General features: G+C 51.9%; 23 protein-coding genes, 4 long non-coding RNA genes, 1 other non-coding gene and 1 pseudogene across 272 annotated transcripts in view; 12 read left to right on the top strand and 17 right to left on the bottom strand.

Moving 5' to 3' along the window:
- The window catches only part of TBC1D13 (TBC1 domain family member 13), a 16,123-nt gene extending 5,376 nt beyond the window's left edge, over positions 1-10,747 (bottom strand). The window contains exons 1-9 of one of the 4 annotated variants that reach the window (XR_011533664.1): positions 10,562-10,718; positions 9,590-9,663; positions 7,981-8,021; positions 7,320-7,381; positions 7,073-7,172; positions 6,156-6,238; positions 4,193-4,352; positions 1,053-1,263; positions 320-483 (exon numbers count right to left, since the gene is read on the bottom strand). Coding sequence is in view for 3 of the 4 variants with exons in the window: in XM_008520021.2 (XP_008518243.1) it covers positions 320-483; positions 1,053-1,263; positions 4,193-4,352; positions 6,156-6,238; positions 7,073-7,172; positions 7,320-7,381; positions 7,981-8,021; positions 9,590-9,663; positions 10,562-10,584 (918 nt within the window). In the remaining variant the exon portion in view is untranslated. Of the gene's footprint in view, positions 1-319; positions 484-1,052; positions 1,264-4,192; positions 4,353-6,155; positions 6,239-7,072; positions 7,173-7,319; positions 7,382-7,980; positions 8,144-9,589; positions 9,664-10,561 lie in introns of all 4 variants that reach the window. The other 3 variants (XM_008520021.2, XM_070596834.1, XM_070596835.1) reach the window with 3 other exon arrangements.
- Positions 10,748-26,935: 16,188 nt separating this feature from the next.
- ZER1 (zyg-11 related cell cycle regulator) lies at positions 26,936-55,272 on the top strand. Of its 2 annotated transcripts, none has more exons than XM_070596815.1 (16): positions 26,936-27,556; positions 38,159-38,408; positions 39,730-39,880; positions 40,105-40,541; positions 40,841-41,017; positions 41,861-41,975; positions 42,142-42,288; positions 42,643-42,816; positions 46,073-46,288; positions 47,069-47,110; positions 47,286-47,405; positions 48,083-48,198; positions 48,538-48,726; positions 49,763-49,860; positions 51,720-51,822; positions 53,637-55,272. In XM_070596815.1, exons 2-16 carry the CDS (start codon positions 38,251-38,253, stop codon positions 53,692-53,694), a joined length of 2,301 nt encoding a protein of 766 aa, XP_070452916.1. In that variant the 5' UTR covers positions 26,936-27,556; positions 38,159-38,250; the 3' UTR covers positions 53,695-55,272. The 2 variants fall into 2 exon arrangements, with proteins under 2 accessions (XP_070452916.1, XP_070452917.1); XM_070596816.1 differs by having other exon boundaries at positions 26,942-27,556; positions 42,643-42,810.
- PKN3 (protein kinase N3) lies at positions 53,853-72,937 on the bottom strand. 4 transcript variants are annotated; one of them, XM_070596812.1, is made up of 22 exons: positions 72,755-72,911; positions 70,463-70,727; positions 70,130-70,275; positions 69,273-69,384; positions 69,073-69,200; positions 68,670-68,853; positions 67,106-67,252; positions 66,911-67,020; positions 66,658-66,801; positions 66,169-66,244; positions 65,915-66,083; positions 65,615-65,717; positions 65,443-65,510; positions 65,059-65,122; positions 64,817-64,908; positions 64,235-64,411; positions 63,458-63,520; positions 63,276-63,352; positions 62,700-62,842; positions 62,505-62,612; positions 62,255-62,335; positions 53,853-55,545 (listed from the first exon to the last, which is right to left on the bottom strand). In XM_070596812.1, the coding sequence occupies exons 1-22, from the start codon at positions 72,776-72,778 to the stop codon at positions 55,399-55,401; spliced, it is 2,628 nt and encodes an 875-aa protein (XP_070452913.1). In that variant the 5' UTR covers positions 72,779-72,911; the 3' UTR covers positions 53,853-55,398. The 4 variants fall into 4 exon arrangements, with proteins under 4 accessions (XP_070452913.1, XP_070452911.1, XP_070452914.1 ...); XM_070596810.1 differs by lacking the exon at positions 53,853-55,545 and adding an exon at positions 61,612-62,143 and having other exon boundaries at positions 72,755-72,937; XM_070596813.1 differs by lacking the exon at positions 53,853-55,545 and adding an exon at positions 61,612-62,143 and having other exon boundaries at positions 62,299-62,335.
- Positions 58,293-61,675, top strand: ZDHHC12 (zinc finger DHHC-type palmitoyltransferase 12). 6 transcript variants are annotated; one of them, XM_070596868.1, is made up of 6 exons: positions 58,447-58,582; positions 58,809-58,932; positions 60,042-60,070; positions 60,430-60,507; positions 60,696-60,862; positions 61,049-61,675. In XM_070596868.1, the coding sequence occupies exons 2-6, from the start codon at positions 58,809-58,811 to the stop codon at positions 61,374-61,376; spliced, it is 726 nt and encodes a 241-aa protein (XP_070452969.1). In that variant the 5' UTR covers positions 58,447-58,582; the 3' UTR covers positions 61,377-61,675. The 6 variants fall into 6 exon arrangements, with proteins under 6 accessions (XP_008518239.1, XP_070452971.1, XP_070452972.1 ...); XM_008520016.2 differs by having other exon boundaries at positions 59,934-60,070; XM_008520017.2 differs by lacking the exon at positions 58,809-58,932 and having other exon boundaries at positions 58,293-58,582; positions 59,934-60,070.
- Positions 72,938-78,252: 5,315 nt separating the features above from the next.
- Positions 78,253-84,353, bottom strand: SET (SET nuclear proto-oncogene). Its single transcript, XM_070596804.1, has 8 exons — positions 83,927-84,353; positions 82,327-82,384; positions 81,535-81,677; positions 81,076-81,179; positions 80,861-80,974; positions 79,979-80,149; positions 79,745-79,891; positions 78,253-79,141 (listed from the first exon to the last, which is right to left on the bottom strand). Exons 1-8 carry the CDS (start codon positions 83,997-83,999, stop codon positions 79,118-79,120), a joined length of 834 nt encoding a protein of 277 aa, XP_070452905.1. The 5' UTR covers positions 84,000-84,353; the 3' UTR covers positions 78,253-79,117.
- A 22,333-nt stretch (positions 84,354-106,686) lies between these two features.
- Positions 106,687-123,374, top strand: DYNC2I2 (dynein 2 intermediate chain 2). Of its 2 annotated transcripts, none has more exons than XM_008520007.2 (9): positions 106,687-106,900; positions 114,898-115,143; positions 119,785-119,894; positions 120,422-120,579; positions 121,119-121,228; positions 121,689-121,856; positions 122,099-122,331; positions 122,600-122,757; positions 123,012-123,374. In XM_008520007.2, exons 1-9 carry the CDS (start codon positions 106,715-106,717, stop codon positions 123,248-123,250), a joined length of 1,608 nt encoding a protein of 535 aa, XP_008518229.2. In that variant the 5' UTR covers positions 106,687-106,714; the 3' UTR covers positions 123,251-123,374. The 2 variants fall into 2 exon arrangements, with proteins under 2 accessions (XP_008518229.2, XP_070452904.1); XM_070596803.1 differs by having other exon boundaries at positions 106,693-106,900; positions 122,935-123,374.
- SPTAN1 (spectrin alpha, non-erythrocytic 1) lies at positions 123,371-188,170 on the bottom strand. Of its 43 annotated transcripts, XM_070596778.1 has the most exons (59): positions 188,017-188,124; positions 185,287-185,337; positions 176,680-176,919; positions 174,955-175,080; positions 170,978-171,118; positions 170,445-170,591; positions 169,004-169,137; positions 168,694-168,838; positions 168,461-168,615; positions 167,743-167,878; positions 166,391-166,492; positions 165,138-165,275; positions 164,481-164,591; positions 163,766-163,843; positions 163,471-163,626; positions 163,041-163,245; positions 162,319-162,500; positions 161,705-161,948; positions 161,390-161,512; positions 160,725-160,942; positions 159,609-159,701; positions 158,905-159,039; positions 157,647-157,795; positions 156,471-156,530; positions 154,871-155,069; positions 153,208-153,312; positions 152,745-152,768; positions 152,153-152,188; positions 150,186-150,233; positions 149,339-149,430; positions 148,876-149,020; positions 148,595-148,776; positions 145,971-146,070; positions 145,608-145,805; positions 145,364-145,510; positions 144,537-144,640; positions 144,268-144,430; positions 143,867-143,881; positions 141,523-141,654; positions 141,129-141,266; positions 139,811-139,915; positions 137,080-137,288; positions 135,831-135,951; positions 135,488-135,609; positions 134,769-134,901; positions 132,717-132,815; positions 131,175-131,334; positions 130,482-130,558; positions 129,639-129,848; positions 128,966-129,262; positions 128,410-128,522; positions 127,956-127,973; positions 126,789-126,851; positions 125,505-125,559; positions 124,852-125,048; positions 124,618-124,671; positions 124,385-124,531; positions 124,154-124,301; positions 123,371-123,848 (listed from the first exon to the last, which is right to left on the bottom strand). In XM_070596778.1, exons 2-59 carry the CDS (start codon positions 185,317-185,319, stop codon positions 123,723-123,725), a joined length of 7,533 nt encoding a protein of 2,510 aa, XP_070452879.1. In that variant the 5' UTR covers positions 185,320-185,337; positions 188,017-188,124; the 3' UTR covers positions 123,371-123,722. The 43 variants fall into 43 exon arrangements, with proteins under 43 accessions (XP_070452879.1, XP_070452863.1, XP_070452859.1 ...); XM_070596762.1 differs by lacking the exon at positions 126,789-126,851 and having other exon boundaries at positions 188,017-188,170; XM_070596758.1 differs by lacking the exon at positions 185,287-185,337 and having other exon boundaries at positions 188,017-188,151.
- LOC139079746 (uncharacterized) lies at positions 131,333-134,259 on the top strand. Its single transcript, XR_011533658.1, has 2 exons — positions 131,333-131,481; positions 132,029-134,259. It is a non-coding gene; the product is annotated as an uncharacterized lncRNA (long non-coding RNA).
- Positions 188,171-196,010: 7,840 nt separating the features above from the next.
- GLE1 (GLE1 RNA export mediator) lies at positions 196,011-220,331 on the bottom strand. Its single transcript, XM_008520005.2, has 16 exons — positions 220,004-220,331; positions 215,733-215,954; positions 212,297-212,407; positions 210,097-210,245; positions 209,771-209,831; positions 209,268-209,522; positions 207,337-207,568; positions 206,633-206,745; positions 206,403-206,472; positions 202,277-202,419; positions 201,981-202,171; positions 201,078-201,207; positions 200,080-200,184; positions 198,698-198,780; positions 197,956-198,019; positions 196,011-197,212 (listed from the first exon to the last, which is right to left on the bottom strand). Exons 1-16 carry the CDS (start codon positions 220,100-220,102, stop codon positions 197,144-197,146), a joined length of 2,097 nt encoding a protein of 698 aa, XP_008518227.1. The 5' UTR covers positions 220,103-220,331; the 3' UTR covers positions 196,011-197,143.
- A 1,576-nt stretch (positions 220,332-221,907) lies between these two features.
- On the bottom strand, positions 221,908-254,054 carry ODF2 (outer dense fiber of sperm tails 2). Of its 50 annotated transcripts, none has more exons than XM_008519989.2 (22): positions 252,983-253,166; positions 251,736-251,966; positions 250,277-250,367; positions 249,299-249,415; positions 248,899-249,024; positions 243,549-243,719; positions 242,454-242,614; positions 241,531-241,660; positions 240,827-240,958; positions 236,842-236,913; positions 235,375-235,446; positions 235,137-235,253; positions 234,253-234,438; positions 233,428-233,537; positions 231,657-231,792; positions 229,179-229,289; positions 228,917-229,021; positions 227,709-227,867; positions 226,303-226,403; positions 224,184-224,346; positions 223,616-223,741; positions 221,908-223,239 (listed from the first exon to the last, which is right to left on the bottom strand). In XM_008519989.2, exons 2-22 carry the CDS (start codon positions 251,765-251,767, stop codon positions 223,051-223,053), a joined length of 2,607 nt encoding a protein of 868 aa, XP_008518211.2. In that variant the 5' UTR covers positions 251,768-251,966; positions 252,983-253,166; the 3' UTR covers positions 221,908-223,050. The 50 variants fall into 50 exon arrangements, with proteins under 50 accessions (XP_008518211.2, XP_070452766.1, XP_070452772.1 ...); XM_070596665.1 differs by having other exon boundaries at positions 249,299-249,452; positions 252,983-253,132; XM_070596671.1 differs by having other exon boundaries at positions 243,570-243,719; positions 249,299-249,452; positions 252,983-253,122.
- Positions 254,055-254,232: 178 nt separating this feature from the next.
- CERCAM (cerebral endothelial cell adhesion molecule) lies at positions 254,233-282,070 on the bottom strand. 19 transcript variants are annotated; one of them, XM_070596733.1, is made up of 16 exons: positions 281,612-281,963; positions 279,670-280,684; positions 272,921-272,985; positions 272,595-272,688; positions 270,271-270,381; positions 269,983-270,100; positions 269,291-269,425; positions 268,951-269,155; positions 267,354-267,473; positions 266,965-267,041; positions 266,758-266,864; positions 265,812-265,944; positions 264,536-264,663; positions 264,153-264,356; positions 263,519-263,771; positions 262,719-263,232 (listed from the first exon to the last, which is right to left on the bottom strand). In XM_070596733.1, the coding sequence occupies exons 5-15, from the start codon at positions 270,342-270,344 to the stop codon at positions 263,519-263,521; spliced, it is 1,554 nt and encodes a 517-aa protein (XP_070452834.1). In that variant the 5' UTR covers positions 270,345-270,381; positions 272,595-272,688; positions 272,921-272,985; positions 279,670-280,684; positions 281,612-281,963; the 3' UTR covers positions 262,719-263,232. The 19 variants fall into 19 exon arrangements, 18 of the variants coding, with proteins under 18 accessions (XP_070452828.1, XP_070452831.1, XP_070452834.1 ...); XM_070596734.1 differs by having other exon boundaries at positions 279,670-279,774; XR_011533654.1 differs by lacking the exons at positions 262,719-263,232; positions 272,921-272,985; positions 279,670-280,684; positions 281,612-281,963 and adding exons at positions 254,233-254,283; positions 254,868-254,951; positions 277,293-277,852.
- LOC103550881 (peptidyl-prolyl cis-trans isomerase A pseudogene) lies at positions 260,266-260,729 on the bottom strand (annotated as a pseudogene).
- An 8,534-nt stretch (positions 282,071-290,604) lies between the features above and the next one.
- Positions 290,605-292,144, top strand: LOC139079744 (uncharacterized). Its single transcript, XR_011533657.1, has 2 exons — positions 290,605-290,965; positions 291,990-292,144. It is a non-coding gene; the product is annotated as an uncharacterized lncRNA (long non-coding RNA).
- A 1,264-nt stretch (positions 292,145-293,408) lies between these two features.
- On the bottom strand, positions 293,409-310,759 carry URM1 (ubiquitin related modifier 1). The gene is made up of 5 exons (XM_008519981.2): positions 310,651-310,759; positions 306,436-306,506; positions 296,672-296,753; positions 294,844-294,892; positions 293,409-294,484 (listed from the first exon to the last, which is right to left on the bottom strand). Exons 1-5 carry the CDS (start codon positions 310,683-310,685, stop codon positions 294,416-294,418), a joined length of 306 nt encoding a protein of 101 aa, XP_008518203.1. The 5' UTR covers positions 310,686-310,759; the 3' UTR covers positions 293,409-294,415.
- Positions 310,760-310,820: 61 nt separating this feature from the next.
- Positions 310,821-326,678, top strand: LOC139079743 (uncharacterized). 2 transcript variants are annotated; one of them, XR_011533656.1, is made up of 3 exons: positions 310,821-311,535; positions 315,876-316,908; positions 322,423-326,678. It is a non-coding gene; the product is annotated as an uncharacterized lncRNA (long non-coding RNA). The 2 variants fall into 2 exon arrangements; XR_011533655.1 differs by lacking the exon at positions 322,423-326,678 and having other exon boundaries at positions 315,876-319,291.
- On the bottom strand, positions 317,655-330,122 carry SLC27A4 (solute carrier family 27 member 4). Of its 3 annotated transcripts, none has more exons than XM_070596724.1 (13): positions 330,033-330,122; positions 328,267-328,433; positions 326,284-326,678; positions 324,834-324,992; positions 322,901-322,970; positions 322,702-322,793; positions 321,791-321,900; positions 321,309-321,518; positions 321,021-321,147; positions 320,209-320,346; positions 319,817-319,981; positions 319,570-319,722; positions 317,655-318,494 (listed from the first exon to the last, which is right to left on the bottom strand). In XM_070596724.1, the coding sequence occupies exons 2-13, from the start codon at positions 328,425-328,427 to the stop codon at positions 318,337-318,339; spliced, it is 1,938 nt and encodes a 645-aa protein (XP_070452825.1). In that variant the 5' UTR covers positions 328,428-328,433; positions 330,033-330,122; the 3' UTR covers positions 317,655-318,336. The 3 variants fall into 3 exon arrangements, with proteins under 3 accessions (XP_070452825.1, XP_008518197.1, XP_008518198.1); XM_008519975.2 differs by having other exon boundaries at positions 329,769-330,116; XM_008519976.2 differs by having other exon boundaries at positions 329,685-330,087.
- A 36-nt stretch (positions 330,123-330,158) lies between these two features.
- On the top strand, positions 330,159-367,706 carry TRUB2 (TruB pseudouridine synthase family member 2). Of its 11 annotated transcripts, none has more exons than XM_070596752.1 (9): positions 343,496-343,827; positions 344,210-344,341; positions 346,211-346,435; positions 347,552-347,613; positions 348,765-348,846; positions 350,454-350,526; positions 351,090-351,226; positions 364,066-364,141; positions 364,461-367,706. In XM_070596752.1, the coding sequence occupies exons 1-8, from the start codon at positions 343,719-343,721 to the stop codon at positions 364,107-364,109; spliced, it is 864 nt and encodes a 287-aa protein (XP_070452853.1). In that variant the 5' UTR covers positions 343,496-343,718; the 3' UTR covers positions 364,110-364,141; positions 364,461-367,706. The 11 variants fall into 11 exon arrangements, with proteins under 11 accessions (XP_070452855.1, XP_070452853.1, XP_070452854.1 ...); XM_070596753.1 differs by lacking the exon at positions 364,461-367,706 and adding an exon at positions 364,248-364,411; XM_070596751.1 differs by lacking the exon at positions 364,461-367,706 and adding an exon at positions 364,223-364,411.
- TRNAR-UCU (transfer RNA arginine (anticodon UCU)) lies at positions 330,406-330,496 on the top strand. Its single transcript is given in 2 exon segments — positions 330,406-330,442; positions 330,461-330,496. It is a non-coding gene; the product is annotated as a tRNA-Arg (tRNA).
- COQ4 (coenzyme Q4) lies at positions 335,145-343,308 on the bottom strand. The gene is given in 8 exon segments (XM_070596755.1): positions 335,145-335,257; positions 335,260-335,405; positions 335,922-336,015; positions 336,569-336,698; positions 341,168-341,270; positions 341,811-341,907; positions 342,967-343,098; positions 343,174-343,308. Coding segments are annotated over 8 exon segments (795 nt in total). The 5' UTR covers positions 343,244-343,308; the 3' UTR covers positions 335,145-335,234.
- A 2,626-nt stretch (positions 367,707-370,332) lies between the features above and the next one.
- Positions 370,333-375,760, bottom strand: SWI5 (SWI5 homologous recombination repair protein; the record flags this gene model as incomplete). The annotated part of the gene is made up of 5 exons (XM_008520049.1): positions 370,333-370,650; positions 372,451-372,545; positions 373,230-373,351; positions 375,160-375,208; positions 375,540-375,760. Coding segments are annotated over 5 exons (552 nt in total), but the record flags the coding sequence as incomplete, so codon positions are not given.
- Positions 375,761-375,898: 138 nt separating this feature from the next.
- GOLGA2 (golgin A2) lies at positions 375,899-393,744 on the top strand. 22 transcript variants are annotated; one of them, XM_070596632.1, is made up of 28 exons: positions 375,899-376,052; positions 377,558-377,674; positions 377,972-378,088; positions 379,082-379,162; positions 382,321-382,437; positions 382,720-382,763; positions 382,881-382,944; positions 383,376-383,435; positions 383,617-383,697; positions 384,492-384,530; positions 384,749-384,811; positions 384,899-384,992; positions 385,091-385,197; positions 386,226-386,284; positions 386,535-386,676; positions 388,022-388,111; positions 388,219-388,326; positions 388,525-388,612; positions 389,023-389,360; positions 389,662-389,775; positions 390,458-390,682; positions 390,763-390,838; positions 391,062-391,150; positions 391,393-391,608; positions 391,705-391,807; positions 391,904-392,010; positions 392,089-392,257; positions 392,338-393,744. In XM_070596632.1, the coding sequence occupies exons 1-28, from the start codon at positions 375,963-375,965 to the stop codon at positions 392,553-392,555; spliced, it is 3,216 nt and encodes a 1,071-aa protein (XP_070452733.1). In that variant the 5' UTR covers positions 375,899-375,962; the 3' UTR covers positions 392,556-393,744. The 22 variants fall into 22 exon arrangements, with proteins under 22 accessions (XP_070452733.1, XP_070452734.1, XP_070452737.1 ...); XM_070596633.1 differs by lacking the exon at positions 379,082-379,162; XM_070596636.1 differs by lacking the exon at positions 382,321-382,437.
- Positions 393,745-394,373: 629 nt separating this feature from the next.
- Positions 394,374-436,337, bottom strand: DNM1 (dynamin 1). Of its 36 annotated transcripts, none has more exons than XR_011533648.1 (23): positions 436,029-436,336; positions 423,072-423,145; positions 422,604-422,753; positions 422,029-422,232; positions 421,671-421,769; positions 421,415-421,575; positions 419,900-420,042; positions 419,631-419,766; positions 419,377-419,444; positions 418,113-418,251; positions 410,971-411,057; positions 408,574-408,644; positions 408,364-408,415; positions 408,147-408,158; positions 406,370-406,483; positions 402,425-402,534; positions 401,588-401,699; positions 401,130-401,141; positions 400,599-400,769; positions 399,315-399,530; positions 398,712-398,927; positions 396,566-396,606; positions 394,374-394,967 (listed from the first exon to the last, which is right to left on the bottom strand). XR_011533648.1 is itself a non-coding variant. In XM_070596713.1 (23 exons), the coding sequence occupies exons 1-22, from the start codon at positions 436,187-436,189 to the stop codon at positions 396,585-396,587; spliced, it is 2,556 nt and encodes an 851-aa protein (XP_070452814.1). In that variant the 5' UTR covers positions 436,190-436,336; the 3' UTR covers positions 394,374-394,967; positions 396,566-396,584. The 36 variants fall into 36 exon arrangements, 23 of the variants coding, with proteins under 23 accessions (XP_070452814.1, XP_070452810.1, XP_070452811.1 ...); XR_011533641.1 differs by having other exon boundaries at positions 394,374-395,645; positions 396,570-396,606; XR_011533643.1 differs by having other exon boundaries at positions 394,374-395,642; positions 396,570-396,606.
- Positions 436,338-442,101: 5,764 nt separating this feature from the next.
- On the bottom strand, positions 442,102-444,713 carry LOC139079739 (uncharacterized). The gene is made up of 3 exons (XR_011533634.1): positions 444,450-444,713; positions 443,982-444,172; positions 442,102-442,586 (listed from the first exon to the last, which is right to left on the bottom strand). It is a non-coding gene; the product is annotated as an uncharacterized lncRNA (long non-coding RNA).
- Positions 444,166-463,936, top strand: CIZ1 (CDKN1A interacting zinc finger protein 1). 26 transcript variants are annotated; one of them, XM_070596606.1, is made up of 18 exons: positions 444,166-444,560; positions 445,493-445,637; positions 445,880-445,995; positions 447,884-447,955; positions 449,746-449,975; positions 452,405-452,498; positions 452,682-452,790; positions 453,302-453,996; positions 454,254-454,375; positions 455,016-455,213; positions 455,925-456,049; positions 457,392-457,479; positions 457,973-458,086; positions 458,289-458,441; positions 459,358-459,427; positions 459,653-459,774; positions 460,050-460,205; positions 462,769-463,936. In XM_070596606.1, exons 1-18 carry the CDS (start codon positions 444,287-444,289, stop codon positions 462,880-462,882), a joined length of 2,997 nt encoding a protein of 998 aa, XP_070452707.1. In that variant the 5' UTR covers positions 444,166-444,286; the 3' UTR covers positions 462,883-463,936. The 26 variants fall into 26 exon arrangements, with proteins under 26 accessions (XP_070452707.1, XP_070452714.1, XP_070452710.1 ...); XM_070596613.1 differs by having other exon boundaries at positions 462,353-463,936; XM_070596609.1 differs by lacking the exon at positions 462,769-463,936 and adding an exon at positions 461,218-461,990.
- On the bottom strand, positions 461,364-464,958 carry BBLN (bublin coiled coil protein). Its single transcript, XM_070596631.1, has 2 exons — positions 464,670-464,958; positions 461,364-461,833 (listed from the first exon to the last, which is right to left on the bottom strand). Exons 1-2 carry the CDS (start codon positions 464,746-464,748, stop codon positions 461,661-461,663), a joined length of 252 nt encoding a protein of 83 aa, XP_070452732.1. The 5' UTR covers positions 464,749-464,958; the 3' UTR covers positions 461,364-461,660.
- A 4,056-nt stretch (positions 464,959-469,014) lies between these two features.
- On the bottom strand, positions 469,015-484,303 carry LCN2 (lipocalin 2). Of its 21 annotated transcripts, none has more exons than XM_070596559.1 (10): positions 483,995-484,235; positions 481,997-482,035; positions 481,364-481,443; positions 472,748-472,919; positions 472,041-472,177; positions 470,797-470,876; positions 470,474-470,593; positions 470,143-470,244; positions 469,326-469,355; positions 469,015-469,210 (listed from the first exon to the last, which is right to left on the bottom strand). In XM_070596559.1, exons 3-9 carry the CDS (start codon positions 481,375-481,377, stop codon positions 469,333-469,335), a joined length of 648 nt encoding a protein of 215 aa, XP_070452660.1. In that variant the 5' UTR covers positions 481,378-481,443; positions 481,997-482,035; positions 483,995-484,235; the 3' UTR covers positions 469,015-469,210; positions 469,326-469,332. The 21 variants fall into 21 exon arrangements, with proteins under 21 accessions (XP_070452660.1, XP_070452659.1, XP_070452656.1 ...); XM_070596558.1 differs by having other exon boundaries at positions 481,364-481,513; positions 483,999-484,181; XM_070596555.1 differs by having other exon boundaries at positions 472,748-472,922; positions 483,995-484,174.
- A 958-nt stretch (positions 484,304-485,261) lies between these two features.
- On the top strand, positions 485,262-490,457 carry PTGES2 (prostaglandin E synthase 2). Of its 2 annotated transcripts, XM_070596550.1 has the most exons (8): positions 485,309-485,559; positions 486,758-486,955; positions 487,315-487,403; positions 487,674-487,732; positions 488,100-488,249; positions 488,505-488,705; positions 489,055-489,172; positions 489,889-490,457. In XM_070596550.1, the coding sequence occupies exons 3-8, from the start codon at positions 487,326-487,328 to the stop codon at positions 490,009-490,011; spliced, it is 729 nt and encodes a 242-aa protein (XP_070452651.1). In that variant the 5' UTR covers positions 485,309-485,559; positions 486,758-486,955; positions 487,315-487,325; the 3' UTR covers positions 490,012-490,457. The 2 variants fall into 2 exon arrangements, with proteins under 2 accessions (XP_008518268.2, XP_070452651.1); XM_008520046.2 differs by lacking the exon at positions 487,315-487,403 and having other exon boundaries at positions 485,262-485,559.
- Positions 490,458-498,793: 8,336 nt separating this feature from the next.
- SLC25A25 (solute carrier family 25 member 25) lies at positions 498,794-532,023 on the bottom strand. 6 transcript variants are annotated; one of them, XM_070596359.1, is made up of 11 exons: positions 531,500-531,992; positions 506,604-506,730; positions 506,430-506,517; positions 505,705-505,740; positions 505,333-505,444; positions 503,845-504,003; positions 502,460-502,612; positions 502,033-502,140; positions 501,766-501,933; positions 501,026-501,176; positions 498,794-500,932 (listed from the first exon to the last, which is right to left on the bottom strand). In XM_070596359.1, exons 1-11 carry the CDS (start codon positions 531,752-531,754, stop codon positions 500,748-500,750), a joined length of 1,542 nt encoding a protein of 513 aa, XP_070452460.1. In that variant the 5' UTR covers positions 531,755-531,992; the 3' UTR covers positions 498,794-500,747. The 6 variants fall into 6 exon arrangements, with proteins under 6 accessions (XP_070452460.1, XP_008518187.1, XP_070452458.1 ...); XM_008519965.2 differs by lacking the exon at positions 531,500-531,992 and adding an exon at positions 515,105-517,467; XM_070596357.1 differs by lacking the exon at positions 531,500-531,992 and adding an exon at positions 509,289-509,559.
- Positions 532,024-532,078: 55 nt separating this feature from the next.
- Positions 532,079-551,803, top strand: NAIF1 (nuclear apoptosis inducing factor 1). 3 transcript variants are annotated; one of them, XR_011533572.1, is made up of 3 exons: positions 532,178-533,461; positions 535,186-535,981; positions 551,535-551,803. XR_011533572.1 is itself a non-coding variant. In XM_070596361.1 (2 exons), the coding sequence occupies exons 1-2, from the start codon at positions 532,951-532,953 to the stop codon at positions 535,656-535,658; spliced, it is 984 nt and encodes a 327-aa protein (XP_070452462.1). In that variant the 5' UTR covers positions 532,079-532,950; the 3' UTR covers positions 535,659-537,497. The 3 variants fall into 3 exon arrangements, 1 of the variants encoding a protein (XP_070452462.1); XR_011533571.1 differs by lacking the exon at positions 551,535-551,803 and adding an exon at positions 543,593-544,043 and having other exon boundaries at positions 532,711-533,461; XM_070596361.1 differs by lacking the exon at positions 551,535-551,803 and having other exon boundaries at positions 532,079-533,461; positions 535,186-537,497.
- The last annotated feature ends 2,447 nt before the right edge of the window (positions 551,804-554,250 follow it).

Raw genomic sequence — 554,250 nt, 5'->3', positions numbered from 1 at the left:
TATTTCTTTTCTCAGAGGACTACCAAGAGACTAAACTAATTCAGCATATGGTAAAGGCCATGCATTGTGCCCAGCACACAATGGGCACCATACAACCTCCCCTTCACTCCTGGCCTGCTAGGCTCCCACCATCTGCAGCCTCAGTCTCCCAGTCCCGTCTCAGCATGGAGGTCAGCGCTCCCTAGCAGTAGCAGCCACTTTCAATCACCAGACTCTAGCCAGACCTTGAGGGCCCTGGGCCTGAGATGCTCAGGAAGCCTGCTACCCTTTGCCCCTTTCCGTCTGTCTGTCCTGGCCCATGGGGTCCCAGGGTCCTCACCAGTTTCAGGTAGAGTTCCACATCCTTATCCTTCAAGGTGGAGTAGACCTTTTCCATCTTGTAGGTGATGCCACATTGTGAGTCATCCAGGCTCTTGATGAAGTTGTCCCGGATCTCAGCCATGAGGTTGGTAAAGCAGAAAAAGGTGTCTGCCTCAGCGTGCTCTGGGTGAGACGGGCAGGGTGAGGGAGCCGCAAGGGAAGTGGTGTTCTCCCGAGGCCCACCCCATCTCTCACCTATGCGACACCTCCTCCTCACCTCTAAGCCTCGCCAAGTCACCTCGCCCTCATGGACAGGCTCAGTCCCTCCTCTGTCCTTGACCACTCTCCATCCCTAGACTAAGGACATCACTTCTTTCTTCTCATATCTTCTGGCAACACCATACACTCGCTTAGCCAGCGATTACATGTACTTCTGATGACATATTTCAAATCATTATTCACTTAAACTCTTTCTATCATTCAGCTTCCGGTATATATATCTCATCTCCTCTACCAGAAATTCAGTTACAACTATCAAGAGATCAGTGAACTTCCAACATTCTAGAAAGTCCAAGTCAGAAAGGATCTCAGAGACAATGCAGGCCAACCCCATCATCTGACAGCGGGAAAATGGGGGGCCAGAGAAGGGAAGTGAGCTGCAGTCTGATGAAGCCCATTAGCCAGCTTTCCTTGGTCCATTTTTCTAGGGAGGCAGCAATGAGGGATGTGGGCAGCCAAGAGCCCTTTTATACCTTTCCACTCGCTGTTGGGGTCAGTGGCAAAGGTATAGTAGAGGGGCCCCACGATTTCATTCATGCCCTGCACGTAAGCAATGCCAGGGTTGAGCTTGGCGTAGATGAACAAGATCCGCTCCACCACCTCCCAGTGGGCCTCGCAGCCGTTGGGCAGCACCTCGTACTCATTGAGGGCCGAAGGCGTAGAGTTCTTGTGTGGGGAGCTCATCTGCGGGAGGAGGGGAGGAGCCCATTAAGAAGGTGGGTGGCATTACGGACAGTATGTTCTCACCAGAAATGTTTACCATTAAAGCTAAACTTCACTTCCAGCTTGTGGGAAACGCAGGGCAGAGAGGAACACGTCCAATGCCACCAGGAAGAAACAAGCAGACAAATCCAGAACGCAGGACACCCTAGCAGATAGCTGGACTAAAGTCTAATTTGTGGTGATAAAAGCCAGAAGTGTGCTTACCTCTGAGGTGAGGGGGAGTGAGTGGGAAGGGGCATGAAGAACGTTCTGGATGATGGAATGTTCCGTGTTTTGATCTGGTTGGCAGTTATACAGGTGTATACATGACAAAAAGTTCATCTAGTGGTATACCTAAGATTTGTGCATTTTACTACATCTAAGTTATACTTCAATTAAAAAATAACTTTAAATATGTCAAAAACAGAAAACTGGTCAAGACTCTTCAAAAAGTCAAATGTTGTGGGGGGTAGGGGAGAGTCGAAGCCTGCTCCGGATCAAAGGACTAAAGAAATGTAACATCCCGATGCAACGCATAAACCTCGACTGCGTCCTGGTTTGGAAGCAAAACAACAAAAATATTCTTGGCGCAACTGAGGACACCCGAGCAGGGACTGGACGTTAGGCGTTTCTATGGAGTTACTGTTAATCGTTAGAGATGTGACGGTGGTGAGGAGGAAGACTGTCCTTATTCTCAGGAGATGCCTGCTGAAGTACTTGGGGTTAAGGGTCAGGCCATCTGCAACTTACCCTCCACCTCTGTACAATATACACACAAATACAGCAAAAGGTTAACAATTGTTGAATTTAGGTGGAAAGTATACAGGTGTGCACTGTACTCTTCTTTCAAATTGTCTGAATCTTTCAAAATTTTCATAAGAAAAAGTTGGGAGATAAATAAAGAGATGATGATCCCAGCTAAAAACTCATGCAATAGAGCAGAGGTCCCCAACACCAGCTGCCCATCAGGACCCCTCGGGAGCTTTGTGAAGATTCAGGTGCCTGGGGTTACCTGTATGAGAGCTACAGGCAAAGCCCGGCAGGGACAGAGCGTGAAGCTGTCCTGGAAGCACAGGGCCCTGAAGACAGTAAACTCCTTTTCCCATTACATACACACATGTATGCATATACATACATGTACATGTGCACACATAGACACACACATCGTTAACATTTACCAAGAGCTTTCTAGGTACAAGACAATGCTCTACAAGTATTCCTTCATTTAATCCTCTGAACAACCTAGCTTATCCTCTCATCATTTTCAAGATGAAGAAACTTGAAACGTTAGGCTCAGAAATGTTAGGTCACTCGTCAAACGTCTTGAATTAAGCGGTGGCACTGAGATTTGAACACAGACTGGCTGACTCCAGAACCTGAGGTCCAGGCCTCAGAGAACGCCCAGTGCCTTCCAGCTTTCCAAGAATCTGCACAGCCATGACCTCATTCCATCCTCTTGGCAATTCAAAAGCCAGCAGGACAGAAATGATGTGCCCAGTTTCCAGAAGAGGAGACGGAGGTCCAGGAAGGTGGGCCTGCTTTTACTTGCCCAAACAGAAGGTCAGCTTTAACTCAAACTGCCCACTCACGAGTCCAGAGGTCTAGGGACGGAGTTTGTGATCAGCCTCTCTGCCACCAGAACCAGGCCTACATCTAAAATAGAGAAAAGCTCAGTTCTCAGATCCCCATTACTGTAGTGAAATGAATGACAGAAACCAGGTCCCCACCTCGCCCTGCAGCCAGAACCTCAGAAGCCAGCTAAGAGGGCTGCCCACACAGCAAGCCACTCAGTCACCCAGCCAAGCATTCTGTACCTCCCAGACACCCAACTCTGTCCTAGGCACATGGAAACCCGGACATTAGCTGTCATTGTCCTTGTTACCCCCGTAGCGGAGAATGGCTGCTCTCCTAGAGAGAGGGCCTTGATCAGTCATTACACCGAGGGAAAAGCTTCAGCAGGAGTATCTGTCTCTAACTGGTGAGAGGTTGGAGGACAGTGACAAGTTCTGAGGAACAAGTCAGAGTGCAGATACCAAAGCAGAAGGTCGAAGTTAAGGAATAAAATGTACTTGTTTGGCTCCAAGCGGCTTCTCAGAATTACAGGAATCTGCTGGAAGACTGGACTACAAGCACTCAGCAGGACGGGGCGCACAAATCCCATCAACTCTACTTCCTAAGCCTCAGGTCTATCCCCGCTCTGCCCCAGCCCCAGGCCCCACCTACCCGTGCCTGGACAATGGAGCCGCCTCCCAGGTGGCCTCTCCACTGCCATTCCTTCCCCCTCCAATCAAGTGTCCCCACAGGGCCCAGAGCAATCTTTTACAGAGTGAACCTGAATCACGTCCCGGCCCTGCTAGAACCTGCAAAGGCTCCCTAGGCCTCAGGATAAAGGCCCGGGCGTGCCCTCACCACCACCCAGACCTTCCCTCCTCCTCCCCTTCCTTCTGTCTCTGGCCATGCAGGACTCCTCTATTCCCTGAACACACCACACTTCTGCCTGAGGACTTCCACATATGCCTTCTTTCCCACCTGAAATGCTTTTCCTTCCGAGCTCTTCAAGTCTCAGCTTAAATGTCACTTTCTCGGGGAAGTCTTCCCTGATACCCAGACCAGGCTAGCTCCCCAGCCCCATCACTGCTCCCATCACTTTCTCATCACACATGTCATCACTCTCTCAAGAGACATTTCTACCAGAGGACTCAGAGCGCGCAGGGCCCTCCCCGTGGCACCCATTACACCCAGCCTTCGATACCTGACTTTCAGAAACAGCCCCAGAGGGGGACGTGGCAAAACCAAGGTTGCTCTGGGTAACTATCAGGGCAGACGGTCACGGGCCCAGTGGCCTGTGGCCGGCAGCCTAAGGGAAGTAGGAAGGAAAAGGCTATCACGGGGCCCCCAGGTTGCCTCTCACGTTTGTGACCCCACTCCGGTTCCGGGCCACTGTCTGGGATTTCAGCGTTGTCTGTTCCACCCGCTTACGAAGGGTCTCAAACTCATTCTGGGGGTCCAGGATGAGGAGGCAGGGATACTCGGTGGCCCTCTGAAAGAAGGATATGTCTGGGCACAACCTCCTGTCAAGAGGGAACAGGACAGAGGGGTGTTACTCAGGTGGAGGTTTGGGCATTCCATGAGCATCCTGCTGCCAGGTGTCCCAGCAGCCCAAAAAGCAATCTTCCTGTTGTTGGTTTTTTTTAATTAATGACATTTTATTTAAAAAAACAATATAGTTTCTAAAAAGCAATATAGTCATTGTATATGTATACATACCCATGTTCTTAAATGTATTTACAAATAGATAAACACATATACATTTACATGGTTTTTTTTTTTAGTGTCTTTATGGTCTCAGAATCTAACTCTTCTCTTAAACCACAAACGTCTTTCCATGTCAAAAATATCTAACATGTACAGGAGTGCTAACTGTAGTGTGGTTTGAAATGATAAGAGAGGTCTGGTTAAGTTACACATTATACAACAGAATACTACACAGCTGACACGGGAAGATGTCCAAGACGGAATGAGAGAAAAAAAGAAAGTTGGGAGACAGTCTCTAGAATGTGGGCAAGTTTTTAAAATATACGTGCTACAGTATATGCACATTTTTCAGATTTCTGATCCACAGCACACTGCAAACTTGCCCTCTATGAACACTGAACCACGTGCTACAAACACTGCCAGTGTAAGACAGAACCTGTTTCCTCAGGACCCGGTGAAGATGTGGTTCTTGACTTACACAGGGCCGTTACAACACCTCGTGGGTAGAGGCTGCCCCAGCACCAGCCTGAGAAGGAAGGAGGCGAGAGCCCCCTTCTGCATCCCTGCTGAGGTGCTTGGGGCTGGGTTTCCACCAGGGCCATCTGAAGCTGGGCCCAGGCAATGAGCAGAGGCAGAGGGGCAGCACCCAGGTGGTGAGGGGCTGGAAACACAGATAATGACTGGGTGGGTGGAACCGAAACCAGGCGGACGCACTCCAGAACCCACGCTCTAACCACAGGGCTCCACCGCAGACAAGGGCTTCCTATAGCTCCTCAGCCAGCCTTGCGGGAGACTGCCCGCTGCCAGACTCACCAAGACAACAGGATAGCACAGCCAGTGTCCCCACATTTCTCTAAAAGTGGAGAAGCAAGCACATGCACACCAGAGCTCACACTTTTTTAAAACACACATCTGATCCTGTCACTCCTGTGCTTAAAACTTTCACATGACTGCTCCCCGTCCTTGTGATCAAGTTCAAGGCCCGCCCTGCCCCCGCCCCAAGCGTGGCGTTAACCACACTGGCCATCACACCGCTCCTCAAACGTGGGCTCTCAGGCCTTCCCGGGCAGCTCCTCGCCCACCACAGCCTTTCCTCCCTCTTCCTGAGACTTCTCAGATGTCAGCTGAAACACTGCCTCCTCAGGCGAGGTTTGCCCAAACGCCTCGAAGCACCCTGAACTCTTCCTGCACAGCCTTTACCACAAACGTGAACTACACAGAACTATTTGCTTAACGTCGGACTTCCCATCTTCCCCCCTAGGTTCTTAGTTCCTTGAGGAGAGAGACCATGTCTGTTTATTCTGTGCTCAACTCTGAGCTTGGCCGTGAGCATGGCACATAGTAGAGCTGCAACATTTGTGGGAATGACCAGATGAATCCATAACGCCCGGGGCACAACAAACTAAGGCAAGGAGACAGGAGAGCCAGCCACTCGCTGCCCTCGCCAGCCCCACTCTCAGCTTGTCATCACTAGGACCTGGACCTAACACGGGGACAACCCACCCACAGTTCCTCAAACACCCTCCTATGGGCCTGGCGGGGAAAGGGAAAGGACAGAACTGGGAAACCCCCCCGGAAGTCCCATGGGCCAGCTCCCAGGCCCCAGGTGCCCCGCCTACCGGACATCCTTGTCAATCTGCAGCAGCACCTCGTTGTCCTTGAAGTACGTGTTCCACCGGCTGTCAGGGTTGGGGTTGAGTGGCTGTGGGAAGAAAAGAAGCTGCGCTGTCCTAGGCCCAGCTAGGGTCCCAGGGGCATGTACCAGCTGGAGGCCTGAGCAGCGGCCCCGCACCAACAATCCCCCCAGAGGCCCAGCTGTGGCTCAGACAGCCTGTGAGCAACTCGAGGAGCAACACAGGCCTCCCACAGCCTCCCAAATCACATTCCAACTCCACAGCCAGCAGGCGAGCCAGGCAGTTTGCTCTGAGTACACCCCTGCTTGGAGGGGACTGTCCTTTCCGTCCACTGCTGTAGCTGTAGGACGCTGCCTATAACAGGTGCTCACTAAACGCCTGTTGAATGAATAAATGAATGTTGCATCATTAGGTCTCTTCGAATCTAACTCATGAAGGCTCTGAGTCGCCAGTTCCAATCCTTGGAGGACCGGTCTGGGTCCAACCCACCTCCACTCCCTGCACCGTGAAGCCCCAGGGAGGAGCTCAGTATTTGAGGGCAGAATGAGGCTTCCTCCAGGCCACAGAAAGGCAGTTTATCCTCACTGCCACCTGCTCTTTCTTCAACTATAAGATCACAGAACCTTCCTTAAGGAACAGGGATGAAGAGGAAACGGGGACAGGGGAGCCGGCTCAGTGCTGCACACATAGCTATCACTTACATTCCCAACCGGGCCTGGGAGAAGCGGGTAGACAGGGCCTTCCGGGCCTGAGCAGCTGGATACAGAAAGGAGGGACTGGAAGGGTCAGAGGGGCCCAAGACCAGCTGCACTTGTTCTCTGGGGTGGGGGACGCTGCCTGCTACAAAGCTCGCACCTCTCCTCATTCTGTAGCCTCAGGCCCCGATGCCTACCCCTACTCACATGGTCCTCAAAGGTCACATCCTCCCTGGACGCACCCATGTTGGCCTTGGCAATGCCGGGCTGGATGATCATTTCCCTCAGGAACTGAGAATATAGCTCCCTGCCGGAGAAGAGAGAGCAATGATTCCCGAAGGCCTTGCCCAGGGAGCCCGGACACAGGAGCAGCAACAGGAAGCAGGGCAGGCTTAGCACCACCTGTCGTGCCTGACAAGAAGGCCCTCCCGTCATCCCCTCTCTTGGGTCTCACCTCTGCTTGGCCAGGATGGAGCTCCATGAGGCTCTCTCCAAGGGGAGGTAGTTCAAGAGAATCTGCACAGAGGGAGAGGAGCAAAGCTCTGGCGACTCCCCCAGCCCAACCCTGGACAGTAGGTGGAGCCTGCCAGGCCTCAAGGAAAACGTCTGATAAAACCCAGAGAAGACAAGATGGGCTGAAACCCAGGAATCCAGGCATGGGCTAGGGGCAGCCTCCCCTTTCCTCCCCATGCCTCCCCACTCCTTTATCCTAAACTGGCCCTTTCCAGTGCCTTTCCTCACACAGATTGTTCCAAAGGATAATACCACCTTGTACTCAAAGGGGCTGGAAACCAGAATACTGGGCTTCGCTCCCCACCTCAGCTAATAGCTCTGGGCAAAGCACAGCCTTCTTTTGTCCCAATAAGCATGACTTCCACTATACTGTCTGGACCAGGGAGCAGAGGGCTTCACTGGCATTACAAAGTGTTCCATCCCCAGGGGGATCCTGGACGGGACACGAAGAGAAACAGAAAACCCAGAACTTCCCATAAAAGCTTCCTCAGACAAGCAAGGAAAGGTGCAGAACAGGAAGAAGGGGCTGGGAGTGGGGGGCAGCCCATGCAGGAACCCAGGGACTCTGAGCAGAGCAGCAGCCCCACCCCAGGCACACCCACCTTCCAGCAGAGGCACCGCAGTCCGCCCTCACAGGGGATGCCTGTGAACACAGCAGGCAAAGGTCACGCCCCGGCCAGAGTCCCAGAATCCCCCAGCCCTCCACCTCAGAGACGGTTGGCAGGGAGTGGAGTGGGCAAGAAGTACTTCTTCAAGAATCATTTTCTGCCAGAAAGATTACTTGACTAAATGTTTAATCCTGTGTGTGCTTTCTCTTGATGACCCCTGCCCCCAGCCCAGAGCTCCCTCTGTCGGGAATGTTCTTTTGAGGATAACATCTTCTCATCCTTGATATTTCTTCCTCAGAGCAGCCTTTACCAGCCACTGTCTCTTCCCAATTGAAGTCAGGTCCCTCATTATAACCGATAATGGCTCCGTGACTTCTCCTTCATAGCATCCATCTAACTGAGATTGTAAAATATAATTTGCATATTTATTTAACATCTGTAACTTCTATGACCAGGGAAGCCCCAGAAAGACCCGAACCAAATTTGCCTTATATTCTCAGTACCTAGCACAGGGCATGGCACACAGGAGGTATTCCGTAAGTATTTGTGGACACAAATATAAATGAAGCCATGAATGCTAAGTGCTTCGTGCTTTATTGACACTATTTCACTTTATCCTCATTATAACCCTGGTAAGTAGGGAAGATTAGCATCATTGTCCTTATCTTACAGACAAAGAAACTCATCTGTAATGACAGAGCAATCAAGGATTCAAACACAGGTCTGTCTGACTTTAGAGCCCAAACTCTCAATCACTACTAGAGACTGCCTCCCCTGAGGCCTGGCTGACTCTCCAGCTCAGCACAGATCCCAGGACCCCTCAAGATGGTCAGGGCCTGAATATCACTCCTGAGCAGAAAGACAACCTTCTCCCGCACTATCGTCAGGAACCTCACTAAAGCAGCTGTTGCTACAGTACCCCCAGTACTCATGCCCCCACCTCAGAATCTGCATGGGGCTGAGGGGGGTACTCAAGAATTCCCAGCTGACAAAGTTACAAGGGCAGAGCAGTGACAAAAGCACCCTGGGGTATTTTTAAAGACAAGCAAAAATCTCTGTGCTGGAAGGTTAACAATGCCAGGGAGGGCAAAGTCAAAAGTGGCTAAGGTTCAGCTTCTTCAAATCAGTGTCTCAAGACTGGAATTTTACCATTAACCAAAGTTCACTGTCGCCTGAGTCAGCTCTGACCCCAAGCCAGGGAGAGAGCCAGGAACCACTTTGCAGCTAACCAAATTCTACAGCACAGGAAGCTTGCTGATGAACGAGGAAAGACCCGACCGAGGCTCTGGAGTCTGCTCCCGGCTCTCATCCTTCTGTCTTCAGTCCCCTCCACTCACTCTCAGGAAGCAAGAAGCCTCACTGATCCGCCACTAAGCACCCTGTCCACGGCCCACAGGCATGCTAACTGTGGCCGTCACTCCTCTGGAAACCCCCTCCAAGCTCAGTGCAGTCACTGCTTGTTCAGCTCGACAGAATCTGGAGAAGGATCCAAGAGGCAGGCTGGCCCCCAGAACTGACCAGGTGTGGCCTTGGGCACCTTGCCCTCCATCCTAGTCACAACGCTGCTCTAGAAAACCCCTGAAAATGGAGCGTTGCCTCTTACCACTGAAACTGAGATCCCGAAGCTTTTCCAAGGCAATCGTGGGCTCCTTCAGGACATCCTGGAAATCTGCAATCCTGGAAGCAGGGAGGCGGAGGCAAAGGGAGCACACTCAGTGGCCAGGCGGGAAGCCCAGGGCTCCCTCACACCACCAGTCCCCAATCTGTTTCCCCCTCCCCTTCAGGACATAAAGATGGCAAAGCTCAAGGTCCTGGCAAAGGCCGCTTTGGAGAACTCTAGATCACTTCTTCCTCTAAGCCCAGAAACACAGAGACAGCCTTGTCTAGGAACTCTCAACCCAGCACCAGGAAAGCAGAAACATTCTAGTATTTGGCCAGCGGGCATTTATCTGGTGATCCCTGCCGGCCAGGCCCAGCCCACAGCGCCACTATCTGACCTCGGCGAACCCTAGGAACCGGGAGTAATTTGATGCGCAGACAACGGATCTGAGTAATCGCAAGCAGCTCTCCAGGCTCGACAGTATTACCCTGAGACGACCTCCGGGCCCGCCCGCAGGCAAGGACAAAAGGTTTAAAAAAACAATCCTGGAGAAAAACTGAAGAGTGAGCAAAATTCAGCCCGTGCTGCAGGATTTGGCCTGGGGGAGGGGACAGACTGGAGAATCCAGGTTTTCTAGCCTTTCGAGTAATAAACGGGCACCGGGCCGGACGCGCGTGGAGAGCAGGGAACTGGGGCAGAGGATTAACGGAGAGCAGGACAGGGGTGGGGGGGGGACCCCAGGGAAGGGGGAAACCCGGGGTCCAGGGTGAGGGAGCGACGGAGAAGGGGTGACACCGAGAGGCAGGCGAGGCGCCTCGGCTGTGCCGCTCAGGCCCACAGCAAAGGGGCTGGAAAGCGGGTGCCCGAGACCCTCCGCCGGGGGCTCCGGGCCCGGCCGCACCCGCGCCCCCTCCGCAGGCACAAGGGGCGGCCTGGCCAGGAGCACCTTGGCCGGCTCGGGCCCCGGCCCCTTACCGGCTCTTGTGCAGACTCGACATGGTGTTGACTTCCGGATCCCCCCGCTACCTCGGCCGACGCGGCCGCCGCCGCCCCCTAGGGACGCGGGGCGCTGGGCAAAGGCGTCCGACCGGAAACGCAGCCGCTGGCGCGGGCGTTCCGGCTCGTTCCGCTCCGCTCGCTCGGCCCGGCCCCGCCCCGCTCACGTGCCGCCCGGTCCTCCCACTGCTGGGGCGGGGCGGGGCGGGGTACGAGGGCCCCAGGAGCACGCCCCGACCCCTGCCCAACTCGCATCCCCGCGGACTCTGCAGCCCAAGTTGAGGACGCGCAAGTGATGGTGCAACCTGTGTGCCCTAGGCTATTCTTTGCGCTGCCCTGGGCCTCCGTTTCTCTTTATGCAACATACCTATAAGTCACCCTGTCCTCGCCTTAAACCTGCTTCACCTGCAATAAACTATTGCGTCATTATTTTGGGAAGGTGGACCTTCCCTGCTGAACTATCCAGGCCTCCTGGGTGGCCTTTTCACTCATGAATCCTGCACGCCTATAGCAGGCACCGCACAAAGCAGATGGTTCGGTAACTATCGGATGGAGGAGCAGGACTGCAATTCAGCGTTTCCCTGATTTTCGAATTTCATGAACATGAAATTTACCATAACATCAGAACAATAGAAAAGGCAAGTCAAGATTTCAGGAGCTTTCCCAAGAAAACTTAGTTGGCAGCCTTACAATGATTTTTCTCTACACGTATGTGTGCCTACGTGCATAGTTGTCTTTATTTTTTAATTTTTTCTACAAATCGGTGAAAACTTTGTCACTGGACTGTGTAAACTTGAAACCTCCTCCAGCTCTCAGGTGCCTGTCCACCAGGACTTCACTGGCCAATGGGGCAGGCACACAAATACCTGCTCCTTTATTCACTCATCCCACAATTTCTGCTCCCACTGTGTGCCAGGTACTGTGCTAAATGTTGCTGCAGAATACAAAGATTAAGTTCCTTTGTACGAAATACAAGAAATGAATAAATGTTGACTTACTTGCACACCAGTAAAGAAATATTATTCCAGATAAAAAGTACCATTCAGCCCTTGAAACTGCTGGTTAAGAAGACAGGGAAGGGGCCAACCCAGTGGCACAGCGGTGAAGTGGGCATGTTCTGCTTTGGTGGCCCAGGGTTTGCCAGTTCCGATCCCGGGTGCGGACATGGCACTGCTTGGCAAGCCATGCTGGGGTAGGCGTCCCACATATAAAGTAGAGGAAGATGGGTACGGATGTGAGCTCAGGGCCAGTCTTCCTCAGCAAAAAGAGGAGGATTGACAGCTGATGTTAGCTCAGGGCTAATCTTCCTCAAAAAAAAAAAAAAAGCGAAAAACACACACACATGATAGAATAAGAAACATACAGTTGGCTATCATTTGGAAAAAAACAAAGTTCTATTCCTACCTTACATCTGACAGAAAAATAAATTCTAAATGAATTAAAGCTCTACAAGGGAAAATGGGATTAGAGGAAAAATATCTAGAAAAATGTTTATAATCTTGGAGAAGGAAGACACAAGGCCCAGAAGCCATTGTGAAAATTAATAAAGGAAACCTCAACTAACATTGGAGTTGGGAAAGCCTGTAGAGGGAGCTCGCATGCCCTACCACTCATCCTCAATTACCCCAAACAGGAAGAGACTTGCCTTGCATCTCTCACAGGAAGTGGGCTACTACTTTACTTCCCCAGCAGGAGAAAGAATTTCTTCTTGCCCAGCAACAAGCCCAGCCAGTAGAAAATGCCTCAGCTCAGCCAATAAGGAGCCATAAGGAGAGTAAGGAACTCTTACTCTCCTCCAATGAGCTTTCATTTAGAAGAGTCGCTCCCAACTATCCCTTTTTCTCTACAAAAGCAAGCTCCCCTCCTTTGTTCTCTGGACTTGCCAGTGGTTCCCTATAGTTCACATGTCCCGAGTTGCAATTCTTTTGCTATTCCTGAATAAACACATTTTGCTGGTAAACTAACAAGTTATTTTATTTTAAAGTTGACATTAAATGGTGTCAGAAAGTGGGATCCATGGAGGTGACCCCTTGAGAGACAATGACCCCTGAAATGGAGTGAGGTACCCACAGTGAGTCCCTTGTGCTCATTGCGTCTGTGAGTTGCTGCTTACTGTCAGTTTGGTAAGACGCCTCTCAGATTCTGAGCTCCACTGTCCTTGCATTTTGAGCTCTCCGACTTGACGTGGGATGGTGAAAGGCTTTGTCCTTTCTAGTTCAAGGCTTCCTCCTTGGTGAGTACTGGATTAGTTTCCTTTTGGAAGTGTGCTGAAACTTTGGTAAGGTTCCTTTTGGAATTGGGCTAGCTAGGAATTTTCTTTTTCCCTCGGGAAAATTTGAGAAATGGGATACCAGTCCTCTAAATGCTCAGTTCTCCTTCAGGGCCCCTGGCTGGTTTTCTGTTTGAAAACTATGGACCCTCCTCATGCACAGTTTTAATTAAACAGACCAATTTAATAAAAAATTACTTAAAACACCAATCTCCCCAAAGTTGCATTTCTCTGCACTAAATTAGAAAGCCACTGCTTTAAAATCAAACAGATTGAATGGGATGCCTATTTTAATTGGTACCTTGAGGCCTCCAAACGTATTTAGGACTCTAAAATTGCCTCTCAGCAAAAACCCATATCTAAATTAACTGAGACAACCAACTCAAGGCAAACAAAATGGCTTCTGAAGCCTGGCGTTTCCCTCCCTCTGGCTCCTTTATCTCAGGCTCCACCCCCGATACCATCTTACTCTGTTCCCTGGACTGAAGCTGAATTGCAAGCCGTACTTAAGGATTTTCCATAAGCAACTGAAGACCCCCATACATTTGCTGATGAATTTAATGTAATTATTCAGACCTACCAGCCAGGGTCTTCGGATTCATATCAACTAATCCACAGGCTTGTTGGTGAAGGTCTTGCCCAACATTGGACGAAACTGGCCCTACAGGAACATCCTGAAAGGGATTTCGAAAAATGAACCACTAACTTTTGGAAAGATGCTAGAACATTCACTGGAAATCTCCACTGAAAATCACAATAGCTTTGCCCAAGCCTTCAGGCTTGCATACAAAAGCCTGATGAGCCTGTTCATGGCTGTTATAATTGGCTGCAGATCACTTTTAAAGAAAATTCTGGCCTTCCCACGGATGTTAAATCCACTCGGGTAGCCTTTAATTCTGTTTGTTTTTTTGTTTATTTATTTTGAAGATTGGCCCTGAGCTAACATCTGTTACCAATCTTCCTCATTTTTTTTTTTCTCCTGAAAGCCCCCAGCGCATAGTTGTATATCCCAGTTGCAGGTTCTTCCAGCTCCTGCACGTGGGACGCCGCCCCCCAAGGCCCCACAAGCGGTACCAGGTCCGCGCCCAGGATCCAAACCGGCAAAAGCCTGGGCCACCAAAGCAGAGCGCGCGAACTTAAACACTCAGCCACGGGGCCAGCGCCTAATTCTGTTTATTGATGGGCTGAACCAGGAGCTTTCTCTTCTAGTAAGAAGGACCAGGATGGAATGGGAGACTCTCCACTCCAGATTTAGTCAATCTAGCAAATCAGCTCTCCCACACCCTAGATGATTCAACTAAAAGGAGGACCACAAAAACTCAATTTTCAACTTCAACAGATGGAGGCCCCTAGACAGAACCAGAAATATTCTGGTCTCTGCTATTATTGTAAAAAGCCAGGGCATCTGAAGAGAGACTGCGTTGAGCATAAGCTCTCTGAAGGTTCTCAACCCTCTAACCACCCTTTCCAGGGCCTTCCTAATCCCCAATGACAAGGCTCTGAGGAACCACAGGGGCGTTTCCCAACCTTTCCCCTTAATCCACTTGGGGAAACCACCCTCCAGGTTGGAAATGAGTCATTCCCTGTACTTACTGACACTGGAACAACGCTCTGCTGCTGAGCCCCACGGCCACTGCACGGCACCCGCTTCGGAGCACCGAAACAGTTCAGGTAGTGGGGGTCTCCAACGAACCTCAGCAGTCTCTGTCTCCAAACCCGTTCCCTTTTGTTTAGGCCTTTTGAGAGATATTCACCCTTTTCACCTTTGTTCCTCTGCTCCTGTTCATTTATTGGGCTGAGATTTCTTAAGAAAAATATCCTGCCATAATTTCTTTCTCCCAAAAGGGGAAATAATTCTAGAAATTGACAGCAGCATCCAAAATGGTCAACTAGGTGAATTAAGTGACCCTTCAGCATCTTTTATTTGCTCTGTCTCTGACGACATTAAAGGTAATTCCAAGGACACTAGTCATTTGTCCCTATTAGATCAGCCACCACCCTCTTTATGGGCAAAGTCTGCAACTGAGATTGGCAGAACCCACAGTGCGGCTCCTGGTCAGTTCCAAATAGATCCCTCAAAGCCTCCTCCCAGAATTAATCAATATCCTGTAAACAAAGAGGCCCTCCAGGGCATCAAGCCATAATAGAGAACCGGGCCTTACTGCTTCTTGTCCCCTGTACTCTTCCCTGTGATACTTCTATCTTACCCCTAAAAAACCCCCAATGGCTAAAGATGGAAGTTTGTCCAGGACCGCCGAGCAATAAATAACATCGTCATCCCTCGGCACCCATTTGGCACCCAGTTGTTCTAACCTGTGTATGCTGCTGGCCTCCATTCCAACTGAGGGAAAATTCTTTCCTGTATCTGATTATGCAGTGCATTCTTTAGTATTCCAGTTGATGAAGCTAGCCAACAGCTTTTTGCCTTCACTTGGGAAGGAAAAAAAATCACCTGGATAGTAATTCTCGGGGTTTTACTAAAGGTCCTTCTTATTTCTCAGAAATCCCCAATGCTGATCTGCACGGTCTAAAGTCTCCTCGAGACTCTGCTCTGTTGCAACACGTGGAGGACGTGCTTCTTTGCTCTCCCTCCCAGGCCTTCTCCCAGGAAGACAACATCTGCCTGCTAAAGCTTTTAGCCTTAAAAGGACACAAGGTCACTAAGGAAAAAGTGCAGTTTGTCCAAACCCAGCTTCAGTATTCAGAGCATCTGATAGGGAAATAAGGCCCACACCTAGATCCAGACAAGCCTGATAGTGTCCTGAGTTTCCTCGAACCCAAAACTGAACGTCAACTGGGAGGTTTTCTCCGGATAGTTGGCCGTTGTCAAAGCTGGATTCCGAGTTTCTCTCTGTTGGCCAAACCTCGGTATGTTTTACTAAAGAACAACCACCCTGACGCAATTTTATGGAAACAAAAAGACAGCACAGCCTTTAAGGACTTAAAGCAGAGCTTAATGAACCCCTCTGCCCTTGAGCGTCCCAATCAGCAGCTTCTCATTTTTCTTTTGTATCTGAAAAGGAAGGGAATGCCCTTGGGGTGCTCACCCAAAAATGCAGGGACGGGGCTGGCCCCATGGCCGAGTTGTTAAGTTTATGCACTCCGCTGCAGGCAGCCCAGTGTTTCATTGGTTCAAATCCTGGGCGCGGACATGGCACTGCTCATCAAACCACGCTGAGGCAGTGTCCCACATGCCACAACTAGAAGGACCCACAACGAAGAAGAATATACAACTATGTACCGGGGGGCTTTGGGGAGAAAAAGGAAAAAAAATTTTTAAATCTTTTAAAAAAAAAATGCAGGGACCACCATCAACTGGCAACTGGACTCTGTGGCACAAGGATACCCTCCTTGCCAAGAGCCATTCCTGCCACTGCCCTGTTGGCTAAAGCCACCAAGGAAATAGTTGTGGGATCCCCTTTCACCATCTTTTTACACCATACAGTGGAAACTCCCCTAAATTCTCACCACACTCAGCATTTTCCAGCCAGCTGTCTCACCTCTTACAAGATGCTCTTATGAACCGCACCTCATACAACTCTTTCTCGTGGCAATAACCTTAACTCTGCTACTCGTCTTCCCTCCATAACCGGCCAAGTCCCTCATGACTACTGAACACTGATGGGTCACCTCCTGACCGCCCATGAGATCTGCAGGAACCTCTTCAGTAACGCCAACCTCTCACGATTCACTGATTATTCTTATTGAAAAGGTAGCAATGGTAAATATGGTGCTGGATATGCACTATCAACTCCTTTTGATGTAATTGAAGAAGCGTCTTTGACTTGGCTGCTACGGTTCAACAAGCCAAATTACACCCACTCAGACAGGCTGCACACTAGCCCAGGGCAAAACTGCTGACATTTATGTGGATAGTAGATACGCTTTTGGAGCAGCTCAGGATTTTGGAAGGTTGTGGAAGCAACACAATTTCCTTACTTCTAGCAGAAATAAAACTGAAAATAGCCCTTATGTGCAAGAATTGTTGGATGCTCTACTTTTACCTGCTGCTTTAGCCATTATTAAGATCCCGGGACATTCTAAACCTGACTCTCTGGATGCTAAAGGAAATCACCTCGCTGACATTTCCGCAAGGAATGCTGCTCTTAAAGGACCAACAGCAGCCAAACCTCTGTCATGGTCCAGAGAGATATTTCCCCAAATGATAACTTAGAAAAACTGGCTAGAGAAGCTCAAGAATCGGCCTCAGAAAAGGGAAAAGAAGATTGAAAATTCAGTAATTGTTCATTTGACAAAAAGAGAAAGTTCCTGTTCGAGACAAATAAAAACCCAGTCCTACCAGAGACTCTGAAGTTCCCGTTGCCAACCACTGTACGTGCCTTGAATCATTGGTTCACTGATAAAATGGTAACATTTATGCACCAATACTGGTGGGGAATTTTTTGGTTTTTTTTGAGGAAGATTAGCCGTGAGCTAACATCTGCTGCCAATCCTCCTCTTTTTGCTGAGGAAGACTGGCCCTGAGCTCACATCCATGCCCATCTTCCTCTACTTTATATGTGGGATGCCTACCACAGCATGGTGTGCCAAGTGGTGCCATGTCCACACCTGGGAACTGAACCGGCGAACCCCGGGCTGCCGAAGCGAAACGTGCGAACTTAACTGCTGCACCACCGGGCCGGCCCCTGGTGGGGAAATATTAATAAGGCCATTAAAAGTGCCTATTTTGCTTGCCTTGCCTATCTAAAATACAATTCAGGAAACCCTGTCTGCACCACTCCTGGACACTTTAAATTGCCCAGTGGACCATTTGAGGTTTGGCAAATGGATTTCATACAGCTTCCCCCATCTCATGGATATAAATGGCTTGGTCATGGTCTGTATCTTCTCTCACTGGACTGACACTTGTAGCGTCCCCTTGTAGACAGGCCACTGCTGCTTCTGTGGCTAAAATTCTCTTAGACAAGATTATCCCTCCCTGGGGAGCCCCCTAGAACTTCGCAGAGGCTGGGGAACTCATGTCACTGGTGCAGTGCTTGGACAGGTCTGTGCAGTTTGGCTGGTTCAGCAGCACTTTCACTGTGCCGATCACCCCAGCCCTACACTACAGGCGTTATTAAGACCCACTGGCAAAGTTTGTGGAAACCTCCAGAAACCTTCCCAAAGGCACTGCCGCTTGTTCCAAATCTTAGGTCTACCCCCTTTGGGACTCATAAATTCTCACTTTTTGAGATAATTAGGGGACATCTCGTGCATTCGGCTCCTGCCACTGTTGATCCTTAGCTGATAAAGGGAGACATATTTCGACATTGTAAAGGCTTCATTGCTTCTGTTGAGAATACCACGCGTTAGCAGAGCAGTCTTTTCACAGCGGTCTCCCAGGGATGAAAACCCCAAACACCACGCTCTGGACCTGGAGATTTTGTCTGCTGGAAAAGATACCTCCAAAAGGACTCTCCAGCCTCACTAGAAGGGCCCCGTCGGGTACGGTTGACAAACCTCTGGGCCGCCAAACTCCAGGAAGTGGACTCTTGGATTCATGTGTCACACCTACACAAGGCACCTAACGCCGGCTGGACCTGCACACCATCCAGTGACCTGAAATGGAAGATTACCAGGAACTGAAGCAGATGACATCTGAAGCAGACAGCTTTCCCAAGGTGACCAGACCAGGCCTGTACACCCTTTTCTCACTGTTGATTCTTACTTTATTTTCTTCCTCTCTTTCTGGGAAGGACAATGACCTTATCCACATTTCCCAATCTATTGCAAAAGGGAAAACCTCTCCAGCTGTTGGATCTGTCATCAGAAGCCTTGATGTGTCCAAAACAGTAATGACCCCTTAGTTCACCCTATAAGTAATTTCACTGGAATTCCAAATGCCACTGCATATTTAAATTGTTCCAGGGGCCCATTTTATAAAGTTAGGGTACTAAGCCCACCTAACCTCATTCCTTACTTCAATCTACCCAACCCTGGGGAAACAAGATCTCTCAAATATCTATATAAGAAACTCTCTGGGACAGCAAGTGTAAATCGGGCCCTTTGTAAGCCTGCTGACATACCCGTATATTTAGGCAGCTTTTCGATATGTAATAATATAGTATCTGAGCCTTGGTTGAATGATGCTAATGCCTCTATATCAATGAACGGGTCCACAGATACTGTCACTTTTGCAGGAACCTTATGCACACCTCCCGGCCACATCTTTATATGTGGAGGTTTGGATAGTGGCCTTAATGCTTGGGCAACTCATTGCCTTGACAGCTGGAGGATAAAAGGACAGTGTGCCCTTGCTGTATTCACTGTTCTATTCTCCAGACCAAAACAGAAGCCTCCCATTGGTCCATCACATTAAGCCTCTATAAACACCTTAAACGAGAACTTCCAGGAAGTATATGTGATTCTGAGTTTGCCTCGGTAAACCATGGAGAGCTTTCTTTCCATGGATCGGAGTAAGTGCCAGTGAACAAATGATCAGAAATCTCTCCCTAACGTTAGGAGAATTGGCCAGTTCCTCAACCAAAGCAGTTTCAGCTCAAGAATGCTCGCCTGACTCATTGGCTAAAATATTTTTGGATAATCCTATAGCCCTAGGGTATCTATGTGCTGAGCAAGGAGGCGTCTGTGCAACAGCAAACACCTCCTGTTGCGCATAGATAAATGCCTCTGGGGAAGGAGAACCCAGTTATATAAAATTAGGGAACAAGCACACTGCCTACTACAAATTTCGCCTGACTGTCTGCGGCCTTTTGATCTGTTTAGCTGGTGGCCTTCAGGTCTGGGTTCCTGGTTTAGAACCATCATACAAACTGGGTTTGTTATGTTGTTTTTAATTCTGCTCTGTATACTAATTGTTAAGTTCTGTTCTTGTTGCTTGTTGAAACTTTGTAAAAATGACGTGCCTAATAAGGTGATGCTAGTATGCTAGTTCGGTGCTTTGAGAGGATTCCCAACGCTTATGACCTTGACAGAAAATAGACTTCAGTTAAGAAATGCCTGAGCGTTCTCCCTCCCACTCTTCCTTTTACTCGAATGTAACCTCAAGCGGTTTCCAGTCTATGCACTTTGCCTCCAATGTAGGATATCCAGGAAAGGTCCGTCCTGGCACCAATGGATAAAAGCTACTGAATTCGGAAAACCTGACTCTTTTTTTTTGTTTTTTTAAAGGGTAAATTTTACAGTATGTGGACAGCTCATTTTTATTTTACTTATTTATTTATTTTTTGGTAAAGAAGATTGTTGCTGAGCTAACATCTGTGCCCATCTTCCTCTATTTTATGTGGGACACCGTCACAGTGTGGTTTGATGAGCGGTGCTAGGTCTGTGCCCGGGATCCAAACCCATGAACCCTGGGTCTCCGAAGCACAGTGAGTGAACTCAACCGCCACACCACGGGGCCAGCCCCAGAAAACCTGACTCTTGATCAGTGATGCTTTCAGAGAAAGATCTTGATCAAAAGAGAAAAATATGAAAATTAATAAAGGAAACCTCAACTAAAATTAGAGTCAGGAAGGCCTGTAGAGGGAGCTCTCATGCCCTACCACTCATCCTCAATTACCCCAAAGGGATGCCTTACGTCTCTCACAGGAAACAGGCTACTACTTTACTACCCCAGCAGGGGGAAGGAAGAATTTCTTCTTGCCCAGCAACAAGCCCAGCCAACAGAAAACACCGCAGCTCAGCCAATGAGGAGCCATCACCACCCTGAACTCTTACTTTCCTCCATTGAACATTCATTTAGAACAGCCCCCCCCAACTCCCCGTTTTTCTGTGTAAAAGCACCTCCCTTCTTTTGTTCTCTGGACTTGCCTGTGGTCCGCCATACTTTGCATGTCCCAAATTCCAATTCCTTTGCTATTCCTTTTTTTTTTAATATTTTATTTTTCTCCCCAAAGCCCCCCGGTATATAGTTGTATATTCTTCATTGTGGGTCCTTCTAGTTGTGGCACGTGGGACGCTGCCTCAGCGTGGTTTGATGAGCAGTGCCATGTCCACGCCCAGGATTCGAACCAATGAAACACTGGGCTGCCTGCAGTGGTGTGCGCGAACTTAACCACTCGGCCACGGGGCCAGCCCCTCTTTTGCTATTCCTGAATAAGGCTTATTTTGCTGTAGCACAAGTGGCTATTTTATTTTAAAGTTGACACCATAAAAGATAACACATAGGGGCCGGCCCGGTAGCACAGTGGTTCAGTGCACACGTTCTGCTTTGGTGGCCCAGGGTTCACCAGTTCGGATCCCAGGTGTAGACATGGCACCGCTCATCAAGCCATGCTGTGGTAGGCATCTTACATATAAACTGGAGGAAGATGGGCATGGATGTTAACTCAGGGCCAGTCTTCCTCAGCAAAAAGAAGAGGATTGGCAGCAGATGTTAGCTCAGGGCTAATCTTCCTCAAAAAAAATAAATAAATTGGGGCTGGCTCCATGGACGAATGGTTAAATTTGCGCTCTCTGCTTTGGCAGCCCAGGGTTTTAGCCGTTCAAATCCTGGGTGCAGACATGGCACCGCTCATCAGGCCATGCTGAGGCAGCATCCACATGCCACAACTAGAAGGACCCACAACTAAAAATATTCAACTATGTACTGGGGGGGCTTTGGGGAACAAAAGGAAAAATAAAATCTTAAAATAAATAAATAAGTAAATAAAATCTAAAAAAAAATAATAATAAACTGCTAAGCCATTTTCCCAAATGGTTGTATCATTTTACACCTACACCAGAAGTAGATGAGAGTTCTTTTTTTTTTTTGAGGAAGATTAGCCCTGAGCTAACTGTTGCCAATCCTCCTCTTTTTGCTGAGGAAGACTGGCCCTGAGCTAACATCCATGCCCATCGTCCTCTACTTTATATGTGGGACGCCTGCCACAGCATGGCTTGCCAAGCAGTGCCACGTCTGCACCCGGGATCGCAACCAGTGAACCCCAGGCCACTGAAGCAGAACGTGCGAACTTAACCGCTGCGCCACTGGGCCAGCCCCTTGATGAGATTTCTTGATGTACCATATCTTCATCAACACTTAGTATGGTCAGTCTTTTTAATTTTAGATATTCTAGTAGGTGTGTAGTGGTATATTATTGTTGTTCTGACATGCATTTCCTTAAAGACTAATGGTGTTGAGCATCTTTTCATGTGTTTGCCATCTATATATCGTCTTTAGGGAAGTTATCTGTTCAAACCTATTTCCCCCTTTTTTTTTTTTTTTAGGAAGATTAGCCCTGAGCTAACATCTACTGTCAATCCTCCTCTTTTCGCTGAGGAAGACAGACCCCGAGCTAACATCCGTGCCCATCTTCCTCTACTTTATACGCGGGACGCCTACCTCAGCATGGTGTGCCAAGCGGTGCCATGTCTGCACCCGGGATCCGAACCGGTGAACCCCTGACCACCGAAGTGTAATATGTGAACTTAACTGCTGTGCCACCAGGCTGGCCCCTATTTCCCATTTTTTATTGAATTGTTTGTTTTCTTATTGAAATTGAGTTTTGAGAACTCTTTAGATTTTCTGGATACACGTCTTTTTTAAATTTGTCATTATGGTAAAATATACATAACATAAAATTTCCCATCTTAACCATTTTCAAGTGTACGGTTCACTAGTGTTAAGTATATTAATATTGTTGTGCACTGCATCTCCAGAACTCTTTTCATCTTGCCAAATTGAAACTCTATACTCATTAAATAACAATTCCCCATTCTTGATCCCCCAGCCCCTGGCAACCACCATTCTACTTTCTGTGTCTATGAATTTGACTAGTCTACGTACTTCATATAAGAGCAATCATACAGTATTTATCTTTTTGTGTGAGGAAGATTGGCCCTGAGCTAACATCAATTCCAATCTTCCTCTTTTTGTTTGAGGGAGATTGGCCCTGAGCTAACATCAATTCCAATCTTCCTCTTTTTGTCTGAGGAAGATTGGCCCTGAGCTAACATCTGTCCAGTCTTCCTCTATTTTGTATGTGGGATGCTGCCACAGCATGGCTTGATGAGCGGTGTGTAGGTCTGCACTGAGGATCAAACCTGCGAACCCCAGGCCACTGAAGCAGAGCACACGAACTTAACCACTACACCACCAGGCTGGCCCCAGTATTTATCTTTTTGTGACTGGCTTATTTCACTTAGTTGAATGTCCTCAAAGTTCATCCATGTTGTAGCATGAGTCAGAATTTCCTTCCTTTTAGGCCTGAATGATATTTCGCATTTTGTTTATCCATTCATGCATCAATGGACACTTGGGTTGCTTCCACTTTTTGGCTATTGTGAATAATGCTGCTATGAACGTGGGTGTGCAAACATCCCCTCAAGAGCCTTTTTTCAATGCTTTTGGGTAGATATCCAGAAGATGAATTGCTGGACCATATGGTCACTCTATTTTTAATTTTTTGAGGAAGTGCCACACTGTTTTCCACAGCACCTGTGCCTATTTACATTTTCACCAACAGTACGAGGGTTCCAATTTCTCCACATCCGCACCAACATATTATATTTTCTGTTTTTATGGTCATTAGCCATTCTAATGGGTATGAGGTGGTATAAGTCTTTTAAGATATATGATTTGCGGGTATTTCCTGCCAGTCTGTGGCTTGCCTTTATATTCTGTTAATAGCCTTTCTCAAAGAGCAGAAATTTTTAATTTTGATAAAGTCTGCAATTCCTTAGAGTCATATCTAAAAAACTTGCATAATCTGATGTCACAAAGATTTTCTCCTATGTGTGTGGTTTTTTTTTTTTAAATTGGCGCCTGAGCTAACATCTGTTGCCAATCTTCTTTTTTTTCCTTTCTCGTCAAAGCCGCCCAATACATAGTTGTATATTCTAGCTATGGTCCTTCTAGTTGTGGCATGTGGGACGCCGCCTCAGCATGGCCTGATGAGCGGTGCCAGATCTGCACCCAGGATCCGACCAGGCAAAACCCTGGGCTGCTGAAGCAGAGCGCGCAAACTTAACCACTCGGCCACGGGGCCAGCCCATACTACGTGTTTTATAAGTTTAGGTTCTATGTTTAGGTCTAAGATCCATTTTAAAAAGTTTACGATCCATTTTGAGTTAATTTTTGTCAATGATTAGTTTATTTCCACATGAGTATCCAATTGTCCCAGTACCATTTGTCGAAAAGATTATCCTTTCTCCAACTGACCTGCCTTTGCATCTTTGGCAAAAATCAATTACTAATCATATATGTGCGGGATCTATTTCTGGACCCTCTGTTGCATTTCACTGATCTCTTTGTCCATCTCTTTGGCCTCACAATACTATACTAGTAGCTCTATAATTGGTCTTCGTTTTCTACATGAGCTTTAGAATCAGCTTGTCGAATTCTAGAAAAAAAAGTTGCTGGGATTTGGTTGGGACCGCATTGAATCTGTAGATCAATTAGGGAATAATTGATATGTCAACATTATGGACTCATCTGATCCATGAACATACCTCTCCATTTATTTAGGCCTTTAATTCCTCTTAGCAATGTTTTGTAGTTTTCAACGTATAAGCCCTACACAGAATTGCTCAGATTTATCCCTAATTATCTCATTTTTTGATGCTACCATAAATAGTATTTTTTAAAACTTCAATTTCCAATTGTTTCCTACTGAAATACAGAAATAAAATTACTTTTATTTGCTCTTGTTTTTTCTGATAATAAGATTAATTTATAATAATAAATTATTATTTATTATTTTTATATTAGTTATTTTATTAATTATTTTATAGTGATAAAGTGAATTTATAATAAATTATTTATTTTAATTGCTCTTATTGATCTTGTATACTGAAATCTTGTGACACTCACTCATTCGAGAAGTTGTTTTGTAAATTCCACAGAATTTTCTGTCTAGACTATTGTATTAGTTTCCTAGGACTTCTGTAACAAATTACCACAAACTGTGTGCTAGTTTATTCTGTTACAAATTTAGTTTATGCTTTGAAGTATTTATTCTGTTAAAAATTCTGTTAAGAATTTTTGCATTTGTATTCACAAAGGATATTGGTCCATAGTTTTGTTTTTTGTGGGTTTTTTGCTTTTTGAGGATGATTGGCCCTGAGCTAACATCTGTGCCAATCTCCCTCTATTTTATGTGAGATGCCACCACAGCATGGCTTGACAAGCAGTGCTAGGTCCAGGCATGGGATTCAAACCTGTGAACCCCAGGCTGCCAAAGCAGAGTATTTAAACCCAACCACTATGCTGCCAGGCTGGCCCCTGGCCTGTAGTTTTACCTTCTTGTCACGTCTTTGTCTGCTTTTGGTATCAGAGTAATGATGGCCTCATAAAATGAGTTGGAAAGTCTTCATTCCTCTTCAATTTTAGGGAAGAATTGTGTTGAATTGGTATTATTTACTCCTTAAATGTTTGGTAGTGGGGCTGGCCCCATGGCCGGGTGGTTGGGTTCCTGCACTCTGCCTTGGTGGCCCAGGGTTTCACCGGTTCAGATACTGGGCACAGACCTAGAACTGTTCATCAAGCCATGCTGTGGCAGTGTCCCATGTGGCAGAGCTAGAGGGACCTGCAACTAGAATATACACCTATGTACTGGCGGACTCCGGGGAGAAGAAGAAAAAAAAAATGTTTGGTAGAATTCATGAGTGACTTTTTTTTGGTCAACCAAATTCCGCCAATAAGAAAACTGTGCAATTATTGGAGTACTATGTAACCATTCGAAAGAATTAAACAGAACTATACGATCTGACATAAAAGGTGATAAAAATATGTCACAGGACAATTTGTATAGTACCATCCTACTTACATTTTTAAATTCATCCTGCGTTATGAGTTTACATACACACATATGTTTAGAAATGCATTTTAAAACAGCTTTTTGGGATACAATTCACATACTATATATTTAAAGCATACATTTATTTATCTTTTTTTAAAATTTTTTTTAAAGATTGGCACCTGGGTTAATAACGATTGACAATCTTTTTTTTTTTCTGCTTTATCGCCCCAAACCCCCCCTGTACACAGTTGTATACCTTAGTTGCATGTCCTTCTAGTTGTGGGATGTGGGACGCCATCTCAACATGGCCTGACGAGCGGTGCCATGTCCGTGCCCAGGATCCAAACCCTGGGCCGCCACAGCGGAGCGCACAAACTTAACCACTCAGCCACGGAGCTGGCCCCTAAAGCATACATTTAAAGTGAAGAATTCAGTGGCTTTTAGAATACTGACAGAATTGTGCAAACACAGCTATCATCCATCAACCATCATCACCATCTAATTTTAGACCCTTTTCATCACCCCAACAAGAAACCCTGTGCCCACTGGCAGTCATTCCCATTTCCCTGCCCCTCAGCTCTAGGCAACGACTGATCCTATTTTTTATCTCTATAGATTTGCCTATTCTGGACATATGAATAGAACCATACAATGGATGGTCTTTTTTGACTGGTTTCTTTCATTTAGCATAATGTTTTCAAGGTCCATCCATGTTGTAGCATGTGTCAGTACTCCATTTCCTTTTATTGCCAAATAATATTCAATTGAATGAAACTACTGTTCCATATCATAACCATTGACCAGTTGGGGGACATATGAATTATTTCCACTTCTTGACTGTCATGAATAATGCTACGAATATTTTCTCTTGGGCATATACCTAGGAGTGGAATTGCTAGGTGTATAGTAACTGCATGTTTAACTCTTTGAGGAACTGCCAAACCGTTTTCCAAAGCAGCTGCATCATGTTTAAGCTCCACCAACCATGTAGGAGGGTTCCCATCCCTCCACATCCTCACCATTACTTGTTATTGTCTATCTCTTTGACCATATCCATCCTACGGATATGAAGTTGTATCTCATTGTGGTTCTGACTTGCACGTCCCTGATGACTAATAAGGTTGAGTATCTTTCCATGTACTCCTTGGCCATTTGTACATCTTCTTTGGAGAAAAGTCTAGTCAGCTCTTTCGCCTATTTTACATGGGGTTATTTGCCTTTTTATTATTTAGTTGTAAGTTCTTTATATATTCTGGATTACTAGTTCTTTGGGTCTTTGGTTTTTTGTTTTTCCATCCTGAGCTAACATCCGTGCCAATCTTCCTCTATTTTCTAGGATGTGGCCGTCAGCACAGCACGGTTTTGGCGACTGGACGAGGAGCTGAGGAACACGCAGGCGCCAAAGCTGACCCCCGTGTGACAGCCGAGCTGCCTGGTGGCCCATCCACGAGCTGGAGAAGCAGCAGCGCGATCACGGGGAAGCTCCTGACCGCGTTTGGACGCGTGGGCGTGAGCTACCTGCGGAGAACCCTGGGGGAGATGCTCCGGAGGGCGCGGGACGTGGGGCGGCGCTCAGAGACGTGGGTGCTGACGAGCGAAGGTGGAGTCAGCCCCGCCCTCAGCCGCTGCCTGGGCTCCGGCGACCCGCGGGCCAGCGCGGGAGCCCGCCCCGATGTCCCACGAGCCGGCCCCGCCGAGGCCAGGAAGAGCCCCTGAGAAGCGCGCTCAGGAGCGGGGGCCGGCCCACCCGGCTCGCTCCTCCACCCGCGGACTGGACCGCCGTCCCGGAGGGGAGCCGCCGCGGGGCCCCGGAACCTTCTGGCGCCGCCGCCCGCGTTCGCCGCGGGACCCGTCGGGGGAACCCGTTCGCTGTTGCTAAGAGGCGGCCCCGGAAGTGACGCGCCCGGGGTTTGTTGACAGCGGAGGCGGCGGCGGCTGCAGCCTCCGAGCCGTAGGAGCCGGATCGGGGGAGGGGCCGGGCCCCGGAGCCAGCACCCGGCGGCCCGCAGCCCTAAGGGCAAGGTAACGGCCACGGGGTTCCCCCGGCGCGACCCCCTCCCGCCCGGGGCTCCCGTCCCCGGGGTCCCAAGCTCCGCCCCGCCGACCCCGTCTCCCCAGACCCCGGCCCTGCCTGCTGAGATCCACTGCCTCCTCCGGCGCTCCGGCTCCGGGTTCTCCCGGGCCGCATCCTCCGCTCCTCCCCGCGGAGGAAGCATCCCGAGCGCTCCCGGGGCCAGGGCATGTGTCTGCGTCCTCCCCCTTCGCGTCCTGCCCCTGGCGCTTCAGCATCGCCGCTGCAACCGCTTGCACAGGTCCATCTCGGCCAATGGAGGGAGGGTTCCCTTCTCTACCCCTGCCTCCAGGTCTGGGAAACGTGCCTCTAAAACAGCTCCCAAAAAGAAAATGACGCCCTATCGGATGCCCCTACAAAATGGGGGATCCATGTAGGTCTGAAAGGGCCAGCCTCTGCCCCTCCTACCTGTTGGATGAGCTTAAGTTCCCCCAAAGCAGCGCTTAAAAGCTCGGGGACGGCTTGGGTTCTGGATCAGCTCCCAAAAGGGATGACAGGGTGCAGGCAATCCAACAGGGTGGGAAGGGCATGGTGTGTGTGGGGGGGGGGGGGGGGCGCGGGTTTGCAAACCAGAGGGCCAAGGGAGCCCGATAGGTGAGTTGAAAGTGAAACTGACTGTGCTGGCCACTGTAGCTCTGTGGGTGGAACTTGACTTGGCTGCTCTTTGGCCCAAGGAGTCCAGGATTTCCAGTCTTTGCCTGTGCCTGTCAGCGCGGTCGGTTTTTAAAGGGGAGAGTGGTGCCTGATGGCTCCATGGGAAAATCACCCCATATGAAACATCACACAGAAAGTTTCTCTTCGGGGTTCAGACTGGTTAGAATGAGCATTGAAGACAGCTTTGAAAAGGGTCACAGGAGTCTATGCTTAGAGCAGAAGGTGGTTCCCAGTGGTGAGGGGTCTTTCTGTTTCAGTTAATTCGTTCATACAGCAAATAATAAACATAAGTGCCATGGAGTAAAATAAAGCAAGAAGGGCTGTGGAAAGGGGCAGAGAGTGGGGTCGTCTTTCTATAGAGGGTGATCAGAGAAGATCTCTAAGAAGGTGATATCTGAGCAGAGACCTGAAGGGAGTGAGGGAGCAAACCACGCAGCTCTCTGCAGGCAGAGCATTCAACAGCAAGTGCAAAAGTCCTGAGGTAGTATGCCTGATGATTTTAAGAAACAGCAAGAGGACAATAGGGCTGGAGCAGAGTGAAGGAGGGGGAGAGTGATTGACAAGGAAGTCAGAGAAGAGTGAGGACCAGATAATGGTGGGGAGAATGTGAGGGGTTTTCGTGTGATGCAGGGTCACAGGGTGTCTAATAGGCCACCCTTTCAGAACTGTGCTAACTTGAAGTGTCTGGTGGTTAGAGAAAATCTAGATTTGTTTTAGATGACAAATGGCCATTGTGCTCTGGCCTGGCGTTGTAAGTACCCTTTCTCCATCTTTGTAATGACCATTGATGGAATAAATACAAAAAGGACGGCCAGAGAGCACTGTAGTTAAATCAGGTCCTGCTGCTGCTTCCTGGTGGTGAGAACTTGGGCAAGGGACCTCTTTCTACCCCAGTTTCCTCATCTGTAAAATGGGGTCTTGGGGCTAAATTCACTGAAGAACTTAGCACACTACTTGGCACGTGTTCAGTACTCAGTACCTAACAGTCGTGATGATGGAAACGACAATGCTGCTGGCGATGCCAATGATGATGAGGAACTGTTTGCATGTGTCTGCCTCAAAACCTTTCTTTTTAGCATCAGCTGGTGGTGTCACTAGCTCTGGTCGCCTCCCTGAGTGAGTAGAATTTTGGAGAACAGTGAGGGAGACAAAGTGGAAACTTCCTGACACCCCTCAGTGGGAACGGAGGTTGCATATCCTACAGGGAATATGGTAGCTTGGTCCTGGCTTTATGCATACCAGTGGGAAAGTGATAGGGGCTTTTCTTAAAGAGCCAAGCAAATTATCATTTTACCACATAAAATAAACAAAATGATGGTGTCGAAGTAAATATGACATGGAGACAGGTTGGGAAGAGCAGTAAACGTTGTCCCTGGACATGTGGTTGGGGTGCGTCTGGCTGATCTGCTGATGGAGATTGTTGATCCTAGAAGTGCCCGGGAGAGGCTGAGATTTTGCAGCCTGCCTTATAGGGAGCGGAACAATGGCTGATCTGCCTCCTCACCCCCCAAGCCTGGACTATGTCATCAGGCCTGGGTCGTACACTGAGCGGGGCAACTGGGCCAGAGGATTTGAAAATGAAGTCAGAGCACCTAGATGCTGAGAGCCAGCATGTTGTAGGAGGCTGTTGTGGATAGAACCTCGGACTAACCACTGGGGACCCGGGTTCAAGCCCCAGCTCAGCTGCTGGCTCACTGTGTGAACCTGGGCAAGTCCCGTCCCCTGTCTGGGCCTCAGTTTTCCAATCTGTACGCTAACTCTGAAGGCTATTGGGAGGATGACATGAGGCACAGGTTGTGAAGGACTTTAGTGCACCCTAAAGCTCTCTACAGAGGGAAGGACCAGTTCTTGTTGTCATTAGCGTAGACCTATTTTTGGAGAGAGGGTTTCAGTACCTCACTTGTTCTTGACTCCAGAAATGCAAGTTCAGAGACCCAGGTTGGGTCATCTATTTTGGGACCAACATCCTGTATCTGGTTCAAGCACTGAAGCTGATGTTCCAGCTTCAGAGATGAGCAGAAGTGTCTCTCCAAGCATTATCCTTAGGAAAACCCTCCCTAATTATTTGTTGCCACCTTCTTGTCATGATTTCATGGCATCTTCTCAGCGACCCTGTGAGGCAGGTGCTGTTCGCCAACATTGACAGGTAAGGACCCTGGTGAATATCGGGACTGGTAAATATTGCCTGGGGACCTCGTGGAGCTGAGGCTTCTTCACCTGCAACCAGCCAATCATGCACTCACTGTGTTGTGGAGACCACATGGATCACACAGGGGCCCTGCCTCAGCAGCCTTCTAGTCCTGTGGCCAAAAATGATATATGGCCATAGGATGGTTAACAGCGATACTCAGTCATCTGTTCTCAGTGCCCGAGGACACTCGGAGTTGTGAGGAGGCAGTGAAGGCCTGTGCCGCAGAAGGGAGAGCTGAGGCTTGCAGGAACAGCTCCTGCCCTTGGCCTAGAGATAAAGAGAGCCCAGTACTTCCTGAAGGACCTTGGACAAGTCATTGCTCATCTTTGAACCTAATTTCTTCATCTGGAAAACAAAATATTATGTCGCTCGTAGGTTATTTGTGGCTTCCATGAGAACATGTATGGAAAGTTCGAAACTCTGGGTCTTGAACTAGTGAGTACATCTCAGTGTGTACATATAGACCCATGTTTGGATACATAGTCCAGGCAAATTACTTCACCACTCAGAGCCTCAGCTGCCTCATCTGCAAGTGGTAGATTGTGATCACACCTTCCTCGTGTGGTTGTTGAGAGAATTAAATGAGTTAACGCATATCGAGTACCCAGCAGAGTTCTTAGAATATGGTGCTCAGAACGGATGAGATGGTTAAATTTGATTCCAACCTTAGAACCCAGGTAGCCCCAAGGCTCCTTTGCCTCCAGGTGGCACCAGTGAGCGGTGATGCATGGTCCTCCCTCATCCCGTTTCCACATCTTCCTAACGTCACCGGCCCTGCACGTTAGTCTCTGCGGGCTGAGACCCCCTGGGATGCCCTCTGAGCCTCACCTGCACCCCTGGCCCTGGGAGACCCCTGGCGCTTGCCCTGACTCCCCTCACAGCAGCCTCCCACCCCCAATATCTGTTCTGTGATCTGCTCCATCCTGGAAAGCTTCCAGCGTCTGTAAATAGGGCATTTGTTTGGGTTTTTTCCCCTAGGTCCTGGGTTAATATTTCGCAGGGTGGGCGCTGCTCCAAGGCTCAGAGCTTCTGGCTTCGCCAGCCTCTGTCGGCTGGATGTCAGGATGCTGGTGGGGTCCCATGCTCCCTCTGCTGGACCTCAGTTTCTTTTTCTCCTCCGTTGGATGGACAGAAGACCAAATGGTTTGGTGAGAATGATGGGTTTGGTTTAGATTGCGTCCCACTCTCATGGGTTGTGTGATTTCAGGCAAGCCTCGGTGTCTTCATCAGAAAACGGGGTAACAGTCTCTACCTCGGGGTGCTATAGAGAGGTGGCTCGGGCAAAAGCAAACCTTTATTCTGTGACGTGCCTGGCAAAGGCGGGGGCACCAAGGATCCAGGAGTGTGTGAGCAGAAAGGGCTCCTGTCCTCCTAGAGCTCATGGGCTGGGGGAGGTGTCGTCAGAGAAATCGTTGTACGATGACGAATTAGCTACAAGTCCAGGGAATGTCGTTGGTTAAATAAGGAGCTATGTGAAGCTCAGCGCCACGTCTGGAAGCAACTATCGTGGAGGCTGCGGTGGCTGCTATTGCTGCTGCGCTCTCTCCTCTCTCCTCGCTGCTCCCCCCCCCCCCCAGGATGTCATAAGCTCATAAGGGATCCAGTTTTAAAGAACCTGCAAAAGAAGAGGTGGAGAAAGATACAGGTTCTTCTTGGGGTGTGGTGCTCTGTCATCATCAGAGCTCCCCCTGTCCCAGTTGCCAGAATCCCAGATGGCCAGTGCCTGCCTGGAGAATGAGGGGCCCTGGGAGGTGGGAGTAGGTGGGTGGAGATGGCTGCCTCTGGCAGGTGCCAGGCCTGCAGCTGGGTGGGGCACAAGTGGCAAGGTGCTCCTGCCCCCAGGCCTGTCAGCCTCGCTGCCAAGATGAGGATAGCTCTCTCCTCCTCCAGCTCACCCCAGCCCCAGGCCGCAGGGGCGGCACTGCCAGTAGGCCATTAGCAGATGGTGCCGTCTGCCTGCTTTGTCTTTTGGGGGCTTTTGGTGACCTTGGTGGCTGACAAAGTGGTGTTTCTTCCACCTGGGGAGCAGGTTAGGGCAGAACGGCTACCTGGCTCAGACCCACAGAAGAGGCAAAGCTCCCAGGGGCTCTCTCTCATTCAGGGTGGTGAGGGTTCCTCTGCAGCCACTGGGTGCTGGCACTGCCCTGGGCACAGCGGGCAGGGAGGATACGAGAGCATGCCTTGCCTCCCGGGTTCCATGCATAGCACAGCCTGCGGGTCCCTCCCATCCCTTCCAAAGGCATATGTGGAAAGCCTACCATGTGTCAGGCCCACATGGCTGTTCAGCCCTTCCTTTGTTTAGCAAATGCTGGTGGAGTTGGGCCTGTGGTGCTGATGCCCCGTACCCTCTGTCCCTTCAGCATGTGTACATCTCTTCCTTCTTCCTGGAATGCCTTTCCCTTCTCTCCCCACCACCAGACTTAACTATGACTCATCTTTTGAGCCACAGCTGAAATGTCACTTCCACGGAAGCCTGCCCTACTCCCCAGTCCAGGGCAGGTCCCTGGCATAGGCACCCACAGCCCCAGGTACCTCCCTCCCCTTCAGAACACTGGTCCCAGTTATGTGGCGTGGGTTTGTGTGCTTCTTAAGAGGGGGTCTGTCTCCCTCTGGAGCTAGTATGCTCCATGAGAACAAAGACCTTGTCTGGTTTCATTCACCATTGGACCCACCGTGCTCAATAAGCAGTTACTGAGTGAATAAATAAACTGCCTGGGCCAAGCCCAGGGATGCAATGCCAGACAAGACAGCCCAGTTCCTGCCCTCATGGAGCTGGCCGCCTGGAAGGAAGCTGGATCATTAAACCAGCATCAGTACAAAGTGTTAGTTGTTATGGTAGGGCCTGTGGGGCACATAGCAGGAGCACCCTGGCAGGTTGGGAAGGCTTCCCAGAGGAAGTGATGTTGACACTAAGGCCTGAGCGTGCGTAGGCATCAGCTAAGTACAGAGGAGAGTTCAAAGGTAGTGTGGGCTGGAATGGTGCGGGCGTGCTTCCTGGGGGGGGGGGCATGAATGTGTTTTGAGGGTAGGAGCAGTATTTTGAGAAGAAAGTGGAATAATTAGTTAAATTTGGACAGTCTCAGTTGAAAGAAAATAGACTGAGCAAAGGTCTGCAGGTGACCTGTGCTTCTGGCCAATTGCCAGGACAACAAAGCAGCCCGGCCGGCTGGAGTAGGGGGTCAGTGGCCGCAAGCAGGCCCGAAAACTGCATGTAATTCTGGAGGCCTTGAGATCAGGCTCATCAACTTCAGTTTCCAGTGGAGCGTGTCTCCCTGCTGGCAGTGCTCCCTCTGGCTCCAGTTGCCCAGGAAGAGAGGCTGCTGGGCTCTTGAAGATCTGAAAGTGGTTTGAAGGCAGAGGAAGGCCATACCCGGGGCCCTGGCAGCCTGTTTATCATGCCTTCCCTCGAGGGTGTCACGTAGCCAGTGGGACAGCTGTCAGAATGGGCCTCACGGTGGGAGATCCTGCTCTGTTTGGGGACCAGGGCAGGTGAGGTAGGAGAAGGGGATGTTAGTGATGATGATGGAAATGATAGTGATGATGATGAGGAGGATAATGGCTGCTTTTTATTGAGCACTTACTATGTGCCAGGCACCATGCTAAGCCCTTTCTATGTCATTCCATGTTATCTTCACACAACACTGACTCTTTTATTTTTCTTTCTTTTTTTCTTTTTTTGAGGAAGATTAGCCCTGAGCTAACATCTGCCACCAATCCTCCTCTGTTTTTGCTGAGGAAGACTGGCCCTGAGCTAACATCCACGGCCATCTTCCTCCAGTTTATATGTGGGATGCCTGCCACAGCATGGCTTGATAAGCGGTGCTAGGTCCGCACCCGGGATCCGAACTGGCAAACCCTGGGCTGCTGAAGCAGAGTGTGTGCACTTAACTGCTGCGCCACCGGGCCGGCCCCAACACTGATTGTTTTAGAGAAGAAACTGAGGCACAGAGAGTGAAGACACTTGCCCAAGTTCACCTGCTCCTGGGCAGCAGGGCTGAGGCTTGAAGCTGGGTCGGCCTGACTGCAGAGCCCCTAGAGCACGGTCACTCGTAAGTGATGGTGCCAGAACTTAGAACTGGTGATTCCAGAGGGCACCGTGCTCTGTGGCCGCCCGCTGGATTTCCTGAGCAGCACGGAAGGCTCGGATATGGGTGTGGAGGCTCCAAGAAGCCAGGGCCAATGCTGGGCCCTAAACTCTTTCCAAACCCTCCAAGAGATGGTGTGATGGAGTCCAAGAGACCTGGTTCGAATCCCACTTTGGGCAGAGTGGTCTTTCTCTGAGCTTAAATTTCCTCATCTGTAAGATGGGATCATAACCCCCATTTTTTGTGAACTTGGTCGTGTCAGCCTGAGACTAAGCATCTTCCCGACATCTCATTTACTGCAGCAGCCCTGTAACAGAGGGATCATTATCCCCATTTTCCAGATGAGGAAACTGAGGTCCAGGGAGGTTAAGTACTTTATCAGTGAATTGTGGAACTGGGTTGAAACATAGATCTGTCTGACCACAGAGCCTGCACTTAAAACGACAGCAACAAAACTTTATTGAAGTGTAACATAAACAGGGAGAGGCCCCAAAGCCTGAGTGGGCAGTTTGATGAATTTCCACAGGTGGACACGCCTGTCCCGGCGCTCCCCGGGGCCCCTGCCACTTCCTCATCACTGCCTCCTGCGGAGCTAGTCACTGCCCTGCCTTCCAGCACCAGAGATTCATGTTGCCTGTTTGTCCCCCTCTCTGCTGTAGACTCGGTGGGAACATGGTTTGGGGTTAGTTCCTGACTGTCCTCAGTTGTACAAATGGTCGATAGTTTTCAATGTTGTTCACTCAATTTGAATGTGAAGTTTCAGTTGTCGTTCTCTGTTAGCCACACTTCCCACAGCTGCGGATGCTCCTCGCTTAACTGAACCCTGAAGCCCTCCTGACCCTGGGCCTCTGTGGGGTCCAGGCCATTTTCTTAACTTTTTGTTGAATTATAATGTACATTTTTAAAAATGCACACACGGTGATAAACAGCTCCCTGAATATTCACAAAGCGAACACACCTGTATGTCCAGCACTCAAATAAGGGCTAGAAGCTTCTCAGCAGCCCACCAAATGCCCAAAGTAACCACAGTGCTGACTTCTACCACCACAGGTTAGGTTTTCCTGTTTTTGTTTTTGTTTTGTTTTTAGGAAGATTAGCTCTGAGCTAACATCTGCCGCCAATCCTCCTCTTTTTGCTGAGGAAGACTGGCCCTGAGCTAACATCCATGCCCATCTTCCTCTACTTTATATGTGGCTGGCTTTATATGTGGGACGCCTACCACAGCATGGCGTACCAAGCAGTGCCATGTCCACACCCGGGATCCAAACCAGTGAACCCCAGACCGCAGAAGTGGAACGTGCGCACTTAACCACTGCGCCGGCCCCCTGGGTTTTCCTGTTTTTTAACTTAATGGGGTAAAACATAAATGGATTCTTACAGTGTATGAATATATACTCTTTTGTGTCTGCCTCCTTTCACTGATCATTGGGAGGATCATCCAAGCTGTTGTGTCAACGGCAGTTTGTGCGTTCTCGTTGCAGTGTAGTATTTCCTTGAGAAGAATACCGTAATTATTCGTTGTACCAGCAGTGCACGGTCAGGTTCTTTGCTGTTTCTGGGCTGTTGTGAATAGTGCTGCTCTGGCCATTCTGGTCTCTGTCTTTTGCTGAACATTTGCATGTGCACCTCTGTTGGGTGTATGCCTAGGAGTGGAATTGTCAATATTGAACTTGTGTGTGTTCACTTTTAGTAGATAGTGTCACACAATATTCCAATTACACTCTCAGTGCACGCCAGTTTACACTCCCACCAGCAGTGTAGGTGACACCCCGTTGTTCTGTATCTTCACTCTCGTAGGGGCTTGGGATTGCCTGTGGTGTTGTTTTCATTTGAGCCGCTCTCGTGGGTGGGAAATGGTATCTCACTGTGGTTCTGCTGATACTGATGAAGCTGAGCCTTTTCCCTAAGTTCATTGTCCCTTTCCCTATCCTTTATGAAATAAAGGTCAAGTCTTTTGCCCCTTTTTTTAAGTGGATGCTATGTCCTTTTCTAAAACACTGATTTGTAGAAGTTGTTTATATATTCTGAATACAAGTCCTTTGTTGGATATGTGATTGGAAATAACTTCTCCTAGTCTGTGGCTTGCCCTTTCTCTTTCCTGATGCTGTCTTTTGATGAAAAGAGTCTTAAATTTTGAGGCAGTCCAGTTTATCAATTTCTCTTTGTGGCCTGTATTCTTTTTATGACCTGTGGAAGGAATTGTTGCATACTCTAAAACCATGAAGGTGTTCTCCTATGACCTTATAGAAATCTTATTGTTTTACCTTTCACATATGGGTCAAAGGTCCATCTCAAATTACTTCTTGTGCATGTATGAACAGAAGTTTCTTCACCTGAGTGCAAATCAGTTTATCATTTTTTCCCTCATGAGTCCTTTTAGAAATTTTTACCTACCTCAAGATCATGAAGATAGTAGGAGACTTCACTTTTTTAATAACAGTTTTGTTGAGGTATAATTTCTGTACCATATAGTTCCCTATTTAAAGTAGATAATTCAATGGTTTTTAGTATATTCAGAGTTGTGCAACCATCGCCGCAGTCAGTTTTAGAACATTTTCATCACCCCCCAAAGAAACCCCATACCCGTTAGCAGCCACTCCCCGCTTCCCCTCAACCTCCCCGTCCTGGGAACCAGTCGTCTACTTCCGCCTCTGTGGGTTTGCCTGTTCTGGCGCGACATTTCATCCAAATGGAGTCATACAACATGTGGCCTTTCATGACTGGCTTCTTTCACTGACTGGAATGTTTTCAAGGTCTCGGGTTGGAGCATGGGTCAGTTCTTCATTCCTTTTATGGCTGAATAATATTCCACCGTATGGCTAGACCATTTTTGTTTATCTGTTCATCCGTTGGTGGACATTTGTGCTGTTTCCACTTTTTGGCTCTTATGAATAATACTGCTATGAACATTCATGTACAACTTTTTATGTGGACGCATATTTTCATTTCTCTTGGGAAGAGGCTTCATTCTTCATCCTATACAGTGAGATTCGGTGCTAACATGTCTATAACGCCCGGGCACATGCTAACTGTTCAAACAGTGACAGCTTTACACAGGTTAGGCTGCACAGCCAGGGACACCCCAGTGTAGCTGTTAATGAAAGCCCCTCTTATCCCCACCCCACCCAAGCACTGGGTCCCCAGCACACACGTCTGTCCCCAGACATTGTGAAGGCACAGAAATGCTTGGACAAGGCCCCCTGTTCTTTGTAGGTCAAAACTCGCACAGATGGTGGCACAGCAGAGAGGAGCAGGGAAAGAGTCAGGAGTCGTGGGCCCTGGCCCTGCTAAGCTGTTAATTAATTAATTAATTAATTATTTTTTTGGTGAGGAAGATTGGCCCTGAGCTAACATCTGTGCCAGTCTTCTTCCATTTTTTTTGTATGTGGGACACTGCCACAGCATGGCTTGATGAGCGGTGTGTAGGTCTGCACCCAGGATCCAGACCCACAAACCCTGGACTGCCGAAGTGGAGCACAAGAATTTAACCACTATGCCAAATCAGCTGCTGATTTGATTGTGATGTCCGGGGCCTCAGTTTCCCTACTCAGAGAGTGGACATAGGGCAGCTGGTGGGTCTGGCCCTTATGTGTGGCTCACTTGGCTTCTTTCCTGTTCCCCAGGTTGTGGCTCTGTCAATGATCCTGTGAGTATTGGAGAGTCACTGTGCCCCTGAGGGCCCCTATCCTGGCTTAAACCACCTGCCTGCGCCAGCATGGCGTCCGACACTCCTGAGTCCCTGATGGCCCTGTGCACTGACTTCTGCCTGCGCAACCTAGAAGGCACCTTGGGCTACCTGCTGGACAAGGAGACTCTGCGGCTACATCCAGACGTCTTCCTGCCCAGCGAGATCTGTGACCGGCTCGTCAATGAGTGAGCAGGCCCGGGGCTGGGGCAGGGGCACGAGTCTTAGCATGAGCATGTGTGGAGACATTGGGACCCTCGTGTGTGCACCACACGGGGGTGAGGCTGTGGCTATGGATATGTGAGGGGGTGTGCATGCATAGGTGTCCGTGGGTGGAGGAGAATACTGGTGTATCCATAACTGTAAAGGTGTACGTGTGCGTGTTGATCTGTGTGTGGAGGGGTCTGCCCATGAAGAATGAGTGTCTGTACACACTTGGGTTTCTGCAGCATAGAGTATGTTTGAGTGTGAAACTGCAGGTGTGCATCACACCTATGAGAAAGTCTAGAAACCTGCTCATAAGTGAAGGAGTTATGTGCTTTCCTGTGTGTGTGTGTGCGCATGCCTGTGCTTATGAACACAAGTCTGGATGTGATCATGGACACATTCAGGTTTACGCACCAGTGCCCAAATAATGGATCCATGACCAGCTCTCGAATCGAATCATTCAGAAAATCTTTATGTGGTTCCTCCAAGGGACTCTCCACTAATAGAGGCTCCTGGGAGGATGAGATGCAGTCACTGGCCACTGGGAGTTCAGTCTCGATGCGCAGAGGGAAATGGTTACATCAAGCAGTTGCATGTAAAAGTGGGAGCCTGTATGTGACCTGAGGACAGAGCGCAACCTGTAATAATGTTCTGAGCATCTAGTCTGTGTCAGGCACTAGGTTGGACACTTTGAAGACCAGAATTATGTCCATTTTACAGATGAAGAAACCGAGGTCCAGGAAAGTTTAGTTACTTATCTGAAGCTGCCCAGGTTGTGAACAGCCAAGCCAGGATTTAGATTCCAGAGTGTTTGACTCCAAGCCTTTGCCACCAGACCAGGATTCTTGCCTGACCTGGTGTCCCAGCAGGGTTTTACTAGTGCCTGCCCTGTACCCAGCCGGGAGCTCCAAACCCCGTGGCTTCCTCTTCCTGTTGGAAAGGGTTCTGGGAGGGGCTGATCCAGGAAGCAGAAGCTGGCTTTAAAGAAGAGGAGTGTAGGCGTGTATGTTTGTTAGAGAAGTGTCTACAGTTTTGGGGAGGAGAGCTTGGGAATTGCTGTTGATAAGAGGCCGCTACATCCCCGGGAGGCCTACCTTTGGACCCTGGTTCCGGGGCCACCTTTCATCTCACCTGTAGGGTGCTCGGATCCAACCAGGTACTGTTGGGAAGAGGAAGAAGAGACGGAGGCTGCTGCCTAGGTGATCAGAGAAGGCTTCAGGGAGGGCAAGGCTTGTGCTGGGCTTGAAGGGAGGACCAGGGTCCCTGTGCCCCTCCCCTGAGCCAGGCTTTCTTTCCTCCCAGGTATGTGGAGCTGGTCAACGCCGCCTGCAACTTTGAGCCACATGAGAGCTTCTTCAGCCTCTTCTCGGACCCCCGCAGCACCCGCCTCACCCGTATCCACCTCCGCGAGGACCTGGTGCAGGACCAGGACCTGGAAGCCATTCGCAAGCAGGTGAGCCCTGTGTCGCCAGGCACCAGGGATGGCCGTGGGGAGGCTGGCCTGAGACGGTCAAACAGTGAGTCCGGGGCAGGGCCGCTCACCTCTAGCACAAGCGTCCCCAGGCCCTTCCAGTGCCCCTCCGTTGTGCAAACCCCTCCCCAAGGCCACCTGTAGCCCAGGGCCGGCCTAGGGCAGGGAGTGGGCAGTGGTGCTGATGGAACTGTGCCTGCCCCCAGGACCTGGTGGAGCTGTACCTGACCAACTGCGAGAAGCTGTCCGCCAAGAGCCTGCAGACGCTGAGGAGCTTTAGCCACACCCTGGTGTCCCTGAGCCTCTTCGGCTGTGCAAACATTTTCTACGAGGAGGAGAACCCAGGGGGCTGTGAAGACGAGTGCCTCGTCAACCCCACCTGCCAGGTGCTGGTCAAGGACTTCACCTTCGAGGGCTTTAGCCGCCTCCGCTTCCTGAACTTGGGCCGCATGATCGATGGGGTCCCCGTGGAGTCCCTGCTGCGACCACTGAACTCGCTGGCCGCCTTGGACCTCTCAGGCATTCAGACAAGCGATGCGGCTTTCCTAACTCAGTGGAAGGACAGCCTGGTGTCCCTTGTGCTCTACAACATGGACCTGTCGGAAGACCACATCCGCGTCATCGTCCAGCTGCACAAGCTGCGGTGAGCTGCCGGCCTAGAGCTCACTGGGGCAGGGGGTGGGGAGGAGCGTGTTGTCACTCCCAGAAGGTTCGTGGGCCCCGGCCCGGCAGAAGGTGGGGATGGAAGTCTTATACCCACTGTTTCAGCTGGAAGAGGTCTGTTCAGGGCACTGGGGGCCTAGCAGGTTTTTCCCCGAATGCCATGGAGCAGTTGTGGCAGGGGTGGGCCTGCCCCTGCCATGGACTGAAGGAGCAGGAGTGTAAGGGGCAGCCCCACCCTGCGTCCAGCTCCTGACCTGTGCCTCCCACCCCGACCTCCAGACACCTAGACATCTCCCGAGACCGCCTCTCCAGCTACTACAAGTTCAAGCTGACTCGCAAGGTGCTGAGCCTCTTTGTGCAGAAGTTGGGGAACCTGATGTCCCTGGACATCTCTGGCCACATGATCCTGGAGAACTGCAGCATCTCCAAGATGGACGAGGAAGCAGGGCAGACCAGGTGGGGACCCACCCGCCACAGTTGCCCACGGGGTGTCATTCAACAAGCATTTACCAAGTGCCCCTCTGCCAAGTGCTGTGCTGGGTGCTGGAGATAAACAAACCAGGCCCTGCCCTCTCCAGTCCAATGAGCTGTTGGGAGCAGATGGGTTATTATTAGGGCTGTGGCAGGGGAAGCACCGTGCTCTGGGGTGCCCTGAGGATCAGGAAGGAGGCAGGAGCAGAAATGGCATTCCAGCTGTGCCAAAAGCTCATTCTGAGTTTGCAGAGGAAGGGTGTTCTAGCAGAGGGAACGGCATGTGCAAAGGCTGGAAGGTACAAGTGCGAGGAGTGACTGGGAAATTATGCCATTCAGACTGGCCAGAGACAGTATGGCAGTGATACGAGGAGGCTGGCAGTGTTCCCTCTCATTAGGTGTCACAGCAGATAGATTGTTCCTGGGCTAGTTGGTTGAGAGATCTGATTCAAACCAATGCAGCTGCAATGGGCCATGTGCCTTAACCCCAGCCATACTTAAGCGGGCTTTGGTTGATTGGCATGTCCCTTCACGATGGTTGGTGGAACCTAAACGCAATATATCCTCACTAGAATGACAGTATTTTCCAAAGACGGCTGCAGCAGCATCTCCCACTCCACGTGTTCTACAGTGTGACTTTGCCACCTTCCCATCCAGAGGTGGGGTCTATGTCTCCTACCCTTAAAGAGAAAAAATAAAGATGAGGCTGGAGGGCCTACAAGAGGGCCCCAAGTAAGCGCCTCGCCACCCCCAGGGAGAGGCCCTCCTTTGTGCTGACCCCAGGGCAGCCCCAGGCCCAGGCCGCTGACCCCAGCCCCTCCTCCCCAGCATCGAGCCTTCCAAGAGCAGCATCATGCCCTTCCGGGCCCTGAAGAGGCCCCTGCAGTTCCTGGGGCTCTTCGAGACCTCTCTGTGCCGTCTCACGCATATTCCGGCCTACAAGGTAAGAAGGGGGAGCGGAGGAGGGGTGAAACAGGGACCCCTGGGAGAGGCGATGGGGTGGACTGGGGGCCCCCAAGCATCTGCCCTGGGGTTCCGTCTGGAGCTGGCATCTGGGGATCCCAGCCCTTGGCCTCTTCCGGGTTGTTCTGAGCATGCTCCATCCCCAGGTGAGTGGTGACAAAAATGAGGAGCAGGTGCTGAACGCCATCGAGGCCTACACGGAGCACAGGCCTGAGATCACCTCACGAGCCATCAACCTGCTTTTTGACATCGCACGCATCGAGCGCTGCAACCAGCTCCTGCGGGCCCTGAAGGTCAGCCCAAACCCCAGGAGGGCCTCCGCCTCCTGTCCATCCCTGCCTGGAGGGTGCTGGACTTGGCTGAGCCGTGTCCCCAGAGCCCCTGTCCCTCCTCTACACCGCCTCCTCATCCCCAGGACACCAGCAGCCCTACCTCCCGAACCCCAACCCCACCAGTAGTGGCCTTGTTCCGGAACCATGGCCCTGCCCTAGTTTCTGCCCCCAGCCCCTTCCTGTGCCCTCAGAGAGCAGGCTCAGGGTAAGCCCTGCCCCAGAGGACCTGTCCAGGCACCCTCGCAGGCCCCTAGCCTGTCCCTGCATAACCTAACAGCACTCACCAACCCGGGCCCGTACCCTGTCTTCACGCAGCTGGTCATCACGGCCCTCAAGTGCCACAAGTATGACAAGAACATTCAAGTGACGGGCAGTGCTGCCCTCTTCTACCTGACCAATTCCGAGTACCGCTCAGAGCAGAGCGTCAAGCTGCGCCGGCAGGTCATCCAGGTGGTGCTGAATGGCATGGAATCCTACCAGGAGGTGACGGTGAGCCCCTACCCGCCAGGCCCTGCATGCTCTGGCCCAGCCACCCCTTTTCCTGCTCAGCCTGTGTCGCAGGTCCCTCAGGGGCTGGGCTTGCTGTTACTCTTCCTTGCCTGGCTCTGTTCTGCCCCCCTCCCAACCCCCCTTTCCCACGACATCACTCCCAGGCTCTGGGACACGTACTCAGGGCCTGTCACCCAGTGCCATCACCTGCTGCCGCCCTCCACCCCGGGCCCCTGTTCTGCTGCCTCTGGGCCTCTGCCCATGCTGACTCCTCAGCCCTTCCACCCAGGAACACTCTGCGGGGGGGTATTGTTTTCAAAAGCTGCTTCTATTATAAAAGTAATTAAGTCTTTTACTGTAGAACGGTTATAATTACAGATATAAAGGAAAAAAACACCCGTATTCCCACCACCCAGAGATAGCCACCATTAATATCGGATATCTGTTGTTCTGGATTTTAGTCTGTGTGTATTTACCTCATAAATGGGATCATTCTGTGCGTACTGTTTGTGTAACATGGATTTTTATGTCAATGTCTTGGGAATGTGAACATCTCCCATGGCAACAAAGATTTTTACAACAAAAATTTTTCTTTTGAGGAAGATTAGCCCTGAGCTAACTACTGCCAGTCCTCTTTTTGCTGAGGAAGCCTGGCCCTGAGCTAACATCCGTGCCCATCTTCCTCTACTTTATATGTGGGATGCCTACCACAGCATGGCGGCACCCGGGATCCGAACCGGCGAAGCCCGGGCTGCCGAGAAGCGGAACGTGCGCACTTAACCGCTGCGCCACCAGGCTGGCCCCTACAACGAAAATTTTTACATGTTTCTTTTCTGATTACAAAAGGTACCTGATGCTTAGAAAACAAATCAAGTAATACGAAAGTGTATTAACCGGAAAGTGAGAGTCATTCGCAGCCCCAGCTCTCCTCCCACAGAGAGCTGGTTTTAACAATTCCGTTTCACAATTGTAGGTGTCAGCGTCCTCACCCGGGGACAGGCCGCTCTCCTGCCGACTCGTTGCTGGAGCTCAGAGGCAGTGGCCGAGCCCCATCCCCACAGACTAGCAGGATGGAGCTCCCCCATGCGCAAGATGCAGTTACTGAATCAGCCCGCATGGTTGAACATTTAGTTGCTTTTTTATTTTTTGCTATTTCAGATGAAGCTTTGCTGACTAGACTTAATTGATAATCCTTATAATACATGTCTAAAAGTAGAATTGCTGGGGCAGTGGACATGTTTTTGGGTTTTTTTTTAAAGATTTTATTTTTCCTTTTTCTCCCCAAAGCCCCCCCGGTACATAGTTGTATCTTTCTAGTTGTGGGTCCTTCCAGCCGTGGCATACGGGATGCCGCCTCAGCATGGCCTGATGAGCAGTGTCACGTCCGTGCCCAGGATTCGAACCAGTGAAACCCTGGGCCGCAGCAGCGGAGCACGCAAACTTAACCACTCGGCCACAGGGCCGGCCCGGCATATGTATTTTTAAAGCACTTGGTGTGTATTCTCAAATTGTCCTCCAGAAAGGCTGTGGGGGGGATACAGCCTCTGCAGGCATGAGAAGGCCCACTTTCCCACCACCTCCTAACTCCAGATTTGAAAGCACTTGTTTTTTTCTACATCAAGATCGATTTTATAATCAGGTAAAAGAGGTGTCTTTATTTTTAATGGAAAAAATGCTAGTTGAAGACTCTAAAAAAATTAATAAACTCTATCAAAGAAATGAAAATTAAGATAACAAAGTATCACATTTCATCTCAAGAGATTGATGATACCCAGCACTGACAAAGGTCGGGGGAAGAGCACTCTTGCACACTTTCCACTGGTTTGGTATAAATTGTGCAACCTTTTTGGAGGGCAAATGGCAGAATCTGCCCAAAACTGTAAATGTGTTTATTTTTTGGCCTACGGGTTCTACACTTAGAAACATTCTCGGAGGAAAAAGATATACATACATCCACCCTTTCTGATTAAATAGAAATCAGAGGAAACCAAAATGTTTTAGCAACAGGGGCCTGGAAAAGTAACAGATGATCTCCCCACATGATGGACCATCATAGTAAATCTGTGCATCCTAACGTGGAAAGACGTCCACTGTGTGTTGATAAGTGAAGAGGTTTGGACCAATATGTATAATATCTTTTTTTGCCTCTCCTCTCCCCCTAATATATATTTGTATTTGCATGGTAGAAAAATCTAGAAAGATTTGCACCAAACTTTTAACAGTAATTACTTTGGGGAATAAAGTGGGCTACTTTAACTTTGTGCTCAGATAGTATCATTTGAACTTTTTACAGTGAGTATTGCTTTTATAATTCAAAATAAATTTTTTTCTCAAATTAAAAAATATACATATATTGGGGAGAGGGACAAAGAGTTAACCAAGGGTGCTATCCTCTAAATTACATAATTAATAAAGTATAAACTTCTGATATCTAATGAGAAAGGATGGAAGGAAATTAAATTACATGGAGAATGTGCTGAGAATACCATTTAAAAAAAAAAAAAAAGCCTGCAGACAATGCAAAGAGAAACTGAGAATGTGGAGCAACTGGGGCTGTCCTCCACTCCTGGTGGGCATGTAAACTGGCGCAGCCACTCTGGCCAGTAGTTTGGTGTCACCTGGTAAAGCTGGAGACATGCGCACCTCGTGACCCAGAAGCTCCACCCACCAGCTGTGTGCCCTAGAGACACCTGGGCGCACAGACAAGACTTTGTTTGAAGTAGCCAAACATTGAAATCCACCCAAACATTCACCAGCAGTGGGATGGATGAATAAATTGCAATACTATACTGCAAAGAAAAAATGAGTGCATTTCAGCTACTTAACAACATGGTTGATCTTGCAAACCTGTGTTTGAACAAAAAGAAGCAGGATGCCGGAGAATCTTCCGACTAGAAAAGCAGGGATGGTGGTTATCTCTAGTGGGCAGAGGGGCTTATGATTAGGAAGGGACATGTGGGGACTTCTGGGTGCTGGCAATATTCTATTTCTTGACCCAGGTGGTGATAAAATAGTTGTTGAAAAGGTTATTTGCTTTATAGTTACTTTTAAAACTATACATTTGTGTTTTATGCATTCTTCTGTATGAATATGATATTTCACATTTTTTTTAATGTTAAAAAAAAATGCCTTGTAGCCACCTTTTCCAGAAAGCCCTCCTGGACCACCACTGGACCTCACACCTCTAGAGAGCCCCTCGAGTCCAGCTCCCGAGTCTGACCCCGACTGTGTCCCTTTGTCTCCCGGCCTGGCCCAGGTCCAGCGGAACTGCTGCCTGACCCTCTGCAACTTCAGCATCCCTGAGGAGCTGGAATTCCAGTACCGCCGGGTCAACGAGCTCCTGCTCAGCATCCTCAACCCCACGCGGCAGGACGAGTCGATCCAGCGCATCGCTGTGCACCTGTGCAACGCCCTGGTCTGCCAGGTGGACAATGACCACAAGGAGGCCGTGGGCAAGATGGGCTTTGTGGTGGTACGTGTGGGCGGGCTGCCCTTCCCACCCTTCATCCTTTCCTCTGCCGTAGCCCCACTGCTGCATGAAGGATTTAGGCAAGATCAAGGGAAGCATCTCCTGACAGTGAATGTTGCTTCCGACCCCTGTGGATTTCCTCCACCTCGAACACTGTCGCCCTCTCCCAGCCCCTCCATTCGCCCATTAGGTCCCACTGTACAAGTCACTCCTGCCTCCTCAGGCCACATGCCCCTGTTAGGTCTTCCCGGCTGGGATTAAATAAGGGTCTGAGGACGATCTGTCTAACGTCGGCCTCCTGACCTTATGACAACCGACGGGGTTGTGAGCACCATAAGCAAAGACACCATGCTTGTTCCTTCCATCGTGACATCCCCAGTAATTCCTAGCTTAGGGCCTAGTGCAGAGTGAGGAGATAGATATCTGCCAAAGAAAGGAAGGAACGAATGAGGAAGGAACGAATGAGGAAGGAACAGCCAGTCTCCTTTCATTTTATCGCTGGGGAGCCCAAAGCCCACAGAATGGGAGGGCCATGTCTAAAACCACACAGGGAGTCAGGGTAGAGCCAGGCCCCGCACCCAGGCCTCCTCATGCCAAGTACCAGGTACCAAATCTGTGGGTTGCACTTCTTCACAGCCTCCCAAATAGATGGGCAGATTTGGTCTTGTCAGGCTGTGTGAACCACGAATAGAATTGCTGACTCTCCTCTCTCTATCTTGCTTCTTGGGGGACATGGTAGCTCTTGAGCCCTGGCACCCCACAAGTTCTCTTCTCTGCCCGCAGACCATGCTGAAGCTAATTCAGAAGAAGCTGCTGGACAAGATAGTAAGTCGAGTCTTCATGGAGACACTCTGCCCCTACCCCAGCCCGGGAGGGGACTGGCTTGCCCCTGGGGGATGTCCATATTTTGTCAGGGGCGCCCTCAGCACATGCCAGGAGCCCGCGGGGCCATCCGGGTGAGCCTATGCGGAGCCCTGAGCGCCCCCCCCCCACCCCCCAGTGTGACCAGGTGATGGAGTTCTCCTGGAGCGCCCTGTGGAACATCACGGACGAGACGCCCGACAACTGCGAGATGTTCCTCAACTTCAACGGCATGAAGCTTTTCCTGGACTGCCTGAAGGTAGCGCTCTGCGGCGGCCGCAGCCTTCTTGGCCGCCCACGGGCCTCTGTCTGGAGGCTCCCCACCTGGATCCGTCTCCCTGCGGTTCCCACAGAAGGGCAATGGGGGCCAACTCACGGGCCCGCCAGCCCAGGCTGTGCTGCCCTCAGAAGCTCCGGAGATCTTCCTGCATGCAGGCGGCCTGGCCGTGTCCTGTCTTAGAGCCCTCCCCCCAGGGAAAACCTGCCCCTCCTTCTCAGCAGTGATTGCTCAGCCTGCCCGCAGTCTGACTGGGGGCCGTCGGGACATGAGCTGGACAGGATTCTGACCAGCAGGATGGCCCGTTCATCCTAAATTCATCCTTTATTTTCTTGCTCTAGTTTCTAAGAGGATTCGCTTAAACTAGTATTTTGAGCTTTGGTAAATAGAACCATGTTTGTCCCATTCATAATTTTATAGGTCGGATCTCCACTCCACCTTTGATTTTGTGACAAGGAGCCCCACCATTTCAACTCCTTATAGTGTGTACCCAGCACTGTCTTCTAGTATGAGGTGTACTAGAAGGTGGGGGGCACCATAATGCACCCCCCCATCTAGTTGGAATGGCCAGACAGACGCTCATAAAGCTTCTAGGTTAACAATACCAGACACTAATCAAGTATGAATTGATGTGGCCCCAATGGCTTTCATTTTGCCAGGAATTCCCAGAGAAGCAGGAACTGCATCGGAATATGCTGGGACTCTTGGGCAACGTGGCAGAGGTGAAGGAGCTGCGGCCCCAGCTAATGACTTCCCAATTCATCAGTGTCTTTAGGTGGGTGCCTCTGTCCTTTCCCTTTTTGCTTTGGCTCCCAGGTTGCTCAGAGCTCTAGTCTGTGCTCAGTTGCAGCAACTGCTTTTAGCCTAGGTTTCCATTATAAATGTTGCCTTTTCTCTATAACATGGTTTCTTATTCTTTTAGTCCTCCATAAATAGCCCTCTGGTAGCTAGTATTTCTTGTCTTAAGCAATCTCAAATCTCTTTTAGAAGTGCTCTGGGTATGGACAATAAGTGATAAAGAAATCTGGCATCTGGTGTGTAAGTTGGCATCCAGCAGCTGGTATCTAAAGAGGGACGTGGGCAATAGGACTCCATTTTTCTCTCTTCTTGGCAGCAACCTGCTAGAGAGCAAGGCTGATGGGATTGAGGTTTCCTACAATGCCTGCGGCGTCCTCTCCCACATCATGTTTGATGGGCCGGAGGCCTGGGGCATCTGTGAACCCCAGCGGGAGGAGGTGGAGGAGCGCATGTGGGCAGCAATCCAGAGCTGGGACATCAACTCACGGAGGAATATCAATTACAGGTGCGGAGTCGGGAGGGTGGGGGTCACCCCGGCGGTGGGGTGAGCGCTGAGACAGGACGCTTATTCCCAGCAAGTCCGGTCAGAGCTTCCTGCCCTTCTTCTCATCCTCGGTTGGGTCTCGCTTATTGAGGAACTGTCCACATCCAGCACAGAGCAGAAGGCAACACCTCACCTCTACCGCTTGGTGCCTGTCGCCTGCACTTCACACCTGTGTGTACCCACAGCCTGCTGTTGACAAACATTTGAAACACATTTGTGGAAAAAAAGGAGAAAATATAGACACGCAATAGGAAACAAAACAGAAACTATTGGTCCCCTTGTTCCCTGAAAGAGAACTCTGGAACATTCTGGTGTCTCCCCTTCCGGCAGTTTTTCTATGCACAGATTTGATTACTTTCAGTCCAGTTGGCATCAAGTCTCACTGTCTTGTGACTGAATTTCCAGCCACGAGGTATGGGTCACCCTCATCTCTTTATGACTGGTTTGCTGTGTGTGCTGGTGGGTCATCTTGTCCTGATTGACAGTGAAGAAAATCCATATTGGGAGGAACGGCCTCAAGTTTGTGGCTTTGCCAACACTCCAGTTACTGTTGGTCCCGAGGAGAGATGAAGCGGACTCACTGGCCCAGGGGGTTCGCACGTCGATTTTTCGGGCCTTTGGACCATGACTCCAGATGCCTGTCGACGGCCGGCTGTTATGAGAAGTGTGGTCACACTTTCTTCTGCTTCCCAGGGTCCTTCTCCCTCCCACTCAGGCTGGGTCTCCCCTCCTCACTGAGGTCCCCAGTTGCTGCACCACCTAATCTGTGTCCCTCCGGCCTCCCTTATGTGTCCTTGCTCTTCACCTCTCTCCCAAGGGAGCCCCTCTGTGGAGCTGAAGCAGCTGAAGGGCCATGTGCCCCCGCATCCGTGTCCCTGCATCCTCCTGGTCTGCTCACGGTTTGCCATAGGCCTTCAGGGGAGAGAGACCTCCAACAAGAGAAGCTGCTCTCCCCGACCCCCAGCACCAGAAGTGACCTTGATTTCTCTTCCTACAGGTCATTTGAGCCAATTCTGCGCCTCCTTCCCCAGGGCATCTCTCCTGTCAGCCAGCACTGGGCCACCTGGGCCCTGTACAACCTTGTGTCTGTCTACCGTGAGTACCCACTTGCCCTTTCTTCGGACACAGGGACATTCACCCAGCTGAGTGCTTTCCCTCAGGGAGCTCACAGTCCAGGAGGGGAGCACTGAGAGAGCTGGGGTCTGCCTCAGAGCAGCGCCCTCCGCTTTCCAGCACTCGTGGGACACCCGGCGTGACGGCTGGCCGCTGCCTCACCCCCAGAAGCAGGGCTGGCCAGTGAGACGGCCCATCCAGGGTTCCAACTCAGCTTTCTTTGTGCTTCCTGCTTCCGTGCACGTGAACAGCCATAAACCTCCACGCCTTCTGCGCGATAGTGAGACCAACCCAAACAGAACCAGCCCCTGAGGAAACAGATGTCCGAGGGAGCAGGAGAGAGCCTTCAAATGGCTCTAACTTATTTCCTCAAAGAGAGCCCCCTCCCGTAGAAGAGCCTGAGCTGTCCCTGCCCGGTGGCTTTGGGGGAGAGGAGAAAGGGCGCAGCCCTGGGAGTCTCTGATGGCTGCCCAGGGTAGACCTCTCGTCTTCTCCCTCACTGCCTGTGAGACCTCATGCAGGCTCCTGAACCTCTCTGGGCCTCAGATGCCTCCCTGTAAAGTGGGGTAAGGATACCACTCACCTCATAAGATTGATGTGAAAAGAGAACCAGCCTAAGTGCCGAGCCCAGTACCCGGATTCTGCTCAGTGCTGGGACCTGGAGAGTGGAGGAGAGCGCAGGCTCCACAGGCAGACTGCCTGGTTTGAAACCTGGCTCCACCCTTGCTGTGTTACTTCGAGCAGGTTTCTCAGCCTCTCTGTGCCTCAATTTCCTCTTTTTTTTTTTTTTTTTTTTTTGAGGAAGATTAGCCCTGAGCTAACATCGTGCCCATCTTCCTCTACTTTATACATGGGACGCCTACCACAGCATGGCGTGCCAAGCCATGGCACATGTCCGCACCTGGGATCCAAACCGGTGAACCCCGGGCCACCGAGAAGCAGAATATGCGAACTTAACTGCTGCACCACTGGGCCAGCCCCTCAATTTCCTCGTCTTTAAAATAGGATAATAATAGCACTTACCTCATAGGATTACTGTGAAATAAGACATTTTACATATGCTTACAAGGGTGTTTGGCACGTGCCAACTGTTCAACAAGCATTAGCATTTTTTAGTACTACCTGAGGTTAGTCTTACTAAAAAGTAGCATCTTACCTCAAAGAGCCAGCATAGCCCAGAGGATGGAGCCCTGAGCTGGGACTCCCTCACAAGCCTCTGGGGTGGCTTTGGATGAATGACTTCATCTCGCTGAACCTCAGTTCTATCATCTGTAAAATGGAGATGATGAAATTCGCTCCTTCTCCACAGAGATGCTGGCAGTCTACTGAAATGCCTGGTTCTCCGTAGAGTGTGACGCCCTGGGTACCGAGCACCAGAAGGTTTTTTGTTGGCGTGAACCATGAAACCACCCAACAGGAAGGCATAGTGGCTCCAACCTGGCTGGTCACCAGAATCACCCAGTGGCATTTTGTTAAAAATACAAATAAATACGGGTTCTTGGATCTGTTGAATCAGAATGCCCAAGGGCAGGGCTTAGTAATCTGTATTTTGACAAAAACTTCTCAGAGAATAGAAGCCACTGGTTTGGGTGATAATTTCCATAGGGTGAGCTCTGGAAAAAAATGCGACTGCGTGTCAAAGGCGGGAAGAGCTTTTGCAAGGACTCCCCCCATGCTTCCCCCAGGGGCACTTGGGCCCTGGCTGCAGCAGTGCCTTCCCCCAGGCCTGTGTCTTCATCCTGCCCTCCAGGAGGGCAGTCCTGGCAGCAAGGGTGGGTTTCTGGGCCACAGGATGAGAGAGGACCCACCCTGATCACCTGCTGTCTGCCCCTACCCCACAGCGGACAAGTACTGCCCCCTACTAATCAAAGAAGGTGGGATGCCCCTTCTGAGGGACATGATCAAGATGGCGACTGCACGGCAGGAGACCAAGGAAATGGCCCGGTAAGAGAAGGGAAGTGGCTCTGCTTGGAGCCTTATCTAGTGGAGTGTGGGACACAGTGGGGGCCCTCTGTGGTTAGGAATGGCTGAAATTGGGAGTTGAGCGTGGAGGTGGACAGCATACTGATGTCCAGCTGGGGCTTCCCTGAGTGTCATTTCGGCCACAATGTGGCCACAAACTAGATGATCAAGCTCTGAACAGAGCATTATTGTCCTCATTTGTAAGCTTCGTTTCCTTTTATTCCCAAGAAATCCCATCCTCTCCTCACCGAGCATTAGCAAGTCAGGTCAGAATTTTTTATTGTTTTTGGCCAAAGATGTTCCAGATAAAGAGGACACGGTGTGGTAAGATACGTTCTGGAGACCAGGTGGGCAGAGTGTGAGTGAGGTCCTGAATGTGAGGGCCCCGGACACGGCAGGCCAGCAGGCCTATGCTGCTGTGTGGCTCTCAATACAGTGTCTGCAACACTGTCAGCTCTGCTCTCACACCCATCAGGGCAGGAGAGAGACCTCAGGGATGGTACCCGTCCCAGCACTAACGACCTTGCTTCTCCAGGACCCATTCTAGAAGGGTGCCTCATTAAGTTTACCCCAGTTCCTTACACGGTGTAAAATAAAGAGAATCACGGAGGAGGACTTGAAGCTTGGAGGCTCACAAGACAGTGGCTCACTGGGTGGGGGGCGTTGACGGGTTCTGCCATTATTTTCAGCCAAAGGCCCTGCTTAAACATTAATTGACAGATTTGTCTGAGTTTGAGAATGGTAAAATGAGTGGTTCTCAAACTTAATCTCCCTAAAGATCCACCGGGAAAGATTGCTAAAAAGGTACAGGCAGGTCCCAGCTTAGGTTTTCTTTTCCAGCGGGTGTGGGAGGTGGGCGTGGATATCTTCACTGTCAACAGGGATCCCAGGAGACTGGAGAAGCACAGGGTAAGCCCTTACCTCCCCAGTCCCTTTGAGCATCTCTGTAAGACCTGAGATGTGCATCCAAGCTGGCCGGCCTGTCTGACAGCAGGGTGGGAATGACACCGAGAGGATGCTTAGGAGAAGGCACAACTGTCCAGCTGTCCACAACTCCTGTCCGTTCCAGGTATCCCCTACTTTGTGAGAGGCACTGGGTACCTCTTTAGCACATGGAGGCTACAGTGAACACTTGCCCACCCACCCCCCACCCCCCGACCAACCCAGAGGCTTAGTGTTGAACCGGAAGGCCATCCAGGGGCCAGGGTGACAGCTGACAGCAGTGGGGCAGCAGTTCCCAAGGCCACCCCGGAGTGGGTGACAGATCGAGATCTGAGCATGAGGGGTGGTTCCCACACACTGTGCTGGGTCCTGGGCGCTGCGGGGCGGCAGGGGCCCTTGTGTGAGCACAACTGCCCCGCAGGATCCGATCTCAGGTGAATCTGACATGCAGCTGGTTTGGGGAACCCTAGTAGGCTCTGGGGAAGAAAAGGCCTGGGTGTGCAAGGGGAAAGCGAAGAAGGAGGAGTTGCTGAAGAAAGGACCAGAGGGTTTTGGAGGTCAGGCCTGAGCTGATTCAGGGGAGCGCCTAACCCCTGGAGCTGAGAGGTGGGGAAGGGGGCATGGGAGGAGGGAGGGGAGGATGGACGCTCAGTGCATTCGTGGCCACAGGGACCATTTCCTGGGTTCTCCACCTGTGCTTCCACTCTGCCAGCCGCTCTGCATACATGCTCTCTGTCAGCATAGCATCACGGTTCACGTTTGCTAACAAATCCAGCAGCCAGATCAGCCGGGAGGGGCCAGGCCCACCCCGACCCATGCCTGCCCTCCGGTCCTGTCTCTCCCGTTGTCTGCAGCAAGGTGATTGAGCACTGCAGTAACTTTAAAGAGGAGAACATGGACACGTCTAGATAGAGGCCTCCACCCCTGCGGCCACCCCTGCTCTGGACCCGAGGCCGGAGGAAGCGTTCTCAGCAGGCCAGCTGGCAGACCCCCACCGGGAGCCTCCCACTGGATGGAGGGGGACTTTTGCACAACCGACGCTTTTCCTTAACATTAGTGAGATATATATATTATATATATGTATATATTATTTTTTTTTGGTTAGGAAGTGTGAAGTTTTGTGTGTATGATTTCTGTACAAAAACAAAAGAAACACTCCCTGAGTCCTTGCAGCTTCCTTGGCCATTCTCGAGCCCAACGCAAAGCCGTCATTGCTGCCACACTCACTCCCACCCCGCCAGACTAAATGCCTCTACCGTTGTGAGCGTCCGGTCCCTTCCCAGTGATCTCAGACCCTCAGACTCTCTGTTAGGAGAGGCAGCAGGCTGTTAACAACCCTCTCTGGCTTCCTCACCCACTTGCCAAAGCCTGAGAACCCCATCTGGGTTCCCGAGTGCGGCTGATGGGGTTTGGGATGAAAACTACCCCCACTGGGTCTCCCAAATGCCTTGGTGCTCCCAGCTGTGGCCATCTGGGGCAAGGAAGTGAACCTTGCTGAGGCCCAGGTCCAGGCAGCCCCAGCCCCAGAGGAGCCTCCAGGAACAGGGCTCACAGTGGCCCTGCTGCTCTCTGGCCAGGCCTGCCTGAGCCCACGCTGCTATGGAGGCTGCCTCCTAGTCTCCCACCAGGTCCCAGGCTGGTGAAGCCTCCAGCCCAGGGCTGGTCAAGAACTCGGGCAGATTCCATTGCCCCTTCTGCCAAACATGTCAGAACTGGCCCCCAGCCCTGGAAGCCAGCACCTTCTGGAGCTGGGGGCTCGCTCCCTCCCTTCCCAGCCCCTTAGCAACCCGCAGCACCCAAGGTGCCCAGGCACCCCACCAGCAGAACTGAGCCTGCCTCATTTGCCCCTGCCTGCCCCGCTACCCAGAGGCCCCCACTCCAGCCTTTCCCAGCAGCAACAGGCAGATGCCTCCAGACCAGCACTTGGCACAACCTGCAGTGGCCCCACTTGGCCCTCCTGAGCCCCCCGCCCCACTCCCAGGCTTTATTTGGAAACCTCTGTGCTGTGTTCAGAGAAGTGTGAGCCGCAAATGTGTCTTGAAATATCTGTGGTCCTCTTGGTAATTCCGAATTGCTTCTCATGGAACAGGCGGTGGCGAGGAGGTCCCTCTGGAACAAGGGGCCTGGGGAGCAGAGCTGACTCTGCAGGCAGCCGCTGGGGATAGCTTTTCTTCCCTCCTCTTTCCCTGGGCCTGTTCTGGGTTCTCCTAGCATTTCTGCCTCCAGACAGAACAGACTGGATGAGCAGCCCGGGGAGAGACACCTGGCCTTTTTCTCTTGGAGTCTTTCCCTCCCGGCCCTGGGAAGGGGACAGCTGCCCTGTGTTCCCCCAGCTTGGCAGATGGGCCACATCTGCCCCCCTTCCACGCTCACGTGGCCTGAGCCAGACCCCGGGCAGAGCTCACGTCACATTGCTTTGTCACCTGGGGCCTGGGTAAATGTCTGTACTTGGAGATGTCACAGAAATACATTTTTGTGCAACGTGGAGAAGAGCAGAGTGTCTTTTTTGCAGGTGGAATGGGGTCAGGAGAGGGGTGCGGGCCGGCTCGGGCAGTGAGCCTTGAATGTGGGTATCTGTGGCAAGCAGGGTGCATTCAGTCGGTTTGTGTACCCAGCCTAGAGGGTCAGTTGACTGCAGCCTGGGGACAAGTGGCAGAGCGGGCTGGAGTACCTGTTTCCTCTGTGTTCTCTCCGCATCCCGGTGCCCAGACACTGAGGGTACCACTGGCAACAGACCAACGGCCCAGCCCAGGATGGCTCGATCTGATGGTAGAGACAAACGTGAAATATGAGATTAGGACCTGGGTGCAACAAGCAGGGAGAAGGGAGCAGAGAGAGGGTACCTCCTGAGGCCTGGTGGGAGGGGGTGGGGGGTTAGGGAAGACTGGAGTCGGCTCAGGGAGAGGGACGACCACGTGTGGAGGTGAGAGGCAGCGTGGTGTTCCAACATGGTCAGAGGCCTCTCACAAGAGGAGACGTGAGCTGAGTACAGAGAAAAGCCAAGCCTCCAGGCCTGGCCATGAGGGGCTCACGTGAAGAGCCTCCTAAACACAGGCCCCTGCTAGGGGAAGGCCTGGCTGCTCCCTGCACCAAGCACGCCGTGCAGCTGCAGCAGTGAAGCAACGAGGACACGAGCAGGAGGGGAGGGAGAAGTAGCTGGGATGGCGGCTCTGCCCAGGATGGTCCTGCGTGACACCTGCTGCCTGGTGTAACTATCAACAGCGCCCCCAGGGCCCCAAGGTACTACGGAGGCTGCCTCAGTGGGGAGGGCTATTGCCCAAAGAACAGTCTGGGTGCTGGGACCAGCTCAAGGGGCACCATGCCCACATGTGCGCCTGCCCAGAGACAACAGTCTCTCCTTGACCAAACTCTAGCTTGGCTCCTCTGAGCCTTCTTCTTGACTAGGCCTCAACCTTGACCTTCAAAAACCACTACAGGCTCTCAGCAAGTGATTTTATCCCCCTCCCTTCCCCCGCACTAGAGCGCTGAAACAAACTCCAACATAGTTTCTAAGGGCTCAAGGTCGAATCCCTAGGATGACGCCAGCCCCCCTTAAAGTGCCTGCCTGGGAAAACTCAAGGCTGCCAGAAGAATCGACTGTTTGTTTTAGCCACCACCTGAAGATAGGCCCCACAGCGTAAAAAAAGGGCTTACAGTTGTGAATCTGTCCCTTTGAAAATATATTTGTATTTTTTACAACTCAGGCGTGTTTTTCTCAAGGCCCTGAAAGCCATCTAAAGTGTAATTCTAAGGAAGGATCAGGCCCTGTCTCCCAGTCTCTGTGGGAGGATAGAAACCCGCTTCAATTATTGCCAGCCAGCAGACACAGCTGGCCTGGTCAGTATTTACACTGACCGCCCCTTTGCAATTTCTCACTTCCCTGAGTCTGTGCAAGCCCCCGGCGTCCTCTCTACTCCCTCACCCTCCCTTTAAGATGCCCAGCCACCTCTGTACAAATCGAAGTTGCATTCAGTTCACACTGGACCCCCCTTCCCTCCTGCAGTAATATATTGAGGATTAAAATCTGTCTTTACCACTTTAACTAGTGTCTAACTTATTTATCTTTGACACCAGCACAGTGACTGACTCATGGAAGCTTTAGGATTATTTATTAAGTGGATGAGGTGCTGGTGGACCCCCTCATCACACTAAGTCATGCACCCATTGCAGTAATCAAGACTGAGTTGTAAGTGACACTCAACTCAAACACCTACCCAGACTAGTCAAAGGTGGGAGGGAATTCATTGACTAATGCAACTGGGGAACCTAGAGTTAATATCAGCTCTAGGCATAGCTGGATCTAGGGGCCCAGACAGTGTGGTTAAGACTGTCTCTCACTCCCTTGTTCAATGCTGCTTGTCTCTATGTCTTTTTATAAATTGACCTCATTCTCTCCTGTCACAGTCTCTCTCCACATAGCATCAAGACAGCTGCTAGTTGCCCTTATATTCTATTCCTTATGCTTAAGATCCAAAAGAATGCCCCTTTCTCTCTCAGTGTCTATACAGTATTCCCATGGAATGATTCTGATTGGCCCTACCATGTCATGTACCCACCACGTAGGACCAATCACTGGGGACAATGAGATGGGGAACTATGTTTGGCCTTCCTGGGTCACATGCCCATATCCTCTCTCCTACCACCCTATGGACTGAGGGTCTCAGTTCCTCCAGAACCACATGGGATGGGGAAGAGTCAGTTCCCCCAACGGAAAAAGGGATGCTGAACTGACAAAAACGACAGATGTCAGAAGAGTATACTGCATTGCTGGGAGGGGGCCAACCTGATGGAGAAAGAAGGTGGATGTTGGGATCAGGGCTAAATGGGGAAGGCCCTGAGGGGACAGGTGAAGGAGTGTGAGCAGTGAATGATGGGGTTTCATTTTAGAATAGCCTGGAGGCTTGAGTTGGGCAAGTCAGTCTGGCAGGGTGTAGGTGTTGGCTTACAGCCGGGAGACAAGACAGTCCTGTGCTAGACACTGTATTGCCATTATTTAATCCTCCCAACCACCTTAGGAGGGGGGTACTATTACCGTCTCCTTTATATAGACAGAAGACAGAGCTCAGAGTGGTTCAGTAACTTGCCCAAGTTCACACAGGTAGGAAGGAACAGTGCTGCTGTTTCTGACTCTGACCCAAGTTGGGCCCTTCATAGAATCTGCACCACGGACCTCCACGTTGCTCTCGTCCCGTTTGCAACATGTGAAATGAATAACAAGGCGGTAAGGGTGTCACCACGGAGCAACCTTGGGCCAGTCCTGCCCCGCTCGAGGCCTCAGTTATCACATCTCTGAAAGGGGCAAACTCTACAACCTAGAGTAACAGACGCCTGGCTCTTTGAATGGCCCAGGGAACTGCACGCATGCGCGAGGCTGCGGGGTTGGGGCAGGGCTGGAAGCCCAGAGGGCGGGGTCGGGACTCGCGCCTGCTCCTCGGCTCTCGAAACTTACCTGGCTGGTAGGGGGTGGGATTGGGGGAGTTACCGGCTGCGCGCGCGCCGGCCCCGCCCTCGGCCTCTTCAGGCACCTGTTGGCTCGAGGGCCTACTCGGCCGCAGCTGCTACCCAATAGGCAGCCTCCCTGGCCCAAGATAGCCCCGCCCACTGCCCGGATCCGCCAATCCCCGGGTGGCCGCGGCCCCACTCCCTCGGAGCACCCGCCCCTCTGGGCGCTTCTTCCGGGTGGGGCCCCGGGCGGAGGCGATGGCGCCCTGGGCGCTCCTCAGCCCCGGGGTCCTGGTGCGGACCGGCCACACCGTGCTGACCTGGGGGATCACGCTGGTGCTCTTCCTGCACGATACCGGTGAGCCGGACCTCGCTCGACCCCGGACCCACCTGATCCCGCGTGGTTCCCCAGACCTTTGGATCTCACTGGGTCCCTTGCCAAAGCCCCAAAGATCCTAGGATTCACCCCATCTCCACCAGCTCCTGAACCGCCCGCCCGATCCATCATTCCAAGAGCCACCTGCTTTCCGCCTAATACCCAGTTGATCCCTAATTAATCCCAGCATCTTCCTGATCCCTGCCAGATGCCCTGTCCATCCCAGGACCCATCCGGTGCCCACCAGATCCGAGGACCAAGTCGAGCCCCATCTTCCCTGATCCTGGGACCCACTCGATCCTTCCCAGGAATTGACTCCCAACCTTCCCTCTGTAAGATTCTGAGAATCAACTAGACCAAGGACTCGCATCCCGCCCACCCCAGGGAACACTATCTGCCCAAGTCCAGGCTCCCCACCCTCAGGCAACAGAACACCCCATAGGAGCGCAGCCTGTGCCCCATGTCCCCATCCTTGCTTCTTGCCCTGGTAGGACCCATTCACCTCACCTACCCACCCCCACTTCCCTCCTTCCCATCTTTACCTGCCACAGACCACCTCCAGCACAAGCTCCCATGCACCGCCCACCCCCACCCGTCACTCTAGCCTCAGCCCCTCGACTGCGGGGCGTTCTCACTTTCCTCCCAAGACCTTCTCAAGTCCCCTTCGCCACCTTTGCCCTTTAGCCTAAAAACCTGCTCAGTCTCCCCATCAGAAAGGACCTCCAGTCCTTTCTCTGCTCCCTTTTACAATCAAGGGCCACCAGAGTTATCCACACTCTGCTGTCTGGCTGTCTCACACCCCTCACTCCTCAGCCCCCCACCCTCCCCAACTCTTCAATCACTTCCATGAGCTGAACCATTCCTGGCCTGGGCCCCCCTCATGTCACCCTGCAGCATCGGAGCCTGCTGGCCCCATCCTCCTCTGTGTCTGTCCCCTGGGCATCTCAGATTTGGCCAGTCTCTCCCCATCCAGCAGACAGAGGTGGGAACCCCTCCTCCCTCTCCCCTACATCCACTCAAGTCTGGCCCCTTCACTCCGTTACTCCAGCAACAGGAGGACTTTCAGAAACAGATCTCACCCTACAACCTTCCATGATTCCCTCTTGCCCTCCAGAGAGTGCAGATGAACTGGTTTTCTTTTTTTTTTTTTTGCTGTACCTAAACTTCTCACCCCTGTACCCTATGCAGTGGCCACACCAGACCACTCCTCGAACCTTATTTCCAGACCTTTACTCAGCCAGGGACACTCTCCCCACCTCCAGCTGCACCCCCACAAACACACCCTCCTATTCGGCCTGGCCCCAGCCTCACTCTCCTCCTCCGGCCTCTCCAGCACTGCGGCAGTGGGAAGAGCAGGGGGAGCTGCTCCTGCCCCTCATCTTCCTGCTCCTGGTGCTGGGCTCCCTGCTGCTCTACCTGGCTGTGTCACTCATGGACCCAGGCTACGTGAACGTCCAGCCCCAGCCCCAGGTAACCAGCGGGCCTCTTGGGGCCTAAACTCCTCTCACCAACAGGGGACCCAAGGCCCCAAAAATAGGCTCTGTGCAGAGAGCTTTCCTGGGGCATCTCAGTGAATTCTCTTGCCAGCCCTAGAACCTCATCCTACAGTGAGGAAATCTCCAAGGCCCAGAGAGGGGAAGCCACTGGCAAAGGTCACACAGCCTCGCTCAGTCCAGGGCACTCTGCCTGACCCCACCACCTCCGTTACGCATGGGATGGGCCCCAGAATGTGCACACGCAGAGCTAAGCTGACCCCCAAGGGAGACGTCCACCAATGCCATCTGCGTCCCAAGAGGATCCTATCTTATACCCTGTCCCCTCCTTTTCAGGAGGAGGCCAAGGAGGAGCAGACAGCCATGGTTCCTCAGACCATCCCCCTTCGGCGCTGCAGATACTGCCTGGTGCTGGTGGGTGATACAGGGACCTCTGTGGGAGGGGTCCACCCTGACCCCCTCCTGCCCCAGTGCCTTGGCCTCACCCCTCCTCTGGGAAAGCCTCCCAGATTCAGGCTCCGACCTCCCTCCCTCAGCCCTCCCCTCGTTGTTGGGCCCAGAGGGGAGCGGGTGCTGAGTCCAGATTCCCTCCGTGCCCACAGCAGCCCCTGCGGGCCCGGCACTGCCGGGAGTGTCGTCGCTGCGTGCGCCGCTATGACCACCACTGCCCCTGGATGGAGAACTGCGTGGGGGAGCGCAACCACCCGCTCTTCGTGGCCTACCTGGCACTGCAGCTGGTGGTGCTTCTGTGGGGCCTGTACCTGGCATGGTGGGTTCCAGCGCCACCCTGGGTGCCGGGGGAGGGCGGGCACCGTGCACCCACAGGGTGTGTACAGAGCCAGAACTCCCTTTTCAGGGGCTTTGGACCCTCTCCCAAACAGCTTGCTCACCGGGCTCCCTGGGGCACCCCTGCCCTCCCCCAGCTCTGGGTCTCCACCCCTATCCTGCCCTGCAGGTCTGGCCTCCGGTTCTTCCAGCCCTGGGGACTCTGGCTGCGGTCCAGCGGGCTCCTGTTTGCCACCTTCCTGCTGCTGTCCCTCTTCTCGTTGGTGGCCGGCCTGCTTCTGGCCTCGCACCTCTACCTGGTGGCCAGCAACACCACCACCTGGGAGTTCATCTCCTCTCACCGCATTGCCTACCTCCGTCAGCGCCCCGGGAACCCCTTCGACCGCGGCCTGATCCGCAACCTGGCCCACTTCTTCTGCGGATGGCCCTCAGGGTCCTGGGAGACCCTCTGGGCCGAGGAGGAGGAGGAGGAGGAGGGGAGCAGCCAAGCTGTTTAGGGTCACTGGAGGCGGGCTGCCATCTTGTGCCTGAAAACCTGAGGAGCCGCACCCAGCTGGGGTGGGCCCTCGGAGGGCCTGGGCTCCTCACTCCGCCCCGTCCTGCCAGGCCTCAGTGGGCAGTGCTGCCCTCCGAAGGGAGAAGGGGAGGAAGAGGACCTATGGGGGGCTCAGGCACAAAGGACCTGGGCCTCTGAGACCCCACCTCGCCTCCCAAGCCAGGCTGCCCCCAGTGCACAGTTTTATAAATTTAATATTCCATAAAGCAGGTCACGTATTAAAAACCAAACCAAACCGCTCCTCGCTGTGCTACCCTTTCTGGTCCAGGTCTCGCTAGGAAGCAGAAGAGAGGTGGACAGTGGGGGAGCGGGAACTCTGCCCAGCGGCTGAGCCAAGTTCACAGCAGCAGCCCCCTGGCTGCCACCTCAAGTCCCCAGGGCTCATAAATGCCAGGCAGGGCCCAGGCTTCCAAGGCAGGGTGCAGGCCGGTGGGCAGAGAGGTGGGCGAGCGGAGGCTGGGTCTGGGGGCAGCGGGCAGAGCGGCCAGGAGGCCCTCAGGGCTCCAGGAATCGCTCTGACACAAAGTCGAAGTCCCGGAAGGCGGCCTGTTGGCGGGCAGTGAGGGGGCTGCGGGGGTCCGGCGGGGTCAGGGCAGGCGGCAGGCCCGTGAACTCGCCCTCGAAGTAGCGCAGGTCTGTAGGGCCACAGAGGGTGGGCACGAGCGGGGGCCGGACGGCGCGGGCGAGCAGGGCCTGCCAGTCGGTGGTCTGGGGGCAAGGGGAGAGGGGCCTGAGACAACGGGATCAGCAGCCCCTGCGGTCACTCCACGCTCCCCACTGTGCCAGGCACCCGGGACCGCTGCAGCCCTGGCCACTCACCCTGAAGAAAGGCTGTGTCTTGATCTCCTCAGCATCCTGCTCACCCGCCCCCAGGCGCTTCTCCGGGCACTTCTGGAGGAGCTGGGCAAGAGGCCAGGGGTTTGCGGAGGGCTCTTGGTCCGAGGCATGGCCCGCCTCCCTGAGTATCCCAAGTGAGCTGGGCCATAGGGCCCCAAGGATGGGTGGTGACGGGTGGCCCATGAGCAGGGGCAGCTGTCCAGCCCAGCGCTGGACCCTGCAGTGAGTCTACCTTCTGAATGAGCTCGAGCCCTTGCACGGACAGGAAGCGGGGACATGGGGTGTCCGCGTTGACGATGCAGTCAAACACCTCCTCCTCAGTGTCCCCCGGGAACGGGCACTGTGGGGATGGGGGCTCAGCAGGGTGCATGGACAACCCCCACCCAATCCGACCTAGCAGCCCCAGCAGCCCCGGGCCAGCGCTCACCTCGCCCACCAGCATCTCGTAGAGCAGCACACCCAGCCCCCACCAGTCCACAGCCCGCGTGTAAGCCTCCTGGGTCAGCACCTCGGGGGCCAGGAACTCCGGGGTGCCGCAGAAGGTGCTTGTCCGGTCCCCAAAGCCGATCCCTGCAAACCAACATCCACACCGATGCTGGCTAGTGTGCCTCGTCCACCATAGCCTCTGTGGTTGTTAAATCAACAGCCAACCCTCCTGACCCCACATATTGAATCCTGTGCCAAGCCCTGCCCCATTCCTCAGAGATGGGAATGGTTCTCATGCCATCTGACTGATGAGGAAGCTGAGTCTCAGCCAAGCTCACATGCCAAGGTCACGGAGAAAGCAGAACCCAGTGCCCTCTCCCAGCTCCGAGCACAGGCTCTCCCTCTGCGTGAGGGCAAGAGCTTCTAGGGCTGGGAATAAGAAGTCACATAGCCAGCTGGTTCCTGGAATGAGGGCTGGGGCGAGATTTCCTAGGAGATGCCACTTGCCCACAGCCCTGCTGACCGGGGCTGGGTGAGCAAGGCTGGAGGACATGGCTCCTGCACGGTTGGCACCCACCTTCCTTACATAGCCCAAAGTCTGCGATCTTCAGGAAACCCTGGGCATCCAGCAGAAGATTATCCAACTTAAGGTCCCTGAGGGTGAGGGGGCAGGTCAAAGGGGCTGAGAAGGGCCAAGGCCCAGGAGCAGGGCAGCAGCTGCCTCCTTGCCCACTCCCCAGCATCTCAGGAACAAGTTACCTGTAAATGATCTTCTTCTCATGTAAGAACTGCAGCCCCAGGACCACACAGGCCAGGTAGAACCTAGACGGGGTGGTGTAGGGACGAGTTCAGACCCAGTACTGCAGGGGGGGCAAGGCAGGGAAGCACAATGGCCATGGCCTGGGGACCCCCAGATGTCCTGGCCAGAGTCAGATATGGGTGAGAGACGGTGGGGGTGAGACTTCTCCTGACAGCAGCCCCAAGCTTGTCCCAGGGTGGCTGCCCGCTAACGGCCTACCCTCCCTGGGCTCTTAGATTCTATGCCAGGGACGCTGCTGAGTGTTCTCAAGCCCATTCTCCCGGGCTCCTCCCAGCAGCCTGCAGGTGATAGTCATCACGCCTGTTTTTCAGATGAGGATCTGGGACTCCAGGTAAGTGATGCACCCGCGGTCACACAGCGAGTGGCAGAGCTGATATGCAAACCCAGCTCCAGAGGCTGCATTCTGGTGGGCAAGAAATAACTCCAGGCACCAGCAACTTCCTGTGCCCTGGTCCCTGTGCTCAGTTAATTATTAACCTTACGCTCTTCTATGCAACAAGCCCATGAAATAGTCATTAGCCCAGTTCACAACCACATAAGCCGAGGCCCAAGGTCATGAATGCTGTGAGTTGATAACCAGGATTTGAACCAAGGCCTCCCTGACTCAGTGCTCTTTTGCTGAGGGGCACCCTGGAGGAAGCAGGATGAAGGGGGCCGAGTACAGGGAATGAGGGAAGCCTTGCTGGGAGAGGCAGTCAGGAGGGACGGAAACCCACCGGGCCTGGGGCTCTGGAAAGACATCCTCGTGGATCTGCATCATGAGGTCACCACCGGGTGCAAACTCAGTCACGAAACAGGCGTGGCTGGAGGTCTGGAAGCAGGCAAGGAGGCAGAGCAGGAAGGGGTGGCCTGTGCAGCCCACAGCCTCCAGGATCCGCTTCTCGCAGTACAGGCTGCAGGGGGGGCCGTGGCGCTCAGAGGGAAGGCACACCTCCACTGGCTGTGTCGTGCAGCCAGCGCAGCAGCCCTGGCCCACTGGGTCCTCAGTCAAGGTGCCAGGCAGGTAGAGGGATGGAGTCTGTGTATCAGGGGCCCATGAGGGTCATTGAACCTGCAGGACCACCACTGCCACTGTCCCATCTTACAGAGGGGGGAACGGAGGTGCAGAGAGAAGAGGGGACCTGCCCCAGGGCACACGGTTAACAACTGCAGGTGCTAAAGAGAACCCAGGCCTGGCCGACCCCACAGGGTCACCTCTTCAAAGCCCCAAGAGCAGTCAGCTGCCTTCCGGTGCCCACAGTCCCGGCCAGCCATCCCGGGTACCTTCCAGGGTCAGTACCCCCGGCCTCACTACACACCTCTCTATCTCGTCCCGGCTCAGCACCTCCTGCTTCTTAAGTGCTTTGATGGCATAGTACTTCCCTGTCCCCTTGAACTGGACCAGGAGGACCTGGGGACCAGAGACAGCTTAGGCTCCAAGTGGCCAGTACAGGGGAGCCTTTACTTCCGCCACCCACTACCCCACGATCACAGCGACCTCCCAGCTAATGTGCTGGGGCCTGCCTGCCCCCCTCCACTGCGCCCCTCCTCAGCCCACTACCTTCCCAAAGTGTCCCCGGCCCAGCACAGCCAAGCAGCGGAAGTCCTGAAGCCGAGGGGGTTTCCTGCAAGAGAGAGGGCACAGAAAGCCCCCTGGGACAAGGCTGGGCCTCCACCAAGAGCCGCTCCAAACCCTCCGGGGTCCTAGGCTGTCCCCAGTTATGGGGCGGGAGGGAGAGGGGCTAGAGAGCCTGCTGGAGGCTCCCAGGACAGTAGTTTCCTGGAGTCTGGCATACAGCTGGAGCTCAATAATGTGGGTCCAGCGAGGAAGAAGCTGAGAGCGAACCAGCGAACGCCGAGGAGCCACGGGGTGATGTATGAACGGACACACAAACCCTCAAGTGGATGACCGTCCCAGACGTGAAGGTGAACCTGCCGGGGGTACCTGGTGGCTGAGGCTGCTGGAGGTGGCCCGAGTCGAGTCATGGGCTCCATGTGCGGGCGTTTGGTGCGCTGTGAGGACGGAGGGCTCAGGGCAGAGTGGGGCTTCCTCCCGGCTTCCCCTCCAACCCTGCCACCCCCACCCCGGCAGCCCCCAGGGCCACCAGCCCCCTCACCGGCGTCTCCTCGGGGGTTGGCTCCCAGGGCAGGTAGAGGCGCGGGGGCTTGGGTGGGGGCCTCATCTCTTCTCCCAAGGGGGTCTTCTTGGGCAGGAAGTTACTGTGGGGAGGAAGCAGACACATGGCCGAGCACAGACAGATGGAATAGCTGGGGGGGACAGACACACAGCCATGCTGAGAGATGACAGTCAGAGGTCAGAGGGGGGGCAACCGGGACAGAAAGACAGATGCCCCCTGCACCTGGAGAGAGGCGGACGCTGCAGAGAAGCAGGCAGGCTGGGGCAGGCGGCTCCTCACCTGGGTGAGGCAGGGTCAGCGGCCCCCCGGCGTGTGGCCGGGGTCTGGGGGCACACTTTGGGGGGGCTGATCGTGCTTGGGGAGCTGCAGGGGGGCAGCAGGCTCATGACCAAGCGCCCCCAGGCCGCCATGTTGAGGTTCATCTGGGAAGCCCTCAGGAAGTCCTGGCCTGGGAGCAAAAGGGGGGCTCAGTCCCGGGGTCTCCTGACGGGCCCTGCCCTGCACCCTACATGCACACCCTCTCCTCTCCACACCTCTGCGTTTAGAGAAAATGCGTTTCTGCCTCTGCAGCCGGGGCCTCTTCTCAATGACAGGGTCACAGAAGGTCACCTGCGGGGGCATGGGGCAGGGCAGAAGACCAGTCCCCTCCCACCCTATCTGCCACGGGCACCTCCTCACCCTCCAGGATCCCAGCCTAAGCCCCCAATATCAGTGGATGCAAGAGCCAGAAAGGCCCAGAGAGATGGATTCAACGTCCTCATCGGTACCACTGGGGAAACTGAGGCCCAGAGAAGAGAGGCACTTGTCTAGGGTCACACGTGAGGCAGGGCAGAATCAGGACAAGGACACAGGCCCCTAGACTCCTGTAAAGGACTGAGAATCCTTCGTTCCTGGAGACCTCCTCCATCAGGCCTCAATTTCCACCCCTGGGCGGGGGGAGCGGGTTGCACAGTCTTGAAAGCCCTTCAAGCTCTGATGGAGCCAGGGCCCTGTGAGGTCAGAGGGCAGGGGCCAGTGGGCACCTGGGCAAAGAGCAGTCCCTGTGGCACCAGGCTGAGGGAAAGCTGGTGACAGGCATTGTCCAGGAAGTCCTCCAGCCGCAGGAAGGCCACACCGCACAGCTGCCGCCAGTCCCGCCAGTGCACCCCGATCTCCAGCTCTCGGGCCTACATCAGAGAGGCAGGCTGAGGGTGGAACAGGGCACCAGCCCCTACCTGGCCGGCCTTCCACCCCACGGCCCAGGGTCGCCCGTGATCGCACAAGGGCCAGCCTCACCCGCTCCAGGGGGACAACAAAGGTCTGGTCCCAGGACTGCTTGGCCACTGGCCCCCAGCCTGTCTGGCCCACGACGCGATTGTCTACCTTCAGCACGGCCAGCACCTCGCCTGCAGGGCCAGAGCCAGAGTTCATGGCAGGCTGCAAGTGGCTGTCCTTGCTGCCTACCCCCAGCTCCCTGCGCCCCCTACTCACTGGCCAGCTCGCCTCCACCACGCTGCTGTTTGGCCCTGCCCCGAAGCCAGCCCTGGGAGGGGCTCCCGGCCAGCGCGGCCGCCGGGGAACGTCCAGGCACGGCTGACAGCAGCTGTTCACAGCCCAGGAGGCAGACCTGCAGTGTCCCTGTGGGGGAGCATGAGGAGGGACTTAGGTGCCATCCTCCCACTGCCGCCACCAACGGGCCTCTGGGACCCCAGAATGCTATCCTCTCCTCTGGAGGTAGCTAAAGCCAGACCTTGTCCACGTTAGGCCTTGGTAGCCACTGCCACCCTGCAGACAGACCAACCGGCCCACCCCTCCTGCAGACTCTCTTGTCAGGGGCAGCAGGGGGACACACAGGCAGAGGAGTGAGACTCAGACCTCAGCCAGGCTGCCAGGAGCCACAGTGCATGAGGACATGCTGTTCAGGGCTCAGGGCCGAGGCAGCCCATGGCTGGGACGAGCTTGGGCAGCAGGAAACCTGGCTGTCTGTCCTGTCTCCCCTCCTCCCTGGAGCTCAGTTTCCCCATCTATACAGTGGAAATGAGTGCCCACCTCCCACAATGGGTACAAAGTGTATTTTGGCAACCAAGTGGATTCATTTTCAAGGTCATTAGAGTTTTGTCCCTCAAAGGGTAGAGGAAGCAGTGGGACTCCAGCCCTAAGAGCACCACTTAGGGAGTCCAGGCCAGGGGGTTATAAACAAAGGCAGTGCCCAGAGTTGGAAGATTATCTTAGGAAGAACAGCTTGAGGAACTAGGGGGTTAGCCAGGAGACAGGATTGGGGTGGCCCCAAGTAGCTGAATTCTAGGCCTTTTAACAAGCCATTCTCGCCGCCTTCCCCAACTTGTCTACTTGGTCAACTCCCATAAGCCCTTCAAGGCCAAGCTCAGACACCACCTCCTCCAGGAAGCATTCCTTGATTCCCCAAGGCCAGGTGAGGGGGCCCATCCAGCCTGCATACTTCCCCTTCTCAGCTCTGCTCACAATGGAATGTGGCCTGTCTACCCCTGCACAGTCTCTGAGTGGGCAGGCGTTGGACTCTCTAATTGGCACGGCATCCCAGGAAGGAAGCTCAGGGCTTCCAAAGTCGACACTCTCAGATTATTTGTTGATTGCAATTCAGCTGCCACTACAAGGAGACAAATCCAGCTCGGGATAAGAAAGACCTTTCTAATGGTCCCAGCTGCCCAGGACAGGGTACCAAGGCCTCCAGGGCTGTGAGCTCCCTAACACTTGCCCTTTAAGCCTAATCATGGTCACTCATTTAGATAAGAGCATCATTGATTGAGTGCTGACTGTGGCGGCCCTGTGCTTGGCACTTCACATTCAGCAACTCACTGAATTTTCACAGCAACCCTATGACGGAGGTGCTGTTATCATCCCCATTTTATAGATGGGTAAACTGCGGTTCAGAGAGGAGATGTCAGGTGCCTAAGGTCACACAGCAAGAGGGTGGTGGGGCCAGGATTGGAACTCTTCTCCAAAGTTCTTCTGCTCTGTTTCGGGGTCCTCTCGGGAAGGGAAGGCGAGCTCTGTAGTGGGAAGGACTCCTGGCTACCTGTCATGGCAGTGGGCTTCACGAGTGCCCCTGAAGGCTGGGGGTTCCCAGACACGGCAGTCCGCAGCTCCCGGGCCACTCTAGCCCGCAGAGGGTGGGCAGGAGGCAGTCCCTCCAGCAGCTGCTCCAAAGCCAGGCGCAGGAGGTCCAGTTTCTGGGAGGACTCCTGGAGCTGGGCCTGAGCCTGCAGAGGGGATACAGGAAGGGGGTACTGGCCCAGAGGGGCTGGGGGCAGGGGCAGCACTCAGGCCACCTGGAGACACCCCTCCCATGAGGTCTAGACAGAATGTGCCTCCTCTTGGCCATCCCGCACGGCCAGGCCAGCCATACCTCCCGCCACTGCTGGTATGAGAACAAGCAGAGCCTGAAAGAGGAGCAGCAATGGGAGGGCCCGGGGTCTGACCTCAGCCAGTGCCTTGCGGTCCTGTGTTCGCCGGCTCCCCAGCAGCTTCACCACGTTCTTGGCACCCTCGGCCACAGCAGCCTCAATGTGTAATCGATGCCTCAACTCCTCTGCCAGCAGCTCAGGACCTGAGAGGAGGGGTCAGCCCTCAGCCCCATGCCCTGCTCTGCCCTGCCTATCCCCACTTCTCAAGGCCTCACCTGGTTCAGGGGACCCACTGGCCTCCAAGCTGCTGATCTTCATTCGCAGCAGGGCCACCTTCAGCTGGCTATCCCGCAGCATCTGCTGGGCAGCTGCCAGGAGCTTCCTCTCCTATGGGGTGAGGACACACGCCCCATCAGACAGAGCTAGCCCAGAGCCTCCCCTGTCAGACCAGGGCCTGGAGCCAAGCCTCCCTTGTCACACCAGGGTGGAAGCTCAGCCTCCTTTGTTAGACTCAGTCTGGGGCAGAGGCTCCCCCATCAGACCAGACATGGCATGAGGTCAAGCCTCCTCCATCATATCAGGGCCGAGCTCCCAAGATCATGCTGGGAGTTGGGACTGGGCCTGGGACTCCCCATTAGACCAGCGTTGTGCCCTCTCTGTTAGACTAGGAGTTTGAGCCACGCCTTCCCTGCCAAGCTGGGATTTGGGGCTCCCCCATCAGACGAAGGGTTAGGCTTGTGTCTCCCTTCTAGAGTCAGTGGCTGAGTTGCACATCCCCATCAGAACAGGGGCTGGAGGGGCTGGCCCCGTGGCCGAGTGGTTAAGTTCACGCGCTCTGCTGCAGGCGGCCCAGTGTTTCGTCGGTTCGAATCCTGGGCGCGGACATGGCACTGCTCAATAGACCACACTGAGGCAGCGTCCCACATGCCACAACTAGAAAGACCCACAACTAAGAATACACAACTGTGTACCGGGGGCCTTTTGGGACAAAAAGGAAAAAAAAATAAAATAAAATCTTTAAAAAATAAAAATAAAAACTTAAAAAAAAAAAAAAAAAGAACAGGGACTAGAGCAGCACCTCCCTGATCATCTGAGAGCCACATCTCTCCCCTTCAGACCCTGGGAGCCTTACCTTGGGGGTGCCATTGGCGTACGTGTGGGTCATGTTCTCGGCCCCCTGCTTTACCTTCAGCTCCACCTGCAGCTGCCTCTGGAGGGCCTCCAGGTGCCCAGCCCTTGGCTGCTCTGCTGGTGGCCGGGGTCCTGGGGCCACAGGTTCTGTGTGCACAGAGTATGGGGCACGTGTACCCCTCACCCAGAGTCAAGAGCCCCCTATGGCCTAGCTCTCTCCTCCTCTCCCCTCCTGGGCAGGGGCAACCTGCGAGGCTCTGAGAGTGGCCAAGGCCCAGGAGCTGGGTGGGCCTGGCCTCCTGCTCCAGGGTGGCTGCTCCGACCCCTCACTCACCAGCCGGGCTGGGCCCAGGGCTGAGCCCAGGGCTGGGCCCGGGGCCGGGCAGCAGGATGCGGGCATGCAGCTCCCGCAGCTCTCCATGCAGCTGCTCCAGGCGGCGGTTGGAGGACCGCAGCAGCTGCTGCACATGGCCCAGCTGCCGGCGGTCTGTGGCCACCCGCCGCAGGTTCTCCACACCCTCCTTGATTTTTAGCTCCTTCTGGATGGCCCGGCGAATCACCTCTTTCTCATCCTCAGGGGGCCGCTGGCCCGCCCCAGGCTGTGGAATGGCAGAGGAGTCAGTCGTCCCACTCGTCCCGCCACCACATTCCCCGCTCACCACAGGTAGAGGGGAGGGAGGCGTAGACCGCACCCAGGACTGACACAGGGGTTTGGGAAGCATCTCCGACCTCAGAGCTAGGACCCTAAGCCAGATGGAAAGCTCGAGGCTATTTACCCAGCCCTTGCTCCTGTCCTCTGCCATGAGAGAAAGGTCAGGGGAAAAATTGTTACATTTCTGCTGTGCACTGAGTGCCAGGTTCTGTTCTAAGAGCTTGCCATACGTTAACCTGTCAGTCCGCACAACCACCCCATGAGGTAGGTGCCAGTTTTATCCCCATGTTAGCAATAAGGAAGCTGAGACCCAAAGAGGTTAAGTAACTTGTCCAAGGTCACAACACAGAGAAGGTGACACCACCACCTCTTGGGCCCCAGCCCCTCCCCGCCAGCCATGCTTAATCAGACTGCTTTTAGGCTGGGATTCAGGCTAAGATTTGGGACCAGAAATGAAGCTGGGGATTCACCCAAGGTCACACACAGAGGGCAGCTGGAGGCCTGAATAGAGGCCAGGGTTGTCCCCCTGACGCCCCAGTGCCTCAGGTGGCAAAGCAGAGGCACACAGAGGGGCTCAGGAGGTCTCCGGGACCCACTCCCGGCTCCGCCCCTGGGAGGAAGTAGGCTTTTCACCGCTTCACCCCAGGTTGGAACAGAGGAGGAAAACCTCCTTCCCAGAGGCCGACATTTCAACCCACCAGTGCCAAAGCTGACCGCAGCCCAGGGCAGCCCATGATGCCCCCTCACAGGGACTCTGGCAGGGCCTCCCCCTTACCTCTCTGCAATCCATCTCCTGAGCCCGGTGGAAGGGGTGGCTACTCCTCAGGGACCCTCCATCCCCCCCTCCACTGGCCTGCTGGCCCGCCTGTCAGAGGGCAGGGGCAGGGGCGGGGCTCAGGAAATCCTTTGAGGGCCCTAGGCCAGAAGGCCAGAGCCAAAGGCCTGAGCAAACAAAGATCCCATGGAGCGGGGGGCCCGGCCACCGGGGTCCTGAGTCACCCAGCTGCCTGCTGGGCGGACGTTCACAGGAAATCGGAAAATGTGTACAAGCCACGGCTGGAACAGGCGTAGGGGCCTCCGGAGGAAGGGGGTGGGAGGGGGCCGACGCAGCCCTGAAGGCTGCCTAAGCCGTTGGGGTGGGGGCACTCGAGGAGCCTTGTGGAAGACACCGCACCCTTGAGCATAGCCCACAGTCCTGCCTGCCCTGGGTTGGAATGCTGCCATGTGCACACAGCCTCTCCCTTTCTGCTCTGCGGCTGGGACCCCATCTTGTACACAAATGCCCCCACCCCCGTTTGCTAGGGGCCAGAACTCCACCTCTCCCTCCCCAGTAACAGCCGAACACACAGCCTTGGCCCCTGCGCCCATGCGCACCTATCGCCAGCTCTGGCAGGAACCCCGCCCCTTCGCACGCGGGCTGGAACCCTGTGTACCCGAAGCTTCCCGCTGGGGCGCTGGGCTAGGCCCTTCCCCGTGGTGTGCACGCTCCCCGGTGCCCGGGTGCTGGGGAGAGGCTCCCCCCCAAGTGCGCGGAGACTGGCCCCTCCCGGGCCCCCTTCTGCCTGCGCACACACAGTCTTCTCCCCCAGGACGCTTCCCCATGTGCCCGCACGGTAGACTCCAACCTGGAAGAACCGATTTGGGGAAACTTTGGGGCCCACCCTGGTGGCCCTGACTGCAGATTCGGACGTGCTCATGACTGGCCTGACTGGAGGTTCTGAGTCACTTGGGGGTGATTTGGGGACGTCTCCGGGGAGTACGAACGACTTACCCCCAGGGCTCAGGTCTACCCTGCGAACGTGTAGGGGGGCAGGGGGCAGGGGCTGGGAGGGGTACGGGGAGGGGTTGGGGGTGCGGATGTAGAGTGCGGGGCTGGGGACGCGGCGGGAGCTCGGTGCGCCCCCGGCGGTGAATGAGGCATCCCCCACCCCCTCGGCCCGCGCCCAGAGCCCGGCCTCTCCGGGCGCCGTTCACCTGCCGCGGCGCCCCCTCCTCCATGGCGCCGCTCCGGCCGCTCGCCCCTCCTCTCCACCGCTCCGGTTCCGGAAGCCCCGGCCCCTCCGCCAGGACTTTCAAACTTGAAACTTCCCGGGAAGCGGCGCCGGAGCCGCGGGATCGGGCGCCCCCTCCCGAGGTCCGCTGGCCCTCCCGGGACCTGGGACCAGCGCCGCCTCTCGGCCGCGCTGCCTCGGCGCCCCGGACCCCACTCCTGACCCCGAGGCCCCAGCGCCTCCCCTGGACTCGACGTTCCGCGGGACTTGGGACCCAGTATCCCCTCTCTTGTGAGGCCGCAGTTCCCGCTCCACGCGACACTGACCCCCGCCGCGGGACAGGAGTGCAGGATGGGACATTTCTCGGGCGGGGGTTCCCTAGTTGTCCCAGCGCGCGCTCAGAGGAGCGGGCCCAGATGGGGACAGCGCCGCCTGCCGGCCGCGGGGCGCTGCCTGTGTGGCCGGTCCACTCCAGGCTGGGTCAGCCTCCTCTTCCTAGGAACCCCGCCACCACCTGGCTCTTGCTGCGAAGTCTTCGTTCGGAAAATCGTTGGTGTAAAATGGGCTGATCCCAAACCTGTCGCCCCCATGGAGTGGTCAGTCTTGTCTAGAACCACTATGAAAATATATGCGTCTGGGAAAAGTAAAACCGCACTCAAATTAAGCCAAATTGCAAATCACAGATGAATAAACCAAACGTCTCTCAGTCCCCCATCACTGTATCCTCTGGCGCTTTCCGATTCAGCCAGTTCCACCTTTGCCCTAAAGAGCCCTTTTAAACAGAAGGCGCATTTACACCTTGAGACAGCCACTATCTCGGAAAGTATCCAGCTGCACTAGGCCGCAGGCAACGGCTTGCCTGCGTAGGGAATCCGGGTTCTTTATGGCCTAGTCTAGGGCTGTTGAGCCACTTTCCGGCATCCTGTGCTCACCAGTACTTGGTGCCAAGGCTTCAAGGAAAGAGCTTGGCCTGAGAGGCCATAAGTGAGCAAGGGTCAAATAATTGAATGCGGTTTACTCGCTGACTTGGAAGAAGCGCCCTCCAGCGCTTTTACTGAAGGAAACCATGGCAGTTCCACTTTGCCCTGATCACCTCCCTCACAATGGACTGGAAAAACTGAAATTGGCAAGCCGTGGACAATCCTGGGTCCTGCAATGGGAAATCAACAAGTGGCATCAACAAATGCAAAGGCAACTTGGTTCACTGGGGGATGTGCCTACACTCACCATCAGAGGCTAGTGACACTTTTACACACATACATAGAGTTCTTGAGAGCTAGATGTTAACACACAGTAGGTTAGCCTGGCACATAGTAGGCTCTTTTAAACGGGGGTATTATCAAGCTGCCCTGAACTGAATGTTACTTAACCATAATCTAGAAGTAAAAAGACTGGGGCCAGCCCTGTGGTATAGTGGTTATGTTTGGGTGTTCTGCTTTGGCGGCCCAGGTTCGCAGGTCCGGATCCCAGGTGTGGACCTACCACTCATCAGCCATGCTGTAGCAGCGACCCACATACAAATATAGGAAGATTGGCATGGACGTTAGACAGATGTTAGCTCAGGGTGAATCTTCCTCAGTGGAAAAAAAAAAAAGTAAAAAGACTACCAGTTTCTGACTGCAGGTTATAGGTTTGAGAAAAAGCCATGACTCAAACTAGCAAAGCTCTACCTTTCAGGAAGGCGTCTATTTCCCATCTTGAGGATCATTTATCCTCTCCTACAGCCAGAATGCTGAGTTCTGTGGAAGAACTCAAAATGATTTTCCAAGTTTGCTGTGAAGTGTTTCAACTGTGTCACCTGCCGCAGAGGGAAAGACGCTGAGAAGCAGCAGAATCCATCCATCTTCCCTAAGGAAGCCCAGGCCGCGCAAACCTACACCCCAAGACCTGGGCTGACGGACGGTTCTGACCAGACAGCTGCATCTTGTATGTCTGATGGTGACGGTACTTCATGAAATTGCAATTCTTAGGAAAATGGTGGGCCACATTCAACACCCAGTGATCGTGAACAGTACAAACCAACTCCACAGCTAACTGGCTGTTGAAATTGCATGGACAGCAACCTGAAAGGAATCTAAGACTTCCTAGCAGGGTACCTAAGGAAACACTTTTCCCTGTCTATACCCTTTTTCTTCTTCTCAATATTGCAAACATCAATCCATCTAGATTTAGATTTGCCTCTGTCGGGAAATATTCAAGTACAGTGTCACCAACCAAGCACATAGCCACACACCCTCCACTTGAAAAGTCCTCTCTATGCTTGTTCTAATCACAAAACTGCAGTTCTTTCCCTCGGACTTGTTAAACAGTAAACTTGTAAGTCTTCATAAACACAGCTGCATATTCAGAAGGGAATGGTCACTGCCAGAGTGGGAGACAGACTTTTCAAAATGATAAGATGTTGTCCTCGGGGCTGGCCCCGTGGCCGAGTGGTTAAGTTTGCGCACTCTGCTTTGGCAGCCCAGGGTTTTGCCAGTTCTAATCCCAGGCGCGGACATGGCACCGCTCATCAAGCCATGCTGAGGCGGTGTGCCCCATGCCACAACTGGAAAGACTCACAACTTCGTACCAGGGGGCTTTGGGAGAAAAGGGAAAAATAAAATCTTAAAAAAAAAAGTCCTATTTTTTCTTTTCTTTGGTGAGAAAGATTGGCCCTGGGCAACATCTGCTGCCAACCTTATTTTTGCTTAAGGAAGATTGACATTAAGCTAACATCTACGCCCATCTTCCTCTATTTTGTATGTGGGAGGCCACCACAGCATGGCTTGATGAGTGGTATGTACATTCACGCCCAGGGTCCAAAACTTCGAACCCCTGGCTGCTAAAGCAGAGTGTGCAAAGTTAACCACTACACCACTGGGCCAGCCCCCAAGATATTGACTTTTTTTTTTTTAAGATTGGCACCTGAGCTAGTATCTGTTGCCAATCTTCTTTTTTTGTTTTTACTTTGTTTTTCTTCTTCTCCCCAAAGCCCCATCCCCCAATACATAGTTGTATTCTAGTTGTAGGTCCTTCTAGTTGTGCTATGTGGGACACTGCCTCAGCATGGCCTGAGGAGCAGTGCTGGGTCCACGCCTGGGGTCCAAACAGGTGAAACCCTGGGCTGCTGAAGCAGAGCACGAGAACTTAACCGATCAGCCACGGGGCCGACCCCTCCTCTTTGAACAATTGAAATGACTATTCATTCATCACCTAAAGAACTTGTCTCCATCTTCAGGAAATCCTGAAAGTCTTCACTTTTTGCAACCTAATTCCATTCTTGGCAATAACTAGAAAGAGTTCATAGCAAAATCTTAAAAAAAAAGCAGAAAAACTGTTTGTGGGACCAAATGAAACTATGAAACCAGCTGTATTATAAAGCAGTAATGATGAGGATTACCAAATTAACCCAGAAACAATTGTTTAGGAATCCTCTGAAGCCCAAGGCCCCCAAAATCCATCAAGAGTCAAAAATTCATACCTTTTAGCAGCCAAACAGCTGATACAAGTGAAGCAAGCCAGATGTAAAGCAAATGTCAGCCCAAGAACCCAGGAACTCTGTGGACCATTTCAACCTACATTTTACAGCAAGTTGGGTGAAATAGTTCCAGGCCTATCATGGAGGTCAGGGAATACCGTTAAGTCTTTTAGAAATCAGGACATCACTGGAGATAGAAGTAATTTCAAGTGCAGGGGTGGTCTAAAATACAATATCCCTTAAGGTCTTGGAATTAAATGTACAGAGAAAAGCCACTGTCCCGTGCCTCAATTCATGGAAGTTACTCCGCTCCCCTCAGAAGCTGAGGATGGCACAGCTTTGGAAGATGTCCTCTCTTCCTAGAGAAAGGACGCAAACAGCCATTATTGGCTGTTTTCTTTTTAAATGTCTTTGTACCAAAGGAGCTTTCAGCCATTCATCTGGCACTTTCCAATACACACTTGCCTAAGGGCCAGCCCAAGAACTCCTCTTGCAATTGGGCACAGAGCACAGCAGCTGCTCTGTAGCCATTCCCCCGTGCACTAAGGTCCTCACTTTGCTTTTTCACAGCCTGGCACTCCTTCACAAGACTCGCAGGCACAGGGGAATCTAAAGGGTAATCTCAATGGTTGGGAGGAAATTACCTTCAGGAGTTCCTATTTTTTGACCACATTCCCCAAAATGAAGGAATGTTATATGTGGTTAAACGTGACCTATAACTTAACAGCGCTAGGATCTCACCAGCACATAAAGTTTTGGTAAGCTGTAAGCGTGTGAAACAAAAAACATAGGCTTATTTAATATTAGTTCAACTGACTATTTTTCCCCCTAGCAAAAAGTCCTTTAAATGTTGAGACTTTAAAACTCCATCCCTTCAGGAATTTACTACATTTCAAGTAACACAGTAACTTGTCCCTGACTTTACACATACCTCTCCATGCAGACATTACCTATGCTATACTAAGTACTGCTGAACTATTTGAAGAGCAGTTTGCCCCCTCCCCAGTCACTATGAACACAAATAACAAGACCAGGAAAAAAAAGCTGGCTCACCACCTAAATCCAAAAGTAATAACATTTCTCTACAAAACAAGGAGAATGACCCCAGTCAAAAAAAATCTTTATGTTCCTTTATTGGAGCAAGATTCCTGACCAGTATACAGTGATGTATTTACTAAACAGAAACCTGTGCAGAAAGCACATACTATCCATCTAGACAGGTTTTCATTACACTTTCCCTATTGATGGAATAGTTCCATTTATAAAGTTTTATACATCAAAAAGCTTTGAATTTGACCAGGCTGTTCATTAATTCATCTCTGAAAAAGTGGCATTTAATTTTAGTTACTATATTTTACAGCATTAAAAAGCTTATGCATTAGGTAGCTTCTCAAAATGTTATTCTATGCACAGTGGCATTTAGCAGACAGAGCAGAGTCCACTGTCTCACCCAGATTCACACAGATGGGTCTCATTTGAGTTATATGCTAAATAGCTGGTACTTTGAGACAAAAGTACTCCTGACCTGAGTTTCTTACCACCAATATGGACTTCTTACTCTGAGAGCCTGTCTTCTTGGCCACACTTTATAGTGCCAATAAAGACATGCCAGCAATTGCCCCGTGTGTAACTTGGCATTAGAGCACCAGGTCTGTCTGATAGTGGTGGCAGGCACTATTATTGTATCCAGGTAAATAAACGCCCATTTTTTAAAATGCCAATTTGAGATACAAATCGAAGGTACAACATACTCAAAACTGACTTTTGAGCAATCTGATATCTCAAATGATGTGAAAATTTTCAGAAACTGATGACAAATTGTACCCATGATATTTCCCAGCTATGGAGACATTAACACATTGATTCAAATCCCTTTACTCAATCCACATAGCCCTGAGGTCATCCTGCAAAGTGCGTATCAAAAAATACGGAGTTAGGGTGACAAAGTTTGACAACATGTTATACAAGTCAAACTTGGGAAGTCCTATTAAGTTTATCTGTTCTGAGAGAAAAGCATCAAATCCTTTGTGTACACATTTAGTTTTATTGTAACAAAGCAACTTGTACACTTTTAACGTTTAAAACTGAGCATCATCTTTCCTTTCCAGTGAAACAAAAAGAAAATTTAAAAATAAACAGGAACAAAATTACAATAGAGAATGTCAATTCCAAATAAGATCCTACAGGTTCTGCTGATTCTCCCATTGAGTGGCAGGGCTCAAGTCATCATTAGGAGAGAATTTTATTTTAAAAGTGTCATCTTAAACTGCAAGGATGTCCGTTAAACATCACAATTAAACATGCCAAAGGAGAAGCCATGTTGTCAAAATGCCCACTTAACCCACCCAAACATCTCAAACCCACCCTTTGCTGACCTTCTATAACCCCATTTTTTTAAGTTTTTTTTTCTTTTTTTTAAACAAGAGAAAGTAGACAGATACATGTTGGTAAATGCTAACTGTCCATATTCACATAGAGACACAGTGTAATCTCTGAGCCCAATATACAGAGAAAGGAGGAAAAAAGCTAGAATTCTATGCACTACTACACAGGGGCCTAGCACCCTCCAGCTTCCAGCAGAGCTAAGGGAGCAGAAGGTTTTTCTTTTTTCCCACAGAGCACGGTGGTGTTGATTCCATAAAGTTTTTGTTGAGACAGGAAGGGATAAAAATGAATTTGGAACAGAAAGGGGTAGAGATTCTTTTCCCACTGTATTCTGCTCAAGGTATTTCCCCCCAAAATAAGTTGAGAACCATGGTATAAAGGAGAGAAAAGAGACCTCAAAAACAGGGCGACTGAGCACAAGAGGGGGGGAAAAAAAGACTTGCAACTTGCTCCCAGGGACTGGAGAAAATGAAAAAAGGAAGGGTGGAATCCATCAGTGTTCCATTAGTCATCTTCTCCTTCATCCTCCTGTAAAAGAAAAAGTGGGTAGTTCATCTTTGGGTTAACTGTAAAGTTATTCCCCAACATTCATACGGACTGTGACGGACTCCACAGAACACCACATGCTACGGGGGCATCTAATCTTAGGAATATGCCCATCTGCACTGAATCGCGACTGGAAAACTCAGTGATCTTGTTTCAGATAAATTAACTTTTCCACATTAACCCAATCACTGGACACCTTTCGGACCGAATAATCCAACCAAACACAAATCTATCCCGATCTGACTATAAAAACTTTACAGTTTGTCCAAAATACACAAATTCTTGTTATTTGGGAGACTTCTCGGAATCTGACCAGCTACACAGTCCACATCACTTTCATTGAGCACTGGCTAGGGAAGGGCAAGATCGAGGAGTCATAAAAGCCAACCACAAAAGCAGAACTGGTTAAATTGTTGATACAATGAATGTATCAATTTCCTTCAATATTGAACAACAGAAGAGCTTATCTTTTCTACAAATTCACACACAGTTACAGTTCCGTTAGACGATATATGTAAACCTCTAAAGTAACATGGTGAATCCTTTAAAGATTTTCTTTTTGGATTTAACCAAATTTTCTTTTACCTCTCCTTCCTCCCCCTCATCATCATCTTCATCTTCTTCACCTTCATCCTCATCCCCTTCTTCATCGATATCTTCTAATCCTTCTTCTTCCTCATCGTCGTCGTCATCTTCTTCTCCTTCCCCTTCCTCATCATCCATGTCAGGAACCTTAAAGAACCAAGAACTACCTTAAGAACTCATTTTCAAACAAACAAGACAAGTCCGCTCTTGAATAAAAGAACCTTCTCAACTCACCAAATAGTACTGTAATGGATTTGGCCAAATATCATCTTTGATAACCTCTCCTAACTCATCTGCACCTGCATCAGAATGGTCAGTAAACCAGGTAAAGAAGCTCTCTGGTTCCTCATGCTGTCTCTTCCTGCTGGCTTTATTCTGTGTTTGACTTGAACGTTTCGTCAAATCCTAAATGGATGGAAAAACTTATAAGCTCTTTACAACACCTAAATTCCCTATAATTCAAACAATAAGATTTTAACCCAAAAGCACAACAAAAAACAGACATCAGTATATTATCTACACTACCATTCTATGTAAAAGAAATTATAAAACGTACAGCAGGTAAAGAGAAAGAAGTCCTAGAGTTCTAGGTCTGCAAAGACTGTTGTCAAATTTGTATGGTAAGCTTTTCCCAAAAAGGTACCATCTAAACTTGGCTTTTTCATAAAATAGTTCCACTTTAACCACCATTATCACAACATAGTATGATCATCTAAAATATATGTACTGGGGCCAGTCTTGTGGCATAGCAGTTAACTTCGTGTGCTCTACTTCAGCAGCCCAGGGTTTGCCGATTCAGATCCCAGGCACGGACCTACACATCACTTATCAAGCCATGCTGTGGCACGCGTCCCACACATAAAATAGAGGAAGACAGGCACAGATGTTAGCTCAGGACTAATCTTCCTCAAATAAATTTTTTTTGAATGTAGTCCATTTCTTTAAAAACTTGCACTATAATTTATAGAGTTCCAAACTATTGTATTTGACTTTAACACACTGGAGTTTATCTTAAGGATTTGCATTTAACACATTACCAAAGCACCAGTATTGGTAAATGGTTCGACTAAACCAAAACATACAAAATGATATTTTTGTCAACAATTCCTCAAATACCTTTCCAGATTTCCATTTGATTTCAGTGGACTTTGAAGACGGATCACCACTCTCATTCAGATGAAATTCTTTGGAGAGAATTTTATTTTCGAAGTAAGGGTTTTCATCAAAATACTATAATAAATGATCAGAAGATTAGAAATCAATACAAACAGCTCCTCTAACCAAGCTCAAGTTAATTTCCACAGTGGTAAAGATGAATTACTGATACTTACAAAATCTATTCTGTAACCTGATTTAATATCTTCAAATTCTGTCACTTCAACTCTTGTCAAATAATGCAGTGCCTCTTCATCCTCCTCCCCAAGCAACGCAGACACTAAACCAGCAAATTACAGATCAAATATTAAAAACACAAGCATTAATGAGCAACTCAAGTGACAATCTTCCAAATTTTAGTGAGCATCTTTGGGTTCATGAATCTATAACTGAAAACCAAATGGCTCAGAGCGTCAGACCTGTCACCATCTTCTATTAAGTAATTAAACAGAATCCTCAGTTAGAATACAGTTTCTTCTAAATAAATAAATAAGCATTAATTACCAGCCTCCTGTCTCTGAGTGTTTCAATCTCTGCAAGTAACCAACTTGTTGGACCAAGTTCTCGACCAAGGTCCCTCCACTCTTAACAGGTGGACAGCTCATACCCTTTAATAATGCTCTGCCATAACATACCTTGTGGATGGTTGACAAATGTTGTTACCCAAAAATTTGGGATTTTGGCGATCAATTCCGACCTCTTCTGAAAAAATGGTTGGCGGAGTTTGTTATATTTCTGTTCTACTTTCAAAATCTCCTCACTGGCTTGTTCATTAAGTCTGAAACAAATGAAAAGACGTTGACAATGATGTATCGGACAAATACAAATTGCTGAGGCTACAGAATATTTACTCTTGTTAAGCTTTAAAACAGTGCAAAGTACCTATTTATAATAACCAAATGACCTAGATTTTTGTAGCTATAGACTCCAGTCAAAACTAAGATGACAATTTGATCTACTTTACCAATAAGCACTCAGTAAGTGACAGTTCTTAAAATGCCCAAACTGAGCATTTTGGTAACATTGTATATTTACTTCATTTACTCTCCATCACTAGAGTAACTTCACTTGTTTCAGTCAGCAGATGAAGTTAAAAACAAAAAAAAAAGCTGCTAATCAAATAAAGTTATACGGCAAATCAGAGGAACACTGATGCCATAATCCTAACTATCGTAAGTCCCCCACCACAATTCAGCCTTGGAAAGCAAAACCCAATCTTTACAAGGTCAATGTACCGTCATCCAAAACTTTTTGGTGACTACAAAATTCACAGAAAAATAACACTGAATCTTCATAACATTTACAATTAAGTCATAATCATCTCCACTTAGCCAGTGGACACAGACTCATCTGACCAGTTTCAATGACACGAGACCAGAAGATGCATCTCAGAAAACTTCTCCAAAGTAAATTAAGAAAACCATTACCTGTCTATTTCATTTTGTACTTCATCAATATGTTCAATTGCTTCCTGCTGTTCTTTTTCTGCAAGACAAAGGTGCATAAGACTCAACACTAATCAGAAGATAAACTTAACCGGGTTTTCTGATGTTAACACTGTCTGTGATGTGCGTTCTATCAATAAAGCTGTTAAAAAAAAAACTGCCTACTACACGGCATGCTCTCCACGTGTTCAAGCACGCAGTCGACAAATTATTTTTTAATTAACACTATTTACAAATCATGCTATGTCCCGAGCCACTCAAAATGTTTGACAGTAGCACTTTTTAAGAGTCCCATTACAAGAAAGAGACCGACTGTTAAAAGTTTCTACTATGAAAGATAGGGAATAAACCTTATCCAGACATTCCGAATGCTTACTACTTATCGCATTATATACCTGCAATAGAATAATACTAGCTGTTGACTAGAACACGGAAACTAACTCCCTCAGGGTAACAAAAACTAGACCACCACCTATCTCGATAGTAGCACCACTTTTTATACAAAGTTAAAATTCCTGTTGAGTACCGCTTACAATTAAGACATCAGATACGCCTACAAAGACAGGCAAGGCCCTGGGAACTACCCCGCCATCGTCAACACTCGATTCTACCCTCTTCGAACAGGAACCCCAGGATTCGCATCTGACCTTTCCCATCCCTCCAACCCCATTTCAGGCGGGCTGCCCTCACATGCGGCCCCACACGATCGCGGAGCAGAGGCAGCGTGAAGTCAGAAACTACGAGCCACAGAAAGGAGAGGAGGCAAAGGGGGTGTGCGACGGAAAGGTGCCCTTTTGTCCGGTAAAGACGGCCAAACCTACAAAGCTAAGTGGGCGTGAAGGGGCCCGATCGCGCGGTGCATTTCCGGTAACCATCCCGGGTTTCGCAGCCCCCCTGCCGGGAAAGCCTCTCCGGGGAAGGCCGGCAGGTTTTCCAGGAGCCATTGTCAAGCCCCCACGACACCCCGGCCGCCGCGCCAGGCTCCTGCGCGCGCTGCCGCGCCGGGGCGGCCGCCCCACGTGGGGAGCGCCCGGGGCCGGCCGGAGCATCCTCCCGGGCGGCCCGGGCCCCGCGCGCGGCCGGCCGCGTGCTTCCCCGCGCCCCTACCCCGCGCCGGCTCGAGGCCGACGGCCGCGCCGGGGCCGGCCTCCGGGTGGGGGCGCGGGGGCGCCGCCCGCGGCTCGGGCGCGAAGGGGGAGCCGCGCGGAGGCCCGGGCGCGGGGCCGCGTCCGGCCGCACCATGTGGCGGCGGCGGCGGCTGATGGGAGCGAGGCATCATGGCGGAGCACAATAAAGAGAGGCTTCTCGGGAGGGAGGGAGGGGGAGGAGAGCGAGGGAGGGGGGAGAGGAAGGGGGGGTCTCCTCCGCCCGCGCCGAGCAGGCCGCAGCGCCCCCGCCTCGCCGCGCCGTCCGCCGCCGCGGCGCCACCAGGCCCCGGCCCCGCGCGCACAAAAAAGGGCGCCGAGGCGCGCGCCGGCCCGGCCGCCCGGCGCCCCCCGCGCCCCGGGCCCGCGGCGGCCTGCGGGCCGGGCGGGCGGCGAAGATGGCGGCGCGGCCGGCCCCCGCCTCGCCCGCTCCTCACCTGAGGTCTCGTCGGCCCCGTCGTGGTTGGAGTTGAGCTCCTTTTTACTGACTTTGGCCGCCGGCGCCGACATGGTGCTGCTCCGCGTCGGGGGGGGAGCGGGGAGGGGGAGAGAAGGGAAGGCGAAGGGGGCGGGCAGCGGCTTCCCCTCACGCCACACGCGCGGCGCCCGCTCGGTCCGGCCGCCTCCTCCCGGCGCTCGCTCGCTCGTCGCTCGCCCTCCCCTGGCTCGCGCGCGCTGCCCTCGCGGCCTGGCGACGAGGGCGGGGCTGGGGCGGCGTGCCGGGCCCCGGCCCGGGCTCCTGCTTACGGAGGGGAGGCGGCGGCGGCGGCGGCGGCGGCTGGCTCCCTCACTCACGCTCCGCGCTCCAGCTCGCTGCTCGCTCTCCCCGAGCCGCCTCCTCCTCCACCTCCTCCTTTCGGCGAGGGGCGGGCGGCAGGGCGCAGGCGCGCCAGGCCCGCGCGCACGCCCCACCCCCGGCCGGAGAGGCTCGCGCCGCCTCGCCATTGGCCGGGGCGCCGGGCCGAGGGGGCGGAGCCGCGGCGCGGAGACACAGGGCCTGGCGAAGAGGCGGGAGGAAGGAACGCCGCGACGTACGGGCCGGCCCCCCGCGCCGCGCGCCCCTCCCCCGCTTTCCCCTTCTCCAGCCCGACCCGGGACATTTGCGCGCTACGGGCGCGCGGCGGCCCGAGGGGCGGGGCCTCGCCGGGCTGCGCGCAGGCCCCCAGCGGGCGCGTCACGTGGTGGCGGAGCGGCTTCCCTTCTCCGCGGGGTGGCACGGGGCGCCGGGCGAGGGGTGTTCGCAGCCCCTCCGAAGTGCAGGCCTTGTAGTAGCCTGGCTTCACGTCGGGGCCCAGAAACACGCCCACCCCGGGGTCTGCGCCCTGGGATGCTGCTGGCGCATCCCTCTTCGTGGGAGAAGGAAGGCGGCACCTCCATCCTATTTTCCGGAAAGGGAAGCTGCCCGTCCGACCCATTCCGGCTTGTTCGCAAAGCCCGAAGCTGTCTAGACCGCTCACGGGGCCTTTTCCTGCCTTTTAGTCCAAGCTCTGCCCAACAGGCTGTGTGCCCTTGAGCAAGTCACTTTCCTTCGCTGTACCTATTTCTGTTAAGAGATTATAAAATTTTAGAAAGGCTGACAGAGGCCGGCCCCGTGGCCGAGTGGTTAAGTTCACGCGCTCCGCTTTGCGGCCCAGGGTTTCGCTGGTTCGAATCCTGGCGGTGGACGTGCCACCGCTCATCAGGCCACGTTGAGGCGGCGTCCCACATGCCACGACTAGAAGAACCCACAACGAAAATATGCAACTATATACTGGGGGGGATTTGGGGAGAAAAAGCAAAAAAAAAAAAAAGACACAAAAGGCTGACAAATGGGACCGTTTTGGCAGTGGTGACATCTAAGCAGGGCCTCACTGAAGTGGAAGTCCTTTGAAGGCAGGACAGTGCCCCATTCATCAGCGGATCCATTTAGCCCAACTCAGTGCCTAGTACTTGCAAGAAAGTGTACCAAGTGCTAAGCACCAGTCCCAGCAATGTGCAGCATGCATCTCACAGAAGCTGCACAACTAGTGGGTGGGGTAGGCGGTGTTAAGTTCATTTCACCATGTCAGAGATGATGGGACCAGAAGGCCTGCTTTAGAGGCCAAGTCATGAATTACTGTGTAGGGCCAAGGCGCTTCAGTTTAAATAACACTTTCCAGGTGGTGCAAATGCACCACAGTCTACTTCCTCCTCCAGGGCCCCAACACACGGACCGCAAAAAGCCTGAAATCTCTCCTGGGAGTTTGTAACCAGAATTGGGGGTTAGATTATTAGCCTTCCAGCACTCACATTTTACTATTGGCTCGTAAAGCTCAAGTGGTGTCTTTAATGTTCAAGACAGTCCATGGTGAGTGATGGATAAATGTTAAATAATTGGCATCTAGGCAACAGGTACAGAAAACAAATGTCTTCTTGGGACTTTCCCCCAACTCCAGAAATTCATCTAATTCTTCCCCTCCAAACCTTATTCTCAACTGAGTCCAGCTCGATTTACACCTGTCCCAGTTAGATGGACTTTTTTTTTTTTGAGAAAAATTAGCCCTGAGCTAACATCTGCTGCCAATCCTCCTCTTTTTGCTGAGGAAGATTGGCCCTGAGCTAACATCCGTGCCCATCTTCCTCTACTTTATATGTGGGACGCCCACCACAGCATGGCTTGCCAAGCAGTGCCATGTTCATACCAGGGATCTGAACCGGTGAACCTGGGCCGCTGAAGCAGAATGTGCAAACTTAACCGCTGTGCCACCAGCCGGCCCTAGATGGAATCTTTAATGGAAGGATTGTTAATACCAGTGATAAGCTGGTAAATGTTTGACAACCAGCTCCCAAAAGAGAAAAACACACCAAAAACCCTGATTTGTAGCATTTGCTGATTTCAGTGGTATATAAATATGCTCACCATGGACAATTCCCTGCTACCACTGTGATGTTACTTAGAGTTGGAAAGAAATACCAGCTCTAGCACACTGCTGAAGCATGTACCATGGGCCACAGGCTATGACAAGTACATGCATTTTCTCATTTAATCTTCATGAAATACAAAGTAGGTATTAATATCCTCATTTCATAAACTCAACTGTTTTTTTGATGCAAGTAGCAGAACCAAGATTCTAAACCAGGCTAGTGGCTAACAAAGCTGCTGTCCTAGGAGTGTTTCCAGTTTTTACATGGCCCACAGTAAGAGGCACATTTGAAATTAGGACCCAGTATACACCTACACACAAAACAATGCTTACCCATACCAAGTGTGGTGTGACTCAATCTATTTTATTTTTTTTTTAAAGCAGGTTTCACTCCACTAAAATGATTTCATGACCCACAAATGGGATGAAACAGTCTGAAAAACACTGTACTGAGGGCTGCTTCTTTTATACGCAAAGCCTGCTCACAGGTTGGTACCAGGGACCCAGATCATCTCCTACGTGCCTAATCTGCCCGTGTTTCCAGTGGAGCTGCAGGGACTTCAGGGAGCCTTGTAATGCCTTCTGATTGGGCAGTGGGCTTCAAGGCTCCCTTCTCACCATCCCATCCTTTAGAATCATCTGCTCCTCTTCCTGACCTTTCCCATAGCACTTCTTAAGATGAATGCAAGAAGCACACACTAGGAAGTGGAAGAGAAAGAGAAAGCAAAAGGGCAGTTGTTTCAGTAAACAAGGGAGTGGCATGGACACACCAAGAGATAATTCACCCACTGTGAATTATCCACTGTGGTCTCTCCTCTCTTCGACATTAGGAGCTCTGCATTATCTCCTTGGCCTCTCACCTCACTCTCAGAATTCCTCTCTCCTCTTCTTCTTTCCCAGCTTCCTTTGACAGAGGACAACCCCACAGCTTAAAGACTGAACAGAGAGATGCTGGTGTCCCCTACACTGCAGCAGTGTCCCAAGGTGACCAGGAAATCTTAGCTGGGATGGCCTTCAATAGCCCCCCACCTCTCTGAGCCTCCTTTTTCTGATCCGTAAAATGGGCTTATCCACAGCATTGCTGCTGCTGTGAGGGTTGATGGATAGATAAGTGCTTAGCACAGCGCCTGGCCGATCAGTGCCCAGGGAGTGGCATGAGCTGTTATTTGGACTTTAATGAACTGCCTCAGAAGGACTGTGGCTGCACCTTCCAGTCCCTTCTGGTCCTGTTAATTCTCCCAGGAAGCTAACTGCAAGTCCACCAGGAGGACTCATCCAAATTTTGCCGCTCCCAAGTGGGAAGGAATTTGCTATCCATCTTAAGAGCACTAATTGTGGGGCCAGCCCGGTGGCACAGCAGTTATCTTCGCACGTTCTGCTCCTCAGCGGCCCAGGGTTTGCCGGTTCAGATCCCGGGTGCAGACATGGCACCGCTTGGCAAAAGCCATGCTGTGGTAGGCATTCCACATATAAAGTAGAGGAAGATGGGCCCGGATGTTAGCTTAGGGCCAGTCTTCCTCGGCAAAAAGAGGAGGATTGGCAGTAGTTAGCTCAGGGCTAATTTTCTTCAAAAAAACCCAAAAAGCACTAATTGTGAGCCAATCGCTGTCTTAAATGTTTCACTTCTATTTAACCCTCACAGCAAGCCTAAAAGATAGGTACTGTTGAGCCCATTTTACAGAATAGGAAAGAAGTACAGGTTATGTCACTTGCTCAACAGGTTATGTCACACAGCCAGACAGAGCCAGGTTTCAAACCCTGCTGTCCAGCTTTGCCACACTGGAGAGTCAGCTGGGCGGGAGGCCTTTGCTTCCCACTTGGAAGGGGCTGGACCAAGACCCGGTAAAATCAATCTTGCCGTGTCACTCAGCAGATGTACAGGAGCACTCATCCAGTGCTCCTTCCATAAGCATGACTGGACCTTAGCCAAGTCAGCAAATTAGGAAGATTCATGGGCTCCAAGCCCCTCCTCTCTGCACTGAGCCAGCCCGCTGTCACATTTTCCTAGGGCAATGATTTCCTGCCTTCCACCTATCCAAACCCAGCCCTGAGAAGGCCCCACCACATCCCCACTCTATTGGGGAAGCCTGACCACCAGCACAATGCACTTTGTGCCTGGCTCCAAACGCAGCCCTTCCTTCCAAGGTAAGGGTTAATGGGGGGAGGGGCAGACATGAAACCGACAATTAACCATGTGAGGGTGGGGCTGGGGTGACTGGGTGCTGGGATGGCAAAAGGGGGCTCCTAATGCCCAGCAGCTGTGGCTCAAAGGAGAATGCCTGCAAGAAGTGACTTTTCAGCAGATCTGGAAAACCAGGAGATGTGCACAGGTAGGAAGAGGGGAGTGATCCAGGCAGAGGGCAAGTGCGCATTCAGGCCCCCAGGTGAGAGAATAGAGCCCCCGGAGATGAAGTGAGGTTAAAGGTGCAGGAGGAACAGGAGACTGCAGAGGTCGGCAGGGGCCAGGTGAGGAGTGCCCCGGAAGTCTCTTAGTCTATACCTCGAGGGCAATGGGAAGGCCAGGAAGGGTTTGCAGCCAGGGAGTCACGTGATCGGCTTTGCTCAGGCTGGAGGGGAGGAGGTGGCAGTAATCTGGGCCAGAGTTGTGAGCAGGCGGCAGCAGCAGGAAACGGAGATGGATGGACACGAGAGGCAGTGAGGAGGTAGAAGCAGCAGGACTCCGGGATCTGACGGGACGTGGAGGGGTGAAGGGAAGGAAAGGGGTCGCGTGTGTCTCTCCAGCCTCAGCCTGGCTAGTGGTGCCACTTACGACAGGAAACCCAAGAGGAGTTTGGAGGCTGGCAGACAAGTTCGGTGTCGGCATTGGGTTGGGGACAAGGATGAGCTCCCATGTGCTCCAGGTCTCCCATTTTCACCCCTTCTGCTTCCTTCTTCTCATAAACTTAATCCACTCACCTCATGCTTAAAACCCTTCAGGGGAGTTTGGGATCACATCTCAAAAGGGACCGGGCAAAAAAAATCACTTACGAGTCGATCCTTGCAAATCCCTTAAGCCTCCACCAAAATGTCGTGTAGGGACATACCTCCTTGCGGCAAGTTCACAGAGGTCTTCGACGTCTCTTCTGGCCTGGGGGCGGGAGGCAGTCTCGGTTTCTTCGTTTGAGGCGGGAGCGAATTCTGGCGTTTGGGGGCCATGCTGTGAAGAAAATCCAAGAGTCAGACCCAAAGGAAGACGCCAGTGTCTGGAAGAAGCGGTGAGAACAGAGGCTGTCCCATGTGCCGGAGGTTTAAATCTGCTCTGGAGCCGCCCAGCAGGGAGGAGATATTTACATGACAGTGGGACACCCGCTCCATTTCCCCTCCCCCAGCCTCGGACCTTCCCACCCACCCTCCAGTCGAAATCAACTCCTTTTGGTTGTGCTCTGCATTTCTCTACAGGGGCATTCTTGCCATTCGGTGGGCGGGGGAGGTATTTCCTTGTGGGGAGCAGTTCCTGCTCTCCAGAACCCTCCTGGTCTTGACTTCAAACACTGGCAGCCCATCCCCCAGTCCTTTCCCAAATCCCCTAGGTAGGCAGTGCTGCCCCCACTGAAAACTTGTCCTCTTCTTTCTTTCCTTGGGCTTCCAGAAGACTTAAACATGCCCTTGCCTCACCTCAGCCTGGAATGTTCTTCAGTCCCTCCGCCCCCACCACCATGTCTAGCTAACTCCTGCCCAACCTCCAAGGGATAAATGAATGTTGAGATAAAGGATTCCCGATCAAGAATTACAAAGGAAGAGGGAAACGTAGGTACTGGAGAGGACTTGGAGTAGCCATTCATTCTTCACTCATTCCAGAAAAGGATAGAAGGGAAGGAGTTCCAAGAACCTGTAGAAGACATCTTGTCTGGGGGTCACAAACCCCAATGCCTTTTGGGGCGTGTCAAGTAATAACTATGAGTAAGGCAAGCAACTGGAATTCACAACGGCTAGTGGGAGGTAACTTGGTACAACAACTCAGGAAAACTGGGTGCCAGCTCTGCCGAAGCTGAATGTGTGCCAAATTACTGTTACCCAGCGACTCTACTCCCAGCTGTATCCTCAGCGGAAATGCGTACCCGTGTGCACCAGTGTGTGTGATAAATGTGTACACGAATGTTTATAGCAGCGAGATTCATAATAGCCAAACTCTGGAAACAATATAATGCTTATCAACAGTTGAAAGAATACATTATGAGATGTTGATACAAGGGGACATGATAAAACATTGAAAACGAATGAGCCACAGCTATATGCCATGGCGTGGATGCAGTCTGCAAACAATGCAGAGTGAAAGACAAGACAAAATAGGATAGGCTGCGGATTTCATTGGTATAAAGTACAAAAACAGGCAAATCTGATCTATGCCGTTAGAAGTGGTTCCTCTTGCCGTGGGGAGAGGCATCGTTGGAAGGGGGCATGTAGGAGCCTCTGGAGTCCTGATGATGGTCCGTTTCTGCTTCTGGGGCTTACTACACCATTGTGTTTGATTTGTGTTGCCAGATCTTTGATTTTTCTGAAGAGAAACCAGAGATACGCATTTTTATGTAAACTCTCTGGATTTTAAAAAGTTAGCAACAGGGGCCGGCCCCGTGGCCGAGTGCTTAAGTTTGCGCACTCCGCTTCGTTGGCCCAGGGTTTCACCAGTTCGGTTCCTGGGCACTCACTTGGCACCGCTCATCAAGCCATGCCGAGGCGGCATCCCACATGCCACAACTAGAAGGACCCACAACTAAAAATATACAGCTGTGTGCCAAGGGGCTTTGGGGAGAAAAAGGGAAAAAAATAAAATCTTTAAAAAGTTAGCAACTAATTGAACATTTTAAAACATGCTTTGTCAGCCAGGTAAAACATCTCGGCAGGCCACTTTCAGCCTATGGACCGGGAGTTTGCGGCTTCTCAGATAGGGAAATGATTTTCAATTTTTTTCCTGTTTTTTTCCCCCATTGATTACCCTCTTAACAAAATAAATCTTAGGCATAAGTCAATGATGTCAATACCGATGAAAAGCTGAGTTCTTGCTGGTGGAAGATGCCCCCCCCCCTCCCCGCCCCAGCTCCCTTCCATCCCTCCGTTCTTGGTCAGCTTCTGAGGAACCTTGAACTCCTTCTAAGACATTGTGAAAGCCCCAAGTGTCTTGGTTTTACAGAAGGGCAAGCTTGGACCTGAGAGAAGTGATTTTCCTAAGGTTGTGAGGAGAACTGCGTTGTAGCTGGAAGCAGGGTTCTGGCGTCACTTTATCACAGGGATGCACTTTCCTCCCAGCCCAAGTCTCAATGCTTATACCTGTGAAATGGCTGATAATACTACCTGCTTCTTTGTTTAGGATTTTCAGCTTGAGGACAAAGGGTCATCTTTTCTCTGGTTTTACTGCAGAAATTGTCCAAAAACAGTATGGGAAGCAAAAACGAAAACTCCCTTTTGATGAAACTGGAAGTCGGCTAAACCCCAAATCACAGAGTAGGTGGCTGGACAGACAAGGCAGTGGAGAAGGAACAGGATGTGTACAGGAAGAGAGGACAAACACCCTGGCTACAGATTTCTGGAAAGATCATCTCCGGATGCTGAGGGGCAAGCCCCAATCCCTTGCTTAGAGCAGACAGAACGGGGTGTACTGACAGGATGCTGCGCTGCGCTGGTTCCTAGAAACAAAGGAGAAGGGGCTTAATGAGAAGTAGCCCAGAGGAGCTTCGTAAGACAAATACAAATTAGAACTATCTTGAGATTCCTTTTTTTTTTCTTACCCAACCTGAGATCCAGAAGTTTAGAAACACCCTGCCTGCGAGGGGGTATAAGGCGAGGTACTCTCCTTCCTAGTGGCAGCTTAAATGGCTACAATCCCTTTGGAGGGCAATTTAGCTGTCAGAGTATCTATCAAAAGTGCAAAAGCACATACCCTTGACCCATAAATTCTCCTTCTAGGAATTTATCTTACAGATTCATTGCACAGCTGTGAGATGGCCCCCTGTAAGAGGCAATTCATTGCAACTTTGTAAAAGCAGAAGATTGGAAACAACCTAACTGCTTCTTTAGGCTTGTTCTCCAACCATCAAAGCAAATAGGGAACCAGAGCAATGGTGAAGTGAAATAAGCAAAGTCCTCAACCAAGTAGTTAGTATGTTACCATTTGTGTAAAAAGGGGGCTAGAAAACAAATACATGTTCACTTATTTGCCTGATACCTCTGCCGGAGCTCTTGAAGGCCTCCGGTGAAGATGACAACGTGGCCATTCCCAGAGAGGGCACTGGGTGGTGAGAAAGGAGAGGACAGAGATACAAGCGAGATGTTTCACTCTTAACCCTGTTGTACATTTTGAATTTTGAAACTTATGAATATACTACATTCAAAAACAACCATCACCACCAAAGGTGACCTGAGCTCCAGTACACAGAATCCCTTAGATCACCTAAGCAGAGCACCCACTTGGTACATGTCACCTTAAATCCAAACATGCAAGACCCCACCTTTCCTTTCCTCTCCAGCTTCCGAAATTTTAACTTCCTGGATTCCCAGAGGTGTTACCAGGCAACTATGCAACTCTGCTCTGTTCCAGAACGGGCTGCAAGCAAAATGGGGCAAGGCAAATTGCCTCCCTCCACCCCACCCAAAGGTTGACAGGTTCACGATGTTCCCTAACCCTGAGGCCAGGCTCCCTCTGGGAACCAGAAGTTTCCAAAACATCCAAAACACCGTATTGTTTAGTTATCTGTGTGCACAGCAGGGTAGCTATAAATAGCTACCATTTATTGAGCATTAGCTGTATGAAAGGCGTTCATTACACCTTATCTTTTCGATCCTTCCTATCAACCTTTCCAGGATAGTAGTATGTCCTTATTTTACAGATGGGAGAATCAAACCAAATGAAGAATCGACGTTCAAAGAGTCTTGCTCCAAAATCAAAGTGATAGAAGTAGAAGAGTGAGAATTTGAACCTGTGTCTTTCTGACTCCTCTGCACCACTTTTGGCCCTGATGTGATGCAAATGGGTGGCTACCCAGAGCCTGATTGTCAGGTGAGCCCAGAACACACCAAAGCTTGTCTCTGAGACAGGCAGAACCCCAAGAGACCATCTCTGGCCATCTCCTCGTGGATTTCCCTTCACACTTCTCAGCACAGAGGAGGCACTAGGATTAAGACAACCTTCTGTCTTTTTGTTTGTTTTTAGTTTTTCTGAGGAAGGTTCACCCTAAGCTAACATCCCTTGCCAATCTTCCTTCCTTTTTTTGCTTGAGGAAGATTGTTGCTGAGCTAACATCTGTACCAATCTTCCTCTACTTTGCATGTGGGATGCCTCCACAGCATGGCTGATGAGGGGAGTAGGTCCGCACCCGGGATCCAAAACTGTGAACCCCCAGCTGCTGAAGTGGAGTGTGCACAACTTCAACCACTCGGCCATGGGGCCGGCCCCAACCTTCTGTCTTAATTGAGTGCCAGAACCTGAAGGTCACTCGATTCCTCTTTCATTGTCCCCACCTGTGCGCTAGCTCCTTAGGACTCATTAAAAAGTTATAATAGCATTTTTATTAAAATTTAGAAAATTAAAATAAGGCAAAAAAAGAGATTATACACATATCCTACCATCAAGATATAGCAACTACTAATATAACCTACCTACATAATGTAACCTGTATGTCATATAACATGTATTTGTGTGCACTTAAAACATGGAGATTATAGTATAAAAATGGCGTTTAGTCTACTTTTTCCCATTAACGATTTTTTAAAACATCTTTTCATACTGTTTTATATTGGCCCGTGACAACATTTTTCATTGTTGCATTGTTTTCTGTTGGGTAAATGTGCTATAATTTATTTAACTAAACCTCAACAATGGAAATTTAAGGTGTTCCTACCATTTCATCATTATAAGCAATGTTGTGATGAATATCCTAGCAACTAACTGTGGCACACAGACATGACTATTTCCTAAGAATACATTCCTAGAACTAGAATTGTTGAGTGAGAAAGTAAGTAAAATCAAAAGGGTTTTTAATGTGTTGCTCAATTGTCCAGTTGCTTTCCTGTAGGGTTTGTGTATATTTCACAAAGCCTTGCCTCACTCTTTAAAGTTCCTATGTGTTAGGTGGAAAATTTTATCTCAGAGTTGGTATTACTAGTGAGACAGAACAATTTTTCATATGTTTCTTGACTGATGGGATTTCTTCTATTGTAAATTGCTCATTCATGTCAATTTGCCCAATTTCCTATTGGCATGTTTCTCTTTTCCTTGTTAATTTATAATTGTATCTTACATATTAAGCATGTAAGTTGCCTCTCTTATATATTGCAAAATATTTTTCCCTAGATTGTTATTTGCTTCTCATTATATTCTTAGTGATTTTGGGGGAAAGTCACTAAAGTATATTTTTATGTAATCAAGGCTCCTGATTTTTTTTAATTGAGGCAACATTGGTTTATAACATTATATAAATTTCAGGTATACGTCATTATATTTTGACTTCTGTGTGGCCTGCATCGTGCTCACCACCCAAAGTCTAGTTGCTATCTGTCACTATTCAAAGGATCCCCTTTACCCTTTCTGCTTTCCCTCCACCCCTTTCCCCCCGGTAACCACCAATCTATTCTCTGTATCTATGTCTCAGTCTTTTCTTTTTTGTTCAATGCTTTCTGCCATTGGTGATGCTTAGATAGAAATCCTCCATCCCAAGATGATGTAAATAATCACCTGTTTTTCATTCTTGTATTGTTATATCTTCCCTTTTTTTTGTTAATTTTTATTTATTTATTTGAGGAAGATTAGCCCTGAGCTAACATCTGCCGCCAATCCTCCTCTTTTTTTGCTGAGGAAAGCTAGCCCTGAGCTAATATCGGTGCCCATCTTCCTCTACTTTATATGCGGGATGCCTGCCACAGCATAGCTTGCCAAGTGGTGCCATGTCGGTTGGGATCTAAACTGGTGGACCCCGGGCCGCTGAAGTGGGACATATGTACTTAACCACTGCACCACCAGGCCAGCCCTGTTATATCTTCCTTTTTAACATTACAAGTTATGACCCATCTGAATTCATTCTGGAGTATGATATGAGGCAGGAATATAATTAGACCTTTTTCCAAATGATTGGTCAGTTGATCCAACATATTATTTTTTTATTCAATACATATTGATTAAGTCTTTTTGTGAGGAAGTTCCAGTTAAAAGGGATGGTGAATCTAAGGATAGATGGAACACGAGCCATCTCTCACTGAATAACTTTGAGATTCATCAGGTTTAACTTTACCCAGATAACTGTCTACATATCACATTTTTAAACAGAACTGGTGTGGCAATTCCTAACGTTGACAGACGTATTGGAATTGACTGGAAGAAAATCTGCTTATATAGAACCATATTCATTCATTTAATCAGTTAATATTTATTGAGTTTCTAAGACATGCTAGGCAGCAAGATTATGAGAAGTCTTTGAACAAAATACAGGTAATATGGTAAGGCCTTCCTAATGAGCCGGCATTTGGGCAGAGACCTCAAGGAAGTGAGGAGCAGGCATTGTGACTATCAGAGGAAGAACATTCTAGAAACAGAAATGAGAAGGGCTAAGCCCTAAGTCAGGAGTATTTTCCAGGAGAAGCAAGAAGGTCGGGTCATCAGAATGGGTTAAATGATGGGAGATGAACTCAGAGAATGTCAGGCTCCAGTCTTGTAGGACCTGTGGGCTATGATAGGGTCTAGATTTTTCTACACTGGGCATACAAAATTCAGCCAGCTGGTGATGTAGTGGTGAAGTTCACATGCTCTGCTTTGGCGGCCTGGGGTTCACGGGTTCAAATCCCGGGTGCACTACACACCACTCATCAAGCCATGCTGTGGCAGCATCCCACATACAAAATAGAGGGAGATTGGCACAGATGTTAGCTCAGGGCCAAACTTCCTCACCAAAAAAATCACACAAAACAAAACAAAAAAAATTCAAAGCTGATTAAGACATGCGTGTGTCTTGAATGAGATCATAGTTCAGATCAAAAACTAATAAATATGAATAAAACTCTATAGGCCTAGGGAAAATGCAACAAATAAATCTACTGGCAGAAATCAGAGAAGGTGAAGTTTAAGCTGGGTCTGTAAGAATAAATGATTGGTGTGGGATTTCTTTTAGGGGTAATGAAAATGTTCTGTAATTGATTATGACGGTGGTTGCACAATTCTGTGAATATACTAAAAATTATTGAATTGCACACTTTAAGTGGCTGAATTGCATAGTATATGAAGTATATCTCAATAAGGTTGTTAGAGTTAAAAAAGAAAAAGAAAAAGAACAAAGGGGGGCTGGCCCCATGACTGAGTGGGTAAGTTCACCCACTCTGCTTTAGCGGCCCAGGGTTTTGCCAGTTCGGATCCTGGGTGCAGACATGGCACCGGTCATCAAGCCATGCTGAGGTGGCATCCCACATGCCACAACTAGGAAGACCCACAGCTAAAAATACACAACTATGTACCAGGAGGCTTTGAGGAGAAAAAAAGAAAGATAAAAATCTTTAAAAAAAAAAAAAAAAGAATGAGTTGGAGTTCCAAGTAGAATGGATGTAGATTTTGTTTCTTTCTTTTGAGGAAGATTAGCCCTGACCTAACATCTGCCACCAATCCTCCTCTTTTTTGCTGAGGAAGACTGGCCCTGAGCTGATATCCATGCCCATCTTCCTCTATTTTATACATGGGACACCTGCCACAGCATGGTTTCCCATGCGGTGCATAAATCTGCACCTGGGATCCAAACCGGTGAACCCTGTGCCCCCAAAGTGGAATGTGTGAACTTAACCACTGCACCACCCAGCCAGCCCCTGGATGTCCGTTTTAGATAGAGGGGAGTTTTGTTTGAGGGGCGTATTTGCAAGGAACTTTCTCTTTAAATCATGAGAATTCCCTTGTTCTGAGACGTTGAAAATTGCAAGGAATTGACAGCTCAGCCTTTTGTGGGATGGATATATGTTGCCAGGTGCTGGGCTGGGCCTTCATGTTGCAAAAATGAAAATGATGTAACCCCATCCTTCAAATCTCATAGACCAGTGGAGTGCATGTGCTCACAGGGATATGGGTCCAATTCCAGTTATCAAACAATTGAAGTATTCCGTTCTACTCTGAAAGGTCACCTTTGATACGCATTAAAAAATATACTTATGCCTGTTTCTGGACTTGCTATTCAGTTGAATTGATATCTATGATTATTTCAGTCAACTCTGCATTCTTTATATTATTTTACTTGAACTATTTCTTCCTCTTTTTTAAAAAATTAAAAATTTTTTTTCCTTTTTCTCTTCAAATCTCCCCGGTACATAGTTGTGTATTTTTAGTTGTGGGTCCTTCTAGTTGTGGCATGTGGGATGCTGCCTCAGCATGGCTTGATGAGCAGTGCCATGTCTGTGCCCAGGATTCGAACCAGCGAAACCCTGGGCCGCCAAAGCGGAGCGTGTGAACTTGACCACTTGGCCATGGGGCCAGCCCCTTCCTCTTTTTTTTCTTAACAGCTTCATTTAGATATAACTTACATGCCATATATTTCACCCATTTTAAGTGTACAATTCAGTGATTGTTAGTACACTTACAAAGCTGTACAACCATCACCACAATCTGATTTTAGAACATTTTCATCCCATCCCTACTCCCGGCCCCAGGCAACCATGAATCTACTTTCTCTTTCCATGAATTTGCCCCTTCTGGACATTTCATATAAATGGAATCATACATGTCATTTTTTATGTCTGGCTTTACTTTATCTATTTCTTTTTCTTTTTCTTTTTGAGGAAGATTAGCCCTGAGCTGATATCTGCTGCCAATCTTCCTCTTTTTGCTGAGGAAGACTGGCCCTGAGCTCACATCCGTGCCCATCTTCCTCTACTTTATGTGTGGGACGCCTACCACAGCATGGCTTGCCAAGCAGTTCCATGTCCGCATCTGGGATCCGACTTGGCGAACCCCGAGCCACCGAAGTGGAATGTGCGCATTTAACTGCTGCACCACTGGGCCGGCCCCTACTTTATCTATTTCTTAATATGTGGTGGTGCCTGGCTTCCTTCAGTATTGTTCAATTTTTAGGAAATTGTGTTTCCTAAATGGGTTTCTTCTTCCAAATGAACTGGAACAAGTCATGTTCAACAACCCAATTTATAGACCATTATATAGATCAAAAGGCATCATTCCACCAGGTCCCAACTTAATAATTTATTTTGTCTCTGAATAAATCTTGACTACAAATATCAAATCCAGGGGCCGGCCCCATGGCCGAGTGGTTAAGTTTGCACTCCACTTCAGCGGCACAGGCTTTTGCCAGGTCAGATCCTGGGGGCAGACACGGCACCGCTCATCAGGCCACGCTGAGGCAGCATCCCACATGCCACAACTAGAAGGACCCACAACTGAAAATACGCAACTATGTACCGGGGGGCTTTGGGGAGAAAAAGGAAAAAAAAAATCTTAAAAAATAAAATCAAATCCAGGGGCCAGCCCGGTTGCACAGTGGTTAGGTTTGCAAATTCTGCTTCAGTGGCCCGGGGTTTGCCTGTTGGATCCCGGGTGCAGACCTACGCACTGCTTATCAAGCCATGCTGTGGCAGGCGTCCCACATCTAAAGTAGAGGAAGATGGGCACGGATGTTAGCTCAGGGCCAGTCTTCCTCAGCAAAAAGAGGAGGGCTGGCGGTGATGTTAGCTCAGGGCTAATCGTCCTCAAAAAAAAAAAAAAAAATCAAATTCATCTTCAAGGAACAGAGGATATTTTTCTTTTTAAGAGCTATCACACTACAAAGGTAGTTCCGGAAGTTGGTATCACACTGAGTTGTAGGCCCAGAATAAACACATTGTAACCTGACAAAGTAACTGATTGAAGGACACTCCATGTGTGAGTTCTAGTTTGCTTCCTAAAAACAAAACAAATGGATGTGCTCAGCTGGATGGCAAATCATCCTTCCTTTCGGAACCTCAGTTGCTCGTTTGTAATCTGTATAATGGGCACTGTAACAGCTAGGCCTTGGAATCATGAATGTCCACTCGCTTTACCTCCGCTCCATCTGTAGGGTCACACCAGCCCCCAAACAAAGAGCGTGTGCAGAACGGTCACCTTAATTATGGCTGCTGTTAATTAAGCTCTTTCAGGTGCCAGATGTGCTTATCTTCACCATGACCAGGTGTGGCAATTATTGTTACCCTCCCACTTTATGTGTATTCATTCCAGGTGGACACATGTTTATTCACGACCTACGGTGGGTGAGCACTGGCCTGGCAGGGGCAAACTTGAGGCCGAGGTGACAACAGTCTCAGCACATGGTGGAGTGGGAAGACACACGTGGCAAAGCAGGAAACAAACAGTGAAGGTGTAAGGCACGTCGAGAAGGGGCCAGGAAGGCAGCCCACAGGGCTTGCAATGGAGAATAACAAGGAAGGTCTCTTTCTATCAAGTCTTCAGGGAGGGTCAGTCTAAGAAGAAAATCTTTGATCTCAGACTTAAAAAAAAAAAAAAAATCAACGCCTCTCAGAGCTGGGAGACAAGTGGTCCAGGCAAAGGAAACTGAGGCACAGAGAGGGACAGGAAGGGCACAAGGTCACACAGCAACTTCCCAGAAGGGCCAGGATTTGAAACTCTAATGCCAGATGCCAAACTCCCCTCCGTGACATTCTCTCTCTTTTTTTTTTTTTTGCTGAGGATGATTAGTCCTGAGCTAACATCTGTGCCAGTCTTCCTCCACTTTATGTGTGGGACACTACCACAGCCTGGCTGACCAGTGGTGTAGGTCCGTGCTGGGGATCCGAACCCACAAACCTGGGCTGCTGAAGTGGAGCACTCTGAACCTAATCACTACATCACTGGCCTGGGCTCCATCCATGACATTCTCTTTTTTTTTAATTTTTATTTTTTTTTCCTTTTTCTCCCCCAAGCCCCCCAGTACATAGTTGTATATTTTTAGTTGTGGGTCCTTCTGGTTGTGGCATGTGGGACGCCAACTCAGCATGGCCTGATGAGCGGTGCCATGTACGCGCCCAGGATCCGAACCGGTGAAACCCTGGGCCGCCACAGTGGTGGGCGAACCCAACCACTCGGCAACGGGGCAAGCCCACATCCATGACATTCTTAACAACCAGTCATAATCTGGCCTGGGGGCTCACACTCAGCAGGTCCTAAGGAAAATCACCCTTGCTTGATCCTGGCTGGACGGATGGCTGCTCAAGGCTGGGGCTCAATGTACAGCCATGCTTGTGAGTGTGGGCAGAAGGATTCACCATCCCGGGCCCCAGCTGGGAAAGGGGGCAGAGGTTTTACCCCATCGTCCTTCCCCTTCCTACTCCCCTCTGACAAAGCTGTTTTAATGAATTTATGAAGGCTCCTTTGTCTTCGGTCTACCTTTGAGCTGGAGCCTTTCCGGGTGGGGGTGGGATGGGGCCTGGGCTGGGCGGGGCAGAGGGAAGGCTGAGGGTCAAGAGAGGGCGGGGCAGGCAGGAAATCTTGGGGCCTGGAGGGACTGAATTCACCTCTCAAATGTTACCTCCTCCAAGAGGCCTCCCTTGTCTTCCCTGGATAAAATAGTTGTTTCAGATGCACCCCTGTCTCTCTCTGTTCCCTTCCTCTGCTTTATTTTCCATCTGACTCATAGTAGTCATTCAATTAATATTTGTTGAATAAAACAGTTATTTGTGCTCTTCCATGGGAGAGGCATGGGGTTGGGCCTCTTATCACCACTTCCTTCCCACCACACTCTCCATCCCCCCAGTGAGCACCTTCCCACCCACCCTAATGACCCTATGCTTCCTCCAAGCCCTTTTCACCTTGTAATTACCTATATGTCCAGTGTCAATTCCAAGAGAGCAGGATGCTTGGTGGTGTCGCCTGCTCCAAGCACAGTGTCTGACACACAGGAGGTACAGGGTAATCATTTGCTGAGCAAGTGAGTGAATGAACGAATGACTGGGAAGGGGTCCCAGGGTTGGGCTAGGAAGCCCATCTATGTGATTCTGAGGCAGTGGCTGCTGCTCACAACTCCACGGGACTTTCCTCTTCCCAGCAGCTTTGACTTCACTGAGACCGCCTTTACTCTCCAAATAGTTCTGGAATTCCTCTTGAATAAGTGGGTCTTAAACTTCAGAGTATGAAAGAATGACCGGGGAGATCCCAGAGCCCACCTTAGAGGTAAGGACTTAGGGGGCTGAGCTGGGCTAAGGGAATCTAGTTGTTCACAATCCAGTCTCCTCCTGGCAGCCAGGCACCTTAAAGTACACATATCTATTGTCACTCCCTTGCTGGAAGACCACCGGTGGCTTCCTGGCGCCCCAGTGATGAAGTCCAAACTCCTTGTCCCTTTAGTACCTTCACGACCCCACCCCTGTCCACCTGCCACATCAGTACACCTTGGAGACTCCTTCGCCGGGCTCTTCCTTCTTCCTGGGAGACTCTCCCCTCCCACTCCCATTTTCCCCTTCAAGTTGTCCTCACCTGGCTGATGTACTATACCTCAGACTTCAGCCTGGAAGCCATGTCCTCCCAGAGGCCCTTCCTTCTCCCCAGCTGCACAAGGGCCCTCTGCTGGCCACACAGCCCTGGCCACCACCCAGAGCGTGCTCACAGGGTGTGTATTGTAACTGCCTCTCTTAGGCAGCTGTAAGCTTGTTGAGGGCAGAAACCATCTCAGACCCCAGAACCTAGCACCGTCCCTGGCACATAATTGGTGGCAACTTGGGGGAAGACAGCACTTTGGATGGCCAATCGTGTGTGTGTGTGTGTGTGGGGGGGTGTGTGTGCACGCATGCTTACACGTGTGTGCCGAGAACCTACCCCGTGCCTGGTGTTACTCAGGACTAATCTTTCCCATCTTTTAAGGCGAAGCTCCCTTCGTGTGGTCCCCCTGATGCCTACAGCTTGATGGTAATCACACCGTTCCTCATTAAGAAGTACCAAGTACTGATAACCTACTAGGCGCTGCTTTGTGTGCTTGCTCTCCAAGTGTTAATCCATTCAGTCCTAGTTCAACCCGGTGAGAGAGGCCCTGGTATCCCAATCTGACAAACAAGAAAACTGAGACACAGAATGATTTAAAGAAAGGAGCACGGGCTTTTCAATCAGGCAGTTCTGGGTTTTAATCCAGCATCCACCTCCCCAGCTATGCATGACGTTGGGCAAGTTGAAAAGGTCTCTGAGCCTTTGGTCTTTCCCACCTCTGTGAAACGTGGGTCATAATAATACCTGACCTAGCAGGACGTGAGAATTCATGCAAGGTGCTTAGCACATGGTGAGAACTCCATACACTCAGAGGTATATTTATAATATGTTAATGAGTTGTTTCATCCTTGGCACATGGTATAGACATCCAGAAATTGAGTTGTTTACTAAATACAAGTCACTAATCCAGCTAGGGGCTGGCCTGGTGGCGCGGCGGTTTAAGTTTGCACGTTCTGCTTCTTGGCGGCCCGGGGTTTGCCAGTTCGGATCCCGGGTGCAGACATGGCACCGCTTGGCAAGCCATGCTGTGGTAGGCGTTCCACATGTAAAGTAGAGGAAGATGGGCGTGGATGTTAGCTCAGGGCCAGTCTTCCTCAGCAAAAAGAGGAGGATTGTCAGCAGTTAGCTCAGGACTAATCTTCCTCCAAAAAAAAAAAAAAAAAAAAAGAAGTTACTGTTCCTAGAAGAACTGCCACCAGGGTTTAAGGATGGGGATGCTCTCTCTTTTCTTGGGGCGGGGGGGAATGCTCTCTTTTTTGACTGTTTGCAAGAGGCTCCTGGAATGCATTTGAACGTTCTCTGAACACTCGTTTATTAAACTTTCGTGCAGCACGAAGTCGAGGGAGAAAGGAGGAAGCTTCCTGGAAGTGGTCTGATAGGCAGGGTGAGGCCCAGTTGAGATTTAGGAGGGGCTCTGCCCTGCCCGTAAGGCTGGAAACTAGGCAGCAGTCCTTGTTACTTAAGTACAGTTTTGAGGAGTGCTCCAGAGGAAGAAACTCAGTCCCATGAGAGCCAATAACAGGGGCTTGGGATCTGTTCCCCTTAGTGAGTAAGGCTTCCAAGGAGGCCTGAAGGTTAGGAGACAAGGAGGAGCATCCCAGGGGAGGGAGGGTGCGTGGAGGCCAGAGGCCGGGTGGAAGAGTTTGGGTTGCTGTCAGGGTATCAGGGGAATGGGCGAGTGCCTGCTGCTTCAGGATGGGAGAATGAGACCTGGAGAGACACCACAGGGCCCCTTGCTGCCCCACTGTTCCTCCTCTCCCTCCTCTTTCTCCTCCAAGGAGCCCTGCTCTCTTTTTCAGTCTCCTTCTTTCTAGGATATGCGCCTGCTGAAGACTCTCCCCCTGGAAATGTTTCCCCAACTGTCCTGCCTGCCCAGGGTATTTCTCCAGCACAGCTAAGCATTCATCTCTTCATTCATTGACTCCTTTCTTTTCACAAATAAGCCACATAAAACTTGAATGCTACATGGGGCCGGCCAGTGGCACAGCAGTTAAGTGCACATGTTCCGCTTTGGCAGCCCAGGGTTGGCCTGTTCGGATCCTGGGTGCGAACATGGCACTGCTGGTCAAGCCATGCTGTGGCAGGCATCCCACGTATAGAGTAGAGGAAGATGGGCACAGATGTTAGCTCAGGGCCAGTCTTCCTCAGCAAAAAGAGGAGGATTGGCGGCAGATGTTAGCTCAGGGCTAATCTTCCTTGGGAAAAAAAAAAAAAAACCTTGAATGCTACAAAGAGAGAAAAATAAAACTTCAATTACCCAGAGGCAACTGCTATCAATATTTGGATCTATACTCCTAGGTTTTGTTAGAAATGCGTATTGTTATAAAAACAGGACACACTGTATGAAAATTGCATTTATGGGACTGGCCCCATGGCCGAGTGGTTAGGTTGGCGCACTCCACTGCAGGCGGCTCAGTGTTTCGTTGGTTCAAATCCTGGGTGTGGACATGGCACTGCTCATCAAACCACGCTGAGGTGGTGTCCCACATGCCACAACTAGAAGGACCCACAACGAAGAAATATACAACTATGTACTGGGGGGCTTTGGGGAGGAAAAGGGAAAAAAAATAAATAAAAAAAAAGAAAATTGCATGTAATAAAAACTTTAATATGCTGCAAACATTTTGCCACATTTAAACAGCTACATAACAGCACTGTTAATGGCCACCTGAGATTCTATACCATGTGTCAGAAATAGTCAACCAAAGGCCTACTGTCCATTCTTTCTCAAATATTTAGTGAACACCTGTTGTGTGCCACGACTTTGATTGAAATTGAGGCTGATGGCAGGACTTACTATCATAGTAATACGATTGTAAATGATGTACCACTCAGTATCCTTGGGGCTGAACGTCTGTGCGAATCTGTAATTATTGACTCAGAAAAAATTCTGAGGAACACATCTACATTAAAGAGGAGGCATACTTTAAGGTCAAATTACCCTCCCATTAGGTTTTACCAATTTACACTCAAACCCACTTCCTGTGGTTAGCCTCCTAATAAAGCCCATTACTTTCTCGACTTCCTCCTTTGGTTCTTAAACCTTCTGCAGGCTGGCTTTTGTCCCTAGTACTCCACTGAAATTATTCTCACTAAGGTCATCAGATATCATCCAGAATGCCAATTTCAGTGATTGCTCCGTTTTCTTATTTTTTTTAAATTTATTTTTATTTTTATTTTTTTTGAGGAAGATTGCCAGTCCTTCTCTTTTTGCTGAGGAAGCCTGACCCTGAGCTAACATCGTGCCCATCTTCCTCTACTTTGTATGTGGGACGCCTACCACAGCATGGTGTGCCAAGCAGTGCCATGTCTGCACCTGGGATCTGAACCGACGAATCCCGGGCCGCCGAGAAGCGGTACATGTGAACTTAACCGCTGTGCCACCGGGCCGGCCCCTGATCCGTTTTCTGGCCCTATCTTCATTGTCCTGTTTGGGGCATTTAATACCTTGGACCACCCTTCTCTTCCTGAAATATTCTCTTTTCTTGGTCAGGTAAAGCCAGTCTAGTCTTCCTAGCCTCATTTTACAGCCAGGAAAACGAGGTCCAGACAGGTACCAAGTCTATTAAAGAGGATGGCACACTGTTGAGGCTTCAGATCCAGGCATCCCTACTCCCACAACCTTGAGCTTCATTTTGAGTGTGAGTTTTGGAATCCTTGGTGATGTCTGCAGAATCTTCTAGTGTTTTGCTTTGTGTTTTTTTGCTGAGGAAGATTAGCCCTGAGCTAACATCTGTGCCAATGTTTTTGTACTTTTATATGTGGGTCGCTGCCACAGCGTGGCTGATAAGTGTAGGTCTGTGCCTGGGAACCGAAGCCACCAACCAGGGCAAACGGGAACACTCGGAACTTAACCACTGCGCCATGGGGCCTGCCCTTCTTGTAGTGTTAAGAGGGCCTCACATGGGAAATTTGGCTGGTTTTACTCTTTCTTGGAAGAAATTTCTATTGCATTTCTTTTTTTTCAGCATTGCTAATGTAATGGGTCCTCACGGCCTTGCCTGGAACAGGGTCCTAAGGAGGACTCAGTCGTGCGGTGGAGCCCCTAATTGGGTGGCTTTCCACCCCTGAGAGTTGGGGGATAGGAGGAAAGCGGCCCAGAAGACATTGCCGAGGATTCCTGCCATGAGACTCAGAACCGGGCTTTGGGGCCAAACAGCCGCCTGCCGGGTCTGGGACAAACGTGCTGAGGGCTTTGCTGGGTGACCTGGGACCATCAGCACCCTAGTGCGACATATAACAGTCGCTTCTGTATAGAGCTGTTTGGAGGACTTAATAAGATCAACATACGTAAAGCTCTGGGCTCCGCCTGACACACGGTAGACACTCAAGAACTGGTAGTTACTCGGTTCTTTAATTTCGATTTCAATTCGACCTCATTTGGGCCTTCCAACTATTCAACCATGCTCTGGATCCGCATATGGAGATTTTAGGTCACCATTCTATTGAGGCAGAACCCGAGGATCAGAGGGCGAGCGCTTGGCCTCGAGGTGGCCGCCAACCGGACCCGCGCGGCCCTCGGCCCTGCCAGGAGCACCAGGCTGCCCGGCCGGCTCGGCGCTCCCAGGCCCCACGACTCGCCCGGCCGCCGCTGCCGCAGCCTCGCGCACTAGCCTCTGCACCTGGCCGCTCAGCGCCATCTTTGATCCTGGCACGAGGCCTCACTTCCGTACTTCCCTCCCCCCGCAGGAACAGCCGCGCACGCCCCAGGCGTGGACTTTCTGGGGATGGGGTATCCCAAACCCGTCATGCCTTGTCGCACTGGCCGAAAAGAAGAGTTTCTCTCTTTTTCTCGGATCTTGAAGTCGGCTCTCTGACCAATTCAAAAATGGCGCCCATAGCCTCACCTCCCCAGCATGCTGAGGGAGGCGCAGGGGCAAAGGTCGCGTTGCAGTGCGCCAGCGCGGGGGGCGGGGCGCGGAGCCGTCCCCATGGCAACCCGCGTGCGGCCCTGGCGTCTCGGCCCGGCGGGAAGCGCGGGTGCTGAGAAGCTGGCGACAGGCGGGGCTGCGAGCGCAGAGGGCCCCGGGCGGCCGGGGCCGCTGCAGGACGAGACCCTGGGCGTGGCGTCCGTGCCGTCGCGGTGGAGGGACGCCCAGGGCTTCCGCGGGGAGACGGTGAGGGTGCGGGCCCGGCGCGGGCGCGGGCGCGGGCGGCGGCCCCGCGCGGCTGCCGGGCCAGGTGCCGCCGTCCCGCCGTTATATTTTTATATTTTAGTCCCCAGAAACCGACCCGTGGGGTATCTCGTCCCAGATTCCCCAGTCTTTGAACAGCAACAAAAGGGGTTTTTCTTTAAAACCTCTAAAGATCTCACGTCTTGAAGGATTTTCTGCAGTTTTGGGGCATTTTAAACTAACTTGCGTTTTAAAAATGACCAAACTGCATCTTAAGGTCGTGAAACGCCGGCTTTCGAGTAGTTTAATCAAAAGCACGCAGAACGAGGTTCTTGGGTCGGGGGGAGGCAGGGCTGGCGGGTGTCAGGTCTCCTGGGGGTCTGCGTGCAGACTCAGCGCCTGCTGTGCGCAGGGAGCTGCTGGCGCTGGGGATTCCTCGGGAACGAGCTTCCTCCTGGAGCTTCCGCGGGCCGGTGTTTGCAGGGACCGAAGGTGCACAACGGATGCAATAAGTAGGGTCTGTGGCGTGTTAGGAAGTGAATCGTGCCATGGACAAACGAAAACGCAGGGTGAGGGCTTAGAAGGACTAGGGTGGGGAGTAAGCGGGTGGGTTGCAGGGTGGGCTTCATTGAAAGGGTGACATTTGAGCAAACCCTTGGAGGAGTGGGAGAGTTAGCCAAGTGGATACTTGAGGCGGAACCGTCCAGGCAGAGCAAATGGCAAATGCAAAGGCCGTGGGGTTGAAGTAAATCGGGTGTGTTTGAGGAGGAAGGTGGGGCTGGAGAGGAATGAGGGAAGGGAGAGTGGTCCTTGGTGAGGTTGGAGAGGGTAAGCAGAGACAGGTCAAGTAGGGCCTGTTGTAAGGATATTGGTTTTTCCTCCGTGAAAATGAGGAGCATTGCAGGGGCGCCCCGCATTTCCCAGAAGAGAAAACTGAGGCTTAGCCTGCCACCTGCAGACCCCAGGTCGTCACCAACACCAGTGAGGTTTCCCTGAAGTCTCACCCTGGGGACAGTTTTCCTGCCTCGGTCAACTGTCTGCAGGTCTCAAGCCAGCATTTGCTCTGGCTTCACAGCACTTCCCACTAAATTGTGCTGCCCAGGAATGTTCTAGTTAAAAGCAGACAGTGGATATTTTAGTTATGTCTGTCCATCCTTAGCACAGGTTAATGTATAATTCACATTCACTGGCCTTTAGAAAAGTACTTGAAATAGCTCTTGCTGGCTGGAGATTCAGATTTTAGAAGACCAGGCTGGGAACCACTGATTCAATCGAACTCTCTTTCTGCCCCCAGAGAAGGAGATTGAAGCCTGTTGATTTTCTTGTAGCTAAGGTTTTAACCTGTCGGGTTCTGAGAACTGACTCTGATAGCCCAGGTGTGCACGCCTTCCTCTCTGAGGTTGGTTCATTTGCCTCAGCCTCTCCTGTCTTGCCACAGATTCTTTATTAAGTTGTAAGAATGTTGCAAGAGGCGGAAGAAAGTGGTAAGTTGCTTTTTCCAAGTTAACTTTCTTCTCTTTATAAAAGTTATCTGTGTCCAAAATTTAGAAAAAATCTGGATAAGCAAAAAGAGTGGAAACAAAAATCACCCCACAATCTCATTCCCCGGCCATTTGGTTTGTACCTGACCCATCGCTGCTTTGTCTGTTTTCCCCCACGTTTTTCTTTTTTACAAAAATGGAATCACACTGTACCTAACATTTTGTCGACCCATTTTTTTCGCTTAATACACTCTGAACATCTTTCTGTGTTTAAAAAATTTGTTTATAACTTCGTTTTATTTAACCAGTCCCTCTTTTTTTGGGAAGATTAGCCCTGAGCTAGCATCTGCCGCCAATCCTCCTCTTTTTGCTGAGGAAGACTGGCCCTAAGCTAACATCCATGCCCATCTTCCTCTACTGTATATGTGGGACGCCTACCACAGCATGGCGTGCCAAGTCGTGCCATGTCTGCACCTGGGATCCGAACCAGTGAACCCCAGGCCGCCGAAGCGGAATGTGCGCACTTGACTGCCGCGCCACTAGGCTGGCCCCTAACCAGTCCCTTTTGATGGGCTGTTAGGCTATTTCCCATTTTTCTCTTATCAATAAACGCTGTGAGTGTTTCAGCTAAATTTTTATACAGTTTCCTAATTTTTTGTAAGTTCCTTTGGAGACGGCGAACATTGGCCATGTTGCCGTGCAATACCGGAGTGTACTTGCATGTTCCAGTACTGGATTTGTTTTTGGTATTAGCGGTCTTTGCCTGACTTGACTTTTTTTGTCGTCTTCTGATCTGTTCAGAGGGACAGGGCCCTGGCCTTTGGTTTGAGTGCACAGACTCTTTTGGTGCTCGGCTTTGGGCCAGTTCCGTGGTCTCTTCTGCCAAGTGGGTCTTGTTAGAATACTTCCTGTGGGGTTAAATGAGATGCTGACGGGGCAGCAGGTTGAAAGCGCAGTGCCTTGGGGTGGAGGGGGTTCTGAGTCCAGCGGCCCGTCCAGCTCTGAGATAGGCGCCTCCTGAGCATGCTGACCCGGCTCGTCCACTGTCGCTCAACCTTGCCTGACCCTGGAATGCCTGGAGAGCCTTGAAAAAGACAGATGTCTGCGTCCCACCTCCAGCGATTCTGGCTAACTTGGGATGTGGCGTGACTGGGGAATCTGGTATTGTACAAGCTCCCAGGTCATTGCAACGCACAGCAAAACTTGAGAGCTGCTGGTTGATCCGTCCTCCTTTGTGGCGGTTGCCTTTCTGGAGCCCCTTCTGATCCCATCAGAACATCTGGTGTTTTTTCCCTTGTTTGTGGTAAGAGACGTGTGATATAAAAGTTACCACATTGAAGTGTACGATTCAGGGCTATCCACTCCATTCACAGTGTGCAGTCGTCACCACTGTCTAGTTCTAGAGCTTTCTCATCAGTGGCTGCATCTTGGGCGTTCAGGTCTGTCTCCTTTGGGCTGTGCGCTCCCAGAGGGCAGGGAGAGGGTCTCGTGTCCTTTTGCATCTCCCGAAGGCAAATGATTTTCTCACGTCCTGTGGTCCTCGGCAGGCTTGCTGCCTTCTCCCCTCCTGCCTGGAGTTAGGCTCTGCAGCCTCCCTGCCAGCCCGCCCTCACCTTGGCGGGCTCCACACTCATGGCACCCCATGCTGGAGGGCGTTTCCTTTTAACCTGGGGTCTAGCCTCCTACAGATTTTCAAGATTTAAATCCATGGTTCTCAGCCTTTTGGAGATTGCTGGACAGTTTTTTTTTTTAAAGATTTTATTTTTTTTCTCCCCAAAGCCCCCCGGTACATAGTTGTATATTCTTCGCTGTGGGTCCTTCTAGTTGTGGCATGTGGGATGCTGCCTCAGCGTGGTTTGATGAGCAGTGCCATGTCTGCGCCCAGAATTTGAACCAATGAAACACTGGGCCGCCTGCAGCGGAGCAGGAGAACTGAACCACTCGGCCACGGGGCCAGCCCCTGCCGGACAGTTTTGATACTAGATTTTTCCCCCAAGTACACCTGAAGGGATTAAAGGAGGCAGACAACCCAGAATGGCCTGCAGTGACTGCGACTTGAGGCCAGTGTGGCAGGACAGCATCTCCAGCTCTGGGAGGACGTGGTCATCGCCCTCTTCACGTGGCTGACTGGCAGCTCCAGGGCCTCCTTTGAGGGCTCTTTGCTGCCCTGATGGACTGAGAGGTGAGTTCAAGTCAGCAGAAGAGGGCCCCTGACGTCGGGTTGGGGCTCGCTTACTCCACACTCGCTTACTCCACACTCGGAGGTCTCGCCAGGCAGTTGTCCGTATTGCATCACAAAACCCGCTCAGCTCCACTTTATGCCCAGGATATTCCTGCTACACCTCCTGCTTCTGCTCATTAGCATCAGAATGTCCTTCAGCCCTGGATCAAATTTCGGGCCTACTCCGGAGGAGTTTGCAGTGTTCCAGAAAGAGCCCTGAGTTAGCCAGGAGTTGGCCCAGCTGCCATCTGGGTGTGTGCCGGACTCTGCTGGGGAAGGCGATGGGAGGGAGGGCTCTGGGGACCAGAGGAAAAGGGGAATTCTGGGAAGGGGTGCAGAGGTGGACCTGAGTGCAGGTTTGCTGAGGTTGCAGTGACAAGCTGCTCCAACGGGCCAGGCAGTGTCCCTTTGTGGGCTCTCCGTTGGCAGTATGCCTCAGCCTCTGCGGAGGAGCCCTGTCCTACCCCACCCCTTCCCAGGTGGCACCCGGCCTGGAGTGGAGGAAAGGGGCCGAGTGAGCACCACCTGCTCCGTGAGGGGAGCTGAGAGATGCTGGGCCCTGGAGGTGGCCAGAGGAAGCATACAAGTGAGGGGCAAGGCCGCATCTGGAGTCTGGGCCCCTCCCCGCCTGCAGCATCAGCGTCACCTGGGGGTTTGGTGGCTAAGCAAATTCTCAGGCCCCGCCCCGGACCTACGGGACTGAAACTCATTGTGGGGGGAGGGGGTGGGGAGGCAGCAGTTTGTCCTTAGCAGCCTCCAGGTGCTTCTGTTGAGAACGCTGGTCTGGAGTGGCCTCTGGGGTCCCTTTCTGCTCTGGAGTCTGGGGTGCCGGTTGACAGGTAGAGCGAGAAGCTGTGCACCAGCGTTTGCTGGCGGTGCTGCCACCCAGGGGGAAATGGGGCTTGGCCTTCAGCCGCACGTCATCCCGACTGTCACACATTCTCTGTATGGCGCCATGTGTCCTCATCCATAGGACGCGTCCCCCCACCTTAACAGATCTTAAGAAGAGGTGTCTCACGCCCGTACGTGTGCCCAGCATAGTTTCCCCTGAAGAGCCATTGCTAAATAATCTGTGTGTTTTACAATCGATGGTTAAGGCGCTCTAGAATGTATATTGTTAGTGAGAAAGTAACCGTATTCTGCTTACAACCCCTTACTGACACCCCGTGAGCGGGTGTCTCTGGCTGGATGGGTTCTGACCGACTGAATCGCACGTCAGCCCCCCTGACCGTGGCATCATTTCCCCTCTGAGGCTGAAGGCAGGGAAGAGCCCCCGTTCTCTCACAGGGCGCCCCTCCGGGCCACTCTTGCTTGCTGCCTGTGGGCAGGTGGCTGGACAAGAGACCCAACGGGGCTATTTCCTCTGTCATGACAAGTGTTCCTGGAATTGGTCCTGTAGGCCAGCCACCTTTTTTCAGGGGTGAGACATTGTACGGTGGTGGTCTAGGGGTCAGGGAGCCCTCCCAGAGCCCTCCTGGGTATTGGTTTAGGACTCTGATAGCATGCAATGGAAACCAGCCCAAATCAGCTCCTGTCACACACTTCTTTTCCTTTTTCCTTTGGTGAGGAAGATTGGCCCTGAGCTAATGTCTGTGCCAGCCTTCCTCTATTTTATGTGGTACACTGCCACAGCATGGCTTGATGAGTGGTGTGTAGGTCTGTGTCCAGGATCCAAACCACAAACCTCAGGCCACCAAAGTGGAGCACACAAACTTAATCACTACGCCACTGGGCTGGCCCCAGACACTTTTCCTCAAGATGCAGAGGAGTTTCCTGGCTCAGCATGGAGGTGCAGCTGGTCCTGAGGAAGGGGCAGGAACCAGAATCTAGACGGCTTTGGGGGCCCTCCCCCCTCTCCCAGCTCTGCTCTTGCCTCGCAGCCCCTGAGGCCTGTTTCTGCACGACTCCTGTCCCCACGGTGGCGCCGGCTGATTGTTGGCACCCAGGTTCCATGTTTCTGTTCCAGGCACGTGCCATTTATCTCGTTGAGTCTTCATCTCTGTTCTGAACTTCCCCGAGAACCTGGTTGGCCTGGCCAGGGTTAATGTCCCCTCTCGCTGGGTCCGTGGCTGCAGTCCTGGTGTTGGGGCCTAGTCTGTAGCGTGGGTAGGAGGTTTTCTAAGAAACGGCCTTGCGTGGTGGGCAGATTCTCTAGAAGGTGTCTCTTCACCGTTCTGGGCCTCAGTTTCCTTCATCAGCAAGACGCAGGAGTCCTGACATTCTGGGTGTCTGCGGGACCTCACGGGCAGGAGCGCTGGGTGCCACCCTGGGCTCCGCCCTGAGGCCCGCCGCCTCCCATGCTGCTGCAGGCCTGAGGCCCATGGTTTGGGAGTTGTCCTGCCTCCCCCGGCCCCTCCCAGCACGGGCTCAGTGGCCGGCCCAGGCTGCCGAGGCCCGGGAAACCAGGGCCCTGCCCACCCCCAGTCTCCTCTGACTTCTCGGGGGCTTGTGACGGGAGCCTCACCCCTGCTCTGGGCACACGCCACCTGGCATGGAAGTCGCCGCCCTAGGTGGGAGCCGAGGGCAAGCCCTCCCCTTCTGGGGGCATTGGGGCCTCAGCCCCAGACAGGTCAGGGTCAGGCAGATGCGTGTGTCTTGCACCGTGGGCGCCCGCTCAGGTGTCCCGGAGCCGGGAGGAGAGCAGCGGTTTCTTACCGGTTGACAGAAGAGTTGGTGCAGTGGCGTTGGTTTTGAGCTTTCTTCCCCACAGATTGTCCTTAGAGCTTCGGCGTGTCTCATTGGCCTGAATCAGGAATGTGGACAGACACACCCGGAGAGTGGGTGCTCCTGTCTCTGGACAGTGCTCGCGGCCGTGATTTTACGTCAGTTTCTGCATGGAGACGTTCATGTCATCTTCTCTTAGGAACATTGTTTTGAGTTCATCTGATGTGATTAGTGGCCAGGATTTTAGACTGTTTATGACTGAGAGACAATTCAGTGTCCCAGGTCAGACTGCCCGGGTTCAAGCTCCATTGCGATCACCTCTTTGCTGTGTGATCTTGGGTGAATTACTTAACTTTTCTGTGCCTCAGTACCAACATGAGTAATGCACAAATAGGATTTGCTTCATAGGGTGGTTGTGAGGATGAATAAGATACGGGTAAATCTTTAGGGACACTGCTTGAATTGGCACTTAATAGCCAACATTATTACCATCTTTGTGGCTTCCAGGAAGTTTGAGATTCACCCACAGTCTCTTGAAATTTTGTCTCCTCGTGTGCACTTTCCGATCCCCATGCCCATCCATTAATTCCTCAGTGTGCACATTCCCTCGCGTGTGAAGACAGATGAGACCGGGTTCTTGTGCGGGAGGAGCTTGCAGGTTGGTGGGAGGTGGCCGGGCACGGAGACAGCTAATGGAGTGGAAAGGGGAGGTGTGCACAGTGCTGAGGCCTCCAGGTTCCAACAAGTGCTGCCCTATGGGGCCGGCCCCCTTCCTGTGGGCTCGCCAGCACTGACCTGGTGGCTAGCCCCGACCCCCATGCCGGAGCAGGGAGCATGGGCTCTGGGCCTTGTCATGTGCGGGTGTCTGGCTAGTGGCCAGGGGAGAGGGCCTCTCGTAGACAATGGTCTCAGTGATACAGGCCTCAGTTGGCGAAGCTTGGTCGTGTCCATAAGAAAGGGAGGCTATGTCGACTTCCCTGGTCTGATGTCCGTCCCTGTGCCCAGCTGAACAGGGGACAAAGGACTGGGGACAGGGAAGGGTGGAGAGAAGGGGCAGATGGGGAGCAGCTGACCTTTTGCCGACTAGCTCTCGGACGCACATGCCTCCTTTGAGCCGGGTGCATGGAAGGTGCCCACCGCAGGGCTGCCTGGAACACGGCAGGTAGCGAGGAGTCCTGCTCCGGCGGCGTCTGAGGTTCTCTGTGTGCTGGTGGGGACGGCCACTGCTGGCTCTAAGATCGCAGGATTCTTGTTGCTGTCAGCATCTTCGAAAAGGCCACTCCTGCGTCCCCTCCAGATGATGTCACCCAAAGTCCTGGGTCAGGCTCTCGTTGGGTCTTGTTGGCCATCGCGTGGCTGCAGGAGAGGCTGAGTGCTCTGACTGGCCAGCTGGAGGTCGTGCGTCCATCTCTGTGGAGCAGGGGAGGGCTGAGGGTCAGCGCCACCAGACCACACAGATTGGGTTCTTCCTGAGAAAGGTGGGCCAGTCAGAGGAGGAGGGGACAGATTTGGGCAGGCGGAGTGAGCAGAGACACGGCAGCCAGCAGGTGAGCGCTGAGCAGAGGAGGGGAGCGCCCTGGGCAGGGGCACGGGAGGACAGCTGGCCGGTGACTGGTTTCCATCTCCTTCTCCAGAAGAGTTGCCAGACGGCCAGCGTTGCCACCGCCGATGCAGCCTCCCAGGCCCGGAAGCGCGCAGACGCCGAGGTGCAGACCGAGGCCCCTGGGCCCGGCGTGCTGCCTGCACCCCGGCACGACAGCGCCCGGCTGGCGGCCTTCCTCCGGAGAGTGGAGGCCACGGTGGTCCGCGAGCTGAACAGGAACTGGCGCAGCCACGCCTTCGACGGCTTCTCGGTGAACTGGACCGAGCCGCAGTGCACGGTAGGGAGTGGGCCGGGTGGGGGAGCCTCCCTCCTCCTGGGGCTCGGCTCAGCCTCCGCCCCGTCGGGAGGCCGTCTTTTGTGCCACGCAAACAATATTACCAACAATAGTAACAGCAGCCCCTGGGCTCTGACTTTTTGCCAGGTGTGGGGCTCAGTGTCACAGGACTGATGAGTTGTTGGGCAGTGTTGCCGCCCTTGGAGTAGGGGCAGGTGTTACCTCCATTTTACGCTGGGGAAGTGCAGGCCCAGAGCTGACGCAGCTGTTCCAGAGTCACACCGAGCCATCAGGCCACGGGCAGGGTGTGAACCTGCCAGTCTGACTCGGGATCTTATTCTCCCGACTGCTCGGCCGGGGCTCCCCAGGCATCACGCCTGCCGGCCTTCTCTGTGCCATCTCAGTCGGTCCTCAGGACAACTGTGAGGTAGTGCTGGTCTCATCTGCATTTCATAGATGAGGCCCAGAGAGGCTAAGTGACTTTTTCAAGGTCACGTCACAAAGCTGTAACTGGTGGAGCTGGAATTTGAGCCCTGGTCTGTGTGGTTTCACTGCCGAGCTCTCGTGACTTCAGCGTCTCCACGTTTTTCTGCTCTTGAGGGACAGCTCAGAGCTGTCACCCCGTAAACAGATGTCCAGCAGGACGCACATCTGAGGCTTCGAGATCAGAGGCCTCTGAGTGAACGAGGGGCTCTTGGCTTTTGCTTCTCGCTGGGCTTCCTCCTCCCAGCGTGCGGTGCCTGTGGACAGGCTGCTCCCTCAGCAGCGTGTTAACACTTTTTTAATACAATGTTTTCTTCCTTTAGAAACGGAGATGAGTAACTTTGTGTTCAGAGGTCCTAAGACTTCTCGGCCCCTTCCTCTCTTGCGCCTTCCTTCTGTCTGTTTCCACATGGACAGCAGCCCTCTTCCCCCGAAGCATTGGTGGATAGAGGAGAGTCGATTTATTGGAGAGAAGTCCTCAGAATCGCTCTGAAAACCGGTAGCCGAGGCCGCACCAAAGTGGAGTCCCTGTCTCCTTTTAAGCAGGGCGCGGGGAGACCCCAGTGAACGCAGATCTCAACGCCTTCTCTCCCTCCCACCCTCCTGGGCCTTGCTGATGCCCCATTTTACAGTTGCGGTCAGAGAGCTTGAGCTTTTGTTCTTTCTTCTTAGGGCTTGTCCACATTTCTGTGGCTTAATTTGGTCCATGTATGTAATGCTTTCCCCCCCTTAAGAAGTATCAATTCTTTCCTGATTACCAAAGCAATACGTGTCCATTAGAATAAATTCAGCCTTTATAGACATACAGGACCTGTCACGTGTGGCCCGTGAGAGGGGACGTTGGTCCGCAGGCCTTTGGAGTCGCCCCTGCGCTGACTGATGTGTAGCATTACTGTTGCTACAGTTGTCATTAAGAACATTTTAAACAAAAATGGAAAGCACGGGACGTTTTGTTTGTGACCCTTCTCGCTTGCCAGAGCTCCCGTGTCAGTCCGTATGGAGGTGCCCCTGTCTTTCCAGCAGCCGCCTCCTGTCCCACCGCGCGGACGCAGCGTCCTTTCTCCGAGTCCCCTGTCGGTGGACAGCCCAGGCGGCAATTTCGCTTCTAGAAATGTGTCCTCCAGAAGCATGTGACCAGGGGAGGGTGAGAACCACGGCCTGAGTGGCCACGTGCGCAGTCCCCGCTGGCCCCGAGTCTCTGAGCCGCTCGCGAGCGCCGGCCGGAGGAGGGCCTTCAGGTCTTCCCGTTCCACAACTGGCCCGCCGCAAGTCTCTCTCACTTTGTCTTCTTTTGCACCAATTTCTTGTTTATTTCCCTGTAGCGGAATTATTTTGGCTGTTCTCTGTCTGTGCTCCTGCCGTCTGCCTGTTGGCCTTGGCGTCCGCTGCTGTCCTGGCTCTGCTGTTGTCACCCCAGCAAGGCTGAGAAGCTGCTCGAAATGCAGAACTGTAATTTCAGAATTCTAAAACAGTGTGACAACATTGTCGAACACTTAGAAGTTAGAGACACGGAAGAAATCAGCTGGGGGCCTCCCACCAGGACCTTCCATCTCTCTGCTGGGTCGCTTCCTCCCTGCTGTTTCCCACACGTGGTTGCTGACAGCTGTGAGTCGCTGCGGTCCATGTCAGGGTCTTTTCTGTTCAGAAGCCAAGCCTGTTCTGTGTTGTCAGGTTGCTACACAGACTTCACACTTGTCCTTCTAAAGTGCCACGTAATGTTGCAGCCGTAAACCTTTTTTTTTTTGAGGATGATTAGCCCTGAGCTCACATCTGCCACCAATCCTCCTCTTTTTGCTGAGGAAGACTGGCCCTGAGCTAACATCCGTGTCCATCTTCCTCTACTTTATATGTGGGACGCCTACCACAGTATGGCTTGCCAAGCAGTGCCGTGTCCGTACCCGGGATCCGAACTGGCGAACTCCGGGGCTGCCGAGAAGCGGAACGTGCGCACTTAACCGCTGCGCCACTGGGCCGGCCCCCATAAACTTTTTTTGAGTCAGGTTTATCAAGGTCTGTTTTCCATACAGATAGATTCGCCTTCGTGCTGTGCTGAGTCTCTGCGGACACGTGGCCGCCACAGGGAAGGTGTAGAACAGCCCATCATCCCCTAATTTCCTCCTTGTATGGTCTCATCTTTAGATTTTATATTGTACTGATCATTGCCGTTATAAATAGTGTTATGATAAGTAACTTAAAAAGTATATAGTTTATTTTTTTTTTAATTATTATTTTTTTTTTGAGGAAGATTAGCCCTGAGCTAACTGCTGCCAATCCTCCTCTTTTTTTGCTGAGGAAGATTAGCCCTGAGCTAACATCTGTGCCCATCTTCCTATACTTTATGCGTGGGCCGCCTACCACAGCATGGCTTGCCAAGCAGTGCCATGTCCACACCCGGGATCCGAACCGGCAAACCCTGAGCTGCCAAAGCAGAATGTGCGCACTTAACCGCTGTGCCACCGGGCTGGCCCCTATAGTTTATTTATAGTTTATTTTTAATGTAAACCTTATTGAATATAACATAAAAATGTGCACAGAGGGGCTGGCCCCGGGGTCGAGTGGTTAAAGTTCTGTGTGCTCCACTTCAGCAGTCCAGGGTTTGTGGGTTTGGATCCCAGGCACAGACCTACTCCACTCATCAGCCATGCTGTGGAGGCACCCCGCATACAAATTGGAGGAAGATTGGCACAGATGTGAGCTCAGGGCTAATCTTCCTCAAGCAAAAAAAAAAAAAAAGAGGAAGATGGGGCAACAGATGTTGGCTAATGGTGAATCTTCCTCACTCTCTGAAAAAAACAGTGCACAGATATGAGTGTTCAGGTCCATGACTTTTCACAAAGTGAAAACATTTGTGGAACCAGAACCCAGATCAAGAGAACACATGTTACCAGACCCCAAAGTTGTCCTCATGCCCCCTCCACCTCCCACCCCGCTGTGTAGCTCTGTTTTAAAATAACAGCTCTATTGAGACCTAATTCACGTGCTGTGTAATTCACCCATTTAAAGCGTGCAGTTCACTGGGTTTTAATGGATTCCCAAAGTTGTGCAGCCATCATCACAGTGAATTTTAGAACATTTTCGTCACTCAAGAAAGAAACCTCGTACCCATTAGCAGTCACTCCCCATGTCCCCAAACCCGGGAAGCCACCAGTCCAGTTTCTGTCTCTCTAGATTGGTCTGTTCTGGACATTTCATATAAATGGAATCCTGTGAGGTGCTGGCTTCTTCCACTTAGCGGAGTGTTGTCGCAGTCCGTCCACGTCGTGGCATGGATGGCTCCCTCAGTCCTTTTTATGACCGAGTAATACTCCATTGTAGGGACATACTGCACTTGCCCGTCAGCTGGTGGACGTCTTGGCTGTTATGAATAATGCTGTGAACATTTGTGCGTGTTTTCGTGTGAACCTGTTTTCAGCTCTCTAGGATATGTGCCTAGGGGTGCAACTGCTGGGTCATATGGTGACCATTTCTCATTTTGAGGGGCTGGCAGGCTCGCTTCCACAGTGGCCGCATCATTCTGCAGTCTCACTGGCAGTGCATAAGGGTTCCCACTGTATAGCTTTTGACAGATTTCGGATTCTTTCCATGGGACAGTTTCTTAAATGGGGTTTTGAGGTCAAGAAGCATGAAACTTTTCACAGGAGTTTCGATCTGTGGTGTACCTCCCCTCCGGGCGTGTCCGTGCCCACCCCCTCACTGTGGCTGGCATTGCTATGGGCTGAGAAACAAGATGCCAGAGCTTTGAAAATTTTTCTGTATGTGTGGTAAAATACATATAACATAAAATTTACCATTTTAACCATTTTTCAGTGTACAGTTTCATGGCATTGAGGACATTCACATAGTCGTGCAACCATCACTACCGTCCCGTTCCAGAAGCCGAAGCTTTTGAAATGATGTGAGAACTGATGTAGGAACAAGGCCCAGCTCTGATTGGGTGCTGGCATCTGTCGTGGTTCTCAAGGCCCTTCCGTCTGGGTTTCTGGAAGCATCTTGTTGGCGGGTGTCGGAATGCGGCTCCACATCTTCCTCCAGGGCCGCGAGTCGACTTGAATAGCTTTCAGGGCTTCAGGTGGCCCAAGCCTGGGTGTGGGTTAGGTGGCCATGAGGCTACCTGCTGGGTGGCTTTGGGGCTCAGGGTTGAGGACGGTCTGTCCCTTGCAGGTGACCTGCCTGCACACCCTGGGCTACCCCCCAGCCCAAGGGCAGGGTCTGCATGTGACCAGCGTCTCCTGGAACACCACTGGCTCTGTGGTGGCCTGTGCCTATGGCCGGTGAGTGGCAGCAGGGGTAGGTGTGGGGCAGTGGGAGGCACTTGGACCCTCGTCTGAGCCTCTGTCTCCCCATCTGTGCAGTGAAGGGTTGACCCAGAGCTTGGTGGTTCTGGGAGTCTTTCTCCAGGCTGCCTGCGTGGGGTTGGTAGCGGGTTGGGAGGAAAAGAGCAGGAGTGGGAGGAGCTTCGAGCCCAGGACTCATAGTGCCCACCAGCCATCAGCCTTCCCACCTTCTCCGTGAGCTTTCTCTGACGGGCTGGGGTTCCCCCACTCTGCCACTGCATGGACCTATCTTTGGTTCCCGGGACCCTTTTCCAGAGAAAGTCATGCCCTTGGGGTGCCATGGAGGAGCCTGTGCCACTTTGATACCCAGTACAGTGTCTGGGTGAGATGGGGACACGGGCTAATCTGTCTGAGGGTGGTTTTGGGGGAAAGGGGTCAGGCGATAGGAGAGAGATGGGGATGGGGGGCAGTCAGGATAAAGCCCAGCCCAGGGGCAGGGCCAGCTCAGGCATGTCTGTCTGTAGACTGGATGACGGAGACTGGAGCACCCTCAAGTCCTTTGTGTGTGCCTGGAACCTGGACCGGCGAGGCCTGAGCCCCCGGCAGCCGTCGGCAGTGGTGGAGGTGCCCAGCGCCGTCATGTGCCTCGCCTTCCACCCCACACAGCCGTCGCACGTTGCAGGTGAGCTTTCCACCCTGCAGAGAGCGGCCAAAGAGGAGCTGTCCCCTGGGCCCTCAGCCGTGGGCGTGGCCAGGGCAGGACTCCTGGGAGGCAGAGACCACAGGCGCCTTGACCCCTGGACTCAGGTGAGGATGCTGAGTGGGCCTGTGCCAGGCGTGGAGGTCAGGGGAAGCGGAGGCGGGTCCTCAGCAGAGTCTTGAAGGGCGCGGCCACGCGGAGGTGCGGTCTGGCCAGGAAGGAGGCAGGGTGAAGCAGGCGCCCTCTGGGAGCCCACGGGGTGTAGGAGCGGGCAGGTGGAGCTGGAGGGAGCGGCAGGGTGCTGGGCGGGAGAGCAGCCTGGCAGTGGGAGAAGCTTCCTGGGGCAGGCACAGCAGGACGGAGTGTAAGGCCTGGGGGACCGGGACTTGTCCTCCTCAGGGACCGTTTTCATGGAAGTGGCTCTGAGTCCTGCTCTGTGGGCGTGTGGGGCGGGTGCCTGGCCAGGAAGCTGGGCTGCTGGGTGGGGGTCAGCTCCTGCTCAGGCCCGCCTGGTTCCGCAGGTGGGCTGTACAGTGGCGAGGTGCTGGTGTGGGACCTCAGCCGTCCTGAGGACCCTCTGCTCTGGTGCACAGGCCTGACAGACGACACACACACAGACCCCGTGTACCAGGTCAGCACTGTGGGCTGCCCGGTGGGTGGGGGGCCACCTCTCCCCACTTGGAGCGGGGCCTTGCTGTCATGGGCCTGCTCTTTGAGGCAGAGCGGGAGAGGGCGCCTGCTTGGCACAGCTGTGCAAGGTCGCCAGGGAGTTGCAGTTGGACAGCTGCCTTCAGCATTCTTGGAGCTCCCTGGGCATGAGTCACACCCTGCCCTCAGCAGGAGCCACCCCCAGGGCCATCCCAGCCTCCTGGCCTTGAGCTGCAGTGCGGGGCTCCTAGCTGTCCTGGCTTTCTGCTGGCACTAGGGGAGGGACCCTTGGGTCTGCTACCTGGTGGGTGATGCGGCTCCCAGGCCTGCCCCAGAATTCTCCCTGTATTTTTTCTGGAAAAGAAGGGCAGGGTGGGGGTGGGGAGTGGGCTGGGGGGCAGGCATCGCTTTCTCCACTTTGCCCCTGCACACTGTCCTCCCAGGTGGTTTGGCTCCCCGAGCCCCAGCACAGCCACCACTTCCGCGTGCTGAGTGTGGCCACCGACGGGAAGGTGCTGCTCTGGCAGGGGGTCGGGGCGGGCCAGCTGCAGCTCACCGAGGGCTTCGCCCTGGTCGTGCAGCAGCTCCCACGGAACACCAAGCTGAAGAAGGTAGGTGGGGCCACGCCGAGGTTGCTGCCCCTGCAGACAGGCCCCAAGGCAGCCACCGCCTGTGGGACCTCCCTGGGCCAATGAGCCGCGGGGGTGGGCAGGGGCGGGCACCAGTGCTACCAGCCCAGCCATGACCTACTGCGTGACCTCCTCGGGTCACAGTGTCCACTTGCTTGCCTGGGCTCCTTTGGGACACTGTGACCAGTGCCCTAAGCTCTGTCCTGTCGTTTGTTTCTCCACAGCCTCCCCGTGGGGAGACCGAGGTGGGCACCACAGCGGTGGCTTTCTCCAGCTTTGACCCCAGCCTTTTTGTTCTGGGCACGGAAGGCGGCTTCCCACTCAAGTGTTCCCTGGCAGCGGAAGAGGCCGCTCTCACGCGGATGCCCAGCTCTGTGCCCCTGCGGGCCCCGGCACAGTTCACCTTCTCTCCCCATGGCGGTCCTGTGTACTCTGTGAGCTGTTCGCCTTTCCACAGGTAGGAAGGCCCCAACCTGGGCCTCGGGCACAAGGAGGGACCCTCCAGGCCACGCCATAGGGCTGCAGTCTGTCCTGAGCCCAGGTCTTCCCACGTGAGCCCTGGTATCCAGAACGCTGGTGGCTGGCCCCAGGGAATTGGCCCCTCTCTGCCAAGGACCCCAGGTTTGGGGGTGGGGGCTTTTCAGGAGCCTGACAGCCCGGGAGGAGGCCGGCAGGACGGCCCCAGCACTCATCCCTTGCCTGGCTCTGCCCTGCCTCCTGTCTAGGAACCTCTTCCTGAGCGCAGGGACCGACGGCCACGTCCACCTGTACTCCATGCTGCAGGCCCAGCCCCTGACCTCCCTGCGCCTGTCCCCCAAGTACCTGTTTGCTGTGCGCTGGTCCCCAGTGCGCCCCTTGGTGTTTGCGGCTGCTTCTGGGGAAGGTAGGAAGCAGGCACCACGCTTGGGTCGGGTCAAGCGGCACGGGCCCAGCATGTGCCTGGAGTTCTGGGGGGAAGACTGCACGTGGGTGAGGACTTCCCCCACGTGGGAAGGAGAGCTGAGCTGGGCGACAGCCTGACCTTGTGCTGAGGCCTTGACTCTCGAGTTTCTCTTCTCAGGGGCCTGGGGAACTCTGAAGAGGCTCAGAGGCTGCTGCCCAAGGTCCCTCTCACCCCACGCATCTCTCTTCCTGAAGGTGACGTGCAACTGTTTGATCTCCAGAAAAGCTCCCAGAAACCCACAGTTTCCATCAAGCAAACCCAGGATGGCAGCCCTGTCTACTGTCTTGAATTTAATCGCCAGCAGACTCAGCTGCTGGCCGCTGGCGATGCCCAGGGCACAGTGAAAGTCTGGCAGCTGAGCAGCGAGTTCACTGAACAGGGGCCCCGGGAGACAGAGGACTTGGAGCAGCTGGCGGAGGAGGTGGCCACCTGAGGACAGCAAAGCAACAGCAGGGTCCTGGCAGAATGTCCCTAGATACAGAGGCAGGTGGGCGAGGCCCCATCTGTGCTGAGCTGTGTGTTTCTTCTGGAAGCTGAATGAAGACAGACAAGCTTTTTGGGGAGAGTCATTTATTTGTCTTTTACATGAAAACAGAAAATTGGGGGGTGGGGGAGTGGAGAACAAGAGGGGAGCTAGCCAGCTGCTTAAACTTTTCTGAAGTCGGAATGGGGCAGCTGGCTGCGAGACAGGAATCTGGGTCCCCACAGCAACACGGCAACTGCGACTGGACCAGAGCGGTTTCTTGAAGCACCATTTTCTACTCTCTTTTCTCAAGCTAAGCAGGTTTAAGGTTACACTGGAAAGTAACACTGTGTGGAATACTTAAGAGCACAGAGATGAGGTGACATGCAGCAAGGTGACGGCAGGGCAAGCAGTGGTGGGCCAGCTAACCTAGGAGTGGAGCTCAGTTCACGAAGAGCGAGCGGGTGAACTCGACGTAGTCGAAAGCGGTGGGGAGCTCGCGGCCCTTGCTGTCCACGTAGGGCTTCATGTGGGAGACGCAGTAGTCGGCTTGTTCCCGAGTCAGGTTCTGGAGGGAAAGATGGCACCCGTCAGACACTGAGGCAGGGGTGGGGGCACACATGCCCAAGCTCAGAGTCGGTGACATCAGCTTCGAGCGGACCGGAAAATGTGGTCTGGACCAGGCACAGCTTCATTTGTAAGTGGGGACAGAACGCCTGCACCGAGCACAGGAAGGCTCAAACGGGGGTGGGGGGAGGGGGTCCTGTTACTCTAGACTCAGCTGTGCCCCTAACCCAGGGGCAGCCTAGGGCTTTGCTTTTCTAAGGAAACCTCAAGCCCCTCCTCAGGGCAGGGGCAGCAGAGCCCCCGGACCTGGTACAGCTCCTCCTTGGTCACGTAAGGTTTTCCTTCGGAGCTCAGGGCCCGGAAGGCGCTCTCGATCTCCTCGCTGGACTTGACGTTCTCAGTCTCACGGCTGATCATGAACGCCATGTATTCTTGCAGGGAGACGTGGCCGTCCCTGGGGAGGAGCAAGTGCAGTGAGCAGGGAGGGCCACAGGAGCCGCGGGCAGCACTGCTTCCACGGCCTTCCCTGAAGCTCACCTGTTGGGATCCACGGTGTCCAGGATCGCCTCGAACTCGGGGTCGGGCTCCCCTTCCTCCACCATGGGCAGGTCGTAGCCCAGGGAGCGCAGGCAGGATTTGAACTCCTGGTGGTTCAGCCGGCCAGACTTGTCCTTGTCGAAGTGTCTGCAGCACAAAGCCGAGAGCTGCTCAGCACACAGGCCCCGCTGCTGAGCCTGCCCCCAGCCTGGGAGGGTGCGGGGCATACTCACTTGAACATCATGCTGAATTCTTTGAGGGCCTCCTCGGTCACCCCTGTTGTGTTCCTGGAAGAAAGTACAAGAATGGCGACGGGGCCCTCCCCCCAACAGCAGGTGACACGTTCTGTTCTATCCCAGTACACTGAATGCTGGACCCTGGGGGTGACCTGTGGTCGGTCGCGGGCCAAGACCTTTCTTCCCACAGCGCTCATGCCGCCAGCACCCGCCGGAGCCAGGGGCAGGTACCTGGCCTGGATCTGCTGCTCGAGATTGTGCTGCATGCGCATGCCCAGCTGGTCGAGCTGGTCCCACTGCTGGGCCAGGCCCACGGTGCTGTGCTCTGTGTACTTGTTGTCCAGGATCAAGGCTTCCTCCATGGCGGCCCCCAGGTCCTCGATCTTCTTCAGCTGACTTCTCATGGCTCGAATCTCCTGGTGCTTGCGCTGCAGGGGTGGAGGACCAAAGATGCATGGGACAGGGGCTCTCGCCTTGGCCACCAGGCCCAAGAGCCTCCTTAACAGTCCCCCTCAGTCTTGGCATTGCCACCTGCAGGGCTGTCTGGAATGGGAAAGGTGGGATGGAGTGAAGTGCAAGAAATCCAACGGCATCAGCAGAGGGAAAGACTTCCACATGAGTCACACCCGGGGGCAGAGCCTCGAGGGAACCAGTATGTACTGAGGACAGAAGGAGCCTCGCCCTCTTCAAGCAGGGCTCCCAGGAACAGCTGTCAAGGACAAAGGCCTTCTTCCAAGATGGGGATGAGGTCCTGGGCTGCTTGAAGCCAAGGGAAAAGGGGTATCCAGTCAGCCCACCTCATGCCCAACTTTAAACCAGGCAGGCCTGCTGGGGGTGGTCGGGTGCAGGGTCTTAGCTGGGCCAGAAGCCCTAGGGGCACTTACTTTGGTAGCTTCAAGCTGGGATTCGAGGGTTCCGGATTCTTCCACCATGCAAGACCTAAACACAGAAGCACCGTGAGGCAAGAGGGGCCTGACCGCAGCGCAAACTTACCTCTCTTTAGATAAACTGCCTGCAGTCTCGCATCCCTTTTATTAAGGAAACAAGACCTGTCTGCATTGGGAATCTTCTCCTACGCAGCCCTGGGAGCCAGGGAGGGCATGTACTATTTCTTCTGTTTCAGAGACGGCAAGGCTGCCCCATGTGGCCTGCCACCTGCTCAAGGCCAACTGTGGGCCAGGGCCGAGCCCCACCCAGCCTGCTCCCCACTCCCAGGCTAGGACCTTTTCTCATGTGGCTCCTCAGGCCCCGAGTTTAAGTTCCCCTATGGGAACAGAGAGGGGCTGCAGGCCTGACAGACAGCCTCCCTCTGGAGCCGTGGGGGAGGAAGACACCCTGTACAACGGCCACCCAGCAGACGGCAGACCTTAGGGAGGAGGGGAGGCTGGCAAGCTGACAGCCACCCCCCAGAAATCCCTGGAGTCTGCCACAGGTTCCTGAAGAGGGGAGCCACATTCTGGAGTGAGTGATGGCAATGGGGGGAGATGCAGTCAGATAAGCCCCCAGTCAAAGAAACAACTGGAGTGGTAAGGGAGCGTGACCAGATTTGGGTTTTGAAAGTGGTTCTAACTCTGCCCAAAGGAGGGAGGTGGCTGTGACTAAGGCCTGGATTCGGGCTCCAGGATCTAGAGACACAGTCAGCACCAGAGGCTCCTTCCAGGGCCAAGTTCCGAAGAGCAGGCGGGCCCTGGAGCCTCCATGTTCCCAACATAACACAGTGCGAGGTCACAGACAGCTACCGGTGAACGAAGACGACAAACGAGTCGGGGTTACGTGCAGGGACGAGCCACACTGTGCATGTGTCCTCGATGGGATTTAGCCCAGCCTCCCCTGGACCCACATTTGCCCCAGCCTACCCTCTAACACCCAGCGAGCCAGGGTTAGCTCCAAAATTCCCCCAAGTTCAAAGTGCTCTAGCAAGGCAAGGCACCAGGCTGCTCCTACCCCACAGATCAGACTCACAGTCACGCCACGTCCCCCAGGGAAAAGCACACCCCCAGGACCTGGGGGCGGGAGGCTGGGTGCTGGTGCAGTGGGAGGAGGACAGACCCCTCCTTCCCAAGCGGCCGAGGGCGGTGGGTTAGTCAGAAAGCGGAGCTGCCTGGGGAAGTCAAGAGTGCATCGGTAAAACCACAGTGAGGGAAGAAAAGAAAAAAGAGGAGAAGAACCTTCCAGACAGATCATCCCCAACTTCATACTGACAGACACGAATGACCCGCCGGTAGGCTATGCTAGTCAAAGAAAAGAAACCAAATGAATACACCACGAAGCGGAGCAAGAGCACACCGAGACAGACACACGGCCCAGGCTGGGCTGGCGGCGCGCAGAGCTGATGGCCCGCCTGGGAGGAGGCCAGGGCTGGGGAGGAGCCACATGGTTAGGGGAGCACAGCACCTCACGGAGACAAGACCGAGACCAGCAGACACAGCCACAGGGGCCGGGGATGGGGTTTCTGAGCTCAAGCTGGAAACTGGGACCACTAGATCCTGCCCGCTCGCCTTCAGCACACGTGGTGGGATCGGTGTGGGCAGAGTTCTCCTGCTGCTGCCTCAATGCCCCAGTCACCATCTGCAGAGCCTCAGTGTGCTGGCCTAAGCCACTGTGGTCCCACCAACCCTGGCCTTGACGGTGGGCCTGAGAGAGAAAGGTGCTTGACCCAGGCAGAGGCCAAGGCCTGGAGGAGGGGACCCTCCTGGGACTGGGCAAGACGGCCCTGCTCCTCTGGGGCTCCTCCTGAGCCCTGTCTCTTCATCACTCAGAGACCCTGGGCATATCTGCTTTCTGTGAGGGTAAATGATACTGTCCCCTCCCCTGGGAAACCTGGGGGACAGTCTAAGCCCTCATGGTGGCACTTGGGGAGAGGTCAGTGCACAGCTGGGGACTTACTGCACCAGCCTGAGCCCCTAAACACTGTCATCCCACTTCATGCCCGTGACCTCCTAGCGTCTGAATATGGTCCCTTTGGACACCTGGGGAAAAGAGGCAGAAGAGAAGTCCAGTACCATCCCAATGGCTGAATGAGCATGGGGATTCTCAGAGGCTTGGGCCTTCTGGCTTGGTCACATTCTCAGAGAACCCTCGGGGTCTGAACAGGAAGGTGTGGGTGGCCCCCCTCCCTAGACCGCAGGCTGTCAGGGACAGTGGGCTGCAGGGCAAGGCACACACTCCTTGTAAGGTGACGCAGCAAGGGTTGGGCAGGGGAAGTGCAGCCCCCTGGGCAGGAAGGCCCATCCTGGGATCCTCTGCAAGCCAGGCTACAGAGGGACAGAGGGCAGAGGGACAAGCACACAAAACACCACGTCAGAAGCCCGGAGAAATAAGAAGACAATATTAACCCATCGAGGAGATACGTTCTGCGGAGATGGGGTCCAAGCAGCCACAAGACAGGGTGGTGTCCAGACAGCAGCAACCAGGAGGCGGGGGAGAGAGGGAGACACAAGAAAGAAAAGAAAAACAAAACCAAGAACACATCAGTACCCACACTGCACCCAACCCTGGACCGTCTGCCACTGAGGTGCTGCTCGGGGCTGACCATGGGCCATGGTCCCTCCCAATCCAGGACATCTACCAACTTGATCTTTGGGAAAAGGACCTTCGAGAATACTGCTCTAACTCCGCCCTCCCCCGCAGCTCCAGCCAGACCAGGCACGCTCCCAGCTCTTCTTTCCTTATTCCCAGCACGCCTTCTGGTTTCATGCAAAGCTCCCTGCACCCTGGAGGTGGAGGCCTGGCATTCAGGCCCGGGGACCAGAGAGCTCCCGGGGCGAGCGCGGCGGGCAGGGCCGGCACCTGGTCTCCTGGATCCACTGGTGGAAGGCGTTGGCGTGCTGGGCGAACTCCTGGCGCAGTTTGTCATTCTCCTCCTGCCGGCGCTGCTCCTTCTGCAGCTCCAGCTCCCTTTCCTAAGGACCAAAGGGCGGGAGACGCTCCGTCATCCTGGGCCCTCCTTTGTGGACAGGGTCAGGACGGAGACGGCTCTACCCTGGGCAACTAAGCCGGGGGACGTAAAAGTTGAGAGGGGCCAGAAGGAATGTTCTGAAGCAGAAGACATGAAACAAGCGCTCTGGGGGTTAGGGAGGACTGCATGTTCACCTCAACCCAAAGATGACACGGGACGGGTGTGGGAGCCATGCGGCAAGCTGAGAACACTGAGTCCTCTGGCTGCTCGCCATCCCCTCCAGAGCTCTGGCAGGACGGGGAAGAGCAGTGACAGATCAATAAGCGGTGGGCTGCTAGCCTGACAGACGCGTGACTCCTGACAACCGAAACCGCGCTCCCCTCCCCGGTCTCATCAACTCTTTAGCTGCGGGCGCGGCAGGAGGGCGGGAGCTGCGGGCACGGGCACCTTGATGATCTTCTGCAGGTTCCTCCACGTCTCCTCCAAGGCCTCCATGGTGAACCAGGTGTAGGGGTTGGAGGCCACGCGGAAGCTCTTGATCTGGCGGTCCAGCTCCGCCAGCTGGTTGAAGTCGGCCTGGGCTGAGCTGAGGGAGGAGCGGAAGGCGTCGTGGGCCTCGCGCAAGGCTTTGATCTCCTCCAGGGAGTTGCAGCGCACGGGGTCTGTCAAGTCCTCCTCCGCGTTTTCAAACCAGCTGTTGAACGCAGAGGCCTTTTTGGCAAAGGTCAGGAAAAGGTCCTCCACCTGAAAGCAGAGGGGACAGTCGTGAGGGCTGGATGTGCCAGCCCTGGGCAGGAGGGCGGCTGGGGGGTGTGGAGCAGGAAAAGCAGGGCTAGTCCCAGGGCTCAGGGGCGAGGCAGCACGCAGTTTGCTTGGCATCTTTCTCCCACTTCTACTCCCGAGAGCCCTCGGTCTCCCTTCCCTTGCTACCCTTCTCTCTTGGTATCTGCAAATTCAGTGTGTCCTGGGTGTCTGACTGGCAGCCTCGTGAAACCGCCTGCCATGGTTTAAGTTGACTCCACACCACTGTACAGAGGTGATGGCAGAGCGTGGCGGATGGAAGCCGGATTTGCCCTTCCTGTGGGCTGGGCCAGCTGAGCTCTGCCGGGCCCACACTTACCTTGCGGAAGTGACTCTGAGCCTCCAGCAGCTTCTTCTTCCGGGTGGCTGAGTTAGCCAGAAGCTGGCTCCATCTTTTCATGAGGGAGGCGTGCCGGGCCTCAATGGCCTTTGACTGAATGTGCTTGGCGGCCAGCAGCTGGTCTTTGAGGGCGGTGATGTTGGCAATGCCCTCCTGCTGGAAGGCCTGCAGGCCAGCATCAAAGGTTTCCTGGAACAAGGAGCATCAGGTAAGCCAACCTGCGGTGACTGCAATGAGACGACGCACTCATTCTGGGCGTCTCAGCCAGACTGTCAGCCTGGAGTCCCCACCGTCCCGACACTCGCTCACATCTGCCCACTTGTCTGCATCTCCTTCAGACCAGAGACTACGGCAGCGCTTAGTCTCCACCAGCTCTCCAGGCAGACTGAGGCAGCAGGGCTCCCCGAACACGCCAGACTTGCCCCGCTACCTCTCCAGCCCCTCTCTAGAACGAGCGCCCTGCCTCTCCACCTGCCCACTGTCGGTCTACCCTTCATGAATGAGCTTAGACGTCATTTCCTCTGGGAAGACTTTCCCCGCCAGCCCTGGCCTGCTGGAAACTGAGTCAGACACCTCTTGGGTGTAAGTCCACAGCACGTCCTGCTGCCCTCAGTCCTGTGAGCACCTATCAGGGTGCAGCAGATGCCTTAGTCTAGAAGCTCCCCGAGGACCAGGACTATATCTTGTTCACCGCTGAATCCTTATGGTCTAATGTAAAACAGTCAGATGTCTCAATGAAAGACTCTGACCATCATTCACCTACCAGAAAATACTATTTAAGTAAATTTCAATCAATCAATCAACAAAGTGGCCAGAACTGACCTGTTTGGTGAGAAGAGTTTGGACAGAAGACAGATCTCGGCCATAATCATCCGTCTTCAAGCTGTTCTCCTTTTCACCTAGAAAACCAAGCATGGGAAATATAACCCCCCTTGTGCGTGCAGTGAGACAAATTAAAAAGAAAACCAAGGTACAGTATTATCGTGTTTACGTTTGAACTCCACTGTTCCTAACAGCAGCCTCTGAACCCACAGGAGCTGGCTCCTCCCCGCACCCCAGGCTCCCGGTCTCCATCTGTGCCATGGAGAGATGTGCTTCAGTTGCTACTCATGTGACAGCAGTTACCAAAGTCACATGGGTCCTGAAATCAGAATCCAGTTCCTCCTCGCCCGGGAGCTGGACCGCAGCCTCAACCTGGGCGGCCAGGGGACAGTGCCGACGCAGGCTAGTGGCTACTAGTGTACCCATTTTCTTCGTGGTGTGGCGTCTACTGCTTCTTTCAGCATCTAAGGGCCTTTGTTTAGCTGAGCCCCGCGCTGGCCCAGTGCCGGCAGCGCTGAGGCCCCGGCTCTCTGGCCTGCCCTGGTGGCGGGTTCTCTGATATGCCTGCATTTGATTGGTTTCTTCTCTGTAGAAGAAAACCAACTGCACAGGAAGCTGTCAAGCTGTGGCTCCAGAACAATCTTCCCGGCCCGGGAGGGTAAGAAACTTGGGACTCGCCGAGACAGCGCTTACCGATCCAGGACTCCACCACGTCAGCCTTCCAGTTGAACTGGAGGAAGGCTGAGTTCTCGTCAAGCTTCGCCTTCCTCTGGGAGGCAGCCTTCTCCAGGTCTGACACCTTCCCATTCAAGCACTTCATCTTTGAAGAGATGTTCTCCTCATGGTGATTGTTCTAGGCCACGGAGAGAAGGCACGCTCTGGTCAGCCTCACCTCCTGCTGCAGTCACCTGCCCTGCAGCTGCCCTGCCTGGGAAGGCTCTCAATTTCTGCAAGATGGGCCGTGGACTCCCCTGGCCACCGCCAGGGGAAGGAACAACGGGTAAGCTTCTCTAAGAGCAACACAGAGCAAGCCTTACAAAATGAAAACCCTTGTCTTAAAAAGAGGAATAACGGCAATTCCACGGATAGGAATTAATCTAAACAAATAATGAATAATGTGCTTAAGTGTTAAGTTACAATGATGCAATCATTAGCATTATTTTTGACAGCAAAAATTGGAAAAAGCCTAAACAATTATCACTTAAATAAAATACTATATATCCAAAGAATGGCTAGGATACATAGGCTGAAGAATATTCACAAACTAGCCGTCTCACTGGTTTTAAGAATAGAGCGTTACCCAGGCGTGCGTGTGCGCGTGAGGCGAGTCACACACAGGCCTCACTGACGCCTGTACACTGTGTGTCCAGCAAGTGGGCTCATCTTAGTTTATTTGTCCACAAGAGCAAAGAAACAAAGCTCTCCCCTGAACATGGATTTTAACTATTGTTACCACCTATGGCCCAAATCTCTAGTCTCAAGGCCAGGATCATTGGTGCAAATTCTGTGACGGAAAGTCTTATTTACTCATTATATGTGTGTGACAGGAAACTAGAGGTGTCAGAAAGCGTCTTGTGGTGACCAGCCCGTGACGAGCGGACCGATACATTTAGTCTGAACTTCCTACGTTAGTGACTGGACTTTAGTGCTGGTGAGAAAGCGCCAAGAGCCTTATTATTCGTTTTCTCCTGAAAGGGCTGTTGGAACAAAACAGACCTGGTGACTTTGACAGGTGCCTCTCTAACATCCTGTAGGGCAGCCAGGTTTTGTGTGATCCATGAAACAGGGCTCTTGTTTATCTAATGGGCATCTCACGTGGACAGACTGCGCCTGGAGGGTCAGGCGTGCAGCTCTTACTGTGGCCGTCTCTGCCAGCTTTATGGCGTCTACTATGACTGCTGTCCGTACTGTCTACTACCTCTGTAAAGAGCTGTATTACCTGGGAAATAAGCTAAGAGAGCAGCCATGGGGGGCGCCAGTGTCACAGAAGGACCAGCAGGGGTTCTCTGCTTCATCAAGGCAGAAAAAATAAACGCTGCAGATTAACTTGACTAACCGGCTTCAAGAAGCGGGAAATACCCAACTAATCACGTGACTGTCCTCCTCCTTACGACACCCACGAACCGACTGCTACCGGACCCCATGTGGCCTCTGTGGGGTGCGTGCGGCAGCTGTGGCACCGCCTGCGGCGTCCCGGAGCCGGAAAGGAGGGTCTGACCAGTGGGCCAGGCTCACCTTCTTAACAAGGTCTTGTCCGTTGGTGCAGACGTCGTTCACCCGGTCCTTGTGGACAGTGAAGTCTGTCTCGAAAGCTTCGTGTTTCTTCAGTAAGCCCTGGAGTGGAAGCAGCAAGGCCAGCAACTGAGAGCCCGGCATGTGCCCTGTGTGCCAGGTACAGGGGACAGTGGGGAACAGAACCAGAAAGTCCCTGCCCTCACACGCGTCACATTCCAGCTGGGACTAAGACAACAGACAGGGACGGACACAAGCAGGTAATCGTCAGGGAGTAGAAGCAGCGTGCAGCGAGGGTAAGCGGCAGCAGGTGGGCGTGAGAAGCGCGGTCGGGGAGCCCTTTCTGAGGGGTTGGCGCCCGCTAGCCAACCTGTAGCGCCCCTCTTCCCCTCCAGAAGACCACAGCGTGAACGCACAGCAAGCTGAAGATGAACACCCACACAACAATCCGAGCACATCTCCTATGGGACTTGCAAGTCTCGTCTTTTCCTCGGTATGGCTGACGCTCTGGAGACGACGCCCTTTGTGCTCGCTTCCAGGGGACTCACTCACCCCATCTAAATTCGACTAAACCACCCAGAGCTGCTGAACGGATGCTCACTGTGGGGAAGTGGCTCAGGGGCTACCCTGACTCTTGGAATGCAACTCTGCTTCCACAGCTGGTGGCACGGTTCAGGAACGTGTGACCACAGTGTGTAGCTCCTGCTATCAAGAGGGGAGTCTACTGACCCACCCTGGGACCCGGGGCTGCCTTGTGACTGCTCTGACAATGGAAGGCAGCAAGGACGATGTTGTGTAACACCTGCCACTAGGCCGTATGACCCCTTGCAGCCTCTGCCTTTACCTCTGAGGGCTGGTCTAGCCTCCGGAGGAGGAGGGAGGGGACCTGAGACGTCCCAGGTGCCAGCGCACAAGTGACGCCCTCCAGCTCAGTGCAGCTGTGTGAGGATCCCATGGGAAAGCAGCAGAGGGAAGGCCTGTCCACTCACAGACTCATGGGAAGTAAACTGCTGCTGGCTTCAGGGCTTTTACACAGCAGCAGTTACCCAATGTACTCAGGGAGCCCCTTAAGGACTGAATTCTGTCCCCCAAAGGATATGATGAAGTCCTAACACCCAGCACCTAGGAATGTGGAAATAAGGTTTCTGTGGAAGTAATCAAGTCAAGATGAGGTCATTAGGGTGGGCCCTAATCCAATATGATTTGAGTCCTATAAGAGGAGAGAAATTTAGGGCCGGCCCTGTGGCCGAGCAGTTAAGTTCACACGCTCCGCTTTGCAGCCCAGGATTTCACCAGTTTGAATCCTGGGTGCGGACACGGCACCACTCGTCGGCCCACACTGAGGTGGTGTCTCACACACCACAACTAGAAGAACCCACAACTGAAAAAAATAGACAACTGTGTAACTGGGGGAATTTGGGGAGAAAAAGCAGACAAAAAAAAAAAGATTGGCAACAGTCGTTAGCTCAGGTGCCAATCTTTAAAAAAAAAAAAAAAAAAAGGAGAGAAATTTGGACACAGAAACACCAGAGAGAAGACATGGGAAGACACAGCCACGGAGGGAGACAGCCACGTGCAGAGAGGCCGAGCCTGGATTCATGCTGCCACAAGCCTAGGAACGCCTGGGGCCGCCGGAAGCTGAAGACACAGGAAGGTCCTCCCCTAGAAGTGTCAGAGAGCAAGGCCATGTCTACACCTTGATTTCAGGCTTCTAGCCTCCGGAAGTCTAAGAAAGCAAATTTCTGCTGTTTGAAGACACCCAGTTGGTAGTACGTGGTTACAGCAGCCACAGGAAACGAACACAGTGCTAGTACCCTGCGGGAACGACGCGGCTGACTGACAATGGGCTCCCCAGCGGGGCGGACGAAGTCACGCCAACTTTGTCTACAGAGGGTACCGTCTCTGGCAAGAGATCTTGAGGGCTACAGTCAACCCGCCAGATCCTGAGTGAGCCCTGTGTGCTCGCCGGTAAGGCAAGGTCACAGAACAAACCAGGCAACGGGAACCAGCAGGCAGCTGCGAAGACAGAAAGCAGGGGCGCCCTCAGTCTCTGACCTGGATGGCAGCCAGAGTGTCTCCGTAGTCCTCGCTGGCCACCAGGGTCATCTTCTCATTGATCCAGGCTTCCTCCTCTTCCACGTTGGCTACAAACTGCTGATATTCCAAGGACTCTTCTAGCCGCTGGCCCCTAATTACAGGAGACAGAAAAAACCAGCCACAATCTCCAACTTTGATTCTGATAGTTAACATACGCTTAAAAATAATTCATGACGAGGGCCCGGCCCAGTGTCGCAGCAGTTAAGTGCGCATATTCTGCTTCAGCGGCCCGGGGTTCGCTGGTTTGGATCCCGGCTATGGACATGGCACCGCTTGGCAAAAGCCATGCTGTGGCAGGCATCCCATGTATAAAGTGGAGGAAGATGGGCATGGATGTTAGCTCAGGGCCACTCTTCCTCAGCAAAGAGAGGAGGATTGGCAGTAGTTAGCTCAGGGCTAATCTTCCTCAAAAAAAAAAAGAAAAAAAAATTCATGACGAGTGTGAGATGTGAATGGTTCAATCAAACCTCCTGCATAATACAAAGTAGGAATAGTGTTGTTCAAACATGAGACTCTGCAACCAGGTGCTTGGTCAGAGGTGGCCCTGAAGCCAGCCGACTGTGACACTTGCACACCCAAGGAAAGTTTTCAGGGGGTGGCAGGAAGCTCTGAGCCTGGCCTCAGGGGCAGGCCTTCCCCATTGTACCCAAAGCGGGACGCGTGCTCTGCCCACTCACCGAGCTGCAGCCAGCTGCTTCAGCTCTTTCCAGTGCTCCACAAACTGCGCCAGACGCTGCTGAATCTCCTCCTTCCCAATGGTGTTGTCATCAGAAAGCTTCTTTCCAGTGTCCAGGACACCCTGACAAGTAAGAATGATTTGATCAACAACTATCACCTGCTTCTAGACGCTTCCATGAAAAGCCTCAACATCAGATTCAGAGCTTCTCCCTCCCAGTCTGGGACGAGGGGTCACAAACACTGGAGAGACTCTGGTGAAATGAATAAAAGCAAAGGATCTCTTTGATGTCGCCTGGGCCCCATCCCTCCCCACTGCCCTCAGCGGGAAGAGGCCCTCCTCACCTGGATAGCAGGCTCGTGCGCAGCCAGTTCTGCCTCCAGCCGTTTGTGCTTCTTCCTCAGGTTCTGGACGCCGGTCAGGTCTCGGCCATAGTCCTCAGAGCTCACCAGCAGCTTCTTCTCCCTGGACCACACAGGCAGTGAGTCAGGCTCTGCACTTTGTGTTTTCAGCTGGGGATGTTTGATCGAAACAGCTCTGACATTTACAGAGCCTATGATGTCCTTCACCTGCGTCTCCCAGTCTCTCCAGGAAAACCTCTGCCTCTTCTGGGAAACAAAAGCTTCTATTCCCCAAACGCACAGTGTCCACGCATGTCTCTCTCAGCACCTACTGTGTCTGATCTGCAGAGGGTTGGGGTGCGCTGGAGAACAAGGAGGTGCCACTAGTGTGTCCCTTATCAATCCTACTTGATCAAGAACGTACTTCCATGTACTATAAAAATATTGAGCTAAATATTTTTTTAAAGAAGTGAGGAATGAAGAAAGGATTTTGTCCCTAAAAAAGGTCTGTTTTGGGGCCGGCCCCGTGGCCGAGTGGTTTAGTTCGAGCGCTCTGCTTTGGTGGCCCGGGATTTCACCAGTTCGAATCCTGGGCGTGGACATGGCACTGCTCATCAGGCCATGCTGAGGCGGTGTCCCACACAGCACAACTAGAAAGACCCACAACTAAAATATACAACCATGTACTGAGGGGCTTTGGAAGAAAAAGGAAAAGTAAAATCTTAAAAAAAAATAGTAATCGTTAAAAAAAAAACACCACACCCAGTCTGTTTACATGCTACATCAACTGGAAAAGGCTGACTGCAATTTTGGGGGGAGGGGTGATTAAAAAAACAGCTCTCTGTGCTCCAAGCAGCAGTGTGCCATAGGATCAGTCTTTCCTGGATATGAACTCACTAACTGCCCCTGCGATCTAAGGGCAAGATCTAGATAAGACTTAGGATAACTGCCAGGCTTCACTACCATTTTGGAGGCCATCGCTGATCATTATCACCACACAGCTGGATCCCAGGAGAAGAGACAGGATCCCACGGTTCGTGTGTGCAGAGTCGGGACCCAGCCCAGCACACTGCTGAGCCCACACCCTTTCTGCCACACTTTCCTGTCTCCCACACAATCCAGGAGAGACTGAAACCTCCTGGCCAGGCGCCCTGAACCTCCTGACTCTCTTTCAGTGCACCGTCCCTAGCGCCTGCCCCTGAAGGTTCAAGGCGCGTCCCAGAGGATGAGGTGAGATCCCAGGAGCACCTACTTGATCCAGGACTCCTCATCATCCATGTCCCTGAAGAACTGGTGCAGGCGATGGGATTCATTCAGCTTGGCTCGCCGGGAGGCTGCCATGCTCTTGATCTTCTGGAAACGACCATTGATGGTGTCCCGCTTGTCCTTCACTTGGGAGGTGTCAAAGGCACTGCTGGTCATCAGGCTGTCTGCCTGGCTGTTCAGGTCCTTCAGGCGATCCTGGGGCAGAGGACATAACGAGAGGAGTCAGAAATCTGGGTCTCCCATGAATATCTGCTTGAAAATAAGAATGTAGGAATTCCTCATTGACAGGGTGGTTCAATATTTATTCGTGTGGAGTGCTGACATTCTCAAAGTGTGGTATGTAGACCGCTGAGGTCTATGAGGTCAGAACTGTTTTTACAAGAACACAAAAACATCATCTGCCTTTTGCACTGTGTGGACATTTGCACTGATGGTGCAAACACAATGAGGGGAATGCTGAGGCCTTAGGCTCAAGGCAGTGGTACCTGCACCAGCAGAAATCCGATTCTTTCCTGCCATGCACTTGCAGTAAAAAATGCTTTTTCACTTGAGAATATCCCTAAAAAAGCAGCAAAAGCTGATAATTTTATTAAATATTCTTCATTAAGAATATGTCATTTTAGGGGCTGCCCTCGTGGCACAGCAGTTAAGTTCACACGTTCCGCTTCGGCGGCCCAGGGTTCACCGGTTCAGATGCCAGGGGTGGACATGGCACCGCTTGGCAAGCCATGCTGCGGCAGGCGTCCCACATATAAAGTAGAGGAAGATGGGCATGGATGTGAGCTCAGGGCCAGTCTTCCTCAGCAAAAAGAGGAGGATTGGCAGCAGATGTTAGCTCAGGGCTAATCTTCCTCAAAAAAATAAAAAATAAAAAAAAAAAGAGAACATGTCATTTTAATACCGTATGTGTAGTTCCCGTTTCGTCACACACAACCCTTCTGCTGCACACTCCAGTGCAGTGACCGGCTTGAGGAAAGCCCCGCGGGGAACCGAGCCAGCCGCTCTGCAAGGACCACTGTGGTCACTTGACAGAACCAACAGACAACTGGGATTGTTCAGACTTCAATATCGGCAAATATTCTGTCAAGAATAAAGTGAACCTGTCACTTTAAAGAAAACGGAGTTTGCTGCTAAGGATAAAATTCAAACTTTCATGAGAAAACTACACTTTTGGATAATTTGCACTAACCCCTACGAGTTGACAGCTTTCCAATATGTACGTAAAGATCACTGTGTTGAGACTGGTTGGGATGTTAATGAATGTGACGATATAATGAAATGAGTCACTATTTAAAAGATCTACATAACTCAGCACACCAGTACTTTCCAAATGATTCTGTAACATCATGCATAGGTAAAAAAGATCCATTCAAAGTCTAAACGGACCAGTGGATTTTAATATAAAACAGTACGAAAAACTGAGTGACAGGGTTTCAGTGTCCATTGTGCAACTAACTTTTAAGAAATGAGCAGTTACTGAGATTGGTGTAGTATCCAGCGTTCAACATTAATTACCTGAATTAAAATACCACTCCATTCTCTAAGTACCTGTGTGAGGCTGTGTTTTCATTGTGTGCAACACTCCACAACAAACTGAATTCAGAGCGTCTGTGAGAATCCAACTGTCTTCTATTAAGTTGGGCATTCAAGAAATGTGCAAAATTACAACCAATGCCACTCTTCTAGCTACGTTTTTGTTTTTAGAAAAATACAGTTATTATTCATTTAAAAAGTTACTTACGTTAATAATTTCTAATGGGCTTATTATTTTAAATGAAATAATAAACTTTTTGTCAGTTTTCTCAACTTTCTTACTTTGAAATAATTATAGATTCATGAGAAGTTGCAAAAATAGTATAGGTTCCATGTACCCTTCACCCAGTTCCTCCCAACTGTCGCATTTTTCACAGCACAATATCAAAACCGGGAAACTGACACTGGTACAGTCAACCCACAGACCTTATTCAGAGTTCACCAATTTTATACGCATCGTTTCTGTGCCTCTATGAGTGTATGTATGTAGTTCTGGGCAATTATCATGTGTAGATTTGTGTAACTATTGCCAAATCAAGACACAGATATTGTTCTGCCAGCACAAGGAACTTCCTTCTACTTTTAGGGTTGCTCGCCCACCCCCATTCGGAGGCCCAGGGCAACTACTAATTTGCTCTCCATCTCTATAATTTGTCATTTTGAGAATGTTACATAAATGGGGACAGTATGTAACCTCTTGAGATTTTTTTTAAATATAACTTTTAAGATTTATTTTTATTTTTTTGAGGAAGATTAGCCCTGAGCTAACGTCTGCTGCCAATCCTCCTCTTTTTGCTGAGGAAGACTGGCCCTGAGTTCACATCCGTGCTCATCTTCCTCTACTTTACATGTGGGATGCCTACCACAGCATGGCTTTTGCCAAGCGGCGCCATGTCCATACCCACGATCCAAACTGGTGAACCCCGGGCTGCCGAAGAGGAATGCGTGAACTTGATCACTGTGCCACCGGGCCGGCCCCCTAAGATTTATTTTTTAATAATGGTGAACACTGATAGATAAAACCCACATAATAAACTCTTTTAGTTACATAATGTTAGTTTCTCACAATGTTTGAGAACCTTGGCAGTAAGTGACAGACGTCGCTCTCCTCCAATGCGCTGGATCTCCTCAAGAGTTGTGCACAGCCATGCCCCAATGCAGCCTGGCTGCCTCCCCCAGCTCACCTCATGGGCAGATATATCTGCCTCCAGCAGCTGATGTTTTTTTAGCAGGTTATTCACAGAAGCCAGGTCTTTGCCGTAATCCTCAGATGCCAGAAGGGCCTCCACCTGGCAATGAAAGACAGAAGGGAAAGGCTACTGCATGGAGCACATTTAGTGTTCTGGGAAATCCCGGAAGCCTGCTTGTAATTCCAGGTCTCTTCTCAATCACATGTTACTAGTGCTATGCCTGCTCAGCTTGTATCAGCCTGCACGGCCTAAGATGCGTTCCTTTGTGTAAATGCAGACTCAAAAGCCTATGAATTTAAATACTACAGCTAAAGGCTGGGTCACTGAGCCTTCACAGTGGTACACTGGCAAAATGCACAGCAATCCCCTTCAAGGGGTCTCCCCAGGGGAAGAACCAGCAGCATGGGCAAAGATTAATACACAAAGAGGTTCATGGCAGCAAAATGTACGCTACCGAAAAGCCGGGACACCTGAATGACCAACAACAGGGGAACGGCTATAAATGACGGCGTAACTCGGTGATGGACTTACGCTGTATTCAGACATTTAGGAAGAACTTTTAGCGACTTGGATAACACTCCCAATATGCACTAATGAAAAATGACGTGTGAAAACACGTATAGAGTAGGTATACAGACAGTGGTGGTTTCTAACAACTTCTATTTCTTCATACTACTTTTCTTTTTAAGGTATGCTTTCTTAGTGAGGAAGATTGGCCCTAACATCTGTTGCCCATCTTCCTCTTGTTTTCCTTTTTAACTCCCCTAAGCCCCAAGTACACAGTTGTACCTCCTTCTAGTTCTTCTATGTGGGACACTGCCCCAGCAAGGCTTGAGGAGCAGTGCGGATCCACACCCAGGATCCGAACTGGTGAACCCCAGGCTGCCAAAGCAAAGCGCACAAACTTAACCACTACACCACCGGGCCAGACCCTTCATACTTTCTGTACTCTCTAAATCTTCCACAGAGAATGCGTTACCCACTCTGGCTTCCTGACTCTTTGCTATTTGATTTCTATCTAGGCACAGACTCGCTGGAGCTGCCTATCACAGAGACCCCCATAACCTCTTCCTATTTGCATTCCCTACGGAGATGAGCGATCTGTGGTCTAAGTCTCATCAAAGATAAGCTCTCTCTTCTCTAAGTGTTCATTCTGTCTGCTGATGAATCCCTAACGGCACACAACTCCCATTTGATAATGGTTTCTGTTGAAAGGGGCATTGGGAAAGCCCTGCTCTTTCATGGTTTGGGGCCTGTTGCCCCAGTGACTAGAAGTCCTCCAATGGTGGGAAGGGAAACCACTGGGCATTACCTCAGAAAGCCAGAAGTCAAAGTCCTTGATTCCGGTGTTAAAGTTCTGCTGCTTGTTGGCTTCTTTCAGTTTTTGGCTCTTTTCAGCTGACTTCTGTACCAGAAACTGCCACTGGTCAGCTAAGGCAGCCAGCCGGGCCTGGGGAAGAGAAGGGGGCCATTAGAGATGGGGAAATCCAAGCAGAAGTCCCTCTCCTGAGGCTGATGTGACACACTCTGAGAGGAGAATGGACAGCACTCACAGGAGCCACTCTCACTGCATTCCCCATCTGTATTGCCGCCAACAGCCTTCTCATCTCTTTATCTCAAAGTCAGCAGCAGGTTGACAGTAACACGCTAACACTCAAATCCAAGCCCCGCTTCTCGGGCCGGGAGGAGGGGCTGGTGGACCATACCTTGACAGCATCTTCGCTGCCAGCACAGGCCCCACGCTCAATGAGGGAGTTGCCCATGTCAATGACCCCGCGGATCCGGTCAGCATTGGCGTGCAGCTCTGCTTCAAAGGCCTGATGCTTCTGATGCTTGCTCTAAAAATACCAAAAACAACCTGTCAAAACCAGGTCCTACTAGATGACATCCTTTCAGGAAGAAGGGATTCTCAGCAGGGAGGGAGTGGGAGCAAACCTAAAGAACTGGGGGCAAGTTTCAACCTTTTCTTATAGAGAACAATCACAGAATTTGCGTGACTATTGTAGGGGTCAGTCTGTTAGGGAGGGGTTCAGCAGAAGGTCTGGGCCCGGAGAAAGGGAATTTACCGGCCCAGGAGCAGGTGAATTGAGTCAATTCTTAACTCAGCTGGACTCGCTGGCTGGGAGTGAAGTCCTACACAGACACTTTCTAACGTTTTGCAGAAGATGGCAACGGCCAACTGTAGTTTTGAATCCACCTGTACATAATTTCCACCCACGGCTTTCTCCATAGTGGACAAAAGCTCTAAGAAAGAGCACGCACATGGATCTCTCCTCCTCTAAGGCAGCAGTCACTCTGAAGCAATGTGTCTGATGGTCAGGCTGACCCTCTGTCGACAGAGAAGTCTATAGCTGCCGCAGACCTTGGCTTTGCTGGCTTCTCATGGGGCAGCTGCTATTAATCAAAATTCCTGGGTGTCATCTAAAGCCAGGTTTGACTACAGGTGGGGATTTCTCTTTCCTAGGAAAAGAGAGGGCTGGGGGAATAAGGGGATCCCGATGCTGGGGCCTGATTGGGTCTTTAGAAATCCACAAAGAAACAGAAGGTGCGAGAACACCACAAGAGACAAGCGAGGACATAGCTGTAGCACAATTCTGGGTGAGAAATGCAGGGTTTCAGGGGAGAGTGTTATTTGGGGGAAAAGAACGGAAAGGAAAAAGCAGTACAGCTGGGGAGGGGTTCTGCATCACATGTTTCATTTCAGGGGCAGCAACCGGGAAAGGATGGAGCCGCATGGCTGGGAGACAGCGCTAACGTAAAGTGCCCTTCTTACTAACACACTCTGACGCCTGAGCCCAATCACAGGAACACGGGTCTCAAATACCCACAAATCCTGACAAAAGCTCAACTCCCTTTTTTCTGATCACTGTTTGATTCAAATACCATCTATGCTTTTTTTTTTTTCTGCTTTTTCTCCTCAAATCCCCCAGTACACAGTTGTATATTTTAGTTGTGGGTCTTCTAGTTGTGGCATGTGGGACGCCATCTCTACAGAAGAACCTCAACACGGCCTGATGAGTGGTGCCATGTCTGTGCCCAGGATCCGGACTGGTGAAACCCTGGGCCGGCCAAAGTTGAGAGTGCGAACTTCACCACTTGGCCACGGGGCTGGCCCCAATACCATCTATTCTATTTCTTCATTTCTTCCATCCATTTAAGCAATTTCTTTCTTTTTAACTGAGTCACTTCTCTCATATGCTTTTTTTTTTCTTTTTTTAAAGATTGGCAATAGATGTTAGCTGAGGCCCAATCTTCCTCTTTTTTCCTTCTTCTCCCCAAAGCCCTGCAGTACATAGTTGTAGGTCCTTCTGGTTGTGCTATGTGGGATGCCGCCTCAGCATGGCTTGATGAGCGGTGCCAGGTCTGTTCCCAGGATCTGAACTGGTGAAACTCTGGGCTGCCAAAGCAGAGTGCATGAACTTAACCACTTGGCCACAGGGCCCACCCCCATTTAAGCAACTTCTGAGCTACATTTTGACTGAAAAGCCCCTTCCACTACCCCTCGGATAACGTCCACTTTTCTCTTGACATCTCAGCCCTGGTCTCCTCTCACATCTGGAAGCAGATCACCTGCCTCTCTGTGGGTCTCTAGCTGTCCCTCTCCAGTGAGCAGCACCTCAGGACACCAGGCTGTGTGTGCAATACAACTCTCACACTCCGCCAGTCTCCCTGCCCTAGGCCACCGAGAAGCATGAGCCCACAGCAAGACGAGCCCACGTCCACACCAAAAAAGCTGGTCATTTCATTTACTGAAAGGACCTCTAGAAAGAAAACAGTCAACTACTGCCCCCCAAATCAAACATTGTGCAGAATTTGCCTACGTGATAAACTGGAGCAGGGAGGGGAGTGAAGGGTTGCAGGCTAATTACAACAGAGAAAGCCACATCCCACAGGCGCACTTGAATGGAGTGTGATGGACGATTAGAAATGAAGAGGATGGATGAAGAGACACCAGCAGACTGTGTGACCACAATAACAAGAATCTCTACAGAAGAACACAAACACTGGAGCTCATTTAACCAAAACTCTTTAAAAAAATAAAAAACTTACCAGCAGCTTGGAAAGCTACAAAAATAGATTAAAATAACAAAAGTTCAGTACACTGATGTGAATACAGGTATCGGCTCTTACACAGAAACTCATTTTGCTGTCATACTTCCCCTGGGAAGCTCAGCGTTTGGGGACAGCAAATAGAAGGGGGGCGGTCCTCAGACTTCTTTCAGAGCAGACATGGTTTCAACAGAGACAAATGAGGACAGGAGCTTTTAAGTGGCTCTGACAATTTGGTGGGACTTTCTCCACTTAGCTTACTAAAACAATTTTCACTGGCTGCACCATGGGTACAAGGAAGTCGTCTTACAGATACGTCCCCCTTAAGATGCCTAATTTAACAACACCTGCTCCATGTCACAGGCTACTTCAGAGATAAACAGCCGGTCCGTTCAGCTCACCTGGATGTTGGTGGGATCCTTATACGACTCATCACTCGCGGTCTGCAGTTTTTCGCTGATCCAAGCCTCAATCTCGTCCACATCCCGGCTAAACTGCTGCAGGGTTTGCGATTCTCCCAGCTTTGACCTTTTCTCAATCATCTGGGCTTTTAAACGTCGCCACCTGAGAAAGTGAAACCGAGACCAGATGTGAACATCCCTTGGAGTTTGACAGGGCAGAGCTCTCGCACGAGGATAGGTGAGATCTGTCAGCACCAGGAAACACCCACCTGTCCAAAACCTCATTGCGCCGGCTAGAGATGTCACCTTTTGCATAGTGGCCAGCAGCAATGAGCTGGTCAGCAAAGGACTGCAGAGCGGCGATCTTCTCCTCCTGTTGGCAGACAAAGGCGTGAGGTTAAGCTGGGCAGGATGCCCCTGCCTGGCCTCGACTGCAGGTCTTGAAGGAGAATGGTTATTTTGGGTGACTGAGAACTAGCCGGTGACAGGATCGGAATACAGTGACACTTTAGAAGCAGGAGTGTAAAAAGCCAGAAGAAAGCTTGATTTCAATCATTACTAGAGTAGAGTTTAACTCAAGAAGATTCCAGGTCACGCTGGGCTGGGGCAGGGGCTAGAACACCAACAGATGTCAGACAAAATTACCTCAACAGGATCAGGTTGTCAGATTTTCAACAAAACGGTTTGTAAATTGAAGTTTTACATCTTTCTGATCTGTTCATGTTCATGCATTCCCTTACCAACCACAAAATTGTTTTTCTTTCCTTTCACAATACGTTTTTTCCCCTGTGGCATCCCCATTATTAAAACCTCAGAAATACCATAATTTATATAAAAAACCACTTATGTACATATCATTCTTCCCCAAGTATCCAGTATTACTGGAGATAGCACAGTGACTGTGTCACTTCTTTGGGGGAGTCAGCATCAAGCATTTTAATTTGAGGAAGCTGCCAAAGCTCTCCAGCTGAGTTAAGCAAGTCAATGACTCTTTTTACTCCAGTCATTAAGGAAAGAAAGGACAATAAGCCAACAAAGGGAGAAGACATCAATCTGGAAAAACCTAGATGCGGATTCTACGGTACAAAGGTCTCACCTGGACATTAATTGCTTTGTCAAAGTCCTCGTGTTTTTTGATCAGGGCCTCCACACTGTCCAGGGAGTCTCCTTTGTCTTCGGTATTCAAGAAGGCCTCCCGGGCAGCCATCCAGTTCTCAGCTTGCTCACAGTCTCGATGAAACAGCTAAAGGGGAGAGGGAGGTGAGAAGACGGAGCTTTTGGCAATGAAACACCTGGTCAGACCCCATGGCAAACAGGAAGCTGCTGTCCAGCACACGTACCTGCAGTTCGAGGCACTGATCCAACATCATCCTGCGCTGAACCCAGGCCTTCTCCAGATCCGCACGCTCCTGATCTAGAATATCTAGTTTCTCCTTGATCTCTGGGCTGGCATAGTGCCTATGAGCCAACAGCTGCTGCCCAAACTGCTCAAATGCCTGGAAAGTGCCAGCCCTGGCATCAATTTCTGTCCGGTGCTCCTGCCAAAAGGAGAGAAAGGATTAGGTAACTGGCACAGATGCCCACTCTAATACCAACCACCAAGAGACTCAACAACGGGGCGGGCCGGGCGGGCACAGCGGCGAGGTCCTCCTGGCCCAGCAGAGCAACCATGTTTCTGCCACTCGGCAGGCACGTCTACCCACCTGATGTCGTTCCAGCAAAGCTTCAGCTCCAGTGACATCCTTGGCTAGCTCATCTGAGGACACCAACCCCCGTATTCCATTGATCCAGGACATGAGGTCCCTGGAAACCAGATCCCAGAGCAATAGCTATTACATATCTGGTGAGCATGCCTTCTACCCAGGAAAAGGAAAAACTACATAATTCTTGTCTCAGACGGTTATTTAGGGTTAATCTCAATCTACTGAATGGGGCTAGATCTCTGGGCCAAGTACTCCAAAGCCTTGTCTGTCTTGTTGAGATATTTAAAAAAAAAATCAAGACTTTCTCAGAGGAAAAGCAAATTAGGTTTATAACTAAGGTCTTTTTTTTTTAATTTGTTTTATTTTATTTTATTTTTTTAAGGAAGATCAGCCCTGAGCTAACATCTGCAGCCAATCCTCTTTTTGCTGAGAAAGACTGGTCCTGAGCGAACATCCGTGCCCATCTTCCTCTACTTTGTATATGACACGCCTACCACAGCATGGCTTGCCAAGCGGTGCCATGTCCACACCCGGGATGCGAACTGACGAACCACGGGCTGCTGAAGTGGAACCTGCGAACTTAACCGCTGTACCACCGGGCCAGCCCAATAACTAAAATCTTTTAACCTTATGGAATAATAGCTTCTAACAGAGGCAATAGTTATAGTTAAGTTTTTCTTTTTTGTTAAAGATTTTATTTTTTTTTATTTTTTCCTTTTTCTCCCCAAGGCCCCCCGGTGCATAGTTGTATATTCTCCGTTGTGGGTCCTTCTAGTTGTGGTATGTGGGATGCTGCCTCAGCGTGGTTTGATGAGCAGTGCCATGTCTGCACCCAGGATTTGAACCAACGAAACACTGGGCCGCCTGCAGCAGAGTGCACAAACTTAACCACTCGGCCACGGGGCCAGCCCTATATAGTTTAGTTTCTTAGAGCTTCAAATGAAAATACCTTTCTTTGGGATTAAGCCTTAAAATTCCTGGGTCTATGCATGCATATAACCCAGCATCTTACACATGTCCACACACCAGGGCACAAAAATCAATATGTAAAGCCAGGTGTATGCTTCCTTTTATATAAAACACCCCGAACAGGCAAATCCAGAGAGACAGAGCACATTCGATGCGAGGAGACTGGGGAGTGATTACTTACGGGTATGAGGCGTTCTAGGGTGATGGCAATGTTTCCGAACTAGAGAGAGGTGCTGGTTGTATAACAATGTGAATGCACTAAATGCTACAGAACTACACACTTTAAAATGGCTAATTGTTATGTGACCTTCACCTCAACAAAACCCCAAAAAGCAACAACAACTGGGACCTCCTAGCAGAGGCCTGTGAAGGGGAAAAGCATCACCTGCCTATCCCATCCCAGTAGAGGGAAAGCCCAGTTAAACGGACATACGCATATACACAGGAGTGTGTGTGAGCAAACACCGTTAGCACAAAAACATACAAAAGAAACGTCATCCTGGGGCCGGCCCAGTGGTGTAGCAGTTAAGTTCACACACGCCGTTTCCATGGCCCAGGGTTCACCAGCTGAGATCCCAGGCGCAGACCTACACATAGCACATCAAGCTATGTTGTGGCAGTGTCCCAAATAGAACTAGAGGCACTTACAACTAGGATATACAGCCATGGACTGGGCTTTGGGGAAGAGAAGAAAAGAAGAAATGTTGTCCTAAATGGGCCCTATTAAAGAAGTTACAAATCACCCATTCAGCCTTAAAAAGATTGAGGTCCCAGATTAAGGGACATTCCACATGACAACTGGCCTGGACCCTTCAAAAATGTCAACATCATGAAAGACAAAACACAGAAGGCAGTCAGGTACTGTTCTAGATCAAGGAGACCAGACTGCCAAATGCAATGCTCATTCTCGACTGAATCCTAGATCAATAAATAAGCCCTGACTACAAAACACATATTTGAGACAACTGGAAAAAACGAATACGGACTTAAATATTACTGCATTTGCGTTGGATTTCTTGAGTTTGATAATGAAGATGCAGTTATGTGGGAGAAGGTCCTTGCTCCTAGGACATATGTGCTCAAGTAGTTGAGGTGAAGTGTCACGTATCTGCAACCCACTTTCATGTGATTCAGAAAAACCAAAGGACATATTTACAGATAAAATGAATGTCACAAAAGTTAACTGGCAGCTACAGGTGAAGGGCATCATGGATGTTCAGTTTTAGTCTTTCCATTTCTCTGTAGCCTCGAAATTTTTCAAAATACAAAAGTCCGGGGCTGGTCCCACAGCCCAGTGGTTAAGTTTGCACGCTCCGCTGCAGGCGGCCCAGTGTTTCGTTGGTTCGAATCCTGGGCGCGGACATGGCACTGCTCATCAAACCATGGTGAGGCAGCGTCCCACATACCACAACTGGAAGGACCCACAACAAAGAATATACAACTATGTACCGGGGGACTTTGGGAAGAAAAAGGAAAAAATAAAAAAAATCTTTAAAAAAAATACAAAAGTCCACGGAAGAGACTAAGGCATATCTATATAAAGTGGAAAATATGTCTAAGGAATATAATATATGGCATTTGGCAAATATCTTCCTAATGAAAACGATCACTACTAAGGCTCTATGCCCTAGAGGAGAGTGGGTGCTGTGCCTTACCGGAAGTCACTGAGGAAGCGCTGCAGGTCGTGCGAGTCACCCAGCTTGGCCTTGCGTTGGTCCGCACGCTTTCCCAGGCTGCTCCACGCCTGGTTTAACTCGGTGCATTTTTCTTGGAGATCCTCTGCAGACTCAGGATGGGACTGGATCAGACGCTCGGCTGTTTCCCCGAGGGAATTGACCTATGGGAAGAAAGTGGTGAGAAAGCACAAACTAAGGGAGCAGAGGCAGAACATGACACTTGGACAGAAATGTAGAAAGATGACTCTGCGTCCTCCCACCTTGTCGCCGAGAGCTGCAAGGTCCCTCTCAAAGCCCTCATGCTTGCGCTGCAGGGCTTGGACACTGGCCAGATCGTGGCCATAATTGTCTGTGTTCAGAGCCTGGTTCTTCTCTTCAATCCATTCTTTGGTTTCGTCAGCATCTCTACATATGAGACATACGTTCAAGTTAACAAATGCCCAGTATGGCTGCCTTGAGTACAGGACACACACAGGAAAAGTTTACTTGGCTGGCATCTGTACATCTATCAGAGACTGCCACTAATAGCAAAAGAACACACAGTCACTCAGCAGTATTTACTGAGCATCTGCACTGTGTCAGATACAGTCCCAGGCACCAGAGCACAAATACTAACAAGGCCCAGCTGTTACTCAGAGAGCTTAGTTAGCAAATCTGGGGGCTGCTGACGTAAACCCAACAGTCACCTGCTTCTCCCTCTTCCAGCCCCGTGCTGTCCCTCACCTGTGGAATCTCTGCACTTCATGGGCGCTGCCCAAGAGCTGGCTCCGCTCCTCGGCCAGCTGCTGCAGGGACCGCCAACGCTCATTCAGCTCCTGCAGGAGGACAGCAAAGTGTCAGCTCTGAGGCAACCCCTCTTCTGTCAGACCCACACCAGACTCCGGGAAATGGGCCACGAACCAGAGGACTGGTGGCTTAACTTCAAAGGACGGGCTGGGGCATAGATAATTTCCCGTTTCCAACCTTTGTACTTGAGCAAACTAGTATGAAACTACATCAAAAGTCCAGAAAGTCAGAACCTCGCCAAAGGGAGCCGTATCTGATGGTGTGAACACCCGACCAACAAGTGACCTGCAGTCACCCTGGAAGCAGCAGGAGGCCGGTGCCACTGGCACCTGCTGAGGGCTGAGTCCCAGAGCCTGCTGCCCGCAAGCGTGGAGCACGGCTGCAGCCCCAGGGCGAGCAGCAGGCCCGAGAGGCGCAGGAGCGCCGCCAGACCTTGTCCTGGAGGAGACAAACCTCCTTAGATGCCAGAAAGAGTGCAACCTTCTCCTGTGAGGAGGCAAGAAAGGCATTCACCGTCTTCTAGACAATATGCTCCTTGCAGCTCCTGGCCATGCTGAAGCTAAAGGAAGACTAACTCTGCTGAGGCCTGGCGAGGTCTTGACTGGGAAAGCCCACCAAGCTGCCTGAGGAGAGCTGGTATCTGCCCAGGGTATCCTCGGACCCGGGAGAGCGACAAGTGCTACAGCTACACAACTCATTTGGACAAGAGTTCTGCTGAAGACAGGAGGAGGACAACAGTGAAAGAAACCAGGGGGAGACAGGGGAGCTGGCCACAGTGTCTTACCTTGATGGAATTAAAGGTGGCCACGGTGTGAACCATCAGGCGAGCGGACTACGTAGGGGAGGAAAGCAGAAAAGCAAAACCAATCAAAGTGTCTGCCAATTACGAGATAGAAATCTGAGATGCAAGAGCCATTAATTAGGTCCCGATTCTCAACCAAAATTATCTTAAAGGCATATTGTCAGGATTCTGAACAGAGAGGCATTAATAAAAGTATCAACCACTAGAAAGTCATGGAGAAACCCAAGTGCACAATCAGGCTCAACTCAATGATTAATTTTACTCATTGAAGAGTGAAAAGAGCGTGGTGAAAACCACAATTAAAATAGCTGGTTGAAGAGGAAAAGACAGCTGAAAGACTAACAATTAGTGTCTTTTTCTTGTCTGTACTACAGGAGAACAGTCCAGAAAACATACTCAATTTAACAAACGCTGGCACCCGAGGCTGTTTAAACAGTAAAGTACACCATTTCATTTCTAATGATGGTTACTGGGCTGTTCTTTTTCAGTGTCCCTTTGAACTAAGGGCAACAGCCTTACCAGACGAAAGAGAAAATAAACCAGTGAATTAGCTTTCTTCTTGTCAACGCAGTTACTTCTAAAAATGAAATGTCACCTGGATCTCAGAGCCCACCCAGTTCTATCCAAAAGCAGCTCTACTTAACACGCATTATGAGGCCCATAATTTTAAGTATGAGAGAAAACGGGGGCCAAGCTTGCATGAGGGAAGGCAGGCTCATTGGATGTTCCTATGATGTGCCCAGGTGACATTTTCAACCATTGTGGGGTGAACAGGGCACACAGGGAAGATACCCACTATCACCAAGCCTTTTCAGAAATAGGAGGTATTGGTGTTTATAAAGTCACATGAAATATGTTTCTGAAAGAATTCTTATGTCACCAGAAAACTCTGTCAGGAGATCAGATAGGTAAGGCTGTTGCCCACTCATGTCACCAATGATCAACTTTTCCCATATAAGAAAAATTAAGATTAGAAAAGAGGAGAAAGCTGAATCAAAGGAAAAATGCACCCTGCCCCAATGTGGAGTGTATTTAATGAGCAAAAGTCAGAGTCAGGAGGGACAGGAGGCCAAAGGAACAGATCCCTCTGGGCCACAGTCCTCACAGCAGGTCAGACAAGACACAGAGCGGGAGAAGTCCCAGAGCAGGAGGGCTGGCAGGGCGCCGCTGGTTTTTAGGTTTCATGCCTCCTTCACGTCTCCGGAAGAGGCACTTTTCTATAGCAGAACTCTGCTCTATCTAACTTGCCTCGGACTCAAGGCCTGGTTCTGAAGAGCTGGGGCAGGAGAAGGATGCTACACTGGGACTTGGGCGACCAGTTCCATAATCGCAGCTGTAAACACTTCACGTAAAAGAGCTCCCCCTGTACTCCTCTCAGAGCTGTGCGCCCCCGGTCAAGCCCCAGCCCTGGATTTGTGTGAAATAACGTCCAGCGTTAGTTGGTAAACATCTCCTGTTCCTCCCTTCACATCTCTCGGAAGGACGTTGGAGCCCTCTAGGAAGCCTTTCTTAGGCCGGAGGAGAAAGTGGGGAGGCAGACGACGAACGGCAAGGTTACTCTTCCATTCTTAGTCGTTTCGTTGTTCACGTCACGTCCTTCTGGACCGCAACCCTCCTGGCGAGACCACGCCTGACACGCCTGACAAGGCAGTGCCACCGCTGCAAAGTATACTCTGGCAGCAACGCGCGTAATAAATGGGGCCTAACTCACCTCGTGCTCAGTATCCGCACGGGGAACACTTGCTTCTGTAAATTAAACCTCACATTTCAAGACAAACTTAAAGACTATGATGCCAGAGTTAAAAAGACAGCAGCCCACATAAGTCCAGAAATGAGCAAAGGCTCAAGGCAAGCCTGAACGCTCACAAAGAGGCACATCAGAAATGGACATAAAATATTTTTGTTCCTGAAAAACCTTTGGAAACAATAATGTGCAAAAGAGTTCTTACCTTCCACGGGGAGGCTGTCTTGGAATCACCTTCATCCTATCCCAAGAAGAAGAAGAAGGAGTTTAGGCAGCCCTGCTACTGAGCACAGACAAGGCAGCACCGGACCTGCCTTTACGTGGCAGGACGGCCACAGAGAACGAGCCAGAACGGCACTCCCCTCTGTGAGTGAGAGCTCAGCACTGCCTGGCAGCAAACCGCAAGGCTGCTGGACGGAATGAAGCAAACAAATAGGAGAGGAAAACTCTAATTTTTTATGCAGTAGAAAACAGAATAAGGAAATCTAATAACACAACTGCCAACTTCTCTTCATGTCATACTCAGAGGATTCTTTGAAAAGGCATAATCAGCAAACCAAAAGGATAGCTGAGGGAGAAGTTTAAGAAACTGGAGAGAGAAAAACTTCTTTGGTCTTTTGGAGAGTGGTGAATAGAAATCAATTCAATTTCTGCTGTTTCTTTCCCACAGATTTTTACACAGAAAAGGCATCTCTGAGGCTCAGGAACAGAAATCCTTAAGGGGCTCTTGACTTCCTAGTCTTCCCAAGATCTAATCCTTCTCAAGTTCAAGTTCCACCGGAGCACCTGGGACTTACCCTGGGCATGGCGCCATACACCTCCTACAAGGAGAGAGGGAAACCGGTTTATTATTAGAGGAAACACACACCTCTCAGTCTACTCATTACTGTCAAACCTGGAGACACAGCAGAGAATTACAAAAAGACAAACAGCCCTGTTGGCCAGAGGAACTTCTTAAAGTCTCCAAGAGAGACCGAATATTCACACGTAAGGCCTTTGAAGGAGTCACAGGTTTATGACTAGTTAAGGGCTACACAAGCATCAGGCATCTTTCCTGACGCTCGGAGGGCACAGAGACAGGAGCTCTTCTCCCTGCTGCTCAAGGTGAGCAGATGGCTTTGGTCACATAGAAGGCCTGGTCTATACTCTGGCCACAACTCGGTGCTATGGTACACTGCTCGCTGGACTATGAAGGACACAGGAAGGAACCAAGTTGCTTCCTTGCGGCGACAGAGCCTCAGCGTGCGATCAGATGCTCACCTGCTGCTGCACCGCCTGCACCTCCTCCGCCATCAGGCCTTCAGACTCCAGGGCTTCAGCCACCTTGTTAATGTCCTTCAGCCGTGACTCATTGGCCTTCAGATCCTTTAAAGCAAAAGGATAACAACTGAAACCCACAAGAGCAATTCAAAGGAGGAGGGAGTCAACAGACACTCATAAACTACGGTTTGAATCTATACATTTCTGTTCAACAGGGAGCCTAGGAATTGGTTTTTCTATTCCTTGACAGTGACCTGAATCAGGAAATCCTGACTGTCACTATCAAGTAAAAAAACGATCGGGTACTAGAAACATTCCGTCTCAAATTTACTTAATTAACTATACTTAGTGAACCATTATTCTGTTTGAACGGAAATTTATTTTTTTAACTTTTCTTTGGGAGAGAAGACATAATGTTTTTAAAATGTGATTAAATTTCAAAGCCAGCCACTGTGAGACAAAAAGCCCCTCACCCATTTTAAGTGGTTGTAAGAATACTTTTAAACTGAGAAATGGATAAACAAAATGGGGTATATGGATACAATGGAGTATCATTCAGCCATAGAAAGTAATGGTTACATGCTACAACAAGGACAAACCTTGAAAACACGCTCACTTAAAGCAGTTATCACAAAAGGTCACATGATATGGTTCTATTCGTACGAAATGTCCAGAATACATAAACCCAGAGACAAAAAGCAGATTAGTGGTTGCCAGGGGCTGGGGAGGGAGAGTGTGAGGACTGATTGCTCAGTGGATATGTGGTCTCCTTTTCAAGTGATAAAAATGTTTTTTTATTATGTTTTTTTTTTTGAGGAAGATTAGCCCTGAGCTAACTACTGCCAATCCTCCTCTTTTTGCTGAGGAAGACTGGCCCTGAGGTAACATCCGTGCCCATCTTCCTCTACTTTATACGTGGGACGCCTACCACAGCATGGCTTTTGCCAAGCAGTGCCACGTCTGCACCCAGGATCCAAATCGGCAAACCCCAGGCCACGGAGAAGCGGAATGTGCAAACTTAACCACTGCACCACCAGGCCGGCCCCTAAAGATGTTTTATAATGAGATAAAGATGATGGTTGGACAACATCGTGAATGTACTAGATGCTTCTGAACTGTGCACTTTAAAATGGTTAACTGTATGTTATGTGAATTTTACCCCAATGAAGAACATACTTTTACCTATTTTTATATTTGAGGTTTAAAAACTATCTTAAAACAACAGATAGAGAAAACTGCGTGTATTTCCTTGAAACTAAATCGGTCCAAGAAAAATTTCGATTAAACTCATTTAGAAATAGCTCACAGGGGACCAGCCCAGTGGTGCAATGGTTAAGTCCGCATGTTCTGCTTTGGTGGCCCAGGGTTCGCCAGTTCAGATCCCGGGTGCGGACCTACGGACCACTCGTTAAGCCATGTGTGGCAGGCGTCCCACATATATTAAAAAATACGGGCAAGGATGTTAGCTCAGGGCCAGTCTTCCTCAGCAAAAAGAGGAAGATTGGCAGCAGATGTTAGCTCAGGCCTAATCTTCCTCAAAAAAAAAAAATGCTCACAGATGGTGGAATATAATCCATGTAATTTTCGTTCTAGTAATCTGGAAAAACATCAAGAGAACCAAGGCTTTGAACAATTTTGCAGCTCGGAGCAAGACTTCTCCTACCTTCTGGAAGTCATCGAACTTCTTCTGTAGCACTTCAACCTGCTCCAGGTCTGCGCCAACCTCCTCACTCGTCAGAGCAGCTTCCTTCTCATTGATCCACTGCTGCAGTTCGTTCGCCTCACGGAACAGCATAAACTTCTTACAGCTCTTCTCCAGCATGCCTTTGCGCTTCTCACCCAGCTCCAGCAGAGAACGGTATCTGACGTGATTCAAGGGGGTGACAGAGGGAGCAAGGCGGGCAGTTAGCTTCCCACAGAGGCTAATGGAAAGGCAAACCACCAGGTGTCTCCAACATGTGGATCCAAGGTCATGAGTTTGTAATGACGATGCCTCGTGAGAAAGTCTCAGAGCAAGGATGAAGACGCCAAATACCCACACTCCAGCCTCAGGGATGAGCATGGACTGCACTGTTCACCACTGGGGAGCCAGAACAGCCAGGCACCCTCATCCCTGGGCCAATTTTGCTTTTATAACATCACAACCACAAATGACCGAAACCAAGCGTTCAGCACAATAACACAGGGCTCATGCGACTACAGCTGGGAGATGAGATGAAGTTGCTGGCATAATGTATACAGAGGGCTTTTTCTCCTCTCTTATAATTCTCCGAGCAGCCCCCAAGTGGGGAGTGAAGATATGCTGAGCTTTAAAACAGCCTCATATAGGATGTCCGTATTTCCACAACAGGAGGAATTTTCTACTGTTCCTAAAATAACACATTTATTTCTCAGAACGTTTTGGCAACTGCAGAAGGGAAAACATGTAGAGTACAGAGTATCTGTACTATTTCGTTAGCTGAAGATTTCTTTTTATTTTTGAGGAAGATTAGCCCTGAGCTAACATCTGCTGCCAATCCTCCTCTTTTTGCTGAGGAAGACTGGCCCTGAGCTAACATCTGTGCCCATCTTCCTCTACTTTATATGTGGGATGCCACCACAGCAGGGCGTGCCAAGCGGTGCCATGTTCACACCCAAGATCAAAACCGGAGAACCCCGGGCGGCTGAAGCAGAATGTGCGCACTTAGCTGCTGCGCCACTGGGCCGACCCCTGAAGATTTCTTAACAAGAATCAAAGAATATTCTAACCCTTGGTAACTAATATACAAAAGGCTAAACTCCTACTATCTTCAGACATGAAAATGACAAACAAAAAAAGTGTCAAAAGTTGGAAAAAAAAAAAAAACCCTAGAATCACCATCAAATCTAAGCTTCCCAAAGTGAAATAAGAGAGGAACAAGTTCCCAAGAACCAAAGCACTTTAAAGAGGGGCATTTAATTTCCTTCCCTCTAAAGAACACTACAGAGTCAGCCTTCAGGTTTGCTGCCAATAGTGGCTGGTCCGCCACAAAAGCCAACGGGGAAAGCAACCCCACTCTGAACACACAGCTGCACGTGGAAGCACCCACAAGACGAGTGGCTGTCAACTGACACGGCTTCACCAAAACCTCTTCCCTGGGAGCAAAAGCTGCTGCATGGAAGGCAGTCCCTGCCACCACCTCCTCTTTCAGGATGGACAAGTGCCTTCGAGAGAAGCGGCAGAGGGAGAATGGACAGGCACAGCCATGGACACGGGTGCGCAGCAAGGCTCTCAGCCTACTCACAGTTCTTCCACCTGTTTCATACGCAGAGATACACTGCCGGCCTCCTTAGTTATGCGTGTCCTGCACAGAAGGGGGCACAGCAAAAGCATGCACAAATTAGTGGGATTAATCCACGGGAATGAAAAGCAGCAGCTTTGACTGGTGCCATGACGGTGGATGCTTAAAGTGGGGAAAATTAAAGAGTCATTCAAAAGCTCTTGGAAGGAGGCCAGGCCATGAAGGAAATCACAGTGGAGAGAGAGCAGGAAAATTAAACGGAGGGTTAGTTCATTTTCGTCTCCCTGATGAGAGAGCGATGCTTAAGGCAATAAGTTTTCCTTTGCTGAAAACACTGGTAACTTCACAGAACCAGGCCAGGGAACAGAATGAGCGCTCTTAGAAAAAGCTTCACTGAGAGCTAAGACACAGCTTTACTCAGACAGCCAGTCCGCTCTTTTGCTCTCATATTTATGACCTGGCCAAAACCTCTCATTCTTGTCTCAACAGCAGCAGAAAAAGTCGCAAGTATTTGTAAATACCATAAAGTAGATTTGTCCATAAGTTATTTGTAAATAACTGATCTTTTCAGGGATCACCAAGGTCAGAAAAGTTCTACAATTCTCCAGTGAGAAGGCATCGTTTTCATTTCCCAAGTGTCCAAAGCTGCTAATTTCATTAGCAGAGTAGGATATGCTCTAAAGGAGGGCCATAGGTCAATGTGGGGGCGTAGCTATAGGAAAGAGGAGGAGCCAATAAAAAAACCACCAACCCCCCATTCTCAGAACACAAAGCCATGGCAGAGAGAGAAGCTGTCTCAACAGTCTTTCAAAAGGGGCAGAGCTATAAGGGTGTGAACTTCCAAAAATGCAATTTCAGAAAACATCTCCCGAACAGAGGACGAAGGTTAAGGTGGGAATAATTAGAAAAACGCTGGTTAGGAAAAGAAATTCACAAATGTGAGGGAAAAAACGAAGCAAAATAAGGTATCAGTCAGGGATATTAGGTTCAAACAGAGTTTTGTGGGTTAAAAGTGACTTGGGGAAAGCAGCCAAGAATATGGCCTTGAGTCCTGACGACGGCGCTTGAAGAACATGTGCTCCAGAAACCTCAGGACACTGCCCAACCCTTGGCCCAAGTGTGAGCAGACTGAGTCCCGAATGGTGCCCAGACCTCTGTGATCGGCCGCATCGTGCTTACTGGTTGTCAATCTGCTCCTGCCGCAGGGCGATGCTGCCTTGTTCCTCGAGGAGGTTCTCCCGGGAGGCTGACTGGGCAGGGTCCAATTTCTTCACATATGCGGCTGGCACAAAACCCTGACGGTCATTCACTTCCACTTTCCACCAGTCCTAGGAAAAAAAGGGAGAGAATTGAAAGCATATTCTTTCCCTGAGATAGGGAGAAACCAAGGAGGCACGTCTAACAGCGTCAAAGCCACCTTGCAGAAGGACTGAAATTTCAGTCCGTTCATGACCAGCCAAGCATGGAGAGGGTCACAAGTGAAGCAGGAATGACACCCACCATGAAGGACACTTCCTCTTTGCTTAGATAGTCAAGAATTATGCTGTCCAATACTGCAGCCACTAGTCACATGTGGCTACTTAAACTTAAATAAATTAGAATTAAATTTAAAAACTCATTTGCACTAGTCACATTTCAAGTGCGTAATAATCACATGTGGCTGCTAGCTACTGTACGGCCAGCACACATATACAAACTTGCCGGCATCACAGAAAATTCCATTGGACAATGCTGCTTTGAGTGAACCAGAGTCAGACTGGAGGGTTTGTTTAGGTTTAAATTAGAGTCAACAGAAAGACGTAAATCCCAGGTTTCCTCAAACTCTCATGACTAGGGTAAAGTGGGGGTGTGGAAACAAGGAGGTTCTTAAAAGCTGAGGACCTTTTTCCAGCCTTAACCAAGACGGGAGATAACATCCTTGGGCATTGGTCAGATAATATGCAGGGTATCATGCATCTCACTTCAAGGCCACTGTCAAACCAGAAAGTTCAGGAAGAAAGACTGGTGAACTGGGCAGCATTTAACTTTCAGGAGACAGAGCCCGTGGGGTAATGTCACAGCTGTCTTCAACTGTCTGCTACAATGCAGACTGTAGAGTCTACACTAGGAACCAACCAGTCAAAGTTACAGAGAGGCAGACTCTGGTGCAAAAGAGAAAGAATTCCACTTCGAGGTGTTCACTAGTGGAAAAAAGCTACCCTTGAGAATGTGAGGCACCGCACTACTTGCAGATATTCAAGAAGATAGACTGATTACCTTCTTGATCATATCCAATATAGGATAGACCTATATTAAGTGGGAGATTGACTAGGAAACTAATGTCTCTTCAAATTCTACACCAGCCTCATTTCTGAGAGATACAACTACCCAAAGACACCCAAGTGAGTGAAACCGGTGGTGCTGATGGAAACAAACACACAACTACTTTATGCCTTGCCTTGTTGGTGCTGTTGAGTAAGGTGAGAATATCTCCTTTTTTCATGGTGACCTCTCGAGGACTCTTCTCCTGATAGTCATAGAGAGCCAAGACCAGCTCCTTCCCAGTCTCATCGTCCATGGGGGCCACTTGTTGCTAAAAATCCAAGGGAAGGGCAAACACAGTGAAAGGGTGTCCACGGGTTTCCATCGAAGCAAACTGCAGACTCCAACAGTTGTCGCAAATACCAAATTTACCAAATATTCTCTGTGGCTACCAATAAAATCTAATTCAAGAATGCTGTTTCGTATCTTTAAAAAAACTTGTTTTAGGTGCTGGCCCCGTAGCCGAAGGGGTTGGGTTCGCGCACTCTGCTTTGGCGGCCCAGGGTTTCACTCGTTCGAATCCTGGGCGCGGACATGGCACCGCTCATCAGGCCACGCTGAGGCGGTGTCCCACATACCACAACTAGAAGGACCCACAACTAAAATATATATACGTACTGGGGGGCTTTAGGGAGAAAAAGGAAAAATAAAAAAAATCTTTAAAAAAAAAGACACAAAAACTTGTTTTAAACTGTCTCTAAACCTTTGTGCAGTAAGACCTGATAAAGTCACAAGACTGTCTCCTGTGACCGCAACACCTGCTGGCAGTGTCTGGGTCCTTCGACTTTCCCTGCCTCCCCCTAAATCACTCATAACTGCTGAAACTAGAGCCACGCTTACCCGACACGACTGAGCTTGCTCTCGCAGGGCCTGAATGCTGCTGCCATAGGCGCTGAGATCCGACATCAGAGCCTCGTGTTTCTTCAGTAGAGCCTGAAACCAAAATCACACAGTGACCCCGTGCCAGAAGCCAGAGCTGCCCGGCCCCACTGCCTCACCAAGGTGCCATATGCCTTTCTCAAGCCTCGTCTAGTTACGTGACAATCTGGTCACCTCCTGCTCTACACTTCCACACACTCTTTTTAATAAATGTTGAATTTGGAGGAAATGTTAATTGTGACTTATAGTATTATCTTTTCACCCTGACTTTACGTACTTAACTAAGCAATATTTGAAATAAAGAGAGACATAAGGAACAGTATCACACACATCTGTGAATCTACAACCTATCTTAAGAAAAATATCACCAATAAATCAAAGCTGGCCATATATATATACACTGCCCTCCCTGAGGATATTCACTTCTCTGTCTACATTTAGCACTTCATCATTTTCAAGTACTACCATTTTCAAAGCTTTCTGTTCTCCCATCTTTGGGAGAATCATATTCAGTCCATGACAAAATTCAGCTCATTCTGGTTTTTGTCAAGACTGGCAAGAAAAGAGGTAGGTACAGGAACTACACCTAGACCTTTACAAATAAAATTGCAGAGTTTCAGTCAAAAAACAGAAAACCAGCAAAAATATGTGTTTCTCTTAAGTATGTACACATGCCTATGATGGAAAGACAAAACAAGAACAGCAAGGGGCCGCCCCGGGCCGAGCGGTGAAGTTTGCGCGCTCCGCTTCGCCGGCCCAGGGTTTCACTGGTTTGGAACCTGGGCACGGACATGGCACGGCTCATTAGGCCATGCTGAGGCGGCGTCCCACACGCCACAACTAGAAGGACCTACAGCTAGAATACACAACTACGTACCGGGGGGCTCTGGGGACAAAAAACACAGATTGGCAAGAGATGTTACCTCATGGCCAATCTTTAAGAAAAGGGAGAAAAGAAGCATTAGAAAGTAAAAAATAGATTCTAAAACACCTTGAAAGTCATGATGCTGCACCTTCCACAGTCATTTTCCTAACTGGCAACCCTAGTAAGCGCACCACTCCCCAAGCTTGGGTCACCTCAGCGGAGTCCTCGTCCTTCCCGTAGTCGGTGCTGCCCACGATGGGCTCCTTCTCCCGCATCCAGGACTCGGCTTCGTTGGCGTCGGCAAAGTACTGCTGGGCCTGCAGCGAGTCCTCGAGGTCCTGCCGCCGCTGCGACGCCTTGGACTTCAGCGACTCCCACTTCTGGTTCAGTTCATTGAGCTTGGCCTTCACGTCCTCTGCAGCAAAATGGCCTGGAAGGCGGAAGGGAGGATAGTGAAAAGTATGTTGACATGTTGCAGAAGGACAAAAAAGGGGACACTTTGGTCACTACATTTTGGTGAGCTAGACCCCTTCATAATTCCAAGTTTTACGAGAGGCTCAGGTTCCAACTGTTTAAAAGATCTGTTCGATTTTTGCCTCCTCAAACAATGATCTCTATTTAGATTCTAAAAAGCAGATATCCCCAGTCAACATTAGTGATGCTATCATAAGGAAATAATAAAAATAATGGCATCCCATAGTTCTCGGTCACTGAGACTCACTCGGGCCAGGCTCAGGTCTAGCCAAGGTCAGTTAGGAGAGAATGGGGATGGTATTCAACCCCACAGCCCAGTCTGCCTCAAGTCCATACACTCAATCATAGGAGGGAGATACAATGAGCAAAAGAAAAGTCACTTTCAAGGACGACAACTGCTCACCCTCCTCCACCATGGCGTGCCCCTTCTGGGTGACTGCTTTGATGCGGGGTTCATGTCCAGCAATTTCTGCTTGTAGGGCTTGGTGTTTCTTTAGCAGATTCTGAACTCCAATCAAATCTTTGCCTGAAAGCAGAAACCACTCCTTAGTCATCTAAGCCTTCAAGAGAAAAGTCAGCACTAACCATCGCTCTTAGCTTCCACCACGGATCCAGTTTATTTAAATTTGACCTTGCTCATTCTGACAAGTGTCCCTTTTATGTTATAAGGGCAGAGTCCTTTCTCAACTTGATTCCTATCTGATGGAGGCAGACTGACCTCTGTTGGTGGACGCAGCAATGGGTTCTTTCTCTCGAATCCACGTCTCCTCGTCCTCAACATCACGGAAGAGCTGCTGCAAACGCAGAGAATCAGCCAGCTTCTGCTTCCGGGCAATCATGGGCTCCTTGAGAGCCTCATAGCGAGCCACAAGGGCTTCCTGCTTCTTCTTGATGTTTTCAGCATCAAAATGGCCAGCATCTTGGAACTGGCGGGCCTGAATTGTGATGCCATCAATTCGATCCTGGCAATGGGAAAGGACAGTCTTGAAAGTTTGGACTGGTGTTGGGCAACTACGTTCTTGACATTTCTAGGCTGATTTTATTACTTCAGGTGTGCTCTGATCATATATGAAGAAAAACTGACACGTTTCTTTTCCCACTCCTGAGAGTACTCTTTCTGCCATTTCTTTCCCTCCTTTTGGGCTCCCAGAAAGCTCTGAGGGAAGACAGTTTAATTTGAGCAGAAGCATATGGAACATATAAGCTTACCTAAGAAAATCAACACATCCCATTCCTTCCAAAACTAGTTTGGTGGTGAAATTACTCGCCATCCTTCCCTCGTACCCTTCCTGGATTCATTGGCCCCACAACAGCGCCCACTTCACACTCCACCTGGTGAGCAGCCACATCTGCCTCGAGCAGGGCATGCTTCTTCTGCAGGTTCTGGACGTTGGTAAGGTCTTTGCCATAATCATCTGAAGCCAGGTGACCTTCTACTTCATACAGCCACAGTTCAATGTCCTCAACGTTGCGATTAAACTGCTGCTGCTGGTTAGCCTCGCGAAGCTTGATTCCTAGCCAAAGAGGCAAGGTTGATTTTCTACGTGTTAACATCAGCCTTCTGCCAATACTGCTCATAAACAATGGGATCTCGGTGAAGGACCACCGCTCAGGACTGTAGTTACTGCTTCACCTCTATCACAAAGGTAAAGAACACAAACCACCACCTCTGCCCTCCCTTCTGGATGCTGAAGTAGAAGGTAAGTATTCTAATCCCCATGAGATAAGGGCACTTGAGAATGACTAAACGCCCTTGGCTTACAGCTGAACTTTGATTTCTAGAGATGAGGCCCAACTCAGTCAGGGCCACCTGTCCCAATCATTGTCTTCTCACTCAGGCTCCCCCACCCACCGGCCTGCGCAACCACATTTACCAGATTAGCAAACCATGTAGAACTCAAGGCAAGGAACTCCTTCACAGGAAAGGAGCCCAAACGCAAGGTCATGCACCCCACCTTGCTTGGGGGGGTCTATATCCCTAAAACACTTAACCGGAAGGACTATTTCATTCCCCAAACATCCCTATCACCATCCAGGGAAATATTCTCTCTTACCTTTCAGTTCAGTGGCCTCTAGCAGTTTCTTCCACAAACTGATGACCTCGTTCATACGAGCTGCTACTTCATCCTTGGCATAGTGGTTGACGTCAATCAGCTTCTGCCCAGCTTTCTCCAGGGCATCAATGCGGCTCTGGTTGGCTGAGAGCTCAGCCTCAAAAGCCTGATGCTTCTGTACTTTTCCTTGCAGGTTGGATGGGTCCTGCCAATGAAAGAAAGAAGGCGGTTCTATCTTGAACCTGAGGATGTCAAGTTACCTCACATTACCTTCACACCTATCTTTATGGGGATGTATAATAACGGTATGTTTACATTAAATAGTGAGGTTTCTGGAATTCCTATTTCTTTCCTTAGCTACAATTTATTTCTGAGAGCTGTGTTCAGCTTACTAACCACGTGCTACATGGCAACGCGAACAGTACATTACTTTGTAAGCTTCATCTGTGGCAGTTTTCATCTTCTCGTTGACCCAACTCTTGAGCTCATCGGAATCACGGAAAAACTGCTGCAAGTGGAAGGAATCAGCCAGCTGGGCCCGGCGATACATGGCTCTCTCATGAAGGGCATTGCGGCGGCTCAAAAGCTGAAAGACAAAGCTCCATGTGAATCTCCAGTTCTTACTCCTCAAGAGATTCCAGCTCAAGAGGCTGAACTGCAACATCTGTCTTAGAAGGGACATCCACGTACAGAAAGGAAGGTGTAGAAAGAGCCTGGAGACTTACAGCATCTCGGCGAGTAGCCACATCTTCCATTGCATAGTGGTTGTTCTGGATTAGCTTGGTTGCAAATTCATCTAATGCCTAGGAAGGAAGAAGGAAAGTTCTTCACTGGTAAGCATCCTGTTCCATGGCCTGGCCTCCAGAGAAAAGTAACTGCTGAACAGGTCAAAACCTTAACACAGGTCAAGGTATTCACTAAACCTTGACACAGGTCAAGGTATTCACAGGTCAAGGTATTCACTGAACCTTGACACAAGTCAAGGTGTTCCCACTAAGGTTTGCTATGACAACACTTATCTCAACTTTTGAGTTTTTGCTTGATGTTATTAGTCAGACATAACAATACAATGCTGGCTCCATTCAGGACGGGAGACATTATCTGATATGAGAGTCGGGTCAGATACAGGTTAAAAGCCTTCTCCTCCCTACTTCTATGGTCTATTTTCAATGGGAAAAATGCCTCTTACATTAACTCTCAGCTACTTTTAGAGAAAGCTAAATCTCAGTTTGGAGGTTTACATCAAGAAAATGATTTCACACTAAGAGTTGTGTTATGTCTCCAGCAAGATGGTGTATCATGAGATTTTATGCATGCACCGGAGTGCCTTTCACACAGATCCTTCATCAAATCTGTTCAGAAACCTTTCAGAAAAAGAAGAGACTTCTGGCCTGTCTCTGAGGATCACTGGAAGGCACTGAGCACAAGCAGAGATCTTACTGTAATCTTTTCTTCCTGGGCACTGAGGGATTTCTCGAAGTCCTCGTGCTTCTTGAGAAGCGCTTCCACACTATCCAAGGAGTCCCCCAGGTCTTCATTCAGCAGGAATGCCTTGTAAACGGAAAGAAAGCATTCAGAATAATGGCCTATTCCTTTCACCTCTTTAGGCTGGAAAGTAAGGGATATTTTGGCCAAAGTACAAAAAGAAGGAAAGAGACTCTGGCTATTAAACTTTTAAGATCTCTTCTGGAAAGTCTAAAGTCCTTTAAAATTCACTTAAAACTAATGCAACAATAACATGAAATTCTTATTCTACATTCTACTGAAACTTTTTCAAATAGCTTATGTTGCTTCTATTAGATTTAAATTATGCATAATGCTAGGTTCTAAGGAAAAAAATTCTCTTTAATAAAAAACAATTTACAACATTACACTCATCTGAAAAACTGGGGCCTTTTCTGAGAGCCTCGCAATCTCAGGAGAGGGGAGAAATGCTGGCAGAGCCGACGGAGGCTGGCTCAGCAACCCCTCCTCACTGATTCAGAACTGAAATGGTAAGGATTTCCTATACATACTAAGCAAACTATCTGCGAAGCAGACGAAACAGAAACAAAGACTCTGCTCACTGGGCTGGCAAGGTTTCCGCTCACACATTACCTCTTGCTTGCTCATCCAGTTGTCCACCTGCTCGGTGTCACGGTAGAAAAGCTGCAGGTCCATGCACTGCTCGTACTGCTGCCTGCGCAGCTCCCACAGCTCCAGCAGGGCAGCTCTCTCCTCAGAAAGAATGGTCAGCTTGGAGGAGAAGGAAACAGAAAGGCAGGGAAGAAATGTCAGTCGCAATGCCCTCCAGCCAGACATAAAGGCTGCCCTGGAATTTCTAATCCTCACACTAATCTTTGGGACTTTTTTCGATTTTCAAAAGGGAAAGAATAACATTCACTTCTGTGTGTCAGCCAAGTCACAAGAAATCACTCAAATCCTGAGCAGCTTCTATGCTTAGGCTACATCTAAGAGAGATGGCCCTGTCCTAATTAGTCTTGAATTATACTATTATTATTTATTTATTTTCTTTTGAGGATGATCAGCCCTGAGCTAACATCTGCCACCAATCCTCCTCTTTTTACTGAAGAAGACTGGCCCTGAGCTAACATCCATGCCCGTCTTCCTCTACTTTATATGTGGTACACCTGCTACAGCATGGCTTGAGAAGCAGTGTAGTTCTGCAGCCAGGATCCAAACCGGCAAACCCTGGACAGTGAAAACGGAACGTGAACTTAACCACCGCGCCACCAGGCCAGCCCCTAGAATTATATTATTGCCACATTATCACAAATGATTTTAGTCAAAATGCTAAGTAAACTCCTAGGAAGAAGAAAAAGGGCCTCTATCTAAAAGCGAGGCAGTATAAATGGAGTAGGGACTCTCGGTTGAGCAATGTCAACTGAGTGGGTACTCCAGAAAATATGTCAAATAAATTCACGAATGCCTTAGAAATAATTTTTTGGCTCCAAAGTTAATGATAACAAATGTGTCTTTGAAATGTCTTCCCTTGACCTATATATTAAAATATACATCATTATCTAATGTTCTTCAGGCATATTTACACTCAAAGATTCTTTCCTCTTGGCTCCAAATACTAACGCAGGACTCAACTCCCTGTAAAGTCACCTTTAAGTAGGAAATGTGTCATATATGCCCCAAATAAGTGGAACCTTCTCTCCCTGTTCAATCACCAGACTGTACACACATCTGCTTTTTAAACCTCTGAAGAAGCTGCTCGGTAACTTCCAGGTGGAATCTCTAAGTTTTCTCAGACCCCATGGTGAACGCGCCATCTGGCTGTTTAAGGATGAGGAAGAATACGAGCTTTCAGAGACTTTTAGTAAAAGAACCTTTTCTCTTTTTACCTTCTCCTTCACTTCATCCGAGGCGTAATGGCCAGCAGCAAGCAGGGCCTGTCCAGATTCATCTGCAGATTTAAAGCTATCTTCATGAGCATCAATTTCACCCTACAGGGGAAAAAAGGCACACTCAATGCCCAGCATTTTGTAAAAGAAAACTAAGTTGTTGAATTTCAAATAATCACTACACATCAAAAATATCACATCTAATATGAAGATCCGAACAAAAGACAAGATCAGGTTTCTTGGTATCAGTGAAGATCATCAAACGAGAACATCACTTATTAAAAAGACTTTTTCCAATTGGCTTTTCATGCCACCTCCGCCAAACTCTGTCAAGTTCCACACATTCACAGGGTCTGAGCTTGCTGTTTTCTGTTCCGTTGGTCTATCTGTCTTTCTTGGATGAGATGGTTTTACTATGATTTTATAGCACCTGGTAGGGTGAGGCCCTCCCTTGGCCCCACCTTGTTCTTCAAAATTGTCTCGGCTGTTTTTCAATTTTAGAATTAGCCTGTCTCATTCCAAAAACAAAGACCTGCTGCGCTTTTGATTGGAACTGCAATGAACGTATATATCTCGAGAATTTTTATACCTTTACAAAAGATCGTTCCATCCATGCACAAGACAAGACATTCCACTTAGTTTTCATTTTTCAGTCTTTCAACAAAGTTTTATAGCTTTCTCCACAAGTGTCTTACACTTTTGTTAGATTAATTCCCAAACATCTCATATTTTCTGATGTGTTTATAACTAGTATTTTTAACTACTGCTAGTATAGAGGGACATATGTGACTTCTGTATGATTTTATATCTAGCACATTAAAACCTCTCAGAAGGCTTAATAGTAATAATTATTTTAAAAATTCCATTTAAGAGTGTTTTCCAAAATTACTCAGCCATAGAAAACCCTCTTTCTTTTTAAGGTACAGCTTATTAAGATCTTGTGTAACTGGTTAGCCATAGAATATACTTTGGGGAACTATGAGAATAAGAAATTTAGATTTACCCAAACCAACTCTGAAATTCAGCATTTAAACAAAGACATTATTTAAGATGCCACAGGACTGACGTGCAAACTAGTAGCACCTCCACCTTGCCACAGCTTGGTTCTTCACTATTATGGACCACAGTTGATCTCCTGACATTTAACCCACTTCTCCATCTATTACAAGCAGGCAGAGTGAGTCTCCAAAGGCACAGCCAACAACAACCCTTATGGTGAGAGCAGCCTGTGAATAAAGTTTCACCCGCTCCAACTATAAGCGGTAGTGACACGCTATCGCTTATCTGGACAGTGATACACGGATGCATTTTAAGTGAATGTCTTCACTTCTGGAAGATCTTGGAGACGTTACCTTGTGCTCCTGATGCCTATCAAGCAGGGCTTCAGCCCCGGCCACGTCGTTGGCAAGTTCATCTGCATTGATGAGGGCTTTCATCTCAGTCACCCAGCTGGTGAGGTCACGGAAGTCAGCAAGGAAGCGTTGAAGTCTAGGAAACCAAAGATAAGCCATCAGATCTTTCCAGGATGGAAAATACCTCCCTAAAGCTCCAAATTCTATGTCCTCAAAGTCTAACAAATCATACAAACTCCAGTCCTGGGGAATATGGGATTCTTTCAACCCAGACTGTAAAGGAAAGTAAGAGAAAGCTGAAATCAATCCTTTAAACTTAGGTTCTGTCCATCACTGTAATTCCCCAGTCTTCTCCCTTATTGTCAATTTCCTTGTCATTTCCAAGGTTAACCCCTGGTTAGTAAGAAGCATTCTTTCTTTTCATGCTCAGACTGCTAAGGAGATATTTCCATTTCTATTGGTCACAACACAGTGATATAGGACAGAAGAAAGATATTTACACAGTTGTAAGTACCATGTTTGTGAACACACAACGCACTGTCAAGTTGCCAGTCTCCAAACACATATAATACAGGTACAAGAAAGTCACCTCCATTTTCTTAGCAGAAGAACCTGGCAGGGTATACAGAAGCTTTCTCAGTCTATAGAACTGACCCATAACTCTGCCTTCCTCTCTTTTCCCAGAGAAGTCCGAGGAGTACTGGAAGATTCTCTCTACCTGTACGAGTCATTGAGACGCGCATGTCTCTCCGCTGCCAGAGTGCGGATCTGCTCCCAGTTTGTGATCAGTTCCTCTCGCTTCACTTGAATCTGAGTGGCGCTCAGAGGGTGGGACTGCTGCAGGCGGTCAGCCTCGGCACACAGGGCTTTGACCTAGAAGCACACTCTGTCAGAACTGCTCTCCTGGCCCTTGGTAATTTATTTATAGGATCAGCTGTTTTCAAACCCCACCTTGTCCTCTAACGCAGCAAGATCTCTCTCCAAACCCTCGTGCTTCCGAAGCAGAGCCTGAACACTTGCCAGGTCTCGGCCAAAATCATCAGAGGCCATTAACTGCTCCTTTTCCTTAATCCAGCTGATAGTCTCATCCACATCCCTATAGGATAAAGGCACCAATTAATCTAGTTACAACAACTGTCTGGAACTTGGAACGCCACGCTGGGCCAAGACCCAGTGAGCCCCAGCATTTTATTAGCACATGCCATACACTTTTACCAAGCCCCTCCAAGCAGATGCCCACTCCCAGAAGCTGGCTTGGCACCTGTTAAAGCGCTGAACTTCAGCTGCCCCAAAGAGCTTCCCCTGTCTCTGAAGAGCCAGGCCCTTGAGCCGCTGCCAGGCTGCGTTTACTTCGTCCTGCTTAGTCTTGATCAGTTCCTCCTCAGGGTGCTGCTCCTAAACAAAGAGTAGAAGGCACTGGACTTGGTCCATAACCTCTGGCTCCTCCAACTAGTCACCTGAGGTTGGCTCCTTCAAGTATCTGCTTTAGCAAACCTTCAGCATTCTACAGAAACACTGGTTTTCTGTGTGGAACGAAGTGAAGCTCATTCAAAAAGAGCTTCTGTTTTCTCATGTAAAGACGAGAGAGCCATTATCTATCCCTTGGAGTAGTGTGGTCCATCTATAAAGCGCTTATGTGCATCAGTACCAAAAACCTTTATGTTAACAAACACTTCAGCTGCAACTTTGTGGTAGCTTCATCAATGCACCCATCTCTGTCTCAACCGATCAAAAGTGTGGCATTTCAAACGTTCATGAGGTTGTTAAGCAGTGCTGCCCAAACACATAGTTTTCAGGGTTTGTTCCTGACTTCAGGCTGGAGATATTTCTTTAAAAGTATCCTTCCTCACTATTTTGTTTTAATAAGAATAACATGTAAAATAATAAGGTGAAACACTTAAGGGTTCTGAGGTCCATTTGTGAGACCTTGGCCTTGGCCTGACTGCTCTTCTCAGCACAACCTTGAGATGGCCCAGATTGAGGAGGAGCACTTCTGTCACTGTGAAAGGGTGAGGTATTTCTAAGGAATGTCGCTCTTCTTTCCCTTCATGACTGGTAAGAAAGGGAATAAGTTCAAGCCCTAAAGCAGATCCATAAATTTAAAATTGGTACCCCCCAAATCAAATTTCCCTAAAAGCCAAAACTCTCTAGTTCCTACTACTTGACGTCTTTGGAGCACTTTGACCCTTGTGGGGAAGGTGAGAATACAGCAGCAGCTTATGGGACCATACATAAAGGCCATGGGGAAGGGTTGCACCACTCCCCTCCCACGGCTCCAGAGTTACCAGTGGAGAGCCCACTCATTACAAGGTTCCCCATGAGAGCCCGGGGAAGAGCAGGTAGGCATTGGCAGACGTCTGCCAATCCCAGGAAGTATCCACCGCCACACCCTATTCTGAGAACCTCGACTCCCAGCTTTCACAGCCCAATAAAAGGCTCACCAAGCCCTACCCGAAAGTGGGTGGAGGAAGCAGATCAAATGAACTCTGCCCTTCCTCCCATGCCACAAGTTAGAAAGCATTTTCTAATTTAGGGCTAATCAGTATTGAAATCCTACTTAGATCTAAACAAAACCCTCAGAAACGCTTACCAAAACTTGGTCACTCAGAAATTAGGGAAGTGAACACCAAAATTTTCTTCTGAAAACACTAGAAAGTTAATAGAATGATGTTGTGAGAAGCACATGGCCCTCTGCTATTTACCTGAATGAGTTTGGCAGCAAACTGGTTCACTTCATTAACTCTTTCTTCATGGGCGGCCATATCTGTTTGGAACTCTTCAAATTTCTTCTGTAAAACCTCCACATGCTCCAGGTCCTGGCCCAGCTCCTCAGAAGTCACAATTGCTTCCTATTCAGGGACCACAGCAGAGCGAGAGTCACCAACCAACACTGGGTAACAACGGCTTCCAGAAACTTAGCATGAAATGGGCACGCTGGGATGGGGCCACGTTAGCTTTAGTGGATGCAGTTTTCTGGGGGTTTGCAATTTTAGTTCCTCTGCTATTTGAGAGGTTGCGCTCACAGCATTTTGGTCTCAGAGACTGCAGGTTTCAGAGCTACAGCAGAGAACACATCCAGAGAGAAGCTGGAGATACAGCAATCCCACCACCACGCCTTTTTCTTAAACTGGCTGCATGGCTGCTAACCCTGGCTCTCGGCTGCAGACCAAGGAGGGGTCTCTGCTCTTGCTTTCTCTTAAGGCTTACTTAGCAAACCTTCCTTCTCAGAACATACCTTGTCATTGATCCAGTCCATCACATCCTCACATTCTCGTAAATACTGCACCAGCTTCTGGGCCTGCAGCAGTTTGACTCCTTTCTCCCGCATCTTCTCCAGAAGTAATTCCCATTGGCGGTGCAGCTCCATCAAACGAGTCTGGAGATTAATAAAATATATATAGGGGCCGGCCCAGCGGTGTAGTAGTTAAGTTCGTGTGCTCCGCTTCGGCAGCCCAGCTGGTTTGGATCCTGGGCACGGACCTAGCACCGCTTATCAAGCCATGCTGAAGGGGCGTCCCACAAAGAACTAGAATGACCTACAACTAGGATATACTAACTATGTACTGGGGCTTTGGGAAGAAAAAAAACCAGAGGAAGATTGGCAACAAATGTTAGCTCAGGGCCAATCTTCCTCACCAAAAAAAAAAAAAAAAAAATATATATATATATATATATATAAAATATACACCTATATATACACACACACACACACACACATATATAACTCTCTCTCAACCCTCCAGATTACAACCATTGCTATAGGATCTGGCTTTTCCACAGAATTCCCACAAGTCAGAAACCTCATGGAGCTCTGAACAAGTCTTTTTAAAAGATAATTCCTAAACTGAGAGGAAATCCTAAATTTGAGAATAGGAAAAAGCATACACTTCATCGTGGTTTGGGAGATCTTAAGGTACAAAAGAAGTGACCTTTCACAGACTCGTTCTAGTTTACTTCACGGGAAGAATTATTATTATCAATTATCATTGATATATTATTTGTAAGTATTTAGATAACATTATTGCTTATTAATACTTATTAAATTATTAAAGTGGGATTGCTAGGTCAGAAGACGACTGAGGAAGGAAAGATGAATAATTAATGTGGAACCTCAGGAAAAATTACTGAAGGGTGTATTCGGAATTCGTGTAAAGGGGAAAAAACAAAACAAGAGGTCCTACAGACATCATAAATGTAAAGAAATAATTATGAGGCACAAGTAAATAGGAAAACTTTAGTATAAAAGTAGAAATGATGAGGTCCTAAAACAATTGGCTATCAAAATGGATTCTTGGCAGAAACAGTTTCAGAGCTTCTGTGAAAAGATACAGTTTGTGGTACAAAACATCTCACCCAAGCGGCAGCCAAGCCACAGGCCCAAACATATTCACCTCCCAGGATCTTTGGGTTCTCATAGCACAGTCCTAGTAAGGACTTGTCGACAACTGGGGGAAAATGATCATCAATTCAAGCTTAGCTGATGCATTCTGGTATTCTAATCCAGTCTCAATGCGTTGGTTGTGCCTACCCAAGATACTGGGAGTTTCTGTGTAACACTGACAGAAGTAAAATAAACACAAAGATTTAAACACTGACAAAAGAGAAGTCCGAGATCCACCCATGGTTGAGATGCCACTCCCAGCTAACCACGGGACAGTCAACAGGGGTGGATGCTCTTAGAAACAAGTATGGATGTTTCATGTGAAAGGAGAAGGCTCACACAATTCACTTCCACCACTCCAATCACTTCCACCACTGACGGCTGAAACTGGAATCACCGCTGAGAAGGAAGTGAAAGGCATTCCAAGGCAAGAGGGAAAGGCAACCAACAGCAAGTCAATATTCCACCTACTCGGATGTGGGACCCAATGTGGGTGGCGGTGACTATGGGGCGCCACGCAGTCCGGTACGGTGTGAAAGTCTAAACCAGTGACAGACAGGTTATCCAGGACACATAGTCTTCACATTCCACCCACCATCCTCTATGTTAATGCTGCCTGCCAAGCTGAGTTACCGAGTTACAGGGCCAGAGAAATTACTAAGCCAGGATCACCATGGGACCCCTGAGCAGGAAAGTAAAGATTAAGTGAGAGCCCTTTGCTCAAATTAAAAATGGGCCTACAGAAGGCTAAAGGAAAACCTCACCCTCAAGTCAACTGTCAGTCTCTCTCAAATCCCATCCGCATACCTTCAAGTAAAGAACGAGAGCCAGGCCTGTTCCAGTATCGGAACAGCCTTCCCTCTCCTGCTGTCTCTGATCTTGTAAATACTGCAGGTTAGAGAAGAGTCCAGTTTCACAAGCACACTATTGTTTGAGAGTGTGAGTGGGCAGGGAGGCAAGTGCACTTAAGAAATACACTCAAAGCTGACCGGGTGGAGAAGAAATCCTGGTTCTGACTCAGGTGGATTTCTCAAAGGGCGCAGGAGCAAGCCGCAGGAGCTCACAGAGAAGCAGTTGGGGGAAGAAAGAAGGAAAGCCGATAGGAATGAAATGCAGGTTGGAAAATTAAAGTAAAGAATTGTGACTAGAGAAAGAAAGGAGTGGATCAAAATTCTAGTTCTGTCACCTATTAGCTGTGTGAATTTGGGTAAGTTGCTCAAACCTCTCTGATTTGTTTAACGTTTCCAATACCAAGGTATTCTGGGAAACAAACCTCCCTTCTATACGATGGGGATAATGGCTACCTTATAAGCTTATTGTGAAGATGAGAGATAACATATGCAAAATTCTCAGCAAAGTGTTTACAAATAAATAACTACTAATAGCTACTCAACAAATAGTAGCTAATAGTACTTTTAGATGTTGCTGTAGTAAGATCTCTAAACAGGGAAGAGGGCCACTTACCAATAGACTCGAATGAATTGAGCTTTGGGTCTCCCCTCCCCCAGATTAACCACCAAAGCCCAACACTTGATCTAGTTCTCATGTTCTCCATCTGTAACCTGGTTACACTACCGCCGAGCAGCCCCAGTCACTCAGGGGAAACCACTTCTACCAAGGAGTAATAAGGCACGCTGATTTCATTTACTGTAAGACTGTATCCAAAACAGGGAGGAAATGGCCAGATAAATATTTGTACGTAATTGCACAGACATATATTTACCCAAATGGTCATGCAGCATTTAGAACTTACTCTTATTTCCTATTTACAATCATTACTAGGGATAGTTAATTATTAATAATAAGCTTAGGGTTAACTGCAAGTCTTCAATATGAGACCACAGAATATAGTGGAGCAAGAGACAAGTATTTACGCTGAAAACCACTAGACCAGATCCTAAGGGAATGAAACCTCCACAGTGGGTATCAGGGAACAGGAGAGGATGAAACATGTCTAGCTGGAGCTTAAGAATGTAGCTTTTCCTACAACTAGAATGAACAACTATGAACTGGGGCCCTTTGAGGAGAAGAAGAGGAGGAAAAAAAAAACGTAGCTTTCATCTGGTCCTTCAATGGAATGTGACTTTGGATGACAAAAAACAAAATACAAAGATAGATAAGAGCATCCAGTTATGAGAAACTAGACGTATATACTTCATCCTAAAGAGGTTTGTTTCCCAGAATACCTTGGTATTGGAAACGTTAAACAAATCAGAGAAAAAACAATTATTGCCCCAACTCCAATGAAGCAGCACCACAACAAGCCAGACCAGACGGAGGACTCCTGCTCCCAAGTCAGTCACGTCACCATGCTCACTGACCAGTGGTGCCACAAGTCACTCCTTACAGCTGGTCCTTCAACGGGCTTGCTGACTAGACCTCAGTAAAGCCCTCCTGGGGCAAAGCATCAAGATCCAGAGAGCAAGCTTTCCAACAGAGAACTTACTTTATAGTGTCTGTGATTAATCCTATTTACCTTTGTGTCCTAGTACCCAAATTCACCAATTTCACGCATATGCTCTCCCATCTAATTATTATCTGCAAATGTTAAGAGTTTAATTTATGCAAGCTTCCATAAAGTATAATCACATTTTAATTTATTCCATAAACATTAATTTCCTGAGTATACAAACACTTGTTTGTATTCATATTGAATCATCATATTACAAAGGCAGCACTTGCCTAACTCCTTTAGGAGACTTGACAAATTCTTTTACAAAGCCAGGAAAGTCTATCTTTTTAGGAACCCAAATTTACCTCTAAGCATTAATCCACATTCCTCTGCCAACCACAGAGATGAAGGCCATCCATACCAGGCCCGACTCACTCACCCTTATGGTTTCAGATGCGAAATGCCCTTCGGAGATCATCAGGTTTCCCGTCTCATCCAGCTTCACAATGGCTCCTGAGTTGGCCTGCACTTCAGCTTCAAAGGCCTGATGCTTCTGAAGCTTGCCCTGTCGGTGGACCATGAAATGAGCCACAGATGCAATCACACAGCACTCAGCATTCTGTCTCCTCACCCCCATTATTCCTCCCCTCCTGAACCCCACTCCCTCTCATTAAGGACACATCACTCAGCATCCCACCCATCCCCCTACCTGCTCAATTACTCAATGACTCTGACAGCATCTGTACTGGTCCTCTGAAACTCAGCCATTGAGGACCAATCTTGCAGATAGCAAGATGTTACAAAATATCCTAATTTTATTGTCTATCAGGAAATTAGCCTTTATGTGGACATCTAATACCTTCTAGAAATATATAACCATACTGACAGTTTTCTTAGCATGTACTGTTTGCCCTTGAATAATCCACCCACATTCACTCATGATATGACATTTTTTCCAGCTTGCTTTAGAAGCCACATTCTTTGATTGATTTGATACATTCCATTTCTCAACACCTCTTTTTAATCAAGTACAGAGCTGGGAAGGGGCCTGCCAGGCAGGGAGTGTACCTAAACCAGCATTCACCATTTTCTCTTGGACAACTTCGGTGTAGTCAAAGAACCAGGGGCCCAAATACTGCTCCACTTGCTAAAAAAGTCTCTCACCAAAATCAATGAGATGAAAAGCTTTATCTTTTTTAAAAATAGCTTTATTGAGGAATAAATAAATAACACCCATAAAATTAACTTACGTGTACAATTCAATGATTTTTAAAGGCTTTGCTTTTGATAAGACTTATCAATGAGTTGCTTAAAGAGACCCCTGACTATAAATTTTCACCAGCAACAACCCTGTTAGCATGCCTTTCTCAAGAATAGGTATTTCAAGAAATCAACACAGGGCCAGCCCCAGTGGCCTAGTGGTTAAGTTTGGCAGTTTGCTTAGGTGGCCAGGGTTTAGTTCCCAGGTGCAGACCTACACCACTCGTGTGTCAGTGGCCATGCTGTGGTGGCAGCTCACATACAAAATAAGAGAAAGATTGGCAACAGATGTTAGCTCAGGGCCGATCTTCCTCAGCAAGAAAGAAAGAAATCAACCCAGACCTTTTCTGAAAAATGTTGAAGGATCATCAATGGTTACAAGACAGTAGTTTGAGAACCATCAGCCTTAAAGCAGTCAGAAAAAATAAATTAAAACTGGCAAGATTCCATGCACCCTCACTCATACACAATACACACACTAAGGGCTTTTCAGAATAGTGAGTCCTTTCTTATGTCTGATCTACATTCTTCTTGCTGCCCAATCTCTCTAGGTCACAATTAAATGACTTTCTTTGTATAATTTTTGGGCAAAAATATCTGAGCTCTTGGGGCTGACCCTGTGGCCGAGTGGTTGAGTTTGCACACTCCACTTGGGCAGCCAAGGGTTTCGGCCAGTTTGGACCCTGGGCACGGACCCAGCACCACTCATCAAGCCATGCTGAGGCGGCGTCCCAAATAGCAGAGTCAGAAGGACCTATAACTACATACTGGGGGGCTTTGGGGAAAAGAAGGAAAAAAAAAAAAGATTGGCAACAGATGTTAGCTCAGGGCCGATCTTTAAAAAAAAAACCCACACATTTGAGCTCTTGAAGTTTGGCAGGAATCTCAGGGAGATCAGACGCACCTGCAAGTTGGTTGGGTCTTTATAATTCTCATCAGACGCAATCTGAAGTTTCTCCTGAATCCATTTCTCCAGCTCCTCAGCATCTCTTTGGAAAAACTGGAATCGATAGGAATCTTCAAGCTTCTGGCGCCTGAGGGTTGAGAGCTCCTTGAAGCGGTGGTATCTGTCTAGGACCTGCTGCCGCCTCTCCTGGATGTCCTCTGCTGTTTCCAGCACCTTGACCCCACTGGGGTCCATTTTCTGAAAAGACAGAATGTATGGGATAAGCACCACGAGACATCAAAATAGATATAATGGAATTAGCATCTCTGAAGGAAAGCAAAAATTAGCAGATAGCCCTGGCGGACAAATGAACTGAGATGGTAGCCCCTTCTCAGAATCCAACAATGAAGCCTAGATCCTATTCCTTTGTAAGAAATGGCTATAGGGGCCGGGTGGTGGTGCAGTTAAGCGCTCATGTTCCGCTTCGGTGGCCCGGGGTTCGCCGGTTTGGATCCCGGGTGCGGACATGGCACTGCTCAGAAGGCCATGCTGTGGCAGGCATCCCACATATAAACGGGAGGAAGATGGGCACGGATGTGAGCTCAGGGCCAGGCTTCCTCAGCAAAAAGAGGAGGATTGGCAGCAGATGTTAGCTCAGGGCTAATCTTCCTCAAAAAAAAAAAAAAAAGGCTATCCACTACCCCGCAACAACCGCCTACATGGGTTTCTCAGACGATGTCTAACCACGGCAATGACACCAAGCAAAAAATTCAAATGGGATGGTTTATACTATCAACTCTACAAGAGCTTTGAGAATTCAAAGGAATGCCAACTTTGGTACTCAAAGAGTTACTGAGAAATCTATTCAAAAGTCCTTTCGGGGGGGGAGGGCACAAAGGGGGAAGTGGTGTACCCACAACATGACTAACAATAATGTACAGCTGAAATCTCACAAGGTTGTAATCTATCATAACATTAATAAAAAAAAAAAAAAAAAGTCCTTTCAGGGGCCGGCCCCGTGGCCTAGTGGTTAGGTTCGTGCGCTCTGCTTCAGTGGCCCAGGGTTTCACCGGTTCGGATCCTGGGCACAGACATGGCACTGCTCGTCAGGCCACACTGAGGCGGCATCCCCATGCCACAACTAGAAGGACCCACAACTAAAATATACAACTATGTACTGGGGGGATTTGGGAAGAAAAAAAGTAGGAAAAAAAAAGATTGGCAACAGTTGTTAGCTCAGGTGCCAATCTTTAAAAAAAAATAAGTCCTTTCATCTGGTCTGTGCATTCCACTGTGTGGAGATTTAAAAGAATTCATTCTTACTTAATTCAGCTGTTCTCTCTTCCCAGATCTCAGCCTGTTATTCAATGAAGAAAAGGGAATAATTGTAAAGGAACTGAGTCTTGGTTGATATAACCAAGAGAATTTACTTAGTCAAAGAGCTGATTTCTCAGTTACTCCAAAAAGTCAATCCTACAAGTCTTCAGGGTACCAGAGAGCCTGGGCAATGAACAGGCTTAGTTTCATCTGAAGGCACACAACTAAAACAAAATTACAGTGTATCGTTAAAAAAAAAAAAGAGGTGTGGGGAAAGATTTCTCCTGCTTTACTCCTACCTGTTATTCTGGAGAGCAAGGAGACCGCGTAAGCACAGCAACAATTTCAAGTCAACCACAGATGCAGGCTGACCGGGCAGGTGGTACTTTCCCCACAGCACTCAATCTGCCCCAACTTTAAACCCTCAAATTTCTAGGCAATTTCACTAAATTTTAATGTCAAAAAAGAAACCTTGACCTATTTATGGGAGAAACTCAGAATATGCTACCTGCTCTTATCAGGAACAACACATTCTATGATCTAACCAATGAAGGACCAAAGAAGGAAACAGGCAGATTAATGACAGAGAGCTTAGAAATGTCAGTAACCTGTGACCTTGCATGAGCCACCTTCCTGCTCTGTGCCTCAATTTCCCAGAGTGACTAAGAATGGCAGGTGAAGATAAGATGGTCTCAAGACCCTTCCAACTTTAAAATTACATTCTACAGAGAAGATTCTGAGATTTGGTAAAGAAGCAGGCCAGATAAGCTTTGTGGTCTCTTCCAGCTCTTCTTCCATAGTTTATACAAGGTTTAAAAATTGTGTTATCCAGCAAACATTGGTGAGCCCTTCCCGTTAGCTGCTCACAGGACTGGGCATGGAAGTCAGTGAGACTGCCCCCCACCCCATCCAGCTGTGAGGTGAGCCCTGGGCAGGTCCAAGTTCCCAGCTCTTCAGGGATTAAAGCAGCGCCAAGAGGAGGCGGGAGAGCATTGTCTGCATCTGATCCTCTCTGAGGCCTACCCTTCTGTGAGACTATCTTCCTAGGGAACAGAACACGACGATTTTAGCCCTATCACCATCCTTTCTAAATTATTCTCCACATATTAACCAGTTATTTTGTTGTATTATTGTTTTCCACAAAGTCTGATTTATTTATCTATTTTATTATAAAGAGAAACTTATTCTTTGCCATGTCACTCCTGTGCTTTAAAATTTCTCATGGCTCCCCTCTGAGAGAGGCAAGAATCCACCTCTTTAGCCAGACCTTCCCTGACCTGGCCCAGCTCACCTGACCGGTATCATCTCTCGCCTGTGCCCCCTACCCTCTTAGCATATAGAAATACTCTTTCTTCACAATACACAAGATTCTCTTTAAAAACTCCAAGCGATCTGCACATGCTTGCTTTGCCTAGAATGTGCTATCTCCTCTCTGCCCAGACAACTCCCGTTTCTATCTCAACACCCAGCTGAAGTGAGCATGCTGCAGGACCTTGCCTCTTCACTAAGCTGTCCCAGAGCTGCTTCTGCGCCTCCTGCTCAGGTTCGCTCACACTCCCCTGCAGAAGCACAGAGCACTGGCACATACTTGGTGAGCCAGCTGAGCTCTGCAGCCCCGATTTCCGGCACTCAGGCCATTAGGAAGTGCTGGCTGAAGGAAGGAGCAGGCCCGTGCTGAGGGCTGCAGCTGTGATGCCGCAGCCCTGCATCCATGTGTAAAGGGTGGGGAGAGAGCGGGATAATCTATCGACCCAAGTTTCATTTTCCATATTGTCAAGCTGGAATTCGATCCAGGTAAAAGCTAGATTCAAGACAAGAATAGCAAACAAAGAACGTGCTGACTGAAGCCATGACGAGGTGTCAACCTAGCAAACCAGTCTGCATTACTAATCCTGGACTGACCACATGGCAGCATATTCTGAGAAATGAGCTGCTCTTTTCACTTTGGTAGGGCGGGACCTCGAGGAAACAAAGCTCAAGAAGGCAGTTTTGTATCATTAGTAGATACCTGTGTCTGAAAAAAATATTTCCTACTCTTAAAACGGGCTTCAAGAGTCCTTAAAACCAAAAACTGAGGGTAACCTTGAAAAACTACACATCTGTTCAGGGCAGAGCTCCTGTAACAGCACTTAATCACAACAACGCAGCTCTGGTTTACACTGCCGCCCTGCGTCTACCAGCCTCTTCTGGAGAAGGCTGACTCCTGACGAGGGCCTGGATGAGGACCACTGCCATCTCCAGCCACATTTACCAGAACGTAAGCGTGACTTCACTCCTTCACCGGCACTGTCTGCTCCAGGCGTGTCTCGCAGCAAACTCCTGCACCAGCCCCGAGTCTCGGCCCCTGAGCAGGTCCATTTCCCTGCTAAGCAAAGTTCCCTTTGGCAGCAAAGTTCTCTGCTCCAGTCCTCTACCATTTAACGCCACGCAAAGCCCTCAAAGGCTAAGCACCTCCCTCGTCCTCTGCAGTCCTGAGTCCTCACTCCCTCCACGGACCTCTTAGAGCACCATCACATCTAATTTTTTGTTTTCTCCCTGCCATTTTGATAAGTTCTTTGGGGAATTTAGAGTTCCTAAGGAACTATAAAAAAGACCTTTAACTCTTATTCTCTGATCACAGAACTCGACACATATTAGAGTCAACTTCATTCTGAATCTGGACATAGAGAAACTGCTGTCCCTTCACAATTAAGTAGGCAAGAGACAAGGTCATCTACTAAGCAAGTCGTGGAGCCTAGAGTGACCCAGGATGCCTGGTTCCCAGACTAGCATGCTGGAACCAGTGATTCTGAACAGGACTGGAGCTGACCTGCTCTGTACTAATGGCTGTTTGCTTATTTAATTCCTTTCGCTACCTCTTATCTTTTCCATCTCCACTTTGGAGGAGAAGGGAAAAAAGGGAGAGGAGGATATATTAATCATTAAAAAAATTAAAATTTCGGTTTTTTAAGATTGAGTCTTAAGTTAGTAAACAATTAGGGTTAAGAATAATTTATATATGTGGCTGGCCCGGTGGCGCAGGGGTTAAGTTTGCATGCTCTACTTCGGCGGCCCGGGGTTTGCTGGTTCGGATGCCGGGTGTGGACATAGCACTACTTGGCAAGCTATGCTGGGGTAGGCATCCCACATATAAAATAGAGGAAGATGGGCACGGATGTTAGCTAAGGGCTACTCTTCCTCAAAAAAAAAAAAGTTGTAGAAAAACTAAATAACATTACAAATCCTTTAAAAAATAACTATATAGTTCCTTTGTTCTCATCCCTTGGGAAACAGTTAAGATGGAAGAATAGCAGAGAATTATGTGTCTAACTTGCTTGCTTACAAAATTTTCTTGTACGGAAATTTTCCAAGGAAAGTATAGGTATGTATGAAACAGTAACCTCACTGCCCAGGAGCTCCTGAAAGAGGTCTAAGGCAGGGGCCGGCCCCATGGCTGAGTGGTTAAGTACATGTGCTGTGCTTTGGTGGCACAGGGTTTTGATGGTTCGGATCCTGGGCATGGACATGGCACTGCTCAGCAGGCCATGCTGAGGTGGCATCCCACATGCCACAACTAGAAGGACCCACAACTAAAAAATACTATGTACCGGGGGGTCTTTGGGAGAAAAAGGAAAAATAAAATCTTAAAAAAAAAAAAAAAAAAAAAAGAGGTCCAATGCTTCAGATTAACATGTATGGCGTTTGTCCTGCCTCCTCACACCGCGGGATTCACTGCATTTCTAAAATCCTCTAGCTGCTATGGAAATTTCTAAGCAATCACATTGGGGAGCAGCCCTTTATGATGAGAAAAAGAATCCTCAATCTAATACTGCAAAGGTTCCACCTGAGCAAGTCCCCCTGCTCGGATCCAGCATGCTGATTTGCCCCTACCAATCCAGGAAGACAGTTCAGCGAGGCCCTGCTGAAATTAACCAACCTAAAAGGCTCTCTTTGTCACCCCAGTGAAGTAGAACGAGTCAATTCTATACCAAGTGCTTTGGTCAGGCAATAATGGACTTTTCTTTCCTGCAGTAGATCAGCTGACGTCAGTAGGTGGGAGCTCTGCCAAGCCACAACTGGCTGTCTCTGGGGAGCTGGACATCTGAAAGTCATCAGTGCTCTCCCACTGCTGTCTGCATTCAGAATTTTCATTTGTGGGATTACAGGAGCCTAAGGTTTTAGGTTAGTAGGAGTTCCCCCCACCCCCTTAACCTGATAGGGAGCCGTCTCCAGTTTATCTGTGTAAGTCCCAGTTACTCTTAGCTTCTAAAAGTTCATTTCCATAGACTGTATTAAACACACGAAGAAGTCTCGTATCATCAAGAACTACTGCCACCCAAAGGTGCTACAACCTCTCACCCAGAACTATGTGAGTCAATGGAATTCCTTGGATTCTGCCTGTGTGTAGGCGCCACATTCCCACTGCAACTGAGACTGCAGGCCGCAAGAACCCCGCCCCTGCTCTGAAATATGCAGCTCACTGATAAAGCGGACTCCACAGAGAATGTTCCGGGCTGTTCCCAGCCTTAATGGGATTAACGCCTTTTGAGAGCTAGAAAGGAAGAATCTGGGACATGTGCCATTAAAAAAACAATCTCCGACCTTACCAGCCTATCTATCTATTCCACTAACTGCCTAAAAACCGCAAAGAAGCTGACTTCCTGGGCGTGCAATCTGCTTATCTCAAGGCAGCCAATCAACCCTGATTTTGCCAATCCAGTCTATGTATTTGGAGGATGAAGGAGGGGAAAGTAAGTGCTAAACGTATCCCCTGTAGTCATGCTTCGCTTAACGACGGGGTTACATTCTGAGAAATGCACTGTCAGGTGATTGTGTCATTGTGTGAACATCATACAAACCTAGATGGTATAGCCCACTACACACCTAGGGTATACGGTACCAATCTTATGGGACCACCCGTCGTATATGCAGTCCATCATGGACCAAAACGTCATTATGTGTTGCACGACTGTAGTTTAAGGACACTCCTGTTTAAGGTAACTGAAGAAAAAGGCTGTATTTTTTCAAATATTATGAGAGAAGACTGAAGATGCAGGCTGTTTATAGATGCTGCAATGCAGCAGTCAAAATATGAGCTGCATCATTCAGCAAGTAACGTGAACTGATCTCAGGGGATAAAACAGGAATTACAACTATGTCCTCTATTGTAATAAATTAGAAGAACTTGTCAGCGTTCTTACAATGCTGTCAGATTTCTGGGAAGAAAAAGGGGGTCTAAAGACATGTATCTTGGTTAGAAAGTTCCAGTTTAATCCAAAGATATAATATATCCAACGAGTGCTCGTATTCAACACAAACTTGTATATATTATCAAACGAAAATGGACTCCTACAAAGAGGTTGGACATTAATTCATATCTTTGTCTTCTTGATGAATGCCGAGACAGCTGTTTGAGGCAGTTCTTGGTATTTAAGGAATTTTTAAATGCCTTAACCTAATCTACAGACACTATATGCCCCATTGTGCAAGGGGATATATCTGTCCTTGGTGGATGAGGACAGGCAGTGGGTGGGAACAACACTGTGTCAAGCAACAGAAAAGACTGCAGATACAAACATTTTCAAACCAAAGGTCAAATGCTTTAGACTCTGCAAACTTGGCTCCTGCAGTGAGTAGTTTAGGAGACCTTGCAGAGATCCTGGAGAGCAGAAGCATTCAGCAAGCACAGTTTCTCTATGGAGCCCCAGAAGAGAAGAAAATGGTAGTGAAGATGAAAGGAGTCGCTATTTAAAATGAAGCAGTGGGACTGCCGTCCTTTCAGCAAGCTGACTCTGCTGGATGTAAGAGGCACCTGGAGAACTACCAAATGAATTCTGATTTCACAGCATAGATTGATTCTCAAGGAAAGGGGTTTTAGGGACTAACAGGATGAAGAGATCATTAGGCTCTATGGAAAAATTCACAAACATCGCCCAAAGCAGAAGGTCAGAGAAATCATTCAGCAATGTTGTTTTTGTTGCTTAGTCAGAGCCCAAAGGTGAACCAACAATGCTGTTTTCTCCACGGCTTAGAAAGCTGACCTATTACCAAGTTTTACATGTACAAAGCAAGAGAACTACCTCCACGGATGTGGAAGGGCTTCCCCTGAGGACAAACCACCAAAAAATTGGTTAGCACCCATACCAATTGATCCTTAGATCCAACAAATTAACTCAAAACCAGCTTAGCTGCAGATTTTAGTGGCAGGTCTGATGGTAAGCAGAGAGGTAAATAATACATAAGTTAAGAGTTTTAACCATGAATAAAAACAACAAATATTTTCGCTTAAACCACATTCCAATCAGGATTGTGGATCTGCATGTCAGCCTTCAAACTGATCAATTCATTTCAACTCGTCAGCACGATTCTGCAGAGGTGAGCGGGGCCTCGGCTTGAAGAAAGCAACAGACTCATACTGCATTGCATCAAAATCCAGACACGCAGAGCGACGCTGAGGACACTTACTTCTGAACGCTTCCCAAGTACTATCTTGCTGCTACTTACCTTTTAACCTGTAAAATTCAGATGAGAGGTATTAAGAGCAGAATATTGTGTCTGAGATTCAAAACAGGAAAAGGTTATCATGTGGCCCATTTTTATAAACCTCATTTAAATAATTAACCAGTCTGATTTATAAAAGGGCTTGGCTTGGATTTATCACCCATAATCACTAGAAATTTGCAAAGTTTCTATTTCTCCTTATGGGATATCATACACAAATTTTAAGCATTTTTCTTTTTGAAAAAGGTCGAATTTAGCAAACACGCAAAAACTGTACACAAAACAGATATATAGTGAGCTTTTTTATAATCAAGAAAATGCAAGCGCCACTTCATTACAAGGAATGTGGCAGAAAAAAATAAGTCAATGGGAACAGGAAACAAACCCAAGTTTAAAATATTTGTCAAATTTAAAAATACTACTTTTATTACATGTTTTCAGGTTATTTTTCCCAAATATGTAAGACAACCAGTTTAGTCCCTTGGTTCTTAAGAACCAAGTAACCATCAATAAAAAAAATCAGCAAACACTACATGCAAACGCCAGTAGGGTGATAAAAAAATTAATAGTCATGCCTTAAAGAGAGGAAAGTAAAAGAAGAGGCGGCTTTGGAAATTTGAGAATAAATTTACTAAGACTTCTATTCATATAACACCAAAAAAACAACAAAACCCAAACCCTAAGCAATTTGCTTAACAGAAAGATCATGCAGGCAGGGTTTCTTCCCCCTCTCTTTGGGTCATTCAAACTCTCTGACCCAAATGTGTCTTCACTGCAAGCCAGGCAAACCCGAAAAGGCAACACATTTCCTGCATGCCGGTCAGATACCTGGACTCTGCGCTTACGAAACGATGACAGCATGACGGAGGAATGTGGAGTCTACAGAGGGAGGGGAGAGCAAGATAACAAGCTTCTGAGGGCGAACTGAACAGAACAATTTCACAATGAAGGAAACAGACCTTTAAAAACACATGAACACAGGTGCAAATCAAATTTCAGATGTCTCCCTGGTGCCTGGCTTACTCTACAGAGCTTCTAAGGCCCAGCAGGGGCTTAACGTGCAGAAAGAGAACCAAGGTTCTCCAGTCTTAGCAGCGCTTCTCTCTCTAGGTGTGTGGCTTTGGCCAAGTCATGCTCCCTTTTGAGTCTCAGTTTCCTGACTTTTCAAATAAAGTAATAATACTGAATATACTTTTTAATACTGAACATGTCCCCTACTGCCCCTCATTCTGATAAATTAATTGAGACTCCCAGGACTAGACGGTTCCTAAACTCCGTTCCATTCAGTAATAAAACAGCATGATTTCGTGAAATTATAAGAAACAAGAACCAACTCAAGCTGCAAAGATCTGACTTGGGCCTAGTTTACTGGTACACTTCCTTTACAAAATACTATTTCCTGTTCAAAACCGGTACAAGAGGAGTATGCAAAAAAGGTGGAAGGGAGGTAACCAGCACAGCTGCTCCAGTCCCCCCCACCCAGGGATCAGCCCTGCGTCCCTCCTCTGCGTGCCTTGAGTCAGCATTTGCCACCAGGGCGTCGCATTCTTCTACCTCCTCTGACCGCAGCTGTAGCAGACCCGCCTGCATAACTAGTGGAGTCCTCGCATAGCCCACGGAGGATTGATTACGAGGCCGGCCTGGTGCCCACACTGTCCTTAGTGCAGGTTCAGCAATGCCAGGACTGTGGACTATTCCGACTTCCACTTCTCAGGAGCTGCAGCGGGCCCCTCCCTTTGGAATGAAGGCAGGTAAGGAAAAGCAGAGAAAATTCTAACCCAAGGAACCAAAAGATATACTTAAAAAACAACTCTCCCCAGCTGAACCTGTTCATCAGATTGCTTGACAGGCTCCTATTAGAGCCTGCGACATATCGGATTTCTCCAATTATTAGATTACTACAAACCACACTGCCGAGACCAAAAGCGTATCAGAGAATGTCATCAGGCTGATGGTTTACATTAAGAACGGCTTCACACCTGTCCAGGACAGAGCAAATCCTCCTTTCAAGTCTCGGCTCTCCATCTAGGTCCCCGGATAACAGCTAACACACTTTGAGGGTCCCTTTGAGTAATTATTGGCCCAGTTACTAAAAAAGGCTTATTGTTCATTTCCTGGAGAGAGGCCCTTCTGCAGCACATTTTTTTCCCTGCAGCATATTTTTTAAACTTTGACTTCAATTTGACCTTTCAAAATCTAAGACATCAGCTGCAACCAAAGGGAAAATAAATGACTAGTTTAAGGAGCTGGAATCTTGGCTCAACGGCTTCGTACAGCAGTGTGTTCCCACTGCTATTCTGAAGATTTTCTGTTTCCTGGCTGCAAGACACCCCCACCCTTCCATCTTTGATACATTCTGATTTACTCAAGTCCAATTGCCATGACGACGCAATTTCTCCACACATTACGAAAATACTTCGTATGGTCTCTCTTCTATTCTTCCCGAACAGCCATGATGGTTAAGTTTTTCTAAGATACCATGATGAAGACAGAACAAAGAGCCTACATATTTTAGGATCTATTATATAAAAGAGATTTGACAAGGGGCTGCAGCAATTCCAACAGCATCTCAACCCAGCTTCCTGAGCTATTCAGGCTTTTAATTTAAAATATACTCAACTATTAATCTTAACAAGCCCCTTATTTAAGATATTTTATTCCAGTACATCAGAGACTTTTAACGGCAATTTTCTTTGGGAAGCATCTAATCAAATTCGCAGGGGCGGCTTTCAAACAAAAGGCTGCTCTATCATTCAACACCGGAATGGCTGTAGAATTTTTGACAAATATACTGTCCTCGACTCGGAAGACCCGGTCTCAGGAGGGTTAAAAAAAAAAAAAAAAAGGAATCCTAAGCTATGAAGTTATTTGATTTGGGTCTCATACAAAGCAAGCACCGCATCTACCTATTATTTACAAGCAAATCACAACTGGGTAGGAAAGAGACGTTTATTACAAGGAAAGAAAAGGAGGTGATGGCCAGTCTCGGACCTTTCTGCGTCTAAGAGAGAAGACAGAGACTCGCCATACAGGATGAAATTAAGGTCACAGAGCCCTTTACTCTGATCTTGGCTCTTCGTCCTCCAAGGGTCGGGCCGGCACTGCTTGAGGTATTTGGGATTTGGGAAAAGGAGCTGCAGAAGTCCTCCCCACGAGGGAAGGGACGGGGGCGGTGGGGGGAGCGCTCTGCAGGGAGGGGCACGGTGACTATCCCCACCAGGGAGCCCCCGCCCCACCTGCCGCAGCCGGATGGGGCCGGGCGGGGCCGCGGCCGGGCTGGGGGAAGGGGCGGGGAGGAACCCGGCGGCCTCGCCCCCCCTCCGCCCCGTCAATGACATTCCAGCCGCCGGCGCCCAGGTCCCTGCAGCCCACGCGCCACAAGCCGGTCGCGGCCGGCTCGCCCGGCTCCCGCCCGTCCGAGGGAGCGGCGAGGCCCGCCCGGCTCACCTGTCCACGAGCCGGCCCCGCCCCACCCCGGGGGCCGCCCGGCTCCCCGCCCGGGGGTCGGCAGTCCCGGTGCCCCGCTCCCGCACCGAGCTCCCCCGCTCCCCCTCTCACCGGCTCCTGGAGGGTGAGAGCCGTGGGTGCGTCGGGCCGGGGGTCGCTGCTGAGGGACCGACGCGCCTCCGCGGCCTCCGCTCCTCGCCGTTCGCTCCGCAGCGGGTAGTGGCGGCGATGCGCGCGCCCCGCCTCTTTTATAGGCGGCCACGCGCGTTCCGGCGACGCGCGGGCGCGAGCGCAGGGAGAGAGCCTCGGCGCGGCGCGAGGGGCGGGGGCGAGCGCCGGAGGAGCACAGGGGGCGGAGCTCCCGCCGGCTCGCCTCCCGATCGTCCGGCGGAAAGGGCCGAGCGCTGCCGGAAGGAGCCGAAGCGGCGATGCGGGGGAAGATCCGAGCCCCGGGAGTGCCGCGGGAGGATGGGGAAAGAGGGCGCGCGCCAGGGGTGGGGGTTGATGGTGCAGAGGAGTCGTCGCCTCCGCCCAGGCGGGCCGAGATGCTCCAGCCGCCCCGCCCTCCCCGCAGCTTGGATCCTCCAATCCTGCCCCTCCCCGCCCTGCAGAGACTCCTCTGCACCCCGCCCCTCCGTCCCTGGGAGCCTTTCCAGGACCGCAGCGAAGGGCGGGGCGGGGGCCATCGCTGCAGTCTGCCCTGGGATGCTGCGCACCCCGGCCGGAAAAACGCCCAGTCCTAAAGGGTGAGGTCACCCGTGTGCTTCTCTGGTGCCCCCTTTCCCCAGGAGAAGGCTGAGGCCGCCGACCCAAATCCTGGTCGGGGCTGAGGTCAAGAGACCGAGGATGATTTTGGGCTCCAAGATTGAGGAGGTGGTAAGAAAAGGCCAAATCCGATTCTAAAAAATAAAGCCGACTAATTTGGAGTTTGTCTGTCATTCTGGAGTTTGGAGAGTTAATAATTTCTTATATTCTTACAGCAAAAGCTTTCTCACAGGTCGCCCGTGGAATAGGATGCATCAGTCCTATTTTATAAACAGGATATTAAGGTTCTTCCTGCCACAGTTTACTGAACTTTCCTTATGTACCAGCACAATGCTAAGCATTTAATGTGTTACTTTTTTTTTTTAATCTTTGCAATAATTTTATGAGGTAGGTATTATTTTCCCCGTTTTGCAAATGAGCACCCTAACTTGGAAGCTAGGTCTCTTGCCCTGGGTCAGGCACCAAACAAGAGGAAAAGCTAGGATTCGAATCCGAACAGTCAGAACCTCTGTAACAGTTTGCCATACCGCCTTCCCACAGGAAAGGGAGACATTGTGATGGTGGATGCTGGGGTGTGGACAAAAGAAAAATAAGGGGTTTCTGGAATTTCTGTTCTTTACCGTCTTAGCAGTTTAAGGGCCTGGCTCTCAACTCTATAACCAGAAGCTCTCGGTTAGGAAGCCCTTTCCCCACCCCCACACCAGTGACAGCTGGGCGGCAGTCACTGGGAGTAACACCCAGATCATTCCTGTGCAGTCAGGCAGACCAGCCGCTCTGCAGCTCAGGAAGGCCTCAGCCTCCCAGTTACCAGGCAGCCCTCCTCTTTAAATAAATATAAAGGCACTGGGCGCTGCACCAAAGCTTGGGCCCAGGCCCAGCCCTGAGCTTCCTGGTCCTCTCCAGGTTGGCTTCTTTCTCCCTGCCTGGCATCTACAATCTGGTTTCTAAACGACCTTGGTTGTAGCCATGATAGTGAGGAAAAATTCCCCTGTTCCCTTGCTCCATCAGAGCGGAAAGAAAAGAAAACGAGTGGCCACACCCCAGAAGCAGCTTTAGAGAATCTGGAGGAAAAACGCAGGAGCCAAGAGGCATTTCCTGCAATCTTCTCTGTAGAGAAAACAGCCCCGGTAACTCCTCCCTGGGGTATACATTTCTGGGAACAGCTGATAGTGGCGACAGCCTCTTCTCCAGCGGGGAGCAGCAAAATGTTTAATCAAATATTCAGCTCTGGGTACAAAATGGCTAACACAATCACAGCTCTCCAGAATTTCTAAGACTTGCTCCAACAAAGAACGGCTCTCAAGGCCGTGGGCAGGAGCTATAAAAAGGGAGGGTTTTTCTTTTAAATCACTCTGGCCTCATAGGGAAATGGGGGTTTTGCTGCTTTTACCAGATGCAAAACAGATTTGACCTTAGAGAGAGCTTCTATACTGAGACAGACGCCGAAATCTTGTTCGCTGATCCTTTGTCTGATCTGAGACATGGCCAAAAAGCAGTATCTCCAGCCCTTCCACCTCCCCCTCACTCACGCACCCCATTCTGCATTTGGCACTGGAGGCATTTAAAAAGCCATTTTTCATGCATTCTCCTTGCCTACCTCACCTCGCACCAGTTTCACCACGCCTAACACTCGGGTAGGTGTGGGGAGAGGAAGATGACAAAGCAGATAATGGCCCTCTTTGTTGTCTGAGAGAAACTCATTCAGGAAAAAAACAAGAAAGTGCAGGACAGTATAGCAGCTCTGGAACCAATCAACTCCAGGTTCTCAGTCCCCTCGCTCCTGGCCTCCTGAAAAGCAGGGGGAGCTCCTTTTCTAGTTCCAGCAGTTCTCTGAAGGTTTGATATGCGCCCTAAGCTTAGGCATCTAGGTCGTGCCACTACGTTTTCAAGTTGTTCAACACGTCAACATTGGGAAATGCACCAATTGTAATGATGTTTTCACATGTTCCGGGCATGGAAAGTCACTTGCCTACTCTCCCTGGGAGAGTCTCCACACACACACACACACACACACACACACACACACACACACACACACCCACACACGGCAGTTAGCAAGCAAGCACCAAGCATTCCGCTATTTTTCCTCCCAAGAAGGTTGCTGATTGGGAAGTCGTGCCGGAAGTGGAGTGTAGTTCTTCCCAGATGACATTCTGCAGTGTCAGAGCTGGCAAGGAACAGCACAGATCTTCAAAACTGTGACCGGAAGAACCTTGAAGACATTATGCTAAGTGAAATAAGCCAGACACAAAAGGACAAATATTGTAAGATTCCGTTTCCATGAGGTCCCCAGAATCATCAAATTCATAGAGACAGAGTGGAGCAGGGGTTGCCAGGGGCTGGGGGGAGGAGGAGCGGGGAGTTAGTGTTTAATGGGTACAGAACCTCAGTTGTGCAAGATGAAAAAGTTCTGGAGGTGGGTGGTAGTGATGGTTATATAACAATGTGAGTGTACTTAATGCCACAGAACTGTACGCTTAAAAATGGCTAACATAGTAAGTTTTGTGTTGTGTATATTTTGCCACAATTAAAAAATAAAGCAAAACACAGTGACTGCTTCTGAAATCAGAGACCATATTAGAGAAGAGGCTGACAGTTGCTGGGAGCATGGCTGTGACAGGCTGGCCTTTTTTTAAATTTTTTTTTTTAAAGATTGGCACCTGAGCTAACAACTGTTGCCAATCTTCTTCTCCTGTTTTTTTCTCCCCAAATCCCCCCAGTACATAGTTGTATATCTCAGTTGTGGGTCCTTCCAGTTGTGGCATGTGGGATGCTGCCTCAACATGGCCTAATGAGCAGTGCCATGTCCGAGCCCAGGATCCAAACTCTGGGCCATTGAAGCGGAGCGCACGAACTCAGCCACTCAGCCATGGGGCTGGCCCCAGGCTGGCCTTCTTAAAAGGACTGCAGGTGACAGCAGAGAGGCGAGCTCCTCCCCGCCTCGAACATCTTCCCAATGCAGCTCACTTAGCTCCCATCTGTACTCTTGTGGGACTGCCGTTACGCCATGTCAGTCTCTACACCGCCTGTTCACCTTGAACACACAGTTAGAATGTTTCACAAACCGTGTCAAATCTTCTCAAAAATCTAGTAGCTTCCCCTTGCCTACCAAAGTGTCCAAGCTATTTAAATAGATTCCGGAGCCTTCCCAAACTTGTTCCAACTTACCTTTCCACAGGATCGTTTCCCACTGCTTTCCTCCAGACCTGAGCTTAGCCAACCAGTGAAACAGGTTATTTATTTTTCCAACTTCATGCTTTTGCTCACACCTTTTCCCTCCAAGTAGAATGTCCTTCTTTCCCAACATCCACCCTCATTTCTGCCTGACAAATCTTACCCATTTTGAGTTCTGAAAGGGCAAGTTGGCAATGTGGATCAGAATATAAAATTTGCATGCCACTTGATACAACAATACATCAAGGTATTTACCCTAGGAAGGTAGGACAAGATATATATTTAAGAACGTTAATAATTGTAAAAAATTAGAAGTAACTAGTCACCAACTGAAAGATGGTTAATTATGATTCATAAGATCAGCAGACTATATTGGTGATATAGGTCGTACTCATTGACTTGAAAAATATCTGAACTATTACTAAATAATAGCAGGTTACAGAAGAACACGGGTACTGAGTCTATTTACTTAAGAAATGTATTTGCATATCTGTGTATATATATATACAGAGATGACAGAGATGAAGAGATGTTCACAGTGAGTACCTAGAATAAAAGGATTTTTGGACTTTTTAAAAATATCTGAATAGTTTTAAGTATCTGGATCAAATACTATGTTCCAAGATACTTTCTTGACCACCTAACCTCCAAGTAAAGCAAAAGTGTCTTCTTGGGCCTGGTCCCGTGGCTGAGTGGTTAAAGTTCCATGCACTCCACTTTGGCGGCCCAGGTTTGTGGGTTTGGATCCTGGGTGTGGACCTACTCCACTCACCAGCCATGCTGTGGCAATGTCCCACATACAAAAAAATAGAGAAGGATTGGCACAGATGGTAGTTCAGGGCTCATCCTCCTCAAGCAAAAAGAAGAGAAGGATCGGTAATGGATGTTAGCTCAAGCAAATCTTCCTCAGCCAAAAAAGAAAAAAAAAAAGTGTATTCCCAGAAATATTAGGCCCAAGAGAAGCTCTGGAAACAGGAGTTCCATCGTCAGTTTGGGAAACACTGCAAACTCTTGAAGGTTGACAATCCAAAGCAGCACAGTTAAGGCATTAAAAAGTCCAAGATAAAAGTCCTTTTTCTTTTCTTTAGAATCTAGACATTTATAATGGAAGGTTTCAAAGATAAACCTAGTAAACAGAATAGTACAACGAACCTCCATATGCCCATCACCATCTTCAACAATTACCAACATTCTGCCATTCAAATTTCACCTATTTCTTCACCTAGTTTACTTTTGACAGAGTATTTCCCAAACCTCTTTGACTACCAAACTCTTTTTTAGGATCCTGTGGGAAAACGCTCTGGGAAAAGCTGCCCAAAATGCAACAGATCTGTCTTCTGAGCTCCCATAACTTTTAGCTCAAACCATCAAGTACTGCGAGTACATAAATCACATTCTCCATTGAATGAAAATTCTTCCAAGTCACCTATTTCACTTTAAGTAGGAAGCATTTTGCAAAACCTGCTTAGAGTCAACTTTCCATCCTTGCTACAGCTTGATGGCTTCCTGGTAACCATCACTGTGGTCTTGTTTTCAGGGTTGTAGGTTCTGTAGCTTGATTTTGTCACCTTATCAGAACTGCAAGTACAGGTTTTTTTGTTTATTTGGGGAGGGGTGAGGATTATCTTTAATTTTGAAATAATTTCAAATTTACAGAAAAGTATGTCTAATAGAATGAAATCCCCTATGCCCAATACCCAGATTCTCCAATTTGTTAACATTTGACATTTGTTTTATTATTCTATGTATATACTTACATAAGTACACACATACACACACACACACAAACACGTATGTGTGTAGATATATGTCCCCCCTGAACCATTTGAGAATAAGTTGCAGGCATTATGCCTACCAACCCCCAAATACTTCACATGCATTTCTTAAGAACAAGGACATTGGGGCTGGCCTGGTGGCGCAGCGGTTAAGTGCGCATGTTCCGCTTCTCAGTGGCCCGGGGTTCGCCAGTTTGGATCCCAGGTGTGGACATGGCACCGCTTGGCACACCATGCTGTGGTAGGCGTCCCACGTATAAAAAAGTAGAGGACAATGGGCACTGATGTTAGCTCAGAGCCAGTCTTCCTCAGCAAAAAAGAGGAGGACTGGCAGTAGTTAGCTCAGGGCTAATCTTCCACAAAAAAAAAAAAAAAAACAAGGACATTATTTTTATAACCACAGTATAATAATCAAAGTCAGGAAATTAGTGTTGACATAACACTATTATCTACCATATAGACTTTATTCAAGTTTTGCCAATTGTCCCAGTGTCCTTTATAAGACAAACACACAAACAGATCTTTTTTTTCTTGGCCCAGGTTCCAATCCAGGATCGTGTACTATATTTAGTGTAAACATCCTGAAGAAGCTAAAAGAAAAATATTTCTGAATGCCATCTATATGAACTGTTATTTAAAGCAAATGAAGCCTGGCTGTAAACTTAGAGGATAAATTCCTTTATAATGGGTGTTTTTGTAAATTCATCACATAAGTGGAAGACCCCAGCTCTTGTCGGCTTTCTGCAGGTCCCAGGAAATCTAGTATCAGGAATTCATTAGGTAGGACAGAGAAAAGGGAAGTGAATGACCAGGTCTGATAGAGCCCCTGTAGGAAGCTCTGTGGCTCTTTTGGTTGTCCTGGCATGAAGATAGATGACATCCAAACCTAATTACATCACTGCTGACATCATAGGAAGCTTGAGAAGGGGAAGCTCCCAGTGCCTGGGTGGGAAATGCCCAGAACAACTCCATTCTTCTATCCAAGGGATGTGTGAGGTTTCTCTTCTATTGGAATTTTCAATTCCTCATCAAATTTGCTCTAAAATGATGTAGGACAATGATATGACAAAAATATGGGACTCAGCCTGAGAAATGAGGTCAAGCTTGAAAGGAAGCAAGCAGGCAAGTGAGTATTTGCATTTAAAAACTCTATGCGGTCATTAGCATTCTAAGCTAAGGAATATGATGCCACCACCCACCAGGAGTGGCATCTATCGGCGAGCAATCATGATCTCTGAAGGTGACACTATCAGTGAGTATCAAAAACCTGGCCTCCTCAGTGCTCTCCTTTCTTTGTTTACCATCAAGAGCCCATTAGGAATACCAAGCATCGAATGACGTGGGCAAGACTGTTAAACACGTCTAGCGAAAGAATGTTCAAATATTGTAAGAGGAATTTTCTATGGTGTGGCACAAATTCGAAGTGGAAGAGACCTTAGAGATCATCATGTCCAGTGATTTTTCACATTTCACTTTCGGCAGAGGAACTTTTCCATATATAATCTTACATGGAACCCCAATATACATAGCACATAAAGCAAAAAGGCTGTGGCAGAGAGGATCCCAGAGTTCCATTGGGGCCCCAATGGAGGCAAGACGTGAGCTGTGCAACTCTAGTAAGTGCCATTCACCTCCTACTGTCATAGACTTTCAGTTATTAATAGGACAATTTCCAGTAGACGGCAGTGGATCTTGAAGGAAGGAATGCCTTTTTGAAATTGCCCAAAGCCTCCATATGCTGACTGACGGTAGGGCTGAGCCCCATCCACTCGACAGCCCGAGGTCAGTGCTTCCCAACCTGTTCCCCATCATGATACTTAGAAAATGATGCCATCTGTAAAGCACAGGTAGAGAGAAAGTGCACATGGCAATTGGCCCGGGGATCAGCCCACCGCAGGCCCCATGGGCTAAGGGATCAGTGTGCCCCGACACACCAGCTGGGAAGCTCTGCCCTAAGACACTGCTACAGAGCACAGTTTGGAAACTACTGATCTAGCGACTAGTCTGATTCTTGTGTTTTGCAGGTGGGGCTACTGAGATTCAGAGAGGGTGAATGACCTACCCAAGGCCACAAAACCTAAAAGTGAATTGAGCCCAGGTTTCCCGACTCTTTCCCCAGGTTCATTCCACTGTGTCCACATTAAAAGACTTTAATACTTTCCCATTTCTGCGAGATCAAACAAGGTCAGTTATTGGTACATAATTCTGAAAAAGGAATGACAAAAAAGAGCAGGAATGACAAAAAGAGCAGTTCTTCCGAAGGAAAGGGTCAAGAAGACAAAAAAGGGAAAACACATAGCACTCTGTGCCCAGACTTGTGTACCACCAGACCCCGAATGACTTACACAGCGCAAGGTAACTGACCATGCTGAACCCACTAGATATCAACAATGGGTTTTAAAAATCAAGCTTTATTTCTTATTTTTTGGCACCATAGTCAATAATTTATAGAATCAGTCACTTCCCAGGGAATAGCCCCCACAAACACACTCCCACACATGACATTCAGCATAGAGAACAGATCCACGGCTTCCGCCTCTGCAGTATAAAACAAATCGCAACTCTTATCTGAGAAACCAAGTTCTGGGTTTTTTATAGTGACTTTGGTCAGGCAAATCTATCATCAATCCATTACTCAGAACAGGTAAGAAATTAAAAAGCAGTTTTCAATTCCTCCCTGTCATCTTCATTTAAGCTCTGATCCACTGCTTAAGGATGCTCATGTATAATGTTGAAAGCCTCAGCTCAGTCTATTTTAATTCAAACTGAAAAACAAAAAAAGGCACCTGCTCGGCTTCATGCGTCCCTAGTCATTCAGGGACCAAATCCACATTCAAAGGACAAACATGCTTCCCGGTTTAACATAACAGTGCTAGCAGTCCTCATCCCAGACACGAAGTTATCCCTGGTGCAACTGGGGACTTAGTCTATGTCTCCATCAGGCATTTCCTCTGAATTTGTGATTACCGCGTAAACTGAGAAACAACTATAACCCTAACCCAGACTTGCATGTAAGGAATCGGGCCTCAACTATTCAACGATCCTTTACAGCGGAACTTAGAGAGGCTCTGCTTCCCGGGAATTCATGTGAACGGGGCGGCGTGCAGGGTGTGGGGGGAGAGTGCTGGGCGCACTTCAGCTCAGAGGGACTGGGTAAGGTATCACCTACTTTCTGAAAGATACTAGAGACAAAGGAAATAAAGGATGAGATCAAGTGCTAAACCTCTTCTCATAACTTTTGCAAAAACGACAAAGGCCCATTCTGTTTACTCTGTCATGTGGACCCCTTAAGGATTCTTGTGTTTTGCAGGTGGGGCTACTTAAGGAGTCATCAAATCTAAGGGACCGCCTAGATTTTGTAACCCATGAAAATCTCCTCTCCCGGTCACAAGGTACAAATGCAGAAAAATACATGTTGACAGATTTCTAAATCTGACATGACTTCTTCCAAATACAGCCGTCTTCAGTTGCTTTATTATTGCCCCTTGCAACATTTAATGGTGATGGGAGGCGACAGAGTGACATCAGGAACGCCAGAATGAGGACGTCAGAAAGCCCTTGGGGACGGGAATCTCCTTGCGCTGCAAACATTTCTGGTCAGGGAAAGATGAAGAAAACAGAATGATTTTCTGATAACATGTTTCCAACACTCAACAGCTGGAAGAAACTTTGAGGGACAGCAAGTTTAAGTCCCAGGTAACAGGGGACAAAAAAGGAAAGAGCCAGTAAGACTGGGGGTTGTGTATGAGTCTTCTGCATAAGTTGCAGCAGAGAACAAATGCCACGCCATTCTTACGCCTGTCCCACCCTTATCTCCCATGGCCCGGCCTCACCTTTCACCATGACTATTTTCCCAGCTGGGCTAGTGGAAATTGGAAGGCAGTGGGCCGTCTTGGCAGACCTAACACAGAGTTCTAAATTGTCAAAATTAACCTCTCAAAATGTTCTGGCTCTTGGAAATAGGGGAGGAGTCTGGCCGAAGGTGCAATCTGTTCTCACGGAGAAATGTGACCACACTTACCCGTTCCCCGGACTTGAGCCTGAGGGAAGAAACAGCCAACATGCAAAAAATGTATTGGCGGGACAAGACTCCTCAAATATATTTTATTCGTCTCTTAGGACAGCTTCCCCACAGGCAGTACGGAGAAGGCCATGTAAAAAGGAGATGAAATGGCAGCCCTTAAGGTTAAGGGGGTAGCATGGATAAAAAGTAGGGCTTGGAAAAATCAAGAGGAAGAGACTGCAATCTGAGAGTGTGGAGGTCCAAGACCAGTCAAACACAGGCGCACTCGCGGCCAGCAACAGTTTGGGACATGTTAGTCTAAGGGCATCTTACCTCCAAGAACTGCTTGAGGCGTATGAAGGAGCCCATCTGTCCTGAGCTTGTGATGGCTTCGATCCTAAGGGAGGGAAAGAAGACACATGAGTCCCCCCCTCTCTCCCGGAGAGGAGTTCGGTACGCTGTTGATGTGACTGAGGGCAGATCAAATGACACAGAGCCAGCTTTTAGACTAAGGATTCTGCTGCTCGTCCAAACAGCCTCAAGCTTCTTTTCAAACAAGGGGACACAGGAGAAGAGAGCACTGCTCCTTCCCAAGGTCTTTGTGATCAGGTGGGATGGGTGTTGCCAAGGCCTTTCACCGGCTTGAAATGCCAGGGGTTGAGAGGAATGAGAAGGGTACTGAAGGTGAATGCTGTGACAGAGTCAAGCGAACAACTGATTTATTGAGGGGACCTGACTCCTTGTTTCATTCATGACTGCATGTAATCACCATCCCACATTATCCGGGGGAGTTTGGAAAAGAATAGAGTTAAAAACGTCAGGTATCTGAATCTAAGATCTTTCTAATATGTTTTTTAAATTTATTTAGCCAACAATATTTAAGAGAGACTCTCATTAGAGCTCAAAAATGTTTAGTGAAATATCAAGGAGGAGAAGGATGAGAGTAGAAGACATCACACAATACCAGTGTTTTTAAGTGAGTCAAAACCAGCACGTAATGGTGCCCAAGGATATCTGCTGTCATGAGTTTTACCTACTCATGACTCCCCCGGTGTCTGTGCAACAAGACTAATACCTGGGGAAATAGTCCTCTTTGATGAGAAGTATCATCTTCCAGAACTGGACCTGGTACTGCTTCATGAGGGCATTCCCACACACCTAGAGGGAAGGAAAAGCACCGTCAGAGCAGAGAATGAAAATGCACACTCATACGAGAGAACCAGAAAGCACAGCTGGCCCTTTGCCTTTCACTCCTATCAAGAATTTCAACCACAAGGCCACTTAGCTAACCAAGGGAATAAATGGAAAAATCCAACTTTCTTCTGAAGCATTTCTCTGTATATGGCAATACATCCATTTAAACAGACTGCCAGGTGGCCAAATGTTTCAGCAAACCTGAAAACATGAATCAAACTTAATTAACTATTCTTCTTTGATTCTACTGAATGGCAGCCTTTTTAAAGGTCTAGCATACCTCTCAACCTTAGTAAGCCGAGTATACAGAATACCACTTGTGTTCTCAATGCTTCAGGACCATTGTTCATGTATTGTAATCTCAAGAGCTATTAAGGTAACTAGAAACCATTGGCCAAATGGTCCCAGATTTGTTATCGCATGTGCCTTTTTCTTTTAAGAAGTGTCTCTTCTCCACAGTAACCCTTACATCACCCTACAATGGTGGCCTCTGATAGACAGACTGAACTGTTTGGAGACTTCTGGAAGGGGGAGATACCTGACCGGAGCTGGGTCATCATATTTTCTCTCCTGGGAATTAGGAATCACAATGGTGGGATAGCAGTCCTACTACACTGGGTGACCACACTGAGGCTGAGTGATATAGCCTAGGATGGCCATCTTCTCCACTGTCCACAGACAACTAGAGAAAGCTGGCCGATAGAACAAGGACCAGGCAACTTGCAGGGAGAACAGATATGAAAGACCACGTGGCCCTGAGAGAGACTGTCTTGGTATCTGGTGACATTCCAGTTGCCGGTTCCAGGCCTCATGAGATTCAGCTTTACATCCTACCCTTGGTTCTGGGAGGCACTTCTAAATCCCTTAAACAAACTCCCCTTTTCACTTGTACTAAGATGTACAATTTTATCTCTTTTTTAAAAAATTCTTAAAAAAGTTTTATTGAGGTCACATTGGTTTACAACATTGTGTAAATTTCAGGTGTGCATCATATGTCAGCTTCTGTACAGACTGCATCGTGTTCACCAGCAAAAGTCTAGTTTCCATATAGTTTTTTGTTCTTTACAGAGACGAGAAGTACAGTGAGAAAAAAAATCAAATGCTAGGTTTTGTCTTAGGGCTCAGGAAAAAATTTACGACACTGGACCCCAACGCTGTTCACCGTCAGCCTCTAATTCTACGCTGCTCCCCATTCAAGTCACACGTTGGCCCAAGGCTGCTTCAACCACTGGCCCTCTCATGAGTGATAACCACATTACATACTTCCAAGAAGTCAAAGAGGAGGGTGGCTGTCACATCTGACAGGGGCTCCATGTTTAAGATCTGTGCCAACCAGCGCCAGCCATGATTTAAGCCATGAGGGTGAACCTGGGAGGAGAGAAGCTTGGTCATGATTTGATTTCATTTCATTCAGAGATCTAAAGTCCCAGTGTTATCATCTAGCCATTACTAAGTGGACATGAAGCCCCAGCTCACCTAACCCAAGCACAGGCCGCAGGGCAGAAACAGCACAAGCCAAATGAATTCTGGTTGTAAATATTCCAACAGCTCAGTACCCACACGCTCTTTACAGGACCCCTTCAATACACATCTGTCAGCTTCAGTTTCAGCGGTCCCAGAGGCCAACCGTTACCCTTATAGACATTTTATTTGTTATTCTCTGTGCCTTTAGCACAGAACCTGGGACACAGCAGGTGCACAATAAAAACTTCTTGGATTCTATCAACACATCCCTTTCTCTTTAGTCTCTAAGTCCGTTAACTTCTTTCTCTCTCTAATCTGTCTTCGTTGAAAAAAGACCTGGGCTGGCAGGTCAAAGCCAGCCATGGCTCTGCCATTGCCAAGTGTGTCTCACTAGAGCTTGCTAAGCCTCTGTGAGCCCATCTGGGAAGCAGGTATGTGACCTAGACGGCCTCCAAGGCACCACCTACGTCTATTATGACAATTTCTTGCTCACTCCACTTCTAATAAAATCTTCTAACCTAATGATTGATTTACAACAGATTCTCCTCTGGGAGACTCTTCTATAAACTCAAATTCTTTAAAGCCTCAGCTGAGTCAATCATTAAACAAATGGTTCTGATGATCCAAAACTTTCCTAATAATCAAGAACTTCTCTAAAGAATACCTAAAAAACAGCAATATACTTTAACTTATCACATAACCGACTGCTCTCTCTGAAAGAAGGTCAATATCTGCTGCAGACAGAGCACACTAATATGGCCCAAGCTCTCCTTGGCGACAGGAAGCCTTTCAACTACCTCCTGTCGGTTTCCATATGGCCACCGGAGCTGGATGATGGCAGCGTAGAGACGGATCATCCCAGACATGCGCTTGAGGAAGTTGTCCTGTTGCTCCACTTTGGAGTCCTTCACTTGGTAGCCAAGCATCCTAGATGAGAAAAAAAATTCAAAGTGAGGGTAACAGACCAGAGATGACTTTTTTACGGCTAAAAGTAACAATACATTATTATATATTACATTTGTAGAATACTTTGTTTACAAAGCACTTGTATCCACTATCAAATCTGTGTATCAAATAAGCCCTGAGAGATAAACTCACAGGAGGTAATGGCTATCATTTACAAACAAGGAAAAAGAGGGCAAGCACTGGTGGCCTAGTGGTCAAGTTTGGCATGCTCCGCTTCGGCGGCCCGTGTTCAGTTCTCAGGTGCGGACCAAGACCACTCATCTGTTATTGGCCATGCTGTGGTGGTAGCTCACATACAAAAAGAGGAAGATTGGCAAAAGATGTTAGCTCAGGGCAAATCTTACTCAGTAAAAAGAGGAAGATTAGCAATAGATGTCAGCTCAGGGAAAATCTTCCTCAGCAAAAAAAATTAAATAAATAAATAAAATAAGGAAAATGATGCTTAAAGAGGTTAAAAGATTTACCCATTTTCACAAAGCAATTAAGTGCAAAGCAGGGATAAAATTCTAAGACCCATGGATTCTACATCCAGTATTCTTTCCAGTCAACTATACTGATTATTGATACCTAAATCCACAAATTCCGAAAGCTGTCCAGTTTGCATGAAAGACACTGTATTCTCCAATAGCACATTCAAGGGACATAAGGGGAGCTGTGAGAAGGAGGAATAGAAATTCTATTTATATTTCATTGGTCACCCTAGGGACAATGAGTGAGGAGAAAAACAACTTCACCTCTGATAGTCTTCCAAAGTCATTCCCTCCTTGAAAGCTGGATAGAAAGGAACAGAGTAAGGACACTTCTTGTGTAGATGAGCAAGAATGAGGTCCCCCACTCTGGGGTGGAGCTCCCAGATCCCAGATGCCACGACCGCGATGGGGAAGGCTGCTTCATGATGAGAGGCCACTTCTTCCTCTCCTTGTTTCTGGGAACACAGAAATGGGGACGAGTTTAAGTTAACACTTGAGAAAAGCTTCAATGTTGTGTACCAGCCTCCTCTTCCCATACCTCTGTAAACAAGGTTTCTCACCACAAATTTCTCTGCCAGTTTGTACTGGACAAAGTCCAGGCCCTGCGGGTTAAGTGTCACGGACACAGAGTGACCACCAGATTGAACAGGTTTTCCAGAGAGTAGGCTGTGGATCTTGTCAAAGATCTCCTTCAGCTTTGAGCCTGGATATGAAAAAGAGAAAGCCACTTAAAAGATACAACTGCAGATCGATCTGTTTTTCACCACTGTAATAACCACAAATCTATATAAATCCAATAGTGCAGCCCTACAGCAGTTCAGAGCCTAAAGCCAAAATACCCATGCAGAAAAATAAATGACAACTACATACATGTTGTGGGGAATGCAAAACCTACTTAAGACATAGTACTATTTCAAAGGAATTCTTTATTTGGGAATGAACTAATTCTGAAACTGATACATCAAACGGAGGGATGAACAGTATGGAAAAAGGTGTTGAATTGGTGTAGATCCCATGGGCTGTGGCTGATGTCCCTAAAGGAGTTATTTTCATTTCTGGGAAAAACCTTTTTTTTTTTTTTGAGGAAGATTAGCCCTGAACTAACTGCTGCCAATCCTCCTCTTTTTGCTGAGGAAGACTGGCCCTGAGCTAACATCTGTGCCCATCTTCCTCTACTTTATATGTGGGACACCTACCACAGCATGGCATGCCAAGCGGTGCCATGTCCACACCCAGGATCTGAACCGGTGAATCCCGGGCCGCCGAAGTGGAACATGCGAACTTAACTGCTGCGCCATGTGGCCGGCCCCACAGGAAAAACCTTCTGAAGGATCTTCCCAGCTCACAATGATTTCCCCCATTCTCTAGGACCTACCTTTCTCCATCCTCAGAGAGAAAGAAGTAGGTTCCTAGGAGCTATATCTCTATGAAAGATTCCGTGTGCCCTATCCCCCACAGTGGCCACAGTTAGATTAGGGTAGTCTAGTTGAGCCAATCAGCCAACTAAGAGTCAATTCCTTGAAGTGGCTGACTTGCAACATGTACACTCATGAGCAGTGGGGCCTTGCAACTGCCATGTGGACCACAGGAGAGCAGTCTATAAGATAAGAATGGAGATGTCAGAGGGAAGACAAGATGAGAGAGAAGTGGGTCCTAAAGATTTTACCTCCTGACACCTAGCCCCACTCCTATCATTAGGTTCTGTGAAATACCTTTACCTTTAGGACACATTTTCTTTTTTTTTTTACAGAAACAGATCTGAATTAGTTTCAACTACTTGCAATCAATTTAATTTAAATGAACACAGCATCTCCAGGTTAGAAATATCCTGCCAAGTTCCTAACCACTTTAAGGAATGTTACAAGAATCTCAGAAATATCATCTCCAAACTACTGATTCAGGGCCATTAAAAAAAAAAGCCAACTACATTTCTTATGAAGTAAGAAAAGCTTGGCACTTAAAGATTGGCACTTGAGTTGACATCTGTTGCCAATCTTTTTCTTCTTCTTCTTCTCCCCAAAGCCCCCCAGTACATAGTTGTATATTCTAGTTGTAGGTCCCTCTGGTTGTGCTATGTGGGACACGGCCTCACCATGGCTTCATGAGCAGTGCCATGTCTGCACTCAGGATCTGAACTGGGAAAACCCTGGGCCACCGAAATGGAGCACTTGAACTTAACCCCTCGGCCATGGGGCTGGCCTGGAACCAAGAATTAAATAACAAGGTATCATAGAAGCCCCAAGGCTAATAATCCCAGAAAAACAGAAACAGAGACTCAAACCTCACTGAGATAGGAAAATACATATATTTCCACACAAATTTACCCGGCTCACATTCCTGCTAAGTCACACTCTATTAGTACTTTACTGATGGTTTCAAAGAAGCCCATTGGCCGAATGCCCACCTAGCCCCTTTCTCTATGCCTCTCTAGTTAGGAAAGTCAGCTCACAACTCTATGCCTGACATGGCCTCCCTCATCCCACATGCTGCCCCAGCACCATATCCATATTTAAATTCTGCTCCAACTCTAACTCCTTACGGACGTCCACCTTTAAAGAGGTAGGAATTGGGTATCTCTCCTCAGTCCCCTAACATCACTGAGCACTAACTCTAGAGCACGTCTGTGTCTGGCTGGACTGTAAGTCCTTAAAGTGCTTACAATAATGATGGAGACAACGGGACACAGTCAGGAAAAGTGCAGAAAAATGGAGAACAGTAAAAACTAGACCCTAATGAGATGAAGAGAATGAAACAGAGGAGGCAGTCATGGGGATGACTCCCAGGTTTCCAGCTAAGGGGACTGGGTAGATAATGGTGCTCTGATAACTTAGAACAAACAGCAGAAAAAGCAAGCATAGGGGAGACGATGAGCTCAGATGTGAACACATTAAACTTGAGGTATCTGAGAGACAGCGAGGCGGCGAAGTCCCCCAGGTTGCTGGAGCTGGAGAATCTGAAGCTCAGAGGAAAAGAATGAACTAGAGACAGATCTGAGAGTCATCTGTGCACAGCTAATGGTTGAAGCCATGGGGTCTGGAGAATGAGAAGAACTGAGGGGCAAGAGCAGACCCCTAGGAAACACCTACAAATAAGGTGCAAGGAGGAGACCAAGGAACCCACTAAGGAGAAAGAGAGGTAGGAGGAGAACCTGGAAATTAACACTATCATGGAAGCGAAAGGACTAGAACTTCATAAAGAGGGGAAAATCAACAGTGCCAAATGGAAAGTGAGGAAGACTTGAAAATATTTAAAACATAAAGAATCAGGGGCCGGCCCCGTGGCACAGCAGTTAAGTTCAGCACACTCCACTTCAGCAGTCTGGGTTCATGGCTTTGGATCCCAGTTGCAGACCTACACCACTTGTCAGTCATGCTGTGGCAGCAACCCACATATAAAGTTGAGGAAGACTGGCATGGATATTAGTCCAGGGCTAATCTTCCTCAGCAAAAAAAAGAAAGAAAGAAAGAAAGAAAGAAGGAAAAGAATCAAAGGAAACATAGTTCAGGATGTGAGTGACTCAAGTATGTTTAAAGGGAAAAGAGCCTGTAAAGGGAGTAATTGCAGAAAACAGGAGAGAAAGGCGATAAATGATGAGGCCAAGTCTTGAAGGAGATGGGAGGAGATGGGGCCAAAAGCAGAGATGGAAGGGTAAGCATGGGCCAGAAGGACACCTCATCCTTTGAAACAGGAGACTAAGAGGTAAGTACAGCTGCATATGGGTGGGAGGGCAGGCATCGGAGAATCTCACACCTGACGTCTGGGTTTCCCTGATGAAGGAGGACACAAGGCTATCTGTGGTCAGCTGAGGGGCAAAGCCTGTGGCTAAGCCTGAGGAGAGCAGTGAAGGTGCGGAACAGCCATCATGTCAACCTCTCCCCCACTGGTACTGCTATCAAAAGAAATGGCACTTTAAATTCCAGAAAGTGATACGTGTTTATTTATTTATACCCTGTCCTGTTCCAGAGAGAATTTCAGGCAGCAAAGTGATATGTAAGTCCTGTCATACAGCCTGTCAGGGGCAGGAACTGCAACTTTCCTGCGCTTTTTAGGAAACAAGTTAATCCGGGGAACTGGGACCCATGCTAAGTCAGAGCAGCTCTCTGGTTGCATGTGCTCCCCAGCCACTTGGCAGCATGCTCTGTAATCTGGAGGCTTCCACATCTAGAGCTCCATAAAAATGAACCTCTGTCTCTAAAGAAGAAGAGGAAGAACGGTCTTTCCCCTGGCTGCTTCTTCCTGTCTAAATCTCAGTCTCTGGAGAGAAAAGGAATACATTCCAAAGTATTAACAAGGCAGGCCTGGAACCTGTAGCTAAGGTTGTAGGACAAAGCAAAGAAGACAAGTCACATCCTCGGCACCCTTAGTGATGTTTTCCGCAGTAACTTTCAATTTCAGGTAAGAGCCATCCTAAATAATTTACTATTACTATATAGTTTATTTTTTAAAAAAATGAGTCAACAAACACATAATGATTACCTTCTCCATGTTGAAGAGGAAACAGAGGAGAGTAAAATGGGATGCATTTAACTTTTACTTATCTGATCCAAATGTGAACACGTGTGCAAACAAACTCTGTTTATAGGAACCTTACAGATAAGCAGATTTGGAGTCTTTCTTTAAAAATAATAAAATAATAAAAATAACAAAATGAAGTGAGGGGCTACGTTCGTAACTCCTCTGACTAACCTGCAATGGTGGAGATTTGGCTCACTGGGATGGTGGCAGCCTTCTGGAGGTCCATCTTTATCTTTCTGGCCTGCCAGAAGAGAACAGTGAGAAAGCAGATAGTGTTCTGAGGAGCTGAGTAGATGCCATTAGGATTAGGGAACGTGACACGCTAGCTCCACTCCTTTGGGACACGAGGCTGTGGAGAGCACGATCAGGCCCAGAGAATCCCTGACTGACATCCCTCCTACCTGACTGTCTTTGCTGCTCGTCAGTCCCTCAAAGGCCAGCACACACTGACTGGAAGCATCCTGCAGCTGCTGGTACCACTGCATTGTGCTGTCTTGCACCTTCACCTGCAGGTCTGAGGAATAAAACACAGGTTTTCCTAACAGCTGGTATATATTGAACACTTACCATGAGCCAGACACTGTTCTAATCACCTTATATATATATTAACTGCTTTCATTGCCACAATAACCCTATGATGCAGATACTATCATTTTCATTGTAATAGATAAGGAAACAGGCATGCAGAGGTTAAGTAATTTGCCAAAGTTACATTGCTACGAAGCAGAAAGACTAGATTCCCACTGATCTGGCTCCAAAGCCAGCACTCACAACCATCAGGCTATACTGATTCTCTTATATATTAAGCAAACATTTATTTTGTACATATTTATTGAAAACACTCAGCAGCAGCAACACTTGGAATGATACACCTACTAGCATTATACAGAATTTCAAGTCCTCATGGAAAGTGTTAGAATCTGAAGTCAGGCTCCATATCAACCAAAACTAAATGTAATTCAGTAAAAGTACTGAATTTTATAATATAGAAAAGTTCTGGCAAATTGTCCTGTAGTTTAACACAACACTGAAAACACATTCTCGTTTCTTTTCACATTCTGAAACTTACACTGAGCAAAAGGACCACAGCCACACTCACACGTACCTTCATTCTGTTTCCCTCCTGGGCCCTGGCTGGGAGCTGGGGCCTCTTTGGGGACCTCTGGCCCCTGCTGCCTCTGTGACTCTTGCTGCTTTATCTGGGCCTCCTCTTTGTCCTGCCTCCTCTTTTCTTCACAGGCCCTGGTGATCTCCTGCTGCAAGTTCGTAAGGAGGTCCCGCATTTCCTGCAGAGCTCTCTCAGCCACAGCTTGGTCCTCTGCTGTGGGAAAGCCGTTCTGTCAGGGTGACAGGGACAGACCTTAGTGGTTATTCCTAGGCATCCCGTAGGGCTGAATCATGCCTCACACAAGTCAATACATTTACAGAATTGGATCTGTTGTGCCAATGGAATACTCACATTCGACACATTGATACTTATTGCTTTCCTGTTCTCTTCAAGGTAATACTGAATTACTAGCACATCCCCAGTATTTAGTTACGAATTCTTCCGTGCTCTCACCAACACTGGCTGCAATAATTTTTTAAAAGCTTGTGACAATAGTCTAGACAAAAATGATACTGTCTGGGGCCGGCCCAGTGGTGCAGCGGTTAAGTATGCACATTTCGCTTCAGTGGCCCGGGGTTTGCCGGTTTGGATCCTAGGTGGGGACATGGCACCGCTTGTCAAGCCATGCTGTGGCAGGTGTCCCACATATAAAGTAGGGGAAGATGGGCATGGATGTTAGCTCAGGGCCAGTCTTCCTCAGCAAAAAGAGGAGGATTGGCAACAGATTTTAGCTCAGGGCTAATCTTCCTAAAAAAAAAAAAAAGTTTAAAAAAAAAAGAAATAAAGATGAGACATATATACACTTAGTGATGTAATGATATCACTATAGTGTTATGCGTGGTAGTGAAAATACATAAATGTTTAATAACAGGCATGTTTTTTCCAATAAATTTTGGTATGGTTACATGTTGGAAGTATCTAATTTCATCTGTTCATCAAATATTTATTGAATATCTACTATGTCAAGGCAATACTTGCAGTTTTTAATACTGCCTTAAAAACATCAAAATATTTTTAATGATTATAGTAATTATGTGCTCAAAATGCAATGTTAACTGAAAAAAGCAATACACATTTCTGTAAGGTTTTAATTTTTAGCATAAGCACAGGAGGCATTCAGTATATACTAACGAAGGAACTCAAGTATTTCGCAATCAGAAGAAACAAATGTTTTCTTTCTCTTTTTTGAGGAAGGTTAGCCCTGAGCTAAAATCTGCCGCCAATCCTCCTCTTTTTGCTGAGGAAGACTGGCCCTGAGCTAACACCCATGCCCATCTTCCTCTGCTTTATATGTGGGATGCCTGCCCCAGTATGGCCTGACAAGGGGCGTGTAGATCTGCACCTGGGATGGGAACTGGCAAACCCCAGGCTGCTGAAGAGGAACATGCGAACTTAACTGCTGCGCCACGGGGCCAGTCCCGCAAATATTTTTTTAACCTAAGGCAAGAGTTCAATTTTGGGTGAGGATAACACATACACATGCAGGCGCGCACACACACACACACACACCCTGTCATAAAAGAAATATAAAATGTTATCTCTAGATAAGGAAATGACAAGCAATAATAAGCAGGAATTATTTTTTTTTTCTAAGTTTGGCACCTGAGCTAACATCTGTTGCCAATCTTTTTTTCTTCTTCTTCTTCTTCTCCCCAAAGCCCCCCAGTACATAGTTGTATATTCTAGTTGTAGGTCCTTCTGGTTGTGCTACGTGACGCCGCCTCAGCATGGCCTGATGAGCGGTGCCATGTCCACCCCCAGGATCCCAACTGGCGAAGCCCTAGGCTGCCGCAGCGGAACACGAGAACTTAACCACTCGGCCACAGGGCCAGCCCCAAGCAGGCATTATTTTTAATCACAAAACATTTTTGCTTTCAAGGTTCTTCATTTCAAAGACAGAGGACAGGGTCCTCCTGAAGCCCCCTCACCTCCGAAGTAGCCCGAATGATCCCCGAGATGAGGCCACAAAGCTGATTGCCTCGGGTCTGGAAGGCCGACAGGTCGCCCTTGAGCAGGTCCCTGTGCTGGTCGGAGGAGTCCAGCTGCTGGCTGAGGTGCAGCACCTCCTCCTGCAGCGCGTAGAGGCTCCGCAGGCGGACCTGGCCTTCCTCCTTCCGGAGCCGCTCCTGCTCTGCCTGCTTCAGGCGCTGCTGCTCTGCCTCCCGCAGCTTCAGGTTGAGAATCTACAGAAAGAGCTGCCAAATTACCTCTCTCCAAGGGGCTCCTGGGCCTTCTCCTTCTACAGTCATCAAGTTCTCTGTGACTGCATACTTTCACGCACGGGCCCAGAGCAGAAAAAGGACTGCCCAAGGTCACTGACACAGAGGCCTGATATGGGCCAGGCCCTCCATGACGGTCTGCAGAACCTGACTCTGCGGGCAGGTGACAGCCAGACACCACGACACCCACACAGATCCTCCCCGGCTCTGACCTTCGCTCTGTGACGATGCTCAGCTTTCAGCTTCTCTTGATGCCCCAGGGCTTCTCTGGAGCTGAAAGAAAAACGACACGGAGGAGTAGTCAGGGACGCTCCCTAAAACTGTTTTGCCTCTCCTAAAAGCGCCCCTCCCCCTCTGTGTGATACACTGCTCGTCTTTCCAAGGGTAGTGACTCTCCTAAGTTGAAAGCTACTCTGGCTATTCTATTTTGCTATTTAGGACTCAGAAGAAGTTCAGCTCTTTCTCTCTGCGTGTCCTGTTGGGAAAGAGTTCCAATGGACCCCACGGACATTGCCGGTCAGAATTCAGGGCGACTCACCTCTTCTCCATCACTTCCCGCAAGTCCTGGAATTCTTTATGATGCTTCAGTTCCTTCCGTTCATCAAAGCGCTTCAGTTGTTCAGATGCCATCTCCGAGAGGGCTCGTACCCTCCTCTCCTGCTCCTCCTGCCACTGCCTCAGGCCCTCCTGAAAAGGACCAGACCCTGCTCTCAGGAGCTCCATTACCACTTGCTCACTGATCCCTGCGGAACACCCTCCCATGAGTCCTTAACGCCAGGAGAGGTACTCAAGGGCATGGAATCATCTGCTTACTTCTCAGAACCTTTGCGGATCACCTCTCCCCTTTGGGTTGACCTTTAGACTCACTTGTTTTGGAAAGCTCTTCCAATTGCCCCGTATGGTTTATGTCACTTCAGAATAAGCTGGAATTTATTATTGGACAGGTATTTACCAACACAGTTTCAAACAGCCCTGTACTTTTAAGCTTCTATCCTATGTATTCTTGTGAGGGTTTCAGGGTAATCTACAGAAATCCTTTGTCTTAATTCCATAAACCTGTTATGCACATTCCTACCTCATTCCTTTCCTCATGTTATTTTCTCTGCCTAGATTTTTTTCCCCACCTCCACTTAAGAAAGTCCCTTTCCTTTATATGTATACCTTTATACCATCAGATATTTCATTTATTATTCATGAGAGTACTCTCATGTTTTTTAAGGGCAATGTGACATTTTAACTATCAAAATTTAAAGTGTATATATCCTTTGACACTAGTTCCATTTTAGGATTTTGTCCTGAGGAAATACTTGCATACGTGTGCAAAGATATATGTACAAGGATGCTCACTGAGCTCTGTTGATAATCGCAATAAATTTAAAACAATTTAAATTAACTGAGGAATGATTAAATATATCACAGTGGGACATACTAGAGAATACTCTGCAGCCTTTAAACAGGATGTGATGCTACATATACTGGCATGGAGATATGTCAAAATATATTAAGACCTTATGTTATTCTATTTTAAAAGTTATTTTAAAGCTTCCAGTGCAAGAAGGCAAATTGAACACAAGCATATATATCCTCTCCTCTGAGACTGTTTAAATAAGAGTTGGGAAGAACAAAGATTCAACATCAGAGAACACATGAGGGAGACCATCAGCAGGGAAAAACTTTATACATACTCTGGAATACAGAAAGTCCGTGGAGTAGTGTTGATCGATAGAGCAGAGCTGAGAAAACCCAAGGATACATGGATACACACACATGCACACACACACATACATACACACACACACACAGAGCAGAGCTGAGAAAACCCAAGGATACAGGAACGGGCACACACACACACACATGGACGGACACAGATGGAGGCGCGCACGTGCGCGCGCACACACACAGTTCATGGAGGAGTGCTGACTGATACAGCAGAGCTGAGGAAACCCAAGGATACACGGATACACACACGCGCACGTGCGTGCACACACACACTCCACCTCCACTGCTACCACCCTAGTCTAAGCAACCGTCATCTTTTCTTTTCAGAGTCAAAGTGAAGGCTTTAAGGAGTGCTGCTATCTTTCACGCAGATTATGATAGTCTTCTAACTATATTGTACTTATTTCTCTGGTTTACTTCTGTCTCTCCCACAGCATAAGCCCTACGAGGACACGGACTCACGTCTTTGTTTACTGTTCCATGTAGACCTGGAACAGCATCCAGCATATAAGCGCTCAGTAAATGTTTGTTGACTCAATGAAGAAATGAATGAGGGCAGATGCCAGAAGACTTTCACTTTATCAACTCACATACTCTTTAAAAAATTTTATAAAATTGTGCATTGTTTTCTAATAAAAAATAATAAAGTCAAATAAATTAACTAAAATAGTGCATTCTTTTCTCAGGAGGCTATTAAGGTCCATCTTCTAGGTATAACCTTATTGGACAACTTCAGATCATCTTCAAATTTTGGAGAAATAAATGGAAGCCAGGAAAGCCTAAGTAATTTTCCCAAAGTTGCATGTAAAATAGAAGAGCTAGGATTTGAAGCCAGATTTGACCTCTGAGAGCTCAGTCTTGACTGCTAGATTACATTACCTCCCCAAGTGAATCGGGAGTGACTATGTGGCACACGATGATTAGCATACCGCATAGGGCGGCCATTCACAAGCCCCAAGGAACTGTATTTAAATGTGGTTCCCTAGGGTCAAGTGTGTCTTACTTTGCGGGTCACTTACTGTTCCTTTCATTCTGTGCACCAGCTCGTACATTCGGATGCAGCCTTCCACTTTGATCCCCCGGGAGGACTGAAGTACCATAGATTCTGTGTGCTGGGACTCATGTTTGCCCTATTTAGACAGAAGATGGAAAAATTAAGCTTTTAAGATGTTAAAGCTAGTGTGATCCCTTCTAGATAAAAACCACATCCCTACTTATGAACAACAGCCAATAACCACCACAACAAAACAATGCAGGCTAGAATCAGTGTGCTTTTCATGATATTGGCCTTGTCCTAATTATTTTCCTTAATGAATTGATGTTTGTTCCTTCGGACAGGTTTGTTTTTTTGTGTTTCACTTGCTTGTTTGTTTGATCTGCCCAGCAAACTCCCCCCTTTGTCTGGGTAAGCGTCCATGTGTGCTGGGGGAAGTTTTGATGGAGCAACCTCAACCCACATCCCCACTTCTTCCAGCCTCCTGGCCTCAGGGGTAAGCATGCGACCAGCCTGGCAATCAAACTACTCTATGCCCCTATGGCCAGGATCTACTTCAGGAATGAGGCTTATGATCCAAGCAAGGCCAGTCCACCTCTGAATTTCTCGAATGTAGCTGTCTGTGAAGGCCTTCTCTTCCTCTGGGGAAGCTAACCTAAGAAGATGTTTGTCTAGGGCTACCAATAGCCATCTTGCCACACAGAGCCTGAAAAATGAAACCAGGAAGAGTTAGGCAGAAGTGAAAGTTGGAGAGTCAAAATCCTATCTTTGGGTCACCGGAGCAAGTCAGAAATAATGTCAAGCAGAGACATGCAGAAAATAGACTGTCCAGATCTAGCTGACTCCAAATGCACTCCTAGACTTCCTGGATATACGAGCTAATCAATTCCTTGCCACTGCCCCCATCATTTTGCTTAAGCTAGTTTCAACTGGATTTCTGCTATTCGAACATCAAAAACTCCTAAATGATATAACAATCCATTATATAAAGCCATCCAGGGCCAGTGCCATGGCCGAGTGGTTAAGTTCCTGCACTCCGCTTTGGCGGCCCAGGGTTTTGCTGGTTCAGATCCTGGGTGTGGACATGGCACCGCTCATCAAACTATGCTGAGGCAGCGTCCCCACACAGCACAACCAGAAGGACCCACGACCAGAATATACAACTATGTACTGGGGGGCTTTGGGGAGAAGAAAAAGAAGAAAGAAAGGAAAAAAAAAGATTGGCAACAGATGTTAGCTCAGGTACCAATCTTTAAAAAAAAAAAAGTTAGGGGTTGGCCCCATGGCTGAGTGGTTAAGTTTGTGCACTCTGCTTTGGTGGCCCAGGATTTCACTGGTTTGGATCCTGGACACGGACTGGCACTGCTCATCAAGCCATGCCTAGATGGCATCCCACATGCCACAAGTAGAAGGACCCACAACTAAAAATATACAACTATGTACTGGGAGGATTTGGGGAGAAAAAGGAAAAATAAAGTCTTTAAAAAAAAGGTTAAATGGTAAATTTTATGTTACGTATCTTTTACCACAACTTTAAAATAAGATTAAAAAAAGTTTTAACGTTCACACCCTTTTTACCTTTGACACAATTATCTGGGCATTTACTTTAAGATAATAGTTGTAAGATATATTTTAAGATTAAAAAGGAAAAACATCTCTCTGCAGAAAGTTTTTCATTGTAATATCTTTAAAAGGCAATGAAATGGAAATCATCTAAATGCCTAATAATAAAGGAGCAGCTTAATAAATTACAGGATATTATATAGCCAAAGTAGGATATTTACAAAAGTGGAGATAACATGAACAAATAGCTCAAATAGTTCACGAACAAAATAAAGTTAGGAAGGAAGAACAGAATATGAAAGTGTATATACAATTTAGCCATGTCTAGGTACAAATGTGCAGGCATATGAGACGGGAAAGGAGTAACTGTTGACTGACATGCTGAAATCACAGGGAGATTTAAATTTTTCCTTTTGATGGTATGATAATATTTTTTCAATAAACAAAAATTTGCAGTGGAGAAGGACAAAAAGAACAAAGAACTTTCTTTTGGAAGCTAAACATGAGAAAGGTAATCTCTACCTTTCTAAAAAGTGCCTAGTCTTAATTTGTCAGCATAAAAATCTAAAACTTGAGAAAGCACAATAGAGCATTTTAGAAGGTTTTTTTCTATTAACTCTTTACATTCTAGGCCAAATACTACTTCTCACATCTTACTTTGATCCACACAGGGTTTAATGCAGCTTACAATGGAACATAAAATATAACAACATAAATTAAAAGTCAGAAAAATATTAAAAAGAATGAGGCAGGGGGCCGGCCCTGTGGCTGAGTGGTTAAGTTCGAGCACTCCGCTGCAGGCGGCCCAGGGTTTTGTCGGTTCGACTCCTGGGCATGGACATGGCACCACTCATCAGGCCACGCTGGGGCGGTGTCCCACATGCCACAGCTGGAAGGACCCACAACTAAGAATACACAACTATGTACCTGGGGGTTTTGGGGAGAAAAAGGAAAAAAAAAAAATAATAAAATCTTTAAGAATGAGGCAGATATAAATAGAAAAGAAACGATCTACAAGATATATTGCCAAGTGAAAAAAGTAAAAACAAACAAGGTACCCAATAGTATAGTCTACCATCTTTGAAAAAAAAGAGGGCCGGCCCGGTGGCCGAGTGGTTAAGTGCGCACACTCCGCTTCAGCTGCCCGGGGTTTTGCTGGCTCGGATCACGGGCGGGTACACGGCACCACTCATCAGGCCATGCTGAGGCGGCGTCCCACGTAGCACAACCCAGCAGGACCACAACTACAACATACAACTATGTACTGGGGGGCTTTGGGGAGGAAAAGAAGAAGAAGAAAAAAAAAAGAGATTGGCAACAGATGTTAGCTTAGGTGCCAATCTTAAAAAAAAAAGAAAGGAAAAAGAAAATGAAAAAGAACATATGTTCCTATATATCTGTATTTATACAAACTACTCTCAAAGAGTACCAAGAAAAAAAAGAAAGAACACCACCAATAACAATTTAACTGTTTTTAAGTGGAAGAAACAAAGGCAGGGACAAAATAGAGCCAAAAATAGGGTAAAAACACATACAGAATCAATAAGTAAGATACATAAATTTAAGAGCAGGTACAAATTTTACTCTAAGCCTTCCCACAGCCAACACAAAAAGGGAGACCTTACCAGTTAAACAGATGCAAGGTTCATGAGAAAAAAATATCCAATTGCTCATGAAATTAATTACTATTCTTGGTACTAAGAGCACAGGGGAATTTCTCTCTCTGGGTCTTCATAAAGAGAACACTGGGTGATGTCGTAAACACTGTCCCTACAAAGAGCTACAACTTGAAGCAATCATTATTTTCCCCAGGGTAAGGTCACTGTCGTGTGACAATGTTAAACACTTCAACTTTGCACCACCATTGTCTTTTGTTTTCAGCTGGTTAAAAACCGTACCTTGGTTCCATCTGGCGTTGCCGGGGAGGCTGGGGAGAAGGCAGGGCTTCTGACAGGAGATTTGGGCACAAATGAAGGCTGGCCTAGGGCTGAGGTAGATCCAGAGGATGTTGAGGTCTCAGAGGGAGGTGGGTTCCCTTGTGTCTGGGGTAGGACATGATCGACCACCCATCCAGAGTAAGAAGATAGTTTGGGAAGAGACATACATTCTTCTAAAACATCCTAGAGAGAAGAAGAAGGTTAAGCCCAACTTGCATATCAAGTGATCTAAGCAATGAAAAATAATCCACTACATGCCTTACAGGAAATCTAAAAGGCATACATACATGCATACACAAACCCCAAGACCCAAAGTAACTGTACTGACAACCAGAGATGAAGAGAAAGTACAGTAGTTTCTTGATATTGACCCTGACTGTTATCCTTTGGAGTATCAGACTAAATAACTCTACCTACAGAAGCCGGAACAAAGATGGTCATTAAAGCATATGTGAAAGCAATCCAAAATGTTGGGACAGAAAAGAACACAAGAGGAATTCTGCAGGAAATTATAGTATACACAATCAGTGGAACATTAGTCACTATAAAATGCTGATTGTAAATCCTATGTAATAACATACTTAAGATTTAATTTTAAGTGAAAAAACCCAGGAGTAGAAATACATGTCTACAATTATACAAAATAAAAACAGGGGCTGGCCCTGTGGCCTAGTGGTTAAGTTTGCGTGCTCTGCTTCAGCGGCCTGGGGTGTCGCCGCTTCAGAACCCAGGCGCGGACCTGGCCCCGCTCACCAGGCCATGCTGAGGCGGCGTCCCACATAGCACAACCAGACGCACTCACAACTAGAATATGCAACTATACAACTATGCACTGGGGGGCTTTGGAGAGAAGAAAAAAAAAAAAGACTGGCAACAGTTGTTAGTTCAGGCGACAATCTTTAAAAAAAATAAAAATAAAAACAGATGCTACTACACTAAAAAACATGAAGGAAATATACCGGAAGTTATGCTTGGGTGATGAGTGACATGTTTCTCCTTGTTCTAATTTTCTGTATTTAATTTTTAAGTGAACATGTTATAATTTTTAAAATGAAAATGAGTTTATAAAAAATAAGGATATAAAAGTGGTTGCTGATATAAAAGCCAATGGCTTAAATAAAATGGGATTTATAATAGAAAGTCTATAAAACAAATCCTACACACTTTCCAACATGTGTGTGGACAACTTACTCAACTGGAGCAGTTAACTATCATCTCTGCATCTTCAGCATTCACTGCTTTAAACCAGAGAAGCTCACGCCATTTAACTGTGGTTAAAGTACACAGCAAATTGTGGCTAGGAACTTTACTCAATGTCAGGAAAATATTACCAGGAAATATGCAGAAAAAGTGTAACAATGACTAAAAGCACTGAGTATGGAACTAGCCTCTCCTAGTCTGAATTCCATCTCTGCATTCCACTTACCTATATAACTCTGAGCAAGTTACCTCACTCTCTCTGCCTCAGTTTCCTCACTTCTAAAATGGAATAGGGGCCAGCCTGGTGGCACAGCGGTTAAGTTTGCACATTCTGCTTTGGCAGCCCGGGGTTCGCCAGTTCGGATCCCAGGTGTGGACATGGCACTGCTTGGCACGCCATGCCATGGTAGGCGTCCCACATATAAAGTAGAAGAAGATGGGCACGAATGTTAGCTCAGGGCCAGTCTTCCTCAGCAAAAAGAGGAGGATTGGCAGCAGATGTTAGCTCAGGGCTAATCTTTCTCAAAAAACAAAACAAAAAATAAATAAATAAAAATAAATAAAATGGAATAAAGGATCCACCACCTCAAAAGATTTGGGGAGGATTAAATGAATAATAGATGTAAAGGACTCAGAACAGTATCTAGCATATAATAATTACTCACAAATTGCAAACTATTATTTTATCTAGGTCAGTAGCCTCAAGCAGGGCTAATTTTACCTCCCACGGGACATCTGGCAATGTCTGGAGACATTTTTGGTTGTCACAACTGGGAGAGTGATACTGGCATCTAGTGGGTAGAGGCCAGGGATGTTGCTACACGCCCTACAAAGCATAAGAGAGCAACAGCAGCCCGCCACGACAAAGAGTTATCTAGCGCAGCCCAAAATTCCAACAGTGCTGCGGTTAAGAAATCTTGATCGAGGTCATAGGTACACGTCCCACGTACAACAAACAGCTGTTCAAGCCATGGGGAACAATCTGCACAAAGAAGCATCATGCTGTATGCACACTTTATACAGTAATGAGGCTCATTTTAAAGACACATTAGAAATAATGTTGAGACAACACCTTTTTACTCATTCCTTATACCAAAATAAATTCCAGGGGCAAAGTTTCAAATGCAAAAAATAAAATCATATATTAAAAAGAAAAACACAAACAGAAAAAAATTCAACAAACTAGAAAAATATATATGCAATATATATCACAGATAAAGGTCCATTATTATCCCTAATACATAAAGAACTTGTAAAAATTAGGGGGAAGAGGGGCCGGCCCGGTGGCGCAGTGGTTAAGTGTGCACGTTCCGCTTCGGCGGCCTGGGGTTTGCGGGTTCGGATCCTGGCTGTGGACATGGCACTGCTTGGCGAAAGCCGTGCTGTGGTAGGCGTCCCATGTACAAAACAGAGGAAGATGGGCATGGATGTTAGCTCAGGGCCAGTCTTCCTCAGCAAAAAGAGGAGGACTGGCAGCAGTTACCTCAGGGCTAATCTTCCTCAAAAAAAAAAAAAAAAAAAAAAGAGGGGGAAGAAAACACCAAATTCCCAATAGAAAAATGAGCAAAAGACATAAATAGGCAGTTCACAAATAGATAAAACTAGTTCTTAAATATACGAAAAGAAGTTCAATCTCAATCAAAAGAGAAATGCGTTGTAAGACCACACTGAGACCTTACGCTTAAAAGTATAGTGATACATTCTCTTGACAAGGCCGTGGGGAAACAGGCAAGATCATACATTCCTGACTGGAAGGCAAATTGATATATCCTTTATGCGAGCGGAATTTGACAATATATAACAAAACCACATCTATGTTTATCTTTTGACCCAGCAATATCACTTGTTGGAGTTTATCCTGAAGATAAACTTCCCGCAAAATGAAAAAACACATAATATACAAGGTTACAAGATGCAGATTACAACTCACTGAATAAAACAGGAACTCACGAGTCCATACTGATATAAACAATTAATTAAACAGGGGAAAAAAGAAAGCTCTCCTTACGTAGAATGCCAACTAACAAATGTAGAAGGAAGGATGGATATGAAAAAACACCATTTGGCTACATAACAGGTGACTGATGCAGAAATCATCAATGAATGCTAAGGGTGGAGGTTTGATGAGAAAAAAGACATTGGTGTAATTTTGGAATACACAAAATACTAATCAGTTAAAAAGATAAAAATGATGAATTTTAGCGGGGATATCTAGCAGATACCAATGTGGGCCAGGCGCTCAGGGTTAGCCTCACCACTGCTGGGACTGGTTGTAGCCTCTATGTGCTTTCCGGTGTGAGAACACAGCATCATTTCCGTGGTATTCCTGCCAAGCATGCATACCCTGAGTACAAACCACATAGACCTATGCTGGGATTCATCCTATAGAATGTAAGCTAAGTATTCTTTAAAACTGTCAAAGACATAAAAGACGGGAATGCTTTGGAATTGTTTGACACAGAAGTCTGAAGAGACGTCATATTACCAGCAACTCGGGAACAGGAGCTACGCCTTAACTGTCTCTAGATCCTCCCACCCTTGCTGTTTAGTACAAGGCTTTACAAACACTGGGTTCAGTGACCACGTCCCCATTAAACCCTCCTGGTCCGCCCAAAGTCATCTAAAAATTTGGTCTTTTCACTGGCAGCAAGAGGTTAGCCATGTTAATCGTTCACCGCTAAATCTCGATCCCCCCCCAAGAAACCTAGCACAGGAGACCCGCAGTAAGTTAACCGACCCTGAGAGGCCAGGTTTGCTTTGACAACACGGGCCGAGGCGCCTAACTCTGGCTGCGGGTAGCAATGAAGCCTTCGTTCAGTGAGAACAGCTTTCTGAAGTAAGGGGAGCTCCCGAACGGCTAGAATAGGGTGGAGAGGGCAGTAACCCCAGGACAGGGGGATGCACACCCAGGCGTCAAGAAATACATGCGCATGTTGGAAAGAACGCACGGGTTCCCGGCGCAGGACGTGCCAAAGGCTAGGGAACAGCAGTGTCCCGTCGCGAGGGGCCGCCCCTCTGGGTCCACTGCTCACCTCGCCCCGCAGCAGCCAGTCGCGGTGGTAGCAAAGGCGACCTTTTTCGGAACTGCGCAACGCCTGGAGGGTCTCCCAACACCGACCCTCGGACGGCATGGCCCGGCTTGCTGTGGCTCTTGAAAGCCGCAGCCTGTGACAAAACAAATCCTCGAATCAGCCGCCCGGAAACAGGTGCTGGCTTCCGCTTCCGGGGCACGCACGCAGCTGCGCGGCGCAGCTCCGCCCCTAACGGCTGCACGGCCCCGCCTCTGGCGCCGAGCGCGACCGCTGGCGCGCCTGCGCATAGGCTTGGCCCCAGGTGGCTCGGGCGCCTGCGGGGAGCACCAGATAAGCGGTTTGTGGAGCCTGTGTCTTCCAGAAAGTCGGATATGTATTGATGAGGGTGTGGAGAAATTGGGAGCCTCACACACTGCTGGTGGGACTCTAAAAAGGGGCAGCTCCGCGGAAGACAGTCTGGCAGGTCCTAAAAAGCTTAAAGGGGTAGCATTTGCACAGCGATTCCACTCCTAGGTTTATACTCAAGAGAAATGGGATATGCGCCCACACAAGAACTTGTAGAATGTTCATAGCAGCATTACTCATAAGAGTCAAAAAGTGTAAACCCAAATGTCCATCAGCTGATGGGCAAATAAAATATGGTGTATTCGTACAGTGGAATGTTAGTCCACCAAAAAGATGAAGCACAAATATGTGCTAACATGGATGAAGCTTGAAAACATTACGCTAAGTGAAAGGAGACAGTCACAATATTGTATTTCTTTTATGTGAAATGTCCAGAATGACAAATGCATAGAGACACAGAGACGTTATTAGTGGTTGCCAGGGGCTGGGGGAAGGGAATGGGGAATGACTGCTAATGGGTATGGGTTTTATTTTGGGGTGATGAAAATGTTCTAGAATTAGATAATGGTAGTGATTGCACAACTTTGTGAATATACTAAAAAACCCACTGAATTATACACTTTAAAAGGGTGAATTTTATGGTATGTGAATTATATCTCAAAAATAAATCACAGATTCAACATTGTCTGGAGCCAGCTTTTGCTAGGACCCTTTAACTTTTGACCCTTCTTTTGCCCTCTGTTTGAGGTAGGAAAGATTCTCTCTGGGGTTTGAAGCAATATGAACATTTTTCATTTTTTATGAACTCTGGACTTTTTGTAGTAAAATACAAAGAAAAATAGAACATTGCTGGGAGCGTCTGAGCAATGAGCTCCAGTGAGGCGCTTCCCATACCAGCACCATCAATAGCAGCGCCCTGTACTGAGGAGGTTTCTGTTAGTTCGACGAAAATAAGTTATACAGATATGTACACATAATGGTTAAGTTTGCCAACTGTCCTTTCTTGGGAAGGTCTTGCATACATTGTCAGTTAAGTCTGTTTACATTAAGGATGTGAAAACAGGCTTGGTTTTGTGGCAATGGTAGCTGGTAGTTGTTTTTTCAATAACCTTCCTTGGCAAAATTAAAAGCTGGAGACTACAAATATCCCCAAATTGGAGGGGAAGGGGGTTTTCTGGTCATGAATCCAGACTCCTGGTTGGGGCCCATTGCCCTTGAGGACGTAGGGGAATTCTCTGGAGTTTTGGACTTGGGTTAGAGTCGTTGAAAGAGGACAGGACCACGGGCCGGGCCCCGTGGCCAAGTGGTTAACTTCACATGCTCTGCTTCGGTGGCCCAGGGTTTTGCAAGTTTGAATCCTGGGTGTGGACATGGCAACGCTCATCAAGCCATGCTGAGGCGACATCCCACATGCCACAACTGGGAGGACCCACAACTAAAATTATCCAACTATGTACCAGGGGGCTTTGGGAGAAAAAGGGAAAATAAAATCCTTAAAAAAAAAAAAAGAAGACAAGACTGGCTCACTCAGAAGGCCAATAGCAGCTGGAATGGAAAGGTTAGGGATCCGCACAGTACCAAATTTATTCTTTCTAAAGAATTTGTTGTTCTTTCTTTCTTTTAAATACAGGAAAATGTGAAGAGAACAAAAATAGCCCATAATCTTATCATTTAGAAACCAATTAACATTTTAAAAATAGTAATATATACACATCCCATCTTCCTCCTAACAGCTGAAGTGGTCTGCCCGCAAACACTGAGCCATGCCTTGCAAAGTGTGCTTCCTCCAGTCACCTCACAGGATTGTGTTGTGAAAGTGCAGAGAGCAGCAGCAACCCGGGCCAAGATGAAATGAAAAGCCTAATGTTCCACACAGGAAGTACTTCAAAATGTTTGCTGGCTCTCCTGCAGCATTTTACTTAATCATTTTTAGAAGAGGGATGGAGGTGGGCAAAGGAAATCATTCAATGGAGACTTAAATATTGATTATAAAAGCTTTTTGTAAAACGACACAAATATTTCAAGAATAAATGCATTCTATAGATACAAACCTGGCCAAGAGAAACAAAAATCAGTAAGATTGGGATTACACTTTTAAAAGGCCAACTGCACAGGAGCCCTCAAGTGTCTGCTGTGAAGTGCGTGGGGGCAAGTGGCCTCTTGGACACTCGGGCATAAGAGGTGTCCACTGGGCTTGGGAAGGGAGCCTGGGGAAAACACTGTACCCATGAACTAAGGAAAACAGCAAGGGAACATGCTCCCAGCCCAGGAGGGGTGGTGCAGACCCCTGCTAATGGCTCCTGCTGGTTCAGGTCAGAGAAAACCCGAGAGAGAGACTTCTAAAAAGAGGAGGGATGTGAGGAGACTGGAGGAAAAAGTCCAGTCCAAACATTCTCTGGAGAAAGAACGGGCGAAGTCACGGTGAGTTAAAATCTGGTACCCTAACAGAAGCAGATTTAAGGCCTGTCAGGGTAATTAAAGACTTCCGCTAGGTGACTCTCCCAGAGAGGAGAGAACTAAGTGGTTCCTGCTTCATCCCCTGCTGCTTTAGGGACTTTTCTGGAGCCAGCAGCTAGGACAAGATCCTGAACACACTTCATCACTGGAAGAGAGAGGAAAACCCAGAGGCTTTGCAGGCTTGGCTTGGCAACTCCTCTGGCCCCGTGGCATCAATCCGGGCTCCCGGCCCTCGACCGGCAGCCTTAGGTAGGAGGAGATCGGGAGCGGATGGGAGAGCTCGTCAGGTAGGTAGTGTAGGGACTGTCCCCAAACACGTTGGCATAGGATGACTTGAGGAATTGGACGTAGTTCTGCATGCTGCGGTTGGTGCTCTCCGACTGCTCCAGGCGATCCTTCAGGTCTTGCAGCCGGCTCTGGTAGCGGCGCTCAGCCTGAGAGCAGAAACAGCATGGGCCAAGTGCGAAACGTCAGCAGCCAAGCGAGGGGAAGGGCTATGGGGTTTCCTCCTGTAAATCTTCTAAACTTAGATCTGGTGATAACTGCACAACTCTGAATATACTAAAAACCACTGAGTTGTACAATTTAAATGAGTGAATTTTATAGTAGGTCAATTCTATCTTAACAAAGCTGTTAATAAAAAAAAAGGGATCTACCCGGGATAACCTGAAGGGATGGGAAATTGATTAGAGAAAAATAAAACCGTGTCATATTCATAAAGACAATATAACCCCTTGCGCTGCAGGCCCCAGGAAGCTAAAGTCTCAGTCCCCTCCCTCCACGCCTGTCCCCGCCCCCAGCCCGACTCACGTCGTCCCGGCTCCGCCGCAGCTGGCTGAGTTCAGTTTTGGTCCTGCTCAGCTGGGTCTCGAGGTCCAGGATTTTGTTCTGGGCTGCTCGCTCCTTGGAAACTGCATGCTCCTTGGTTTGTTCCATCTGCCAGGAACACAGAGACGTGGGGCTGGCTTACCTGACATGGGGGACACCTGGCAAAGAGCAGGCGGGGCCACTCCCACGATCTGGCCTCCCAGACAGCACTTGCACATGGCTGTGGAGACCTCTCTGGAGTCTGAGGGCAGGAGCTAAGTGTGGGGACAACTTCTGCAACCCAGCTTTACTGGCCCTTTCCCGACGCCCCGTAAGTCATCACCTCAGACTTGGTAAACCTGTCTGAGTCCCACGCAGGCAACAATTAAATGAGCAATCATGAATAAAGTGCCAAGTCCTTTACAAGAATTGCTCATTCGATCCATATGACGAATTCATTAGGCAGGTACTACTACCATATACCTGTTTTTCTGGCGGGGAAATAGGCTTGGAGAGATTAGGTAATTTGCTCAAGGTCACAGAGCTAGTTAGTAATGGCATTGAGACTGACCTGCCTCTGAGCGTCTTCAATGGCGCTCTCCAGCTGCCTCGCCAGGCTCCCACATTCCCGTGTCTTCTCCTCCAGCCGCAGCTGGGACTGGTGGATTGCCTCCTCCCTCTTGGCAATCACCTGTAGGAACTCGATATTCTGGGCACTGGTCGCCTCCAGTTTCCTAGGTGAGAGCACTCAATCAGATCCTGCTCATGCCCTACCTGTCCTGTTCCGCCCCACCAAGGGGCTGCCAGCCACCCCTGGGCCGGGGCTTCAGCATGCCGACAATCTCCAAGGAGCCACAGGAATGAACTAAAGAAATCTGCTGATCAGCAAGGCGGCAAGAACTGTGCAACTGGAGCGCGGTTCGAGAACTGTATGAAGAGTGGGAAAAGCAAGCACAGGCTGACCATGGGCTGTGCTAAGCGTGCGTATCATCACACGTCATACGGCAGCTTGCAGCTCAGAAGGTGGGTTCTGTTATCATCCCCACTTTACGGGGGAAGAAACCGAGCCTCAGAGGTGAAGTCATTGGCCCCAACTCAGCACAGCTGGCAAGTCTGTCACTGATAGCCATGTCCTCAACTTTTTCTGGTGACTGCTGCCTCCCTCAGAGATTTGAGCTGGACCACTCAACATCTTATATGAACAGGTGTGAGACAGCAGTGACCATCCCAGTGTGCACACACCGTCCCCACTGCACTTCCAGAACACCTTCAATCTAAGGAGCTCTCCAAGTCCTGCTGAATCCAGCTGCATCTTTGAGGCCAGCAGAGCAGAGCAGAGGTGGAGCCCGGAAGACTACCTGGTTCAAGTCCCTGCCTGCATGAGCCACCTGGGGCAGTGACAGCCTCCTAGAGCCTCAGGCCTTTCATCTCTGAAACTAAGGCTCCAGCCCTCATTTTATAGATGCTAAAAGCTTTGGAGGATGACAGTCAGGGGTCTAAGTTGCAGCTTTGCCAGCCAGCTGTGTGACCTTGGGCAAGTCACTCAACCTCTCCAAAAGCTCAGTCTCCTCACATTTAAAATTAGGATGGGGCCGGCTTGGTGGTGCAGTGGTTAAGTGTGCATGTTCTGCTTTGATGGTCCAGGGTTCACCGGTTCACATCCTGGGTATGGACATGGCACCGCTTAGCAAGCCATGCTGTGGTAGGCGTCCCACATATAAAGTAGAGGAAGATGGGCACAGATGTTAGCGCAGGGCCAGCCTTCCTCAGCAACAAAAAAAGTAAAATTGGGATAATACTAACTAATATACACTAACTATGTTGTGCCTTTTTGTATGCAGGTAATGTGCTAAGCCTTTTGAGGATTATCTTGAAGACTCACAATAACCCCAGGAGCGAGGATACCCCTACCTGGATCCCTTTCTCAAAATGAGTAAAAGATGGAGCCAGCCCCGTGGCCGAGTGGTTAAGTTTGCACGCTCCGCTGCAGGCGGCCCAGTGTTTCGCCGGTTCGAATTCTGGGTGCGGACATGGCACCACTCATCAGGCCACGCTGAGGTGGCATCCCACATGCCACAACTAGAAGGACCCACAACTAAGAATATATAACTATGTACCGGGGGGCTCTGGGGAGAAAAAGGAAGAAAATAAAATCTTAAAAAAAAAAAATGAGTAAAAGAGGTTCCAAAGGGTTAAATGATTTGCTCAAGAGCACAATGCAGGTTAAGTGGCAAAGCCGGGACCCAAGGCCAGGGCTTCTGATTCCAAAAGGTGTACTCTTCCCCTCTGACTACCTCCAATAGTCCGTAAGTAACAGAGTAGCATCAGATCAGAAACGTCTTGGGGAAGGAGACCAGGAACAAAGAGCAGAATGGGGGAATGTCCCCCACCGCAGCATGTGGCCCTGCTGGTTTGCTTGGACGAAGTGTGCCTTTCTGACAGGTGGTGCCTATGGGTGCTCTGATCGTGACCACACTGTTATGGAGTGTCCCCCTAGCCGAGAGACCACCTTCCTCTCTCCCACAATGGTTACCACTGCAATGGAAGCAACTTCTCCTCTGAGGTCTGCCTAGTACCTTCCAGGGCCTTGGGTCCCTCAAACACTTCTGCACACCAAGCCCAAAGCAGCTAAGTGGCGGAAAGTCTCAGGTCCTAGGAAGAGGACAGAGATGGGACCAAGTGCCTCTAACCTCTCCAGTTCATCCACCTTCAGACTCAGCTGTTTATTTTCCTTCTGGGAAGCCTGATGTTTCTCTCTCGCCATCTCCAGCTTGTCCCCCTGATGTTCGATCTAAAATGACAGGAACACAGACCGGTTTATGAAAGAACTTCCCAGTACAGCCCTCCCTTCTCCCTATGACCTGTCATCCACACCCAGGAAAGAGGCACGCTGCCCTCAGCAGGCGTCCAAGTCTCAACACACAACCTGGAGGAGAGAGCCGAGCAGGGACAGGTGAAGCCCAGCTCCCAGGGCTGAAGGCTTTCCCGCACCGAGAGAAGCCAGGTTTCATCCTGAAGAACCACGACGATGCTTTCATGATCAGGAGAGGCCACTCAGTGGGATCCGGGGCAGGCATGAGAAGGCAGAGGCAGATGGCGGGCCTGACTGGCCCACATGATCTACCACAGGGCTTTACCAATTACCTTGTTGGTACCACTGACTTCATTCTCCCCTTAACTGGAGGCAAGTGCAGGCACAGGAACAAGAATCTACCCAGGCTTTCAGGCTGGCAAGCTTGAGAAGTTATCCAGAGGGGTGCTTTACGTCGAAGCCTCAGATACCAGGGGTTGAAAAGCTGAGAACACTCAGGTTCGGGAGAAGGCAGGCAATTTAAGAGCACTGAGAACACGGGCTTGGGAAGCAGACAGAGCTGGCTGGGTTCCAATCCCTGTTTACTATTAGCTCTGTGACCTCAGGAAATTACTTCTCCCCTCTATGCCTGGGCTGCTTTCTGTAAAATGGGGAAAATAATACACCTCACCAAGTTCCTGGGAGAATTGAAGAGAGAATGCCAGAGCACAGAGCATCTGCTCAAAAAATGGGAGCTGCTTTGACTATTATTACAAGGAAGCAGGTCAAGAGAGGGGAAGGGCCTTGCCCAAGGTCACACTGCAAATGAGAGGTGATTTCTTAGGCACCATTGGCATGGTTCCAGTAACCCAGAGGCAGACTGCTTCCGGGAGAAGGGGGACCCTCTTTCAGGACAGAATCTCAGGCAATGGTCTGTTAAGAGTAAGGAAAGGCAGCTAAAGCAAGAGAAAGATGGAAAAAAAGAAAACCTATGGCTCAGTGTCTGCAGCAGAGCGTGAAGGACCAAGGCAGGCAGGGACCTGGAGCCCTGGGGGGCGGGGCAAGAGCAGGAGGGCCCAACAACTCCAGTCGAGTGACGGCTCCTATAACTACAATCACTTGGTGCAAACACGAGGCATTTGGCACACCAGACTTTTATTTCACAGCACTGATGATAGCTCACTCCTTTCAGAAAGCGGCAGCCAAGAAAAAGGAAGTGGTCCTCCCTTGGGGGTGTGCGGCTCATCTTGGTAAGCGGGCCCCTGCTCGGGCCAGGTCGTGGGACCCTTTCTGCCAGTCCCTTACCCGGCTGCGCAGGTCTGATATGATGGCTGTGAGGTCGATGTTCTTCCTCTCATAGCCCTGCAGCTGGTCTTGGCACTCTGCGAGCTTAGCCTCCGTGATCTTGAGGATGTCAGGTAGCTGCTGCAGGTCAGCCAGCTGGGACTGGAACTGCCTACGTGCCTGGAGTGGGGGAGAAAAGCCCACCGTTGGGAAGGGCCCAGTTGCTGACGGGGCCAGGCGGAGTCCTTTGGAGGTAGGGCAGGGCCACCCTCCTCCCCTGAAGAGGATCTTGCGAGATCCACAGGCAGAAGTACCACCTGCCCTCCCCACAGGCCACCAAGAGTGTCCAGCTGCTCTCTGGGAGGACACACTTGGTCTTGACTTGCCACTTCAGCCTGCCACTCTAGTCACCTAATAACATGGCAACCACATAGCAAACACCAGGACCCAGGCATTGTGCTGAGGGCTCTCTGAATTACTCATTTAATTCATACAACAACCTACTAAGTAGGTGCTGTTGTTCCCATATAAGGACACTAAGGATCAAAGGATCATTTGCCCAAGGTCACTCAGCTAGAAACTGGTAAAGCCAGGGTCAAAGTCTGGTCTAACCCCAAAGCCCCTAGGAAAGCAATCACCATGCTGTAGGTCGGAGGGAAGGCAAGAACACTCTGGTCCTCATCCACCTTGTGATCACAAGGATTCTGAGTACTACAGAGGGACAGTGACTTGCCCAAGGTTATGCAACACATTAGTGGCTGAGCCTGGACTCAATACATCTCCAACGTTACTATTAAGATGATCCTGTTGCTTCTACACAGCCAAGCCATCTCTAGAAGAATAGGCTCTTTGGGGAAGGGGACAGGAGGCATTCTTTTTGGTTGGCACAAAATAAAGCCACCACACGGAATGAAATACACACACCTAAGACCTGGCAAACTGTGAATTTGAATCCACTTGGATGCTCCAAGTAGGAGAGGTTTTTTTTTAGGAAATTGGAGAAAGAAGAAAACCAGGAGGGAAAAAGGGATGAAGAAGAAGCATGAGAGAGAGAAGAGAGGAGACAAGAAAGGAGAAGGCATGTACACAGTAGAGAGGACCAGCCCAGCAGTGAGACAGGTTGTTAATCTTTCTTGTCCACGTCAGGAGGGTCAAAGGCAAACAAGAGAGACAGACTGATGGACATGGAACTGGGGGTGGGAGGGGAGAGCAAGGAAGGGGAGTAGTACCGCTTCAATCTCTTTGTTCATCTCATCTTTAAGGATCTTGTTCTCTTTGTCACAGCGTTCCAGCTGGGCAGCCACCTCATCAGCCTCCAATCTGGTCTTCATCACCTGTGGACCAACAAGGATGAGGCCGTCTCAGGCAGAGCCAAGTTTTGGTGAAAAACACCTTTCATGCCCCACCCTTCCTGGGAAAGGCCTCGTGGCTAATCTGCCAGTTTGCTGGGAGGTGCTGCCCCGGCAGGGCTGCAGCCCCTGAGAGGCCTACCTGACTCTTATAGTTGTCAATCATCCCCTCATAGTTCTTCACCGACGCCTTCAGCTGCTGGACCTCAACGTGGGCTTGATTGAGTTTGTCCTCCATCGGGGCGAAGCTAGCCTGGAAGGAGTGGCTCGTGAGTAAGCAACAGGAAGGTTCTGGAGCAGGCTGCCGTCCCACCCTCAGCTCCAACTCCAAGGGGCCAGCAAAGGGAAGCCCCACCTACTCAAACCCATGCCAGCAGTCTTCCTTGCACAAGGGCAAGATTCCTAACATGACCAACTCAGGTGACGACAGAGGCAAATAAGTGGCTCCTGTGTTTTCTTGTTCTTACTACAAAAGCCATACAGAATCAATACAGAAAATGGAGATAAGACTAAGAAAAATGATTCATGATATGTGACGCCTTCGTATATGGTTATACATCAATAGCTGAGTCGACACTCTAATTTCTTCACCAAGAGCAGAATTACATTGTACTTACTGCTTTGCAACATACTTTTTCAAGGAACAATTATGTTGTGAACTACTTCGCAAGTCAATAAATGTCTTCCTACAACCCAAATGCCCTCCTTAGTGGATGGGACAAAATAAATCATGGTCTCTCAATAAAATAATAAGCAGTCATTTGAAAGAGATAAAGCTAAAAAGCAACTGACCTAAAAAGATATCCAAGAAATATGGTTGAATGAGAAAAGCAAGTTGCAGAATAATGGATGGATGAATGGGCATGTATGTGTTTGAATATGTATGTTAGTATCTGGGGAAAAAACTGGAAAAATACACATCAACAGTTAAAAGAGACCTTCACTGCTACATCACATTTCTGTAATGTTTTAAGCTTTTACTATGAGCATATTTTACCTTTGTAATGATAATATCTAAGAAAATGCATTTTTTTTTTTTTTTTTGCGGAAGATTAGCCCTGAGCTAACATCTGCTGCCAATCCTCCTCTTTTTGCTGAGGAAGACTGGCTCTGAGCTAACATCTGTGCCCATCTTCCTCTACTTTATATGTGGGACGCCCACAGCATGGTCTTCCAAGCAGTGCCATGTCCGCACCTGGGATCTGAACTGGTGAACCCCGGGCTGCCGAAGCGGAAGGTGCGCACTTAACCGCTGCGCTACCAAGCAGGTCCCGAAAATGCACTTCTACAAACATTGTTTTGAACGGCCACACTGAATAACAGTACACAGATATACCACACTGGAACCAAGCCCCTGACCCATTATTAGACTTGGAGGTCGTCTCTCATTCATCCAACAACTGCATTACAACAAAGGAGATACTCTGACACCCCTACCAGAGTGGCTCAAATGAAAATGACTGACAATACCAAGTGTTGCCGAGGAGATAGGGAGCAACCGTTCACTCTCGCATACTCTTGATGGGAGTATCAGTTTGTACAACTACTTTATTGCATGGTAACATCTCCCAAAGCTGAACTTATGCACACCACCCGATGACTTGGCAAATCTATCTCAAGGTGTACAACCTGTAAAAATACACCAATTATGTGCACCGAAAAATATACAAAAATGTTCTACGACCCAAATGTCCATCAACAGTAGAATGGATAAATATATCGTGGCGTATTCATACAATGGCATACTGTACAGCATTGAGAATGAATAAACTGCCACACACAACATGGCTAACTTGCACCAACAGGATGCTGAGGAAAAGCCAGGCACAATGTTCACAAACAGGCAACCGATCTGTGGTGATAGAAGTCAGCCTGACGGTCGCCTCTGCACAGGGTGTCTATAACCAGGCAAGGTCTCTGGGGTGCTGGTAAGGTTTGATCAGGCGGACTGATGGACAAAGTATGTTCATTTTGTGTACCTTCCTGTATGTTATACTTCCTTAAAATCAAGCGTAACAAACAAAAATCTGTAAAAAAATACACCTAGATATTACTGCCAGATCAGTTAAAAACCAAGCTCAAATCCGGCTCTGAAATGTCAACCTCAGGTCAGGTCCTCTCGCCCCTGGCATGCTGGGAGGGTGTATAGCAAGTGGTTAAGAGCTAGCTCCACAGTCCGACTTGGGTTCAAATCCCAACTCCAACACTTCCAAGGGCAAAATCTTGGCAAGAAACTCGACCTTTCTCTAGGCCTCAGCTTCCTTATTCCATAAAGTATTGGGAGGCTGGGAGGTTCAAGTGAGAATTAGTGCATGTGAAGGGGCCAGGAGTTGGCCGGGAAAGTCAACATTAAGCTCGAGGTCAGGTCTGTTTCACAAGCACAGGCTGAACGTGTCATGTTGAGCACTGCACGTGCATCACCACATTCTCACAAGGGCCTCATTTCCTCCCGGTAAGGAACTGGGCCTTTCTGGCTTCAGAGCACGCCCTCTCCATCACGCTGCTGCCTCCAGACCCTCTGAAGATCCTCGTGGGTCACCTCTGGGACCCAACCAGGACTGGCCAGCCATCAGCCTCCTGCTCTCCACCCCACTGTCCCGGGCCCGGCTGCCACACAGACCTTCAGCCTCTCGTTCTCTAGCTTGAATGCAGAATATTCGGCAGTCTGCCGGTGGAGTCTCTCCACCAGGCTGTCCCGGTCTTCCCGCATCTTCTCCTCCAAGGTTTGTTGTTGGTTTACAAGATCTGTCACCCGGCTGGAAGGTCACCAAGCGAAAGCAGAGAGAATCAATACACAGGTTCTGAGGAGCCAGGCTCTTTGTGTGGAACAGGGACAAAAGTTCCTCCCCAGGTCACGTCCCTCCTCTTGGCACCCTGCCTGCTCCCTGGTCTCCCCCCGAGAAGCAGCTGCTCTGCCTGTCCTGGCATCGCTGCTGCGGCATTCCCACGCACCCCGTCTCTTATAACAGCCTCTAAGATTTGTCTCCCACACCACCCCCTCTGAAAGTCTGCTCCACTCTGATCCTCCCATGAGGCCAAGACACTCCCTGAGGATGAGCACCAGACGCATGGGCCCTCCCCAACTCCCCGCGGTGCCTTGCGGATCTCTTCGCCCACCACGTCTTGAGGTTGGGAAAGAACTCCAGGCTGGGTGGTCAGGGACACCCCTAGGCATTCCTCTCCCTCAGGCACACATCACAGTGGGGTTCTGTCTCTCCCAGGTGAGGGCAGGTGCCAGGAGCAGTAAAAAGACAAATGCATCCCGTCACTCAGCAGGGCTATAATCCTCCAGTGGCCTGAGAGGAGCATGGGGGCTACAGATGCTTGTCTATCTTGACCACAGACCCAACACAGAACTTTTACACCCTGTTTGCTCTCAGTATGGATCAGTTATAGTTCATCCAGCACATATTTACTGAGCACTGACTAGGCCCAAGCAAACACATCATGTTGTTTTACCTGGCAAACTCCTACTCACCCTTAAAAACCCAGTTCAGAGTTCCTTCCTCAGGGCATCTCTTCCCCAATCTCCTGCATCCACCATACATCCTTCTACCTTAATCACCTGTTTTCTCCCACTAGACTCTGAGGACAGCGCCTGGCATAGGGCCTGGCACATAGCAGGTTCTCATGTTGTTTGCTTGCCAAATTGAGTTGAATATAGCAAGAGCCACTGGCTCAGGGAAGACCATCCTGACCTGGGGACGAAGTGAGCTCCCTGTGAGCTGCCCTCAGCCCAGGGAGTCCAGGTCTCTGTAGCCTCATCCCCTCTACCAGAGTCCAGGGTTAGCTCCCTGAGGGCAGGGGGCGCATGTGTCCTTTTACTGCTGTAATCCTGAGGGCCAGCACAGAGCCTGGTATCTAGTAGATGCTCAATAAGTATTTTTAAGTGAATGAACATGTGAATACAGCTGACAGTGAGAATGTTCACCAGTGGCAAGAAGCGTGAGTTCAGTCACCCGCAACTTGAGGCCACTTTTGCCCCCCAGTCCCAGGCCACACCTCTGACCTACTGACTCGTGGGCAAAACAACAGAGAGAAGATGACACAGGGGTCACCAGCTGCCCCGTTCCTCATGCTGTGCAGACTGGGACCCAGTTCAGGCCTAGGCGCTGGAGCCAGGCCCAGCCCTCTGACCAGAGAAGCCTAGCTCCTCCACAGTGCCTGCTCGGGGTAGGACCCCGGGGCTGGGACTGGAGCCTGCACCCCAGCCCCAACCAGGAAGCCCAGCTCAGGGCCATCCAGATTTCAGGCCAGTGCAGCCCCTGACCAGGGGTGACCAAACAGCAGCCGCGTGAGCAACGTGGCCTGCCTTAGGGAGCTGGGCTCCGTCCACGCGCACGCCCACTTCCCTCCATGGGCCCACACGCCCTCTCCTGACACAGACATACTCATTCAGGACGATGATTTCCAGCTCGAGGTCTCCCTTGTCCTTCACAACTTGGTTGTAGCGGCTCCTCCATGATTCCAGAGTGGATAAAGCTTCTGCGACATAAAGATCCTGAGAACACGGACAACAGGGCCCATCAGCCTGCTGTCAGCTCTGAGGCCAAGGAGCTGGAGCCTGGGTCACCCTGGACGATCCCGCACCCTGATAACTTAAACCTCACTCCTGCGATCCCTTTCTAGAGAGCATCGAGAGTGACAGTGGGAGCCCAGCTGTTGCTTCTGGATTTCCAGCAATTTCTAGATTTACATGCATCCTGTTTGTAAATCCTTCCTTAACCATCATTTCCACCCACAATTTCTTTTTTTTCCAAAAATTTTATTTTTCCTTTTTCTCCCCAAAGCCCCCCAGTACATAGTTGTGTATTTTTAGTTGTGGGTCCTTCTAGTTGTGGCATGTGGGACACTGCCTCAGCATGGCTTGATGAGCAATGCCACATCCGCGCCCAGGATCCCAACCAGCGAAACCCTGGGGCCCAAAGCAGACTGCGCAAACTTAACCACTCCACCATGGGGCCGGCCCCCTACCCACAATATTGACCTACAAACCTTCCCATCATCTCCAGCCACCCACCCCATTACCATCCTTTTACCCATCTAATCCCACTCCACCCAGCCACCCAGCCCACCAGCCCCTTCACCCTTTCCACTCCTGTCATCCTTCCATTCACCCACCCAAACTACCTCCCCCTATCCCCCCCCCACCTATTTACCACCACCGCACCCCCACCTCCACCGTTGGCCAGCCCTCCACAGGGAAGGCCTGCTACCTTGTCAGCAAGTTGCACGTGCAGCTGCTCAGCATACTCCTCGCTCTTCTCAGCTCGTTCCTTCTGGGCTCGGATGGCCTTCTTCAAGGCCTCTTTGTCTCGGTCTCCTTTTTGCTTCATTTCCTTCAACTGCTCCATGATGGCCTCCACTTCCGCCTTGTGCTGGTTCCCACTGCGCTCCAGGTTCTGGAGGAGAGGGCCGGGGAGCAGATCAGGGGAGGCAGACAGGCATGAGGAGAGGAGAGGCAAGAAAGGCCAGGGGAAAGCAGGGCAGAGAGTAAAGGGGAGAGAGGGAGAAATAGGGACCAGCGAGAAGCAGGAATGAGGGAGAGGGAGAGAGAAAATGGGTCACCAACTGTGTGGGGGGGTTAGGGCTCCCCTAAGGTAGACCAGAGATGAAGGCCCTTCCTAGCTCCCCACAGCACCTCTCTGGATTGCTGAACCCATCGGGCCCTAATATTCGGGTAAGATTCTTCTGGAATCCTTCCTCGAACTCCCAGCAGAGTGGTCAGAGATAGCCCTCAGCCACTCAGCAGAGCTGTGACCTCAGAGGGCCCCTGGCTCACAGATATAAGCAGCATTTGAGACCATCCTCTCCCCATGGGTAGTTAGGACAACTGGGGGCCTAAGAGATGAACTGATTGGCTCAGGGGCATGGCACTCAACCCAGTCACTGCTGGGAGGGACATCCAGACCTCCAGGGTCTCTGTCCACCCTTCTTGCCACTGTCCCAGAGTCTCTCTGAAGTATGAGTGGTTTGGCAGCAACTGCCCCAGAAACCTTTGAGGCAAAGCCTTCCTGAGTGTGACGGCCTGGTCAGGCCATCACTCTTGGACCGCCAGGCCCCTGCCCCCTCCTTCCCCACCTGTGGGGCCAGCAGGTACCTTGATCTGCATGCATAGGCGACTGTTCTCTGCCTCTTTGCACCGAAGCTGTGCCTGCAAATGCCCACGCATGGACTCCATGGACTTAGAAAGCTCAGATGCTGTCTTTGCTTGAGCCTGTAGAGAGATGGAGAAAGTGACAGAGCCAGGATGTGAAGCCAGCTTTCCAATTCCAGAGCACACTCTACCCGCGACGCTCTACCGGCTCATAAAAAGGAGCAAGGGTCAGGGATGGTACCTTCTCACACTGTATTTCCTGGAGGAGCTCTTCCACCTCCTTGTCCTTGTCTTGCAGCAGTAACAGCAGGCGCTGGAGGGAACGTACACCGTCATGAGCTCCCTGGGAGGGGCGAGGAGGCCCAGCCCAGAGAGGAGAGACACTCCTGTGAGTGCCTGGCCACTGGGGCCCAAGGTCTCAGATACACTGGCCCATGTCACAGAGACCCTGGAAGGAAGCACCTAACACTGTATTAAAATTTTTTTAAACAATAAACATGTATTTATTTTGCAATTTAAAATAAAGTACCATTAAGTGGAGAAAACATTGAAAAACACTCAAGAATCCCCACAATCCCCCACTCAGATAGAAGCAATGTTAATACACATTCCAAGTCACATGTATATTTCGTTCCCTAACCTACAATTCCACAACATTTACCATCATGTGACTAAAACTTCTACATCTTTTTTTTTTTTTTTTTGGCAGGGGAAGAGTCACCCTAAGCTAACATCCGTTGCCAATCTTCCTCCATTTTTCTTCGTTCCCCCCAACCCCCACAAAGCCCCAGTACATAGTTGTGCATAGTTGTAAAATTCTTCTGGTTCTTCCACGTGAGCCGCCGCCACGTCATGGCTACCGACAGACAAGTGGTGTGGTTCTGTACCAGGAAACTGAACCTGGGTCGCTGAAGCGGAGTGCACAGAACTTTAACTGCTAGGCCATCAGGGCTGGCTCTAAATCTTCTACATTTTTTGAAACAGCAGCTTAATGTTTCAACTCACTGATGTATCATAATTTAACAAGCCCTCTGGAGCTGGGAATGCAGGTTTAGGCATTAGCTCCATTGCTGCTGGATCTGCCACAGCAATGTTTGGCCAGGCATGGAGGGCCAGGGCCCAAGCCTTGGGAATGTGGCCTCCATCTTTCTCTCTCTTGGAGACTCAGAACCTCCCTTGCATTCATACAGCAAAGCCTCCAAAAGGTCTTGGAGTTAAGAAACCTATTCAACTTTTGTTCAGGCTAGCCAGTAGTTTCCCAAATTTATTTGGCCATGGATCACTCTCCTTTTTTGTCTCTTGCACCCATTCACATCTTGAAGAACTTAGGGTTCCATGGAATAGACTTTGGAACATGCTGACTTTGGAGAGATTTCTAGAATTAGAATTCTTGATCAAAAATTCTGTACTTTTTGATGGCTTTTAATCCATAATACAAATAAGGAAATGTAGGTAACAGACTTTGATGGTTTATGAATCCATCATCACCATCCCTCATGCTGGTGTCCAACTTGGTGGTTCAGGCTCTCAAGTGATCAACTAGACAAGCCCAGTGGAGCAGGCGGGACAGGGGACATCAGCCCATAGATCATGAAACTAAGACCCAAAGAAATGTCAGAGCAGGGCCCCGCCCTCCTGCCTCCATTCAGCACCGGCACGCTTTGTTGTCTGGAACCCCCTAGAGCCGGCAGGGGGCGCATTCTGTTACCGCTTTCTCTGTGTCCGCCTCCGCCAGCCGTTTCAGTAATGCTCCTTGTTGTTCCATTAGCCTTTCGGAATCCTTCAAGGGAAGGCAAAGGGAAGGCCAAGTCATTAAGCAATAAAACCAGATGTTACATCCTATTGATTCTTCTCCTTTCCCCAAAATTATATTTCTATAGAAGTACTAAATAAATTATATTCTCATTATAAAATAATTAGTGAACACCAACACAACTGAGGTTCCCCTCACCCCCACCTCCAAACACCCCCCCACTGTTACTAATTTGAAGAGTGTTCTGACCATCCTTTCTCCATGCTTGTGTATACAGCTACACCTAGAAAAATATCTTTTAGGGGATGGGGGAGTGGGAAGGGATTACTATGTAATTTTACAAAATGATATCATATTGTACTTTTTGCTGTAACTTAATTTTTTATTATTACTTATTATTATTTTTTTTTAAAGATTGACACCTGAGCTAACATCTGTTGCTAATCGTTTTTTTTTTTGCTTCTTCTTCTTTTTCTCCCCAAAGCCCTCTAGTACATAGTTGTATATTCTAGTTGTCGGTCCTTCTGGTTGTGCTGTGTGGGACGCCACCTCAGCATGGCCTGACGAGCGGTGCCATGTCCTTGCCCAGGATCCGAAATTGCGAAACCCTGGGCCGCTGAAGTGGAGCACTGAAACTTAATCACTCGGCCATGGGGCTGGCTCCTACAACTTAGTTTTTTTAAAATAGCTTTACTGAAATATAAATTCACATACTATACAGGTCACCGATTTATAACATACAATTCAATGGTTTTTAGCACAATACGTTATTAATTTTTTTAAATTGTGGTAAAATATTTATAACATAAACCTTGCCAGTTTGACCATTGTTAAGCGTGCAATTCAGTGGCATATAGAGCATTCACGATACTGTGCAAACCATTGCTGCTCTCTAGCTCCGGAACATTTTCATCACCCCAAAGGAAACACTGAACCTGGTAAGCAGCCGGTCTCCATGTTCCCCTCCCCTTGGCCCCAGCAACCGCTAATCCGCTTTCTGTTTCTCATAGGCCATTGCATTTTTAACACCTTCTCATAACCTCTGGGCAATGAGGCTGTTCCCGGGTTTTGCAACTGCCAACACTGCAACAATGAACATTGCTGGGCATGTACAAAGTATGCATACGAGGTTGACACAAGAGGAGGAATGACTAAGGTGGAAGGTTCAAGATTTGTGGCTGAAATGTCCTATCAAATGCCTGCACCCATTGACACAGACACAAGCAGGACATGAGAGCACCGGGCAGCACCCACCTCTGCCTATTGCCAGTCTTCGCCAGCACTACTCCTGCTGTTTTAATTTGCATTTCTCTAATTCCTCATGTTTATTAGCCAATTGAGTTTCTTCTTCCCCGAACTGCCTGCTCACATCCTTGCCCATTTCCCATTGGGATGTCTCTTTGTGATCCGTCTCTATTCTTCCCAGGCATCAGAACAAAGTGTCCCTACAAGGAGGCTCACCATCCCTTTCTCTCTTAGTCCCACAGCTCCCCTTCACAAGCCAAGAGAAAAGGGCTCTCTGGTCCGAAAGTTTCCTGGGGACCTAGGAAATGAAAGAAGCCAGCACTATGTTCCTCCAGCAACAAGAAGAGGCAAAGAATGTGGGACAAAAGCCTCGGCCAGGGACCCAGAGCCTGAAGCTGCGCTCACTGTCCATTATGCCATGCCTTCCAAGCCTCCAGAGGTACACCACACAAACTAATGATATCACCAACCCCCCCCCACAACTGAGGGCCCTGCACTATTACCACTCCCATTTACAGATGAGGAGATCTTGAGGCTGGAAGAAGTGAGGTGAGCTGCCCGCAGTCACACAACTGGAAATGGCAGAGATGGGCCCTAAACCGATTGAGGCCAGAGCCAGAGCCGTACCCCCCAACAGTGAGCACTCCCTAGTAAGCACCGAGACGGGGGTGTGGTCCACAGTGCCACATGGGCAGCCGGAGATGAGAGCTTGGACTGAACAGGGAACACCTCCTGTGGGTGGGAGTTCAAATTAGCTGCCATTTCATCTCCAATTAGAGATTCTGGGATTCCAGGATGATAGAAGCTTAGAATCAAAAAGGAAAATAAGTGGGTAGGAAGAGGTCTTCCCCAGTCCCAGGACAAACAGCAGCAGCACCCACCACTTACCAAGCACCTATCACGTGCCAGGCAGTATGCACACCCCTCATCCACGCTGCATCTGTAATTCTCACACAAACCCATGCAGAAGATGCTATTCCCATTTTATAGGTGGGAAAACTGAGGCCCAGAGAAGTAAAAATCACCCACCCAAGAACAGCAAGCTAACTACAACTATTTTAAGTGAATAATTTAGCTATAACTAGTCCAAGTCATACAAACACATTCTAGAAACTCTCAAGTCCACCAGAATAGTGTACATGAATGCTCAAAGTGACACTGCTTGTAATAGCAAACAACTGAAAATCCGTCTCCATCAACAGAAGAATGGATAAATAAATTGTGGTATTGTTGTAGGTCTCAAGGATAAAAATGGATAAAATCTCATGAAAACATTGAGTGAAAAAAGCAAACTCAGAAGAATAGATATGGAACAATATCATTTATGTCAAGTTTGAAAACATGCTAAACAACCCTATATGTTGCTTACGGACACATATGTAAGAGATGAAAATGATCAAATTGAAGGTGCAGGTTCCCTCTGATGGGAGGGGGATGAGTCAATCGCCAAAGGAGACACAGGCGGGATTGAATGTGGAGGAGGTTTTGTTTGGGAAGCTGGACAGGGAGTACACCACTTTATATTACTTACTTATTTACTTATTTTTTAAATGTGTGTTGTTTTATTTATTTATTTTTCCTCAGGAAGATTGGCCCTGAGCTAAAACCTGTTGCCAATCTTTCTCTTTTTTCTCCCCTTCCCCAAGCCCCAGCACATAGTTGTATATCCTAGTTGTAAGTCCTTCTAGTTCTTCTATGTGGGAACTCATAGAACTGCCGCCTCAGTGTAGCTTGATGAGAGGCGTTAGGTTAGCACCAAGGATCTGAACCGGCGAACCCCGGACCACCAAAGCAGAGTGTGCAAATTGAACCACTACGCCACCCTGCCAGCCCCTATATTCCTTATTTTAAATGCTAATTTTTAAAAACAAAAACAGGGACCAGCCCCGTGGCCGAGTGGTTTACTTTGTGCACTCCGCTTCAGCGGCCCAGGGTTTCACCGGTTTGGATCCTGGGTGCGGACATGGCACCGCTCATCAGGCCATGCTGAGGCGTCATCCCACATGCCACAACTAGAAGAACCCACAACTAAAAATATACAACTACGTACCGGGGGGCTTTGGGGAGAAAAAGGAAAAAATAAATCTTTAAAAAAATAAATAAATAAAATAAAAACAAGTTGACAATGTTGGAAAAAGAAAAAGATGTTAAACTAAGAAATATGTCATTTCATCAGTACGGGCATTTTCAGATTCTTGATTTCCCTTTGGTTTGAACCAAACAGGAAGACAATTGTTTATACTGTCAGGCTTTTCAGAATCAATCACTAACATAAAATATATTTCAGAGACCATCTTTTAAGAAAACAAAGTGATACCATACGATTTGTGTCCACCAGCCCTTAGCCTTTCTCCTACTTCACCACAGCCCTGGTCGAACCCTCTCCCGCTGTGCCGCACGACCCTGGAATGTGCTGGACCCTCCCCGATTCCTCAGCGCCCTTCTCCTCACTTCCAAGTCCTTCCCGTGCTGCCAGGTCCAGCCTGAACAATTGAGACAGCCCCCTCCACCAGGTGCCCGGTGCTTTATGACAATGATTTCATGAAGTCTTTCTATAGCCCTCTCAGGTCAGGCACCGATATTATTTTCTTTTTACAGACGAGGAGACTGAGGCTCAGAGAGGAGGGGCTCGCGGTGCTCGATGGCTGGAGCCGGGTCCGAGCGCCGTTGGGGAGGGCCGCGGCCTGGAGCGCACCTCTTTGCAGTGCTGTTCCCTCAGCAGGTCCCGGAGGGTGCGGTTGGTCTCCTCGAATGTGCTCAGCTTCTGCAGGAGAAGTTCCTTCTGCCTCGTCAGGGTGTTGATGTCCGTGCACGTCATTTGCTTCTCCTGGAAGACAGCAAGCAGTCTTACAAGGTATGGGGGGGAAGGGAGGAGCCAGCAGAACAGGCCTCAGCGGGGACTTAAGCGGTGCTGGTGCCAAGAAGCTCAGGCTAGAAGAGCTGGGCTGTGTACAGGGCCAGAGGGGTCAAAGGCAGGCTTCCCAGAGGTGGCAGACCTGGCAGGATAGGCAGGAGCTGAGCCTGAGAATAAAAAGTAGGAAAAGGGGCTGGGAGCTCAGTGTGGGCAAGGGCATGTAGGGCAGGCTTCCTGGAGGAGGCACAGGAGGAGGATGACACCTGGTGGCTGATACTTGCAGGGATCAGACGCATGCCTTGACTCACTGTGATCCCAGGAGACCATGATGAGGTCTCCTCAGAGGCCCTGGTCACCAGAGGTCATCTTCAAGGGTTAGGTCCCAGAAGTGAGAGTGAGGGTGGGGGCTGAGGAGTTAAGTGTGCCCTCCCCCGGCCTGGAGATGTCATAAAGTCAGCCTGATGACTGTGTAAAGACCCCACCCAGGCTTGGCTGCCCCTCTCTGGGCCCATGCCGGGGGCTGGGCTGTTCTGCCTGCCACCTACTGTCTTCAGCTTCCCGATGGTGTCCTTCAAGGCCATGACCTGCTTGGCAGCAGCAGCCCCATCCATTTCAGCCTCCACCAGCTTGGACATGAGGCACTCCTTCTCCTGCTGGAGGTGTTTCTTCTGAAGCCTGGGGCCAAAGAGAACAGGGCTCTGTGAGCCCTGCCAGGCCCCTGCCCGCCCGGAGCTCCGAGGCTCGCCTCACAATGCCCTGCCAGGCTCATCTGGTCAGGGAACAGTGGGGGAGGGGGAAGGGATGGCCCTTCTGGCCCAAGTGGCCCTCTGGAAGGACACCTGGGCACCAGAGCAGGGCCTCTACACCAGGTGACATGCCACTTGCATCCCTGCTTGTCTCTCAGACAGCCACTAGCATCACCTCTGCCCCCAGGCTCTGCCACAGCCTCCAAACCACCATCTTTGGATCCGCTTTTGAGCCTCCCCATCCCCTCTCCACACCAGCCAAGTCTACTCACACCATTCTCTGCTTTGAAAACCCTTCCACGGCTCCCAACTGCCCTCAATGCAAACTCCTCCAAGTGGACTCTAAGAGCTGGCCCCTGTGGCACCCCATGCCCTCTGTTCATCCTCTCTCCTCGCTCTGGCCTGCTTTCCATTTCTCAGTCACAAACTGCCCCCACCTTGGGGCCTTCGCACGAGATGTTCCCGCTACCCAGCACTTTCCTCCTCGGCACCCACCTGCCTGACCCCCTCCCCGCACTGCCCTCCATGGGGTCCTCCTCTTCCTTCACACTGTGAATCGAGCACCATCAGGTAACTGTGTGACTGTGAACAGCTGTAACCTGGGCTAGACTGTCACCCGAGGACGGTGCCTGGGCCTGCCTCCTCCATTGCTTTCCATTCTCAGGGCTTGGGGCAGCCTGGCAGGAGGGACAATCCTCTGGGGACAGACAGGGCCACCTTACATTGTTAGGTCCTTCTCCTCCTTGATGCGCTCGATGTTGTGCCTCAGCACAGTATTCTCGTGCTCAGTCTCGGCCAGCTCGTGGGCCACCTCCTCCAGCTCCTCCTTCCGCTCCTCCAGGAACCTTTTGGCCATCTGGCGCTCTCCCTTCTGCATCTTGACCTGTGCAGGGGCACGGAGGCAGGGGCCACTGATGGGAGGCACCTCCTCTCTGCCACATCGTTCAGCCCATTGCTTAGGACCAAATTAAGGGCAACTCCAACTGACAGCTACATAGGTACTCAGGTCCTTTCAGGCACAATCTCAGTTAATCATCACAAAGACACTCTCGGGAGATATTATTCCTCTCGTTTCCTCATTCCTGAGGAAACTGAGTACAGAGAGCCTGAGTGACTGGCTGGCTGGGGACAGACCAGGATACAAACCGTGGTTTAGCTGCACACCACAGGAGGAGAGATGTCACAAAAAGGCCCCTGTGCTGCGGGCTATGGAGAAAGGAGGGACTGTTGCCAGGCAGCCAGCCATAGGTTCTCCAGGACGGCCTGAAGGCCCCCCGTACAGGGTGGAGGATTAAAGACACAGGCCACGTTAGGGGTCAAAACCCAGATGTCATGCCAGCTCTGCCAACTTCCTACTCAGGGCTTTGGACTTTCAGGTTGTTTCCGATTCCATTGCCATATCCCACCCAAAGACACAGTCCAGCAACTGAGAACAAACTTTCTTCACCATTTTGGAGCTTTGATTTTTTTTTTTAAACTTTTGTATAAAATGGAAAGCAGAGGCCCAATTGTCCTAGTGACTTCATCTCAAAAATGGGGACAATAATACCACCAGCGTCATTTACTATTGTAAAAAATGACAGGCCATCCATACAGGGCACGAGGCAAGGTCAGGGCCAGGCCCAGGCTAAGTGCTCAATGGAGAGGACATCCCAGGGTGCCTGCTACCTCTCTGGGGGCATCTGAGGCCCTGGGCAGCCTGTTAAGAAGCGGGGAGGCCTGCAGACAAGCAGCCAGAAGTGTCCACCAGGAAGCTGCCTGGGCAGGCCCTCACGTTCTCAGGGCACTAGGTGTCCTGGCCCCCCAACCTCCCTCACCTCAGACTTGAGACAACCAACCGCATTCATTAGACTGTCAATCTTCTTATCATAACGGTTCATTTTACAGTGACCCGAGTCATCATCTTCTGTAGAGAGGTCACTTAACCGCATCACCGAGACCAGCTTTTCTGAAGATGGTGGTGTGATCTCCAGGCAATGAGGTGGATTCTGATGTAGAGGAGGGAGAGACACATGACTCGTAAGGCAAAACCACCACCGTCAGTTCCACCACACCTGCTTGTCCACTGGAGGCAGGAAGAGCTCAAACTGCTAAGGGACCAACCTCGGGGACCCTGGGAGGAAGAACATGCCGCACCTTCTCCATGGAACATCACCTACCCGTGTTTACGTGAGGTTTTGTAAGATTTTCTAACAGAAACAAAAAGCCTATGTCACAATGTCAAGTTTAAAATAAAGAATATAACAAATTAGCAAAAATTGCAATAATACCCCAAATTATCAAAAGTTTGGGGCAACGAGTGCTTTTAATATGTAGGGTAGAAGTGAAATATGTCCAAGTCTTTCAACTGAAGATGAATGCGTGAGAGTGGATGGTTGCAAAAGCACATAAATCTCCTATAAAAAAGGAATTTTAGGGCTAAGTGGGGAAATTTGAATATGGACCAGATATTATATGATAGAAATGAAGTTTTTAGGGCTGATCATTGTCATCTTAGACATGTAGAAAAATATTATCAGAAAGGCATTCTGAATCATTTAGGGGCAGGATGGTATGATGTCTGGAAAATCTTTACTTAAATACATCAGCATGAAAACATACATATTTTTTAAGAGCATGTGCCCCTCAGAAAAGGTGATGCAAAGTTGTATAACACTTTGCTTTTAAGACTCCAGAAAGAAGTATACTATAATCTGCAGGCCAGTTTTCCACGGGTTTTTGGTATATTGACCTTGACTCTCTCATGCTGTAAGTCTATTCTGGTGCGTTGAGCAGTTGCTATTTCTCATTATTTGTGCAGTTGTCTGCTCCTCTTACGCTGAAGGGGCTAGCCTGCCGTGGCAATTTCCAGGAGAAGACGATGATTATCAGGCATAAAAGGAGGGTTCAATAAAGGGTGTAACTGTTATGTGGAACAAGTGGGACTCACAAGGTGCCATTTAAAAAATGCCATGTGCCCTTTGTCCCAGCAATTCTATTTCTAGGGCTATATCAAGAATATCTAGGGTGGCCGGACCAGTGGCGCAGCGGTTGTGCGCACGTTCTGCTTCTGCGGTCTGGGGTTCACCGGTTTGGATCCCGGGTGCGAACATGGTACTGCTTGGCACACCATACTGTGGTAGGTGTCCCACGTATAAAGTAGAGGAAGATGGGCACGGATGTTACCTCCGGGCCAGGCTTCCTCAGCAAAAAGAGGAGGACTGGCAGCACATGTTAGCTCAGGGCTAATCTTCCTCAAAAGAAAGAAATAAATAAATAAAATAAAAATAAAAGAATATCTAGGGTCCACCCAGTGGCGCAGTGGTTAAGTGCGCACGTTCAGCTTCGGCAGCCCTATAAAAGGGGTTTGCCAGCTCAGATCCTGGGTGCGGACATGGCACTGCTTGGCAAGCCATGCTGTGGTAGGCGTCCCACATAGAAAGTAGAGGAAGATTGGCACGGATGTGAGCTCAGGGCCAGGCTTCCTCAGCAAAAAGAGGAGGATTGGCAGCAGATGTTGGCTCAGGGCTAATCTTCCTCAAAAAAAAAAAAAAATCTAAAAATGGAATCAATATTTAAATTCAAGGCAAGGATATAGATAAATGTATGACAAGAGAGCACTGGTTAAATATGGTAATAGTACAAATATACACACAATAGAACATTGCCTTAAAAAAATAATGTGTGGGGCCGGCCCTGTGGCCAAGTGGTTAAGTTCGCACGCTCCTCTTCGGAGGTCCAGGGTTTCACCGGTTTGGATCCTGGGCACGGACATGGCACCACTCATTAGGCCATGCTGAGGCGGAGTCCTACATGCCACAAGTGGAAGGACCCACAAATAAAATATACAACTACGTACTGGGAGGCTTTGGGGAGAAAAAGGAAAAATAAAATCTTAAAAAATAATAACAATAATGTGCAATGTAAATATAGTCAAAACACGCTTAAAAAGAATGTCATACAATGATAAGTAAAATATGATCGCAGGGGCCAGCCCGGTGGCACAGTGGTTAAGTTCACACGTTCTGCTTCAGCAGCCCGGGGTTCACTGGTTCGGATCCCGGGTGCGGACATGGCACCGCTTGGCACACCATGCTGTGGTAGACGTCCCACATAGAAAGTAGAGGAAGATGGGCACAGATGTTAGCTCAGGGTCAGTCTTCCTCAGCAAAAAGAGGAGGATTGGCAGCAGTTAGCTCAGGGCTAATCTTCCTCAAAAAAAAAAACCAATCCCATTGTTACAAAAATCCAAAGAATGCGGCTATTACTAAGAAAAGACCAGAAGGCTTGCCCCTAGAAGTCACAGGGGTCTTCCCAGAGTGGCAGGATTACAGGTGATTTTTACTTTCTTCCTTGAGCTGATTTGGATTTTCCATTTTTTCAACAATGACTATGCATTGCTTCAATAAGAAAACAAGTTATTTTTAATGCATAAAAGGATAATATATAGACAGGATGATTACAATGCTATCTTTAAAAACCCAAAACTATGTATAGGGAAAAGTGTGACAGTAAATGGACCCAAATATTAGTAGTTTCTGGAGAGTGGTTACCATCAGGGGCGGTAGTGACAGGGACATGAGCTGGGTGACACACAGGTATATTCAGTTTGTAAAAATTCATCAAGCAACACACTTCTGATGTGTGTACTTTCCTGCACTTGTCTAGAAAATGTCTTTAAAAATAGCAGCCAGGTTAGAGTAGAATTACAGGTGATTATCTATTTTTCTGTATTTTCAACATTCTGTAATAAAAATAGATCACTTTTAATAAGAGGGTAGAGAAAAAACTCAGACTTTCTCTCTCCCAAAGACAAGCTTATGTACCAAAAAAATCGAACAAGAATCCCCACATGTACACAGCATCTTCTGAGTCCATCTCCAGCTCGCCCCAAATTTCCTCCTCCTAGGGTCTTTTCCTCGTCCATAATGGAAGGGGTCAAGTTGGCGCTTCCCAGAAACACGAAGGGCCACTGGGAAGTGGAAAGGGGCTGGCCCAAGAGGGTAACATGAAAGACAGCTACTATTTGCAAGACAAGTCACCTCTCCAGGCATCTCCAATCCCAAGATTCTGTGGCCCCAGGACAGGAAGGGGCATTGAGCTTTCCAGATGAGACCATAGCTGCTAGCAACCCGTGGCAACAGGGAAGCCAATTTCCACAGCAGAGTATCTTTGATGCATACTTTGAAGACTACCAAGTCTTTTCATTTTTTTTAAAAGCATTTTTAATTACAAAATATAGTATGCTTGTTATAAAGAAATTCAAGCTGGCCATAAAAAACAGATGAAAGCTCCATGTCCCAGAGGTAATCACTGCTAATCACTTCTTGTATATCCTCCCAGGAAATGTTATGCACAGACAAACAGATGCATACACACATGGACACAGACACCCTTTTTGTGCAAATAGTGCTAAACTCTACATGCTGTGCAGCTCCGCGCTTCATTATCATGTGTAAATATCTAGCTTGATCTTTGTGATGGCTGCTTGGTATTCTACTGTATGGATGTATCATAATTCAACAAATACACTCTGGATAGATATTTAGGATGCTTCCAGTTTGTTTTTTTTTAATACATTTTTAAAAAGATTTTATTTTTTTCCTTTTTCTCTCCAAAGCCCCCCAGTACATAGTTGTATATTCTTAGTTGTGGGTCCCTCTAGTTGTGACATGGGACGCTGCCTCAGCGTGGCTCAATGAGCAGTGCCATGTCTGCGCCCAGGATTCGAACCGACGAAACCCTGGGCCGCCTACAGCGGAGCGCTCGAACTTAACCACTCGGCCACGGGGCCGGCCCCCAGTTTTTTCTATTATGAACGTCTTTATACAGGATCCTTGGACTCTTCTGTGCCTTTTTTGGGGTAAGCTCCTAAGTATAAAACTATAGAATCAATTTCTAGATGTAAAACTACAGAATCATCATTTAGACACGGCCAAACTGCCTCCAGAAGGGTTGAGTCGGTTTCACGACCATCTCAAATCTGTCTAAAAAGGTTCACTGGTCCTCCATATGCTCGCCAACACGAGACCTTTGTAATCTTTTCAACTTTTTCCATTCAATAAAAATGATAGCTTGTTGTTTTTGTTTTTAAAATATGGTTGTTTATAATTTACATTTCACTGATTATTAGTGAGGTACACGTAGTAAAAAATGTAAGATGGCACTTGAATTCCAACCTTTTTTGTGCCTCACATATATACACACCCTTGTCAGGACAGTCCTCAGTTCTTCCCTAGAATACCCCAGACTCCCCACAGTCCCTTTGTCTCCTAGGGATAAACTGGTAAATCAGGGAGTCGAAACCATGAAGTATGACTATAAACTTCAGAGTAATTATTTTTATTTTTTATTTCTAATTTTAAAAGTAATAAACTATCAGAAAAAGACTCAATCTTTCAAAATAGATCAGGCATCATCATCTTAAAGCAGTCTCAAGTCCCTCACGTGTCCCCATAAGGAGATCTTTGTGTAATACGGCCAAAACCTTGTCTTATCGTTGAGTTTTCTCACTGCGACTGATAGACTGTGGGCACAGGAGGGCACGCCAGCCGGTCTGCAGCTGTAGCTACGGTGCCCAGCAGCGTCTGGCACAAGTCTCAGTACATGCATGCCGCATGAGTTACTGCACGGATGGATAGGTGGATGGTTGGATGGACAAGCAAAACATGTCGCAGTGTGGCTAAAAAAGGACAACAGTTCTTTTGGTACCCTGACAACTAATACTAAAGGCAATTATTCCCCAGGAGATTGTTCCGAAAGTGGTTTTGATGACATCTATGGAATACGTGCATGGTCTCTTTCAGGGACTACTTCAAAAAAGGCCATACTTTCTTAGATATGTATATACACGTGGTTCCTCACACACAAATTAGTGAGGCTACAAGTATAGCCTCTAGAAGGAGAAACACTGGGACCTAACTCCAGCTCTGTGACTTCCTCCAGGAGACTTCATCTCTCTGAGCCTGGGTTTCCTCATCTCTACATTGAGATAGCGGGACCTACCACACTGCAGCGTTGTAAGGACTCAAGAAGATTCACCTACTTTCAGGGTTTAGGAAGGCACTCAGTCAATGGACCTACTGGGATGTTGCTAATAGCTACGGCCGACCCTGAATCGTACCGAGTTTGAGGCCTGCTAGAACCTGACCAGTCCGAGAAGAAAAGCCTGAACAAGAATGAGCCTACCTCCCACTTGCATCCCACATGCCGGGCGGATGATTTTCCAGGGGGCATCCAAGGTACCTTGGTTTTCACCCGGACACTCCGCCGCACATTCACGGTGTCCCCTTTCATTCCGCGCTTATGAGATTTCTGTGAAGAGAGACAAACCCAGGGTCACTTCTCCACATAGCTGGCCGTGGCATCGCTCTGGTGGCATCCACTTCCAACTCTGCAGGGGAGCCTCTTCTGACTAAGCCTACTGTTACCATTTCTGGATGACAGTCCTGCCTACCTTCTAACCAGGTAATTGATCGCTGAAAGCGAGTGCCTTTGTCTCTCAAACCTTTGGAGTTAGAAGCGTGAGGAGCTGGGAGGTGTCACCCTGCTCCACAGTCTTCGCCTGGCCCCACTGGCATGCTCCTACCTGGCTGTTGGTCGCTGACGGTTTCGGGAGTTTTTTTATGTGGACGTGGACAGGGGTGTTCTCATCCACGTGAACATGTAAGGGGGGAGTTGAAGAGCGGTCCTTCATGGTTCGCTTCTGGCAGGCGGGGGAGGACAACACAAAAAAGGCTGATCTGTGGATGAGTAAATTGGGCATAAAAAACAGAGCTCACAGCCTCTGGGGGCCACTGAAAGCCTAGCCACCAAGCGAGCAGGACAGCTACCAACTACTGACATGCAGGCAGGAACCAAGGCAGGAGTGCCATTCAGCAGGCTCCTCAGAGATCCCAGCTGAAGACCACTGGGGAGATCCAGATCCACTCAAGAGAGGGGTAAGACCCAGTGGTTCCGTCAAAGAGCCCAAACCCAGGCCCCAGGGTCCTCAGAGCTGAATCTCCTTCCAAGCCTGCTGGAATGCATTGCTCCTCCTTAGATTTTAGCGTAGCAAAGCCGGAAAGCACGTGACTCCTTCTACACCGGGACCTAAACTGGGCATGTGGATTAGCACAAGAAACACACATAATGGTTAAGGTGCAAAATCAATCAGGCAGCAGGCAGGTAAGACACGATGAAAACAGAAAGGTGGAGGAAATGCCGAGATGAGATGGTTGTAGAAATTCTAAAGCAAAACCCTAGCTACATACCCCTTGCCCACCACCAGCCCCTATCCCCTCTCCATACTTTTTTTTTAAACTTTCTTCTTTTTTTTGGAAAGTCTGTTCTAAAGGTTTTTGGAATTTCCTGGAAGGATTAGGTTAAGACAACCTCCTCACACTCGGCAGCCTTACCACAGGCGAACCCCCCCCCCCAATTAATCAGCAGGTTATGCACGAAGGCACCTAGCAGAGCGCTGGGCCGCAGTGGTGCCAGCAGGGTGAGGCAGCTCCTGGAAAAGGTGTGCAGAAGCATTTTCGGCAGGGCTGCACACCAAATGCTGCTCCATGAGCACGGCACCTACCGTCACAGTCACACTGGGTGCTCCACAAGGTGTCCTCAAGACTTTTTTCTGCGTGAGACTTGTGACTCCGTTCTTCCCACACGATGGAAACCTGCACCCAGGCACAAGAACCAGATTATAAGCAGAAAACTAGGGCTCTTCTATTAGCTCTCCCAAAATCACACACTACATATGGTGGCTAATAAATTCACGGCTAGGAGAGCCGGTCAGGAATCACTTGGCTCCCTTTACACCAAATACGCATGGTGTGCTCGGCTGTGGGATGGAAACAGGGGGTAATGGGCATTCACAGAGTTGGCCTTTTAACCTGCCATCGCATCACACATATTGTGACCTTTTGCTGAAAAGCCCAACTGTCATCCTACCTGTCAGCTGACAAAAAACAGGCAGCGCGTGAGCAGCAGCCAAGGTACTAGCCTGGCCAAGAGTGAAAGTGCCCAGAACAGAGCCTGGAGCACATGAGGCCCTGGAGGAATGCTCGGTGAATGACAGACATAAAAAGACAGAGTAATAGGCTCAGGAACAAAGTCCCTTTGACTCATATTGATAAAATTAACAGTCAAATATTGAATGAAGAGGATGAAAAATTACTATTTCCCAAAATATTCCACTTGCTACCCTCTAAGTTCATAAGAAACAGGGTTATTTTTTATACCACTTGTAAATCATCTTGCTTATACATAAGCAGCCCCATCACCAGATTTGCAAATATAGCAAAAGTTTAATCTCCAAAATTTGACAGCAGTACATCCAAGAAGTCCAGGGTGAGAAGGGACTTGGAATTTGACATATCCCACTGCCTCCGGATAGCTCCAAAATATGACCTCGCCTTCCCCGCAAATATTGGGAGAAAATGCAACATCAATATTCTCGGGCTTTTTGCATGCATTACTGTACGTAAATTACACCTTGATAAAAAAGAAAAAATATTTATTGAGTCCCAGCAATCATTTAGCCAAGGAACACCAAATCTGAGTAGACGGGATTTTTTTCCCTCCTTACTTAGAACATTTCTGTTCATGTAAAGCCAATAGATTTGGGAAATCTCTCTCCCTCAGTGGGCTTCCCATCAAACCACCTGGATTCCATCCACACCTTGCTAACTGCCACATCCACCTCCTGCATCGCTGTTATTTATTTGCACCTGACCTCCTTTCAAAACAGGATCTGAGCCTAGTACTCCATTGAGACAAGAATAGAGACCCTGTTTGCTACCAGGAACTCATAAGCAGAAAACTAGGAAATGAGGCACTTGAAGGGGGAGGGAGGCAGAGCTGGGATGGGGTGCATGCATTTTTCTCCTCCTTCCCTTTAAAAGTGATTTTTAACTGTTTTGGTCCAGACTTTCAGGACACTGAACAGGGAAGCTGAAAAGGAGAGCCTCCAGCGAGCCTGCTCTGGGGGTCCCTGACCACCTTTCCCTGCTCTATGGCAGAGGTGCCCCCCACATTGGCAGTACCTGGGGGAGCCGCCTGAGGATGAGGCAGACATGGCTAGGCATCAAAGCCGCAAGGGTGGGCAATTGGGTCAGCAGGCTCTGCTCAGGGGGACCCAGAGGGGCTTGTCAATGAGAATCTCAGGGGCCCGGCATCAAATGTCCTGAGGGGAGGAGGGTGGTAGCTTTGGGGGTGGCAGTTGGATGAAAACTTGGGAGGCGTTCCTCTACTGTCCAAGTCGCACAGCAACTGTCCTGCCAAAGTGGGGGGAGATAGGAGAGGCTGAGCAACCTGCAGGGCAGCTGGGGGGTGGCCGGTAGACGGGTGAGGGGGGCAGTGGGAGGGACAGGGGGCGGAACTTCGAGGGAAAGGACCACCACGCCCAGACCCCACCCGGGAGGGAAGGTGGGTGGCCACCAGGGGGAAAACCTGCGGTGCTTGCTGGCGTGCGTGGAGGGCGGGAGAGAAGCGCTAGGCCCCAAGTGGGCCCCAAAGGGCCGGACCCGGCAGCGGGAGCTGGGGGGATATTCGGGGCGGGGCCAGGCAAGTATCTCCTAGGAGAACGGGCGTTCCCGGCACAATAGGTACCGCAGAGGACCAACAGTTTTGAAGGAGGAAGGAGCGGAGGCTACAGGGCGAAAGGGCGCTCGGCCGCGAGTGGGGACCCCCGACGGCGGAGGGAAGATCCCCCCCCGGCGCGGCAGCGGCCGCTGAGCGGGGCAGACCCCCGGTGAAGCCCCCCCTGGGCGGGTGAACCGGCTCCAGCGGGGCCCGGCATCCCGGAGGCGGTCCCCGGGGGATGCCGCTGCGGGCGAGGAGCGGGCAATAACTGCCATGCGAGGCCCGCGGGGAGGGAGAGGCCGACCGGGCGACGCCCACCGGCGGGGAAGAAAGCGCGGGCCAGTCTCCGTCGGCGGAGAGGAGGGACGACCACCCACCAGCGGGCAGGAGGGGCCCAGTTTCTGCCCATAGAGAGAAGGGCGGAGCCCTGCCGGAGGGCAGCGGAGGAGGCAGCGGAGCCCTGCCGCTGGCCAGGTGCGGAGGGAGGCGGCCGGCCCGCCCGTTAGCGGGAGGAGGAGAAGGCCCGCGCCGGGGGGCGGGGCGGCGGCCAGGTTCTGACGGGAGCGAGGCGAGCGCGCCGGGCGCTGCAGGCGGGGGCCCGGGGGGCAGCGGGACCCAGCGACCCCGGCGGGGGCCATCCCGCCCGCGGGGCCCGGGCCCGGCGGCGGCCGCGGAGCGCGTTGGGTCCCGCCCGCCGGCGGCCTCTCACCAGGAGCGACAGGGCTGCGCCCAGAAACGCCTCCTTATGAAGTCGTTGAAGTCGGAGGCCAGGGTCGTGCCATGGAGACGCCGCGGCGGATGCAGTCCAGCTCCCGCGGCGGCTCCTCCCCGCTTCCGCCTCCTTTTCCGACACCCGGTCGGCAGCTCGCCCATTGGCCAGTTCAAACCCCCCCGGGAGCCTCTCGGGTTTCGCCATTTAGGCCCAGCCCCTGGCGTCACAGACAGGCCCCGCCCCGCGGCGAAGCCCCGCCCACTTCCGGGGCACGCGTCTCGTCGCCGTGGAGACGCGGACGCCACCTGCCCGCCCTGCCAGGGCTGGCCCTGCTGTTCAAGGCCTGGCTTCCCCCTGCGCCGTTTTTTTTCTTTTTCTTTTTCTTTTTGGTGAGGAAGATTAGCCCTGAGCTAACATCTGCCGCCGCTCCTCCTCCTTTTGCTGAGGAAGATTGTCCCTGAGCTCACATCTGTGCCCATCTTCCTCTATTTTATATGTGGGACGCCTGCCACAGCATGGCTTGATAAGTGGTGGGTAGGTCCGTGCTGGGGATCTGAACCTGCGAACTCGCGCCTCCAAAGCACAGCGTGGGAACTTAACAACTGCGCCACCGCCACCACACCGGTCCCCCCACCCACCGCCATTTTCACCCTGCCTTCGGTCCTCCTTAATTCCCACGAATCAAAGGAACACTAACCTTCGAACCCCTTCCCTTGGGCCCAGAGGGGAGTCGCAGAACAACTTAGTGCCCGGAGTTGCGCGCAGCTTCTGGAAATCCAGCCCTGTCTCCACTCAGCTGGTGGTGCAGAAATGGAGCCTGCACACCACCCAGACTCGCTCCCCTCCCACGAGGCCTCTGTCTTTGTCCAGACAGGAGAAAGGGTTCTCGCTCCCCTTGCTCCTCACCGCCCTCCTGCACACTGTGTGCCGCTGTGCGTACAGACCTGCTCGGATGAGGTTCTCGCTGGGCCGCCATCTTCTCGAATATGCTTCACTGTCAGCCAATCCTGGGCGGCTGTCACGTGCACCACGGTGCCGCCCTGGATTCTGGGACGCTTTAACATCCTCCGGACCAACCTGGCCTCAGTTCCTGGACATCTTCATCTCCACTACCGTGCCCCACCCCTCAGCCGTGCACCCCCGGCGTCATGCAACTGGTCCACGTGAAATCTTAAATTCCAGCTCCCCTCTCCAAACAGAACCTGCTTTTCCGCCTTCGCTCTCACCGTCTCATGCCTACCGTGTTCATTCCTCAGTGTTGGGGAATCCTCCGTTTTCTTGACTCGCTCATTTTCTCCCTGTTGAATAAATGGTGGATCCCCAATACCTTTTGTAACCCAACGGCCTGAGGCTCTGCAAAGACCAAATCCACAAATCCCTGCCTCCAGCCTCAGCTGAACCCCCACCACTGCCCAGCAACTAGAACAGTCTCTAGACTCCCTCCCACAGTGGCTTTTCCAAAGTTTTGCCTCTTTCCCCTTCCATACTCCAACTCCCCTTTTTCATGGAGAAAAATAAAAGCATCAAGCAGAATTCCCTCCACCTTCTCCCCACCGTCCCTCATCTTTGACTTCCCCCAGCCTGAAGTCCCCCTTCAGAGGAAGAGATGTTCTTGCTGCCGAGACAAACTTTCTTCCAGGCCTAGGTCAAACGTCTCTGAAAAGGTCTCTCGCTATCCCCAAGACAGAATTGTTGGTCATCTCTTAGTGCTCCCATGTTCACTGAACCAATATTTAGTAAGTCCCTGCTATGTGCTAAGCCCAGTTCAAGGGCCACTAGACCATTGCATCCCACCCAGTCTTCCAGGAGCCCATGATCGGGCTCTCTAATGTAACCAGGTAAAATGATGAAAGCTCTCCCCACACACACTGAAGAGTTTTACCTGTATGGTTGTGTCCTCTCCCCACCAGCTGACCACAGTCCTTCCCTGCCAGTGGAGGTCCTTGGGGTATTTGTGATGGAAAATCTGAGAATGGACAGGATGGAGGTCACACACATGTGCGCGCACACATACACACTCACTAGACCTGGGTGACAGGGCGGAGGAGGAGGGAAAGCTCCTCAGAAGATGGGTAACAGGGAAAGGGTGGGGGAAGGGTGCTGAAGACAGGGGCACGGGCACATGCAGTGTGTGAAGGGTGTGGGATGGGGAAGCAAAGAGGAATTTTAAGCGTATAGCTGTGGTCCGGGTATCTGACCCATGTGCGGTGTTTGAGAAATGCAAGTAAGGAACGTTTGTGATTCTGATATTAGTTTGGATTGCTGGACCATGTCTTCTGAAGCAAACCTGCCGGCACTGGCCACTTTTTTCAAAGGGCTACACCCAGCACTGATGAGGACCTTGGGAAGCAAGCTGGTAGGTTTAAAAGTTGATGTAACCTTTTGACAGTGGGATATTATATATCGAAACAAACACCAACAACCTCTTTTTGTGTGTGTGTGTGTGAAGAAGATTGCCCCGAGCTAACATCTGTGCCAATCTTCCTCTATTTTTTATGTGGGATGCTGCCACAGTACGGCTTGATGAGCGGTGTGTAGGTCTGCAGCCGAGATCTGAACTGGTGAACCCTAAGCCACTGAAGCAGAGTGCGTGAACTTAACCGCTACACCGCTGGACTAGCTCCCCAACATCCTCTTTGACCCAACAATTTCATGTCTAGGAATATATTGTAACGGAATAATCCAGGAGACATGCAAAGATTTAGACTTTAAAGAGAAATTCCCTTTCAGTGCTCGTTTTCCTCAATGGGATTTTCCTTGGACTGACCCTTCCCTACCTTCCCAAGCGGGTGAGAGACTCGGAGAAAGGGAGAAAGGAGCCCTCTCAGGCTTGCCCATAGGCCAGAGAAAAAGAATGCTCCACCTGGTCCAGAGCTGTGGACCAGGAAACTTCGTGGGGTTGGAGCAAAGCCAATTGGTAATAGGCGATATGCATTCGCCCAGTGCACGCCCTGCATGTCTTATATCCCTCTGGAATCTGGTGTGAGGATGAGTGGTGTGGTGCAGTTAAGAACAAAGCATAGTTAGGGTGGGGCAGGAAGGATCTCAGATCCCAGATCCCAGGACACAGGTCTAACCTGAGGCCTCGTTAAAATGACCAATGTTTGTGGAAGGTTGAAAAGTCCTAGCCACTTGATAAATTATATTACATATAGTCTAAGGAATACTACAGAGCCATTAAAAATGATAAGACAGATCTATTGTTCAGACATGGAAAGGTCTCCAAAACATATACTAGCTAAGAAAAATAAAAGGCAAGGTGCAAAGCTGTAGGTGGACCACAGCGCCATTTCTCCATGAAAATAACCTGTGTATGTTATTACATGCATGTAAAAAGAATCTGGAGGAATACACAACTGAACTGTTCAGATGGATTATTTCTGGAAAGTGGAATTAGAGGAGATTTTCACTAGTGACTTGTAAATTTTTGTAATGTTTAAGTGTTTTGGGAAAGGAATACCTGTGTGTCTAGTCAGGAAAAAATCAAGAGAATAAAAACTTGTTGGAGAAGATACTCATGACATATTGGTTGAAAAAGCAGGTACAGAACAGCAAGTTCAGTCTAAACCTATATATGTGTTTGGGGGCTGGGGAGAGACATAGACAGAAATTCATAGAGAAAAGCCTGCAGATTTGGGGTGTTTCTTATATGACTCATATATTCTTTTTGGTACTTTTGAAAAAGATTTTAAATTTGTGAACTATATTTTCAAAAGAGGGTATGTAATTGCATCAGTTTGCTCCAGCTGCCGTAACAAAGCATACACGCTAGGTGCCCTCAACAACAGGAACTTCTTGTCTTATAGTTTCGGAGGCCAGAGGCCTGACGCCAAGCGTCGGCAGGGCGGTGCTCCCTCTCGAGGCTCCAGGGAAGGACCTGTTCCAGGCCTGTCTCCCAGTTTCAGTCCGTTCCTTGGTAGCAGAGCTGCAGTCTATACGTGGCATCCTCCTTGTGTGCCTGCCTGTGTCCAGATTCCCCCTTTGGATAAGGACACCAATTAACCGGGTTAGGGGCCCACCCTATTCCAGCATGACCTCATCTTAACTAGTTACCTCCACAATGACCCTACTTCCAAAGAAAGGTCACATTCTGAGGTACTGGGGGTTAGGACTTCAATGTATGAAGCTGGGGACCCAGTTTGACCCACACCGTAACGCATATATTCCATTTAAAGATGTATAATAAACGCTAAGGGAACCACGGTCCAGGTTAAGAAACAAAAGAGACTTAAAAAAATTTTTTTAACTATAAGACGCTATCTCAAAATGTTAACACCGGTGATTTTATTTTGCTCGGGGTTTTTTTTGTTGTTTTTTAAAAAATTTCAACAATGAACGTGGGCTTCCCTTGTTAGTTAGAAATAACCGCAGCTGATAGTGGAGCTGTGCACTGCAGTGCTGGACCCCAGCCTGCATGCACTTGAAGCAGGGGGATGCCCCTGAGTCCTCGGCTCAGGATGCGGCCTCTCCATTCCCCCAAGGGTCTGATTACCAGTTGTTTCCATCCAGGAGCACCTCCTCCAGGGGCCTGATGCAACTGCCACAGCACAGCCCCAGGGACAAGGAATCTGTGCTCCAGAGTGGGTCTGGCTTTTCTTTCAGGTGACTGGAGAGATTTCAAGTCCTGGGTGGGGCTGGGAGAGAAAATTCTCGCAGGCCCCATCAAGGGTCTGGCTCCTCTTGGACCCTCTGAACAGCCCCTCGCTGGCCCTGGGCCTCCGAGGTTGGATGGATGCTGGGCTCAGCTGAAGAGTCTGGTTCTACAATTGCCCAAACCAGTGGTTCTCAAAGTGGTCCTCAACAGCCGATGCTGTTGGTGCTGGAGAACCCGCACCAACGGCGTCAGCATCACCAGGGAACTTGTTAGAGGTGTGGATGCGTGGACCCCACCCCAGACCTACTGCATCAGACACTCTGGGGGTGGCGCCCAGTAGTCTGTTTGAACAAGGTCTCTGGGGGTTTGGATGCTCTCCGAGGTTTAAGAACCACTTCCCACACCATCGGGGAGGGATCCCAGACGGCAAATCTCGTCATGCTCCTTCATTTTACACAGGGGGAAACTGAGGCATTTTACAGCAAGGAGGAGGACCTAGCTCAAGTGCCACCGACAACCAAGTGGCAGAGGTGAAACCGGAAGTTAGATCTTCTGTCTGCCGAGTCCCCACTCTTTCTTCTGACTCAGGCAGACCTCCTAAGTCCAACCTGATTCCCTCTGTCACTGTCGGGAGGGTCACCATGATGCCAGCCACCATCAGGGCAGCGCTCCCTTTGTGCTGGGCACCATGCTCACCTGCACTGGCTCAATGAATCCTCATGACATCCAGTGAGGTTGGCACGAGAGCTAACCCCATTTTACAGAGCAGAAAACTGAGGCGAGAGAAAGGTCAGGACACTTGCCCAAGGTCACAGAGCTAGAAAGGGCAGAGGCAGAACTCAAACCAGCTTTCTCTGCTCCCAGAGCCCATGCTGTGGCTAATAGGACCACACCAAGGTTTGCCGAGATGGCCATTGGCCGGTGGTGGTGGTGGGGGGTGCTCTTCTCCAGCATCTACAATTCGGCTAAGAAACTGTGAGACAAAAAGCTTCCGGAGCAGGCAAAACAGTTGGCAAACAGCCGGTGCCCAAAAGCTATTGCCATTTACTCCTAGGAAAGCCCCTGGTCTGCACACAATTGTACCCACCTTGAAGTGAGGGGCACAGTGCAGATTAGAAGCGGCCCACCAGGAGGGAGGTGCAGTAGACGTGGTTCTTGCCCACTCACCCCCATTCCACTTTCTCACTTTCTTTCAGCTGTCCATGCCTCCCCCTAGCGGGGGCGTGCCTCACAACAAGGCTTCCTGAGCCTTTTCACAGCAGGGCACACGTGGAAAACCAAAATATTTGCACAGCATCCCGGCAGCCTGGAGGGTATTGGGGATATTTAGAAGTCTTGATGAAAATTTCCTGACACTTTCTTCCTAATATATATTAGGATTAGAAACCATAGCATAAAGTATTAGGGAAGATGTTAAAGCTCAGTTTTGTATAAAACTTCCAAATAAAACATTGTGCTGGATAAAAGACGACACACAAAAGGCCACATACTGTGTGATTCCATCCATGTGACAGTTTGGAAAAAGCAAAACCATAGGGAGAGAAAGCAGACCAGCGGTGTCCCCGGGCTGTGAGGAGGAGGGAGTTGACTGCGCAGTGGCACAGGGAAACTTTTTGGCAAGACGCATATATTCTCTATTTTCATGTAGTGGTGGTGACATGACGGCTTATGTTTATCAAAAATCATCAAAGTAAATTTTACTGTATGTAAATTTAGCAGCGGTTCCAAAACCTGTCATCTCCTCAGAATCACCTGGGGTGGTTTTGTTGAAAAGTAGTCAGGCCTCACCTACAAGCAGCTGAATCAGAGCCCTGTGCCGCGGAGTTCAGAGGGGGCAGGAACCTGCCTATAACAAGCCCCCCAGGTGGAGGGTGTGGTTGGGGACCAGGACTTTTGGGTCAGGACAGAAGATTCCAAGCTTCTGTCTCCAGCCCAGACCTGAACCTTGAATCCCAGACTCGTGGATCCAACCACTACCTGACCTCCACGTCTGGATCTCCAATTTCGCACGTCTAAAACTGCTCTCCTCACTTGCCCCCAACCAGCCCCACCCATCTTCTCCACTTCAGTTAATGGCAGTTCCATTCTTCCAGTAATTTGGGCCAAAAACTTTGACATCATCCTCAATTCCTCTCCTTCTCTCTCTCTCTTTTGCTGTTGTTTAGTTTTTATCTCATGGTCATAAACTTTTTTTTTTAGCATTTATTTATTTATTTTGGAGGGGGGATTAGCCCTGAGCTAACACCTGCTGCCAGTCCTCCTCTTTTTGCTGAGGAAGACTGGCCCTGAGCTCACATCCATGCCCATCTTCCTCTACTTGGCATGGCTTTTGCCAAGTGGTGCCATGTCCGCACCCGGGATCTGAACCGGCCAACCCCGGGACCACCGAGAAGGGGAACACGTGAACTTAACCGCTGCGCCACCGGGCGGCCCCTCATGATCATAAACTTAACTCTTCAGTCCAGCTAGACTTGAGGGGGAGAAGGAAAACGTGGAACCGAAAGAACTGCAGCCAGAGCATGAAGACGACAGGATGTGTAAGCAGCTGGGGAAACTGGCGGTTAAGACAAAACACAAGTCAAGGGGCCAGCCCGGTGGCACAGCGGTTAAGTGCACACATTCTGCTTTGGCGCCTCAGGGTTTGCTGGTTCGGATCCTGGCTGCGGACATGGCACCGCTTGGCAAGCCATGCTGTGGTGGAAGATGGGCACGGATGTTAGCTCAGGGCCAATCTTCCTCAGGAAAAAGAGGAGGATTGGCAGCAGATGTTAGCTCAGGGCTAATCTTCCTAAAAAAAAACAAAAACAAAAACAAGTCAAATTGCTTAGAGTCGTCCACAGACAGCAACGGTGTTCTTGCTGGTCTTACCATTCCTGGACCCAAAGTGCCCCTTGGCTTCTGTGAGAGTCATGTCCTTTCCTCCTTGCCAAAGACCACATGCCTGCCATCCAGCCACTCAGTCTTGGCAGTGCAGGTGAAAACCCGGGAACTGTTTGTGCTGGGGCCAGCACATGCCGTGGACAAGATGCCAGGACCCACGTGCTTCCAGATGAAATATTCATCATCAAATTTCTCCCTGTAGGGGGACTCTCCACCGGTGCCAGTATGCTGTGTGAAGTCACCAACCTGGCACATAAATCCTGGAATAATTCTGTGAAAGCAGAAAACTTCATAACCAAGTCCTTTCTCCCCAGTGCTCAGAGCACGAACCTTGTCTGCTGCCTTTAGAACTTAGTCTGCAAACAGCTTGAAGGAGACTCGGCCCAAGGGCTCGCAGTCGATGCTGAAGAATAGTGGGGTCGACCAGAGCAAGGCAGCACAGGGGGGCTCCAGGAGGTGGCGTCATCACCTCTGCAAAGCCTCCTCTCCTTCTCTTGAAATTCTCTCGGCTCTACCTTCTCACCACCCCAACTGCTAACACCTGGTCTGAGGCATCGTCGTCGTATCTCACCTAGACTCATGTGGGTTTCTAACCAGTCTCCCTACTTCTACCCTGGACCCACCTATGGTTCATTCAGTATGGTAGCCAGGGTGAGCATGTTCAATATAAGTTAGATCATGTCATTTCTCGGCCTCAAACCCTCCAGGGACTTCTCATCTCAGAGTAAAAGCCAAAATGGCCTCCAAGGCCTTCCCTGCTCTGACCCTGACCTTGGCTCCATCATCTCCAGACCTTGGCTCCTCCTTGCTCACACTGCTCCACCCACACTGGCTTCCTTGCTGTCTTTTGAACCTGCCAGTCCTGCTCCTGCCTCAGGACCTTTGCATATGCTGTTCCCGTGGCCTGGAATGGTCTTCCTTCAGATGTCCCCATAGCTTGCCACTTTACCCCCTTCAACTCTTCGTTAGACATTAACGTCTCAGACTGTACCTGATAGCTCCCCCTTTTTGCTCTATAGCACATATCACCCTGTAATATTTACTTATTTGTTCCTGTCTGTCTCCCTCGCCAGAACGTCAGGTCCATGAGGTCAGGGGTGTTTTTCAGTTATGTTACAGGCTGTATCCCTAATGCCCAAACCTGGCCCATAGGAGGTGCTTGATAAACGTTTATTTCAATGAATGAAGGGGACACCTGAAGCCTGGAGAGGAGGTGACTTGCTCAAGGTCATAGTCATGCAGAATCAGTGCTTTCACTCTTGGACCAAACAAAACACAATCCCACAGCTCTGGCCCAAAGTCCTTCTTGCTGCCATGCCAGGGCCTGGAACCAAAGCCGGGCCTGCTGGACCGCAGCCCCAGGACAGGAGGAGGGATGGCCCTGCCTCGGGAGGTGTCTGTCCGATCTGCCAGGACCCGGGGGTTTACACAACCAAGTCAAGGGGCTGCCACGGGAGAGGGGCTCCTCTGGAGAAGGAAACCTGTGATGCCAGTACCACGGTCCTGTGCTGGTGGAGGCAGAGACAGCCACGGCCAAGGCAAGGAGCCACCACCCCAGCGCCTCAGCTCCCTGAGTGCAGGTCATGGAGACAGCTGCTGGGCCCAGAAGCCTGACCCTACCGCGGCTGGGGGAGGGAGGAGAGCCAGCAGTCCCTGAGCAGAATAGCAGAAGGTGTGGAGCTGCTGCAGGCAGCCCACAGCCAGGGGCAGATTCCAAACGCTGGGGCTCCCTTCCCACTTGTCGCCCCAAACCAGCAGAGGGCGCCCTGGCCCCCACAGTCCAAGTTCCGGCACCTTGCGCCCTCTGGCGGCCACACTGGTTAGGGACGGAGGGGAGCCCCAGGTCTCCCCCAGCCACTGCCAGGGGAGGGGCTCCAGCTGCACAAGTGAAGACCCAAGGGCTAGGAGGATCAGCAGCCCTGGGTCTGGCCTGGGCCCACCCTGACCAGCAAAGTGAGGCCAGCGATGACCACTACAGCCCCAGTGGGTGAGCACTCACTGTGGGCTGGTCCCTGGGCCAGGCTGCGTTACACACACCCAGCTCAGGAGATACTCCTCTCCCACCTCCACTCTACCTGCGAGTAGACTAAGACACAGGGAGGGATGGCACCCACTCAAGATCACCCAGCAAGGAGACGACGCCAGGTCGGCCTGACTCCTCCTCCAGGCTGCCCTCCTGTGTCTCCATCTGCTTCATCAAGAATCCTCCCTCCCAGACCTCGTGACACGCAGAGAAGCTCAGCCATGGCTTAAAAAGTATAAAGTGCAAATACCAGCCGGCTTTTATTGAGGGCCTACTGTGTGCTGGGCACCAGGTCTGCAAGGGTCCTCCTCCCACCTCCCTGCACTTCCCACTGGCCAGGGAGGAAGGTTGGCCCTGGAAGGTGGGACCCAGGTGTCAAGCCAGGGAGGGGGCTGAGGTGGAGGTAGAAGGGGGCAGAGGGGCCCCAGCAGCTGGGTCCTCAGGGAGGGCAGGGCTCCTGTCTGCCCCCTCCTCCCCTCCGCCCAGGCCCTGAGTCAGGCCGTGCAGGGTAAGAGGGCCTGTGAGCTCTGCCCTTTCACCACGTGACCTTTGGAGAAGGGGACCCATCTCTGAGTGGTTTCTCCCGATATAAGATGGGTCCAGAGGGCAGAGTGGCCATGCCTAAGGTGGCAACCAGGTCTCTACTGGGTCTGTGGCTGCTGGTGGCAGCCTCTGCCAGTGATCTCCAACTCTGCCCCCTGGACAGCTGCGGCCTGCTCCTGGGCACTCCTCTGGAGTCACCACCTAGACCTAGACAGGAGACGCAAGAGGAGAGAATAGAAGAACTAGGGGCAGAGAGCGAGGGGCAGAGACAGAAACAGACACGGAGAAAGTCAGAGAGACAGAGGCGGGCAGAGAAAGAGTAAGCGCTAGAGGTGCACAGAGAAACGAAGGGACAGCCAAACACACAAATAGAGACAGAGACAGAGCAGACAGAGGGAAGGAGAGAAAGAAGACAGGCTGAGACCAAGACACAGAGAGTCAGCTCTAAAAGGGAGAGGCAACCGAGGGCCCCCTCTTCCCAGCCCGCCCTCACCTAGAGCTCATCCCTGGGGTGGGGATGGAGGCTGTGCCCACTGCTGCCAGCCAGGTCCAGGCGAGGGTCACGCAGGGTCTTGTGAGAGCCGCGCCAGCTGATGAGGCGGCCGCTGTCATCATCCCAGGGTGAGGATGTCTCCGTGTCGCTGAGCCACTCGGCATCCCCCGCATAGTGGGTGGGGGCGGCAAGCAGGGGCCGGGCTGAGAAGGCCCGCAGGTCCCGTGGCCAGAAGTGTGCCTTATACTGCTCGCTGTGAGGCAGAAGGATGGCTCAGGGGGGCAGAGGGGGGCTGAGGTGGGCCCCTCCACCCAGACCGCACACCTGTCTGGAGCCAGGCACCTCACTGCCCTCCCCATCTAGACCTCACAACAAACATGAGCGGCAGGATTCTCTGATCCATATTTTCCAGAGAGGGAAACTGAGGCTCGGAACAGGGAAGTCACTTGACTAAAACCCACATGGGCAGTACAGAATTCACACCTGGGTTGGTCTGACTCTAGGGCTAAGCTGGGCTACTCCTCAGTGGCCTGGAAGAAGTGACTCAGCCGTGCCAGCCTCGGCCTCCCCACCTGCCCAGCGAGAGGCGGGCTCCCAGGAGAGGAAGCCCTGCCCTGCCCCCACCAAGACTCACTTGGGGTGCTGGTCAAACATGATGGGCAGGAACTCGTCCACGGGCAGCATTCGGCGTAGGGGCTGGGAGGCCAGCAGCTTGCGGGCACCCGCCAGGCTCAGGACGTATGCCAGTGTCCAGTAGGAGTACCCGGCCACCACTAGGTGTGGCAGCCCCTCCACAACCGCCTCCTCCTCAGGGTTCACCTGCTTCCGGCCGAGGTAGCTGTAGGTGACACCAAAGGTCCCAGGAGTCACTGTAGGTCCTGTGTCACAGGAGCCCTCCCCTGCCCCCATCCTACAGGCCAGGTTCTGGGGGAGGGCTGACCAGGGCTCCAAGCAGGTGGAGGCAGGCTCCCAGGGGCCCACCCCTCTCCCTTGCCCCTGGGGGCGCAGGCTGCCTACATCAGGTCCCATGGGAGTTTCTCTGCCTCCACTTCCTCCATCAGCTGCTCCAGTCGCCCCCTGAAGTTGCTCTCAAAGCGCACGTCGTCCTCAAACACCAGGACCTGGGCCAGGCCCCTGGCAACCACCTGTGGTATACGGTGGGGGATGGCTTTTTAGATTGAGCCGTCCCCTTCCACCTCGCTAACACCAACCGACTCTCCCTGGCCTCAGTTACGCGCCAAACGCTCGGCCCTGGCCACGTCACTCAGCTGCTCCAAAGCCTGCTGGGGCTCTCACCGCCTGGGGACTGAAATCCCAACGCCTTGCTCTGGCATTCAAGGCCCTCTGGGACCCTCAGGAGGCAGGACACAGGATGTCCCTGTGCTGCAGTGAGGAAATGGAGATGTGGGGAGGTGGAACCACTTTCCAAGGACACACAGCCAGGTGGTGGCAGAAGCAGGATCTGACCCTGCATCTGCTGGACTCAAAGGCCTGGCTCCTCATCCCGAACTCCTGAACTGTCCTAAAGGAGGCTGGGCTGGGCGAGGGGTGAGGGGAGACCCTAGGCCCCAACATCTCTCAGAAACGGTACTTCCTGTAACTTTTGGAAATGTGAAAAGTACATGAAATCAGCTCAGTAAATGGTGAAATGTACGTCATCCTTCAACCTGCTCAGAGACAGTAGAAAAATAGAAATATAAGCTCGCAGCCATCTATTTTAGTTACAGTAGAAAACAAAGACACAGAGTGAGTGTGAGCCCTCCCGGGGGGTGCCTCCAGGTAGCGGCTGCTCCTGGGCGCTCACACCCCAGCCCTGCGCTGAGGGTTCCACCTAGTGCCAAGCAGGCCTTTCTTCTTCCCTCCAGAACACACCCAACTCCTTCCTGCCTCAGGGCCTTTGCTCACACAGTTCTCCTCTGCCCAGAAGCCTCTTCTCCCCTCCCTTGGATGGCATGGCCCCCCGGACCCCACACCAAGCCAGGAGTGCAGGCCAGTCCACACTCTAGAATAGCCTGACATCTCCCCTCCATGACAAGCTTGGTTCTTTCTTGAGCTGCATTTTCCTTGTTCCCCTTTGTATGCTCAGAGCAGAATATCGCCTAGCACACAGTAGGTGCTCAATAGAGACTGGAGAACGAATAAGCTATAGGGTTGAACACACAGAGTTAAAGCTGCTGACCGGGTCTTCATGCGTTCATTTCTCCACTGGTTCATTGGAGGGCTGGACACAGAGCAGTGGTGAGGGTGGCCCTGCTCTCCCTGAGGGTGTGGGCCGAGGGGCCGGGGTCCTCACCTCCTCCCAGATGGAGTAGTGGCTGAGGAAGCAGCCCACCTCGCCCTTGGTCAGCGTGCGGCCTGAGTAGGGGTCCTGGTAGCCAGGGAGCAGGTCCACGCCAAGGCTCCTCAAGATACTGCTGTTGAGTGTCCTGAGGGAGACGGGTGTAATGGGGTGAGGGCCGCCAGCCAGGGCCCCATCCAGGAGGCCTGGCCTGTGCATGTTGGGGACGGTCACACTGGAATCTGGTCTGAAGGAGCTTTCAGCCTTGTTACTGCTTTGTGTGGCCTGAAGCCATCAGTGACTGGACCTGGGGAACCCCTGAGGGGTGACCCTCAGGGGAGAGGGTAGCAGCATGGGGAGGCGGGTGGTGGCCTGAGAAGGATGCACCCCAGGACAAATGTGGAGAACATGGCATATACTTCTTGGGCAGAGGCCCAAGCAAAAAACAAAATCCTGTGGTCAAAGGGGCTGGTGGCACATGCAGCAAAGATCAGCAGGCACGTGGGTCATATGAGCCCTGGGTCCCCAGGGCACGTGACTGGCCTGCTCCCACTCCCACCTACCCACCAGGGACCTAAGTTCAGGATGGAGAGAATAACCCTGACCATAATAAAGACACCTAAGCTTTGGAACACTAACCATGAGTCAGGCCCTGGCTGAATCTTCACTGACCCTTACCAGCCCCAAAGAGCAAGGCACAATTATCTGCCATTTACACAGCAGGGCTGAGAGGCGGGGGTAACTTGCTGAAGGGCAGAGCTGAAATCCAAGCCTGGGAGCTCCAGATCCTGGGCCTTAACCATTGTACTCTCCTCCCTCCATCCTGTCCTATTTCTGTCTGCCCTGGGACTCCCTGAGACAGAACTGCTCAGGCCTTGTTTGAATACCTCCTAGAACAGGAAACTCACTCAACTCATTTGTCCCCCTCCCAGGAAGCTCTGAGGGACCTGGGGAGCCTCACCGGCCATCCACAGCATCCACCACCCGCCCGGAGATCTCCATCTCCCAGAGCGAGCTCAGCATGCGCTCACGGCGGTCGGGCCGGCGGGCCAGGCTGATGACAAAGACCTGGACGAGGCAGCGGAGTGGGTGCAGGGGAAGTGGGTGCAGGGGGAGGGAAGAGCCCACCCACCTCCTGGCCCCACTTCTGCAGGCTGAGGGGGCTTACCTCATCAAACCCCATCTTGCTGGGCCTCTTTGGGGGCCGGGACACATGAGCCGAGGCCCACATGGGGGGCCCGTCCACTGCAGAGGAAAGCACCCCTCAAACATGAGTCCTCACATGCCAGGGGCAACCCTGGAGTCCCAGCCCCCCTCAGCGGAATGCCCAGCAGGAAGGGCCCTCTGAGATCACAGAACCCACCTGCCTCCAGGGTGGAGATGGGGAGACTGAGGCCCAGTGGGGAAAGAGATTTGCCCAGAGTCAGGGAGTGAGTTAGGCTGAAGCTGGGACCCAGCCCGCTGCCCAGTCAGGTCCAGGGCCTGGGAGAAGGGGCACGTGGGGCAGGGAGGCGGGGAGCAGCCGCACAGGTGGGCGCAGGGGCACCCAGCCCTCACCTAGTGCTTCCAAGATCAGGTGGATGAAGTTGACCCTCTCGTCCTCTAGCCCCTGGTAGGATTTCACGGCCACGTTCATGTACCCGTAGCGGTGCTGGTTGCACACGTGGACCGAGACCCCTGTGCAGAGAGGCCGAGTGAGTGCTGGAGTAGGGGGCAGGGTTCTCAGAACCCAGCTGAGAAGTCCTAGGCGCAGTCCTGCCAGCGACCCAATCCGTGAGTCCTCTCTGGGACTCTCGGTGTGCCCACCTGTGGGACTGGAGGGAGAAAGGGCTTGGCCCAAATGATATCCAAGGGACTTTTCTGCTGAGATGGTTTATTCATTCAACAGACGTGTCAGAGCACCTGCTGGGTGCCAGGGTGATGGCAGTGGGCAAGACGGACAGAGTCCCTGCCCTCGGGGATTGAGGTGAGGAAAGAACAGGCAAACGCCCACCCCACAGGATGCCACCAGGCATTGCTCCACCCCCTAAACCTCTCCCACCTCTGCCCACCCCACCGCCCGGCCCAGACCCAGCACCCTCAGCTCCCGCCCACATCCTTACACTTAACCCCAACCCTGTCCTGCTCCCACCATGCTGTCCTCCACTGGCAACCAGAGTGGCCTTTTTTATTTCATCAATATTTGTCACCTTTATTATAATTACTTATTTATTCTTTATCTTCTATAGACCACGAACTCCTCAGGGGCAGGCACACACTATCTATTTAAAAGTTAACCCCATGCCCAGCACGCCTACCTTTCCTGCCTTGGCTTGCACCATGCCCCCTCAACCTACTGTGCTCCAGCCACCTGCCTGCTTATATTCCCCACCACCACAGGGCCTTTGCATCTGCTGGTCCCATTGCCTGAAATATTCTTTCCTGCTCTGCTTGCCTTGTCAGTATCTGCCCACACTTCAGATCTCAGCTCCCAAGTTCACATCCTCCAGGAAGCCTTCCCTGACCAGGTCAGTGCTCGCCTAAGCTCCCAGGGCACCTATAATTGAGAAGTTCTCCTTCCTGTCACAGTTGTGATTGGACATTGACTTGTGTGATCCTTTGACTGACGGGACTGGAGCTTCCAGCAGGGCAGGGACTGCCAGATTTTACCCACACTGTCTCCCCAGTGCCTGGCACATGGTTAGTGCTCCATAAATAATTGCCTGATTGGGGCCAGCCCCACAGCCGAGTGGTTAAGTTCGCATGCTCCGCTGCGGCAGCCCAGGGTTTCGCTGGTTCGGATCCTGGGCGGGGACGTGGCACCGTTCGTCAGGCCACGTTGAGGCGGCATCCCACGTGCCACAACTAGAAGGACCCATGACTAAAAATACACAACTATGTGCTGGAAGGACTTGGGGAGAAAAAAGCAGGAAAAAAATAAAAGAAGAAGATTGGCAATAGTTGTTAGCTCAGGTGCAAATCTTTAAAAAAAAATTGCCTGATGAAGGAATATATGCAAGTGCCATGATGGAGACAGACAGAAGAGACCTACTGGGGCAGTGGGCTCAAGACAAGCTACAGCCCGGAAGACAAACAGGAGCCAAGATGAACTGCAGAGTGGGGGAGGGCATGCAGAGGCAACAGCACGTGCAAAGGCCTAGCGGCCTCCCCTCACCAGCAGCCTGACAGGCGTAGGCGAAGACAATGATGTCATCGAAGGGCCAGGTGTAGTTGGGGTGAGGAGGGTAGAAGGCGAGCTGGGCTGCCCCCTCAGCCCGCAGGGATATCAGGAATGTGGAATGGACCATGGGGACACGGAAGCAGCCCCGGCGCTGGCGGTTCTTGGTGGGGAAGTACTCCGCTGTGCGGCGGTAGTAGCCCTGCGGAAGGGGGTTGCTCTGGCTGTGAGAGGGGCCCCTCCATCCCAGAGCCTGCTCCCCTGCCACAGCCCACAGAACGCGAGGCCTTCAGGCTCTCCCTGTCCCTCCTCCCGAGGCCCCCATCCCTGGCCTTACCTGGGGGGTGATCCCGCACCAGAAATTGGAGTAATAGGTCTGGGAGTCCAGCATTGGGGCCACCACGGGCAGCCCCTTCTCGATCAGAAGCCTCAGTGTCTGATTGTTGGTCAGAATGTTGTCTGTATCTGCAAACTTTGGGGAGCGGGACGTCACAGGCCTCAGACTTGTCTGGGCTGCAGCCCCCCAAGGATTCACTGGGTAAGATCCTTCCCCATTGCCAGAGACCCAGACTGGCTCCCAGAATCCAATGGAGTTCCCTTAGAGAGGTCTAATCTACAAACCAGTAGATCTGTTTCTGGACCAAGGATCTCATCTGGTGCACTGGCTCAGGGGTTGGGCCCAGAGATAAGAGTTACTGATCTAAGAACTTTATCTGAGATCTGACTTAGGGAGTAGATCCAAGGATCTACTCTGAACTCTAGTCCAGGGAACTAGGCTCAGTTTATACTCTGGGCTCTAGCCCAGGAATCTAGCCTCGGTATATACTCTGGCATCTGTCTCAGGGATCCAGGCTTAGTACTTAGTCTGAGCTCAAACATAGGGATCCAAGCTCAATATCTGGCCTGGGTTCAGACCCAGGGTGCTAACTAAAGGATCCAACCTACAGGTGGTTAAATCAGACAAAGATTTGTATCAGGGACAGATACCACCACCTGTGGGAAGCCCAATCCTAGGCCAGGCTTTCTTACCAGGATATAGTCAGCCTCCCAGTTCCTGGCAAAAGTCAGGGCTTCCTGCTTCAACTCCATCAGAAACTGGTGCCTTTCTTTGGTCCAGTGCTTGGGACCCTCTTCATCTGGGTAGGACCTGAGCAGGTAAAGAGATGGGATGTTCCCATGGGGTGGGTGCATGTGGTCTCTCCCTCGGAGGGTAGTGGACAGGGACGTGGCCTGGAGGTTGAGGCTCAGGGCTGCCCCGTCCTCTCTGGGTTGCAGCTGTGCCCATCTTCCCCAGGACCTTTCCCCTCAGATCACCACCTGGACTCCCCTTCGGGCCTCCAGACTACAGTCGCATAGTCATCGCCCACAGCGGCCAGCCACTCCTGCAGCATCTCTGTGGTGTTGTCCACGTTGTGGTCTGTGGCACACCTGGGGACACAGGAGGAAGAAGGGTGAGGGGCAGCAGCCACAGAAGGGCCAAACCCCGAGGCGGCCTTGACCCCCAGAGCACCAACACCTGCAAGGCTGGCCTCTCCTGGGAGCAGTAGAGGCAGATCTGCTACAGAAGATGGACTGAAGGCAGGCAGCTAGGTCCCAATCACAGGTCTGTGATCCACTACGTGACCTCAGGCAAGTCCTGCCCTTTCTGGGCTTTGCTTTCTCCTCCTGTGACTAGAGCTGTTCTCCTGAGCTCATGGGCTAACAGAATGCGAATGCATTTTGAAAGATGAAAAGTACCTTAACTTTGAGGGACCTTTCTTAGTTACCTTCCTTCCTTGCTGTGTGACCACAGGTCAGCCCCTTCCCCTCTCTGAGTCAGAACATGACAGAAGAGCTGCTGCTTCCCTCTGCCCGAAGGTTGTAAAAAAGACCAAACCACACTCCGAGCGTCCCTGAGAAGTACTAATGGGCCCTAGTTCCGCTGCCAGAGAGCACAGCCTCTCTTTTCCCGCGGAAGGGGCTCCCATGGTGGAGAAGGGTGCAGGCGGCTTAGCCAAGAGCCCAGGTTTTAGAGGATGCTGCCCCTTTAAGCCAATTCCCCAGAAGTGAAGACTAACTACGTGTCAAGTCCTGCAGGGGTGGGAACTAACTAACTCAAACTGTGGTAATTGTGGGCAGCCTCCCAGGACACAGCTCCACCCCCCAACCCAACTTTGGTGTGTTGTGGGGGGTCAGTTTGTCATTTCTCTCCGTTTATCCCAAGCCTCAGCTTAGGACTCCTCCCTGTTCTGGCTTCCACAGACTGTGGTCTCTGATTCCAGTGCCCTGTGGGGACACTTGGGGGGAGACACTCCAGGGAGGGGGCGCTACCATACTGAGAGAGGCTGGAATCAGCCCAGCGGGAGGCGGAGGGGTCTGACTCCCCTGCAGAGCAGCATGGTGGGGGGGCTGAGGGCACCTCCACAGGCTCCCCAGGAACCCGTGGTCCTGGTGATCTCTGCCACGTTCAGCCCCAGGGGACGCCAGCTCTCCCGTCTGCTCCACTCCACATCAAGCCAACCACAGGGCCCACTGGGTTGAGTTTGGGCTCTGAGAACTAGGGCATGAGGGGCTGGGCCCAACTTACACCCAGAGGAGGTCCCAAGAGGAGGAGTAGAAGCCGGAATGAGAAATGGGTGTCCCTGGGTCAGCCTAAGGCCTCAGAGGTCAGTCTTCAGGGCCAGGGGATGGGGGGGCGGCTGTGGGGGGCTGTGGAGGGCCTGTCGCGAGGGGAGGGGCCTGCCTGGGTGGCGTCTGGATAGGGAGCCCATGGGCCATCTGGGGCCTGGACTGACTGTGGGGCTGGGGGTAGATGCCCAGTGGGTGCCAATGTCCGGGTCTCTCTCACCAGAGGGCCAGCCTGGCCCGGGGGTAGTCCAGCCGCTCCAGCGCACCCAGGTAGTGGGGTAGTGAGTGCTCGGCATTGCGGGCCAGGATGGCAAGGACCACTGCGGGCAGCGGCGGCTCCGCGAGGCCCGCAGCCCCGAGCGGCGGCCCCAGCAGGAGCAGCAGCTGGAGCAGCGGGGCGGCGAGGGCGGCGCGCATGGCGGGCGCTCGGGCGGCGGCGGCGGCGGCGGCCCCCGGGGCTCCCGGCCCTGCCGAGGGGAGTGGGCGGCGCGGCGGGGCCGGGGCGGGGCCTGGGCCGGGGCGGGGCCGAGGCCGGCCGGGGTCGGGGGAGCATACCCCCAAAAAGTGGGCTCCCACGCCCCACCCCTATTCGCGGGTTCTCAAGTGTCTTCTCCTGGGCCGGGGGCACGCGCCCCAGGCGTGACCCAGGAGCGGCCCCCTCCCGGCTGCACGCCGGAGGGGGGAAGAGGAGGAGAGGGGAGGGTCTGGGGTGACGGCATCCGAGCCGCCCGGGCGTCAGAGATCGCTCGACTCCGAGTCCCCGAGCGTTCAGGCCCCGGGATCCGGCTTCACTGAGCGCCCGACCGCCCTGCCTCAGGATTCCCTGGCCATCCCTCCGACCCTGAGACCGGAGCCGTACACCCGGCGGGGAGGAGCCACCGGCCGCCGCCCTTCCCGGCTTCCCCGGCCCCGCCCCTCCTCGCCTCCCCGCGGGCGCCCTCTGGCGGGCCCGCCGGAACTTCGCAGGCCAGCGAGGCCGCGCGTGGGCCCGAGAGCAAGACCGGCTTAGGGGGCCGGGAGCGGGTCTCCCTGACCTGCGCGCGCTGTCCCGCCGCGGTCCGAGCCTGGCATCCCCCGCGTGTCGTCGTCCTCGCCTCCGTCGCCAGCACCGGCAGTGCTCCTCCCGCCCTTTAGGAGAGCAAAACCCACTATTAGACTGTAGAACGAGAGGGCACCACACAGCCCCACACGGTGACCCGGCCCCACTCCAAAGCAGGGGACACAGCCTCCCCTGGGGCAGAGTTGGGGTCCTGAGGCCCCTGCTGAGATGGAAGGGGGTTTCCAGCCTCTCTTAGGAGAGGGCAGGAAAGGGGGGTCACCTGGAGGCAGTGGTGGGTTCTAGCTGGTATCTGCCACTGACCTCAGGTCCTCATAGGTGACATCGGGCTGATAACACCACCCATCTGCGAGAGTGTGCGAGGATTCCTTGAGAGAAGGAATATGCTTGAGTCCTCTGCATGGAGCCTGGCACCCAGGAAGAGTTACTGGGGTGGGAAGATGGGACTGGAGGAGCCAGGCTCCTAGTCCCTTCACCCCCAACCCACGGGGAACCTGCTTTCCTATGGCACCTTTGGGTCTCTCTTCAGCCTCCTCCTAGGGTCAGGAAGGGGAGCTAAACCTGTGCACACTATCTCCACTGAGAGGGGAAGGGTGGGGGCCCAGTAAGGAATAGACTTGCCTAGTGATGGGGCAGTGTGTGGGGGCATCGAACCCCACAGTCCTGGTCTCCAGCCCAGCTCCAAAGCCACCACCAGGCCTCAATCAAAGCTTCCTAGGTGGGGCTGCTTCCTGGCCAGTGGCCCTGCAGTGGAAGGCCTGAGGCCCCACAGCGGCATCCAGGGGAAATATAAGAAGCCATTCCCTTGCATAGTAGCCTCTGGACGGAAGGCACTCCCAACCCCAGAACAGGGTTCCCAAAGCATGTCCCCCACCTTACCCAGCCCAGAGCCGCTGCCCATCCTATTGGTCTTGGGGGCTTTCAGATTCTTCCCTTGCCTCGAGTCCTCCTCCTTCTCCCTATGCACTGACCCCTCCCATCTTCACCTCCCTCCCTCCACAGTCCACACCGTGGTCCAGCCTGTCACTAATTCCCTTGCTTCAGGGTTCTTCCATCATCCCTGCCTGGAAAAACCCTATAACTGTCTTGCTTTGGGGCAGGTTGGGGCTACTGCAAGCTCACGATCTCTGCCCTCGGCTGGACTCCCACCAAGCCCAGCAGGCCCATTCCCCCGTGCTCCTGTGCTCTCTCCTCAGTGGCATTTCACATCCCCACAGCCCCTGAAGCCCCACTCTATTCCCCCTCCCCCCAGCAAGGATCTCCCTGCTACTTTTTGGGAGAAAAGAGAAGCCATCACCTGGGAATTCTCATTTCCAGCCTCCAAACCTTCCACCCCTGCCCCCAAGCGGCCTCTGCTCCCACCGCCTGGTACAATGGGAGAGGCCCCCTGTCCTCACACCAGAACCCCCCCTGGGCTCCAAATGCCACCCCCTCACCCTTCCTGAACTGCCAACCTCCCTCTCTTCTGGAAACTTCCTTTGACATTCCAAAGGACTTAAATCTCCCCCAACTTAAAACATGAAAACACCCGGCTGCCTGCAGGCCCCCAGCTGCAGCCCTCTCTCTCTCCCTTCCTCCAAACCTCTTGCAAAGCAGATCTGTGCTTTTCTTCCTCACCTCCCTTCACAGCTTGACACACACCAAGGCCAAGGCCGCTCCAGCCAAACTGCTCCTCCCAAGACCAGCATCCTCCTGGCCACTCCCCCCAGTGACACTTCCTTCTCATCTAAGAGGGCTTTCTTCAGCAGCTGACCACATGGACACTCCCTCTTTCTGGAAAACCGTCATGTGTCTCAACTGCGCACCTTGACCCAAATTCCATCTGTCCAAAACAGAAGCCCAATCTTTCCCCCAAACCTGCGCCCCCTATGGTGCCCTTACTCGGACGGCAGCTCCGCCCACCCAGTCCCACAAGCTGGAGACCTGGATGTTGCTGATGATAAGTCTCTCTCCCAGCCCACTCCATCACTTCATCCTGGCAGGACCACTCCCTCACCGTCTCCTGGGCATGGCTGCCTCTTTCTTTCTGCACTGCCACTTGCCTGGCTCAGGGCATCAGCACCACTCACCTGGGCCACTGCACCCTCCAGGCCCACTCCCACAAGGCTTTCTGCCTGGAAACCATTCTGTATTCAGTGGTCCTCTCTAAAATGCCTAATGTTAACACTCGCGGGCTACCCATTGCATTCAGCACAGAACTCAAACCCTTCAAGGGCATCGAGGCCCTGCATGGCCTGCCTGACACTTCTCCAATCCTCTGATGCCCCCTCCTCCCCCATCTCCTGCTCTAGCCAAATTGACTATTTGCAGTTTCCAGAACACTCCATGCTTTAGGACCTTCCCACGTGCTTTTTTTGGTTCTTCTGCTTGAACAGATCTTTCTCTTGCTGAGCAAATCCCACAGGCCCTCCAGTCTCAGCTTGAACTTCCTTCCTCTGGAAAGCCTTCCCCAATGTCATGTCTGGGGACACACACCCACGTGGAATCCTATATAATCCCATTCATTCAGCAAATATTTATTGAGCACATGCCAGGTGCAGATAGGACTCAAGGAACTGGGGTGAACAAGACAGACAATCTCTGTTTCCAGGGTGCGCACATTCTGGTGAGGGAGACACAAGGGAAACAACCAAACTGATTAGTTAATAGATAGTTTCAAAGGATGGTAAATACTGTGAACAAAATAAAACGAGTTAATAAGAACAGAGAGTAGCTGGGAGTGGGAGGCAACGTTGAGTAGAGGGGTCAGTGAAGACATCTCAGAGCAGAAGGGGAGCCAGTCAAGAGCAGATCTGGGGGGAGAGTGTTGCAGATGGAGCGATCACGTGGGGCCAAGGTCCTATGGTAGGAACAGGCAAGGCCAGTGTGGTAGGAGCAACGTGAGCAAGGAGGGTGTGGTAAGAGCTGAGAACCGCCTAGAGCCTGCAAGCCACGGCAGGATTTAAAATTTTTTCAGTGCAATAAGAAGACATTAGAGGGGGTAGGCAGAAGAGTGACATGATTCGTCTTAAAAAGACTGCTCTGGGGGTGGCCCCATAGCCGAGCGGTTAAGTTCGCACGCTCTGCTTCAGCGGCCCAGGGTTTCGCCGGTTCGGATCCTGGGCGTAGACCTAGCGCCGCTCATTAAGCCATGCTGAGGCGGCATCCCACATGCCACAACTAGAAGGACCCACAACTAAAATATACAACTATGTACCGGGGGTTTTGGGGAGAAGAAGAAAAAAAAAAAAAGATTGCTCTGGCTGCACCTCAGAGGGTGGAGCCATGGCGGCAAGGATGGAAACAGGAGACCCTCATACAGAGAGAGATGATGGTGGGCAGGGTTGAGAGTTGAGATGTAGAATGGAGGCAGAGCCCACTGGCTTGTGGGATTAGACGTGGGAGACAGAAAAGGAATCGGGATGACTCATAGGGTTTGGGACTGGGCTGGATGGTGGGCTAGTTACTCAATGGGGAAGACCTGAGAAGAAACAGTTGGAATGTGATCGGCTTCTGTGTTGGACTTTAGTTTGAGCTGCCTTTTAGACTCACAGGTGGAAAGATCACATGCCAGACCAGCCTGGCTGTGAGTTTGGAGGCAGGGACCCGCCCGCCTCCTTCACTGTTTTATCCCCAGCCCCAGAGCAGGGCCAGCTGAGCATAGGGTGAGCTCTCAGTAGAAATACGGTGGGGTCACTGATGGAGGTGGGCTGATCAAGCCCTATACTCCCACTTACACTCAGTTTTTTGCCCCAAAATTTAAGACACAGTCTGCAAAGGTAATATTTGGGCAAATTCACAGAAATTCTGAAGCGGTGGCTCTCCAAGCATGGTCCCTGGACCAGGAGCATCAGCCTCACCTGGAAACTGTTAGAAATGCAAATTCCTAGGTCCCTCCCCATACCATTGAATCAGAAATTCGGGCAGTGAAGGTAAAACCAACAAGCCTTCCAGGTGATTTTGACACAGGCTAAAGATTAAAGCTGCTGTTCTATGGGGCCTAAGGCTTCATTCTCCAGGTCATGTAGGATGCATGCCTGGCAAAAAATGATTGGGCTCCTCTAGCTGAATAGGACCCAGACCACTGTGGACCAACATCTAGGCACAATTTCCCTCCCACAGCATCCTCCCTCCCATCCCTCAGCCATTGTAGTTCTGGCCAAAGCCAGGTGGTGGCGCCAGCGCCCCAGGCTTCACTCTGGCTTGGGGCAGTCGAGACCCTGGAAAAATTGTCCCCCTCCCCAGGGCCTTCTTCCCTCTGAGGGCCTCAGTTCCAAGGCCTACCCACTGGCAAAGGCTCTGCAGGGTGGCCTTCATCAGGGAGAGGGGTGCTGAGGCTGGCACACCCAAGATGAGGGCCAACCTCTCTCCCTGGAAGTTAGAAAGATGGGCTAGAGGAGGCCCCTTGGTCAGAGAGAAATTAGGGGTGTCTGGCCTGTGGGACTTGGGGGTCAGGAGCCCAGGCAGCCAGCTCTGGTCCAGTGAACTCTGGCAAAACCCCCACTAACCCTCTGCCTACCCTGCCCAACCTCATTTGTGGTCTCAGGTGCCATTTCCCTGCCAATGGGAGGGGGCAAACTGGAGGTACCCCAGAGCCCAGACAGAGCACCAAGGTTGGGGGTCTTCAGAGCCTGGCAGCCAAGCAGGCAGGGAAGAGGGGCCCACAGTGGGGAGGATGCTTGGATGGAGCTCTTACCAGCTGCCAGCTTCAAATCTCCCGGGTTGGGGGCTCTCTGGGCCCCTGTCCTGCTTGGTGGCCAAGGGAGCCCAGGATCCTGGCCAGAGGAGGGGCCCACGCCCCGCTCCTTGTCCTGGGTGCAGCTCAGCAGAGAAGAGTCCAGGAGCCCTGCCTGGGCTCCCTTCCACCTCAGGTTCCAAGGCCGCTTCCAGAGAAGCCAGGGCTGAGCACAGGCTTGCCCCCCATCTGCTCCTCTGCCCCTCATCTTTCCTATTTGAGGGGAGACTGAGACCACCAGATCCCAGCTGGAGTCACTCTGCCCATTCTGCTTAGACCTAGCATACCTTGGCCTCTGCTCTAGGAATCTGTCCACGCCCCCTCATCTCCAGGGGTTCCACCCAACCCCCACACTCACTCCAAAGGACCACCCTCTCCCTCTGGGTCATGCCCTCCTCTCCCAGGACCCCAGATGTGGAGCTATCCTCCTCTGAGGCTCTGCCTGTGTCCTGAGGAGGCTGGGGCCAGGCCAGCTGTTTTTCCCAGGCAGCCAGCTGTTTTGCCCATCAGGAAGCAGTGCTGGCTCCTCCGCTAAAATCCTTGCTGTGGCTGGGCTGCAGCGTGGCAGCCCCGCTGAGCCAGGGCCTGGGAGCTGTTAACTCCTCTGGGCCCAGGCAGCCCCTTCCTCTCCTAGCCGGATCCCTTCTGCCTCCCCCCTCCCAGACCTGCAGGAGCAGCCTGTCACAAGACTTCTAGAGATCCCAAGAAGACCAAGCATTGCTCTCCCCACCCCCCTCAACAAGTGCTAACCCGCCCCCCACAACAGAGCCTTGTCCTCAGGTGACCCCAGGTGAGAGGAGGGTCCAAAGAGATAAATGTTACCCCATTCAGACTAATAATAATGAGAGCCATCAACTGACTGCTGTGTGCCAGGCATTGTGCCAAGTGCTTTAAATGTGTTGTCTAACAATTTTTACAACCACCCTGTAAAGTAGGGAGTATTTTCATTTTATAGATGAGGAAACTCAGACGTTGGAGTCTAAGTCACTGGCCCAAGCCCACAGAGTTGAAGTTTGAAACTGGGCTGCCTGCCTCTCTCAGGCCAGCCCTGGTGGCCCTGGAATCACTGTTGGTGTCGCTATTTGTTTCCCAGAGCCCCTCACCCAGGCTGTCTTTCCCTGGTCTTGGCCTCAGGAGCACCATCTGTGAAACGGGAACACTGATGGGTGGAATTAACACCCCGATCAGCTCCCACAGGCTGAGTCCGGGGCTGTGCCAGGCTCAGTGCTTAACACCTTCCAAGCATTTATTAACAGATCATTCCTCTCGCTGGCAGTGGTAAGCCCGGGCGAGGATCCCAGGTTTGCTGCTTCCCAGCAGCCTGGCTTTAGGCAAGTGACTTTATGTCTCAGAGTCTCAGTGTCCAAAACTGAATAATGGATGTAAAAACAGTATCTACTGCGTCCTCGATTTTGTGGTGAAAGGAGGAGGTAACATACGTAAAGTGGTTGGCTTGCTACCCAACGCAGAGAAAGTGGTGTGAAAGGTTAGCCCTTACTATTATGACTAGTGACCACATCTGGAAGGATCTGAGTGGCCTATCCACCTCTGTGTGCCTCCATGCCCAGAGGCAGCTGGCAGCCAGGAGGGCTCTGTCATTACTTGTGAATGGATGGACCCTGGTCTGGTAGTACTACATGGGGACAGCCTCCTTCAAGAGGAGGCGGAACTTGCCCAGACCACACAGCTACTGGGGTAGAGCTGTGGGCATCCCAAGGCTCCTGCTCTTAACTCCTCACCCCTTCTCTCCAGAGGCCAGAACCTGGTCTGGTGGGAGGGGAAGGAGGGGCAAGGGAATAGGGACAATCTCAGGGCTGAGACAGCCCAGAAGGTGACTGGGTTGTGGCTGGGTGGGATCTCAGGGTCTGGGAAAGACCCCTCAGGATGCAGTGACCCGTGCTCTCCCTTTTGTCCCCTCCCCCCTGCCCACCATGGGTCAGCTCCCTGGTCCCAGCCTCGACATCTGGAACTGGGGCAGACAAAGAGCTGCGAGGAGGGACAATAACCTTCTGTCCATTTTCAGATGCCGGGCCGGGCCTGGCCAGGGCTGGGGGCCGGAGCCCCGGCGAGGCGGTGCCAGGCCCCCCGCGGGCAGCGGACAATGTTGGCAGTGATGGAGAGGAGGCATTTCAAAGCGTTTTGTTCCCACTGACCCCCTCCCCGCCACATCTCGCCCCAGCTCGGGGTGAGGCCCCAGCCCCACCCCCAGCCACCCAGGCCCCTGCTCCAGGCGGCTTGGGGACCGGCCACATTCTTGACCTCAGGGGAAAAGTTTAGACTCTTTGCACCCTGGGCAACAATAACAGTGTCAGAGAACTGATTTAGGAGCAGCACTTACCATCACAAAGCAGCAGACAAAGAGCCAGGGCTGAGAACGCGCCGGCCTCTGGGCCTGTTCCTCCAACCACGGCTGACTTCTCTCCTGGACTCTGCCTGGGCAGGACTGGGTACCCGGGCCCCAGACCCGGGGCACACCAGAGGAGAAGCGGAAGTGGGAAGGGAGCAAAGGAGAAGAGTGGGGGAATCCAGTGGGGAATCAGGGGGCCTGAGAGCTGCTTCCTGCTCCGCCACCGATTTGTTAAGTGACCCTGAGGAAGTCCTTCTCCACTCTGGGCCTCAGTTTCCCTATTTGTAATAAGGAGGCTAAACTATAAGGCTGAAAGCAGGATGTTCTGATCTTGCAGGCAGGAGGGTTTCAGTAATAATGATAATGATGATGGTGAAAAGTATTTACCGTTTAGTTCTGGGCACTTCCTAGGTGCCAGACACTGTGATCGCTAACCCCTTTCTGGCCCTCATCCCCTTTTATCATTTAATGCTCATCAACCTCACAAAGCAGGTGTATAATTAACACCGGTTTACAGTTGATAAACAGAGGCTCAGAGAAGTTGAGTCAATTGTCCAGGGCCACACAGCTTGGAGGCCGTGGAGCCGAGACACGAGGCAAGGCTGGTTCACTTCTGATTATGCTGCAGTGGGAAGGAGAGAGGGGCAATGAGGCAGCTGGACCCTGGTGAGTCCTGGGTGGGAGGGCCTCTTCTCCCAGCCAGAAGGCTATGAATAAATAAATGTCTGATTACCCCCAGAGGGAATTCTACCCCGGAGCAGGTGCCTTTAAAAAAGAGATTAATTCTCATCTGTGAACAGTTTGGCCTGCGCAGACACCTAGATGCAGAGGATTGGACACAATGACCTCTAGTGGAGACTTCCTAGGAATTAGAGGCAAGGTGGGAGGACATTTAAGGGCTCAGGGCCCTGGAGGCAGGCTACAGGTTCGAATCTCGGCTCTAGCTTTTTCTGGCAGCGTGTCCTTGGGCAAGTTACTTCAACATTCTATGCTTCATTTTTCCAACCTGTAAAATTAAATTCACCTGGTAGGAGTGTGGTGCCCATTTGGTGAGATGCATGGAAGGCCTTAGAACAGCGCCTGACTCAGTGAGGGCTGCCTGTTCCTATCTGGCAAGGTCCTTCCAGCCAGGACACCTCAAGGTGGGCACTGCGAGGACACTGGCATGCAGTCAGCTGTTGACCTTGCTTTTCAGGAAGAGGTTGGGCTTTGACTACAGCATGAGGGACTATGGTTAGACACTGAGAGCAAAGGGGGCCCTGTTCTCTGTGATCTGTAAGGCAAAGACCAACCATAGCTTCCCAGGGACCGAGGAGCTTGTAGCTTCTCTGATACCTGACAGGGGTTGCTTAGCCCTGGGCATGGTGTCTGGAGAAAGGACAGAAAGGGAAGGAGGCCCTGGGAGGTGCTGTCCAGAGTCTGCCCCCTGCCCCTTAAATCCAGAGGGACCAAACTGCATGTGGAGAGGGAAGGAGAGGTGGCCAAGGGCAGCATCCACAAGTCCTGGTGGGTTTTGAGTCCCAGCTCTGCCAACTTGCTGTGTGTTACCCAAGATGAGTTGCTAGCCCTCTCTGAGCTCATTCCAAAAGTCTTTTAGAATCCAAGATGTTCAAAGGAAACTATCACAGGCGCCTCTGTGATTCCACAAGTCTAATAAAAAGTTTGCTTGGCATCCAGGAGTCCTGCTCCCCAGACTACAGCCCCTCCTGGCTCCCCTCATCCCCAGACTTCACCTCCAGCTTCTCCACCATCCCTTCGGCTCCCCTCCCCAAACCACTGACACATGCACCACAGACAGAGGGCGAGACAGTCCAGTGGAAAATGTCACAGATTCTTAGGGACTCGTGGAGTGTTGGGGGTGGTCCTGGGGAGCCCCAACAAGGACAGCCTTCCCCTCCCTCACTGCCGGCTGTGGAGCCAGAGGAACACTCACCTGGGCAGAGCATCCTGGGGTCCCCCTCGGCCCGGGAGGTGGATGGCACTGCTGGGGCCGTCTCTGGCACAAGGTGACGTCCCTGCCCTGTTCCTGCTGCTGAGAAGAGCTAGTCAGGCAGGCCCTCAGGTGCCAGACTGCCCTTCCTGGGCACAGATTTTCCTGGCATCTGCTGGGCAGGAGGGCACTGGCTGGGGGTTGGGCAGACGGGCATGGAAAGATTTGGGCAGAGGTGTCGCCTAGAGGGCTTGTCCCCAGCCCCTAAATCCACTCCCTTTCTGGACACTGTGGGCCAAGGGTTCAGGAAGCCATGGGCCCTCAGGGGCATGGAGAGGGCTGACTTGGGGAGACTGATAGGAGCAGGCCCCTGCCTCATCCTGCCCCATCCCCCCTCATCCTGCCCCACCCCCAAAACAGGCCAGCACGGCCCAGGCTGAGGTGTTTGCTTTTCCAGTCTCTACACTGACTCCATTCAGAGAGGCCTTTCTCCACCCCCGGCCAGCAGCCAGTGAGCCAGGGCACCAGGGAGAGAGATCACCGCCCCTACCCTCTCTCCTTTGCAACCCCCTCCTGCCATCTTCACTGCAGCAACGTCAGCATGAGGGCTTCCTAGTTTTCAGGAGGGGCTCCAGAAGTAGGGGGACTGAGGCAGAGGGGGCCCACCCCAGAGTAGAAGAAAGAAAGCGGGAAACCAAATGGAGAAGAAGGTGGTGGGAGAAGAGGGCCATGAAGCGAGCCTGGGAAAGAGAAGAGGGACAGAGGGACGTAGAAGGGGCTTGGGGGAGAGCAGGGCTGCTCCTGGAGGGGGCCCCAGGCAGAGGTGGGGGGGAGAAGGGGCCCAGAATGGGGAACCACGGGGCAGAAACTGGCACAGGAGGCAGGGGGCGCCTTTACAGGGTGACCCAGGGGCTGGCACCCAGTTCTGTGCCATCAAGGTGGGCAGGGCCTGAGGCAGACGCTGAGGCTGGGAGCTCCTGACTCCCACCTGAAAACCAGCCTCCTGCTCATCCCCGGGACAGGAGCCCAGGCGGGGCTGTGACCTGGTCTGAGACCAGGGGAAGGAGGAGGGTGAAAAGTTTCCCCAAGTCAGAAGGCCATGGGGGAGGCATCTCAGGGGGTCCTGCTCTTTGCTCTCTCTGACTGTCACGTTGGTACATAAAGGGGGTAGAAAGGTCAGATGTGGCCTTTCAGCCCCGTGGGAAAAACTCTGCCCATTTCCCTAATCCATATTTATTGGTGTGAGACACTGGGGTGGGAGGAAGCCCCCTGCCCCCACCCGCCGCCCCAGCCAGGCCAGGTTAGCACTAAGAACAGGCTCCATGTCACCCAAATCCTACTCTTTGTCTCCAGATTGGCTCCAGAGTCCTCCCCCTTCCCTCCTCCCCTTTGCTCCCCCCGACCCCCCTTTGGAGTTGCCAAGCAACCGTGGAAGGGTAGCTGAGATATTTTCTTTATTACAAGCAAAAGCAAGACAGCATCACGGCCCCAGGAGGGGAGCAGGGTAGGGGCTGGGGGACAGGGCGTCTTATGCTCTGGGGGGACCTTGCTACCTTGGTCTGCTCTGGGCATGGGCAGTGGGGACATAGGGCCTCAGAGCCCAAGAGAAGGTGGCAGATGGAAGAGAGTGGTGGTGGTCATGGGGTGGGTGGATGCACAGACATTGATCCAGTCTACAAAACGCTAAGAGAAGAAGTGGTGCCAAAAGACCCAGGCCCGAGTCCCTCACCTGTCACTCACCAGCTGTGCATTCTGGGCCAAGTCACTTCCCTTCTCTGGGCCTAAGTTTCCTCCTTGATAAAATGGGAATAATAACATGTATTATCTCATTTAACGCTCACATTAACCCCAGGAGACGTTTACTTTTCCCATTTTACTGGTTAGGAAACTGAGGCTCAGAGACGTGAAGTGACGTGCCCAGCAGGTAAGTGGCAGAGGTGAGATTCTTGAGGCCCAACTCTTTATTGAGAGGTAACTCACATACCATATAATTTGCCCATTTACAATGTACAATGGACTGGTTTGTAGTATAGTCACAGAGTTGTGCAACCATCACCACAATCAATTTTCAATTTTCATAATCCCCCCAAACACCCGGTACCTATTAAGCGTTCACTCCCATTCCCTCCAACTTCCCCTCCGTCCAGCTCTAGGCAAACCACTAATCTGCTTTCTGTCTCTAAGATTTGCCTATTCTGAATATTTCTGAAAATAGAATCAGATAGCACGTCTGAGTCCCAACTCTTTTTTTTTTGTTAAAGATTGGCACCTGAGCTAACAACTGTTGCCAATCTTTTTTTTTTTCCCCCTTTTTCTTCCCCAAATCCCCCCAGTACATAGTTGTATATTTTAGTTGTGGGTCGCTCTAGTTGTGGCATGTAGGATGCCGCCCCAACATGGCCTGACGAGCAGTGTCATGTCTGTGCCCAGGATCCAGACCAGTGAAACCCTGGGCTGCCCAAGTGGAGTGCGTGAACTTAACCACTTGGCTACGGGGCCGGCCCCTGAGTCCCAACTCGTAACTTCCAATTGCGCCAAGCTCCCTGGGTGCCGGGGTAATAGACTAAGAGGTGTCAGATAGTGGCATCACTAAGAAAATGGGCCTTGCTGTTAAACAGACTTGGGTCTAAAACCTGGCTCTATACCTGGGGGAAATAGCCTCCTCTCTGGGCCTCAAGTTCCAAGTCTGTAAAATGGGGCAAGTAATGGCATTTTTCACAAAGCTGTAGTGACCCATGAAAAGTGCTTAGCCCAGCACCTAGGGCTTAATATCTGGTAGTCGTTAACAGGATTACAATGATCCATGCATCCACCTATCTATTTATCCCTTTACCCAGGCATTTAATAAAAGTTAGCACCTTCTAAAGGTCGGGCATTGTTCTAGGTGCTGGGGATACAAGGATGAACAGGACATGAGCCCTGTCCACATACGGCTCACATTCCAGCGGCAAGACACATAAGACAGCGGATAAATAACAGGCTTTCAGAGAATGACACATGCGATGAAGACAACTGCACAGCACGATGGGATGAGGCATCCCAGGTGGGTGGAGGTGACTACAGATCCTCCTTAACTTACAATGGGGTTATGTCCTGATAAACCCATGGTAAGTTGAAAATGTCGTAAGTCGAAAATGCATTTAATACACTTCCCCTACCGAACACAGAATATCAGAGCTTAGGGGCCGGCCCGGTGGCACAGTGGTTAGGTGGGCACGTTCCACTCCTCGGCGGCCCAGGGTTCACCAGTTCGGATCCTGGGTGCGGCCATGGCACCGCTTGGCAAAACCCATGCTGTGGTAGGCGTCCCACATAGAAAGTAGAGGAAGATGGGCATGGATGTTAGCTCAGGGCCAGTCTTCCTCAGCGAAAAGAGAAGGATTGGCAGCAGTTAGCTCAGGGCTAATCTTCCTCAAAAAAAAAAAAATAAATCAGAGCTTAGCCTCCCCTACCTTAAAAGTGCTCAGAAGACTTTTTTTAGTCTACAGTTGGGCAGAATCATCTACACAGGGGGCTGGCCCCGTGGCTGAGTGGTTAGGTTTGCGCGCTCTGCTGCAGGCAGCCCAGTGTTTCGTTGGTTCGAATCCTGGGCGCGGACATGGCACTGCTCATCAAACCACGCTGAGGCAGCATCCCACATGCCACAACTAGAAGGACCCACAACGAAGAATATACAACTATGTACTGGGGGGCTTTGGGGAGAAAAAGGAAAAAATAAAATCTTTAAAAAAAAAAAAGAATCATCTACACAAACCCTATTTTATAATACAGGGTTGGACATCTCATGTAACGTATTGAACACTGTGCTGAAAGTGACAAACAGAATGGTCGTGTGGGGACAGAAGGGCTGGAAGTGTAGCGGTTGTTGCCCCTCGTGATCGCAGGGCTGACTGGGAGCTGTGGCTTGCGGCCAGAGAGTATCGTGTCACATAGAGCTGGCCCAGGAAAAGATCAAAATGCAACATTCAAAATACGGTTTCTACTGAATGCATATCACTTTCGCACCACCATAAAGTTGAAAAATCGTATGTTGACATGATGCGGGCTGAGCAAGCTGAGGAGTCAAAACAAAGATTTCTTGGACTCACAAGGTCTGGTGGTAGTGCCCCTTTATTCAAAGAATAGCATGAGGACAGGACCCATGGGCAGTGAAGAGCTGCAATGTGTTGATTGAGGGTTAGGGCTAAATTTATATTTACCCTTTTATTTTTTATTTTTTTTAGGAAGATTAGCCCTGAGATAACTGCTGCCAGTCCTCCTCTTTTTGCTGAGGAAGACTGGCCCTGAGCTAACATCTGTGCCCATCTTCCTCTACTTCCTATGTGGGACGCCTACCACAGCATGGCTTGCCAAGCGGTGCCATGTCCGCACCCGGGATCCGAACCAGCGAACCCCGCACCGCCAAAGCGGAATGTGCGCACTTAACCACTGAGCCACTGGGCCGGCCCCAGGGCTAAATTTATAAAGCACGCGTATGTGATTTATTTTTACTAGACAAAGGAAGATGATGTAAAAAGTCAAATGGTATCAGTGCAGGTGGGGTCTGGTTATCGGGTAGTCGTATAACTTTAGCTATGAATCGGATCATATAGATCGGCACGTAGGCCAGGATGCCTTGGGCTCCTCTCCCTGGGCAGACTGGATCCCTATCACAACCATCGTAAGTCAGGCACTGTCTGTCTCTTAGATTGGAAGGCTCCCCCGCCCCGCCTTCATCCAACTCATGAAGAGGAAGATCTTTTGTGAACTGAGATATGCTCTGCTGGGTAGAGGGGTTCTTAGCATCCCCTCTGAGTGGGGACAGTGGCCTGGCTTTGTCACTTGCTGAGCCTGGGGATGTGTCAGTTTGTCAATTCATTTTCAAGGCAGGCCACTCAGCCAGTCACCACATAAGAGCACTGGCTACTCTTTTTTTTTTTTTTTTTTTTTTGAGGAAGATCAGCCCTAAGCTAACTACTGCCAATCCTCCTCTTTTTGCTGAGGAAGACTGGCCCTGAGCTAACATCCATGCCCATCTTCCTCTACTTGTATGTGGGATGCCTGCCACAGCATGGTTTTTGCCAAGCGGTGCCATGGCCACACCCGGGATCCTAACCGGCAAACCCCGGGCCCCCGAGAAGCAGAATGTGCGCACTTAACCGCTGCGCCACCGGGCCAGGCCCCGAGCACTGGCTACTCTTAAAGAACCCTGTACAGGAGCCAGCCCGATGGCACGGCGGTTAAGTTTGCACGTTCAGCTTCAGCGGCCCAGGGTTCACTCGTTCAGATCCCTGGTGCGGACCTACACACTGCTTGTCAAGCCATGCTGTGGCAGGTGTCCCACATACAAAGTAGAGGAAGATGGGCATGGATGTTAGCTCAGGGCTAATCTTCCTCCCCCCCAAAAAATTTAATTAATTAATTAATTAAAGAACCCTGTACAGATGAAGCAATTGGAGTCTAGAGCAGGCAAGGGCCTGGCCCAGGGATGCACACTGAGTAGTGGCAGGGCTCATTCTTCGATCCCAGGCTGCAAGGCCAGGCCACAGTGAAACTGGACTGATGGGAGCATTTGAGGACATGACTCCAGGGTTGGAAATATTCAGCACAGAGGTGCAGCCTGACCGACCTGTCGCCACAGCTGCTCCCTGGGTACCTGTCTGCCACACTCCAGGTCTTCGACCTGCCTTTGAAGCACAGACTTGAGGCCGCAGCATGAAGGAAGCCCCCTTCAATGAGCCCCACCCACAGCAATGCCCCTAGTTCCACACCTAGAACCTCAGCTGACTGGCTACATTCATGCACCCACTGTCAATTCTTTATTGATTTCATCTTTCATTCAATTGTCCCAACATCTGTTTTTTCATCCATTTATCTGTCTGTTCATGCACCCATTCATTTAATTATTACTTCAATAAAACATTCATTCATTCATTCATTCATTTAACAGATGATTACTGAGCACGTCCTTTGTGCTGGGCACAGTGTTTGGTTAAATCCTTGGGAAAATCCCAGTCCTGGGGGAAGGGCACGCTTAACTGGTAGTGTGGACAACTTTGTCACCTTCTTCCTGAATTGATCTTAATAAGGGAGAAAGTAGAGAGCAGAGGCTAGGAACAGTTGAGCACACGTGTGAGCCTGAACATGGATCCGTGTGTGTGCGTGCGTGTGTGTGTGTGTAGTGGAAGATAATGATAAAATCTTACTGCCAGCAAATGCAAGGTGTGTTCGGATCCTCCCAACACCACAATGATCTCTAGGGAGGCAGGACAGGCATAATGGCCCCATTTCACAGAGGCAATAACTAAGGTTCAGTCTATTGGGATTCATTTATGCTGGAAGCCCAAGGCAATGCTGCCTCTTCCAGAAGTTTTCCCACATCCTCCCTGCTGGAAAGAATCAGTCTTCTATAGTCCCAGAGAAGTCTGCTAAGCCTTCAGCTAAAGTGTTTCCCTGCAGCTCTCTCCTCTCTCTGGGGCTGGCTGGGTCTTTGTGTGTCTCTCTGTCCACCGGACAGCTACTTGTGCCGAGGCAACATCAGACTCTGCTCAACTTTCTGTCCCCCGCTCTCCAGCCTCCAGCACACACATAGTGCACCTCAGGGGCTCACTAAATGTTGCTCATTGCCAATGACCTCCCTGAGGTCACCGGATTGTTAAGAACACAGTTCAAGACCCTGCTCTGCCGTCACCTAAGCCCAGCCCACCACCAGCTCACCTGTAAACCAGCAGTAGCCTAATCCGTCTCCTGTCGTCATCTAGCTTGCCCCTTTTCCGCCCGCCCCTCCTTCTCTACACTCCAGCCCCAGTAAACCTTTAAAAATGTAAATCTGAACTTGTCAGACCTTTCAGGATCCCCACTGCGTTTAGGATAAAATCACAAATCCTCTCAACATCCTTCAGGGCCTGGCAGGGTCAACCCCAGCTTTATTTCGCACTTCCTCTTCCTTTCCGTGCTGCCGCCACCCGCATTTCTTTCCTTCCCCAGACTCACCAAGTTCTGTTGTGCTGTTAGTGCTGGAGTGGGCCGCTCCCCCCACCTGGAGCAGTGCCTGCCTCAGCACCCCACCCGCTTCACCTAACCCCGGCTCCCCGGGCCGCTCGCCTCCCCCATGATCGGCCTCCGGCCTCCGCTGTGCATTTCCTCTGGGGACAGCTATCTGCTCACTGCTGAGTCCCTGACTAGCACACAGTAGGCATTCTGTAAACATCTCCTTCAATGACTAGCATTAGGATGCTTCTAGGCTCCTCAGTTTCCCTGTGGGTGAGGGTGAGGTGAACTGACCCTTCTCCGCCCAGGACTGCCGGCTTTAGGCTTTACGTAGCTGTGATACACCCTGGAGGTGGAAAAGTCCTCCTCCTAGAATGGAGCTGCCTGACCCGTGCAGAGACCACTCTGGCCTGCTCCGTGAAGGCTGTGTTCCTGCCAGGCCGGGCTGGGGCTGGGACTGGATTATAATTTAGAAGCAGACACAGGTGTCTCCCGGATTTCGCCGTCTTGAGTGCGCATTTATGCCTGTGCCCTCTGTATCTGCTCAGTAAAGGCTGGGGAACGATAGCGTGCAGTGGGTTTGACAGCCCTGGGTTCCAGTCTGGCTCCATCACCTGCCAGCTGGGGGCTAAGGACTTAACTGCCACCAATCTCAGTTTCTTCATCTGTAAAATGGCGCTGGTAATAGTACCCATTCCCTAGGGTTGTTGTGAGGCGTCAACAAGCTACTGCCTTTAAAGCACTTAGTGGTGGCACACACGGGGCCCGCTGTGGTTATAGTTGTTAGTATTATCAGATGGAGAATTATCGGGAGTTGGGACCTGGTTAGCAGGCGCCTTCCCTCGCTATAAAACCCTGACTCAGAAGCCATATTTTTTCAACTTTCATAAGAAACTCCAAGAAGTTTATGTGGTTCATTTTTAAGTCACCAATGGATGTTCAATGATTGGTTGGGAGGAGGGCACTGTCCTGGGCCCTGGAGGCACAAAGATCAGTAGGACCCATTTCCTGTCTGAATGAGGAGACTAGACAAACCAATAATCACAATCCCATGAGGGCACATGGCAGGGCGGCCCACAGACTGTAAGGATAGGAGATTTCAAGGTAGAGCAAGGGCGTTTGGGTGCCAGGGAACCCTGGGGTGCACGGAGGGCAAAATGTCTGGTAAGAATGGGCACGCATTCTCCTGCAGGGTGTGAGATCCATTGGGAAAGAAAGGCTGAGCGTAGAGCCTCGTAGAAGTGAGAAACTGGGCATGTATGCCCCCAGTAGACTGAGAACCTTCTCTGCACCAGACCTGGCTGAGTGGGGGTGGAGAGCACATCAGACCTAGACAGAGCCCCTGCCCTCCTGCACCCATGGGCTGTCCAGTGGAAGAGAAAATGATGAGACAAGAATTAATAGATTCCACACCCCTCTCCCCCCATCCCCACCCCAGTGCTAGAGTTGAGGTATCTAGGAGTCTGCAGGGGGTATCTTGGGAGTCAAGCTCCTGTCCTTGGTCAGGGAGAGGGCAGTCTTGAGATGCCTAGTGGGGGGTGTGGTCTCTAGGCTCATCTTCAGCCTGGAGGTTGGGACTGCCTCCTTTCCTCCCCTATCCTTCAGTATAGCCTTTTAAGGGGGTGACCCTCTGATTTCCACCTACAGGGTGTTCCCCCTCACCCTCCAGCTAGAAGCCCCTGGGGCAAGAGTGTAAGGAAGAAGGGCTCTAGAGGCCTCAGGTTTAGCTGCAGATCGGAGGCCTTAAAAGATTCTGGGGTCCCCTAGGCACTCTTGGGGAGCTCAGCCAAGGCCAGAGGCCTGAATTAGGTCCACGGGGAGTGCAGGGCAGGGATGCGGGTGCCTGGCCCAGGAGGAGGGAGGGGGCGATGGGCAAAGGGTTCAGCCCAGGGAGCAGGCAGGGCATTGGGAGTCTAGGACGCAGGGTGGAGGTGGGAGGGCGAGGGGTCCGGTCGGTGCAGAGGGGGGGCAGCCCCCGGGGAGGGGCACGCTATGTCTTTAAGAGCTGCCTGAGCGCAGGTTGCAGCTGCCTGGCCAGCCCGAGAGACAGCGGAGATTCATTACCCGCCGACACAATGACCATTGATGGCCCCGTGGCGTTATTCAAATCCAGTACCAATTGCAGCCGAGCCCCTTTCTCCGCGCCAGGCCCGTATTGTTGGAGCGGCCCACTAAAAGCCCGCCCCGGCCCCGAGCCGCCAGAGGCGCCCGCTCGGGTTCAGCCCTGCGCCTCGTCAGCCCGCCGGCTCCCAGCCCGGCTCCCCGGGCGCTGCAGGTGACCCGGCGGCGCATTCCAGCGCTCCCCGCTGCCCGGGCCACCGCCGCCACCGCTACCGCCGGCGTCCCGGCCGCGACTCAGCCACAGGGAAGCGGAGAGCGCCCGAGCCGGTGCGTGCGCGGGGCTGGGCGGGGACGGGGGACCCACGAGTGCAGCAGCCCGGACCCGGGGCTCGGAAACGCGACCCGGCCTCGGCGAGGCCCCTGCTTTCCGGATTCCCGGCGAATCCAGGGAACCCAGGCGGGGGGCGGGGAGAGGGGAGTCGGGGTTCCCCAAGCCTGACAGAGGAGATTCCCCCGACCTGGGGCGGCGCAGAGACCCAACGCGGGCTACTCTAGGGACCCCTGGCCGCGACTGAAGGAGAGACACGCCAGGGGCGATGGGGATCCCCACGCAGGGTCGGGATCCGCGTGCTTGCTCGTCCACCTTACCGCCGGATGGGCCGCGACTGCTGAGCGTCCTGCGAGGTAGTCGGACGCGCAGCTCTGGAGATCTCCTGGTCTGGCGCTTTTAAGGAGCAAAGCGGAACCCCGCCGGACACCCGGGACCCTGAACTCAGGGGCTTCGCCACTGATTGTCCAAACGCAATTCTTGTACGAGTCTGCGGCCAACCGAGAATTGTGGCTGGACATCTGTGGCTGAGCTCCGGGCGCAACAGGGGCGGGAGCCGCAGGGACAGAGCTCAGCGCGGGTGAGACCCCTCGGGGCGGCGGCTGGCTGGCCCCAGCGCGAGGATCGCGGCCCCCGCCGGGCGCGCAAAGGAGGGACGCCGGTCCCTGCCACCAGCGCCGCCATCCTCATCCTTGTCGTCGTCGTCGTCCTCCTTCTCCTCCTCCTCTGCGGGTGACCAGTCCTGGCTGGCGGGGTTCTCCAGTCGATCGCGTCGTTTTTCCCTTTTTCAAATTTCGGCCGGGAACGAAGCTGGCACGCCGAAGCTTGGCGGGGCCTGAATGTGGTCCGGGGAGCCCGCCCTCGGCCTGAGCCGCAGCAAGACGGGGGCGAAATAAGATGCCGGCGGAATGCGCTCGCCAACTCGTTTTGAATTGGTTCTAACCTATTCCCCCACCAATACCCTCAAAACAAAAAAGCCTAAACTGGCCCCTAAATCCCAAATAAACTGACTCCTCCCGCCAGCCCCTCCAGACGGACCGATGGGCTGAGGCACCTCCAGCCGCTGCCGGAGTCGGAGAAGCGTCGGGAATGATGCGCTCCAGCCGGGCAATCGCCTTGGCTTTGGAAACAGAACTTGGACAAACGAATCCTTTACATTAAAGACAAATCTTCCGAGATAGTGGGGTTTATTTATTCGTTTATTTCTTCAAAAGTGGGGGTTAGGAGTTGCCTAGGGGGGGCAGTTGGGCGTTCCTGGGGCTGAGCCCAGGTCACCTGTCCTCGACCCCTCCTGGGCTCAGGGCTGAAAATGACCAGAAATGCTGTGGAGAGAGCGTGGCCCTGGCTAATTTTAGCCACGACACTGGCATCGCTCACCACAGTGGAGAACCCGGTTTTCCCAGTGTGTCCTCCTGCCCTACTCCTCAGCAGTAATTGGGGTGCAGTGGAGGAAGGGATATCCCATATCCACCCCCTCCCCCACCCAGTGCACGAGAGAAAGGAATCCTATTGCCCAGTTTGCAGGACTTGGAATCCCCGGTGGGACAACAGGCCACTCTAGTGGGGCTGGAGGCAGGAAGGGCCGTCCAGGTTACAGGAATCAGGGGACAGGCCAATCCTCTACAGTGAGGCTGCAGGGGGCCATTTTCAAGTCCCTTTCTCTGTTCCCTAACATGGAGACCCTGACCTCAGCACCTAGTGCAAGTTGGTCATACAGCCTCTCTAGACCCCACCTGCACCCCAACACTGACCTTGATTTGCACCTAAACACCTCCTACCACTAACCCCACAATGGCTACCTCCACCCACCCCTGGATCCCCTGGAGCCCCCTGCTGCCTCCACCTGCAGCAGTGCTGAAGAGAAGCTCACCAGCCAGAGGGTCCTCTGTCCTCTAAGCCTTGATAGTGATGTATATAACATCCCCCCAACACTGCTGGTACAACCATTTGGCATTTTCACCTCCACCCAATGAGAGAAATTCCACTTTAAATTATTGACACTTAATGAAAAGCAACGTTTTGGGCAGGATGATGTTCATGCCCTATTTTTTTTTTTTTTTGAGGTCTCACTCCAGAAAACAAAGCTTTTCCTCCAGCTCATGGGAAGGGGGGCTCAGCAGTCTTATCTATGCCACTCCCATTCCGGGTTCTGGGGCTGCAGCTGGTGGGACAAAGCCTGGCCTTGGACAGATGGGTAGGGAAGTGTTCTGGGACCCAGACTGGTCAGCACAGACTGGCTCTGCCACCCCTTTCTCCAGATGGCCCTATCAGATCACCCCCTACCAGACAGTCTGGGTAGTCTGGGTTTCAAGCCCTGCCCCCTTTTTGGGTGAAGGGCAGCTCTGAGAGCCCTAGGCTGAGGGCAGAAAGGCTGGACCAGAGACCATGGCTGGGGGCATGTGGGGTGCCACTACTTTCTAAGGATGAAGCTCCAGGCAAGGCTAGTAAACAACCTAGTCTTTTATTTGCCCAAGGCCAGCTGTTGCAGGCACTGAGGTCCCAAGACTTCCAGAAGGGGTGGAGGGAGGAGGGGAGAACCATCCTGCCTACCAGGTACTGCCTGCCCCGATCCTGCTTCCTGCAGGAGGTGGGAAGGGAGAGAAAGTCCACATTTGTGCCATCAAATATCACCCCAGTTTTCAGATACTATAAATATTCAGTTGTTGAGGAGGAAACTGAGGCACATTGACCCTCCCCCCCAGGCCTCTATTTGCCAGTCCAAGGGTCAGCCTACTCCCTCCCTCTCTCCAGAATGAGCTGCAGGCAGCCTTTTGCTGGGGGAGGGTCTCAGGAGCCCATCTGGTGGCCCGTGGGGGGGAAGGCCAGCCAGGGTCAAGGGCTGGGGATGAGGGGAGCAGGAGGAGGGGTGTGGTTGGAAGAGCAGCTGCTGGGTGGGGGGAGGGGGTCAGCACTGAATAGGGGACCCCAGCTGGGGTTCTATAATGATATCAGTGGGGGACAGGCAGAGCCCTTGGCTGTCCAGATGGGGAAACTGAGGCGGAGACTCCTGTACTCTTTGAGAAGGGAGGGGCCTCCCACGAGCTATTTAGGTTCATTCGTCTTCCCCACTGAGACACTGCAGCCCAAGAGCTGGTGCGACTTGTCAATGGTCAGTGTTTAGGCTGAGACACAAGGAGTGGAAGGTGGCTGGGTCACCTGGGCGCAGAGCCCCTCCACTCTTGACAAACCAAGGGCACCCTCCCCCACTTCGGCTGCTGGGAGAGGAAGTGCTGGGCTCAGGCGCCTGCCCGCCTGTCTTCCCTGCTCACGTGCCTGAGAAAGGCTCATTTTTAGCACCTGGCCTCTTTTCCCTGCCTGGAGGGAGCTCAGGGGACAGAGCAAGGAAGAAAGCAGCCAAGGGGGACAGGGAGATCTGGAAGCAGGGCCCAAGGGAATGTCTGATTGTTCTCTTCTCGCCACCCCAAGGGGACCGAGGCAGAGAGGAACCCTTAGCCACCGTGCAGCGTGGATATGAAGAGGATGCTGTCCTGGTCCTGAAGCTGGTAATCCAGCTCACCCTGGTCCAGAAGAGAAATGGGGAGGAGACCATCAGGGGCGCTTTTCCCTAGGTTTCTCCCTAGGTGTTGGGAGGGCAAGGGGGAAGGCCTGGCTGCTTTGGGAGAGAAAGAATCTAACAGAAAAACGGGTACCCTATACATTAACTTGCAAATCTCCAGGAGGGAGGAGAGCTCCCCACTCCCCCCAGCTCCCCAGTCCTTCCTCACTTGGGGTGGGAGACTTGAGTAGCCTCAGTCTGGAGGCCAGGGTGGGAGAGGATTATCTAGCCGCCCCATTTGGGCCTGATGAGAGGCCCAAGGCTTTCCTACTGAAGCACTGAGGGGAGGGTTGAGGGAGGGAGGTCCCCTGAGGTACTGACCAGCAGTTCCCAGTCGGCGTCGTTAATCAGCACCAGGATTCCTGGCCGCCTGTGGGAAAGATGGAGGTGAGCAGCAGGGAGTGAAGGGCAGGAGGCTTCAGGAGCAGGGGTGGAGGGGCTTGGACCTTTGGGCTGCAGTAGAGTGTGGTGGGAGCCTTTCTTCCTGAGGTTCAGGTTAAAGATGTCCCAGGAAGTGGAGGCGACAGTCTGAGTCTAAAGGAAACCAGGTTAGGGGCCAGCCCAGTGGTCGAGTGGTTGAATTCGTGCGCTCTGCTTCAGGGGCCCAGGGTTTCACCGGTTCAGATCCTGGGTGTGGACATGGCACCGCTCATCAGGCCACGCTGAGGCGGAGTCCCACATGCCACAACTAGAAGGACCCACAACTAAAAATACACAACTATGTACTGGGGGGCTTTGGGGAGAAAAAGGAAGAATAAAATCTTTAAAGGAAACCAGGTCAGATAGTCATGGTCTTTGGGGCCAGATGGGAAAAGTGCTAATTCCAGCACCACCTCCCAGACCTCGGGCTGGTCATTTGTTTCTCTGAGTGTCAGTTTCCTCATCTGAAAATGGGGTAAATTACAGTGCCTTCCCCTCAGGTCTGTGAGGATGTAATGGGATCACGCGTGGGTGCTTGCTTGCCAGTGTGTGTCATGGTAACCAGGGGCAGCAGCATCTCCTCCAGGGGTCTACCCTCACTCTCCTAGGCCTCCCACAGGCCTGTGCTGGAGAGGAGGCTCTCGGCTTTTCTGGATCAGGGAAGCCTGCCAGAGGCCCCGAGTACCGGAGCCCCCAAGAGCAGCCCTCCCTGGAGTGAGGCAGGCTAGGTTGACATTTGGATGGGCACCTCAGCCTGGCTCCTGCTGGCAGTGGCCCAAGGAGAACTGCTGTCCTTGGGGGTGGCCTCCATGACTGCTGGACCATGACCTGAGCCAGGGCTTGGACAGCAGCCCTAGCCCCCAGGGCTTGCTGGTGACCTCTGCTTCAACGCAGATGAATGAGTCCCACAAGTGCCCTGCCCGCCTCTTTCACACATTAGGCTGGCCTTGCTGTAGAAGTAAAGTGACTTCTTGGCACATGGAACCTGGCTCTCTTCCTAGGAGGCTGAGCTGGGCCTGGAACAGGTGTAGAAGCTTTGGGCTGGGGGAAGGGGTGCCCCAGTGAGCACAAATGTGCGTGTGTGCATGTGCACACATGCATTCATGTGCACATGGGCATAGTGACTCCCTGGAATCCCAGACCTGCACTAGATGCTCCAATATGGCATCTACTAGCCACATTTAAATTTAAATTTAAATTACAATGATGTAAAACTGAACATTTAGTTCTTCAGTCACACCAGCCACATTTCAAGGGCTCAACAGCCTCACGTGCCTAGCAGCTACCATATTGGACAGCACACATATGGAACATTTCCATCACTGCATGAAGTTCTACTGGGATAGCACTGTCCTAGATTGTCGAGGGATAAAAGGGACCTTGGGCAGCATCTTTTTCTCAGTACTCTCTGTATGGAGAGAGTAGCTGAGGCCCAGAGTAGTGAAATAACTTGCCTAAGATTCCACAGTACGTTTGTAGCAACTAGAAGTGGGAATTCAAGTTTTTTGAGAAATTTACCAGTCTCTTGACCTAAGCTTTTCAAAAGTCCAGTGTGGTAAAAAGAAAACTGAAAATAACCCTCTGATGGAGCTGGGTAGCAGCTCTTTCCTCCAAGGAGAAGGGGAGAAGGAAGAGAATGGGACTGCAGAGGCTGCGGTGGAACCCAGGCCAGGCCCCAACCTCCTGCCCTCTGCCCAGCTCTCTGACAGAAGGGAAGAAAGGGACTCACACGCTGTCTCCCTGGATGAACAACTCCGGCCGCTCTTTCAGCAAATTCTTCTTGATCCAGACAAGGAGGTTCCGGATGTCCCCTGGAGAGGAAAGCACAGAACAACCTATTGTCAAATCCAAATGATTCCTGGTCTCTAGAGCCTTGTCTGGACCAGAAGAAAGTGAACATGGGGCTCACAGGGTCTCTTTCAGACCAAGCTGTCATGGCCCTTGAACTTGTGGATTCCCAAGGCGAGGAGATGGGTTAGGAGAGGCCAGTGACCTGCCAGAGGGGTCTTCAGGGAAAGTGGCACCTGGCAGTGCTGAAGGCTTGAAGAGGGAATGGGGACTCAAGGGAGACAGCAGGAGGGACTGTCACATCTGGAACAGTTGGGAGACAGACCCTAACCCACAAGTCCTGGAAGATGGTCTGAAACTGCCACGGGTAGGCTTCTGAGAGGACCCTTTATCTCTCCAGCTAGTCCCAGATGGGGAGGACTCGACTTTGCACTGGAGAAGTCTGCATATATTTCCCTTTGTGAGGGAAGAAAAACAATTGCTGAGCTGATAACATCAGTTAATTTCCTCCGGCAGAGGGAAAGAAGGATCCTTCACCAGCCAGAGATGCTGACAAATCACTGGCTCTCTACTCCCCCTGCACAGAGCCCCCTAGGCTGGGGGCAGCCACCTTGAAGAGGCAAGAGGTTCAGGGTCGAAAGGGCCTCTCCTGCTCAGCTAGACACCGAGATCTGCCTCTTTGTGGTTCTGGTACAGCCACCAAGCTCTTTGCACATCACGTGGGGCTTCAGAGCCACCTGTCCCCAGGGTCACCTCTCCATTCCTAAAAGCAGAGTCCCAGGCCACAGCACCCTGAACCCTGACTTGCTAAACTCCTCGAAACCTGTGGCTCTCAACTATCCACGCTTCAAACGGACCATCTCCTGAGGCAACTTGAGGACGGAAGGTCCTGGGAGACCCCTAGTCTCTGGGAAGCCAGGAGGGGTTTGGGGCTAGCTACCCCCATCCTGAGTCAGTATCTCAGAGGGGTCTGCTGTCCTGGACCCATGGCCAAGACAAAGCTCAGTGGCTACACTGGAGAAGGGTTTCTCTGCTTAGACTTGGAGTCCTGGCGTGGAGGTGAGGGAAAGGCTGCTTGGACAAGGACAGGCTGAGCTCCGCCTCCATCTAGATCCAGCAGCATGTGACACACACAGCACCAGCCTTAGGCAGGGTATTCAGGCACCCTCGCTGGCCTGCATGCCACCCTTCCGAGAGGCAAACAGGCTGCCCTCCAGATGGACTGGTTCACTCTGTTCTGTGCCAACTTCCCTGGATTATACGCCAGCAGAACACAGGGCCACAGGCAGAGTGTTCATGGACTGAGACTGCTGCCTTTCAATTTTAATTCCTACTTTTAAACAAAGCAGATCGGAATCCTCACAGTCCCTGGAGTGGGCAGAGGATAGGGAGTATTGCCTCCAACTAGCTGCAGTCCATGTGGACTCCTGGTTGGGTTTCCTCCCCGAGGCCTGCGTCTCAGAGGTTTCCCCTTGGCCTCCATCTTGGCACTGTCTGGTGTGCCGCCAGCCCATACATCTTGTGGCCGCTCGATAGAGCCGCTGGGGTCTGACACATCCATCAGCCAGCCCTGGCGGGCGGGGTTGTGCCTGTGTGTACAGAGGCACTGAGAGGGACTGGGCAGTGCCTGGCCTGAGGGCCACCAGCTGTACCTCCACAACCCTGACTGGCCTGTACAGAACCAGGATCCAGTTTGGTAACAGCCCTGGCTCCCTCTAAAAGGAGGGGACTTGTGTTCCACTCTGGATAGGCTCGGGGGAAGGAGGAGGGCTAGTGGTCATGTTGAGGTCATCCAAGTGATGGCACCATCATGGAGTCCCAGAGGGCTGGGCTAGGGGGTGAGTCTGCTGCCGGTGCTGGCTCATTTATCATGATGCTCCTCTTTGCTGAGGTCATTCCCTCCCTCCTCTGCACCCCCCAGGCCAGTCCACATTCTTGATGGCCTGTTACCATGGTGAGGCTACCACATCACCACCCGTATTGTTCCCCTCTGCCTGGATTTGGGGGTGGGGAGAGGTGGAACTCAGCAGCTCCCTTCGCAGGCTACAAGGGGCACTCGGCCTGGCCTGAAACATACCCCCAGGGACATCTTGCTAGGCTTGCTGAGGCTCAGACAATATGCAAATAGTCTCCAAGCCAGATGGTCGGCTTCCAAAGGCACCCAGGGGAGGAAGGGTTAAGCAGAATCAGAAGCTGGTGGCTTGGGGACGGCTCTGGGGAATCTCACTTTCATGTTCCCCTGTGTGCTCCTGCCTTCCCACTCCTACTGAGGGGTTTCCCTCCTGGGATCCCATGCATTCATTCACAAGACAAATATTTATTGAGCAACTACTATGTGCCAGGTGCTAGCGAAATGGCGGCGAGCTAGACGGACACAGAGCCTACCTTTACGGAGCTAACAGGCCAGCAGGGGAGACGGACGTTACTTATTTAATTAGCTGTGACAAATGCTCTCTCCTTTGTGTGGGACCAGTAAAAGCTTTTCTGAGTATGCTAACATTGAAGCTGAGGCCTAAAGGATGAGTAGGGTGGGATAGGGGAGCATTCCAGGCAGAAGGAAGAACATACAGGAAGACCTGAGGCAGAATAGAATTGGCAGATTCAAGGATTCAGAACAGAGAAGGCAAGAAGATCAGCACGGGACGAAGGCAGGCAGCAGTGAGGGGTCAGATTACCCAGGGCATGGGTGGGCCTCAAGAAGGGGCCTGCTCTGGAAGAGGCCTCTTCCTCCTCAGAAACTCCAGGTGCATTTACCAAGTGTGTGCTCTGGGTACAGAACTGCACTGCCCAGGCCTGTGCTCCATGTTTCTCTGCCCTGACACGTGTAACAAGAAATGGCTGGGGGCCTGCCCGGTGGCACAGCAGTTAAGTTCGCACGTTCCGCTTCGGTGGTCCGGGGTTCGCCAGTTCAGGTCCCAGGTGCGGACATGGCACGACTTGGCAAAGCCATGCTGTGGCAGGTGTCCCACATATAAAGTAGAGGAAGAGAGGCACAGATGTTAGCTCAGGGCCAGTCTTCCTCAGCAAAAGGAGGAGGATTGGTAGCAGTTAGCTCAGGGCTAATCTTCCTCAAAAAAAAAAAAAAAGAAATGGCTGAAATGTACAGCATTATCACCACTAGAGTGTGTTCTGAGGACACGGCACCAGCCACAGCACACAGCACAGAACCTTACAGATAAAACACCCTTGAGATGTTTGCTAAGCATGGGGACAACTGTGGAGGGAAGGGGGGACAGGTTAAGAACAGGGACTCAGTCCTGGTTCTGAGTCTGACTCCATCACTTCCCAGTTATATGACCTTAGGCAAGGAATTCTCTGAGCTTCCCTCTTTATACATCGGGAGCGGTAAGAATGTCTAACAGGGTTGTTGTGAGGCTCAAATAAGATGAGCCATATAAAGTCCTTGGCACTGTGCCTGGAATATCAGTGCTGTGCTGCTTCTATGATTCAGAGGAAGAACCTCTACCCTTCCACCTCTCTTGACGCCGAGAAGACACCAGAGTTTTATCCTGACAAGACCACGCTGGCCCGGCTCCAGGACACACACCAGGCCCTGGCACCATCTGCGTGGCCCCTGGAGTAAACCAACCAGGCTGGAGAAGTCAGTGGCTGGCAGGAGGGAGCCAGACTGGGCTAGCCCGGCCTGAGAGCCCCCAACTAATCCCCGTGCCCGCCCCCCCAATCGCCACCAGGTGCTGTATTTCCCTGACCGATAGTGGCATGCCACACTCACCGTGTCTTCATCACTACCTTCCTCAGCTAGCCAGAGTGGGAGGCTGGCAAGCCCACAGTACACCAGCACACGCCCCTATAGTGCTCACAGATTTTATTACAGGGACAGTGGTGGCAGCAGTGGCTTCAGCCTAGCCCACCCTCACCTGCTGTTTCTGGCCCAGAAGGGGGACGGGCAGGCTCACGGCCCAGCAGCAGAATCCTGGCAGCCTGGGGACATGCTCAGACAGCTTTGGAGGATGGGGTAGTCAACCATTAATCAGACAGTGCTGGGACTGGCTGGGGTTTTCTGTGGAATACACCACCTTTCCATCAGAAGCTGGAGAGGGAATGAGGGGATTGGGAGAGTGGTGAGGGGGCCCCAGACACTGGCCTTCCCTCCATTTTAGATGTTCAGACCCCTAAGATGCTCCCAGGACAAACCAGGTGGAAGGAACCACATTCCGCGAGGCTGTGGATGCTGGAGGCTATACCGGCCCTGGGCACGCAGCACCAGAGGAGGGAGACAAGCCCCCTAATACGAGGTTTTCAGTGCAGGACTCCCCGGGACCTAGCCTGCCCATTTGGGGAAGAACAAGTGGTGGGAGTTGCTGCTCTGTAGGGCGGTGGTCAGGAATTCGGATTCTGGGGCTGGAAGGCTCTGGGCTGTGTGCTAGGTGGCCTTGGGTAGGAAGTCACTTCCCTCTCTAAGTCTCAGGCTCATCCTCTGACAAATAGGGATAATAATTTGAACTCCGAAGAGGCTGTGAGGATTCAGGCACAACGCCAGCAGCAGGCCCGGCACAGCATCAAAGTCACAGGACAAAGGTCCATTTGCCTACAGTGACAGAACTCTTTACCCTCTGGGCTGCCAGATCCTTCTCCCAAAGGCTGCTGGCAAAGGGGCACCATGCACGCCCCTCCTAGAGAGCACCTACAGAGGCTCCCCCCAGAAGCCCTGGTCTCAGTGGACTTGTCCTTGTCTGGGGCCACTGACCACCCACTGTAGCAGGGCCTCCAACGACGTCAATCCTAGATTCTCGGGCCAAAAGAGAATAATGTCAAGGTCTTATCTGATATTGAATCCGGCTGCAGCAGACCCTCGTCCAGCCCCCCTTTGAAGACCTCCAGGGAGGACTCTTCTCCCAACCAGAAATCTGTCTTCCTGTCACTCCCACCCACTGAGCCTGGTTGGTCCAGGGGGACCACACCAACCTATGTGGCCCCTCTTCCCACACCACTCAGCTTTGAGGGAGATGGATCCCCTAAGTCTTCTCTTCCATAGGTTAACCTGCTCCTGTCCCCAGCAAGTCCACCAGGCTCCAAGACAGGGCTCCTCTGGGAGCCCACCCTAGGCCTTAAGTTGAAAAGGGAGAAGAAAGAGCTGGGATGGGGGGAGTAAAAGAGACGAGAGGGTAGAGGGAACATCAGAGGGTCCATTTACAAGTGAATGGGGTAAGAAAGGAGCAGTTTGTGGGCTAAACTGGCCTCAGAAGGAGGTTTACAGATGTGTGAGGGGACGCTCCTCATTGTTTAATTAAGCAGAAAGTGGATCTTTTCAAAAGCAATTTTGCACAGGGACTGGGAGGGGTGAGGGGAGAGGAGGGCAGTGGGGAGGGGATCAGCAAACAGGCCCCAGAGCAGAGAAAGGAACAGCTGGCCCCAGAGAGGCTGTGAAATGCATGCTAAGCAGTTTAAAGCTCCCGGGAGCTCCCTCCAGCTCCTGCCGTCCCTTACCAGCCACCCTTTAATGTGAGTGGAGCCAGCAAGGGGCACAATGGCAGGGCAGAGGACGAGGGGCAGGGAAAGATGAGGCAGACCTGTCTCCTCCTGGGGCCAGGGCAGGTAATGAACACACTGGGACAGTCTGTCCCTCGATGTTCTGGGTTTGCTCTAGGCCACTGACCAACCACGGGCTGGAAGCCTCGATTTGAGGGGATCCTTAAAGCATAAAACCAGCTCCGAGCGGCCACAAGCCCAAAGCTGGTGGGTACGTACCAACCCCTGCCAATGAAGGAGGTGCTCTGCTCCAGGAGATGGCTTTTAAGATGTTCCCCCTACACGCACAACCTCTCACTGGATCAGCGTGCCCTGCTTCACAGAATTGAATACTTACATCTGGAAGCAACTTTTCTGAACTGTAGGTGTCAAATAGATAACCAGCTCGTTAAAGACTAAATCTAGCCCAACCCCCCGTTTTACAGATGGGAAAACAGAGGCCTGCAGAAATAACTGATTTGCAATTGTTCACGGCCAGGGCTTCTCTCTTGCAGTCTCATCCCTTTTTGGCCTTGGCCACCATCTTCTCCTAAGTTGGCTGGGTTGGAAGCTCTCCCCTGGCCCAGAACCCAGGGCCCTGGAGTCCCCTTGTTTGTAAGACTTGTCACAATCCACAATCTTATGGCTGCTATTTTCTCTGCTGGAGTCTCCAAGACCTGCTTGGCCAAGTGGCAGCCCCTGGGCTGGGAAGGCTGCCAGACAACAGATCTGGGCACAAGCTTGGGGGAAAAGTAAGACTCTCCCAGTGACACCAGGCCCTGCCTTCCCGTTGGGCTCCCGTGTGCCAGGGTAAGGCCTGGCAGCCGCCAACTGGCTCTGCGGCTGCGATGTGACCCATGCCTTGGGCACAGCAGGGCAAAAATGGGAATAAGAGGTAGAGATCCACAGCCAAGGGCCCAAAGACTGCGCAAAGGGGCCATTTCGACTGCCCCCTCTGCTTCCTTTTCTTTCATCCCAGAGAGGGGAAGAGAGGCCCCCACCTGCCCCCTAGTCGGTGGAGGGAGGATGAGGGCTCACAAACCCAGTCTGAGCCCAGCCTCCCTACTGGAGCAATTCTCGACGGGTCACTCACTCTCTGAGGTCTGATTTCCTTGATGATAGATAATATCTACTGGGGTTATTAGGAAAATCAAAATAAATAGCTGTTGAAGGCATGAATGAATGAATGAAGGTGTAAAAAACCAGAAAAGACATCGCAGGTATGAGATGTTATGTGACTCAGGGAACCTCTCGGAATAAATGATGATGGGTCAGTGGCACAGTGCAAGGACTGTGGAGACCCTGAAATCTGGTTCTGAATCGCAGCTCTGCCATTTAAATAACTGGACGACTTGGGGTGAGACCCTTGACATCTCTGAGTTGCACTTCCACTTTTTATTTAGCTATTTAAAAAAAAATTTCTTTTTAGATTTTATTTTTTTCCTTTTTCTCCCCAAAGCCCCCCGGGATATAGTTGTATATTCTTCGTTGTGGGTCCTTCTAGTTGTGGCATGTGGGACGCTGCCTCAGCGTGGTTTGATGAGCAGTGCCATGTCTGCACCCAGGATTCGATCTAACGAAACACTGGGCAGCTTGCAGCGGAGCGCACGAACTTAACCACTCGGCCACGGGGCCAGCCGCTAGCTATTTATTTTTAAAGATTGGCACCTGAGCTAACATCTGTTGCCATTATTTCTTCTTCTTCTCCCCAAAGCCCCCCAGTATATAGTTGTATGTTCTTAATTCTACGTCCTTCTGGTTGTGCTACGTGGGACGCCGCCTCAGCATGGCTTGAAGAGTGGTGCCATGTCCACACCCGGGATCCAAACTGGCGAAACCCTGGGCCGCCAAAGCAGAGCGCGAACTTAACCTCTCGGCCATGGGGCTGGCCCCACTTCCACTTTTTAAAATGGGAATAATAACACCAAGGAATTTGTGACAATTATTTGTACAACCAAATGGGGTTTTGCTTACCATGCCAAACTCAGCCTGTGCCCCTCATGACACTGGCCTCCCTTCAGTTCCTTGACCACCCTGAGGACTTCCGCCCAGAGGGCCATCGCAAGTGCCGCCGCCTTTGCTAGGAATGGACCCCATGCACCTCTGCTCTCCCTTCAGTTTATTAGGCTGGCTTCTTCTCATCCTTCAGGCCTTAGCCTGAAAGTCACCTCCTTAAAGAGGCCTGTGCTCACCACCTGATGTCTCATTCAGAGCACCGTTTCTTATCCTCATGCCACTGACCACCACTTGCAGTTATACAGTTACACGTGTGTTTGTTCACTGCCTGGCTCCCCTTCTATCACACTATAAGCTCTGTTAGGGCAAGAACCACATCTGTATTCACTACTGTATACCCAGCAAGCAGTACAGTGGCTGGTACAAAGGAAGAACTCAAAAAAATACATGCCAACTACAGGGAAGAATAAAGTACTTACTACCACACCTGGCACTTGGTGAGCATTCAGCCAATGGATAAATGAAAAGAGCAGGAATTATTACACTTGTGGACTTTCAAGTCAAGCAAATGCAGGAGAAATAAATCATAAGTTGTGATATTTTAATAATTCCCTGGCCAGGTCTTTAAGGCTGAATCTTTGTGAGGCTTCTTCTAGAGCCCCTTGTTCCCTCCCAAGGCTGTGTGGCCATCTGTCAAAGTAAGAAACAGTCACTTTTATCACCCTGGGTCTTCCCCAATGAGGGACACACCCAATCCTACAACCCTGACATTTAACCCCAGCCTCATGCCCACCCTTAGCTCAAGGGGGCAGTATCCTGTTCCTTGGTGAGTGTCCCCCAGCCTCTGAATGTGGCACACAGACCCACCCTGTGCTACGGCTCTCCAACCCAAGGGAGAGTCAGAGGCAGCGTTGGCAGCCAGTGAATTTGGGCAATAATTGATTTCTGGCAGATGTGTGCCCCATTCCAAAAGAATCCTGTCAAACCTTACTTAACCACTTTCTGGTGCCTGCCTCCAGGAACTCATTCCCCTGCCTCTTCATAGGATTGATTTCCTCTTCTTCCCAGAAGTATCTCAGCCTTAAGTAAGCTGGGCTCCCATTCCTGAGCATTCTGCTCTCGCTAGGATCCACCGCTGGGGCTGCAAAGCACCTCCACAGTTGCAACATCCAACATCCCTTTCAGCTACTCTGATATTTACCAAGCTGGACCTCTGCAAGTGAACTCTTCAAACCCTCCAATTTGAAGGCAGGGACTGACTCTCGTTCATGTCTGTCTCCCCAGTGCTGGTACATGGTCTGCCCCACAGGAGGTACTTAGTATATATTGGTTAAAGAAAGATGAACAAGTACAGTCATGCGCTGCATAACAACATTTCGGTCAACGACGGACCACATATATGGCAGTAATTCCATAAGATTAGTAACATATAGCTTAAGTGTGTAGTAGGCTATACCACCTACTTGTGTAAGTAAGTACACTCTGATGGTCACACAGCGACTCAATCGCCTAATGACACATTTCTCAGAACGTATCCCCATTGTTAAGCAATGCATGACTATATTTGAATGAACAAATGAAAAAACTCCACTGTCTCCTTTAGTCAACCTCCGTCCTCCAACCTCCTTTTTGGCTGGATACTTTTCTTCCCATCTAAATCCTCTTACCATAATGTAAGCCTATCTGCATTGTTCCATTCTCAGTGAAAGTTACCACCTTCACGAGAACATCTGTCTACTGCCATCTAATAATAACAGAGGCACATATAATAACATATAATAATTAATATAATATACTATATTATCGATATTATATTAATATAATTATATTGCATTTATATAAATAATTATATTAATAAATATTAATTAATATATAATTATATTAACATATTATATTACAATAATATAATAATAATAGAGTACTCCCTTTAGCAACCCTGAGACAGGGATTACCATCCCCACTTCACAGGTAAGAACACTAAAGCTCAGAAAGGTGCGCTCGCTGAACTAAGGTTCTAAGGGCATTCAAACTCAAGTCTGTCTGAATACAGAACCTGCACTTGTAAGGACTAAGCTACGCCATCTCCCTCCGACAAAGCTGGTTGATCCCAGAAAGGATGAGGGGAGAGTACATGATGATCCTCTCTCTTCCTCCCTCTCTCCTCCCTCCGCACCGTCCAGGGAAATCCTACTCATTCCCACTTGAACGGGGCTGAGTGACCCCTGTAGAGCAACTCCTGCCCATGGCCCCCAGAGAGGGGCTCAGAAAGCCCATACTCACAGGGTTCCTCTTGTCCAGGCAAGGTGACCTGATGTTTCTTTACACCATCAAACAGGAGCTCCGCGCCGCCTCTGAAAAGGAGGGCCAGAGAAAGACAGCCAGGTGAGCTCCTGCAGATGCCTAGCTGAGACCGAAAACTGAGGAGGCGGCTGGTACCAGAGGCCCAAGAGACGCAGAGACCGACATGTGAGAATACCTTGGGTACCAGTACCTGATTCTCAGACGTGACTTCCTGACGTGGTAAAGTAGGATAGAAATAATTTTTACTAAGATTAAAGTCTTCAAATTTGCAGACTCTTGTTTTTACTCCTTTGCTTTCTCAAGAGGCGGCTTAGCTTACAGGTGCATATAGCACAGGCCTTGGGGCTGTTGCCCCAAGACGGAAGCCAAGGTCCACCTCTGCCTGACGGCAAGACCTTGGGCACATGACTTCATCCTCTCGAGCTTCAGTCTTTCCATCTGTGAAAATGTTGAGAAGCCACCATAAGGCAGGCTGGAGACCCTGTGTCTCTAGAGGTTTCCTCTGACGAGGTGGCAGTGTGAAATGCCCCTGCTTGTGCCACCACTGCTGGCCTGGTGGGCACACCACCGTGCTGGAGGATAAGAGACTCCACTGGGCTTAGCAACAACTTTGCTATTTACAAGATCATTCTTCATCTCATTTCATTCTCAGGGCATCCCGGGGAAGGAGGGAGGGAGGCAGACATTATTAACCCCATCCAATGGAGAAGGAGACTGAGGCCCAGAGAGGTTAAGCAACTTGCCTGAGGTCAGACAGGCAGTGGCTGAAGTAGGATTTGCATTCTAAGTGGTTTCTGCTCAGCCCCAGCAGCCTTGGCAGAAAAAACTAAGACTCTCCAAAGGTCAGAAAGCCCCTTGAGGGCAGAGTTTGGTTCACTTCTGTGTGTGTCACCCAGCTAAGGGGACGCTGGGACAGCAGAGATGCTCAGAGCCAAGTCCAGAAGCCAGGGCTTATGATGTGGACACCAGGGCTCTTTCAGTGTCCCCCACTGCTTCTCCCTCTAGGTTTCCTGATTCCCATCTCAGACTTCATGTGTATCTTAACCGAGAAGGCCTTAACAGACTTTTGATGGATGCGCTGCGTCCCACCCCACCACTCTTTCCCAATTTCAGAGAACAGAGATGTCCTGAGACAGTCCACTGGGAGGCCAAGGCAAGGCAAGCATTGTCACGGGGAAAACATGGGGCGACTGTCATCCAAACAAGGTCACACTTTGTTGATGCAGAAATGTGGAGGGGGAGAGGAGGCCCATCTGTGGCCGCACGCAGGGCCATTTCAGCTGCAAGCCGGCACAGAGCCTCCATTTATCCCCTTCCAAGAGCCCCGTTCTCTCCTGGGGGGAGGTTGGCACATGCAGCAGCTGGGGTGGGGGAGGGCGACAGGCAAGGGGCTCAGGAGTTGGGGGACAGAGAAGAGGGGTGGGAACTGGAGGCACTGAGACCCAGGCAAACAACCAAGAGTGGCCAAACCTGGTGGTGCCAGGCTCGGAGGCCGAGGCTGTTTTTCTCTTTACAAGTGGATAAAGGGAGAACCAGTCTGGCTCAGAGAGTGACCTGTCACCGCTGGGTTCACTAGCCCCCAAGGGAGGGGTTGGCAGTTCTGCTGTCAGCACATCTGGAGGAGAGGAAGGTACATGCATGTCCAGCCTCTGGAGTGATTCAAGGAGGCAGGCAAGGGACCTGTTTTGGCCCCAGGAGAGAATCAAAGCTAGACTCTCTTATGTCCTAAGGAGGTGCTGTTCAAATTCAATTAAGAATTATATCTTAAGATACCTCATCTTCCCTCCACTCCCCAATTCTTGGTGGGAGTGTTTGTAGGTACCAGGGACTAGTAAAGACATTCCCAAAACTGCCATCACTTTTTCTAGTTTATCTTCATCCTTTTATCTTATAGTTTAAAATTTTTGTTTATTTATTTCCCCTCTACCTGCTGGAATGCAAGCTCTGCCTAAAATGGCCTGGCACACGGTAGGCACTCAAGAAATAGTTGCTGAATGAATGAAAATGCCCACAGCTTCCACTTCTTCTCTAATCTCAATGGGATTCCCTCCCTTTGCCAATACCTCCCAGACTCAGGAAGGAGGAAAAGGGAGAAGAAGGAATCTCACATCTGGACTGCAGGGACACAAAACACACCTGTACTACATACTGTGAATCCTGTGTGGCCTGAGAAAATGCTCTGCTAGGGACAGTTCGGGAGGCAAGACAAAGGATGGCAGTACTGACCACCGACAAGAGGGAGAGAGGTGTGAGAGGTCTTCTGGAGAGCCTATCAGAGCTGGTGGGGCCGAGAGGGACACATCTGCTCAGGGGAAAGAGGGAAAGTCCTAACCCAGACTCTTCAAGGCTCAAAGTGGAAGTCAGGGACAAAAGGGAGAGAATGATGGGCAAGGCTGCTTCTTTGCAAATCTCCCTTGGTTCAGAGTGAAGGGTGAAGGAAGTCTGCTAAGAGACACAGGAAATGAAAGAAAAGGCCAGAGGCAAAAATTATGTACTGAGACAAAGACAAAGAGAGAAGGAATCTGGGTTTGGCACACATCTTGGGCCTTCTTGGTTTCCCTGAGAAGCTGGAATTCTCATGGGACACTGTGGTGGTGGGTGGATGTGTTAGGAGCTAGGCAGATGGGTGGAGGAATGTTGACCTGCCTTGCCGGGGCTCACTATTGCTCTCGGGGGTAAGGGAGGCTGAAGCTAGAGGTGGTCAGGCCAGAAAAGGGGTAATTAAGCTAGTATGTAAGCTCTGGAGGGCAAGAACCATATTCCCTCATATGACTTCCTCACAGCTGCCAGCACAGTACCTGGCAGACAAAGACATTTCTAGTGAACAAACACCATGTCTGACTCAGTGAGAATGAAAGGTAAGCTGACTATAGATAAACCTTAACACAAGCAGTGTGCAGTTTCTCCCTTCTCAGCTCTGCTGAGGTCTATCAATGCAACAGGGATCCTCCTAGAATCCCCAGGCTAAGGGGGACACGGCTGGGCCACGGGCCAGTCCAGTATCGTTACCATCAGATCCAAGGGGCCAGACAATATCGTTAATTAAAATGCACTTAACATTCACGAGACTACCCCCTTCTAAGGGACAGAAACGCTGAACACTGGAGGGCATGGACAGAGTTCTATTTATCTTTGTATCCTCAGGGCCTGGCTCACTGCCTGGCACATGGGAGACACTCAGTAAATGACTGGTGAATGAACTAGCCAGTGAAGGGAAGACATGAAAGAAACTGGGGGCCTCCAAGGGAAGGAAAGGCATTACGGGCAGAGGTTTTAGATTCCCATCCCAGACTTTCCCTTTCACATAAGCCTTGGCTTGTTTATCTTCACCACACACACACATCAAATCCAGTCCCAGCTTTTCCACATGACTCTGGAAATTATACTATTCATCTCTTTGGGTCTCAGTCTCTTTGCCTTCTCTCTAAGCTCTGCAATTTCTCTCAGCTCTGAAATAATGACAGACATTCTGTTTGTAGTGGGGAGAAGACAGTGACTTGAGGAGACTTCCTCTGACCCGTGTTTCTTTAGTTATTGGTGTGTGCGCCCCAATTCCTGCACTTTTCATCCTGTGCACACCGTACTGTCAGGTCTCCTCCGCTGCGCTATCTTACTTATCCCCCTCGCTCCACCTGACTCAAGGTCTGCAGAAGGCACTCAGCAAGTTTACTGAATGTCCTGAATGGGGTTCAGGTCTGTTTAACATCGCCAAATCCTGGGATAGTGAAGAAAGGAGTCCCGTCTTGGCCACACATCCCACGAGAAACAAAGCTCCAAGAACCATATAAGTGGAATTGCTGCCTGAAGGAAGAATCAGGGAGTGAACGATGGTCCTTCTCGGTTCTAGGAGCTCTGATGCCAGACAGACGGGCCTGGTCCAAAACGGGACTGGCAAAGAAGGTAGGGAGACTGCTTGCTTAACCCTCACGCCTTTCGAGTCCAGCAGGGCACAGGGCACCAGGGAGTGCCCGAAGCGTACCTCCACGCGCGGTCGTGCGCCTCTATTCCCGGACATACGGCCTCGTCGCCAAGGGAGACCGAGCCTCTCAGACTCCGCGAGGCTGGTGGAGTAGCTCAGGGAAGGCGCCGGGAGGCTCGGAGATTCGGTCGTGACAGGCCCCAAGGCAGAGGGAGGGGAGTTCCGGGCCCGACAACTTCAATCCATCCCCACGGTGCCCCAGCTCTATGACTCACCCGAACTCCACCTCCACTGACAAGGGCGCTGCCATGTTGAGGAAGCCGAGCTCGCAGGAAACTCCCTTCAACTTCCGGCCCTCCCGCCCCACTTCCTGTCGCCGCGAACGGAAGAGGCGGCACCCGGGGGGGGGAGCCATCGTCCTCAGCTATTGGAGGAAGCCTCGGAGCGCGGGGCGGAGGACGGGAGGCCGCGGGCGCTGCTGGGGGCTCGAGTTGCTCCCCGTCTGCCGTTTATGGAGCAGTGCAGAGAGCCCGGGTGGGCTGGGACTTGTACGAGCTATCGCTGGGTGGAGGGGAGTGTGACTGTGAGCATAGCGACTGTGAGCCATATTACTGTTTATTTGCATTAGTTACAAATGTCTCTCCAGTCCGCGCACCGCTTGGGCGAGCCTGTCCCCTCGTCTTGACCGGAGGTATAAACGACCCCCAAATCTTTATTTCCAGCCCAGAAATCTCTCTCCTGCGCTATCGACTCGCTATCCAACCGCCCCTTTCGCTGTCTATCTGGACTTCACTCATTCATCAGATAATTTCTTGCACGTCCTCCGTGTGCCAGGCGTTTTGGTCGGTGCTGTGGATGAAGTCAACTGGGTGGGCAAGGTTCTTGCCTTTAGGGCGCTCGCAGTCTAGTGGGGGAAATTAGCTCTAATCAAATAAACGTACCAATCATACTACTGTAAATTCTCAAACTGAAAGAAACGATCTGAAGTTAAAGGAACTTTAAAAAGAAAACGGACTGGACTAGATTTGCACTGAGCTCTAAAGCCTGAGTAGAGTTAACTCGGTGGATATGAAGGGAGAGAAACTTCTGGGAGCATTCCAGTGAGAACAGAAGGTGCGAGACTCTGGGTGGAGAACACGCTGGAGCATCATGAGAGGAAGGTAGGAATCGGGGAGCAGAGGGCCTGGTAAGAGATGAGGCTAGAAAGGTGGGCAGGGGTCACACTATTCCTTATGAGCCAGGTAAGAACTTCAATCTCTAAGGGCGATGGATGGCCTTTGAAGGGTTTGGGACGGGGTGACATTAGAACTGTGTCTTAAAATATCCTTTCTGGCTGCAGTTTGGACAATAGTTTGGAGGGGAACAAGGAAAGAGGTAGAGAGACCACTGGAGCCTGTTCCAAAAATCCAGGGCAGAAATGGAGTGAAGTGGATGTCTCAGGGTGTCTTTAAGCACAGCACTTCCAAAACCGAACTCAGCGTTGGTAGAGTATGGTCGTGTAGCCTGGTGGTTAAGGGCGGATATAATGATGTACAGACGGTCCTCGACTTATGATGGTTGGATTTAAAATTTTTTGTCTTTACAACTGTGTGAAAGCAATACGCATTCACTAGAAACCTAGCTTTGAATTTTGATCTTTTCCTGGGCTAGGGGAAGTGTGGTACAGTACTCTTGTGATGCTGGGCAACGGCAGGAAGCCTCATCTCCCACTTAGAAGCTGGATCACGAGGGTAAACAACCTCTACACTTACAACCACTCTGTAGCCAGACCACCATTCTGTTTTTCACTTTCAGTATTCAATAAATTACATGAGATATCCAACACTGTATTATAGGCTTTGTGTAGATAATTTTGCCCAACTGCAGGCTGATGTAAGTGTTCTGAGCACATTTAAGGTAGGCTAGGCTAAGCTATGATGTTCGGTAGGTGAGGTGTAGTAAATGCATTTTCTTTTTTTTTCTTTTAATTTTTTTCCTTTTTCTCCCCAAAGCCCCCCGGTACATAGTTGTATATTCTTTGTTGTGGGTCCTTCTAGTTGTGGCATGTGGGACGCTGCCTCAGCGTGGTTTGATGAGCAGTGCCATGTCCACGCCCAGGATTCGAATCAATCAAACACTGGGCCGCCTGCAGCAGAGCGCACGAACTTAACCACTTCGCCACAGGGCCAGCCCCTGCATTTTCGACTTACAGTGTTTTCAACTTACAGTGGGTTTATTGGGAGGTAACCCCATCGAAAGTCAAGGAAGATCTGTAATCACTAAGAGCTAGGAGTTCAACTGCCAGCTTTATATCCAGGTCCCACCATTTTCCCTAAAACAGGCTCTCCTCTGTCTTCCCCATCTCAAGAAGACCACTGCCATCCCCTGGAACACCCAAGCAAGAAACCCTGGACATTGTTTTTAATTCTCTCCCATATCCAGACAGTCACCAATTTGGATTTGTCTTGCTTCTAAGCTGATTTAGCACCCAAAATTCTTCCACCACCACCACTCCCATCACCTCTCACCTGCACCTGCTTCTCTGGCCTGCCTGCCTCCCACCTCCCTCCCTCTGGCCTTGGCTTCCTTGTGCAGTTCAACTCCTGGGACAGCCCTGAGCCCCTTCAACGTACCAGGCATCTTTCCAGGGCACTGGCAAACTGAGGACAAATGAGACATAGCCCTGGTCCTCGAAAAGTACAAAAGAATCCTGTGGTAAATGGAAAGGCCCCACAGTCTCCGTGCTGTGTGGTTAGGTCACTTTCCGCTCTCTTAGTTTCCCCAATCTGTAAAGAAGGCATGGGACCAAATGATCTCTTAAGGTCCTTTCAGCAAAAATATTCTAAGATTCTTCCAATGGCTCCTCCAAGCCTGAGCTCTAGAAACCTTGCCTGATTCATCTTTGATCCTTAGCTCATAGAAAGGAGCTTTATAGTTGTAGAGGTTTGGTAGGTGCTTGCTGAATGAATGAAGGAGTGAACACATATCACTCCTGCTCAAAGTCATTGAATGGCTTCTCTTTGCCAGCGAGGTAAAGGCCTACCTAGAGGGCATTCAGAGCCCTTCACAGCTTCTGTTCCTAGCTTACCTCCATGAATTGACTATCCTCTGACCCTGGGAGCTGCTGTCTCCTGGGTCTGGAACAGGAGAGCTGGGGAGCATTGGAAAAGCTTCATCCATTTGACAAACATTCATTGAGCATCTATTAAGTGCCAGGCCCAGTGCCAGTGCTGGGAACACAATGGCGAACAAAACCAGTGGGTCCCTGCCCTCCTGGGGCTGATGTTCCAGGAAAAGACATAAACCACAGTAAAAAATGGCCCACAAAGTGCAATCAGTGTTATGAAGGGGGCACATGGGGGGCTGTGGAGCTGGAAGAGGCCCCCTCATCCAGCCTTTGTGATCAGGGAAGGCTTCCCAGAGGAAGTCACCTCTAAGCCCAAGTCCCAAGGAATTGTGGGAGATGGAGGGGCATGTGGGAAAGCCAGAGGCATTCCCTCCTCCCTGCACATCTCAAGAGGCAGGGAGTCCTCCAGCTGCTTCTTGCATAGCCCCAAAGACTCGGAGCTCACTTCTGGGTAAATCAACCTATCCTGTGAATGCCTGGCTCTCGCTCCAGAAAGCCCTTCCTTCTCCTGCCCCTAAGCCTACCCTACTCAACCTCTAAAGTAGTAACAATAAGTCTATCATACATTCATTCAACGAGTATTTATTGAACACCCACTTTGCACCTGCTAGGTGCCGAACATACGTTGCCTGATTGATTCCTCGCAGGGACTATTATCATCCCCATTTTTCAAATGAGAACACGGAGGCTCAGAACTGATGGCTTGCCTGTGGGCCCATGAGGCCTCAACCCCAGCCTGTGGCGCCTTCAGGATCCCTAACCCCACTCACTGACCCTCGCTGCCTTCCCTTGGCCCAGGTTCAGCCATCTGCCTTCCCCGGGATCCACGCAGAAGAAGGGCTTGCACCCCATCCTCTGTCCCCTTCAGCAGGCCAGCCAGCCGGGCGTCGGCCTCTATCCCCTCTGAAGCTCCTAGGGAGACAATGGCGGCTGGAGACGGGGGCGGCGAGGCCGCGGGTGCCCCCATGCCCGCTGCCCTTTGTCTTGCCTTGCGCGCCCCGGGAGGCTGGGAGGCGCCTCTCGCAGGCTTCCTCCTCCCATTCTTGTGCTAATTGGGTGTCAAGCTGAGATCAGTGAGAAAGAAATCCGCCCCGGCTTGGGTTAAACTGCCGCCAAAGACGAGGGCTGAGCCCAGAATATCATTAGGCGGGGAGGAAGCAGGGCCCCATCCTCGGGGGGGAGGGGCCAGCCACGCATTCAGGCCCCTTTGAAAGTCACTCGGTCGCCCCTCGTCGCCACCGCCTCAATGGGCCTCTCGGAGGTATTTAACCTTCTTCCCAGGAATTGAAAGTGATACACCAAGCTCTGGCCTGGGCGGCCACTTGCCTGTCCCGAGGGCGGTAGGACCTCCGGGGACGCTGGAGGCAAGGCCCCTCCAGCGTCCCCGGGTGTAGGTTGCATATGGGAACACGGAAGCTCCGGGGAGGGGGCTTGCATCCCAGTGCTGCCATTCACAGACTCTGTGGTCTGTGGAGGGACTTTGCTCTCTGCACCTCAGATTCCTCGTCTGTGGAATGGGCATAAAAATAGCAGCTGCTTTGCGTTATGGATTCAATGAAATAATGCACATAAAGCGCTGCACACAGCACCTGGCACATAGGAAGGGCTCCATACGTGGTGGCCATCCCAAGTGTCAGGAAGTGGGTTTGACCTGAAACAAGGATTTTCTAGCAGAGCACCCAGTCTCTGGAGGCGTGCAAGTAGAAGTGCCCACAAAGGATTCACTTTTCACTTTTTGTATCTTGCCTCCACTCTCGCCCCACCCCACCCCTGCAGCCTCCTTAACCTGCTGGCCCTTCACCTCCAAGCTTTTATGACTTTGCTGTGCCTTCTGTTTGGGACTCCCCCCAGCCCCCTTCTGGGATGGCTCTTCCTGGAAACGCCTCTCTGACCATGAAACACGCCCCCTCCCCCCGCCCCCCAATGCTGGGTAAGGGTGCAGCTAAGCCCACACCCTTAGCTTCTTCACTGCTAGCCCCTCTCCCCGCCCCCAGACAGTGGGCTCCCTGAGGGCGGATCAGGGCCTGGGGCTCCAGCTTACTCCCTGTGCCCCCCCAATCCCCTCTCCTGACAGAGTAGGCCTTTCAAATCGACTCCATAGACGAACTTACGCACGCGGTGCTTTGTAAACCATCATGCACCATATAAACGTCAGGAAATGCCTAATAAACAGTAGTTCTTGTCAGTTAACTTCACGAGCACGTGTTGAACACCTGCTACGTGCATGGAGATGACCAGAGGCAGAGAAGAGCCCCGTGCAGCCCAGAGGCCCGCGAGTTTACTGTTTCATGGAGGGGCTGTGGGGGGGGCACGGCGGTGCAGAAGGGGGAAACAGGCCTAGTTTGGGATCTTAACATCTGAATATATCTTTTTCTTTTTTTTTTCCTTTTTGAGGAAGATTAGCCCTGAGCTAACATCTGCTGCCAATCCTTCTCTTTTTGCTGAGGAAGACTGGCTCTGAGCTACCATCCATGCCCATCTTCCTCTACTTTATATGTGGGACACCTACTACAGCATGGCTTGCTAAGCGGTGACATGTCCGCACTCGGAATCCAAACCAGGGAAACCCAGGTCATCGAAGCGGAACATGGAACTTAACCGCTGCGCCACCGGGCCAGTCACCTCTCCTTCTTTCTTTTAACTACCATGTTCTGAGCAGATAGCAGCAGCAGGCCCTGTGCCTAGTGTCCACACACGATCTCACTGCATGTTCACAACCATCCCGAGGTGGGGATTCCTAGACCTCCGTTTACAGGAGGGGAAACCGAGGCTTAGCCTGGCAAATGGAATTGAACGCAGGCCTGATTGACTCTCAAGATGGAGCTTTTAACCACCACTCCATACTGCCTTTTGGTGACTGTGTTCAACCTGGAGGAAGGAACAGGGCCCCCTGGGAGGCTCCTTTCTATTGGAGAGCACTTATTGCTGGAAGTGAAAGACAGGAAGCTTCACTGCCAGCCAAGTCCAGCCCCTTGGAAGTCCGACCAAAGGCCCATACAGGACCTTCTGGGCTGGGTACCCGGCTTGCGGGGGAAGTGGGCCCTCAGCCCCTCCTTTGCGCTTCCCAAGGTTGAGCTAAAAGGGCCGACAGGATTCTGCGAGGTCCACGCGCCCTCTGCTGGTCACACTGGGGCACTGCAGCTATGCCTGTGAGCCGGCAGTCAGTTCCCGCCCCTCGCGCCCCCAACCTCCTCTCCAAGGGTGGACTCCAGCTCTGCCCACCTCTCCCCACCTTCCCCCAGGACTGGCATCACACTTCTTATCTTTCAAAGGTCACTCCCCCAAGAGGCACCCCAGATTTCTCATCCTGGCCACCCTCCACCCAAACTGTCAGCTGCTGGCCTAGGGTGTGGCCCACAGTGAGCTCCACAGGCATGAATGGAATGGAAGCTCTTCGGGCTTTCCTGTTGTCTTCTGCACCAAGGAGGCGAGTGGAGGAGCGGGAGGGGCACGGGGCTGGGATTTGTATTCCAACTTCCCCTACTTGCTGTATGACCTCAGCCAAGTAACACAGACCGTGGTGAGGGTTAAACAGTGAGGATGAAGCCCCCGGTACACCCTGTCTGCTGCCCTGGGCCGTGTGGCCCCTTTTCCCATTGGGCTGTGCGCTTCCAGCCTGGGTGTGACTCTGGCGATGGGGCCTAGGGGACAGCTGGCTCTCCACTGGCACTGCTGACCCTACAGCCTTCATAAGACTCCAGAAAGCTTTCCTGGACTCTGCCAGGGCTGGTTAGGCAGCCTTGCCCTGGTCGCGCAGCCCCCAAACCCCTGGGAAATACACCCCAGGCCAAGGGAACAGCAGGAACAAGGGTGTGGAGATGGGATCCTGTCCTGGGTTAGGGCCCTCCCCTCATAATGGCTACCTTCAGCTTTCTGAATCCTCCTGATTATTCCCATTTCACAGACGAGGGAACTGAGTCACTTGCCCAAGGCCATAAGCTCATAAGTGACACAGCTGGTTGGGCTTCCAAGCTCATGCTGTTAAATACCTTGCCAGGCTCAGGTGGGGAATGCCTCCCACCTGAGACAACACATTGAGGGCAGGGGCTATGGGGTCTTACCTGCTGTATCCCCAAGTCCAAGTGAGTGAGTGAATGGATGAGTGAGTGAATGGGGCAGGAGGTAGGGCCTGAGCAGGCTGGGGGTGAGCTCAGGCGGCATGCACACGCTAGGGGAAGTCAAGGCAGAGTTTATTGGCCCCTGAGCGCCCCCCACCCCTCCTCATAGCCAGGCCAGGACTGAGATGGAGAAGGTGACATGGACAGACCCACAAAGACAGAAAGGCGCTGCCTGAGGGATAGCCAGGCAGCCACCCAGGGAGAGGAGGACAGGAGGAGGTGTTCTGTCCAAGCCACCTGCTGCAGGTTGGGGTCCGCCCTTCTGCAGGCCGAAGCAGGGCAGAGTGACACTTGAGCAGTTTGTGGGCCAGGATCCTCTTTGGCCACATGTTTGTCGGCCACTGCTGCTCCTGCCCACTCTGCTGGCTTCCTGAGTCTGGGGGCTTCTGCCCTGGTCCCATGTACAGCTCCCTGCTCTCTGGGAAGTCCTTGGTAACCCTCCACCTCCCCCTGCCCAGACCTAAGACATCATCCTGAGGGGCCCAGTCAGTCTCAGCCTGGGGCCCAGAGGCCCCGCCTAGCCTCAAAGACATATGTGGACATGAGGCTTTCACAGAAAGCCTCGGGGGGAGGTGGCAGTGGGTCACTTGGCAGTTTTGAGGGGGAGGGGGTCAGCACCTCGAGCCGAGGTGCTGGGTCCTGCTTGCTTTGGTCTGGCATTGCCCAGGACCCCTCTGGAGTAGGAGCTGGGGCTCTGGGTCCAGCCTCCACTGGCCCTCAGAGGGATTCGGGGCAAATCACAGCTTCTCCTCGCCTGCCTGGATGCGGCTGTAGGCCTCTCCGTCCAGTGGGACGTAGCGGCACTTCCGGGTGTCCAGGTAGAACAGCGGATCTTTCACAACCGCTGGGTCAAAGCCCTCCTTCCGCAGATCCGTCTTCAGTAACTTGAAGGTCCCTGAGGGGGCGGGGGAGATGGGGGGAAAAAGAGTCAGAGTCAGAGGGTAGAGTGCAGAGGCCCGAGTTCCAGGTACCCGACCGCCAGAGTTGAGGATGGGCAGAGAAGGAGGACTAGAGAGAACACAGGAAAGGGCATGCATGGGAGGAGGAGCACAGTGCTTTACAGTTTGCAAAAAAGGCTCCATCACATTTTGTCTCGCTTCTCAGAGCAGCCCTGGCAAAGGGGTGTGGGGGCCATGTTACCCGTCTCCTTTGCGCAGATGGGGAAACTGAGACCTGAAGAAGGGGAGATATTTGTCCAAGGCCACATACTGAGAGGACCAGAACTTGGGTCTCCTGTGATTACTCCCTTTGTTCAAGCACCTCCCAGGCACAGGCATAATCTCATTTAATCTGCACATCAACCCCAGAGACAGGGGCTCAACCTAATTCTATAGGTTCTAAGATGCACGTGTTTTAAAATTTTAACATCTCTGAAATAGTTTAATTAGCAGTGGTTTTCTTTCTTAATAGTATGTAATGTAAATTATGCATCTTTTAGTCCATCATATTAGCTACTGTACAGAGGACAAGACTGATGCTCAGAGAGGCACACCTCTGGGCCAACATCACACAGCTAGTAAGTGGTGGAGCTGGGATTTGAACCCAGGTATGATAGACTGACAAAAATGGCTACAGATTCCTCCCTTCCTTGTATGTACTGAGGGATGGCAGCTCTTTGACCCCAAGTGAGGCCAACAAAGAAGCACTCACTCCCAAATTGCGGGCAAATAAAATGGTTGTTTTAAGCCCTAAGTAAGAGTGGGGTATTTGTGCTGCCTCTCTGAACCCTGAGGTCTGACAGCTCCCCTGCCTCTCCTGGACAGAGAAGTCAAGGCCATCCTCCAATCCTCAGGGGGCTCGCAGTCCGTCAGGCCCCCCCTACTTCAGCTGGTTCAGGTGCTCCCAGGGGCCTGATACTGGGCAGGGGTCACATCAGTCAGGGAAGCCTTTCCAGCAAGGCAGGGGCTGGCATGATGACCACATGGGAGGTGGCCAGGAACCTGTGAGCTGGCGCAGGGGAGGAGACAGACCTGTTTTGTGCAGCTCCTGTGCAGGCAGGAAGCGCAGGAAGATGGGGCGGGCGTATAGGGGCAGCTCCTTCTCCAGGAGCCGTGCAAAGTGCTCTAGGTCACAGCTGCCAGCGGGGCTGGCCACAGCAGCCATTCCGGCCCGGCCCTCAGTTCCTGGGGGCAGCAGGGTGGATGGTGAGAGGCTGGCAGTGCCTCCTGCTGGCTTTTCCCCACACATCCCTGGCACCTCCTGCCTTCCCATACATACCTGGCACCTCGACACCATACACTGCCACGTCGGCCATGTCCAGCAGGCGGCTGAGCGTGCCTTCCACCTCCGTGGTGGACACATTCTCACCTTTCCAGCGAAACGTGTCCCCCGTGCGGTCTCGGAAGTACAGGTAGCCCAGCTCGTCCATCACCAGCACGTCACCTAGGGAGGGGTTGTGTGAGGCAGGGCGTGGGCAGGCCTGGCTTGTGGCCCAGTGACTTAGGCCAGGCAGTCCTTGCTGGATCCCAAGGATCTGCTCAACCATAAGGGCTGGGACTCGGGGAGTCCTGGGGAGGTGTTCTCTGAAGGTGGGGGAAGGCCCCTTTATTCCTCTCCACCCTGCCCAGCTCAAAGGGGCTATGAGGGGCTGGAGAGAGATGCCCACCCACCGGTGAGGTAGGCCTGGTCCCCCTTCTGGAAGACATCCTTGGCAATCTTCTTATTGTTGGCGCCGTGGTTGAGGTAGCCATCGAAGCGCCGCAGGGGGTCCTGCTGGATGATGCGGCCCACCAGCTGGCCTGGCTCACCTGGGGGCAGGAAAATGAGAGTCAGATTTGCCCTGAGTGGCCTCTTCCACCAGCTCCCCCACTCCCCAATGCACCCTGCATCTTGATCTGGCTTCTGTTCACACTGCTTCCCCTAGAAACACCCATTTCTGCCCCCAGCCCAGGAGCCCCGAGGGCAGGGAGCTTCTCTGAGCAGGTCTGGTACATGTAGGCACTCAGTCATGTCTGGTCACCAAACAGATGGTAAGATGAATAAATAAATGAAGGGTGGCCAAGCTCTACATGGACATCCTGACGAAAGCCAGCACTCCCTGGGCCCCTGGCTCTGCTCAAAGAGCTTTGTGTTCTTTACCACACATCATCCTTGGGGCAACCCCAGGAGGTGGTGCTACCATCAGCCCCACTTGCAGATGAGGGGACTAGGGCATAAAGCTAAGGGGCTGACCTAGGATCAATCCTAGTTGGCCTAGACCCAGGGTCCTCAACATGAAAGTGAATGAATGCACTGAGGGATGGATGGGATGGTGAATGAGTAGATGGATGGATGAAGAAAGAAATGCCTTGTAGTCCTAAGCAAAGAGCTAAGTGATGGCCACTGGTCAGAATAGGGCTCCCTACTCATTGACCCCTGTCCCATCTCCCTCCTGGGCCAATCTCTCCCCTTCTTAACACCCAATTCCAACCCCAGGGTAGACCTGGCTGGCAGGGAAGGCAGACGCCATCAGGCCCCCGGATCAGCTCCATGGTGTCCTCATTGACACGTACCAGCCGGATGGGGTACACGAAGGACAGAATGCGGCTGTTGAAGCCACAGGCTCCCACCTGCAAAGGCCAAGACTTGGGCCTGTGCTCTCCCACCATGGGCCCAACACTCGAGGGGTGGGGGGCTCTGCCACCCACACTCCCTCGCTGGAACCCTGCCCTCCCCTCTGCTGCAGTGCCTTCCCTGGTCCGTCCGCGCCCCGCCCCGACCTGGGCCGCACCTGGCTGTCGAAGTTGCCCAGGCTGCAGTTACACTCAGTGGCGCCATAGAACTCAGCCACCTGGGGGATGTGGAAGCGACTAGAAAATTCGGTCCAGATGGACTGCCGCAGGCCGTTGCCGAGCGCCATGCGCACCCGGTGCTGGTTCTCTGCCTCCCGGGGCGGCTGGTTCAGGAGGTAGCGGCAGAGTTCCCCAATATACTGCACGATCTGGGGGCAAGTGTGACGTGAGTCTGGGCCCCCAAGGTGTTGTCACTCACCACCTCTCAATCTCTCAGGTCCCAACCCTACTGGTCCTGACCCCACCCCCCTAGGGGCCCGCTGTGCCATCTGTGTCCTCTGGGCCTCCCCATCTGCACAACAGGAATGTTGCCCTGAATGAAGGACTGGCTGCCTCCAGCTGTCAGACAAACGTCCCCGAGTGGGGTTGGTGGGAGGTCAGCAGGCAGAGGGACAGCTCCTGCCCTTCCCTTCTCACTCACTGTGCAGTTGTACTTGATACAATCATCCCAGAACCGGGAAGCCGAGAACTTCTTCCGGATCACCACTGTCAGGCCGTGGAGCAGGCACTGCCCGATTCCCACGATGTTCCCTTAAGGCAGAGGGGTGGGCCCTGGAGGTCAGGGAGACGGAAGACCCTTCCCTCCAGAGCCTCCTCTGGCCCAGCCCAACCTCCTCAAAGGCCCTTTCCCCTGGTCTCTCTCTTTCCTGTCCTGTCCCTCCAAAACTAACTGATCCTGTCTCTCTCTAGTCACACACCTTCCATGGCTCCCCAGTGCCTCTGAGATCAAGTGCACATTCCTTAGACTATCCCCCGGGGCCTCTGGAGCCGGTCCCAAGCTCCTGCTCTCATGCTCGTAATGCGGCCATTCAGCCAGTGGGCACTGAGCTAGACCACCTGGCTTCTGCACTTCATATCTGCCTGCTTCAGGTGCACCTCCTTCAGGAAGCCTTCCCGGCCATCACTGGGCTCTTCTCTTGAGCTGAGCTCCTGCTCCCTGTCCCTCCCCAGACTCATGTGGGCTCCCATCATTGTCCTGCCCCAAATACACACTGGACTCTTAAGCAGCTTGAGGGCAGGAACTATATTTATTCCATCTCTGTCTTCCCTTAGGCCCCTAAGAGCAAGCAGCCAGGCTGTGCACACCTCTGGAAATGAACGGAACTGTCAGACCAGCCCAGGGGCCCTGCGGGACACAGACACCCACACCATCAGGCTGGTGTAGCCATCCTCATTCAGAGGAGAAGTCCAGTCAATGGCCACATCTGGATTTGAACCCAGATTTGATTCCAAAGCTCACGTGTTTCTACTATGACCTGCTGCCTGCCAAGAGGGGTGGCGTTCCTGAAGCTCTGGGGGCACTGGAGGCTGAGGAGGTGGGCCCAGGGTTACCTGCTGAGTGGTAGAGGGGGAGGCAGTTATAGACAATGTCGTTAGGCCGCATGCAGAATCCGTAGTAGACCAGGGCAGCCATGCGGTAATACCTGGGAGGGTAGGGGGCAGAGGGCTCAGTGAGGCCCTGGAAAGGCAGGAGGAGAGGCTCCCAGGCCCTGCCACCTCCAGCCCTCCCCCTGGGGCGCCTGCCCCTTACCTGCTGTGCACTACGATGGCAGCTTTGGGCAGCCCTGTGGTGCCCGATGTGTAGATGTACAAGAGCTTATCTGAAGAAAACAGACACGTGAGCAGCCGTGAGGGGCCAGCACAGGCCTGGGCATGGAGTCAGACAGAAGGACAAACCAACACCCACTCCCATCACATCTACCCCAGGAAGCCGACTCTGCTGACCCCAGACACCACTCTCTGCTCGAATGCCTGCATCCATTCTTTCAACAAACTTTTTCTGGGCCCTCGCTCTGTGTCAGGTGCAGGGAGATATCAGTGACTAAGACGGGCACAGCCCCTGCCCTGGCAGAGGTCACAGCCAAGTGGGACAGGCAGATGGGAGGACACAGGTAATCACAATATTGAGCACAGAGTGCCGGGAGGAGATGGGAAGCACAGGGTCTGGTAAGGCCCAGCAGCAGCACTTGACCCAGGTTTGCGGGAGGGCAGGTGGCACCAGGGAGGGCTTCCAGCTTCATTTCTTCTTTATCCTACCCTGTCACATTACAGTTTCTGTACAAGGCTCAGCCCCACCAGGCTGGTGGTTCCAGGAAGTCAGGAATGCCACTGGATGATCCTGCACATTTTATATCAGCCATCTCACACTCTGGATGCCTGCCGATGCAAGCCCTGTGCTAGGCACCATGAGGCCACCAGGCTGAACCAGTCAGAGTCCCTGGTCTCAAGTAGCCTACAAAGCACCCAGGAGATAAGATCTCAGTGTGGCAGAGGTTAAATGACAGTAATGACAATGACCAGCGACTGAGTACTTCCTCCCACACTCTAGCTCCAGGACTCGACCTACTATATCTTTGTCAATCCTCAAAGCCACTCCATGAAATAGGTGCTGTTACCAGCCCCAATTTTTTTCTTCTTCTCCCCAAAGCCCACAGTACATAGTCGTATATTCTAGTTGTAGGTCCTTCCAGCTCTGCTATATGGGATGCTGCCCCAGCATGGCTCGACGAGCGGTGCCATGTCCACGCCCAGAATCCAAACAGGTGAAACCCTGGGCCGCTGAAGTGGAGCATGTGAACCCAACCACCCAACCACCGGGCTGGCCCTGACTATCCTCAATTTTTTTTTGAGGAAGACTAGCCCTGAGCTAACATCTGCCAAGCTTTTTTTTTTTTTTTTTTCTGAGGAAGACTAGCCCTGAATTAACATCTGTGCCCATCTTCCTCTACTTTGTATGTGGGATGCCTACCACAGCATGGCTTAGCCAAGCGGTGCCATGACCGTGCCTGGGATCTGAATCGGCGAACCCCGGGCTACCAAAGTGGAACGTGAGCACTTAACCGCTGCGCCACTGGGCTGGCCCCTATTCCCAGTTTTACAGCTGTGGGAACCAAGGCTCAGAGGGCAGCTCAGGGTCACACAAAGGGAGCAGTAGAGCCAGGATGTGAACTCAGTCCAAGCTCTGAGCCACCAGGTGATGCAACAGGCTGTCTGCTTCACAAGGCAGGCTGGAGTGGAGAGGAAGAGAGGCAAGGGGGTCCAGGAGGCTGCCTCGAGGATGGAGGGGAAGGCAGGCAGCCCAGCACTAAACATGTGCTGGATGAATCTGCAGAGGACCTTGCTCCCAGCCCAACCCCAGCCGAAATTCCCACAAAGCAGGTTTCTGAGCTCCACATGATCCTGCATGTCAGGCATCAGCAAAGGTTTGTTCAACAAATCAGACTCAGGTTTTGTGAGCTCTTGTGTGCTCAGCACCAGGCCTGGCACTTTCATACACATCAGCTCATTTTACTTTCCTGGTAACCCCAGGGTTACTGTCCCCATGTTCCCAGATGGAAAAAGGAGGTCACATGACTCACTCCAGGTGACAAGGCAAGTTTGCAGAAGAACCCAAGCCGCTGACCCTCAGCCTGGTGCTCCGTCTTGGTCATCTTAGAACCCCTTTGTGGGAGTGGGGAGCTCACCTGTGAAGCCCTTGTCAGGGCGACTGGGAAGGTGGTTGGGGGCATCTGCCAACAGGGGATCCAGGTGCTTTGTGCCAGTGGGCACTGCACTGGGCTCCCAGGGGCCGGAGCAGAAGAGGAGGAGTGAGGGGTCCAGGCTGGCATGGATCTCAAAGACAGCTGTTGGGAGACAGGGCAGATTAGCAGGCAGGCCAGGAAACCCTGTGTCCCCAGGACCTCTGCTCGTGTCAGCACTGGGCATGCTGTCAGGGGAGACTGGCTGGATGCAGGGAGAGAGATGGGTGAAGCACAGGCACTCAATATAAGGAAGATGCTCATAGGAGTGACCGCTCCTGTTAGCTGCTGGCTAACTACACCACAGGCTCTCTCCATGCACTCTCCTGCTCACACACCCAGGAAGCAGAGACCAATAACAGCCTGTTTTACAGATGAGGAAATTGAGGCTCTGAGAATGGGAGGGACTTGCTCACAGCTAGAATGTGCTGGAGCTGGGACTCAGAGCCGCCTCTATCTCACACCAACGTCTGAGTTCCTACCCACTGTACTGTGCTGGTCTGTGGGGGATCCGTTAGAAGGGAGGAGTCGGGGTCAGAGGCCAGCAGCCCTCCAGCCTCTTCAGAGAGTAGGAACTTTCTCTCAGGCTCCCCTGAGCACTACAGACGTCCAGATACTCACTCACCCTGGACGCGGACCTGTCCTGGCCCACCTGGCTCCACTTCCTCTGGCTTCCTCTTGATTCACTCTATCCTCCTTGCTCTCCCTGCTACATCCTCCTTCCTCCCTTTCAGCAACTTAATAACCTTCCCTGTCTATCATTCCACAACCACAGCGGCATGGGCAAGAAGAACAGGGACACTGTGGTTGAGCCCAAGATCAAAGCCCGCTTCTGCCACTTACCAGTTATGTGACCTTGGGTGAGTTCCTCACACCACTCTGAACCTCGGTCTCCTCATCTGTAAAGCCTGGATGACAATCCCTACCTCACCAGGCTTTGTGAAGATGAAAGCTGCTTTTGTAAAGCACCAAGCTCAGTGCTCGGTCAGTACCCAATGTGGCAGCAAATAAAACATAAGCTCGGCAGGAAAGCAGGGAATGGATTCTTGTTCCCATTTTATAGACGAGGCAAATGAGGCCTAATTAGTCACAAGAATGGTTACCATTATATCTGAGGGCACCAGATAACAGTAGCATCAGCCTGTTAGTGCTTCAGGTGAAGTATCTTCTTGAAAGAGGTATGAGGTAGGTACCACAGTGAGGAAACTGAGGCCCAGAGAATACCATCTCTCACTCAGGATCTCCGGCTGACCAGCAGCAGACCCAGGCCGTCTGCTCCAGGGCTCATGCCCTTACCCACGGAGCTGCGCAGCCTCCCCCAGGGCTGGAGAGGGGTTGTGGTGTGTGCAAGGTCCCATGGGACTCCCTGCCTGTCCCCTGACACTTTGGGGCTCACCTGGGGCCATCTCGCTGCCAAAGATGAGGGCCCGGGCCTGGGAGGTGGTCAGGCATTGGCACAGGGCATCCCGGCGGAGGTTGGTGTTGATGAGTGCCGCCTCCACGCCCAACTTGGCCATGCCCAGCCACAGGCCCACAAACTCATTGCGGTTCTCCATGAAGAGGGCAGCCACATCGCCCGAGGCCAGGCCCTGGGTCTGCAGGAAGTTGGCCACGCTGCTCGAGTAGTTGTCCAGCTGGCGGAAGGTCCAGTGGGTGTCTGTGCCCTCGAAGATCAGGGCCGTCTTGTCAGGGTGGCGGCGAACCGTAGAGGCGAACAAAAGGGGCACTGTCTTCTGCTCCCGCAGGTACCGCCGGACTTTTACCTTCACTTTCAGGAGCACCATGCCGCCACTGGATGGGACCGAGCAAGGGAGCAGTGACTGTGGGGTTGGGAGTGAGGATCTCGATACCCTGGTCCAGGTTGCGGCTCCATGGGCCTGAGGCTCCTGAGCCTGATGACTTGCAACATTCCCCTTCTGGGCACCATTAGACGCACCAGCTCATCGATGCCACGCAGTAACACTAGGGACTGGGCAACTACTCCCTCCCTCGTGCAGGAGGGGAAACTAACGCTCTGCCAGTGCCATGGCTTGCCCCAGACTTCGTGGGTGGAATGTGGCCGAGCTAAGACTTGAACCTCAGTCCCCTCTGGCTCCAGAGTTCAACTCCTACTATCCTCTAAGCTCTGCTCTGAGTCTGCTGTTCTGTCGGAGCCTTCCAGGACTCCCCAAGTCAAAGTCCAAACTCCTCTTTCGGGACCTTCCACAGCCCCATATCATACCTCCCCACAATCAGCACAGTAAATAAAGGACAAGTTGGCAATTTGTCCAGTCTTCCCCACTGTGAGCCCAGCAAGGGCAGGGCTCTCTCTTGTTTACCACCTCATCCCCCAGGTCCTGCCCAGGGCCAGGCACAGGGTAGATGTTCAGTCAGTGTTTGTGGAATCGCTGGCAACATCCCCCTTTCCTGCCCCCCCCCCCCGCCACCTCTGACCCCTGAACTCTCCCAGATGCCTGGCCTCTATGCCTTTGCTGATGCTGTACCCTCTACCTGGAATCCCCTGCTCCTACCACCTTGAGGTGCCTCTCAAGTACAAATAATTTTCCTCCAGCTTCTCTGATTCCCCAAGGCCCCGGCCTGAAGCTGTCTCCCCTTGCTCCATGCTCCCACAGCTCTCTGCTGCTTCCACCCTTCCTGCGGTGGCCACTCAATACCGCCTTTTGCAGTCAACTCAGAGTGACAAACGCTGAGCTGCCTGTTCTGGACGTGGGTCACTGTGCTGGATGCTGAGACACTACTGTGAGCAAGGCTGCCAGGGTCTCTGCCTGCATGGCGCTGCCAGTTAGGGATTCACTGTGCCCCCTTCTTATCTCTCTGATCAGTCTGAGCTTGGCCCGGGACTGGGTCTGCCTTGATCCTCTCTGGGCCCCAGAGCCAGCACACTACCTGGCACAGAGCAGGTGGCAGTGGGTGTTTCTGGTACAGGGTATCCCTGTGGACCTTACCTGACCTTCTTTGGGGAGCAGATTCTCCCAGACATCTATTTGAGGCCCTGCTGTAGAACTTGGTGCCCTCTCAGATTCATGCCAACCCGAAGACAAGGCCTTTCCCACAGAGTTCCTCTTCACCCTCTCACAAGCTAGAGCATGTCCTGGGGACCCCTTGCAGATGGCTCCTCAACACATCTGTTGTCAGACGTATATCCTGGGCCCCCAAGTCTGCCCCAGGCTAAGGGACACCAAGTTAGGGAGATTTCCCAGGAGGAAACTTTGACCTTGGAGATGGAAGTGCCAGGTGCTACTGCCAGGAGCAAGGTATGGTGCAGAGGCTGCTCCTTCAGGGCCCACGTGCCCTGTGCTGGTAGAGGCCACAGAGTCCGGTCTGGGGAGATTTTAGGGATTAGGAGCCCAGCTTGGTGTGAGAGACCTCAGGTACTCACAAGACATCGCGTCTGATGGTCTTGATGAAGATCCGGATGAAGGGCCAGCCGCCAGACCCCAGGTAGAGGAGCAGAAGGGAGAACCCCACTTGGGCCCAGGGCAGTTTCAGCACCAGCCTGGAGAACAGCAACATCCCCACCAGAGATGCCCCGAGGAGCATTGTGGCCTGTGGGCACAAGGCAGTCAGTGGACCCAGATGTCTGGGTCTCCCACCTCCTGACCCAGGCAGCCAGGCCACTATGATCCCAAAGGGTCTACCATACTGAGGCTTAGCCATACTGAGTAGGGTGGCTGAGAACGAGGTCCCTTTCCAGGGCTGTCTGGGAGGGGCAGGCTATAGGCATGGGACTTGAGGTTTGGAGTCCCAGGGGTGACAGGCAGGAGGCTGGGTTCTAACTTCCTAGTCCCATCTCTGCCTACGACACTCTGAGTGACCTTGGGCAAGTTCCTTTCCCACTTTAGCCCTCAGTCTTCCCCTCTGCGCGATGGGTGTAGTGAGACTCGCTCTCAGAGGCCTTTCCAGCTAAAACAGATCAGTCTACTCTCCTGACATCCAGGGTCCCTAATCAAAATGGCTTAGAGGCAGGTATTGACCTAAGTGCCTCTGGCTCGACTCCCCATCTAGAGACCGAGGGAGGTTCTGTGGATGACCAGGCTAAACCACAACACCCAAAGGAGCAGCTTCCTGGGGAGGGGCCCTGCTCAGTCCCTGCCTACGGCCTGGGGGGCAGCGCCATACCTCGGCTGGCCCATAGAGGGCGACGGAGCAGACAGGTTAGAGCCCGGGGGTGCCTGAGAGGTGACCGCCCAGAGGGGAAAGGTAATTGAGGGAGAGGAAGCAGGCATTGAAGGCACTCCCCACAAACACACTCAGCAAATCACTCAGATGAATCTTTGGGGGTTGGGGTTTAGGGAGAGGGGAACGGCCCGGCTGGGCTGAGATTAGGACTCTTGGGCTCTATTGTTGGCGCTTTTACGGACTTGCTCAAGGGGGCAGCCAATGGGATTCAGTTTTCCTTCGGGTTCTCCTGTTCCTGGGGAGGGGGCTGAAGGTCAAGGCTGTGATGTAGCCTAAGAGTCTCCAAACCAGGATAAGGATATGTTCTGAACCACAAGGAGCCCTTATGAACCATCTCCCCCTCCTCCACGAGAACAGCGAAAGCCGGGAGGAGGGCCGAACTAGCGTCCCCAACTCCAACACAAGGGTTTCCAAGGCCCTCAGATCTCTGGCCTCCCACAGCCCACCAGAGCAGAGGGCAGGAACTCGACCCGGAAGGCTGGGGCTTGGGGCTAGGAGGGAAGGGGATACCCAGTTCCCTCAGGCCCCCGTCCGTCACTGCAGACCGCTCTGCCCCTAAAGAGCCAGGGTGGCAGAGCGCCCGGCAAGGAGACAGAGCGGTAGGGTGCGACGCCTCACCCCAGGCAGGCGCTGTCAACTCCTCCCCGACGCGGCCCGGGATATTCCTCCGCCCAGGGACCCACTGGCCTGGCCTGTGCTCACCCGGCGTCGGCCCCGCCGCGCGGCGCCCCGTCCAGATGCGGCCCGACTCCAGTGGCGGAGCGGGGAAAGCGAGGGGCATTAGCTGCCTCTAGGTGCGTAGAGCCCGGTCTCAGCCGCAACTCGCCGGCTCTGCGTCCTGCATGGCCTGGCCGCCCGAACCGCCCCGCCCGCCCGCGGCGCTCCTCCCCCGTCCGCCTCCTGCAACCCAAACCGGCTGCGCGGGCCGGCAGCACCGCCTCTCGCCCCTTCCCCACGGCCAGCGACCTCAGCCAGCGGCACAGCCCCAGCACGCCCGACGCCACCCGGCCCAGCCCGTCCTGCGCGCGCGACGGCCTCGGGCGGCGCCTCGCGCGGCACCCTGGGAGTTGTAGTCCGCACCTCCCAGTCCCGCCCGGCTGCGGACACCTCCAGGGTCGGGAGGAGACAGGTGAACTCTACCTCGGCCCCGACTCCCCAGTACTGGGGCGTCTGGACGTGGGGCAGAGTACCCCCACCCTCACTGACGGCGCAGAATCAGGAGTCCCTGTCCAGACCGGTGCAGAGTTCAGCAAGCCTCTCCTAGCCAGCGACACCTAGAAGAACTCTGAAACGGCGGTTTCAGGTGGAGAGGTGAGTCAGGGGACAAGTTTGGGTGGCTGGCTCTGTGGTGCAATGGATAGCGCATTGGACTTCTAGCTGATCCTGGTGTGGTCATTCAAAGGTTGTGGGTTCGAGTCCCGCCAGAGTCAAATTTTGACAACTCACTCGCATTCTCATATTTTATGGCCTCCAGTAACTTTATGAGGTTCAAAAGACTTGTAGACCTGAGGCTGCCACCTCTGCTTCTGGGACAGCAATAAACTTGGCGTGGGGATTACTGCATAGGAATCCTTTCCCATCCAAGGTATCTTATAAGCAGCCTGGCACACCTGGTGATACAAAGGGAGGTGATATGGAGACCTGTACCTAACTTCGGTCTCTGCCTCCTCTGGACTCTGCGGCAAATCGGTTGGCCTCTAAAGCTATAACCATATTTGTCATGCCACCTGCCAAGCCCTGGTCCACTGGCCAGCTTCCCAGCCTTGTGTGACTCTGGGCCTCTGAAAATTTGGTTCCCTGTTAATCACGCACGTTGGGCATCCACAGTTGCCACTTGTCCTTAAATAGATCCTTTAATCCCCTAGTCCAGTAGAAGTCCTTAAAGGCAGGGAGGGGCATTTTTCAGGCTCTATTCATAGGGATCAAAAATGAAATTTTGGTCTGATAAGTATTCGGACCTATTTCTTCCAGATAGGGTGCATCCTTTTGGAGGACCTCGGTAAATTAAAACACCACCTCTGCCACGGGTATTAGATTCAGGAGGCGGTGTGGTGCAGTGGTTATGGGCCTGGGCATTGGCATCCAACACATTTGGGTTAACTTTTCAGTTGAAAGTTCAGTCCCCATTTCTTCTTATATTACAAAAACGAGGACATACTAATAGTGCTTACCTCACAGGGTTGGTGTGGAGAGTCATGGGGAGCATTTGAATTAGCACTTGACATATTTATTATTGTAGTTTACAGACTCATTGACTACAAAGCACATACAATATCTAGACATGAAGATTATCTCATTGTATCCATAGGGCTTAGCAAATAACAAACTCAATAAATGTTTGTTGAATGAATGACAGGGAGAGTGAATTGAAGGCTCTGACTTTATCTGTACCAGGATCCATGGGTATAAACATGATTATTTCCACATGGACTGTGAGGTCATATGCAAAGTGAGAATTTGGAGGAAGGCGGTGGCGACCAGCCCCCAGGCTCTCCTCTACCCAGGCAGGTCACTTTGGTGAAGCCAAAGCAGTGCCCCGCAGACTCTGGGCCAGGCCTGAGGGGGGAGGTGTGAGAGGACAGAGGGAACAAGACAGTCTGCCTTCAAGTTGCTTGCAGTCTAGTTGGACACACAGAGAGCGTGGGTGGAGATTAGGTCACTAGAATAGGTTGTCCCTCACCAAGTGCTCACTGTACTTCTGTCAACACTCACCACACACTATTGTGATTTGTCTTTTTTGCTTTCCAGTCAGACACATCTGAGTTGCACTCCCAGCCCCAGCTGTGAGACACTGGGCAAATCACGTCTCCCCATGGAGCCTGTGTCCTTAGTTGTCATCAATGGGAATACAATCATCACCGTCCCTGCCTCCTAAGGCTGGGTATGGATTCAGTGCGATGATGCATATCAAGCTCTCAGCACAGGGTGGCACATGGAAGGCCCTCAGCTGCCATACTGCTCAACTCTAAGAGGGTGGGGAGGCAGCTGTCTCAGTCACTGCGGAATCCCCAGCATTCAGCAAACGCTCAGAAGATATTTGTGAAATGACTGAAGACTAGGGGCTTGTGCATCAGAGCACATGGCAGAGTACATGGCACAGGAGGGCTATGTAGTGGGAAAAGTGATTGGAAAGGCCTTTGTTTGCCAGGCTGAGTTGTTGATCCTGCTGCCATCAAGAGCCACTGAGGGTTCCTAAGAAGGGCAGGAGCTGGGTGGGACAGGGTGAGCTTAGGCTGACCTCACAGTGGGTTCCTTTCCACTGACATGACCCCCATCTGCCCTGCATTAGGGAACTAATGTCAGCACTGAAACCAGCAGACTTATCAGAGACTGACATTTGGAGTCACTTGAAGGAATTAAACCTCCCCAGGGGACTGAAGTGTTTTGACCCCTGCCACAGAGTAGGTGTTTACCCCATAGATATCAGGTGCATTTAACATGAGGATCTCTGAGCTCTATAAGTCCTCCCACTCTGGGTGTATGCAAAATAAATACCTCTGGCTTGATTGTGTACATGCTGACTTCAGAGGCCATGAAGGGCATTCCTGCCAAATGACAACTTCCATTTCCTAAGTGCTTATGTGCTAAAGCCCTAGGTGTGCACAATGGCCCTGTTGTGAGACAGATATATACGCTCCAATTTTCCAGATGAGGAAGCAGAGGCTCAAAGGGGTGACGTGACTACTGCAAGGGTGCAGTGCTGGTCAACAGCAGGCCCAGGTCCATCTGCCTTCAGAGCCTGGACTCCCAAACACTGCTCTGGGGTCAGCTACATATGGCTGCGATGAGACAGAGGGAAAGGGAGCCTTCCTTTGGCTTCTGGGAGAGCACTCAAGACCTGTGCGTCCCAGGACAGGCTCCACCATATCCCAGCTGTGTGACCCTAGGACACGCTCTGAACCTGAGACCTGGGGTCTTCACCGTGAAGTGAGGCTGTTGCGGGGACCAGACGAGTCTTGCACAGGGGATGCGCAGCACGAAGCTTGGCATCCATTCCTTCCACAATGAAGCAGCAAGCCCCTACTGTGTGCCAAGCACTGTTTGCAGCAGTGAAGGGGAAGAACAATGTCTCTGCCCTCCTGGAGCAGACACAGAACTTGTAAATAAATAACAAATGAGATAATTTCAGAGTGGTAAGCATTCTATAGAAAATAAAGTGATATGATGAAGTGAGGGGAGGGGACTGCTTCAGATGGGGTGGTCAGGGAAGGCCTCTCTGAGGAGGTGACATTTGAGCACAGATGTGAATGACAAGGAAATGACCATGTAATTGTAAATACAATAAATGACCATGTAAATGACCTGGGGACAGAGTGCTGTTCCCAAAGACAGGAAGAAGGTCAACACATTATATTGAGATGAAGAATGGAAGTTTCTAGGCAGAAGTTGGCAGGGCCTCATAGACTGTCAGAAGAACTCAGTAAGTGGTAGCTATTGCCAGTATTTTTCTCCAGTTGCGAGCTGGTGACAAAAATGCCACACTATGGTCTGGAAACCGGCATCCATTCTCAGCTAATCTGGATGCCCAGTGCTCTCTCCAGTGCTGTAAAGGCCCAGGGTCATCCAGGCACCGAGTGGCATAGCAGGTGAGCTCCCCAGCTGGGCAGAGGCCAGGAGAATCTGATCCCCTCCCCTATACCCCTCCCCCCACCTTGGCACCACTGACTTTTACTGACCTGGGGGTGGGGGTCCCTGGGACCCTGGGGAAGCCATGGAAACAGCTGGCAGGCCTGGAAAGGCCTGGAAAAAAATCATTGAGGTATGGGGAGCTCATCCCCATCCCCTCCTCTTTCTGCAGGAATTCCAAGAGCTCAGCATGAGGCTTCCCTCTTGACAAGGCCATGGTTCTGAGGTAGGCCCCCGGCCTCCCACACCCTCCACACCCTCTCTCTGCCACTGGGAGCCCTGGACTGAGATATAGTGGCACAAGGAAGGCTGAGGCACTGGTGTCGCAGTGCTGGGCAGGTCCTCGGACAACCCCTGGTTCCAGTCCCAGCTCTGCTCCTATTGCCTCATTAGTAAAATACAAGTAACAGTACCACCTCCCTCCTTGGGTTGTTGGAGGTGTCAATGTGAGAATGCCTCTCAAGTACTTAGGCACATAGTACACCTGTAAATACACTGCAGCTCTCATCATCGATGGGGAACTGAAGCATAGGAAAACCAACCAGGAGGGCTTGTGGCCTGTGTTCTAGTTATTCCAGGCAATTCTTTGCCCTTCTCTGGGCCTTAGTTGTCTTATCCACACAGTGAGGAGCTGGCCCCCCAAAAGCTCTAAAGGCTCTGCCATCTTGGGAGTGTTTCTGGTTCTAAGTCCCAAGATGGGGCCACCCACTCCTCCAACCATACTTGTCACCCTGCCCGTCCCCACTCCTTAGCTCTGATCCAAGGAAAATGACCCTGCAGCCTCGCAGCTGCCTCCTCCACCTGCAAACACAGCAAGACTAAAACAGCTCCTGCCCCTTAGGTCCTTCCTCTGAAGCCCTTCTTCTGAGTGTCACCTCACGAAAGCCCCACAGTAACCCCAGGAGGTGGGTACTGCTCTCATTCTCCTTTTACTGATGATGATATGGGCTCAGAGAGGGGAAGGGACTTGTCCTGAGTCGTTCTGCTAGAAAACAGTGGAGGAGTTAGGAATTTGAGTCCCAGTCGGCCGACTTCAGACCAGAGACAGGACAAGCAGCTGAAGCTCAGGCTGGAGGGAAAGTCTGCCACAGGTTGCCAGTCATGGGAGAAACAGACACGTGACCTGATGGGAGCCTTTATTCAGACAGTGGGGACTCACCTCCCCCTACTTAGGCCTCTGGAATTGGGTGTAGCCCTCACTCCTGCGAGGATACCTAGCTTGGCACCCAGAAAACCCTGGTTGGCAGGGAGGGTTCTGGAACAGGGGGTGTGGATCCAAGACATCTCATATGAACCTAGACAACTGATTCCTGGTCACATGTGGTTCTCTTTGGCTAAGTCCTGGCTTGCCTGGGAACCCCACTGCACAGACTGCTCCCTCCTGGGTTGGCCCTCAAAGCCACTCAGCAGTGGTTACGACAAATTCTGATAAATGATGTCCCAGAGTCAGTGTTCAAAGAAAAGGAACAAAGGTATTGGCAAAAGAGTCCTCTGCCCCCAGGGGAAGCCAGGCCAGGCCCCCCTGGTTCAGCGGCTCAGGGCCTAGGCCAGGCCCTCGACATGCAGGGGGGATCCGTGATGCCCAGCTCCTCCCGTAGAGCCCTGAGGGGCTGCTCCCAGCGCCGCTCGTAGTACAGGTTGAGGACACACGGGGCCCTGCGCCCATTCTGAACTGCCCATGGGATCAGCTCAGAGACCAGCACTTGCAGGCTCCTGTGGGGCAGCAGAGGAAAAGAAGACATAAGGTCCGAGGGCTGGGCACACTGTGTGCCCAGCAGTTACTGTGCATTTTCATGTTCATCCCCACACAGACCTAAGGAGGAGGTAGTTATTATTCCCATTTTTCAGATAAAGAAACAGAAGCTCAGTGAGGTAAAATCCTGTGCCCAAAGCCACACATCTTGAACATGCCAAAACCCAGATTTAATGTGAGGGCCACCTAGCTCCAGAAACTAACGCTACCTTGTCCCCCCGGCCCCAACTCCATCATTCTGACCTGCCACTGAGGCCTGGCCCAAGAGACCCCAGGGTCCCATGAAACGTCCATGCTTCATTCATTGCCCCAGAGACCCTGTGCCAGGCCACTGTCACCTCTCTGCCCCATTCTTTCCACTCTGGCTTCCTGGAGAACCACTGGGGTATGCGCAGGAAGGCTGCATGCTCTTCCCATTTCCTGGAGCCCTAGCCCCTCTCAATTCTCCCCCGGCCCTTCGCCACTTGAGAACTTACTTGGCACTCAGTCGAATTGGTCCAAAAAGTGCACCCAGGATGCACATGGGCAGGCCAGTCTGGACAGCCTCAAACCACTTCACCACAATCTCTCCTGGGAGGCAGGGCGGGGGAGTGGGAAGTGAGAAGGGGCCAGGAGGAGAGGCCAGTGGTGTGCATGGCAGGGCACAGCAAGGTGTCTGCTCCTCTCTGACCTCTACCAGGGCTCGGCCATGCCCAGTCCCCACCTGTGCTGGGCTCCTTCCTTGAGGTGAAGGGGAGGGTCCAAGAAAGAGCAGAAGGAAACAAGGGCTGAAAAGGAAGCCTGGGTCAGAATGCAGAGGACTCCCAATAGCCAGGCTGGTACCTACAGGTCTTAGGGAGCTGCTGAGAGTTTCAGAGTAGGGAGCCCTGATGCTTGGACGCCGCCACATCAGTACAGGAGCCACAGAGGCAGTGGGGATAGAGGAGAGGGCACGCGTGGCATAGATGCTACCAAGATGTTCGGGTTAAGTAGAAAATGAGGCACTGAGCCAGCTAATTGGTGGGTGGCAGAGATAGGTGAGCCCTGCCCTGGTCCTGAAGACAGAGCCAGGTGGACAGGCTGGCTGGAGGGCCTCGCCCCACCCACCCTCCACTCTCGAGGCAGCTGGGAGGGTGGCACTCACCCAGGATGTTGGTGGGCATCCCCAGCAGGGTGTGGAGCATGTCGTGCACCTCCCGGTACCGCTGGATCACGTACGCTAGCTCCTCATCATCCACGAATCGGGTGGGTGCCCGGGTATCTGGGGAGACCCTCTGACAACCATGAGCCTCCCCTAGACCCCTTCCCAACCGTTCCCAGGACCCAATTTGCCAGCCGCTCCTTGGCTCTACCAAACTCTCATCAAACTCATGCCCCACCAAGTATCTCTGGGGACTTTGTTTCTGTGCATACCTGCCGCCAGGAGTCCTTGGGCAGGGAAGGTGGTAGAATTGGCACCCCCTTGGCCTACCCCAACTCACACATAATGTATGTAGCCTGCTGGAATCTATGGCAAAGCAGCCCCTGAGGGGAGGGGGAAGTGGTTGTTGTTTAATGGGTATAGAGTTTCAGGTTCACAAGATGAAGAAGCTCTGGAGACTGGTTTCATAACAATGTGAATATACTGAACTGTTCATTTAGAAATGGTTAGGGCTGGCCCAATGGTGCAGCGGTTAAGTGTGCACGTTCTGCTTTGGCGGCCCGGGGTTTGCCAGTTCAGATCCTGGGTGCGAACATGCCACTGCTTGGCAAGCCGTGCTGTGGTAGGCGTCCCATGTATAAAGTAGAGGAAGATGGGCACAGATGTTAGCTCAGTGCCAGTCTTCCTCAGCAAAAAGAGGAGGATTGGCGGCAGATATTAGCTCAGGGCTAATCATCCTCAAAAAACCAAAAAGGTTAAGAGGTAAATTTTGTGTTATTTTTTTTAGTCATAATTAGAAATAAAATGGGGGGGCGGCCCCATGGCCGAGTGGTTAAGTTTGCGCGCTCTGCTGTTGTGGCCCAGGGTTTCGCCAGTTCGGATCCTGGGCACAGACTATGGCACTGCTCGTCGAGCCATGCTGGGGCAGCATCCCACATGCCACAACTAGAAGGACCCACAACTAAAAATACACCACTATGTACCTGGGGGCTTTGGGGAGAAAAAGGAAAAATAAAATCTTAAAAAAAAAAAGAAAGAAAATGAAAAACAAAAGCCCCCACGGCCGCTGATCCTTTGCATGAGCCGCTCCCAGCCTAGGGTGCTCTCATTTTCACCTTGATTAATTCCTACTTAGCCTTTTTGACTTAGCTTAAGTGTCCCCTCTCGGGGGAGGCTGTCCCTGCCCTTCAGACTGATGAGGCCCACATTACGGTCTCTTGTAGCATCCTGTACCTTTCCTTGGCGCCCAAGATGACCGTACCATAATGTTTACTGCGTGTGAGCGTTAAGGTGCCCTGCTAGACCTACACGGTCCAGTACAGCAGCCGCACACCACATGAGGCCACTGAGCCTTGAAAAGTGACACGTTGCAATTGAGATGTGCTGTGCATATGAAAAATACACACTGGATTTCGAAGACTTAGTATGAAGAGAATAATGTGAAATCTTAATAATTTTAAAATATTGATTACATGTTGAAATGATAATATTTTAGATATATTGAGTTAAATAAAATATGTCATTAAAAATAATTCCACCTGTTTCTTTTTGCTTTTATTAAAGTGGCCAGCAGCAGACTTAAAATTACCTCTGTGGCTTGAGTTCTGTTTCTATGAACAGTGTCGCAGCAGCCTGTCAGGCGCGAGGACAGGGCTGGCTCTGTCTGGCTCACTGTAGGAGCTCCAGGGCCTGGTGGATCTACACCTCTTGCGTGAGTAAAAGGCCAGCCCCCAGGCACTTTCCTGATCCAGGAAGGAACATGAGCCATCCTCCTTTACCTACCTACCCTTCTGAGTGCTCAGGAGCACCCAGAGTGGGAAGAACCTGGTCTTCCTGTTCCCAAAACATGGCCTCAGCCTGTCCAGAGGGCGAGAGATTTGACATCTTCATGGCTTTCGGGCTGCTGGCTCAGTGCCATGGTCTGTGGCCTCCTTGGGTACCAGGTCCTAATTTCTTCTGCAGGGTTCTCCGTGCTATACGAACCTCAAGGCGATCACAGTGAGAGCAGCTACTTGTTTTCTTCTTCTTCTCCCCAAAGCCCCCGAGTACATAGCTGTATATTCTAGTTGTAGGTCCTTCTGGTTGTGCTATGTGGGGTGCCGCCTCAGCATGGCTTGATGAGCAGTGCTAGGTCTATGCCCAGGATCCAAATCTGCGAAACTCTGGGCCGCCGAATCAGAGCGCAAGATCTTAACCACTTGGCCATGGGGCCAGCCCCGAGAGCAGCCACATTTATTGAGTACCTACCATGTGCCAGCAGTGTATGATGTCTTTTACATGTATTATCATACTTCACCCTCATGATCATCTAGGGGGTAGATACTGGTATGAGTCTCAGATACAGAAAAGGAAAATAAGGCTCAGAGAGATAAAGTAACTTGCCCAAGGTCACACAGCTAATCAAATGGCTGAGTCAGGACTTGAAACAAAGTCTGCTGGATTCCAAAGCCAGTAGTCTTAATACCCATTATTAGTAAGCCATCTAAGTACCCTGGAAGATAAACTTTAGGTCTCCTTACCTCAGATAAGGAATCTGAGGCTCAGAGAGATCAAATGATTTTCCCAGGGCCATAAAGCTGGGAAAAGAGGCAGGATTCTGACTCAGGCTACGATGAACTCCAGAGCCCAGGCCGAGCCACCTGTAATCTTGATGTCACCAGGATGACCATACCTCCTGCCAAGATCAGCCTCAGGGAGGTGACTTCACCTTGAACCTTGACTTAATCTCTGCTGGGACAAAGGCATGCCTTCCCATTCTGTGTGCTGCTGCTTTCCATGTTCTACAAGTGTCACAATCTCTAGGGCTGTGACCAGACAAGGTGCCCATGGAGGCCCTGGCAGTCCCACCTCCTCCATAGCAACAGGACGAAAGGCGCTGGGGAACCTCAGAAGGTTGTCCCTCCCTGGGTGGCACTTGGGGCAGGTCACCCTGATGGGTTTCCCACTGATGAAATAACTTGTATCCTGGTGAAATCTGAAGGAGATGGTATAAAATGGGGCAGAGGCAAGTGTCAGGACAGTACGAGGAACAGATTATTTTTTCAGGGACAATAACCTTGTAGAGCAGTGGTTTTCAACTGTCCACCAGGGGACATTTGCAATGTCTGGAGACATTGGTGGTTGTCACAACTTAGGGAGGTACTGGTGTCTAGTGGGTGGAGGCCAGGGATGCTGTTAAACATCTTACAATGGACAGGACAGCCTCCACAACAATTATCTGACCCAAAAAGTCTACAGTGCTAAGGTTGAGACACGCAGTTCTAAAGCCACCTTGGCTCACTCCCTCACCTCCTCCAGCTGGCTGGCTCCTGCAGCTGGGCTGGACAGCCACTTGGCAGACGTGGTTTGATCGGGTGTGTAGGTGTTGGAGGTGGGTAGGGAGAGGGAAGGTGGCCAAGCTGTATCCTAAGGTCCCTTTATAAATCAGATCATGCAACTACCCAGCTGGAAACCTGCAATAGCTTCCTATTTGCTCCTATTACAAAATGCAGACTCTTTCTCATGACTGGCAGGGCGTGGCCCAGCTGACCTCCCGGCCCCCTGGCTGCCTGTCCCTGACTCACTCCTCTATGGCCACAGTGGTCAGTTTTCCTGTTCCTAAACACTCAGAGCCTTGCACTTGCCAGTCCCTCTGCTCAGAATGCTCCTCCTCAGCTCTCCTCAGGGCTGGCTCCTCCTCATCTTCCAAGTCTCCTCAGAGGGGCCTCCAATGACCACCCTATCAGAAGTGCCCCCGCTCCAGCCCAGCCCTCTATCATGTTGACTGCTGTCCTCACAGCACCACCTGCCAGAATGGAAGCTCCACCAGGGCAGGCTCTCTGCTGGTTTCATTCACTGTATCCCAACTGCGGAGAACAGTATCTGGTATGTTCTAAGTACTCGATAAATATCTTGCCTAATTTTTATATGAATATTTTTTCTTTTACTGTTTTATTGTCTACTTCCCCAACTGGAATATTAGCTCCATGAGGGGGGACCTTGTCCATCTAGTTATCATTCTATCCCAGCACCTGGAACAATGGACGGCACACGGCAGATTCTGAACAAATGAATGAGTTCCTCAGTAACTGAGACTCTTCCCCCACCCCCCAGCCCCTGTCCTCCCTGCCTGGGGCTGCAGAGTGCCACAACGTGTCATACTCTAGGGAAAGCACTGTCCCTGGAACAGGGGATACAGTGCAGCAATTAAAGAGCACAATCTGGGTTTGAATACTCCATTAATACTGGCCTCCATTAATACTGGCTGTATGAGATCAGCAAGTTGCTTAGCTGCTCTGAGCCTCAGTTTCCTCATCTACTAAACGGGGATAATAATAGAACACACTTGACAGGGTTGCTGGGAGGACGCAGTGAGATCATGTATGAGCCTGGCATCTGGCATGCAGCAAGCGGTTAATAAATGTTGGCCAGTATTACTGCTTGGAGTAACGTTCCCAGACTATTTGCCTGTCCCAGGGAAAATGACAAGCCTTGGCACAAAGGATTGAAAAGCACTCCTGCCCATAGTGGCAGCTCAGGGTTCCTCCTTCCACAGGACATCACTCCTGTGCCACTCCTCTGCCCTCCCGGTGACTGCAAAGTGCACAGAAGCTAGAAACTCACATTCACATCCAGGAAACGGAGATACTCGCGGCCGAGGGAGCCCTCAGGCAGGCTCTGGAGCTTGCCCAGGTCAAGGGTGGAGAGTGAGATTCGGGGTCGTTCTCTACAAGGCAGAAGGCAGGACTTAGTTACTGGGAGGGCACCAGCAAAGGCAGGTGAAAGGTCCAGCTAGAGCAGGTGGGTTTCGTGAAGGGGCAGAGAGCAGCAATGGGGCCATATGTCCTAATGGAGCACCTTCTACTAGCCAAACCAGTGGCAGGGGCTGAGGAGACTACCACAAGCTAAGGATGTGGTTCCTGCCTGTCAGGATACAATCTAGGCAGGCAGGCCTCACATGTGATCAGGGTACTCACAAAGGGCACTGAAGGTAAGGGTGTGGGGTACAGCTGGCGTGTGTTATGGGAGCTTAGTGAAGGCACAGAGCCCTGTGGCTGAAACTGGGCTGAGGCCACCACATGGCACTACCCAGGGGTCATCATAATGTCTATATGAACAGTACCCCCGGAGTTGGGCAGTGCCCAGCCTGTGCAGCCATCCATGGCCAGAGTACAAGAAGGGCTCCCGAGAGGAGCACAATGTGACCCCACAGAGATCAGGATCCCCAGAGAATGCTCCTCATCGCTCAGGCAGAGCTGGGACTTACTGCAGGATCTGGGAACCCTCTGGATCCCTCCTCATCTGATCCCTGAGGACCTTCAAGGCACGGCGTCCTGTGGTCTCCCCTAGAACTGCGACCATGTCTGAAAGGAAAGAAATGGAGATAAATGGAGGATACGATCTTAGGCAAGTTACCTGATCTAGTCTGAGCATTAGTTTCCTACAAGATAAAATATCTACCTACCTCTTAGTTATGAGGATTCATGTTAAACTTAGCATATCACCTGGCACACTGTAAGGGCTCAGCATATCTAGAGTTACTATCATCAATGCTATCAATCTAAAAGGATGAGGTGGCTCTGGTCAGCACAGTGCTTGAAAGAGTTTATAAATCACCTTCACACCCATTATCACAACAGAATATCATGTCTCCATTGACGGGTACAGGCTTTGGCATGAGAGAGTGCTGGGTTTGGACCCAGGTGCAGTCACTAACTAGGTGGCCTTGTGCAAATCACTTCACGATTCCAAGCCTCCTGTCCTAATTTATGAAGTGCAGATAACACCCTTCTTATAGGGTTAATGTGAGAAATCAAGAACATCATGCATATAAAACGCTTGGTGCAGTGAGCAGCTAGCATAAGTGCTCAGTGAGCATTTAGCATTACTGTTTTTATTAGTAGGAGTAATAGTACTTTCCGACTTAAGATCCTGGAAGGCATGGGAAGGACCCTGTAGGATCCTAGGATGTTCTGTTCATACATCCAACAAACATTTATTGTATGCCATGCACTATCCAAAACGCTGCCAATACAGGAGAACGGGGCAGTCGTGTCCCTGACCTCATAAAGCTAATTTCTAGTACGACGTTATAATTTGATAGGTGCTCATAAATCATCTATTTAAATAGTCCAGAGGTTCTCAATGTGGCTGGATGACAGAATCTCCCGGGGAGTAGTTAAAAAAGGCAGAAACTCAGATTCCACGTCCCTGCTCCCTCCGCTCCCCACTCCCGGCAGATTAGGATTGAGTCAGTTTAGAGTGGGATTCAGGCATCTGCATTTTCATGAACGTTGTGGGTGATTTTGAGGTGCAGCCAGGTCTAGTCCCCAGTTACCCATAGGAAACCGAGGCTCTGAAAGAGATCAGGACCCGCCCAGGTTTCAAGGGCCCCCGGGAGCGTCAGGCACGGGCTGCCTTACCGTGGCGATACGGGTTGTAAAGCGCCATTCCGGCAGAGCCGGCGGCCAGCAGCGCCTTCTGCAGTGGGGAGGTGGGGATGTGTTCAGGGTAAAGCAGGCCAGCGCCATGGCTCGCGGCTCGGAGGGGGACATCTGCAGGGCAAGAAAAAGGCCGCGGGTCAAAGATGCACGGGGCCCCCAGGACTCCTTCCCGCCTGGGCCACTTGCCTGCAGCAGGCCCGGGAGGGCCCTGGAGCGGGGGGAAGGGGCGCAGGGCCCGGCGCAGCAGCGTCGCCATGGCAGCGGGCGCTGTCGGACGTCCGCGGAAGGATGGCGGGGCAAGGCCGACGCCCCAAACTTCTCCGGCGACGGAGCGCCGGAGAAGTCACAAGGACTTGATACCTACTGGGCGGAGGTCCTTTTAAGGGGAAAAACCATAGCACAGACAGGAAAGCGCCCTATTCTAAGTAGGAGAAGGAAAGCAGGCGACCTGCCTACACCTATTTCCACCGATATAAAACTTTCCCATTTTCACCTCACTCCCAAAGCAGGTAAGCCCCGCTAGCTTTGGGTGGGGGACTCAGGGAGAGGGGTTCAGCGCCGGGCCCTACTTTCTTGGCCGCAGCACGTTTTCCCCGAGGACAATAAAACGCGAACCTCTTCCGGCTGCAAAACATGGCGGCGCCCATTGTAAGGTCTATTTGGGGGCGGGACTATACGGCACTTCCGGCTGGAGCGGGGTTTTCCGCGAGCCCGAGCGGTGGGCCTCCAGCATGGGGCCCGGTGGTCTGGCGCGGCTGCATGGGCTCTTCGCGGCCTACAAGCCCCCGGGGCTAAAATGGAAGCATCTGCGGGACACCGTGGAGTTGCAGCTTCTGAAGGGTGAGTGCCTTGAACGAGACCCACGATCCCGCTCCCGTTCTCCCGGGATACCATCTCCGCTTCTGATCCTTCCCACAAAATAAAGTCACGTGACCTAGTCGCCTCGGCAGAGCACTTTACTAATCATCTGTTGTGTACATTCCGTTACTCCTCACTTTTCCCTGTGTTCGGATGGGTAAACGGAGTCAGTATTGTACTTTGTCGTAAGTAGTTAATAAGTGGTAGAGTCAGGATTTGAAACCAAGTCTGTTTCTTAAGTACTGCTCTTCTGTTCGCTACGCCTGGGATTTGTCTGCCTTCCACATCTCCATACTTCCCTGTCCCCCTCCCCGAGGTGTTCGGACAGAATTGACAAGATGTCCTTTTACGTATGTGTGCTCAGGTCTCAATGCTGGGAAGCCTCCTGCCCCTGAACAGCGTGTTCGCTTCCTGCTGGGCCCTGTGGAAGGCAGCGAAGAGAAGGAGCTGACCCTCACAGCCGCCAGTGTGCCCACCCTCACCGACCATCCGCTGGGTAAGGCCCATTCAGGCAGGGGCCTGGGTGTCGCTTCCCCGAGAATCTCTCCCCAGAGTCAGTGTCCCAGTAAGGGCTCAGACTCCCTTCTGTCCCAGACACTTGAAGGGCCACAGTGGGGATGAAATATTTGACCATGGATTGGCAAATTTTCCTGGAAAGGGACAGATAGTAAATATTTTAGGCTTTGGGGGCCAGCCTGGTGGCGCAGCGGTTAAGTTTGCATGTTCTGCTTTGGGGGCCGGGATTTGCCAGTTCAGATCCTCGGTGGGGACCTTCGCACTGCTTGTCAAGCCATGCTGTGGCAGGCATCCCACATATAAAGTACAGGAAGATAGGCATGGATGTTAGCTCAGGACCGGTATTCCTCAGCAAAAAGAGGAGGATTGGCGGCAGATGTTAGTTCAGGGCTAATCTTCCTCAAAAAAAAAAAAAAAAAAAAAATATATATATATATATATGTATATATATGTATATGTTTTAGGTTTTGTAGCCTCGTTTCTGCCATTGTAGTGTGAAAGCAGCTGTAGACAATATGTAAAGCAGTGAGTCTGGCTGTGTTCCAGTAAAAGTTTATTTAGGGACACTGACATTTGGATTTCATATAATTGTCATATGTCACAAAATATTATTCTCTGGATTTTTTTTGAACCATTGAAAAATATAAAAACCCTTTGAACTCGTGGGCCAAAAAAAAAATAGGCTTGAAGATTTGACCTGTGGACCCCTTTACTATCCTGGGACTCTAGGGAGGAACTGAGACCCTCAGGTAGAAGTCCTAAAGAGGGAGTTTTGGGCTCTTGGGAAACAGCGACTTTTTAGCCAACAAAGCTGCGTAACAGTGGAACTAGTTTTGATAATGAGCCCCCCGTCACTAGAGGTGATTAAGGCCTGTTTGGGGGAGGCTGTAGCAGGACTGAGGGGCTTGACCAGAAACCTCTAAAACCCCTTTGACAGTGATATGCAGTGACTCCACTGTATAACAAGTAACAAGTGTGGTGTGTGAGGGAGACGTTGCTCTAGATTCTGTGTTAAGTTCTTCCCAAACGCCATCTCATTGAATCTTCACCACAGTCCTGCCAGGTAGATCTTATTCCCACTACACAAATGAGGAAACTGAGGCTCATTGCTGAGATTAAGTGTCATAGCCTGGATTCAGCAGGCTCTTAACCACCCCGTACCCTTTCCCTCGTTTCCTCTTGATCTACAGGAACGTAAATGCTTCCGGCTCATTATGCGTTCACTTTTTTTTTTTACATCTTTATCGTGGTATAGTTGATATACTAAAAACTACACATATTTAATGAGTATATTTTGATGATTCATTCATTCTTGCAATAGTTATTTGCTGGGGCCAGCCTGGTGGCTCAGTGGTTAAGTGCGCACATTGCGCTTCTGTGGCCCGGGGTTCGCCGGTTCGGATCCCGAGTGTGGACATGGCACTGCTTGGCACGCCATGCTGGGGTAGGCATCCCACATATAAAGTAGAGGAAGATGGGCACGGATGTGAGCTCAGGGCCAGTCTTCCTCAGCGAAAAGAGGAGGATTGGCAGTGACTAATCTTCCTCAAAAAAAAACCAAACGTTATTTGCTGAGCACCTGGTGAGTTATGGACTCTGGGGGTGGAACTGTGAACAGACAGACCCAGGCCCCACCTTAAGGAGCTCACAGCCTCCATTTTCTCACTGGGATAGTGGCCAGGACTGTCCTGCGGGAGCTGGATAGAGAACCCCACAGTCTTGACTCCCAGAATTATGCCCAGTCCACGTGAAGCCTCTCACTGGGGGAATGGCGATAGCAGAGTAACAGGCATCTTGGGATGCCCTTTCTCTGGGTCCAGGGAACTGAGGAAATGATTCTGGGCTCCAGATTCCATGGTGAGGAATCCGAGAGTCCAACCTGCTCCTGCTTTGGGCTCCGTGAGGCTACATCCTTGGAATGAGGTCACCACATGGCCCAGACCCATCCTCGGGGCTGCTTCATTCATTGAGGAAAGGGACCCCGTTTGTTTCTTCCCAGTGTGTGGACCGACATTCACCAGCCTGAAGGTTGGCGTAGGACATCGGCTGGATGCCCAGGCTTCTGGGGTGCTTGGTAGGTGACGTGGTGAGTCTGGGGGTATAGTGATATGGGCACAGGGGAGCATTGAGGAGCTACTAGGAGCCCAGCCCACTAGTAACCTAACAGCCATGTCCCACACTGCCCTCCTCCCTTGATACCCCGAGTCTGATCAGCTGGGGAGATGACCGGTGGAGCAGAGAAGTCACAGAATGGAAATCGCAATTGCCCGCCTTTATCAAGTGATTCCTGCCTGTGACGTGGATTCACCACAACTGCCTTACTGGGTAGACAGTGTATGATTTTATGGATGAATACAATAAGGCTCCAGGAGCTAGGGTCACTCATCCTGGTCACATGCCCCTGGTCCAGGGAGGGAAAACTGTCATAGCCTGTGTGGGGTAGCCAAGTGCATGACTCTGGCTCCACTGGCCAGGGTCTGGATGTTGCTGGAGCTGGACACACAAAACCCTGAATCATGAGCCATCTGTGTCCCCAGGGTCAGGCGGTGGCCATATCCTCCATGCACGACAGTCCCAATGCCCTTGTCCTGCATCCTGGGGCACAGGCAAGCAGACGTGATCTCATACCCCTTCTCCAGGAGTGAATGGAGGGTCATTCTTGTTTTTAACCAGAGGGAGAAACAGACCTAGGCAAAGGCTGGGAGTGGCCACAATGCTGTGTTTGTTGGGCCCATCCTTTGTGCTGACCACTTCCTGTGCATTGTCTTAATCATCACAACCCCCACAGGAATCAGGAGATATTTTTATCCCTGTTTTACTGATGAGGATAAAGCCTGAGACCCAAGGAGGTTAAAGGACACGCTCAGAGCTACCCCAGATTCGAGTGTAGGTTTCTGTGTCTGGGCCAGTGGTCTCTTACTTTTAAGTGCATCAGAACCCCCTAGGGAGCTTACTAAGGATCCTAGGTCCCCTCCCCATGACAACTCAGAGTCCGTACATATGGGTGGGGCGCAGACGTGCATTTTCCTGTATACTCCCGGGAGCTTGCTTGTTCCCTCTGGAAGAAGCTCTCCTTCCCCTTTGCTGGCTTTAGCAGCGTTGGAGGTGGGAGTATTCTGATGGCGGGTGGGGGGGTCACAAGGGAATGGGAAGGGGAGCCAGGTGTGAGATCAGGCTGGGTGCCTTTCAGTGCTCGGCGTGGGACGTGGACGCAGGCTCCTCACCGACATGTACAACGCTCACCTCACCAAGGTACGGATGGGGCGCTGGGGACAGCCTGCTTTCCCCTTGGTCCTTTCTCTGGGGGTCACTGGCAGGGTTCTGAAGCTGAGAAGATTCCATGGGGCACACCCAGGCCATCAGCCAGCCTTTTATGGTCGTGTGCTAGGGGAGAGGTAGTAACGCAGTAGTGACCGTGGGCGTTACTGCTGGCTGCTCCCAGCTGAGCACTGTGTACGGACTCCCCCGTGGATGCCTCACAGCTCCACCGTGAAGTAGGATCTGTGGTTAACCCATTTTACTGAGGTGCAGAGAAGGGATGTCACTTGCCTAGGGTCACACAGCCTTTAAGGAGCAGAGCTGGGATTTGAACCTGGATCTGTCCAACACCAGATCTTGATCACGACACCACTCCATTCTTTCCTGAAGACTGAGAAGTGGACATCACCTTCCAGGCATAGGGAACCTTTGTCTAGGCTGGGGCCGTGGAGTCTGGCACCACGAATTTGCAGAGGTGCCATGTTAGAGGGCCTTTATTTTTAGTGGTTAAAAGCACAAATTCTGGAGCCAAATGGCTTCGATTCAAAACCCAGCCTGTACCTCTCTGCCAGCTATGTGTCTTTGGGTGGCTTGCTTATATCTGTGTGCCTCAGTTTCCTCATCTCTAAAATGGGAATGATAATAGTACCTCCTCAATAGGGTTACTTTGGAGGTTAAATCAGTGACTACATGTAACTTAGCACAGTCGCTGGCACATGGTAAATGCCCAGTAAATGTCACCGTTGTCGTCATCTCTGTCATCGTCGTCATTACTCTTACTTGTGGCAGAAGCAGTTAGCTGCACAGATCGTATTTAGAGGGGTGGAGAGAAGCCGACAGGGCATAGTAGGAGGGGCCTGGCACGAGAAGTCAGGTTTGGCTAGAGTGGAGAGATGTGGAGGCCTGGGGTGGTTGCACGGTGGTTGTCTGTGCCCTTTGTGGGAAAGGTGCCCTTCCCCAGGGGACAGTGGGGCAGCTGGGTAGGGGCTGAGCGCCTGAGCTTCCTGAGGAAGACCTGAGGGCCCCCACCCCCTGGCCCCAGTCTAGCACCTCTGGGGCAGGAGCTGCCGAGCCACGCCTCCCTCCTCAGCACTGAAGCCTAGAGCGGAGATGCTGAGCATCCCTTGCCCTCCCTGTCTTCGCAGGATTACACGGTGCGCGGCCTCCTGGGCAAAGCCACAGATGACTTCTGTGAGGACGGGCGGCTGGTGGAGAAGACAACATATGGTGAGAGCCTAGGGCAGTGGAAGGGGCTGCTCCGGCTGCCTCCGCATCTGCGTTCTCTGATTCTTCACCTCCACGTGGGCTCCCTCTCAGTTACTCTCAGACACACCGAGCCCCGGCTGGCTGTGGACGGCTGTGGACGGGTCATTCTGTCTTCCAGGAACGCCCTGTGCTCGCCTCCTCACCTGGCTTAAATGTCGCCTGCCCAAGGAACCTGCTTTAGCCCCCAGACTCGGACTGAGTAGACTCAGAATAGTAATCAACTGATGATTAGTGATTATTTAATATCTGTATCCCCACCAGGCTGTCACCCGTGAGAACAGGGACTGTGGTCACACATAGGGCCTGGGATGTGAGAGGTGCTGAGGTGCTGGATGGTGGCTGGCTGGCTCGTTTTTCACTTCGCACTCTCCGTAGGATCTAATGCACTTGCTTATTTGACAGATGATTTTGGAGCACCAGCTATGTGCCAGCACTGGGGCCACATACGGTGAATCAGATGGGGTCCCTAATGCTGGTGAACTCACAATCTAGCAGGGAGAGCAGACACACACCTCTACGCATCTACATAACATCTTCTGGAGAAGATTGAAAGCAGGTGGCAGAGGAATACTGTGTATTTGCACATGTAGGTGTGTGTCAACACCCAAAAAATGCCTGAAGACAACTGCCAAGTTGACAGTTCTGGGAGAGAGGAAGCCAGAATTTGGAGCGGGGGGAGATTTTTGCTGGTGCTGATCTAAATTTCTTAAAGAAGATTCATGTATCAATTAAGAAGTCGTGTAAAAACCAAAGAAAGTTAACTGCTGGGAAAGAGACCCAGGTGTAGAGTGGCAGGAGCCAGGAGAAAGAAGCAACATGCTCCGGGGGCGGGGCTTCATTTGAGGAGGAGGCAGCATTTGAGCTGGGCCATAAATGAAGGGGGAGGAGGGAGTGGCAGGTGTGTTCCAGGTAGGACAATAGCATGAATGAAGCCAGACCCGAGGGATGAGAGGCCTAGGCTCTTCCAGGCTGGCAAGCCTTCTGTCACCACATCTGCTCCCAGAACTCTGGCCTTTGGAGCCGGAAGTTGGCGCCTGCCCCAGCTAGACTGCAGGATCAGCCTCCCAGCAGAGTTTGTGAGCGTCCATAGGCTTGCCTGTCACCTGCCCCACAGTCACTTGGCAGGACCAGCAGGCAGAGTCATTCCCACTAATCACCACCAAATGTTTCTGCATTTGGACAGATGGCACCCTCCCTTCCAGGGTCCCTGGCATGGAAAATCCCAGACAAGGGCTCAGGAGACGTGGCTTAGAATATCGGGCAAGTCACATTACATCTTTGAACCTCATTTCCAGAAGGAAGTGTTCTTAACCTGGAGTCTGCGAGCCTCTTGAAAATGTCCTCAAAATCTTGAGTTCATGTGTATCTTCCTGAGAAGAGGGCCTAGAGCTTTCATAAGATTCTCAAAGGCCTCTCCACCCACCAAGTGGACCCTGAGACCAGAGGATGCTCTGGTACCTGCTCCAGGTTCCAAGGACGGGGCTGGTTTGGGGGAAGGCTGTTTGCCAGTTTAATGTCACCCATCCCCAGCGAGCACCTGTGTGCTGACCATCTGCTGGCTTTTCCAGACCACGTGACCAGAGAGAAGCTGGACCGGATCCTCGCCCTGATCCAAGGTTCCCATCAGAAGGCCCTGGTGATGTAAGTGGGGCCCAACCCACACCTCCCTGGAAGGGGCGCTCGAGTTTCTGCAAGAGCAAGAAGTGCCCATAGGGCCCCCTCTAGGCTCCACCCGCTCTGGGACAGATTCCACAGATCGTCTTTTCAGAGCCCCAGAGCAGACATGAACCACCCGTTCCTTCCACAGCACGCAGAAGTGTTTCTGTGTGCCAGGTCTTGGGCCAGCCCCTGGGGAGACCAAGGGAACAAGAGACCCCGGCTGGCCTTCTGGGGAGCATATGCTCTAATGGAGAGGAAAGCCAGGGACACGTATCATCATGGCAGAGAGCCCGGGGGCTGGGAGGAGACAGCACGTCTGTGACTGTTGAAGCCAGGGAGAGTGTGCAGAGGAGAACAGAGCCAGCATTTAGGGATTGAGGGAACAGAAAAAGGCAGCTGCACAGGTGGCTGGAGGGGCAGGGAAGATGGAAAGTGAATGAAGAGCTTCAGGAAAGGTGTCTCGTGGTGGGGCATTGCTGGGGTAAAGTGAGCCCAGCTCCCACTGCTCACCAGCTGCCTGACTCTAGCCCCCTTCCCATCCCCAGGTACTCCAGCCTTGACCTGCAGACCCAGGAGGCCTATGAGATGGCCGTGAGAGGTCTGATCCGGCCCACAGACAAGTCCCCGATGCTGATAACCGGCATCCGATGCCTCCACTTTGCACCTCCGGAGTTCCTCCTGGGTGAGTCGCCCTGGGAAGTCGGAGCGGAGGTGGGGTTGGGGAGTCACTGTGGATTGCCCTTGTGGAGACCCACATAGGCCAGCCCCAGTCTCTGCCGGCTGGCCTTGGCCGATCACACAAACACTGTCCTGTCTCCCGCCAAGTTGCTCTTTGAAGCCAGACCTCAACAAGCAAAGGCTGTGTTGAGCAGTGCACTTCCAGAGCCACCCAGGCTTCAAGCTGTGGGCCATCAGACACCACTCTCACCTCCCCAGTCCCATCCAGCTCAGCCCGCCACCCCCCACTTCTTTCTTTTCTGTAGATCACATTAACCTTTTCTTGAGCACTGACCAAGACTCTCCCAATGCAAAGCATCTTATATAAATCATCTCTTAGACTCCTCACAACCACTTGTTTTTACAGATGAGCCAGCCAAGGCTTAGCACAGCGCTTCTTGAATTTTAACCTATCCACAAATCCCCTGGAGGTCTTTTTTTTTTTTTTTTTTTTTTTGGTGAGGAAGATTGGCCCTGAGCTAACATCTCTTGCCAATCTTCCTCTTTTTGCTTGAGCATGATTGCCTCTGAGCTAACATCCGTGCCCATCTTCCTCTATTTTTTGTATGTGGGACGCTGCCACAGCATGGGTTGATGAGTGGTATGTAGGTCCACACCCAGCATCTGAACCCACAAACCCCAGGCCACTGAAGCGGAGTGCATGAACTTAACCACTGTGCCACCGGGCCAGCCCCCCAACCTGGAGCTCTTCTTAAAAGGCAACTTTTTTTTTTTTTTTTTGAGGAAGATTAGCCCTGAGCTAACTGCTGCCAATCCTCCTCTTTTTGCTGAGGAAGACTGGCCCTGAGCTAACATCCGTGCCCATCTTCCTCTACTTTATACGTGAGAGGCCTACCACAGCATGGCTTTTGCCAAGTGGTGCCATGGCCGCACCCGGGATCCGAACCGGCGAACCCTGGGCCGCTGAGAAGCAGAACGTGCAAACTTAACCGCTGCACTACCGGGCCAGCCCCTAATAGGCAAATTCTGATTAGCAAGTCTGGGAGGGCCCTGAGGGTCTGCCTGTCTAACAGACTTTAATGGCTGGCCCTTGGGCGAGACTGAATAGCAAAGCCCTAGAGAACTAAGCGGTGTTGCTAAAGTTATTACACAACCGGGAAGTATCGAGGGGTGTGGATCTAGATGAGCAGGCACCAGAGGCTGTGCTCCTGCCCACTGTGTCCGTCCCTGTGTGTCCCTGGCAGAGGTGCAGTGCATGCATGAGACGCAGAAGCAGCTGCGAAGGCTGGTGCATGAAATCGGCCTAGAGCTGAAGACCACTGCGCTCTGCTCCCAAGTGCGGCGGACGCGTGACGGCTTCTTCACACTCGATGACGCCCTCCTGAGGACCCAGTGGGACTTACACAGCATCCAGGATGCCATCCAGGCCGCAGCCCCCCGGGTGGCAGCAGAGCTGGAGAAGAGCTTGAGGCCGGAGCCGGGCACCCAGCAGCTCCCTGGTCTAGGCCGGCCCTGGGACTCCAAGGGGCCCAGCTCTGGCTTGGGGCTGGAGAGTTGTGCAGGGCATTGAAAGGCCAGGCAGTTGGTGGGGCAGTGGGTGGATAAAGATAAGACTTGTTCGTGAGCCGGAACTGATGACTACAGAAAGTGAGAGTTGGAGAAGCTTTTCTACATGTGACATAAAACTCTGAAGCTATAAGAGAAGAAATCAGCAGACTTGACCCAACTAAAAAGGGGAAACTTCTGCATGGAGGGAAGGACGGTAAATGAGTGATAGACTGATAAAAATATTTGTCATATGTTTAACTGAGAACTAATATCTATGATGTATAAAGAATGCTTATAAAACAATAAGAAAAAGATGACCGAAAAATTGGGCCATTGACATGAATTGTGTGTATGTATATATAAAAAGAAATCCAAATGGCTGGTAAAGCAGAAGTGATGCTCAATCTCGCTAATAATGAAAGTCATACAGAGGAGAATGAGATGACTTTTCCTTGTCTTTCAAAAATTAATAAAAAGATAACTACCAGTATTGGCAATGTTGTGGGAAAATGGGCACCTGTTGGTAGGAATATATAACTATGTACCCTTTCAGGAGTAATTTGGTAATGTGTACCAAAATTTAAAATACTTCTGCCCTGTGACTCAGCAGGTACAGTGTCAGGACTCTTTCTAGCACAGATTGCAGAAAGTTCTAGGTACGTAGATGTCCCTAGATGCATTGTAATAGTGATAGGAAGTGTGCTTACCACCCATCAGGAAGGGACTGGTTAAATCAATACGGCATCTACACGGCCAAAAGGCTCTATTCTAATACCGTCAAGAAAACTATCAAAAAGTTTTTTAGCCATTTTTTCTGCTAATTTTATTTCTCCAGGCTTTGGATGCCTGGTCCCATCTGGACGTTCTTTTTGACCTGGTTGTCTTTTAACCTCTATCCATGTGGGTAGAGGCGTGGGCTAGAAGGAGGCAGGAGGGCTCCGGGTTGGGCACTGAAGGGAAGCACGCATGTCTCTTGTCCCAGCTGTCACCCTGAGAGAGGAGGCCCCCACCACCACGGCTCCCTCACCTTCACTCCAGAGCAGCCTGCAGCTCCGAGCAGAGCTGAGCCGGTGAGACTTCCTGTGAGGCCTCGAAAGCTCTGCTCCCTCCTCCAGAACTTGAGAAGAAGAATTTCGCCCCACTAATGGGCTTGTTGAGGGGACAAATGAAGTCAGGGTCAGGTGGTCATCACAGTGCCTGTCCTGGAAGACCTGCTCTGCGCATGTGAGCTGTCTGCTTGCTGTGGCTACTCTGCTGAACGGTGACCTAGAACGGTTGCCACGGGTAGAGTCAGAGACCTTCTCTCCATCACCTCTTGTTTCTCTGGCATAAAAATCAGTTGGGACCTGGACAGACTATCTCAGCCAGGTGATCAAGGTCAACATCAACGGTGGCAAGTCGTGTTGCTAGTATGTACTCTGGATAAGATGTGATGGAAGTGGCTCTTACGACAGCCCTTTGACAGAGAGCTCTCCTTGTGCCAGTTCCTGGGCTAAGGGCAGTTAGCATTCTTGATCTCATTTAAACAGGCACCAGGGCTATTCCTATTTTACAGATGAGGAAACTGAGGCATGAAGAAGGCAAATAACATGTCCAAGGACACCCAGCGAGAGAGTTCAGGGCTAGCCCCAGTGGCCTAGTGGTTAAGTTTGGTGTGCTCCATTTCTTTGGCAGCCTGGGTTGGGTTCCCAGGCGTGGACCTACACCACTTGTCTGTAGGTGACCATAATGTGGTGGCGGCTCACATCCAAAAAGAGGAAGATTGGCAGCCAATGTTAGCTCAGGGCAAATCTTCCTCAGCAAAAAAAAAAAAAAAAAAAAAGTTCAGAACCAGGGATCATATCTATGCTGTCCAGAGTCAGCATCCCTAATCACTACACCATCCTGCCTCTCCACTGGAACCATTGCTGCTTTTGTGGTGATTTACTAATGTAGTCCCAGGCCTGGCACACGGTAAATATTTGTTTAAGGAATTGAACACCTGTTGTGATATTGTAATGTAATAAGAAATGTATAGTTTGGTCTTCCTCGCCAACTCCTGGCCAGAGCTCCTAAAACCCTTGTCGTTTCCCAAGTGATAAAGGTGAAACGAATGTCTTTTCTTAGAACATTCTGTCCTTAGTTCCTGGAATAGCTCCAGAGTGATGAGGTGAAAGTGAGCATCTTTTGTTATTCATAACAAGCCCCTTTGAACCACACCTGCCTACTTAATGGAAGCTCCATAAAAATCCTAAAGGTGGGGCTGGCCCAGTGGCCAGGCAGTTAGGTTCAAGTTCACACGTTCTGCTTCGGCAGCCCAGGGTTCACTGGTTCAGATCCCGGGTGTGGACATGGCACCACTTGTCAAGCCACGCTGTGGCAGGCATCCCACGTGTAAAGTAGAGGAAGATGGGCATGGATGTTAGCTCAGGGCCAGTCTTTCTCAGTGAAAAGAGAAGGATTGGCAGTAGTTAGCTCAGGGCTAATCTTCCTAAAAAGAAAAACAAAAAAAACCCTGAAGGTGGGAGTTTGGAGAGCCTCTGGGTCAGTGAACACATCTGGGTGCTGGGAAGGTGACTCACGTGGAGAGGGCATGGAAACTCTGTGCCTGTTGCCACACCAGGACCGTTTTTGCCCCCCGCCTGGAGAGCCAAACACCAAGGCGAGACGAGATTGCAGCAGAGAGACAGTTTACTTACAAGGCAGCTGTGTGAGGAAGCGAGAACGTGAGTCTCAAATCCGCTTCCCTGAAAATAGGGACTCAGGGATATTTATGGGATGGGGGCAGGGTGGCCTCAAGTGTGGAGAGAGGTGATTGGAGGTGAGGAGAGGTGAGGTAATTGATCTGCACAAGTGTAGTCGAGCTTCATGGCTCTTCCTACGATACATGTTCACAAAATGGTGGCGTTAGCATGATCTGAGAGAGGAGTTTTTACCTGCTTGATGTGGAAAGGTCGCCTATTAGACATCTATGCACGCCCAGTTGATCTGTTGGTGGTCTCTGATGAGGATTTTAGGCTGGTTAATTTTAAAAAACTGCAGATGAGAAGCAAGCTCCGAGGATTGGAATTTGCCTGCTCTTTGAGAGAGATTTGCATTTGTGAAGGAAGGGGGGATGAGCTTGTAGGGACCTGAAATTGGCCACCCCAAGATATGTCTCTTTGGCATCGGGATTGTTTGGGGCTGATTGCTTTTGATAAACTGGGACAGGGAAGGAGGCTCTGGGGAATGGAACTTGCCCTTGTTGGGACACATTTACATTTGTAAGGTAAATCTCTATCTGTAAAAGGTGCCTCCCTCTCTGTACCAGGAAGAAGAAGAGAGATGACCTTGTCCCTAGAAACTCTTAATGGGGAAGGCAAGAACTTAAGTTGGTTGCTGTCTGGCAATCTCATGTAACTGATTTAGGGTGGTGGCTTCTGACCTTTACTTAATCCGATTTGATTCTTGTCTAAAAGTCATGGGATCACCCAATGACCAGACCCCACCTGCACTGATACCATTTTAACTTTTTTTCATGTTCTTTCCTTTGTCTTCTTAAAGAGATGACTCACATACCTATGCCTTAAATTTAGCCCTAACCCTCAACTCGGGGCAGCAGCAGCAGCAGAGGCAGCAGAAGCGGCAGCAGCAACATGCCAGCAGCAGCTCTGCCTGCCCATGGGTCCTGTCCCCATGCCAGCAGCGGCAGCAGCAGCTCCCCATGCCAGCAGCATGTCTGACTGCCCATGGGTCCTGTCCCCATGCTATTCTATTCTCTAAATAAAAGAGCACTACTGCCAGATCTTAAGAGTCTAAGAAATCTTTCTTTCGACTCCTCGGCTCACCGACCCCGCAGCAAAGCCACATTCACTGCCCAAGGGCAGTCACCCCTTCTTCCTGTTTGGCAGCTCCAGGCTTCCACCTACCCCCTCTTACACCATCCCTCCCTCATACCAAAATTCCTAGGGAATTTAATCCCTATTTTACAGATGTGGAAACTGAGGCACCAATGAGTTTGTACTTGCCTGGGCCTCACAGCTGGCCAAGGGTGGACTGCAGATCTGAACAGGGTAGTCTTGCTCTAGATCCCTGCTCTGAATCTGTTTAACCTTGGCCTCCCTGTCTTGACCTTGGCCCAAGGGAGGCCCAGCCCAACTGTGGCCTGGGTGGTCCCCAGCGAGATTTTCCTATTGAGACCTTGGAGCCAGGGAGACGTGCATAATCCAGTTCCATCTAAGAGTTGCGGCTCTGTTAGATAGGAAGCACATGCAAATGTATATTTCTTTTTTTTTTAAGATTTTTTTTTTTCCTTTTTCTCCACAAAGCCCCCCGGTACATAGTTGTGTGGGGGACTGGAATTGGCTACGCCAAGATATGCATCTTTGGCATAAAGATTATTTTGGGCTGGATACTTTCTTTTTTCTTTCTTTCTTTCTTTTTTTTTTGAGGAAGATTAGCCCTGAGCTAACATCTGCTGCCAATCCTCCTCTTTTTGCTGAGGAAGACAGGCCCTGAGCTCACATCTGTGCCAATCTTCCTCTACTTTATATGTGGGACGCCTACCACAACATGGCTTGCCAAGCGGTGGCATGTCTGAACCTGGAATGCGAACTGGCAAAACCTGGGCCACGGAAGCGGAACGTGTAAGCCTAACCGCTGTGCCACCAGGCAGACCTGGGCTGGTTACTTTTAAAAACGGCAGACAGGAAAGAAACTCTGAAAAGGAGAATTTACTTACCCTTTGTAAGAGACATTTACATTTGTAAAGGAAATCTCCATCTGTAAGGGTGTCTCCCTCTCTGTACCAACAACAAGGGGGATGAACTTATCTCTAGAAACTCTTAATCAATGCTGAAGGCAAGGACCTTAATCTGCATAATAATCTTACTCTTGTTTGTTTGTTTGTTTGTTTTGAGAAGATTAGCCTTGAGGTAACTGCTGCCAATCCTCCTCTTTTTGCTGAGGAAGGTTGGCTCTGAGCTAACATCCGTGCCCATCTTCCTCTACTTTATATGTAGGACGCTTACCAAGCGGTGCCATGTCCGCACCTGGGGCGCGAACCGGCGGACCTGGGGCTGCCGATGCAGAACATTCTAACTTAACTGCTCTGCCACTAGACCGGCCCCTAATCTTACTCTTGTTTACTGTACTTCTCTGGTAACCTCCCCGTAAGTGACTCCCCCCCACCCCAACATCCTCCTTTGTCTTTAGCTGAAGATGATATCTCAGGTGGTGGCTTCAGCAATTTTGGCAAGTTGCTCAGGTTGCCTGAGCCTCTCCCATGCATACGTGTCATAAAGCTTTGTTTAATTTTCTCCTGTTATTCTGTCTCATGTGAATTTGATTCATTCTCCAGCCAGAAGGACCCAGAGCCAGTAGAGGAAATGTCATCCTCCCCTACACTTGTATATATTTTTAGTTGTGGGTCCTTCTAGTTGTGGCATGTGGGATGCCGCCTCAGCATGGCCTGATGAGCAGTGCCATGTCTGTGCCCAGGATGTGAACTGGCGAAACCCAGGGCTGCCGAAGTGGAGTGCAGGAACTTAACCACTTGGCCACGGGGCTGGTCGCTAGACTCTGTTTTGAAAGCCGAAGAAAGTGCAAATAATTCTTTCTGTGCACAAAATGTGCTCTGAATAGCACCAGCAACTTCAACAAAACCACAAGCCCTCCACGTTTGCCAGTCGCCTGCCTGGGTGACATGGGCACCTGGGTGTGCTGTGAGGGGGGGCGGGGTGCAGTCCCACAGCTGTGCATCTGGGCTGGGCTTTTGTAGCCCAAGGGCCTAGATGTGAATCCTGAGTTGGACTGGATGACTTGACCTCTGTGAGACCAGTCCACCTCTCTGTCAAATGGGGATTAAGATGACACCCTCTCGATCATTCCCTAATTCCAGCCCTCCTCCACTATTAATCATGGACTTCCGTAGACCAGCCACTGCTCTGGCACTGAGGACTTGTGTCGAAGGACAGACAAGGTCTTTAGTCTCACGGAGCTTACAGGGTAGGAGGAGAGGCAAGACAACAAGAGAAATGAGCACTTGGAAGGAACCCAGCAGGGTGAGTGGAGAGGAGACTGGCGCCCGGGAGAGCCTTTCTGAGGTGGTGACATATAAACTGGTACCTGGACACCACAGGAGCCGCCCATGCAGACGTCCAGGGGCAGAGCTTTGTAGACAGAGGAACACAGATGCCAGGCACTGAGGCAAAGGGAAGAAGGCTGAGGATGGAGAACCGGGCAGGGCCGGATGCTCCTGTGGGGCCCAGAGACAAGAAACCGTGGGGGTTCCGGCCTAGGGTGGACCCAGGTTTCTTGGGGCCTGAGGCTTGTGCAATTTTGGGGGCCCTCTAAGAAAAAGAATGAAGCCTGAACATCATTAACTTCAAAGGATAAACCCACCCCTCCCAAGTAGTGGTGGTAGATGTCAAAGAATGACAGCGGACACTACTTTTTTTAAGTAGCGATCTCTAGTCTCTTTTTTAAAATGCAATTTCCAAGTTCACTGTTTTTGGTGCTCAGTTCTGGACAAGTGCATGCAGTTTAGCTGAGCACTACCACAATCAGGGTACACATAGGCCCATCACCCCCAAACAGCCCTCGTGCTGCTCTTTTGCAGTCGATCCCCTCACTCCAGCCCCTGGCAACTCCTGGTCTGTTTTCTGTTATAATTTTGACTTTCCCAGAATGTCAGATGGTTGGAACCAGACAGTATATAAACTTTGGAGACTGGCTTCCTTCAGCATCATGTATCTGAGATTCATCCAGATATATCAGTAGTTCACTCCTTTTTGTTGCTGTGTAGCATTCCACCGTATGGATATACCACAGCTTGCTTATTCTTTCACTAGTTAAAGGACTTCTCAGCAGTTTTTTTTTTTTTTTTTTGAGGAAGATTAGCCCTGAGCTAACTACTGCCAATCTTCCTCTTTTTGCTGAGGAAGACTGGGCCTGAGCTAACATCCATGCCCATCTTCCTCTCTTTTGTACGTGGGATGCCTACCACAGCATGGCTTTTGCCAAATGGTGCCAAGTCTGCACCCGGGATCTGAACTGATGCTGAAGCAGAACATGTGCACTTAACCGCTGCGCCACTGGGCTGGTCCCAGCAGTCAGTTTTTTTTTAAAGATTGGCATTTGAGCTAACGTCTGTTGTCAATCTTTCTTTACAATCTTGTGAAATTTCAGTTGTACATTATTGTCTGTCAGTTGTGTTGTAGGTGCACCCCTTCACCCTTTGTGTGCACCCCCTACCCCCCTTTCCCCTGGTAGCCACTAATCTGTTCTCTTTGTCCCCATGTTTAAATTCCTCATATGAGTGGAGTCATAGAGAGATTGTCCTTCTCTACCTGGCTTATTTCACTTAACATAATTCCCTCAAGGTCCATCCATGTTGTTGCAAATGGGACGGTTTTGTTCTTTTTTATGGCTGACTAGTATTCCATTGTGTATGTATACCACATCTTCTTTATCCAATCATCAGTTGATGGGCACTTAGGTTGCTTCCACATCTTGGCTATTGTAAATAATGCTGCAACGGACATTGGGGTGCATGGGACATTTGGAATTGCTGATTTCAAGTTCTTAGGATAGATACCCAGTAGCGGGATACCTGGATCATATGGTAGTTCTATTTTTAATTTTTTGAGGAATCTCCATACTGTTTTCCACAGTGGCTGCACCAGTTTGCATTCCCACCAACAGTGTATGAGGGTTCCTTTTTCTCCACAACCTCTCCAACATTTGTTACTATTTGTTTTGGTTATTTTTGTCATTCTAATGGGTGTAAGGTGATATCTTAGTGTAGTTTTGATTTGCATTTCCCTGATGATCAGTGATGATGAGCATCTTTTCATGTGCCTGTTGGCCATCCATATATCTTCTTTAGAGAAATATCTGTTCATGTCTCCTGCCCATTTTTTGATCGGGTTGTTTAATTTTTTTGTTGTTGAGTTGTGTGAGTTCTTTATATATTATGGATATTAAGCCTTTGTCAGATGTATTACTTGCAAATTTGTTTTCCCAGTTAGTGGGTTGTTTTTTTGTTTCACTCATGTTTTCCCTTGCCTTGAAGAAGCTCTTTAGTCTGATGAAGTCCCATTTGTTTATTCTGTCTATTGTTTCCCTTGTCTGAGAAGACATGGTGTCCGAAAAGATGCTTTTAATACTGATGTCAAAGAGTGTACTGCCTGCATTTTCTTCTAGAAGCCTTATGGTTTCAGGTCTCAGCTTTAAGTCTTTGATCCATTTTGAGTTTATTTTGGTGAATCGTGAAAAAGAATGGTCAATTTTCATTCTTTTACATGTGGCTGTCCAGTTTTCCCAGCACCATTTGTTGAAAAGACTTTCTTTTCTCCATTGTATGCCCTCAGCTCCTTTGTTGAAGATTAGCTGTCCATAGATGTGTGGTTTTATTTCTGGGCTTTCAATTCTGTTCCATTGACCTGTGCACCTGTTTTTGTACAAGTACCATGCTGTTTTGATTACTGTAGCTTTGTAGTATGTTTTGAAGTCATGGATTGTGATGCCTCCAGCTTTGTTCTTTTTTCTCAGGATTGCTGTAGCAGTTCAGGGTCTTTTGTTGCCCCATATGAATTTTAGGATTCTTTGTTCTAATTCTGTAAAGAATGTCATTGGAATTCTGATTGGGATGGCGTTGAATCTGTAGATTGCTTTAGGTAGAACGGACATTTTAAATACGTTTATTCTTCCAATCCATGTGCATGGAATGTCTTTCCATCTCTTTATGTCATCATCCATTTCTTTCAGAAAAGCCTTGTAATTTTCATTGTATAGGTCTTTCACTTCCTTAGTTAAATTCACCCCGAGGTATTTTATTCTTTTTGTTGCGATTGTACCGATCTTTATTTATTTTTATTTTTTTAATTTATTTTTTTCTTCTTCTTCCCAAAGGCCTCCAGTACATAGTTGTATATTTCAGTTGTGGGTCCTTCTGGCTGTGGCGTGTGGGACACCACATCAGCATGGCCTGATGAATGGTGCTAGTTCCACACCCAGGATCCAAACTGGTGAAACCCTGGCCTGCCCAAGCAGAGCACATGAACTTAACCACTTGGCCATGGGGCTGGCCCCTTCTCTGCCCTCTTTAAGAGGAAAACTCCTCTTAAAACGTTGTCTCCAGTCGCTGTCCCCTAATTCTTCTCGTCACATGCTCCCTGGAACTGTCCACTGCTCTCCAGAAACTGCTCTTGCTAAGGCCAAGAACAACTTCCTCCTTGTTGAATCCAGCGGCTCCTTGTCAGCAGCGTCTGACACAGCTGGTCACTGCCGCCTCCTGGAACAGTCTTCAGGAGCCTTCCACTGGGTCTCCTCCTCCTTCTCTGGTCCTTCTCAGCCTCCTTTGCTGGGTCCCTCTCCTCCCCCTCTCTGTGCCCACAGGCTCCATTGGGCTCTTCTCTCAGCCTACGCTCGCTCCTTGCTGATGTCAGTTGGGAATCTCATGGCTGTCAATACCATCAGTACATTTCACTGCCAGTCCCACATTTATATCTCTCACCCGACCCTTCCCATGAACTCCATGCCCAAATATCTGTCACTGACCCTTTGCACTTCCATGCTGAGTTGGCATCTCGACCCTCACAGATCTCAACCCTAACTCCTTTCTCCGCCTGTGCCCTGTTCCTCCCATAGACTTCCTCTCTCCAGGAAATCACAACTCCACCTTTCTAGTCACTCAGGCTAAAATCCTGGCAGACCTCCTTTTCCTCACACCCACATTTAATCCATCAGCAAATCCTACCGGCTCTACCTTCAAAATACTGTTGTTTCCAGAATCTGACCGCTTCTCACCATTCACTTGTATCTACCCTTGTACTCCTTCCCTCTGGTGGACAAAGGAATTATGTGAAGATGCAAGTGAGATCTTGTTATTTCTCTGCTCAAAGGCCTTCCTGTTACTGAACCAGGTTCGTTTTTGCCCAGAAAGCCACCCAGAAAGCCAAACCCCAAGACAACGAGATTGCAGCAGAGAGCGAGTTTACTCACAAGGCAGCCACTCAAGGAAGCAAGAACATGAGCCTCAAATTCGCTTCCCCGAGAAGAGGGACTCAGGGATATTCATGGGATGGGGGCAAGGTGGTCTGAAATGTGGAGAGAGGTGATTGGAGGTGAGGAGAGGTGAGGTAATTGATGATCTGTGCAAGCAGAGTCAGACTCCATGCCTCTTCATGGGACACATGTTCACAAGATGGTGGCGTTAGCATGATCTGAGGGGGGAGTTTTTAGCCTCTTGACGTCAAAAGGTCGCCTATTGGACATCTGCATGAGCCCAGTTGATGGGTTGGTGGTCTCAACTGGCCTGAAGTGGACAAGGGGTTCTAATTCCTGGAATACAGCTCACATGCCCATTTCCATGGTGACCCAGGCTCCAGGGAGATGTTATCTGTAGGAACCTAGTGGGAGTCAGACAGCATATTGCCTAAACAGCACAGTTAACAATGGGCGGGTTAAACAGCTAAAAGCCATAATCAGTAATTGCAAAAAGGAAAAAAACTTTAGTTCCTAGCTACTTCATCATCAATGGCTAACACTCTGCCGGTTTCATTCCTATCTCACCTAGAACAGAAGCCAAAGAAGTCTTTACAACGGCTTGAAAGGCCCTCACAATCCGCTCGCTCCCGTTTCCTCTCTTTCCTCTCCCCTTACATTGCCCTGCTGAGTCCACACCGGCTTCTACACTGTTCTCAAACCCTCCTGCCTCAGGGCCTTCTCTTGCTGTTCCCCCCAGATATCCACAGCCTCCCTCCCCTCCTGCAGGTCTCCAGTCCTCGGACACCTTCCCATCAATTTAATACTGCCCCAGAGTGGGCCCTTCCTGGGCCCAGGACCTAAAAGTGAATTCATTCCATATGTATCAGGGAGAGGGGAGGCTCAAATTTTATAAGGTTCAGGTTTCATACCTTTTCTCTGATTTATTTTTCTCCTCAACACTTATCACCATCTTAAGAATGATTTAGGGGCCGGCCCAGTGTCTCAGCGGTTAAGTGCGCACGTTCCGCTTCAGCGGCCCAGGGTTTGCCTGTTTGGATCCTGGGTGCGGACATGACACCGCTTGGCAAAAGCCATGCTGTGGTAGGCGTCCCACATATAAAGTAGAGGAAGATGGGCACGGATGTTAGCTCAGGCCCAGTCTTCCTCAGCAAAAAGAGGAGGGCTGGCAGCAGACGTTAGCTCAGGGCTAATCTTCCTCAAAAAAAAAAAAAAAAGATTTATTTTTTATTTGCTTTATTGTCTGCTTCTCCTACCTTAGAATGTAAGCCCCACAAGAGGGCAGGGATGTTTGTCTGTCTTCCTTACTGTGATATCCCTGGAATTTAGATCAGTGCCTGAAGAAATACTTGTTGCATGGAACGAATGAATGAGTATCAAGGCCCAGACATCCGCAGCTTTCAAGGTAAGAGTTTTCTCTTCTTACACTCCCCAGCCCACTGCCCTTTCCCCTCTCCTAAGTGCCCCCTCTCTTACTCCTTCCCAGCCCTCCTTTCCCCTGCCATCCCCAGACCCTATTGCACCAAGAATGTTGGCTCTGAGGTCCCATGTGAAGCTATAAGGACCTTGCATTCCCTGAGGGACAGAAACATATTAGGACACAAATGTGTCATCATAATGGTAAGCTACATTTGCCTATAATTTTTACGATCATTAAACCAGCCTTTATACCTATGATGACTTGTGAAGTGGCCACAGCTGGTTTTGTGTTTCTTACTTTATAGATGAGGAAACCTGGATCTGGTGAGGTCAGTCAAGCCACCAGCCCAGCCTCCTGCACCTGTCTATACAATGCACGCCTGCTGAGCTTGGCGTTTGGCCATAGAATATAAAACAAACAAGAAACCATATCCACCACCATAGTATCAACACCTTGAGTTCCTCTGCAACATCCTGTCAGTCCCTGACGAAGCCCCTCCTTCGAGCACCTTAGCAGGAGGCATGGGACTCATCCGGAGCCAGGCTAGATTATAAGAGGGATCCACGTTAGTCACACCAAAGACGCTCCTGTCTCAGTGAGATCAGGATGCTGCTGAGGGTGGTACAAGCTGACTAAGAGAGACAAGCATCAGGTGGGCGGCTGGGAGGTGACTGGTGGAGTGATGGGGCTGCCCTGGGCCCTTCCAGCCCCCTGTGGTGTGCAAAGCAGCCTGTGGTCAAAGTGGCCCCCTGCCCAGCCCTTTTCTCCACATGATCCTTGCCCACAACCCCTACAGGTACTTCCTGAAGCCCTAATAAATCAGAAGCAAGAAGAGCCCTAAGATGGCAAAAGAGGCTGAGCCCCTCCGGCAAACCAGCTGGGCAGGTCTGCTGGTGCCAGGGTGGAGGGTGGGGCAGCAGGTTGGCTCCAGCCCAGGAACGGAGCTAACAAATCCCCTGGCCTATAAGAGGGTTCTGGGATAAAACCCCACCTGGGTTCCACCTAGAGCTGGCTCTTAGGGTCTGGTGGCTCTGTAGAAGAGTTTGAAGATGACTGGTTTGGAGGCAGAATTTGATCGGCTGTTATTACTGGTGGTTAGAAGCAATTTCGTCACCATGGCCAGATAGCAAGACTATGTGGGGAGCTTGATAAAAAATACCGGCCTGCCCTAGACCTGCAAAACCAGAATCCCTAGGGAGAGGTTAGGGATGCAAATCTTTATTTTCAGAAGGCTTCTCAGATGATTGGGATACTCAGAGGTTTGAATTATTACCTGGTCTTTAAAGAGCATGTGATTGGAGCCTTCAGCATCAGAGTCTGCTACTTGGCTGTGTCTCCTTGGGAAGTGAGCTTCATTTGCCTCATCTGGAAAGTGGGGATAACTAGGTACCTCTAAGGGCTGCCATTAGGAATATACGCAGTAGTCATGCTGAGCGCTGGCTCGGGGCCGGGCATGGGGCATGTGCTCCAAGGGTTAGTTGCTATGACTATTATTGCAGCTGAGATTCCTGGGGATTCTGGGATGAACACGAGAGGCTAAAGGTCAGGAGAGGATCTGTTCCTGTTCAGAGTTCCTGATGTTGGGAATGAGAGACTCACTGGAAAGGGAGCAAATCCTCCTACTCAGAGGAATTAGGAGAGGGGCCAGGGCCGAGGCTGTTCATTTCTGGCCACTGGCCTGGCTGCTGGGCAGGGCCTTGGGCAGATACAACTTAGAAGAAGCACAGCTTAAGGGCTCAGAGAGTTCTGGGCTCAAGTTCTGACTTCTTTTATTAATGTATGACCTTGGGTGAGAGACTCAAGAGAGGCTGAGCCTCCACTAGGGAGGCTGGACAGCACACCATCAGCAGGCTCTGGCGCCAGACAGTTCAGCCACTTATTGGACCTGTGACCTTGAGCAAGTCACTCCACCCCTCTGAGCTTCAGTTGGGAATGGGGACAGCCCACCTACCCACACTCTGTGGCTGGGAGGTGCTGATGAGCTTTGCACAGGAAGTGGCTCCTCTCCCTGCCTGAGTCACAGAGTTTTGTAAATATTAGTTATCATTACCATCAACCCCTTCTCTGGGGGAACCTTTGCTGGTGACTGGTTTGAGTGTGATTGTCACCTTTCACCTCATTCGCAGTCCCTGCCCACCTGACACTAATGGGAGCTTTCATCACAATGCCTCCAGGCACCAGGGCTGGGATCCTCTGGCCTGGATTTCCTCCCTTCTCTCCCTCCTCAAAGTGTCTCCTTCTTTGGAGCAAAGCTAAAGTGGCATGATATTTGGTGACACTGCCTCCATGAGGTCAGGCTGCCCAGAAATGATCCCTTTTGGTCCACAGGGATGAGAATACCGGCTATACATGTTAGTGTTTTGAATTCCCTTAGGTGCTGGATGATAAATATTTTTCAGTAAGGTTTATACTGGATACCATCAAACAAACTGTTCGAGCACTCACAGAGTCAGAGCTACCCTTGGCTGCCAATTTTCCAGCACCGTAGGGTACACCCTGAGAAATGGCACACATCACTATCCACATCTCACAACCAGCTGGCTCCTTACTGCCCATGGCTGGGGAGTCCCTTCAGACTCCTGCGAGGGGTGCTGCCAGAGAGAGAACCCCCTTTTCTACGTGGGGCACTCGGAGGATCTAGTCTGTGGCCAGTGGTTTGGCAGACCCGGACCTTCCCAGCAAGGCCCTCCCAGGAGTGCTTCCCTGGCCGTTGGGCACATCTCTGAGTGGATACTGCCCCCACGAGGCCTCCACCTGCCATAACACCTGGGAGAGTTCACCTCCCATAAGTGGGAAACGATCCAGATGACGCTTTCTTTCCTTCCAAGAGTCCTCCAGGGGTGCCTTAAAATTGGCCCCCAATGCAAAAGTCTCTGGAGACAGACAGTGTGTTTGTTCTCAACTGGAGAACATGGAATGCCACCCTAGTGCCATTTGTTGCCTTCCAGAAGAAAGGCAACTTGGGGTGACTGCCAGAAAACAAGTACATAGTCACAAGAGGTCTTGGGACTCTAGATTACCTGTAATTTGTAAAGAGGCGAGGGTTCTAGGGAGCGAGTGAGAAGGGCCCTTGCTTTGTAGTAACACTTGGTATTAGGGTGGAGGATAAGGTTGGAGGTAAGCAAAATAACTAGCAGAGAGTTAAGGGAAGAGGGGAAGATATCTTGCCATAAAATTTGAAATTAGATACCAGAAAGGGGATGGGAGAAATAAAGAAAATAAAAGAAAGAAAGGATTAGTTACAGGAAGGTTAGGATTGACCAGCAAGACTGAGAAGTAAGCGAGTGAAGAGGAGCTGTGTTGGCGGTGTGGGTCCCACAACTGCTGTGCTGCCAACAGTGTAACCACATTGCATGCTGCAGAGAAACATGCGGGAAGAAAAAACCACCAAGCATTCTACCATCTTAAATAAGCAATTATTATTATTTGGGTGCATTCCCTTTGTTATTTTTCCTGCATGTCTGCTTTAAATGACTTTATTGGATTTTTTAAATCACAAAATGTGAGTTGTAGGAAATAAAAACTGTACCCATCTTCCCCCTAAAAAAGATTGGCTCTAAATGCAGAGTTGGGTTACAATTGTGTCTGGCAGAGGTTCGATTCCTAACCACTCTCCAACCAGGTGGAGTCCCTGAGGGTCCCGGGCCCACTTAGTTCTCTCCCCCTGGGCCTTTTGCAAATGCTGTTTCCACTCCCGGAAAACTCTCCCACATTCTTGTCTGGCTGACTCCTTCTACTGCACAGGCGTCGATGTCTCTTCTCTCCGGAAGTTTCCTCAGTGTCCCAGCTGGGCTAGGTGCCACTCAAAATGTGCTCCTATGACCCCACGACAGCCTTTTGTCAGACTGCATTGTCTTTACTTCTTAGTGCCCCGACTTCATGCTGGCAGGTGAGCACTGTGTGGCACAGACCCAGAGCCCGCAGCTCCTCGGCTCCTGGCACTGAGGGACTTTTTGTGTGGACAGAGGAAGACAAGCCAACGGTCCATGTGGAGAAAATGGGGTGAGGTGGGGAAACCCATAGAAGGGGGTTGCTTCTCCTGGGGTTCCCACCTCTCTGAGCCTGGCCGCTCACCTCTCTTCTTCCTCCTCCACTGTAATACGACGTGGCACAGGAAGGTGAGAGGGGAGTGGGCCAGTGAGGTGACAGGAGCGGGACCTAAGAAGTGTGAGAATCTCAGGAGGCCCTTCCAGACCTGGGTCCATCTCTAGTCAGGTCGCTAGCTCTCACCCACGCCCTAAGGAAACAGGCTCAGAGCCATGTCAGTCAGGCAAACAGTGCGTATGTGTGAGGTGCAGGTGGGCAGGGCATCGTTCAAGATGAATCTGAGTCTTGTCCTCAGAGGGTACCCAGTCTGGTAAGAGTCTAGAGCAAGGCCTTGTGGTGTGGGGTCCAGGTTAGGAGCTGGGATTAGGAGCCAGACAGGCCTGGGCTCTTGTCCTGTCTCTGCCACTGTGTGACTTTGACAAGCTGCTTCTACTCTCGGAGCCCCTATTTCCTTATCTGCAGAATGAGGACAATAACAGAACCTATCTCATAAGGTAGTTGTGAAAATCTATCGCTATCATAATGTGAAAGTTTAAGAAATGGCAAGGAAAGCCCCAAATGAGAATGCAGGCAGGCTATCATGGTGAATCTAGAAGGGCAAACAAGTCTGCCGTGGGAGCCAGGACAAGAGCAGGTCGTGCCATTCACTGAGGAGGACGGCTTGCTGTCGAGGGCTCAAGGGGAGCTCAACTCGTTTCTAGGCGTCGAGGCCTGTGCGGTTGCTCACCCAATCCCTGAAGCCCCCTCTGGGGCTCGATGCTCACGACCCAGGTGGCAGCTAGTCCCCATCCAATAGCCATGGGCTCACCCTCCTTTCCTAGTCTCCCTCCGTCAGTTTGTGCCGCATGACTAGTTCTGGATAATTGTCTGTGAGCACAAGCAACGTCTGCTGATTTGGGGGGAGTGAGTTTAGAGCTGATGTGTCTTTTTTCTTGCTGTGGCTTCCAGCGGTGAGGCTCTGAAACATAGGAGGGCTGCCAGACCCTCATCAGACTTTGTGAGACAAAGAAACCTTTATCGTGTTCAGCCATGGGGATTTTGGGGTGGCTCGTTGAGACAGGTAATGCTAACTGCCCCAAGGCATAGAGAACCATTATTATTTCCATTTACAGAGGCCAAGTCAGTTGCCCATGGTCACACAGCTTGTAAGTGGGCAGAGCTGGAACTCAGACCCCCACCTGATTTGCATGGCTGGTTTTTAGAAGCTATACTGACTTCACCTTGTGACAGCATGTCCGCATCACTGCTATCACATCTGAAATCTTATGAGAATATCCAGCCAGGCCAGGGCCAGAGGGGCAGCTAGGATACTCAGAACGCTTAGCAAGTTGGTGTGAAATCCTGCCATCTGGATTGCACTGAGCAGCTGTAACCTCCAGTTTCACTTCTGCCAATGAAGGTTCATGATAACCAACACACAATGAAGAAATGACAACTGCTCACCCTTGCTTGGCAGATTATAAGTGGGGGCTGGAACTCTCATCCTGTCGATTGATTTACAAGGGAAGAATTCCTCCCAATGTTGCTCTTAGCTGTTATCCATTTGTGCCCCAACCCAGAAAGGCAGGATTGCAAACCGTAAGCTTCAGAGTTAGGGCTCAAATCCCTGCTTGGCCACTTACTGGCAGTGTGACCTTGGGCAAATCACTTTGCCTCTCTGAGCCTCAATTTCCTCATCTGTAAAATGGGGATAGCAATACTAATTCCTCATAGGATGGATTTAAGCATTAGAGATCATGGATGTAAGGCACTTAGCACAGTGCCTGGCACATGTAAGCTTGTCATAATCCAAGGCAGGCTCTCTCTCCCCCAGGTAAGATTAGGGGACTACAGAGGAGAAGCAATCAGTGTACAGATTCACACCAAGATCGCTCATATGGGGCCTGGCCCTGTGGCCAAGTTGTTAAAGTTCTGCATGCTCCGTTTAGGTAGCCTGGGTTCGCAGGTGTGGATCCCAGGTGTGGATATACTCCACTCGCCAGCCATGTGGTGGCAGTGTCCCACGTACAAAGTGGAGGAAGACTGGCACAGATGTTAGCTCAGGGCTAATTTTCCTCAAGGAAAAAAAAAAGAGGAGGATTGGTAGCAGATGTTAGCTTAGAGAGAATCTCCCTCAGCAAAGAAAAAGAGAAGATTGCTCATATGTTTATTTACAAATAGGATATATATACACATACAGAGGTATCACTGGGACATTTCAGGAACCTTGGAGCTGGGAACACCCCTTTCTCCCTGCACCCCTCTTCTCTGGGCTCTCTAGAAAAAAGCTTCTGACATTTTCTCACTGGAAAGCCTGTAGGTGTGCTGGCTGGGCTCTCACTGCTTCTCATGTCCACCTCTGTCTCTCCCAGTGGGCTGTGGACAAGGGCTGTGAGCCTCTGCTCAGTCACTCATGTCTAGGCCAAATTCTGGATACAACTCTCTGGTGGTGACACCGCGGATCACAGCTGAAAGGAAGGATGAACAGCCAGTGGGAGAAGTGAGGGGGAGAATGGCCAGAGCCCTGACCTATCCAGGACTCACTCCTGAACCTTCTTCTTGCTCCTCTACTTGCCCAAGACAGCCTGCCTGCTACTCCGTCCAGACCCCTCCACGGGGGGCCCTGCCTGGCCACCCCAAACTAGACTCGCTGAACCCCCACCCTACTTTGCAGAGAGGTCAAACAAAGCTCCCCTAGAATCCTTTCTCCACACAGAGCAGCTACAGTCGAGTCATCTGCTGAAAACGTACACGTACATTTACATTCCATCTGGGGCCCGCCCCATGTGCTGTGCCCTTGCTATTGGTGACGTCCTTCCTCCTGCTCCCTCAAAGCCTCTTCTTTCCTCCCATGGGAAGGATTCTCCTCAGAGGCCTTCCCTGACCACCTATCTCATCCCCACCTGCCATCCTGTTCATACCTCAATATTCCCCATCTCTGTCCTTTGTTTCCTTCACAGCACTGAGCACATTTTAGAATTCCTTTGTTTGTGCTCCTTTACTTACAGACCATTCCCCCTGCCCACCTCAACACCAAAACATAAGTCACATGAGAACAGAGACTTTCAAGTGTCTGGATCACCAAAATGTCCTCATACCCTGTAGAGTGGCACTGAGTGGGTGCTCAGTAAACATTCACTGAACAAATCAGAGAGGAGAGGCTGCCCACTCCAGGTCCTACGACCTGGAAGGACAGGTCTCAAGTTGGGTTCTGGCTAACAAGAGCTATGCCCCTAGCCACCAGGCTACAGTCTCCTCATATTTCTTTCTTCCTGAGCCCTGATCATCCTCCTCTCTTCATCCATCTATATTTCTCTCCTATTTTCTCCTTTCCCTCCTTTGGGACACATGCCCTACTGAAGCACAGAGAAGCCCGCCCTGCCATGGAATCCTGGATGCCGATGAGTAACTCTGCAAGTACTAGAACTCACGCAGCAACTAGGCAGGAGGTCCCAGCTCTGGACATTGTCCCAAATGGCCACTGGCTGCTGAACATGAGATTGGCCACCAGTCGGAGCCAGGGGATGGAATGGAGGCCAATGACACATTTCCTTACCTCCAAGGGGTACCTACCGGCGTCTGTGCCTTGGCTAAGCCCTCTGGATAGTGAGACCGTGTTCAAGGAAGAACAAAATACCCCTTTAAACCGCACAGAGCTGCCCTTGCACTTTCTGCCTCCGGAGCAAGTCGGCTACTTGAGGCAAGGACGGTGTCTCGATCAGTCAGAGTAGACCCCAGAAGGCTGGGAACCCTAGTCCTCAGTCTAGCAGGTGGGCGAGCCTATGCTCAAACCTGCCTGCAGCTTTTTTTTTTTTTTAAAGATTTTATTTTTCCTTTTTCTCCCAAAGCCCCGTGGTACATAGTTGTGTATTTTTAGTTGTGGCTCCTTCTAGTTGTGGCATGTGGGATGCCACCTCAGCATGGCTTGATGAGTGGTGCCATGTCCACGCCCAGGATTGGAACCAGCGAAACCCTAGGCTGCCGAAGTGGAGCGTGCAAACTTAACCACTTGGCCACAGGGCCAGCCCCTGCCTGCAGCTTTAAAGCAGGCTCTACACTTGAGGGAAAAAAAAACTTAGGACTCAGGGAAGAGCTGTACAGTTGCTTTGCTAGGTAGCCAGGGAGGGTAGGGGCACTCAGGGAGTGGGGCAGCTGGGAAAGGCGAGAGGGTTGGCAAGTTAGAAGGCCCAGGAGCAAAAGCCAACTACCCCTGGGTGATGGGGCCTCCCTCCAAGCCCCGGCCGCTCCTCCGGAGTCCTGCTGCTCACCTAGTTTGCCCAGCAGCATCTGGCCTATATCCTTGATGTCATTATACATGTGGAGCTGGGAGATGTGGTCCTCCAATTCACCCACACTGTAGCCTCTGGGATGAGGGATGGAGAGAGAGAGAATGGTTAAGAAAGCTGATGAGGATCCAAGGGTCAGAGCGTAACGAAGCATCTATTTAGCAAATGTTCACTCAGGGTTCCTAGGTGCTTGGCACTGGGGACATGATGATCACAAGATAGACCCTGCCCTCAAGAAGCTTACAGAAGGGCATGGGATCTGGCCAGCCCCTCACTCCTGGCAAATGCTCCCCATACCCTTAGGGTAGGGTCCCTAGCCACACAGGTACTATGTGATCCTGGCCACAGCTGAAGGATTCACATGAGTGGCTAGTCAGATCCCCTCGAGTGTGAAATGCACATTCAAAGGCTGCACAGTCTGTGCCATGTGGCTGGAGCAAGGGGCGTGAGAAAACTCAGGAGTTGTGGAAGAGTCAGCTTCCCCTAGGCACTAAAAAACCTCCCTTGCAGAGAGAGAAAGAAGTCTGTGTGTATGCAGAAGCAGAGGCAGAGAACACGGGCCCCAGAGAGGCTGGGAGAGCGATACCCTCCATTCCTGACAGCTTTCCAGTTCCCAGTTCCTGGTCCTCCTGAGCTTGACCACACCCTACCTGAGACAGGCTGCTGAAGACACCCGAAATCCAACAGCAACTGAGTTTCAGTTACTAGGCACTAGTTAAAAGTTATCTTAAGCATGCTGAGGAACCCAACGAGGAACTTACTCAGATAGTAATTGGGAGATCTCCTTGTCCAGCATGTCCCTCTTCTCCTTCAGTTTCTGAATGTCAAGGTGCAGAGAATCCTCGCTGGTCCCATCAGCCAGGTCAGACTTGGGAGATGGCCGCTGAGTGGCACAAAAAGTCATTAGCCAGACTGATCAATTATCCACAATTTAGAACCTACAAGTTTTCTCCCAATATCTCCTCCTTGCTTCTGTTTGGTAATAGACACCCCTACCTCCCAATATGACTACATTTCCCAGCTTTCCTTGGAATTAAATATAGCCCTAAAACTAAGTTCTGGCAAGTGGAACTTAATCAGAAATGGTGTATGCAACTCTGGGAATTGTCCTTCCAGGGATAGGATATGCCTTTCCCTGGCCTTCCTCCTTCCTGTCTCCTGGAACACAGAAGCAATGCTGGAGCCAAACAGCTATCTTGGAAGATGAGGTAGAAGCCAGGTTGAAGATGTGGTGGAACAAGTTAGAGGCCTGGGTCCCTGATGACTGCTCAAGCCACCATTATTTGGGGTTTTCTCTCACTCCCAGCCAAACTCAATCCTAACTAAAGGGTCCATCCTGGTCCCCAATCTGACCCCAGAGAATCTGATTCAGGTCTACTTCTTGAATTCTCTTCTCAAGTCTATGATGTCACTGGATTTATAATCTCATTGGAAACAACACCCTTCCCTGAGGCTACAGTCTATGTTTGCCCTTTCTGCCTGGAAACGCTGCGAAGGCCGGTGCCTGGTACACTGCCAATCTTCAGGAAATGTGTGTTGGATTGACTGTCTACACATGATACAAGAAGAAACCAAGGAAGAGAGGAAGACATGGTTCCTATTCTTAGGACAGGAGTTTTCAACCAGTCAGTCAACAAACAGTCAGTAAGTACTATCTGCTAGGCACGGGGAAAGGCTCCTGGGGTTCAGCAATGCATCAGACATCAAGTCTGTCCCCCGCGCCTCCAGGGAAAGAAGCCTAGTCCCAAAAATGAAACACCCAACAATTATGCTCTTCCTCTAGATAATTCCATTTCAAGCTCTACTCACAGGTCACACTCCATCAGAAAGGCCTGCCTTGACCACCCATCTCAATGGTCACTCCTCAATCACTCACCATCCCTCTGACCTGCAGTTCTCTAACATCTACCTCCACCTGGCATAATATGCATTTCATTATTATTATTATTATTATTATTTTCATTGTGGCATGTAAATTCCATGAGGGCAGGGATGTTGTTTTGTTCACTGCTGATGGCACTGTGTCTACAGCAATACCTGGCACATAGCTGGGACTCAGGAAAATTGGTCAAACGAATGAGTGAATGACAGATTAATCAACTAATGACAAGTCTGAAAAATGCTTTGACACTGAAGTACAGAGAGCTAAGAGACTGTCTAATAGAACTGGGCAGAGCCAGGGGTGGGGGTGAAGTTCCTCTGAGGAAGCCCAACTCTAAAGGATGAGCTGGCATCAGCTGGGCAAAAAGCTGGACGAAAGTATTCCAGATGGGGAACAGTATCTCTAAAAGCCCTAAGCCCGGAGAGAGCACATGTGTTTGAGGGAAGGAGAGTGGCTTCTGTGTGGGTGGAATGGGTGAGGGAAGGCATAAGAGTGTGAAAAAGAACAAAACCAACCACTTGTGGTGTGGTCAGGCAGGAGAGACAGAGCCCACTTAGAGCCTGGGGTACCAATGACAAAGGACGGGACACTGCTTCTTCTGTGAAGCCTGGTGGGCAGATGAAAAAGATGAGGAAGGACTGAGAAACGACCTGGAGTGGCTCAGCAGAATAAGGTCTCCTGGGAGAAGACCTTGAAGACGGCTGGCGGTGGGCCTGGGCCAGCTGCCCTTGGGGATGGGGAGGAGGGCTTGGGAGCAGCAGTGCCTAACACGGTGGAGGGCAACGGGGGCGGAGCACAGGCATACTCACAGGAGATCGGAAGGCTCCGCGGCAACTTTTGGAAAGTCCTGGTTGAGTCCTGGAGAGGAATCCGAGAGAAGAAAAGCCGATGGGACCTAGAGTCCGCTCTGGGAGGAAAGGGGGACTGCGGGGGTACGGGAGGAGGAGCATGTGGTAAGTAGGAGCGACCGGGACTGGATCCAGTTGGAAGGGGAGCAAATTGCTCCCGGGGTCAGGGTAGGGATCCTCGAGGGAGGGGAGATTCTGATAGTGGGGAGTGTGTGGAGGACTGGACGGGGGTCTCTGGAGGTGATCTCTGGGATGAGAAAGCCTGGGACAGAGCTATGGGGGAGTCAGGAAAGGGACTGTGAAAGGATGCGCTTTCCCCCTGCTGTCCGCTCCTGGCCCACCTCCTGAGGCCTGGGGTCCGGGGTCCCCGTCTTGGGGGGGTCTGCAGCGGTGAAGGGTCCAGGGCGAGGGCAGGACAGTGGCCTCTCAGGTTCGCCAGGTAACTGGAGTCCCGCGACCGAGACCGGGAACGGTCAAACGGCGAGCTGCGCGCGCACCCTGCGAGATCAGGCCCCGCCCTTCCCCCCGAGGTGGGCGGAGACAGCGGCTGCGCGCGCAGCTTTCATTGTGACTTCACCCGTCCTCCCTGCCTACGGCAGCCTGGCCACGCCCCCTTTCCGTTAATTTTTCCCACGGACCAATGGGATGTAAGCGCTGAGGCCACGCCCACACCGCTGCCTATAAAAGGCCTCGTCCCGCCTTCTTTGGCTCAGTCGCACGGCTGCGCGGTGACTGCCGGAAGTTATTCCGCAGTGGTTGCCGGGATGGCGCTGATGTGGCCCCGCCCTTACCCTCCCTGTCCCGAGATGTCGGAAGAAACCCGACAGATGAAATTGGCCGCGGCCAAAAAAAAGGTAAAACGTGCGGGGTCGCGGCTCCCTGACCCAGCCCGAGGCCTCTCCGACAGCCGGGCTGTGGCCAGAGTCTGTGCTGCCCCTGAGGCACACGGAGCGAGCCCCTCGGCGCCCCTTGGCGTCCCCCCAAAGTCTTTTTAGCCAGTCCCGCCCCCTGGCAGCCCAGCCCCCGCCCTCGCGCGTCGCCCCTGGGTGACTTTGGGCCAGTAACTCCCGGGGCTCCCCGCTCCAGGTTCAGCTCTCGCCTCCTGCCGCCCAGAATCAGACCTCCTGGGTTCCCCGGGCCCCTGAGCTCCCGGTCTCCAAGGACCTCGGTCCCAGCCCTGCGCTTTCCTCCCCCACCGCGGAGTGGCGACTCGGGCGGCGGTGGGGGCGGGGGGAGGGGAGGAGGGAGGAGTGGAATGTAGTGAAGTCACAATCCCCCTCGTCGCTATAGTTACCGCCGCGAGCCCGGTGTTTGATCTTAGGACCCATCCCTTAGTGTTTTCATAGTTTTCCTTAACAGTTTCTCTGGTCGCGACACAAATTTCCAGCTTGAAGGGGACTTGGGACTATGGGACCTAGGTCAGAGAGGTTTCAGGCTCCCTGACTGTAAACTGTACCCCATCCTTTGTCACAGACGGTGTAAAAAGCCTACATTTCACCAGTGATCTCGAAACCTTGACAACATCTCTGGGTGACAATGGGGAGAACATTTAGTTTGGTTTTCTCCCAGGTTTCTACTCTCCAGAGACACTTTCAAATTTTTAATCTGAATTCTCTACCTCCCGTTCTAATTCCCTATGATTCTGGGACCAGAGTGCCCCTCAGTCAGTGTTGGAGTGAGGTCTGCTTATCCTCTGTGGAACAGATCCCAGGAAACTGAACTTTACAGCTGGGAGTCTTCCCCAAATCATCTGAACACGGGGTGCTCTGGGTGCCACAGGATAAATATGAGACTGAAGCAGCAATTTTGCTTGATTCTCTTAAGAGAGAAAAAGCCTTTTATATAAATGTACTTAGGGGTGACATTTGCATGTATTTGTAAGATTATGATAGACTTCTCTCTGAAATAGTGCTTGGGTTGTCCTCTTTCTGTTACGTTCCCAGATTTGCTAGAAGTGTGCCTTCTCTGCCTTCTGCCATTAGGATACATTGAGGTAAAAGTTTGAGAAGTAGTCATGTGCAGCTCTGATAGACATAAGAAAGGATCTGATTTCTGATCACTGAAATGTTTACTTCTCCACCTCTGCCTCTGGTTTTGGCCTCTGGCAGCTGCTGATTCAGGCATAACCCCAGAACTCGGAATCAGAAGACTGAGTTTAAGTTCCATTATTGCCTTTTTTTTTTTTTAAGCCATGTTATCAGTCCATTTCTTCAGTTAAGTGAGAATTACAACACCTTGTAGGGTCATTGGTGGCATTAAATCAGATGATGAGTATAAGTGTATTTTGTAGACTGTAAAATAGGATGTGAATACAGGGGCTCATAGTTCTCATGAGTCCCCCTGCTTTTCCTTTCTGCAGTTGAGGGAATATCAGAAGAAGAACCACCTTGGTCCTTTCGCAAAGAAGAAAACGAAGATTAAAAATGGCAGTAGCTCTGAGATAACCACTTCTGATGGTTGTCACTCTCCTGAGGATGTGAGTCTTAGCTGGCCAGGCCCCTGGTTTTGGCCCCTGGCAGCTGCTGATTCCGGCATAACCCCAGAACTCGGAATCAGAAGACTGAGTTTAAGTTCCATTATTGCCTTTTTTTTTTTTTTTTAAGCCATGTTATCAGTCCATTTCTTCAGTTAAGTGAGAATTACAACACCTTGTAGGGTCATTGGTGGCATTAAATCAGATGATGAGTATAAGTGTATTTTGTAAACTGTAAAATAGGATGTGAATACAGGGGCTCATAGTTCTCATGAGTCCCCCTGCTTTTCCTTTCTGCAGTTGAAGGAATATCAGCAGAAGAACAACCTTGGTCCTTTCGAAAAGAAGAAAAAGAAGATTAAAAATGGCAGTAGCTCTGAGATAACCACTTCTGATGGTTGTCACTCTCCTGAGGATGTGAGTCTTAGCTGGCCAGGCATCCAGGGACAGGGATGCTCACGGGGCAGTAAAGGGTAGTGGTTAAGACTGTGGAAGAAGTATCAGGTACTGGTTTGAATCTTCCCTCTCCCTCTGCTAGGGATATGATTTGGGGCAAATCGCTTAAACTCTTTTGGGTCTCTCTTTCCACATTGGCAAAATCGGGGTAATATTGTCTTACTTACACTTAGGATGTTTAGGTGGGATTGTTGATGTTTTTATATTAGTCCCTTAGTCCAGGGCCTGGTTCGAAGTAAACATTCAATAAAGGGTGGTTGCTATTTCACTTGCTGCTCTGATGATTTTCTCATCCCCAGCCTCAGGGGGAAGCCAGGCTGTGAGAGCAGCCACTTCTCATGTTCTCTCCCTTTAGGAAGCACCAAGAGAGTCCCAGGCTGTGATGAGTAGAGCCCCAGACACTTGGATTAGGAGCTGATCTGAGTTGCTAGTCCATCTTTGCCACCAGCTTGGTGGATGACCTCAGGAAAATCACTTCCTCCCCGGGCCTCAGTTTCCTCATCTTAAGATGATATTGTTGGATCAGATCACTGTCTTTCAAACTTATTTTTTAGCTGTAGCCCCCTTTGTTCAAGCGACCCCTTACTTGGAAGTTTGGTTTTTAAAATGGAGATGGGGGTCTGGAGCTTTTTCAGACTCCTAGCATCCAGGGCCTGAGGAGAGTATCTCATGGATGTATTAAGAGCTGCAGTGGTCAGGCGACTCCACTCTATGTGACGGCATCTTTCAGGGGACTTTTCCATCTATTTGTTTATGTTGATTTCTGCCTCTGGCAAGGCAGCAAGTGGCTGTTTGGAAAGATGGCACAGGCTTTGGTATTGATCCCCTTCTCTCTTCTCCAGCGTTCCATTGCCCTGAACCGTCTCTTCTTCCTTCCTTGACTCTCTTGCCTCTCACTAAGCCACTTTTCTCTTTCTCCCCCTGCCCTTGTTTTTCCCTTTTCACCTCCTATAGATTCAGGACATTCTGAAGGTGCTGGTGTCTGACCTTAACCGCTCCAATGGGGTAGCACTCCCCTCATTGGACAATTGGAAGGTGAGGCAGTGCCGAGCCCCCTCTCTGGCTTGCTCCCTCCCAGCTCTGCATGCCCCTCGGCTTCTCTGCTTTGGGGGATCATTTGCCTCTGGCTTATTTTATGTTGCTGTCATTAACCCTTGGCCTGTTCACGTCTGCTTTTTCACCTGCTTGGTTGGTTGGGGTTTTTTTCCTTCCCCCACATCTTTTATTGTCTTGGAGAAGGTGAGATGCACCTTGAAGGGTAAAGGTATTTGGGAATAGCTTCCAGAGCAGGTGTGTGGCATGTGGGCTTTTTTAATTTTAAAGATTGGCACCTGAGCTAACATCTGTTGCCAATCTTCTTTTTTTTGTTTTTTGTTTTTCTTCTTCTCCCGAAGGCCCCCCGGTACATAGTTGTACATTCTAGCTGTAGGTCCTTCTGGTTGTGTTATGTGGGATGCCGCCTCAGTATGGCTTGATGAACGGTGCCATGTCTGCGCCCAGGATCCGAACAAGTGAAACCCTGGGCCACTGAAGCAAAAGGCACGAACTTAACCACTCAGCCATGGGGCCGGTCCTGCATTTGGGCTTTTTGAGCCTCAAGTTTGAATGCCCAGTGGTGCTGTCAGACTTGGAGAGATTAAATAAAACCAAACTGTCTTGCCCTTTGGGCATCTGTCCCCGAAAGACCAGTAGACTACAGTGCAGTTTGTGATTTTTTGAGTTGATTAATTCATTTTGGTTTGAAAGTAGGGAATGTAGAGTTAAGAGAAAGGGAGTTTGTATTATAGTTACAAGGATTGAGGTTATTTTTTCAGGGGAACTACCTGTAAAGGATGTGAGGTTAGCCAAACAGATGAGTGACCAGGACATTCTGCCCCGTTCGTCTTGTAAAAATCGACCAGACACTTAACCGTATTCAGTGGGCCCTTGATAGCAGAGACACTGCCAGGTGCTGGAGAAAGTAGGTAAACCAGCTAGAATGCACCCTGAGGCAGGCAGGCGCTGCTGAAAGAAGCAGGGTAGAAGGTGGCACTGTTGCAGATGCTAAACTGAGGCAGAGGTTGGTACTAAATGGACTTGAGGCTGGAGGGGGTGGCATTTGAGGCCAGTTTGAAGATTAGAGGTGGGTGACATTCATCCATACCGAGTGTGGGGGAAATGGGAGTCCCTGGCAGAGTGCATAGTACAGGTAACAGCCAGGATTATGAGCTCACAGAGCACCTTCCAGAAGGGCTGGTGTTTGGGGTGCACTGGCTGGGAGATGACCTCCTCTGGACATGATGTTGGCACTTCCTCCTCAGTTAGCTTCCTCGAGGGAGATCTGCCAGGCCAGAGGAGTAGGGCTGAAACAGGGCCAGCTCCTGTTGGAGATGGGCGTGGGGAGAGGGGCTGGGACAGGGCCCTGTTGGCTGCTGTTGGAGAGTTTGAATCATCGGGACTGCTCACGCCCAGTTGATCAGGTCTGTCCAGGTATGGTAACTCATCTTGTCGACTCAGAGGAGACACTGAGTGGCACATAAGGGGAGCCCAGGCGTAGAGGAGTCCTGAAGCCATGTGTGTGCACTCATGTTCGAAGATTCTGTGCCCACATCCCTCTCTTCTCCTGGAAATGAAGACCCAGATCCTCATAGTCCCTTCTTGTTATTTTTAAATCCTCTCTCTGTCAATAACTGTTTCTCACTTAAGTTTTCTACTCAGTACGGCACGCCTGGGATTACAGGAGCCTGGGCAGCACTGAAAGCATTTCCAGAAATGGGGAATGTTGGAGAAATACACCAATTTTTAATGGAATGGGACATTTGAGGGGAGTGGACAATGTTTTCTTAGAAGTCCACACTTACCTACAAGGCTTAAAATGATGAAATAACTTGATTGCTCACAAAATAGTCATGTTTTCTATATTTAATACCTCTAATTCTAGAGATCAGTGGGCACCCAAGATGCTGGGAGGGACCGGGCTTGCCAGGGCCCAGGGCTATGAGTGTGCCCACCTCCCCCAGAGTCTCATGCCTGGCCTACTGCTGAACCCCTGCTCTTCCCTGTTAGATTCAGTTGTACAGGTTGGTAAGGCAACACCAGGTTCTAGGGCCAAAGGTGGTCACAATGTGGACGGTAAACGTGCAAACAGCTTGAGTCCTCAGCTTCTCAGGCTCTGCCAGCACTTGCTCTAAGGAGGGCAGTACATTTGGGTTTTCAGAGGGCAGGGCTGAGGGGTCCAGAGAGCAGGTGGCCCTTTCCCCCAGGAGAAGTGCAGCCTCTTCCTCCCTGACCCAGCCTTGCTGGCTGGCCTTGGCTCCCTGGTGCTCTTTGCTCATTAAACTTTAGCCTGTCAGCCATCTTCCCCATCTCTGCCCATCTGGCCTGTTGGACATTAGATCTCCAGAGCCAGAGGCCTCAAGTAGCTGTCAGATCTGAGCCTGGAAAGAGGCTGGATGGGGCTCTGGTCAAGCCAGTGGGTCCAGTTGGGGAAGAAGGAACAGCTTCTTTATGGCTCCTGGTCCTCAGTCCCAGGATTGTTGTCTAGGATGTTAAGAGTCAAAGGGCAGACATCTTACCTCTGGTTTCTCGGTTTCTTGGTTGGGTAGGTGTTTTGGAGTGAGGAGGTTGGGGGTGGGGGGTACCTCCGGGAGCAGGGAGAGGCTTCTAGCTGGGCTGCCTCTTTCCCAGAAAAGGCCTGAATATCTGAATTGGGCAAACACAGCCAGCGGTTGAGGGGAGGAGGGAAGGGAGGAAATCAGAGCCAGAAAGGAAAGAGGCAGTTAGCTTCTTCATTAGCACCAGCCTCTGCCCAGCAGAGGCCCAGGGTGAGGGTCGCTCAGAGGCACAGATTGGCTTTCTGCAAGAGCAGTGCCTTCCTTCTCCCTAACTTGGCACACCTCTTTCCACCTGCTGTGGCTGCCACAGGTCAGAGCCTGGTCTGGTCATTTGCTGAGCTCCGGGGAGAACAAGGCCATCATGTGTTCACGAAGGAGGTTGTGCCATCCCTACTTTAGGCTTTGGCTGCCCAGAAGGCTGCAGAGCAGCCTGAAACGTGGACGAGCGATAGCCATACCCCAGGGTAGCTCCCAGCATGTGTGACTGTCACTCTGACTGCAGCAACACCTGTCCTACCCGCTCTGCACCCCTGTATCCATAGCGTTGAGTTGCCTTCTTTCCTGCATGGCACCCTAACCGCCTGCTCTGTTCTGTGACAGGCGCCCAAAGACCGCGCCACTGCTGCCTCAGCACCTGCTGTTGACACCGTGTCACCTGATGGTGTCCCTTCCCCCAGTGCTAGTCACCCCCATGTCACTAGCATGGCATCAGTTCAGGTTTGTGCCTTTCCCCGCTGCCCCACTGTATGTTCGTCCCCTCCTCCTTCCCAGAGGATCGTATCTCCTGTGGAGTCTCTTCCCCTTTCTTCAGGCAGCTTGGTTCCTAGAGCCAGGTGCCCTTCCCGAGGGCTGGAATGGGGGAGGCCAAGACCAGGTTTTCTTTGAGGTTTGGGAAGATGGAAGGTTATCGGAATGCGCTTGGCTCACCCCACCCCTGGAAGATTTCTGTCTTCTAAACGGAAATTGAGTGACTACCTCATGTGTTTTTTTCCCAAACAGAGCCATGATGCTGAAAATGGTCCTAGTCCCATGGATGAAAGCATGTGAGTGTCTCTGATGGGGGCAGCAGTCCCTAGGCTGAGGGAGTTGGGACAGGCTGCTGCCCATGCCCCCCTTCCCCTCTAGCCTCCTGCAGCCCTGACCCCTGTGCTCATCCCTAGATCCCTTTCATCTACCGAGAGCCTGCGCCAGCTTTCTCAGCAGCTCAACGGTCTTGTGAACGAGGTACCCCAGAATTTGTAGCCCAGAGCAGGGGGGAGAGGGGAAAGGAAAAGATGATAGAAAGAAACTGAGGCAGAGATTACCAAAAGGGAGGGAAGATCCTGGGACCAGCTGAGTCAGCTGGGCAATGTTTAGCTAGTCATTATTTCCGAGTCTCCTCTTTGAAGCTGTGCAAATGAAGGGGTTGGACTACGAGATGCGTTGCATCCGTTCATCCTACTGCAGAAAGCACAGGAAGAGAGGTGCTTGGGAGAGGAGGGATGAGGGGGAGATGAGAACCATAGGAAGTTGACTCAAAGGGGTTATGGGAGGAGGGGGCCAAGTTAGGCAGCAAATAAAATTTTGCCAGTTGATGGGGCAGACAGGAAGTTAGAGGGCTTAGGCATTGAGAGAGCCAGAGAGCATCTCCATGTGAGCTCTTTGATCTCTCCTAGTCTACATCGTACGTCAATGGGGAGGGCCTAGCATCTTCTGCTAATATAAAGAATCTGGAGGTAAGTGGCCCTGGACTATGGCCCAGTGACCCTGCAGGCCAGCCCCCTACCTCCTCTCACAGCCGGGGCTGGGTGCCCCGCTGCCAGCTGAGACAGCCCAGACACCCCCCAACCCTAATGATTGCTCTCTCTACCTCTCCCCCACCCTTCCTCCAACTCCTCCTCTCTGCATGCGCCTCAGAGCCGGTACCAAGAGCTATCAGTAGCCCTGGACTCCAGCAATCTAACAAACAAACAACTCAGTAGCAAGATAGAGGAATTGGTAAGAGTCCAGTGGGGTCCCCTGATTCTACGCTGCCAATCCTGGGCTCCAGTTTCCCCTTGGGGCCCTAAGAAAGGAGCTGGGGGCCCCTGGTGCCAAGGGAGAATGGGGTTGGGGGGCCTAGGTGTCAGGTGGAGGGACCCCAGAGCACGGAGCATGCAGCATGGCTGTTTCTATGGCTGTCCTCTTTGCCTACTCTGTTCTCCAGACACCCCTGCTTGAGTCCTCTCCACACTTGCCCTGGGTCTGTGGCCTCTAAGGGAAGCACTAGCGTGACTGGTGTGTTCCAGGCCTGACTCAGCCCCTAATTTGCTCTGTCTTTGACCTTGGACGAGTCACTTCTCCTCCCTGGGCTTCAGTTTCCTGAGGAGGTAGAATTAGAGGGTATCCAAGGTCCTCTCCAGCTCAAAAGGCCCTTTTCATTTCTATATCCCTGCTGCTAAGGACAGAACTTGGTCTGTAGTAAGTGCTCAGTAAATTTTTGTTGAATGCACCCTTCCAAATCCCAAACAGAAGAAGGGGAGTCTTTCCCTTCTCAAAGTCCACTTCTAGAGGCTTGTGTCATTGTCCTTTCAAGGGAGTCTGGATTCAGACTCTCACTTCTGTAGCCATGACAAAACCACCTAAGATGCAGTCACTTTGCTCGGGAACTTAAGGAGAGTTTGTCAGTTCATGTCCCCGTGAACTCTCCCTTTAAAACCCACTCCTGGCACCTGCCCATCCCTCCTTCTTGGTCTGGGGAGCATAGGAAAGGGGGGCCAACCTCAGTCACCTTCCTTTGACTCTTTCCACAGAAACAGCAGAACCAGGACATTTTGGATCAACTAGAGAAAGTAATGTGATTTCTTTGTCCGTTACGTGGCTGCTGGGTTTGGGGGAGGACTCAGAGGTTGAGGCCTTGTCTTGCCTGCTCCCAGCCTGGAGAAATAGAGCTCCCCCCGCCCCCCCCCCCCCACACCATAATTTGGTGGCATTGGTGGCATTCTGGGGGCATGTCCTTTGCTGTTTCATCTCCACCTCCTCCTAGTAAGAGATGTTTCTTTTCCTGCAGGAGAAGAACGAATTTAAGCAAAAGCTTGCGAAGGAGCAAGGAGCTCTAAGAGAGCAGCTGCAGGTGAGTGGACTGTATGCTGTCCCCTGTGGCCCCTAGGGAACATTGCTTTTCCTCCTTTTCAGCATGCGTTTGGCTTTTCTCCCAAAGGTTCACATTCAGACCATAGGGATTCTAGTGTCTGAGAAGTCAGATTTACATACCGCCCTGACTCATACTCAACAAGCAGCGAGACAGAAAGCAGGTGGGAATCTGGATGCCCTTTCATCCTCAGCCTGGCACATCGGCAGGCCTGCAGTGGGATTTCTTCTTTGGGGTCCATCTTTAACTCTGTCATTCCAGGAGAGTTGGAGGATCTTGCTAGTCGTCTGCAGTCTTCCCGGCAGCGTATAGGGGAGCTAGAGCGGACACTATCTGCTGTGTCCATGCAGCAGAAACAGGCCGACAAGGTGAGCCCAGTGCCTGCCCATCTACTGGAGGTGTCGGGGAGTGAGCCTGAAGGTCCCTTCTGCAGGATGGAGTGTCTTGCTGCCCAGAAGGCCGCACAGGCCATTTCTCGATGCTTTCAAGTTGTGTGGTTGTTAGAAGTAACCCGAGGATGCGTTGGTTGCCATGGATGAGTCGGGGCTGGGGGTGCTGTCTAGAGTGAGCACTGGATGCAGAGCCCAGAGCCTGAGGGCCAGCCTGCTCTTAACTGGCTGTGGGCCTTGGCCAAGTGCTAGGTGTTTGGGCTGTGAAGGTGCAGAACAGGATTTTTAGTATGTCACCATGTGTGTAGAAAGGGGAGAAGTGTGCATGTGTGTGTGTGAGAGAGAGAGAGATACAAGGTGTGTCTGAAAAGACTCATAAACGCCCTGGGGAGAGGAACAGGGTGGCTGGGAGACATGCCACTTCTCTACCGTCTGAGTTTTGGACTGTGTGGATGTATCTTCCATTCAAAAAATGAACAAAAGATTACAAGTTTAATTTCCCCCCTCATATCTGCACTCCCACCCTGGGGAGAAAGTCTGGTTCAAGAATCAGACAGACCTGGATGTTCAGCCCCAGCTCTAAGTGATTGTAGGCAAGCGACTTAACCTCTAATATGCAGGTTTTTTGCCTGTGATTGGAGATGGTCGTCCTGCCTCGTTTGGTGATCGTGAGGAGGAAGTGGGATCATTCACACGGTGCCTGGTAAAGCGCTCAGTCAAGGTTCAGAAGTGGTGATGCTGCTGATAGTGATAATGAAGCAGTATGAGCTGCTGACTCTGGGCCTCCGTTAGCCAGCCGTGAATTAGAACTCTTTACCTGCCTCTTCCACCCTTCCTGAGTTCTTATTAAAAACAAATGAGAACATGGGCTTGGAACTGCTTTGGAAAAATACAAAGTCTACCTCAGGGTGAGGAGGTGTTGCCATGGAGTAGTTACTGTTGCTGCTTAGTCTGCCAGCTGCATCTTCTGCCTGCCCAATCCTGACCTTGCCTTTCTGTATTTGCAGTACAACAAGGATTTAACCAAAGAGCGAGATGCCCTCAAGCTGGAGTTATACAAGAACAAGTAGGATGGGAGGGTGGAGGAGGGCTGGGGGACCTTGGGCGGGTGACGTGCTAGGAAGTGGGAGGGTACAAGCGGGCATGGTGACAGAGTCTCAGGCCACATGTCCTCTCTCTGGCCTGCCACTTGTGACTATTAATCCTGGGGTCCCTTCCAATGCCACTGTGGTTCTGTGGTGAGGGGGGTGGGTTGATCACCAAAGGGTTCCTTTCTCCTCTTTATTCATGCCTTTCTCCACTGCCTCCCGTCATAGCAAAAACAATGAGGACCTGAAGCAGCAGAACTCAGAATTGGAGGAGAAGCTTCTGGTCTTGTTGACAAAGAAGGACTCCATGCAGCTCGAGGTGGAGGAGCTCCGCAAGAAACTGGAGATGTCAGAGCTCCTACTGCAACAAGTGAGGGGCTGGAGCCCCAGGGAGCCCGGGCCCCCTCCAACTGGGGCCAAGGTTTTTAGGAGTCATCGTGGGTGGCCTCCAGCCAGGAGTTGGATCCTTGTTATGGTCCTGCCACAGAATCCTCCAGAGATTGATAAAAACCTACAAATTGGGGCCCTGCCCAGACATATGGAATCAGAATCTCAGGGATAGGCCTTTTTAATTTTTATTTTTTAAAGCATCCTGGTTGAAAACCATTGTTTTATAGATGACAGTTATAAGGCCAGCCCATGAATCTGTTTACTGCCTCTCGGGGGCCAAGCCACTAGGTAGTCAGGGTGCCCAGGTCAGAGGGCTCCTGCTCTCCAGTTCCCCACACTGAGCAATACTCTGCCTTCCTGTAAGTTCCTTCCACTGGGGTCTGGCTTCCCTCCAGAACAACATGGGAAAAGTCGAATCTCTGCTTTGAAAAGGGAAGAGGGGTATATGGCTCCCCTGTCCTTTCTAAGATCTTCTCTGTGCTAAAGTGTCTAAGCTCCTTCAGCTGTTTCTCATGCAGTCTGTCACCCTCCTGACTGCTGTCTCCAGGATGTGACCTGATTTGTCAGGGCTCCTCTCTTGGTCAGGCCCCCAGAGCACAACATGAGTCTCCACATTTGCTCTGGTCTGGGCAGTAAACAGAGAGCTCTCCTCTGCGCTCCTTCCATCCATCCACCCATGCAGTCAGAAGAATGAATTGAATGCCTCCTTTGTGCCCATTCCTGTGATAGGCAGTCTAATAAATGGCCTACTAGAGATAGAAAAAGTTAGAGCTTACGGTTGCTATGAAGTTCAGATGGCTGCCCATACTTGGTGACCCAGCTGCCCCATTTCCAGCACCAGCAGTGTGTAGCCTTATTCAATATAGCATCTAAAAGGCCATCAGTAAGGGTCTGGTTAAAGTATGCAATAGGCATATGTTGGACTACTATACAACTGTTAGAAAAATTAAATATATCTTGTACGCAGCAAAGTGAAAATAAGTTGCAGAACCATATATGACACCACTCCAAGACAACACAGCTGTGATGTGCATTAATGAAATATGTTTGCATGTGTACAGAAAAGGGTCTGGAATTATACAGACCAGATTGGTGGGATTGGGGAGCTAGAGGAAAGGTTGGGAGGAGTTTGCACACTTATTTGAATTGTTTACAATGAGTATTTAGTAAAAATAAAGCCTAAGGATATGGTATTAATAATATGAGGATAGAAATTTTTATTGACCCTAAGTTGTACATTGACCCTAGCACACCTTTTTGGTCGGGGGATTGTATGGAACAGCCTGGGCTCCCCAGATCTAACCTCCTCACTTTTCATCACCCAGTTTTCTAGTCCATCTGAACCCCGTGATAGCAACCAGCAGTTACAGCAGGCCCTGGAAGAGCAGGCACAGCTGCAGAGACAAGTGGAGGAGGTAAGGCTTTGCAGAGGGAGGGGTGTGGAAGGAGGATGACCCCAGGTGACCAGCAGCAGGTGAGGCCCAGTGACAGCACCTGCTAACTTCAGCCCCCATTCTTGCAGCTGAAGTATTTGCTAAAGCAACTGCAAGTGGAGAGAGACCACTATGTGGTGAATCTGAAAGAACAGAATGCCTTTTGGCAGGAGAAGATGAAGCAGATGTCAGAGAAGGTGAGATGTGACCTTTAGCCTCTCACCTTAGACAGGTCACTTGATCTTTCTGGGCATCTGTAAAATGGGAATCATCACCTGCTGTGTGCAGCCAGAGGTGGCTGTGTGTTTTTTGTAGGCGGGGGTAGAGGGAGATGGTCGCCTGGCCATTCCTTCATCCCTTCCCTCCGTATGCTCCTCCCCCTGTGCTTTGGGCAGCTGTTCGAGTTGAGGGAGGAGAAGGAGTGCAGCATGAGTCAGGTGCAGGTGCTGGAGACCAGCTTGGCCGAACTGAGGAACCAGATAGGTGAGCTGGGCCTGGAGTGATCCGGCAGCAGGATTGGTGTCGGGGGGCTGGTGAAGGTGGCTTTGAATACTCCAGGGAAGTGGGTGGATGGAAGGGAGTTGTGGCCAAGGGACAGGGATCTTTCCCAGGAGTTGGCAAGTCTTGCAATCTCTTTGAGCCTCAGTGTCCCCATCTGCAAAAAGGGGGTGGAGTGCCCACTGTTAACCACCCAGAATTGTCTTGAGCATAAAAATGTAAAGAACTCAATTTGAAAGTGTCTTGACAGATTGAACATCATATGAGCGTGAGGAATTATTAGCCAGGAAGCCAAGATTTGGGGCGAGGAGGCTGAGTTAGGAGCTGTGGACCAAGAAGAGGCTTTTTTGAGACTCCAGAGGCAAGAGGCCCTTATTGTATGCTTCCTTTCTCAGCTGTTCCCCCACCCCAGGAGCCCCCAGCAGGGCCATCTGAGGTGGAACAGCGGCTACAGGCAGAAGCTGAACAGCTTCAGAAGGAAGTGAAGAGCCTGGCAGGGCAGCTGCAGGCCCAAGTCCAGGACAACGAAAGCCTGAGTCGCCTGAATCAGGAGCAGGAGCTGCGGCTGCTGGAGCTGCAACGGGCGGCTGAGTCATGGGACGAGCAGGTGGAGCAGCATAAGCGGCTTCTGGAGACCATGGAGGGCGACCGCAGCACCATCAGCCGCGCTCTCTCCCAGAACCGCGAGCTCAAGTCGCAGCTGGCCGAGCTGCAGGATGGCTTCGTCAGGCTGGTGCGCAGCCCTACCTGGCTAGCCTGCCCCCCTCCCTGGCCAAGGCCTTTGGTGCAGGGCAAGATGCATAACCCCTCTGGGCCTCTGTTGTTCCACCTGTAGAATGGGGCGGGACAGACCTTACGTGAACAGGTGCCCATGAAGGCCCCCGTGAGCCAGAGAGCCCTGCTGAGATGAATGTAGGGGGCGGGGGATGCTTTCCCTACCTGCCACCACTCTTCCCTGAGCTGTGGGAGGTGGACACCAGGTTCTGGGGTCTCCAGCTACATTGGGTGGCCACTGATTGCTTCTTTTTGTCCAGACCAATGATAATATGGAGATTACCAGTGCGCTGCACTCAGAGCAGCATGTCAAGAACGAGCTGGCCAAGAAGGTGGGCCAGCTACAGGAGAAGCTGGGAGACCTGAAGGAGACGGTAACTCTGGCCCCAACTGAGAAGGGCTAGGAGACAGGCGCCAGCTTCTGGGGAGGGGAGGTGCTAGGTGCCGGGGCCAGGACAGAGGCAGCTCCAGCCTCAGGGTACAGGTGACCCAGAGCCCTTGAGGGCCTGTGACTATTTGTTGCCCCCTGCCCTCTGACTTTTCAGGGTGGGGAGCCCTGGACTGTAGGTCGTCATCCCCGCTAGAGGCATTGAGCCCCTTATCAGAGGGGAAGAGACGGCAGGTGATGGGCAGCTCCTTGGGTTCGGCCCTGGATTCTCGCCTCAGCCCCACTGGTCACTGTTCACAGCTCTAAACCTCAGTTTCCGTAACTTAAAAAGAAGATTAGCGTTTTCCTCGTATGTTGAGGTGTGTTGAGGATTAAATGAGATCACGCAGGTAAAGTATTAGGCACTTAGTGTGCACTTAACAGATGTTGGTGGTGCTGTCTGCTTTTCCACCAGTCTGTGGTCAAAAATTAAGAAAGGTTATTATGAGGTATGAGGCTGGGTGAAGGAGGCCTGGGGCTCTGGGCAAGGGAGGAGCTCACTTAGCCCTGGAGCAAGGAAGCCAGGGGCCTGCGCAGGCGGCAGAGGGCTCTGCCCAGTCTCCCCAGTCCCTGGGCTCAGATGCTGGAAGCAGCCACCACCTGCCCTCACTCCCAGGGTCTCCCTGTAGGTGGAACTGAAGAGCCAGGAGGCTCAGAGTCTGCAGCAGCAGCGAGACCAGTATGCGAGCCACCTGCAGCAGTATGTGGCCGCCTATCAGCAGGTGGCCTGTGAGAAGGAGGAGCTCCACAAGCAGGTCCTGGTGCAGACCCACATCATGGACCGGCTGCAGCACGAGGAAATTCAGGGCCAGGCGGCGGCCGAGACCACCCGCCAAGAGTTGCAGGAGACCCAGGTGAGAGAGTTTGAATGCTGGGCCCCTGAGTGGGAAGGCCTGCGGCCCGTTTCCCTTCTCACTCTTTCCTGGCCCCTTAGGAGCGCCTAGAAGCTGCTAACCAGCAGAACCAGCAGCTACAGGCCCAGCTGAGCCTCATGGCTGTGCCTGGGGAAGGTAAGTGGGACTGCCCAGAGGAAGAGAACACAGCCCAAGGATGAGGGAGACTTTTAGCCTCATAGAACTTAGTTGGAAGAGACATTTAGGACAGTGAATTCTTTTCCTCTGGAGCCTGGCTGGCCCAGGGTTGCACAGTGAGGCAGGGTCAGAGCTGGGCCCCGAGCTTTCTTCCTTTCCTCCCTTGTTGGGTTGTCTGAGGACCTTCTGGCTGCCCCCACAGGAGATGGACTGGATGGCGAAGAGGAGGAGGAGGAGGCTCCCCGGCCGAAGCTGAGCATGCCAGAGTACCTAGAGAGCCAAGAGGCCATGGTGAGCTGCCTCCCTGCCCCATCTCCTGCCTCCGTCTGTGCTGCCTCCTGGACACCCTTCCTACCTCTTGGTTTCTCTCCCTCTGACTTCTCTTGACCCCCAACCCATCCCTCCTGGGAGCCAGTGGTCGGACACCACGCCATTCTTGAGCCCCAGGCAGGCCCCCTGAGGGCCTCTCCGCCTCCCTGCGCCTCCTCCTGTGTATCCTCCCCTGAAAGCACGTCTGCACCTCTTGCCCGCAGGTGGCATTTTTTAACTCGGCCTTAGCCAGTGCTGAGGAAGAGCAGGCACAGCTGCGCGGGCAGCTGAAGGAGCAAAAGCAGCGCTGCCGGCGCCTGGCTCACCTGGCAGCCTCAACCCAGCATGAGCTGGAGAAGGCCTCAGCCCCTGGGACCAGGGGCGACAGTGTGCCTGGGGAGACCCACCAGGCCCTTCAGGTGGCCATGGACAAGTTGCAGGTGAGTGAGTCTCCCTGACATGGGCCAGGAAGGGTAGGGGCAGGCGGGACGGTCACTGCTGAGCCCTGACCCCTGACCCCACTCTCCGGGCTGCAGAACCGCTTTACAGAGCTGATGCAAGAGAAAGTGGATCTGAAGGATCGCGTGGAGGAGCTGGAGCATCGCTGTATCCAGCTGTCTGGAGAGACAGACACCATTGGTGAGCAGGAGGCCAGGGCCTGGGGCAGGGGGAGCTATGTGGTGGATCGGGAGCCCCAGCATCTGAGCTCTGTCTGCCTGCCCTCCCTTCCTGCAGGAGAATACATTGCCCTCTACCAGAATCAGAGGGCAGTGCTGAAGGAGCGGCACCGGGAGAAGGAGGCATACATTAGCCGGCTGGCTCGGGACAAGGAGGAGATGAAGGTAGGGGCTCTGACCATCTCTGTGGGCAGGGGCCGGGGTGAGGGCAGGGGTGGGGGTGTTGAGTGCCTCTCCCTCCAGGTGAAGCTGCTGGAGCTACAGGAGCTGGTGTTACGCTTGGTGAATGAGCGTAATGAATGGTATGGCAAGTTTGTGGCAGCCGCCCAGAACCCTGCTGGTGAGGCCCCTGCAGCACCCTCAGCTGCCCAGGAGCTTGGCACTGTCGATAGCCAAAACACTGCTCAGGATGGTGAGTAGAGTCCTCGGGAGGGAGGGCAGGCAAGGGAGAGCCGGCACATCGCTCAGAGCGCTGCCACTCTCTCTCCAAAGATCTCCACGAGGTGAGCCTCGCCGACAATGTGGAGCCTACCCAGGGAGAGGCCCTGCTGGGCCAGGCTAACCCTGAGAACCTCACTGCGCAGCAGATCATGCAGCTGCTGCGTGAAATTCAGAATCCCCAGGAGTACCCAGGCTTGGGCAACAACCCCTGCATCCCCTTCTTCTACCGGGCCGATGAAAACGACGAAGTGAAGGTCATGGTGATCTGAGCCTGACACGAGTAGGCAAAGCCCGGAGAAGTGGGGCCGGGGGCTCTGCCCCCACCCTATCCTTGCCATCCCATCCCTGCCACCCCCTCCCTGCCACCCCGTCCCTGGTCATCCTTCCCCAGTCGCCCTTTTATCCCTAGACTAGCAAGATAAGACCCCTGAGAACGGGTATGATAAGCCCCCCGTCTAATGCGGGGAGACAAAATGATGCGCCCCCATCTAATGCGGGGAGACAAGATGATGAGCCCCCCCATCTAATGTGGGGAGACAAATAGGTGCAGACCCCTTGCCACCTTGGCCAGGGCTGTCTTAATTTCTGGGCTATTAATAGTTCCAGAAAAACAAAGAGCCAGAGGCTCAATCAAGGTAGTTTATATAGCAGGCTGCCTCTCTCGGGGAGCAGGAGTGGGGCCGGGGGCTCTGCCCCTACCCTATCCTTGCCACCCCGTCCCTGGTCATCCTTCCCCAGTCGCCCTTTTATCCCTAGACTAGCAAGATAAGACCCCTGAGAACGGGTATGATAAGCCCCCCGTCTAATGCGGGGAGACAAAATGATGCGCCCCCATCTAATGCGGGGAGACAAGATGATGAGCCCCCCCATCTAATGTGGGGAGACAAATAGGTGCAGACCCCTTGCCACCTTGGCCAGGGCTGTCTTAATTTCTGGGCTATTAATAGTTCCAGAAAAATAAAGAGCCAGAGGCTCAATCAAGGTAGTTTATATAGCAGGCTGCCTCTCTTGGGGAGCAGGAGCTCCCTGATGACCTCCTCACCCCCCACCAAGCAGCCCTCCATTCAGAGGGACTCTGGTATCCTCTATTCAGAGGCACTTTGGGGCACATGTGCCCCCCTCGTCCAGACAGACAACTGGGCAGCACTCTCACAGGCCTTGGGACAATTGGGGCTCACTGAGGCCTGGCAAGGGCACAAGCTGGTGGCGATGGGCTCCCTCCCCAGTGTATATACTGTATCTCTGTAACATTTTGTATATTCTGGAGGCAGGGCAGCTCCCTGTATCATAGCGGAGGTTGGAGCTGGCAAATGGGGAAAAGGTTTATTAAATATTTGGGGGTGGGGAAACTTATTTATTGATTTATTGATAGCATAGGACAGAGGAAGGAGGCGGGGACGGGGTTGCTCCCGGGTGATTCTACTCCTGTTTATTTTGAAATAAATGGATTTAGCCATACTGCTTGGCCTTGCTTCTTCCTGTTCCTGTCGCTGGGGCCTGGAGCCTGTGCTGTGCCCACTGAGCAGGGGCGGGTCCTGCCAGCAGAGGACAGGCTTCTGGATGCTCGTATCTGAGCATGTCCCGCGGGGCTGTTGAGAGGTCTCCAGGCCCGTCACCCGCACGCAGCGTGGTGAAGCCCGGGGAATCCAGGGGGACTACCGTGGGGCTCTGAGGGGCAGTCCGGCTCTAACGGCCGACAAACTCAGAAACCTGATCTAATCCTGGGAGGGAAAGCAGGGTGCTAGCACCCAAGACTGCTGGCTTCCAGTGCAGGCTTTCCATTCCATCATCCTCCTCCTCCTGTCCCTCTGTCCTGTCCCTCCACGGTGCCCGACCCGGAGCCCCACATCCTCCGTGCAGGCTGAGTTGGTGCCCCTGCCCCCTAGTGGCTGGAACAGGCTTCACAAGATGAGGACAGGCTAACCTCCAGGTGCTTTTCCAGGGCGCCTTGGGAAGGATGGGGCCTTTGTTCACCACTCCTTACAGCACCCTAGCAGTGGCTGGGCCCTTCTCCACCCCGGCACGTCAGGTAACCTTCACTTCCCCCTGAGCTCCACGGAGAACACAAGCCAGCAGAGGACACACTGTTCCCCATCGTCCAGAAATAGGTTTTATTCTCAGCCAAGAGACAGCGAGACTGCTGGTGGTCAGAGAACCACACAGCTGCCAGTACAGCACCCCCATGCTCAGCGGGGAGGGACAGGAAGGTGGCAGAGGGGGGCTGTCTGTCCACAGGCTGGGCATGACAGGGAGGCTCATCGGAGGTGGCACGCTCTGGAGTGGGATGTCAGGGTGACAGTGTTCCCTTGTAGGTGGGCCACAAGACTCCTCAAGGACAGCATGGTGACTGATTCCCGACACTAGAGGCAAGGCTGTGGCGGCCATATATGTGTGTATATATATCTGAGTATTTATAGATATTTATAGAACGGGGCAGGAGCAACACCACAGGGGGCACAAGTTTCACCAAAGTCACGCCTGGATGTCAGCTCACCACTACGACAGACTAAGTCACATATGAAGGGGGAGGCTTTGGGGCTGGGGAGCCAATGTCAAGTCACAGAACAGCCGTCCAGGTAGGCTTGGAAAGGGAGGTCTCCGAGGAATAGGAGGGATCTGGTTAGAGGTCGAAGGGGGGCCTGGGGCTCTCAGGACGGGATGGACTTGCCTGACCCGATCGGCTGGCAGTTGGAGAGAAAGCAGAGAGAGAGAATGGAGAGAGAAGGAGGGGGAGAGGTGGTAAGGCAACAGCAGCCAAGCCCGGTGGTCGAGGTGGGGGTAGGGGTGGGGCAGGGGACAAAGACGCGGTGAGGGTTTGGGTGAGGTTTCTGGAATAGAGGAGGTAGCAAGAAAGGGAAGGTGGAAGGGAGGAGCTGGAGAGGGGCAAGGGGACAGACTTCACGGGGTGGAAGATGGAGGCTGGGCGGCCCTCCCTTGCCACGCACTCTGGTCTCTCACACACCACCAGGCAGTGCACCCACAGCTCCAGACACGTGCTCGGCCCCTTCTGGCTTCCCTCTTCTCTGGCTCCCTGTCTTTCAACCCACTGGCCCAGGGCCGCCCCCAGCCCCAGGGAGTATGGGGCTGTGAGCCCTGTGCAACAGCCACCAGGCCTGATGGAGAAAGACATGAGAAAGAACACTGTTTGAACCAGGAGGGCAAAGCTAAGAGGATGGCTGGAGGGAGCACTGGAGGCCCCTCTGGGTGGGCAGAAAGCCCAGGTGTCCTCTGATGGGACCCTGGGGAGGCAGGGAAGGCAGGCAGCTGGATGCCCTTGGCCACAGGCTTATAAGTCTAAGAGGGGAGCCTCAGCTGGTCGGGGGACCGCAGGTCGCGTAGGTGAGGCTGGGCCCTTCCTGCTGGGGAAAAGCAGAAGAGCAAGAGTCAGTGGCAGGTGGGTTCGCTGGGCGAGTTTTGTGGCCCAGCTGGGGCAGAACTCAGAGAAGTAGACCTGCCCAGGTCAGCAGACACTGTCATCCTCCTGGCTGAAAAGTGTAGGTCACCCCTAGGAGCTACAGGCCCAGATCCATGAGCCCACGGGCTGGCTATGGTGCTTCACCTGGGGCCGAAGACGCTGCCTTCAGTTGTGCACTAGCAGGAGTGACAACACCCAGGAGGTAGGGGAAGGGCTGTGTGACTCTGCCTCGCCTGTGAGGTGTGCTCTGGGCCGACGGTGTGGGTAGGACCCTCAGGCTTTCAGAAATCATCGAACCAGCAGAGCCTTCACCCCAGATCACTGCTCAGTCGTTGGCACCATAGAGGAGGTGGGACTCTGACCTCCTCGGCCCTATCGTGGATTCAATTCCCAGAGCTCTCAGGCTGAGAGCTGGCTGCGCTGCCCCAGCAGCACAGCTCAGATTGGGGAATGAGTGTGGCAGCCCCAGGGTGAACCTCCCAGGCCTCTGCCTGCCTGAGTCCAGCCCCACACACAATCTCCTCCACACTCTCCGCCCCTACACCATAAACCATGAGCTCTCTGCCCTCTCTGACGGCTCCAGAGGGCACCCATGTCTGCCAGTTTGGGTGCGAAGCCTGTCCCAAGAGCTCCCCAGGCTCAGCCATGGGGGTCTTGGTCAGGGGCACTGAGTCCCGAGGCTCTCTGCGAAGGGAGGTAAGAGCCAGCTCTTAGAGGCAGCAAAGACAGAAAGAGGAAAGAATAAGTCTGGAGCTGCAGAAGAGGGGGGGCCTGGCTCTGAGGTCCCAGGTGCGCCCCCCCATTATGGAGCTGGTGCAGCAGGGGCAGACACACCGTTCATGCAGCAGGCCGAGAGGCATGTACCTACCATGGCTGACGCTCCTCAGGGGTCACTGATAGTGATTCTGAAAGACAGCACGAAATCAACATGGCAGTTCACACGCACGCACGGGGCAGGCCTGGGGGTGGGGGACACGCACACGCACACGCCCGGGCGTGCACACACATGCTGTGAGGCCCCACGGCCCCGCATGCACACACTGACACACATGCCCACGAACAACACGCATACACCTCCCCCACCCGCCACTGCCCAGCACCCTCACTGGCCAGCACGTGCAGCATGGATCTGGGGCATGCAGCCACTCGGCACACTGAAGCACACGCGTGGGCTGAGTCACAACACAGAAGCTCGCCCGCACACAGGAGGCATTGCACCAGCTCCCTGTATACTCGTGCCTGGCGTGCTCAGAGGGCCACCTGCAATGCTCCATAAAGGACAAATCTTCTTTCTTAGGGTCCAGCTGTCACTTCTCTGCCCAAGAGCATTCCATGACTCCTCCTGCCCACACCACTGCGTCCCATCAAGTCAAACTCTTCTGTGGACTTTGAAGGTTCTCCAACCTGCCCCACTGTACCACGGTACCCAGGGCAACCACTTCTTATTCTGCCTCATTCCATCTGCACACTGCTCTGGCCAGCGGCTCTCCTCAATGCATCCCATGTTAAACCTTTGCCCACACTGCCACTCCCCCCAAAGGCCCCCTGACTCCCCACCACCTGAGCTGTATCTCAGACAGCCCTCGGACCTCTGCAGTCAAGCTACCTTGAAACTCCCAGGTCTGCTGTCTTCCCCGAGGCAGGGCCATGACTTGCCAAATGTTTCCCGTGTGTTAGCAAGACTGGAGTCAGAGCAGGTACCAAGTCTCACAGCTCCCATACGTCACACCTCAGTACAGACCTGGGCATGTCAAATACCCTCAAGAATCTGGACTTACGTTAGAAGTTAGCAAAATGCTCCTATAACTAGTGTCTCTCTTGATCCCCACACCAACCCTGGGAGAAAGGAAGAATGTTCAATATTATTTGGTAGAAGGGAAACTGAGGCCCTGGAAGGGAAAGTGACTTGCCTAAAGGCCCAGGGTGAACCACAACCTCTGGACTCCAGTTCAGTGCTCTTGACCAGCACCACACTGCCTGCTTTGCCTCTGCTTTGGTCATCAAATCACCACAGGGCAAGCCCCATCTCTGCTTCATTTTGGGTTCATGGAGGCTAAAACCACAGCCCTACCCTCCAGCCATCTGGAAACATAAATGGATACTATTGGTCTGATATGTTCTTCCTCAGAGAACATGGCCAGTGGAAAGAGGTCAGACTGAGTCAGATATCAGAGTCAGTTTCCTTGAAAGAAGGTCATGGATCAAGAAGGCAAAGCCAAAGGATAAAGTAGAATCCTTTTCTCTGGAAATCTCGGAATGAGGCAGGCTTTACCCACTCCTGCCCCCACACCCACCACATCAGTCCACCCCAGGGAGGGCCAGAGGCAAAGGGAAGGAAGAAAGCCATCAGATTGCCCCATGGCACCCAGACACCCTTCCCAGCTGCCCTATGTCCTAGTCCATGCCTGGGTGCCATTCCTGCACTCACACCCGTGTGCACGCCCACACACACATCACACACCTTGCTGGTCACACAGTCACAGCCTGGCCTCTGTTCCTGCAGGCCAGAGGTTGGACACCCCCCTGGGACAGCTCAAAAGAATCAGGACTGAGAAGTGTAGAACAAAATCTACACATCCGGAGAGGATCTGGGTTCAGATCCTCAGACCTGAGGTAGGCTCACTAGGGGCTGGGAGAGGGAAGTAGAGGATGGAATGGAGAATGGAGGAGAGCAAGAAGGGAAAAGGAGGAGGAATGCAGTGTGTGGGAGAGAGGAAGGAGTGAAAAGGTGGGAAGCGCCATGCAAGTGCTGTAAGGAAGGGGGCAGGTGGGATGAGCCCCACAGCCCCCTCCCCAGAAACGACCACCTCCGGGACTCAGCGCTCCCCGGGGGACAGGCTCCGCCAGCCCTCAGCCCCACCTCCTGTGGCTCTGGCACCCACAGTCCGAGTGCCTTGGATGGAGAGGGCCGGCTCTGGCGGCCAGGGCCGATGTTCCAGAATCTGGCCCCACCTCCCTCCCGGCCACGCCCGCCCGGCGGTCTCTCCCGCCACATTCAGCCCCTACTCACCTGGGGACCCCGGGCGGGGCGCGGTTGGGGCGCGAGGGCACCTGGGGGGGAGGACCGAAGGGGTCAGGGGAAGCCCCCGGCCTGGAGGGCACGGGGGGCGCTCCCCCCAGGGCGGACCCAGCAGGCGGAGGCCCAGGAGCAGGGCCCCGCGATCCGGGCCGGGCTGGGGGCACGGCAGGGGCTCGGCGCTGCGGTGTGGGGCTGGACGTGGGTGACCTGCGGGCGACAGGGAGCAGAGGACAAGGAAGAAAGAGATGAGCGGCACCGCCCCAGCTTGAGGCACCGCCCCCAGCCGAGTGCCGGCCACGCCCATGCTCGCAAGCCCCGCCCCACCCTAGTCCGCCGGGGCTTAAGGCCCGCGTCCAGTGGCTCCAACTTTCCAGCTCCACCCAGCCTCGCAGCCAGCGCTCCACGGCAAGCCCCTCCCCGCGGCAAGCCCCGCCCCTCTCTAAGCTCCGCCCCTTGCTCCAGGTGGGAGCCGCCCCGGTGACGCGGGCGCGCCACTGCCCGGTCCCGGCCCTCCTCCCGCGGGCCCCGGGCTGGGGGGCTTTGGGGCCTTGGGGGCCGGCCCTGGTACCTGCGTCCGGCCGGTACGCTCTGCACCTGCAGCCAGGAGTCGTCCACAGGCGGGGGCATTGGCGTGCTGACAGTGGTCGTGTTGATGTCGCCGATGATGCTGAGCGCCTCCTTCAGTGCGTGGTACATGCGCAGCATCTCGTCGCGCCGCTGCGCCTGCTCGGCCGACTCCTCCATCAGTGTGTTCTGGTCCCCGCACGAGTACAGGTTGGCCAACAGCTCCGAGAAGATGAATTCCTTGGTCTGCAGGCGGGCGAAGAGAGGGGGCTCTGGGACCTGACTCCTGAAACGCTCTGCCTGCCCCGCGGGACCCTGTTAGGACTGTGTGATGGACTGGGAGCTCTGGGACAGGACTCTGCCACCACTTAAACTCAGAGATTCCGCCCCCCCTCCCCTCACCCCCGCTTTCCCCCTTGCCCTTTTCTCAGATGGTCCAGAGAAGAAAAGGGAGCTGTCCAAGGTCATAGATCTGAGATGACACCTGCTGACTCAGCTTTTTTCAGCCTCAGTTTCCCCATCTGTAAAATGGGGTAGTTACTCTTTCCAAGGACATGCATGCTCCATTGGACCAAAATAAGGAAGACGACAGTTTAAAATTTTCTGAACCCTTGAGCAATACGTGTAAATGTGTGCCTGGATGGGGTGAAATGTGAGTCTCTGTGTATAGAGGGTGAGTTAATGTTCTCTTTAAAATCCCCACATGGTACCTGGCCAGGCTCTGAGACATTCATGGAGAGATGCTGAGGTTTTTCCTGCCACAGGCCTGTGTCTCGTTTCTTTGTTATTCAAATATATGTTAGGTTCCTACTCCCTGCCATGCACTGTGTTGCTATGCACTTTATATTCATCTAATCCTCAACTCTATTATTATCCATATTTTACATATAAGGAAACATGTTCAGAGAGGGCAGTTCCTTTGCTCAAAGTCACACAGGGAATTTGTGGCAGAGCCAAAATTCAAACACAGTTCTAATTCTCTGGGGGCCATGCTTTTTCACTAAGCCTCAGGTGGTAGCCGTTCTGTGAGGTGTGTATTTCAAAATGTGGTCTAGGAGTTCTCAAAAGATGCAGATCCTTAGCCCCTTCTGTAAAACATGTAAGCATATTTGGAACAACTTAGGTGTATGAATCTTCAAAATAATATATGCAGCTCACATTATATTCCTATTGGACAGTTCTGGTGCAGACCCATGCCTCCCTCCTTAGAACTGGTCTCACAGGGCTGGCCTGCACCTCCCCCAGGGCAACCTGGCTACCCGCCTCCCTGGTCCCACAAGATCACCCGCCCCCCCCAAGTGGTGGTGCACCCACGTTGTTGATCATGAGGTGCATGATAGTCTTAGGCATGAGATCTCGCACAGTCTTGTTGACAATGGCCATGTATGAGTCCACCAGGTTCCGGATGGTCTCCACCTGCCGCTCCAGCTGTGGGTCCATGGAGTGCATGAAGTTGTCTGAGCCATTCTCCTCGGTCTCGCTGGCCTGCCATCAAGAACAGAGGACATCAGGGTGGCTGGGCCCTTGAAGCCAGATTCCAGGCATCCCCAGGGTCTCAGCCCCTCCAGGAGTGCCTGGCATACTGAGGCACAGAGGGAAGCAACTGGCCTGAACACAGAGATACCCAGCTCCCCCATATGCTCTGGGTCTTTGGGCTCTGCCCATCTCAGTGCCTCCTTCAGCCTTATCTCAGCTCTGACACTAGTGCCTAGAATTTGTCTCAGTTTACTAGTGCATGAATTAGGAAAGGAAATCTCCTAGGTCCCTTCCTGATTCCAAAGACGTGGCCAGAGCTGATGCCAGGCTGGAGACGCCTGGCAGAAGGCAAGGGAGGGGAGTACTCACTTTCTCCTTGTCCTGGGAGGCCCACACCAAAGCCATAGGGGTCACCACACCAGCATTGCCACCACGCCGCCACCAGTGAGCACAGCGAAGCAGACACACACAGAGAGGAAAAGGGGAGGGACTGAGTGAGCCCAGAGCACTGTACCCCAACTGTAAGGCAACTCTAGATGTTGCCACAGTGAAAGAGGGGAGAAAAGAGACAGGAATCACAAGAAACTGCCATCGTATGAAGGGGATGCAGGAAATGCTAATTGTGGCAGAGAAGGGGACACATCAAACTCCCACTAAACCTCCACTTAACTCTGATCCCCCCCGAGGGCAGGTAGCAAAGGTTCCCTGCTATTTCTGAGCCCAATAAGGGCTGGGAAGCCTGGCATGCCTCAGCATCACTGAGGATGATGTACCCCAAGTCCCCCATTACAAGCAGCTTGCCCTCTCCTCCCTGCCCCACCACTCACCCCAACACGCTCGGGGTACACGCCAGCCCTTAGGAAGGAGGCCTTCCAGCTATCCACCTCCTCCTGTGTCTCACAGGCCAGTTCCAGCTGCCGATAATCCTTGTAGACATTCCTGCAAGATGGGGCAGGTGGTGAGGGGAGACGGGGCAAAGCCTATCTTCCTTGGTGGTTAACGGCATGCATGTACTGGGGTCATCATGCCTGCGGTCCAGTCCTGGCTTTCTCATTTTCCAGCTAGGTGACCCTGGGCAAGTCCCTTCTTCTCTCCAAGCCTCAGTTTCCTCATCTGGAAGATGGGTTAATAATCATAATTCCTGCCTCCTAGGGTCATTGTGACTGTTCAGTGAAATGAGCAGTCAAATGCTCTATTGGAAAGGGACTGCGCCCTCATAAAAGGGGCATCCATGACAGTACATCCCCTGGCTTGGCTCTCAGCCCCCCTTGGCTCCCTCCCTGGCTCTCCAGGGATTCCCCTGATGAACGCTCATCCCTGAGTAGGAGAAAGCCTGCTAGACTCAGCCCTGGGTTGGCAGGTGAGAGGCCTGATTCTGCACTGGCCCCACTGGACACTGAGCAACATGAGAAGGGGCCCAGGCATGACTGGGGCTCTTCTTTGTCCCCAGTGCCTGGCAGAGTGTCTTACGCACAGCAGGCACTAACCAAGTGCCTGTGGAAGGACAGGAGGCGAGGAGAGAGGAAGGAAGAGAGAGAAGGAGGGAGGGAGGGAGGGGAGGGGACCTTGACATGAAGTCTAGCACAGAGGAGAAACTCCGTGGGGGTGGTTTGGGGCTTGCAGGGTCTGGGGCCCCACAGCCCTGGTCGGGGGCAGGCAGGCACCTCTGTTCCGTGTTAAAGAGGGCAAAAATATGCTTGCTCGACATGAAGCCCTTCTCCACGTCCCGCAGCTTCAGGTTGTCCACAGACAGCATGTATTTCTTCTCTTTCTCCTGTGGGTAGAGATGGGAGCGATCGGCATTCTCCTCTACCACGCCTTACTCCCTAAGAGTCTTCCATGCTGGGGGGGCGCCTGGAGCTGTGGATCCCCAGAGTGGCCCTGGGCTCTGGGCACCAGCCCCCTTGTACCACACAGGTGCTGTCTCATGAAAGCCTGGCCATGGAGCCCTGGGGCTGCCGGGCACCCATTGCTCCCATTGGCGTTTAAGCCATTCCCACCACCTCTGCATACATGCCAGAGCCCAAGAGCCGAGGGTGGCAAGGCTGAGGGTGGCTCCCACGACCCATCCCAAGCAAGCCCTGGACACCAGCCAGGCCAGCCCGCACTGGAGCCTCTCTCGCCGGGGCCTGGCCGCCAGGGCCTGCCTTGGATAAGCCTCTGACTTCATTTCCTGACTGTAGAGACAGGGAAGGGGGGCCACCAGCACCGGAGGCTTCAAAGGGCTGGCTCAGCCCATTCCCCCCAGCCGCCCATGTGTTAGCAATCAGGCGCGCAGCACAAGCCTGGAGATGGTGAGTCTGTGTGTGCAACATGCGTGTGGTTGTGTGTTTGTACAAACACATGCAAGCCTGAGCCCATATCCTATCAGCCTTGTGTGTGCGCCCATGTGTCTGTGTTGTACATGTATGTGTGTATGCACATGTGTGCCTGAGGAGGTACTCAGCATGGCCGTGTGTCCATGTGAGCACATTTGTATGTCAATGCGGGTGTGTGTACACTTTTGTAGATGTGTGTGGCAATTGTAAATGTCTATGTGTTTGCATGAATGTTCCAGTGGGACACGTACTATGGGTACATGCTTACATGCATACAGTTTGTGTAATAGGCCGAATATGTTTGATTTATCTGTAGTCATCTGGGAGGAGATTTGTGTATCTGTGGATGAGCATGTGGGTGCCAGGCCCACATGCAAACGTGTGTATGCCTGGTGTGGGCCAATGTGTCTGTAGGCTGCTGTGTCCAAGGGGAGGGCCTCAGGGATCTGCAGAGGATGGGGCTCTGGCAGGAGGGGAGGGTTTCTGCTGCCTGTACCCCACTCGCCCCCCCAACACCACGGGACCCAGGCGGGGGGCAGAGGGGGAGCTGTCTGTGTGAGTCTTGGGGACTCAGGGCTTGGACATGAGCTTTGCCTAGGATCTCAGATGGGGGGCTGGGTTTAGGCGGACCCTGCTCCTCCGTCTTGGCGTCATCCTGCCCACCTCCCTCTGCCCCCCACACTCGCCTGGCCCATCCAGCCACATAAAGCCCTCTTTATGCCAGGCGGGTGGCCGAGAGCCCCAGAGGGTGGCTGGGGGAGGAGAGGAGGAAGTTGCACACGCGGCCAGGGAACATCTGGAAGCATTCGAGGGAGGCCCCGCCACCACCCGCCCTGCGCTCTGGGGTTGGACACTAGGTAGGAGCGGCCTCCTCCCCACCCCTCCCTTCCTGCTGGCCGGCCCCCTCCTCAGGCCCCTCCTTCCCAGCCACAGCTCCCGCTCACCCCTGCCACGTCAAAAGAGGCAGAAGGGGAGTCGGGAGCAGAGAGGGGACCACGGCTGGCTGGGCTGGGGCTGAGGGGACATGGGCTGGGGCAGGGGGCCTTGGATCTCCAGGAGATGGGGCTGAAGCTCCCACCCGATGGACAGACACTGCTGCCTGGATGGACCAGAGGACACCTCCACTCCGTCTACCCAGTGTTTAGACTATCTGTTCAGGACTCCCAAATTGTACAGTAGTCTGCACATTGGTTAGGCTGGGCTGGGTTAGACCCTCGGCGCCGCCGCTGGAGAGCTGGACCGACCCCCGCCCGCCATCCCAGAACCGGAGCCTGGAGCAGGGGCAGGGAGCTTGGGGGGCACAGGGTGGGCTGGGAGGAGGCGCAGAAAGATGGGGGTGCCACCCTGCTGTGGGACGGGGTGGGGGGCGCTGATGGGTGGTGGAGGGAGACTGAGAAGATGGGGGGGGTCAATGAGGGCTGGGGATGTGGGTGGCCGCCTGTCTGCCCAGAGGGCCACCCAGGTCCCAAAGACCAGAGGGCTGGCAGCCGGGTGGAGAAGGGGGACACATTAGCCTCCCCACAGCCTGCCCACTTCCATGGCCCCAGCTGTTCTAGTGAAAAAATCCACTGGCACCCAACACACACACACAACCTCACCTTGATACCCACTCCCCAAATCAGGCACATACACTCTCACACCCAAACTTTAAATCACACATCCATGCCCCAAGCACACACGCACATTGCAAGTGCAAGCACATGTGCACACACATGCACACACCCTCACAATGGAACACCGGCCCTCTCCCATCCTTACATCCCAAATGCATACATATTCTCCAATATTCCACAGGCATACCCTCCCTCCCCAAGCCCACTGGCCACACACATACACCTACACTTACACACCGAGCATGGGCACATATGCCTGAGTCACACCACAGGTACACACGGTCTGCCCCCAAAGGCACAGGCAGACCCCCATATACCACACACACCTAGATGCCTACAGCCGAAACAGTCTCTTACAGAGCACCCGCCCACAGCAGCCACAAGTCTCCCCCCCAACCTCCCAGCACTCACTGTCCACCCCACCCCACCCCCACAGACACGCAGCACTCACTTCCACACACCACTAAACTCGAATGTACACACAAAGCTCAAAAAAGACCCCCCACGCAGGTACGAGGACAGGGGGCCCCTCTCAGATACACTCCCCCCTCCCCCCCACTGTAGCCAGTGTAGCGCCCTCAGCCCCAGGTCACGCTGTCCCCTGACCCTGTGTAAGAGCCCCAACACAGGAGCAGCAGGAGTTGTGGGGCAGCAGTCGGCACCCCCAGCCCACAGGGGCTGTCTAGGGCGCCTGCCTGGGAGATAGAGCAGGAAGCGACCCCCCCACCCGCGCGCCACGCCACCTCACACTCCATCCCTTCCAGGGGCCCCGTGCTCTGGGAGAGGCCAGGGTTGGGGTAATGAGGTCCAGATGGCTTGGCGCCCCCGCCAGTGACGACAGAGGGCCCCCGCCCAAGGTGGGGAGGAGGGGGCCTGCCCTGGGCGACTTGGAGGGGGCAGGGATCAAGGAGAGGGCTTGGAGACCAAAATCGCAGGCGCCCACCCCGTGCCCCGCACCCCTGTTCAAAGTGCCCTCTCCTCCAACAGCCCCGCCAGGAAGAAGAGGGTCCCTTCCCCCACTTCATGGCCAGCTGGAGTTCATTACCACAAGCCCCCCCCCCCCAGCCCTCCCCATTCTCTCTGGTCACCTCTGGAATCCAGATGTGGAAGCCAAATAGACTCATTCTTAAAGGAGACCAGCAGCAGGGGAGGGAGGTGGCGGGGGTCTGTGTGCCCCATTGGGCAGGGCGGGGTTTGGTGTAGTGCCTCTGCAGGGCCCCATCGCTCCTTGTCCCTAAGCCTGGAGGCACCCTGGGCAACTCCCTTGGACCTCCAGGGTCTGGTGGACTGGGGTGTAGGGGTTAACAGGGTGTCTGGCAGCTGGACTCATGTGTGTCATGAGCCTGTGGGGGCCACGGAGGAGGCGGCACGCCCTGGAGCAGGAAAACAGGAAGGCTGCAGGGCTGGTGGGGTCAGAGAGGGACACCCAGCACCCCTGCCCACTCTCTCCAGGGCGCTTAGCCCCAACCTCCCCAGCCCTGCCAAGCCACCTTCTCTGCCCAACCTGGATGAGCACCCAGGACCGCCTGCCTCTACATCCCACCTCCACCTGAGGGTCTTTGATGGGATTTCTTTAAACCCCTGTTGGGTGGTCCAGTCCACTCCAAGGCCATGGTAGGGTCTGAACCTAACTCTGGCCGCTAACCAAACCCTTGATGACCAGTGGCCCTCTACTTACCTCATCATCCTTGTACCAGGACAGATTCTCAGCGGTCAGCACAAACCAATACTCCTTGGAGCCCCCCTTCATGATGCCAATATTGTTGATGGTCAGCCAGCCCTTCCGGATGACCTGGAGGGCGAGGGTCAGGAGGTCAGTGGCCAGGGGCCAGGCTTCCCCGTGGAGGATGGGGAGACAGAAAGAGGCACTCAAAAACCCACCCAGCTCTTGGAGGCCTGGCTGGTCAGAGAGGGTGGGGGCCAGACCCGCCGTGATTTGAACCAAAGGGAACAGAGTGGAAGACAGAGGAAGGCAGAGGTCAGCTCAGGATATAGAGCCTTCTGACAGAGCCGTCTGAGTAAGTAACTGGTGGCCTTGGTAGGGGATGAGCTCCCCATCACTGAAGGTGTGCAGAGTTTAGGTGGCCAGTTGGGCAAGACAACTCTGAGTGTCTGTTCAGCTTAAGATATAATTTATTCTAAGACTTCTTTCTGACCTCAGGGACTTTTCACAGGCTGCTGTTGCCTCTGCCTGGAAAGCACTTCCCCTCCTGTCTGCCTGGCAAATTCCTACTCACCCTCTGGGCTCCGAAGTCATATTCTCAGGCAGGGCCCCCTGACCCCCAGTTTAAGTCAGGACCCCCATTATAATATTTTATCGCTCCCTTAACTCTTCTTCTAAGACAATGACTGGGATTTCAAATTACCTTGTGTGTGGGTGTGCATGATTATCTGTTGATGTCAGCCTGACTTGCTAAATTGTGAACTTCCTCTCACTGGTATGTCCCAGAACCTTGTGGAGTGCTTGGCAGACAGTAAGTGATTGATAAATATTTGTGGCATGAATACATGGAATGCTATGATAGCAGGGTTCTAAGAGTCTGATCCCAGACCTGGACTGAGTGGGGTGGTAGGGAGAAAGGGCTGGGGGAGGGCACTGAGCTCAAACTGCCCGAGCCCTTTCTTCCCAGGGGAAGCTCAGAGTAACAGGCAAAGGTCTCCTTTCACAGCAGAAAGCAGCTGTCCCCAGGACTGTCCTGAGCTATCACCACAGACGAGGGTCTGTGGGTTCTATTTCAAGGGCAGGGCCACTGCACAGACCCTGGTGGTGGGCCAGACTAAGAGGATGAGCGAGAAGCTTCTGCTCCCTCCCTTAGCCATGACTTCCCTGGCTTCTCCTCTGAGCATCCACAGAAGACCAAGGAGCCTGGGGCTGACAGGAAAGCCCCCTTGGGCCAGGCCTGCTTCTAAGGCCCTCAAGGCCCTCCTGGAGCCTCCTTAATCCTCGCTGGCTTCCCCAAGAACCTCATGGAGAACCCAAGCAACAGACCTCGCCATCCTGCTTGCTGGCCTGACTTGCAAGAAGCACTTGACCCTTGACATTTCATTAATCTCTTTACTCAACTTTCTGGTACGATGGCCTCAGCTTAAAAACATGTCTGTCTCTCATTCCTCCCTCCCTCCCTCCCTCCCTCCCTCCAACATATATTTAAGGAGCACCCACTTAGTGCCAGGCCCCTGCCAGGCATTTTCACCCACCCCCAGCCACATGGTCTACCTCTGTAGATGTACCTGATGTAGATACTCAGCTCATGCGCACTGATGGACAGGTTGATGGGACTCTGTGTATGGCTAGTCCTTGCCTCTGGCTTGACAGCATGTGTGGACACCCATGTGCTAGTGTAGGCAAGCAGCTCAAGCCAAAGGTGCCCTCTTGCCCACTGCATATCCCCACTACAAATGGGCCCCCTCCTCCCCTCACTACACAAGCCAAGAGCCCCACTCCTGGTACTCACCAGAATCTCATCCTGCAAAGAGGTAACCATAGCAACCACGAGAAGCATTGGGAGAGAGGAGAGAGGGTTACTGAGGCAGAGTGGGAGGCTTGTGGCTGGCAGTTGACAGGCTCCCTGGCCCCTGTGGGACCCCTCCTCTCAGGGGAGGGGGCTCTCAGAGCTTGGCGTCCATCCGGCACCCTCCATCCCTCGGGCTGGGGCACTTGGGCTCACTCACCTGGTTCCCTGAAGCCTTCTTCTTGTTCATCTGGTTGCTCCTTTGCTGAGCACTAATGGAGAGAGAGGAGAGTCTCAGAACTTCTCTCAAAAGGCCCAGCTCCACTGCCACTGCTCAATGGGCACCAGACCCAGAGGGTTAACCCAGGGCACCCCCACCACCACACACAGTCACACAAGGTGTCACCTTCTCAGCCCAGGGAGCACTCACTTGGCAAAGCCTATGAAGTCCTCATGGTTGGTATTCATGTAAGCCAGTTCAATATCGATGAGGAGCATGACCTTCAAGGATACACAGGTCAGCAGGCAAGTAGAAAAGATACCACAAAGTTTTAAAATGCATGAAAACTGGGAGAAACTTGCAGCACAAATAGAATCCATAATCAATCAATCAATCAATCAATCACTCCATAATAAATAAAGAGTTCCTACAAATCAATAAATGAAAGACAAGAAAAACAAATCAAAATGGTCAAAGAATGTGAATGGGTAATTCATAAAAGAAATGCATACAGCCAATAAGGATATGTAAAAATGTTCACCCTCACTAATAAAGAAACGTAAGCTAAAACAATGAGGTCTTTTTTAAACCTATCAATCTAATAATAAATACTGATAATGACCAGTGTGGGCACAACCGTGGGAAGATGGATTCTCTCATATACTATGGGTGGAAGTGTAAAATAGTATCACCTTTTTGGAGGGCAATTTGGCAATATTTAACAACATTAAAATGTACATATTCACTTCCAAAACTACATCTCACCAATAAACTCAGCACGTGAGCAAAGACACACGTACCAGCGTGCTCAGTGTGATGTGGTTTATAATAGAGAAAAATTGGAGACAAGCTAATGGCCATCAGAAGGTGAAATAGATTATGGTACCCTCCAAACAATAAAGCACTCTACAGCTGTTCAAAAGGATGAGGACAATTTCTAGGTCCTGCATGGGGAGATCCTCTTTGCAAATGATTAAGAGTGAAGGGATTCATAATTGAGTCGTGATAATGAACACTGCTGAGTTCAGACCCAGGGCCTGCTGCTTCCCGTGAGCCTGGGGCCTGTGCTTACTAAGCATCAGGTTCCACAAATGAAGTGTTTCTGCCTCAGAGGAGTGAGGGAGACACAGTGAGGTGAGGTGGGTCATGCGTCTGACATGTAAGAGGTGCTTGACAGATGTTAGCTACAATTATCTTTAGAGAAAAAAAGGCATGACACACAGCAGGACTGTGGTTTTTTTAAGATTAAGATGGAATCTGGAATCTGTGTGTGCCTAGAAAAAATGCCCAGAAGGGGACACACCAAACTATTAATAATGGTTATTTTGTGGGAAAGACTAGGGGCAGAGAAGAGTGAATGGAGTCACACTTACTTGTAATTTAATCACTTCTATACTGATTGAATATTTTGTTGAGTATTTATCACTTTTGTAATTAAAAAAGAGACCCATAAGGATTTAAAAACACAACATCAACAACAAAAATGTGAGCAGTTGGGGACAGTGCCATTGTGGAAAACAGATGTGTGAGCATAGAGGCTGGGAAATGGGAGCCAGAGGTGGGCATAGACGGAAGGATGACAGAGAGATGGACAAGGATAGAGGACTAGACCGTGAGGTTCATGAGGGCCACGCCAGGGGCCTGTCCTCTCTGCTCCTCCCAGCTCAGAGACAGCATTCGGTGATATGTTTGTGATCAAATGAATGAATATTTGATAACTGACTACATAAAAGGAAGCAGCGTGGCTATGAGAGGTATGAGGTGACCCAGAGAAACAGCAAATAGATGGACAGATAGGCCCAAAGAGGGACGACCACAGGAGAGACTGCCAGAAAGCTGAGAAGCAGATAGTGGGAATGCAAAATAGTGCAGTTGCTGTGGAAAACAGTATGGTGGGTCCTCATAAAATTGAACACAGAATTACCATATGATCTAGCAAATCCATTTCTGGGTATAGACCCAAAAGAATTGAAAGCAGGGTCTCCAAGAGATATTTGTACATCCATGTTCACAGCAGCATTATTCACAGTAGCAAAAAGGCGGAAACAACCCAAATGGATGAACAAAATGTGGCATATACATACAATGGAATATTATTCAGCCCTAAAGAAGAAAAAAATTTTGACACATGCCACAACATGGATGAACCTTGAGAATACTATGCTAAGTGAAATAAGCTAGTCACAAAAGGACAAATGCTGTCTGCTTCCACTTATATCAGGTACCTAGGGTTGTCAAATTTATAGAAACAGAAAGAAGAACGGTGGTTTCTGGGGGCTGAGGGGAGGGAGAAATGGGGAGGTAGTGTTTACTGGGGACAGAGTTTCATTTTGGGAAGATGAAAAGTTCTAGAGATGGATGGTGGTGATGGTTGTACGACAATGTAAATATACTTAACGACATTGAGCCGTACACTTAAAAATGGTTAAAATAGGAAATTTTATGTTATATATTTTTTCCCACAATAAAAAAGAGAGAGAAAAGTAGAGACTTACTATGAGGAGGGAAGGTATGAAGGAGGTGGAGACAGAGGGACAAGGGAGGAAGGAAGAGAGCCCTGGGACAGGATGGAAGGCCAGGGAAGAAGGTGCCGTGTGGTGGGCTCACCTGCTCCTTGGTGCGACCCTCACGCTCCCGGATGTGGGTGGTCACGATGCGCTCCATCTCCTCCCGCAGACGCGGGTATTGCTGGAGCTGGGGAGGGGCAGGAGGGGAGAGAGCCACGTACACAGGGGGCACGGGCAGGGAGCACCCAAACCCCACCAGAGTCCAGGGATCTAGGGGCGTGGGGTGGGAGGCACACACAGAATGCCCGAGAGGGGGACGAGAGACCCGGGGTCCCAGGAAGCTGATGGCACCAAGCCAGGGCCACACTTCTCCTCCAAGTGTGGGTTCCAAATGGCAATTCAAGGGTCTTCCTGGTTCCAAGCCCTCTTCACTGGCCTACCTGGGCAACTTCGAGGGGGCGGGCAGTTCCCATGGGCGGAAACGCCATTGGAATCCGCCTGCTCCTCGGCCGCCATCTTGGTGGCAGCCATCTTGGAAACCGACATTCTATTGTGGCCTTTGTTTGGGAGACCGTTAGCTCCCACGGCTTTCACCGACCCTCAGGGCTACCCCTTTGCCTTGTCAAAGGCTTGGAGGGACAGTCAGATGGGGAATCCGACAGGGAACAGCCTCGAGATTCCTATCCAGGAAGAATCTGGGGAGGGCAGGGCCCAAGGTGCCAGTTGGCCTCCTGAGTCAGGCTGGGGACAGTCAATGCTCCTTGTCAGAGCTAGGGGACGGGGCAGGAGAAAACTAGCAATCACACAAACGACATGCAGGAGCCACAGGCACGGGCATGCGAGGGCATAGGGGGGCATGCGGAGTGGGGGTGCCAGCAGCATGAGCAGTACCCTGCGGGGGCCGGGCTGAGCCACGGGCCCTCTTGGTAGAATCCACCCGGTTTTGCCTCCCTTTGCATGCCCCAGCCTGGCACCATCATCCCCAGCCATGTCTGCCTGGCTCCGAGTTGGCCAGCCAACCTGTCTCTACGCCAATCCTTTGGGGTAGGAGTTCAGTAGCACCCATTTCCCCCAGTTTTTATCAACTGAGGCTGAAGGGAAAGTTGCTCCAAACCCTTCCCCCTCTGCCTGTGAACTCTGTCCTCAGCTCAGCTGGCTCTGGACAAAGCCCAGGTTGACTCATTCTCCTTTAAGACTCTGTTGGATGTCATCTCCTCCAGAAAGCCTGCCCTGACCACCCTGAGAGCTGGGTTGGGGGGCTCCCTGTGCCCCACCCCTTCCTTCATTAGACTGGATTGTAATTGCCCTAAAGGCAGTAGCAGGGCCCACCCAACACTGGTGTTCAAAGAGGGCATGTTGAAGAAATGAGAGAATGAATGAAGGATGAATGTCTTTGCCCTCCTTGCCAGGGTGAGTGGACACCAGCTGCTCTGCCCTCTGGCTCATGAACGAGCAACTCCTTGGGGAGGAGGACTTGCTGAGCTGCTGATGTTGGGAGCCCACCCACAGAGACCTCCAGTCCTGCTGGCCCACTCTCCCCACTCTGTGGCCACGTGGGGCCCAGGTAGGGCAAAGCTAGAACCACTCCTTGTCCCTCTTCCCATGCCTGGGTCAGGCCCTCAGGTGAATGTCCTATGTGGGAAGAGAGCTGGAGGTTAGCATGCCTGAGTCACAGGTAGTGAATCTGAGGGCAAGATGGAGGCCAAGGAGGTGGGAAAGGGGGTCATCGGGAGAGGCAGGAGAATGGGGAAGAAAGCAGTGCCCTGGATGCCAGCCCAGGAGAGGCAGACATGAAAGATGCCACATCTCCCCCCTCCCCTCGACCATCCATGGCTGTGCCAAGGGTGTGGACTGATGTGGCCAAGTGCAGGGGACCTGGGAGAGAGGCAGCCTGAGACCAGGGGCTTAACAAAAACGCTGGCCCATGAGGCTCAAGGAGCCTCCTTCTCAAAGTCTCCAAGTTAGGACAGAGATTTGGAACTGAGTCACCACCACCAGAAGGCCTCCTCTGAGGTGGTCCCAAGTGCTCCCTCCCAGAGGGACTGGTGGGGGAGAGGTGGGCAAGGAGGGAGGAGGAGGGAGAAATTTGCCAAAGAGCATGACCAGTTCTCCCACTAACCGCCTGGATGTTCCATTTGTCAGGTTTTCCACGTGTCACACATGACAGGGCAGCCTCAGCCCCTTTGAGAAGGTCTGTTCTCTTTGAGCATCTTTTTCCATTCTGGCTGCCTCTGAGCATTTCCAAGACTTTTAGCCAGTTTTTAAAATGGAACTTTTCTCTCTTGGTCTTTGGCTGAGTTTAGTCCAGGTCAGCCCGGAGCCCACCGATTAGTGGCCAGGGACACAGCCCCTGGAGCCTCATGGCTCTGAGTTCAGAGTCGGCTCCTCCCCTGCTGACTCTCCTCAGAAAAGTGACTGGACCTCTCTGAGCCTCAGTTTCTCCATGTGTAAAATGGGGTAGTAATGACACCTCCCCTCTGAAGGTTGTTGAGAGCATTGAGCAGCACATTCTATGCCCAACATTAAACTCTAGAATTCATCTAGTAATGAAAACTCTAATCCCAGCAGGGCTGGGAATAATTAGAGCTGACTATTTATCGAACTTCTGGCAGGAGTGGCTTGCTAAGCTTAGAACACTTGGGGAGAAAAAAAAAAAAGACAGAGATGGGTGAATTTTTCCATATTAAAAAAAATAATTACCATCCACTAAATAAAAGACAAAAATTGTTAAAAAATAAGTTTAAAGCTTTCCTTTTCCTTTTTAAAGTTTTTGTTGCTCATTTTTTCTGTTCACGAAAATCATACAGACTCACTGTAAATTTGAACATGACTAAAATTTGTGAAGTAGAAATGGGAAGATTCCTATATTCCTTGCTCTCTCTTGAAATAATGATTAGCAATTTGGTGGATATGCCTTTGGAAATTTATCATGCATATATATAAGTTTTTCCCCCAAATACTATACATTCTTTCCTGAAACCTGCTTTTTCGTTCACACTACATTGTGGAGGGACGTATGAATGGAAATAAATATGCCTTGCCCTTTAAACAGCTATAGTCTTCCATTTCTGTGTAATAGTTCATATGATCAGTCCACTCTTGGTGGACATCTTGGTTGTTTCCAAAATTTTACCATTTACAATAATTACTGCTTTCCTTTTGGAATGTAATTCAGCAAAGTGTTGCACGGTGTTTCAATGTTTATATCTAGGAATCAGTGTTCTAGGAATCTATCCTATGGAAATAATCCTAGAGAAAGAAAAATAAAGTTCTTTATACACAAAGATGTTCATTGCCAGGTTATTTATAATATTGAAAAACTAGAGACAACTTAAATGTTCACCAATAGGAAAGTGGTTAAGTAAACCGGGATAAATCTAATCAACAGAATATTATGCAATCATTAAAAATGCTTATGCAGACCATGTAATAATACTCAAAAAAATGGATATTATTAAGAGAAAACCCTAATACATTCTAATGCTAATACATTCACAGCGTACCTAACAAAATTAACAAACCTATGCATCGAAAAAAAAGATTTGGAGGAATATAAATTGGTGAAAACTTTTTGGAAGGCAACATTGCAGAAGGTACCAAAATTGTCAATGCTCATCACCATTGATCTGGCAGTTCTAGATATAGAAATTTGCCCGAAAGAAACAACAGGATGAGTACTACAAATACATCTATACGGATATTCGCTGTAGCACAGTCTGTAAAGGAAAAAAAATTTGAAACAACCTAAATGTCTGTCAATAGGATATTGAATATATAAATGATGTCGCATTTCTACAGTGGAGTACGGTTCAGCAGTTCAAGCTCGTGGTCCTTATGTAGCTACATACAAGGATTCTACTGCACACTGCTTGGTAAGGAAGGAGAGTGCATGGTCAGTGTGTGTAGAATGATCCGATTTCGGTTAAAACCAGTGTATGTTTATAATGAGTTAGGAAGGGTGTGCTGCGAGCAAGTCCTTCTTTCTAGGGTTGTGGGCTTATAGGGACTTTTGCTTTCTCTGTGCTGTTTGAATATTTTCATAAAAATCATGTATGATCAAAACAAACCAACACTGATAATTTTGTTCTTAAAAAAAGGAATGTACTTGCGGGAAATGTTCAAAAATCTCAACAGTGGCTCTCTGGCAGGGGAGGGTTGTTGCCTTCTTTTTCCTCTGGTATTTCTCAAATTTTCTTTAATTAAGAATGTATAACTTTTATAATTAAAAAACAAAGTGTAAAAAAAATTTAGTTATAGCTTGTCTTCTTTTGTAGAAGGATTTCAGTCAGCTTAACATGAATTTGGCATTTTTTAAAGTTGAACAAAAGTAAGAGTGCGTTGCTTAGTATTCATGATGCCGTGGGACCGTGACTAAGATGTCACGATAAGTACTATGCAATGGGGAGCCCAGCCCAGGTTTCATTCCACCTGGACAGACACTGAGTGGATGCTGATTTGCTTAATCTATCCCCATTTGGCACAAAAGTGGGCAAAAGGGAGACAAGATTGTGAAAGAGGTGCAGTGATTAATCATGTACGAGCCATGAAAACTGGGACACTTAATTGAAACATGAAGGTAAGGCAGGCGCGATCCCACCTCCCCAGCACAGGGAGTGTTTTCCAGTACAAGTGAGGCTGGGCTCTCCCCACCCCACCCCAGATGCTGGTTCAGCCTGCTGGGCGGGGGCATTTGAACTCTGGAAAGGTGCCCCCTGGCAATTGGTTCTCAGGCAGTCCCCTGGGAAGAAATGCTTCAGCAGCTCTGGCTAAAAATCTTCACAATGCCCAAAAGTGGACAAATAGGAAAAAGGTGTCTAAAAGGTCACAGACGACTCAAAAGAGGCCGACCCTGCCAAACACATAGGGATTACTGCAAAGCAAGTAATCCAATATGCTTTTAGGCAAATGGCTTTGGAGGGACCGGGATAGCTCCCTCGCTCCAGGAGGCCTGATCTCAGGGCTCCTCCCTCAGCCTCCCTAATCTGAACCCCACTTGGCTTTTCTTTTCTGAGACTCGGTTTTGTCATCTGTAAAATGAGGATACTACCACCCACTTCTTAGGGGTGTTGAGAGGATTAAGCCAGACAACAAGGCTCTGTCAGATAACAAGCACTTAGCCCAGGGCTTGGCATTCAGTAGGTGCTCAATCAGCAGCAGCCATCTCTTTATCCTCAGCATCGTCATGTCATTTTTATTGGTGGAAAGGGACAGTGACGATACTTGGGTTGGAACAAAGTCTTCTGGCAGAGACAGGGACCCGAAGGGACTGTGAATGTGAGGAGACCCAGGGTGGTAAGCTGGCGTGAAACCTCAGGCTGAGGAACCACCTGGCCAGCGTGGGCATCTGGGTCCACGTGGGTGGCCGAGAGGCTGCCAGGCCTGCTCAGCAGACGGTTCTGCCCACGGGAGGCCATGGCCATGAGAAAAGGATGGCCAGGCCCAGCCCCGCCCAGGCGGCCGTCATACCTTTTCGCTACACTTTCTGATGGTGGCCGTGAGCTCACTGACTACCATATCCACACACTTGATACTGGGCTCTTTGAGCTTCTGCACCTGCTTTTTCACTGTGGCTTCAAAAGCGAGGTCAGGTGTGAAGAGGCCCGTCCTGCACCCAGGGAGAAGGGGAGGACAGGCGGAGGAGCAGCCACGAGTGAGCGGGCGGGCAGGCAGGCAGAGAGAAGGAGGGGAATGGAAGCCAAGCAGGGCCAGGGTCCAGGGGTGGAGGATGGCACAGCATGGGGGAAGAGAGAGAGACACCGACACAGAGAAAGAAAGAGAGAGAACAGAAGACAATGTGAGCGTGGGACCCGGCCCTCCCTACCGCCACCCGGAGTGGGCACCTCCCAGGTGCTGCCAAGCATCCCCAGGGCTCTGTGGGGATGGATGGGGCGCTTCTGAGGGACCAAGCCCCTGCTCTGTACAAGGCCCCTTACTGAGTTCAGATCCTCTCCCCAGCATTTGGGCCCCCACTCTTCAGCTACACTGAGCCTCTCTCTCTTTTCCAATGACATCTTTGTCACAGCCTTGGGTTCTCCTAAGTGGCTGACCCAGGCCAGGACCCCACCCACAAATTCTGTTCAATTCTAGGTTTCCCAGTACCTCCTGCATTTGCTTCATCCTGACTCCACAGCCCGACACAATGCCCCACCTTCACCAGGGTTGCTGCATCCAGCTGCCCAGGCTGTGCACCGCACAGTTCCAGGGGGCTCCATTTGCATAGACTATGGTGCAGACGATGCCTCCTGGAGATGGAGTTTAGCTGCCTGACCTCCACTCTCCAGCTCCCTGCTCTACTGCCCTTCCCTTTCTCCTCAAGGGGCATCCTTTGCCTCTCCTCCGACGGAGTCTGGAGGAACTCAGCTCGGAAAGACAGAAAGAGAGAGAAGAGGAAAGACAGAAAGGGTGGAGGTGGTGATAGAGAGGGGCCAGGGCAGCAGTGGGGAGAGGAAAGGAAGGGAGGCTGGAAGGTGGACTCTAACGAGCACTGGACTTGGAGTCCAGAGCCTTGGTTTCGAGTAAGAGTTCTGCCACTTCCTGGCCAATATGACCTTAGGCAGGTCACTTGGTCTCCTGAGCCTCAGCCTTCCTCCTTTGAGTGGGTGCCATCCCCCCTGCCTTGCCCGGCCCTCCTTGGGTGGTTTGGCGGGCTCAGATGACACAGCAGATGGAAGAGGGCTCTGTCCCTGGGAGGCCGGGTGTGGATGGAAAGGGAGGGGAAGGCCCTGAGTGAGGGTGGGGTGAGGATGGGGAGGAGGAAGGACAGTGGGGAGTCAGAGGGCCTGCTGGACCTGGATCCTCTGCACCCCTCTGGCTGTCCAGGCCCCCAGAGCAGCACCCAAGAAGGCCCTGTATCTCACCTGTCTCCAGGGCTAAGGTTTCCCCAAGACCGCTCCCTGGAGCCCCTAGACATGACCCCCCTCTGAGAGCAGGGAGGGGGCTCAGGGTCCCCTGAAGGCCTGTTCTCCCTGAGCTGGGGGCGCTCCTGATGGGCTCTCAGGACAAACAGCCACCATCATACCTGTCTTACCAAGGTCTAATCGCTTGGTCCCCTGGGCCTGGGGGCCAGTGGGTGGGTGATGCCCCCTCAGAGCGTCCCCGTCTCCTGGTCTGTGGTGGCCTGCCTCCCCCACCCCGCTGAGGTCTGTACATGCTACCGAGGAGGCAGTGGGGACGTGGGGAAGGAGTGCCTGGCAGCAGTGCAGGATGGGGCAGAGGCGGGGGCTGGCCGGGCCGCCGGGTTACCTTCTTGGTGCACTGTCTAACGGTGCTGATTAGCTCCGAGATAACCATGTCCACACACTTGAGACACGGTTCTCGGATCTTCTTCACCTGCTTTTTCACAATGGTCTCAAAGGCCATGTCTGGGGTAAAGAGCCCCGTTCTGAACGCCCGGAGCGGGAGAAGGGCACAGTGTCACAGGCCAGTTCCTGCCGGGTGTGCCAGGCCAGGGCCCCACCCTGACCCCCTGAGCTCGGCCCTCGGGGTCCTCCCACTACCCCTCTCTGGGCTTCAGTGTCCCCATCTGTAAAATGGGCGGGAGGGATTCTAATGAAGAACTTTCAATCGATACTCCTTGGGGCAACACAAGGTCTGCTTATAACTGTCATATATGTCCTGTTTCCTCTTAAGGTTCTGTTCACATAAATGGTTCTATGGCCAGAAATGGTTTGAAAACTGCCGGATTCGGTTCTCTTTAGGAGCCTTTCTGGGAAAAAGTATTTTATTTTAAGAGCAGGAGAGAGTTTTTCCTGTGCCTTAGCCAATGCAGTTATCAGTCTGTAAATTCCATGCCAAACCTTGGAATCGAACCTGCATGAAAGCAGGGACATTTTGGTCTCGCTCACTGCCTGGCACATACTAGGTGCTTTAGATTTCCTTGTTGAGTGAATGCAGTATAGCTCTAGGGCCTTGAAGGGCGGGCTAAGCTTTTAAGGAGCCGTCTATTTCCCAGTCCCCCTCCCTGCTCCACAGGCCTTGAGCTTGGCTAGAGGGACATGGGGTGGAATGGGGTCCACTTGGGGCCATTGGGACTATGGGAGGGTCGGGTGGTTGAGAGTCCCCGGCCCACCATAAAAGGACACAGACCAAGACCCAGATGACCCACCCCAGGCCCAACCCAGTGGTTTGGGCAGCTTTGCACAGCTACCTGGATAGGACTTGGGGAGTGGGCTCACCCCAAGGGTGGGTGGGGGCCCAAGCCCAGAGGGTACTTCCCCAGACATCTGTGTCCTGGGCTCTGCTCGGCTGGTCCCACCTCTAGACCCCGCTCTCAGGGCAGCAAAGGAGGGCAGCAGGTTGCAGGGCCGGGGATGGCCCAGGCCTCCCATCCATCTCCCCCTGCAGGAGCCTGTCTGAGCTGGGGGCCAGAAAGTTGGGGTTTGAGGGGACTGGGGACTAGGGCTCCTGGTCCTTCCTGAGGGAAGCTCACTTCATCACGCCCTATGCCTCTGCATTAGACCCTCCTGCCTTCCGGGGTCCAGCCCCCCTCCCTGGCCCCAATACGTGCCTAATGCCATGGATATTCTTGATGGCATAGCTGATCTCCTTTCGGAGTTCCTTCTCGTCAAACTCCATCTGTGTAGGAGAGAGAGACGGCTGGTCAGGGTCTGTCCTGCTGCCTAGGAGGTCAAGACAGGGTCTGCCCCACTCCCAGGGCTGGGCACTAGGGCCTCTAGTGGGCTCAGCCACGGTACCTGTGAGAGAGTCCTGAGGGGGTGGGCGCTAGCCCTGAGCCCTCCTGCCCCTGGGAGCCTGTCTTACCTTGACCAGCTCAAAGGGGAAGCGCTCATGGAAGATCCGGTTGATACGGGCTCCCCCTGACAGCTCATAAGTGTCGATCTGGTCCCCTGAGCCCTCAATGCGCTTCTCAAAGTCCACGGCAAACTGCTGGACCATCCTGGAGGGAGAACGGTGTGGCCTGAGGGAGCGGCAGCAGCCCAGTGGGGGCAGCCCTGGGAGAGCCCTGTGTGGAGAGGCTGGGGGGAGGGGCAGCTCAGTGATGGGAAGTCAGGAGTCGCCGAGGGCCTCACTGAAGCAGAGCCTTGGTCTTGCGAGCTGGGTCATCAGGACGGAAGTTCTTGTATTCCTCCACCTCCTTCTCAATGGACAGCAGCTGGCTCTGCAGCTTGTTCCGGAGCCCAGGCAGTGTGTCCCGGATGTGGTTCGTCAGTTGCTGGTGGGGGGGGGGGCGAGGAAAGAGTTAAGTTCAAGGTCACAAACCCAGATGCTCACAGGGCCAGGCAAGGACCAGGATGCCAGGGGCCCTGTGGACACAATGAGGTGGAGAGCTAGAGAGGGCAGACACAGCCATGCCCTCTGCTGCCCCGTCCAAGAGAACGAAAGCTGCCTGAGGGCAGGGCCTGGCACACAGTAGGTGCTCACAGAGGTGTATTAATTTAATTAATGAATGAATAACTCAATTTTCAATAGAAGCCAGAAATTCAGATTTTTATATGAAATCACCTGATTTTTGACTAATTTTTTTTTATGAGGAAGATTAGCCCTCAGTTAGCATCTGCTGCCAATCCTCCTCTTTTTGCTGGAGAAGACTGGCCCTGAGCTAACATCTGTGCCCATCTTCCTCTACTTTATATGTGGGACGCCTGCCACAGCATGGCTTGCCAAGTGGTGCCACGTCCACATCCGGGATCCGAACCGGCGAACCCCAGGCCGCCGAAGCGGAACGTGCACACTTAACCACTGGGCCACCAGGCCAGCCCCTAATTTAATATTTTTAGACATCATGAGAGCCAAACCAAATGAATAAATGGGGCAGGGATTGCTAGAGGGCCGCTCCTTTGTGCCCCTGGGTTTAAGGCCTCCCTTAAGGTAATTCTCAGGTTCTGGGCTCACTCTGGCTAGGACCCTACACACAGTCTCTCCTTGAACCTGCACCATGGTCTTATGAAACAGGGTCTTATCACCATTTTGCAGATGCAGAAATACAGGCTCAGAGAGCTGGAGAGAGTGTCTCAGTGGACGAGTGACAAAGCTGGGATTGGAACCCAGGTCTGCGGCCTCCAGAGTCCCCAATACTCCTCTATGCAACACTGCATTCTCCACTGCCTCCCGCCCATCCTTATGCACACACACACACACACACGCACACATGCATACACTTCAGTTCTGGAAGCCCCATTGCAGATGGAGAAACATCATAGGGAAGCCCCTGGGATCACCTGTTCCCGTCTCCAGATCAGCCTCTCCTCATTCAGGAGGATCAAGGTCTTCAGCCCAGGACACTCCAATCCTGGTCCCCAAACCCAAGCCCTTGTCAGTGCCCCCTCCACACGAGGTCTTGGTCTTCTCTCCATCCTGAGGGGTTATAGGGCTCCACTCCCAGCCCCAGACAGGGAAAGGTCAGCAAAGCTCTGTTGCTACCTCCCCATGGGACTGTGGGCAAGCTCTTTTGCTTTCCTGGGTCTCAGTTTGTTCATCTGCATAACAGAGATGCTAAACTCTGCTGGTTGGTCTCATAAAACACACTTAAATGATCCTGTTCTCATGCTGGTTTGCCCAGGCCTCATCCCAGCCTGAGCCCCTACCTGGTTGAGGACCTTCTGCAGGTAGGGTGTGCCCATGCGGTCAGCCAAGTGGCGGTAGGATGGGTGGGAGAGGAAGAACTTGCGTTCAGCGGCCAAGGCAGCCGTGATGTCCTTCTTGCCATCGATGTCCTTCTGGCTCCGGTTCACCACCCCGATGTAGCCTGTGGACGGGTTCAAGGTTGGGGTAACCAGCCTTGCAGGGGGTGAGGGGGAAGAGGATGGGCAGTGGAGAGGGTCAGGAGAGTGACCTGCCTACCTCTGCGCAGGGGGAGCAGCTTGTTCTCCAGCACGTCACGGGCATCTGTGCCCTCGTCCATCAGGTCCAGCTTGGTGATGACCCCAATAGTGCGCTGCCCTGGGGGGCGGCAGGAGAGGTTTGTCTACATCTGCACTTGCCCTCACACAAGGGACCCCAATGCACTCCCAGCCTGCTCCCTCCACCTCCCTGCCCACTCCCTCCCTCCCCCACCCCTCATCCGTTCTCCACAGAGTGGCCAAAATGTCTTTTAAAGGCATAAGTCTGATCTCACCACTACTCGCTTAGGCCTTCCAGTGGCTCCCCTTCCACTGAGAACAGACCTGCAGGAGGCCTTGTGCTGCCGGTGGGAACCTACCCTGGGAGTCCACCTCCTTGGCGATCTTCAGAGCATCTGAGTTGGCCAGGTCAGAGTTGGCCGGGGACACGGCCAGGATGAGGCAGTTCTCCTTGGTGACGAACTGCATAAGCATGTCCCGGATCTGGAACTCGATGTCGGGAGGTTGGTCTCCCACCGGCACCTTGGTCATTCCAGGCAGGTCCACCAGAGTCAGGTTCAGCACTGGACAGGGCGGCGAGAGGGCGGGCTCAAGGCGAGGGGCGTGGCCGTGGGCGGGCGGATTAAGAAACAGGGCCGGGCTTAGAGAGGGTCGGCTTGGGGGCGTGGCCGTGGGTGGACCGCGTCAGGGAAAAGCGCTGGGCTAAAGCGGGCGGCCCGTTGGAGGCGTGGCCAGAGGTGGGCGGGGTCATGGCAGGGTGGGGCTTAGGGTAGGATGCACAGAGGTGGGTTCGCTGTGGGGGCGGAGTCTGCAGGAGGCGCGGAGCCTGCGTAACGAGGCACCTGCAAGGAGGCGGGGCCAAGGAAAAATGGTCCCAAGGGGCGGGGCTAAGCGGCGAAGCCCAGAGGCCGGGGGCGGGGCCAGGTGTCCTCACCGTGGGGCGAGTAGACGCGGAGGTTGATGGGCACCGGCGAGATGCCCTTGTTGGTGCCGGTGACCCGATCGGTCTCAGCCTCGATCTCCAGGCGCACCTCCTCGAAGTCGGTGAATTTCTTCCCTTTGCAGTGCAGGAACTCGGCATATTCTGCCCCGGAGGCGGAGTCGGGGTGGGGGTGGGATGAGGGGGCGAAGTTAGGGGTAATTATTACAGCCAGGAGCCCACCATTTTCCACTGGGAATAGACCTTCACACACACACCCCCCAAACGCTGCCTTTTCTCTCCTCCCTCCCCACGGCAACACCATGTCTCCGTTATGCATTTTTATTCCCACTGTCCAGATGGGGAATGGAGGACCAAGGTCATACAGCAAGCAAGTTCAGCGGCTAGGCTGGACCTCTCCTTGGGGATGGGGTGGGGAGCTGGTGAGGCCAGGTCGGGCTGCTGGTGGACGACACCACGTACCTGTGGTAGCATTGACCAACTGCAGGACCAGGGGGCGTCGGGTGACAATGCCAGATCCTCGGGGCAGGAAGTCCCTGCAATGAGTTGGTCATGGGTGCTCCAAAGCTCCCCACAGTGCCCCACCACACCTTAGCCCAAGGGCATCAGGTTGCTAAGGGGAGATAGCAGCTGAGAAAGGTGGAAAAGACTTCCCCCAAATTCCCCGGGTCACAGAATTTCTGCATTTGAGGTGCCAGGAGACAAAACCAACAAGCCCGAGACCTCTCTCAGGTATGCTCTGTGTTGGTTCTGAGCCAACAGGAAGTCCCTGCCCCAACCCAGCCACTGCCATTCAGCCCAGGAGAAACTGAGGCATGGGGTGCCCCACATGCCCAAGTGTCCAGTGGCCACAGGGTGGATCCCAAGGAAATGGAGCTGCACCTCCTCCCCTCCCTTCCGCTGTGCGGAAGGGCAGCGTCTCACTTCCCCTTCCCAGGCCCCATCTGGCTGGCATTGAGGATGAGGGGTTTGGGGGGAAGGAGAAGGCAAGGATAAGAACTCAAGCTTAAGCGCCTACTGCATGCCAGGCTCTTTGCGGGCAATAGCTCCTGGGCTCCACATAATAGACTCGTGAGGTAGGTGCTGTTATTATCCCTTTTTACAGATGAGGAAACTGAGGCTCAGGGGTGTACAGGTTGCGCAGCCAGTAGCTAGCAGAGCAGACCCTGGATCTAGAACTGTTTGACTCTGCGGTGAAAGCTCCCAGCCCCTCAGCGCCCTGCAGTCCTTTGAAGCACTGAACTGAGGGGTCCCAAGGTCACCCCCTGCCTGATGTCTGTACCTGAGACAGCAGCTCGTGCCAATGGCAACCTCAGCAGTCCTTTTGGCTAACTCTTGCAAGTGCCGATTCTCTGTCTTGTCAGCTCTTCCCATCTCCCCACCCACTACGGCCCCAGCCAGGCTGGCACAAGAATGAGGGTGGAGGCCTCTTCAGGGACCAAGCTGGCGGAATCTGCAGTCATGGGACCCCCAGGACCCAGGAGAGGGGGAGCTGGCTGGAGCCAGAGGGACCATAGAATCCGGCCAGCCACCTCATTGACGGAGAGACACATGGAGGCCCAAGAAGGGGAAAAGACACAGTCAAGCTCCTACAGGGCTCAGACAGCCAGAGCAAGAACCCGACTCTCCTGCCCCCAGCCCAGAGCCTGACCTGGATTCACACATCTTCCTGTGCCCAAAGGTTGAGGCAGGGGGTCCCAGGGAGAACAGAGCAGGCCCAGGCTCCTGGGCTCAAGGCCTCCTCTTGGGACCCCGGGGAGGCCCCTTCCATCCCCTGTCCTCATCTGCCCTCCTAAGGGGGAGGAGTCAGCCACTTTAATGGGGAAGGAAAAGGATGATGAATCCTGCATTTATTCATCATTTCTAGGTACCCGGCAAGTGCTTTTCATTTTTGCAAGACTCTGCACTTCAACAGGGCAGGGCTTGCTCTTTCTGTCCACCACTGTGTCCCAGAGCCCAGCACAGGGCTTAGCACACAGGAGGTACTTCATAAATGTCGACTGAATCCCCAAGTCCTCGGCACAGTGCTCGGATGTGGAAATTATCATTTTACAGATGAGGCAGCTGAGGCTCAGAGAGGTGAAGTGACTTGTCCAAGGTCACCCTATTAGGAATGGCAGGGCTAGGACTCAAACCCAAGTGTCTGTTGGACCCCAGAGCCTGGGAACTTCCCTGTCAAACTGTGCTGCTCCCTAAACCCGTGGAAGCCAGACTTGACTTTTTACGTAATTCAATTAAATTCAGTCTACGACATATTTGGGAGCAGCTGCTCTGTGCCAGGCCCTGTGCTGGGCCCTGGGGATGGGAGATGATGAGTCAGACAGTTCCCCACCCGAGGAGCTCACAGTGTGGTGGGAGAGCCAGACCAGTAAACAGATAATGCAGTGCAGTGTGACATGTGCTGGAACGGAGGTGCAAGAGGCAGCACAGAAAAGGAGGTGATTAACTGGGGGGCTGGGGGACTTCCTATCTCTATCTCTCCCCTACTCACTCCTGTGGGGGTGACCCCCTAGTATTTGGGATCCCCCCAGGGCTGTGGAGATAGGACATCTGTTCTCACATGGGGCCTGGGGTCCACCCTCTTCCCCACCAGCTCCTCACCCAGCAATACCATGGCAACAGTAGTTGCCATGGAAACTGCAGGAGGGGCTGGGAAGGATGGGACTCCCCACAGAAAGCCCCCACGCAGAGACATGGACCTGCCCCGGAGCTCTTCCCTGAGCGGCCTCCCCCTGCACAGATGGGCCCACTTGGCCCTGGCCGGCCTGAGGCGCAGAGGTCTGTGAGGTGCCGCATTGAGGGCGCGGGGAGCCCAGGGCTGGGCTGGAGGCAGTGGTCAAGGGTCTGGGCCTGCCTGCCCCAAGTCACTGCCTCCCCAGGGCTACTTAAAGGCCAAGCAGCTTATGGGAAGCAGAGATTAGAGGGCAGGGCCACGTGTCGGGGCAGAGCCTCTTCTCAGACCGAGATTTCCCAGGGCCAGAGTGGGGATAGGAGTGCCCGGATCAAGAGGGGCCCCATCTCTGCCATGGCCCAGGTTCTCAAAATGACACCCTCACAGGGCCTGCATCAGAATTCCCTGGGCAGCTTGTTAAAATGCACATTCCTCAGACATGCAGGGTTAGAATCTTAGGGGCAGGGGTCTGGGGAGGAGAGGAGAGAATCTGGATTTTAAACGCAATCCCCATGTGATTTTCACATTCCCTTTCAAGTTGAAGGATCACTGGCTTAGTGGTTGGGAGCCAGTTCCAGGCAGAGGCCCTGGGTTCGAATCCCAGCTGAAGAAGAACTTAGCCCGTGCCTGGTACACAGTAGGCGCTCGGCAGCTCAAGGGGGCTTCCGAGGAGTGCCTCCTGTTCTCAGCCTCCTCCCTAGGAGGATTCCCAAATTTCAGCAAGGAATCCAAGATCCTCTGGAACCCTCTGCCTCACCGCCTCCGGGCCCCGAATGGGATCTCAGGATTCTGGCCATGAACTGTTGGACGGAAACGATGGACATCAAAGAGGAGAAGCTCTCAGAGGCCATCTCATGCCCCCATCACCGTCCAGAGGGTGGGACAGAGGCCCAGAGAGGGGCAGGGAGCTGTGAGGCCACACGGTGATGGGAGAGGTGGCCAAGAGGGACCAGGACACTGGAGGCCTGCTCCCCAGCCCCACACCTGGACAGCCAGTGAAGAGCACCGGCTCGTTCCCACGTTCAGACTGTGAGAGCCTCGCTCGGCACAGGCCTGGCACATGGTAGGTGCTCAGGTAGCACTCGAAGGAGCGGGCATGGCTCAGGCTCGGCAGCTCCACAGCCCCTGCCCTTCACCTGGGCACCCTGTCCCACAGCGCTCTGTTAAAGTGCCCCCTGGTGCCTCCCCCCTGCGGATTCGCGCCGATCCAGCCAGTGCCACCCCTGCACTTCCCACCCAGCTCCTGCTTAGGCTGAGGGAGCACAGAACAGGTGCACAGAGAAAAGTGTGCCGGGCCCACCAGCCTCGGAGGCCGTGTGGGAGGGTTGCATGGTGGCATGCCAGCTCTCCCTACTTATTCTAGGCAGATGGTGGTTTCCCGGGGAGGCCTTGCCTTGCCATCTGCAGAGGCACCTTCAAACCTGAAGCCAGGGAGGATGAAACAAACACCTCTCAGGACCTCCAAATGCCGTACGCTCCCTGTCTGAATTGACACTGTCATCCCCAGAGGGGTCTGGAGAAAGTACATCGAAGGTCTGAAATGACCCCCACTACCACATCTGGGGCCAGGGCTCAGGGACCCTGGATCCTAGATCCTGTTGAATGCAAACGATGCCAGAAAGTAGCATGCTTGGTGTGGCATGTACCCAGGGGAGGTCATTCTTATAAGTCTCCTGTTTCCTGGCTCTGATGTCAGACAAGCCCGGTGTTGAATGTCAGAGCTGCCACTTAGGAGCTGTGTGGCTGTGGACAAATGACCATACCTCTCTGAGCCTCAGTTTCCACATCTATAAAATGGGTTTCTTTGAGGCTTGTAGAAGTTAATGCCTGAATAAATGGTAGCTTCGTGATTACAAATATTATAACTTGTTGAGTGAGCTGAGAACACAGGCTGGGCTCCCACAACCGTCACCAAACAGTGCACAGGGAGGGAGCTGGAAGGTGGGTCTCCAGGGGCTGGCGGGAAGAGTGGGCAGTCAGGCCAGGATATTTCCAGCCAAATTTTGCCACTGGACGTGGAAGGCAAGGGGGGTGGGCAGGCTCTGAGGTGCCCTCTGAATCAGGGAGCCGGGGTGGAGGCGAGGAAGTGGGTGGGCCAAGAAATACAGTAGGGAGGAGGTGAGGCTGCCTCCAGGCAACAAGTCCCTCTCTGTTCCTGCTGCCCCAGGAGGCCCCAGGCGTGCCCACGTCACACAGCCCATGAATTTCCAGCTGAGGTTTGAACATTTCAGGACAGTCGGGGCCTCGGCCTCCCCTGCTGTCCTGCTGTCCTGAGAGCAGGCACCGGGCTGGCACTGTTTACGGCCGTCTCCCCAGCACCCAGCACGGAGCCGGCACGGGGGATGCCTCATTGGCCGAAAGAATGATTTAAAGACGAGCTCCTCCGGTTTTCTCACCGTCACCATCACCCTTGTTGTACACATGTGGAAACTGAGGCAAAAAAAGGGGAAGAGTGTTGCCCAAGATCACAGTGCACGTTAGTGACAGGTTGGGGCTTGTACTCAGGACTCTGGACTCAGAGCCTGGCACTTTCTCCACAGCAACCATTTTCTCTTTTAAAGAAGATCCATGATGTTTCCTTCCACCTTGTCCTTCCTACTTTTCTTCTTGGCCTCTTTCCTCCTTCCTTCCTTCTTTGCAAGTCTTGATGACTTTTTATACTTTCAAAATGGAAATAGAGTTCTCTTTTGCCTCCTACTTTTAAAAATCATATGTTCTCCTTTGAAAAAACATTCAGAAAATACATAAAGTGTTTAAAAAATAAAATGCAACCATCATCCCAACACCGGGGGCTCATCATCTCATCACTCATAATTATCATCGTGGCAAACACCGAGGGGTCGTTGACTGCTGGCCAGGGACTCTGCCACGGGCTTTAAAATCCGCACCATCACGAGGTTTCTTTTTGGGGTGATGGAAGTGTTCTAAAATTAGATGGTGATGCTGGTTGCACAACTCTGTAAATATACTCAAAATCATTGAATTGTGCACTACAAACAAGCGAATTTTATGGCATGTGAATTATACCTTATTAAGCTGTTTAAGAAATCTGCAGCCTCCAAATTGATCCTCGCACGGCTGTGTGGGGTGGGTGTGACCCATTTCCCCCTCTTACAGGGGAAGAAACTGAGGCTCAGAGAGACAAAGTCACGTGCCCCTCATATGCCCACATGTGCACCGGGCTCCGTCCACACTTGGGTAGCAGCTCCATTTGACTAATAGCCTATCATGGACATTTCCCAAGTCATTCAATTCAGAGCCACATCTGGATCCTTATTTCTTCTCACCAGCAGCTTGATGCGAAGGAATCTCAGCTCCACCAATAAATTACTTCCCTGCTCCAAACCTCAGCTTCCCCATCAGTGACCTGGGACACAGTCCAGCAGCTCTCTCCTGGGGCTGTCGAGGGAATGCCCTGAGGTCTTGCCGGGAGAGCGCTGTCCCTTCGACTTCGGGACTCAGGTCAGAGGGGAGCGTGCCTTCACCTACTGAGATTTTTCTCCCCGCCCTGGTTGGGGACCTCGTTTCCTGTGCTAAGATCATTTGCATCAGAGCTGGAGTGATGAACGAGTGGCGCAGTCACAAAGAGGTACAACGTCCATCGTAACCGTGGGAGGAACTGTGGTCTGCCAGGAGCCCTCGGCCGTCTTCCTCTACAGCTCCTCATCCTGGGAGAAAACTGAGCTCTACCCCACACACCCAGGGGCCGGTCATCGGGGGCGAGGGTGGTCAGGCAAGGCATCCTGGAGGAGGTGTTGGCTGATGAGAGACTTGGAGGACGAGCCAGTGAAGGAGGAAGACCAGGCATGGTGAAGAGCCTTCCAGCATATGCAGTGGCCCCCAGGAGGGGGAGAGAGAGGACTCAGCCCGCTTTTTCCATGAACTGCAAGATACTCAGATGGCCCAGGAGGGAGCACTGGAGGGAAGCAGGGCTGGGGGAGGCAGGCCTCAGGGGCCCATCTCAGGAGCCGTGGCTCTGTTTGGAGGGCAGGGGGCCAAAGAGGGCTTCAAGCAGAGGGGGTCAGATTGGGAAGCCATAGAATGTTCCATGCTGTCAGGGGGAGAAGAGATGAGAGGGGCAAGGGAGGAGGCTGCCCCCAATGCTAAGACAAAGGTGGTGGCGGTGGAGGTAGAGGGGTGGACTAGGCGCAGGACCACAGACTCGGGGATGACCAGGACAGGGAGGATGAGAGAGGAGGGGGAGGCTGACCCTGGGGCCTCTGGCCAGGGCACTGGGAAGATGCCACTTAGGAGACTGTCTTGAACACCTTGTGAGGCCAATATTCCTCTTTGTCCTGTTGCCTGTAGTAATTCCAAGTTGCTAGAGCTGTCTTCCCCAAACAGCTCCTGTTCCTTAGCCAGATTTCAGTCCGGGGAGGAGGTAAGAGTGCCAGAGAGACAACCAGGGAGAGTGGAGGAGAAGTTGAGGTGCGTGATACGTACGCACATGGTCGGGGTGAAGAAGGTGGACATTCACATGAAGGCAGGAGGTGGGTGCGGGTTCCTGTCTTGCCTTGATTCCATTGCTGTGTGACATAAGGCAGGCCCCCTACCCTCTCCGAGCCATTTTGTCATGTGAAAACCTGCTCCTCCTACTAACAGGTTGTTAGTTCCAAGCAGACAGTAACAAGTACTGCCCTTGCACCTGGGGAATCAGGGGCCCCAAGCTTTACGGGTCCCTTTTTGGATCTCTGGCCTCACTTTCGCCATGGAGCAAGGGGTCCCCAGGTGCCAAGGGCAGATGCCCGGCTGGAGCCTGTGCACCCCTCCTAGGCCACATTTGAGTGTCCAGGAATCCCCCTTGAGCAGCCTCAAGCTCTCCTCCAGGGTCTGCCCCCCTGAAAGCTGCCCTCACTGCTGTGGGGCTGCCCCGGGGCTCAGGGGGGATCCTTTCTGGGGCCGCAGATAGAGCTGGGATATGAGGGCTGGGGTGTCCACATGTGAGCCAAAGAGGCCCCTTGTGGTGCAGGATGGAGTGGGAAGGACAGGGGCAGCCTGGGGAGAGGGGCCACCTGTCCCCACACCTCCACATGCCATCACAGAACTCCGAGGAGTCTGAAATTCTAAATTCACACCCAGCTTGCTAGGCTCTTACGAAGGTGTGTTTGTCAAGGTGGGGGGTATTGTATCTAGCAATGTATTGTATTGTATTGCATTGTATCTAGCAATTCCTCAGCTTGATTTATAACTGGAATGTTTGGACACACGGCACATGGGCCCCCACTCCTGCTCTTGTTCCACGCCTGATAGCACTGTGTCCACGACTCACTTCCTCCCCTCCCGCCCTCCCCAACCTGCGTCCCCGCCCCTGAGGTTTCGACCCTCTGACTCCAGCCAAGGACTGGGAAACTCGATTCTTCTGGAGTTGGGATCAGATGCCGTCTCCCAGGATCACCTTTCATTCCCAGCTCCTCGAGGCCACCGAGTGGGGCAGGGGTTTGGGGAAGATGTCCTCTGGCCGGGGATGGGCACATGAGTCAAGCTGTGGGCATGTACTCAGCACGTGGCAGGTACATGCTCTGAGCACAGAGAGGCTAAAGCAGAATGTGGCTGCCCGGCAGCAATGGGGGCTCTCTGGGTGGGGGTGGCTGTCGAGGGGCCACTAGCGCCTCCCGGACCTCATCACTCAGCCACACTGCCCTGCCTCTAGGTCCTCAAACCCACTGGGCTCCTTCCCGCCTTGGGCCTTTGCTCAGGGGGGATCCTGCCTCTGGAGAATGTTCACTCCTTTGCCTGACCACGTCCTGTTCTTGCTCAGGTCCAGCCTCAAATGCTGCCTCCTTAGGGGGCTTTCTCTAGTCCCCTGACGGTTCCCCACCCTTCAGCATCAGGCTCCTCGTACCCTTCCTCAAACACGACAAAACGAGCTCTCTGTGTGATTCAGTGTCTTTCTGTCCTGCTCAGTAGTGAGCCCCCAAGAGCAGGGATGGGTCCGGCTTGGTCATAGCTGGATCCATAGGGCCTGGCACGCTGCAAGTGCCAACAAAATGTCAGCTCCCTCTGCCCCCATCAGTCAGTGACTTTCTACCTGCAATGTCTCTGTTAGCCCCTAATCCTCTTTGGCCTCAGTCTCCAAATCTGGGAAATGGGCCCACTAAGATGTATCCACAAGTGTTCAGAGGAAGAGACAGAGCTTAGTGTGGCAGGTGGGCGTCCCCCATGGGAGGGGCTGGGGCTGGCCAAGAGGAGGGCTCTTAGAGGCTGGAGACCAGCACCCAGCCCGTGCTGGGATGAGGATGTGGAGGAAGGGGCAGGGCGGTTTGTGGGAGGCAGGGAGCCTGGGCAGGCATAGGCAGAGTAACCAGGGAGATGCAAAATCTTGTCTCCCAGGCTGCCCCTTGGGCCCTGGACAGAGGCCTGCTCACCAGGCCTCCTGCCCAAAGCAGATGAAGACCTCTGTCCCCACCCTGGCCCACCCCCAGCTGCACCTATGCCCAGGCAGGACCGGAACTGGCACGTCCTCTATGCCAGGCCTTCCTCTGAGTGCCCCTCAGGCATTGTCTCAGCACAATCCCAGGAGGGAGGCGTTATTATTACCCCCATTCTACAGATGGGGGAACAGCGGCTGAGGGGGTTTAAGAAACACGCTCGAGGTCACTCTGCTTGCAGGTGGCGGAGCTGAGCTACAAACCCAGGTCCAACCCCGGAGGCTGAGCTCTCAGCCCCTCTGCCACATCCCCACTGGCCTCGGCCTCCCCAGGGGCCAAGAGGGTGACGAGGGTGCACACTGCCCATTTGTCGGCCTGCCCGGCACCAGCGCGAGCGAGGTCAGGGCACCGGAGCCTGGAAGCCTGTCCCAGGACTCCCCACTCTTGCCGCTGGACGGGCTTTGTGGGGACGGGGCACGCGGCGGAGGGCCAACGGGGGAGCCTGGGGCACCAGGGACCTGCTCACAAAACGCTGGGGTGTCCTGGGGCCCCCGCACAGTCCTCTGTCTGCACTCGCCCCCAAGATGATCTCACCTACGCTCATGGGTTAAATCCTGTCTCTCCACGGACGACTCGCAAATGTCTATTTCCAGCCGCCTTCCCCTGCGCTTCCCACTCACATCACCACACTGCCCACCTGACGTCCCAGACTCCACATGTTCAAAACCAAGCTCCCGCTCCTACCCCCGCCCCCCAAACCTGCTCTGCATCCCAAACCCGCACTCCGTCAATGGCACCAACACCCACCCCGAACCAAAGATGCTGAAGTCATCCTTGATTCCTCTTGGCTCACCCCCCAACATCCCATCCACCAGCAAGTCTTGTGGTACCTTCCTCCAAAATATATCCTGAATCCCATCATTCTCCTCCTCCCCACAGCTAAAGCCTGGGTCCAAGTCCTGTCACCTCCTGCCTGCCACAGCAGGCTCCTCCCCTGTCTCCTGTCCCCTCTCGGCCCCCATGTCACACACTTGCTGGAATCAGCTCAAGTCACTCCACTACTTGAAAGCTTCTGATAATAATGAAAATAAACCCAAACTCCTCACCACTTTCTGAGGGCCTGTAGATCTGGCCCCTGCCTACCTCTCTGAGGCCATGTCCCCCTTGCTCACCAAACACCAGCCCCAGCGGCTCCTTCCTGTTCTTCAAACACAGCAAGTTCATTACTGCCCCAGGGCCTTTGCACTTGTTGTTCCCTTGGCCTACAATGCTTCTCCACGGCTAGTCCATGGCTTCTCATCCCTCAGATGCCACCCCCTCCTACAGACCCTCTCTGACTTCCCCACAGAAAGCAGCCAACTCCCCTCCCCGGCACTGACCACATTCTCTGGTTGTCTTCACCCCATACATGCTCCTGTGTTCACTATTTCAGAGCTTCCCCTCTGGAATGCAGAGCTTTTGCTTTTTCTACCCTAGCATCCCCCATGCGGAGCATTGCTGGCGCTCCATGAATGATGAATGAATGACTGAATCAGCCTCAGTTTTCCTTTCTTTCAAAGGGGAATGAAGAAATAGCACAGACCCAGAGGAGTCCTAGCAGGGTCTGGGCCGGCCGCTGGGCCAGCTCCTTTGCAGAGCTGACACAGGGCCCTCCTGGGTGCTCAGGAGCCCAGCTGGCCTGAAGCAGCCTCGCTTCCCCTGGTGCATTTTCCACTTCCTCTCCATCGGGGGTTGACTCCCGGGAAGCCCCAGGAGGCAGAGCGGCTGTTGCCATGTTCACCAGCCTGGGGACCCAGCCCTGGGCGGAGAGGTCGGAGCACATGAGGGAGCAGGTGGGGCTGGCTGGGGGCCCTGCGGAATCTCAGTTTCCCGCCTGCACCCCAGCCCTGGCCTCCTCCCTAGCTCTCACGAGGATCAAATAGTGCTGTCCCACCCACTCCTCTGCCTCAGCCCAAGCCCCTCTCCTCTGCCCTGGGCCTGCACCGGGACGCCCCCCGCAGCCTCCTGCAGGGCCACTGTCCAAGAGCGTTGGGTGCAGGGGGCAGCGTCCACATCCCGCTCCACCACTCGACTGGCAAACGGTTGCCGCATTCAGCTGTGCCCGGCTGGCCTGCTGTGCTGCCTACGGACTGGCACCTCTCTCTGCCAGACAGTGACCTCCAGGAGGGCAGAGCCGGGTCTGTCCTGGCACGGGCACGCCCCCAAACCTGACTACCAACACCTCCCTCCCACATGCTTACACCCATGAACTCATTGGAGCCCCACGGCCACCGTCTCAGCAAGGGAGAGCCGCAGCCATCAGTGTTCCGTCCCTCAGATGGGAAAATGGGGGCCCACACGCCTGCATGTCCCTGTGCCCAGTGCAGGGCTTGGCTCTCAGAGGCTGTCAGGGTCCAGATTGGGAAGCTGGGCTGTGGGGTCTAACAGACACTGTCCTTCCTGGCTGTGTAGCTTTGGGCAAGGCATGTAACCTCAGGGACTCAGTTTCCTCATCTGGAGGATGGGCATGATGGGAGCTGCCTCATGGGGCTGTTGTGAGCCATCCCGTGAAGTGTGGTGTGGGGCACATGCAAAGGGCTCACATGCAGCCACTTTCTCGTCTGTACCCTATGCCAAGAACACACAGCCTGGCACAGCGCAGACATTCAGCAAATGCTCTGTGAGGAAAGGTGGGAATACGGTTTGTACACTGTAAAGTGCTGGATATCCACAAGTGCCATTTAAAGCACTATAGCCTCAGGGCTTCATTGTCTCCGAGGTCCCCCCATCCCCTTGCTCTGACTGTCAGGCCATGGGGAAAGGGCCCATCTGTGCGTCTCGCCTGTATGTCTCTGCAGCTCTGGGGGTCACGTGAGCAGGAGGGGGGTACTGTAGGAGCTGGTCCCCAAGAGGCAGACGGCCTCCCCCTCTGCTGACCAGATCGGGCTGGCCGCCCCCATGGTGGTTTTCCAACATCCCACAGATATATCGCTCCCGTCAGGACCCTTCTGCCTCACCCCTAGTGTGTGCACTGGGCTTCCCAGGTCATTTGAGGGGCAGGAACAACCATCCAGGCCAACTGTCCATATTAGAGATGAGGAAACTAAGGCTCAGAGAGGGCAAGTGACTCGCCCAAGTTTTCACAGCAGAACCTGGCTTGGGCCAAGGATGTCTTCCCCTAGAACTTCTGTCCTCTTGGGGGGGGGGGGGTGTTCCTCTGCCTCCCTCTTCCACATGCCAGGCACTTCCTTAGCCGTGAAGGTCATTGGAAGAAAGCTAGGGTTTCTGAAGGTGAGGGAGGGAGATGACAGAGTGGGGAGGTCAGTGTCAACTCTCCTGCCTGCCCAGCCCCCGTTCTGCCTCCAGCACGGGAGACTGCCGTCCTCTCACTCTCCTTCTTAGCACCGGAAAAGCCATCTCTGCCTCCCCTTTTTGGGGAGAGTATGGGGGGGTCTCGACCCTGCCTGCCCCCCAAACCCAAGACCCTTTGTCTTTGCGGTTGCCCCCTACTCCCGTGCCACCTGGCCTTCCCAGGGGCTTGTGGGATCAGAGGCAGGAGGGGGATTAGGTTCTGCAAATGGCTGCCCCCCTCCCGCCATCCAGCCTCCCTGTCTTAGTCATCTCTGCCCTCCGCTGCCTTCTCTCTCCATCACAATCCCTCTGCCAGGCCAAGAGGAGAACGACACTGACAGGCGCCCCCCACCCAGGGGCGGCGGCGGAGCAATGGGCCAGCTGCTCAGAAAAGGATCGGAAGCGGTTTCTCCCCCACCTCCCTTCTCTTCCTCATCCTGCAGCCCGCGCCTCCCCCCCAGCCAGGCGCCGCGCTGCGCACGGATGGCGGCGGGAGCCGCAGAGGTGTGTGTGTGAGGGGGGAGGCTGTGCCCGGTCCTCGATGCCCACGGGGCTATGTCCTCTCCCAGGGGCTGCAGAGTGCGTGCGTGTGTGGGGGGGAGGCGGGGGGGGGGTCTCCTGCCACGGTCCAGGAACTCCCATGGGGCAGGGAGCTGTCCCCCGTAGAGCCCTGGGGTGGGGGCGCTGCCAAGGGGTGCTGCCCGCTCCAAGAGGCTCTCGGAGCCGACGGGAGGCGCTGAGTAATGCAGGCCCCCTCGGTGCCTATACTGGGGGAGGGTGGCAACCCTTTGCCAGGGGCTCTTGGCAGAGCGCTGTCTTCCCTAAAGGATGGGGCGGAGGAGGGGGGCGTGATACCGTGGCCTGTGGCTTGACGACATTTGTAGACAAGCGGGGGGCGCTGCCGCCTGAGGGCCTCCCGTGGAGGGGGGGCCACCTCCCTTTGGCTGGAGGTGGGGGGCGCGCCGTCCGTGGGGCAGCGCCGTCGGGGCCGGGGCAGAGGGCAGGGGACCCCGGCGGGCGAGTCCGCGCTCCGGGGCTCGCCGTTCCTACCTGCCTACGAAATTCTCGAGCACCGAGCTCTTGCCGGCGCTCTGGCCGCCCACCACGGCGATCTGCGGCAGGTCGAGGTCCGCGTTCTGGCCGATGGCAGAGAAGGCGTCCTGCAGCCGGTTAACCAGCGGGATGAGATCCTCCATGCCACGGTTGCCCATGGCTGCGGCGGGCCCCGCGGGCTGCGATCCGGCGGCTGCTCGGGCTCCCGGCTCCGGTTCCGCCGCTGCAGCCGCGCGCTCCGACTGTCTGCGCCTCGGGCCCCGCGCCCCTCTGGGAGCGGAGCGGAGCGCTACTCCAAGATGCCACCAGATGGCGCTCGCGGCACCGCGGGCCGGCGGCCGTGCGCAGGCGCCGCCCGCGGCGCCATGGGGATTGTAGTTTTCTCCTTCTGCGGCTTTTGGGGCGTTTGACCGTGTCTGGGGGTCGCGGATGCTGCACCTCAGATATAATTCATGGAAATGGACGAGGTCTCACACCTAGTACCGGGCCTCTCCTATAGTGGTCATGGCTGCCTTGCTCGGTCTTACAGATGGGGAAACTGAGGCTTGGAGAGATCAGCCTCCTCCAAGGTCACAATCTCCTGACCCGGAGTTCCAGCTGGCCTCACTGCCCTCTACTCTGGGTTCTGACACTAATTCATCTCTGGAGTGTCCCTTTCGCCGTTTGGGCCTCAGTTTCTCTGCCTCTAGAAAGAGAATAATAGAACATTAATTCAACAAATAGTTACTAAGCACTTCCTATAAGCCAGGCCCTTTTCCAGGCGCTGGAGAGAACAGCAGTGAACAAGACAAGCAGGTCTCCCCCCTCGTAGACCTGACATTCGGGTGGCAGAGATAGATAGTAGATGAATGAACAGAGAAATGAAATAGTAAAAGCAAAAATAGTTTATACTAAGAGTGATGGAGGAAATAAAGAGGGGGTATGAAGAGGCACCTGTGTGGGTGCAAAAAGTCCACATTAGTCTGGGAGGAGTTAGGGGTGTTCTCTGAGGAGGTGAAATTGGAGAAGAGACCTGAAGATGAGAAGGAGCCAGCCACAGGCAGATCACAGAGAAAAGCATGCCCGGCCGAATGAACAGCAGGTGCAAAGGTCCTGACGCTTGGAAGAGTCTTCCTTGAGAGAGTTGGGACTTTCTGTCCTAGAGAATCACTGTCTTTGCCTCAACCCATGGGGTGGTGGCAAAAGAGTGGGATTCGAATCTGGGACTCCTACAACCCTACCCTGTTTATCCCTTTCACACAGAGAGACCGTGAGATCTAGCCGTCCATTTCTGCACTTAAGGAACCTCATTTGGACTCCCCACAAGAAGGCTGGGAAAGAGAGGCCAGCCTTCTCTGTGGTGTTGAGGATCAGCGGGTCACCCTGTACATGAACAAGTTGGGGGAGTCACTGCTGGGGAGCAGTAGCCTGTGAATTGGAGCCTGTCCTTCGTTCACCCATCTACTGCATATTTATTGAGCCAGGCACTATGCTTGACCCCAGCAGTGAGCAAAATGAACAAAGTCGTACCCACGTGTGGCTTATAGTCTAGTGGAAAAGAGGGACAAGGCACAAGTAGGCCAATAAATATGACTCTGTCAGATGGTGATGGGTGCTTTGGAGAGCAGGAAAGCTGGGGGAGGTCGGGGTGGGGTCATCTTGCTATTTTGAATAGAGTGGTCAGAGAAGGACTCTGGTAAGGTAAACATTTGAGCAGAGACCTTGGAGGAAGTGAGGGAGTGACTCACGTGGACAGCTAAGGAGGAATTTTCCAGGCAGGCAGAGGGGAAGAAGCAGGCTCTATCCCAGGAGCCTGGCCTGGGCCTTAGACAAGCTGTGTGATCTGGGACCCTCCACGTCTCTGAGCCTCAGTTATCTAATCTGGGTAATGGGGGTAATGATAGATCGGATTGCCTGTGAAGGGCACGGCCCCAGCCTGGCACTCAGGAGATCCTTATTAAACCGCTACTTTGAGGGTGCCAATGATGACAGCCCCCCAGACAGCTGGAGCCTTAGCTACATGCAACGTGCATCCTGAGCGGCTGCTTCAAACTGACCTGTTATTATGCTCTGAGAACCCAAGAGGGCAGAGTGAAGCCTGGAGTGGAGCCATTAATTTGGAGTGGGGGTGCAGTTTACAGATGTCTGCCTAGAGGGGCACCATTATGGCTGGGTTGTCTTTCCTAATTACACTAGTGAAACAGTGTAAAAACCAGACTTTACACAAGTATTTGGAAGCTTCTGGTCATCCTCCCCCCCGAGATAACCACTATTTATAGTTTAGGGCTTATTCTCTGACTTTTTCCCATATATATTGGTTTTGTTTCATTTTGTTTTTATGGAGAAGGGATCATACTATATGTCATGTGCTGCTGTATCACTGATGCCGGACCAGCAGCCTGGAGTTTGTCAAAAATGCAGAGTCTCAGGCCCCATTCATGACCTGCTGGATCCCAACCTACATTTAAGAAGAACCAAGAACCCCAGGAGATTCCTGTGGACATCAAAGTTGGAGAAGCTCTGATATATATTTTATGTGCAACTCGCTTTTTTAGTAACATTAAGTCTTTGACGTCTTAGTGTAAGAACAGACAGATTGGTCACGTTCCTTGTTAATAGCTGCATAGTTTTCCACTGCTTGACAGTGCCCTGGTTTCATTCCCTGGTCTGCTAAAAATGGCTGTGCTGGGCTTGAAGAACGGATGAAAAAAATACCAATGAGGGGTGTGAGAAAGGGCCCATGTTCTGGACAGAGGAACCAGCATATGCAAAAGTATGGGATCAGAAAGGAAAGGAACCTGAAATCTACCCTGGCCTCAGTTTCCCACAGTGCTTGGTGTGGACTGGAGGAGGGCCACTGCAGATGGTCCTCCCCAGGTGCTGAGAAGCTGGGGGCCCTGAGGGCCGAAGAATTAAGCGAGAATCTTAGAAATAGCTTTGACCCTCTGCTTTGAGCAGCAGAGAGGGAGGATTCCCTCTGGAGTTCCCACAGCTTTAACTACCAACGGTGCTGGGCAGCTTAACAACAGGAACATTCACCGTGCATTTCCTCCTGAGAGAGTCAACCCTCGGGAGGGAGACGTTTCCATCAGCCCTCTCTGACAGGTGAGGTTAATGAGGAAGGTCTCTATGGTCACAAAGCCAGGTGTAGTGTAAATGCTGACAATGAGCCTTTTGATTGTAATGCAAGTGCCTCGAGTTAAGCTTTTGATTGCGGAGCCATCCATTTCAAAGACATCCATCTCTGATAAACACATTGCCACCTACACAACTAAATAAAGAGCCGGTCTGCCCCACCTATGAAGTTCCTCTTTTAGAAAGTCCTGGTGACCTAGATAACGGACTATTTGAAGGACCCTGCTTTTCCCTTCCCACACTTAATTCCTTCTCGTATGTTTTAAATTCGTATGTTTTAAATAAACCCGCAAAACCCTAGGCACCCCACCCTTGACTCCAATAAAGGTAGAACCCCAGGTCCACTCTCTCTCTTTCTCTCTCTACCCGCAACCTTGCTGTGTGGCCCCCAGTGTACCATGTACCCTGCAGGACTCGTGGGACTAATGGGTGTCACTGAGGTGCGTCTTGCAATCATAGTAAGAGCTACAAGGGCCCATGCAATCACAACATTGGCTTTGGTGGGGGAAATGTCTGTAGGGGCTGCCGCAAGTAGTTGGGGCCCAGGTGAGAGCCCCCAGGCATTGCCAGCTAATAGCATCCCTATCGATAGGCTGAGACTGACACAAAACGCCAGGAAGTGATGGAGTCAAGACATGAACAGAGGCTGGTGTGACTCAGAGCTTCCATATTTACAGGCTACAACACATGAGCTCTTGTAACCTATACATTTTTTTTAAGATTTTATTTTTCCTTTTTCTCCCCAAAGCCCCCCAGTACATAGTTGTATATCTCAGTTGTGGGTCCTTCTAGTTGTGGCATGTGGGGTGCCACCTCAGCATGGCCTGATGAGCGGTGCCATGTCCACACCCAGGACTCAAAGTGGCGAAACCCTGGGCCGCCAAAGCAGAGCTTATGAACTTAACCACTCAGCCACGGTGCTGGCCCCCTAACCTATACATTTTTAATGCACATAAAATAAAACACTTTCTGATAGGGTTTCTGTGTGCATACAGTAGGCACTCAATAAATGCCAGTTGCATTGCATTGGACAGTGGCCTTATTATACAGCTCCTGGGTCAAGCCATTATATTTAGTCACTAGCTCTGTTCAGTGTCTGGGCCTTGGGATTCATTCATTTATTCATTTATTCTTCAACATGTATTGATCAGTGGCTATTTCGTGCCGGACCTCAAGCAAGACACAGAGAGGTGAAGAGGTTAATAAGATGCAGGGCTTCTCCTGCTAGAATGTGGCTTCACAGGGGAGAGAAAGACTAGCTAAGCAGACCAGGTGCATGAAGCAAGGGCACCTGGCCCCGTCTAGGGCAAGGTCACTGCTGAGGAAGCAGCTGGGCCAGGCTGAGGCGCACACAGTGCCCTCCTCTGCATGGCTGGGGCCTGGGCACCAAGATTCCTCAGGGGCTTTGGACACTGATAGTCCAGGCGTCTGTGCTTGCACTGCCCCATTGCACAGTGAGGAGTCCCCATGAGCCGAGAACAGGTCAGGTGCCCATGCATGCTGCTAGTAGATGCATGAGGGTCAAGGGCACGGGTTCCGAAGCCAGACAGCCTGGTGTTCAAATCCCACCTCTGCCGCTTTCTAACCCAATGACCTTGGTCAAGTCACCTCACTTCCCTGACCCTGCGTTTATTCATCTGTAAGAGGGGAATCACAATATTGTCTAACTCATAGGGTTGTGCAAGGAGGATTCAGTGATATAATAAAAATTTAGTTAAAACATGGGAACAGTGCCTAGAACAGGGAATAATTAGAGCTACGATCAGTGTAATTATAATCATCATCACCATTGTGCCGTCCGAAGAAACTTCAGTCTTGTGGCGGTAGCAGAGGGAGTCATCTCTTGATGAGAGGGATCAAGTATCAGAAATGTGCCAGGATTTGTGGGAGACACAGAGTTGGGTCTACAGGCCTGGATTGGGAGCCAGCTGTGTCCCTGGATGGCTCAGCCTATGGGAATCCCAAGCCCCACTGGGCTCCAGATGGCCCAATTCCCTTCAGAGAAGGGGGCTTTGAGGGTATGACCAGCCATCAGGGAAGGCCTTCCAAGGAGGTGACGTTTGAGCTGAGCTGGGAAGACTGCACAGCAATTGGCCTGGTGAGGAGTGAGGCATGGGGGTGCATTGTGAGGGAAGTTTGGTACCTTGGGGACAGAAGGCAGCCTCCATGGCTGGACATGGTAAGGAGGGTGAGAGAGAACCCATTACCCTCAAGTCAGTCCTGACCAGCAGAGATGGCCAAACTAAGTTCCTAAGTCAGGAGGGGTCCTGCCCTGGGTCACTCTGGAAGGAAGCGGCAGCAACAAGGTTGTCCCATCCTGCCACTCCCTGCCTCTGTTGTCTGTCTCCCTCACCCTGTTTATTTATAGGTAAAGGCACAGGTGGGTGACAGTGACTGGTGATGCTGCATGACAAGCATATGGTGTTACATTTTTCTCTGCCTCTAGTCTGACCTGGAGCTGTCACCGAGCACAGCCTGTTCCTGTGATTCCTGGGCTGGGTGTCTGGTTGTGGGTCCACTCTATTACCTGTGTCTGTGAGCTGGGTGCCTTGATGGGGTCCACCTCCATGGGGTGATGGACACAGATGTCATGGAGGGAAGAGCTGCTACGATGAACACCAACCTGAGGAAGGAGGAAGGAAATTGCACACTAGAGTCATTCATTCATCCGCTCACTCATTTAATTGACCTTTCCCAGGCAATCACGATGCGCAGGATTCTGAGCTGGTGTCCCAATGACACAGCGGCAACTCAGCAGCTGCTTTCCGCTGCTAAGGGGCACATGACATTACTGAAGGCAGAAATAATGCCAAGTGAGGAAGTGGCAGGTTACAAGACAAAGACACCATAATCAATAGCTGGCTAGAAAGTGTACTGGGAAAATAGCAATAATAACCACCATAGAAACTTCACAGGCGCTTGATTAAGAATCCTGAAAGATGACATAACGCGAGGCTTGAATAAATGGAGACATTTACTTCATTCTTAAACGGAAAAACTTGGGATAAAGATATCAGCTCTTCTCCATGTAAACACATTTCACGCAACACCAGCTGAAATTCTGATGGGGTTGGGGGCAGGGGGAGGAGTTTGACAAAATCATTTTATAATTTAACTGAAAAAATTTACATGATTGGGAATTGGCAAGAAATTTTTTATAAAGTATAATGATGTCGGGGCCTTGTGCTATCAGGCATTAAAATATATTCCAAAATTATAATAACCACACTATGGGATATCATCACGGGAAGAGACAGGTAGCAGAATAGGTCTGGACATAGATCCACTGAGTATAAGAGTTTATTTTGTGATGAAAGTGCATCTCAAATTAGGAGGAAGAAAGAGGCCTCCAGGAGATGTGACAGCCTCTGACTTCATCTGGAATGCAAAGAGGCAGGGCCACTCTTCTCCTTCTCAACATGTTCCGTTTGGGACCTTTGCCTGCAAGGAAGTGATTAAAAGCAATTAACATGAGTCTAGCCCCAAACAGTGTCCCGAGAGTGTTCCCATCCACTATCTGGTCTGGTCTTTAAGGAGGCACCACAAGGTCATATACACTCAAAAAAATGTTCACTCCCTCCCTGTGATAAAACCATCCAAACCGCTCACAGCAAATTAGAAAAAAAGGAGAGAAAGTGAAAAACGCCCATGAGCCCACTGCACACATATTTCTTCTTTCCAAAATCAAGATCATAATGTGCACGCAGTTTTGTAACCTGCTGAGTTCACTTCACATCTCACATCATATTGTGTTTAAATATCCTTTGATATTTAAAACCTAATTTCCATGGCTGTGTGCTATTCCTGAAGAGACAGACACCAGGATTTATTTAGTTGTTCCTCTTAAGCTGATTATTTTCCACAGCTATTATAAATAATGTTTCTGTGAATGACCTGCTGGCTTTTAAAAGACTCGTTTCTGACTTTTTTCTTGGGTTAGATTCCTACAAGAAAGGTTACCAGGTCAAAGTGCAGAACACAATCAAGAGTCTTGTTAGAGAATTTGCAGATCTCTTTTCAGAAAGATGAACCAACACAGGAAGCGAGCGCTGGCTTCCCTACCTTCACCAGCATGAGCATTATTTTTAGTTTTTTTACTTTGGCAATTTGCTAAGCGTGCTCTGTGCCAGGTGCCAGTGCTGAGCATTATGTAATATCATCCTCACACTCCCCTCACCCCCGGGGACGCCCATTTTAGAGACAAGGAAACCGGCTCAGAGAGGGTTCCTGCGCCGGCCGGGATCGTGAGCTACACGGAAGCGGAGCCCGGACCCCTCCAAGGCCAGCAGCCGCATCAACCTGGTTGCGAGCCCGCAAGATTTTGCTTCGGCCCCTCCCCTCCTCCCCCACTGTCTGTGTCTTGGTTCTCACCAGAGTGAGTTTTCTAACCTGGGTGCATGTGATGCTGTCACAGCCCTCCCTAGCCCTCCCTGGCCTCCGGAGATAAAGCTCAGCTGCTTAGGCCGGTCTTTCAAGTCCCCACCATCCAGGCTGCCCTTCCACCCAAAGGCGCAACGTCCCGCTGACCCCGGCCCCGCCCCGCGCTCCGGGCACTCTAGGCCACTTTCGCGCCTCCAAGTCCAGGCGGAGTTAGGCACCTGTGCGGTCGCCCCGCGCTGCAGTAGAGCCGGCCCAGAGCTTAGGGCAGCGCTTGTCACATGACTTGCAGTGATTGGCTGACACTGCGGTCTCCGCCACGGGGGCAGGCCTCGGGTCTGCGCGTCCCTAGCGCCACCGCGCGCCCTGCCCGCACACAGTCGGCGCTTAAGGCAAAGGGAGCGAAGAGCCCAAGGCTGTTACAGTTGTGGAAGGCTTTGCTACTTAGTAACCACTAACCGACTTAGTAACTGCGCGGCTGCGGCAGCCCTGCCAGATTGTTCGGCTCAGTGACCCCGTGTGGGGACCGAGGAGAGGGGCGCCGGGACGCGGGACAGAGTCACAGTTGAAGGGTCCTCCCGGGCAGGACCATTTCAGAGGCAGGATGAGCGCCGTTTTTCATCACTGAACTCAGCCCTCCTCGCCCCGTCCTGAGTCAAATCAAAGTTGAAAAAACACTTTCAAACGGACCTCCCCGCGCCCTTCTAGGGCAATTCTTCTGCCCGCCCGCGCCTATCGCCCTCTCGTCGGGTCTCGGTGTCCCAATGGACAGCGGTCGGCTGCACGCCCCCTCCCATCCCAACCCCGCGCGGGGCCGGGGATCGCGGGACAGTGGCGGCCGCGGGGCGGTCGGTTGGGGACGGTCCTCCTGGAAGTCTCCCTCGATGTCGCCGCCAGACGACAGACCCCTCTGGACAGCAGACGGACCTTGGGCTCAGAGCCGACCCTGCCCAATGCGGAGGACGCGCGACGGAGGGTCTGCGCCGCCCGAGGCCCCCTCGCAGCCGGGAGCCGAGCCCGCGGCCCGCCAGGCGCCGGGTGAGCGGGCGCCGCCCCGCCCTGTGAGCCGGGCGTGGGGCAGGCGCTCGCGGCGCGGCCGGCGGCACCGGGACCTCCGGGCCTCCAGGGGGCGCTGCACCGGCGCGGCCCGCCGACGGGCCCTCGGAGCGGACAGGCCCCGGCGGAGGCGCTGGGGGCCGGAGCCGCGAGCGGCGAGCCGCAGGCCTCCGCCCGCGCGTGGGGGTGGCGCGACCGCGGAGGGGCAGCGGGGAGGGGACCGCGCGGGGCGGCGAGGCGCGCGCGCCGGGGACGCGGGGCCCGGACGTGAGGCTTGGGGCCCCTTGAATGGAGGCTGCGGGCTTCGCGGGCAGGTGGGGCTCCCGGATCTGATGTGTAACGCAGGCGGCACCTACAGAGGAAGCGGGGAGCGGAATGGGGGTGGGGGATTCGGGGAGAGAGAAGCCTTCCTCCTACCTTGTTCCTGGGCCAAAGTGAAAGGTTGGGGGTGCTGTTGTTATTGACACAAAATAGGCACGAAGGAGGGAGACGGTGGGAGTGTTGTCGAAGCGGGTGTGAGTGGGAGCGGCTGGCATTGGGACATGATTGGCGCAGGGCACGGCTGAAGGGTGGGCTGGGGAGACGGATTGGGGTCGGACGCTCCTCCTGGAAGGGTCGAGCTGTGGGAGTTGGAGAGATCGAGGGCGGGGTTGGGCATTTGCAGGAGAGACTGTTGGCAGGATTTGGGGGAAGTTGGAGGGAAGATACCTGAAGCCTGCTGTTAGTGGCAGATTTGGAGGTATTGAAAGGATGGGGGGCCCATGTGGCATGCTCTCGCCAGGACTGGGAGTGTAGCTGTGAAGCTCAGCGGACAGTCTCTGAGGGCCGTGGGCTGGCGTGGGTGACCATGGGTGAGAGGGGCGCTGGACTGACGTGTGGTGGGGATCCAGGCCTTCCTCCCCTGCCTCCCCCAGCCGCCATGTTCAACCAGCAGCAGCAACTCCAGCAGCAGCAGCTCCAGCAATTACAGCAGCAGCAGCTCCAGCAGCAGCAACAGATGCTCCAGCAGCTGCTCCAGCAGTCCCCTCCGCAGGCCCCACTGCCCATGGCTGTCAGCCGGTGAGTTCCCCACTGGAGGGGTGGGTGCTCTAGGCCTGCCACTCGGACCCCTCTCGGAGAATCCCCCATCGCAGCCGTTTCTCCCAGGGACATCCCGGTTTGAATCCTGGAAGTTGTCCATTCCCACCCCATGGGGATCCTCAGTCTGCAGGAGAGGGGGCAAAGAATGGAGATGAGGGGTCTCAGGAAAGAGGGAGAGTCTGGCTCACCCAGTCACCCTCTGACACCTCCTTTCAACACAGGGGGCTCCCCCAGCAGCAACCCCAGCAGCAGCTTCTGAATCTCCAGGGCACCAACTCGGCCTCCCTCTTCAACGGTTCCATGCTCCAGAGAGCTTTGCTTCTGCAGCAGTTGCAAGGTATGGCTACGGGCCCTTTCTCACACCATCTTAGTGGTAGCTCCCCAGGAGCCCCATTGCAGGAAATCTCATCAAATCCACTCAGTAACCCTGAGAGGGAACTACTGTCAGTGTCCCAGTTTACAGATGAGGACACTGAGGCTCCAGGAGGTGGAAGGCCCTAAGTTGCTCAGCTGGATGCAGGTCTATCTGATCACAGAGGTGTGCCCTTGGCCATGGTGCTGTCTTTGTGGGCCGTGCTCAGCACAGTCCCGTGACATTCATATTAGATGAGATGATAGATGGAAAGATCTATGTTGACCACCCTTCTCCACATCCCATTTGATGGATGAGGAAGCTGAGGTCCAGAGAAGGGAAGTCTTTTTCCCTTTTGCCCTGGAGCCACACAGCACAGGCAGTGGCTGAGCTAGACCAAGGCCTGGGCCTCCTGACTCCCTGGATCTCTGGGTGGGTGTCTCTAGCCCTGTGCATTAAGCTTGTGCCCTGGCCTCAGTTTCCCCATGCGGAGAGCAGTCTCTCAGTTCCTACTTCCAAGATGCTGCACCTGATATATCAGCCCCTGCAGGAGTAACCCAGGGATCCATTGACCTGGGGCCAGCTCATTTTCAGGCCCAGCGCCTCCTACAGAGTGGGCATGGCTTGCTGGGTGGTCCCTCCAGGCTGGGCACTGTGCTGGGGCCTTTGCAAACCCAATTCCTTGACTCTGCTGACAACCCTAAGGGGAGGTACACTCATGATCCCATTTTACAGATGAAGAAACTGAGGCCCAGAGAGGGGCCATGTGCCCAAGGTCACACAGCATGTAGATGTTGATTAGAGAGAGAGCTAGAGCCCAGGTCTTAGCACAGAGCTGCATTCTTAGACACCAGGCTATCCTGCCTCCCAGCAGGGCATGCAGCCAGGTCACAAGATGGGATGGTTGTCACTCTCCAGCCCCACCAGGGCCCCATGGGTGTGGCTGGTCCTGGGAGCTGACTTACAAATGATAGATGGATGGGTGCAGAGGTAAAACCACAGGGACCCATAATGTGTATATATGTATTTCCCCCTTTTTCTTTCCCACTTTAAAAGTCACACTCTTCAAAGAAATGCGAAAAAAAAATTTTATGGGCCCAGCACACTTCTGCGCTACTCTGCTATCTGAAAGAAATATTTTAAAAAGAGGATAAGAAAACCCAAATGGTCATATGTACACTCATCTCCTGAAGACAAAAGCCCCCGCAAGGTTTTGGTGGACTTCCTCCCATTTTTTTCTAGGCACAGACTTGGGGATTTGTTTATGATTGTGGTTACTGGTACACTCGAAAGGCTGCATCTTGTTTCCTTTCCACTGAGTAGAATGGCGTGCTCATTTACCACATGCCTTGACAGGCTCTGTAAAGAGTATTTTTAACAGGTGTTTAATATTCCACTGGAGGGACGTGCCCTCGCTTACCTAAGCTTCTCAGCTGTTTCTTTCTTTTTTTTTTTTTTTTTTTGGCTGTTTTAAATAACACAGGGATGAATATCATGTTTGAGATTATTTTCTTAGAATGGGTTCCCAAAAGTAGAATGACTGAGGGGCCAGCCTGGTGGCTCAACGGTTAAGTTCACACCTTCTGTTTTGGTGACCTGGGGTTCGTCAGTTCGGATCATAAGTGCGGACATGGCACTGCTTGTCAAGCCATGCTGTGGTAGGCATCCCACATATAAAGTAGAAGAAGATGGGCACGGATGTTAGCTCAGGGCCAGTCTTCCTCAGCAAAAAGAGGAGGATTGGCAGCAGATGTTAGCTCAGGGCTAATCTCCCCCCCCCCCCCGCCAAAAAAAAAGTAGGGTGACTAGGGGTGGGGGTGGTGGTGGATGTTTTATGGCTCTTGATAAGTATTGCTAAATTGCTTTCCCAAAGGACTGGACCAGTTTGCAATGCCACCAGCCGCGTATGACAGTGCCGGTCTCCCCATGCCCACAGCAACATTGGGTATTATATGCTTTTCTTTATATATATATACACATAGTTTATTAATTTGATTGGCAAAAAAGCTCTATCATTAATGTGTTCATTTACATTTCCTGGAGTGCCAGTGCAGTTGTACATTTTATATTTGTCCGTTAAACGTTCGTATTTCTTTTTGTGACTTGTCCATGTCCTTTGTCCATTTTTCTTTTTGAGTGTGCCATCTTTTATCTCACTGTTTTTAAGAGCTGGTTGGCGTTCTCGCTCTGCACATATGTGTATATGTGTTCAAGTTGATGTTAACTGAACACGTGCTGTGTACCAGGCACACTTGTGTATCTCCTGAGTCCTCATAAAGCATTGCGAGTCAAGCTCTGTTATTATGCTCATCTGACAGTTGAGGAAACTGAGCCTAAGAAGGGGACTAACTTGCTGAAGGTCACAGAGCTTGTCCTGTAGAATCTGGACTTGAGCCAGCTCTCACAGCACCATGCCATTAACCCCTGTGCTTCCTGTCCCCTCACCAGGGCAATGATTTGAACTGTCTTTTATGGCCTGAGTACTGGGCCTCCAAGTCAGATGGTGTCTGCCCTTAAGGAGTTCCCTGTGTACTTGGGTAGTGGGCAGTGGGAAGCAGCTGGTCCTAGAACAGGGAAGCCAAGGCCTCTGGGGACACAGAGAGGGTCTGGGAAGGCCTCCCAGAGGAGAAACATCTAAAGGAGGAATGAGGGATGACTGGAGGTAGTGGAAGCAGAATGACTCAGGTAGAAGGACAGAATATGCAAAGGCCCAGAGGCAGGAAGAAACCAGGCTTGTTTGAGGGACTCACGGGAGCATGTGGCTGGAGTATCATGGGGGCACATGTGGGGAGAATGGCAAGAAAGGAGGTTGGGGAGGTGGGCAGGGCTAGACCTTGCCTGGTGCGGAATGGGCTTTGTTCCTGAGCAGATATGGAAGGGTTTGGGGGTGGGTGGCGAAGTCAGAGTGTGGTTTTAGAGTGATCACTGTCTGCTGCTATCTGGTGCCAAAGCTGTGGCGGAAATTCAGACGGGATGAGGTAGCTTTGGAAGGGAGGCAGGAGTGGAGACGGAAAGGGGAGTCAGGCTGGACCGGGAAGAGGGGTAGGAGACAGGCTTGACAGGATTTGGTGATGGCTTGGATGGGGGGGGGTAAAGAGAGGGGAGAATCGGGGGACCCCAAAAGCCTGCCTGGGGCCAGTGGGTGGACAGTGGTGTCCCTCCCAGAGACCCTGGAGAAGCTACCCCTCCACTTTGTGTCTCTATTTGGTCATGGATAGAGATGATAATACCTCCCTGATGGTGGCTGGGAGGAGTGACTGAGGCATGCGTGGAAAGTGCTTAGCAAGGGCCTGGCTCCCGGTAGACTTTGATGAAGGATAGCTGGTGGTGGGAAGGGAGTGTCTCATTATTCCAGGGACCAGTCATCTTGCTGGTTCTCCCTATGGGTCCTGTGTGGATCTTTCACACACCTTAAGGTGTACCCTAAAGCATGCCTGAGGGTGAGTGGGGTTGCTGGGGGTGCTCAAGCTGCTGACCAGAGAGGCATCTGGGGAGGGAAAAGGCAGAACCTCTCCCCTCCCCAGCTGGAGCAGAAAACCAGCCCCATAGCCCCCTCCCCACCAATGCCTGAGGTGGGACTGGGCTTCGGCTCTCCTTTCTCCCCTCTGGTTGCCCTTGGGTGGGAAGGGGCCCCTTTGAAGTTATCCATGATGTTCCCATGATGCTTTGGGAGATTGACCCCTGACCCCAGCCTCTACCACCCAACCCGGTTGTGAACCCTCTTCTTGCCTACAGGTAACCTCCGCAGCTACAGCCTGGCAACTCCGAACCTGACGGCCCCCAGCCTCCCAGCCCCGCCGCTGGCCACCCCAAATCTGCAGCAGTTCTTTCCCCAGGCCACTCGGCAGTCTCTGCTGGGCCCCCCTCCTGTTGGGGTCCCCATAAACCCCTCCCAACTCAACCTTTCAGGGCGGACCCCCCAGAAACAGGCCCGGACCCCCTCCTCCACCACCCCTAATCGCAAGGTGAGTGGTGGCTGGGATGCAGCAGGTGGGGGTGGGAGAGGGCATCCTGGGTATCAGCCCAGCTCCACCCACTCTGGCTCACACTGGGCCTTGGGGCAGGTCACACCCCTATTTGTGCCTCAGTTTCCTCATCTGTAAGATGAGCCAGGCTAGGGGCAACGAAGATAAGTTGGACCTGTCTAGTGTTTCCCAAACTTCAAATATTCCTGAACCCCTGATGTGATTTTGTGATTTTTGCCATGCCCAAACACCACTAGAACTGTTATTTACCTAGTATTTCTCTCTTTAAAAAAAAAAAAAAACTGAGATATAATTGACGTAAAACATTGTGTTAATTTTAGATGTACCCTAATATTTCTCTTTAAATCAGTGCTACCCAATAGAAATAAAATGGAAGTCGTATATGTCATTTAAATTTTTCTGGTAATCACATTAATGAAGTAAAAAGAAACAGGTGAAATTAATTTTACTCATGTATTTTATTTAACCCAATATATTAAAAATATTATTTCAGGGGCCGACCCTGTGGCCGAGTGATTAAGTTCGCGTGCTCTGCTTCGGTAGCCCAGGGTTTCGCCAGTTCGAATCCTGGGCGCAGACATGGCACCACTCATCAGGCCATGCTGAGGCGGCGTCCCACATGCCACAATAGAAGGACCCACAACTAAAAATACACAACTATGTACCAGGGAGCTTTGGGGAGAAAAAGAAAAAAAATTATTTCAACATGTAATCAATATAAAAAAATGAATGAGGCATTTTACATTCCTTTTTTTGTTGTTGTACTAAATCTTTAAAATCTGGTGTGTATTTTATACATACTATCTCAGTTCAGCTTGCCACATTTCAAGTGCTCAAAAGCCACACACGTGTGTCTGGTGGCTCCTGTCTGGGGCAGAGCAGCTTTCAGTCAACTAGCTGCTTCTCAGTTACATTTATTTAAAAAGGAAACATATCACTTCTTGAAATTTTAAAAACAGTTTAAATTAATTGCCATACACAGAAGGAAAAGAAAGCAAGCTAGAGTGAAACAATGTTATATAATCCTGAATGCTACACTGTTGCCATGGAAGGTTCCAGTCAGCACTGCTTGCTCCAGGGGCATTTGAGAGGTGTTTAACTCATCAGAGGCTCTCCCTGATAAGCAGACTCAGAGAGCTGGAAAAGGAAAGAACCGTCCTGCCCCTGACCGTCCCGGCAGCTCCTCACACACACTATGCTCCTGAGAGCATTCCAGGGCAGGGCCAACACCCCCCATTTTCTGGCTGCTCCAGGGCCCGCCCACATCTGGAGGTGAGGCATTTCCCTCCAGAGGGGGGTCTTGGCCTCCAGCCTTCCAGTTGGGCCTGTCCTAAGGTGGTCTTGTCTAGGGTCTACTCCCGCCCCCATTTTACATATGCGAAAACTGAGGCTCAGAGATTGGGGTTGCCCTGGGCTGCACAGCTGTCAAGACAGACCCAGAGCCTGGGCCTCCTGACTCGCACACCAGTGCCAGTGTCGGGCAGGGTGAGAGCTGGGTAGTTTCTGAAGGGCATGGAGTCCTGGTATGATCCACATCCCCACTCAGCACTCGTTCCTCGGGCTTAGTAGGAGGGAGGGAGGCTGCAGGCGTACTCCTGGGGGCCTCCTGGGGTGCCCCGGAACCAGCCGGAGCCAAGCATTTATTAGCAAACATCTCTAAGTCCCTGCAGGGGACTCAGTGGTACAGATGGCTTGGCCTGGCCCTGCTGGAGATCTTGGGCTGGGGAGGAGGGTGGTGTTGGTGATGGGACGTTAATGCAGACATTGCTCCCATCAATTAATTAAGACTGTGGAAAATGCCACAAAAAGGAAGCCCAAAGCCCTCTGGGTCTGCACCCACTCTAGGGTCAGGAGGGCTTCCTGCAAGAAGTGCCTTTAAGGCTCTGGGTGAAGGCCTGGGGCAGGAAGAGCTCTGCAACTTTGGGGAACCAGAGAAAAGGCCATTGTGGACATAGAGAGGGTGAGGGGGAGAGTAGGGAGAGCTGAGGCTGGAGGAGTGGACAAGGGGGCAGAGGTCAGATTGCGCAGGGGGTGGGGGAGGAGGCTTCAGGCTTAGGGTAAGGAAGGAGAACTCACAGGAGAGTCTCAGCCTGAAAGAGACAAGATGTCTTCGGGTTTGCATTTTAGAAGGCTTACTCTGGCTGCTTCATGGAGGAGGGGGCGAGGAAGTCAGGAGGTGGCACCGTGGGCCAGGAGAGGGCTTTGTGTCCCCAAACCTGGGTATACTTAACAGTCAGGCAGTAAGATGGAACCCCCTAGACGCAATTCCTGAGAGGTTTAGGGTCATCTCCTGGCAGCTCTGGGGCCAGGCTCCTTCATCCTGGGGGACTGTTGCAGCCACTCTTCGTCAAGGGAGTGTTTACAACAGTGGGTGGCAGATGTCAAAGACAGTTTCTGAAAGGAAGTAGGATTCTTCTTCTCAGACGATGCCCGTGGAAGACAAGTCAGACCCCCCAGAGGGGTCTGAGGAAGCCACAGAACCCCAAACAGACACACCAGAAGGTAAGGGAGGGAGGCTGCTGACCCTTCAGAGGGGATGCAGGTTGGGGCAGGTGGGTGTGGGGCTGGTAATGAAGGCAGATCTGGGAGGCAGGGGTCTTGGTGGGGTGTGAGCCCAGGCTCTGTCTCCTGGAGCTCGTTCATGCTCTACCCAGCATCAGGTCACTCATCTAACCTCCATTCCAGACCAAGATACCTCTCCCAGCCCAGATGGCATCACTAAGGAAAAAGGCACTCCAGCACCTGAGCCCGAGTCTTGTGAGGCATCTGAGCCACCAGCCAAGAGGTCAAAGAGGTAACTGCTGCTGAAAACCTGCCCAGGGCCCAGGTGCCCTGTACTCTCCTTCCTGCAAAGGCAGGGCGTGGGCGTAGGTTGGGGGTGGGGCCCTTCAGGGGAGCTGGAGCAAGGAAAAGGCCTTGGCCTCTGACTTGGAGGAAGGTCAAACCTAATTCTGTGCTTCACCTGGGAAGGTCCCAGGCCAGACAGACTCTGGTGTCTTCACTGTGATTGAGCCCCCTGGAAGTGGGCTAGGTGGTCAGGTTGGAGGGGTGAAGATGTGCATCTGAGATCTCAGAATGGGCAGAGGGTGGGCAGCTTGGATCCATATTAGCAAGTTGTGGGAAGTGGGAGCGAGTGACTCTCAATTTATTTTGGTGAATCTGGTACCTAGAGAGCCAAAGGGGCTTCCCAAATGCTCAGCTTGTATGTGGTAGAGCTAGGATTGGAACTTGGGTCTTGCCCTTTTTGGGGAGCCCCTGGGGCCAATTGGAAGATGTGAATTTGATCTTCTTTTTATCCTTCCTAGCTCAGAGGGGCCCACAGAGAAGGGACCCCCAGGGCAGCTGCAGGCAAAGGTCCAGCCACAGGCCCGGATGATGGCACCGAAGCAGACACAGACCCCTGAGCTGCTGCCTGAGCCCCAGGAAGCCCGAGTGCAGCCATGTTTCCAGCCACGGGTTCTGCAGATCCAGGCCCAGGTGCAGCCACAGACTCAGCTACAGATGCCACCAGTGGATGTCCAGGTGCAGCCAAAGCTGCAGAAGCAGGCACAGACACAGACCTCTCCAGAGCACTTAGTGCTGCAGCAGGTGCAGCTGAAGCTGCAGAAGCAGGCAGAGCCACAGAAGCAGGTGCAGTCACAGATGCAGCCACAGGCACATTCAAAGCCCCCAAGGCAGGCTGAGCCACAGAAGCAGGTGCAGCCACAGATGCAGCCACAGGCACATTCACAGCCCCCAAGGCAGGCTCAGCCACAGCTGCAGAAGCAGGCACAGACGCAGACGTATCCACAGGCCCAGGCAGAAGCACAGCCAAGGGTTCAGCCACTGGAGCAGCCACGGGAGCAACCTCCAATGCAGTTGCCAGTGCAGCCACTGGACCAGACCCAGGGGCAGCCTCAGACCCAGTCACAGGTGTCATTGCCAGCATCAGAGCAAACACCGGTTCTGGTTCATTCCACAGTGCTGGAGACACCTCCTGACATGGTAGAAGCTAGAGCAGGTAAGTGAGCGCCAGCTCCCAGCTGGCCTGGTGGTGGGACAGTTCTGCCCGAACCCTTCGTTCCTCCCCTGGCACTGTCCAGCCCTGACTGGGTGCTGCCTGGGACTGAGCATTGGGCCTGGAACCAGAGTTCAGAGCCATCCACACCAGAAGCCTCAAGGTCCTGGCTGTGGGAAGAGAAGGTGGCTTGGGCCTGGGTCTCTCTGGGCCCAGGTGGGAGACGGACTCTGGGAAACAGAGCACGTCTGTCATTTCAGGCCTGGAGGAGGCCTCGCCGGAGCCAGCAGGTGCCCAGGTCAGCATGGAGGAGAGCCAGGAGGAGTTGACCAGTGGCCTGGATGTGGGAGAATGTGAAAAAAGAGCAAGAGAGATGCTAGGGGTGGGTAGAGATGCTAACGTGGCAGCATGAGGGCCACAGCGGCCAGTGGCAGGATGGCCTCTTTCTGCCCCAGCCCCCATCTGGGCCCCCTCACGCTTCCCCACCTGTGAAATGGGACAGCAGCCCTCTGCCGGGGCTCGTGGGCAGACCAGACTGGGTTTGACGGTGATTCATCAAATGCTCATGCTGTTTGCTGCCTTCACATGCCCTGCCCGGAGACACTTTCCGTCATGAGTCCCTTCCAGCCTGCTCCTCCCTACACTAGAGACCCCAGACCCCTCACACGGGTCACGTTGCCTGTGTGAGGGAAGCCTGGGCCTTGGGTCCCAGTTCTGCCTCATAGTGTAATTGTAGCCAAACCCATTCTCTTCTTTGTATCTCAGCTTCTCCATCGGTCATGTGAGGGGTCACGTGGGATGGACTTTAGAGTTAGGCGGACCTGGGTTTGACTCCCGACTGTAGCACTTCCTAGCTGTGTGAGCTCGGGCAGTCACCTAACCACTCAGAGCCTCAGTTTCCCCATCTGTAAAGTGGGCCACCAGGAGGGCCTGATGAGACAGTGCTGGTGGATGTGTAGTGCTGGGGCTGGCCCACCCTAAGCTCCCAGCTGGTGGTAGCTCTGCTCCTGTTCCCGGCGCAGATGTGGGGTGCCGGGGGCTCCCTGAAGGTCACCATCCTGCAGAGCAGTGACAGCCGGGCCTTCAGCACCGTCTCCCTCGCACCCGGACCGCGTTCTGGGGACTCCACCTCCGCCGCCCCCGCCACCGCCAGCGCGCCCTCTAAGCAGGCCCTCCAGTTCTTCTGCTACATCTGCAAGGCCAACTGCAGCAGCCAGCAGGTGCCGCCAGCGGGCCCCGGGATGGGCGGGTCAAGTGGGCAGAGTGGAGGGTTCGGGGTCTGGAGGGGATGCCCAACCTGCCCGTTCCATGGCTGCCTGATGGCCACTCAGGGCATTTGCTCAGAAAACATTTCCTGACTAGCCAAGGAGGCAGGATTTTAGAGCCAGGCTGACCTAGTTTGAATCGGCCCTGACCAGCTGTGTAGACCTCAGAAGGTGAATTCCACCCTTTGTGCCTCAGTTTCCTCCTGCGTCAAATGAAGAGACATTTAGAACCCACCTCACTGGGTGGTTCTGAGGATTCAGAGACTTGACATTGAAGTCAGGAGCCCCAGGCCTGGCCTAGAGTGAGCACAGCATTAATAACAGCATTATACTCCCATTATTACTACCCTTGCTCTTGTTCCCTCCGTGACTCTGTGCCTCACCTGAGCAGAGCCATGGGCACCTGGAAGTTAATCAGACCGCTCCTTGTCTCTGAGGCGCTCACAGTCTCCCGGAGGAGTAGGAGCTCTGCCTGCTGTGTGCGCCCTCTGTGCCTCAGTTTACCATCCTTCTCTGACCCACAGAGTTGTTGTAAGAGGAATGGCCTCATAGCCACGGTGGGGTGGCCATGAAGCCAAAGTTGAAGGCCTTCTCCCCAGGCCCCACCCATGCCTGCTGTTCCGGGGCTCACTCCTCACACCCATCCCTCCCTCTCGCCCACCACAGGAGTTCCAGGACCACATGTCGGGGGCCCAGCACCAGCAGAGGCTCGGGGAGATCCAGCATATGAGCCAAGCCTGCCTCCTGTCCCTGCTGCCTGTGCCCCGGGATGTCCTGGAGAGAGAGGACGAGTGAGCGGGGAATCTCAGGGCCTCTGTGCTGGGGGGGTGGGCTGTCTCGCAGGCCAGGCAATGCCAGGAGGGGCCCCGAATCTACCATCTGCAAGGCCTGCCTCTGGGCTAAGCAGTGCCGTTGCCCAAAGGCCTCTTCACACTGTGTGGCCTTGGACCTCAGTTTCCCTCATCTGTAAAATGGCCTGGTGCAGGGTGTCATGCAGGAATTCGTGCATGACACCTGACCCTCAGCTCCAGATCTCCCATTTTTTTGGGAGAATCCAGAAACCCAGATTTGTGTGTGAAATCTCACTTTAAGAAGAGCCGCTCTGCGTGGTATTGTAGTCTGTTCTCGAGCGTTAAACCTTGCCCTGCCCACTGCCCTAGGACTAATACTCAGGTGAAATAATCATGAATACAGGAGAAAGGTGACTCATGAAGATGTTCCTTGCAGAGTAAATGTAATGGTGAAAAAAAATTTAATTGGAAATGATCTAAAATATCCAGAACTAGGGAATTAGATCAGTTAAGCCTTGTCCACTCTGTGGAATGACTGATAAATAGGACAGAGGCAGGGAATTCATGATAATGTGGAAACATATGTGTGATGTAATGTCAGGCTAGAACAGATTCAAAATTGCACTAGCAGAATGAACTTGATTATATAAAAATACATCTTGTGACTCAAGAAAACCAGAAGGATGGAGCTCAAGATGTTAACAAACTCCAGATGGAGGGGAGTCATTGAACTGTCTGCTGATGACGTTTCCCCTTGAGTCTTGACTTGACCCAGTGGGGCCACACAGAATGTGGCAGTCCTGCAGATGGGCTGCCTGTCCTCCCGTCATCCAACAGTCAGAAACTCTGGGCTGATCCCCTTCAGGGCCTGCGGGTCCTGGGATGGAGTCCTGGCCTCCCAGAGCTCACCACAGTCCATCAGGGGCAGAGAAGGATCAGGTGCTCCCAGTCCATCGTGGAAAATGCTGTGGCAGCGGCACTTTGGGGCCTCAGAGGGGGGCCTGGCTTCCTGGGAATGGGGGAGGGGCAAGAACAGCTCTGGGAACAACAGGACATTTAGACTAAAGGATAAAGAGTTTTCAAGGCCAGATATCCTCAGTTGTGTCACTGTCCTGGTGGCCTCCTGGTATCCCAAATGCTTCTAAATCTCATTTTTCCCCCAAGTTTCCTTAGTTATTCTTATTCAAGTATTCTTCCAGATGAATCTCAGAACCATTTTGTTGAGTTTCCAAAAAAGATCCTGTTGAAATTGTGCCACATTCACGGAGCATCTGGGAGAGCTGCTGTCTTTCCGATGGGGACATAGTGTCACCCTATGCTTGTTTTGATTCTCATGATTCAGAGAGCCCCCACCGAGGCGCTGGTGCAACACCTGCCAGGTCTACTACGTGGGGGACCTGATCCAGCACCGCAGGACACAGGACCACAAGGTAAGAGGACCCGCATGCTGCGAAGGCACCCACATGAGCTGTCACCGAGCCGAGGGCTGGGAAGGAGGGAGCCCAGGCTGGGAGTGGAAAGTAAATGTCAGTCTTTGTCTCCGCACACATAACTCATAAGTGTGGCTTCTCAATGAGTCAGTCCTGTTTCTTCTTTGGGCTTCGGTTTCCCCATCTGTCCAGTGTGGGCAAGGCACCGTCTCACCCCACCATTCAGCCACAGGGTTTGTGGGGGTCCTCTTGGCGGCTCCCTCTCTCCCTGTCTCCTCTCTGTCCTGTCTCTGTTGCCATCTGCCATCCCATCTCATAGCCCATGGCACAGGGAGGGGTTATGTTGGCCCATGTTCTGGTACAGGGGCAGAGCACAGCCAGCTGATTACGGGTGTGGTGGCCTGCAGCTGGGAAGCGAGGTCTCACTGGGCACGGCCTGGCTGCACCTGGGGACACTGCTGGCTGCCCACTTGGCCTGCCCTCCTTTCCCCAGATCGCCAAACAATCGCTGCGACCTTTCTGCACTATTTGCAACCGCTACTTCAAGACCCCCCGCAAGTTTGTGGAGCATGTGAAGTCCCAGGGGCACAAGGATAAAGTCAAGGAGGTAACCCCAGCTCCCTCAGAGGAAGACAGGCCCAGAGAGGTACAGAGCCTTGGCCAAGGCCACACAGCAAGTTGAGGTTTATCCCAGCCTGAACTCATAGCAGGTCCAGAGGAACTGGAGCCTTCTGGGGTGCGGGGTGGACGGGGCGTGGCACCTTGGCTGCCCAGAGCTGACCTGAGCGCTGGCCCACTCCCCTGGGCAGCTGAAGATGCTTGAGAAGGAGATAGCTGGCCAAGATGAGGACCACTTCATCACGGTGGATGCCGTGGGCTGCTTTGAGGGTGATGAAGAAGAGGAGGACGACGATGACGAGGAAGAAGAAGAGATCGAGGTTGAGGAGGAATTCTGCAAGCAGGTGCTTGGGAGGGGGGTGTGTGGGAGGCAGGCTGGACTCCAAGCCCAGGAGGGACCTCGCCCCACCTCCCAGGGGCCGAGAGGCAGCGTGCGGCATTTGTAGGCACTAACGCATGCCCCATGTAGTGTTAACAGGAACTATATACTGTGTGACTATATGTAAATATACACCATGATGACTACAGGGTGGCAGGTGAAATATGCAGGGGCCTCGAAGCCTGGCTGAAATTTTGACCTGTGTTGAGGAAGGGAAGGGTCAGCCTAGGCCAAGGGAACAGCACCAACAAAGGCACAGAGGGGGGACTGTGTGGTGTATACAGGAAAGATCAGTGTAAGATGATGATGCCGATGATGATGGTGATGATGGTGATGATGATGATGATGATGATGATGATGATGGTGATGGTGATGGTGATGGTGATGGTGATGGTGATGGTGATGGTGATGGTGATGGTACTGAGAATAGTCACCATTTTTGGAGCACTCCCCATATGCCAGGCGTGTACCAAGCATTTTCCCGGCAGAATCTCACCGGCTTGGATGCCAGGCAGTGAGTTCACACTCATAATGCCCCAGCTCCGCCGCCCCCATGAGTGAGGAGCTGGAGGAGCCTGCATTCTTTTCAGTCTAACAAATGTTTCTGAAGCACTTGTTTGGGGCCAGCCCTGGTGCTGGACACCAGGGATGTGTGGGGACCAAGGCCTGGCCTCTGCTCTCACAGAGCCCGCCCATTGCAGTCCAGGGTGGTGAGGGGGCAGCCGAAGGGGGGGTCGCAGAGGGGCTGTGGATGGAGGGTCGCAGGTTAGGGGTGAGGCTGGCTTTGCTACTCAGCAGTCAGCAGTGGCGTGACCCCGGGCAAGCCCCTTGGCTTCTCTGAGCCTCAGTTTCCTCTGCTCAGAACACTTGCATGTTTCCAGGTGAGGTCCAGAGATATATCCATAGAGGAGTGGAAAGGCTCGGAGACCTACAGCCCCAACACCGCATATGGTAAGAGCGCAGCCCTGACCCCACCTGCAGGAGCTGTGGCCCTCGGGCCCAGCCCCCAGGCGACCCCCCAGATCCGAGCCACAGCATCCTGGCCAGCCAGGCTAGCCCTCCTCGTCCTCTTCTCTTCTCCCACCCAAAGGGTGAGGGAGCAAATGGGCCCCTGGAGAGGGCAGGACACCTGGCTGGCGCCGGGGATGTGAGTGCACAGACCCTGCCATCCCCCAGGTGTGGACTTCCTGGTGCCCGTGATGGGGTATATCTGCCGCATCTGCCATAAGTTCTACCACAGCAACTCGGGGGCGCAGCTCTCCCACTGCAAGACCTTGGCCCACTTCGAGAACCTGCAGGTGAGCCGGACCTCCTGCCTGCCCCCTGCCCTGCCCAGGGGCTCAGACTCCGCCCAAGCTGATGGGGATGGCCAGTGGCCACCTCCCTCCTGTGCTTGGCCTCAGTCCTTGGGCACAAGGGGAATCAGAGCCCGGGTGAGCCAAGGTCTTCCTGCTGTTGGTGTCGGGGGCGCTGAGGGCCAGGGTGAGCTCTGGCCCAGGGAGGCCGAGCGTATTGCACAGGGTCACACAGCACAGGGAGGAAGCTCTGCCTCACCTGCGCCCTCTGTGTCCAGAAATACAAGAAGGCCAAGAACCCCAGCCCCACCTCCAGGCCTGTGAGCCGCCGGTGTGCGATCAATGCCCGCAACGCCTTGACTGCTCTGTTCACCTCTGGTGGCCGCCCGCCCAGCCAGCCCAGCGCCCAGGACACAGCAAAAACCTCCAGCAAGGTGACGGCCCGGCCCCCTCTACCTCAGCCCCCACTGCCCCGGCGCTCGACCCGCCTCAAAACCTGATAGCAGGAGCTCCCAGGCCCCCCGTCTGGGTCCAGACCTGCTTAGCTGTAGGAGTCTGTGTGGAAACTTTGACATGGTTGGTGTTTTTACTCAAAATCCAATAAAAGAAGGTAGTTTGGCTGTACAGTTCCCACAGCCCTTGTGTCCGGGGGCAGAGGGGAAGGGGGCACCCGGCCAGCTCTCAGCCAGCGCCCAGCCTCTCTAGCAGCGTGGCAGCAGAACCGGAAGGCTCTCTAAGCAGGGGCTCTGCGTTCACAAAGCGCTTCACCTCTCTGAGCCTCAGCTTCCCTCTTAATAATGTATCAGGGCTAGGGAAGCACCTTCAAGTAAGATCTCATTTAATCTTCACAATGACCCTAGGAGGCGGGTCTTGTCATTATCTCCAAATTACAGATCAAGAAACTGAGGCCTAGCAAGGTCAGGTGACTTGCTGAAGGTCATATGTTTGGTGAGTGGCTAGGATTTGACGCCAGGCCTGAGCTCTGGACCCTGTGGAAGTTCAGGTGCACGAGAGTGGACCCTCGCTGCTCTTCAGGGTCTGAGTTTGTGGTTCACTAGTGGTGGGGGGGCGGGTAGGGCCCGCCCTTCTCGTCAGGCAACTCTATGATGAATCATCAGTAAATGGGCCCAGGCTGAGGTGGCTCTCTACTTCTGCTATTTCCCCATCTAGAAAGACCCTTAGAGATAGCCAACCAGACCAACCTTGTTATTGGCCAGCTGAGGAGACTGAGGCCAAGAACAGGAGGGCAGTGCCCAAGGTTGCACAGCATGTCTTGGTGTTGGTTGTCTTGGTGAAAGGCCCTAGTACCCAGAGAAGCTGAGAGCATCATACAGGGTCACACAGCATGTCTGATGCTGTTTCAGCCAGGCTGGGAAAGCAGCTGCTGGCTAGGAGCACACCAGGTGGGGAGGAAGCCCTGACCTCACTTGTGCCCTCTGTGTCCAGAAATACAAGAAGGCCAAGAACCCCAGCCCCAACACCAGGCCCGTGAGCCACCAGTGGTGATCACCTCCTGGAAGGCCTCCACTGTCCTGTTCACTTCTGGCGGCCCCTGGGACCCTCATCCTGGGAAACAGAGGAGAGAGGCGCAGTGGTGTTGGAGCCCCGTTTAATGTGGACGCTCAAGGCCTGGGCAGAGTGGGGAGTGCCCAGGGATTGGGCAGGCAGACAAGGTGGGTGGGTTGTGGGCATACTCCTGGCCCCAGGAGGGGATGCTGGGCAGTGTGGGCTGGCTCAGGCACCCCAAGAGGAATACGAGAAAGGTGGCCCAGGCAGGCAGACCCACCAGGGGACCCGCAGGCCAGCCCTTGAGAAGGTATCTAAGCCAGGTGGTGAGTGCCCAGGCCAGAGCCTGGCCAGGGAGGGGCCTGGGTGGGGACTCCGGGAGCCTAGGGGCTGGCATCGCTGGGGGCCTCCCCGAGCTGCTGCTGGAACTCAAGCCGCGTCTGCCGGTTGGACTCAAGCAACTCCTGGAGGCGGGCGTGGAGGTGGTCGTTCTTCTCCTCCAGGTGGTCCAGACAGGAGTTGATCTGGTCCAACATGGAGTTGATGGCAGCGTATTCTGGGAGGAAGGGGAAAGAGAGCCAAGGTCCCTCGCCTCCTCAGGGTTCACAGACACCCTCCCCCACCATGGGCAAATCCCTCCTCCTTCCTGAGCCTCGGCGTCACCATCTGGAAAATAGGTGGATACCAAAAGAGGAAAGGCTTTGGAAAAATCATACCTAGTGCATCGTCGTTTTTTCTAGGGTTAGGGTGGTCATGGGGAGGTCAGCCAGACAGTGTCCTGCCTGGAAAATCCTGCCAGGTGCCAAGTCTCCTCTCCATTTCCTTCATCAGCTGCCTAGAGGCCAGAGCCCAGGCAATCAAGGCCTCTGCCCCCAGGCAGGCACTACTCTCCAGCCTTTCTGTGGCTCTCTGCCCTTGGGGATGAAGCACCCCACAGGCTCTAAGGCCCCACTCCCCTCTCTAGTGCTGCCCCTGCCCGCCTCTAGCCCTTTCTGCCCCATCCCTGCTCCTGTCTCGAGCCCCGCCTCTCATGTCTTTTCCTTTGCTCTCTCACACCTGCCTTTGCCCACCTCAGGCCCGTTGAACATGCTGTTGCCTCTGCCTGGAATGCGCTGTGTCCTCCTTCTGTCTTCCTTCCCTCCTCTCCTCCTGGATGAGTCCCACTCGTCCTTCATGTCTCAGCATGGATGACACACAGGGAGTCCTCCCAATGCCCCAGGTGGACCAGGCCTCTATTCCTGAGCCCCTGCCCTCCTCACACCTCTACGGCCCTCACCTCCGGATTGCCTGCCGTGATTATCTGTGTGCTGGTCTGTCTCCCCTACCAGACTGTAGAGCTCCATGAGAGGTGGGATGGTCTTGCGTCCACTGCTGTGTCCCTGGTGCCCTCACTGGTACACAATAACCATTTGTTGAATGAATGAATGGGTGAATGAATGAAGCCTGACTGCCCAGCCTTTCTGCCTTTGCTTAACTGTCCCTGCCACCCAGAATGCCTCAAGCACAACAGCCATTCAAGGACCAGCTCAAAATGCCTCCTCTTCCGAGAAGCCTTCCGTGGTCTCCAGAAGAAACCATCACTCCCTCCACCATGGCCACTCCTGACCTGCTTCTCTCAGCAACACAATATCCCTTAGGACCCAAGGTCTGGGCCTGTGCCCACTGCGGGACCCAGTTCTGAGCCAGCCCATGACTCAGATACACTCAGCTGCCAGCTTTGGACAAAGGGGAGGTGGCTGGCAGTATCTGGAAAAGGCCAGGGCTGGAGGAGTGCGGTCTGGGATATGGATGCGAATGTGTCTGCATTCTGGGGGAAGAGCACCCATCGCCCAGAGCTGGCCCACCTCACAGAGACCAGAGTCCTGGAAGGTCGCTGCTGGCTCTTACATTCCAACCCCCTTGTGGTACAAATGGGGAAATTGAGGACCAAGAAGGAGGAGACCTGCCCAGGGTCCTCCAGCTGGTTCGTGGCAGAGCCAAAATTCAGACTTGGTGACCAGGGGCACTTGGGTTTTAGTCCCAGCTCTGCCCCATCCCAGCAAGTCACGGCACCTTTCTGGAAAAGGTGGTGAGAACTGGTTTTTGTGAGGATTCATCTGTATCAAGAACTCAGACAAGGTCTGACCACAGCGAGTACTTACAGATGGTCATTACCGTCAACAATTCGCATTCCGTGTCATGAGACACAGGCCGGGAGAAGGATGGGGGAGGTGAGCATTTCCACACCACTGGGGCCAGACTTTATCTGTGTCAATGGCACTTCCCAGGTCCAAACCTTTGCCTTTCACTTGGGACACCCTCCTCCCCGCTGTGCTAAGTCTCATGAATCTGCCAACATCCACTCGTGTGACTCCTGGGAGGCCCTTCCTCACGCTGCCACCACAGCTGCCGTGTCATCACACACATCTGGCCACTGTTCACTAGTAGTGTCCGGGGTCAACCAGCCAGCCCGCCACTTACCCCACTGGGAGTGGGAGGTCCTCTACCTCCTCATTAAACGCAGACTGTGGGTGATGAAAGTGTTCTAAAACTACTGTGGTGATGGATGCACAACTCTGTGGATGACCTAAAACCCGCTGAATTGTACAACTGAAATGGGTAAATTGTATAGTATGTGGATTATAACTCAATAAAGCTGTTACCCAAAAGAAAACAAAAAGCAGACTCCATACGTGCCCCACATTTACTAAGTCCTGTTAATAACCCAGTCTTCATTACACTAAAGAGAATAATGACCACTTACTGCACTAGCATGCTTGGAACCTACCTAGTATCTTCCGTTCGTTTTCCTATTTAATCCTGACACACTGCAGTAGGAGACACTAATCATTATTCTTAATTCACAAATGGAGAAACTAAGGCTCGAGAAGACGAGAAGGGAGCTAATGGTTCTCTCTCCACCTCCCACCCCCCCACCCCGTGCTGTGCAGGCAACAGGCTGCTTTGTAAGCAAGTCACCGTCGCCAAGCCTCCACCAGCAAAGGGGGCCGGGGATGCTGACTCAGCAGGGCAGGCGCGCCCACCCAGACAGCCCCTGCTGCTGAGCCAAGGCGGTCCACAGGCCCCGCCCCCTCAGGAGCCTCCGTCTCCTCAGGGGCTGAAGGAAACGGCTGGGGCAAATCCCAACAGGGCGAGTGTCCCTGAAGCGGCCTCAGTTTCCCCGTCCGCGAAACGAGGCCAGCTCCCATAGTTCTCGAACGCTGCCGTTTCTGGGGACCCGCTCACACGGAGGTGCTGGCCCTGAACGCCGAAACGGCACCTGCAGCTCGCGACCCGCCCAAGGGTGGGAGAGGCTCCGAGGTCCCTTCCAAGCCCCCATCCCGGCCCCGATCCGCCTTTCCAACAGGGCACCCCCGGAAAGCAAAGGTCGCTTCAGCAGCCCCCCGAGTCACCTGCTTCCCCGAAGCCGTCGTCCTCGCCTTCCGCGCCCGCCTCCACCGGCACGCCCAGGTCCCCGTTGGGGCCCGACATTGCGGGCTCGGGCGCCGCAAGGGCCGCGGACGATGGAACAGCGCCGGGGGAGAGCCGGCGCCGTGCGGAAGGTGCAGGCGGAGGAGCGAACGCCGGGCCGGAAGAGCTGAGCTGCTCGGCTGAACGCGGCGGGCGGCCGGGGCCCCGCCCCCAGGGCTGGAGCCGCAAGGCCCGAACCCCGCCCCCTAACTCCGCCCCCGCCCGCCTCCAGACTCCGCCCCCGAGCCTCTAGCCCCGCCCACACCCTGCCTCAAGTCTAACTCCGCCCACCCCCACGTGCGCGCGAGCCCGGCTCCTCCCCTGGCCTCGGGGCGGGGCCGTCCCGGGGCTGCCGGCTGAGAACCCCAGTTGCTGAGGCTCTGGCCCTCAGCTAGGGCGAGCGAGTCCCCACTCTGCCCCATCCTGCCGCTGGGGATCTGAGGGCCCTCAAACCGGCGCCTCCGCGTGGGCGAAATCTGAAACGCGTGGTTTCTAAGACAAACCCCCCCGGCACCCCCCCACCCCCACCCCCCCCCTCCCCCGCCTCCCCTCACCAATATGGGGAAAATTTCCGTTCACAGCCTCCTTGAGAGTCACCGTCTGTGGCTGCCCGTCAGGGAAGGCTTTGGGATAAGCTGGGCCCAGCTGCCACCATCCTCCACCCCTTTTACCAGCTGGGAAGGGAGGGTGCTGAAAGTGTGCCTGGGGGCAGCTGGGCGGACGTGTGCATCTCGCATCTCTGTGCAACCTCCATGAGTGAGGGTTCGCATCCACTTGCAGTGTCTGTGTCGTGTGTGTTTCCACCTGGGTGTCTGTGTGGTGAGTGTGTCTGTGTGCGCCTGGGCATGTTTCTGGGAACCTGTATGACTCTCTGAGGGTCTGTTGCTCATCCCGGTGTGCCCGGGAGTCTGAGTATTTATCCCTTTGTCTGTGGGCTCATACACAGAGTGGGTTCCTGTGATCCCAAATGTGATTTCACCTCTGAGAGCAAAATGTGTACCTGTGTGTTTTGGGGGGGTGCCCTGTGCTTATGGGGATAAATGTGTTTGAATTGCATTGGCACATCCACACATGTGACCTGTGTTTCTTTCTTTTTTTTTCTTTTTTGAGGAAAATTAGCCCTGAGCTAACATCTGCTGCCAATCCTCCTCTTTTTGCTGAGGAAGACTGGCCCTGAGCTCACATCCGTGCCCATCTTCCTCAACTTTTTATATGTGGGACGCCTACCACAGCATGGCTTCCCATGCCGTGCCATGTCTGCACCTGGAATCTGAACCGACCAAAGCCGGGCTGCTGAAGCGGAACGTGCGAACTTAACCTCTGCGCCACCCGGCCGACCCCTGACCTGTGTTTCTGACATGTCTCTGCACACTGGTGTGCTACACACAGACACAGGTGCTTCTGTGCTTGTCAGTGGACATGGGGCTCTGCTGTCTTGGTTGGTGAAATGCTATGGTCCCCAGAGAGGGCCTCTCACTGATCAGCCAAAGGCAGCGCCCAGCCCTCCTTCTCTCTCACCCCTGCTCACACCTCTGCCAGGTGCTGCCCCTGCTCAGCCCCCCTCTTTCCCAGGGAGGCAACCTAGCCTCAGAGAGTGCCCCCTCCCCCATCAGGGGCTCCCATCCCATCGTGGGGATCAGAGTCCCTCACCTTGTCCTGCTGGAAGTCAGACTCCATGGAGAAGTGGGTAGGGTCTGCTGGACCATGCAAGGCCCCCTGCAGGACGAGCCCCACCTGCAGCATTCAAGGAGCCATTCTCCTGGAATGGAGAAGTGGCCATTCTCCTGGAGCCCGAGCAGGGGCCTGGGGCTTGGGGTAGTGGTGTGGGCAGAGGGAAGCGGGAAGGAGAGGAGAGCAGAGGGCAGATGAAGCCAAAGCTTCATCCCCCATGTGGATGCCCATGTGAGGGCAGGGAGCTGGGGGAGTGAGGGAGCTGGGGCTGGGGGAGCAGGCGAGGTGGCAGAGGCCCCTTACCTGGCTGGCCCCTTCTCCACTCACAGAGGCCAGAGCTAACCTGCACCCTGCCCACCCGACTCCTGGGGTCAAGGCCCACACACCAGACCACAGGATAAAACAACCCCCTCCCCAGCCAGCCCCGATGGGGGTGGGGGTGTGCCTTGGTACTGCCTTGCCTGTGGGGTCCCTGTTCACCTCTCATTCCCCAACTCACAAGCTCTGCCATCATTTCTCTCTAAGCCGGGGGGCGTGGGCTGAATAATCGTCCCCAGAGATATCCGGGTCCTGATTCTTGGAATCTGTGGACGGTACTTTATTTGGAAAAAGGGTCTTTTCAGATGTGATTACATTATGATTTGAGCTGGAAAGATTATCCTCGATTATCCAGGTGGGCCCTAAACGGAATCACAAGTTATAAGGGGGAGACGGAGGGAGATCTGACCATGGACATAAGAGGGAAGGCCGTGTGAGGACCTCCGCGGAGAGAGAGGTTTGGAGATGTTATGCTGCTGCGCTCTTTGAAGAAGGTGGAAAGGACCACAAGCTAAGGGATGCAAGGAAGGCAGCTCTAGAAGCTAGAAATGGCAGAGAAGTGGGTTCCCCTTGGAGTCCCCAGGGGGAAGCATAGCCCAGCCAACGCTTTGATTTCAGCCCAGGGAAACTGATTTTCCACTTCTGGTCTCCAGGACTGTAAGACAAGAAACATATGTTGTTTTAAGCTGCTAGTTTGTGGTAATTTCTTTTTCTTTCTTTCTTTTTTTTTTTGAGGAAGATTAGCCCTGTGCTAACTGCTACCGATCCTCCTCTTTTTGCTGAGGAAGACTGGCCCTGAGCTAACATCTGTGCCCATCTTCCTCTACTTTATACATGGGACGTCTACCACAGCATGGCGTGCCAAGTGGTTGCCATGTCCGCACCCGGGATCCAAACCGGCAAACCCCGGGCTGCCGAAGCGGAACATGCAAACTTAACCACTGTGCCACCGGGCTGGCCCCTGTGGTAATTTCTTATAGCAGCCATAGAAAACTAATAAACCCAGTGACCCTGGGAGAAAACACAGAGCCCCATTTGTGCCCTGAGAGTTTGACCCTGGAAGGCCTGGCAGGCCCAGGTGGTGATGGGAAGCTGTGTTGTGTGGGCCAAGGCAAAGAACCTGCATCTGCTGCCTCAAGTAGAGCCCAAGGGCCAGGCGTGCTGGGTTCAGCTTCCCCCACTCTCGGCCAGCTCGGGGGCTCTGGCTAGTGGCCCCCTTGGTGCTCTTCTCAGTGTGGGCCTGTCTGAGCTCAGGTATGGCTCCCATCCCTCACTCAGCCCAGGCTGCAGCAAGCTGGTCTCTTCCTGGAGTCTGCTTCAGACTTCTGAGGCTGCGGCAGCATCTGGTGGGCCTCGGTCTCAGGCCTGTCCTGCTCCCTGGGGGCTCAGGCTAGGACTGCTCACAGCTCCAGTGTCTCCCCACCCCCTCAGCCAGTGGGTAGGTGTGCAAGTCTGCAGAGCAGAGAAGCCTAGGTTTCTTCAGAACCCCGCCTCCTCTGGCCTCTGACCTTGCAGGGGGAGAAGAGGCCACGGAGGGAGTTCCTGTGTGTGATGCAGACGTGCAGGAGCTGCAGCTGTGGCCTGCGGGTAGACAGGGCTTATCAGGCCCCTGACCCTGACAGCTAAGCAGTGGGTGCAGGCCTCAAGCCCTCGAATCTTCCGGAATCTGGATTCCTGGCAGCATATTCCCCTCCTTGCCTCCCCTGGCCCTGCCCCTGGTGATCAGCGGTCATGATGGAGACGAGGCATGGGTAAGGGACAGCACTCTGAATGGGGTCAGCATGGACACTGCCACCCACCAGTGGGGCCAGGAGGGTGAGCACTGGGCCCACAGGGGCCAGCAGAGGGGCAGGGAACCACCCCTGGCGACCCTTTCTGCCTGGCACAGCCTCAAGCTGGGCATGCCTCCGCCCCACCACTGTGCACCCTTCCCACACTGGCTGCCATCTTCCAGCATCCACAGGGTGATCAGAGGTGACAGCACCTCAGCCTTCCCAGGCCCCTCCAGCTCCCTGGCCCTGGCTGGGCCTCTGCTACAGGACTGTTGCAGGCAGCAGAGCATGGGCATGAGGTGTGGCCCCATCACTGTTTCCGCTGGATTGGATACCCCTTGAAGGCAGGGACATGGAGGTGGGTCCAGGGTTGGGAGCCAGGAAGTGTTCAGTGAAAGCTGGACTCTAGTTCTGCAGCCTCCATTCCCCACTGGGACCTCAGTCCCTGGGAGCAATGCTAATGTGAACCCACCCTTCACCCATCCTCCTCCCAGATGGCCCAGGGGTCAAGGAGCACAGACTGGGGGGCTGGGGGCTTGTGTTTATTTAGCAGGAAAGGAGGGGCTCCAGCAGTAGGGTGGCCTGGGGAGCAGCTGGTGGGCTGTGCTTCGGGAAGGGTCCCTTGGCTCTCTCACTGGTGTCCGGGCCGGTTGGGGCAGCTGAGGCAGTGCCCTGGGCAGGGGCTGACATGAGGGTGACGGGGGCAGAGAGACAGAAGGCACCTGAGAGGGAGACAAGGAAATCAAGATGGCAGCAAGCTTGGTGGGGAGCAAAGGCAGGCCCGAGACCCTGCCCCGCTGTACCCCAGCTCCCACTAGCCCCCCGAGCTGTACTCACTGCGCGCTCACTCTTCATCGATGCATTGATCTGTGGAGGAGAGAGTCGGTCAGAATGGGCAGGGGTGTGTGTGTGTGTATGTCTGTGTGTGTGTGATCCCTGACCACCAGGGCCCCTGTACTGCCCCTGGGCTGCCCCAGTCTGGCCCAGCAGCAGCAGATCTGGGGGTTCCCTTGAGAGATGGGGCAGCAGAGGGGTGGACGATGGGGGCAGCGGATTGGGAGAAAGGGCTGAGGACAAGTGGACCTGGGGAACACGCATTCTCCGGAGGAGGCAAGTGAGGCCCAGACGCTTGCTCAGGTACCCAGGCCTCCTGCCCATCTACCCACCGAGCCCTAGCAGCCCTTCAGCCTTGGGGAGCTCACTAGCTCTCTGAGTGGCCTGGCTGGAGCCCCCTGCCCAGGCCAGGCCACCTTCAGTCAAGAGCACCTCCCAAGTCAGTGGTGAGCAAGCCCCAGGCCAAGCCGGGGACAAGTGGGCCTGGGAGTGTGAGGAGGGAGTAGCCTGGGACAGCAGGACCTGGGGCATAGCGGGAGGTGGCCCTGGGCAATGAGGCAGGGGAAACTTGAACCTGGGCCTAAAATTCTCATCTGGGCAGGCCCAGGTGGCCTGTCAGGGAAGAATACTTGGGGCCGAGATCCCTGGGGGCCCCACAGACCCTTGGGTAAGGCAGAGTCTTCCTGAACCCAAAGTGGCTCCCAGGGGGCTCCAGTGACTGGAGCAGGGGACTGTGCCTCCTCTCCCCTTTCCCTGGTGGGGCAGCACCAGACCTGGACAGTCCCCACATCCCCTTCTCCTCTCCCCAACTGGCCCTTACCAATAGGGACCGGGAAGATGATATGATCATCGGTGAGGCCCAGGGATTTCGCGAAGCTGATGAATTTCTCCCTCAGTTCAGGGGTCAGCTCCTTGGTCCTCCCTGTGACCAAGACAGCCGGTGAGTGGCCAGCGAACACTCCATAAATATTGTTGAATGTGTGAATGAGGCCTCACAACCCCTCCTCACCCAGGGACCTCTCTCCCTGGCCTCCCAGGGGCTCAGAGCAGAGCTGGTGCTGGAGAGGACCTTGGGGGATGGGTGGGGATGGTCCTCTCCTCCCCTCTAGTGACCAGGAGCCGGGTCCCTGAGGGGGTGGGTGAGAACCCACTATAGAGAGTGGTCTTGAAGTACTCCTGGTTTTTGTAAACCTTCCTGAAGAACACGATGGCAAACTGGTTGTAGTCGGTGTCCGCCACGCGCACGATATAGCTCTGCACTCCAAAGTAACCTGTGGGGCGACGGTGAGTGGTCAGCCCACCTTGGCCGGGAGCTGATCCTTTCTTCCTGCCCCGCCCCCCACTTGTCTGCATGGGCTTCCCCCACCCACCCCGGACAGCACCTGTGTGGAGGGGCAGGGGGGTCTGTGCCCCTTCTAGGAGGACTCCACTCCCCCAAGCCCTTACCCTGGGGCCCACCTCACTGAGGACTCACGTTTAATGTCACCCAAGTTGAACTGGCCGGGCTGGGAACTTGGGATGAAAGTTCTGATCCAGTGGTCACAGTTCTGGTCCCTGGGAGAGTGAGAGATGGGTGGGTGAGAGGGGAGAGGACACAGGCTTGGACTGCCTGGGCTGGACGAGGTGGGGCCAGGGCTGCAGCTGAAGGGGCTAAGATTCTGATGCCTCTGATCTAGCCAGCCCATGACAGCCCAGCCCCCACCACAGCAGGGGGCCCTACCCCACCCAGCTTAGACGGACCTGGGTCCTCCCCTCTGAGCCTATCTCTGGCTGTCCCTGCCCGGTCTGCCCTGGGCCACGTGACCCTGCTTAGACCCTCCCTTCAGCACCTACTGTCCTTCCCTCTTCAGGGCTGTCTCCCCGCGGGGGCCTTCCCTACGTACTGTCGTACTGTCGCTCCCACCATGTTCCCCAGGCATTTATCCCTCTCTGTGGCCTCCCCTGGGGGATTCACCCTGTGAGGTTCCAGTCTTCTCTACGCCAAGGACACCCCTAGCTCTTGGGCCAACCCGACCTCTTGCCTGAGTCCCACCCTGTCCCCTGACCTCCCAAACTCCCCTCCTTCTGCTCCTTGCACCACAAACGCTTCTGTCCCGATGTCCCCAGGTGCCAGAGCCAGAAACCCACAGGAGCTGCATGATCCCTGGCACCCCACCATTCCTCTCCTGCTCGGACCTGCTCCTCACCAAATCCCTTTGGGGCTGGTGCCTGAGGCCCACGCCAGCATGGCACCTGCCCCCTTCCAGGCTGCTCATCGACTCTTGCTCAAGGCAGCCACACAATGGCTTGCTGCTTCCTGAAGGGGTCTCTGCCAGCCCCTGCCGTGACTGCCTCATGCCTCCTTCTGAGGCAGGTTGGCTCCTTCAAGGTCCAGCCTGGAGGCCACCCCCTTAGAAGCCCTGGATGAAGCCTGGGTGGGGTTCCAGGCTGCATCCAGTGACCCTCCTCCCACAGCGGGACACCCCTGCTCTCTCCATCTTGTTTCCCAATAACTGTCCATCCCCATTGCCATCTGTGTGTCTGCGCTGCAGTGACCGATAAATGCTGATCTAATCAAGAAGGAAAGAAGGGACAAATATGCGAATCCAGCACTGAGCAGTAGGACCAATGCCTGTCTCTTAGCTTCGGTCACTTCTTGGCTGTGACATCAGTCTACGCCTCGGCCCCATGGACAGCCCCCCAGGTCGCCATGTTCCCCAAGGAGGCAGTGGCTGTCACCTGAGCAGGATGGAGGTGACGTTGTAGCTGTGGTCTTCCTTCAGCTCGTAGGTGGTGGTGTACATCGTAAACTGGCCTTGTTCTTCTTTCTTGAATGCATTCCCGGCCACACCCACGACATACCACTTCCCCTGGAACTGCAGGGGGGCTGATGGCAGGCAGAGCCCGGGAATGGCCCCAGGGCCCCCCTACAGCTCCATCCCTGAAGGCACCTCTGGGCAGCCCAGCCTGGAACCAGGAGCCCCTCTAACTAGGCAGCAGGGCCTAGGGGCACTGGGCCCCTGGGGACTGGGCACTCAGACCCGAGCTGGGCCTGCATTGATGAAGCCAGCAGGATCTGGAGGCTACCAGGCCAGGAGGGAGCCCTGAGTTTTGCAGGGATGGGGTGACCCTGGGCAAGTAACCAGCTGGCCTTTCTGAGCTTCAGTTTCCTCACCATGCAGAGGGACTGAAGGTGTTCCCACCTTGCAAAGACTGTGGGGGTTAAAGAGAGTATGGGCCTGGGAAGGCCTGCTCAGGTGACCCTCTTGTTAGCAAGGTCAGGGTGAGATGGGGGCATGGGACATGGCTTCCAGAAGGGCACATTGAGCTGAAGCCTGGGCCTGGGTCTCCTGCCCAACACGGTTCCTAAGACGCTTCGGCTCTCTTCCGCTCTGCTTGCCTTCTTCCCCGGGCTCTCTCTGCAGCTCTCCCTCCAGGCCCCTCACCTGGTCATCCTTGAAGTCGGGCTGCAGTGGGACCCTGTCCAGAGGTGGGGCCGGGATCAGCTTTGGGGCAGGGTCCCGGGCCTGGGTCTGCAGGGCCCCGAGCAGGGTGAAGCCTAGCCACAGGAGACCTAGGGCCATGATTTCGGGGCCGAGGAAGCTGGCACTCCGGGAGCTGCTGGAGGAGGAGGAGGAGAGTGAGGAGCCTGGCCTGGAGGACCTTATTTATGGTCCACCTGTGGCTGGCCCACCCCAGGATGGAGTGATTCATCCTTTGCCACATCCAGGAAGGGTGAGGCAATTGCCAGCAACTCCTGCTGAAACACTTGGCAAGATTTCTGCCTCTTTCCCCGCTGGTCAGGATTGTGCAAGGTGGATGGGCAGGAAGGCCAAGGGGGTTGGGAGCGACAATACCTGAGCTCCTCACCTCTGGCACAGACAAGGGGTCCCTCCACACACTCCCTGTGGCCCTTCCCTTCGCTCTGGTTGGCCTCGTATGTGGGCAGTGGTCCCAGATGTGGAGGAGCTGTCCTCTGACCTCCAGGAGCCCCTGCTCAGCCCAAGCCCTGGCGCGGGGTCTGTGCATGGAGGCCCCCCTTCCTGCACCTGATGTAAGCAGGGAATGCCTCACCACAACAGACTGTGTGTTGTTTCCTGGTTCTCGGAAGGGACAGGGAAGGGTGGAGCCGCTGAGAGTGGACATGCCCAACAGGGAAGGACAGAGTATGTGCCCTGAGCTTGTGGAGCCCAGACTCTGGCCCTGGCACAGGGTAAGACCCCCTGAGAGGCTGACCTGAGAGTTGACCCCTCCCCTCCTCCATGCGCTGTTTGTAAGAGCAGACTGCAACTGACCCCTAAGGGACTTGACCTGTCCTGTGGCCAGTGGACAGATACCCCAAGCTGGGCACTGGAGCAGCACACGTGGCTGCTTGGCAAAGCAGAATGCCAAGGCTGCAGTCCCAGCTCCGTCCTGGTGGGGGGATGATGCAGGGCATGCACCTGCGCAGGGTGAGGCAGGCTGGGGGCCCGAAGGTGGGCTCTCCACCAGGCTGCTCTGGACACCAGGTGCTCTGGGTCACAGGGAGCACAAGGACTCAGCCTCGTCCTTGAGAGGTCATTGAGATCATCCATGTCTCCTGGCACAGCCTTGCGCCGTGCAGCCCAGTGGCTCAGGCCTGGGCCCCTGGAATTGTCCCTGCCATGGCCAATCCTAGCTCTGTTGTGGAGAAAAGCAGTTTCCTAACTGGGGGCTTGGTGGTCCTTAGGAGGCAGTAGTGGGCCCCAGCCCCTGTGCAGTGTCTCCCAGATGTCACCATGAGGGCCAAGGCTGTCTGGACACCTGACCTGAGGCTAAACTGAGGGTTCGCTGGCCTCAGAGGAGACTGACAGGACCTCAGTGGCTCTGCCCATCTGTTGCAGGAGACTGGCTCCCCCGGCCTGGGCTCTGGGGTGGCGGGTGTGAGGGAGGGGGCTTTGGAGGGGGTCCTGAGCTGGCGGGGAGGGTGCAGCCTCAGCCTCCCCAAGGCCGGAGAGGCCCCCGCAGGCCCCCTGTCCCCTCAGGCCCTGCCCTGCCTGCCCCTCTGGGTGATGAAAGGGCAGGAAGTAGAGGTGAGCAAAGCTGCTTTGGGGGAAGGATGTTGCCACCAAAGCCTGCACACCCTCTGGAGGTGCGAGTGGCCACCTCCCACCCCTCTCATCCCCGCTCACAGCCCCAGGGGCTCCACCTTTGCCCCTCTCTTTGACCTTAAAAGGGTATCCTCAGGTCTGCGGTGACCGTTGGATGTGGGGAGACCGATGGACGGAGCCCTGAAGAATTTTAAGTAGGAAAGGGGCAGTGTACTGGATCACCAAGGAGCCACTGGATGGAATATTCTAGACTCTGAATGTCAGGTGGTAGAGTGGCCAATGCTCTCCTGGTGTGAATTGGGGAGGGGGGTCAGGGCCTGGTCTGCAGCATATGAAAACCAGGGCCAGGTGCAGGAGGGGTGACAGCCCAGCCCAGGGACCCCACTTTGAATCCTGGCCCCTCTAGGTACTCTCAAATCTCTGCCCACCCACAGCCCCATCAGTTTCCCCTTCTATGAAGAGAGCAGCCCTGCAGATTCTTCGAGGCCATGCACACGCAGAGTCCAGGTGCACATGCACAGGGTGTCTCTACATGAGGTCACTGCTGAGTTTCTGACCAAACCCACACAGGGCCCATTCTTCTCCCTGCGCTGGCTCCAGGCCTGTCTCAGACCCTCTGGCCTTGTCTCTGTCCTCATCTCTGTGTGATCTTGGTCTCAGCTGATACATGGTGATGGCCATCTCATCGCCCCTTCCTTACCTGGCTGCCTCCCGCCTTCTCTCCTGGCCCACCCAGCCGAGGATGGTCATGGCCATGGCTGGAGCAGAGGTCAGACTGCCTCAGCCAATAATAGGCGGGTGTTGGGCTGGCTGGGGATGGAGGGCAGGGGATCAGCGGGGGATGCTCGCTGCATTCTGCCCTCGGAAGGGAGGTCCAGTAGGCTGGGCTGGGGATACAGGTGAAAAGCTCTGCCCACTGTCTTCAGGGTCCAGCAGGGCCTCGGGGGGAGGGTCAGCTCAAGGTGCATACCAGCCTCGCCCAAGCCGCGAAACTCAGCACTAGGAGGGTTGAGTGAGGACCGTGGTATAGACCTGTTGAGACTCAGGCCAACTCCAAGAGCTCCAGGGTGGACAGGACCCTGGAGGCCCCACTCTTTGCCCACCCAGTTCCCACTGGGCCTGAGCCCCTGGCCAAAAAGGGGACTCTTGGGTTCATACTGCCCAGCTGGGGACAGTCCCTGGGCCCCGGGGCTCTCAGAACGGTCTGCACTGCACATGTGGCACCGTGAGGGGCACACCAAGCACTCACCAGCCTCCTCTCAGCCCCTTTCTTGGCTTCTGCTGTGGCCTCTAGGCTGGTTCTGCAGGGCCACCCCTACTGACCTTCCCTCTCCCTCCAGGAACTCAGATGTCCTGAGTGAGGCCGCAAGAAGCCACACAGAAGCCTTGAGGCCAAGCCCCTCCTGGGAGATGCCAGAACAGAGCGTTCCAAGTCCTGCTCTGGGTCTCTTTAGCAATGGCAGGAACTTAAAAACCATCCACACTTGGGTTTCTCTATGGCAAGAAGCCAAGAGAACTCTGGCTGCTCCAGACCCCCAACACTGTCTCTGGCAGGTGGCTCTCGCCCCTCCATGTGCCCAAGAGGAGAGGCTCTCAGGGACCGCAGTGGCCTGTCCTCCCACGGAGCGGCCCGGGCTCCAGCCCTGGTCTAATCAACTCAGGAAGGCAGCATAATGTTCTCTGACAGTTCCTGCACCTCAGGAATGCAGCCTAACCTCCTGGACAGGTTTCTGGAAGCCTGTGAGCAGTGTTCAGCCCAGCCTCGGATGGCCAGGGCAAAAACAACCCTCTCTCCCCTGCTTGAAGGGCTGGGCAGGAGGTCCCCGCAGAGGGTGACTAGGCTTCTTGGAGCCAGGGTCACGCCTGGGAGGAGCCTACAGTCACGATGCCCCCAGGGGGCCCGTCACAGCCGCAGGAACTCTTCGTGTCCGCAGATGGGCCTTCCTTGGCTACTGCAGGTCCAAACATCCAGGAGGAAGTGTAAGTGAACAGAAGCGAGGCCATCTTGTTACGCAAAAGGGCCCTTTCCTAGTTAAAATATAATCACTGTAAATTCCTACACGCTTTCGTAATTTTCTGGCCCTGATCCTGTGCACATCCACTTGTTGAGCTGCCCTGAGAGCTTTGTTCCTGAGAAATCTTTTTTTTTTAAAGATTTTATTTTTTTCCTTTTTCTCCTCAAAGCCCCCCGGTACATAGTTGTATATTCTTCGTTGTGGGTCCTTCTAGCTGTGGCATGTGGGATGCTGCCTCAGTGTGGTTTGACGAGCAGTGCCATGTCTGCGCCCAGGATTCGAACCAACAAAACACTGGGCCGCCTGCAGCGGAGCGCTCGAACTTAACCACTCGGCCATGGGGCCAGCCCCCTGTTCCTGAGAAACCTTAACAAATTTTCCCAAGGAATAAGAAGGCCTCCAGGAAGAAGGATCACCTGTAGGATATTCATCATCCCTGGCAGAAGAACAGAACAGTGAGGGACCCTGGAGTCCTTCACGCCTGAAGGCCGACATTTCTAAACCCCCTCCTTATTGCCCGTTTTCCCGCTATAACTGCCCCAAGATTCTGTAATTCTTTAGGATGTTTTTGAGACATTAGTCTGCCATCTTCCGATTGTGCCAGCTAATTGGGTTAAACCTTCCTTTCTCGATCTCTAACTCATTGTGATTAATCAGCTCAGATTGCTCAGTAACAGAAGGACTGTTCAACGGGAGGTTCCTGCTGCCCTAGGGCCTTAGCTTGAGTGTCCAGTTTCTGGAAGCAGCTTCCCAAACCCACCTCCCACCTCTCATTCCAGGGCTCAGTGGAGGATCCCCCGGCTCCCGTCCTTTCCACCTGACAGGGGCCCTGCCTGTGGAAAAGCTCTGCAAGGCAGCCCCTCCTGACACCCTCACAACGTGCCCACTGGGTTCCTTCCTCCGGGGAGGTCCTCAGGGTCCACCAGGCAGGAGGCAGCATGAGGTCTGGGCCCAGGGCTGCCATCTGGTTCTGGTCCTCCTGTGAGTTGCCCAGTGTGGCCCTTGGCTGGGTGCTCCTGCCTTCCACTCTGGGGCCTGGACTCCCATGTGGGTGAGAGGGCCCATGATGGCCACAAGAGGGCAGGGGAGTGGAGGCCACTGCTCAGAGCAGGATCTGTAGTGGACGCTGGGCTCCTGTGGAGCTGGGCAGGGGGCACTTTTGTCATAGGCTTCTGCCTGGGCTGGCCTTGGCACTGGACAAGACATGCTCCTCTCAGCACTGCACCCCTCCTGCCTGGGCTGCAGCCTCTGGCACCCCAGGAAAGGGGCTTTTCCACCCCGACCACTCCTGGGTCTTCCCCATACTCCCTGCTCCCAGGCCCTTGACTGGGCCTCTGCTGGACACATTGAAGGTGGATTGAGTGAGAGGACGGACCTGGCTCCCCAGAAAGGGTCCTTCTCATTTGTGGCCTGAGAGCCCAGGATATGCCAGGGGAGCGCCCAGCCTAGGGGGTGGGGGAGTGGGTGCTGGAAGGGTTAAATGAGAACAAATGTCTGAGAGGTGCTCAGGCTCCTCCTGGGTCCTCCCTGGGTGCTTAGGGGGTGGGGGCTGGGGCCCGACCGAGCTATGGCCCTTCTGCCCCTCCCCATTCATCCCAGTGGCTGGGGTCTCAGCTCAGCTCCACGGCACCGTGTTTATTTCAGATGGGGCGAGGTCTGCGGCTAAGTCCCCATCCGGGTGAGGGCAGTCATGAGCAGGACTGTGACAGGCAGTGAGGGCAAGGTCAGATTCCAAAGGGAGAGCGTGTTCACCTTCATAAGAAGGGTCCGACCCAGGCCAGTGGAGAGTGGGGCAAGGGGCCGTGGAGAGTGGTGCAGGGAGCAGAGAACACCCACCTTGGCCTTAGCCTGGCCACTGTCCCTCTGTAGCCCAATCTCAGGGGGACAAGTTTGGGGGTCGAGGGGGAAGTTTGAGTTTCTGGGGACCTTGGGCTGGAGGAAGGACCTCTCTCTTCCCCCTTCTCATGACTCTCAGAATCACCTCTTAGGAGTGGGCAGCCTCTGCAGAGGCGTGATGGACAGGCAGAGGACGCAGAGCACAGGTCTGAGCGCTCCCTCTGGGCCCAGAGTCCCTCGGGTGGGCGCCAGCCTCCCCCAGGGTCAGTGCAGCCACAAGTGCCCCTCTCTAGGAACCAGCCTGGATCTGCCTGGATTGGAGTGACCCATGACTCCTCAGTCTCTACCCACACCCCTGCATCCCCCTGTCCTGGGACACTGTTAAGAACTGAATGTTTGTGTCCCCCCCCCCACCAAATTCATATGTTGAAATCCTAACCCCCAATGCAATGGCATTAGGTGGGGCCCTTGGGGTGATTAGGTCATAAGGGTGCAGCCCTCATGAATAGGATTAGTGCCCTTATAAAAGAGACCCCAGGAGCTGGCCTGGTTGCATAGTGGTTAAGTTTGCATGCTCCACTTTGGTGGCCTGGGGTTTGCGGGTTTCCAACCTGGACGCTCATCAAGTCATGCTGTGGTGGCATCCCACATACAAAAATGGAGGAAGATTGGCACCGATGTTAGCTCAGGGCCAATCTTCCTCACACACACACAAAAAAAAAGAGAGAGAAAGAGAGACACCCCCCCCCCCCCAGAAAGCTCCCTTGCCCTTCCCACCATGTGCAGTCACAGCGAGAAGACAGCCATCTCTGAACCAGGAAACGAGTCTCGCCAGACACCAAATCTGCCAATACCTTCATCTTGGACTTCCCAGACTCTAGAACCGTAAGAATTAAATTTCTGTTGTTTATAAGCCACCTAGTCTATGGTATTCTGGGTCTCCTTGTCCTGGGCCACCTCTCCCCACCCCCGTGGAGACCCTTGTCTTGGGCCTCCTCTTCCCCACATCACAGGTCCCCTACCCAGCCACACCCTGGGACTTCTCCCCAGAGCATGTTCTCCTAAAAGTGAATTTCCTACTTGTGGCATCTTCTGCAGTCTGGATAGGCTGAGAACTTCCCAAATCATCAAATTACTGTAACAAATTACCACAAATTTATTGGCTTAAAACAACACATGCCAAAGGCCAGAAGTCCAGAATCAGAACTCCACTGTGCTAAACTCAAGGTGTGGACAGGGCCACACTCCCTCTGGAGGCTCTAGAAAACTGTTCCCTGCCTCTTCCTGCTGGTGGGGGCTGCTGGCACTCGTTGGCTTGCGGCCCCAGCACTCCAGTCTGCCTCCACCTGCACATCGCGTCTCCTCCGTGTGTAATCTCCCTCCACCTCGCTCTTCCCAGCACACTTGTGCTGACATTTCTGGCCCATCCAGATAATCCAGGACGATCTCCTCATGTCAAAATCCCAACTTATTAAAAAGGTGAAATAATAAGTTAATAATAATAATAATAATGAGGAGGCAAAGAAGGAAGACAGAAAGGAGAAGGAAAAGAAGGGAAAGGCCCAACATTGGTTGAGAACTCCTGTCTTCTACTGTTAAAATATTGGTGAGCTGTGAAAATAATTTTATTCTTCTCTTACAAATTTGAAAACAGAAGGCACTCTGTGCTGTCTTACGAATCAGGAAGGAGAACATTGTGAATCTCCAAGAAAAGAAAAAAATCTGGACCATACCAAGAAAAAGATAGCTTGTTCTGTTTGCTTTTGAAGAGAATAATGCATGCATTTAATTTGTCCCCCTTAAAAATCGAACATTAGGACATTAACTATTATGAAATTTTAAAAAGCAGTAATAGAGAAAAAAATCTTGAACTTAATCATAGCTGCAAAGACTCTTTTTCCAAATATAGTTACATTTACAGGTTCCAGGAATTAGGACATGAATTTCTTTTGGGGAGCCATTTTTTAGCTTACCACAGTCACCTTGGCACATCGATCTCCTCCCCACACCCCAGGCCTGCTGACAAAGGGACTCGGGTTCATCTCAGGAGGGGCCCTGGGCCCTGAGTGGGCCAGCCTGTGCAGGCAGCTGCGGCCAGGCTGCTCAGAGAGCCCCTAGCATCCTGGGCTGAGGACCTTCAGGGCTCAGCTGTCCCAGGCAGGGGTCCTGGGTGCCCCGGTGGGTGCTGAGGCTGAAGTGTGGGAGCCTTGTCCTTTTGCCACTGTCTCCTCCTCTTCCTGTCACCTGTGTGGCTAAGGGCTCATACAGGCTCCCAAGTGCTCCCTCTGAGTGTGTGCTGTATTAGGAGTGGTGGGAAACAGGAGGTCCCCCAGACCTGGTATATCCCGGAGGACCCCAGACTCAAGTCCCTTTGTGACTATTGTCCCTTTGCCTGGTAGTCATGGACTGCAGGGTCCTTACCCCCCCAACCACAAGCCTCTCCTTCTATTAATTATACCCACGAGGAGCAGCGGAGGGAGGGAGCTGCTTTGCCCACCTCCCCGCCAGTGGCCATTTTAGAGAATCCCTGGGGAAGGTGGGGAGCTGACTTCTGACCTTGGAGCTTGTGGACTGGAGTCAGACTATTGCCACAAAAAGCCAAAAGGCAAGAGATGGGTTGCATCAGCCCCTGCTGGACAGCAGAGGGGTAGGCTGCCCAGGAGGCTGCCACTCTGCACGGGCAGGCAGGGGGGCCTGGTCTTCCTGGGGGCCCAGTGGACCTTGGAGAGGATCCGTACGAAAGAAGTCCTGGCTGTACAGCAATCTGGGCACCCTGAAGGGCCCCCTCATCCACCAGACCACTGATCTAGCATGAAACTGACTCAACTGCCCTGCCGGGCTCACAAGACACAAGAGGCTCACATAGCCTTAAGTATGAGTTCAGAGTGAGAAGGGCTGCAAAGTCACGAAGAAGTGTCCAAAGCAAGAATTTAGAAAGGAAACTACACAAAAACCCCAAAGAAAATGGAAGGAGAAAATGAAGTTAAATGCAGAAATTAATGAAATAGAAAGCTACCATAGGAACATCAAAGCCAAAAGTTGACTCGGGAGCCGGCCCTGATGGCCTAGTGGTTGAAGTTTGGCGCTCTCACTGCTTTGGCAGCCCAGGCTTGTTTCCTGGTTGTGGAACCACACCACTCACCTGTCAGTTGCCATGCTGTAGGGGTGGCTCACATTGAAGAACTAGAGCTTACAACTAGGATATACAACCATACACTGCGGCTTTGGGGAGGAGAAAAGGGAAAAAAAGAGGACGATTGGCAACAGATGTTAGCTCAGGGCAAATCTTTTCCTGAAAAAAGAAAAAATAATGTTGACTCTTAGAAAAGACTAATAACATAGATAGAAATTTGGAAAAATTTCTCAAGACAGAAAGATATAAGGCACAAATAACAGAAGAAGTAGAAATAAAAAAGAGATATATCTATAGAGGCCGGCCCCATGGCCGAGTGGTTGTGTGCGTGCTCTGCTTTGGTGGCCTGGGGTTCGCCAGTTCGGATCTTGGGTGTGGGCCTACCCACTGCTCATCAAGCCACGCTGCAATGTAATCCCACATAGAAGAACCAGAAGGACTTACAACGAGGATACACAACTACGTACTGGGGCTTTGGGGAGGAAAAAAAACAGAGGAAGATTGGCAATGGATATTAGCTCAGGGTCAATCTTCCTCACCAAACAAACAAACAAAGATATATCTATAGATTCTATGGACATTAAAAGGATAAGAGAATGCTATAAGTAATGAAATGGAAATTTCCAGCAAATTGTAACTTACCAAAATGGATTCAAGAAGAAAAAGGAAGTCTGAGTTGCCCTATAACGATCACAGAAATTAAATCAGTTAGGGACAAATTTCCCTACAAAGAGAACACCAGACAATGCAATAAACTGCACACATTCAACCTGCACAATTTGACAAGCTTTTAAAAAATAAACTTTTAATTTTAAAATAGTTTTAGATTTACAGAAATATTGTGAAAATACTATACAGAGTCCCCATATGCCCTGCACCCAAGTTTCTTCTATTATTAACATCCTACATTAGTATGGTATGTTTGTTACATTAATGAAACACTATTGATACATTATTATTTTTTATTTATTTATTTTTATTTTTTTAAGGTTTTATTTCTTCCTTTTTCTCCCCAAAGCCCCCCAGGACATAGCTGTGTATTTTTAGTTGTGGATCCTTCTAGTTGTGGCATGTGGGACGCCACCTCAGCATGGCCTGACGAGTGGTGCCATGTCCATGCCCAGGATCCGAACCAGCGAAACCCTGGGATGCTGAAGCAGAGCACGTGAAGCTAACCACTTGGCCATGGGGCCGGCCCCTGATACATTATTATTAACTAAAGTCCATAAATGACGCCGATTTCCTTAGTTTTCACATACTGTCCCTTTTCTGTCCCAGGATCCCATCCAGTTGTCATGTCTCTTCAGGCTCCTATTGAGAAACTGTGACAGTTTCTCAGACTTTCCTTGGTTTCCAGGGAAACGTGTCCAGAGAGCCCGAAGGAAAACAAAGAGAGGTGGTGTCATGGAGCCACAGAAGGGCATGTGTCCAGGAGGAGAGAGGCCACCAGGGTCAGATACCAAAGGGAGGTCATAGAAGTTATAGTCTGGAACAGGGCTCATGGGCTGGCAGGATCTGGGCTATGCCTGGACAGAGGCTCCATCCTCTTCCCTATACGGGAACCCTGGGTCTCAGCCACTTACCCCAGATGTCTCACAACTGGGAAGAGCACAGCCATCTCTGGGCTTTGCTCCAATTTGGGCCTAGGGCTCTGCCCAGCTCAGCCACAGCCCTGTGGTCCCCTGGGCATTAAGCAGTGCTGCCGTCAATGCTGGCCACAGATAGGAGGCCCCTGGCTGGAGTGAAGTAAGGGAGAAGCGGTGTAGGACCAAGGGCGGGAGCACTGGATGGCAAGCCAGGAGGTGTGGGCCTGCCCTGATGTCCTGCCAATTTTGGCCAGGAGGACAAAGGGAGACTGAGGCAAATATTTTGGTGGAGGGGCTAGTCATAGGGTTTCCTTGCTATATTTGCCAAAGGCTGAATCACCCCATGCTTGGGTGGAGCAGCCGCCAGGTGGGCAAAAAAATAGGGATCTCTAAGGAACAGGCCTCTCCAGCCTCCAGCCTCTTCCATTCGTTTTCCCATTTAATCCCGACACATCTCAATAGGAGACACTAATCCTTATTCCCATTTTACGGATCGGGAAACCGGCTTCATAAGGTGAAAAGGAAGCTTACGGTTCTCTCTCAATACCCATCCCCTCGACGCGCCCCCCCCACCTCCCCCGCCGTGCTGTGCAGGCAACAGGCTGCTTTGTAAGCAAGTCACCGTCGCCAAGCCTCCACCAGCAAAGGGGGCCGGGGATGCTGACTCAGCAGGGCAGGCGCGCCCACCCAGACAGCCCCTGCTGCTGAGCCAAGGCGGTCCACAGGCCCCGCCCGCTCAGGAGCCTCCGTCTCCTCAGGGGCTGAAGGAAGTGGCTGGGGCAAATCCCAACAGGGCGAGTGTCCCTGAAGCGGCCTCAGTTTCCCCGTCTGCAAAACGAGGCCAGCTCCCATAGTTCTCGAACGCTGCCGTTTCTGGGGACCCGCTCTCAAATGCTCGCCCTGAACCCCGAGACGGCACCTGCAGCTCGCGACCCACCCAAGAGTGGGGGAGGCTCCGAGGTCTCTTTCACGCCCCCATCCCGGCCCCGATCCCCCTTTCCAACAGGGAACCCCCGGAAAGCAAAGGTCGCTTCCAGCAGCCCCTCCGGGTCACCTGCCTCCCCGAAGCCGTCGTCCTCGCCTTCCGCGCCCGCCTCCACCGACACGCCCAGGTCCCGGTTGGGGCCCCACATTGCGGGCTCGGGCGCCGCAAGGGCCGCGGACGATGGAACAGCACCGGGCGGAGAGCCGGCGCCGGGCGGAAGGTGCAGGCGGAGGAGGGAACACGGCGCGGAAAGGGTGGAAGGGTGCGGCTGACAGCGGGGCCCGAGCGTAACGCAGGAGCCGGGGGGCCCAGAGCTCCGCCCATCCCGCCCCACCGCAAGAGCCCCGCCCCCCGCCGCAGCCAGATTCCGCCCCCACCATAATCCCGCCCCCGCCCGCCGCCAGACTCCGCCCCCACCGAGAAACCCCGCCCCCGCCCGCAGCCAGGATCCGCCCCCGACTAAGCCCCGCTTTCGCACCTCCCCGCGCGAGCAGCGCTGTCCCCGCCCCGCCTCAGACTCCGCCCCGCCCCGCCCACAACCTGTCCCGCCTTCAGATCTCCGCCCCTCCCCGTGCACCGCCCCACGCCCAGCGGGGCGGGGCCATCCCGGGGCTGCCCGCGGAGACGCCTAGATAGTTGAGGCTCCGGTCCTCAGCTAGGGCTAGCGGGCCGGGCGTGGGGCAGCAGCAGCCTGGGACCGGCCCCCCCCGCCACCCCGGCCTCATCCTGCATCTGGGGACCTGCGGGTCCGCGAACCGGCGCCTATGCGTGGACGAGATCTGAGACACGTGGTTTCTAAGGCCCCCTGTGTGTAGGGAAACTTTTATGGTTCGGGCCACCGAAGAAACGGCGCAGCGGTGCGGGAGGGCAGAAAGAGCCCGAGTGGCCGACGCCCGGCCACTAGTGGGGCGGGTCGGTCCGATTCCACGACACTCATGGGCCCGAAGCCGTGACCCTTTCCCTGACACTCTCAAGGGTTCTGTCTGTTTCGACTGGTTAGAAATTAGTAGCCATCTATTACGGACCACGCTGAGGCTCAGAGGCCACATGGCAAGTTATTGGCCGAGTTCCCTGCGTTCGGCCCGGGTCACCACCGAGACCCAGTATATCTACATGTTCAGAAGCCGGGGCACTTAGCGACTCCCAGGCATCCCCGATGTGTTTCTGTGGCTCTGACCGGTGTGTGGAAGCTGGGCGCCGGGCACGCACGCCCAGTCCCGGGAGCGCTGTCCTCCCCGCTCGGCGTCACGGTCGCCCCTGGCAACCCGGAGACCACCGCCCTCCCCCCGCCCCCCCCAGGTCCTTTAAAAGGAGCCCGAGCTCAGGCCGTCTTCGTTTCGCGCGCCCGCCCGCGGCGCCGGTGAACAAACATGGCCCAGGCTGCGCGGGCGCTGTGGCCCTGCGGGCGCGCTCTAGCCTGGGGGCTGGCCCATCGCCCCCCGCCCCGACTTCCCGTGCAGGGCCGGGCCGGCTTCGCGGGGACGGCGGGAGGGCCCGCCGCCACCGCCCGCAAGGGGAGCTCGCGGCTCCTAGGGGCGGCGGCGCTGGCCCTGGGGGGCGCCCTGGGGCTGTACCACACGGCGCGGTGGCACCTGCGCGCCCAGGACCTCCGCGCCGAGCGCTCGGCCGTGCAGGTGAGCCCGGGGCGGGCCGAGTGCGGGTCGGAGCGCTGGGGTCTGCGCCGCACTTCGGGACTTCTAGAAACCGGCGGGGTCAGGAATGCCTCCTCCGTCCGCTGTGACCTTGAGCACGTGACTCAGTGTTAAGTCTCCGACCTCATCTGTGAAATGGGGGCGCTGCTGATGTCTGCTAACTCGAATTGTTGTCTTTGCCTTAAAATCGTTTTTCTAAGTGTTTTAATGGAAAGATTTAAAGGTCATAGAAAAGAGAAAGCAAGCCTCTTTCACAGTTAATCACTTTCCATTTTGTTGTTCTCCTCCCACCGTCCCCAAATCCTAAGGTCGGGAATTTACTTATTAGGGTTGTTATTAGTATTTTTATGGGACCGATGACCCATAGACTCCAGGGGCGGAGACAGGGAGGGACAGGGAGGTCACCCTCCAGCCGATGGTGGCCCAGCTGCCCTTGAAATGCTTTATACACAGCACCAATACCGTCTTTCTCTGCTCCCGCCCTCCCCTCTACCCCTGCAGTCCCTTTCCTGGCCGCAGGGGACCAGGGTGGGTGGAAGGGGAGTGGCATCCTCTGTATCTTCCTGCTACCCACCCCCCCAACATGGAGGGAGGTGGGCTGCAGGTGCCACTTTCCTATGTGAATAGGGTGCAAGCTCACCTGGGCCTTTCCTGAGGAAGGTGTGGCATCCAGGGGGAGACGGGAGGCACTGGTACAACCCTCCCTTCTGGAGGTTTGAGGTAGACCCCACTCTGGCAAAGCTGGCTCTGCCTCCTCCCCCAGAGGTCCCTGGGGTTGGGGGAGAGAGGGTGGGCACTCCCAAGTTGAAACAATTATTCTGCATCTCCGGGCGCACACCTGTTGGTGCCTGGTGTTCCCTTGGGACAGGAGGGAGAGGAGAGGTGTCTGTCCAGTGTTGGACAGAGCCCAGAAAATTCCTCCTACACAGACCCCTCTGGGGAGCGTGCCGCATGGGTGCTTGAGCCTGGGCTGTCTGTCCACTGCATGGGCCCACTCCCCACCTCCCTGTGTCTCCCCTTCTCCCTGCCACCCACCCCCATTCCTCCCGATGTTCTCAGGGTCATCCTAGAAGACTCCCCTCCCCAACTGAGACATGTCTGCTTGGGGGCAGGGCCTGGGTCTGGGGGCAGATCTGGGTGCCAGGCCTCAGAAGCCCCCTTTTCTCTGCTCCCCACCCAGCTCTCCCTGACCGGCCACCTGCAGCTGACCCTGTACCAGTACAAAACGTGTCCCTTCTGCAGCAAGGTCCGCGCCTTCCTCGACTTCCACGCCCTGCCCTACCGGGTGGTGGAGGTAAACCCCGTGCGCAAGGCCGAGATCAAGTTCTCCTCCTACAGGAAGGTGCCCATCCTGTTGGCCCAGGAAGGAGACAGCTTGGTGAGCCTCGGGGAGCCCCCGCAGGTCCGGGATTGTCTTGGGAAACTCCCAAGTGGGGCCTTGCTCTGCAGCCTTGGAAGGAGCTTGGGCTCCCTGGGTGTCAGCTGGGAACGAGGGGAAAGTGGCTGGTTTACAATAGATGCTCAGGCAATGTAGGCTCTCTTCCTCCACCAACACCAAACCCAGCCAGGTCTAAGGGAGGCAGAGCACCGAGCTTAACAAGCTGGCTTCTGAAATCGGGGTGCCCTTGGTTCGAGGTGTGGCTCTGCTACTCACTGGCTGTGTGACTTGGGGCCAGTTATTTAGCCTCTCTGGGCTTCCTTCCTCATTAATCGAGGACCGTACTCTCCTGGTTGTAGGCACAGCAGATATGCCTGGCACAGTGCTTGGCACCTGTTACGTAGATCTGAAGTCCATCCTGCCCCTCGGTGCCCGGGAGGCCAGGCGGGTGAGTGGGCCAGGGCCCAGCCCCTGGGTCCTCCCCACGCCTCCTCCCCATGAGCTGCACTTGCTCCCTTGTGATGGGCCGTCCCGAGGGCAGGGACTGGGTTAGGAGGAGGGCCTCGGTTTTAGGGGAGCCCCCAGGGCTGGATGAACAGTGCCCGGGTTCCCCCTGCCTAGTGCCCGCCGATGCCGGGGTGTCGGTGTTGTTCAGAGCCCCTGGGGATCCTGCCGGCCGCCAGGCAGCTGCCCTGACCTAAACCATCTTCTTCTCCAGCAACAACTGAATGACTCCTCTGTCATCATCAGCGCCCTCAAGACCCACCTGGTGTCGGGGTAAGAGCCCCCTCCCCCCCGGAGGCCCAGGCGGGCATCGCATTTGTCCCTTCTCCTGCCTCCACGGGGGGCCTCCCCTGAGTTCCTCCATGGGAGCAGGATGGGGCTGCTGCTTAGATTTCTAGAATGGACCATGGGCGTCCTACTCTGAGACTCCCCCTGCCTCTCCTCCGCACTCTCCATTTGTCAGGGCAGTGCTCCTGGTGTCTGCCCCAAGTCTCTCTTGCTGCAGGACCTGCTGTGTCACGCGCAAGAGGGTGGAAAGCTTCTGTGGGTCGGGCTGGGTTGGTTATTGCCCCTAAGGAGGTGAGGGCTCAGTCCCCCGGAGGAGGAAGGAGTTGGCTGAGACTCTGGATGTCTCCCAAAGGCAGCCCCTGGAAGACATCATCACCTACTATCCGCCCATGAAGGCCATGAACGACCAGGGCAAGGAGGTGACCGAGTTCTGCAACAAGTACTGGCTCATGCTGGACGAGAAGGAGGCCCAGCGAATGTACAGTGGGAAGGAGGCGAGGACGTGAGTGGGGCTGGGGCTGGCCTGGGGCGGTGGAGAGGGCGGGGTCTTCCCCTCAGGGGACCAGGCTGAGCAGGAAGCTGTGAGGGGGGAGCAGCGTGGGCAACCACGAGGGCTGGGCTGAGCCTCCGTAGGGACCTGATGCTCAGGCCTCGGCCTCCCGTCCAGACGCTGGGCGGTCTAGACAGTGTGTCAGCTCCCAGCACCTCCCAGAGCCTGGCTCAGGAGCCCACTCAGCCCGCCCGCTGTCCCCCACAGGGAGGAGATGAAGTGGCGGCAGTGGGCGGACGACTGGCTGGTCCACCTGATCTCCCCCAACGTGTACCGCACGCCTGCCGAGGCCCTGGCCTCCTTCGACTACATTGTCAGGGAGGGCAAGTTCGGGGTCGTGGAGGGTGCTGTGGCCAAGTACATGGGTGCAGCTGCCATGTACCTCATCAGCAAGCGGCTCAAGAGCAGGTGATGGCACGTGTGTGTGTGTGTGTGTGTGCGCACGCGCCTGGGGGCCTGCTGTCCCCAAGTCCCCGTCATTAGCCACATCAGGACTTGAACCCAGAACTCCTGATCACCTTCCCCACCCCAGGGGAAGCAAGGCTGGCCTTGGGGTCCAGAGCTGTGTCCTGCCTGGTGCCTTCCACTGTTTCTCTCTCTTATCACCCCTGGGCCATGGCTTCCCCGTCTGGGGCTGATGGTAACTGAGGTCTCTGTAGATGTGATACCCCCACCAAGGGCCCTCAGACCTTCCCGCTCTCCCCACTTGGGCCGGGGGTCAGAGTTCCCCTGATGGACTTCCCCCATCCCTGCCTAGGCACCACCTCCAGGACGATGTGCGTGTGGACCTCTATGAGGCCGCCAACAAGTGGGTGGCAGCCGTGGGCAAAGACCGGCCCTTCATGGGGGGCCAAAAGCCGAACCTGGCTGATCTGGTGAGGTGTGGTAGTGACGGGGGGGGTGGTGCCCAGACTGAGGGCCTTCTCCGTGGGGTCAGTGGGGCCTAGGAAGAGAATGCCCACATGTGGGTAATACCTATATTTCCTAGCTCCCCCATCCCCAGGGGCACCTGGCTCCATCTGTTGTCAGGGCCTTAAGGAAAACCAACTATAAGGAACTGTCTTGGTTCACATAAATGACATGTTCAGGGGAGGGGTCGGCTTCAGGCCCGGCTGGATCCAGGGGCCTGACTGGTGTTACCAGGGCTCAAACTCTCCTTGAGCATCTCCTTGGAGTTGGCTTCAGCCTGAGGCAGGCCTGGGTCAGTGCTCCAGCGTTCCATCCAGCAGCAGTGTTGGGACAGTGTCTCACTGGCCTAGCTTCAGTGCCAATCCTTGAAGCAGTCCTACAGCCAGGATGGAATTTGTGGATTGCCAGGTCTGGGTCTTGGAGCTGGGTAGTGGGTTCTCTTCTCCCCACATCTCAGTACCTGAGCGTGGAGAAACCCTGGGTGGGTTATTGCACAGAAAGGGGGTGTGGGAGCCAGGAAGGTGAAACCTGCAAACCTGTTTGCAAACTGGCCCTTCAGTGGGTCCCGGAGCTCTCAGAGTGGGGAGGTGATGGCCGCAGGACACCCAGCTGGCAGAAGATGGGGCAGGTCTAGACGCCCGCTCTGGGCCATGCCACAGTGACAGTGCTGTCACCCCTGCAGGCTGTGTATGGCGTGCTGCGTGTGATGGAGGGCCTGGAGGCCTTCGACGACCTCATGCGCCACACCCACATCCAGCCCTGGTACCTGCGGGTGGAGAAGGCCATCGCTGAGGCCCTGCACTGAGCTGAGCGTCCCAGGACGAGAGGCAACGGAAGATGCTGGCTGCCTGGCAATGCTGTGCAGTGGCGACAGGCTCTTTCTGCCCCTTGTCGACCCCCAGCCCTCTCCCTTCTAACACTGGACGCCTGCTGGGGCGCTGGGACGTTGGGGACAAAGCCCAGAATTTCCGTTCACACTCCCCCTGAGGCCCGGAGGGCCACCCACCTGACCCCCTGCCCTGGCTTCCCTACTCTTCAGCCGTTTTCCAGGGCCCTCCGTGGCTGCCCTGTCTACCCCCTGCAGGTGGCATTTGGACCAGGCTCCTGCCCTGGACAAGGGAAGTAGGGACAGTCAGTTTAGGGAGGGCTCATCCCTGGCTTCCCCTGGTTCCTGCTCTTCCCAGGCGCCCCTGGGACTATGTGTCATGTTTGCAATAAAGAAACGGTTTGTGGCCCCCCTCGGGGGTGCTGTGAAAGGGAGGTCTGTGGTGTGGTGCTGCGTGTGGCTGCCGGTCAGGCAAGGCTTCGGAATGAGGCACGGCCAGCCCTGGGGTGAATACAGTCTATTCTGTGCTTACTGTCGGGGTGACAGGCTGAGCAGGCTTGTGTCACATAATCCCTGGGACACCACCATGGGATGCTCAGCAGGGAGGCTCAGAGACGGCCCAGGGCGCGTGTCCACTTCTGCCCCTCACTGGCTGTGGGACTCTGGGTGGTGACGCCCCTCTCTGAGCCCTGGTTTCCTTATCTGTCAAATGGGCATAACGATAGTCCCCACCTCGAGGAGAAGTCGTGGGAGTTCGATGACAAGATGCAGGTCAGGGGCCAGCCCAGTGGCGCAGTGGTTAAGTGTGCACGTTCTGCTTTGGCGTCCCGGGGTTCACTGGTTTGGATGCCAGGTGCAGACATGGCACCACTTGGCAAAAGCCATGCTTGGCAGGCATTCCACGTCTAAAGTAGAGGAAGATGGGCACGGATGTTAGCTCAGGGCCAATCTTCCTCAGCAAAAGGAGGATTGGCAGCGGATGTTAGCTCAGGGCTAATCTTCCTCAAAAAAAAAAAAGATGCAGGTCAAGTGCATGGAAGGATACTGGCTCAGCGGGGACCAGAGTTCCAGTGCTGCCCTACAGACTGGAGACTCAGGTTCAGAGAGCACAGCACCTTCCAAGGCCCCTCTGGCAGCAGGTGGCCACCCCTGGGCTTCAGTCCCAGGCCTGGGACTTCACAGAGGGTGGACACGGGGACAGGGTTCTATAGGGAGAGCCGGCTCTGGGAGCAAGGGGGCGCTGTGGGTGGAGCACCCTTGTGAGCAGAGCACCTGGGGTCGGGGGTCACCGTTCCCCTGGTTTCAGCAGATGAGGGGCACGGTGGCCTGCAGTGAGCCCAGCTCTATCCCGGGCCCTCCCTATTGGGAGGGTGACCAGGCAACACCCCAGACCCTCTTGGGAGAGTTTTAAAATTTTATTTTATTTTTAAACATAAAAACAGTTCGTGTTCCTTGTAATAGCAAACATTCAAGTAAGGTGGAAGTGTGACGAGCACTTGGGAGGCAGACAGCATGACCACGTGACTTTTGGAGGCAGGGACCTCAGTTTCTCCTGCAGGGCTGGCTGGCCACCTGCTATTCTCGTTCCCGTCGTGGACTTCTGTCCTTGTCAGTGCATGTTGCGCTGGCTCGTTCTTCGGGGCTGCAGAGCGCTCTGCTGGCCAGGCCCGTGTCTGTCGCGGAGCACTGGGTGGGGGGGGGTCCCCCTTCCTGTCCCCCTGGGGGTGTTGAGCATGAGGAGCTGTGGGAGGGAGAGAAGCCGAGGCCTGAGGCCATGCCAGTCTGTGGCTTGAGGAGCCTTGGAGGCTGCCTCCGGGGGGGCCCACAGGTGTCAGGGTCCCCAGAGCCACCACTGTGTCCAGAATGCTGTTCCTGCTTCATTGGTCAGGCCATAAGTCCTAAGGGGCCTTCGCTCCAGGGCCCGGGGGTGGCCTGTGGACCCCAGAGCCCCCCTCAGGGCGGGAACTAGGCCAGGAGTGCCATGGGGCACCGAGGGACCGCCTTCCCCGCGTCCCTGCCTACACCCCAATTTCCTTTTCTTCACAGACAGTCTTTTCCTGCCGCCCACCCTGTGTGAGTTGGGACCTTTCCAGCTGCACAAGGAGGCTGACTCGCCTCTCTTTGTCTCAGTCTCAAATTCCCCAAAGGGAGCATCTGATGTGCCCGGCTTGTGACAAGGTGTCCACCTTGTGTCCGTGACACCAGGGCCAGGAAAGGACCTCACCACCCGCAACCCACCCTGTGCTCCCTGCCCTTTCTGCTCCCCCTGCTCAGCCCAGTGATTGTGTCTCCCAACCTCCGCTTCCCCTTGAGGCCCAGTCCCACCAAGGAAGCCCTGGGTGCTGGCCAGGCCCCCAGCCCCCAGCCATCTCCCCTCCCTGTTTTCACAGACTCAAGGATGTTTTCTTCTGTCTCCGTGTTTCACAGAGGAGGATGTGGTTGGTGGCTGAGCCATGCTGGGGAAAGGGGCCTGACTTCTGACTAGGGTTTTTTCCCTGGGGCTGCTGCAGGCAGAGAGGAGCCCACCTGCACCATCCTTGCTCTCCTCTACTCAATGGTCACCTTGATGAAAAGTCCAAGGACTGTCCTAGCTAGACCTATTCCCTGTGATGGGGACTGGAGAATGGCCAGTCAGCCCAAGGCTACAATGGGGCACCAACTAGGCCCTGCTTCTTTCACCGAGGATCCTCCCCAAGAGATGACAACCCTGCCTCAGTTTTCCCAAATGTTCCTGGCCTGGGCCCTGGGCATGTTTCCCCACAACTACCAGAGGGCGGTGGAGGATGCAAAGCCCTGTAGGAAGGAACGCGTTACAAGGCCTGGTGCTGCCACGTTGTGGCCAGTTCCGGGATTGCATCTTCTCTGGGCAGTCATTCTTATCCAGGGACCGTATTTGCCTATCTGTAAAAAGGGTTTAGCCTGTAAGGGTCTGAAGATGGGCAGGTAGGAAAAGCCATGCCTCTCAGGGGAAAGGGCCCCAAGCCAGGACCCCCTGCCCCATCTTGGTCAGGCTCCAGTCACAGCTTGTCCCCCGTGGCCTTGATGGTGGCAGAAGGCCTGAGGTAGGAACCCAGCCACTGCCTGCTGTGACCTTGGGCAAGCCATTGGAGGTCAGTTAGCCTCCATGGGGTTGATGCAGACGGGGCTGGGAAGGTTGCACAGAGCCGACGCGCCGAGCTGACATGCGAAGGGTGTCGTATGCAGCTGGTGGGGGGCTGCTGTCTGTTCTCAGAACAGGCTCCCTGCTCGGTTCCCAGCCGGGCTCCCAGAGCTCATGGTCAAGAGCTCCAGGAAGCAGGGACGGGAGAGAGTCGTGAGAACGGAGTGATGCTTCCTCCCTGGGAGTCAGGAGGGCTCCCTGGGGAGGGTAGCCACCGCTGGGCTTCAAGGATTCTGGTCTGCCTTTTTCTGCTGTCAGATTGTTCAATTTTAAAATTTCACTTTGATTATGCAAATAATTAATATTTATTGTATGTAAACAGAACTCGCAGGTAAGCAAAAGATGATACCAGTTATTCACGCTCCCACCACCCGGAAGTATAACCACTTAACAATTTTTTGGAGTATAGCCTTCTAGTTTATTTTTATGTAGCCTCCATAGACTGCATACATATAAAATTCATATTTTATGTATAGTAACTATATATATACATCTAACAGTTAGAAGGGGCCTATTTTGTGGCAAGCACTGTTTTTCGTTTTTGTTTTTTAAGATTTTATTTTTCCTTTTTCTCCCCAAAGCCCCCTGGTACATAGTTGTCTGTTTTTAGTTGTGGGTCCTTCTAGTTGTGGCATGTGGGACACTGCCTCAGCGTGGCTCGATGAGCAGTGCCACGTCCGTGCCCAGGATTCAAACCGACGAAACACTGGGCCACCTGCAGATGAGCGAGCGAACTTAACCACTGGGCCACAAGCACTGTTTTAAGCTCTTTACATATATTACCTCATTTAGTCCTTAGAACATCCCTGTGAAGTAGGTACAAATATTCCCATTTTACAGATGGGGAAACAGTCATCAGAAAGGTTAAGTGAATTCCCTGGTGTCAAAGCTAGTTAAGTGGCAGAGACGAGATTTGAACCCAGATCTCCTGAGGACTCCAGAGTCTGTGATCGTTTTTTTTTTTTTTTTTTTTGTGAGAAAGATTAGCCCTGAGCTAACTACTGCCAATCCTCCTCTTTTCCTGAGGAGGACTGGCCCTGAGCTAACATCCGTGCCCATCTTCCTCTACTTTATATGTGGGACGCCTATGGCGTGCCAAGCAGTGCCATGTCCACAGCCGGGATCCGAACCGGCAAACCCCGGGCCACTGAAGCAGTATGTGCGCACTTAACTGCTGCACCACCGGGCCGGCCCCAAGAAGTGTCTAATAGGGAACAGGGCTTGTAGTGGGGGAACGGTGTGGTGGGCTAAATAATGGCCCCCAAATATATCCAGGTCCTCACCCCTGGAACCTGGGAATGTGACCTTACGTGGTAAAGAGAATTCATAGATGTGATTAAATGAATCAATTTGAGATGGAGAGATTTTCCCCGGATTATCTAGGTGGGCCCTAAATGGAGTCACAAGCATCCTTTTAAGAGGGAGGCAAAGGGAGATATGACTAGAGAAGAAAGGTGACAGAGGCTGGAGGAATGTGAGGAAGAGGCCACAGACTAAGGAATGCAGAGGGCCAAGGAAACGTCCTCCTCAGGCGCTTCCAGAAGGAACCAGCCCTGGGGACACCTTGATTTCAGCCCAGTGAAACTGATTTGGGGCTTCTGGCCTCTAGAACTGTAAGAATAAACCTGCCTTGTTTTAAGACACCAGATTTGTGGCAGTTTGTGACAGCAGCCATAAGACGCTAGTACAAATGGTGTAAGCCAGTGCAGTCAGGGAAGAGAAATGGCTACGAGGAGCCTAGTGACCCTGGGCCAGTCCCCAGCCCCCTGGCCGTCAGTTTCCTCCTCATAAAATGAGGGGGCAGGGGTTGGGCTCCTTGGTGCAGCCAGGGGCGCCCCACCCTGGCGGGCGTGGGTGGAGCCAGCTTCCCCTCTCCTCAGCCCCCATAACTGCCCCAGACAGATAGTGGTTTCTCCTGGGCCTCAGGGGCTGTGCTGATGGGTGATAGCACATGGCCAGAGGAGGTCCCTTCTTTGTGGCTGCTCTCTGGCCGGCCTCCTGTGTTCCGGGAAGCCCAGAGCAGGAGGCCCAGGTTTGTGGGGCCCCCGTGGGGCTTGGGCAGATCTCTGGCCCTCTCTGGTCAGTTTCCTCATTCTTGGTTTTTTTCCTGCCCCACTCCGTCACTCCCCTCCTGCTGGCCCTTTCCCACCAGCCCTGGCCAGCCTCTCCAGCCACCATGACTGGGCCTCGCTGGTCCGCTCCAGCTTCCTCATTGGCCCTGGAGGGCAGAGACCAAGGTCCACCCTGGGCAGTGGGGCCCACACCTGGGCTGCTGCTCTTCTCACCCTTGCCCTGCATTCCAACCTGCTCAGGCCAGTGAGATGGGGACCGGGGAGGGTCAGGAGGGAGGTGGAGAACATGGCTTCAGGGTCTGCAAAGCGGGCTTGCATCTAAGCTCAGCACTGACCCTTTGTATGAACGTCGATGAGTCCTTCCCCCTCTGAGCTCTAAGGAAGGTATTGTGCTCATCTTGCTCGTGGGGAAAATGAGGCTCAGCGAGGCATGAGATTTGCCTAAGATCACACTGCTAGGAGCCAGGATTCAAGCACAGGCCTGCCCCACGTGTCCAAGTTCTCTGTGGCCTCCTGACGCGGGAGAGCAGGCAGGGACCAGGGGCCACCCGTCTGAGGTGAGGCTAGGAGCGCCTGCCCCTTGTGAAGGTCCCCACGGCCTGGTTCCAGCCTGCCAGGCCTCCTGGCAGGCAGCCCCAGCGAGCCCACCCTATCTTCACCCCTATGCTTGCAGTAGGCCAGGGGTCCACTGACCTGCACTCAAGGCCCTGTCACTTACGGTGAGGTCCCGGGCAAGTCCCTGCCCCTTCCGGAGCCTTCTTTTCCTCATCTGTAAAAGGGGGACATGGGGGCAGCAGCACCTCACAGACCTGCTGAGGGCTAAGAGAGTTCGTGTGTGTGCAGCTGGCACTCAATAAATAGCGCTCTCAGGATTAAGAGATGAAAGGGTCTAGCTTCAGGAAGGAGGCACGAAGAGGTCTGGCCAGATCCCACAGCACAGGTGTCTTCCCCGCCCGCCCTGGGGAGAGGCGTGGCTTCAGATTTCCCCTCAGATGCCCAAGATCCCAGGCTCACAGGACCTCCTCACCTGGGAGGCCAGAATGATAAGCATTTAAGGGGAAATGACTGTGTGTTTTTGGAATCCTAGATGGGGGAGGGGAGCTGGGAGGTAAGCTGTTTATTAGGGACCATTTCGGGTCATTTCCTGTCCAGGCAAATCCGGAGGGCAGACGTCTGAAATGCAGCTCACCGGGCTCAAATCAAGGTGTCCGCAGGTATCCTCGTGAAGGCTCCAGGGACAATCTGTTCCTTGTCTTTTCCAGCTCCTAGAGGCTGCCCGTGTTGCTTGACTTGTGGCCCTTTCCTCCATTTTCAAAGCCAGCAACTTGGGCTGAGTCCATCTCGTGCCATCTCTCTGGCTCTCCCCCTGTCACTGATTTCCATGCTGAAGGATCTTGTGGTCACATGGGGCTCACCTGGACAATCCAGGACAGCCTATCTTTTTGGGGTTTTTTTTTGAGGAACATTAGCCCTGAGATAACGTCTGCTACCAATCCTCCTCTTTTTGCTGAGGAAGACTGGCCCTGAGCTCACATCCATGCCCATCTTCCTCTACTTTATATGTGGGATGCCTACCATAGCATGTCTTGCCAAGCAGTGCCATGTCCGCACCCGGGATCCGAACTGGCGAACCCTGGGCCACCGAAGCGGAACATGCACACTTAACTGCTGCACCACCAGGCTGGTCCCAAGGACGGCCTCCCTATTTTAAGGTCAGCTGGTTAGCAACCTTAATTGCTATCTCACTTCCCCTTGACTCTGTAACCGAATTCACGGGTTCTGGGGATCTCTGGGAGGGGGTGTAATTCTGCCGACCACACCATGAAACATGTGGATGAGTTGCATTCAACTAGTAACTATTCAGTAAGCACCTAGTGGGTGCTGCATACCTACAGGGAACAGACGTGAAGAAGCCAAGTACCCCGCCCTCAGGGAGCTTACATACATGTGGCAGAGGCGGACGATTAACAGGGACTGAAAGCAAGCAGTGTCCCTGATGGTGAAAATGCTAGGGAGAGAGAGAATGGGATGGGGACTGGGCTGGGTGGGGAGAGGCGGCCCCCTACTCTCTTAAATAGGGTGGTCAGGGAAGGTCTCGTGCGGAGGTGACACGTGAGTAAAGACCAGCAGGAGGGGTGAAGGAACAAAGGAGACAACCGTAGGAGGTGAGGCTCCGAGCTTCTCCCCCTCAGAGCACCTCCCCATGTTAACTTCTGGGCTGGAGAAGCCCCTCTCCCCGCCAGATGGGACTGAGGACCTGGGAGGGCGCTCAGCCCACCGTCCCAGGGGAAAGCCTGGTCAAGGCGGGATGGGGGAAGCAATTTGCCAGGACCCAGTGGGTGGGAACTGATCTATGCCCGTTACCCTGAGGATAACGAACAACTGAAGAGAGTGGCATAATAGCTTTGTAGGGCTGCCGTCTCCACAAACAGGGACGGCCCAAAACAACAGGAATTTATTCTCAGAGTTCAAATTTCCCTCTTCTAGGATACCCGTCACTGGACTTAGGGCCCACCCTGATCCAGTATGACATCTTAACTCGATTACATCTGCAAAAACTGTATTTCCAACTAAGGTGACATTCTAAGGTTCCCAGTGGACGCGAATTTGTGGGGACACTAGCCAGCCCAGTACAAGTGGTACACAAGCGAGTCTCACACAGGGGCACACTTCCATGCCTCGGCACCTCTGAATGCCAGGGCCCCCTGGCGGGCTCCCCAAGCCGCTTCATGCCATCTCTTGCCAGCCCGGACCCCAAGCCCCAGGGCCATGAGGGGCCGCAAGTGTGGACAGTTATTTAACGGGCATTATATCGAGCACTTTGTGCACCGGGCACTGTCTCAGAGGCTGGAAATACAACTGCGAACACATTCCCTGCCCGCCGAGGCCTCACGCTGTCCTGGGGAGACAGGCAGAAAGCAAATAAAGAATGTTAGGGGGCTGACCTGGTGGCGCAGCAGTTAAGTTCGCACGTTCCGCTTATCGGCAGCCCCGGGTTCGCCAGTTTGGATCCCGGGTGCGGACATGGCACTGCGTGGCAAGCCATGCTGTGGCAGGCGTCCCACATGCAAAGTAGAGGAAGATGGGCATGGATGTTAGCTCAGAGCCAGTCTTCCTCAGCAAAAAGAGGAGGATTAGCGGTTGCTAGCTCAGGGCTAATCTTCCTCAGAAAAAAAAGGCAGGAGGGGGCCCCCAGCATCTCTATGTCAGAAAGATGGGCAGGAACCAACGCTGAGGCCGGGGAGGAGCACCAGGGAGGTGGAGAGCAGGGCAGAGGCGTCTGGAGACCCAGGAGGGAGTGCTCAGCTCTGCCCAGGATGTGCTGGACCAGATGAGGGCTGAGGCAGGACCACCAGACTCAGCACCTCGGAGAGCACTGGGGCCCTGGTCAGAGCACCCCAAATCCAACCAACACCCATTCGAAAGAGCAAGACCCTCCCAGAAGCCCAGGGCATAGCTTTCTCATTTTCTAACAGGTGGACGTCCCCACACCACCCAAGCCCAGATCAGAAAAATCATGACTCCATCATCAGCTTTGAAACAACTTTATTAGAAGGCTGTTTTAAATGACACTTCCAATTCTCTTGTAATTTGCTTATTCACAAATTCCAGTTATAACTATATTTCTATATAACAATAACTTTTGCATTGATCTTTGCATCCTATTTCAATTGTCCTCGTCAGGCCCTTCTGGCGGAATGAAGTGCAGCTGCGAAGCTGCAAGGTGACCAGCATTATTGAGCATGAGCAGCTGGGGGGCCCGGGAGGGAGGGAGCCCACTTCACACGCACGGGTCGGGAGCTGGCCGCCCTCTCCTCTAGGCCCCCACCCCGAACTCACAGTGATGGGCACCTCACTGCGCTGTCATACAAAAAGGGTGAAATAAAGAAATCCTCCAGTCCAAGAAGTGATTTGGACTTCCATTTTCAAAGGACTCGAGATTTCTCCCCTCTCCCCACCCCAGTCAAGCCCTCAGATCCTAAGGCTTCCGGGGTGCCAGTGCTGCCCCAACCTGCCACAGGACACCTCTCCATGTTTGGGGTCCCCTGTGTCACCCTCCTTCTTGGTCGCCAGTTCCAAGAGGAATTCCTTTGGACAGACGTGACGTCAGTGTGGGCAGTGGCGGGAGGCTCCCTCCCCCGGCCTCTCCTTCCTTTGCCCACCCCACCCCCACCTCACGGTGTTGGGAAGGTACAGTCAACCACGAACATAAATATGAATAAAAAATGAAGTTGAAAATGACAGGCTAGTCATTAAACAAATCTATAAAAATAGTTAGGACATAACTCTGTTCAAATAAATACAAAATAAATAGGCTCCAAGCACTGTGATACGTGGCATGAGTGGAATGTGAGGCTGGTCCCACTCTGCCCCAGATGGGATTGGACATAAACCCCAGGGGCATCAGAAACAGACTTTAAAGCAGTCAGCCAAGCTGTCTACTGCTTTGTCTTCTCTCTGGAAGCACAGAACTTGCACATTTGTCCAGTTTGTCTTTCTGAACAAAACCCTTTTCCCAACAGTACATAATTAAGGCCTTTAACACATTCTCTCTCACCAGGGCTCGCAGACACGGGAAGAAACAGCCCTTCCCGCTACAACACGATGCCCCACTGCCCTCAGGCCCGGGGGGGCAGAGGGAGTTAGTTCTGAGCTGGTGCCAGTCCCGACAGAGTCTGGGGCCAGCTCGGAGCACCATGAGGCCCCCAGCAGCAGGGAGCACAGGCCCTCTGGGTTCCAGCTCTCGCCTTCCAGGAAGCCATGCGCCAGGACGCCAGGCAGCCAGCGGCGGGGCTGGCCTGCCCTGCTGCATGCACACGCATAACCAGAGGCTCATCCGTTGGTGAGCTCAGAAGCCAACAGTGGGGCTCAGATGAGGATGAGCACAAAGCCAGACTCCTCCCTCCTCCGGCACCACCTAGCAAGCAGCGACACTGTGGGCCAGGAAGTCGGGGTGGGAAGGCCAGGTGGAACCACCTTTCCCCAGACCAAGGGGAGAGGAGTGGGGAGGGGCATGGGAGTGGGCTGGGAGCCCTCCTCCTACCACAGGAAAACAGCAGCAAGGAAGGAAGCAAAGGGGGCCCGGGTTAGACCCCCAGCACGCCAAGGGGCAAGGCCTGCAGCTGATGGTCTGGCTGTAAGGGGCGTGAAGAACCGACCCAGCCTCCAAGCCCTGCTATTCAGCAGGCACCGCAGGAAACGTCCTGTCCCCACGTGCGACAGCCTCTGTCCTGCTGACCCCTGGACCCTGAGGAATACCCATGGGTCTCCCCTGGGATGGAGCCCAGGGTCAGCCAGGGTCAGCAGGACAAACCCGGTCGGCCTGCCAGCTCTTCCCCTCCCTTGCGGGCGCATCCCAGGGTTTTCACAGCTTGGCTTAAGTCAGCTTAGTGTTGGCACATTCACAGAATGAGATGGCTACACGTCCCAGGGCCGCAGGCCCAGGATCAGCGAGTCCGCTGGGCGGGGCTGCCCTCTCCCCGTCACCGCGACTGCACGCCCAGGGTGATCTTCAGGTTCTCGTACACCACATAGCTGATGCTCACGGCTGGGATGACCTTCATGAAGTTGGGGGCCAGCCCCCGGTACAGGCCAAAGGCCCCCTCAGTCCGCAGGATCTGTCTGAAGAGGCTGCTCATGGTCACCTCCGGAGCGCCCTCAATGGAGGCTGCAGGGAGAGAGGCCACCTGTCAGAGGCCTTCCGCCAGCTCCTCCCTAGTTCCCAACCCGCCCCTGGGGACTGTCCCAGGACCAGCCTTACCTTGGGCCTGCATCCGGGTTCTGACCAGGGCCAGTGGGTAGCTGGCCAGCTGGCCACAGGTGCTGGACATGGTGCCACAAGCCAGGAGCACAAACACACCGGGGTCTGCGCTGTTCACTGCGTAGCGCTGCAGCCAGGCATTCTTGAGCGTCTGGAACGGGAAAGGGGGGCTGGGATGAGCCAAAGGGCTAGTGAGCCCAGGAAGAGCCTGTGAGACAGAGAGACTAGGGGGTTCGGGGGGGGACAGTTATTGGATCCACATAGGAGGCCTTTCCTCATCACATGGGACCCGCGAGGCCACTGTAACCTGACTCGCTTGGCCTGGGCTGACCTGGGGCTTGCTGAGCTCCTGGCCTGCCTGCCCTTTCCTTCTGCTGTCACTGGGGATTCCTGGATGGGACAGGATGAGGCAGGGGCACACCCTCTTCCCCCCCACAGAGCCTGACTTCTGTGGTCTTGAGTCTGCTAAGGGCTAAGTGAGCCCCGCTGGCACCCGACTCTGGAGATCTGCCTGCCGAGCTCCTGCGGGGGCAGAACCTGCGGGCTGCAGCGGGGCAGCGTGATAGGAGAGTCTTGCAATAAATAAACGAGCCTGGAAGGGAGACACTCTGATCTGTTCCCTCTCCCAACCACCCCCAGTGGTCTATCAGGCATGGAGACAACAGGCAGGGGCATGGCTAAGGAGGGAGTTTCTGAACCTCTCCCGCTGTTCAAGGGGCCTGGGCCCTCTAAGGCCTCACCTCGTAGACGGCCAGGTCTATCCCAGCATAGGGGATGATGCCTAGCATGTTGGGAACGTAGCCTTTGTAGAAGGCGGCCATCCCCTCTCTGGCCAAGATCTTCCTGGCACAGTCCAGCATGCCCGAGTACTGGCCTGTCTTGCGCAGGGCCATCCGGGTCTTCAGAACCTGCCGAACCCAAAAGGAACAAGGGAAGCATGAGCACAGCCCGCTCGCCACCCTCACGCACATGCGCACTGCCCACCCCAGGACCAACGTGGCCCTCACCTCCATTGGGTAGATGCTGCTCTGGGCGATGGCCCCTGCGAGGGACCCTGCCACAAGTCTCTCGTGAATCCTCAGAGTCTCCTGGTCACTCCCAATAAGACGCTTGATCTAGAACAGAGAGCAAACAAACTGATGCACCCCAGAGGCCAGTGCACACACTCCTGCCCTGCCACTCCTCATGGAGCCAGTCAGGGTTAGCCGAGACCTGGTGTCCCCAGCACCTTTGATGCTGCCCAGAAACAGAAGGAACTGGCGGCAGAGCTGGGGTCGCACCCAGGCCTCCTCCCTCTTGCCTCACCCTGCTATGCCTTGGGTACAATGACTGGCTCCAGGTTCCAGGGCATCAGCAGGGCAGGAGCCTCATTCCAGGGGAAGCTCAGTAAGCAGCTGCCAACTGGGAACTCTCCCTGTGAAGCCAGGTCCTCACCTGCTCATAGGCCATGAATTTGATGGCCGACTCGGGAGCAATTTTGAGGACGTTGATGCCGTTGCCCCGCCAGAGGGACCTTGCCCCTCCCTCTCGAACCATCTGGGTGAACCCGCCCACGATGCACATGTTGTTGCTGCGGGAGGCGTGGACCTGAGGAGGGAAGGACACGCAGTCAGAAAGAACGCGGCAGCCACAGGGCTGCCATCATCTGACAAAGAGCTCTTCCCTCTCGGGATTCCGAAGACTAACTCAGCGCCGGAGACTCAAACACGACTACTCTAGGTCCAACTCGACTTTTCTGTGCACCTACTGTGTGCCAACATCGTGCTAAACACCTCCACAAAGACTACTTTTTAAAATAAAAAATTTGAGCTTTTTGTTACAGAAAAATTTCAAACATATACAAAAGTATAGAGAATTATTTAATGAGCTTCCGTGAACCCATCATCAGCTTCAACAATCATCAAACCTCGGCCAGTCCATGTCACCACGCCGCCCCCACCTCTGCAAGATTACCTTAAACCACACGCCAGGCTTGTGTCATTTCACCTAAAGCCTGCTTTGACTCTCTACAGCATTCCCAGGAGTTTGGTTAAGAAAAACAAACTGATGAGGCAATGTGTTCAAGTCCCTTAGGTTCACGGAGGAATGAAGTCCTGGGGGTGAAGTGAATTGCCCCAGGTCACACGACCATGAGGGGGGACCCTGGTCAGACTCCATGCCTGGAGCTCTTCTCCCTGAAACATTCCACTTCCCTGTCTCAGCACAAGAAGGGAGTTCACACTTATCCATCAACAGGCCCGGGAGGGCAAAGGGTAAGGCAAGGGATGACATCTTTCTGAGCGGGGCTCTGACACAACAAGTGCGAGAATATAAGCAAGGGGACAAGGGGGTGAATGGCCACTGTTCAGATGACACTGAAGTCCAATGGTGTGTCCTCGTGCAGGCTGATTTCACAACCCTACCCCTGACATTGGTCTAGCTTATCTCTGTTCTGTAGATGTGGAACTCTAAGATAATGGTACTGGGGCCACGTGAGGATCCACTCACACTGCCCCGTGTGGGACCCTACACAAGATGCTCCTAAGGAAACAGGTTCCAGCCACACCCCAGTTCTCACTGGCTTTACCTGTCCACATTAAGACTCAGTAATGTGACTGACCCCTGGTTTAAGGGCCTCAGATAAAATTAGATCAGCTGCGTACAAAAGGTCACCTAGGCTTGGATCTAATGTCACCCTTGTCTGTGTAATAATTCCAATCTCATTGGTTGGGTTAGGAAAGTACGTGCCCAAAGCAGGCCCCAGACAAGGAGAGGAAACCAACCTTCCAAAGAACCCCAGGGCGGAAACCAGGTGGTGTGGGGTCTATTTCCCTGCATACCTGCATGAGCACCTTGAGCCTGTCCAGAGGGGCCGTGCAGGTTCTGGAGACAGCCCCCGCGCCGCCTCCGGCCACGAGGTGTCTCCACCACATCCCCGTCTGCCTCTCCTCCACCGTGAACTCATCAGGGACCGTCAGATTCTCACCCACATCAAAGATCTGCGAGGAAGACCAGCAGAGATAAAACAAGCAGGCCCTGACGACGCAGCGAAGCCATTCCAGCACACAGCTGGGTCCACAGCCTTCCACCACCTAGAATGGACTACACCCCAGGGGACCACATAGATGGTGAGAACGCCAAGGACTCTGGGTGGGCAAGTGATGCACCTCCTCCCCTTCACTATGTGAAGTAGCAAAGCTCTGATCCTGTTGGCCTTGGTGAGGCCCAGATACAGAATCTGAGAGCGCAGGCAGAAGAAAGCAGTTTTAAAACCATCCGGACAGCCCTTTCCGTGACTGCCAGGGAGCTGTTGCAAGAACAGCTTACAGAGGCATTTCAGCTGAGGATCACTGGGCTCGCTGCACTGAAAGGGCCAAGTCAGGGGTAAAAATTCTTCTAAAATCTGGTGTGTAACCTGATCACATTGGCAGAACATCGTGCAAGACCTCGGCAAATATGAGAGGTTGCGACGCCTACAGAACACACTCTCTCCTGGGCAGCACCCTGGCTGCTCAGACAGAGCTAGCTCTGCTCCAGCCCCGGGGCTGCAGGCCACACCACGGGTCACCTTGCTCCTACCCCTGGGGTGGTCCACTTAGTTTCAACAGCAAAGACACCAGGTGTCCCCTGGGGGTGAGGCCCTGGCCTGGGCACTGTGCAAGACAGATGAGGGGGAGTGCCTCTGGCCTCCCCTCCCAGAGCTGACAGTCTGGGGTGGATAGGACTGCAAATCGAGGGGGAGCCCAGCAAAAACCAGCAGAGAGGGCCGCACCCCGTACGAAGGGGGCTCGCGGGCAACAGGGCCAACATGGCTACAGTCAGCGAGGGTGCACATCTGTATTTCTGAATGACAGCTCTGATGGGGGTGAGAGAGCAGTACGTGTGTGAAGAGAGAAGCGACCCAGAAAATGGGCCGGCGGGGGCGAGAAACCTAACAGCGCCACCATGTGCTCTCTAGAGAGTGGGCCCTGTCCCGCTCCTGGAGGAAGGTGCACACTGGCCTTGGGAGAACAAGCAGGATCAGGAGGCCGGCGTGTGAAGTGGACCTTGAACAGGCTGCCCGTGGGGGACGGGAGGGCATCATTTCTGGCAGGGGCACCCTGTGTTTGGGGAATGGCCAGGCCCTTCAGGTTTACCGGCGTGTGGGAAACGGAGGGAGCATGTGGAGTGCTCCGTGGGGCTGGCAGAGGAGTGGACAGTCTCACTGCTGAAGAGGAGGCCAGCCGGAAACCCCAGCCCCACCCCAGGTTGGGGACTGATGCTGGGCGAAGGGGACCTTGTGAACGGACAAGGAGACCACCTTGAGGCTCTGGGAGCGTGGGACTCACCGTGGAATGCTTCCAGTACAGGATGATCTCGGGGATATTCTCCACGGGGTGCAGAAGGTGATAGTCTCTCCACTCGTTCCAGTCGATGGTCATCGTGCCATTTTTGTCCATGCTGCAAGACACATGCATGGTTGCCCACGTGTAAACAGGCCCCATCTGTCAGCCGCACATCCCACCTCCAGGAGAGCCAAGGGCAGTGCATGGCCACCAAGGAAACTGTAGTAGGCGTGTCTGCCCCCAAGGAGAGAAGGCAAGGTGGCTCCACACCCCACTTTGCACAAAAACGGGATATAATGGCCCACAAGAACCCCGTTCTAATCAGGCACAGAGGTCAGGGAGGGAAGCAGTCACCAGGGTGACACAGATACTTACTAGGTGACAGGGCCCCAGAAGTGGCCCGTTCGTATTCTGACAGACAGACAAAGAAGGATGCGGAGGAGAGAGGAGAAACAACACCAATAAGTGCTCTGAGCAGATGTTAGTGAGGCGAGCGCACAGCACAGCACGAGGACGCGCCCAGGCAGCGGGTACAAGAGGCTGCTGTCCCTGACCAGCCGGCTTCAGGCCCCAGGGATTTGGACAGGCTCAGCCAGGAGAGGGAGCCGCTTGTAGGGCCCTTCTGTGCGATTTCCCAGCACAGCAGCAACTATGCTATCCACTGGGCCCACCGCTGGCCTGCGGGCTGTCTCTGGGGGCAGCGCATCTGATTACAGTGTTAAAGAGAAAGTTACCATCCTAGGGGGTGAGCGCTGCCCCGTGAGCCCTTCCCCTTCACAACCAGGCAGAGAAGGGTGTCCCTTGCTCGCCTTTCACCTACTTGAGACGCCCCCCCCAACTAATGATTTGTGATTCTCGTAAAGGGTCACTGGCAGCAGGCACGTTTCCAGGTGATTTGTGACTTCAAATGAAAGCTGACCTGGAACCCGGGCAGCAGCTACTCTCTGGGAGGGGCTACGCAGTAATCCCTTCAAACCAGCAGAAGCCAAAGTTCAGAGAAACAGGGTCAATACAGTGAATGACGCCACAGAATTGGTCCAAGAACTTTTCTCTCGTCACATGTTTGTTCAATTAAAAGCAGAGGCTGGCTAAGCACTCACCTTTTGAGAATTTTTTCTGCCTGCTGCTCAGATATCTTGACCCCCAGGTCCCGCAGGGACTGCATGATCTCTTGAGCGTCGATTCGTCCTGCAACAACAGAGGCAGTGAGCCAGGAGCCACATCCCGGGGAGCCCCGGATCCGCTCAGCCATTGGCTCTGGAGGCAACGCTCACCGTCATTCTTTTTGTCCAAACTCTTGAACACCAGCCTCAGTTTCTTCTCGTGATCTTGGAGATAATGGACAAACTCTTCAAAGTCTAGCTGCCCATCAAGGTCTTTATCGCCAGCTTGTAGAATTTTCTGTAAAACAACAGTAAGGTTTTGTCCTTTAGCTCAGGCACCAGCTTTTCCTTGTCCCTCATGGTGCCCTGTCCGCAGGAAACAACTGTGCTAGCCCGTGAACAGAGGTGGCCCAATGACCCGAGATGCTTCCACTGTCTACTCCCAAAGCCACCACCTGGATCCCCAAGGGCAGGCCGGAAGCCAAGTGAGAGCCTACCTCGCTTCCCTCACAGCAAAGAGGACAGAGGCGCCCCCAGGAGAAGCCCGTCAGACAGAGGCCAACACTGGGGAGCTCGGCGCTTTCTCACTTCAAGCGTTCTGAAGACCACCTTGTTACAGGGCCCCTGTCAGCTGCCTGGCTCCCCGGCAGCGCTGTCCCTGGCACCTGGCCAGAGCCTCACATGCTCTCTGCCCACATGTGCGGACGGCCTTGGAGCTCCAGATTCCTTCAGAACCCTGCAGCTTGCTCTCTTTATCCCCACAAGTGGCACCAGCCCAAGAACAACTGGGTGGCCAGGGGGCAGGTATGGGGCAGAGCGGGCCTCTGCCAATGCCTACTTGGCAAACGCACTGCCAGAGAGAACTCCGGAGGCTGGAGAAGCAGCAAGAGCCACAGGTAACTACGGGGCGTGAGCTCAATGGCACTGCCAGTCTTGGATCTCAGGGGAGCAGGATGATAAAAGCACCCTCAGCTCCCTCATCCAAGCCCTGAAAAGCAGGACAGCTCTGCTTAGTAACAGGCTAGTGATCCAAGACGACTTGGAGACACGTTGTTCCTCAGCAGTGAGGTTCCAAAACCACGCCTGCCCTTAAAGGTGAGCTTCGAGCAGTAGCTGTCGTCGGTTTTGGATGCTCAGCAACTGGAAGTTCTCCAAAAAATGGCAAGCACTTGGGCTGTGCCACAGATGCTGCTAAAGGCTTTACCTCTAGCAGCCCAATGAACCCTCTCAAACAGCTCTAGAAGATAGGTACCATCATTTCCCCCATTTTACAGAGAAGGAAACAGAAGTTCAGAGACGTTAAGTAATTTATCCAAGGTCACACAGCTAGGGAAGTGGTAGGCAGGATTCAAGCCAGGCCTGTTGGACTCCAGAGCTGCCTCCCTAGAGATCCTGCCACCACCCTACAGGATAATCTCAAGAAGGTGGGGGACACCCATGAGTCACTCCAACCCAGCAACACCCCAAAACTAGGACCAAGAATTTCCTAAAGAAAATGACTATGGTCTTCCTGTGTTGTCCAATTCTCTCAGCTAGAAATACATTTACTATCCACAAACCACTATGGGTTTCAAAGGCTTTTGAACCAGTGGGTTTGGAAATGGATGGACCACTAGCCAGCTGGCACTCTCCAATGATTACTATCACGGTCACTCTCTGAACCGCCTGATGGCTCTTTGTGACTGCTCAGCCACTAAGCGTGGTAGGAGGAGGCCCGGACAGATACCATGTCACCTAACATGATCCGAAGAACAAGGCAGGGGGTGTGGCTGGAATGTGAGACAGGTGCTGGTCTGTATTTTATCCGCTAGCTGGAGTTACATTAACTTCCTGCAGACATCTGTGCTCTCAGCCAAGCATGACGCAAATGACGTATAGGGTTATCACTGATTTATGGCAGGAGCGGAAACAGAATCTACATGCCATTTAGGGTGGACACAAAAGTTAGGCATGAAGCTCTTTGATAACCAGGCTGTTCTGCCGCCAACACGATCCACGTGCCTTATTGGGGTGAGTGCCCTGTGATACAGGCACCCAGGGACAGGCTCAGTGCAGCTGATTTCAAAATATTCTCAAAGTCCTCGTTTCCACCTCAAAACGACTGGGCCTACTTTGTGACTTTGTCTCCTTCTGAGGATATGCAGACCACCATCCCCTGCCCACCATCTGACCTGCCCTGCCACCAAGAGCGCTCGCTGGGGGACAGCCCGGGATCTGATTAACAGAGAAACTGGGGGCCCCTTTAGGAGGCAAGCGACCCTCCCGGACTCTGTAGCTGTTTCCTCACCTTTAAAACAATAACCGTCTCTGCTGCCTCCCTGCTCGAAAGGATGTGTGGGAAGGCTCCCCCTCACCTCTGCATGTGGGCTTGTTTCACCCAGGGCACAGTGCTGCCGGCTCCAGCCTCTGCAGCTACAGGGCCAACTCCTGGGCCTCCAGCGGGGAGCCTCTCTGCCTCTCCCCTCGCAAGCCCTCCCGGCCTCGGGCCCCAGCTCAGAGGAACAGCCTCACAGCAGCTGGACTGTCCCTCTCTCCTGGCCCTGTACTTCTGAGGACACCCCTCTGCCCCCACAAGAGAATTCCTTTCCATCTCCCACAAGTGCCTCCCCTATAATTCCAGCCTTCCTCGGAGGTCACATGAAAGCCCAGCATTCCCCTGACGTCACCCTTTCATAGGCTATAGCCACATGACAATGGGGGGAAAACTCGCACATTTCAGACATTCTTTCCCCTCGGTGGGTGGCATGGTGGGGACATTTCACGCATGCGTACCCTCTACCACCACTCATCCGTTCACTCAACCACAGCGATGAAACGCCCGCTGCCTTTCACAGCCTGGCGCGACCCCACACAGACCTGCTTCCACTGGCGGTAGGTGGAGAACTCCTGGGAGGGGATAAAGACACTCAGTTTGAAGATGGACTTCAGCTCAGCGGGAAGCCCCTTGGACTCGAAGTACTGGAACTCGGTCTGGGCCTCCCCGATGACCGGCACATACAGGCACAGGCAGAGCATGGTGACAGGGAGCTGGCTGCTCAGCCACCACCGGGAGCAAGTTCTGGCGGCGAGAACTGGAATGCAGCCTGGCCCGGCAAACTTGTACAAGCTCTGCTGGGGCGCAGCTGTCATTGGCTCCTGAGGCCCTGCCCTTTAACTCAATTGAGAAAGTCCACCCACTGTGAGTCCTGCCAACAGCCAATGAGCACAGACCCCTGGAGGAGGTGTCGGATTGCTCAAGGGGACATGAGTGAAGATCAGGACTGAAGTCACCTGTTCCCCAGAGTTAACTCTTTGGAGCATTCTGCCTGGCCTTGGCATGGTGCCCAAACAAACCCTCTCCCTCGGCTGCCAACCCCTCCAAGTGAGCAAATAGCCTTCAGCCTGTTTTCCTACAAGGTCCCCACATGCGTCACACGATACAATCGTTTTCTCCCCTGGTAAATCATTCCCAACAGAAAATAAGTGGAAATAGAGGTTGAATCAGTGCTCCCTGAAAACAGGCCCGGTTTAGCTGAGAGGGTAGAAGTGGGTGGGGGGCGGCCGAGAGCCGGTCCCCGGCCATCCTGGAAAGTGGCCCCACTGTGGGCTCATTCATCGGCAGGGGAGCGGCCCCGAGCTGGCTGGGCCCTGGCCACACGGCCTTCTGGGCACAGTTCCGGCTGGCTCCAGAGACCTTTTCCAGGCCACTCAGGAGGTGCAATGCGAGCACTGCAGAAGCAACCGGTTACCCTGCAGGCCTCCCCAGGGGGTCCCACGAGCCCTGAGGAGCTGACACGCTGGGGGCAGGAAGAGGACATTCTAGGTTAAAGGTCGCTGTGCTGAGGGACACCCCCCAGTAGCACCAATCTGGGGTCAGCCAAGGCCTCCTGTAGACCCACAGACGTGGTCTTCAGACCCACGCTCACTTGGAACACACGAGAGGTCTGTATAATCGTAGCTGTCTGGCCGAGAACTGTGCTGTTTGATACGGAAGTTTTTAAAATTTTAAATTATTTAAAATTAAATAAAATTAAAAATTCAGTTCCTCAGTTGGATGGCCACATGTCAAGTGCCTGACAGCCGTACGTTCTCCCTGACCTGATCTCGATTTAAAGGGGATCCTCCCCAGGCCAGCCTGCCACCTCCACCTCATCCCTGCCCCACAGAGAGCGTCGGAGACTCGTGCTGCGCAGGAAGAGACCACGCCACAGCGACGGAAAAGGAGCCGGTCTCGCCTTGTTCCTTCTTCAGTGCACCACTTCCTAATGCAGACCGAATCTCACCGCCAGGATGGATAGAAATGGATGGTATCATTTGGGGATCAACAAAAATAAATTTCCTAATTCACTAAAAAGCTTTTGTCAAGAACTTGAAAAAAGGATTTTAAAATAAGATGCTAATGCTTACGTACAACACTATGAAAGAGATTTTAATAACTTCTATGACATTTTGGCCCTTCTACAAGAGAGCTGACGATGAGTCTGAAGAAACGGGTCTTGGCCTTCACTAGGGTGGGTCCCACGAGGGATCCTGAGGCAGCTCAGGGTCATCCAGGCAGGCTCCTGCTCAGCCTCCACATACATCCAGGATAGTCAGCTGTCTCTTAAGTCGCCCAATCCAGAATGTTCTGCTTTGGGGCTATTTTTACACACATCTTATCTCTACTGTTGGGGTCCCTGAAAGCAGGAGGCTATTGTTTCGAACCTCTGTACCTCCTTGCCTGCAGGAAGCCCAGGCCTTGATCACGGAAGGTGCCTGATATAAGCAGTTTCTGAATGAATGACACGACCACTGCTAATGAAGACCTCAGGTTTGTTCTCAGTGTCTGCAAATAGTCTTCAGGGCACTTTATCCACCCCAGAAGATACTGTATTGTTATGCTGACCTTCCTTTGTTAAGTTATTCACGTTTGCTTCTGAAACGATAATAAGCTACACAGGTCTGTTGAAGTATCTCATTTCACTGATGCCTGTGTCAGTCCCATACAAAATGGCAAGTATTTTGACTGAATAAATAAGTTGTTCAACTAGCAATGCTCATTTCCTAATAAACTATATTTTTCAGATAATTTTGGTAAACATAACTGTACCAGTGAATTTTTTTTTGTACTCTCGAGTTTTATGATGTATTTACAAAACAAATCTGGGCAGAGATTTGAAAATAATACCAAATAAAAGTGAAACCTATATTCTATATTCTAAGGAAAAATTATTAAAGCATTATCCAATAAGAACAACTGTATTCTAGAGAAAACAGAATGGAATCTCCTGGATTGTAACAAAGCTCACCACTCAGCGGACCCAGGGGGTCAGGGTATGTTCTCTGAAAAGGTCTGCTTGTGCTTGGCAGGATGTTACGTTACAATGTTAACGTTAATTCTATGCCAATGTTAATTTAAAAAAGGGTTCCAACAATTTTATTTTGCAACTGTGACGGAGTCCAACAGAATGTCTTCACTGGACTAACTTGAATTGACGTTTGATTATTTATTTAAACCACCTATCCTTCTGCTTTCACAAGTCACGCAGAACTCCATTTTCACACACAACTGGGAATTCTTCCCAACAGCCAATGTCGAGGCACCTAGTGTCCAAGGCAAATCTCCACCCCTGGAATCACGGCAGCGGGCGCACAGGGGTTCTGGGGTCATCCCTCCGTCTCGGAGATGGTCAGACAGGCCAGGAGAGGTCACCTGGTGTGCCCAGGGCCCAACACCTGGAGACATGTTAAGCCTCACCCAGGGCCCGGCTCTTGTTACAACGCCACTTAAAATAACATCCAAACTCAGCACGGCCAAAGAGATCTTAGAACTTAGTTTCCAAAGACCGTCTACGGCCTGACACTGAGAATTACAGTAAGCAACATGGCACGTGGGATGGCGGCAGGTGCACGGGAAAGGTGCGGCCTGAGCGAGTCTAGGCTTAGCCTTAGCTAAAAAACCAACAAAACCAGGATCTGTTACAGCTTCTGAACCCATATATGAGACACAAATAAGCAGCAGACGAGAGCTGGGCTCGTGGTGCGATCCTGATGTCTCACTCCAGCACAGGGTTCTTCAACATCCCGGCGTCACGTACTGTCTCTCCCCCTCCTGCTAGCTACTATTCTTCTCTGCTCTCTTATTCTGCTTTTGTGACACAGATCTACTTTTGTTTCCTCTCTTCTGACGTCCATTCCTGTAGCAGCTAGTATTCAGGAACAATGACGGCAACTCCAGATCCCACAAAACTCAGGGTGTTGGATGTCATTTAATCTGCACAGTAGCAGTTCCTGTCACGAACACCTTCTCACTCTCAAATCGGCCAATGCCCTTTCAAGCTCTCCTTGTTCTATTCTGTTTCATGCCAAAAAAGCAGGTGCTTCCTGTAAGCGCTGGAATAGCATGAGTAAGGACAGGTACAGTGCCTTTGGGAGTGCGGCACTAGGTCGTAAACTATTGCTCCCTCTGCTGCAATGACTCAGACCAAGCCAAAAATATTAATATGCCAAGGAGCCCCGCCAGCATCCGGTTGTTCTAGCCCCACCCATCGTAAGGCTCTCAAACCTCATTTGCTGCTGGGGCCGCAGTGTCATTTGATGATCACGTTGCCATGACAGCCCAGTGTAGCCAGTTTCCAGTGAAACCTGCCTACACTTGGCAATTAGACACACAATGAACAAAATTCTCTGAGCTTCTAAGACAGCCCCTCAAGATTTGAGGCTTGAATGCCGCTGAGGGCACCTCCCACTCTGGAGTAACAGCTTTCTTCTCCAACTGTGGGTTAACTCTGAGACAAAGATAAAGGGAAACACTGGAGCAGTTTCTAGAATAAAAGGCCGCAGGAACCTGCCTCACAAGCAGACATATTTAAACGGGGGAAGTGAGAGAAAACAAAGTCATGATGATGGGAAAGTGAGAAGCCTGAGAACCAAAGTGAACTTCTCGAGGTTTCCAGAATGTTTTGGAAGCCTCTTCCTGAGAGAACAGGCGAGGCCAGGCCCCACCGGCCAATGACCACAAACCCCAAACCCCACCTTCAAAGTAGCTGCCCTGGAAACGGACACTCTTGCAATTCTCGGTTTATCTGCTTTTGCAGAGTCCACACTGCCCAGACGTGCTTTCTTTCTTGCTTCAAACTAAACCGGTGATGGAGCTCCCTCTTTGGGCTCCCCCACCCTCAGCCAGCTGATCTGTCTCTCTTTTGGGAAAGAGTGCCACCGGAAGGTGTGGGTCTCAACTTGAGCCCCCACAGCTCCTGATTCTGCAGGCCAAGAACTATGCTGTTGGGAACAGAAAGTCCGGACACGTGGCCACCCTTGGGGGAGGGCTGGCGAAAGGTGCCGCCCAAGTCTGGGAAATGGGGCAGTTAATTATTAAAGTCAAAAGTAGGTGAATTTAAAGGGGAGCCAGCCAACCCCTTATTCCCTTGGCAATAAGGCAAGCAGGTCAGTAGATAAAAGTTCCTCACAAAAGAGAGCGCCATCGTCACTTCTGAGACCGTTTAAAACGATTGAAGGGTAGAAAGTGACACCTCTCGAAGCACAGGTCAGCCATAAGACAGACTCTGAGACCCCTGCTGCCTGGGAGGAGCCCATCACAGACTAAGGATTCTCCCGAAGGCTTCAATTTAACACACTGCAAAAGTTGTTGCATCACAAGGCCCTCCCACTTAGCAAAGGAAAAATAAACATTTCTTTCTTAAATGTAGCAATTCAGCAAACATCTTTGGGGACTCTACAATGTGCCAGACACAGGGCAGAATCTCCTTCCCTTCTCCAGTTGATTTTTATCCTGAGAAAGGAGAAAAGATTCAAAATAACCAAAGCTCAGGAGGTGAAAAAGGTCACTCCTGCCGCAGGCAGGAGAAATCTCTGCCAAACAGCACTTTCTGTTCAAACCCAGAACTCGACTGGTCCCGTTAAGGACTGCCTTCTTACGCGACAGTGAGGCAATCAGGGCAAAGTTCCAGACAGATTAGGGGTGACACCTCAGCTCTACCCTCCTCACTGGTTTAACCCTGGGCAAATCACTTAGCCTTTCTGTACTTCAGTTTCCTCATCTATGAAATGGGCGTATTACCACTTGCCTTGGCCCCTGTGAGGATCAGATGAGACAACCCACGCTCACGGCAAGAGACAGACGGAAGGCCCTAGCACTCAGCAGACCCACAGACCCAAGAGGGGCTCCAGCCTCTCCTCTGACCACCCCCTCTTCCTCCCAGACCAAAGGTAAGCGGGGTCCTCCGCCCGCTGGGCAAGGGGTATGACCTCTGGGCTGCAGGACAGGCTGGCCCTCCCACCTCCAGGCAGCTGGGTTCAACTCTGGAGGGTCACTCTGTTGCCCGCTTAGTTTGGTTCCCCCTGCATTGTTTGGATACACTAAGACATAAGACACACTGTAATCGTTTGTCCCCTCCTTTCAAATGGCTTTCTGGGGCCAAACTGACAAATGCGGAGATAATTGCATTCAACCTTCCTTCCCCAAACGGTCACACTGAAGTGGTCATAATAGGATAATAAAGCTTTTTACAGTGGCCACAGAAAGACTGTGGACTGAAGATTTGGGCTTCCTCATTGTCTAACATTTCTCCCCAGTCTCCAAGACCAAAACGATTGATTTATGAGTCTCTCTTCCTCCCCGGCTCCAGTTTTCTCCAGGACAGTGATCCCAGCCCAGCCCCTAAACCAGGTGGTCCTCTTGAGGTTGCCATTACCTTAGGAAACTGCTCTGCAGGTCCGACCACCAGCAAAATGGTGGGTCTCTTTTCCGTGGCCTCAGCCCTTCCGTCCTGTTTCCCCAAAAAGCTTGGCATCTGGTCTCCCCGAGCAGGAGCTGGGGTGCCTCTGACTTCCTCATCGGTCCCCTCCCTGGAGCCGTGGCACCCAGCCCTGGGGAGAAAGCTTGACAGAAAATCCCACAGCATCTGCAACATCACGGCTTCCTCCGCACGGCGCAACGGTGACTGTTCACTTCGGAGGAGGGATGTGACCACAATACCAAGGGTCACTGGCTACTCAGCTGCTTGGAAGACTAGCCTGGGGGGCTGGAAGGCTGGAAGCTCTGCATGCAGTGGCTGTTCCTTGCCTTTTCAAATTGGCTAGCACTGCTGTCGTGCCCGGCCTGAGAAGTAGCTCACACTAAGAGAGCCCCGCCGGGTTGCTGGCAATCAGGAGAGAGCAGCTGGAGCTTCTTCGATACAAACTCACTTCTGCAGGTCAACGGTGATCAAACGCTTGGCTTTTTTAAAAGAGGAAAAAGCAGTAGCCCAAAAGACCTCTCCCGGAGACAGAAGCAACTTCAAGCTCCCAATTATTCAGCTGTCCTCGCTCAACTAATGGTCATCACACGAGCGAGGACTCGAGCATCCAGTCTGCATTCTCACTGCAGCAGGGCGCGGCCAATCACCTCTGCCGACACTACCAAGTTCGTTATCCCGACCGGCAACATCCCTCCAATCACAGGCGGCCGATTCCCTGCGTGCAGCCGGCAGTTCTGCAGGGAGGCCCCACCTCCAGACAAGCTTCCAGTCTCACAGAATCCAGGCCCAGCTGGCTTGTCTGCAGGAGCCCAACTTCGTCCTCGCCACCTGGCTTGTTTCCAGGATGACATTCACCATCAAGTTTAACATGATTAAGAGTGCCTGGAAACACTTCCTAAGACATCTAGCAACACTTTTCTTTGTTCCATTATCCCATTCTCTCCATCCATGTGTAACATAAGGCACGCCATACCATAGCTACTTCTGTGTCTGCCTCTCCACGATGAGCTGCCTGGGGACAGGGACAAAGTGACAGATCATTCTACCCCTAGTATCCAGGACAGGCACAGATGAAGTCTGTAGACTGAACTGAGTGAATGATGAACAAAAGGAAATTAAGCTTCGGTCATCTGTTAATTTACTGGCAGACAAATGCAGTGACCAACTACTCATCTCTCAAAAAGGTGGCCCTTTGATGCGGTGCTCATAACATTATTTTAACAACACAAGCATGAAAAAAGTTTAATAAACTGTTTGGGGACCATATGGCTAGACAAACGCCCTGATCTGCTGCCATGAGAGTGTAAACCAGCACAACCTCTCTGAGGAGCAGTCTAGTCACAGCCACTGACTCTTCCAAAGCACAAGCCCTTGGACGTGGCAATGCCACATCTAGCAATTTATCCTGCAGATATATTTGCACATGTGGGAAATCACAAATACACAGATATGATATATATGTGATACAGATATGTGATAAAATACAAGGATAGTTTTTGCAGCCTTCTTTATAATACGACAAGTTTGAAAATAACTTAAAGTCCTTTAAAAGGGGAGTGGGTTCATAAATCATGGCACACCCATGCAGTGGAACCCTGTGCAGCTGTTAAAAAGAATAAGGCAGCTCTATACATACTATTATGGAATGACTTGAAAATATCTTGTTAAATGAAAAAAATCAAGGTGCAGAAGAAAGGGGATAGAATGGTGCCATTTATTTCTAAGCTCGTATATGTGAAGAATATTTCTGGAAAGACACTAAAATTGGAGAGATGGTTTGGGGCAGGGAGGGCACTTGGGGGTTTGAGAAGAGAAAGGCAGACGGGAGATTTTTTTTCAGTGAATATCTTCATATCTTGTGAAACTGAATCATGAGCACCCATGAACAGGCACGCAAGCATATATACATACATACAACAACTATTTAAAAAGAAAACATGAGAATAGAAAGCAAGATAGCCAAGCTAGGGCTTCCTAATGCTTGTTCCAAAGCTGCAGGAGCCTGGATCAGCTGCCTTCACTGGATATACAGAACAACCTTATCTAGAAGCTGTTTTGTGTGCTGATTAAATGTATGATCTGTGGAGCCAGAGCTCAGGTATGAATCCTGCCATCACTTACTAGCTGTATGATCTTGGTCAAGCCACTTTAGCTCTCTGTGCTTTAATATCCTTATGAGCAAAATGGGGGTGGTAACAGAACCATATTGCTACTTCAAAGTGTTGGTTAAGGACTGAACCATATAATATAGAAAACTCTTAGAATAGTACAGAGCACTCAATAGCTACTAGGTATTTTATTATCGTTATCTAGAAAATGATTGTGAGTTCATGCAACTAAGTAGTTTTTTGTTTTGGGCCCTGTCTTAATTATCCTTTATTTGTAGTCTGCCCTTAATTATGCTGGTAATCTTTTGTTTTTGTATTTTTTTCAATTCGCAAGTCTCAGTGTACCTAGGTTGCCAACAGCTCGTTGCCGACAGCTAGTGAGAGCAGGGGCCACTTAGCAACTAAGCATTTTCAATACGACAGAAAAGCCAGTCCAGAGCCAGAAACCCTAAGGAAATAAGGAACCCTTTCATGAACATGAATCTTGTTTTGAGGCCCTGAAAGTCTGGTGAAATGGAGGAGATGGTGATGTTTTGGGCCCCCATCTACAAACTTAAGAGAAATCTCAGTTATGAACTCAGGGGGTTCCAGCCAAGATGGAGTAGCAGGGACCACTTCACCTTCCTGCCAACAGCAATTAAATGTCCAGATAAAATATACGAAACACTGGTTTGGACGTCAGGCAACAAAGAACAGTGGCCCCTGAGAGCTATACAAATGAGGTGAGCCCCATGATTGCCCCAGCTTCCCGGCTGGAGTTTCCAGGCTATGGTACAGAGGGTGGGCACTCAGGCAGAGCCCAGCAGTCTCCTCATGTTGAAGAGATGGAGCTGGGAGTCCAGGGAGGTCCAGGCAGCTAGAGTTCGCAGGACAGAGTACTAGAGAGGAGCAGGCTGCACAGGCCCTCTAGAGTCACAGCACAAGTGTGCGAGGAGACTGCCCGAGGGTGGGAATGGAACCAGCCAAGGCACCATAGCACTAAGAACAGTTCCTGCTTCCACCAGCCGGAGCGGAAAACCTCATAACAGAGGGAGGTTCAGGAAGGGTACTCAGGTTTTGCCTCAATAGCGGGGCAAAACTAGTCTTTGACTAAATGTTGTTCTTGCCCTGCCTAACAAAGCTTTAAAAACCAAGCCCTGAAACAGACTGTTTCCAAAAACTTTAACTGCACCCCAGAATAAAGCTCAAGAACATTTATAGGAATACAAAAAATATCCAGGAACCAACAAGATAAGAGCCAATAAAAAATTAAGAGGAATGCAAGGAAACAGGAAAAGATGACCCATAATGAGGATAGAAATCAATCAACTGAAACTGATTCAGAAACGACATATATAATAAAATTCATACATAAGGATATTAAAAGTCATAATTGTATTCCAGATGCTCAAGAAGCTAATGGAAATATCAAGCATGTTAAATAGAGATAGTACCGACACTCTAGATGAAAACTACAATGTCTGAATGAAAAATACACTGGATGGTTTTTTTGTTTTGTTCTGTTTTTAAAGATTGGCACCTGAGATAACAACTGTTGCCAATCTTCTTTTTTTTTTCTTTCTGCTTTTTCTCCCCAAATCCCCCCAGTACATACTTGCATATTTTAGTTGTGGGTCCTAATTGTTGGAAGGTTTTAACAGCAGATTAGACAATGCAGAAGAAAAGATTAATGAACTTGAAGACACAGTAATAGAAACTTTCCAAAATGAAACACACAGAGAAAAAACAAAATAAATGAGCAGAGCATCAGTGAACTGTGGGAGAACCACTAACAGGCTAACATACACATAACCAGAGTCCAGGAAGGTGGGGACAGAAAAAATACTTTAAGAAACAATGGCCAGATTTTTGCCTAAATTTATTGAAAACTACAAGTCCAGAGATCCAAGAAGCTCAACTAACCTCAAGTATAAGAAACATTAAAAAACAAAAACAAAAACAAAACAGCTACGCTTAGGCACATCACATTAAATTTCTGAAAACCAGTGACAAAGAGGAAAATCTTAAAAGCAACTATTAAAAAAAAAAGACCCATTACATACAGAGGAACAAAGACAAGAATGACAGGGGACTTCCAGTCAGAAACTGTTAACCCAGAATTCTACACCCAGAAAAATACCTTCCAAAAGGAAGGCAAAACAAAGACTTTTCAGACATACAAGACCTGAAAGAATTTAACACCAGCAGATCTGCATTACAAGAAATGTTAAAGGAATCCTTCAGGGAGAAGGAAAAATGGAACCAGATGAAGATCTGAATCTACACAAAGGAATGAAGAACACCAGAAATGCTAACTGGGTGGGTAAATATAAAGGACTTTTTTCTTATTATTTAAGTCTCTTTAAAAGATAAGTGACTGTTTAAAACAATGTATTGTCGGTTTGAAACCAGGTACCTGACAGTGACTGTAAACATTCAATAAGATTACCTTTTGACCTTGTTATGAAAAGTTAATCTGGTCAATTCGCTGTTTTCTTGTTTAACCTGAGAGGTAACTCAAAGGTCACAAGGATTTATGAGCTTGTTTTATAGAAGAAAGAGAATACCTTCAAGGATCACGAGAAAACCAACCCCCAGCCACTCTTGGCCCCAGAAGTCAGATTGCCCAGAAGCTCATCAGGAGTGAAAGAGACAGGATTACCCCTTTGTTTCTCAAAACTCCTCCTGCCACATTCCTTAGCTCTATAAGACCCCCTGCTTGCTTGTCTTAAGGCAGATTTGAGAACCCATGCTCCCAGCTTCTCTTTTGGCCAATTTGAGTAAAACTTTCTCTATCTCCAAGCACTGATGTCTCAGTGATTGGCTTACTGTGCATTGGGCACACAAATTTGAGATTAAGAGGTTCAGTATCAGGTTTATAACATGTGTAGAAGTAAAAATTTATGAGAACCACAGCACAAAGGCTGGGAGGAGAGAAAAGAAAGTTGCGATATTTGGTCATTCAGATGATTGAAATATATTTCTCAGATATACTGGTCTTCATCCACAGCTCCAAAAACCCTTGGCATTTCCTGAGCAATAAGAGAAATGGGAGCATCTTTTGTCAAAATAGTTGGTCTCTTGGCCTCAGTTCCTGAAAATGCTTCAGGGCCATAAAGGTGAAAGGTGACTTGCTTATGTTAATGAAGATGAGTTTTGGACCCCACCCAAGGGTGGGGGCCGATTGCCAGGAGAACCAGCCATGTGATCAAATTGGAACTTCAGTTCCACCCACTTATTTCCGGGGAGTGGAGGGGGGCTTGAGGTTGAATCAGTTGCCAATGGCCAATGACTTAATCAATCATGAGTAAGTAATGAAGGCTCCATAAACACCCAAAAGGACAGCTCATCGCACCTTCTTTCTGGAGAGCTTACATGTTGGGGAACCAGAATGGTTTCACATGCCACTGTGCTGGGCACCAAGCTCCATAAGGACAGAAGCTCCTTTGTTTGGGATCTCACCCTATGTATCTCTTCATCCAGCTGTTGATTCATACTCTTTAATATCCTTTGTAATAAATCAGTAATTTAGTGAGTAAACAGATTTTCTTGAGTTCTGGGGGCTGTTCTAGCAAATTAATTGAACCTAAGGTGGGGGTCGTGGGAACCTCTGATTTAGAGCCACTTGGTCGGAAGTACAGGTAATGAGCTGGGCTTAGGATTGGCATCCTGAGCTGGAGGGGGCCATTGGAACCTCCAGTTTGTAACCAGTTGGTCAGAAGCACAGGCAACAACTTGAGCTTGCGACTGGTGTCTGAAGTGGGGGGCAGCCTTGTGTGACCTGTGGAATTTGATTCTATCTCCAGGAAGACAGTATCAGAATTGAGTAGAATTCTTGGATACTCTGAGAAAATGGGAACAAGGAACAGAAGGGACACATAAAAAACAATTACAAAGGGCCAGCCACGGTGGCTTAGTGGGTAAGTTCAGCTTGATCTGCTTCAGTGGCCCAGGTTTGGTTCCCGGGCATGGGCCTGCATCACCTCTCTGTCAGTGGCTATGCCGTGGCAGCAGCTCACAAACAAGAAGAGGAAGGTTGGCAGTGGAGGTTAGCTCAGGAGAACCTCCCTCAGCAAAAAAAAAAAAAAAAAATTTGCTCTATTGGGGCCAGCCCTGTGCCAAAGTGGTTTAAGCCTAGCATGCTCCCCTTCAGCGGCCTGGGTTTGTGGGTTTGGATCCTGAGTGCGGACCTACACCACTCATCAGCCATGCTGTGGTGGCAACCCACATAAAAAGTGGAGGAAGACTGGCACAGATGTTAGCTCAGGGCTAATCTTCCTCAAGCAAAAAAAAAGAGGAAAATTGGCAACAGAAGTTAGCTCAGGGCTAAGCTTCCTCAGAAATAAATAAATAAATAATAAATAAATAAGATGGTAGACTTAAACCTAACCAAATCAATAACAACAGTAGGTATAAATGGTCTAAACATCCCAATTAAAAGGTAGAGATTGTCATATTGGATAAAAAAAAAAAGTAAGATCTAGCTATATGTTGCCCATAAGAAACACTTTAAATATAAAGACACAAATAGGTTAAAAGTAAAAGGATAGGAAAAGATACACGATGTTTATATTAATCAAAAGAAAACTGGAATGGGTATATTAATCAGACAAAGTAGGTTTCAGAGCAAAGGATATTATCATGGTCATTTCATAATGATAAAGGGGTCAATTCATCAAGAGGGCATAACAATCCTAAATGTTTTTGTACCAAATCACAGAGGTTCAAAATACATGAGGCAAAAACCAATACAACTGCAAGGAAAATGAGACCAATCCACAGTGTAGTCAGAGATCTTAACACCCTTCTCTCAACTTGTAGAGTCAGTAGACAGAAAAATCAGTAAGGACACAAGACCTGAACAACACTATCGACCAACTTGACCTAACTGACATTTACAAAACACCTCACCCAACAAGAGTAGAATATACATTCTTTTCAAGTACACACAGAACATATTCCGGCCTATAAAACAAATCTCACTAAATTTAAAAGGATTCAACTTGTACAAAATACGGTTTTTGACCACAGTGGAATTAAATTAGAAATCAAAAACAAAAGATATCTGGAAAATATCTAGATATTTGGAAATTAAATAACACAATTCTAAATAACCCATGTGTCAAAGAAGAAATCCAAAGAGAAATTAGAAAGTATTTTGAATGGTATGAAAGTACAGCATATCAAAATTTGTGGAATGCAACCAAAGTGGTAAATAGACGGGAATGCCTGTAACAGAGAAGATCTCAAATCAATGACCTCAGAAATCAGAAAAGAACAAACGAAACCCAAAGTAAGCAGAAGAAAGGAAGTAAAAAGGAAAGGTGAAGAAGAGACCATGCCTTATTTATCCTTAAATCTCCCCTGACCAGCACCTAAGACAGAGATCAACGAAAATTTGTTCAATTGCATACTTTACCAATATTTTCATTTTAAAGTACTTTTCTTGTATCTTTGATTTTCTTGTAGGTTAACACAGTACATCTCTTTCCTTACACCACAGCATCCCCTAAACCAGCAGTCTGTGATAGACCATTAGTTTCTTTTGGGTTACGTGCAATTACTCTAATACAACCCTACCACACTTAGCTTTCTTGGGTACGAGGGACCACCCGTATCCAGAGACAGGGCTGGCCAGTATAGCCGTCCTCTAAGTGTAGCTTATAAACATCAACACAACCTGGTTCAGACGAGGCTAATCACCCGCAGAAATAACCCACTCTTCCAAGAATCTACAAAATAGAGACCTGAGCTCTCACAACCGACTCCAGGTAATGCCCCATGTCACACGACCACCAGTTTATCTACCTACTACCCATCTTAGAATTATTATAACATTCAGAAGAGATGCTGCTAGAGGGAATATTATTTACGCATTTTTTTAACTGAAAAATGAAGCCAGATTTATCTGACAGAAACCTGGACTGATTTAATAATGAGGACTGGCTGGGCCAATTAAGTTATATCGAGGGCATTTTCCATAAACGGAATGAGTCAAATCTACAAAACTCTAAAGTTTTGACCAAAACCCAAACCAACAAAAACATATAAAGCAGATATACAGTATGCCAAAAATTAAATCCTCTGCAGCTATTAAACTTAAGAAAAAAGTTTTTTATGTCAACTTAAAAATGTGCAAGGGAGGGGCCGGCCCAGTGGCACAGCAGTTAAGTTCACACGTTCCACTTCAGCGGCCCGGGGTTCGCCGGTTCAGATCCCGGCTGTGGACCTACGCACCACTTGTCAAGCCATGCTGTGGCAGTCGTCCCACAAAGAAAGTAGAGGAAGATGGGCACAGATGGTAGCTCAGGGCTAATCTTCCTCAAAAAAAAAAAAAGTGCAAGGGAGTAAATTGTTTTTTTAAATTCTTTTAGGACAGTACAAGAGCAAAAGAGTTTCAAGGATCTCATTTATACACTGATACATGGTAGCGATTTGCTATTTCAGAGGCACAGCTGTGGCAGGGACTACCCTTCTCTGAAATGGACCAACCTGGGAACTTAATGCCTGGATCCCAGATGCTGTCCAGCACCGCCCTCTGGCAGCTGAGGTTTCAGGATGGAAGGCAGGACTATTAAACGCCTTCTTGTTGGTGACTCAGCGCACAATTACACAATGAAGAAGAGCCAGGCACTCGCCTCATTTGGCACAAATGAGACCAAGGCATTGAAGATGACAAAACTGCGGTGACAGAAAGGTGAAATCCCCTAATCTATTTCCATTTTAGGAAGTAAAACCAGAACATCTAGCTTCAGCAAAAACTCCCTAAAGGAAATGCCTGTGACCATGGAAAAGAAAGAGGAAAGAAGCGTACTCCAGAGAAAACACTCAGTCTCTTGATGGCTTCTGCTTACTGCTGGTGAAAGCCAGTCCTCACTGAGGGTCCAAGTTCAAGGTCAATGCCAACTAACAAAGATGTCTTTTTCTTTTCCCTAAAACAAAGTGAGGAGTGTATAAAATTAATCCAATTTTAAGTGTAGGATTTTGAGCTGTGACATGTAAATTAAAGTTCTGCAGAAGCAAGAGACTGCACAGAACAGCGTTAATTTCTCTTCTTTTTCTTCTCTTTCGAGAGCATGATTCTCCTTCAGATTAGACATATGCCAAGTGTAAGGGGGAGGTGGAGAATATGGTATTGAGTCCAGCATGTAAATACCCAATCACCTAAAATGACTGAAAATTTCTCAACCAACCCAAAATTGATCAGTGGGAGCCAAACCATCGGCACACATTCACCCTGCTTGCTGCAGCCACTTTATCCTTATTCATGCCCTTCCTTCTCCCACACGAAAAGGCAAACCAGTAGATTTATTAATAAAGGAACCCTAACTGTTTTCAGTTTCTGGAAACTGATTTCAGGATCGCCCTCTAAAACTAAGATCGTCTGAATGAGCTCTCCCCAGCTGCTTGCTCTGTACTCAGGGAGGATTGCCCAGAAGGGCCGGACAGAAGTGTGAGACCTGCCCACCAGCTGCCGGCAGCAAAGACGCACCAGAGCTGCCCAGGGGGTAAAGCATTCTCTGTAAGAGTAACTGGTTTATACCAAGCCAGCTCCTAGAAACAATTCAGAAAAGGCATTTTTTAGCTATGGAACTATGTACCAGATGCTATCTTTACCTTTTATAACAGGTTAAAGCAGAGACTAGCAAGAAGAACACACCCAAGATGTGAATGAAAAAAGAAACAAAGTAAACTGTGTCTATAAATGCGTCACTAAGGGCTGCCACAGGGACCTTATCATGCCCCTACTAGTGCCTCTGTACACCCTGGACAAGTTGCTTAACCTCTCTGTGCTGCAAAACGTGGGGACTGAACTGGAAAAACCTTGAAAGCCTTTCTAGCTCTAATGTCCTACGGATTCAGACTCAATCTAAAGGCATTAAGCAAAGGTGACAGTAGCGTTTTACATGTGGGATGGGGAAAGAACCAACAGGCTGACGAAGGTGGGCGCTGTAGCTGGCTGGTTTTAATCAACAGGACTATTCAATTGTGTAGAGCTCCAGACAAGGACTTCACAGTTTGTGCTGATTCTTGGGGCTCTAAACTACCCTCTCTGCCCACTTTTTTTTTTTCTCCCACCACTGGCATTTCAATGGTTTTGAGAGTTTTCTCACACAATGTAAATGGTTTTCTTTGTGTTTTGGAGTCCCATCAGACACCAGACGAGGGGAGGGAGGGCTGGAGGAAAGAAAGCAGGAGGCCTGGGGTGGATGGAACAATGTGGAAAGCGTCACAAAGCAGCAGCAGGAACAGGGACAGCCACCATTTCCAGTTTCCCCCTTGACCCTGGGAAAATGAGGCATGACTCACCTCCTTTCCAAGCTTCCTGGAAACCCCGCCAAGAGTTTAAAGCATGTGAGAAGCTCCTTAAGTCCTACCCTTGTAATTCATTTATTTACTTTAAAGAAAGGTGCATCTTTAAGACAACAATCTGTGTTTTTAGGTGTTGTGTTGAGTCCTTTATGTCCCATGTTGAGGAAGAGTGCACCTCTCATTTCCGGCACTGCTTCCTGAGCACCATCGGGGGCTTAGGAGGCCGAGCTGGCGTTACGCACAGATATGTCAATGTCCGAAACTGTACATATAAAGCTTGCAAGCTTTAGGGGCTAGTGAAGTACCTACAGCCATAGGAGGCAGTGAGTGTCAGCTAAACTGGGCAGAGCCAACATCGTGGGTTCTGCTGCTGACTTTGCCTTCAACCAACGCGGCCTCTGAGCCTCAGTCCCGCTTCTGCAAGGTAACACGCTTAGTGGGATAACCTCCAATGGTTTGAACTAAGCTCTGCCTGAAGCTTCCACTGTCACAACTTCAAAGAGAACTCCATCTTTGAGAAAAGACCATCCACGGCTGATGAAAGGGGCAACAGGCTTGCAAGAGCAGAGTTCCTAAGGGCCCGTTTCCGTCCAGGGAAACATTTGGGCCAAAACCGTCCTATGTGTAGAGTGACTACCACACCTCGATAGCTTTTTAGAAATCTCCTGCCACCAGGGTTTCTTTTTTTGTTTTAACCTTCCCAGTGCCTATAGGGCCCAGAATTTCCGCAACCCACATTCCTCCTCCCCAGCCTGTGGAAGGCCCTCTTAGCTGACAGGAGACTGCTCTTCCAAAGCGCTAACCACCCTTTATTACCGATGTCCTCAGGCCTTCTCCTCCCTTCTAGTCCACTGCACACCTAAACAGCCTGGGAAAAAATGGAGATGATTATGACCACTTCTGGGCAACTTATTTTCAAAAACTCAATGGGGGAAAAATGTCACTTTGTGTTGAACACTGTGTCAGACACTGTACTAGGCTCTTTATATACCTCATCTAATTTATTTATTTTGGTGAGGAAGATGGTCCCTGAGCTAACATCTGTGTCAATCTTCCTCTACTTTGTATATGGGATGCCACCACAGCATAGCCTGATGAGCAGAGGGTAGGTCCATGCCCGGGATCTGAACCTGCGAACCCTGGGCCGCCGAAGCGGGGTGTGTGAACTTAACCACTACACCGCCGGGCTGAACCATACTTCATCTAATTCAATCCCACGACAACCTGATGAAGTAGGTATTCATCCCACCGCGTTTCTGATAAGGAAACCAAGATTTGGAGAGGTTGAGTATCTTGCTCAAGGCCACACAGCTAGCATGCGGCAGAAATAATATTTGAACCCAGGATTATACCACAAAGCCTGTACTGGGTTTTTAAAAACAGTTGTATTGAGATAAAGTCTGCATACAATACAAATCACCCACTGAAGTGTACAGTTCACTGGTTTTTAATATAGTCACAGATATGTGCAACCATTGTCATGGTCAATATTAGGACATTGCATCACCTCAAAAAGAAACTCCAAACCTCTTAGTTATCACCTTCCTATCTCTGTTCCCATCCCCTCCCAGGCCTAGGGAACCACTGATCTACTTTCTGTCTCTATAGCTTTCCCTATTCTGGACTTTCACATAAATGGATCATATAATATATAGTCTTTTGTGACTGGCTTCTTCCACATAGTGTAGTTTCCAAGCGAAGTCTGTACTTTTACTCCCATAGTACACTGCCTCAGATGAGGGACCGTGAAAGTTGTGGAGAGGATATCATGTGAGAAACGCATGATGAAACCTACTGTTTCTAGCGGCAGCAGACATTATAGGAAGATAAGGCAGCTGTTTTCAGGTACTTAAAGGGCCCTCGGATCACTTCTCCCTTTTGCTCCTGAAGGTAAACTTGGGGCAAATGGGCAGCAGATACAAGCAGACAGACTTCAGTCTGACACAAGACCGAACTCACAATGACCCTGAGTAGGTCCACAATGGAATGGGCTGGATGGCCATCCATGAAGGACGTCGCAGGAGGAATGCTCCCCACACTGGGTGGGGGGCTGGCCTATGATGGCCGGTGACTCTTCCAAGACCAAATTCTTTGGCCCTGCCAAATTCACATTAGTATAAGAAGAAATAGTTAAAAATGAAAAGTTTGCCCAGATTTCGTTTAATGAGACTAGTCCTCTGTAAGCACAGTTTTGTTTTCTGGATTTATCTCATGGCTGCACTCAGCTGGCCTAGAAATGAATACCAGCAAAATATTTGTTTCTCTCATTCCTCTGTGGTTTCTGAAGACTTCAACAATTCATGACTCTGAACATCAAAGGAATTCACCCAACGGAAGCTCCAGATCAGGCCCTCTCGAAAATATTATTCTTATTTATTACTTGGTCTTAGATCAGGGTACTTGACTTCACCTTTCCAAATACCAATTAATTCTTTTTTTAAAATCTTCTAGTTAATTTGATGATAATTACTTCGAGCCAGGAACCCATTTTGCAACAATATAACAAAATCAGTTTAATATATGAATTCAACCTAATCTGCAAATAGCATTTTTCTTTTTCTAATGGCTATTATATTATACCCAACGATGTCTACTCCTTTTCTATGAAAAAGGCTCTTTCTTCTGTACATTATCTTATCTAAGTCCAGCTATTTTGGTAAATACCTTCGCCACAATGGCCAAACATTTAAAGGTATAGAGTTCAACAGTACTGTTTGATTAAGCATAGCAATTTGACATTAGTGATCTTCCATTCAATTATTTCAAATCAACACATTGCCTCATGTACACTGCTCAGGTCAAGGAGAGAATTAGGACAGGACGGATTCTCATTCTTTGACAGGATAATCTGTGGATAATCTTGAGACCTATTTTAGGAATAACAGATGTGGTTTTAAATGGCTCTCATCTTTCTCAAGTTCTCCCAAAAGCCCAGGTGGGAAATGTCTTCATGTCCCCTCAGAAACAACTACTATAGTTAAAGACGAGTGGAATGGGAATCAGAAGATGGTTCCAGTTCCTTCTCTGGTCTAATTCCTCCGTGGTCAAATGAGTTTGGAGGTTGTTTACAGTCTTTTTGAACCTCTGTTCCTTGCTCTGTAAAATGGGGCGAAATCTCTGTCTCGCCTACTTCACAAAGTGAAGCTCAAACTAGATGGGGCGTACGCAAGTCTCTAAGCCAGCAAACTCAACCACGCCATCTTCTAGAATCTTCACCTTCATTAAACACCAGCCCCTTAGCAGAGCCCCACGAGCCTCAGGTAAAGGGACAACTGTTTACATGTAACACAGCTTGAGTTCTTCCTCTAATTGGCCGCCTGGGCTCTAACCTACGTTTTAAATCGGTTGTAAGACAAAGATTTTGTTTGGTCACATGAAAACGCCTTAAATAGGCAATGCTATAAATAGCTCCAGCTGAAGCCTCATCTCCCGAAGTCACTGCTGTTGCGGTCATCCTTCTTCTTTCTTTAAAAACCCTTCCCTTCTTTTGTCCCAGGACAGGCTTCTTGCTCATATGCCCTGTACAAAGAAAATTTCCCTGGCTGGCTGCCATCAGTTTCTCTGCCCACTTCCATTTTAAGTAATTGTTCCTCAACTGTCCCAATTTCTTCTGAAACCAAGGCAGATGCCGAAAATTGCTGGTTCATTTCTAAAAAAAATTTGACCCAAGCTGTTGTAAGCTAGCAAGAGGCTTTGTGGAGTCACATGCCCCGGGTTCATCCACTACCCATGGATAAGCACCCACAGCTGATTCCTGTACAAACCCCAGCATCTCAGATTGGTCCTGTGGGTCACATGAAGCAGCTGTCAAAGTTTGATGTTGTGTTTTTCAGTGCCTGCCCCCATGGGCATTTCATTTCAAACCAAACCAAAGGGCCCTCAAATCCTCCTCTGGGTTTGTTAATTCTGCAAAACAGCGGCACTACTTTTTCTGTGTGTAGCTAATACTGATACTATTTCAACAGGAAGTGGTATGGGGGCTCATGAGGCAGAGTGTCTTCCTGTCGCCCAGTTATTTACAAAAAGGCAGATTCTCTCTCTACTACTTAAACCATTCACCACAGGACTAACCTGTGCTCCTCTATAGGTAATAAAAAAAGAAAATGGATCATTCCCAGTCTCTCTCAAAGCTGTCTAATAATTTAACTTATTCAGCAGCTGAAAGAGTTGGAGAAATAATCAGAGTCCATACTAAATCCAAACACCAAAGAATACAAAAGAATTGTTCCACATCATAGGACTCAGATCAGCCAGAGAGTCAAAGATTTTAGAGCCAATGTGACTCCAAGAGGCTAGTCTCCCTTTGGTTAATAAAAAAAGGTTTTCTTTCAACACTGGAAAGAAAAACGATCACTTTCTCCTTACTTGCCCTTAGAAATTTACTGCCAAAACAATGAATTAGGATCACTATCAGATGCGCATGAATTGCAAAAACACTGTGACTCCAGTTGAGGCACAAAGCAAGGTGAAAATACCAAACACACTCCTGCAGCCAGATGCCCTTGACGCGCCTGGCAGTATACGCCAAGTGGGCAGGTTCATAAGAGCAGAGAGGCTCCCCGGGACCCACACCTCCCTGAACCCATAAGGCACAGACTCTCTAAGTTCAGTCGTCCTATCTTTCTGGTGACTTATTCATCAGAAATGTGTGGGAAAATATCCAGCTCACAACACCATTTTATATAAAATTCACTGAAATTTTTTTTTAAACTTGTCTCTAAACCTCTTGGATTTAACCCAGTGATTCTATCTTGTATAGTATTACCCTTGGTCTTCCTAGGTTGATCCTAAGTAGGTTAATTACCTTGGATGTTGGTCCAAGATATCTTGGACATGAGTTAAAAACACGTGATGTACACCTACTCGACCAACAAATTGGTTTAATTCGCTGGTGTCTTACCAGATTTTTTTCATGCTTGGCTATAAGAGATTCTCTAATTGTGGTAGGAACCAATGGACCAAAGGAACTAACTTAGAAGAGAGGGTAAAGTACTTAGGAGTCCTACTCCAGGTTGTAAACCAGGCTAAGACACAATAAATGACATACTTGGGAAGGGGTAGGTACGGATACAAAGTGAGGGGGGAAACATACCATGAGAGACAGCAGGGGAAGAAACAGCCTCTGCTGGAGGTTCTTAGACAGAAAGGACAGCTCTCCTCTTTCTGGCAGATCCAGAGATGGCTATGCTCTGTTCTCCCTTCCCCCTTGGCTGAGAGCCCAGTCCAGGACCAGAGTAACAATATCCTCTCCTAGGTGTGCAACACTTTCACCTTTAGGAAGAATTTTCCCCCAGATTCTTTCACTCTAATCTGCAACCTTGCAAGTGATCACGATGCCATTTTCTGGATAAGCATGTCAACGGGAATGAGCTTAAGCCGTGAGAACTGTCAGTTCTCACCACCCACACCGACACGGATCTGCCTGAAACCCCAGTTCCCATTTTTTAACTCCCACATGCTTCTGAGAGGAACCAGATCAGGGCCCACGGCTGGCATGGAAACGAGAGGGGAAGGGAGGGGTGCCGCGGGAGGAGGATGGATGAACCCGTCAATGTAGGAGGGGAGGAGGGAGCATCAAGCTTAGCCTTAAGGTCAGGGGGTGAGGAAAGGCGGACTCCTGAGACCTGGCCCCTACTTCGGGGCAAGCCTGAGCAGGAAGGGGCTTTTCGCCCATCAGAAAGCCCAGAGGGTGGCCACGAAGAGCCTTTCCTCCGGCTCAAGCGCCCACAGACTCCAGAAGGAGCCCCCACTCCCACCCCGGCACAAATGGGGTGTCCACCTGTCACTCAGGGGGTTCCACTCAGCCCAAGAAGCCATCCGCCAGGCCTGCCAAGCTCCAAGGGGCTGCCCAAGAGGCCGGGCCGTTCAGACCTGTCGCCCGGACCTCCCGGAGGTGCTGGGGCGCCACGGGGCCCCCTCCCGTCCCGCGCGGACGGTGCGCGTCGCCTACCCGGAGCTCGCCCTCGGTGCGATGCAGTCCCAGGCGCCGCAGCCCCACGGCCAGGTCGTTGACACACAGGCCGCCGTCGCGGTTGACGTCGAGGGTCTGGAAGAGGCTCCACAGGCGCAGCCGGTGGTCCGGACCCCCGCAGACGGCGCCGCCGCACGGGTCCACGGACGCCTGAGACGAGGCGGACGACGAGGCGGCGGCGGCGGCGTCCGGGGGAGGGGAAGCCACGCAGCGGCACAACACACTGCTCACCATCGGGCGCGAAGCAGGGGCGCCGGCGCGGGCGGCGGGCCGGCGGGGAGAGCGCGGAGACACGCCGGCGTCCTCAGACAGCGAGCGCGGGCTCCGAGGCGCCGGCAAGCTGGCAGGAGGGGCCGCTTCCGGGAGCCCCGCCCCGCCGCGCGCCGCCTCGCTGGCCACGCCTCCAGGCGCGCCACCAGCCAGTTACAGGCCCGGACGGCGACCCGGGAGGGGCGGGGCCTCCCCGAGGACTGCCCACACCGCTCGGGACTACCCGAATCAATGGAGAGGGCGGGGCGATCCCGGCTCAACCTGGGGCCGATTCAAACTGAGGGAGGCGGGGATTGGCTGAGCCGGGCCGGAGAGAGGAAATCACGCCGCGATAGGCAGAAGTCATGTGATTGGCAAGCGGAAGACCCTGTGTCCGGTTTCCATTGAGAAACGCGGTTTAGACTACGGAATCCTAAGGATGGCAGGAGCGGTCGCCTACGGAGAGATCGAAGTCTCCGGTGGGAAATAGGATTTGTGTGAGGACTAATTGTGAGCTGCGGTTGAAAGGCAGAGTTTGCGCCAGTGGGTGGAATTAAAAATTGGTCCACGGCTCAAGGCCGAAAGCACTAGGTATCCTCAGGGGGCCGGGTTTTGGTAATCTTAACTCCCTAGACCGCCAATAAAATAGCTGAATTTAACGGCGTAATAGTCGTAATACTGATGATTGAAAGAACGATTTTCCAATGAAAGTGAATCAAGGTTAGGTGGGCGGAGCGTTCTCTAGTGACAGACACACCTTTAGACCAATGATCAAGCCAATTCCAGCAAGTAGGCGTGTTCTTTAGCTGAGCGACAGGTCAAAAGAACCAGTGATCGACGCGATATTTGAGCGGCGCCCAACTGGGAGGACGGACTCCCCTAGAGAAGCACTGGGAGGCGGGAAGAAGGGAAGTGGGCGGATCTCCGCACACCCCGGCGGAAGAGGCAGATTCAGGAAGCCATTACGCAGCTGGCTGGCGGCGGCTGGGCCGGTCGGGACTGAGGCCTACGCACTTTGCGTAGCGAGGGGGGTTACCGAAGGTCTGGTGCTTGGCCTTGGGCAAGCCCGGCCTATCCCCTGTAAGGGGGTGGGTGAGGGGTGACGCTGAAGAAGAAGAGAAGGGGAATTGGGGCGGTTGAGGGGATTATAATTTCTTTACAAGGAGGGGTTGGGAGAAGCCATGGCTGTCCCAGCCAAGAAGAGGAAGATGAACTTCTCTGAGCGAGAGGTGGAGATCATCGTGGAGGAGCTGGAACTGAAGAAGCACCTGCTGGTGAACCACTTCAACGCCGGGGTCCCTCTGGCTGCCAAGAGCGCCGCCTGGCACGGCATCCTGAGAAGGGTCAACGCTGTGGCCACCTGCCGCAGGGAGCTGCCTGAAGTCAAGAAGAAATGGTCTGACCTCAAGACCGAGGTCCGTCGAAAGGTTGCCCAGGTCCGGGCGGCCGTGGAGGGTGGCGAGGCCCCAGGGTCCACTGAGGAGGATGGAGCTGGTGGACCTGGGACAGGTGGTGGCAGTGGCGGCGGTGGCCCAGCTGTAGCCCCTGTACTGCTCACCCCCATGCAGCAGCGCATCTGCAACCTACTGGGCGAGGCCACCATCATCAGCCTGCCCAGTACCACAGAGATCCACCCTGTGGCCCTTGGACCCACGGCCACTGCAGCCGCAGCCACGGTCACCCTGACACAGAGTGAGTGACCTCTCCTGCCCAGTTCGGCGTGCATAAATGGGAAGGGCCAGCAGGAGCTGGGGCAGCTTGGGGAAGGTTGGCTGCCAAGGGTCAAAGGTCAGATGGGAGTCTTAGAAGACCATGAGGCCTTCCAAGAGCTCCCCAGACAGAAGTGATCTTGTTCTCTCTGGGACTTCCTCAGCACGCAGTCTAGACTTCTTGAGACTGGTTTGCTCTCTACTGAGATTTGCCCCCATTCATGTCCACGACTGAACTGTGTGGTCCTTGAAGACAGAGACCATGTCTGTATCCCCACAGGACTTATCACAGGGCCTGGCACATAGTAGGCAGTCAGGACATATTATTGAATGAATGGATACATGGGAAGAATAATGCCCAAGACATCAATTCTGGACAAAAGCATTCTGAGTTTTCAGTGTGGTGAACATCCGTCAGGCACTGCTCAGAAACCTCAGGGTTCCTGGTGTTAATCTACTTATTCATTCATTCCTCAAATATTATAGCACTTATTCTGTGCCAAACCCTGTGCTTGGCACTGGGATTACCAAGGTGTCTAAAATATAGGCCAGTTATATTCTGGGAGGACAGATAAGACGCATATGTGGATAACTGCACTGTCATTTGGGGAACCCTAAGGACTCAAGAGGAAGGGGCATCCTGGTGGGGGTGGGGACACACAGTTGATGTGGAGGGTGGAGAAGATTGACCTTTCACGCACACGTGGAGGCCCCAACAGCCCACCTAGAATCCCTCCAAAGGTTCTTAGCTGGGAATAACAACAGAACTTGCTTTGGTTGGACTTTTAGTTCAGATAAGGGTTTGCACCAGTGACTGTTAACTGCCTCTCGTGGCAGCCCATGAACAGTATCCGTCAGGGATTCTCCATGCAGCTTAGAGGAAATGGATGTATGTGAGGGCCATCCCCCCACAGTGTCATATTTCTCAAGGATATTGAGGTGGGAAAGGAGATCAAACACTGGTCTATATCAGTTGCTGTTCTGGAAGAGGGAGGACCTTTAGGTATTCCACTGACCAAGGTGATCAAGGAGACAGGCATTTATTGGGCACTTTAGCTGCTACCACTCCCACCTCCTTTTCTGCTTGGCCATAAGTCACATGGAAGTCAAGAAAGCACTGAAGGAGGTAGAAACTAGTGTGGCTGCAAACAGCTTATGTAGAGTCCCAGCCAAGATGCCTGCTGTGTGCTTGCATGACAGGGAGCATGTGACCCTGCCTTTATTAGCCAGAAGCAGCACAGTGGGTGGTTATGAGCACGTTGGACTTTGGTCTTGGAGAGACCTGGGTTTGCTTCCTGGACCTGCTGAATAAGCTGTGTGACCTTAGGCAAGTCACTGCATGTTTCCGAGTCTGTTTCTGAGTCTCTGAAAGTGAACATGACAGTACTACTTCTTGGGGTCATTATGAGAATTTGTTGAGCTAATGAGTGCAGAGGTCTTAGCACAGTGGCTGGCACATCGTGAGTCTTTGCTAGTCTTCTTATTAGCATCTTTGCTTTTGCCAGATCCAGGCTGGCCCTTTGGTTACCAAAAAGATTAAGATTCTAAACCCCTTAGAGTCTAGATTTATACATGAATAGCTATAATGCCAGAGGAGGCCTGCATTCCCCAGAATAGGGCTTAATGGCCTTCTCCCCACCCCACGTGGCCAGCTTCACTCTTTCTAGAAAGTGACCTGCTGCTGCCTTTGCTCTTTCTTCCCCACAGTCCCCACAGACACCACCTATCACACTCTGGAGGAGGGAGTGGTAGAGTACTGCACAGCCGAGGCCCCCCCGCCCCTGCCAGCCGAGGCCCCGGTGGAGATGATGGCCCAGCACGCTGACACCTCCGTCAAGCCGCAGGCACTTAAGAGCCGCATCGCCCTCAACTCGGCCAAGCTGATCCAGGAGCAGCGGGTCACCAATCTGCACGTGAAGGAGATCGCCCAGCACCTGGAGCAGCAGAACGACCTGCTGCAGATGATCCGCCGCTCCCAGGAAGTGCAGGCCTGCGCCCAGGAGCGCCAGGCTCAGGCCATGGAGGGCACCCAGGCGGCCCTGAGTGTCCTCATCCAGGTCCTCCGGCCCATGATCAAAGATTTCCGCCGCTACCTGCAGAGCAACACACCTAATCCCGCCCCTACCTCTGACCCTGGACAGGTGGCCCAGAATGGGCAGCCCGACAGCATCATCCAGTGAGGCTGGGGTTCGGACCAGCCTTCTGTTGTGATTGGATGACACCGTGGTGGTCTTGCAAATGGGTTCTATGATTGGCCTTAGGCGAGGGCCAGTCATGTGGACAGCTCCCTCTTTGACAGACATTTAAGGGTCCACTGTTTCTGAGAAATGAAGGAGACTGGGAAGAACTTGTTGGGCTCCTAGGACCCAAACGCTCTTACCCTGACCCCTTGAGCTGCCTTGCTAAGAACCCGAAGATTGGGTGAGCGTCAGGCGCTGGTGATGGACACGTGTTGTCATGAGCCAGGGCTTGTGATGTGACCCACACTCCGTTGAGGACTACGGTAAGGAAGGCTCTTTCTGGGGGCTGTCTCACAGCGGGGGGGCATGCTGCAGTGCCCCCGTGGCGGTCCCGTCCATTTGACCAAGGTAATGTCAGTGGTGCTGGCAGCAGCACCTTCTTCCTCCCTTGGGAGGCAGAGTGACTAGGCCTGAGGAGGAACCCTGCCCTCTTCTCCTTCTCACTGTGCTTCGGTTCTCAGGGGACTTCATGCCGAGCTCTCTCCCCACCCGACCCCAGGCACAGCAGGGGCCCTTGTTAGTGCCCTGGGCTGCCCCTGCAATACACCCGGGATGCGGCCCGCCAGGCTCAGGAATGCTGTGTGTGGTGAGGACAGCTCGGCCACCATCTGGTCTTCCACTGCGTCCCTGGGCAGCCTTTTGGTGGTTTGTCCCTACAGCTTTTGACTCAGGTCAAGCATCAGGCTTTGGGTGCTGTAAATTTTGAGAAAGCAAACCAGTGTGGAGAATTGTTGCCGCACTGCGGTGGGTTGGGGGTGACCTGCGGGCTTCGTCCAGAAGGCTCCAAGCCAGTTGTATTTATTCTGTACACGAACTTCTCCTGGGAAGGCCTCCAGGGGCAACCTGGAGGGCAGCTCTGGCCACACCCTTCCTCCTTTCCTCTCTGCTGACTTTGCATATCCAAAACCCAGTGCAAAAACCCCTGTTCAACATCACACCCTGGACTCCCTTCACACGTCATTCAGCGCCTCGTGTTTTCAAGAGACCCCCCACTGACTGGCTGGGTGAATCTGAAGGCCTCATTGGCCCTGAATGTCTGAGGTGGAGTGTTGAAGCTGACCTAAGAAGCAGGACCTTGGACTTCTGAGCTCGGGGAAAAGCACACAGACCTTGGAGTGCTGAAGGAGTGGTGTTCCCTGTTCCCTCTTGACTCTCTCTCCCCGTTTGTAGGGCGCTTACCCAGATGGCATGTGTCTGTTTCATTTTCAGAATTGCCGCCAATTACCAAGACCCTTGCATCTTCCCAGATCATTTCCCATGTTAGCCATTTGCTGCCAGTGCCTTGGACCCACGTGACCAATGGTTACAGCTCAAGGCTCTGGATCTCAGCTAAACATGAAGGTGCTGCCCTTCTGGGCACATACGTTTAGAATTGCTCAGCCTCACCGTTACAATCATGGGAAGATGCCCCCAAAGATGGTTGGGAGGTGACTGCCGAATCACCAACCTCTCTGTCGAAGTCACATGCGGTGCCAGCTATGGAGGAATCAAGCTGGTGAGGGAGTTGGGTGGCGGAAGGAAGCCCCTTCTTAGCGTGTCTGGACAGCAGCAGGCCCTGGCAGCCTGGGCCCCCTCCTTCCATGGAGCCTCATGGCTCCAGCAGGGTTGCTGTGGGGACTTCCTGAGGATTTGTGACTTGGTTTGGTCTTTCTCTGGGGTTGTCAGTCTGAGCCAATATTGTGTCTGTTCCCATGGGGTATAAAGAGGATGCCTGGATCACTTAAACTGATTCTTTCCAGGTCATAATTTTAAATTAAAGAAATATCACTTTTTTATACACACGTCTGTGTCTTTATTGGTTCTATCTAGAAGAGATCTGGGTTGGCAGAGAGCAGGGGCTGGCACGCTATGGCCCCCAGGTCAAGTCTGGCGTACCACTTGTCTTTGTAAATAAAGTTTTATTGGAACACGGGCACACCCCTTCATTTACTTAATGTCTGTGGCTGTTTTGTTGCTACAACAGAAGAGTTGAGTAGGAGTGACAGAGACATTTGGCCCACAAAGCCAGACGTATTTGCTTTCTGGCCCTTTACAGAAAAAGCCTGCCTATCCCTGGTTTAGGGCAGTGTTTCAGACTCAGAATTCCCTGGGGTGTTTGTTAAGTATACCCAATCCGTGGCCTCACCCCACACCTAGAAGAGACTCTGGGAGGGAGAGCTCTAAGAATATGCATTGTAAACAAGCTCTCTGGATCATTCTGGTATTTCTTGAAGGTTAAGAACTTTGGCTTGGATACTGGAAGCCTTGAACTCAGCTGAATCAGGATCAAGCCGCGGGCAGGGCTGGTTCTTAGGGGTTTCTGCTGAACGGTTGAGAAGCCCTGCCAAGCAGAGATTCTCATTTAAGATTGGCCTTCTTTCTGGGCGGATCCCAGCCTTCCTGGACATGGTTATCACTCTCCAGTATTTAGTATTAATAAAAACTGACAGTTACTGAGCTCCTGCTCTGTCCAGGCCTTATAAGCATTACCTCACTGACTCCTTGCAACAGCCCCATGAAGTAGGTACTAACATTGTTCTCAGTTTGCAGATGAAGACACTGAGGATCAGAGAGGTTAAACAGTTTGCCTAAAGTCACACAGCTACCTTATTCCCTGGGGCGGCCCATGCTCTTAACTGCTGTTCTTCACTCTTAACTCCTCTGACCTTGCTGCCAGTGAGATGTGAATTCACCTAGAGATAATTTGAGCCTGACCTTGAGGAGTTTCTAGGTCAAAAGTGGAGGCCTAGGAGGCAGCTTGTATTATTCTCGTGGAGGCCTGGGAGGCGGCTTTAGTTATCGTTCTTCTCAGCATTTGAAAGGGAACACTGTGGCTCTCCTACTCTCTCCAGGCTCTGGACTTACTCACAGTGAGAGGGAAAAGGGTGGTTTAACGGAATTAAACCCACTGCACCTGGTGGTGCCGGTGGAGAGCTGTCACATAGATTGGGGTGATTTTTTGGAGTCCTTCCTGAAATGTGGAGTTTTACGTAAAGGAAATCCTCCAAGCCACTGAAGCTCACTACAAGCAATGAAACCTTTTACATTTTAAGCCATTTTGGTGGAAGTCTTTGATGAAGGTGTACTTTGTGGACTGCATTTTACCAGCTGTTTCTTATTCAATAGAGATTTCACAACAGGTCCAAGAGGCCGTGCTCCTCGTGGAAGGGCCCAGGCTCCTCAAGGTTGGGGCTTGACGTCAGCTCCACCACTTGGTCACTGGTCCTTAACTTCTCTGGGCCTTAGTTTTCTCAATTCTAAAATGGGGATGATGAATAATAGTCCCTACTTGACAGGGGTGTTATGAACTGTCATTTGATGGAAATAGCTACCATTTATTGAGGACTCGCTGTGGCCAGACACTGTTGGAAGCACTGTATATTAACTCATTTCATGAGCTCATGTACATACAACTCTTAGCGTGTGCCCAGGACATAGCATGTGCTCAACAAATACTGGCTGCTGTCATCATCATTACAGCCTCTGTTCCTCCAAAGGGGTGACTCGTGAGTCTTGTCTTGAGATCACAATGGGAGCTTTGTCAAAGTGGTTTGAGCCAGATTACCAAAGATGTGACCCTGGAACGAGAGGGTTGTGGGGCACAGGGGCAGAGTGTAGGAAGGATTCAAGGTGGACTGGGTCATGGGAACCAAGGTTCTTATCATACATGCTCTGAAAGAGGCGACTTGAGCAAGTTGTCACCAGCTGAGCTGCCACGTGTCACAATAATCCATTAAAACAACAAGCCAAGGGCCTGGCGCCGTGGCCAAGTGGTTAAGTTTGCACGCTCTGCTTCAGCGGCCCAGAGTTCCACTGGTTCGGATGCTGGGCATGGACATGGCATGGCTCATCAGGCCATGCTGAGGCGGCGTCCCACATAGGAGAGCCAGAAGGACCTACAACTAGAATATACAACTACGTACTGGGGCACTTTGGGGAGAAGAAGGGGAAAAAAAGGAAGATTGGCAACAGATGTTAGCTCAGGTGCCAATCTTAAAAAAAAAAGACAACAAGCCAAAATGAGAGCAGCAGTCAAGGCTTTAATCACTTACTGAGATGGTATAAGCAAGAGGAAAAAGTGCCAGCTCCCCCAGGGTTCTGTTTTCCCCACAAGACAGTGCCAGCCCAGGGTTAGATGTACTGCAGGTGGGGAATCATCTCACTGCTGAGGGAACCCCGGCAAAAGGCTCCTGCTGTTTTACAGACTCTGTGTGCGTGTGTGCGTGTGTGCGTGTGTGCGTGTGTGTGTGCGCGCGCGCGCGCGTTGGGGAGATGAGAAAGGAAGGGCTAAGAGTGGAAAAGGACTGAGAACTGAGTCAGAGTACTGGGTACTGAGTTTCCCCACTCCTCTTGATCCAAAAGGAGGCCTTGGCAAAGGCACCTGGGGATGGATTTGGTTGACAGACCCCAATAAAGAGGCCTCCAAATGGAGGCATCTGGGCTCTGGCCAGCCTGGGGGGCCTGCCTCCTTGACTGCAACTCCCGTCAGAGACTACAGTGCACTGGCTGTGCCCCGGATCTGGTTGGGGTGGGGAGGCAGCACCTCCCGGTGGGGTCTGCCATGTAAAGCCTTTGTAATGGCCAATGGCCAGGCCTGAAAGATCACACATGGGTTTGTGGCCAGGAGCTGGGCTCCTCGCAAGGAAGTGCCAGGTCTTTGCAGTCAGCTTGCTTCTTATGCACTGGCTGTGTGCCCTGGCATGGGGTCATTTAATTTCTCCAAGCCTTGGCCACCTCATCTAGAAATCCTTCTCTAACGAGGTTGATGCAAAGTTACCAAGTTAATGCTTAGAGGACACCTAGGGCAGTGTCCTCAACAAGACACGTAAGAGCTGCCCAATAATAGGAGCTGCTTGTTTCAGTGAGCTATGGCTGTGTAACAAACCACCCCCAAACCCAGCAGCTCCTAACAGCAATCATTTATTGCTCCTGATTTTGCAGTATGAGCAGGGCTCAGAGGGAATGGCTTATCTCTATTTCTCCTTGTCAGCTGGGGCAGCTCTCCTGGGCCAGGGGGATCCACTTCCAACATGGCTCGCTCGCGTATCTTGCAAGCTGACACTAGATCTGGGCTGGGGACTCTGCTGGGACTGTCATCTGGGGCTGGGAGTTGGGGTGGGCCCCTCAGTTCTCCTCTTCATGGGCCTCTCCATGCAGCTGCTTGGGCTCCCTCACAGCCTGGAGGCTGAGCTTCCAAGAATGAGGAAGTAGAAACTGCCAGTCCTCTTAAAGGTTAGGCTTAGATCCAGCACTGCATCACGTTGTCATATTCTCTTGGTCATGAAATGCGGGGCCAGCCTAGATTCAAGGGCATGGAGGAGTAGATCCCACCCCTTGATGGAGGCGTGCTCATGCACACAGGGAGAGGGGGAACTGATGGTGGCCATCTTCGGAAAGAAGATAACATACTGCTTTTATTATAAATTGGAGCCATGACTCCAGACCCTCAAAAGACAGCCTCTCTGCCATGTTCCTGGCAGAATTGAGGACTTCCTTCTGTCCCCCAATCGGGAGGCAAGGGAGCTCCCCAAATGTTGAAAGAGAAACTATTGAAGCTACCTCCCGTTTCCTATAGCTTTGAGTCAAGAGATGAGAATGAGAAAAACCTTGGCTGGACCGGGGCCACTTTGACTTCTTTTACTCTGGAAATCTTTGCACATTAGAAAGGGGCCCCGGGCCTGTGAGGGGCCTTTCTGTGCAGACCCACTTGGAAACCTCCCTGAAAAGACTTCCTGACCCCTGAGAAGTTCTAGACAATTGGTTGGGGCCGTAGACGGTGGCAAGGTGGTTGCAGAGAGGAATAGGCAGGGACAAACCCACTCATTTTTTTTTTTCTTTTTAATTGCCAATCTTCTTCCTCCCCCTGCCCTCCGCTTTTTCTCCCCAAATCCCCCAATACATAGTTCTATATTTTTAGTTGTGGGTCCTTCTAGCTGTGGCACGTGGGACGCCGCCTCAGTGTGGCCTAACGAGTGGTGTCCTGTCCATGCCCAGGATCCAAACCGGCCAAACCCTGGGCCGCTGAAGCGGAGAGCACAAACTTAACCACTCGGCCACAGGGCCGGCCCCAAACCCAGTCTTTTGGTTAGAACTAATGAGCTAAACTTGGTATAGATATTTGCATAGGGGAATGTGGTTCTCAAAATGGCCTGTCCAGTGACAGAGGCGTAGAAGCTATTCTGGAATGTGCTGGTTCTCTGCCAACTCAGGGCCACCACCTTCCCTGTCCCACCTCTTCCCTGGCCTGCTCCTGGGAAGTGCTCAGGCTTCTGCTTGGATGTCACTTCTGCAGAAGGCCCTTTCCCATCACTCCACCAGCCCAGGACGGCTCCTCCGTGCTGTGCACACCCATAGCTCCCCGCACATCGTCTCCCTAACTCTCATCCCACGTGGACTTACTTGTTTTCCCACTGATCCCCTCCCTGGGAGCCCTTTGGCTTCAATGATCTTGTTCTCAGCTATAGCCCAGCTCTGTGAATGGCACCTCCATTCCCCCGTCACCCAAGCTGGAAGGCCAAGTGACATCCTTGATTCCTGCCACTCACCTGTCACATCCACTAGTTGTTAAGACTCTCCCGGGCCAGCCCGGTGGCGCAATGGTTAAGTGCGCACGTTCCGCTTTGGCAGTCCGGGGTTCGTTGGTTCGGATCCCAGGTGTGGACATGGCACTGCTTGGCAAGCCATGCTGTGGTAGGCGTCCCACATATCAAGTAGAAGAAGATGGGCACGGATGTTAGCTCAGGGCCAGTCTTCCTCAGCAAAAAGAGGAGGACTGGCAGCAGATGTTGGCTCAGAGCTAATCTTCCTAAAAAAAAAAAAAAAGACTCTCCCGATACCCCTCAAATCCACCCATGCTCTCCTTCTTCTAGTCCAATCCCACCTTCTCTCTCACCTGGGTTAGCCACAGCTGTCCCTGAGTGACCTGTGAGGAGGGTCTTCAGAAGCAAACCTGACCAGGCTGCTCCCTGTTCCTTCCCTTCAATGACATCCCTTACCTCTCAGGGTGAAGTACAAGCTCCTGAACGTGACCTACAGAGGACTTTCACGGCCCACTGCTGCTTCCCACCTTGTCCTCCATTCCAGCCACACTCAAAGTTTACTTCCTTGTCAATTACATCTCAATAAAACTGAAAACAAAAAAGTTTACCTCCTTAAACATGCCAGGCTCTTTATACCCTCCAAACTTTTGCCTTTGCTGTTCCTCTTGCTCAGAACAACTTTCTTCCTTATCACTTTCCTAACTCTTTCCTAACTCCTCTTCATCCTTCTTGTCCAGCTTGGGTGTCACTTCCTCCAGGGAGCCTTCCTGGATCACACCATGTGTTTCCTCTCTCACTTTTACACTGTACTGTAATTGCACATTTAATTGTCTGAGTCCTGCTAAAGGAGGGTTTCTCAGCCTCAAAACAATTATCATTTCGGCCTGGATCATTCCTTGTTGTGGGGGGCTGTCCTATACACTATAGGCTGTTTAGCGGCATCCTGACCTCTACACAGTAGATGCCGGTAGCACCTCCCCCTCCAGCGTGATGATCAGAAATGTACCCAGACATTGCCAAATGTCCCCCATGGGCAGAATCGCCCCCAGTTAAGGACAACTGTCCTACAGCAACAATATTTGTTGTTACTGAGCCAGGTTCGTTTTGTCCACCGCATGATCATGCCAATCACTGAGATGACAAGTTTGTAAGGAGAAAGTGTTTAATCGCAAGGCAGCCAAGCGAGGAGAAGAGAGAACCAATCTCAAATCTGTCTCCCCGAAAAATGGGAATTAGGGATGTTTATGGGATAAAGGGGTGGGGAGATCTGAAGTGGGAATAGGTGATTGGAGGTAAGGAGAAGTGAGGTAATTGACCATCTGCACAAGCGTAGTAAAGCTTCCTGGCTCTTCCTAGGGCACATGTTCACAAAATGGCGGCCTTACCATGATCTGAGGGTGGAGTTTTCAGCTCCTTGATGTCAAAGAGTCACCCATTGGTCATCTGCGCAGGCCCAGTTGATGAGTCGGTGGTCTTAACCAGCCGGAACTGGACAAGGAGTCAACTCTCAGTTCCTGAAAAAGTCAAGCACCCGGACCATGGTGATCCAGGCGTCAGAGATGTCATCTACAGGGTGGGTTTTAAGAATGCATTATTGGGCCAGCCTGGTGGTGCAGCGGTTAAGTTTGCACTTTCCGCTTCGGTGGCCTGGGGTTTGCGGGTTCAGATCCTGGGCACGGACATGGCACTGCTCATCAAACCATGCTGAGGCGGCGTCCCACATGCCACAACTAGAAGGGCCCACAACTAAGAATATACAACTATGTACCAGGGGCTTTGGGGAGGAAAAGGAATAAAATAAAATCTTAAAAAAAAAAAAAAATGCATTATCTAACTTCTTTTGCAAACAGACAACTGAGTATAGTTAAAGCAAGTTGGCCCCCAGTTTCACTCTTATTCATAATTACTTTTCAAGTGCATAGCGCAGTCCCCGAACAGACATTGAATACACTTTTTATTGCAGTGTTGATTGAGTTGAGCGCCCGCAGCATCCCTGTGAGATGTTTTGCATTTCCCCCATTTGATAGATGAAGACACTAAAGCCAAGACTCACCTGATGGCAGGGCATTGTAAGTGGCAGACCTGGGAGTCTCCCCTAGGCGTGCCTGGCTACGCAGCCTGCTCTTTGTGAGTCAACGTCTCGTGAAAGTAGGAGCATGAATCAGCCTTCTGGAGCTGCAGCTTGGACCCTGGACCTGTGACAGGTGCATCAGGAGCCCCACCCTGAGTGGCCCTGCCCCACCTGAGTTCTGTGACCTTGGACAGGGCACATCTCCCCCGCCGGGCTGTGAGGTTTGCCCTCCTGTGCAGCCTCTGCTTCTAAGGGCTGATGAGAGAATGAAATGAGAAAAGTGAAGTAGATGAGTGACGTGAGGGCCCGTGCACAGATGACAAGGAGCCCCGGAGCGCCTCACAGGGCCCGGCCTGTAGAAGGTAACGGAAATGAAGAAATGAAGGGGCAGGAGGGTGCCCGCCTGAGGACCCCTCACCGCACGTTCTCCAAGGATTCTGCCAATCCCGAGGTGACAAACTCAAATGCCTACAGCTGCTCAGATTGAGTCCCTTGACTCAGATAACAAGTCCTCTGCTTGCATCTGTACAAAGTTGGCTCGATAGAGGCTGAACTTGCTTGGCTTCAGGCAATCCTGACAGTCAGGAATGTGGGTCCATCCTGCCAGATAGTCCGTTTTTACAAAAGCAGCCGGAAATCTAGGCTTTCATGTGAAATCTCCCAGTTTAAACATATTGACTATCAAATATTTGTAAACCCTGTGCAAGCCAAACAAAACACACCTGTGGACTGGACTCAATCCACGGAAGTCATTTTGTAAGCTCTGTACTTAACCCTTTGGGAGCCAGTTTGTATACCTTGGGAGCAGCCAGAGGAAGGCGGCTGGAGGCAGAGGCTGGTAGGCATGAGGCCTGGGTGCCGGATCCCTCTTTCTCTTGCACCCTAGTCTCCCCATCCACCTGATGGGGGTGGGCCAATCTAGTTGGAATGGTCCCTAGTAAGGACACCCCTCCTGGATGCCCCTCCTTTGCCCAGGCTGGGCCTGACTCCCTGGAAGTACCTGGGCTGGGCTCTTTGCTTTGCTTGAAACTGAGTCAGTCTCATTTCACACACGGCAATGATACTCACATGCCACCTGCCTATCAGGATGTTTCCAAATGGGGCTGGCCACCGCAGGGGACCCCTCCAAGGCTGATGCTGGCAGAAGCACTATTTCCAGACAGGCCTCCAACAGGGTCTTGTCCAGATGGGAGGTTGGACCAAAAGGCTTCCATGATCTCTTCTGGCTGTTTATAGTGTCTGCTCAGCACCCAGGGCTCCTCCTGGCAGTGGCATTCTGATTTTGTTTTGAGGACCCACCCCTCCTCCACTCAGTCCACTCAGTTTGAGGGAGGGATCCCAATTCTGGCCTCAGTGGTAAGGATGTGGCCCAGGACTGGTCCATGAGAGGAATGAATCCCTCTGTCCACAGTGATTGGTTAAGGGTGAGCACATGACCCAATCGGACCAATGAGAATCTGCCCTGGGACTTTTGCTCTTTCCATTGAAGTTTCCAAGCTGGTGGGATGAAAACCTGAGGCTCTTGGGAGGTGACCCAGTGGAGAAAGTCCACCTAATAATGAAGCCAACCCAGGAAAGGCTAAGCAGAGGATCGAGAGAGATTTCAACTGGGGTTGGAGAACCTGAATTCAGCAGTTCCTGAAGCTAGCTCTACCCTCCTGGATTTACCACTTACAGCACCTACAAATCTCCAGTTTTACTTATGTCATTTTGAGAAGATGTTTGTCACGAGCAGCTGAAAGAGTCCTAATCCTTTTTTCCACCCTGAAGTTCTGCAATTCAGATTCCAGATCAAAATATCTTCAGAGTGTTTGCCTAGACTAGCTGCTTCTCAAGTTATAACCTGAAGAGCATTAACTTTAGGATCATCTGGGTTGTTAATGCACATTTCTGAGTCCCACCTCAGACCAACTGAAGCAGATACTGGTGAGGTTGGGGAGGGAGGGTGGGTGTGGATTTTTAACAAGCTCTCATGTGACTCTGACTGAATCTCAAGTTTGAGAACGCTGGCCGACCTCTGCCCCTTGTCCTTCCGCTCTCCTGCCTGCATGTTTGAACCATGTGATTCCGCCCGCTGGCCACAGCTGATAGGACAGCAGACGATGCCTGGTCCAAACTGGGCCAATTGGTTTTCTTTCCCCCAAATTTGGAATTGGGATGCAGAGACCCTCTCAGTCTTTGCAGCTGTTGGAACCTTCTTCCACTTTACACACCAAGAAGTAGAAAAGGTTGCTCAGAAGGGGGAGAGGAGAGAGGGAGCATGCGAGGAGAGGCAGGGTGGAGAGAGTCAGACGGTGGCGCAGGGGTTAAATGCACACGTTCCACCTCATAGTTCACTGGTTTGGATCCCCAGTGCCCAGGTATGCACCGCTTATCAAGCCATGCTGGGGGAGGTGTCCCCCATGTAAAGTAGAGGAAGATGGGCACGGATGTTAGCTCAGGGCCAGTCTTCCTCAGCAAAAAGAGGAGGATTGGCAGTAGTTAGCTCAGGGCAATCTTCCTCAAAAAAAAAGAAAAAGAAACTGCCAAACTGTTTTTCAAAGTGGTTGCACCATTTCACATTCCCACCAACAGTGTATGAGGATTCTGGTGGCTCCACATTCTTGCCAACCTTTGGTGGGGTTTTAATTTTAACCATTCTAGTAGGTGTGAAGTGGTATTTCATTTGGGTTTATTTATTTATTTTTGGTGAGGAAGATGTAGTCTGAGCTAACATCTGTGCCAGTCTTCCTCTGTTTTACACGTGAGTTGCCACCTCAACATGGCTGACTGGTGGTGTAGGGCCACGCCCAGGATCCAAACCCCTGAACATGTGCTGCTGAAGCAGAAGTGGAATGTGCTGAACTTAACCAGTACGCCACAGGGCTGGCTCTTCATTTGGTTTTAATTTACAGTTCCCTAATGCTAATGGTGTGGTTATTTGCCATCTGTAGATCCTCTTTGATAAGGTGTCTATTCTATTTATTGTTTTTATTTTTCATTTTTTTGAGGAAGATTAGCTCTAACATCTGCTGCCAATTCTCCTCTTTTTGCTGAGGAAGATTGGCCCTGAGCTAACATCTATGCCCATCTTCCTCTATTTTATATATGGGACGCCTGCCATAGCATGGCTTGACAAGCAGTGTGTAGGTCTTGTGCCCTGGATTCGAACTGGCAAACCTGGGGCCGCTGAAGCTGAACGTGCGAACTTAACCACTGTGCCACCAGGCTGGCCCCTGTCTATTCTATTTAAATTGTCTTTTTATTGATATGTGTTTAGAGTTCTTTATATATCTGGATACAAGTCCTTTGCCAGCTATATTTTTGCAAATATTTTCTCCCAGTCCGTGCATGCCTTTCCATTTTTATAACAAACGACATAGATTATTTTGATACACATTGAATGTGAGAACCTCTCTTCGATGACAAACTGTGCAGATTCAAACAGCAGCAAGAGGTGCTGGCCCATCCAACTGGCAAAATAGCAAAGAAGGCCCTCAGGCGTTATTGATGATGGAGATCTGTTCGAAGGAGTGGAAATTTGTCCGAAACCCTAGGACTGTTTGCTGATAGTTCATCAAAATCTGTAAATATGGGTTCCTTTGACTCAGCAAGTTCAGTTCTGGAAATTTTTCCTGAAAAAATAACCAAGAGCAGTAAGGTGTCTGTCCCAGGAGCTTTGGTCCTGGGGTTGTGCTGACAGGAGGGGGCTGCTGACATGCCTGGCTGGCCGACCCCAGATCTTGGTCCTGTGTCCCTATGTGCTCAGAGCCCTTTTGTCGTCAACCTGGGTGGAAGGCTCAGAAGGACTGGGAGGTCAGTGGGGCTGGAATTTGACCCGTCCCCGGCAGGGTGGCCAAAGAAAAGTGCAAGGCAGGTCTCACCCGATTGCATCAGGAATCTGGGTCCGATCTAAGCCTGGCCTGGCCTTGGAAGGCTCCAGGATTCAGGTTCTAACCAGCCACCACCAGTGCAAACTGGGAAACGGAGACACTTGGCTGACCTAGTTACCTGGGACCTAAGAAGGGACAGCCCTTTCCTCTCTAAGCGCCAGTAGTTTCCCCCCGACTCAGGGAGGTGGGGCCTTGGCCAAGGCCAGGCCAGGACCGCTGGGGCTGTGTGTGAGGAGGGAGCTGGAAGCCTGGAGACCTAGGTTCTAGATCAGCCCCCATCTGTTGTGCTGCTTAGGGCCAGCCTGTTCCCCTTCCCGGGCCCCAGTCTCCTCAGCGGGACATGGGGGAGGCAGATCAGATAGGCAGTTCCCTCTGGCCTCTCCAGCGAGGACTGAAAGTAGCAGCCTGGAACCAGCCATACCTGAGTTCCATCTCTGTCTCCATCACTTTCTGTGACTTGGCATATTATTTAGCCTCTTTGTATCTCAGGTTCTATCTTAACTTAAAGCCCTGCAATGACTTCCCAATTGTGCTTTGGAAAAAGGCCCTCATGACCTGCCCTTTCCCACCTCTCCAGTTCCAGTTCCTGCCACTCTTTCATTGTCACACTCCAGCCACTCTGGAGCCACTAAGCTCCTCCCCCTGCCCCAGGGCCTTTACAGATGCTCTTGCCTCTGTCTTGCCTTTCGTTAGCCTCTCTCCCTGGATAGCTCCTATTCTTTTTTTTTTTTTAAAGATTTTATTTTTCCTTTTTCTCCCCAAAGCCCCTCGGTACATAGTTATGTATTTTTAGTTGTGGGTCCTTCCAGTTGTGGCATGTGGGATGCTGCCTCAGCATGGCCTGATGAGCAGTGTCATGTTCGTGGCCAGGATCGGAACTCGTGAAACCCTGGGCCGCCGAAGCGGGGCACGTGAACTTAACCACTCGGCCACGGGGCCGGCCCCAGTAGCTCGTATTCTTCATCAGAGCTCAGAAGCCACCTCCTCAGGGAAGCTCTCTCTGACCCCAGACACAATCACTCGTGCTGCTGACCCCTCTCACAGCACAACCACAGTCATTAAATGTGACTGTTTGTTTGATGTCTGTCTCCCAGTGGCACTGTGAGCTCTTTGAGAGCAGGGACTAGACAGCCTTGTTTGGGGCTGTGTCTCCTGCCCTTTGCACAGGCCTAGCATAGAGTAGGCACCCCAGTAATTTTGTTGAACAAGTAGTGCTAACACCATATTTCATCCATTCTGAGATGTGTTTCCAGGCCACATTTTAACATCTCTGAAGTCAGGATGCTTTTTTTTTTTTTTTTTTTGAGGAAGATTAGCCCTAAGATAATATCTGCTGCCAATCCTCCTCTTTCTGCTGAGGAAGACGGGCCCTGAGCTAACATCCGTACCCATCTTCCTCTACTTTATATGTAGGACGCCTGCCACAGCATGGCCTGACAAGCGGTGCATAGGTCTGCACCTGGGATCCAAACCAGCGAACCCCAGGCCGCCAAAGCAGAATGCGTGAACTTTCTTTTTTTTTCCTTTTTCTCCCCAAAGCCCCCCGGTACACAGTTGTATATTCTTCGTTGTGGGTCCTTCTAGTTGTGGCATGTGGGACGCTGCCTCAGCGTGGTTTGATGAGCAGTGCCATGTCCGTGCCCAGGATTCGAACCAACGAAACACTGGGCCGCCTGCAGTGGAGCATGCGAACTTAACCACTCAGCACGGGGCCAGCCCCAAGAATGCGTGAACTTAATGGCTATGCCAACTGGCTGGCCCCAGGATGCATTTTTCAATTGCTGTGACAGAAGCCAGGTACCTGAGGGTTACTGTAAATAGTCAATAAGATTACCTTTTGACCTTGTTATGGAAAGAAGTTAATCTTGTCTGTTTGCTGTTCCGTTGTTTAACCTGAGGGGTAACTCAAGGGTCAGAAGGATTTATGAGCTTGCTTTACAGAGGAAAGAGAATGCCTTCAAGGATCACCAGATAACCAGCCCCCAGCTGCCATTGCTGCCCAGGAATGAGACTGCCCTGGGGCTCACCAGGAGTGAAAGAAACACTGACCACCCCTTTGTTTCTCTGCAACTCCTCCCACCAAGCTGCTTAGCTCTATAAAATCCCCTGCTTTCTTCTCTTGTTAAGACAGATTTGAGAGAACCTATCCTCCAGCCTTCTCTTTGTGGCCAATTCAAATAAACCTTTCTCCATCTCCAAGCACCACGTCTCAATGATTGCCTTACTGTGCATCAGGTGCATGAATTTGAGATTAAGAGGTTCAGTATCAATTTGTGAGCAGACAGCAACTGTGACATATTCTGGGATACCTGCCCCTATTCATCAAAACTTGCAGCTCGGAAGGACATCCCTGAGGCAAGAGTGGACTACTCAGAAGGAAAGCTGCATCATCCCTGCTCTTGATGACACAGGACAATATTTTCAGGAACAACACAGACTTCAATGACTCAATGACAAAGTGACGCAAGAAAAGTCAGACTCTGCACGTGCAAAAGTTTCAAGAATATCTTCACTAAATTATTTTGGTCACAGTTTCCTTTTTATGTATGGCCAATAGTGATGTATGATAAAGATTGTCTCAATTTAGAGAGCACCTTCAATAAGTATAAAATCAAATTTCTAAGTGCCCAGGAAGTGCTGTGTCATCTTTTACTTGGTAGTGCTTTTTTCTTTTCTAGTGGCACAAAAATGAATGATGTGTCTTTCAACTGAAGGCATCTTGGATTTGATTCGATGCTGTAAGAAGTTCCTGCCTGACCTGGGTGGCCGGGCTGCTGCAGCCAGAGCCCGGCGTAGGGCGCAGAGCTCTGAGCGGCCACAGGGGCGCTCTGTCCACGGGCGCCTTCCCAGCCGGGAGTTTCAGGAATCTGGGCTCGGAGGAGCTGGGCGGCGTGTCGTTGTCGTTGCGTCCTGTAGGTGGCGCCAGACAACCACTCTCAGGTGCAGCCCTGGGCACAGCCCGGAGAGTTCCAGGCTGCAGGGTGGGGACGGGTGAGGCTGGAGGGAGGGCTCAGGGGTGTACTGTCCCAGGGAGAGGACGTGGCCAGTTTTACCAGCCCGTCTAGCCCAGAGGCAGCTCCGGGTGTGGAGAGAGCTTAGGAACAGAAGTTGAGGGCCCGGCCCTGCCCTGCCCGGGGAATCTGCGATTCTGGGCTCCCTTCCCTTTCTGGCCTGTCTCCCTCCTATGCTGTGAGCATGTGAGAGCCTGCCGCACCTGACCCCTGACTGTAAGGATCCGAGGTGGCTGACAGGCCTCCAGGAGCGCCCATCCGCTGGCTTACCGGCAGAGGATGGCCCTCTCCTTGTCTGACCTTGCCATCTCCCCTGAAGTCATGACGTTTCCCTTGCTCCCTAGATGAGGAAACTGAGGCCCAAGAAGATTAAAGGACTCTCCCAAGGCCACAGAACTGTGAGAGGTTGGAGCCAGGAGTGAAAGCCAGATCTGCCTGCTCCTTCTACCATGTCCGTCTGACCTCCCGTGATGGAAGGCGGTGCGAAGCAGGCTGGGAGAGAATTTCCCGCGGAAGAAAATGAGCTAAGAGCAGTTCCCTGGTGCGGTGATGGATTCATCACACGTGCCTAATTTGTCGCCTTGCTAAAACTACAATAAAGAGGTTTTTTTAAGCCATTGATTTCTTAGAAAAGACACCAAAGGCACAAACTATGAAAGAAAACCTCGATAAATTGTACCCTATTAGAATTTAAAACTTTTGCTCTTCAAAAGCCATTGTTAAGAAAATGAACAGGCAAGCCCCAGACTGGGAGAAAAATATTTGCAATACGTATCTCTGACAAAGGACTTGTATCCAGAATATGCAAACAATGTCTACAATTCGATAATAAGGCAAACAGCTCAATTTAAAAATGGGTAGGGGCCCTCCTGGTGGCATAGTGGTTAAGTTTGTGTGTTCTGCTTCAGCGGCCTGGGGTTCACAGGTTCGGATCCTGGGTGCGTACCTAGCGCTGCTCATCAAGCCACGCTGTGGCAGGTATCCCACATAAAATAGAGGAAGATTGGCACAGATGTTAGCTCAGTGACAACCTTCCTCTAGCAAAAAGAGGAAGATTGGCAATAGATGTTAGCTCAGGGCCAATGTTCCTCACCAAAACAAACAAACAAAAACCACGACATGGATGAATCTCAAAATAATGACGCTGAGTGAAAGAAGCCAAACGAAAAAGAGTTCATACTGTGTGATTCTATTTATATGAAACCCCAGAAAATGCAAACTAATCTATAGTGACAGAAAGTAGATCAGTGGTTGCCTAATGGGGTGGGGTGTCAGGGAGGGTGGGAAGGACAGGATGACAAAGGGGCGTGAGGAACCCATGGGGGTGATGGATCTAGTCACTATCTGGGTGATGTTTTCACGGATGTTCACAGACATCAAAACTCAGCAAATTGGACATTTTAAATATGTGCCGTTTACTGTTAATGAATTATATCTCAATACACCTGTAATAAAAAGTAGTTATTAACTTCAGGAGAAACAGTGAGGAAATAAGAAAGGAAATGCAATACTAGCCATGAGTGACATTTACATAAGAAAAATCTTATAAACACCAAAGAGTGATTTTTCAATTGAGGCATGAAGTATATTCAGCGTTGTTGCACAAAGAACTGTACAAAGCTGAGTGTGACTAGTGATTTCACCCCCAATTGCAACATTACTTCCATCGTGGATGACGGAGGAGAGGAAATAGGGGGGTGATGCAAGAGAGAAAATCCTCCTTTATCATAACAGGTGGTGGGTAGATAGTGTGGGGGGACAGTAGACAGGGTAGGTAGGAGATAAAGGCTAAAACGAGTGGATCAAAAGATAGCAGTATGTGCTTGTTACTTAGAAATATGAGATGTGCTAGGAAGACAACAGCTCAGAGTCAAAAGTAGTTGCTTCTGTGAAGGTGGCTTGGGGAGACCAGGGAGGGGCAGACAGGAAACCACGGTGTGTTGTTATCTTCCTTTCTTTTTTTTTTTTTTGAGGAAGATTAGCCCTGAGCTAACATCTGCCGCCAATCCTCCTCTTTTTGCTGAGGAAGACTGGCCCTGAGCCAACATCTGTGCCCATCTTCCTCTACTTTCTAGGTGGGATGCCTGCCACAGTGTGGCTTGCCAAGCAGTACGTAGGTCCACACCCGGGTTCCGAACTGGTGAACCCCGGGCCGCCAAAGTGGAACATGCAAACTTAACCACTGTGCCACTGGGCCGGCCCCGGCAGTGTTTATTTTTGATGGTACATAAATAATGGTGCATGTTACAGTTGGTGATGCCATAGATTCATTGAAGTATGGCATTATTTTGATAAAATAATTATTTTAGAGAAAAAAATAAGCTAATTGGAACAGCTGCTGTTTATTGAACTCCTACTGTGGGTCAAGAATTGGGTTTCCTGCCTATGTTCAAATTTAGTATTCTAAACAACCTTGGATTATGATTTAAAATTTTGAGCCAAGGAAACTGGGGCTAAGAGAGGTTAAGTGACTTCCTTAATGTCACCCAGCCAGTGAGTGATAGACATGAGTCAAAAACTAGGGGCTGTCTGACTCCTGAGTACGTTACCTCTGTTTTAACCAGATTGAAAGAGCTCTATCTATGGTCCCTTCTGTTGTAAGGCCCAGAGAGAGACAGGGGTTTGCCCAAAATCACATAGCAAGACTAAGGCTGAGTTGAGCCTAGACGTGGGCCTTTAGCACCTAGTCCAATGTCGTTCCCTTGAAGCTGGTCTCTCCCTTCCTACCGCACCGCAGTGCTCAGGACACCACTGAGAACTCAGATTGCAGTGTCTAAATGCAGGCAACACTTATGGGACCCAGGCAGAGCCCTGGGAGGCAGGCTCTGGGAGGGCAGGGCAGGGCTTGACCTGGGAGGGGAGCAGCAACCTGTGTCACGTGACCACAGCTGTGGCGCCTGGATCAGCAGTCAGGCCAGGCTGGTCTCAGGACAGGACAAGCCCACAGGAGGAGCCTGGGGCAGCAGTGGGGAGGGAAATTGTGGAGGAGACCAGAGGTTTGTCTGGAAGCTGTGCTTGCACAGCAATCTCAGTCTTTTTATGTAATGGTGTGCTTGTTTG

Source organism: Equus przewalskii, chromosome 26 (genome assembly GCF_037783145.1).
Source record: "Equus przewalskii isolate Varuska chromosome 26, EquPr2, whole genome shotgun sequence".
Lineage (NCBI taxonomy): Eukaryota > Metazoa > Chordata > Mammalia > Perissodactyla > Equidae > Equus > Equus przewalskii.
Note: the sequence above shows the minus strand (reverse complement) of the source record. Positions and strands in the feature narration are given on the sequence as shown.

What these genes read in the sequence shown, in the direction of transcription:
- ZER1 (XM_070596815.1), top strand. Translation starts at nt 38,251, where the DNA reads ATGGCGTCCGACACTCCTGAGTCCCTGATGGCCCTGTGCACTGACTTC. An exon ending in GCAAGATGGGCTTTGTGGTG is followed by an intron (nt 46,289 to 47,068) that starts GTACGTGTGGGC and finishes CTCTGCCCGCAG; the next exon opens with ACCATGCTGAAGCTAATTCA. An exon ending in AGAAGCTGCTGGACAAGATA is followed by an intron (nt 47,111 to 47,285) that starts GTAAGTCGAGTC and finishes CCCACCCCCCAG; the next exon opens with TGTGACCAGGTGATGGAGTT.
- ZDHHC12 (XM_070596870.1), top strand. Translation starts at nt 58,483, where the DNA reads ATGGCGCCCTGGGCGCTCCTCAGCCCCGGGGTCCTGGTGCGGACCGGC. An exon ending in GCTCTTCCTGCACGATACCG is followed by an intron (nt 58,583 to 59,933) that starts GTGAGCCGGACC and finishes CGGCCTCTCCAG; the next exon opens with CACTGCGGCAGTGGGAAGAG. An exon ending in ACGTCCAGCCCCAGCCCCAG is followed by an intron (nt 60,071 to 60,429) that starts GTAACCAGCGGG and finishes CCTCCTTTTCAG; the next exon opens with GAGGAGGCCAAGGAGGAGCA.
- PKN3 (XM_070596813.1), bottom strand. Translation starts at nt 72,778, where the DNA reads ATGGAGGAGGGGGCGCCGCGGCAG. An exon ending in CAGTGGGTCCCCTGAACCAG is followed by an intron (nt 69,201 to 69,272) that starts GTGAGGCCTTGA and finishes CCCTCCTCTCAG; the next exon opens with GTCCTGAGCTGCTGGCAGAG. An exon ending in ACGAGATGCTGGTGGGCGAG is followed by an intron (nt 62,613 to 62,699) that starts GTGAGCGCTGGC and finishes CCATCCCCACAG; the next exon opens with TGCCCGTTCCCGGGGGACAC.
- SET (XM_070596804.1), bottom strand. Translation starts at nt 83,999, where the DNA reads ATGTCGGCGCCGGCGGCCAAAGTCAGTAAAAAGGAGCTCAACTCCAAC. An exon ending in TCAAATGGAAATCTGGAAAG is followed by an intron (nt 80,150 to 80,860) that starts GTATTTGAGGAA and finishes CCATCCATTTAG; the next exon opens with GATTTGACGAAACGTTCAAG. An exon ending in ATGAGGGGGAGGAAGGAGAG is followed by an intron (nt 79,142 to 79,744) that starts GTAAAAGAAAAT and finishes TTTCTTTTACAG; the next exon opens with GAGGATGAAGGAGAAGATGA.
- DYNC2I2 (XM_008520007.2), top strand. Translation starts at nt 106,715, where the DNA reads ATGGCAACCCGCGTGCGGCCCTGGCGTCTCGGCCCGGCGGGAAGCGCG. An exon ending in AGGGCTTCCGCGGGGAGACG is followed by an intron (nt 106,901 to 114,897) that starts GTGAGGGTGCGG and finishes CTCCTTCTCCAG; the next exon opens with AAGAGTTGCCAGACGGCCAG. An exon ending in TGCGGCTGCTTCTGGGGAAG is followed by an intron (nt 122,758 to 123,011) that starts GTAGGAAGCAGG and finishes CTCTTCCTGAAG; the next exon opens with GTGACGTGCAACTGTTTGAT.
- SPTAN1 (XM_070596778.1), bottom strand. Translation starts at nt 185,319, where the DNA reads ATGCTGTCATCGTTTCGTAAGCGCAGAGTCCAG. An exon ending in TTCGTAAGCGCAGAGTCCAG is followed by an intron (nt 176,920 to 185,286) that starts GTATCTGACCGG and finishes CTGTCTTTTCAG; the next exon opens with AAAATGGACCCCAGTGGGGT. An exon ending in CGGATGAAGTGAAGGAGAAG is followed by an intron (nt 165,276 to 166,390) that starts GTAAAAAGAGAA and finishes TTCTCCTCCAAG; the next exon opens with CTGACCATTCTTTCTGAGGA.
- GLE1 (XM_008520005.2), bottom strand. Translation starts at nt 220,102, where the DNA reads ATGCCGTCCGAGGGTCGGTGTTGGGAGACCCTCCAGGCGTTGCGCAGT. An exon ending in AGCATCGTCACAGAGCGAAG is followed by an intron (nt 209,523 to 209,770) that starts GTCAGAGCCGGG and finishes CTCTTTCTGTAG; the next exon opens with ATTCTCAACCTGAAGCTGCG. An exon ending in AACTGGCAGAGAAATTTGTG is followed by an intron (nt 202,172 to 202,276) that starts GTGAGAAACCTT and finishes CTGTGTTCCCAG; the next exon opens with AAACAAGGAGAGGAAGAAGT.
- ODF2 (XM_008519985.2), bottom strand. Translation starts at nt 253,146, where the DNA reads ATGGGCGAGCTGCCGACCGGGTGTCGGAAAAGGAGGCGGAAGCGGGGA. An exon ending in AGGCGGACACAGAGAAAGCG is followed by an intron (nt 235,447 to 236,841) that starts GTAACAGAATGC and finishes CGTTCCCTCCAG; the next exon opens with CGCCTGCTGTTACTGCTGCA. An exon ending in TAGAGAACGAGAGGCTGAAG is followed by an intron (nt 229,290 to 231,656) that starts GTCTGTGTGGCA and finishes CACTCCTTCCAG; the next exon opens with GCTAGCTTCGCCCCGATGGA.
- CERCAM (XM_070596727.1), bottom strand. Translation starts at nt 277,539, where the DNA reads ATGAGGGGCAGAGGAGCAGATGGGGGGCAAGCCTGTGCTCAGCCCTGG. An exon ending in GGTGCGGGATCACCCCCCAG is followed by an intron (nt 269,156 to 269,290) that starts GTAAGGCCAGGG and finishes CCCCTTCCGCAG; the next exon opens with GGCTACTACCGCCGCACAGC. An exon ending in ATGTTTGACCAGCACCCCAA is followed by an intron (nt 263,772 to 264,152) that starts GTGAGTCTTGGT and finishes TCTGCCTCACAG; the next exon opens with CGAGCAGTATAAGGCACACT.
- URM1 (XM_008519981.2), bottom strand. Translation starts at nt 310,685, where the DNA reads ATGGCAGCGCCCTTGTCAGTGGAGGTGGAGTTCGG. An exon ending in TCAGTGGAGGTGGAGTTCGG is followed by an intron (nt 306,507 to 310,650) that starts GTGAGTCATAGA and finishes CCTCCTTTTCAG; the next exon opens with AGGCGGCGCGGAGCTCCTGT. An exon ending in GCCTGGACAAGAGGAACCCT is followed by an intron (nt 296,754 to 306,435) that starts GTGAGTATGGGC and finishes TTTCCTCTCCAG; the next exon opens with GGGACATCCGGAACCTCCTT.
- SLC27A4 (XM_070596724.1), bottom strand. Translation starts at nt 328,427, where the DNA reads ATGCTCCTCGGGGCATCTCTGGTGGGGATGTTGCTGTTCTCCAGGCTG. An exon ending in ACCATCAGACGCGATGTCTT is followed by an intron (nt 326,679 to 328,266) that starts GTGAGTACCTGA and finishes GGTCCCATCCAG; the next exon opens with TGGCGGCATGGTGCTCCTGA. An exon ending in TGGCAGCGAGATGGCCCCAG is followed by an intron (nt 324,993 to 326,283) that starts GTGAGCCCCAAA and finishes GTCTCCCAACAG; the next exon opens with CTGTCTTTGAGATCCATGCC.
- TRUB2 (XM_070596745.1), top strand. Translation starts at nt 343,719, where the DNA reads ATGGGGCCCGGTGGTCTGGCGCGGCTGCATGGGCTCTTCGCGGCCTAC. An exon ending in CCAGGCTTCTGGGGTGCTTG is followed by an intron (nt 346,436 to 347,551) that starts GTAGGTGACGTG and finishes GGTGCCTTTCAG; the next exon opens with TGCTCGGCGTGGGACGTGGA. An exon ending in GGTGGAGAAGACAACATATG is followed by an intron (nt 348,847 to 350,453) that starts GTGAGAGCCTAG and finishes TGGCTTTTCCAG; the next exon opens with ACCACGTGACCAGAGAGAAG.
- GOLGA2 (XM_070596632.1), top strand. Translation starts at nt 375,963, where the DNA reads ATGGCGCTGATGTGGCCCCGCCCTTACCCTCCCTGTCCCGAGATGTCG. An exon ending in TGGCCATGGACAAGTTGCAG is followed by an intron (nt 391,609 to 391,704) that starts GTGAGTGAGTCT and finishes TCCGGGCTGCAG; the next exon opens with AACCGCTTTACAGAGCTGAT. An exon ending in CCAAAACACTGCTCAGGATG is followed by an intron (nt 392,258 to 392,337) that starts GTGAGTAGAGTC and finishes CTCTCTCCAAAG; the next exon opens with ATCTCCACGAGGTGAGCCTC.
- DNM1 (XM_070596721.1), bottom strand. Translation starts at nt 436,189, where the DNA reads ATGGGCAACCGTGGCATGGAGGATCTCATCCCGCTGGTTAACCGGCTG. An exon ending in TGCACCTCATGATCAACAAC is followed by an intron (nt 399,531 to 400,598) that starts GTGGGTGCACCA and finishes GCCCGCCTGCAG; the next exon opens with ACCAAGGAATTCATCTTCTC. An exon ending in AGCGTACCGGCCGGACGCAG is followed by an intron (nt 398,928 to 399,288) that starts GTACCAGGGCCG and finishes TGTCGCCCGCAG; the next exon opens with GTCACCCACGTCCAGCCCCA.
- CIZ1 (XM_070596606.1), top strand. Translation starts at nt 444,287, where the DNA reads ATGGACAGCGGTCGGCTGCACGCCCCCTCCCATCCCAACCCCGCGCGG. An exon ending in CCAGCCAAGAGGTCAAAGAG is followed by an intron (nt 452,791 to 453,301) that starts GTAACTGCTGCT and finishes TATCCTTCCTAG; the next exon opens with CTCAGAGGGGCCCACAGAGA. An exon ending in ACAAGGATAAAGTCAAGGAG is followed by an intron (nt 458,087 to 458,288) that starts GTAACCCCAGCT and finishes TCCCCTGGGCAG; the next exon opens with CTGAAGATGCTTGAGAAGGA.
- BBLN (XM_070596631.1), bottom strand. Translation starts at nt 464,748, where the DNA reads ATGTCGGGCCCCAACGGGGACCTGGGCGTGCCGGTGGAGGCGGGCGCG. An exon ending in CGACGGCTTCGGGGAAGCAG is followed by an intron (nt 461,834 to 464,669) that starts GTGACTCGGGGG and finishes CCTTCCTCCCAG; the next exon opens with AATACGCTGCCATCAACTCC.
- LCN2 (XM_070596551.1), bottom strand. Translation starts at nt 484,249, where the DNA reads ATGGGCGGAGCTCTGGGCCCCCCGGCTCCTGCGTTACGCTCGGGCCCC. An exon ending in AGGACGACGGCTTCGGGGAG is followed by an intron (nt 472,920 to 483,998) that starts GCAGGTGACCCG and finishes CTCCTCCAGCAG; the next exon opens with CTCCCGGAGTGCCAGCTTCC. An exon ending in CATCTTCCCGGTCCCTATTG is followed by an intron (nt 469,356 to 470,142) that starts GTAAGGGCCAGT and finishes TCTCCTCCACAG; the next exon opens with ATCAATGCATCGATGAAGAG.
- PTGES2 (XM_008520046.2), top strand. Translation starts at nt 485,296, where the DNA reads ATGGCCCAGGCTGCGCGGGCGCTGTGGCCCTGCGGGCGCGCTCTAGCC. An exon ending in CCGAGCGCTCGGCCGTGCAG is followed by an intron (nt 485,560 to 486,757) that starts GTGAGCCCGGGG and finishes CTCCCCACCCAG; the next exon opens with CTCTCCCTGACCGGCCACCT. An exon ending in AAGACCCACCTGGTGTCGGG is followed by an intron (nt 487,733 to 488,099) that starts GTAAGAGCCCCC and finishes TGTCTCCCAAAG; the next exon opens with GCAGCCCCTGGAAGACATCA.
- SLC25A25 (XM_070596359.1), bottom strand. Translation starts at nt 531,754, where the DNA reads ATGGTGAGCAGTGTGTTGTGCCGCTGCGTGGCTTCCCCTCCCCCGGAC. An exon ending in GCAGAAAAAATTCTCAAAAG is followed by an intron (nt 505,741 to 506,429) that starts GTGAGTGCTTAG and finishes TCTGTCTGTCAG; the next exon opens with AATACGAACGGGCCACTTCT. An exon ending in GGCTCAAGGTGCTCATGCAG is followed by an intron (nt 502,613 to 503,844) that starts GTATGCAGGGAA and finishes TTCCCTCCTCAG; the next exon opens with GTCCACGCCTCCCGCAGCAA.
- NAIF1 (XM_070596361.1), top strand. Translation starts at nt 532,951, where the DNA reads ATGGCTGTCCCAGCCAAGAAGAGGAAGATGAACTTCTCTGAGCGAGAG. An exon ending in CACGGTCACCCTGACACAGA is followed by an intron (nt 533,462 to 535,185) that starts GTGAGTGACCTC and finishes TCTTCCCCACAG; the next exon opens with TCCCCACAGACACCACCTAT.